The 487,009-nt window shown below is 44.6% G+C and overlaps 2 protein-coding genes across 4 annotated transcripts; both read left to right on the forward strand.

The window, feature by feature from the left end:
• Positions 1–141,642: 141,642 nt before the first annotated feature.
• CCDC82 (coiled-coil domain containing 82) lies at positions 141,643–164,906 on the forward strand. 2 transcript variants are annotated; one of them, XM_054015604.1, is made up of 8 exons: positions 141,643–141,717; positions 142,828–143,386; positions 144,093–144,312; positions 145,202–145,294; positions 152,373–152,497; positions 153,139–153,309; positions 160,806–160,991; positions 162,630–164,906. In XM_054015604.1, exons 2-8 carry the CDS (start codon positions 142,835–142,837, stop codon positions 162,693–162,695), a joined length of 1,413 nt encoding a protein of 470 aa, XP_053871579.1. In that variant the 5' UTR covers positions 141,643–141,717; positions 142,828–142,834; the 3' UTR covers positions 162,696–164,906. The 2 variants fall into 2 exon arrangements, with proteins under 2 accessions (XP_053871579.1, XP_053871580.1); XM_054015605.1 differs by lacking the exon at positions 141,643–141,717 and adding an exon at positions 141,747–142,324.
• A 6,364-nt stretch (positions 164,907–171,270) lies between these two features.
• On the forward strand, positions 171,271–456,430 carry MAML2 (mastermind like transcriptional coactivator 2). 2 transcript variants are annotated; one of them, XM_054015606.1, is made up of 5 exons: positions 171,271–171,827; positions 370,223–371,647; positions 437,048–437,254; positions 446,994–447,105; positions 451,649–456,430. In XM_054015606.1, the coding sequence occupies exons 1-5, from the start codon at positions 171,399–171,401 to the stop codon at positions 452,626–452,628; spliced, it is 3,153 nt and encodes a 1,050-aa protein (XP_053871581.1). In that variant the 5' UTR covers positions 171,271–171,398; the 3' UTR covers positions 452,629–456,430. The 2 variants fall into 2 exon arrangements, with proteins under 2 accessions (XP_053871581.1, XP_053871582.1); XM_054015607.1 differs by lacking the exon at positions 370,223–371,647.
• Positions 456,431–487,009: the final 30,579 nt, after the last annotated feature.

The raw sequence follows: 487,009 nt of genomic DNA on the forward strand, positions 1-487,009 counted from the left end.
TTATTTGCTTTAAGGTGGCTAGCACCTTTCCCCTCACAAAAAGGCAATATTAATAATCTTCTTTATGAAATATTATAACACTTTCCATTCAAGGATCTCAAGTAATTTACAAACAAGAATGAATCCTCACAATAGCTCAGTGAGACAAGAAAGTATTATTAATGGACCCCGATACTCTCTACTGAATTTCATCAATCTTGATGGACAAGGGTTTATCTTGCAGGCAACTGCACGAAGCTCCCTCACCACATCCACACAGCCATGAGCAAAACTGGATCACACTGCATCAAATTTACCCCCCCTATGTTCTCACCCTGTGTCCTTAGAACAGGATAAACTGTCTCAATTATGAACTATTTAACCTACAAATTAAAGGGTAAACTCTCTACGACAGGGAATACTCTACTGTCGCCGCATTTAGTCAGTCCAGCAGCATTCGAGCTGCTTAGCAGTCAGCCCAGTTCTGTAGGTTAAAGTTTTCAGATACTATGCTAGAGGCCTCTTATTTAGCCTCTTTTGACAATCACAACCAAAGTATCCAAGGGTGGAGACAGTATGGAGCATTCGTAGCCACTGTTTGAAGTTACTGTTGGAGCTACCTCTACAATTCTGTTCTACATAGGTTCTTGTACTGTGCTCATCACCGTGGTATCTGAATACCTTCCAGGAGTGCATTAAGCAAGAGACACGTCTCTTTTTGTTTGTTCTCTCATCCACTACCTCTTCACAACTCCATCTAGAGAGCCTGTGAAAATGGAGGTAGGCATATCAGTGGCCTCTGCTGTACAGACTGCACAGCCATTTGAGGTTACTGCTCTCAAGGCTTCTCCATCATTTCATTATGCTGAATACAACTTTGCAATCATTGTAGACAAGACCTTCCTTGTTTGAGAGCACCCAGCCCAGAATGTCCTGCCAAGAGACCATGCTCAAGACTTGTCTATATTAGACAATCTTATCATGTTACAACACGTTAACTAACGTGTTTAATATTGTGTCAGCTAGTCGTGGTCTACCCTAGGTTAACCAGCCGACCACATTAAATATGGCAGTCCTTCTCTACACTCAGGATTTGCCTTGGTTATGATAAAGCGTTCAGAGTTTACCTCAAGTTATCCCACCTTGCTATCTTCTGCCTATCTCCTGTTCTTATTGCAACACCATTTACAAGCTTCCCTTCAAATGCTGCACCACATCCTCCTCCTCTTTCTGTCCCCATATCTTTATGTTCTCCATTGGCTGCCTGAGTCCCATTATCACCACACTCTCTGCATTACTTGTATGATCCAACCTGTTGCTAATAGGCTTTTATTGGAAAGCATCACTTTCAGAAGCTACCGCATGTAAGTGATTCATGACAACCTGGGAATGATTTCCCACCTCTGCTATCCATGCATTACAGCTGGGTAGCTGAAGCTGTTTCCTGTTAAAAGGAACACAAACAAATATGCTGAAAATGCAATTCTGCAAGTTATATTAAAGGTGGGCTGTACTGGAACACAGTGCGGTCAGGCTAAACAACACACACCATACCACCCTTTCCACCATATTTGGTGCCACAACCCAGAAACCTATTAAACATAAGTCATTATCGCGGCACCTCCCCTGGAACATTATCCACAAAACTGCTCTCAGACAGATTAATGCTTTCTTTTTCTGCAATAAAGTCTTAGTTTTCAATTTTTGGTACAATTAAGGAATGTTGTAAAACACTTTTATGATCTTTTGCTCTATCAGAGAAGCAATTATTGCACTGTTTGTATATGCAGTAAACTATTCAAGTATTAGTCATTTTCCTTGTTATTAGCTTCTGGCTTAAAATGTGTTATAATGAATTATGGACACATTTGTGATCACACAGAGTTTGTTTCCTTTTGCTACAGTGTGGCAGCTACAAATGAAAAAAGACAGCTCACGCACTGGATGTGTGGCTGCAAAGAAGAGATTGCACTGACAGTTAAGAATAATAATTTGACATTTGGGGAGTCGGAGGGAACATTTATACACACATACACACACACGCACTTTTAAGGCCTCCCTATAATTGTTGAGTTCCATGTTTAATCTGCGTTTATTTACAGAAACAAGATTTCATTTTCATAAATGTCAGACCAAACTCTCTTATGGCATAAGTGCATTGAGTTACACCAGCAGGGAATTTGACTTATAATGTCTACCACTGGCAGAATTTTGGAACATTGCAGACTAGCAGCCAGGCCTTTACAGCTACCAAGTAACTCGCATCTCCAGGCTGCCACCAATACAGCTGAAACCAACTCATGGACACCTCAAGGGTTTGACAGACAGCTGCCCCATGGCTCCCTGTCCTATATAAACCCAAGAGGCATTCCAGGCAACAGCATGGATCTGTAGCTGCCACAACCATTCCTACTCCTTGCTCTTGAATTCCTGGCTTGACCTTGGCTTGATTTGGGCTTTGCCTTTTGAAGCAAGGAGATTCTTTTCCCCAAGAATTAGGCAGGCACAGACAATACTGAAGAGGTTTATTCACGGCACCGGGAAGACTGATAAACAGTTTCAAAAGTATGGTGTTACAGAGACCAATTATATACCTTTTCTTATTAATTCATTTGCAATTATTTTGTACTTACAGAGACAAACATTGTTTCAGATAGAGAGAGAGAGAGAGAGAGAGAAGACTTGACATGATAATGACAGGAGCAGAACATATACATAGAAACTATTCTGATTGCATCAATTATTTATGACTGCCCTTAAGGCGAAGGAGTGGGGATGAGTGTTCACAGATATCCGTAGAGCCGTGGAGGGTTTGTACAGTTTTTTCTTACTGAGAGGCTGAGTTACTGGGCGGACATCTGACCATGTAAGTTATTAAGCGTTTATAGCTGCCATTGTCCTTGGGCCTCTGGTATTTCTGCTTGTTAGTTATGTGGGTTTCTGCCTCAGCTGCTAACTGAATTTTTAACTCTTGCCTAACAGCCTCCTGATTCGGACCCTGAAACCTGTTTTGGACGCTGACTCTTATCAGCCCTGGCCTGGACTTAACTACCAACTCTCCAGCTACTCTTAGCCTCAGGTTTGCCCCTTCTCTGACCCTTGGCCTTGACTTCTCTTGTTGGGATCCTGATAATTTGCCTGAACCACGCTAGCCCATGGTGAAGACATACCCTGGGGAGAAATGGAGCCAGCGGGCCACTCCATGCCCAGCCTATCCCAGAGGGTACTGGAGATGCCTGAACTGGCTGACCACCCCCAGGAGGTGCTCCCCACACTTGCAGCCCAGTTATCACAGCTCACAACAGAGAACCAAGCTCTACGCAAGGAGTCCACCGAGCTCCATGAAGAAAACTTGGCACTGCAGGCCAACCTGGCACAGCACTCCGCAGACAACTAGACACCATGCTGCAGCTGCATACCCGGACCCAGTCCCCCATCCCCCAGAACATTTCAATGGGGACTGCCAAAAATTCAGCGGAGTTATTAACCAATGCTGTTTCTGCTCTGTCCCCAGTCCTACCCCACCAACCAAGCAAAAGTAGGACTCATTATTAGCCTCCTGACAGGAGATGCATTGGAGTGGGCCTCACCACTACTTGAATGAGTGAGCCCAATGCTGTTAAAATGGGATGCCTTCTTTCCAAGCATTCTCTGCCCTATTCAATGACCCCCACTGTGCCTGCTTGACAGAGGTGGCCTTGTGCAAACTCCAGCAGGGACAGGGACTGTCCTCTTTCTACACCGCCCACTTTCAATTTCTAGTCTCTGACACTGAGTGGAATGAAGCAACTCAACTCTACCAGTTCCAGTGGAGGCTACGTGAGAAGATTAAGAATGAGCTAGCCCCTGTGGAGGCCCCAACCAACTTAGATACCTTTGTGACCCAGGGTTTTCTGAACCCAAAGCTCTTGGTAACTTTACTGTTTGTGAGGCAGTGTCAGGAAATAAATCAGTGGGGATATACCATGTCCATCTGATACATGTTCAGTATAAACAACAAACAAGAGTTCTTTTACTTAAAGCTTTTACTTTATTTAGTCTCTTTACACACATCTGCAGCAGGTTAGTAGAACATCCCAAAAATCAATAACTACCAAAGTCTGAAGTGGTCTTTGAGTGGTATAACAACAGCCTTCCAATGGCCAGTCTTCTATCTGCCATTGGGGACCCTAAGGTATGTGTGTCCAACTAACTCAGACTTCCCTCCCCCTTTTAATTTTGTTAGCGTAACAGTAACATGCCAATCAAAAAAGTTAGGAAAGCAATTTTGAGCCATTAGTCTTGTAGCTATATTTCCAAATAACAACTGTTCTACAGATATAGCCAGACTTCCTGTTCTTCAAAGATGCATACCCCATCAATTTCAAAAGAGAGTTTATCAGGAGAGGTGGAGGGCCATATTCACTTCTTGTGCTCACTCTTGTACCCCCCTCCCCTCCAACTTGCCTTTGTTATGCTAAAGTTCCTGCAAAGGCCTACTGACTAGCTTAGTTGCTTTTAGCAATAAGCAAATTCATTAATATTCCAGTTACTGGCAATGACGTAAAAGCATTAGACATTCTGCTGGTTGTCAAAATCCCCCTTACACCTTCATCAACCTAGTCATACGCCATGACAGTCAGCTCCACAAACAACATGAGAAAAGGAAGGAGTCTGTATTACCAGCTGACCAGTGCCCCTCAGTACCTGTCTCCAACCTGGACCTCAAACTCATTCAGCTGAACAGTGCCTGTTGTCTTGTGAGGAAAAAGAGCACTGTCATCACAATGAGCTGTGTTTCTATTGTGGGAGATCCAGCCATGCTCTTGCCAACTGCCAATCCCGAGCTCCAGCATGACACAGTTTGGGAAATGACCACATGCAGGCCCAGTAGAGGGGGTTGGCCTGGACAAACCTTGAGATAATGCCCCCCTACTCCTCACTGCGGCATGCCCCAGGGATGGTGAACACTCCCCGGACCTTAAAGTCCAGGTTCACCTCTGCGTTTCAAGGGAGCCCTACCAAATTCCACCACAGTGGGCACTGGTGGATTCTGGGGCAATGGACAACTTCATGGATGCTGATATGGTCCAAGCTCAGGGTATTCCAGCTTGACCAAAGACTGCGCCTAACCCATAGATGACTCACCATGTCAATGGGGCCAGTGACATAGGAGATAGTGCCTCTGGAAGTTGCCATCCAGGACCATTGAGCAACCCTCCAGTTTGGGATGATCCACTCACTACAATTCCCCATAATCCTTGGCATTTCAAGGCTGGTGGCTCATGATCCACACATCCTTTGGCATGAGCACCAAGTTAGATTCTGCTCCAAGTTCTTCCAGAAGATCTGACTGTGTGCCACCTGTTGAACCCCAGAACCAAGACATGCCCCTCCAGCCCTGGCAGTGGACCAGGTGGGACCACCACTAGAGTTGACTCCAGTGCTGCCCACCCCAATTATGGAACTACAGTGATGTCTTCATGAAAAATAATGCTGACCACTTACCACCAGTATTATGACTGCCCGATCGAGCTGCAACCAGGGGCCAAGGTACCATTTGGCCACATCTATGCAATGTCAGAACCCAAGCTGGATGCCCTGCATTTCTGTCTCCAAGAGAACATGGACAAGGCCCTTATAAAAACTGTCCATCTCTCCCATCAGGGCTCCAGTTCTTTTCTTTAAAAAGGAAGATGGACTTCTGTGCCTATGTGTGCATTACCGGGCCCTCAGTCAGGTCACTATTAGGAAGCAATACGCCCCCTCCTCTCATCACAGAGCTACTGTACCATGTATGATTAGCCCAGGTATTCACAAAGCTCAACCTACAACCTGGTTCAGATCCAAGCTGGGGATGACTGGAAGACAGCTTTTCGAACCTGATACTGCAATTACCTGGTACTGCCATTTGGCCTCACACATGCACCTGCAACATCCCAACACTTTGCGAACAAGACCATCCATGACATCCTAGATCAGTACATCAAAGTCTACTTGGATGATATCCTCATCTTCTCCGAGGATCCAGAGCAATACACTCAGTATGTCTGGTTGGTCCTGGTATGGATCTTCTCAGCTACAGGGAAGGAACCCCTTCCCAGGGAACTCAAGACAGCAAGTCAGGGACAATACCAGGTCCAGGATGGCTTGTTCTATGTCATTGGTTCTCAAACCTTTTTTTTCACAGGCCACCTGAAAATTGCTGAGGGTCTCGGCAGACCACTTAATGATCTTTCCAAATGTTGTTTGTACCATTAGCTAACTACTGTAAAACACTTTGGATAAAAGCGCTACATAAAAAAAGCTTAATAATAATTAACATTTTTTGTTCTACAAATAAAAGCACACAAATCATATTTTAATATCAGTAGTCTTACCTTTCTAATGCGATGGATGTACCCTCTTTCACTCGCCATGGCAGCCCCCACGCTGGGGCTGGGAAAGAGAGGGGGGGTCTCTCCCTCTCTCCCCCACCATGGCAGCCTCCGAGCTGGGGATGGGAAAGAGGGGGAATCTCTCCCCCACCACAGCGCTGAGGCTGGGAAGGAGGGCTGTCTCCCCCGGCAGCGCAGCCCTGGAGCTGGGGAAAGTCACCTCTTTCTCTGGCCTCCACAGCCCTGCAAGTCCCAAATTCCCCCCACCCCATTTTCTCACCACACTGCCCCCTTCCACCTATTCCCCCAAGGCCACCACCTCACTTTACATGTACATCTTCTCCAGGGTCCAGGCACCTAATTAGTGTGGCTCCACTAATTAGGTGGGTGGCCCTTCATTCTCTCATGTGCGGCCACCCAGGTGCACACCTTAGAGGGAACTATCCGCAGGCCACCTGAATGGAGCTCATGGACCACTGGTGGTCCACAGACCACAGATTAAGAACCTCTGTTCTATGTTAAGGGATGTTAACCTCTTACCTATTAACACCTCTGCAGTCATAGCAGTGCCATAACAAGGGCAAGGCGAGTGAGGCACTTGCCTCAGGTGCGCAAAGCGGAGGGGCGCAGCTCTACTGCCCAAGCGAGGCAGAGGGAAAATAAAAAAAAGCAGCTTCTTCAGCGGCAATTCGGCAGCGGGTCACTGAGTCCCTCTCGGAGGGAATGACCCGCCACCAAATTGCCGCCGATGAATGAATGAAGAGGAACTCAGGGACCCGCCACTGAAAAGCCTGGAGCCAGCCCTTGCCTTGGCCGCAAAAATTCCTTGTTACGCCTCTGAGTCATAGTCCCTTTCAATATGTGCTAATGACTTATGCGAAACAATTTGTTCCACCTTGCATTTTTCAGTGACTCTAGGAGAACCTCTCCCAGACCTGAAGAAGAACTCTGTATGGCTCAAAAAACTTGTCTCTCTCACTAATAGACATTGATCCAATAAAATATATTACTTCACCCACCTTGTCTCTTTAATAGTCTGGGACTGCAACTACGCTGCACACACCAGAACTAGACACAGTATTCCTGTAGCAATTGCACCAGTACAAAAACACAGAACTAATATAACCACCCCTTTTGGCCACAGAGTCACACTGGAAGCTCATGTTCAGCTGATTATTCACCATGGTTCCCCCAAGTCCTTTTTCAGAGTCACTGATTCTCAGAACAGAGTCCCCCATCCTGTAAGCATGGATTGCGTAGTTTGTCCCTAATGTGACTTTTCATTTGGCAATATTAAAATGCATATTGGTGCCCTCCTTATTATTTACCACTCCCCCATTCTTTGTGTCACAGAGCACCAAGTTGCATGAGTGAACAACAGGCACTGTTCAGCTGAATGAGTTTGAGGTCCAGGTTGGAGACAGGTACTGAGTTGCATGAAGTTGCAAACAACAATCATGCCAGTAGATATACAATAATGTAGTGCGAGGAAATGTATTCTCTGGATTTTTTAAAAACCTACTGTGGATAATTTTTAGTATAATAAACACTCGTGATATTTTAATGCGATTTGGTTTTTTTCTCTAGCCAAACCAGCTACACATCAGCACCATCATTGGACCAGAAGAGGACTTAAAAAAAAAATCAGATTTCCTAGCACCCAGGTGTACCTTTTGTCAAGATTCCTCTCCTGGTAGTGGCATCTGTATAGAGTATCCCCTGCATTTTGTTTTACCTGTAAGTTATGACATCGAGGGGCCTGCTTCCTTTCTCATTTGTGTAAATCCAGAGTGATTCTGATTTGGTTAATATGGTGGCAGAAGAGATGTATGCTATGCCTAACAGCAATGTTTAATGGTAGGTTGTTCATGCAAAATTTTCATTAGGTTCGTTCCTTCACTATCCAGTGAGTTTCTGAAAATTCTATTTTTTGTAGTTTTAAAATAATGTTTATTGCTGTCACTGCATAACAGGGCAAGATAGCTCTACTCCTATTTGACTCCAAGTAAGGGTCTGTTCCTCCATTCCTTACTCAGGCAAAACTCCCAGTGAAATCACTGGAGCCTTTCATGAGTAAGAGTTCAGGATCAAGCCCTAGAGAAAAATACCATTAAGGCACAAGAACTTGGTCTATTGTAACTGTAACTCAAATGAACAAATAATCAAAGAGAACTGACTCAACTATTCTACTTCCTGTGAAGGCATTTCCTTTGCTCTTAAGGGATTCTCTACAAATGATCATACTCCAAGGTTCTATGCTAGCATTTGCCCATCTGCAGCTGATGCAAGGTGGTGACTTTTATCTGACTAAACACACTGAAATGCCAGGAAATGACCCCTTACTCCTTCCCCTCTGCCCCCACCCAAAAATAGAGTAAATACCAAAAAGGACAAACACTAGGCTTCTTACATAAAGCAAGCTCTGAACTTTACCTTTTCTCAGACAAAACTTCCGAGTGAATGGCTGTACTAATCTAATTCCCATTTGTTTTGCTTAATGTACCCTTTGTAAAAGGTTAGAATTCCATCTGCCTGTTCTTTCATCAGAGACTCGGAGAAGTCCCAGTTGCAGATGTGGCAACCCCAGTGCAAAATATCAACAGCTTAAACATTCTCACTTCCAGCCTAAATGTGAGAGATTTTTGTCTTGAAGGGAAAAAGAATCTGTCCCAACCCAGCACTTTGCGAGTGCCTCTATGGGTCTATAAATAAAAGCACAGCATATGGTGGGCACAGCTGCAGATAACCTTGTAAGAGCCTTGATAGACAGATTTCCTCATCTTAACATCTCCCAAGTATAATAATTGTATTCCCTCACCTCTTCTCCCAGGCAGCTTCTGAAGAACACATATCAAAGACTGAACTTCCAATCTGAGGGGTGACCTGACTCACCTACCATGCTGTAGTGCCAGTGGAAATGTTTTTAAAAGTCTGTACTACAGAGAAACCCTCTTAGAGGGGAATCATAAAACTCCATTTCTGCTGAAGTCAGATAATGGGCTTTAATGTTTTCAGTAAACTGTGATGTCACTTGCAGAAAAGGTATAAGGGAGACCAGTCCTTTGGGGTTAGAGGCAAGCAGCCAGCTGATTAGCCCAGTCTGCTGCACCTGAGAAAGTGTTGGGACTTAATTAGCTGACCCTGATAAAAAGGGCAGCAGGAAATAAAGAGGGAATTGTAACACCCCCAGAAAGTGGGAGGATGCTATACTCCTCATGGACTGTTGTTAGAGTTACTGTAGAAAGGAATTGCTCCAGAAACCTAATGGACAAAATGGAGAGCATGTGAAGTCCTTTATTGCTGAGGTCCTGAGGTAAAAGCCAGGAAATTTGGGGTTGCTTAGGTTATTGGTGTGAGGGACAGACTTGGCCTGCACAGACTTTTGAGGGAAGAGTCTGAAGTTGAGCATTGGCCTGCTAAACCCAGGGTTGTGAGTTCAATCCTTGAGGGGGCCATTTAGGGATCTTGGGCAAAAATCTGTCTGGGGATTGGTCCTGCTTTGAGCAGGGGGTTGGACTAGATGACACTCCTGAGGTCCCTTCCAACCCTGATATTCTATGATTGTTAAGAAAGCTTAAAATAAAACAACAAACCCTGCTGGAAACAAATTCCCGGATAGAGCTCAGACAGAATTGCCCCAGGGAGTGAGCTGGCTCAGTAGGTGCCCAACCTGGTCTGGTGGGTGCTATAAGACAGGACTTAATCCTTTATATTCAGTGTATAATTAAGTTATTTAATTTCTATTCATAGTTATACAGTATAAGCCAGAAGTAATGGCACTAGTGTCCGTGAAGTAGAGCGAGAGAATGTAAGACAGAGCAGTGCATGATCTTGTGTTGTCAGTTGGCTTACATGGATTGCAGTGGAATTCCACCAGCATAAAGCCACTGCCTTGACCAACCTGAGATGGCAACAAGGTGCTGCTGAAAACATACAGCTGAGCTGCACTCCTTGAACCTGACTCTGATCTCCCTTTCCCACAAGTAAACCATGAATAAATCCCTTTAAATCAATAAAACTACACCAGTATAAAACTAATGTCACACCAGAACCAAGGCCTTGAACATACCTCTTACCAAGGCCCATTTCAATTAATATATAGGGCCATATTTATAACTGCCTTCTGGCCTCTTTGTGCTGGCTGTGTAGGACAGGTTTCTGTCTCCTCACCAGTGCAAAGGACCACTATCCCAAATGCAGTATCAGCTCTGTGCTGCCTCTGCTGAACCTCTGTGGTGGGCAGAGACGTTCCAGGCCAGGGGGTTTGGGAACAGATCAAGAGAGCAGATCTGGGGCAGAGGCCCACTTGACTGGGTCAGCCCTTAATCCTTGTAACTTTCTCCTGCTACAAACTCTATAAGGGCTATGATGGTGGGAACCTCAGTTTAAATCAGCTGTAGACTGCAAAGGGGTCCAAGCGATCTTCCCTCAGTCCCTATCACCATCACAGGGATTAATTTCCCCCGTAATGCCTAAATTGAAGGACAGCTGAGAAAAGGTGATGCACACAAAATATATCCCACACACACTGTGTGGTGGGGGGGGAAGGGGGCATGTATAGGTCTATCTCCCTCCCCCCCCCCATTCTTTGTACTAGTATGCTGCTCTTAAATTGTAACCTCTTTGGGGCAGGGAACTATGTTTTTAATCACACCTAACACACAATCAAGCTGATTGGTGCCTCTGGGTGCTACCCTACTAAAAATAAAGCTAGCCTTATCTGTTCACATTTCTTGTGAAATGCTGAGCTCTTACTTTCTGGTTCACAACCTCTTTTCTCATCTGCATATTCTGTGCCAAGGAAAAATACTACCTTAGGACACTCTGAAGAGACAAAGCTTCCACTGATGTGTTAAAAACTAATCAGGATGGGGTGGGGAGGAATCTAGAACTAGGAACTCTGTGTTATGAAAGGCATCTGCATACATCTAAATCATTACTAGAGGAAGTGCTGGTAGATGGTGCTCAAGAATACATAGCATAGCTCCTGGGTTTTGCAGGATCAATAAAACTTCTTGTTTGTTTGCACTGCAAATGGTTTCCTTTGTGCAGCTCTTTATATCAGTTAAGTCTGGGATTTGTCTTGCAGAAAGGAGAAAGCAAAGACTTTACAGTATGGCAGAAAGAATGGAATATAGGATGTTTAACTGAACCCTAATGAGATGTGCCAAGGAGGCACATTGACAAAGATGAGATGTGTGAAAAACCCGAGTAGTAACAGTGAGTGGGAGACTGGAACAGAGAGAATAGTTAATACTATTCTGAGTGTTGATAGATATGGATGTCATGAAGAAATAATGGAAGCACAATAACCTTTACCAAAAACCTCATCTGGGATTTTCTGGCTTCTACTAAATAAGGACAGTCAACACGGAGCACAGAAATAGAAAGTTTTGTCAACAAAATGAATAGATGAAAGCTCCTGGAGGTAATATTGTGCCTGCTCTGATTTTCTGTGGGGATTCTGGATGGCTCAATGGATTAATCTTTCACATCAGCTCCCATCCAGTGCCCACTGAAGTCAATAATAATCTCTTGACATAATGGGCATTGGATCAGGCCCATAACAACCAAACCTTACTGCCATCTGTAGTGTGGAACAATAGCCGTCACAGTGTGGGACAAATTCTGCCCTTAGATCTATGTAAATATGAGTTTACTGAGATCAGAATTTGGCCCAGAGACTTCCACTTACTGCAACTGTTAACTATGTTTTATCCACCATCCTTTTTATAGTCTGATAACTGAGACAGAGGTCACTTCCTGTGGTTGCTAGGATGGCTTCCTGTTCTGGCAGGGGGCAAGGAATGAATGGGCTCTCACCAGTTGATGTGGATCCTCCAGATAAAGCTTGAGACACATTAGTGAGACAGCGTGGGGAAGCTTGTATTTCAGTTCCCTGAGCTGCATGCTGACTAGACAGAGGACTTCAGCTCTCAGTGCTGCCTATCTAGCAACTTTCACAATCATCAACTTTTAAGATATAAAAGCTTCATATTGACGCTTATTGAAATTGCATGTTGACAACTGGGCAACAGCCAGCTGTTAATACATGGCAGCTCGCATTCCCGTCTCAAACAAATACTGGTTTGGAGGAGACAAGCACATTACTGATAAATCTCACTCAGTTCTGTAGAACAGAAATGCATCAGCATAATGGGAGAAGAGAAGAAAACAGAAGCTTAAATTCCTACTAGAATAATATGGCAAGATCAGACACTCAGTCTGAAAATTTTAATGTGGGAGGGGGAAGCAATAGAGCACAAACAGTTGCTGCGGGCTATAGTAAATAACAAAAATAAGTGGTTTGAATGGTTTGTCCTATAAAACACTAAATTGGGGATGTGGAGCTGGTTAACACACGGTGCATCCTTATTGTGATAAGAAAGCAGCAAGGAGAGCAAGGCAGTATCACAAAAGTGGACCCAGAAGTCAGGAAGGGAGTTTGCCAGGGCTGCATTATTCCAAATTGTTTACTTGGATGTTGCTATGAATGACTGTCTATATGATTAAAATATTGGTTTCTATCCAGGAAGAAGCAAGTGCTGTGATCTCAGCTATGCTGATATTTAACTTATATGTCTACACTACGAAATTAGGTCGATTTAATAGAAGTCGATTTTTTATAAATCGATTTGAGACAGTCGATTGTGTGTCCCCAGTACCAAGGCTAGCGTCGATTTTCAGAGCGTTGAACTGTGGTAGCTACCCCACAGTTCCCGCAGTCTCTGCCACCCATTGGAATTCTGGGTTGAGCTCCCAATGCCTGATGGGGCAAAAACATTGTCGCGGGTGATTCTGGGTACATGTCGTCAGGCCCCCCCCCTCCCTCCGTGAAAGCAATGGCAAAAAATCATTTCTCACCCTTTTTCCTGGGTTACCTGTGCAGACGGCAAGCATGGAGCCCGCTCAGCTCACTGTCACCGTATGTGTCCTGCTGGCAGACGTGGTACTGCAGTGCTACACAGCAGCATCCCCTTGCCTTGCGGATGGCGGACGGTGCAATACGACTGCTAGCCGTTGTCATTGTCCCATGGGTGCTCCTGGCCGACCTCTGTTAGGTTGGTCGGGGGCACCTGGGCAGACATGGGTGCTCCTGACCGGCCTCAGTGAGGTCGGTCGGAGGAGCCTGGACAAAAATGGGAAAGACTCCAGGTCATTCTCTTCTTTAAGTTTCGTCTAATGGAGATTCAGTCCTGCCTGGAATATCATGCGAGCTGGAGGCTTCTGCCTCAGGCTGCTCTCCAGTCAGCTGCACCGCGTGGTCGCACCTACCCCTTGCTCCCATGGCTCATGAAGCCTGGATAGTAGTAAGGAGCAGATCAACTATAGGCTGGCAAATGCAGAATGGTGGTAGAATGTGCCTTTGGACGTTTAAAAGCTCGCCAGCGCAGTTTACTAACTTGGTTAGACCTCAGCGAAACCAATATTCCCATCGTTATTACTGCTTGCTGTGTGCTCCACAATATCTGTGAGAGTAAGGGGGAGACGTTGATGGCGGGGTGGGAGGTTGAGGCAAATCACCTGGCCGCTGATTACGTGCAGCCAGACACCAGGGCGGTTAGAAGAGCACAGCAGGGTGCACTGTGCATCAGAGAAGCTTTGAAAACCAGTTTCATGACTGGGCAGGCTATGGTGTGAAAGTTCTGTTTGTTTCTCCTTGATGAAAACCCGCCCCCTTGGTTCACTCTACTTCCCTGTAAGCCAACCGCCCTCCCCTCCCCACTTTGATCTCCGCTTGCAGAGGCAATAAAGTCATTGTTTCAAATGCATGCATTCTTTATCAATTCGTCACACAAATGAGGGCATAACTGTCAAGGTAGCCCGGGAGGGGTGAGGGAGGAGGGAAGCACAGGGGTGGGGTAGTTGTAGGGGCACCCCCTAGAATGGCATGCAGCTCATCATAGAAGTGGCATGTCTGGGGCTCTGACCCGGAGCGGCCATTTGCCTCTCTGGTTCTTTGGTAGGCTTCATGTGGCACTGCTGCGGGTCCCTGTCATAACCTCTTTCCTTCATGCCCTTGGAGAGTTTTTTCAAACATTCTGGCATTTCGTCTTTTGGAACGGAGTTCGGATAGCACGGATTCATCTCCCCATACAGCGATCAGATTCAGTACCTCCCATTTGGTCCATGCTGGAGCTCTTTTGCAATTCTGGGACTTAATGGTCACCTGTGCTGATGAGCTCGCTACGCTGGCCAAACAGGAAATGAAATCCAAAAGTTCATGTGGCTTTTCCTGTCTACCTGGCCAGTGCATCTGAGTTGAGAGTGCTGTCCAGAGCAGTCACAATGGAGCACTCTGGGATAGCTCCCAGAAACCAATACCATCGAATTGTGTCCACACTACCCCAGATTCAAGCCAGCAGCTTGATCCCTTCATCGGGGAGGAGTACAGAAATCGATTTTAAGAGCCCTTTAAGTCAACAAAAAATGCTTCGTCGTGTGGATGGGTGCAGGGTTAAATCAATCTAATGCTGCTAAATTCGACCTAAACTCTTAGTGTAGACCAGGGCCAAGAGTCATTGAGAAAGATATTACCTAATTTGTCCTGGGTATGTATTTCCCACAACCTTTGAATGGCAAAATTGTAGAAATTTAGGGTTGGAAGGGACCTCAAGAGGTCATCTAGTCCATCCATATACCTAGACCATCCCTGATAGATGTTTGTCTAACTTGTTCTTAAAAATGCCCAATGATGAGGCTTCCACAACCTCTCCAAATAAACTGCTGCAGTGCTTAACTATAGTTAGAGAAAACTTTCTAACCTTGTCCAACCTAAATCACCTTTGAAAAGCAGAATAGATTCAAGGGGAGAGACTGAGAAAACCCCATAACAGAGTATCCCATAGCCCAGTGGCTAGAGTACTCCCCTGCAATTTGGAAGTGCAAGTTCAAATCCTGTCTCTATCATGTAAGTGTCCCACCCACCAATCTAAAGTTTATAAGAGAGGCACCACCAGGGTATGGGGGCACCCAATTTCAAATTGGGAAATGACAGAACTGAAGAAACTGAACAGGGTTTTGATGGAGTTCCTGGGATCCAGACTGAATAGAAATTGGGGCTAGCCCAGAAAAGGAATGGGACTTTACTATAACCTACTATTGAACTACTAGTTATTGAGAAATCCATGCAATCGCCCCACATGTAGCCTTGAACTCACTTCAGTTGCTTAAGTTTCCCTACAGAAAGGAACAAAAGCCTGTTGTCTTCGGGCAGGGAGAGAGGGGAGACCAGTAGAGCAGACAAGTCTGCTTCCATGTTAGGAATGTGATTAGTAAGAATAACACCCTCCTAACAAATAAACGTGCCCTTACCATGGTTTCCACACCCCATATGAACTCAACACTCCTTCCAGGTATTTCAAAGCACCACTCCTCCTATGCACATCTTTCAATTGAGGGGTTGTACTAGCCCCAAAGGGGCCAGGCCACCACAGTAAGAGATGATCTCTGAATAGGGACTTGTCCTGGTGGGGCCTTGCTCTCCGATTGCCGTGAGCTGTAGGTCCCTTTGACTGAATCCCTGGAGTCCTATTTCTTTACTTCAGCTCTCAAGTCTCTAGTTTCTTTATTTTTCCCTCCATTTTCTACTGCTTGCACTATTATTTTGTAACTTCAAAGAGCTGAAGTCCAAACCTGGTATTTTCTGTTTTGTCTTCATGTTTCAAATGAAATTATTAATTTTATTTTGTTACTTCTGTGCCCTGTGTATCCAGCAGGAGTTTTTTAGGACAGGACTGACATCACCCCAGTGAAGGCTGCTGCCAGGCCTGCCAAGAGGGCTCATCACTGCGAAATGACTTAAATGTTGGGATTTACTGGCTCCTTGCCTGTCCACCTGCTTCCTGAGGTGCCCTTCTCAGGGAATCCCTCCTTCCCCTCACATCTGGCAGACAATCCTTCTCAGTTACATGCTTAGCTGGATCAGGTCCTCTGAATCACAGTAGAATGTTACGGACATAGTCACAACTTCCACAGAAGTGAGTGGAAGCCTAGGAATGTCCTGTAGGATTGGACTCAAAAGTCTAGATCATCTGCTGATGTAAACTGATGTAGTTCCATGGACTTCAGCAGAACACTACCAGATTATACTAGCAGAGAATCCAGCCCTGTGAACTTACTTATTTCAGGCCATGCACCAATCCTTCAAATTGGTTATGATTTCAAATGCTTCCTTTTTGCCAAAGCACGAAGCAAAATGTTTTTATGATATTTTTGGGCCAAATTATGTCTTTCTGCTGCATAGGTGGGAGCAAGAAGTTTTTCCCCATTGCACTCCTCCATGTAACTGCAATTGTGCTTGGCCACATCTTAGGACACAACATACCCTGGAGTAGTGAGAAGACCCTGCCCCACCTCTGCACCCATCAGCAAAGCTGGCCAGCCACAGAGGAACATGCAGCAGTGAGCTCTTTAAGTCTCTCCCTGGAAGCTTTTTCCAGCCCTTAAATCATTTTGTAACTCTTCTTAGCACCCTATTCAATTCTCAACTTTAAAAAAAATGTGGATACAATATTACAGTAGCAATTGTTAATCTAGGGCACATTCTCAGACTCAATAGCTGAGCACCTCACTGTCTTTGGGGACTTATCCTCAACTCCCCTATGAAGTAGGACATTACTATTAGCCCTATTTCCCAGATGGGAAAACAGGGACATAGACTAAGTGACTTGACAAGGTCACACAGGAAGTTTGTGACAGAGCAGGAAACTGAACCCAGTTCTCAAGTCCTGGGCTGGTGCCCTAACCACTTGACTACCCTTCCTTTCAATGGGTACATCTAAACTCAAGCAGGAGGTACAATTTCCAGCTCTGGCTGACAGAGCTAGCATGCTAAAAATAGCAGCGTGGCCACAGCAGTGTGAGCAGCTGTCCCACTGCCCAAACCACTGTGGCTACATTTCTGTTTTCAGCAGGCTACCTGCATCAAAGCTAGTGCATGTATGTTAGCCCAAGCTGGAAATGACGCCTCCCATGTGAGTGGTGATGTAGCCAATGACTCATTCTATTGAAATCAGTGGGCCATCAGGGTGTAGCTGGTATTTTGGGCCATATATCATCTGTATTCTGCCAGACAGACAAGACCCATTTGGCAGCAGTTGAGGCAATAGCTGGGGTTTAGTTCAAAAGCAGGACTATCTGCCTACAAAATAACATTGTCTAAAACCAAGGCTTTTTTTACTCTGAGGCTTGGCAAATCATATCAATTTTAAACAACTGAAAATTGTTATCTTTTGGCAAGCTGTAACATACACACAACTCACGCTTCCTGTCTAACAAATTGCATCCAAGTTTTAAAATTATACAACAAGCTTCAGGTCAGTTTGATTTTAAACTAGCCAAAACTAAAAGATTTGAATACCACAAAAACGTCACCCCTCCTGTTTCTCTATAATATCCAGGAAAGAACTTAAGATACAAAAAATATTTTAGCTAAAATGATTCAACAGTTTTGTGTAATCTAAGCATAGTTTGATTAAAACTTCAGTTTGTTTAGAACAGTTTTAAATCTCATGGCTTTCATTCAGAATGAATGCTGGAGATGATATCCCAGTAAACACCTGAATGAATAACCACAACTAGCACTGGAATATTATTCAGTGCAATTTCCTTAGATTTTGATCTACCCAATTTTGAAAGTCACAAAGTAGATCACAGGGGTGTCACTTGATAGCATTTAATATAAATTTAGATAAAAGGTTGTATCACTTTTAATATCAGCTTTACTTAGAATGCATTTGGGCTGCTGAAACAGCCAAAGTGCCATGATCAATAAAATTGAATACAATTACTGATATTAGAATCTGTCTTCTCTAGTCAGTTTTTCACATAGTACTTCATACCCAAGTTTGTCTAAATTTGCCAGCCTAAAAAATGTAATTTGTATAATTAAATGTCAAGTAAGTCTTGAGCTAGAGATCTAGTTAAAGTATCCAATTTCATTAGGAACTCACTCCTCAAAGATATATAAGAAACTACTAGAGACTTCTGTCAACATTCCAACAGTATATTTGTTTTGCTAGAACTTAACTTCCTCCTAATAAATCACATTTCAAGAGCACCAACATCTAATTACGTATTTACACTTACACGGTATATTATCCTGTAATGAAGATGAAGCCTATCAGAGCAGGCAGTTCACTGCAAGTTCAAATGCAGGGGAATAGTAATTCTGGGACTTCTGCAAGTAGGTATTGGCCTGGGTTTCCTGCTTTGCGCTAGTTCAGCCTGCTGATTCAGTGATAACCAGAGCTGGCTGAACTATTTGGAAGGAACAAGTTCAGACTGATTTACCCATGTTTTCTGTTCATGGATTACCCATGAACAGGCTTCTAATTTAGACGCTCTTTAAAGCTCTAATAAAACATGACTTACATTCTGTACTTGAACCGCAGTGAATATGCAGGGCCCTGATTCTCATTTACATTAAGGGCAGGTCTACACTACCGCTTAAGTAGATCTAACTTATATCACCCAGGTGTGTGAAAAGACACCCTCCTTCCCCCGAGCAACACAAGTTACAGCAACCTAAGCACTGTCCACACCAGCGCTATGTCTCTCGCAGAAGTGAATGAATTATGCCGACGGGAGAGCACTCTTCCGTTGGCATAGAGCGTCTTCATCAGACATGCTACAGCAGCGCAGCTGAGTAGATGTAGCACTTCTAGTGTAGACCTGCCCTCAGGTTACTTTGCACACTGGTAGTGTAAAGGGACCTTTGTGAAAATGAGAATCAGGCCTGTAGTTCTTAGACATAGCAAACAGTGTCAGAGACAGGAGTACTTCAGACACCAGGATCATCTCAAACTTCCTAAAAATTGACCTAGAAATTTCATATTTGAATTCTTTAAACATGTTTTGTGTGAGATAAGAACGGCCATACTGGGTCAGACCAAAGGTCCATCTAGCCCAGTATCCGGTCTTCCGACAGTGGCAAATGCCAGGTGCCCCAGAGGGAATGAACAGAACAAGTAATCATCAAGTGATCCATCCCGTCGCCCATTCCCAGCTTCCAGCAAACAGAAGCTAGTGACACCATCCCTGCCCATCCTGGCTAACAGCCATTGATGGACCTATCCTCCATGAACTTATCTAGTTCTTTTTTGAACCTGGTTATAGTCTTGGCCTTCACAACATCCTCTGGCAAGGAGTTCCAGAGGTTGACTGTGCGTTGTGTGAAAAAAATACTTCCTTTTGTTTGTTTTAAACCTGCTGCCTATTAATTTCATATGGTGACCCCTAGTTCTTGTGTTATGAGTAGGAGTAAATAACACTTCCTTATTTACTTTCTCCACACCAGTCATGATTTTATAGACCTCTATCATATCCCCCTTTAGTCGTCTCTTGTCCAAGATGATAAGTCCCAGTCTTATTAATCTTTCCTCATATAGCAGCTGTTCCATACCCCTAATCATTTTTGTTGCCCTTTTCTGAACCTTTTCCAAATCCAATATATATATTTTTGAAGTGGGGCAACCACATCTGGACACAGTAGTCAAGATGTGGACGTACCATGGATTTATATAGAAGCAATATAATATTTTCTGTCTTCTTATCAATCCCTTTCTTAACAATTCCCAACATTCTGTTCGCTTTGACTGCCGCTGCACATTGAGTGGATGTTTTCAGAGAACTATCAACAATGACTCCAAGATCTTTCTTGAGTGGTAACAGCTAATTTAGACCCCATCATTTTATATGTATAGTTGGGATTATGTTTTCCAATGTGCATTACTTTGCATTTATCAACATTGAATTTCATCTGCCATTTTGTTGCCCAGTCATCCAGTTTTGAGAGATCCTTTTGTAGCTCTTCGCAGTCTGCCTAGGACTTAACTATCTTGAGTAGTTTTGTATCATCTGCAAATTTTGCCACTTCACTGTGTATCCCTTTTTCCAGATCATTTATGAATATGTTAAATTGGACTGGTCCCAGAACAGACCCCTGGGGGACACCACTATTTACCTCTCTCCATCCTGAAAACTGATAATTTATCCCTATCCTTTTGTTTCCTATCTTTTAACCAGTTACCAATCCATGAGAGAACCTTACCTCTTATCCCATGACCGCTTACTTTGCTAAAGAGCCTTTGGTGAGGGACCTTGTCAATGGCTTTCTGAAAATCTAAATACACTGTATCTACTGGATCCCCCTTGTTCACATGCTTGCTGACCCCCTCAAAGAATTCTAGTAGATTGGTGAGGCATGATTTCCCTTTACAAAAACCATGTTGACTATTCCCCAACAAATTATGTTCATCTATGTGTCTGACAATTTTGTTCTTTACTATAGTTTCAACCAGTTTGCCTGGTACAGAAGGCAGGCTTACCGGCCTGTAATTGCTGAGGTCACCTCTGGAGCCCTTTTTAAAAATAGGTGTCACATTAGCTATCTTCCAGTCATTTGGTACAGAAGCTGATTTAAATGATAGGTTACAGATGACAGTTAGTAGTCCTGCAATTTCACATTTGAGTTCCTTCAGAACTCTTGGGTGAATCTATCTGGTCCTGGTGACTTATTAATGTTTAGTTTATCAATTTGTTCCAAAACCTCCTCTAATGACAACTCAATCTGGGAATATTCCTCAGATTTGTCACCTAAAAAGAATGGCTCAGGTTTTGGAATATCCCTCACAGCCTCAACCGTGAAGACAGATGCAAAGAATTGATTAAGTTTCTCCACAATGGCCTTATCATCCTTGAGTGTTCCTTTAGCAGCTCAATCATCCAGTGGCCCCACTGGTTGTTTAGCAGGCTTCCTGCTTCTGACATACTTAAAAAAAAAAATTGCTATTACTTTTTGAGTCTTTGGCTAGCTGAACTTCAAATTCTTTTTTTGGCCTTCCTAATTATATTTTTACACTTCACTTGCCAGAGTTTATGCTCCTTTCTATTTTCCTCACTAGGATTTAACTTCCACTTTTTAAAGGATGCCTTTTTGCCTCTCACTGCTTCTTTTACTTTGTTGGTTAGCCACTGTGTTCTCTTACTATGTTTTTTAATTTAGGGTATACATTTAAGTTGAGCCTCTATTATGGTGTCTTTTAAAAAAGTTTTCATGAAGCTTGCAGGCATTTCACTTTTGGTGCTGTACTTTTTAATGGCTGTTTAACTAACCTCATTTTTGTGTAGTTCCCCTGTCTAAAATTAAATGGTGACAGGTAGCAGATTGACATCCTTACAAACTGAAGTTCTTTATTTAACCAGATAATTCATACAACACTGGGAGGAGCAGTCCAAGTCTTTGGAAGTATAGGGCCATAGAGCTTTAAGTTCCATGTAGACAGTAACAACTGAAGTGAAGGAACCACAGATTGCCATCTCCTCTGTAAGAGTGCACTTCTAAAGGTGTGGAGATCACTGGTATTGCACTGGAGTGTAACTGATGCAAGCCAAATATCCCACTCTGGGACTGCAACTCAAAACTTTCTAGCCCATGGGCAAGATTCTTACCAATATAGATGAGCTATGCAAATGAGCCATTTCTCCAGCCGCACTTTTGAGCCAAGCAAATAGATTATAAGAGAACACCCTGTATCAGCTACAGCAGGCAACTATTGGAAACTGGAATGAGACAAATGCTGTGACAAATTTAATTCAGTGACAAAATACAGAAGAGTGTGAGGAACAAAACCACTGAGACAAGAATATCAAGTGCAGACTCTGTCAAATCAAGAAGACAAAGGGCAGTTTATAAAACAGAGAAAGAGAAAAGGGACTTAGACCAAAAACTGAGGTTTGAGAATGAATGTAACAGCGTGAGAAACTGATATGCTTTTGGCACTAAATGACAATTTACATAAAGTTGTGGGGAAAATAACTGGTATCAAGCAAAGGAGAAAAAAATACCCAGTAGGAACAAGTGACTGAAGTCATAGCAGATGAAGAGAGATGCAAACACAACAGTAGCCTGCAATAATTGGCATGTTTAAAGAGCCCAGTGTGCTTCACTAGCTAGCAGCACTGAAAATGCTAAATGAAGTTAGTCTATAAGGTGCCACAGGATTCTTTGCGGCTTTTACAGATCCAGACTAACACGGCTACCCCTTTGATACTGAAAATGCAGTTATTTCTGGAGTGAAGGGTAACAGTTAGCTAGTACTCAACACCCCCACTCTTTCAAAAGAAATACTATTGGATTTTTAGTGTCCTTCTGTTTAGGACCTTCTGTTTAAGTGATAAGCTGACTTTAGTAGGAACCTTTTGTGATGGACCCAGGCCAGTTGGGTATAGCAGAAGACAGATATACTGGCCACTGGATTAACAGTTTTCTGTTCCCTGACTGACCAGAGCAGGGGCTGCTCCAGGCTAAATGAGAACACCTGACTCCAATTAACCTGTAAAGAGTCAGGTGAGGCCATTAAGCTAATGTGACCACCTGACTCTAATTAAGGCCCCGCTGATATTATAAAAAGGGCTCACTCCAGTCAGGCAGAGGAAGTGCAGCTGAAGGACTGGTTAATGAAGACACCCTCAAGTTATTGATAAGGGAGCCCTAAGGGAAGGGAGAAGCAGGAGAGCTGTGGGGAAGTGGCCCAGGGAAATGTAGCAACTCTGGCAGTGAAAGGTTGGCTGCCAACAGCTGCTACCATTAGGGTCCCTGGGCTGGAACCTGGAGTAGAGGGTGGGCCCGGGTTCCCCCCAACCCACCACTACAGGAACACCTCTTGGGAGGGGAAGTCAGGCCCTTGTCAGGACAGGAGGCTAAACTGTTCTAAAACAAGCCCTAGGGACAACAGAGACTGTGGGAATTCTCTCACCAACCTCCTTGCTGGCTTATGATGAAAAGGGCTCAGTAGACTATAACCCTGGCCCTAGAGAGAGAAGGGCTACATGGAGGGTCACAGAGAGCCACTGAGGCTAGCATATAGCACCTAGAAGCGCAGGACCCACAGGGACAGAGTCAGAACTCTGCCACACTTTCTTTTTTAAAAAGAAAAAAAAAGAAATCTAGGGTTAGTAGAACTTGAGTTAGCAGACCCAGAGTTTGTTCACCTAGGACTTGAGTGTCTGCCATTATTTATTACCCCAGGTTAGGAATCATTGAACCCTGGCTCCCAACAGGGGGTTCCAGCATCTATGCTGCATTTTTCAGGCCTGAGTTCAACCAAACTTATCCCAGTCTTCTTAGCAGCCTCCCAAAATGAGGCCACTCTAGCCCTTTGTTTCTGGTGCAGTGAGGGGGAAAACTTTACTGTCCCTCAACCTTTTTTGTCCCAGAGGACAAAAAGTTGGATTGTGGGATACTTTGGGTGGACTCCCAGAGCATGAGTCTAGTGGGGCTGCAGCTACACTACAAAGCAATAGGGCTTGAACCCTGGGTCCCAGTTTAACTCAGGCTCAAATCCTCCACCCTGTGGGTCCTGTAACAGTAGGTCCAAGCCCTGGGTTAACATGCATGTATGTAAATGAAGGCGGGGGGGGAGCAGGGTTGAGCCTGAGCTTGAACCGTTGGCATACACTGCACTGTAGACATACCCTCAGTTCCAGAGAGTGGTAACCTGATGCTTAGAACCCTAAGTGACTCCCTCTAACTACTAGTAGAGAGAACTATATACTATCTCATGATGTCTTAAACCCAAAAGGTAAGCCTTGTATGTGGAGTGTGGTGGTGTTTTTTTTTTTGTTTTGTTTTTTTTAAACCACACAGGAAAGGGAAAAGTCAGCCCTTTTGTCCTCTGGTTAGTGCTCTAGGCTGCCACACAAGAGACCCTAGTTTGGTTACCACATGGCATCTGCCTGTTCTTCATCCCAGCAAGGCACAGGAATGACTGAGATTGGGTATCGCTGTACAGTACACAGTGACTGACTATGGAGTGAAACTGATCAGCTTCCATTCAGAGCCTATTCAGCATTTTGATGGCAGGAGGCTGTAAGTGGAGCTGTGTGGAACTTAGCCGATATTTGCCTAAAGCACTGTAACATACATTAGCTTCACTGGATATTGTGCAGTATACTATATAGGTGGGTGTCAACATCTTACATTTTAGCATTTTTCATCCCAAGGATCTCCAAGCATTTCAGAGAATTAAACTGGTATCTTTGAGCTGTGGCTTATGGAATTCTGTTGGTGTTGTATTCTGGTATCACAAGCAGTGACCACTCACTGTATACTGTCTTCAGTTTCTATGGCAACACCTTAAATCCCATAAGGTAACTTTACTTTTTAGTTATCTTTAAATGACCTTCCAAAGCAGAGCCCAGAATTTTTGCCAACCAATCCCATCATTAATTGGCATTTACTGGCTTGCAGGAGCAGTGCAGCTAAAATCCTACACAATGCTTTGGAAAACTTATTCTTGCAAATCTTGCCTGCCAAATGCACAGAAACCTTTCCTGTGTACTACACCCTACTGAAGCACATGTATTACAGTGCTTCTCTGCAGCTAAATGTTTTCATGATAACCACATGGATTATGGTTAGAACAGTGACTACAATACTGTCCCATCTTAGCACTGAAGAGGCAATACAGCTATGAGAGAAGAGAATCTAACTCATGATTCTTCATGCATTAAGAAGTTTTATTGCTGATGACAATGGCAAAAGACTGTGTGCCTTTCAGATCAAGGGTGAATTGCAGTGCTGGCATTCAGAAGAATTACTTTTTTACTTGTAAGCTGAGCTAACTCGATAACCATTAAGACAGAAGAAAGGTGGGGACCCCATAGCATCATTCTTTGAGTCACTTACTCTCCTTAAATGGAATTGGCCTTTAAGGTGACAGGGTGGCCTGCTCCTTTAAGTCCCAGGAGCTTGAGCTGGTGAGCCCCGTACTACACTTAGGATGAGCTGTAAGGCTAAATTAGTAGAACCAGCTGGGATGGAGGAGTGGATTCTCTTATTAAAAAGCATCAGGAAGCTGCAGAGAATTGCTACGGTGACCTGGAGCCTTCAGGGAAAAGGCTACAAGCAGGAAAGGCTTCGGAGACTCCCTGGGAAAAGACTGGGAGTGAATTGAGAGGTTAAAGCTTTGAGAATGCTGTTTTGAGAGTGATATGTGAATAAATTCAGCCCAAGGAGGCATGTCATGGAATCAGTTGTTGGGTAGCTTGATGTAAGAGGTTCTGATCTGAAAAGGGAAACCATGGCAGGGTGGCTTTAGTGACCTCAGGCCAGAAGGAAGTGCTTCTATACAGCCAGACTGGTCACAGAGAGGCAGCTTAACTTATCCCCAGCATAGGAAAGGTATTATTGATCCTTCCTTTCCTTGTCAATTGGTTTAAGCTGAACTTGACTTTTTTTTATTCATTATGTCCATTCTGTTTAGGGCATAACAACATGTGAAGTACAGAAACAGTCAGTACTCAATACACAACTTGTATACAGTTACATTCTCTTACCTCAACTAAACCAAAGCAACATAAGCATTGTATTTGCTTGTTAACAGACTCTCAGGTCTCCTTGGTTCTGCAAGGGCGGTGGCTCTCCTGAAATAGACTGGCCGTTAATGCTAGACTTCTACTGTCCTTTATTTATTAGTTGTATTGCCATAGCACCTACAAGCCCTAGTCATGGACCTGCGTGGTAAAAACAGACTACCCCCAAACAGCTGTTTAGTGCTTCTGGGATCATGCCATAATGGGGGGAGGAAATAGACCAACCCTTAATTGCACCTTGTTCAAGTTGTGTATGGATCAAAGGGAATAAACTCAGTAACACTTTGTTCACAAGTAACCAACACCACTGACAAGGAGTGATATAGATCAGGCTGTGCCATCTGCCAGCTGTGAGAAGAAAGATGGAAAGCAATTAAAAATATTAAACTGGGCTTGAAGTACTGTGTGATTCATGATATGTGAAGAATAGCCAAGATACAAATGCTGTGTTTACTTGAAATAAAATAGAAGTCATTTCTTAGCTTGGTATTTTTAATGTAGTTGAATATTTCCCCAACTGCAGTAAAGTTTATATCAATGCACCATGACTCATTTTAAAAAAAAAAAAATAACCTTTCTTCTTCAAGCATTTGGAAAAGATATAAACCCTACACAACTCCGTCTATCCACCTAATTTGGGGTCCTGCTTGTGGATTATTTAATGGTATTTTGTTAGTATCAGCAGTTTAAATTCAGGGTAGTAGACTGATTTACATCACTAAATAGAAAGCCTCACTTTAAATCATCAATTCTAATCAAATTTTCTAAAGAAAGGTACATTCACTTTGATAACCATTAAGACATATTTACAACTAAATAGAGCTTTTATACTAGATTTTCCTAGCTTGCACAAAATATATCAATGATTTAATATTTTCAGATTTTTAATTGTACATTTAATATACTAGAAACTGGTGAATGACAAATTTCTTATTTACTAGACAAATTAACTTTGTGCTTGTGATTTGTGTCAAGGTATTTGGTAACAAATTTAATTAAAGCATATAATAAACAACCTTAAGTGTTAAACCTATCGAAACATTTCATATTTACAACTGCATGATTTATTAAAGGAACAGAGGGATTAATTGTAGTCAGTGAATTAAACTCATTTCAAGTCAGCCCTGGGGTGTAGCCACAGGTGGGCTTAGATGGGCCAGGGCCCACCCCCATCTCCACTCTGCTCCAGACCACACCTGGAGGATGCTGTATGCCAGGTGCACTGCACACACACTACAACCCTGCGCGGATACAAATTTATATCCATAAATGCAGACATCCACAGATATAAATCCGTATCCACAGAGCTGCAGGGCTCTACCAGGAACCAGAAAGGAGCAGCATGTCAGGCTGCCGTGCCGAGTAGCCAGCACCCCATGCCAGCAGCTCCTCTGGCGTGGCTGTACCATCTCCAGCCCCGTCACCAGCCCCACCCACTGGGGCGGGCACCAGGTTCACTGGCAGCTGTCCCTGGTCTCACACGTGTTCAAACAGAGCGCACGCTCCTGGACAGGAGGTCTCATTCATGCAGCGATCTGTGTCTCCTGTCCAAGGCTATGGAAATAGGCTTCAGTATATTCAGCATATTGTCTACAATTCTCCTTAGTCTGATATGGACTACTTTGGCTGTGATTAGATTAATCTATTTTGTCACAACTTTGTTCACAAATAATCGGAATAGGCCAGTTCCTCATAAATTGCTCAACAATCAACTACTGAATTCAATCATACATCTTGGCAGAAAATAGTACGAATCCTCCTGTTCTCCTCAGTGAAGCTTAAACAGTGGGTATAGAAGTATTTTGCAATTTCAACATTTTCCTTTATTCTTGGAGTTGTACTTAAGACCTAGCTAAAAGATGCATTGAAATGCACACACCAGCCACATATTAGAAGTTTCACATTCCCTTCATATCATCTTCTGGATTTCTTCTAATCTTTGCAGCATTCTCTGTGACAAAGGTACACAATTGACACTTCAATTTGTTATAGCTTTTTGTTCTGCTATATGGGCATTTCCTGGGGTATCAATTCTATTTAAGATAGACAACCCCATTTCTGTTAAACAAACATGTATTATTGAATCTTGTGTACACAGATGCATCCATCAAGACTCAGATTAACAAATTTCCCCATCAGTTTTTTTGCACCATTGTTCAATTTCCTTCTCTCATGCTGCATCCAGCAGCCTTCCAGCAGCGCCTGCTCCACTGGGTGGTTCATAGCCTGGTCATAATGATTGAACCAGGTCAATGAAATCTTTGTCTGAACAAGATGAAAGGGGGAATTTGTTAGATGAAGTGAGCACTCTTTTCACCTATGGAGTCTTGCTGGAATTTACTGGTGCTGATTACAAATTCATCCATGTTTTATTGGATGAGTCTTTAGATACAGATAATCGACTGTATGTTTAGTTGCAGCAATGCTGGTGGTACCAGCAGATGACTTGAAGATTTAGACATTGCAAATGGATGTTCAAAACCCCTTGATGTCAAAGCTGGACAAAATGGTAAAGTCACTCACTGAGTATTACGCAGTGCACTAACTTAAAAAACAGTAAATGAAAGATTCCTCCTACTGCAGCTGTTTGTACCACTGTCAGGGACAGCTCTAGGCACCAGCACTCCAAGCATGTGCTTGGGGCAGCACTTTCCAAGGGGCAGCACTCTGGCTTTCTTTTTTTTTTTTTTTGCTTGGGGCGCAAAAAGCCGGGAGCCGGCCCTGAGTGGAGGTGAGCTGCAGCGGGTGGGGGGGGGGGGGAGGGCCACAGGAAGTAACCCGGGCGGGGCAGAGGAAATGCTACCCCCCCCCCAGCTCGCCTGCTCCCCTGAGCGTGCCGCCGCTCTGCTTCTCCCCCATGTATCCATAGAGCTGCAGGGCTCTACTGGGAACCCAAAAGGAGCAACATGTCAGGCTGCCGCTCCGAATAGCCAGTGCCCCATGCCAGCAGCTCTTCTGGCGTGGCTGTACCACCTCCAGCCCCACCCTCTGGGGCATGGTAGGAGGGGAAATGCAGCGCACCCGGGGGAGGAGGCGGGACCGGGGATTTGGGGAAGGGGTTGAAATGGGGCAGAAAAGGGGTGGAGTTGGGGCAGGGCTAGGGTGGGCGTGGGAAAAAATTTTTGCTTGGGGTGGCAAACTTGGAGCCAGCCCTGACCACTGTTTAGGGGATTTATTCTAAACTGGGTTTTATAGGGAAAAGAATTAGTCATAGGGATTTTTTAAAATCTATTAACCCTTATTGCTAGAAACATACCAAACAGCTTGAAAGATTTTTTTAAGTGTTAAAAAACCTCGAACATAAAAGTTTTAAACAAACATTTTAGGTGAAGATTTCCTATCTATTAAGCCATTTCAGAAGTCTAGTAGTTACTTTTTACTGTTATTGATACATACTCCCATAACCATACCAATTATATTTTGAACACAAACACCTTTAAATTCATAAGTAATCCACCCAAAACTCAAATGACAATCTGAGTTATCCCTTATTAGCATAGTAAGACATGAGAGGCAGTCCATAAGAAGAGTGCAAAAATAAATGTACTAAACCAATTGATCCAGATTGTAAAGACCTGTCTTGATCATCTTCCAGTCATTGCATTTTGAGAAATGCTTTTCATAATGTTTCATTCCGACAGCCAGGCTTGCATCTTTGTTGCACTGTTTACATTTGGCACATGCTCCTTTTTTACCCAGAAGTACAGGAATTTCTTGAACATATTTTCAAATAGGGTCTCTTACAACCTGTAGCCTTGGCAGTTTTTTCTCTAGTTCCCAGATATTGAAATCAACACTAGAGGCGGCAATCTGAAAAAACGCTGTTCCTTTTTAGTGTCCTTATAATAACAACCCACCCACCACCACTCACGAGCATCCCCTGGTTGAGTGCATGTGCTTGCACTCTCTGATTGTGGTGGCCCCTATCGGTGGTTTCTCAGGTAGGTTTTCAGTGACTCAGTCAGCCAAGTCTCTCTCTCATCGTCTGTATGTGAAACAGAACAGACCCCTTTCAGGGTATACAATCCACTAGGTACCTATCCCAGTACCCCTCTTCAGTATTTCTGAAGCCCTCCTGGGGCTCAATCCTTACTCAGTTCCACCAACCAGCCAGGAGCTGCTCCCCCAGTCCCTGCCAGCAACTGTCCCTGCTGCTCCTTCAGCCAGGAACACAGTCCTCACTTCTCCAGCTCCAGGAAGGTACTGAGTGACTCTGGCCTTGCAGCTCTTTTTATCTGAGTCTGCTGGGCCCTGATTTGGCTGCTTCCTGCAGCCTCCCACATTGGCTGCTTCTCTGCAACCACTCTAGGCCACTTGGAGGACTTCTATTCTGCTCCTCTCTGGAGCAGAGTGTGGTAGGACCCTGAGGTCTCCAGCAGGGGGCCTGTGGGCCTAGTCCACCCTCTCAGTCCTGGGCTCTGACACCAGCATTGCTCCTTTCTAGCTCTACACTCTGCTCTTTCTCCCTTGTTATATAATTCTTCCACCCCCAGAAAAACAAAGCTATCCAAGACATGTTAAATGGCCGTCCGTGAGGAATTTTTAAATATCTAAAAAACATCCGGGTTTTTCGATATTTAAAAATCCCTCCCGGCCGGCATATGGACGTATGGTAACCCTGCCAGAGCAAGCCTCTGAGCACCCATCCCAGGGACTGCAGGGCTCGGAGAAGTTCTTCGCCGAGGAGCCACTAGGGGTTCTGTTGAGCTCGCCGCCACATTCACAGCTGGGCGCTTCTTGAGCCCGGACCCAGCCAGGGCCCTCCAGCCCCAGCCCTGGGTGGCGAGTGCCAAGGCGCTGATGCTCTGCTCCGGCTGGCAGAAAGCCGGGAGCCCGAGAGCGCCGTATTGGCAGCACCGCAGGGAGGGAGGTTACGGGCTTGGGCGCTGCACGGAGGGAGGTTATGGACTTGGGTGCCCAGGGAAACTTCTCCCGGGACAACTCCCCCCTCAGCCCGCTGGTGCGGGGCCGGCTCCGATTCATCCTCCGGCAGCTCCAGTGCTGCCCGCAGCCCTCGGACACTCTCCGGCGCGGCTGCAGCTCGAGCAGGGCAGAGCATCAGGGCCGAGCCCTCACAAAGGAGGCTGCCTGGTGGGGGGTGGGGGGAACAGGGGGTTTCCTCCCCTCTGGCTGCTGCATCATGCCCGCCAAGGCTGTGAGCGGGACAAGGGAGCCTCCCGCAGCCACAGCAGGAGGGAGGGAGATTCCAGGAGTGGCGGACCCTGCAGCCCCTAGGGCCAGGTGCAGCTCCGCAGCTGGAGCGGGAGGGGTTGCACCAGTGACTTCAGGCGGGGTCAGGGCTTCCACTCCCTGGTACCCCACACAAGTCAAGAGCAACTCTCCCCTCCCCCCTTCAGTGAAGCAAGGGCAGGGGGTAAATTTAAAACTGGATCCTGCCACATCTTGTGCGGTGTGGGACCAACCCTCTGTTGTCTGGACAGAGAACATGGTGGGGGCAGTTAGGGTGGGGGTCTCAGGAGGGGGCAGTCAGGGGACAAGGAGCAGGGAGGCTTAGATAGGGGGTGGGGTCGTGGGGGGCAGTTGGGGCAGGGGTCCCAGGAGGGGGCAGTCAGGGGACAAGGAGCGGGGGCGGGGGTTGGGAGTTCTGAGGGGGGCAGGAAGTGGGAGGGAGTGGATGGGGGTGGGGCTAGGGCGGGGCTCCCCCCGTCCTCTTTTTTGATTGCTGAAATATGGTAACCCTACTGACCAGACATCCAAAGTCCAGTTACTACAGGTGGGGGAAGCACCGAGTCATCACACACACCAGCACATATTCAGCCAGGGCCACCTCCTACCCGCATCAGGTGGCTGCAGCTCCCAACCCGGGCTCTGCAGGCGAATCCCTCCCGACCCACGCAGGGAGGGGGGAGAGAGGAAAACAGTGAGCGACAGAGGGTGGGGGAAAGAGGAGAAAATGGTGGGCGGAGCCTGGGGAAAAATGGCAAGGCAGGAGTGGGGTCTCAAGGGGAAGGGGCAGGGCAGAGGTGAGGCCTGGGGGGGGAAGGGGAAGTTCTGGCACTCCTGCTGGAGTGTCCAGTTTTTAAATATTACAGTGTTGGCAACCCTAACGTGCCTTTTGTCTCTAGACAAATATTGCAAAGTAAAGGGAGACAGTTGAGAAATTAATGGAGCTGGGTTTTTTTGCATTTGTCTATGTACACATGGCATGAGGCAGAGCAAGGCCATTTACTTTGTGCCTAGAACCATCAAAAAGGAAGGGCTGATAGCTACTGGGCAGATCAGTGTTCTTCCATGAGTAGCACAGTAAGTGTCCATAGAGGGTGTAGTCAAGGTTTCATAATTTGAGAAATTAGAATTATAGTAGGCAGAGGCTATAAAATAGGAGTATGAGACTACCCAGGCAGTCTGTGGATGATGCTGGTGATACACGATGTCTCCCTGCAGTCAGAGGCTACATCCCAACATATCTGATGTTGCCAGTCTCTTGCACCCAATAGCACAGCTCCCTAGGATGATCCTCACAGGATCAATCCCTTAATACAGTGCATGACCTATTGTGCCATGTTTATAAAGCTTGATCTCAAAAGTGAGATGGTTTTTCCTCTGACTTTAAGAGACATTTAGGCCTTAACATTTTGTATTAAATTCAAATTTTTAAACAGGCTTATTTTAAAAAAGAAAACTAATTTAAATTTACAAATTTAAATTGGATTTTAAAATTGCATTTTATTCACCTTGATCAATTTTCCTAGTGATCTTCACTTTTGTATTTATCATTTAAGTTGTCATCCCTCTAGGAGTTTTCCATAAGAATGCCTTTTCTAGAGGATTTCTGGGCCTCCTAGAGAACTGGATCCTTGCTCTACAATTCTATAGGAGGATTTTAAAACCCTCTAGAACTTGGAGAAAGATCTTTTTATATGTTCAAGACACTGCTAGAGAATTTTAGCTTCTCATAGTGAGCTTGTCTGAGGTAAATGAGGGCCAGATTTCTCAAGTTATTTAGGTGCCTAAAGAGGCATGCAGAGAGATACTTCTGAAAATCCCACTATGTACCTATCTGCATCTTAATATCTTTAGAAATCTGGCCCCGAATGCCTTCCCCTAAGAGGTGGTGAATGCAAGCAAAAGTTGCTGTCTAAAGAACTGTTAAAATTTGCCTCTTAAACAGTTTCTCTCTGTATGAGACAGCAAACTAACATTATGCAGAGTGTTTAATATTTAACCATTTGCCAAGTTATGTTGGCCTCTTACTGTACCAGCCATTTGTGACACAGAAGGAGTAGCCCAAGTATGGCTTCTCCAGAGCCAGACAGCATTTCTCTGTGCCAAGGCACAGTTCCAGGACACTCAAGTCCCGGGACCAGAAGAACAGTTTCCAAATGTGGAAAAAGACTCCATTGTCAGAAGTTAAGTAATGAGGGACAGTAATTCTATTACAGGGTTTTTACTGAACTAGTACGTATATAAATAAAAGGGATGGGGATATGGACCTGATTCAGCTCCTACTGAAGTAACACTCTTGCTCATTAATGGGATCTGGCTCAGGCTGTATAAGACAAAGTACAAGAGGATTTATATTGCCTTCATGTCAGCAATGGCTTCCCCTACCTCTGTTTTAGGTAGAGTGAGCAGGTTGAAGACAGAGGGGCAGGCCAAAACTGTGGGAGAGGGTGTGCACTCTGGGGAGCCTGAACAGTCACTAGGAAACCATTCATCCAATGTATAGCAGTCCATGGGCTGTTGAAAGTCATGATGGAGGTTGTTTGAATCTGGCCTGCTCCAAAATCGGGGGAGTGAAAGAGTAGCCTAGAATCACTAAGGAATATTTGCTATATCCAATAGCAGCAGTTAGAAGTGATAGACCAGCGTTAGAGTTCCCCAAAATTAGGACCAAGGGCTGCATCCTTACCCGAAGCTCTCCAAAGTGTTCTGATTCCAAGTCTTCTCTAGTAGTTCTGAAGCACGATAGACCAGGTTTTTAAAGACCCACAGTGAGTCCTTTTTTAAAAAAGTTACCCCCACAATTTTGCACATGTGCAATTTTTTTTCTGGTTTTGGTCATGTAGAAATTTGGATTTGTCAAAACAGACATGTAGGTATGTGATTTGCATGTGTGAAGTACAAACCCTAGCTGTTAAGTAGGCAAAAAAAAAACAGTATATATTAACAAGCCAAATTTTCTGAAGAGACCATTTAAAAAGTGAACTTTGTTTTGAAGAGACTTTGCTATAGTAACATCAAGAGAACACAGGCTGCCCTGTGAAACAAACAAGACAGGAGTCTTAAAAGTCAGTACTGTTTACTGAAGGTCTGTGTTCCACCTTGGATAATAGAACCACAAGCACTTGCAATCCTCTGATTAACATTAAATAGGTGAAACCAGATGACACTAAATTAAATGTTTAGAAAGAAAAATCAACTGTATTTAGAGAGAAGGCCACAGGTGTAAAAGTTTTATGCAAGAGTGCTGGTGGTGTGTGCATAGCGCAGAGAGTGTATATGTACCTTCACTGCAGATACCCAAATCATTCCTGGGAAAATTTACCGCTCAAAAACCACCTATGAAGAGGCCCACTGACTTTGAAACAAGAAGCCTGACAATGGATGAGTGAGTATCCCACTCAAGTAACTATTGGTAACTAATTCTACTCTCAACTACACTAGTGTAATTGTTAATGTTATTGGAGTTAATGTTTCCTGAAACACAGGACTGGGACTCAGGAGATCTGGGATCAACTCCTGACTCTTGCCATAGATTTCCTGTGTCATCTCAGGAAAGCCATTTAATCTTTGTGCATCAGTTCTCCATAGGGACAGTATTCCCTTCAGTGGCCTCTGCACATTTCCACCTCACAGAATGTGCCAATGGTGCAGCCTGGACTAGAGCAAACCTCTAGAAAGCAGTGTCACTTGAAACAACCTTGTGCCCCCTTTCTCCTCCCTGATAGCTCTGAACAGTTGGAGGGGGAGCGCATCAAGGGGGTGAGATGCACCAAGGACATCAGTTCCATCCAAACATGGTTGCGAGTGAGTTGTCTGCCTTACATATTTAGGCTGCAAGCTCTTCAGAGCAGCAGCTTTCTCTAAATAGTACCTAGCACAATGGGGCCCCAATCTGTGTTGAAGCCAGTCCGTGTTATTGGAATACAAATTAACAATACAGTAACACTGGATTGATGCCACGGTGCAGTGACTGAAAACAACATTCTCACACACCTGCTTTGGGCATCATGTAATAGCTGTCTGTTCCTACGGAAGATTTCATTTCAATCAAGTCATTACGATAGATTCACTTTAAAAAAAATATTTTGCTACACCTGGTCTTTTCTGGACCTATTCTGTAACGGATCATAGCAGTAAAAGTGATGCACAGCTACTCGCCGTGTTTAGAATTCTTTCCTGCAGACACTTACCTACATGGTGGCTTCAGACAGAAGGGATTTCTTTTACCACTATCAAGAATTGTCAGCATCCACTTTCACAGAGCTGTCAGATTAGATTCCTCCTCCTTAACTGTCAGCCACTAACTGTTCTTCAGGGTCGGAGGAGAAGAGAAGGTTTGCGGTAATCCTAGTATAGAGTAGATGGCCTGCAGGAGAAAGATGTCACTTAATGGCATTTGTAGAACAGCTAATATCAAATGAAATAAAGGGCAGGGGGGGTTAATTTTGCCCTGAACTCCTTGAAGAAATGTTTTTTTACTGGTCTTTCTTAAATTGGCTTTGCAGTGTAGCTTTGACTTTATCTGAGATTGCTTATAGATCACTGGAAGGGATAACAATCTCTCCCCCCTTCCCCTCTCCCACTGCATTGACTATCTCCCTTTGCCATTTCTGACTGACAGCACCTTCCTATCATCCTTAGGCAGTAGACCAATGAAAAGGCAATCATGGCCCTGTTTCCCATTTGATTACTGAACAAAGATTTCCCCTTGGCTGCATCAGAAAGGACTGTTGTTGGATATGAGCTACTTTTTCCCCTATATAAAGTAGAATTAAAAAGTGTTATTTGAATGGGTCAAGGAAAGGTGTGTAGGTTTTGTGCTGGTCCTTAAATGTTTTGAGCCCCATCTTGCATCCCTACCCACAGGTACAGCTCTTGGATTTCAATTGATTTTATATACGTCGGTAGAGGTTACAAGACCTGGCCCAGAAGGGTTACTTTGTGGGGGTGAGACTATGCTGCACCTCTAATTTTACAGCAACTTCCCAGGGGTTGCTCTTGGAATCACAGGACTGCCCAGTAACTCCTCATGTGCCCCTGCTTCCCTCTGCACCAGGGTTTGCAAAAGATCTCTTCAAAAAGCAGTCCGTAGTGCCTGCACTGGGGGAGCCCCCTCCCATGAAATCCAGGGCTTTTCGGGCTCTTTTGCACCTTTTACCCAGGATACAGGTGCTGGATTAGGGTGAGCATCTCTCCTTGGATACCTAGATATTCGGGTCTTGCTTATCTCTTCCAGTAAGGCCCCTTTACAGTACTCTGGTAATGTAAAGAGGCTTTAAGGGAGTGTGGATATAATTTACATCCACTCTAACGTCCCTTTAGACTGCCATAGTGGTGTAAACAAGCCTTAGTGCAAGTGAGAATCAGGCCTTTGGCTTTTCCCTGCCCCCATCCTCAGCCACAGATAACCTCCATGAGAGACCTCTGAGTTTTCTATGGTTCACTGATTTTGGAAGAAGGATGATCTTGTGATTAGTGCACTGAACTGAGATTCCAGAGCTCTGGATTCAATTCCCAGCTCTGCCTGGGTAACTTCCTGTGCTAGCTGGGGCACGTTTACACTGCAGTTAAACACCCACCGCTGGCCCGTGTCAGCTGACTCAGGCTGCAGAACTGTAGTGTACACATTCGGGCTTGTGCTCTGGGACGCGCTAAGGGGGGAGGGGAGTCCCAGAGCCCGGACTCCAGCCTGCACCCAAACACTGACACTGCAATTTTACAGCCCCACGAGCCTGAGTCCGTTGACACAGGCCAGCCACAGGTGTTTAATGGCTGCGTAGGCATACCCTTAATCTCTATTCTTCCAGCTGTCAAATGGAGATAACGCAGAGGGGTGTTGTAAAGTGAAGGGTGTAGATTCCCCGTCCTCCAAGGCTCAGATGGTACTAGATGCCTATGTGCCATTTGAGCCTTTGAAAGTCTACCTCACATCCATAAATATTTAGGTGCTCAGATACTGTGATGATGAGAGGCTATCACAATCCCCCCCTTGTAACGGCACAATATTGCCAGGGTTACTGCCTCAGTTTCCCTTCTGACTCCTTAAAAATTCCACATATGTTCTCGTGTCCAATATTTCCCCTACCTGGGGCCTCCTTGCTGTCCCACACAATGCAAAATAGTCCTTACAAATCCCAAAGTACAGTCCAACAACGCAGCCTCTTTCAGCCTTCCAGCACTGACTCGGGAAGGTCGGCAAGCTAGCCCTGCCTCCCTATTCCCAGGAGGCTCTGCAGCTTTCTGCTGCAATGGAGTCGTGCTCTCCCTTTTGAGCCCCTTCCTGGAAGCTGATGTCCTTCTCCAGGTGTCTGTTTGGGCCGATTTCCTTGTTTCCTCTTCTGGCTCTCAAGTCTGATTCTCTCCTGACCCCACCCTTGGCCAAGGTTCAGTTGCGGGAGAATTGAAACCCTTATCCTTAAAGGGGTTCAGTCAGCATGTTCCAGAGGAGATACAAGCAGATGAACAGCATGGTTTGGACTGAGGGGAGGCAGCAGTTTTACTGTTACTTTACCAACAAGTAGTATGACAGCTTCCCTAACTCAATTTTTCGTCGCCAATGGCAATGTACAGTGGAGAGCCTCCGGTGGCAGAGCAGAGGTCGTCCAGCATCTGCAGCCCTGCAATGGCAAAGGCACCTCAATAGCTGAAGATTTGGGCCTAACTTCCATTGATTTCAGGGAAAGTTAAGAGCCTAAATCAAAGGTAGTGTGTAACAGCACGCTCAGCCTCTACAGCAGGGTGCACCGTGAGATATTCTAATTAACCCTGCTGGTCAAGTCAGAGTAGTCTTGAGAGAGTCTAAAGGCAGCAGAGTCTAGCCCTCCTCACTGGAAGGAAAGTTTTTTGTAGGCGCAGTGCCTTGAGAGCAAGCTGCTTCAGACTGACAACTAGGGCTAAGCATTAATGAGTTTTATCCTTTAAAGCATGTACTGGAGCAAACCTAAATACATCCCAAGGGGAAAAAATAGAATACTGTAGCTAGACAAACATTACAACAATCAAAAGCAAAGCTTGTTTCATGTCCCATACATAATGTACCAGTAGGAGAGTGATAGAGGTTACAACTTGATTTTAAATCCAACACGTTTAACTTTCCAAATCGTAAATGCACATGCATCACCTGCCTCTGATTCATAGATTCCAAGGCCAGACGAGACCATTGTCATCATCCACTGTGACCTTCTGTATAACACAGGCCATAGAACTGCCCCAAAATAATTCCTGGAGCAGAGCTCTTACAAAAACATCCAATCTTGATTTAAAACTAGTCAGTGATGGAGAATTTACCACAACCCTTGGTAAAGTGTTCCAGGTTACACCTTATTTCCAGTCGCAATGTGTCCAGCTTTAACATCCAGTCATGGAATCATGCTATAACTTTCTCTGATATACACCTCTATCTCGATATAACATGACCCGCTATAACATGAATTTGGATATAATGCGGTAAAGCAGTGCTCGGGGCGCACTCCAGCGGATCAAAGCAAGTTCAATATAATGCGGTTTCACCTATAACATGGTAAGATTTTTTGGCTCCCAAGGACAGCGTTATATCAGGGTAGAGGTGTATGAATGAGTCCTCAGCACTAATACAAGAATCCTCTGGCCCCTCACACAGGATACATGGATCTCCAGGGGATATGGACTCCATGCCACATGGGTGACATCTTCTCCCCTACCCACCCCATCTCCCAGGGAACTGCCCCAAATCCTGTTCCCTCATGTTGAACCCCCCCATGCCCAGAGTATCTCTGTTCTAAACTCTTAGGTTAAGCTATCAACATAGCAGTATCCCTATAGCTACTGAATTCTTCTAAATGAAGATATAACAAGTAGTTTTTCCACTGAGTTGCTACAACTACTGTGACCGAATGAAAATAGATTTATAATATCAGATTGGGGGATGTAATCATTAAAGCTAAAGATAAATTATTGTTGCCATCTGGACTTTGTGAGGAACATCCTTCTGAAGCATGTAATGCATTTTCTACCAAAATAGAATTCGGTGCAAAAGTAAACAAAAAAAAGAGCTTAATTTTAACTAAATAGGAGAATAGACACTAATTTAGAATCTACAGCAGGGGGGAAGTATTGACACTAACAAATGCTATTTGCACAGAAATATTCATGAAATCTTGTAGCTATTTTTTAGCTTGTCAAGCGTATTGATATAGTAGAATAGCTTCCTGATTATTAGTCCTTTTAGTGAAGATGGTGTAAGTCACATGATCTCAGCGATGTGAGAATGTTTTGATTATTTCCCCCATCCCACTCCCATAAAGAAGTCTGGTTAACCTTGAAGCAGACAATTATTGCATTTAGCTGAAATGTATAATAGTGTTTTGGGTGGCTTCCTTGTGCTGTATACACAGCTGGTGGGGAACTTTGACAAAATATTTGTCAGAAAATGGCAAAGAGAGTCCAGAACCAACAATACTCTGACATTCACTTAGGATATGTGTGACACTCTGTACCTCAAAGTACCACCCTGGAACCCTCATATTCACTGTGGTGATATGAATATGATATGTTTTGTATAAAGTATGCCTTGTGAGGTATAATTTTAAAAGTCTTGATCTGTTGAACTTTAATATCCTGTTGGACTGTATGTGAAGTTATGAAGTCTTGCTGTATATGTGTCACTGAAATATGTTGTGAGGTTGGGAACACTCACAACCAACCTTTCAGGTACAACAATGGAGTAGCCATAGATATCCAGACCGTCATCAATGGCTCATCAGCACCCATCAAAGAAAGAATCCACTATCCCAGAGAATTCTCAGAGAAAGCACTTATGCAATGGAGACTGCTTGACCAATGGGGACTGCCTGATCCCCACGTCACAGCAAACAGCTTTCCAGCAAGCTGGAAGAAAATATAAAAGAGGGGAAGTGACATCATCACTTGGCCTTTCTCCTGTCCCGCAGCTCAACAGCTGGAGGAACATCTGGAGAACAAAGATTTTTGAACTGGAGATGGGCGGGCCCAGGCCAGAAATGGAATCCAGTCTGTGTTTGAAGATCTGTGACCTGTTTGTCAGGATGAGACACTGCTTGATTCAAATTCTGTTTAGTTTGTAGAACTTAGACTGCAAATTTATTTTTATTTCTTAAGTAACCAACTCTGATCTCTATGCCTGTTACTTATAATTACTTAAAAATCTATCTTTCTGTAGTTAATAAATCTGTTTTATAGTTTACTTAAAACAGCATGTTTTGGTTGAAGTGCTTGGGAAATCTCAGCTCAGTTTACAAAGGCTAGTGTGTGTCCTCTCTGCATCAAGGGAGGGGTGGACTGAGTAATGAACTTACACTGGCCAGGCTTCTGGCTAGTGCAAGATGGTACAGTTCTGGTGTGCAAGACTGGGGAGCTGGGAGGAATTGGCTGGAGCCTCTCTATTGTTGGTTCATGAGTGGCTGGGAGAGCATTTGTGTAACTCAGTTGGGTGTGTCCCAGCCAGTGGATGTCTGTGTAAGTGCAGTACCTGCCAGAAGTTTGTAGCCTGACATCAGCATCACAGTGTGAGAGGCAGCCCAGATTGGTGGGACAGAGGGCTCAGCGGTCCTACAGTCCAGGTTGCACCCTGGTGAACCTGTCACAATATGGGAGACCCGTGCTCAAATCCCTGCTGTGCCTGATTTGGAATAAGGACTTGAATGACTGTCTCTAGGTGAGTGCCCTAACCTCCAAACATTAGCTATTCTCAATGTACTTTCTCTCCTGCCTCCCCCTCCACCAATCACATGTAATTCACCAGTAACATCATAAGATTTTAGGGTAGGTGTGAATGCAGCTCATATAAGTATACCTGAGCTAGCTTTGATCTAGGGAGATCAAAGCTAACTTGAGTAACAGTAGCACCGTAGTCATGGCAGCATGGGCGGATGGCACCAGCTGAAGTATATACCCAGGGTCCTGAGTGGGGTTGGACTTGTGAGACTAACCCATGCTGCCACAAGCACACCGCTATTGTTATGCTTGCTTGGATCTAGCTAGATCAGCCCTAGCTCAGGTATGCCTACATGAGCTACAACCACCCCTCCTGATTGCAGTGTAGACATAACCAGACTGTTAAGAGTCACCAAACAGATGTTTGTTTGAAGAGGAGAGAGGGAGTTAGTGTTCTGACCCTGAAGTCAGTGAGAGTTTTGGGAGTACAAGGCATGCAGGATTAGGCTTTTGATGGTGGTGAGATGAGTCTGAGCCAGTGCTCTTAGGCAAAGAGTATCAGGGCCATAATACAGATTCCTGAGGATGTTAAGCAGACAGAGCAATGGCTGGTGGATCCTCTGAGTTCCCATCTGAACTCAGAGGTCCCAGTGAAGAACTGAACCATTTTAGAAGAGTGCAGGAGAGTTGTAGAATTTGTACGGGATTCTCTAGGCAATCCCATTCTACTGAAAGAGCCAGCCCATTTTTGCCCCTGTATATTAATGATGGTGATCACAGGAGGCATTCTTAATTTTCTAGGAGACAGCTGATCAAAGACCATAAATTCATAAAATATTTTAATGAAACAAAATAATTCATTGTGATGGATCTCTATTCTGTGAGATTCACTGAAATAGTGAGTCATCATTTGCCCTCCAATTTATTTCAAATACAGCATAAATAATCCAATCTGCATCTGAGTCAAGTAAGCTTACAAAATGTACTTCATAAAGAGTTATCACGGAAACAGAAAGTATTTAGTGAAAATCCATTGCCTCTGATTTTTCAGGGCTGACATTTGGATATTTGCTATGCCTTGCTTGCAAGAGCTGGCAAAGTTTAAATTTTGTCAGACGGAAATAATGTTCAGATGTTCTCCAGATTGAGAACTTGCCTCCTCCTGCATCTTGTCACAGACACAGGGGGGTGCACCAGGAGAAGCAAGCAGGGGCATGGCTTCCCCCAATAATTGGTGGGGGCACAGAGTTTTTCCAGCTCCAGGGCAATGATGGAGGCGCAAATGAGCATGCTCCTCTGACCCCAGGGCCACCGTGGGGGCACAGAACTCCTCTGGCCTAGCTCTCTCTCCCTGCTGCAGCCTGGGGCTGGAGGAGCTCTGTGACACACACACAGTGATAAATGAAATTGGGGGGAGCTCCCTTTAATGGACACCCAGTTAGCTGTAAAATCCATCTTGGTCTGTTCTCTACTTGCTTTACCTGTAAAGGGTTAACAAGCCCACAGGTAAAAGAAAAGGAGTGGGCACTGGACCAAAAGAGCCAATGGGAAGGCTAGAACTTTTAAATTTGGGAAAGAAACTTTCCCTTTGTCTGTTGTTCTCCGAAGGAGACACGGAGCAGCAATGCTGTGTAAGATTTGAACCAGGTATGAAAATTCATCTTCCATACCTAGAAGAAATTATTTGGATATGGAATGTTTAGTTAGACACAATTAGGTTTATTTTTTTATTTTGGCTTTGTGGACTCCTCTGTGCTAACCCCTGATGCTTTTGTTTGCTGGTAACCTTTAAGCTGAACCCCCAAGAAAACTAGTTTGGGTGCTTAATTTTTGGAATTGCTCTTTTAAAATCTAGCAAAAGCCTAAATTCTAGATGTATTTTCTTCCTTTTTGTTTTTAATAAAATGTACCTTTATTTAAGAACAGGATTGGATTTTTGGTGTTCTAAGAAGTTTGTGCATATGCTGTTTGATTAGCTAGTAGCAACAGCTAGTTTCCTTTATTTTCTTTTTCAGCTGGGACCTGGAATAGTGGTGGTCCCCCCCCCATAGGCCACTGGGGAAGTGGCCTACAGTTGGACAGCAATAAATCCCAAGAAGGGGATATGAAGTACTTAGTGGCCTAGCTAGGGCCAGAAGGGCCCAGAGAGGGTGAAGCCATTGCCCCCAGTGAGGAAGCCCCAGAGGGGGAGGGTACAGCTCAATTCTAGGGCTGGGCCTGTTTAAAGACTGCAGACACACCTGACCAGAAAGGGTGCTCATGAGAGGTGGGTGCCTTGCCATTACAGTGACCCACTAGCGGTCACTGAGTTATGTGCTCTGTTTAAGTTAGCTATAAAAGATTAAGCAAAAGAATACACTTTGGAGCAGACCAAGGAAACTTTTTTCGGGCAAGGAATTGACACCTAAACTCCTCAGCAGCTGGAGGGCCCCTGGAAGCCCAGCTGGTGATCACTTGAAACAATCTCATACTGTGGATAACTAATGTTTAGGGTGCTCTGAACCTATTGCTATAGTATGTGTGTGTGTGTGTGTGTGTGTGTGCGCACACTTGAGACCTAATAAAAAGTAGCTTTAAGTAAAAGCACTCTGGTTTGCATCAACCATTTATCAGATGGAGGAGCTGTGTCCCTACTGACTTATTCCCAACACTGCCTAGAGAGAAACAGTTAAGCAGGGCCGGCTCTAGGCACCAGCCCTCCAAGCATATGCTTGGGGCGGCACTTTCTAAGAGGCGGCACTCCGGCCCCCCTTTTTTATTTTTTATTTTTTTGCTTGGGGCGGCATTGCCGGGAGCCGGCCCCGGCCCAGCCACTCGCCCTGTCAGCGCGAGCTGGGATCCGCACCCCCTGCCCAGCCCGGCGGCACCCTGTACAGCGCTGCCCTGGGGAGACTCGGCACGGCAGCAGGACCCCATCTCCCTCCCTGCATCCCAGGCACCGCTTCCCTTCCCGCCCCTGCTCCTCACACACTCCAGGAGCCCCTCTAGCCACCGCCGCAGCCCAGGCTGTGGTGGCTGTGAGAGGGGCTCCCGGACTGTGTGAGGAGCACGGAGGGAGAGAAGCGATGCCCCCTGGAGCCGAGCCCGGGCTGCGGTGGCGGCGACAGGGGCTCCCAGAGTCAGGGCCACCCGGGGGGGGGGGGCAAGTGGGGCAATTTGCCCCAGGCCCCACAGGGGCCCCCATGCGTACATCCAAGGCTCCCCCCACCTCCATCTTTCCCCACCCCCCGGCATCTCAGCCAGTAAGGGGGCAGGGTTGCAAGCTGCGGCCGAGCGGCGGGAACTCAGGCCCCGCTGGAGACACCAGGCAGCTGCAGCGATGTTTGGGAGAGGGGTAAGCGGCATGGTAAGGGGCCGGGGCACCCCCAAGCCCATCCCCCACAGCCCTGACCCCCAGCTCCAAGATCAGCCCCTCTGAGCCGGGCACCCCCAACCCCATCCCCACAGCCCTGACCCCCAGCTCCGAGCCCAGCCCCTCTAAGCCGGGCACCCCCTGACCCCATCCCTCACAACCCTGATCCCCAGCTCTGAGCCTAGCCCCTCTAAGCCGGGCACCCCCAACCCCATCCCCCACAACCCTGACCCCCAGCTCCAAGACCAGCCCCTCTGAGCCAGACACCCCCCGACCCCATCTCGCCACAGCACTGAGCCCAGCCCCTGTGAGCCAGGTACCCCCCAACCCAGAGCCCAGCTCCCCACCCAGCCCTGGGCAACAGCAGCACCACCCCCAGGCAGCGACAGCCCATTGGCACAAACCATCACCATCACCCAGCAACAGCCCATTATGTAATTGCAAATGTATACATACCATTAAAGCATTTAATGTTTTTAAATAATGTATTTAGTGTATTTTCAAATTATTACAAATTAATTTTTGAATCTACTTCACTAGTTATTTTTTACATTTCCAAATACGTTACTATAGTACTGCAACTTTTTTTTATGGAAGGGGCCCCCGAAATTGCTTTGCCCCAGGCTCCCTGAATTCTCTGGGCAGCCCTGCCTAGAGTGTGTGAGGAGCCGGGAAGGGAGGGAAGCGGGGTTCCCTGGAGCCAAGCCCAGGCGGCGGCAAGAGGGGTTCCCGGAGCGTGTGAAGAGGTGAGCGGCCGGCTGGGCTCCTCGGTGCTGAGCAGGTAGCCCCGCAGCCGGAGATCCTCGCCTTCCCGCCCGCCGGGGCTGGGCCGGGGCGCGGTGAGGCTGAAGAGCAGCAGGTCCGGGGGGCTCTCCAGGTCCTCGGCTGCCAGCATGTCAGGGGTTTGTTCCCAAACTCTCTCTTACTTGTGCATCACTTGCTTCGTAGGTTCTAAAATGCTCCTCTCCACAGGCTGGCTAGCAGGCGTATCACTCTGCAGACGAAGCTCCCTTCAGGCACACCTCCATCCACCTTGTTGGCCAGTCAGCCCTGAACTGAGCCAGCTCTTTCTTCTTATTTCCCCTCCTGGCTTGGCACTGGTTGCTGGTATGGGGCTAGGCGGGCCCATATGTACTCCTTAACCCCTTGTCTGCTGGTGTGAGGTGTCTGTGTGTCACAAGGCCCCATCCCTTTGCCCATTATTCCTACTTATGGCTAATTACAAATCCATGGGCCTTTTAAATGCTTAGCTATCCCGTGGTCATGCTCCATCCCTACTACTTACAATTAGCATCTAAAACTTGGATGGCAAAAGCACATGGTGTGTTGAGCAAGTGACTTTATAGGAGAAAAAAGGGTGCTGGGAACCCAGGCAGCAACTTGGACAGGATTTCCTCTTTGTGTGCACCCCACTATTCTATGGCCACGAGGAGGTGCACTCTGCAAGCTTGGGGGTTGATCACACCCACCTAGACATGTGGTAGAGCATGGACCTCAGGGAAATGCATGCTGTCCATTTGCAGAGCTCAAGTTATGGGCAGTGGCTAGAACATACAAGGCCCCCAGCTCCATCCAGCCCTATACTAGCAGGGCACACTTGAGTGCTTTACACTGATAAGCAGGTAAGAGTGTAATCCAAGTGATTTCAGAACCAGATTTAAAAGATCAGTAGAAGTTTGCTGTACTATCACACACAAATTCCTAGCCTCCTTAGCCCAAATATACATATCTAATGTACAACATTAGTTAAGCCCAGAGGCTACCTTACAGCAGAAACAAACAAAGAAACCGCTTTAGTCAATATAACCCCATTTCATGGAAGGAAAGCGTCGTTTATAATAACCGTACCAAAATGAGATGAAATGGGGCTGTTAATTTCATTTAATGCTCTAAGAGCAGCTAAATTGGATGTGCTTATCAGTTCATAACACTGCTGGTCAGAATTTGCATTTTCATATAAATCTCAGTGGTAAGAAACTAACATAGCCAACTGGTGAGAAGTGACACTTGTAAATAAATATGCCTTGTGAAAATCATGTAAGTGCTGCAGCAGCAAAGTATTCTACATTCTTGCCTTCCTTCCAGTCATCTTAAGTACATTTATCCATAAACACCATAACTGTCACATTTATTAGTTACACTTCTCCTTTTTATTGTGTTTGAAATGCATTTCAGGACAATTAGGCTATTCTGACACTGACATCTGTTTTCAGAAAAAGGTTTAAAAATCTGGTGTTCTGAAATTCCAGGACAGTTTATTTATGTATCAGGGATACAGAGGGGAGTAACAGCAGCACAGAAAAAAAAAATCATTGTTACAAGTTAAGATTGATCTTCCCAGTAAAGCTCTGTGAGTAAGTTCTCACCACTGTCCCCTCCTCCCCCCAAAAAAAGTTTCACTATTTCTTTCCATACTTCCATTTGTAGAAAGAATTCACTTTGGATTTTGGGTAAAAATGAAAGTCTGTTGCCATAGGAAAGATGGTTTTTTTCCACTTTTCTTCAAAGAAAAAAAAAAGGGTCATATAATAGAAAAGTATCTCCTCCTACAGCGCATCCATTATATACAAGATGATAAATTCACCATATACAAGTATAGAGAAGGCTAATGTGACAGACAAATATCAATGGCTGCTCTATGATAGATTCCATGTATTCTGCAGTAGTCCACAACATGACAAATGCACTTACCTCAGTTTCCCTCCTGACACAATCCCAACAGTCTTATTGCAAACAGCCCTTGTGGGATTACTTTATTACAAAAGCAAAGTCTCTGACAAGAGCCCTAAATACCTCTGTTTCTCACCCAAGTGCAAGCAGACATTAAACTCATTAGACCTCATCCCTCAATGCCCCACACTAATGCCTCTGACCATGCCCAAATTATCAGTCCTCTGCTGGCCTTGTACCAGGACATGTACCCCAGCCCTTATAACCAGAGTGCAACCCTGCTTTTCTCAGTGGGAAGTCTCACAGCATGTCTGCTAGGAGCATTCTTCCCAGGAGAACATCTTTCACTCCTCCTAGCCCACTCACAGTTATTCTGGGACCAGCTCTCTGGCTTTAAAGAGGTCAGTGGGTAAGATCCTGCACTGCTCCCCTGCCTTCAGCCCTCTCCAACTCTTGGCTATGGCTCTAGGGTTTAGAGTCAGAAGACAGCTCCCTCTGGCTGTTCTGCTTTCAGCCTTCTCCCAGGAACCACCTTCTGTTTCCCCCTGCAGCCATTCCAGTCTTCTGGTCTCTGGCAGCTCTCACTTGCCCTTCCTGACTGAACCAGCCTACTGGGACGCCCCCTATTAGAGTCTCTCCTTGATCTTTTATAGGCCCCAGATCCCGCCCACCCCTCATAATTGGCCAAATGGAGCACCTGCTGTGGCACTGACCTACTTCATTTACTGGGGTCAGCCACCCTATGACAGCATCACAACAAAAACCCCATGTCATTAAAGGTCTATACATCACCCAATACTGTAACAAATACAGACAACAAAAAAAGTTTTAAGAGCAAGATTTAAAGACTGAAATCCATAGATTCACTAATGAAGAGACCACGTCCAGTTAAGAACAACTCAAGCTTCTCATTTTCACCACACATTCATCCAAGTGGTGCAAAACATTGGGGCAGGGGGATGGGGTCCTTTTCTGGCTCCTCGGGTCACCTGGATGACCAGTTAGCATCATCTAAAAATGTCTTTGATCTTCAGTTCGTTAGGAAACTTCATCCCTCACTCCTGGAGGAGGACCTGGCCACAGTGATCCATGCATCTGTCACCTTCAGGCTGCATTATTATAATTCAGTGTATCTGAAGCTGAATGTGAAGTCAAGACAATGAACAGGCTCCAGCTGGTATAGATTGCAGCTGCCTGTCCTCTCCATGGTTTAGATCTCAGTGAACACATCAGCCTCAAGCCCTTCCCCTGGTTCCCAATCAGTTTCCAATGCCAGTTTAAGGCCTTGGTCCTTCTTTTTAAAGCAATTCATGGATCATTAAGACCAAATTTTCTATGGGAGAAGGAGATGGATTGTATTCTGGCTCATGCTTCACCAACAGCAAGATTAACTAAGGCCACCATGAGCAAACACCTATAAAAGAGTAAATTTAAATTCAATCCAGTTACTCATGTGCGTGAAGTTACTTATATAGATTAGTTTATGCAGGCTCAGGGCTTCAGTTCCAATTACCGATTCCAGTTCTGTTTGGGGCCTTTACATGCTACTGTAATACAAATAGATAAATGACACTTGTGATTATGTCATGCCACACTGAGGTTATAATTTACACGTTGAACTGGTGGTGTAGCACGCTGGCTGTTAGTCAAACACTTTACTTCTGCTGAGGAGGGCAAAGTTGATGTGAAAGTCACCTAGACAACGAGCACTGGACTGCAAAATACCATTTTTACAGCAGGGTTTCGCTTCCACCAGAGCCTGTTGTGATTTCATTGCTTCAATTTCAGAGAATTAGTCTTAGTTTTGAAAAATAAAAGGGATGATCCTGCAAACTCAGGCGAGTTGTCCTTATTCTTACAAGTACAGAGATTGACTTAAACAGTAATACTTGCCAGAGTGAAGAGTTCTCAGATAGGTTCAGAGTATGCAATATTGTCACAGAGTATCACTTACTCAGCTAAATAGCCCCTTTGAAGTCAACAGGGCTACTTGCAAGAGTCAGTACTACTCTATCTAAGGACTGCAGAATCTAGTCCATGAATAGGAGTTTTTCAAATTAGACTCTGTGTCTTAGTTTATTCTCTCAGTGCAGTTTTATGTCTAGAGCAATGAAAAGCTATCTGAATTACCTATAAATCCAATCTGAAACTCTGATTTTTGAGTTTGTTCAATGCATTCTGCTATATAAACTGTATCACAATTCCTTCTCAGTGTAGTCTTGCAACGTAGAGGTACCTAAACATAACAATTAGTGCAGAGAGAAAAAATGAGACCAGAATAAACAATATAGAGAAAAATAAACTTCAGTTGTTAGTGTTTTGTTTGCTTTCTTTGGGAAAAAAAAACAAATTCCTCATTGGGGGAAAAATCCCACTTAAATTTGAATTCCATTTCTTCTGTTTCAGCAACATTTTTATATCTATCTATTGTAAAGCCTACCAGCATTTAAAAATTAGTTGAGGTTGTGTTGCTATTACAAAAGGTTAAATGAATAGATTAGGAGATGCACAGCTGTTTATGGTTTTGGTTTATAGCTCTGGGACATCCCATTCTGGAGACGGTGTGTTCCAGTTCATTTTAACAGTAATTAGAAGTACCCCCGTAACGAGGTATTTCCTGCTGAAAACAACTTCATTAGTTTGGGTGATTTTATTGGTTTCCTTTAGGGTGAAGAAACTACTGCTAATAGTTGTAATTTAATAGGAAAATTACTGAAGCAAGAAATATTCCACTGAATCTTAATGAGGCATTAGACAGAAGTTCCTTTTCCAAATAATGAAATAACAGAAGAGCAGCTACCTGAAGACGTTATCATATGAATACATTTAAGCTGGCATTGCAGAGCCATTTTGTTTAAATAAAGTCATTAGGAAGCTATAGAGAAAAGGTGTGTCAATTGAACAAATTTTAAATAAATGTAGCTATGCCCTTGGGTATTTGCTCTATGCCCCCAACACTGGTTTTAAAGCAAAGCGCTGTCAACAAAACTGACCTTTAGAAAAATTGTCTTCTCTTTCAGTGAAAAAGGAGGTTTTTATGCCCCTCCCTCATTTATGGAGATCTCCCATAACTGGAAGGGACCTTGAAAGGTCATTGAGTCCAGCCCCCTGCCTTCACTAGCAGGACCAAGTACTGATTTTGCCCCAGATCCCTAAGTGGCCCCCTCAAGGATTGAACTCACAACCCTGGGTTTTGCAGGCCAATGCTCAAACCACTGAGCTATCCCTCCCCCAATCTTTCATGGTACTGAGCTTCTTCGATGGGATGCAGAGCACCCTCAGTACTCACTTATAGCACATCAGTTGCTTGTTATGGTGTGTCACGTGCCATGAAGGAGAAAGGATGAACTCATGGCTCAGATCTGGATTTTGTTCTTGCCTCAGTCACAGACTGTTTGACCTTAGAAATAGGGTCAGAGTGTGTCTTTAGACATGCCTGTCACAACCAGGATGAGGGTGATCAGACCCAGTAATCAAAGCAGGAGTCAGGTACTGGGAGGTCAGAGTCCGAGACAGGCCAGAGAGCAAACTGAGAATCAGACATCAGGAAGCAGGAGGGTCAGGTTACCAGTAGGTTGTGGTCATGCACCTGGTTACAGACAGAAATTAAATAGCAAAGTCAAGGACACACCAGGGTTAGAAGCCGGAGTATGAATATGAATGTCAGAGCATGAAAGAGTTCAGTGATTTTAAAGCACATTATGACATCAGCTCCAGTGCTGCAACTTTTTGGCCCATTGAAAAACAAACTCTTCACAGATGCCTCCAAATGGGGGCTGGGAGCAGCCCATTAGTGTCATGGAGCTAACTGATTGCCAGTCTCATATCCATCTGCAGCTATGACAGATGTAGAGAAGACATATGCACAGAATTGAAAAAGACACTAGATCTCGCATAAGATTTCATAACTTTCTCTATGGTTGTAGCTTTAAAGCAGAAACTGATCACAAACCACTGATTATAGACAAAAAAGGGACCTGGAGAAGCACCACCTAGGATTCAGCAACCTACTTTTCAAATATAGAAGTATGATGTGACCCTGAAGTTCCAACATGGGCATCACTTAGTAATGGCAGAGACACAAGAGTATATGCTCCATTTGACTACACAGCCTGATGATCTGGAACAAGCAGTAAACATACATGTGATCATGATAAAAGTATCATGTGCTGTATCTCCAGACATGAGGGATGAATTGGAGACAGAAACCAGTAAAGATGAAAGACTGCAAGCAGTGATGCAAGTGATAAGCAAAGGAGGAAAACATCAACATTTCCCACCTTTCTATTCCCATTATAAAAATGAGCTTTCTGGGAGCTCAGGAGTATTCTTAAAGGCAACACAAATCACGGTTCTCACCGTGATGAGAAGAAAAATATTGGAACAAATACACAACGGGCATCTGGGAATGCCCAAATAAAAAAAAAGAGCTAGTAAAGTTGTATGCTGGCCACAGATGAATAGTCACATTGAAGAAATAGTGAGAACAATGTGGAACAAGTCTACAGTACAGAAATTCCAGCAAAAAGAATCAATGATAATGCACAGACAACTCAATTCCAGGGGACAAGGTTGCATTGATACGTTCAACTTGGAAGACATCATCACCTGGTTATAATAGACTACTGTACCAATTTTCCTGAAGTAGTCACACCTGAAGATACCAGAGCAGCAGCAAGTCAGGCACATTAAGTCTGTATTTGCACATCATGGAATTCCAATACCAGTAATAACTGACAGACCACAGTTCAAGAAAAGGAAATTTCTGGATTTTGCTAAAAATGTATGACTTTTATCATGAAATATCTAGCCCCAGGCATCCTCAAGCCAATGGATGAGCTGAATCAGGAGTATATTCAAAAAAGCTAATATAAACAAACAGAAGAAAAGGAAAGTTGATAGTAATGAATATAAATCAGAAATTAGCTATTATAGAAAATTGATAAGGGAAGCCAAGGGACATAAGGCACAATAAATGGCCAGCAGAATTAAGACAATAAGACCGAGTTTTTGAAATATATTAGAAACAAAAAAATTATGATAATGGTATTGGTCCATTACTTGATGGAAATGGTAGAATTAGCAATAATAATGCAGAAGATGTAGAAGTGTTCAATAAATATTTCTGTTCTGTATTTTGGGAAAAAGAGATGATATAGTCTCATCATTCTTGATCATCATGATATAGTCTCATCACTTTTTCCATTACAATAGTATCTCAAGAGAAGGTTCAACAGAAGCTATTGAAGTTAAACATATTTAAGTGAGCAGGTCCAGATAACTTACTTCCAAGAGTTGTAAAAGAGCTGGTTGAGCAGCTAGCTGGACCCTTATTGAAAATCAACCTTAAGTCTTGGAGCACTGGCGGAGTTCTAGAGAGCTGGAAGATAGCTAACATTGTGCTAATTTTTTAAAAAATTAAATGGGATGACCTGGATCATTATATATCTCTAAGCCTCACATCAATCCTTGGCAAGATAATGGAGCAACTGATATGGAACTTGGTTAATCATGAGCTAAAGGAAAGCAAAGTAAATGCAAATCAGCATGGGTTTATGGAAAATAGATCCTGTCAAACTAACAATCTTTTTTTATTTTTTATTTTTTTTAGTTTACAAGTTTGGTTGATAAATGTAATAGTGTTGACATAACATACTCGGATTTTTATGAGGTGTTTGCCTTGGTACCACATGACATTTTGATTCTAAAAAATTCAAATGCCATAAAATTAGCACAGCACATGTTAAATGGATTAAAAACTGGCTAACTGATGGAATGTAATTGTAAATGGGGACTTGTAATCAAGCAGTTTTGTTTTCAGTGGGGCTACACAAGGATTGGTACTTGGTCCTATGCTATTTAACATCTCTGTCAATGACCTGGAAGGAAACAAAATCACTGATAAAGTTTGCAGGTTACACAAAAAATTGGGGGAGTGGTAAATAATGAAGGGGATGGGTCACTGATTCAGAGCTATCTGGATCACTTTGTAAACTGGACAGAAGCAAACAATATATGTTATACTATGGCTAAATGTAAGTTTATACATCTGGTGACAACAAATGTAGGCCATACTCACAGGATGGAGGACTCTGTCCTGGGAAACAGTATCTCTGGAAAAGATCTGGAGGTTGTGGTGAATAATCAGCTGAATATGAGCTCCCAAATTGACAATGAGCTAATGCCATCCTCGCATCCATAAACAGGAGAATCTCAAGTAGGGGTAGAGAGGTTCTTTTACCTCAGTATTTGGCTCTGGTGCAACAGCTGCTGGAATACTCTGTTTAGTTCTGGTGCCCACAATTCAGGAAGGATGTTGATAAATTGAACAGGGTTCAGAGAAGAGCCACAAGAATTATTAAAGGATTAGAAAACACACCTTACAGTGACAGACTCAAGGAACTCAATCTATTTATCTTTAAAAAAGAGAAGGTTAAAGGCTGAATTGATTAATCTGTAAATATCTCCATTGGAACAAATATTTAATAATGGGCTCTTCAGTCTCTCAAAGAAAGGTATAACACAATCCAGTGGCTGGAAGCTCAAGCTAGACAAATTCTGTATGGAAATAAGGTGTAGTTTATAATGGTGAGACTAATCTACCAAGGGTTGTGTTGTATTCACCTTCACTGACAATTTTTAAGTCGAGATTGGATATTTTCTAAAAGCTTTGCTTTAGGAATTATTTTGGGAAATGTCTAGGGCCTGTGCTATACAGGGGGTCAGACTAAGTGATCACAATGGTCCTTTCTGGCCTTGGAATCTATAAATCAACCTAATGAAGAACTTGATTAAATGGATGCAAGAGAAGATCTATATTTAGCACTATTAAAAACAAAGTCTTGGTGAGAATTTAACAAGATGGGCACTGACTAATCAAAGCTTCAGTGATCTAAGAAGAGCCATCTTCCCCATATTCAGTGACAAGGGTGGCGGAACAGTGCAGGCCAAGGGGCCATGCCCCCCTCCCCACACTTTTAAAAGGGCATAGCCCTCCCACTTTTTACTGGCCATAAGGACGAGTGACGGGGGCGAAGGGGCAGAGAGGAGCAAGCTAGGGTTGCCAGGTGTCTGGTTTTTGACCGGAATGCCCGGTCGAAAAGGGACCCTGGTGGCGCTGGACAGCACCACTGTTCGGGCCATTAAAAGTCCAGTTGGCACGGTTGCCTGACTCAATGCAGCTCCTGGAAGCAGCCAGCATGTCTGGCTCTTAGGTGGAGGGACCGCCAGGGAGGCGCCCCATGCTGCCCCTGCCCCATGCGCCGGCTCCACAGCTCCCATTGTCTGGGAACCGCAACCATGGGAGCGGCAGGGGCAGCACCTACAGGCACCTACATCTAGGAGCTGAGGGACATGTCACCACTTTTGGGGAGCCCACCAAGGTAAGCACTACCAGAAGCCCACTCCCTGCACCCCCTCCCACACCCCAACCCCCTGCCCCAGCCCTGAGCCCCCTCCCACACCCAAATTCCCTCCCAGAGCCTGCACCCTGCACCCCCTGCACCCCAACCCCTTGCCTCAGCCCAGAGCCTCCTCCCAAACTCCAAACCCCTCAGTTCCACCCCCCAGGCTGGAGCCCCCTCCTGCACCCCAAACCCCTCTTCCCCGGCCCCACCCCAGAGCCCACTCTCCTACCCCAGCCTTGAGCCCCCTCCCACACACAAACTCCCTCCCAGAGCCTGCACTGTGCACCCCCCTGCACTCCAACCCCCTGCCTAAGCCCAGAGCCCCCTCCCACACCCTGAACTCCTCATTTCTGGCTCCACCCCGGAACCCAAACCTCCAGCCCAGAGCCCATATCCCCTCCCACACCCCAACCTTCCACACTCCAAACCCCTGAGCTCCATCCCCCAACCTGGAGCCCCCTCTTGCACACCAAACCCCTCTTTCCCAGCCCCACCCCAGGTCCTGCACCCCAGACCCCTCCCACACCCTGAACCCCTCATTTCTGGCCCCATCCCAAGCCCTCACCCCCTCCTGCACCCCAAACTCCTGCCCCAGCCTGGTGAAAATAAGCGAGAGTGTGAGAGTGTGGGAGAGCGAACAACAGAGGGAGGGGAGATGGAGTGAGCAGGGGTGGGGCCTCGGAGAAGGGGCAGGGAAGGGACATGGCAAGGGTGTTTGGTTTTGTGCAATTCGAAAGTTGGCAACTCTAGAGCAAGTCGAGGGTGGAGTCTTGTGGGGGAAGAGGCAGCGTGGGAGTGGGGTCTCAGGGAGAAGGGGTGGGGTGGGGAATCGGGGGGGGGGCAGAGCAGCACAGAGGGGCAGGGTCATGGTTCAGGCACCTGTGGTCTTCCACTTTTAGGATGCTTCCGCCACTCCTGCTCAGTGATCACAGGTGAACGCAAACTCTTACAAAGGCATCAGAAACATTTGCACTCAAATAACTGACAACTTAGCTAAAAATAGTGAAGTGAGAGCAGCCCTACAAGCTGAAGCTAAATGGCGTCTGAGTAGTCTGTCCCTGACAAGGACTTGCCTAAAGAGGGCTGGCAGTACAGCAGATTTGGAAGATTGCGAAACACCCTAAGCATTTGATTGAGATGTTTAAGTTGTGTCAGAGCAACCGGAAGAATTGAGTCAGTAATTGTAATAGGTATCGTTTGTTAATTGAATAGTGTTTTAAAGAACTCTAGAAAGGGTTCTAAAAAATAGGAAAGACATTCTATAGATTAAGCCTTCCAGGTAATGTAGAGTTGCCACACTTCTTGTATCTTTGGATGCAGTCTTTGGTTTCCTATGATACTTCCTGCTGGGGCAGAAACAAAGAAGCCTGGGGCAGAACAGTCGCAGGTGGTAGCTACACAGGAGTGGAAAGTTTATCTCATTTCTGTACACAGTTCTGTTCAGAGCAAAGGGTTTATCTTGAAACTGGTCTACTTGTCGTTCCCACTGGTATCAAAACAGGTTTGTTCTCGGCCCAGCTCAACTATGCCTCTGCTGCTGCGACCATAGCTACCCCGCTATTTATACTCACGCTAGCTTGGTAAGAGCTAGCGCGAGCAGGGGAATCACACCCACAGTTGCCAAATTTCACGTGGTTAAATAAGCCCCCCGACTTTCACAATAAGCCAAAACTCAAACTAATCCCATTTCAAAACAAGCCAATCCCTAAGAACCCCAACACTCTATGTGACTAGATCCCCCCGGGCGTGCAGTCTGGGACTGTGGTGGGCCCGCTGTACACCCCTGACTCTCTTCCTCCCCTTACCCCTGCTTACCCTTTCCCCTGCTTGCCCCCCCCCCTTACCCCTGCTTGCTCCCCCCCCTTGCCCCTGCTTGCTGGGAGCCAATCAAAAAAAAGAAGAAACAAACTACAAGCCAAAAACTAGCCAACAAATAACTCACAAGCCAAGTAAGCCAAAAACAAGCCCAATTTCTGCATTTTTTTCATGGGTTTGGCCTGTCTGATCACACCCCTAGCTCGTAGTGTAGATGTACCCATAGGCCTGTGTTGTGCTTTGGCAATATCATTAAATAAGAGAATAGTAGCCACTAGTAACAGCTCATCCTGACTGCTAATTCAATAAATGATGAGTTTCTGAAGTCTTCTTTGATGTGCAGGGGGGAACTAATCCAAACCACAGTTTTAAAAGATATTTAATGACAGGAAGTGCAATGAGGCTTATTCCAAAATGAGCCTAATTGAAGATTACAAAAAGCAGCTTTTTGACACCTGCGAATAGCAGAGCAAGGAAGGATGAAGTGGTAGAATGTTATCTTTGATCCTAGCCTAAGTCAAGGAAGTTAAAAAAAAAATGTGCTTCTCTCTCAGCAGATCCTTCGGGCCTGGCAGGTACAAGATAAATTTAATCATTAATGTCCAGTGTGGGAAAGGGAAGAAGTTTGAGTCTTCTGATATTTAAACCAACATCGGCTTAACAAGCTTAGTACAAGAATATACCTGAAGGACCCAAATGGACAAAGATATTCAAGACGCAAATTCAAATTCTCAGGCATTTAGAACATACAGCCATGAGAAATGTTAGGAAAAGGAAAACATTATCTGGCCCAAAATGTCCCTTTGTAGAGAAAAGTTCTGGAGTAATGGTCCACAACACTCATTCCTCCATGGCATCTCCAAGTCCCAGCTTTCCAGACTACAGTATGTCCAGGATGCCACTGCCACTTCCTTACACTTACAAAGAAACATGAGCCTCGTCTTCAAAAGATTGCACTTGCCCCCTTTCACCTCAGGATCCAGTTCCAAACTCCCATTAATGCCATTGACTCCTGTTGAAATCAAAGGCAAAACTCCCACCAAGTTCAGTGCGATCAGGAAGTTCTATGGCCTGTGTTATACAGGTCAGTCCAGATTATCACAATGGTCTCATCTGGCCTTGGAATCTAACAAATTAAATCTCTAAATGACTTTTTATAGCATACCTCACTGGTCTCTTTCTACTCACTTCTCCACTAGTCTAGCACTGACGTCCTCTGTGTCCCTCTTCACAATCTCACCACAGCTGATACCAGACCCTTCTGCTTTGCATCTCCTACCTTCTGGAACATCCATGATGTACATTTTCCCCAACAACTGAGTCCCCATCTCATTCAATAATAAGCTAAAATGTTCTCCCTCGAATGGCTTTTAACTCACTTTTAAGAGCTGACTAGATTTCAAGTTGACACTGAGGGTAAACAATAAATAATAGCACTGTAAGAACGAAATTAAGAAGTATAGACAAGGACAAAAACTTTTCATCTGGTTGTTGTCATGAGATGGAGATGCAATGGACCAAAAGACATAGGAAGATGATTCCAGAAGACAGGAGCTGCAGGGCTATTGCATCAACTACAATGTTTCATGTAGTGAATGCTGGATAATAACAAGTTGTTTCTAAAAACTAACTTGTCTCTTTAGTAAAGAAAACTATTTATAGAGATGTGTCAACTTGCAGCTAGAATTCAAGCCACATGCACACAGACTGTGTACACATTCTGTACTATGGGCTACACATTCTGTACTGGTCTAAACCATGCCTTGTCTACATTGCTATTTTTAGCAGCGTAGTGTCCGCTTCTGAAGCCTTTCCCCTCCGCAGGGAAAGGCTCTGGCAACTAAGGGCAGCTGGAGCCTTTCCCCTTTGCAGGGAGAGAGACACTTTGGCAACAGAGAAAGGCTTCAGCAGCAGGGAGCTGCCAGAGCCTCCTCTCCTCAGGAAAAAGTTTGGCAGTGGGGGTGGGGAGTCTTCCAGCTCCCCGCTGCTGGAGCCCTTCTCCTCTGGTAGTGGGAGAACAAGGCTCTGGCAGCAGGGGCAAAAGGCTCAGTCTTTCCCGCCTCTGCCAGAGCCTTTCACTGACATGTGTAGCTACACACCATAGTGTAGATGCAGTGTGCTTTTCACTGCAGCATGTAGCTACATGTACACTGCATGCCACCTAAAGTCATCTGTAGCATAGATGCAGAGAGATTGGGAGAAGGCCGCTAGGTACTCAGAACTGTTTACAACCCTTTCTCTAATTTTAACCAAAAGTGGGCAGTTATGTACTGGAGTGGCCAGATTGCTCAAAAAGCATCACATACCATACTGACAAAGTTTCCACAACTGATTCTTTAAGAGAAACCAACAACCTGCCCTCCCTAAAGGAGGCATTAGCAGCTTCTACAAGCTGTTGACCCAGTGCTAACCCACCAGGCTTTCAGCAGCCAAGGAAGCAATAGACAATCTGTGGAACAAATACCTCTGGGCCTGATCCAAAGCCCACTGATGTCAATGGCAAAATATCCCCCATTGACTTCAGTGGGCTTTGTAACAGGTTTTCAGGGAGCATCACTGACCTGAGCTCAACCAGAGCAGACTTGCCTTTCTCCCTTCCATCTCACCCTGCATCCACATAAGCAGCTGGCTTGGTTGGAGTGTGTTTAACCTAATACAGAAAGAACCCAGAAATTCTCTCATAATAGGAAAGAATTTGAAGCAGCCACCAAATCTGGGGGTACAGTTTGTATAAGAAAAACTGTGCAAAATGAAATTTCATGGACAGTTTAGAAGAGTGCTTTGGAAGTGCAGTGAATGCTGTCACTTTTTAATCATCATTTTTAAAAATTATATATATTAAAAATAACACATTGACCCTCCACTCCATCCCACAGGGAGCCTGCACAAGAGGGAATAGATCCCCAGGTTGCATTACTTTTTGCACTCAGCCCCTCTAGGCTCAGTGACTTCCCTTCACAGGTGGATTCCCTATGAGGGAAATAGTGAGCTGGAGGGATTTGAGGGAACCTGAGCCAGCCCAATGACACAGAGATTGATTGTGCCTAGTGGTCAGGGCACTAGCCTAGGACTTGGGACAATGAAGTTCAATTCTCTGCTCTACCACAGAATGCCTGTGTGATATTGGCCAACTCACTTTACCTTCCTATGCTTCTGTTCCACATCTGTAAAATGGAGATAATCCCTCCCTCATTGGGGTGTTGTGAAGACAATTACATTCAAGGGGTGTCAGGTGTTCAGATACTATTGTAAATACAGCCCAGATGTCTACCTTAAATTAATAAAGTTGTTAAGACTTAGAAATTTCCATTTTATGAAAGAAGGAAATATTTAAAGCCCTTTTCATTTCCTTTAATCCCATTCTGTTTTTTATTCTGAAGATTCTAATTTATCGTATATTTTGGGCAACCTGCAGCCTGAGGGCTGCATGCGGCCCATCAGGGTAATCTGATTGCATGCTGGCCGCCGCTTCCCACAGTTCCCAGTGTCCGGGAATGGCGAACCGCAGCCAGTGGGAGCTATGGGGGGCTGTGCCTGTGGCTGGTCAATGTCAGCAAAATGTCTCGCGGCCTGCAATCAGATTACCCCGATGGGCCGCATGCGGCCCGCAGGCTGCCCATCACTGCTATAACTGGTTCCTGGAAGGTAACATTACCTTTGTCAGTTTCTTCAAACATATACTGAAATATAATAGCACGTTGTTTGAGAAAGTGAAGTGAATAATGGAGAACTGTGATGATTTTTACACATTACTTAATGAGTTTCAATTAAATTAATTGATTAACAAATCAAGCAGATGCCGAATGTTTGCAAAGATTTTTGCCCTCCTGGAACTCAAATCTGTTCTTTAGCCAGATGTATATTTAAGATAAAGATATTTATTTTAATTCTCACACAACTTTGCACCTGAGGTGAAGGAGAGAAAGAAAGAGACATGTGATAGTCTCGTCACTTAATGCATATCTGGAAGGTGCTCAAATACCACAGTGAAAGGCATGGTATAAGAAACTGAACAGAACAGAAACTGAAACAGAAATCAAGTGATCTGATAGTCAAGTAGATTATTTCCTTTTAACTCTGTCCAAATGCAAATACAATAGAGCAAAACTGATCAGTGTGTTACTCTTACTCAGTTTTTACCAACTCAAAGGAAGTTGTGGATGATTAGCAGTGCTGAAAATCAGGCTATTTACTGCCTAGCTTTAGGTACCTCACTTCGAAAAATGTTGGTTTAAGAAAATACCGAGAAAAGACTTTGGGTAAAATCCTGGCCCCACCCACTGAAGTCAAAGGCAAAACTTCCATTGGGTCAGGATTTAGCTCATAGGCAATAGCACCATTTGTACGAGCGTAAAAATGAATCTCGCCTGGCGCAGGCAAGACAATGTTCATAGAATATTAGCATGTGGACTTGTATTTTCCTGGCTTTCCTGGAATAGGCTACTCTTCATAGACCTTATATCTCTTTCCCATAGATTGGTGAAGATGCAGTCAAGGGATAAGAAGAATGGTCAAAGACCTAAAGACCATGCTCTAGAGTCACTCTCTCTCACCCTCTGGCCCAATGAATATTAATTATTTATACAAAGTGGAACAGCTCTAATAGGATAATTCACTCTATAGCCCTGAGGTCTGAGCCCTTGCTAGAAACATGAGAGACTCAGGATCAAATCTCCATTCTGAATCAGATAAACAAGACTTGAACCTGGGTCTCCTACATCCCAAATGCATGCATTACTAATCACAGGAATATTAGCTATTTTGGGTGGGGCATTCTTTTGTGTTTTTCCACAGAAAATGATCGTGGTTCCATTTCACGTTGGATCAAACACAAATTTTGAAACCTTAAAATATTTGGGAGTGGAAGTGGAAATTTTGTTTTCCAGCCAGCCCTAATCTGGAGCCCACCTAAATCTTGGTTCGATCCTACTTTATGCAAAGATCCACAGTATCGGGGATTCAACTGGAGAAGTTTAAAAGAAATATCATTGCCAGTGCAGAACTTTTTTTATATTGTCATAAAGCCAAGAGAAGTCAATTAGGTCTAGTACTTCATTAATGACCCTCACAAATCACATTTATGGTAAGTCTCATATCTAGTGCTATGCTAGAATGTGCCATTTGGAAAAACTACTTTTTGACACCCTTGTATTATGGCATTGCAGCAACTGCTGGGATAATTAATTTTTACTTGCACTGTGGTGAAACCAAGCGAAACTTTCTAAGACATTTGGCCAATTACAGACTCTTTAGGGCAATGAAGTCTTTGCAGTAAGCTTGGCTTTATATTACTAGTATGATCAAAGCTTTAATGAAATTGCTGCATGGCAGAAACTACTGGACTATTAAGAAAAAGCTACAAAAATGAGTGCATAGCTGTGAATTTACAATAAGAGATGTCTTATAGTTTTCTTTGATTTCCTATTCATTTCCTCCTCCAAACAGCCCCACTGTGGGTGGTTCTAACAAATGTTAGAAGACTATGTTTTCTTTTGGGTAAATTAAGGCTAAGCGTGTGTTCTTCATGATGGATCTTTGCATCCCCCTGTGTTTTATTATTATTTTTCCAGGGAAGAGGTCTTACTTCAAGCTCACGAGGCAAACTTGGAATAACTGGAGTTCTTTTATGGACATATTATAAAAGATTACATAGGCGTCACAATAGATGCATGCTGTTTTGCAGCTCTGCCACTACCCATTCCCACTATTACTACATGGGTTGGAATAGTGTCAAAAAATGACAATGAACTTTGAAGAGAGCTCTGAAAATGTGTAGTTTAGCAGGAGACTAAACTTTGAAGTCCTTTCCAAGCGACGTAGCTCTCCCTGCTCATGTTCTATACAGACATTCACAGGTTGTGGCATGCTAGCCTCACTTATGTTCAGCTCAAGCTTGAACAGTACGTTTCTGGACTTTAGAATTTCAGGAAATATTGTTTATGACTTATAGACTCTGAGATTAACCTATTCAAACATGAGTGCCTAAAGTTGGGCACCTATATCAAAAGAGAGCTATTAAATGGCCTGATTTTCAGAGGTGTTGAAACACCATCAGCTTCCCAGGTGAGAAATTGGCTCATTTAGTTTTGTGGGTCATTGTGTTAAAGTACCTCACACCTCTCTTACCAGCCCAAAAGAGTAACTCAACTAACAAGATACTCTGACAAGATACTGTGGGCCAGATCCTCAGTGGTTATGAGCCAGAAAGAAAGGAACAGGAAAGGTATAACAGGGCTGGGAAGGGCGACAGCTATTACTACACTGTATGTGTCTGACAGGCTGGGAAGCTGAAAAAGTCAGGGGTGAAAAGAGAAGCACCTTTGTGACACTAAGCACCCCTGTATTCACACCCTACACGCTATTGTTATAATCTTTGTACAAAATACCCCTTGTGAGGTATCACTTCTGGGCACATGGTTTTGGGGAAATTTGGGACGGGGAGTGTGTTGGAGTCACCCTGCAAGTAGTAATCAAGGCTGGTGGAAGCCAGGGTGGGGCTGTAGACAGGCTGCTGGGGTCAGAGCTGCAGTCTCCAGGCTTTCTAGCACACAATCAGTCAGGGTGGGACCTGCATGCTGGTAGGCTGGCTTGTGAGCTGTCATAACTATAAAGGGAAAGGTAACAACCCTCCTCTGTACAATACAATAAAATCCCTCCTGGCCAGAGACACCAAAATCCTTTTACCTGTAAAGGGTTAAGAAGCTCAAGTAACCTGGCTGACACCTGACCCAAAGGACCAATAAGGGAACAAGATACTTTCAAATCTTGGGGAGGGGGAAGGTTTTTGTTTGTGTGCTCTGTTTTGGGGATTGTTCGCGCTTGGGACTAAGAGGGACTGGACATCAATCCATGCTCTCCAAATCTTTCTGAACAAGTCTCTCCTATTTCAAACTTGTAAGTAACAGCCAGGTAAGGTGTGTTAGTTTTATCTTTGTTTTCTCAACTTGTAAATGTTCCTTTGCTAGAGGGAGGTTTATCCCTGTTTTGCTGTACTTTGAACCTAAGGCTAGAGGGGGTTCCTCTGGGCTCTTTGAATCTGATTACCCTGTAAAGTTATTTTCCATCCTGATTTTACAGAGATGATTTTTACCTTTTTCTTTAATTAAAATTCTTCTTTTAAGAACCTGATTGATTTTTCATTGTTTTAAGATCCAAGGGTTTTGGATCTGTGTTCACCAGGACTAATTGCTGAGGGTATACCCTTAAGCCTACCCATGAAAAGGGGTGTAAGGACTTGGGGGGAGGGGGAGGAATTAGTCTCAAATCTGCCCAGGAAGGGGGGGTTAGAGACTTGGGAAATAGCTGGGGAAAGGCAGAGTTCCAAGTGGCTCTCCCCTAAGATTTGGAACACCCTTGGTGGTGGCAGCTTACTGTTAACCTAAGCTGGTAAATAAGCTTAGGGAGCTTTCATGCGGGTCCCCACATCTGTACCCTAGAGTTCAGAGTGGGGAAGGAACCTTGACACGAGCAGCCCAGGTTGGGGGCTACAACAGCAAAGCATTGTAAGGCACCAAAGGTTACAGAGCAAGTGGTGACACAACCCCGCACTCATATGGATTTGCACACACACCTCCAACCGTGATACCTGGCAACAGCCCTATTAAAATGAAAAGTCTTTTAAATCTACTTGAGCTAAACTATGTGTACTGTGCCTATCTGACTTAGGTGTTGCAGAGTATGAGACTAGATGTGTATTCAGAGTAATTCTTCTTTTAAAAAAATCTAATTTTCTCACTACTCTTAATAAATCTTGTTGTTGTTTTTTTAATTAGATCACATAAGTCTTAGATCCTTGCTTATGAAGTTCAAATAGCCTATCCCAGAGAACAACAACCACCCTCATCCCTTAAGAGTAGATAGCAAATGGATGGTATCTGGAGCCTTCCATACTCAAGATGCATTGGCAAAAAGGGCATGGATTAAGGAGTGCTTTCCCATGAAGCATGTAATTTGGAAAGCTGGGGCGTAACAGGTGCATGGGAAATGCACCTAATCAATGCAGATGAGAACCAGGTTTATGGGACAATTTAGAAGAGATTATGGGCACAGAGGCATGAATAAGGTTAGCCCTAAAAATCCCTAATGCTGATTCATGTGTTTTTACTAGAGAGGCAACACTGTTAAGTGCATACCTCACTGCACTGGGAGCCCAGGTTTCTAGTCCTGATTGCCACTATGTAACGCTGAGTAAGTCAGTTAACCTCTTTGTGCCTCAGCCCTATTTAAACAGAGATGATAATTACCCACTTTTGTACAGGATTTTGAGATTCTCTGATCAAAACTGCTGTGTAAATTCAAAATAGTTTTTAATACCTTCAGCACAGGCTACTAACCTCACCAGTGCAGGGATTAATCAGCCTCCAATATGATACCTTGACTCTGATCTCTGTCTTCAGTCTGCCCCATGCTGAGTGGATGGTTCTGAAATTGTTCAGGGCTGGGCTAACTCAGAATAGAAGTTGGTTATGCAAAGAGCCAAAAGGCACATTTGCCCATATGTGTGACTTTCCTGTGATAAACTCCCACTGGCATAAAGAATGCAACATTGTACAGGCAGTTACTGATTTAGATATTGAACTTCCCTCCACCTGTGTTATTAAACATTGCACTGCTGCCAACCTAGACCAGTAGCATAGTCACAAAGTTGATTAACATTATTAACTGTTGCCCAGAAGTGATTATGCTCAACTGGAAAAAGCACAAATCAAGTTTCTCTTTCTCCCTCAATCTAACATAAAAAGATCACATTAGAGAAAACACAATTTCTAGTATGTGCTTTATGATTTTATATTCCTTCTATCAGAGCATTTTGACTTTTACCACCAAGTTTAAACTGTCAATTTGAAAAAGATGCATTATAAAGACATTTTTTTATTTATGTTACTGTCATCACCTTAGGATATTAAAAGTGAATGAAAATTAAAACTCCAAATTATTTGTCCCTATTTATAGTTTTCAGTTACTTTTTGCATTTCTTTCAGCTAAAATCAATAGTGCCACTTTCTTTTATGCCTGCATTATCCTATGAGGTGTTAACTGGCCATTTCGCCTTGAATTGTCCTTTGAAATGTGTTAACTACTTATGCTAAACAATCTGTTTCACTTTGTATTTAGTTGTGACACTCTTAGGCCAGGTCTGTTCTACAAATTTATGTCAACTCAAGTTACGTTGGCATACAGTCGCTGCAGTTAGTAAGTACATCGCTTGTATGTATGCATACTTGGCTCCCTGTGTCGGCGATGTGAATACTCACCAGGAGTGCTCGTATCAATGCAGAGTGTAGTGCATCATGGGTAGATATCCCACTGTTGAACTCACCACTATCTTTTGGGAACTTTTGGCAATGCATGATGGTGCTGAAATGAGTCATGCAGGGCTGAGGTCAGCTTCCCAGTTTGCAACAGTCTCCATCCCAAAATGTTGTCTGTGTCCTCAACAGCACCAAGGAACAATTCAACTACTGGTTCAGCCATTTGAATGTGCTTTTGGTCATTTGTAGAGAGATTGCCATTGTTTACTCGCATGACTGGACCCCAGTGAGAAAAATATCCCAAGCATTATAGCTGCCTGCTGTGTCCTGCATAATATTTGTGAAGCAAAGGGGGAAAAGTTTCAGTAGGGTGGCGGTGGAGTGGCTGTCTGCTGAATTTGAACAGCTGGGTATAAGGGCTAGTGAAAAAGCTGAACACAAAGCTATATGGCTCAGAGAGGCTTTGAAAGGCCATTTTAACAGGGAGACAGAGTAGCATGTATTAACTGTAGTGTGCTCTGCCTGGCCCTGCTCTTTTGTGACCTAGGAGAAATCATGCAGTGATTGCTGTATATGGAGAGATATAACATTGTCAATGCACCTATTAATTTTGTTTGCAAATGATCCTATGAGTTGAGTGACACTATGCAGTAACAGGTAATTGGTTGCTTTCAGAAATGCTGAACGCTCAGCAGCATATGTTGTGAAATAATAAAGATGAATTATGTTCCAAATAATAGAATTTTATTCTGTAACAATCAGTTCAAAAAACCCCAGGCAATTTAAAAACAAATATATTAAAAACTAAGTAAAACTTAATAAATTAAGAGGACAGAACTTATGAAGGGGAAAGAACATTCATGTCCATTTCAGCTGCACATACAACAACCATGGATCTCACAGGTCAGTGTATGTGAAGATGTGATTGTCTTTACTGTCCCCCAAGGTGTAGCAGTAGGGGTGGTGTAGCAACCCCTGATGCCATGTGGTATGTTGGGGGGGGGGGAAGGTGTAGGGAGGTCCCAGTATGAAGTTCTCAATGGGCTTCAGAGGGAGGCAAGCCTGCGATTGTTGAACCTGCAGATCCACCAGAGTCTACAGCATCTGTGTTTGCTGCCTGGAAGGCTCCATTATGTCCTGGTGCATCTCCCTCTCCTTTTCCTGCTGGGACTCCTGGGCCTTTCTCCTCTCCTCTCTTTCCTTCTCCAGGCTGTCATCAGTGTTCACCCTCCAGGCCCTGTGATCACAGTCGGATGCAGCACTGGCTTAACGGATCTCATTGAACATTTCATCCCGAGTCCTCTTATTTCTCCTCTTTATCTGGCTCAGGCATACCATGGGTGTGGAAGGGAGACACAGAGATACCACTGTCAGTGTATTCACTACAGAAAGTGAAACTTAGAGATACTGAACTCACTCCCCTTGCTACCCTAAAGTTTTGAGCACTACATTCTCACTTCTGTTTGGGACTGCTTGTGCATGGCACCAGTCACTGCACCAGCCATGGTGAGTATGGCTTGCAGGGGGTTGGGGAAATGAGGAAGGAATTGCTCAGTTGCATGGTTCTAGTAGTATAGGGCAATGGCACTGAATACTGGCACCATTTTCCACAGGCTGTGGTGATTTTAGCTGATACCTCACTCCTGAGGGTAACAAAGGCAGAGAACACAGCTGCTGCTGGTGTCCCGAAGCTGCCCGGGCCCGTATGCTGCTAGCCTGTGTACTGCAATGGTGCCTGCCAAAGTTATCGCTGAGTGGTGTGGGAAAGTGTCCTGCCACGGAGGAAGAAATAAGGCAGCCATCCCTAGAAACCTTTGACAGAGAATTGCAGAGTACCTCCATGGAAGTTTCATCAAGACCTCTCAGGAGGATTTAAGGGACATCCCTGTGTACAAACACAAACTGCTCCACATGGCCCGCACTGCCTAACTCTAGCAGGGAATGAAAAGCAGATAGCAACTCTACCTCACTTGGTTGTACCACTATTTCTTCTAGCATGAGTAAATTAATATAAAAAGTCAAAAGATTGTGCCCTGCTACTTTGGTGGGGGGGAGGATGACAGAGTGTGTAAACCCTGCACTGGACAGCAAAGGGTTAAAGAGCAGCTCTGGGCTTAGGAGGCCCCGACCCTCTGCCCTGGCTGAGCATGCTCCAGTTGCAGGCAGGGTTTAAAAGGGAGCCAAACAGCTCAGTTGGGGCTGGACAGGGCAGGGAGAAGGACCTGCTCTAGGAGCGGGACGTAGCCAGACCCAGGCCAGGAGAAGGAATGTCAGCAAGTAGCAGCTCCTACAGGTTGGAGATGTGTAGGCAACCCGCAAACTGTTGCTTAAGTGCACACCTTTCAAATCAGTGCAGGAAAGGGGGAGATGTGACTCAGGGAGGCTAACTTGAGGCCACTCAGGGTGCAAGGCGCCGGACAAGCCTCACAGGGCCCTGGGTCGGAACCTGGGGGAGTGGGAGAACCAAGTTTCCCCTACCTCTTGTGTGGCTGTAACCAATGGGCAGAGCGACTGGCAGAGACTGTAACCACTAGGTGGCAGGCTGGCCATGGACCCATTCACAGAGTATCATCCCTGTAATTAAAAATGTATCTACATGCTTATCTAAAGTTCCTTCCCCTGCATCAGGCTCACCAATGCTCAGCTGGCAGGACTGCCTGCACTGAGGTGGAGTCAAAAACAGGTCCTGGCTCACTGCATAGTTGGACCCCTGTTGGCATGTTGCCCATACTCCTCCTCCTCCTCTTCCTCATCCACCACCTCCTCCTCACTCTTCACAGCAGTGTTCTCTGAATTGGGGACCTCGGAGATATTCATGGTGCTGGGGCAGGGGGCTCTGCCGAGCACAGCGTGCATCTCTTTGTAAAAGTGGCAGGCCTGTGGCTTGGCACCGGATCAACTGTTGGCCTGCCTGGCCTTCTGGTATGCCTGCCATAGCTCCTTGGCTTTCCCATGGCACTGCTGCTGGTCTCTGTCATAGCCCTTCTCCTGCATCCCCCAAGCAATCTGCTCACAGATGTCCACATTTCTACAGCTGGTCCATAGCTCTTCCTGCCGCAGGCCCAGGAGATCCAATATCTCCTCTCTACTCCAGGCAGGAGCACATCTGGAGCGTGTAGCCGGCATAGTCAGCTGGGCAATTGCACACAACAATAGAGAGCTCCTAGGTGTGCTTGCTCAGCTGGACACTCGGGAAAAGGAATTTTAAAAATTCACAGGAATTTGAAGAGGAAGGCAGGCTTCCTGTCTCTGTAACCCCTGGGTAGTGGAGTTCACAATGTTGACCAGAGCGGTTGGCATGGAGCATTGTGGGACAGCTGCTGGAGGATAGTTACAGTCAACATAAGTAACGCAGTGTCTACTCTTGTACTGTGTCGACCTAAATACATTGACAGTGGCTCTACATCCTTCAGAGAGGTATGTATTACTAGGTCGGTATAACAGGGCACTTACAATGGTCGGAGACCAACTTAAGTGTAGAGCCATGCACAACTAGGTTGACATAAGCTGCCTGCCACTGACCTAACTTGTAGTGTAGACCAGGCCTGACTACCTTTCCCAGATCCAAAGAAGAGCTCTGTGTGTCTCGAAAGCTGGTCTTTCACCAACAGAAAATGGTCCAATAAAAGATATTACCTCACCCATCTTGTCTCTGTAATATTATGGAACCAAAATAGCTATAACAACACTGCAAACAGTTTTCTCTTATAGTAAATTTTATTTTCATATTCTTAGAGCTCCAATTTTGGGGAGGGGAATATTTGTGTTTCAAAAGTAATTTGTTTTGCTGAGTGTAATAAATAGGATTTTTTTTTTTTAATCTGGCCTTTCAGGTATTCTTTATTTTATATATACTTCAGCACCTTGTCTGACATGCTCAGCCTATCCTTTGAACTTGAGTCTCCTCTCTCATCAGTTGTACACCAGTGGCATTTACTCCTGATCCATACTAAGGTAAGCGAGATCAGGATTAGGCCCAAAGAATCTCATTTGCACTGATGTGAGTCAGCTGCAATTCCACTGAAGTCAATGGAGTTTAATGGTGTAAAACTAGTGTGAGAAAAGAATCCGGTCCTAGAAGGCAGTTGGATTGTGTCATAAGGATGCTGGTTAGGACTTAACAAGCAGTGGTTAGTCAGGCTCCCCAGGCTTGTTGGAGGGTAGCTAAGGGGTAGAGCAAAGATCCTTTGGAAGAACAGATTTGAGAGATTCCCTTAGGGTAGTAGTTTGTGAATTGAACTTGCAAGCAAAAATGAAGGATGTGGTTTGCTTGCAAACCTCATGAACTGAAGAGTATTCAGCTCACGCCCAGCCCAGTGGCTAGGGCACAGTGGGCATTATAAGAGAGGGGTTCTACTCTGACCCCACCTACCTGGGTGTCACTTGGATGTCTACACTACAGCTGGGAGGTATAATTTCCAGCTTGTGTAGATGTACACACTCTAGTTCCGATCAAACTAGCGCACTAAAAATGGCAATATGGTGGCTTGAGTTAGCCTGTCGGAGATCCTAGGCATGTCCTCAGGCAGCTAACCTGAGCCTCTGCACTCACACAGCTATTTTTGGTGCGATCGCTTGATCAGAAACTAGCGTGGGTATGTCTACCCAAGCTAAGAATTACATCTCTCTGCTGCAGTGTAGATATACCCTTAGTGACCTTGGCCAAGTGTCTTAGTATCAGTGCCTCTGGTTGCTGATTTGTAAAATGGGGACTCTGTTACTTACTTAAATCACTGTGCAAGGTACTGAAGAAGAGTATAATTTGTTAGTAACTGCCCAGCTAATCAAATTCTGCAGGCTTTACACCTTTTAGTTTTGCTCTGAGTTTCAAGTTTGAATGAATTCAAAACCTTAACGCAAAACTCAGATGAACCACAGTGTTGTGCCTGGTTTGGTGTAAAAACTATCATGTGTTTTTGTGGTGACGACGCAGGAAAGGAAACAGAACGCCAGGTCTGTGGTAGCCGAAAAGCCCCTCTCCCTCCAGGAACTTTTCCTGGGGCTTTTATTCTTTACACTTCCCTGCTTACAACGCTTCTCATTGGTACAAATCTTGCGCACAGAAAAGCCAGGCAGTATACGTGCACATAAGATAACGAACCATCTCTTGAGCGCGTGAACACCAGCTGCGAGGGTACAATCAAATCAGCCAAATAAGTTTCCCAAACACAAACGCTGGATTGAAGGTCACTCCTGCCTCGTAGCCATGGGAGCAGTTTGCCGCGCCTGTGGGCTGGCGATTCGGGAGCTATGCGTCCCTACATCCCCCCCTGTTTTATTTTATAGATGCGGTGTTTAAACAAAGCACCTTCGCAGGGTAGCATACACAAAGTCACTAGATTAGGTATACACTAAGCAAAACAGCAAAGCAAAACGCCAATCCCATAAGGCTTGACCAATTGCCAAACACCCCCCACGGGGTTTGTAAGTAAAACAATTAACTACTTTGGCACAAGTATTATTGGCATAATTTGCTACAAAGGGGGTATAAAGCTATACCTAATCAATACTCTATTATTGCAAATTGAGTGGTTTGCAAACAGGAACAAGGCAGGTACTTAACAGACCTTGCATTTATACTTTTCATTACAGAAATAATAAGGGACAGCTGCATTTTGTTATACATAGGCCATCTTGATATCTTAATTCCTTACTTGTTTTGACTCTTGCCAACATACAATATTTTCTAGACCTTATCTACACAAGGTCACAATAACTTCTCACACAGTACTTTCTCACCTGCCTCACACAATCCTCGCTTCTACAAATCTCGCGTTATCAGGGTTACAGTTAGCCTGACTCTTACTAACAAACTGTCATGCATAGCAGTTCTTTTCTGACAGTTCTTTCTCTGCTTCCACGACCCCTCCCCCCCTTTTTTTTTTTCCTAGTACAACAAACATTCTTAAATCTCTATTTGCATTAAGCCCTGGACTTCAAATTCTACATCAGATGCTTCAATCTTAGGGGTTCTGATTGGATGTAATGACAATGCATGATTAGCATAAACATGAAAGGTATTACTATTATTACGTCTTTTACAACAATGATAACATAATCCTAAGCTAACTAATAGCAACACAAGCAATAACATTCCCATAACAATAATATAATGGGGCTGTTGTACAATCTTAATCATAAAGCACAATACATCCTACTTAGTACATAAAATAGATACTCTATAAGCTGTCTGGAAAGCATACTTTTCAACTTAATATATATTATAAAGCATGTGAATTTGCCCTTGTACTTCAGAGATTTTCAGAATCTCTGGTAACAGTGAAAACAAATTCTGAAATCAGATACTAAACTAGTCCAATTAAAGGGTATCTGGAACCTAAGGGCTACTTGAAAAACTCTATCTGCAGGCCAGTAAATAATATGATTGCCTGCAGTGGTAATGAGATTAAAATGTATGTCTTGCAATGTGGAGGCTTTAACATACACACAGCTATCATTAGCTTAAAAGAGTAAGTGTCCTGTCAGGGTAGTTCCTTGTCCACTACCCTTCCAGCAAACGTAGCGATGAACAGTGACAACTTCTCCTGGCTTCAGTTTACATATACACTGAAGCTGTGGGGGTTCTAACGGCCAAAATGTCCATTGACTCCCTAACCCCATCCAAATGTCAGATGTAATCTCCGGAGCACTTACTAAAATCAATTGGGCATACCAGGTAGTCTAATTTCCCAGATGTCTTGGTGAATTACCCAATCCCACATGCATCCTCCCTATGGACCCGGCAGGATTCGGTATGTGGGAGCCCACACCCCCTCAACCGGTCCATAAGCTTGGAAGGAGCACTGAGAACGTCTGCACTTCCACCCAGAAAGTCTCCAAGTATGTCTTCATGCCACAGATCAGATGGTACTCCTGATGTGTCTGTAAGGGCAGTGGGCCAAGCCTGATGCTCTAGATCATTCCAAATGGCCATTAGCTAGTCATTCAGGAAATCCTGAATTTCTGAACATGCTAGATCCCACTGCAATGCCTTCCCAGCCTCAGTGATATTCAATACCATCTCTGTCAGCAACTTCTGGGTCATTGTCTGTATTTGAATGTGTTACAGGGGTAATAGTGTAATAGAGGAGATGGCAGGGGCAATGGCAACAAGGTGCCTTTGGTACTTATCATTTAAAATCCAATTAGGGAGGGCAATACATGCTGAAGGACTTATCCAAAACACAGGGCGCAGCCTGTAAAATAAACCTTAAAATCTAATCAATACCACGTTCCCAAGCATGGGTCCCACAAGTTTCTTTCTGCTAGGGTATAATTCTTTGTTTCTTCACCAGGGCCAGTTCTTAATGTCTTTTGTAGTCAGGAATTCCTGGACTTTATGGTTTCAATTAAGCAAGTGTTCCTTCTTCTCTTTTCCTGAAACAGTGTGGTTTAGCATCATGTAGGGGAGAGGTTACTAGCACATCACCCTGTAATGGTTTTGCTTCTTCTAGAAAAATTCAAAGCAACAGTAGGTCTTTCAGTGGACAAGGGAGAGGTTACTAGCACTTCACCTTGTTCTCTTTCCCTGCTGTCCAGGAGGCACAGCAGAGCTAGCAGGAGAAATAGGCTGATTAGCAGCTGGAGAATCCTCTCCAGGTGGAGGGGTCTTTTTGCAGTGAGAAGCATGGGTCCAGGTGGGCAGTCCTTGGCACTTCACAGCAGTGTTGGTGGTTAACAGGACTTGGAAAGGGCCTTTCCAGTGTGGAGCCAAAGCAGTCTTTCGTTGATGGACTTTACATAGACTCCGTTTCCTTGTTTCAATAAACGGCAGGGCTGCTAGGGTCTTTGGGTAGCACTTCTTTTATCTGTGAGAAAAAAACCTAACATTTCATTAGTGCCTGGCAGTGTTTTACAAATCTCAGTTGTTTGGGCACATTCAGGCCCCCCCTTTTCGTGGCTGTCAGCCAGGTCTTATCTTTGGACTGAGCTTGCTAGCTATTTTTTCCTCAGTTAACTCATTCCGTGCTTTTTCCTCTTCTCCCTTTCTCGGCTTCTTTTAACCTACAAAGGAAACTTTCACTCTTCACTTATACACTTTTTTCCAACAATGAACGCATACACATTGCCATTATACAGTACATTAGTCTTATTATTCAATGTATGCCATGTACACTCTTCCAGTAAAATAACTTTATTACAGAGCTTTGGAGCAACAAACCGGGACAAGCACACCCACTTTTGAGGAGTTCACTCGGTACAACCTCAGGTGTCTAATCGCTTTCCTCCCTCCCCAGCCCTCTGGCTAGAAATCTGAGGTAGCCAGAAGGATCCCATGGGCAATATGGGGAGTGGGTTAACCTTCCATGTCCTTGTTTCCAAAGACTGTTGGTATGCAAATTTTAACAACAATTTTGCAATTAAAAATCTGGCCAATGAAGTTTCTTTTTCTTACTTAAGCAAATATATCAGACTTTAGTATATCACATTTTCCTGATTTATCCAAACACTTTGTATTCCAAGATGAATAAAACAAGTATCTGCTTTTTGATTTAACCCTTCTATTTAAATTTGAGCTAGACTGTCCTATGAAAATATTAAATCCAACAATTCTGGCCACAAGACAAACATCACAAGACAGGACAAAGAACACAAAAATAATTCCTATTGTACCAGTAAATGCATGGTACATCGAATGCTATTCAGCTGGCATCCGTTTTCTCTGATGATCTGAAAGACAAAAGAACCGAGGTCTACCCCTTCTGGGCAGTCAGTCATTACTTAAAATATTTCCTTTATATACACATACTCTTGTTGATTTTAGGCAAAACAGAGAAATCACCACATATTTCCTTGTATTTGTTTCATATGCAGCCCAGGTTTCAGTGGCTACTACCTTATTAGTTAGAAAATTGCATTAATACAGATGCTTTCTGGCTTGCTTCCAGATCCAAAGCTATCCACGGCTTAAAGATTCTTACTTAAAAAGGGACACAATTAACTTTCCCGGACTTTTGATTGCCTTTTACTTCTTTACAGTGATCTGAACAAGACAACACAACCTATATTGGTAGGTTTGCATTTCTTACACCTCTACTACAATATATACTGCACATGTTTTCCACAGTTCAATTTCCACAACACTAGCCACATCAATTTCTACACAAGGTGTAACTATTTCTTTTTAAACACCGGGTAAAGGCCATTTACTTAACATATAATTCAAAGAGCTATCCTTAGAGGGTTTTACCAGAGAGTGTCTCCTTATCCTATTAGGACTCACCTTATCAGAGCACGAACCCCAGGGGCTGCGGTGAAGCAGAGAAAAGGGGTGAAACACCCCGTTGGCGCCGTTCCCAGTTCGCCGCAGCCGTCCGGGGTCCAATGTCCGAGCCAGGAGAGTCCCGGCGGAGTCACCAGAAACTGTTACCGAAATATCGGGTCCATCTGGCTGAGAGCCAATAACAGCCAGACAGGGATAAGGAGGAGTTGCTTTATTCTGCAGAATAAAGGAGAGCTTTGCACCTTGGTACAAAAACTCTGTCTCATACACATTTTACCGTTCCAGTTATCATCCTGGGGATTTGAAATCCCCATGCCTATAATTACTTACTCCTTTCCTTCCTCTATGCCCTCAAAGTTTCCAACCTGTTTTCCAGTCAAGAAGCCATACCGACCTGCAGTCCGGATACCAGGGGCACTGGCGGTCTATTTCCCTTAGGGGGTCCTCAATATGAGCGACCGGGACAACGATGCATGATCGCTGCCGTGTAATCTTGAACTCTCTTGTGTGCTCCTTCTGGGCACTGGAAAGTTCGCCCCCATACTCACGAATAAGGGGCGGCAAACAGCCGCGGGCGCGCTCGGCATATCCAGCCGGTGAGTACGGGGTCGTCACGTCGGGGTCACCAGCTGTGGTGACGACGCAGGAAAGGAAACAGAACGCCAGGTCTGTGGTAGCCGAAAAGCCCCTCTCCCTCCAGGAACTTTTCCTGGGGCTTTTATTCTTTACACTTCCCTGCTTACAACGCTTCTCATTGGTACAAATCTTGCGCATAGAAAAGCCAGGCAGTGTACATGCACATAAGATAACGAACCATCTCTTGAGCGCGTGAACACCAGCTGCGAGGAAACAATCAAATCAGCCAAATAAGTTTCCCAAACACAAACGCTGGATTGAAGGTCACTCCTGCCTCGTAGCCATGGGAGCAGTTTGCCGCGCCTGTGGGCTGGCGATTCGGGAGCTATGCGTCCCTACATGTTTTCCACCTGAAATCAGAAGTTTGACCCACAATGAAAGTGACCTGAAAGTCGACCCAAGTTTAACAGAAAATTCATGGATCCCAACAAAGGCTGCCCAAGACAAGGATTTGTAACTTAATCCAAACCAGATAAAATGCAGAGTGCAGTGCAGGGTATAGCATAACCCTGGGGACATGCATAACTGTCCTATTAACCAAGAGTTTCAGTTAACTGAGCTTCGGTTAAACAGTTGTACATTCGAAGAGTATAAGTAGCTATCATAACTGAGCAGGCTCATCTTCTGCAGAAGAGTGAAGTTACTGTAGTATTTGGGCTTAGTGGCATACTCATAAAAACCACTAGCGAGATACAGAAAATAATAATGTTTAATGGAGCAAAAGATTATTAGCTCTCCTCAGTGTGCCGTTTATAGCACATACGGCTTGTTCCAGGAAGGGAGAAATGCCTTAGAGAGCAGTCCTCACAACACACAGGATATGGTAGGAGCTCTTTTATTCATTTTTGAACTTATCCTTACCATTGGGAGACTTTAACCTCACTTTCTCTATCATGACAAAACTCATATCTGCTTCCACGAGGGCTAAGCCATCTCTTCTATCTCCATGACTGAATCATCTCTCAGTCAGAAAAATGCATTTACTTAGACAAACATCATCATCTGTCAGGGCCAAGGCAATAATAAAACCTCTGTTGCCAGAATTCACTTACACTGAGTGATGGGTGGGTGGATTCAACAGCCATGAACTCTTAACTAAATGCATCTTTCCTAGAAATTCCCCCTGGTACATTAACTTTTACCAGTAGCAAATAGCTGCGCCATCTCTAAGGAAACTGATATTAATCTTACCAACCTGCAGCACTGAAGAAAAATAGCCAACTATTACTGTTAAGATACATAACCTGGCCCAGATTCTCCAATGCTTTGCAAGTCATGTCATCATTTATGCCAATGCAAAGTGGATACCAAAGCAGAAAGCCACCCACTTGGCACAGGGGTAAATACTAGGCTAGACAAAACCCTTGAGTTTACAGAAAGAGAGCCCAAAGGCTAGAGGCATGAAGTGACTCCATTGATTTAAATGGGTTGTAGAATCTGAAGCTTAAATGATGACCGTTTAAGTGACAAGAGGCTTAACTACTTCAGTGTGGATGATTTTATCAGAAATATCCCACTAATACCCCACACCGCACCATTTTATGAGTGCTAGCCTCTCCATCTCTCTCCTGATCCTCAGTGCCTGGGTCTGCCTTCCAACTAAGATCCCCACCTTCTTCCAGGAGAGTGAGGAGCTGCTGCTGTATTTTCAGTCCCATGCCCAGAGAGAGGATGAGAGCCCAGAACCTCTGAGTGGTCAGAGCAGAACCAGGGAAAGGTACCTCCTGCACCTACAGCTTTGCCTTTTAGCCAGTAGGGGCCACTCTTGCGGCAGTTTAGCAAAAAAGTTGGGGAGGGCCATGACCCTATCTCACCCAGGCCTTTGCGGGAATTTGCTCACCAAGATTAGAAGTCAAGCAATCCCCACTTGCAGGGACTGCTTTTGTGACTGGTCTTTGCAGGGGCTATAGAAGATGGTGGGGGAAGGTGACCAGGCAGGTCTTCAGGAGAGGGAGCCAGAGACTGGTGGTGAAGGCAGTGCTGATGGATGACAATAATAAATAAAAGGACTTGGGGAGGTGGGGAGAAAAAGGTCTTGATTTCCATTTTACTTGGAAATTGGCATTTTGTTGTGTTCACAGTAATTTTCCCTGGAATTTTTTTTTCCAAGTAGTCCTGTAGGATTAATGGAAACCCTCAACAGCTCAGGGCTCTGAATCTCCAGGGACCAGGGCCGGTGTAACCACTAGGTGAACTAGGCATCTGCTTAGGGTGACCAGATTTGGGGGCAACAAAAAGCAGTGCCCCATTTTTTATTTTTAATTTTTTTTTTTTACACTACGTATTCATTTTTGAAAGTTTATAATAAGCAATGCTCCGGGGGGAGGGGAGGGACAGCAGGAAAGGGGGCACAAGGTGGAAGTTTCGCCAAGGGCGCAAAATATCCTTGCACCGACCCTGCCAGGGACCAATACCTCCAGTTAACATTGTCTTGGTCGCTTGGCTTTAGTAGGTCAGAGAGTGAAAGCATGTTACAGAAAAGTCAGTTCAGACTCACAGCCAATTAAGCCAGGGGAACATTCAGGTGAGGAAGCCACATGACTGGGAAGGAAAAACTACCCTGAATCTTTTATGCAGTGTTGTTGTAGCTGTGTTGGTCCCAAGATATTGGAGAGACAAGATGGGTGAGGTAATATCTTTTATTGGACCACTAAAAGATATTACCTCATCCACCTTGTCTCTCTAAATCTTTTAAGCTTCCTGAACAAATACAACATTCAAGCTTTCTCAAAACAATCAGCAGAGTTTCTCTCCCCTACTTGTAACCTACTTAGCCAGAAGCCTGGAGAGGCTGTTCCATTCCAGAACCTGTGGCACAGAAAGTGATTTTTGGATTTAAGGCTCATGTGGACACCATGTAGAATCAAGCACATGGGTTTATTACGCACAGCGCTGGTGGAGTGTCACTTTGCTTATTAGCCTGAGAGATGCTGCCCAGCAATTGATTACAATAGATTATATAGGTTATTTGTGGGCGGAGGGAAGAGAGGGGGTGGGAGGTCCCGAGCCCCTGGATACCGGGCCAGCTTTAGGGCGATTCCCCCGAATTGGGCCCCATGCCCCTAAAAGGGCCCCACAACGTCCCTAAGGGCCCTCCGCCAACGTGCCACCGAAGGCGCCAGCAGCCAATAGAGCTGCCACCAAAGTCCAGCCGCTGTCTTCGGCAGAAGCTCTTTCGAATCGGGCCCCGCAGAGCCTAAAGCTGGCCCTGCCTGGATAGGTCTAGCAGCAAGACAAGATAAGCACAATAAGCCAATAGTTTAAAAGATTACATAATAGCTCTGCCCATGGTTTCAGGTTAACATATTAACATACTGTTAGTACTCAGGTGATTTTCTTTGAACAATGTATAAAGCGTATAATTATAAATGTTGAATTCTGATTTGGGGTCCATAGGAATGAGGGAGCTCTTCTGGTTGTCCAACAGGTACATTCCTGGGGGTTAAAGCAAAAGACATTGAAAAGTACATGGCAATAGAAATTGTTTTCAGGGTGTCCCATTGTGTTTCTAAAGGCTAACATTGGCATCTGGGGGTGGGGGTGCATCTGCGGAAGGGAGGATGTCATATCTCATACTGACATGCCTCTCCATGAACTCAAGGTTGGTATGTGGGGAGGGTATTTGTTATCTTCTTCTTGCATGAAGGAGTGGACATGGCAGCCCCTTCCAATACTTTGGTATGTCTGTAGCTTCTGATAAGGACACCAATTACTGCTCCCCATCTGGAGTTTTGCTGACCACGCTTATCTTAGTAAAAAGCAAAGTAGTCTCTTGTTTGTTCAGCTTCTCTTAGCTAATATTGTTCCTGGTGGGCTAGGCCACCAGCTCAAACCAAGCTTTGGACTTTGGGCCTATGTGAAAAGTTGCTGACAGGGCCTGTGGTCAGGGTTTTACAAACACAGCAAATGGATTTTGGCCCTTCACTCTGCGCATTGCCCTCGCACCCGTAGGTGCTGCCCCCACAGCTCCCATCGGTTCCCGGCCAATGGGAGCTGCGGAGCTGGCACTCGGGCGGGGGCAGAACATGGAGCCTCCCTGTCCGCCAATGCACCGAGGGGTTGCAGGGACCTGATGGCTGCTGCAGTGAGCCACACGGAACCAGGGAAGGTTGGGAGCCTGCCTTAGCCCAGGCCCCTGCTGTGCCACCGACCGGAGCCACCAGGGTCCCTTTGCAACCGGGTGTTCCAGTCAAAAACCGGATGCCTGGCAACCCTAGCTGTGTGCCTCCCTGCACTGCTTTACCAATCCCCAACAGAGAGAGGTTGGCTGGGAGCAAGGCTACAGCACCTCTGCACTGTGGTAATCATTAATTGGCATCTCTACTGGCCCCAAGTTCAAGGAACAGAAAAGGGGCTTGTTTGTGCCACTTTGCCCAGCACTGATTAGATGCAGCTAAGATTCTTGCCCCTTGTGCGGTAAAACATTGATAAATTTATTCCCTACACCAGTGGTCCCCAAACTATGGGGGACACCCTCCCTAGGGGGGGCCCGGAGGAACATTTGGGGAGGCACATGGTGGGGCCCAGGCCAGCCCCCATGAGGGGCAGGGAGGGAGCACCACCCAGCCCCACTCTGCCCCCAGCCCAGCTCTACTCCACTCCACTCCCAGCCCAGCTTTGCCCTCATTCCCTCTCTGTCCCCAGGCCAGCTCCACCTCTAGCCCCAGCTCCGCCTCCATCCCCAGTTCTGACCCCAGCTCTGCCTTCAGCCCAAGCTCCTCTGCTGAGGAAGCCTGGGCTATGCAGTAATGGAGGGGGGCCATGGGTAGATTCCATTACTGGTCTTACAGGAAAAGTTTGGGCACCATTGCCCTACACTGTCCACTCACAAATCTGTCAGTCTCTCCCTCTCAACGCAGATTAAATGGCAGAGGCTTGTTGTCAGGGTTCCCTCCCCACTCTGAACTCTGGGGTACATATGTGGGGACCCACATGAAAGACCCCCTAAGCTTATTTCTACCAGATTAGGTTAAAACTTTCCCAAGGCATAAATCCTTTCCTTGTCCTTGGATGACCACCAAGTGATTTAGACAAAAATCCAGGAAAAAGGGCCACTTGGAGTCCCTGTTTCCCCAAAATATTCCCCCAAGCTCCTTTCCTGGGGAGGCTTGAGAAGAATATACTAACCAATTGGTTTCAAAGAGAGCACAGACCAAACCCGGGGTTTTTAGGACACTGAAAATCAATCAGGTTCTTAAAAGAAGAATTTTATTAAAAAAAAAAAAAAAAAGAATCACACCTGCAAAATCAGGATGGAAGGTAACTTTACAGGGTAAATAAAAAGATTTAACACACAGAGGATTCCCCTCTAGGCTCAACTTCAAAGTTACAAAAAAATGGGAATAAAACTCCCTCTTAGCATAAGGAAAATTCACAAACTAAAACAAAAGATAATCTAATGCATTTCCTTGCCTTTATTTACAAATTCTATAATTTTAGATGTATCGTTTCAGGTATCTTTTCAGGAGATGGTTTACCTGCTTGGTCTCTCTCTGTCCAGAGAGGGAACAAACAAAGAGAGCACAAACAAAACCTCTCCCTCCCCTCCCCCAGATTTGAAAGTATTTTCTTTCCTTATTGATCCTTTTGGTCAGTTGCCAACCAGGTTATTTGAGCTTCTTAACCCCTTACAGGTAAAGTGATTCTGCATCTCTGGCCAGGAGGGATTTTATGTACTGCATACATAAAGGTTGTTACCCTTCCCTTTATATTTATGACACTTGCACTGATATCTTACTACTCTGTTTATTTCCACAATACTGTTATGAAGTACCACAAATAATTAAAACTCATCTGAAGCTGTCAAAGTAAGTGTACAGAATCTATGCAGCAATCCATCCACTGAGCCCCTTTAATCTTGTTACTTCACCTAGGCTCTGGTTCTGCAATCAATTGTGCAGATGCAGTACTGAACTCACAAGAGCACACCCCACCTGCCTGCTATTAATCACCCTTAATCTCTAAGGGTATGTTTCCACTTGAAGCGGAGGATGTGATTCCCAGCTCATGTAGATGTATTCATGCTTGATCTGATTGAGCTAGCACACTAAAAATAGTGTAGCCATAGTAGAAAGGGGTAGCTGTGCCAAGTACAGACCTCTCTGAATGCTAAGGGGATATACACAGCCTGGGCTACCTGTACTGGTGCTCTCCCCCAGCCTGCACTACCCAAGCCCTCCAAGTTCCAACCATCAGGAGAACAAGGATCATAGAAACTACTCCAGCCCTGAGGGTGGAGCAGCCACAGCAGAACAGATGGGTCCAGTACAAATGCCTAGATAGGCTGGCTAGGTGGTCTGGGAGGGATAATTTTCCCATCATGCTCCCTCAGATCTCCAGCACTTAGCCCAGTTACTCATGCTATGGATCACTTGACAACTGTCCTGTTCTGTTGATTCCCTCTGAAGCATGTGCCACCACCACTGTCAGAAGACAGGATAGATGTCTTTGTTAGATGGATCATTAGTCTGACCCAGTATGGCCATTTTTATGGTCATAACACAGCTAATGTTGTGCCAATTTTTAAAAGGGTAAACAGGATGACCTAGGCCTCTTATCTGGACAGTGATCCCAGGCAAGATAATGGAGTGGCTGATATGGGACTCTTATTAATAAAGAGTTAAAGGAGAGTAATTAATGCAAATCAACACAGCTTAGGGAAAATAGGTTCTGTCAAACTAACTTGGTTTTGGGTTTTTTTGAGTTCACAAGTTTGGCTGATAAAGCTAATACTGTTGACATAATATACTCAGCCTTCTGTAAGGTGTTTGACTTGGTACTGCACAGCACTTTGATTAAAAAACCTGAATGATATAAAATTAACAGGGCACACATTAAATGGATTAAAAGCTGTCTAACTGATAAGTTTAATAATGAATTGTAAACAGGGAATCATCATTGAGCGTGTGTGTTTCCAGTGGGGTCCCTCAAGGATCTGTTCTTGACCTTGCACCATTTAACATTTTTATTAATTACCATGGAAAAAACCTAAAATCATCACTGATCAAGTTTGCAGATAACCCCAATTGGGGGAGCAGTAAATAATGAAGAGGACAGGTCACTGATTCAGAGTGATCTGTATTGCTTGGGAAACTGGGTTTTAATACAGCTAAATGTAAAGGTATACATCGAGGAACAAAGAACGTAGGCCATACTCACAGGATGGGGGACTCTATCCTGGGAATCAGTGACTCTGAAAATTTTATGGGGATTATAGTAGATAACCAGCTGAACATGTGCTCCCAATGTGACTCTGTGGCCAAAAGAGTGAATGCTATCCTGGGAGGCATAAACGGGGGAATCTTCAATAGGAGTAGAGAGGTTATTTTACCTTTGAATTTGCACTGGTGCAACCACTGCTGGAATACTGTGTTGAATTCTGGTTCCCACAATTCAAGAAGGATGTTGATTAAATTGGAAAGCATTCAGAGAAGAACCACAAGAATGACTAAAGGATTAGAAAACACAACTTATAGTGATAGACTCAAAGAGCTCAATCTAGTTATCTTAACAACGAGAAGGTTAAAGAGTTACTTATAGACTGTAATCAAGTATTACATGGAACAATATTGAATAATGCCTTCTGTCTTGCAGAGGAAAGGTATAACCTGATCCTATGTTTGGAAGTTGAAGCTAGACAAATTCAGACTGGAAATAAGGTATAGATTTGTAACAGTGAAAGTAATTAACCATTGGAAAATTTACCAAGGGTTGTGGTGAATTCTCCATCCCTGACCATTTTAAAATCAAGATTGGATGATTTTCTAAAAGCTGTGCTCTAGGAATTATTTTCGGCTAGTTCTATGACTTGTGTTATACAGGAGGTCAGACTAGATGATTACAATGGTCTTTTCTGGCCTTGGAATCTATGAGCTGCACTTGAAAAGGCTGTGAAAACAAGAAATGAAGTCTGAAGTCTCACATTGACAGGCACAACAGAGACTGACACAGAGATTAGTAGAAGCACTTAATCAGAATCTGGACATGGAAAATTGCACCTGTTAGTTTCCTGAGTTATTCAGCCTAACTGCACCTCAACTCACTAAAGTACCTATTCCGTGGAGACTATCTTTAGGGCAAAAGACTGCTTCAGTCTCCAAGCTTTTTTAAGCTGTGGTCTCTGCTGAAATTACCTTCTAGTGCCAGCTGAGGTGGACACGTCCACTGGGCAATGGAATGAAACCAGTCATTAGATGCTAATGACTTCTTGTTACTAATGATCTGGTCATGATTTGCCCTAGTGACCTATGGTTGAAAGAGCTCATATCCCATCACCATTATGAATATACTGTGCCTGAGATTAATTTAGAATACCAGAAAGACTTTACAAGAACTAGTGAGCCACTTAGTCATCATGCATTAAAATAACCGTTTTTTTCTTAAAACCAGGAAATTGAGAGTTGTGGTTGAAATTTTCAAATATGGCGGTCTAAAAATAGGCTCCTAAGTCCATATTTAAGCACCTAATTAAGAATGGCCCGAATTTCAAAGATGCTGAGCCCCCACCAATCCTAATGAGTCAAGGGAGCTGCAGATGCTCAGAACCTTTGAAAATTAGGCCATTCTTATTTAGGTGCCTAAATTTGGATTTAGGGGGCTGACTTCAGGCTCCCAGGTTAGGATGTTCAGATGTGCCTAGGTAATTTAAGAGCACAAGGTGCTCTTGAAAATCCCATCCCAGGGGCTGAAAATTGGGGTCCATGTCTCCAGTTTAGGTCCCTATTCAGCACAGGGAGCACTGGATTGAAGGGAAGTTTTGCCTGAGTAAGGAATGATGAATAGGGCCTTGAATCACTAATTTATTCCATTGCACCTCTGTTTTGCTTGTTCTAACAGTGGCTGGAGTTCCTGGGCCCAGTTGCCTAGGGATGGTGACATTTTAATGTGAACTCCATATTTCCCTGCTTTAATTAAGACCATTAATATCTATTTTAGGTTTGTATAGACCCTCCCCCTTATCACATAATCTGAGTGCTTCACAATTTTTGATGTGTGTGTCCTCAGAACACTTTTGTGAGATAGGAAGTACTTACTCCCATTTTATAGATAGGCCCAGAGAACCTAAGGGCTTGTCTACAAGAGATGGGTCTATTAGCTACAGAATACTTAATGCACACTGGCTCCTCCAGAATAACTCTCTGCATGGATATGCTTATTTTACTCAGAGTGCCTTTGTGCAATTTCGCACTCTTCATGCAGAATAAGCTAGGGTGTGAATTTAAAGAGCCCTAGCTACTCTTCACAAAACTTCCCTTCCATGACTTCCCAAGGCTTATCTAGGGAACTGAAGCCTGGTCTCCCAAGTTATGGGTAAGCACCCGACCATCCTTCCCCTCTCATGCTACTTTGAAACAATTTTCTCCTTTAACCAGAATAATAAACTGTAGTGAGACTGTGGCTCAACTATTAGCAAAGCTACATTGTGAAGTTTGCTAATTTAATACAATAGTCAAAGCAATTCTATAATGCTGCCTTTTGCACTACGGGTTGGTCATGATGTTTTACACATTTAATTCCTGTCTTTTAAAAAGCCCCATATTGGCACTTTGATATAGGCAACAAATAAATTAAAGCTTCAGAGATAAAGCATGTACATATCTCTGTGTTTTTAATTTTGTACAAACGCAGACCAAATATTGTGACAGACTGCTAAATTATGGAACCAGGGTTTAATGAGATGTAATTATAGGTCCAAAAATACTGTGTGTGTGTGGAAGAAAAAGCTTACTGTATGCTATTAAAGTGTTTTATGTCCAGATATGCCTGAGACAACACATTATGGGGACTGAATAAGCATAACTGTCCAAGAAGAAATAATTGAAAACAATCCTTTAGATGTCAAAATAAAGCCATATATCCTGTGATTCTGTCAGTAGTTATTAAATATCTTTGCTACTATAGACAAGCTTCCTTAGTCGCTCATAACTTGTTACTAGGCAAACAATACTTATAGTCTGCAAGATAAGACCTTTGTTTCAGTAGGTGTCAGCATGGGCACTGTACAGTCATATTTGCACTAAAGGGCAAAATCTGTTGGCAAGGCCATACCCTTAATCATTTTTGTTGCCTTTCTCTGTACTTTTTCCAAATCTAATATACTTTTATTGAGATGGGGCAATGTAGTAAGTCGAGCACTCACTGGCACAGCGCCTCCTACTAGTCAGTCTCGGGAATTAGCTCCTCAGCCTCGGAGCACCCCCTGCTGGCCAGTGTCTCACCTGCCAAAGGCCCCGTGTCCCTCTCGGACCACGGTACCCTCTGACCCTGGGGTACTGCCCACAGCAGCGCCCCCACACTCTGGGTCTCCCTTCCCAGGGGAGGCCCCCTCCCCCTATGCCCACCTTGCCTCAGTGGCTACCGCCAGTTGTCATCTAGCCCCCATTCTCTGGGACAAACTGCAGTCTGTAGTGGCCACTCATCATTGGCAAGGGAGTTGAACATGCTGCCTTTCCCTGCAGCCCCAGTACCTCCCCTGGCCTTTAGCCAGGCCTCAGCCTGGGGACTCACCTGGCCCGAGCTTCCCAGCTCTGCCTGCCCTTCCCCAGCACTGCTCTACTTCAGGTATCCTGTGCACCCAGGCAGCTAGATCCTTCCCACTCCAAGGCTGGAGTGAGATTCTCTCAGCTCCTCCGTTAACTCTTATATCAGGGCCAGCTGTGGCCTGTGAGTGTGGCCACAGCTGTGGCTGCCTTTCCAATCATCCTACCCTTTTTCCCTAGGCGCGGGGTAACTGCCTCACTACAGGCAACCAGACAGGGAGAGGAGGTTGGCCGATGGAGGTGCCTGTGACTGTAGGGCCTGTTTCCGATCCTCTGTCCGTTCACGTATCCGGGCAGAGTTCCTCTGGGCAGCGTCCACTGGCTCCCTTGACACCTTTGAGGAGCAGTGGGCGCTGTCCGGGGTTCTCTGCTCGGTGTCCCCGTCTGGTTCTCTTCTTTTGACCCTTTGACCACACTCCTGTCCCTGTTTTTACATTAGTTGTCCCCCGTAATTATTTGAGTTCCAGGTCCTGTGGATCCTCCCCTTAGGCTGGGGGGAGATCCTTTAGCAGTGGGCGGGCTTATGCCCGCCCACTTCCCGGAACCCAATGGGTACAGGCAACCAGAACTGCACAGTATTCCAGGTGTGGCTGTACCATGGATTTATAAAGTGGCATAATGTTTTTTTCTATAATATCCCTTTCCTAATGGCTCCTAACATTGTTAGCTTTTGTACTGCTGCTGTACATTGAGCAGATTCTCAGACTGTAAGGCCAAAAGAGACCATTATGATCATTCAGTCTGACCTCCTGCACATCAAAGGCCACAGAACTGCTCCCAACCACTCCTGCAATAGACCCATAACCACTGGCTGAATTACTGAAGTCCTCAAATCATGATTTAGAGACTTCCAGGTACAGAGAATCCACCACTTACTCTAGTTCAGGGGTTCTCAAACTGGGGGTCGGGACCCCTCAGGGGGTCGTGAGGTTATTATATGGGGGGGGTCACTAGCTGTCAGCCTCCACCCAAACCCCGCTTTGCCTCCAGCATTTATAATGGTGTTAAATAAATTAAAAAGTTTTTAATTTATTGGGGGAGGGGGTCACACTCAGAGGCTTGCTCTGTGAAAGGGGTCAGCAGTACAAAAGTTTGAGAACCACTGCTCTAGTTCATACCAGCAAATGATCAATGCCCCATGCTGCAGAGGAAGGCAAAAAACACTCAGAGTCTCTGCCTATTCGACCTGATTGAAAATTCCTTTCTGCCACTAAATATAGTGATCAGTTAGACCCTGAGCATGTGGGCGAGACTCACCAGCCAGAAACCCAGGAAAGAATTCACTGTAGTAATTCAGAGCCCTGTCATATCTCTGTAGGGTGACCAGATGTCCCGATTTTATAGGGACAGTCACAATATTTGGGGCTCTTTTTAGTATGGGCTCCTATTACCCCTCACCCTCTGTCCCGATTTTTCACACTTGCTGTCTGGTCACCCTATATCTCTGGCTGTTGAAGATATTTACTACTCGTTGTCGCAGGTGGGCCATGTAATCATCCCATCTCCTCCTTAAACTTATCAAGCTCAGTCTTGAAACCAGTTAGGTTTTTTGTCCCCACTGCTCCCCTTGGGAGGCTGTTCCAGAACTTCATTCCTCTGATGGTTAGAAACCTTCACTTAATTCCAAGCCTAAACATGTGGATGGCCAGTTTATATCCATTTGTTCTAGTGCCAACATTGTCCCCTAACTTAAATAACTCCTCTCCCTTCCTGGTGTTTATCCCTCTGATGTATTTATAGACAGCAATCATATCTCACCTCTGCCTTGGTTTCATTAAACTAAACAAGCCAAGCTTCTTAAGACACCTCCGTAACCATCCCATTAAACATCATCTCCGTGGAAGATGCAAATAATCATTTCTGTTGTGCCATTTTTAAAGCTGCAGGCGCAACAATTCCACGCGGCTTCCGACCATGTTTGAATGAGGATTGTGCAGACTTGCTGAGGCAGTATGAGCAGTCAGGTGATCCGGAGATGGCAGACCATCTTATAGAATCATTGGATGCCGCTCATTGGGCTCAATGGGAGGAAGTGACAGTTGCGCTTCACTTCACGTGGTCAAGCCAGAAAAGCTGGAGCTTAATTTGTCGACTAGGTGCGGCTCAATGTCTATGTACACAAATCAGGCTGGCAATTACTCCAAATCAGATTGCCAGTCATTTGTTGAAGGTCGCCAAAACTCCTGTTGACAAAGTTGTCAAATGACAGGTATATGTTGGGTGGTGGAGTTTCCTAAGGAGTAATCCCACTGATAGTCAGATGAAGCCATTCACTACTTTGGAACTACATAAAGTACTGAACGATTTAAAACCAGGTGCAGCTCCCAGATATGACAGAATTGCACCTGAATTCATGAAACATCTGGGTCCTCACGCTCAGGAATGGCTTGTTCAGTTTTTCCAACAGAGTTCTGCAGGAATCCAGACTGCCCAGAATCTGGAACCAAGCGAAGGTCATTGCCTTGCTGAAACCTGGGAAAGATCCACACTTGTCTTTGAGCTACAGACCAATTTTACTTCTGAATGTCTGCTTTAAGGTGCTTGAGCAAAGAATTTCACCATCTGTGGAAGGTATGCTGGCACCAGAGCAAGCTGATTTTCGCCGCTGTCGTAGTGCATGTGATCAAGTGCCAGCACTTACAACTTTAGTCAAAAATGGATTCCAACATAAACTGAAGACTGGTTCAGTTTTTCTTGACCTGACCGTGGCATATGATATGGTTTGGCACATGGACCTTTTGGTGAAATTGTCTAGAACAGGGGTGAGCAAACTTTTTGGCCTGAGGGCCACATCTGGGTATGGAAATTGTATGGTGGGCCATGAATGCTCATGAAATTGGGGGTTGGTGTGTGGGAGGGGGTGAGGGCTCTGGGGTGGGGCCAGAGGAGTTTGGGTGCAGGGGGGGGGCTGCAGGCTGGGGGTGGAGCAGAGGGGTTCAGAGTATGGAAGGGGACTCCGGGCTCAGGCAGGGTGTTGGGGTGTGGGAGGGGGTACAGGCTCTGGGCTAGGGGTGCGGGTTCCAGGGTGGGACCAGAAATGAGGGGTTCAGGGTGCAGGAGAGGGCTCTGGGCTGGGGCAGGAGGCTAGGGGGCTCCGGGATGGGGCTGAGGGTTTTTGAGTGCAGGAGGGAGCTCCAGGCTGGGGCAGGGGGTTGGAGTGCAAGTGGGGTTGAGGGCTCCGGCTGAGGCTGCGGGCTCTAGGGTGGGGCTGGGAATGAGGGGTTTGGGGTGCAGGAGGGTGCTCTGGGCTGGGACCAAAGGGTTCGGACGGGGGGAGGGGGAATCAGGGCTGGGACAGGGGGTTGGGGCACAGGCTCCAGGCGGTGCTTATCTCAAGCAGCTCCCAGAAGTAACGGCATGTCCCCCCTCCGGCTCATATGCGGAGGTGCGGCACCAGCCAGGCAGCTCTGCGCGCTGCCCCATCCACAGTTTCCGCCCAATGGGAGCTGCAGAGCCAGTGTTTGGTGCAGGGGCAGCATGCGGATCCCCCTGACTGCCCCTATGTGTAGGATCCAGAAGGGAGACATGCTGCTGCTTCCGGGAGCCACACGGAGCCTGGCACGTATGGAGCGGGGCAACCCCCCAACCCCGCTCCCCAGCTGGAGCGCCAGAGCGGGGCAAGCCCCCGACCCCTGGTGGGAGCTCAAGGGCCAGATTAGAAGGTCTGACAAACCATAGTTTGCCCACCCCAGTCTACAACTAAGCCAAGTTAGTTAATATGTGCAATGGCTTTTTTTTTCTTTTTTTTTTTTTTGAGAAATCATTATTTCCGTGTGCATATTGGTGACCGAACAAGTCGTTGGAGGCACCAGAAGAACAGCCTCCTGCAAGGATCAGTATTATCTCCAATATTATTCAACTTATATTAAAATGACCTACCATATACTGGGTCTCGCAAGTTTGTTTATGCAGACAACATATGCCTCGGCACTCAGTCGCACTCCTTTGACAGACTTCAGCAAGTTTTGAATGTATATATGGTGGCTATGGCCGATTATTGTTATCGCTGGTGCTTGATACCAAATAGAAGTGAGACTGTGTCAAGTGTCTTCCACTTACATCATGCACAAGTGGGCAGAGAGCTGAATATAGTTCACAATGGTCAGCGAATAAAGCATGAAGCACACCCAGTCTATCTATCTAGCATCACGATGGACAGAACTCTTACAAATTGTGACCATCATACAAAGACAATGACTAATGTCAAAATACGCTACAACCTGCTCGGAAAACTGGCCAGAACGACATGGAACTCCACTGCCCAAAGGTTACACACTTAAGTCTTAGCACGCGATTACTCAGCATCAGAGTACTGCACTCCACTATGAGCTAGCTCATCTCAAACAAGGATGATTGACGTACAACTTGATTTCACCATGTGTATTATTTCAGTTCACTTTTCAGCTTGACACATTATAGGCTCCCCTTTAACCAGTTTCTTATCCACCTTTCAAGTCTCATTAATCCCCCTCTTCTCCAATTTAAATGAATAATTTCCCATGTGGAACTATATCAAATGACTTATTGACATCCAGAGACATTAGATCCACTATTTTTCCTTTATCTAAAAAAATCAGTTATCTTCTCAAAGAAAGATCAGATTGGTTTGGCATGCTCTACCTTTTGTAAAATCATGTTGTATTTTATCCTAATTACAATTCACCTCTATGTCCTTAACTACTTTCTCTTTCAAAAGTTGTTCCACATCCTTGCATACAATTGAAGTCAAACTAACGGGCCTGTAGTTTCCTGGATCACTTTTTCCATGATAACTCCAAGATCTCTTTCTTGAGTGGTAACAGCTAATTTAGACTATCATTTTGTATGTATACTTGGGATTATGTTTTCCAACGTGCATTACTTTGCATTTTCAAACACTGAATTTCATCTGCCATTTTGTTGCCCAGTCACCCAGTTTTGTGAAATCCCTTTGGAACTCTTCATATTCAGCTTTGGACTTAGCTATCTTGAGTAATTTTGTATCATCTGTAAGTTTTGCAACCTCACTATTTACCCTTTTTACCAGATCATTTATGAATATGTTGAACGGCATTGGTCCCAGTACAGATCCTTGGAGGATCCCACTATTTACTTCTCTCCACACTGAAAACTGACTATTTATTCTTACCCTTTGTTTCCTATCTTTTAACCAGTTATTGATTCATGAAAGGACCTTCCTTCTCATCCCATGATTGCTTACTTTGCTTAAGAGCCTTTGGCAAGGGACTTTGTCAAAGGCTCCCTCAAAGCCCAAGTACACTATATCAACTGGATCACCCTTGTCCATATGTTTGTTGCCACCTTCAAAGAATTATAATGGATTAGTGAGGCAAAATTTTCCTTTACAAAATCCATGTTGATTCTTCCCCCAACATATTGTGTTCATCTATGTGTCTGATCATTCTGTCTTTACTAAAGTTTCAGCCAATTTATCTTCCAGTCTTCAGAAACTTCCCTACTGCTGCAAGACCTATAGAAAAAAAAATCATCATTAATGGTCCAGACAGCTCATCAGCCATTTCTTTTAAAACTCTTGCATGCAAGTTATCTGGACCTCCTGATTTAAAAATGTCTAAGGGCACGTCTTCACTACCCGCTGGATTGGCGGGTAGCAATCGATCTATTGGGGATCGACTTATTGCGTGTAGTGAAGACGCGATAAAATTGATCCCCGATGGCTCTGCCATCGACTCCAGAAATCCACCGCGGCAAGAGGCGGAAGCGGAGTCGATGGCGGCGCGACAGCGGTCAACTCACCGCCGTCCTCACAGCCAGGTAAGTCGACCTAAAATACGCAACTTCAGCTACGCTATTCACATAGCTAAAGTTGCGTGTCTTAGGTCGACCCCTCCCCCCCGTAGTGTAGACCTAGCCTAACTTTAGTTGCTTCTGTTTAACATCCTCCAGAGACACTAGTGGAAGGGAAAGAAAGTTATCACCACCATAAAATGAGACTCCCTCCCTCCCATACAGAACAAAAATATTTATTGAACACTTCTGCCTTTTCTGTAGTATTACGGATAATAATACCATTTCCATCTAGTAATGGACCAGTACCATTGTCAGAATTATTTTTTTCCTAATATATTTTAAAACCTCCTCCTTATTGTCCTATGCTCTGCTGGTCATAGATTTCTCCTTGTGTCTTTTTGCTCCCTTTATCAATTTTCTACAATTTCTAGCTTCTGATTTATGTTAATTTTTATCAACTTCCCCTTTCTTCTATTTGTTATATATTACAGATGCCTTCTCTTCCTTGCTAAACCTCAATTGTGCAGTTGTGGCTTTGGGGGCATGTATTAAGTTGTTCTTATATTATTATTAATTATCATTCACATTTTTCTGATTAAATTATTCCTCTCAGCTGATCAAAAGTGACTTTTTAAAAAAGCCTTGTGGGGCTCCATATTTTACACCTCTCACTAGTTTTCACATGAAGTTACAAGCCTGAAAGCTTAACCAGGGCTCTGGGAGTCGAGCTCCATCCCCAATGAAAAACATTCTGCTAACCAAATTAAAGTCTCTTGCATCTTCTTGAACCCATCAGGTTATTTCTTCAGGCGACAAAGAGGCCATCTGTTGTCTTCAGTGAGTTGGTGCAACTGGAACACATTGGAACTTACTATACCATTCTGTTGTTTATGCACAAGAAGGAACAGAACACAGCTCAGTCTCCGCTCTCATGGGTCAATAAGAATAAGCAATACAAATGTATTGTATGTAGATTTGACTCACAATGCACACAAGGAACAGTTCTGAGTAAGGAGGTGCTATTTTTGTATTATTGACCTTTGCCGTTCATTAATTTTATTTTTGCCTCTTGTTCAATTATCAGAAGCTCCTGAAGAGTTTTGGGTAACCTCATGGGAATTGTAAATGTGAATTAATGTAAAGACTTTGTTTGGGCGGTACAGAACTCTGAAGTACTTCCGTCACCATGTGTTTATGGTAATTAAACCTTAGTGAAGATTTTATTGCTGAGTAACCCACTTTTGAATGTGCAGCCACAACCTACAGACTGTTCACCTTGTGAATAGTTTGCAATGTTTTCCTCAAGACTCATGCTGCTGAGAAATAAATGAAACTACTGGGAAGCTGTATCTAGTGAACTAATCACTAGAAACCAATATTGCAAATTGTAATCCATACACTTCCCTTTACTACAACAAACAGAGCTTGGCTAGTCACCATGTAAACAGAAAGCAGTTAGCAAACAACTTTTATATTTTAAGTTATTACCAGGTAAACACAGTCACTCAAGGCCCCGATTCTGGCAGATATTTAAGCACACACCTAATGTAGAACATGTGATATGTCCCAATTCAATAGGACTACTCACAGGTTTAAGTACCTGGCTGAACTGGGACCTATATCAGAAAACACACTGATATAACGCAGATTACTCAACCACAGCCCCTGACCCCATGCTGTAATAGAATCATACGGTGCAGGGCAACAAGTGAGAAATATTTGAGTACCAGCCCAATCATGAAAGCCCTCAGCTCGTTCGGTGCCCTTTGATTTCAATGGCAGTGACACAGGCAAAAGGCTTGCAGAGTCATGTCTTACTGTCTGTCTATGGCAAGGTATCCAGGCACGCCAGCACATCAGTGGTTACTAGACTCCTGCCCATCAGATGGCTGCTCTGGCAGAGTTATAAAAGGAAAAGGATGTCCTCTCCTCCCTGCTGGCTGAAGCTGGTCTGAGATGCTGTGTTCTGGTATGAAGTTTTTGTTTTCAGAAATAAAACCAGCCCTGAAGAAAGGGATAGGAAGTGACCTGTAATTGGGACTTCTTCATCCTTCCATAGCTGGTGAGTCTGCCTGCCAGCTTACACCTCCTTTTGGCTATTCAGTTGTTCCTGAGATGTTCACAGAGCTGGCATCAAACCCATTGGGACGGGGTCCCCTGGATGCAACCTGGACTGTGGGACTGCTGAGCCCTCTGTCCCACCAACCTAGGGTATCCCTCTCACACTGTGAGGCTGTGTCAAGACACAAACCTCTGGCAGGTACTGCACTTAGTTGGGTGTATCCCTGCCTGTGGATGGCTGAGTTACACGAATGATCTCCCAGACACTCATGAACCATCAATAGGGAGGCTCCAGCCAATTCTCCCCAGCTCCACAGCCTTGCACCCCAGAACTGTACCATCTTGCACTGATCAGAAGCCTGGCCAGTGTAAGTTTAGTACTCAGTCTGCCCCTCCCTCCATATGGAGAGGACAGACACTAGCCTTTGTAAACTGAGCAGAGATTTCCCAAGCACTTCAACCAAAACACACTGTTTTAGGTAAAATATAAAACAGGAAGTATAGAAAGATAGATTTTAAGTGATTATAAGTAAGAATCATAGAAATCAAAGTTGGTTACTTAAGAAATAAAAATAAATTCGCAGTCTGAGTTCTACAAACTAAACAGGATTTGAATCAAGCAGTGTCTTACCCTGATGGTACAAACAGGTCACAGATCCTTCCTCAATACACAGACTGGGACTCTTTCCCGGACTGGGTCTCCTCTCCCCCAGTTCAAAGTCTTTGTCCTTCAGATGTCCCTCCAGGTGTTGAGTTGGTGGAGGAGGGAAAGGCCAAGTGATGATGTCACTTACCCTCTTTTATACTTTTGTCCAGCGTGCTAGAAATATCTTTGCTGTGAGGTGGGTTAGTCCACCCCCATAGCGTACGTGCCTCCTCCAAGAAATCTCTAGGATAGTAGATTCTCTTCTTGATGGGTGTTGATGAGCCATTAATTCTGTCAGGCTACTCCATTGTTGTATCTGAAAGGCTAGCTGTGGGTGTTCCCAACCTCACAACACATTTCAGTAACATATACAGCAACACTTCATAACCTCACATAAAATGATAGCACATACAATCCAACAGGATATTAATAATGTTCAACAGGTCAAGACTTTTGAAATAATACCTCACAACACCTACTTTGGACAAAACATATCATAATCATATCACCATGGTGAATATGGGGGTTTCAGGGTGCTGCTTTGAGGTACAAAGTGTCACAGCCATCAACAACTTGAACTCCACACATTTTCAGTTCAGCTTCTTCTGTGCTAAGAGCCAGATATGCAAGGCTGGGTGTGTGCTCAGAGCCAGACATAATCCCATTTCTTGCATTCAAGGTGCTAAAAAAGCAGCACCATCCTCCCTACAGAGGGCATGAGAGGAAGTGAACATGACCTTACCCTCAGTTTGCACCAGGAAAGGTATGTTGCACCTTTTCAAAGACTCCACAAGGCTCTGGTCATGTTTCTACAAAGAAGCTGAATTTGCTAGGGTGGTGCTGCTGCTTCTGTACCCCTCCATATGATGAGACTGTGCCTTAAAGGTACAATAAGGCCGTAAATGTGCAATACATTTAAAGGCACAACCTTATTGTGCTGCCAGAAGAAAACCAGATTTACATTTCATTCTCTCACCTACAGCTTTAACCCGGTCACCTTCAAAAATACTATCAGAACTTCCAGGAGTAGGAAGTGCTTACGTCTCTATAATTCATTTTAATCCTGTCTTAGTGACATTTAATCAGTTGTCTCAGCATTCCCTGGGAGCCAGTGGAGATTTCAGCAAGTTACCAGATAGCAGCCCTTAAGGCTGTCACCATGCATCAGTGGGTCACAGCTGAGGATGCCAGATTCAGGATGAACTGCTGAGAAATAGGGCAGACATACCCCAATTGGTTATTCTACCATTAGATATACCAAGCCAGTAAGAAGAGTAAACTTCTGTCTTACCACACTGGTTAACAAGAAGTCAAAAATGTAGTCTCCTTAGGCACCCTGACACTAGACTTTATAATGAGTGGTTACTGAAAACCAGTTTCATCAAACAAAAGGTTCTTCTGATCTCAAGAGACCAGCTACATAGCCAGGTCAATATAGAACTTAGATCTTACCCAATCACACTGTTGCCAATCTTTTAATAAAAACAAACCTTTAGATTTTAGCTAAGAGAAAAGAAATAGAGAGTTAAAATGGTTAATAGATCATATACATACAGTCATTGCAAAGTTCTTATATCAGGTTTGTAGCAGTGATGGAATAAATTGCTAGTTGTCATATGCCCTGAAACACAAGGATTATGAAGAAAGCCTTATGGGCAGATTATTCCATAGTTATCCGCAGTAGGTTTCTTGCCTATTGCTCTGTATCTGGCACTGGCCACTCAGTCACAGGACTTGATGGACTTCTAGCCTGATCTGGGATGACTGTTCTTAAATTCATTGATTACACCAGAGCTACTCCTAATTTACACCAGTGTCAATGAGAAGAAAATCAGGCTTATTGTATTTAAGGTATGTTTGCTGTTCAAAAAATATAAATGTAACGTGTTACATAGTACTTGGGCCTGAATATGTTCTTACACACATGTGTAAATCAGGAGTGGCTCCATTTAGCTCAGTGGAGTTAACTCAGTATAAAACTGGTGTGAAATCAAAATCAAGCCCTTTATATCTAGAGTAATGGTATCAATAGTCCATTTTCTGCATTATCACAGATGGTATGTCTATGCATGGCTTATTAAGTATGAAGCTCTATCATTTTATTTAGGCTCCTATACCTGCTGTATTAGGTTTACCTAAGGTTTTAATTAGAGTTTTATGTATTCCTGATAGCAACAAGAATGCTGGGATTTGTGGGGTGTCATTGAACTTTCTTGATTGTATATTTAATTTGTCCATATGATCACAAAATGAAATGTGATTATGTACTATGCGATCATGTATTAGAAACATTACAATACTAATAATTCTGGGAAAAGAACTACATTAACACAACTTTATGGTTGGTTGAAATTTAAATCCACAAAAAGCCACAGATTTCACAGCTAAGGTTCCTATGGCAACCTTAACTCTACCCTTTAATTCTGCCCTTTCTCATGATGTCTACATGCAAGGGAAGGAGGGGGTGAAGTTGAAGTTGTCATGACAACGTTAACTCTAAATTCTCTAGCTTTCATAGATTTGCAGCTTCAGACTTAATGTTGCATTAGCAAAGTTCTTGTCAGTACATTAGTCTCTTAGAAGTAGTTTTACAGGTTAATAAACTTAGACTTAATTTTGATGAGAAGAGGGTGTATGCAAGTATGCATGTGACCCTCTTGCTCTATTAAGAATTCAGAATAAGATCATAACCCTGAACCAGCCTTCAGCTACATCGGACCATTTAATTCCTGCAATCAATAGGTTTATTCTTGCAAAAAATCTCATTTTACAGACCACCCACCCTCCACATCTCCCCCTCCTCGCGCGCACACACACACACACAGTCGATTTTGTCTGCATTGGCAAAGAGAACATAGTCATCACCATCCAGAGCATGATATTTCCAAGCAACTGTATATGTGTCATTAGAAGCATCTAGCAACAAACACCTGCCTCCTCCAAGACACAACAAGGTACATGTTCAAAGCAGCATGCAAAGATTTAGTTGCAATGGGAGTTGTGCAGCCAAATCTCTTTGCATAATAGTGATTATTATTCCCCCCGCCTACCCCAAAATTTAAACTCTGGGCTTTTACTGCAAAAAGGAAACCTTTTAATATATTTCCATAGCAGAACACTGGTAAATGCCTCATTTTAATAAAAGGAGAGCGTTGAATACAATAACTATCTTTACAAAGGCAAAGACATCTTCAGCAAAGCCTCTGTCTTTCACTTAGTTTTCTAGAAAACCCCGATTCAGAAAAATAACAAATGCCTCATTTAATCTTATGACAGATTTATTACTTTGAAAAGCAATTTCAAAAGTTCTAGCCAGTGATCATTCACAGACTGATTTCTTCTAAGAATATTTTTAAAATCACATCTGTGAGTCAGGTGCAGATCAATACACCCATTGCTTCAGAAAATGGCATCAAAATTAAAATCTGATCAAATCTATACGCAGAACTCAGAAAACCTACAAAGAAAAAAATAAAATGTTTACCAACACACCTTAAACCAAATCTTCATCTATACCCAAAAGGCAGTCTCTGCTGAAACAGGTTTCAGAGCAGCAGCCGTGTTAGTCTGTATCAGCAAAAACAAGGAGTCCTTGTGACACCTTAGAGGTTAACACATTTATTTGGGTGTAAATTTTCGTGGGCTAAAACCCGCCCACGAAAACTTACGCCCAAATAAATTTGTTAGTCTCTAAGGTGCCAAAAGGACTCCTTGTTGTTTTTGCTGAAATAGGATTGTATGTGGATTGTGATGGAACCTCCAACATAATGATGGAGTGACATGAATATAGTGGAACGCTTTTATAGGGTCTGATCCAAAGTCCACTGATGTCAATGGGAATCTTTGAAATTACTTCGATGGGCATAGGATCAATGACCTGCATTGACTTCAGTAGACTTTGGATCAGGTCTGTGGTGAAGTCACCTTTTTTCACTAAACAGCAGTGAGCAGAAATGTACTATTAGCAGAATTGCAATTTTCAGTGAACTAAAACATATGTGGAGTTTCATTACATCTGAGCTGACTATGAGTGGGTTCCACTATATGTCTGGACTAAATTAGGTTAGCAAAGTGTTGCTGAAAGGCAGAGTCAGTAGTGCTGCTGGGATTTAGTACAAAGTAGCAATTAAAAAGGACCTCGTGGATTGAAATTATGGTGCCAAAAGATCAAAATGGGCCCCTTAGGGTACATCTACACTACAGCGAGGAGTCGATTTAAGATACACAAATTCAGCTACGTGAATAGCGTAGCTGAATTCGACGTATTGCAGCCGACTTACCCCGTTGTGAGGACGGCGGCAAAATCGACTTCTGCCGCTTTTTGTTGGCGGCGCTTACTACCACCTCCGCTGGTGGAGTTAGAGCGCCGATTCAGGGATCGATTGTCGCGTCCCGATGGGACGCGATAAATCGATCCCCGAGAGGTCGATTTCTACCCGCCGATTCAGGCGGGTAGTATAGACCAGACCTTAGAGAAGAGAACAAGATAGTCAAAGCATGAAAAAAACCAACAGTACAGACGAAGGAAGGAAGAAACCTGTGAGGAAAGAAAGACAAGACCATGAAAACAGAACAAAGGAGATTAGACAGGAAGAGATGAAAGTCGTGCAGAAAAGTTTGTTTTTTGATTTTGGAGGGGGAGAAAGATGGCTCTTATTTTCTTCATTTCTACTTAGAAAACTCTGCCTTTATCATACAATTAGTAGAGCATTACAAACCTTCATAATGGATTTCATTGAGGCTAGTACATTCAGTATACTCCTGGTGTAATACCACTGATTGCAAAGGAGTTACACTAGCATTGAACAGGGACCAGTGATGCTTTCTCAACCTGCTAGTCTCAGTGAAATCCAGCGTGAAGATTTGCAACTCTAAACTGATGCTGTAGGCCAAAGAGTTTTCTAGACAGAGATGAGGAGATCTGAAATATGAGCTCCTTCTCTGGCTTTCATCATGATAGTTACACATGCCAAACTATAGAACATTTCACATGTGTCTTGCACACGATTCGTGACAGCTCTGTAACAGGGGAAATATATTTTCCTACATGCAATAACAAGGAACACAATGTCCTTCAGAGCAACTTACCAAAAGGAATGATCTGACTCCTAGAAAGCTTTTTCAGACACCACTTTTTCATCTCCAAACCTTCTGCAGTTGTCTGTTTTTGAAAGAATAATCCTCTCATGCTGTCTCAGTGAAAGCTTCCTTCCTTGAGGTAGATAAAAAGTATTTTTAATGACTCAGGACATACTCCCCTCCTCCAATCCTAGATCACCTCAGAAACCATTCAGACTCTCTTGTTTCATCATCCACTTCAGATATTTTATTCAAGTTTCTGCCACCAACACCTGTATAGTGCAATACAACAATTCAAATACCTACAACTCTATTGCTTTCAGCCCCAGTTCATCAGGATTCTGAGAAGAAACAATATCTCCTTTCCTTGGGAGATCTTCAGTCCAGGCTGGTAGGGACAGTCAGATAGCTGTGCAAGCAAAGTAGTTCCTTCCCTACCTTCGAGCCTCATCAATAAAGGGCTCCAAACAGGCTCCCCTCCTGTCCATTGGTTTTTCTAAACCAGTTCTTCTCCATAGTAACGCTAGTGGCCATCCATTGGTAGCACTGCCCCTGGCCCTAAGCTTTCTGGAGGGTGTTGCAGTTTCTGGTCTCCATTTCCTAATGCCCTCTTTTTTTTTCTTTTTTTAACGGTCACCTAATTAAGTTTCAGCTCTTTTTTATGCTATGTCTACCCTTAAAATGCTACACTGGGACAGCTGCGTCCCTGTAGCGCTTCAGTGTTGACACATACTACAGCAATGGGAGGGGCTCTACCATCACTGTAGGTAATCCACCTCCCCACCAGGCAGTAGCTAGGACGAAGCACTGTCTACACTGGGTGTTAAATTGGCTTAACTACGTCTCTCAGGCATGTGGATTTTTCACACCCCTGAGAGAAGCAGCTATGCCGATGTAACTTCTCAGTGCAGACAGACAGCCCAAGGCGTCTGATTTCAAAGGAATGTTATCCCTTATACTTCTACACTCTGAAAGCTGCTACTACTTTTCATTGAAGTAAAATAATGAAGATATCTGGATATCAGTTATACTTTATCTGGTCCTCTGTGCTTATAAATGTCTTTAAAAAAGCACTGAGCCTATGAATAAGAGTGTGTGTGTGTGTGTGTATATATATATATATATATAAAAATGTTAAAGCATTTATCTGTAGCATTTATCACATTGTATTAAATATTCATTTTTCCTTCACTGTAACTAAAATAACCTATTATATATCATATATAATATATAAAATTCCTACTATATAAAAATTCACAGAAGATAAAATATTACAGTCTAGCAGCATTATAACCATAACAAAGAGTTTTTACACACTGCAATACATCTTTTCAAATGTAATCTGTCTAGACCAGGAGGTAGTGCACCTGCAAAATACCAGCTAAAACACATTATTTTTCATCACTTACGGAGATGCAGAGTTTTCTGTTTTGAAGCAGAGACAAAATTATTCTAAATTACACACAGTTTACTTCCCTTTTTAAATCATTGTATTGTTATTGTTTTCCCAGGCTGAAGTGTAATCAACTTCTTTCATAGGATACTATTTCTACTTTCCATTTTAAATAAGTTTCTAACATCAATGCTACCTAAGCAAGATTAATATGACTTTCCTACTTAATATAAATCTTTTGATTTGTTGCTGAATGGACTGTTCTCCAGTATTGCTATCTAACTGCAAGGGACAATGCCGTTTATCATTTTTCCCTGAAAGCTGCCATCCAGATCTGGATACTATAGTACTTTGACTTTAAAAACCATGAACTATAAATGTGCTCCTATCAAGAGTGAGCATGAATTAAATGAATAATATTGACTTTACATCTAAAGTACCTTTTACGTATACTTTACATTTATAAAATCTGGGTTAAAAAAATACAGCAAAGTGTAGAAGGCATTTGTGGAAACAGCATCTTTCTGGAACTAAAGAAGTTCAGACTTAAGTGCAATATAATTACGGTTCTTGTGTAATAGTAGTAATAATTGGAACTGGTTGAAAATTTTCAAATGAAATGTTTTTCTGTCAAGAAACAGCAGTTCATCAAAATTGACATGCTTTGCAGGAATGTGTTGATTTCAAATAAATTTCACTTTGAAAAAAAACCAAAGCAGCCTATTGATATGGTCTAAATGTTTGAAACATTGATTTTTCATTTCAAAATGAATGTTTCAAAATTCATTTTATTTTATAATATAAAGTCAAAAATAAAAAAAACATTGTGATGTTATCAAAACAAGACCTTCCAACTGACCCATATTTTGTTCTGCAAGAAATTTAGCAATCCTTGCATTTTGTTCTGATTTAGAACAAAAACAAGTTGCAAAATCATGGAATTTCCCCCAAAATGGAAATTCCATTTCCCATACAGCTCTAACAATAATATTTACTATTCACACACTTGAGTGTCCTTTATTCAGCACACCATGGCTGGTGTGCTGACAGAATTAACTGGAATGGAATATTAGAACATACAGTATATTCAGCAGTTGTCATCAAGAAGTTGATTATTCATACAATGCACTGTGCTATAGAAAGGAATCATCTCCTCACTAACCCAAGTGTAGCACAGGGATGAGGCACAGGAATATCTTTTGTAAGTTACAAAAAAACTAATAGTATTAGTTTAAGACAGATCCCCATCTGATGTAAACTGTTATAGTTCCCTTGGCTTCAATGGGGTTAAACCCATTTGCACCTGAGAATTTGGCGCTACAGATATATAAATAAAATTTGAACAACAGGTTATATGCCTGTCATCACCCTAACTACCTTGCTTTTAAATTTAGATCTCTTTCTGCTTCCCTTCATATATATTTTGTCTCTTCTGCTGTACATTTTATGGGACAGGAACAATGCCTTCTTTTGTACTCTCTCCTAGCACATTTTGGGCCCCACCTCAATCTAATTAAAAAAAATATTTATTGTTATTAATAGGACTGTCAAACTATTTAAAAAATAATTGCAATTAATCGTGATATTAAAAAATAGTTGTCATTAATCACAGTTTTAATTGCACTGTTGAACAATAACAATTTCAATTCAGCATGGAAGCATGTCCTCTGGAATGGTGGTCAAGGCATGAAGGAGCATACGAATGTTTAGTATATCTGGCACATAAATACCTTGCAATGCCGGCTACAATAATGCCATGCAAACACCTGTTCTCACTTTCAAGTGACATTGTAATAAGAAACAGACAGCATTATCTCCCGTAAATGTAAACAAACTTGTTTTTCTTAGCAATTGGCTGAGCAAGAAGTAGGACTGAGTGGACTTGTAGGCTCTAAAGTCTTACATTGTTTTGTTTTTGAGCGCCATTATGTAATAAAAATAATAATTCTATATTTTAAGTTGCACTTTCACAATAAAGAGATTGCACTACAGTACTTGTATAAGGTGAATTGAAAAATACTATTTCTTTTATCTTTTTTACAGTACAAATATTTGTAATCAAAAATACTATAGAGTACTATATATTTTATATTCTGTGTTGTAACTGAAATCAATATATTTGAAAATGTAGACAAAATCCAAAAATATTTATAATAAATGTAAATTAGTATTCTATTATTGTTTAATGGTGTGATTAAAATTGTGATTAATCATGATTTTTGTAATCTAGTTAATTTGTTTTGCGTTAATCGCATGAGCTAACTGTGATTAATTGACAGCCCTTCACTTCAGAATTAGGCAATTAATCAATTTATATACCTTGTGGGGACTGTTCCTCTTCCAACTGAGGTCAATAGTAACTTAACTTCAGCGTGAGCATATTGGGACTTGAGGGCTCGATTCTGCAAGATGCTAAGCACCGCAGCCTAATTCAGACAACACCTAAGCACATAATTTTAAGCATGTGATTAGTCCTGTTGAATTCAATGGGATTACTCCCATGTAGGAGACACAACAAAATATCTTTGCCAATAGGGAAAGGCATATAGTGTGCTGGCTAATATATACGCATACCACTGCTGCCTCCTCTCAGGAATATAAGACCTGTTCAAGTGGATTCAGTTATGTCATCTTCTAGTGTCTAGCCTACAAAAAATTTAAGCCCAAATACTACCACTACCAGTAGTAAAGATTCTCCTTCAGCTCATTTGCTAAAGGTTATTATTTTGATGCAGAAACTCCTGAGTTCTGTTCTGTATGTCACACGGATGACGTTTAGCTGGGATGTGTCTGTCTATCACAATCATTACAGGTACCCTTCACATTTTACTTTTGATGTGTCTCAATGAGAAATGGGCACAGTTGAATTCCCTTCTGTTTCAAAGAGAATCTAGCAGAGACTGCCTAGAGCGAAATTAAGAAACAATTTTCTCTTCTCACTTTTCCCATTTTATCTCCTCTCTCCATTTCATCCTGAAGCTGCTGCCCATAGTGCTAGCCGTGGAATTAATGTGTTGCCAAAATGGTGAGAAAAGACTTTTAAAACAGTGAGATCTATTAAATTATGCAGTAGTTTCCCCAAGGGAAGTGATGGACGCCTTATTGCTTAACTGGTTTAAAAAGAACATGAACAAAAGAAAGCACTCTAAACTATATTCTAAAAATAATCCTGTACTAATCCTCAGGGAATGGATAAGACCACAAAAGCGTTCTTTCCCCATCTCTAACTTTTGTAATTGGTGATTCCCATTGCTTCATTCCATTCAATTCCTTAATTAGTACTATCAGTTATGACTGGTTCAGAAGCACAAGGAACCATTTAGGTACCATAAATAGCACTGGGGAAGGAACATGGGGCCATGTGTTTGTGACACGGTACCCCATATTCTTCACAGTGATATTATTAGATATGATTATGGCATATTTCTGAAGTATTTTATGCAAGATAGGTCATATAAGATATCTTTGGAAAGGTTATGATTTATTGAATATTATTATCCTATTTGTATGCAGGTATCATTTTTGTATCTGAAGTTAGGAATATTGACTATGTATCTTTATTACAGATATGTTTGCACTTGGGGAACGCCCTCTAGGCAGAATGCATTCAGTCTAGATGGCTGAAAAGGGCCATTGGAGAAAACAATAGGCCTTAGAAGAAGTTTATCTCTCACCGGGGGGCAGAGGGGCTTTCCTGAGGATGCTACAAACAGCCTCTGATTCATGGCTGCTGTGGCACTACTGGGACATGTAACCAGGTCTCCTGGTACTGCACTCCATCTTGGAATACCAGTGTTTTTCCACTGACAGGAGTAGGAACTAAGCTTTGAGACAAAGGGTTCCTGCCATATGCAAAAGCTATTTAAGGCAGGGAAGTGACATAATCGTGGTTCTTCACTGACTCCCCACCCCAAAGAGATTCTTGGAAACACCCGAGGAACAAGGACTGAAGTGGGGGAAGTGCTGGACCCAGGCTAAAGGGATTTTAGCCTGTGAAAGGAACACCTGGGGCTTTTAAGCTGTAAGCAAGTGCAGCTGCCCCTTAAGAATCTCTGCAGCCTGCTTAAATCATCATTTAGGGTGACAATTTGCTACTCATATCTAATCGCTTTAGTATATTAAGCTTAGTTTGCGGGTTTTGTTTGTTTGCTAGATAATCTGCTTTGATCTGTTTTTAATCACTTAAAATCTATCATTTGTAGTTAATAAATTTATTTTTGCTTTGTCTAAAATCAGCGTTTGGGAGTCATAAATTGGGCAAAAAGCTGTTGCATATCCTTCCCCACATTGAGGGGGGGAGAATTTCATGAGCTCACACTGTACAGATCTCTGTGCAGTATATAATGGTATAATTTTGGGTTTACACTCTGGGGTAGGGGGGTGCATTTGAGTAGCTGGGCTGTTCCTTGGCTGTAGCCTCCCCATGCAGAGCTGATCACGGCGTCTGTATGTTCTGCAGCTGGGTGTGTCCCCACCTGTATGTGTGCCGGAGCCTGGGAGAGGGCTTTCAGGCTGGTCACAGCAGTACAGTGTAAAGGAATCCCAGGCTGGTGGGTCAGAGGGGCTGAGTGGTACTCCAATTCCAGGTGGCACCGCGGGGGGAACCCATTACAGTGTTTTCTAGTGTTTATACTTCTATTAGTAATGTCAAACAAAAAGTAATTACAATCTGTATTTCTCTTCTTTAAAGTTGGAAGCCATGACACAGCAAAGGATTCAAACATGTATTTAACTTTGAACCAATGTTGTAAATCCAACCCCCTTCAGAAAGCAACAGAGTCCTGTGGCACCTTTAAGGCTAACAGATGTATTGGAGCATAAGCTTTCGTGGGTGAATGCCCACTTTGTCAGATGCATGTATGTGAATATGTGAATATGCTTAAGTGCTTTGCAGATTAAGGCCAGAGAGATGACTTGCTCTCCACTATTGTCTCATTGTAGTTAACTTATGGTACTTCGTAACTTTAGAGACATCAGAGCTGAAAAAATAATTTATAATGAATAATTTGCTTGACTAGCTTTGTCTCTTTTTCTTGTGCATAAACACATTGTGATTTTCTCATATGTACTTGAAAGGGCTTGCAAAACACGTTCTGTGACTAAATCTAGACCTATCTGTCTTAGGATTGTATACACCACCCATCACCATAGTATCTGAGCACCTTCCAGGTAAAATCAATAACAATCGCAAAGTCCCTGGTGGACTTCATGAAGTCTCTAGCTCTTCTTCCTTCAACTCCACTTGAAGTAGGGCTTTTTGTTTGTTTGTTTCAGATTCCTTTGGGGATATTGGTTGGAAGGGGTGGCTAGACGGAGTGTCAATGTTATGAATGTCATTCTTGCAATGGCAGAAAGGCTTCTTCAAAGAGCAAGGTTTAGCAGCATTTCCTAGAGACAGTCAGACTCTAGATTTGCTTAATCTCTTCTGGAAATTTGTTCCATACTCAATTTCCTTGACTGAGAATTCTTTCAATGTTGTTCATATTTGACACGGGAGCTGCTCTGAATGGACACAGGTCACATGGTATGTTTCTGCTCTCTGATTGGATGAGCCTAACCCTTAAAACTACTTTCTTGTGTAAATACTCAAAATTGCCAGTATAAAATTTGCTTTCTGTCAATGGTTTGCAATAAAAGTTCTGTTTCAGCAAACTTTCCTGTCTCAACACTCATTTGTGAGAATATCTGTGGAAATGAAACACAAGTGAGGTGTGAACACACACAAAGTGAATTCATTCGGAAGTTCAAAAGAATATTCACAGAAAATATATTTGCAGTACCCAACTAGCTCTGCTTGGCATATTTCCTTCTAAAAAAACAAACTATGGCTGACAGCCGATCGCCTTGACTCTCGTGGATTGTTTTCAACATTCTATTTTATTATTAATGTCTTGCTGTCCTTCTGACAAAAAATCCCTGTGTTAATTTAAATAGCTTTGCAACTCTGGCAAATGTGCGCCAGCATTAGGAGAGAGAGCGGATATTTCCCCAGTACCAAAACTATCCAGTTGACTGCAGCTCTTTCAACTTCCCAATTGGAATGAACACCTAGTGAGTGTGGGGGGAAAATTTTTTTTTTTCCTGAGTCTTTTTTGTCCCGCTTCTTCAGTGTTTTTTAAAGGTGACAAATTGCCACGACCCTGGAGACTGAAGTCTGCCATGGAATAGGTACAGTATAAGCACCAGCAATGGAAACAAAACTGCTCTCCTAAGAATGTTCTTTACACCTCACCTGGAGGGAAGCCTTCTAGGACTGAGACGGTAGTTCAGTATCCATGTACATTCAGCACTTTGCCATTTTGAGACTTTCATGCTCATTAGTGCCCATTCCAGCTGTGTGGTAGTGGGCTTACAATGTGGACCACGTGCCCCACTTAGAATGAGACCAACTCATTTCATGGAGGCCACTGCACACCATCAGATGGCAACTACTTTTCCACAGCTATTGACCTGGGCTGGATTTGGCGACATGTTAGTGAAAGTCACCCCTTTACCAATCTTTTTAGGCCATCTAATCTGCCTGCGAGTTACTGTACACATTTTTATCTCATATACTAGTTTTAAAGCATTTGTACAATAATCTGTTAGGAAGAAATGTGAGAAGAAAGCACTCAGGGAACTCTAACGGAAGGCTAAGTGGGTGTGAAATGCTCAAATATATGGTAATTATAAACTTAATAGAGTGTGTATTTGGTTCTGATTGGTGATGGTGAGCCATTTAACTATTAGAAAGATACCAATTTGTCAGTATGGCAATTCTGAAATTACATTTAAAACATAATACCAGTGCATTGGGAATTATAATTACTAACGAACACACTAGGCACCTCATTTTATTAAAATATCTTCTCATTTTCTGCCCACAAGTAATTGGAGGCACAAATAGCAAATCTGAGGGCTGAGATTTTCAAAAGTGACCAGTGATTTTGTAAGCTTATGTGTGCTCAACTTGAGGCACCTTAAGGATGCTTGATTTTCAGAGTGTGGGCACTCAGCATTTTCTGCTCTTTAACATGTCTCAGATTAGGCAGCCAAAAAAATGAGGCAACCAAAATCACGGGTCACTTTTGAAAATCTGTATATATCTAATTACTTGATTGTATTCACAAATCAGGCAGTTAGACGTGTCAGGGTATGTCTGCATGTGGGCCTGAGGGTGTGATTCCCAGCTTGATGAGACATACCAGGACACACCACCTGGCTTGCATCCAGCTAGCACACTAAAAATAGATGTAGCTTCAGCAGCATGATCAGTAGAGACAGCTAGCTGCCCTGAGTACACATCTATGGTCTCTGATACTTGGGATGGCTAGCCCTTCCTGGCACTTGTGCTGCCATGACTACATTTTGTCTTTAGCACTCTAGATCGATGAGAGCTAGCATGAGTGTCTCCCTTCAAGCTGGGAATCACACACCCAGCTCCAAGTGTACACATAGTTCATTGTAGGCTCGTTTAAGGTGTGTGTCTATTTTTTTTTTTCCCCACAGTATCTTTCAGGGAAAAATTCTTGGTCAGATTGAGGCTCCCTTAAAATTTGGCCCTACATTTTAACTTTAAAACAATGTTGTATTATGACTATTAATTATTAACAGAAAATGGAATTTGCACGGACACGAGTAATAACAGAGCTAATGAACAAGGGCCACATTCTGGAAGGTGCTGATCATTCATTGTTGGAAGCTGAATGCCCTCGGTTTCCATGGAAATAATTGGGAAGCTGAGGCAGTTCCGCCCCTCTCAGGAGGTGAACAGCATCTTGCAAAATCAGGTCCTGATTTATTAGAGATCATACATCATGGCAATGGAATGGTGTATGAACCTGAATAGAAATAGGGCCACTGACAGGATCATACATGGCTGTGCATAGGAGAGGGCTACATAGAGACCAACATCAGTTGCAGTCCCTCTGCTCATGGGAGAAAAGGGACAGTTCCATCCAGGCATTCCATAGGAGGCAAGGAGGAGGTGGCATCATGGCCCAGCTTCCCTCTACACTGGCCCTTGGGTTGGCTGCACTATCCTGGAGGATAGTGCATCAGAGAACATGGAACAGTCCCTCCCTGAGTTCCCCCTACAGCATTGTAGCTCCCCACTGCCCCATCACAAGATTGCCTTAAAAGCACAATCTAGCTCTTCGGGAGAACATGATTATCAGCTTTGTCTCAAGATCAGACAACTGAGCACCTTGCACATTTATGGCTCTATAAACAACAACAATAATGCATTTACTAACTTCTGGTAATGACTTGTTTCCTGGGGATTAGTGATACTGCTACCTCTATGGTAGATAAATCTCTCTGGAACATTTACTCAACTGCTTTCTGAAGACACGAAAGTGCTGATGAAATTCCTAATTGCAAATTAGACTTTTGACAAGGAAGGGAGAGCAGACGGACTGAAATAGCATCAGACTGCCTGTTCTCTTTTTTTCCCCTGATAGCAGAAGAAAAGTTCATAACCCAGACATATTAACCGATTGTAACAAACAGCATGAAGGCAGGACCCAGCAATATTGTGTCCTGGCATCTGGCCGCCAGACACAAGAACAGTTAATGAATGGGCAAAGTCCCCAGTGTGGTGGCAAAATGTACATCAAGAGCAGCTGAGATGCAATACGGGACATTCTATGGTCCACAGAAAGCAACTTTACCACTTGGACCAAAATGGGGAGACTCTCTGTGGATGAGTCAATAGGGACTGTAATAAACTTGAGTCAGCTGGAAGTCACCCTTTGCATTCCTTATTGGCTAAACTGCTATCATTTTAGCTGAGCTCTTTCAGGTGGGTTTAGAACGACACTATCATTACACTTCTGTGGCATTTTGAGATTATTTTAGATAGGTGTGTTTTAGTACTGTAAAAAGTGCAAAAAGTGATTCTTTTCCTACCCAGACACCATAATAGTGCCACTTGATGAAGTAATAATTCTGCGTGTCTCTACAGTGCCTGGCCTCCCAGGTTTTCAGAGCAAGTTACAAACATTAATGAACTAAGGACTCAATTTTCACACTGACTTCAAATGACTCAAAAGCTCTGAAAATCAGGCCACTTATTCATGTACCCTCAACGTGGTTTAGATACTATCGCAGTTTTAGTCAAATCCCCCTTCCTGGGCACTCACTAGACTGATGTGAGGGATCCAACTGCCTCCTGAGTCCAGGATCCCCTAGCACACTCTTGGGATGCAGATCCTTTGTTTAGCACCCCTCCTGAGAACTAACATCTGATCGTCCAACTTTCCAGCCCCACAACTAGAACTGACCCTCCTTCTCCACCTTCCTAGGCTCCTCCATATCAAACTCCCTCTCCCCAGGGCCAGCTCCAGGCACCAGTGCAGCAAGCAGGTGCTTGGGGTGGCATGTCCGGGTCTTCGGCGGTGGGTCCCTCAGTCCCTCTCGGAGGGAAGGACCTGCCGCCAAAGTGCCGCCGATCGCACCTTTTTTTTTTCTGTTTCTGCCGCTTGGGGCTGCAAAAACGCTGGAGCCAGCCCTGCCTCTCCCAGAACTCCAGCCATGTGGGCAATCTGGATCCAGAGGTCAACTCTTCAGGGGTGTGCAATAGGTAGGGCACATAACACACAGAAACTTTCCACAGGACTCTAAAACACCATTAACCTTTACTTACCAGCCCAAGAGAGTACAAGTCATAGAGAGCAAACATCATGTTCCCCTTTCTCTTGGGGGATTGTGTGTTTGGAGGCAGGGTTCCCCCTGACTTACGCAGCATCTTCCTCATCTTGAGGTGGTGAAAGTGATCCAAGACCCCAAAGAGAACAGCTGCAGCCCTTTGATAACCTTCCAGTTTCCTCTGTCAGGAAATTGCCTAGGATGCACGTATTTGAATAGAGAACTATCCCAATGTAATGACTCTCTATTGTCAGTCCTCTATCATTACCCATTGGAATTTCAGTCCAACACAGAGGTAAAACACAGAAAGCAAAAGGCTGCACCACTGGATATGGTTTGGAGCTTGGAAAAGATGCATACAGAGAGTTCATAATCTCACCCAGAATTCATAAACTGTACAGACAAATTCTCCAAATCATCGCCAGTACCGAGGCACCCATGTCTGAAAACTTTAGTAAGGGCTTGCCTCTTGCAATACAGAGGTCAGAACAGAACCCAAGTCTCCTAGTTCTGTGCCTCTCTGGGCACAACACTGACCTTTCAAACTCCCCAGTAATAAAACACACCCCTCTTCCAAAACTCCACCCCAAAGGTGTGAAGATTCTGGTTTAAAGTTTAAGTCTCTCAGGGGCACACAGCAGTTGTGGAACAGTTAACATACAGAGAGACACTTTGCTCAGAGTTTACCACATGTGTGTTCTTTTATACTTAACCATACAAAGCACAGGAGAGCACAGATCCAAACCCATAAACACTAACTGCATGCCTCTGCCTCAGTTTCCTCACTACTCCAGGGCATTCTTTGGGCTGGGGTCTGAGTCCCTTGGCTTTTCCAGAATCCTTGGGGCTCTCTGGGCTCAGGAAAGCAGGCAGGGATCCCCTGCCCCATGAGGCTGCTACATGCTGGGTGACCTCTCCCTCTTGGAGCCCCTTATCCAGCTTCTGTGACCTTGCTCTCTCTTGCCCCCCACTTCCTTTCCCTGTCTGGCCCCTGTTGCTGTGTTTTTCTTTATTTAACCCCCTTCTGATCACCTGGTCTCTTTTGTTCTTCTCCTGGTAAGTTTTCGCTGCTTCTACCTTCCTCCCTCCCTTCAGCTAAACTGGATTTCCAAGGCCTGAGTTGCTTTTTACAATAACCTTTTGTGAGGTTTAAGCACATTGCTAACCTTAAGTATTTCCCATTGTATCTGGCTGGGGTGTACACACTACAGGACCTGTCAGCGATGGTGGATTCACATATATATTGCATAATTGCTGACTCCGTAGGTGCTCCGGAGCTGGAGCACCCACTGAAAAAAAATGGTGGGTGCTGAGCACCCACCATCAGCCACCCACTGATCAGCTGTTTGGTGGGCCTTGCCCATTAGCTCCTCCCCCTCTCCCCAGAACCTCCCGCACACCACCGATCATCTGTTCGGTGGTGAGCAGGCAGTGCTGAGGGGAGGGAGAGGAGCGGGGGCAAGAAGAGGCGGCATGAGGGCAGGGCGCACTCAGGGAAGGAGGAGAGCGGGGGCAGGAAGAGGTGAGGTGAAGCCTTGAGGGAGGGGGTGGAGCAGGGGCAGGAAGAGATAGATGAGGGTGAGGCCTTGGGGGAAGGGGCAGAATGGTGGCGGGGCCTCGGGGTGGAATCCCCCCGCCCCTCCCCGGGACACCTGAAAGTCGGCACCTGTGCCCTATAGGCATAGAAGATTTTCTAATACAACTTCACAATACCAATCAGAATTTGTACGTTGTACAGATATAGCCCCATTCCATCACAGCCACTGAGCATGGTGGTTTTTGACAATCCCATTCTGAAGTGCCTAGCTCTCCCCATTCATTGTATAGGGAGCCTACATGCCTGACTCCTGGCTTTGTGAATCCCAGTGATTTTCTAGGCACCTACAAGGTAGGCCTGGTGATACTCAGCATTGCCACGCCTAGTTCCTTTGTGAAGCTAGCCCTTAGTGACTTGCCCAAGGTCACCCAAGCAGTCTGTGGTGGAGCAGTGAATTAAAGCCAGGTTTCCTAAGGCCTAGGCTAGTATTCTAACCACTAAACTATCCTTCATCATTATTGGATTTTATCCTGACTACGCCCCTGTGCGGTAGTATCACAGGAGTGGCCTTGTTAGAAATCAAAGAAAAACCAAAATACTGAAATAGTAATTTCTGTGACTGGAAGATGGTTATAATGACTTCAGTATTTCTATTTTATCTTTTCATAGTGCCTTCAACTTTGGGGTCCCAAATCACTTTACCAAGTATTCTGTTCAGCTTCATACCCCGTGCAAGGCTGAAGTAAAAGAATCTGGCCCGAAACACAAAGGAATCCCTTCACACATCACTGAAATGACTTTGCTGCAGTAGAAAAGAGTCGCTGTTCAACAGAGCATAGCATGACATGAGAATAAAAGAGGAAGTGATGTGGTGAAAGTTTTTAAATCAAAATGTCTGGATGAAAGTGGGGAGAAGGAGAGTTTATATAACTGTCACAGATTGTATACACTGCAAAAGTGAGGTTAGACAATAGAGCGCCTGTAAATGCCTCGGGAGCTGGTTTTAGACAGTGAGGCTTTTGCTATTCTATTGAGTTGTTTCATATGCAGGGTCAATACTTCTTTAGAGATTAGCCTTGCAAACCAGTGTTGATTGACTTATACTCAAATCAGCTTACACAAAAGTGTTATGGTAATTGAAACTGCAGGGGGAACCTGTAGCCATGTAACCCCAACTACAATTAGGCCACAACTTTAGAGCCACACTTTAGCAAACAACTCTAACGGCTCTTTCGTGACCACATGTGGTCAAGAAAGACCTTGGTATTACAACATACGGAGAAGATAGTGCTACTAGCAAAAAAAAAAAAAAAGCCTGTTAACCTCCTACTGGAACATTCATGTACTACTGATTCAGGCTCTGATCTCCTGCATTAAGATCCTCTATCACCAATCCCTGTGCCCAGTAGGACTCCACACAGCACCGGGGTCTGTGCCAGCAGATCACAATGCAGAATTAGAGTTTCAGATGAGGGTGTATTGACTCACATTTACCAACAGCAGTGGCTGGAGTTCTCTGGAAGTCTAAATAATGACTAAAGCCCCAATCCCACCAAAGCATTTAAGCACGCATTTGACTTTAAGAATTTGAATAATCCCTTTAATTTGAATGGGATTATAGCACATGCTTACCTTTAAGCACATGAAAAGTGCTTTGCGGAACCAGGGCATAATTATGCTCCAGTTGTATGCTTTCACAAGCACACAGCCAAAGGTACATGATACACTCATGGAAATAGTTTAGGATGCATATCCTGGAGCAATAAAAAACTTAGTTTTCTAGGTGTTCTGTTAAAAATATATTTCTTTTCTGCAACATTCAGCTAAGCAAATATTTGACTGTTATAAAATAAAAAGATTCAACACACAAAAGAGAAACAATTAGCAAGTTATTAAGAGTTAGGTGATTTCTTACACAATAACTGAAATTATGCCTTAAACTCACACAAATAGTGGGAATATGGAGGTGCTGAAAACCATGTAAGAAAAAAACCCCGTCATGGTTCAACTTCTTCCTTCATTGTATATAATATAGAAAATTGGATTACCTAGAAGAGAGTACGTCTCCAAGCACATTTCTATAATTCTTCCCCCAGCGAGAACAAGGACTGAGTGGACCTTGTTCTCATAGACAGATGCATAATGGAGGGAGTATGCTGTCCCAGACTATAGGGTCTGACATTATTATTCCTCCACCGCCTTTTTTCATAAGCTCATCAAACATTAAATAAAATACTTGGGCCCGGATTCTCTGCTGGTCTAAATTGGCAATAGAACTGCATCACTGTTCAACAGCAGAGAATTTAGTCCTATTTCTACAGTACTGGAGGTGCTGGTCTGAACAGGTCATGTAGAAGATGGCACAGTAAGCACTGCACTCTGCAGGCCAGCCAGGGCCATTGCACTGTACGAGATGACTTCTCAGCCTAGACCTCACTTTCTGAACATTTGAACTGAGAAAGTGAAAAGTCTACAAACGTGCTTGGGAACCTGCTAAAGCCCAGAGTACTCTACTGAAAGGCATTCGATTAATGCCATGTTTTGTGGCAGCAATAATTTTCAGTATTTTTACATTACTTATTCTCCTTGAAAAGTAACAAAGGGCAAATTTGGCTTATTGTCTCATATCTGTAATGACATTTGCAAATCATTTTCAGAAAGTGTAAAACACACAAAAAAAATTTCAAACGTGCATTGGAATGGAGCCTGCATGATTTGCCATTTAGTTTTCGTTTTATTGATTACAGAAAAAAAAAAGAAAAGAAAACCACCACTTGGCAGGTCTCTGACATCAAATATTTCCAAAATGATTACACATTTTATTAATCAAGGTCAAAGTGACCTCATTTGACCAGTGCTGATGAAAACACAGAGGTAGGTATTAATTAACAATCACTTCAGCAATGAAAACTAAGATACATTAAAATTACATTGATAGTGGTTTACAGTGTGGGGTTCAGGCGCCATCTACTGGGCAAATCAGGCTATGCAAATACCAAATATATATATATTGTTTTTCCTCTGGTTTCCCAATTATGGCCCCAGTTTAGGGTGACCAGATAGCAAGTGTGAAAAATCGGGGTTTTTTTTTGGGGGGGGGGGGGGAGGAAAGTATAGTTTCATATATAAAACAAAGCCCCTAATATCGGGATGGTGATGGTCCCAATAATATCAGGACGTCTGGTCACCCTACCCCAAAGCACTTGACAAAGCACTTAACGACAGGCTTACCTTTTAGCGTATGCTTGTGAAATCAATAGGCACTATTTAAGGGTTTTGCTGGATTGGCGAGTTGTTGCCGAGAATAAGTACTAAAATTTTAATGTATAATTGTCATATAAATCTTTTCTTTGTTGGTAAAATATTTGAAGGGTGTAATAACCAAGGAGTGAAAAGAATTATTTAGTCTGATATAATTCAGAGTAAATGGATAAAATTAAGGAAAGGAAAATTTAGGATGGATATCAGGAAAGAAATCCTGACACTGAAATATTAAATACCTTGCAAGTTATTAAATACCCCCGGAAGACTTGTGTGTACCCCTGGGTGAGAACCACTGATTCGTGTGCAGAATCAAAATGTAGCATTAGATGGAAGGAAGAGAAAGGTCTAGACACTTAGGGTACATGCTGTCTCCTCAATGTCTTGTGAAATTTGATCCATTTTGTTTTATTTTAAAATCTTAGGCCATGGACCTGTCATGAGTTTTCTGGGGTGGAATCTTGAGCTGGTGCAGTGCTCCAATGACTTCATTGAGAATCCAGTGGGTGGTAGTGTAACTGTTGAGTGTTACAGGTCCCCCTTTGTGACAATCTAGAGTATATGAGATGGTAGAGTCCTACCCCCAAAGCTTTAGCTTAAGTCATGGTAACTTATGTTGTTAGCTCAAGAGGGCCGTGGTTCAATCCTAGTATAATCAGCCAGGCAGGTGGCTGTCACATAAGTGCGGCTTGTCTGGATTTGAACCACTGTGAGCCTCAGAGGCTCTGGATAAGCTTCCTTTGAGCAGAGGACGTATGTAATCCACTAGTGAGGGCTTCTCTTCACTACCAGGGTAAATTGACCTAAGCTACGTCGACTCCAGCTACATGATTCACGTAGCTGGAGTCAACATAGCTTAGGTCGACTTACCCTGGTGTCTTCACTGCGCTGCATCGATGGAAGACGCTCTCCCATTGACTTACCTTCATCTTCTTGGGGAGCTGGACTACTGGGGTCAACTGGAGAGTGCGCTGCCGTTGATTTAGCAGGACCTGCTAAATTGATCTCTGCTGCATCAATTGCAGCAGCGTAGATCTCCCTGCAGTGAAGACCAGTCTGTGTTACTGGTGCCCCGCTATACCAATCCACACAGAAGGAGGAGGTATTATATTCCCCAGCCATATAGCCTCGCTTTTTCGCTCAAGTGGTAGCAGCTTATGCTTTTAGCTCTAGAAGTCCCTGGGTTCAATCCCTAGCAAGTCAACTATGAGGGTGGCCATCACAGAAGGATCTGTCCCACTGAAGCCAAAGGGTCTCTATTTAGACACTAGGGTCAACCCATGCAGATCCAACTGGGACCTTAGATTGTATCAAAAATAGAAAATGCCAAAGTTAGAATGCAAATTAAGCTACTGGTTTGAGCACAGGCTGACCTCAGGCTCCTCAGTTCTTCAGTGATTTACTTGTACTGTAATTAATATTCCCTTCCACATTCTCATATTTTTCTGCTACTTCCTTTCTCTCTCATTAGGACATCTGAGCCACACGCAGCCAGCCTTATGCAGGACCATCCCAAAAACCTGGCAAACTTGGGTCAGCAAATCATATTTCAGAAGTCTGCATCACACACATCTGTACACCACATGTCAACCCTAGGTTTTAGGGAAAAGGAAAGGGATGGTTACTTTCATGCCACCAGCTCATGCTCTGATCCTGAAGCACAGGCAGAAGGAGTAGATCTCCATGCTCCATGTCACAGGCACTGCTGTCATTAAGTTTCTCCCTTGCATTTGCCTGGCTGCAGCACTTTGCAACACAACATCTAAAAAAAGAAACCTCTGTCAGAGTCCTTATTAACAGAGCCCTTGGAGAAGGAATTAGGCTCCAGAGACCTGTACCCTTCATTACCTCATATTAGAGGATGACGTGTTAACTTCTCTTTGAGGCAACCTGCAGGAAATGACCCAAGCAGCAGTGAAAGACACATTATCTTATTAAAAACAAATCAAGATATATTTAAAAATAGAGAGAACATGGGAGTAAAACAAACCTCACTGAATGCTTTGAGAGCTTGGAAAGGCAGGTTCGTCTAAACCTAATGACACTGAAAAAGGAAACTTGTCTCTGAAAACTAATGTCCATTCTTCCTCTCACTCCTCCATGCTTAGAGACCAATTGTCTGCAAACCAGCTTCTTTCAGACAACCCATGTCCAAAAACATTAGGGCAGATCCTCGGCTAGTGTTGATGGAGTTATGCTGATTTACCCCAGTTGAGGATCTAGCCCATTAACTCTCAGGACAAATTTTTGATATTGACCTCAACAGAAAGCTAGTGAGTGCTTAATATTAAACTGTACAACAGTCTCACAAGGGAATTGGTGGAAACTCCATCCATTTGAGTCATTTAAAATGAAAAGCAAGCAAGATTGTCCAATCTGCTATTGCTGGGATTCAAATTGGAAGATCTGCAAGATCAATTACAAGCAAGCTACTCACTTCTTGATAATCTCCATATGCACAACCAGTTTTTAACCCTCACATCCATTTGGTTAAATCTGTGTTCAGAATGGCAACGGAAATGTTACAGGGATTCAGCTATAATAATAATAAGCTCTTATATAGCACGTATGCATCAATAGATCTCAAAGTGCTTTACGAAGGAGGTGGGATGGGGTGTACAAACCCCACACTGGAAAGGAAGAGGTTAAACAGCTGCTTTAAGCCCAGACAGCCTCTCCCCACTGCACCTGAAAAGCCTGCACAGGCTGGAGGAGGAGCCTAACAAGGGGAACAGAGGAGTTGCCCAGGGTAGCTCAGTGGCAGGCAGGCTGGCTGTAGAGGTGAGCTGCCCTATGGTCTGAGTTTCTGAGAGAGAGTCCCATGAGAATTCCCGCTGCCTAAGGCCTGGTTATAGTGACCTAAGCCTTCAAAGAAGGGACCTGTGACTCTATGAAGGGAAGAGACTTTATCTTTGTCTTTTAGTTCTTTACCTGGTGGGAAGAGAAGAGGCTGGCAGGAAGTGATTCTACAATGTAGCTGCATAACACCCAGGGTGTAGGACTTCACTGCTGACCAGTGGACACTGAATTGGAACTTGGTGGAAAGTGTGGGTCTGGGCTCCCCTGCCAACCTCTACAGTGGGACAACTACAGAGACCCATCTTTAACATGGGGATCCTAGCTGGAGAGAGGAGACCCTGAAGGTGAAAGGTTTTGGGCTGTGAGATCTTGACCCTAGGGGGGGGAGTCCTGAGGCCTCCTACTTAATCCCAAAGGTTCTCTCACTGTTGGACTCCTTGTACAGATCCTGAAAGGGGCGGCCTTGAATATAAGATGCAGCTGGAGGGCGGAGTCACTGGAAGGACCAACCACCAAGGGTGGAGCAGTAGAAAAACGGGAAGTCTGGAAAGACAACCTGCTTCACCCCTTCCTGACCACTAGGTGGTGTGCATTCTCTTTCACAACAGGTCTGTAGCATTATCTCCATTTGTATACTATATTGATTTCTGCAAGAAGCTTGTGGTTTAATATTTATTTACTATACCTGCTTGAGCAGGAAAAAGTCAGTGTGAGATATGTGCCTACATTTCATCTATTAAGGCTCGCCACCATGCCTCCAGCTTTGTTCTGAGATCCTGAATTAAAGAAGCAAAAAGCAATCCCCACTTTTTCAGCTCTTTTTTCAATAGAGCTGGTCAAACCCCGCCCCGCCCCCCGAAACAAATAAAAACAACCTGTTTTCCTGCCCTAAACTTTTGAGATTTTGAAAAGTATTCCCATTCCAAATCAGCACAAAAAGGTAAAGTCTTGAAAATTTTTATGAACCATTCAAAAAATACAGATTGAGTCCCCCCAAACACTTTGTTTCAGTAATTGAAAATTGTTTCAATTTTGATCCTTTTAAAATTCTAATTAGTTTGTTTCTAAATGAAAAGCTGTTTCACACTTGGCAAGTTCAAAAATTTAAAGTCAAGAAATTCATCAAGACTGATTCTGGATTGTTTTATACTAAAAGGGCTAGTTTTAACAAATGGGCATTTTTTTATAAAAAAAAGCTTTCATTGAAACATTCCCAACTAGTTCTATTTCTTTTAATGGCACACCAACCTGAACTAGTATAGCTCAGAACTTCTTTTCAGTGCCCCAACAAAATCAAAAATGAAAACAAACCCCGCAGAGTTTCTTGAGATCAGGAAAGCACGTTATCTACCAAATCTACAAACCCCACTCCTTCCCACAATAAGAATAGCGTTAAATCATCTACAGAAGTAATATTTTTAAAATGCTAAATTAGCACCTCCCCAACTAACAAAGGCATCGTTATCATTAAGTTATCCAGTAGTCACTGTTCTCTTCCTGTCCTCTAAAAGACACTTTGGAAAGTCTATTTTAAAGTATTATGGTTAAAATATAACTTTCTACGCAAAATATGTTTAGAATTCTTTTTCTCAAATTCTGTGACCACAGAAAACCAATGTGGCAGCAGACATTTATTTAAAATAGAGATGAAGATATCTTATATATAAAGTGAATGCTAGTACACCTCTACCCCGATATAATGCGACCCAATATAACACGAATACGGATACAACGCGGTAAAGCAGTGCTCCGGGGGGGGGGGGCTGCGCACTCCAGCGGATCAAAGCAAGTTCGATATAATGCGGTTTCACCTATAACGCGGTAAGATTTTTTTGGCTCCCAAGGACAGCGTTATATTGAGGTAGAGGTGTACTTATGAAGGTTGCTGAACTGACAGTCCTCTGACTATTTAAAGAAGAGAGACAGCCTGGGCAATGACCAGGCAACCTTTTCCACACTGTCCTGCCAATGTGCCTCAATCCTGACCACGATTACTAACAGAGGTGACAGGTCCTAGTCCTGGTCAGTGAAATCCATGGGAGTTTTGGATTCAATGGGTCCTATGTTTACTCAATCCTGGGATTCTTAACTTGCTTCATAGCACTTAATTCATTCTCTAGGTTCATCTCAAGTTTTTGTCCCCTTTCTAATAGGAGAAATATACACAGTGGATCAAACTTTACCTTCACTTAATCACTGAACCTAGTGTGAATGACCTAGTTTTTTCCCCTGTCCTTCTCCATTCTATTTGTGCACTGCACCCAGTGAGCTCTTCACTGTACCCTTTTCAAGACAGTGACTTATGATCAAGACCTTATGTTCTCCGCAGCATGACGGTACCAAATTCTGAAACAAGCAAACCTGCATTCTGTGGCAATGTTAGTTTATTGTATCTTCATGAAATACTCTTCATTCCTATCACTCCAACTGGAATACATGGGGGGCCATACTGATGAGTGTCTGTTCCCTTATCTTCCTGTTCTCCTTGACACGTGCAGATCCCTGACTGACCCATCAGACTAATTTGGGATAGCTTCCTGAGATGTGGTTTCTACCATTTGGTTTTGCTTCCTCTCACACACAAGCAGAGATTTCCAGCCTAGTGGAAATTCCACTAGCAAATTCTCAGTTGGTTGTAGCTGACCATTTAGGTTTTGAGAAAGAGCATATGCAGAGAGGTCAGTAGGAGAGACCAGTCAAACCGACAGTCCCTAGCTGAATCTAACTGAATTTCCACTAGGGTATTACAGCTACCCTTTAGATTTAGCTGGTTTCAAAATGGATTCCTGAGAGTCATCTCTTCTTAAATTGTTTTAAAAAATAAGCTATGCTGGCAGTTCCTGGTTAACAGTGTCAGTCTGTGTCTTATTTAAGAAAAACACTTTCTTCCTGGTGGCAGCTCCATAACTAATGACTAGATTTTAGCAAGGATGTGTATTGGCAAGATAAGATGTTACCTTGTGACTCAACTTGAGAATCACTTTTAAAAAATCTGAACAGCATAATGATCATCCTAAAGGCTGCTTGTGACTATCTAATAGAGACAAGTAGAGAAATAGAGCAGGAGTAGAGGAAGATGTCTTGCTTTTATATAGTTTGCATCACCACAGCAGTACTTAAGATATTGCTTAAATAGAGTGGAAGGTTAATATAACATTCAGGTATGGTATTGACACCAGCTTCATGGAGGGTACTTTTCTAGGGAGGGTCAGTCTATTGAATTTTGCTGGGGTTTTTTTATCCCATAAGATTATGGTATTGATTAGAACTAGTTTAATTGGTCCTACGATAGCAATAAATATATTGTATATCATCATTCTTCAGAGTTTGACCTTCTCAGAAACTTTCTAAGCAGGAGAATTGCATAAATATTTCAGAATCCTCATTAATCAGATAGAAAAGCATTGGACTTTAGGAGAACTATTTTTTCCCCTTACCTTTATTTTTCTAGCCTGCAGGGGTCTTTGTCAACCAAGCACTGTTATCTCTCACTATGCTGAATTCTGATATCCTAGCTGCCCAAGCATGGGCAGGGATTGTGGTCAATTTAGAGGATAAATCTCTCCAGCTGCAGGAAATATCAATGCTAATTATTTAATCATGTTCAAGTAGAGTAAGCAATTGGGTGTGAATTTGCCTGAAAAGCCTGCTGAATGTATATATGGAGCAAGTTTGGTCTGGACAAATCTTCCCCCTCTTACAGAGCCCCCAGCTTCTAGCTCTTGCATTGTAAGGGGTACGTAGAGAGGAATTAGTAAAGATACTACAGAAGATTTTTTTTTTTTTTTTTTGGCCAGACTAGCACTCAAATTCCAAACTCTCCTTAGATTTGACCTACAACATTTACAGGTATGGAGTCTAAAACACTAATTCATAGTTTCTAAGGCCAGATGAGACTACTGTGACATTTAATCCAGGGTCCTCACCCTTGCCGGACTACTGTACCCCATTTGGGAGTCTGATTTGTCTTGTGTACCCCCAAGTTTCACCCCAATTAAAAACCTACTTGCTTACAAAGTCAGACATAAAAAGACAAAAGTGTCACAGCACACTGTTACTGAAAAATTACTTACTTTCTCATTTCTACTGTGTAATTATAATATAAAGCCATTGGAATATAATTATTGTAGTTACATTTCAGTGGGATACTTGAGCCTGTTTTTTTCACTTATGAGCCTTGCCTAAAGTTCAAGCCCTGCCCTCTGGGGCTGAAGCATGTAACTTAGTTTTGTGTGCCCCCTCCCCACCCCCACCCCCTGTGGTGTGGAGCCCTGGGCAACTGCCCTCCTTGTAACCCCCTAATGCCAGCCCTGCACTTGCAACCCTCCTAAACACATCCCATGACTCCCCTCCCCTGGGAGCTGCAACCCCCAGGTTAAGAAACATGATCCAGACGAGTACTTCTTGGAAGACCTCTGAGTACCCCCAGGGGTAGATGTACCCCTGGTTGAGCGCCCCTGATTGAGAATCCCTGATCTAGTTTGACCTCTTGTGTAACACGTGCCACAGAACTTCCCTGGATTAATTTGTCTGAACTAGAGCAGATCTTTTCGGGGGTGAGGGAGGGGGAACCATCCAATCTTGGTTTAAAAATTGCCAGTGATGGAGAGTCCATCACAACCCTTAGTAAATTGTTCCAATGGCTAATTTCTGCCACTGTTAAAAGCTTCTGCCTTATTTCTAGTCTGAACTTGTCTCGCTTCAAATTCCAGCCATTGCCTCTTGTGATAGCTTTGTCCACTAGACTGAAGAGCCCACTATCAAAGTTTTGTTCCCCAAGCCAAGTAGGTACTTGTAGACGGTCTCACTGTTTCCTTGCTTCCCCCATCTGTTGTATCTACACATAATCTCTGCCCCAAAGAGTTTACAATTTAAGAATGAGATAAGAGAGAATATTTTTGTTATACATGTCTGTACAGTGCCTAGCACCACTAGGCTTTGACTGGGTCTCTAGGCATTACCAGAATAAAATAATCATAACAGTGAGCTGAAACTGAAATAGAATCATAGCACCATATGGTTAGAAGGGACTGGAAGCGTCTTCTAATCCAGTGGTTCCAACCAGGAATACACGTATTTGGGGGGTACACAGAGATCTTCCAGGGGGTACATCAACTAATCTAGATATTTGCCTAGTTTTACAACAGGCTACATAAAAAGCACTAGTGAAATCAGTACAAACTAAAATTTCTGACTTGTTTATACTGCTCTATATGCTATACACTGAAATGTAAGTACAACATTTATATACTAATTGATTTATTTTATAATTATATGGTAAAAATGAGAAAGTATGCAATTTCAGTAATGGTGTGCTGTGACACTTGCATTTTCGTCTGATTTTTGTAAGCAAGTAATTTTGAAGTGAGATGAAACTTGGGGTACGCAAGACAAATCAGACTCCTGAAAGGGGTACAGTAGTCAGGAAGATTGAGAACCACTGATCTAGTCTAACCCCCACCAAAATGCAGGATTTGTTGTATCTAAACCATCCAAGACCGATGGCTATCCAGCTTCCTTTTGAAAACCTCCAAAGGAGCTTCCACAATGCCTTACTTCCTTATATTGCAGTAGAGCTCCTCAGAACCCCAGTTAAAATTAGGTCACCATTGTGCTGTATAAAAACATGGGAAAGCATGGACACTACCTGTGTTACAATCCAGCTAGTGTTGTTCTGTCCATGTTCCTTAGCTACTACATTACACATAAGTTCCAAGAATCTTATTACTTATCAACAGTAACTTGCACCATCGCTTATGTCACATCTGAATTTAGCCTGTCAACTTTTATGGATGAAATTATTGATAATGTAATTTAAGCATTATCACAATACTTTGTACACCAATCTGAAGCTGGCACCTTATGTGCGTGCAAGAATCAATGCTATTGCATGATATTCACATGGAAGAAACTGGAATTCGTTAACTTTAAGTTACCAGTAATTTGTTATGTGCAATCATAAAAGTTGGTAGCAAATTTTGTATTGTGGCCGGCTTGATTACGTTAGTTGAAAATGCAACTGCATATGTAACAACTTTCTTTTAATTTGCCACGTATTTTTGTGGCATCTGACTTAAGTAGAAATTGGATTAAATTAAGTTCAATTGAAAGTTTTCCAAATTTCTTCTGTAAACTTCTGGCGATTCCTGTAGTTAAGTATCTTCAATTTCTGATACATGATCATAGTTCTAAACAACATGTTGGTGTTTTATTCCATGTTTTTGTTTACTGCTAACAATGGGAAAATCATACCAACTTCCAGGAAAAACAGGCAGTACAGGAATTTAACTGATCAAAAGTATAGTCATTGTTTGACTTGGAATCAGGCTGCTGACAAATGCCCATGCCTAATGAAAGCAAAAAAATTCTCCTTATCCCCAAAATACTGGCTACAGCAATTAACAGGCCTGTTGTGTGGCTTATATTAGTAATTAATGAACTATGTACCTCAAGTTTAGAATGGAAAAATACACCATTTGCTTAGATAACATCAGAGATTGAAAAGTCCTGGGAACTGAACTTGGTACTACATTATTAACCTAAGAAATCTGAGATAAAATCTGGTCCAAGCCTCTGAGGGCCTCCTTATCACACAAAAAGCATATTTCATCCTTCACAATGTTATTTGGGCCTCTGTGGAAATTTATATAGAACATGGCTGGCCATTTTTGAGTGGCATCTCTCAAAGCACATTCCACCTCTGCTCCATGGTCTGTGCTAGCTTCCATTTCATTTCTGGGTATGACATAAGACAGTGGTCACCAACCAGTCAATTGTGATCAGCTGGTCGATCGTGGAGACTCTCCCAGTCGATCGCAATCTCTGGCCACTAAAAGTCCGGTGGTGCAGCGGGGCTGCTGCTAAGGCAGGCTTGCTCCCTGCCTGCTCCAGCCCCATGCTGCCCCCAGAAGGGGCCAGCAGGCCCCCATGGCCCAGGGGGTGGGGGTGGAGACAGGACGACAGGGATCATCACATGCTGCTCCTGCAGCTTCCATTGGCCAGGAATGGGGAGCTGCAGCCAATGGGAGCTGCAAGGATGGTGCCTGCAGATAGGGGCAGTGTGCAGAGCCACATGCCCCACCCCAGGGGCCACAGGGGTGCATTGGCCCCTTCCGGGAGCGGCGTGGGGTCGGGGCAGGCAGGGAGTCTGCCGTAGCCCTGCTGCACTGCCAACTGGGAGCCGCCCAAGATAAATGCTGCCCAGCAGGAGACCGCACCCACCCCACCCCCAGCCCTGAGCCCCTCCCGGAGCCAGCACCCCATACCCCCTCTTGCACCCCAATCCCCTGTCCCAGCCTCATCAAGTGGCAAGAAATATGAATTAAAGCAAAATGTTTAGTACACTTTTAGTAATAAAGGAATTAAAACACAGTATATGACTAGCTAAGGGGAGGATGGAGTGAGTGGGGCAAGGCCTCAGGGAAGGGGCAGGGTAGATCCTGGGATGTTATTGTGTGTAAAAAGGTTGGAGACCACTGATGTAAGGTATTGGTGTTAACCTGGACAAAATTAATTTGAAGTTTGATAGGTTATCTCAAAACTGCTTCTCTTCATGCAGTATGTGGCTGTGATCATCAGAGGTCCTCAAACTACTGTCCTCTGCTTTATGAGGAACTTGGAGATAGGAAGTTTCAGTGATGGGATCCCAACTAAGTAATCTGCTTCCCCATTGGCTTATCAGAGCTCAAGCACTGAACTTCAGGGTACACAGAAAGGTCTGTCTGATCTTCCAGGCCTTTTCTGGAAGGATGGAATGAGGGGGTGGAGTTTTTAACTGGGGGCAGAGAAAATTGAAGGGCTGTGCACACTAATTCTGTTCAATCTGGGCAATTTTAAGGACTATACCTATACTGAGAGGGGTGAGTGAGCACAGTGTATTAAGATAACTTCTGTTAATTTACCAGATACTGGCACACACCCTTTTTTGAATACAGTATTGTTCATGGCTTTTGGATTCAGATTGGAGACTGCAACTTTGATAAGAATACAATTATTACATTTAAATAGCCCCTATCATGCAGAATGATCCCTGACATCTTTAAAGCCACATACATTCAGCATCACTGAAGTGCAGCCAGCTTTGGAATGTGAGGACAGCAACCAGCTGGAAGAGAACATAAAAATGAGGTAGGGAGAATCTGAGCCTAAAACATCTGGGGAAACTCCAGAACTAAACGGGGGTGGAGGAATCAACAGGAACTTTAGGGGCAGATCTTGAGCTCTGATCCACCCTTTTTGAACTACTCTGACAATGCAAAAGTAGCTAGGTCTGCCCAGATGGGGATTCCTTCAGCATGGTGGGAGTCTCCACTCAGTATAGAGCAGTCATAGTTGTCTCCTACACGACTCCTCACTACACAGTACCCTGGCATATGAAATGAGAGGCGGGATGACTGAAGTGTACTGGACTCCAGAAATCCCCAGCTGCTGGAAGACCCCTCAGGCACCCTTCCCAACTGGCTTACTTGTCCAGCCCCTCCTCTGCTCTTCTTCTAGCACAGTGGTCTCCAACCTTTTTATGCACAAGATCACTTTTTGAATTGAAATGCAACCCAGGATCTACCCTGTCCCTTCCCCGAGGCTCCGCCCCTTCCCTTCCCGGAAGCCCCACCCCACTCACTCCATCCCTGCCTCCTTCCGTCGCTCGCTCTCCCCCACCCTCACTCACTTTCACTGGGCTGGGGCAGGGGTTTGGGAGGGGGTGTGGAGTCTGGGCTGGGACCCGAGGGGTTTGGAGTGTGGGAGGGGGCTCCAGGCTGAGCCTGGTGCAGGGTATTGAGGTGCAGGAGGAGATGAGGGATGCAAGCTCTGGGAGGGAGATTCGGTGCAGGAGGGGGATCTGGGCTGGGGCAGAGTGTTGGGTTGCAGGAGGAGGTATGGGGTGCTGGCTCTGGGAGGGGGCTAAGGGATAGGGCAGGGGCTTGGGGTGCAGGAGGGAGTTCAGTGTGCAGGAGCAGGTATGGGGTACTGGCTCCAGGAGGGGGTTGGGGTGCAGACTCCCGCCGGGTGGCACTTACCTTGGGCGATTCCTGGTCAGCGGTGCAGCGGGTCTAAGGCAGGCTCTCTGCCTGTCCCAGCCCCACGCTGCTCTCGGAAGGGGCCAACGCGCCCCTGAGGGAGGAGGGGGGGTATGTGGCTCTGCGCGCTGCCCCTCTCTGCAGGCACCGCCCCGCAGCTCCCATTGGCCGCAGTTCCCCATTCCTGGCCAATGGGAGCAGCGGGGGCAGTGCTTGCAGGCAGGAGACAGAGGCCCCTGTCCCCCCCTCGGGCCACAGGGGCATGCTAAGAGTGGCGTGGGGCTGGCAGACAGGGAGCAAGCTGGATTTTTAGCAGCCGGAGATCGCGATCGACTGGGAGAGTCTCCAGGATCGACCAGTCAACCATGATCAACTGGTTGGTGACCGCTGTTCTAGCGTTTGCAGTGCTTGCCGAGCAACCCAACAGCAGCTTCATCAGCACAATGAATGGCCCTAAGGCCACAGTGAAATCTACTCAGTTGACACTTGTTGACAACATGCGCCATTGACTGACGGACGCCACAGTGACAAAGTGGATTGTTGTGCAGATCCTATGTGTAGAGACTGGCTGTGCATGTTTCTTGGTGAGTTCAGAACCTGTTCATCAGAGTCCAAAGGTGAGTGGCAGGTCAAATCCAGGTGGTCGAACGGTCAGATCAGCGACAAGGAAACCATTCCAAAAGTCTTTAGCCAACCACTCATCGTACCATCGGGTTGCTGCTGACCGATTCAGATCTGGCAGTTGAGACCACAACAGATGCTGCAACATGCGCTCTGGGGTGACTGAAAATGTCTGTGTACAATGGGAGACCTGGAAGGGCACATAGCTTTTTCCACCAGTCTGGCTGTAGTCTCTCTGAGACAAATGGGTGGAAGGGCTATGTCAGGGGTGGGCAAACTATGGCCCGCGGGCCACATCCAGCCTGCGGGACCGTCCTGCCTGGCCCCTGAGCTCCTGGCCCGGGAGGCTCGCCCCTGGCACCTCCCCTGCTGTCCCCCCTCCCCTGCAGCCTCAGCTCACTCGCTCCACTGCCAGCACAATGCTCTGGGCGGCGAGGCTGTAAGCTCCTGGGGCAGCACAGCTGCAGAGCCGGGCCTGACTCAGTGTCTGTGCTGCATGGCGGCGGCAGCGGCGGTGTGGCCCGGCTTCAGCCAGGCAGCGCAGCTGTAGCGCCGCCAGCCACTGGTGCTCCAGGCAGCGCAATAAAGGGGCACAGAGCACGGGGGGTTGGATAGAGGGCAAGGGAGTTCGGGGTGGTGGTCAGGGGGTGGGGCAGTCCAGAGGGAAATAGAGGGTTGAATGGGGCGGCAGGGATCCCGGGGGGGACAGTCAGGAAGGAGGGGGGTTGGATGGGGCGGTAGGGGGCAGGCAGGGATTCCAGGGGAAGTCAGGGGACAGGGATAAGGGGTGGTTGGATGGGGCAGGGATCCGTGAGGCCATCAGGAATGAGAGGAGGAGTTAGATGGGGCGGCAGGGATCCGGGGGCTGTCAGGGGACAGGGGGCAGGGGTGTGTGGATGGGGCAAGGGTCCCCGGGGGGCCTCAGGGAATGGGGGAGGTTGGATGGGGCAGGAGTCAGGGGGGACAGATAGGAGGTGGGGGCCAGGCCACGACCTCCTCCCCTAACCAGCCCTCAATACAATTTCCGAAACCTGATGTGGCCCTCAGGCCAAAAAGTTTGCCTGCCCCTGGGCTATGTTGATCTGAATTGTTAGCCATGGGATAGGAGTGGGGCACAAGGTGCCTGTGATGATACACATGGTCGAGTTCAATTTGACACCAACCAATTTAGGGTGAGGCGAATGAACCACACATGGACACAGCATTCCACTGAGGAATAGTGCAGCATCAGAGCCAATGTGCGAAGTGTCTGTAGGCCTGTACCCCATGTCAAACCAGCTAATTTGCTGATTAGATTATTCCTGGTCCTGACTTTAGCAGCCATCTTTTTTAGATGGTCATGGAAAGTCAAAGAGCAGTCCAGAGTGACATCAAGGTAGACCGGTTTTGCCTCATGTTTCAGTCATTTTCCATTGAGGAAGATATCTAAATCACATTTAGCACTTGCATTGTGGAGGTGGAAGATGCTCAAAACTGTCTTAGTCACACTTGGTTGGAGGCGCCAACTGCTGCAGTAGGCTGCCATCTTGGCCAGGTCAGCGTTCAAAATGTTCTCCAATTTGGATGTCATCTGCATAAATAAACTTGTGTGACTGAATCAGTGGCAGGTCATCTGTGTACAGATTTAACAAGATGGGCATAAGCCTTGGGGTAAACTGTTAGAACAAGTGCATGGAGAAGACTATCTCCCATATGTATCCAAAAATGCCTGTCACAAAGTAGAAGTTCAACAATGTCCACCACCCATGCTGGGAGAGCTCTTGACAGTTTTACCAGAAGACCAGTGTTCCATACTGTATCACAGGCCACTGTCAGTTCTAGGAAAACAGCTCCTGTTCAAGTTCTGTTGAAACCCGTTTTCCATATATGTTGCAAGGGCTAGAATTTGGTTGTGTGTGCTTCGGCCTTTCTGGAAGCCAGCTTGGTGCATGCTGAGAGTTGTCTCCACCTTTGGAAATATACACTGGAAGATAAGCCACTTCAGGACTTTGAAGTCGACAGATAGCAGGAAAATTGATTGGTAGCATGCCGCATTGTGTGGGTCCTTTCCAGGTTTTAGAAGGGTGATCACATTTGACATCCTCCAGATACTTGGCAGGTTACCCTCATTAACAGCCAGCGTCAGGAATTTAGATAGCCATTTGTGCCAAGGGGTTTCAGGAACTCTAGGCTGCCCTAAAATACAGTGGACCAGGGTCTGTTATAAAAACTGCTTTAGGAACAGGGAGTCACAACCAGTTCCTATCTCAGATGCACCCAGCATCTGCTCCTTAAAGTCCATGGAATGAAGACAAGACCTCAATGTATCAAGTTTCATTCAAAAGACACCTGTACAGCAAATAGATAAGGAAGTCAGCTTATCTATCTCTGAAGGATTAAGGAATCACTCAGCCCTGGTGGAGATCTGGTGAAACTCGATGTTACATACCCGAAGGTTGTCTTTTAGCTGACAGACTAATCACATACTGATATCAACATAGATCATACAACCATCATTAAGTCTGCTGTTCTAACAGAAAACTTAGGGAAATAACCTGAAGAGAATAATTAATTTCTTAATTTGAGTCATAGCCCAATGAGTTGTAAGTAAATTACACTTCATAACTTGCTTGGATTTAGAAATAAAATCTCATCCTTTTCCTTCACTTATATGAAGGCTGTTACTAAATGTTTTTGCTCTTTCCACTACCACACTTTGAAAAGCCCAACTCTTCCTTTCTGTCTTGTGTTAAAATACTTGTGTGTGCTCATGTCACTTCCCATCCCAATTGCTGTAGTCACCTCTCCTCTGATTCCTTTGTACCAAGATTGCTCCCCATCTGCCCAAAATGCTGCAGCTAGAATTATCATTTTTTTACCCATCCATCACAATGTATCACTCCCCTCTTTGGATTATTCCATTGGCTTTCCCTTGTCCACTGTGTCCAGTTTAAAGTTGTTATCCTAGACACAACTCAGCCCAGTCCAACAGCTCAGCTGTCATCTCCTACTGCATTCCAGCCTCACTCCTTTCCCTGCACCAGTAACAGCCTCTACTTCTGTCATTTCCTCCTTCTGCTTCCCACATCGTAAACAGCCTCCCACTGCTACTCTGCTGGGCCATCACCTGCTCCTCATTTAAGTTCCTCCTAAACACCCACTTCCATGAGATCTACAAGTACAAAACTAGACCAGACTAGATTAAAGGATTTTATATATACACATGTGCCTTCCTCCTCTGGATCACCCAGTGAATCTGTTCTATTCATGCTGGGCTTCTAGGCTCAATCCTGCACCATTAAAGTCAATGGGCCAGAGACTGTCATGTCTAGTGTCAGATTGGACTATAAACAGACATGTTGTCCTTGCATATCCAATGCATAAGAATATAACAAAGAATAAAACAGGATAAGCAAATGAATGGATATTGCTACATATTTATTATACTAAATTATTTCTTTACCATTCATAAAATCTTTTCATTGAAATTAATTTTTTTAAATGAAGCAAAGCAAAAAGCTTTTCATGCTTAACAGCTGTTTCCAAACCAGGCCAAAGACTATTAAACTGTGAAGGCCAGGTCTAAACCTGGAAGGTTTTGCTGGCATAGCTATACCAGCATACTGGCAAAGCACTCCTAGCATGGACACAGCTTATATCAAAGCACTCTTGCCAGTAGAGCTTATTCCACCATGGCATGTCCCTCCCCCCACCAGAGTTAAAAGCTCTACTGCCAAAAACGCAGTCTTGCCCATATAACTGCACCTACATAAGTGCTTCTTGCCAGCACAGCTATGCTGGTCACAAATCATATTGTACCCCTGACTGATCAGCTATGACAGCAAAAGTTTGTAGTGTGTAGACTTGGCCGAAGAAATGCTGCCTATCAATTAAACTTGAGTACAAGACCCAGACAAAAGTTTGATGTAAGCCTTCTAACGAATGTCAAAATGCAAGTGAAACACTAAAATTCCAAATAGAACCATTCTGTTGCCTTGCTGATATGGACGTATGTGATTGATGTTAAATGTCAAATCTAACCCGGAAAGGAAACACTCTGCTTTTTTTTTTTTTTTTTTAAATGTGGCAGAGTACACTTCAAACCCTCTAAGCCTAATTCACCATTGTATTACTACAGTTTTATGTGTGTAACCTCAGCAAAATCAAAGCTGATAAACTGTTCTTTAAACAAAGGAGTGCTCAATCTTACCTATAGCAGAGCTGGTTCTCTGTTCTAATCAAGCCCTATATATTTAGGCTTTGAAGATAAAAGATTTTAACTCCCCCACAGAAATGGGTATCAACAATCATGACCAACAAGTTACATGAATAAGAATTCCCATAGGCATGACAGACAACTTTTCTAGTAAGAATGATTTACCTCAAAAGCACACAAAGAGAACTCTTGTCCATGGAATAGGATTCCAAAATCCCAGGAGGACAGAGCCTTTAGAGAGGCTAAATATTAACTCCATAAAGCCACTTAGTTTATGAGTTGCTCTCTGTGAAATTAACTCCTGGGCAGAAAGCAAGAATAAGGATTACGAACCTCATAAATCCCATTTAAAACCTCAAAACAGGCCTTGTACGGAACTGTTGTAGTGTATTTCATTTTCTGTGAAGAGCTGATGTTGTTCTGCGTATTAATGAAGCTATGACAAATTCTTTGCATTGCAGATAAGTATAAACATTTTTAAAGATTTTTTTCTTAGCTAGTCATATACTGTGTTCTAATTCCTTTATTACTAAAAGTGTACTACACATTTTGCTTTATTTCATATTTCTTGCCACTAGATGGGGATGTTATCAGCTGTGTTTTTCTACTTGTGTTTTTGGTTTTTGTTTCCAATAACATCGAGCAAGCAGCATACGGAGAAGTACACATAGAATAGTTCTACTGAAATGTAAAATTAGGGTTACCATATTTCCACAAGCAAAAAAGAGAACACGGAGGGAGCTCCGCTCTAGCCCTGTCCCTGCCCCCATCCACTCCCTCCCACTTCCCACCCCGATTGCCCCCCTCAGAATCCCCAACCCCCCCCCCCGCTCCTTGTCCCCTGACTGCCCCCTCCTGGGACCCCTGCCACTAACTGCCCCCTAGGATCCCACGCCCTATCTAAGCCACCCTGCTTCTTGTCCCCTGACTGCCCCCTTCTGAGACCCCCCTACGACCCTACCTGTCCCCTGACTGCCCCGACCCTTATCCACACCCCCACCCCATATTCACACCCCCGCCCCCAGACCCCTAGGGACTCCCATGCCCTATCCAACTGCTCCCCGCCCCCTGACAGGACCCCCAGAACTCCTGACCCATCCAACCCCCTCTGCTACCTGCCTGCCTTGACCCCTCTCCACACCCCTGCCCCCTGACAGCCCCCCCCCCCCAACTCCCAACCCATCCAACTCTCCCTCCCTGTCCCCTGACCAGGGCCGGCTTTAAAGAGCCCAGGAATCGGGCTGCACTCCGGCCAGGGCTCCGGCCGGGGTTGCGGGGCTTGGGGCCGGGCCGGAGGTGCTCGGCCGGGGCTGGGCGGGCGCGCTCGGCCGGAACCAGGGCCGGCGCTGCTGGGGCCCGAGCCGGGCCGGAGCCGCCGGGGCCGGCACTGCTGGGGCCCGAGCCGGGCCAGGCTGGGGGTGCTCGGCCGGCGCCGGGCTGGCGTGCTCAGCCGGAACCGGGGCCACCACCCTGGGGCCAGAACCAGGGCCAGAGCCGCTGGAGCCCGAGCTGGGCCAGAACTGCTGGGGCCACCGGGTGCCGCTCAGCCCAGGCCGGAGGGAGCCGCTCGGCCAGGGCCACGCCTCCCGGGAGCTCTCCTCCTCGCGCCCCCCCGCGCCCCAGCTTACCTGCTGCTGCCTCCCACCAGCCCTTGCTTCTTTTCAGACTTCCTGCGAAGATCTGATTCGCGAGAAGCAGGGGAGGGGGAGGAGCAGGTGGGCGGAGCATTCAGGGGAGTGGAGGAGGGGGAAGACAGCTGCGGGGCCGGACAGCGTGGTAAGACTGCAGGGGATGGGGGGAGCCGGGAAGGGGCTTTGGGTGCCCAGCGGCGCTTGGCCGCCACTTTTCTGTCTATAAATAGCCGACCGGAGGGAAATCCCGGACATTTTTAGATTTTTAAAAATCCCTCCCGGACAGCTATTTATAGACCGAAAAGCCGGACATGTCTGGGGAAATCCGGACATATGGTAGCCCTAGTAAAATGTCTCACTCTTTGGAGAAAAAAAAATACTAAACTTTGGGTCAATTTCTACCAGGGAGGATAAAAATCAATGATTTAAAAAAAAACAGATTTTTTTTTTATTTAAATCGGATTTTTTTTGATAAAATGCTTTTTGAGGAAAAAACCTATCTAAAGATAGTTTTAATTAAGATACATTATAGCTCAAAGATATCTCATCATGGAATAGGGATTATACATTCTAATTCTATAGTATGAGACAATATATTTATGTCATGTTTAAGAAAAGTTTTGTAAAAGAATTCCAATAGTTCATGGATTAGGGACCCAATCTTATGGGGTTCCAGGGGCTTCTGTATATATTATTTAGGTTAATCTTTCTATCTACCCAATGGGACTCAGTGCTCAGTCTAGAAGATACCATCCGAGATGCTTAGTTTTGCAGTTCTCAAACTGTGGATTTGTGTTTCCAGAGGTAACATGCTTGTTAACAGCAAAAATGTTTTTAAATAAATAAGTAAATAAATAAAATATAGAGGTGAGAAATAACAGACCTCAACCCTGTTGTTCCTCTGCAAATTTGTGTACACAGAGTCAATCCCTTACCTCTCTCTAAAAGTGCAAAGTTTCAAAAAGTTCAATGAATTTCTAGAAGATTGTTGTGGGCGGAATAGATCTGGACAAGGAGAAGAAGTCCAGAGATAAATGTGAGAAGGGAGGGACAGGCAGAAGAAACAAAAGTGAAACTGTTTGAGCAGCATATTCCAGAAGTCTTGAGGTCTCTCTGAGTGTGGCCTTCATTGATTTGAGATCTACCATACCATTCTCTCACTAGAAGGGAAAACCTATAATGGCAGCAGGTTGTAAAAGAGACCCAGTTTAGGAATAAGAACCATTCAAGAACTACATGTTTGCTGATGGTGTTTAAAAGAAAGTCACACCAGTGAACTGGTGGAAGTCACTTAAGCTAGGGTTACCATTCGTCCGGATTTACCCGGACATGTCCTCCTTTTTGTGCTAAAAATAGCGTCCGGGGGGAATTTGTAAAGCACTCACAATGTCCGGGATTTCCCCCCCGCAGAGCAGAGCTAGCGGCTGGGAGGGCTGCAGGGAAGTCCCGGGCTGGACTCAGGAGCAGCTGTAGAGGAGCCGGATCCGCCCTGAATTCTGAGCCGGCAGCTCCCTTGCAGCCCAGTCCGGCAGCACTGTGCAGGGCCAGACCGGGTTTTGTTGTGCAGGGCCAGGGACCGGGTTTTGTTGTGCTGGGGAGCTCAGCCACGTGTCCAGCTCGGCTGCACAGAGCCCAACACTCTGTTCTGAGCAGCAGGGTAAGGAGGTCAGGGGGCAGGAAGGTTCTGGAGGTGGCAGTCAAGAAACGGGGGGGGCTTTTTGGGGGGAGTGGAGAAAGTTTTGGGCAGTCAGGGTACAGGTAGGGGGTAGGGTCCTGGGGGGCAGTTGGGGGGGGTCTTAGGAGGGGGCAGTTAGGGGACAAGGAACAGGGAGTCTTAGGTAGGGGGTGGGGTTCTGGAGGGCAGTTAGGAGCAGGGGTCCCAGGAGGGGGCAGTCAGGGGACAAGGAGCAGGGGGGGAGTGTTTGGGAGTTCTGGGGGGGGCTGTCAGGTGGCAGGGGTGGGGAGATGGATCGGAGCAGTCAGGGGACAGGGAGCAGAGGGGTTTAGATGGGTTGGGAGTTCTGGGGGGGGGCTGTCAGGGGGTGGGGAGTGGTTGGATGGGGCGTGGGAGTCCCAGGGGTCTGTCTGGGGGTGGGGGTGTGGATAAGGGTTGGGGCAGTCAGGGGACAAGAGGCAGGGAGGCTTAGATAGGGAGTGGAGTTCTGGGGGGCAGTTAGGGGCAGGGGTCCCAGGAGGGGGCAGTCAGGGGACAAGGAACGGGGGGAGGGTTGGGGGTTCTGGGGGGGCGGGAAGTGGGAGGGGCAGGGGCGGGGCTAGGGCGGGGCTCCTCCCGTCCTCTTTTTTTCTTGCTGAAATATGGTAACCCTACTTAAGCACTTGGATTCAGAGACTGTTGAAGTGATAATCTCACTTCTAACAGCAGTAGCTTCTTCTGCCGATGTAGAAAGAATATTTTCTTCCTTTGGCCTAATTCATTCCAAATTGAGAAATGGTTAGGGACCTGAAAAAGCAGGAAAGCTTGTTTTTCTTTTCCAGATTATGAACAAACAGGAAAATGAAGGTGAAGACAACTGAGTTAGCTGAAGAAGCCAATCTTTTAAGTTTCTCATGTTGACCTGGCTGACAGTTGATTTAATTTTTGTTTTAAAAATATATATATTTCATTTAACTATTTTAGTTAAAAACAATTTTAACAAAAACAAACCTGATTTTTAAAAAAACTTGAACATTTAACTAAATTCAAAAATTCATATGCTTGTTTTGTTAAAATATTATATGTTTGCTGTTGAAGAAAAAAATCCAGAATACATAACGTTGTTGTTTTAGTTAAATAAAACAGTTTAAATGTCTGTCTGGTGATGTCTGTCTCCTCATAATACAGCATGGCAAGAAAATCCTCCAAATATTAATGATTAACCTGTTGAATTGGAGACAGTTCACCTCTCAGTGACTTCATAAATATCTGATTCAATTACCTTTGGTAAATGAAATAACCAAATAATCTAGGGTTAACATACGTCCGGATTTTCCCGGACATGTCCGGCTTTTTGGGCCTTAAATCCCCATCCGGGAGGAAATCCCCAAAAGCCGGACATGTCCGGGAAAATAGGGAGGGAGGGAGAGCCCGGCGGTGCTTGGCCGGGGGCCGGCACTGCTGGGGCCGGCGGTGCTCGGCCGGGGCCGCTGGGGCCGGGGCCAGCGGTGCGGGGCTGGCGGTGCTCGGCCGGGGGCCGGCGCTGCTGGGGCCGGCGGTGCTCGGCCGGGGGCCAGGCCTGGGCCGGCGGTGCTCGGCCGGGGGCTGGGGCCGGGGGTGCTCGGACGGGGCCGCTCAGCCGGGGGCCAGCGGTGCTCAGCCGGGAGCGCTCGGCCGGGGGCCGGCGCCCCAGGGCCCAAGCCGAGCCGGGCGGGAGACGCCGGGGCCAAAGCCGGCCGGCCGCTGAAGGGAGCCGCTCAGCCGGACTGGGCTGGGCCGTGCCACGCCGCGTGTAGTGTCCTCCTTTTTTAAAGTTAAAATATGGTAACCCTAAAATAATCATTCATTTTCTGATACAGCTGTAAAACTAATCTGAAAAGTTTTCAAAATAAATCACTTTAAACATGTATAGTGTGTACCTTCTAAAAATGAAACCTACATCTAGCTCTGAGTTGTGAAGAATATGTATTAAGGTTATAACAACCAACAAGAATGCACTATTATGTAGAAATCCATCATTAAATCGAGTCTTCCTGACTAGTGATTGAAATCAAATCCACCCTGATTTCTACACAGTGTATTTACACAAGTATTTTATTATGTAATTAGACTTAAAATAATGAAAAATGCCTATCCAAGATAGCTCAATGGTTTGAGCATTGGCCTATTAAACCCAGGGTTGTGAGTTCAATGCTTGAAGGGGCCATTTAGGGATCTGGGGCAAAAATCTGTCTGGGGATTGGTTCTGCTCTGAGCAGGGGGGTTGGACTAGATGACCTCCTGAGGTCCCTTTCAATCCTGATATTCTATGACTCTAGGCACACTCACACACCATTGATAATACAATAAAATTCCAACAGCATTAAAATAATAATTTAAAATAGGAATGCAGCCAACCACCTAAAGCAACTCCTTTCCACCCTTTGATTTCATATGCTTTCCACCATGAACAATGGTATTACTGTGCAAATAAGATGGACAAGGTTTGGCCGTTTAGTTCATATTATTTCCTACCATTGTGATTATTATCACCTATTCTTCCAATAATATACAGAAAGGTCTGCATGTCAATAAGACCTTGCTGCAATAATAATGTCAATAGGAATAGGCTGTTCTGTAGGTCCAGTATCTGTTGTGCTACTGCAGACCAAGCAGAGGGAAAACAATTCTGTGATGAGTAACATTTTTTTAAATAAATGTTGAACCTCAACCAGAATCAATTGCAACTTCCAGATAGTAAAGACAGACATGTTATCCACCACATTGGATAACTTTTTATTTGAACTGTTTATAGCTTTCTCAAAAGAATATATCTGTCCAGGAAAAAAGGATGTCTAATGGATGTTGTCAGGGCTGAATCCCAACTCTGTCACTCCGAGTGCAGAAGTGGGGCTGCAAGGATTTAAAAAATTAATACTTACCACTCCCGTCTTGTATTAAACTCCCAAGGTTACAGCTTTTCTCTGACCTTGGCATGGTAAACGCTGCCCTCACCCAAATGCAAAAACCCCCCTTTGAAACCAGGAAGGAGCATTTGGGAATTCCTCCCTGTGGGGTACCCTCAAGCCCTTTCAACCACCTCCTCCCTCCCCCCCACACACACGGGGAAGAGCTGAGAAAGAAAACAGAGAAAATTAGCTGTGGCTACCAGCTAATCAAACAACATGCACAAACCTCTTAGGACACCAAAAATCCAATTCTGTTCTTAAAAAAGGTAAATTTTATTAAAAACAAAAAGAAAGAAAATACATCTGGAATTCAGGCTTTTGCTAGATTTTAAAAGAGCAATTCCAAAAAACAAGCTCCCAAAATAGCTTTCTTGGGGGTTCAGCTTAAAGGTTACAAGCAAACAAAGGTTTCAGAGAAGCAGCCGTGTTAGTCTGTATCCGCAAAAAGAACAGGAGTACTTGTGGCACCTTAGAGACTAACAAATTTATTAGAGCATAAGCTTTCGTGGGCTACAGCCCACTTCAAACTTCGACTATAGCAAACAAAAGCATCTGGGGTTAGCACAGAGGAGTCCACAAGCCAATAAGAAATAACCCTAATCGTGTTTAGCTAAACATTCTGATTTACTTACACATTTGGAGTTCAGATAAGTAGTTCTAGACATGATCTGATCATTTATGATCAGACCTGGCTTAAGCTGCTTATAGCATGGCTGCTCTGTCCCTCCAGCCCAGAGAACAATAGACAAAGGCAAAGTTTCTTTCCCAATTTTGAAAAGTTCTACCTTTTCACTGGCTCTTTTGGTCAGGGGCCCACTTTTTTTCTTTTTCTTTTTTTAAACCTGGGGGACTTTTTAACCCTTTACAGATAAAGCAAGTAAAGAACAGCAACCAAGAGGGATTTTACAACTAACTGGCTGTCCATCAAAGGGAGCTATCCCCCCTTTTATTTATCACAGATGTCTACATAACAATTACACCTGTAAATAAAATTGAGAACAAGATTCAATATTTATCAACACACCTTAGATCAGTGCAACTGTAATATTTGTTCCAGCTAAAGAACAATAGGTCATGAAGTCTCACTTCCTACCCAACAAACAACTTGATGGTTTCCATACTATAAAATGCTAATCTTGGTCCAAAAATATATATTCTTCTATGTATGTGTGTAAACAGACTATTTATATATATCTAGTGTATATCTAAATACTGCCCTGCTGTATTGACTTTCGGAGTAGGACTAGCATTAAATATAGAGTATGGCATGCATTGAGAATAGCCAAATTACTTACAAGCGGCAAAGCCATGACTTACGGAGATTATCCCAAAAGAAACATTTCTGTGGGAGGTTACAACTGTTTTGAATAAGTCCCAAGGAGGATAGAATACTTAGCAGAGTGCAGCTTAAGTGGTCAAAAGTGCATGAAAAATGCAATTTATCACATGGATATCACCACCAGATGTGCAATATTATGGAGCGGCTATAGCTACTCCACAGTTAGGGCTGCAACTAGCTTCCTCTGTAAAGATTTGATTTCCAACCCAAAATTATATGGGCTGGAAAACTAGAATTGTCAGGGTTGCTCTGAAGGCAAAGGAGAATGTTTTGATTTTGTTTTGTTTGTACAAAGGTTGAATAAAATTCAAATTATATTTAAACTAGACGGAGACAAAAACAATAGAAAAAAAGACCATCTCAAATCAGGACAGTGGTTTTTTTAATGACCTGTAACTCAAACACAGCTTGCTACTCCCCCTTCAAACTCTTCATGTGATTAAATCTACTTAGAAATACATTCACCAATTTAAGTTAATGTATTGTAAAACTAAACAAAATTGTTATTAATAGTTCCTTTCCTAGTGGTTTGGGACCAATCCTGCTAATAGAAGTCAATGAAGGATTTTTGCCATTAGCTGAACAGGAACAGAATTAAGCACTATAGAAGTGACTCTTTTGGGGTACTGAGCATTGACATCAATGAGCACTGTGGATGCTCAGCACTTCTGAACATCAGGCCCCAGAGCTGAGAATGATAACGATTAGAAAAGACATGTGATGGATTTTTCCATCTCTTCATGTTCTCCGATCAAGACTGGATGCCTTCCTGGAAGATATGCTTTAGTCAAACACAGGTTATTGGACTCAGTACTGGCGTAACTTGGTGAAATTTAATGTCTTGTAATATACAGGAGATCAGACTAGGTGACCTAAGGATATATTCTGGCCTTATCACTGTGAATTTATAAATAGTTGAGATATGAAACTGGGTGCAGATCCCCAAAACAAAGCATTGACTTCCATAGGAGTTAGGCTCTTAGAAACAGGTTTCAGAGTAGCAGCCGTGTTAGTCTGTATCCGCGAAAAGAACAGGAGTACTTGTGGCACCTTAGAGACTAACAAATTTATTTGAGCATAAGCTTAAAAACATTTGAGGAGCTGGGCTGTGGTCCTTTTACAAGGCTGATTTTGATCCACCTTGTGACACAAAACTAAATAGTAAAACACAGCATAAGGGAAGGTTTCAAATTTTGACAGCTAAGTATCATTGACAACATGAACTTGTTCTGAAAATATTAATAGGCCTTACTGCGTGATACAGAAAACATCATATCTCTCTTCTGAAATATTTGTTAAATATTTAATGATTCTTTACATCTCTCTGTTATCCACTGATTACACTACACCACAAAATTTGAAACTGCAGTAGATTTTTACAGTGGCAAGGGCAGTAATAGTCAAATCTTTACTATCTGAAAAATAAATGCAATTCTGTCAATAAAGCAGGGGGGTGAGGGGAAGGGGAAGGGCATGACAATAGAGAATACTTGTCAACAGCCTACAAAATAGCCTAAACTACTCTTTAAAGCCAAAATAAAATCCTCAATCAATTGAAAAAAGTTGCTGTATTCCTTTGGCATGGGTAACTGAGCCAAAGGGCTGCATTGCCCTTCCTGTGTGGTGTAAAGTGGGTGTAATACACTTCCAAAAACACAATACTAGCATTTACACCCACTCAGCACTGGTATAAATGATGATATGCAGTTCAGGGAGATGGAGAATCGAGCCTACACTTTCAAAATGACTTGTCAAAGTCCACAGAGGAAGTTTGTGGTACAGCCAGGGAAAGAACCTTGGGTGGATAAATTTAGGCACAGCCCCGGTAAGATGCGGAGCCAGGTCAGGACCCTGGCCTCCAGTGGACTCTGATGCAGGCAGAAGCACACCCACTACTTTACCTTTCCCTCAAGTGAAGCATATTCTGCCTGCAATTCTCATCATAGTCCCTGGGTTGATGTGCATAGAGGGCCAACGGAGGGCGCTGCAGCCCCCTGCCCACTGTCTCCTTTAGAAAAAGAAGAACAGGAGTACTTGTGGCACCTTAGAGACTAACACCTTAGTCTCTAAGGTGCCACAAGTACTCCTGTTCTTCTTTTTGCGGATACAGACTAACACGGCTGTTACTCTGAAACTTGTCTCCTTTAGGTCACCATGCCTCTTCCAGGTCAGGCCTGCACACGCCCAGGTCTTTTTCCACTGCCTTGGCCAGTCAAAGATGTGCTGATTCCCTACCCCCACTGGGCAAGGTTGGCTCCAGCAGCCTGTCCCCCAGCTGGAGCCAAGAGGGTCCTGGCTCTAGTATTGGTCCCCCAGGTACTTGCTCTCTCTCTATCTCTTCTCCCCCGCCCTGCCCAACCCAGTGCCAGTCACACCCAGGCCAAGAGCCCCTTCCATCCAAACCAACACCGGGGGACCTTTCTGCGTAGGAGAGAAACAGCTCCCACCCCGGCAGTGACATCATCCTAAATCTCAACCTCTGGCCCAGGCAGGCAGCATGCCAGGTCACGTGACCCCATTCCAACGGCCTCCCAGCACTTCCGTCAACACCGAGTGGGAGTGAGTGACAGGCGGGACGCGCCAATCACTGCCTGCGAGGCCGCTGCACTTGAAGGTGGGAGGGTCCGGGTGCTGCGCTGGGGGAGCAACGGCACTCGGCGCGGGGATTCCTGGGGTGCGCGCGGCCGGAGCCTTTAAATGTGCGTAACGGGGGAGGGGGGGCCCTGTCTGACCCCCTCCCCTCGGGGAGGCGGGAGGTGCCCTGACTGGGCTGGCGCGAGAAAGCCCCCCCGGAGGGACTGGCCCCGCGGGGGGCGCTGACGGTTACACCTGCCCGCCAGCGCGGTGCGCTCCTTGGGGCGGGCCCCGGGCTGGGCTATTAGCGGGGCCGCTACACCGGCGCTGGCCGTGGCGATGCGCCGCCCCTCCCCTCCCCTCCCCGCACATCGAGCCCGCGGCAACTCCCCGCCGCCTTCCCGCCTTGCTGTCATCCCCGGGCGGTCGGGGAGGGGGTCACGTAAGGCCCGGCCGAGGCGTCCGAGCTGCATTGTCCCCCCCGCACTGCAAAAGCTGCTGCCCCAGTTACCGTGCAGTTCCTTGCAGTCTCGTTTGGCCCCAGGCGGCTAAGGACTGAAAAGCCCTTGCTCTGTTGCACCCCCAGGCGGGGGTTTGAGGAGCTGAAGAGTTGTGAATTTGGAATAAACTAAGGAAACTCCCAGTCAAACAGTCACTGTGCTGGGTGTAATGCAGAGATCCCAGCATAAGGTTGTCTGAATGAAGGGTCATACAGAAGCCAGAGTTTGCACAGTAAGAGTAAAGCATTCTAGTGTTTTTGTTACCAAGGAAATGAGATGTATGGATACCTGTCTCTTGTAGTATTTTCCTATTCTATTCTTTTTACACATGCCCTTCCTCTGGACATCACTAAGGGGCAGAGTTAAGGTTGATGAAACATCTTAACTGTACATGTAAATGTAAAATTTAAATTAAAACTTTTCAATTATGGGATTTTTTTCTCCATTTTATTTGTGGGTTTCACTTTCCTCTGTTTCTAATGCCTGGTGTTTGTTTGTGTGTGTGTGTGTGTGTGTGTGTGTAATTCTTAATAACAATAACATTATTATAAGGTATGTCGTACCATGAAATTATTGCTGTGCACTCTCAGCCCTTTTGTCTGAGAGCTTCTCTAAGCAATAGACCATTAATCATAGATGTATTAGATTAATAATGCATACTGTTTTGAATATCTTGGTATCATAGCTACTCCGGGTTTTTTGGTAAATACAGTTTGTTTTTTATTATTGCGGTAGCTTTTCAATGGAAACAAAACCAGTTATCAGAAGATATGAAACAAGGAGGAATACAAGAATAGAAGAACCAGCATCCAAATCTCGGGTTGATTGGAGGCGGACTAAAAGAGAGACCATATTGCTTGATAGTGATGAAGAACTCACATCTGCTTCAGAAGATGAACGACTCTCCTCTACATCAGAAGACGAAGTGGCTGAAAAACAAGAAACTGTAGTTAAGAGGTTTAATCTTTCAGATCATGAGGAGAAAGGCCATGATGACACAGTCGTAGAGGATGTGGAGGATGACTGCATCACTCCAGGGAAGCGTAAGAGGTCGAGCACATCTGTAATGTATGACAGTGACAGGAGTGATGATAGTGACATCCCTGTTAGAAAAGTGTTTGCTAAACGTTATTGTATAATGGATGAAGATGAGTGTTCTCAAGAACAGGAGCAATATAAAACCCCTACTACAGAAGAAGACTTGACTAATGGGAAACAGAAGCGGCTAATAAAACTGAAAGAACTCGCAAGACAAAGATCAACTCGGGCATCCAGTAATAGTAAATATTGTGTGGTATGTTTTTACCTTTGAAATTCAATACTTTGTTTTTTCATACATATCACCTCACAGAATTTTACTCTCAAGATAGGTTGGGAGCTCCCCAAAAGTTGCAAGAGCTTCATCCCCTACACTTTCAGCGGATGCATGTTGCAACTATGCAGTAGTACTGTCTCTGATGCCTTTAGTTTGGGGTTATTTTTTTTTATTGCCAAGGGCTGAAGAGCTCCTTGTGTTTGTTCTCATAGTCAGCCAGAAGACTGAACTCCTTAGAACTCATCTGTCCATCTTCTCCAAATAGTTAAGGATACGTTCCCTTTTTTTTTTTTCTCTCCCCATAATTTTTTATTTTCTTTTAAAATTCCTTTTCTTTAAAAGGACTTGACAGAGACATTGGAGGGGGCTGCCAGACCTCCTCAATGGAGGAACATGCTACCTAATTGAGGTAGCTTAGACTTCTAGAGCTAAGAAAACTGCTACAGACAGACGTAAGAACAGAGATCTATATGAATTACATGTGAAAGTAAACTTTCTCTTGTTTGGACTGTTAGTCAATTGAAATCTTTTCTTGTTAATTGAACATGCAATATTCAAAGGCCAAGAGTGTGTGTGTGTGTTATACACAAAATTGCATATTTTACTAAGCAATGCAAATGTTGAAAATTTCATAGGGGAAGTATTCAAATGATGGTTTGTTTTAAGATGTTTTTAATTTACTTAGGATTCTGATGATGATGTGGAAATAATAGAAGAATCATCCTATCCTTTACCCCTCACACCAACAGCAAGCAGTGACATTGATGATGATGATGATAGTATGAAAGACTTTATAGTTGAGGATGAAGAAGAATGTGCAGAACATTCTGAGGATGAAAACCAACCACAAGGGAAAGAACTGGATACATCAAAATTCCAATTACTGGAATATTACATTCCACGCTGTAAGGTTAAAATAAGCCACAAGTTGATATGAGTACTTTGCTTGTAAACCCATGATTTGGTGTTTATCAGAACTTGTCTATATTAGCTCAAAATAGTGCGAAAGTGCATGATAGCTTGAAAGTAGAAAATTAAAATTCAAAAATGCTATAGCTTATTGTGGAGGCATTGTAGCTTCCATAACAATACTCAGTCATTTTATTCCTTTATCTTACTGGGTTTTGTGGGCTTTTGGGGGGGGAAGGGGCGGGGTTGGTAAGGTGCTGTAACTGTATTTTCAGTTAGATGTGAGGTAAATTATTCAGCCCCTGATGTTTGGTATCAAATTCCTATTGAGACACGAAACTTCTTGCTTCTTGTGGTTCCTAAAACTCTTGCTGCATTCCTCAAAATCAGCCATGTTAACCCTAATGTTCTGGCTGTATTCTGTTGTAGGTAATTACTATTCTTGGGTAGCTACCTAAAGTTCCTCCTGCAGTTTCTCTTGGATACAGTATCCTTTGCTTTCTATCATTAACTATTCTGTGTTATTGCCATGTGCTGTTATAGAGAATTTGTGTTACACCCCTGTCTCCAAAGTATAATCAGGTAATGGAAGGGGGGTGGGTGTGTGTGGCTTCTATGGTAAAGTTCTTTGATATTGTTTGGAATGAAAGGCACTGTTTAAATGAAAGATCTTAACTTCAAAAGTCCTCTGTTTTTGTATATCTTGAATTGAAATTTTGAAAATAATAATTGAAAAATTGATTTAAAAAATTGCATTTATAGTATTTGAGATTAGGTACCTCTTTATCAAATTTTGCATGAAACATGTATGGTCTGTATATGAATTTGTTGCTTGTGAGGCTTTTTTACACTGTTAATTGCTTTATCTGGTTGCATTTTTTCCAGTCTCTCGCTGTGACCATTATGTCCACTTCCAAAGAGTTGTAAAAGCTTTCCTCATCAACACAATTGATGACACTTTTTTGAGCTCATTGTATGGTAAGTAACATTACATGGCAGAAAATGTAATGCCTGTGGGGTAAAACATTATGGTATTTATGCATAAGAAAGTCATATTTGGTAGTTGGTGTGGGTCTGGGCGTTAGAATTCCTGGGTTCTTCTTCGAGTGCTTGCTCATATCGATTCCAATTAGGTGTGCACGCACTGCGTGCACGATCGTCGGAAGATTTTTACCCTAGCAACTCTCGGTGGCCCCTGGAGTGGCGCCCTTATGGCACCGGATATATGCCCCTGCCGACCCAGCGCCCCCTCAATTCCTTCTTACCGCCCATGACGGTCATTGGAACTGTTGAGAGCGGCATAGCTGACCTCCACATCCCTAGCTTACTCGTTGTATTATAGATAGTTCTTTAGTGTAGTTTACCAGTTTAGTAAGTTTAGAGTAGTTCTTACTGAATTTTGTAGATATAGTGTATATAAGTTGAGGAAACGGGGTTTATCCCCATTCCTCTGCCCGGTACCAGGGCTCATGCCCAAGTCTCCGGGTTTCAAACCTTGCTCGGCCTGTCTCAAGCTGATGCCTATTGGAGATCCCCACGACTCCTGTTTGAAGTGCCTGGGGGAATCTCATCAGCCTGATAAGTGCCGCATTTGCAAGGCTTTCAAGTCTTGGACAAAAAAGGAGCGGGACTTCCGTCTAAAACAGCTCTTGATGGAGGCGGCACTTAGTCCAGTGCCCTCGGCACCGTGCGCAGACTAGGCACCGTCGGTCCGAAGCGCGACTCTGGCACCGGAGCAACCCAGCACCAGTACAGACGTGGCACCGCTCGCTGTCCCCACGGCCCAAGAAGCAGCACAAACCACCTATGCGGACTCGACAAATTCATGGTAAAATGAATGGTTACCCTGGGTACTATTATCCCATCCCTGGATCCTGGAGACTGGTACGCCGCCCTTGACATTAAGGATGCGTACTTCCACATAGCGATCTACCCACCGCACAGGCGGTTCCTTTGTTTTGTGCTTGGACAGCAGCATTTCCGATTTGCGGTCCTCCCCTTCATCCTCTCCACAGCGCCACGGGTCTTCACGAAATGTATGGCTGTCGTAGCGGCCTGGCTCTGCAGACATCAGATCCAAGTGTTTCTATACCTCGACGACTGGCTCATTCGGAGTCACTCCAAGCTACAGGTGCGGTCTCACGTTCGCTTCATCATGACCTGCTTCAGACAACTGAGCCTGCTGCTCAACGCCGAAAAGTCCACTTTGGAGCCAACCCAAAGAATAGATTTCATCGGGGCAGTCCTGGACTCGAATCTCGCCCGGGCATGCCTACCGCAGACCCGCTTCCATCCACGCCCTCCGAAGCTTCCCAACCTCAACAGCACACACGTGCCTCAGTCTTCTGGGCCATATGGCCTCGTGCACCTTCGTGACCAAACATGCCAGACTACGCCTCCGCCGCTACAGATCTGGCTCTCGTCAGTATACCACCCAGGCCGGGACAGTTTGGACGGTGCCAACGAAGGTCTTGTCCTCTCTGAGTTGGTGGCTAAACCCCAACCTTGTTTGCAGGGGGATGCCATTCCATGCCCCACAGCCCTCTCTAGTCCTCACCACGGATGCGTCCTCTCTGGGCTGGGGCACTCACCTCGCGAACCTTCGCACACAAGGCCTTTGGTCCGCACAAGAAATATCCCTGCACATCAACGTCAGGTAACTGAGAGCAGTACGCCTAGCGTGTCAGGTATTCCCTGAACATCTGAAGGGCCGTTGTGTCATGATCTTCACAGACAACACAACAGCCATGTTTTACATCAACAAGCAAGGCGGAGCGCAGTCGACCCTCCTTTGTCAGGAAGCCATACATCTCTGGGAATTTTGCATAGCGCACTCAATCGACCTGGTGGCGTCATTTCTCCCAGGAGTCCAGAACACCTTGGCAGAACACCTCAGCAGGTCCTTCCTTGCTCACGAGTGGTCAATATGTCTGGACGTTATCCATTCTGTTTTCCGGAGGTGGGGATTTCCCACCTTTTCACCTCTCGCGAGAATCAGAAGTGCCAGGTGTTTTGTTCTCTCCAGGGTCACTCCCTGGGGTCCCTGTTGGATGCCTTCTTGATACCGTGGGAAGACAACCTGCTCTATGCCTTCCCTCTGTTTCCATTGGTCGACAAGGTCCTTCTGAAGTTACGCAGAGACAAGGCCCGCTTAATCTTAATCGCTCCAGCATGGCCCAGACAACACTGGTACATCACACTCCTCGATCTGTCGGTGACCGAACCAATTCCTCTTGTGTGGCTGGACCATTGTGGCCGGACCTGATCACTCAGGAACACGGCAGGTTATGTCATCCAGACCTGCAGTCCCTCCACCTCACAGCATGGATGCTGTATGGCTGACTCAATCTGAGCGGCGGTGCTCCAGTTCCGTGCAGCAAGTGCTCTTGGGGAGCAGAAAGCCCTCCACTAGGTCCACATACCTGGCCCAATGGAAGTGCTTCTCGTGCTGGTGTGCTCTGAGTAATACTATCCCTCTGGAGGTGCCAGTACCTACCATCCTAGGCTATCTGTGGTCCCTGAAACAGCCAGGCCTAGCTGTTTCATCTATCAGAGTACACTTATCAGCGATTTCAGCCTTCCACCCGGGCGACAACCGGCGCTCAGTCTTCTCCAGTCCCATGGTCAGCAGGTTCCTCAAGGGTTTGGAACGCCTGTACCTGCAAATTCGTCATCCGGCCCCTACGTGGGACCTCAACCTAGTCCTATCTAGACTCATGGGTGCCTCCTTCGAACGGATGGCCACCTGCTCGCTTCTGTACCTGTCCTGGAAAACAGCTTTCCTCATCGCTATCACATCGGCGAGACGAGTCTCAGAACTTCAGGCCCTCACATCGGACCCACCGTATATGGTGTTCCATAAGGACAAGGTACAGCTGCAACCACACCCCGCTTTCCACCCTAAGGTGGTGTCTGTCTTTCATGTCAACCAAGACATCTTCCTCCTGGTCTTCTTCCCGAAGCTGCACACTTCGCGATGGGAACAACAGCTACATTCCCTAGACGTCCGCAGGGCTCTTGCCTTTTACATCGAGTGAACGAAGCCATTCAGAAAGACGTCCCAACTGTTCGTAGCAGTGGCAGACCAGATGAAAGGCCTCCCGCTCTCTTCGCAGCAAATCTCGTCTCGGATTACCTCATGCATCCGTGCATGTTATGACTTGGCTAGTGTCCTAGCTACACGATTCGCTGCCCATTCCACTTGGGCTCAAGCTTCGTCCTCCGCCTTTCTGGCTCATGTACCCATACAGGAGATCTGCAGGGCAGCGACTTGGTCATCCATGCACACTTTTGCCTCCCACTATGCCATAGTGCAGCACTCCAGGGATGATGCAGCATTCGGTTCAGCGGTCCTTCATTCCGCGACATCTAACTCCGACCCCACCGCCTTGGTAAGGCTTGTGAGTCACCTAATTGGAATCGATATGAGCAAGCACTCGAAGAAGAAAAGACGGTTACTCACCTTTGTAACTGTTCTTCGAGATGTGTTGCTCATATCCATTCCAAACCTGTCCTCCTTCCCCATTGTCGGAGTAGCCGGCAAGAAGGAACTGAGGGGGCGCTGGGTCGGCAGGGACATATATCCGGCACCATAAGGGCGCCACTCTAGGGAGCGCCTCAGCCGACCCACCGAGTGTTGCTAGGGTAAAAATCTTCCGACGATCGTGCACGTGGCGCACGCACACCTAATTGGAATGGATATAAGCAACACATCTCGAAGAACAACAGTTACAAAGGTGAGACCGTCTTTTCTGGTCCCAGTTCTGCCACTGACTTGCTTGTGTGGCTTTAAGCGAATCACTTAACCTTTGTCTGCTTCAGTTTATTCCATCTGCGAAGTGCGGAGAATAATCTAAGGGTTTGGTTGTGTAGAGATTTAGGCTTTGTCTACACTATGCACCTTTTAGCAACACAGCCGTGCTGCTAAAAGACATGCAGTGTAGCAGCTGTTTGCCGGCAGGAGAGCGCTCCTGCCGACAAAGCGCTGTTCACACTAGCGCTTTTCATACACAAAACTTTTCTTTCGGGTGTGTGTGGGGGGGTTTTTTGTGTTTATTTTTTTTAACACCTTTTTTTAACACTGACACAAGTTTTGTCATTCAGTTGTCAGTATAGACAAAGCCTCTGGGTGGGATCCACGAAGGGACTTAGCCCTGGTCTACACTACAGAATTACTTCAGTATAACTACGTTGCTCGGGGGCTGGTGAGCTTCTCCTGCCAACATAGCTACCACCTCGCACGGAGGTGGATTAACTAAACCGACAGAAGCGCTATCCAGTCGGCTTAAAGTGTCTTCATTACAGCATTACAGTGGCACAGCTATATTGAAGTGTAGACTGCCCTTAGGTGCCATGATGCTCAGCGTTGCAATGCCTAACTTTTAGGGCCCCACATATGACTTAAGTGGACCAATATCTGTCTTTCCCTGTTTGTGAATCGCCCTTGTGCTTACGCTGGGAGATAGATATCTAGAAGCTGAGGGAGGCAGCAGTGCGCATGCTCAGAGGGGGAAACATGGGCATCTAGGGAAAACTTAGACACTGATTGAGTTTAGGTTCCTACAGGATTTGGTGGAGTTTTGTGCATCACAGTGGAGCCAGGGTGTGAGTGTGTGCAGCAGGCTAGTGCGCTGTACAAAGTCACTTTGGACAAACCCTAAAAAGAGTGCTGTAGGGCTTAATTCTTTAAGGTTTGGAAAGTATTTTGAAATCTGGATGAGTTCCTCTCTGTATCAGGGATTTGTCCTTTGATTCGGCTGATATGAGGCTTGATTAATAAAGAATTATATTTAAATATAATTCCACTCAACATGGATTTATGGAAAATAGTTCGTGTCAAACTAACTTGACATCCTCTTTGGATAAGAGTACAAGTTTGGTTGGGCAAAGTAATATTGTTGTTATATACTTCTGTAAGGTGTTTTGACTTGATATTTGACTGCATGACATTTAGATTACAAAGCTAGAACAATATAAAATTAACATGGCATACATTAAATGGATTAAAAACTGCTTCAAAATGTAATTATAAACAGGGAGTCATCATCAAGTAGATGTACTGTAGGGTCCTGTAGGGATTAGTTCTTGGCCTTGTGCTATTTAAGATCTATATCAATGATCTGGAAGAAAACACAAAATCACTGATCAGGTTTGCAGTTGACACAAAAGCTGGAGGAGTGGTAAATAACAGAGGACAGATCACTGATACAGAGCAATCTGGATCGCTTGTTAAGCTAGGTGCAAGCAAACAATATGGACTTTAATATGGCTAACTGTGAATTTATATGTCTAGGAACAAAGACTGTAGGCCATGCTTACAGGATGAAGGAGTCTATCCTGGAAAGCAGTTACTCTGAAAAAGACTTGGGGGTTGTGGTGGATAACCAGCTGAACAGGAGCTCCCTGGGCAATGCTGTGGCCAAAAGAGCTAATGCAGTCCTTGGATGCATAGACAGGAGACTCTTGAGTTAGAATCAGAGAATTTATTTTCTCTCTATATTTGGCATTGGTGCAACTGCTGCTGAAATATTGTGTCCAATTGTGGCATTCACAATTCAAGAAGGATGTTGATAAATTGAAGAGGGTTCAAAGAAGAGCCACAAGAATGATGAAAGGATTAGAAATCATGCCTTACAGTGATGTAGACTCAGGGTAGTCAGTCTGTTTAGTTTAACAGAGAAAAAGTTAAGGGGTAACTTGACTACAATGTGCCTCAGGAACACATATTTAATAATTAGCTCTTCAGTTTAGTAAAGAAAGGTATAACATGATCAAATGCAGACTAGAATTAAGGTGCAAATTTTTAACTGAGAATAATTTAACTATTGGAACATTACATCACTGACCACTTTTAAATCTAAATGGGATGTTTTTGTAAAAGATATGCTCAAGGAATTACTTTGAGAAAGGTCTGTGACCTGTGCTATACAGGAGGTCAGACTGGATGATCACAGTGTATTCCCTTTTGGCCTCGGAATCTATGAATCTTTGAATTACTCTATATTCGTCACACACAACATCTTCCAAAAAGGACTTACAAGTAAATCTATTAATTAGTTTGAGTTAAAAATATTTTTTAAATGAGCCATTTTAGCACAGTGTCACACTTTTTCCTGAACTATCTTAATAATTGATTTAAGAGGCACTATTTCTTCAAACCTTCCACATAGTTAAAATTTACTGAAAGTTTGCACATATGCTACATTTGAGGAAATTAGTTGTAATTAAGATAATTAGGCAAAACAGTCAGTAAAGAGATGATTATATAGACCAGTGTATCCAACTTTAATTTGTTCTGTGATGTTATTGAGCAGGAAAAGTGGTGGGGGAACCTACGTGTTTTAAAAATCCATTGTAATCTAATCTGTGACCAGATAGAATAATGATTAGTGCATTTTAGTATGACATCGCTAAGAATGGAAAGTTGAGATTGTTTATATGTTTAACGTATTTGAACTTCTTTTTTAATATAATATTCTGATTTCCTTTGTTTGTAATAAATGTTTTGGGGATAATTACAATAGTGTAATGTTACTATCATGTACTCCCAACCTTAACTCCCTCTTCACATAACTTTTTGTCTCAGAATTAACTTAACGGGTCTGTATAAATATAGTTCATTAAGCAATTATATTACAAACATTGTAGGGAAAAGGACAGGAGCATCTGTTTTTTCAGACTTTTGATAAGTGTGAGTGGTTATATTTTGAGATTAACTGTTCTCAGATTGAATGATCTTTGTTTGAGCAGTTCATTCATATTTTGAGTTTTTATTTCTATTCTTCTTTTTATTATTTTGCAGCACCTGCTGTGGACAGGTGTCTTTATGAATATATCAAAGTTAATTTTAATGATTTGTGTAGCTTTCCTGGACAACAGATTTTATTGTAAATATCCCTAATAATCATTAAGGTTACCGTTCTTCAATCAGTAAATAATTATATGGATGCTTTTCAGTGTGTAGTCTCCTCATCTCCCTGAAGATTTTGTAGCTGGAAGAAAAACATGCATTCACTGAACATCATATATTGTATTATAGTGACTTTTTTTTGAACAGATGGAACGAGGCGAAAGAGATATGCACAAGAAATGGTAACCTCACTCCATTATTTGGATGATCGCTTTATTCAACCTCGTCTTGAAAACTTAATCTCTAGAAGTCGCTGGAAAGAACGATATAAGGTATCTAGCTTCTGTCTTGGTCAATAAAGTAGCTCCAGGTGTCAAAAAAAAAAAAATTCATAGACTCTACTCCTAAATGAAAATACAAATCCTAATAACTATTTGTCTTTCCATATTTTGGGGCATGATCTTAATTAGCTGTGATTTTTGTATGTGTATCCAGTAGTTAGTTGCACAAACTACATGATAATACACATCCGAGTATTCAGGGGTAGTGTGTAAATACATCATGGCTGCTTTCCTGTATTTCTAGCTAGATTCTGCCCTGAAAGATGTATTAATGATTGTCCCACAGACTTGGTAAATGCCCCACACATGCACTTCAAAGAGCATCTTTTGACAGTTACACTGTCACAATAAATGTTTGCAGATTTCTTTTAAAGAAACCAAGAAATTCACAATGTAATTCATACAACTTAGAATATGAAATCAGTGTGAAATAATTCAGTCTCATGCATATGAATGAGGAGAATAATTGAAATAGGATCAAATACAGTGAAATAAATGGAAATATGAATGGGGTTGGTTAGTGCCCCTAAGACATTGGAGTTGAGGGCACTCAGCACCTCACGTAGTCAAGAGTTTTTGTCTTGGTTTAGGGGCTATCCTGTTGAAGAGTTTTATGTAATATATCTTTGTAGGAGCGAGTGGATTGTTACCCTGAAGTCCGCATAGTAATGAAGACTCCAATAAATAGATCCTGTCAAGCTTGTGAACTGCATCGGTACTGTAAGTTTGCTGTGTTGCTGTCAGGAAAGCTGTACAACTATAGAACTTTGGAAACAGATGACTTTATGTTGCATGACAAACAGGTAATTTTTTTTTTTTTTTTTTTAATTCTGTGTTCTTGGTTGGTGCTTTGTACGTTTCAGATGATGAAACAATGAGAGATGATCCCATCATCATAACTAATCCCCCAAGGTGGTGTGCATGGGGGTGGGTTTTTTTAGTTGCCCTGAATTTAGATGTCTGAATCTTTATTCACCATCATTCTTTACCTTACTGGAGCTACAACCTTGGAAGAACCTTGGGTAGAAGGAAGCAAGTAATTTATTGATTGACCAAAGCCTGGTGAAAACACTATACATATATTTCCACCATAAACTGGAAAATTAATATTAAATTTCATGCATGATCTCAGGTTTATCTACACCTTCTTCTATGAAGTCTACTCCAAAAATACTTTCTACGAATATCAATATTTCTTTTATAAGCATAGTTCGTAATTTCTCTATTAGATTACCTGAATCTGATTTTATAGGGAACTTCTTGAATTTTATTAATCCATATCTTTCACAGTTTCTTGAATAAATTTTCAACACTATTTTAGCATCATTTGTAAATTGCCAAAACTTGATTCTTTTCTTCTAAATTCATATTTGAAATCCTCTATCCTAAAGCTCTAGGCCAGGGGTCGGCAACCTTTCAGAAGTGCTGTGCCGAGTCTTCATTTATTCACTCTAATTTAAGGTTTCGCGTGCCAGAAATACGTTTTAACGTTTTTAGAAGGTCTCTTTCTATAAGTCTGTAATATATAACTAAACTAAAAACCTTATTTACTTTACATACAACAATAAAATGTTTAAGAAGCTTCATTAAAAATTAAATTAAAATGCAGAGCCCCCTGGACCAGTGGCCAGGACCCGGGCAGTGTGAGTGCCACTGAAAATCAGCTTGTGTGCTGCCTTTAGCACGAGTGCCATAGGTTGCCTACCCCTGCTCTAGGCACTTGCATAGATATTTAAAAATAAAGAAATTAATCCCATTCAGCTAGTTAACCTATCCATACTTACTCCAATCCACAACATTTAAATCAAATAATCAGTAAGACCATAACTTGCAGTTCACTGAAAACTTGAGAAAATAGATGAGCCTTGTAGTGTGCCTGACAGTTAACAGATTCGGGCTATTCTATACCAGGGTAATGGGAGCAAGTCCCTGAATCTAGTTTTCTTCTTTTGCTTTATCTGTCATAGGACAGCAATAAATCCTAATGACCTGTGAGGACAAAGTCAGTGTAGAGTGTGTTACGGTCCAATCGTAAATCTTGTATTGTTTCCCGAGGGCAGCAATTGGGTCTCCAAGGGCAGACATCAAAAACCCCCACCTAAACTCAAGGAGGTAATGAATTATCCAGGACAAGGATGTAATCTCTATTCCCTGTTTAAGACCAGAAAAAAGTCAGTAAAAAGTGTCATGGTTCTCCCTTTATCATCTGCTCAAGGGTGCCTATTAATCTTGGTACTCCAGCCATCGCTCCTCAGTGGGTGATGCCCCTTTAGGTCTGGGCCTCCAAACCAGGAATTTTGGCTTTCAGTCCTTCTGCAGTTTACTATGATTGTCCCAGCACATCTGAGCTGAATCCAGCACCTGTAGTTCACGCTCTCAATGACCAGCCAGCTATCACAGACTCAGTACAATTATTTTTAGGACAAAAGCATTACAGAGTTAACATACCAAAAAACAATAAACAGTTTATATGCATAATAAGCTTACAAGGTGTTACCTATCACATGGAAATCCTAGTAAGTTTCCAGTTCTTCAAACCCATCCAGCAGGGTTTTGCCCCCTTGGTTACAATTACATGTCAGTTTGAGGAATACTCAGCCAGTTCAGGCTGACCCTTTGTATTCAAACTCTGTCTGCTGGGCCTCTTGAGCCAAGCCTGAATAAATACATTAACTCCTCGCTTAACGTCCTCTCACTTAACATTGTTTCAAAGTTACGTTGCTGCTCAATTAGGGAACATGCTCGTTTAAAGTTGTGCAATGCTCCCTTATAACGTCGTTCGGCTGCCTGCTCTGTCCACTGCTTGTAAGATTCTGTGGAAGAGCAGCAACTTTACAAGGGAACATTGCACAAGTTCCTCTTCTCCGCCTTCTCCCCCTCCCTCTCACTGCTTCCCTGCCGCCAAACAGCTGTTTGGCGGCACGCTGAGTCTCCACTCTTTCCCCTCCCTCCCAGAAAGTCCTAAGCACAACCAAACAGCTGTTTGGCGGCAGGGAAGCGCTGGGAGGGAGGAGGAGAGCAGGGATGCGGTGTGCACTGGAGAGGAGGTGGAGTGGGGGTGGAAAGAGGTGGGCCTGGAATGGAGCGGGGACGGGAAGAGACGGGCCTGGAGCATCCCCCGGCAAAGTTGGCGCCTGTTCTTCTCCGGGAAAGCTGCCACTGCTGCCGCAAAGGTGCTTCCTAGCGCCCTTGCCTGCAGTGGGCTGTGCCTGTGTGGGGTAAGCCAGGGGCACTTCCCAACCACAGTACAGTACTGTACAGCATATAATACCTTTTGTCTGCCACAAAAAAATTTCCTTGGAACCTAACCCCCCGCATTTACATTAAATCTTATGGGAAAATTGGATTCATTTATCATTTCACTTAAAGTTGCATTTTTCAGGAACATAACTACAACGTTAAGTGAGGAGTTACTGTATATGCAATTTGTTCGTTCTTCTCTAGAGTTGTTTACCTATCGTGGGCTCTTTAATAATCAACTGCTACTAACTTTAGTTCCTGGATGAAGCTCGGTAACCCTCCCCCATGTAGCTAGATTGCAATCTCTAGTTCACAAAGATACAGAAACAAAACTTTGACTAATCCCTGGACCCACAGCATACAGCACATCTTAGTAGAATAATCTTTTGAAGTTTCCACACTTCCCAGGTCTTGCATGTGTCACCAAACAGAATCTTCTTTATTGGGGCACCTCCTGGATGGCCTGTTATCCCAGTTAAGAGCACAGGCCATTTTAAAAATTGGAACAGACGTACAATGCCAGACTGAATTTATAGAGTTACTTTCATTACAGTTCATCTTCTCAGTTTGGTTTGGACTACTCAATATCAAAAGCTTGGAGCTTAGATTTTCTTTTCTTTTTTTTAACACTTAACCATCATAGTGCATCCTGATCTGCAAAAATGCATCCTTTGGGGGAATGAGGAGGAAGTACGGTCTAGTTCAGAGGCCACGAAACAAACCAGGGAATGTTACATGACACTAAATTTGCCCCATTTTGCTACTGTAAACAGCAGTGGCTCCTTGGAAGCTGCCCACACTACCTCCTTGTTCCTATGGTGATCCATAATCCGGCCAGTAATGGGTGCTACTCACTGGTACCGTGCTGGAGGTTTCATCTGCAGCTTGTTGACCCAAATGTCCTGTCTTTGCTCTCGTGTCACTTAGCTCAACTGCAAGAGGACAGCACAATGCTAAACTGGCACATCAGGAAAATAACTGACTGAAAGAAAAGTCAGTGCAGCCTTAGTGGATCAGAATGAATGGTATTCTGTAATTTGGTTGGGTTGGTTTGTTTGTTTGTTTTTTAAACTATATAAAAGCACCCGAGAGAGAGGATGAAAACTTCACTTCAGTCCTTTCTTCTGCACCTCAGTACACCCCCTTTAATTGTAACAAGTACAGTTTTCTTTTTCTCTGATCTCTGGATTTTTTCTTTTCATATCTATTGGCAGTGGGTGTGGTTGCTATTTTATTTACATTTCCAGTGACTATTTTTGTTTTTTGTGCATAGCCTTCTTTTTCTTTCCTACCCCCTCCTTGGTTACGCCAAGATGTCACATCTAGTTTAGCATTATAGATGTTAGTGCTTTGCTTTGCTGCCATGTGCCCTATTATCTGGACCATGTCTTCTGCTTGCCAACTTGGTAGTAAACATGACAGTTGTGGTATGTCTTTTCTCATTCTTCTCTGTGGTCAAGTCACTCTGTGCATTCCACATCAACTGGCATAACAAGTTTGGCTAGTTGAGCCACCCAACACAGATAAATTAAGCATTCGGAAAAAGTCAGTGAGATTTCTGAAATTAACATTAGAATGAATGCACTCTATAGACTTTTTCCAAGGCTGAGTTCTAAAGAAGCTTTTGGTAACTTTAACAAAATCTTTCTTGCTTAAAAAAAGTGAAATGTTTTCAGAGATAAATAAATAAATAGGATATCTCCATTAATTTATTTTATCTCCTAGAACTGGAAGGGACCTTGAAAGGTCATCGAGTCCAGCCCCCTGCCTTCACTAGGAGGACCAAGTACAGATTTTGCCCCAGATCCCTAAGTGGCCCCCTCAAGGATTGAACTCATAACCCTGGGTTTAGCAGGCCAATGCTCAAACCACTGAGCTATTCCCCCCCTTTATTTATAATCAATAAAGTGTAGATTGTAATATTAAAATTGTACCATATTGGGGAAACTTCAAGGTAAAATGAAAAAATTAAAGGACTTTGAATTAGTTAATACAAAAATAATATGCTGAATTCAACAAGGTAGATAGTGAATATAGTGAATACACATGTTATTCTCAAATGCCCCATAAATATCCATAATCCAGCTCTTAATTGTTGGGCATTCTGGGATGGTGCAGCAAGTGAAGCTGGATTCCCCAGGTTTCCAGTGATTTTTACAGCATTCTTTGAGGCATAAAGGTTGAAGCCCTCAAAGGGCTGGTCCACACTAACCCCCCACTTCGAACTAAGATACGCAACTTCAGCTACGTGAATAACGTAGCTGAAGTCGAAGTATCTTAGTTTAAACTTACCGCGGGTCCACACGCGGCAGGCAGGCTCCCCCGTCGACTCCACGTACTCCTCTCACGGAGCAGGAGTACCGGCATCGACGGCGAGCACTTCCGGGATCGATCCCAGAAGATCGATTGCTTACCGCCGGACCCGGAGGTAAGTATAGACGTACCCAAACTTTACAACTGTTTCTGGACTTGAACTCTTGCAGTACCACTGGGACCCAAACACCAGTCCTAATCCTGCAGTTTGTTGTGGGTGGGTGAACAGTGGGTCTCCATGTGGATGCAGCAGTCTGCTCACATGCAGTCAGTTGCAGAATCACAGCTATAGCAAATCCTGGACCTCAAGCCAGTGTACTTGCAATCACTGCATATGGGACAAATCCTAAAATGATGTGTTTCCACTGAAGTTATGCTCATTCACATTACCTGAAGATCTGGCCCTGTATTTTTAATGACGGGAATTACAGAGAATTCCATTGAAAATTAGTCCTAAATTTCTACTATCTATCTAATAATTACCAACAAAATAAATACAGCAAGTACCAACCTTTGCTGTGGAGAATGAGGTCAAGTAGCTGGGACCACTCACGTAGGTAAACATTTAGTGACACATACCGAAATGCTTACAGAAAAGCTAGGATGTAGACTTCGGTTAAAACCTAGCCTGCTTAAGGTTTAAAAGACCGTAAGCTACCACTTAAGCCACACACAAAAATATTCAGAATATTAACAACAACAATGAAATGTATCATCGCTTTATGACTCAGAAGAGAAAATCCTGCAGTTATAATATGGCTAAGCAAAAATACATGCAATCTGAGATCACAAATCCCACAGCTTGAATTAAACACACTACTTTGAGGAGCAGTGGGCCTTAGCCAGTTAGGTACTTGTTGCACACAAGAAACAGAAAAATAACCTCAAGCTAAAACAATACTGTACTGCACTGGAAAGATGTCAATCTCTTATTAGTATACCATAAAGCAGTTGCTGTCAACCTTTCCAGACTACTGTACCCCTTTCAGGATCTGATTTGTCTACACCTCACTTAAAATCTACTTGCTTACAAAATCAGGCATTAAAAATACAAGTGTCACAGCGCACTATTACTGAAAAATTGCTTCCTTTCTCATTGTTACCATATAATTATAAAATAAATCAATTGGAATATAAATATTGTACTTACATTTCAGCGTATAGAGCAGTATAAACAAGTCATTGTATGAAATTTTAGTGTGTACTGACTTAGCTAGTGCTTTTTATGTAGTCTATTTTAAAACTAGGCAAATATCTAGATGAGTTGATGTACCCCTTGGAAGACCTCTGCGTACCCCCAGGGGTACACATACCCCTGGCTGAGAACCACTGCCATAAAGTGAAATCAATTTCTCTTGCATAAAGCGAAATCCATTTCTCTTGCATAAAGCTCGAGTTACCCAAGCTGTGTGCAGGAGAAGTGCAGCTGGGCTGGGAAGGTAAAATCCACAAAAAAACAGAGGCCAGATGCAGCTGTAGGCTTTTTTTTTTTTTTTTTTTGTTCCCAGAGGCTTTACTCCAACCTATAGGCTAAAGTATCGACCCCTACTGGATAAATCCCTCTTCTGATGTGACCCTATAGCCACTCAAAACACCCACCTATGTGGAACTAGCATGAAGCTCCCTTCTGTGGAATCTACGGGAGGCATAAGCACACCTGAACTGCTACTCCACCCATAACTTCCCCTCATGATCTCAACGTGGATTTAAGGATGCAGGGGGTCTCATGGTGAATTTCACTCATTCTTAATAACACCTATGTGTTTACCTGAACATAATCATTCTTCATCAATACCAGCTTTGCATAAAATCTGTTCCAACTACTTAATAGGTATCTGTGCACTTGCCTGTATGTAATATTACTACAGCTAAAACCTGTATAACTGTCTGTGTATATGCATGTATACTTACCATTTGCCTATCTGTAAATATCACTGAGTCACATACTGTTAAATATACAAGGCCATCAAATGCAACATCTATATATTTGCATCACGGAGGCTTCCCAGGTGTAAAATAGTGATGAGTGTGAAATACAAGGGTTTAGGTTCCCACAGTGCTGCTAACTTAGCCACAATACATGCACTGTGTATTTTGTGGTTATATTTAAAGCCAATATTTTGTCAAACTCTTCTATAGGCTTTAGCAAGAGGAGAAAGTTAACATGCATGTAGGTGGATTTGGTGCATCTCTGGAGATTTTTTTTTTAATTTCTTGAATGTTCAAAATGGTTGTGCATCCTTAGTGTGACCCTGATATAGCTTTTGCTTTTTAGGCTTTTGAGCTTTTATTCTTAATAAATCCAGACTTTATTTCATACATTTTAATTCCATGAATGTTGAAGTGGCTACATCTTATGACTCCAGCAGGTAGTAAGTATAAATGAGAAAGGATTTAATCAGTTTTCCTCCAAACATTAGGGGATTTTGTAAGCGTTGCTCAGGTGGATCTACTGGTAGCATTTCACTGTTCCTGCAGAGCTGTGCGTAGTGGTTCTTGAGGAACAGGGTCAGATGGAACTGCAGTTGCGCTGAATCACCAGCCGTTGCCCCTGCATGCTTAGGGTGCAAAGAATGTGGGGGCTACATTGCTTATAAAATAGAGTAAATCATATAGTATCAAAGGCTGTTTAGTTCATTATTTCAAAATACCAAACTGATTTAGCCATGCATTTTATTGTCAAGATGATCATTGCTTCATGTTAATTTATCTTAGATAACCAAGTTTGTTCATTTTTTTTATATAGGTTTTGAAGGTTGGCAGCGTGTGTGCAAATCGTACAAGGGTTTATCATAATCTGAAACATTTTAAATTCAAGTTGTATCAGCGCTGCTGTTCAGTTACAGAGGTGGAGGGCATTCAGGATGAGCCAGTCAAAGACACAGTCGACAGGCTTTTCAGTCAATTGGAAGAGAGTGGCTGGATTCAGGAGGTATGATGGAATCTGTCATTGAGTTAATTCCTTTGTATCAAAGGCGGTAGTGACAGTAATGCTAAATAAAATGTCCATGTTTTAACTAAGCAATAAGTTGTGCGTTTGTGGTCTACTGTAGTTCATTCAAGATGGTAAAGGGTAGACATCAGCCATGCAAGACTTGTAATAACTTTCCATAAAATGCAGTTCTGCTCTGAAAAGTGACTCAAAAATAGTACCTATTTACAGAACAAAGCTGCTCCTTGCAAATAATCAGTCTGATTTTAGTCACAAAAGTAAGCAAGTCCCTTACTGATTTTTACTCTTTTTAGCACTGCTGGACAGGTAAGATGGGGGAGCTGGATTCTATTCCACAGCACCAGCAAAATAATTTATTTGGTTCCAATTACAGTTAAAGATTGAGTTTGCACAGGTGTAATTCAAAGCATAATATGAAGGCAACAGTGTTACACAAGTGTAACTGAGAATGGAATTTGGCCTGTAGAACTTTTATTAATAGTGACAATGTGTGAGTTTGACTATTGGGAAAGGCACAGTAACTTGACCCAAAGGAGTGTAAATCAGAGATAAAGGAGGGCTTTGCTTGGGCCATTTAAAATACTTCCAGCTTATATACTTGTCTGACAGACTTTCCTCCACTGGATTTCAAATTCATACTTCCAAGCAAATTCAGCTTCTTTGGCCATTTATTCTCCTCCATTCAAAAATGTGAGTTTCAGGCCACCTCTCTTTTGGAATGGACCCATTTTTGCTTGTCTGTTTAAATGGACAACTTCCAATGGAAATAGTAGGGCCCTTTTAAAATGAGTTTTTAAAGCATGAATATTTTTGGCAAAATGAACCCATATTAATGTCATAAAAAATGCACAATGTAACATTATTAGTAACACATTAATTTGTTTTTATTCTTGTATTTATTTTATTATGTGCTGCTGCAGTAGTCAGTCCATGTGCTACATCAGTGTTTCTCAAACTGGGGTCGCCGCTTGTGTAGGGAAAGCCCCTGGCGGGCCGGGCCAGTTTGTTTACCTGCCCCGTCCACAGGTCTGGCCGATCGCGGCTCCCACTGGCCGCAGTTCGCCGCTGCAGGCCAATGGGGGCTGCTGGAAGCGGCGGCCAGTAAGTCCCTCGGCCTGCACCGCTTCCAGCAGCTCCCATTGGCCTGAGGCAGCGAACCGTGGCCAGTGGAAGCCGCGATCGGCCGGACCTGCGGACGCGGCAGGTTAACAAACCGACCCAGCCCGCCAGGGGCTTTCCCTACACAAGCGGCGACCCCAGTTTGAGAAACACTGTGCTACGTGATACAATACCAGGGTCTTAGTTAAAAAATAAAAAGTGGCATAATTGATGCAAGTACACTAGATACCCATGAAATACATCGTACTAAGCCTCCACAGTGTTTCTGTATCAGGATCAGTTTTTCTTCATTATTTTGATTTCTTAAGCTTCATGAAACACTATAGGACAAATTACCTGAGTAGAGCAGGGCTTACCAAATTAGGCTTTGGTTCTCTCTGCTTCTGAATCAGTGCTGCTGCTCTTGTTTATGAATTAAGCTTGGCACAACAAGAAATGTATTTGCTTCATTCAGTTGCTGTCCTTGATGAATTGACATGGTTTTTATTTTATATGCAGAGATATGATTATCTGGAAGAATATATGAATGATGCAGATTACTTCCAAGAAGAGAAAATGGACTGAGTGGTCATGCATCTCTTTGAAAGAAGCTTTGTAAAAATCTCTAACTAGCTATGATATCCACCTGTCCACAAAAATATCTCCAAATGCTTTTCAAGATGTTTTCTTATGCTGCATTGTATTTAAATCTTCAGCTGTGCCTGTAAATTGCCATACATATAAAAAGAAAAAGCAGCATATTCTTTTATACCCCTTAATTTTAAATGTCAAAAGAGTGATTTAAAGATGTTTTATGAAGTAAGCAACCTTCTGTTATGCAGAGGTCACTTGAACTTTCCTTTGTGGTTAAAAAGACTAGTGTCCAAGTACCTATGTATTCATGAAATAAAACTTCTGTATATTGATGCCCAGCTCAATGGCAGAGATGTGAGAGAGGGGTAAGCCCCAATTAACCCTTTTGGGGGTAGCAATACTTCAATAGAAAGTATAAATTACATCCCATCACATCCCTGTAAACTTGAAATATGAGCATTAACCAGTTAGCATGGTTATAGTGAGAATGAAACATAACCAGACACATTCATTCATTAATCCAGTATCAAAACCACCTTCACTTCTCATCCCTGGACGCCTAGAATACTGCAATTTGCATATGGCCATAGCGGCTGATGTGAAAGATGTCTATATGTAGTACAGACGGCACAATAGCTACTGCCATGTATTGGAAGATAGGTGGATAATTCCTGCAAAACTAACTAATAACAGTAATCGCCTGGCTGACAGGTGGGAAGGTGTGCAAAACCTTGTTTGTGTTACATGTGGTGGGTGTCATACCTCTCTGGGACAAATAAAGCCCTAACCCAACTTTCTCTCTCCTGGGTCTTCAGAGATGTAGGAGGAGTTTAGTGATGTGTACATTAACCCCTTGGCCCACTTGCTGCACATAAAAGAAAGCAGGCAGTTGGAGTTGGGGAGCAGAGAGCCTAGTGACAAGGGGAAAAGTAAATGCTGCTCTTTTTTGCTTGAGTTGTGGAAGAGTATAACTACTTCAAACTCTTCTTGCCTCCTGGGAAAATGAAGGACAGTTTTTGTTGTTATTAGTTTAAACCCTACAGAGGAACCGATATTAAAGTGAATGTTATTCTTGGGGTGTAGTCTGATCATACCTATGAAGAGAACCTACTGTCTAACAGTGCTGTGTGTTCAGTATTATAATACTCCTGTGGGAATGGTGGTTTTATTGCTGAGCATGTTGCAAGGATAGTCTGAGGTTAAAATTATTTTTTTTAAATCAACATAGTAAAATGAATCCATATTAAATACATGATCTACTCACAGGCAGTATCCCAGCATCCATAGACTTTAATTACATAGATCTTCACGCTACTAACTGCATATTGTCAGAATAAAATGTGTATGCCAAATATGTCAATACATTAATCACCCTCCAGATTACCTCTGGTAGATACCCAGTTGCCTTGCTTCCCATGCTAACACTTATATATGATCCTACAAGGTGTGTGGCAAAGGTATGAGTTAGCTCTGCTTTCTGCAGTGAAGACTTGCTTCCCTCCCACCTTTTTTTTCCCATTGCTATTTGGGGCCTGATGCAAAGCCTGTCAGAGTCAAGGGAGAGACACCTATATTCTTTAATGGATTTTGGATCAGGCTCTTGGGGAAAATCCTACTAGACTTGGCCCTGATCACATCACTTTTTAGGAAGACCAGGCCTCTTGTACAGTGCACCAGAAGAACAAAACCAGTGTACCACATTACACACCACCTTGTCAAATGCACACCGTGCACCAGTTATGATTGTGCCCCAGGCATTCATAGTTAACACTTGAGGGCGAAATTATTACACAATACCATTTTATTGTTACATACTACTTTTCCTTCCATGCAACTTTTTTTTTTTTTGACATTTCGAATACTCTTCATCTTTGCAGATGAATACAGTTCTGCAACAAGAAGTCTATGTTTAACCTCCTTTGCAAAAGTGGGCAATGACTCTGATTTTTCCAGCTCATATTTTGTTAGCGTTCAAGAGGGTTTCTGTATCTCTCTAACATTTATCATGCTTAAGTTTACACTGTTCATGTCTAGAAGCATTGAGCACATAATTGTTAAAAAGTACAACTGAGGAAAGCGGTTTGGAAACGGATGTAATTTTGTACTGCATAATGGAAGATGTCTACTGCCACCTATTCAATTAAGCTGCACTGGCAAAATAGGGGATGCATTTTAATAAAAATGAATGTGCTTTGCACCTTTTCCCATCATTTCTTTCTCATTCATGCAAGAAAAAGAATTATTAATAACCAGTATTTAATGTAGAGTAAGTGAAGAGTCCTCTTTTAGGTATGTGCCTGCTCCTGTGATGGCTAGAAACCATATAACATTAATGATTGCTTTGTACTATTTTTTAATATATATATAATATATTTCATATTTTTCCCACCCAAAATAAAAAGGGGTTAATTAAAAAAATAGTTTATTTCATCCACAATAGAAAAAATATTCACCTCACTGTAGAGGCAGTACAGGAACAAATTGATTATCACTCTGGCAAGAAACCAACCACACAGCAAAGAGAGGCCAAAAATGTACTTGCACCGGGAATCTGCTGCAAGAAGACTGACAGATCAGGTGGCAAAACTGAGACATCTGACTGTAATTACACTTTTTACTGGTTCCTGTGGATTTTACCAGCTTAGGCACATCCCCATTCACTGACTTGTATATTCCAGCTCTTGTGCATCACTTCTGAATTTGGCCCTTTCAGTCTTCCCCCATATGAGCAAAAACAAGGAGCAGAGCAAGGCATTAGGGTGAGGGCAGATCAGTAGCTGCAGTGACGTTAGCCATTACTTGTTACATGTGCACAGAGCAGTGATACGTACTTCGCAACAGAACACTGTTTAAGCAGTTATGGGGGGGTGAGAGGGCTTTCCCCAATTTCCAAAAAGCCTGGCCTTAATTCCTAGGATTTAGACCAGGATATTCTTGTCAAAGGTAAGACAATGCAATTAAGGCTGTGAATGGGTTTTTCCGGTAACATTGTGGTATCTGGAAAGGAAGAAGCTGGTGGGAATTGTGGCCAAAGAGGTATTTCAGAACGCTACATGCATTTGCTCGAAAGGGTTACATGGGGACTTGTAGTGCAGTATTGCCACATAGAATAAACAGCTTCTTCCCAGATCTGCCTCTGTGGCCAGCTAGAATTCCCAGAGAGCCCCAAACACATTTGTCTGAAGTGGGTGAGATGTATGCTGCTTAGCAGCCTTTCCCAACTAGCCCCATCTCCCATTATTACATGTGTTACCTTTTGCACAGTGAAGAGGAACTTATGGTACCTCTTAAAAGAATATGAAATCTTGATTCCACTACATTATTCCATCAAATAAAATTCTAGTTTTCTGATTTAATATTACTTAAATTAAACTGAACACTACAAAATTCAAAACACTACATTAATGTAATGATAAGGGATAGAAGTGAATAGAAGTCAACAAAATTTAAACATGCTTTGTAAAGTAATATTAATTTGCATATATTGAGAATATATATTTTAAATCCTATTCTATTAACCATCTGACTGTGCAGTGTGTGCAATGTGGGAGAGTTAACAGTAAGAGAAGCTTAACTTTTTCATTTCTTAAAATGTTTGCATTTAAATTTGTGACAAATTTTGCATTAATATTGTTTTTATATTTAATTTCCTTGTTATTTAAGAAAATAAAGTAGTGTCTGTACTTAATTGTTATGGCAGGAGTCACCAGATGGGGCTGTCACACACAGTCATCTTACAAGTTACAGTAAACTCCTCACTTAACGTAGATCTATTCCTGAAAAATGCAACTTTAAGTGAAACGATGTTAAACTAATCCAATTTTCCCATAAGATTTAATGTAAATGCGGGGGATTAGGTTCCAAAGAAAGGTTTTTTGGGGCAGACAAAAGGCATTATATACTGTACAGTACTGTACTGTAGTTGGGAAGTGCCCCTGGCTTACCCCACACAGGCACAGCCCACTGCAGGCAAGGGCGCTAGGAAGCACCTTTGCAGCAGCAGTGGCAGCTTTCCTGGAGAAGAACAGGCGCCAACTTTGCCGGGGGATACTCCAGGCCCGTCTCTTCCCGTCCCCGCTCCATTCCAGGCCCACCTCTTTCCACCCCCACTCCACCTCCTCTCCGGAGCACGCCACTCTGCATCCCCGTTCCTCTCCCTCCCTCCCAGCGCTTCGCACTTAGGACTTTCTGGGCGGGAGTGTGAGGAGTGGAGATGCGGTGCTTCCCCGTTTTTTCTCGTCCCTCCCAGAAAGTCCTAAGCATCGGCAAACAGCTGTTTGGCGGTGGGGGAAGTGCTGGGAGGGAGGAGGAGCAGGCGGAGAAGAGGAACCCGTGCAATGCTCCCTTGTAAAGTCGCTGCTTTTCCACAAAATCTTACAAGCAGTGGACAGAGCAGGCAATCAAACGACGTTATAAGGGAGCATTGCACAACTTTAAATGAGCATGTTCCCCAATTGAGCAGCGACATAACTTTGAAACAATGTTAAGCAGGAGGACGTTAAATGAAGAGTTACTGTATTTTCTTAATATGAGCACCTTTGAGTCTTTAAAGAAGTTCTGTGTTAGTTTTGTGATGCAAAATATTTTGGGAGGAGTTGCTGCAAGCAGAACAGTTTGTGCTCTCTGCCTCAGTCTCTCTAACTGGAGTCAGTTCTTGGAGCAGAATAGCTTCTTGGGAACAGGGCATTAGTGTTTGTGCTGAAATTTGTGAAAGGGGGGATTGCGTAGGTGCTCTTTGTGACCACCTCGTTTCAAAGACTGGTGTATATAGTGTCGATAAATTCCTAGATTTTTAAGGCCAGAATGGACAATGAGCATCTGGTGTGAGAAAGTAAATTTCTAGCATATCAGAAGGCAATTACATGTATTCCCATATTTAACTTAGCTAGTTTATTTTTATTTGAATAAATAAAGGCCTTCAGCTCTAACCTTCTTTTAGTCATTGTGGATAAACAGTGTGGGTGCGTTAGATAAATACACGTAAATATGGTAAATATCTTGCAGACAGTAAACACGTTCTATAAATTTGAATTACTGATTACATCTTGTTGATATTTTAAATAAAAAAGAGAAATGTACATTTATAATTTGAGTCCAGAGGTCAGAACCAAAGAGCTTAAGAAAATATATGATGTAGCAAATGTTAGAATGATCATGTTTTCTTTTTACTTCTCTTAAATAGCATTGCAGACAACTGATAGGATACCACACCTTGTTGTTCATTTCCATTAACCTGGATGTTTTATATATATTCAGTGTTACTCTGGGCAATACATGAATGTGATCTAAAATTGAAAATTTGATATTTGTGAAATAATATGTACACAAGACTAACTCTTAAGGACTCTGCTGGGTTTTTATTAGTTTTTTTATATCTCAAAAATGAGTTTTGAGATATAAAAGAGGTCTGTTTTGCAATGTATGCAAAATGTAAGCACATGAACCTGGTCCATAATAAGGGCATTGTAGTTGTCCATAAGAAAAAATGGACACAGGCTGAACATAGCACTCCTTGAACTTGTTAAGTTAAATGATCCCACAAAGGCTACAGAATGTGTTCAAACAGTATATTTAGATGGGAAAAACTAAATGGAAGCCAAAAGGTTTACAAACTGCAGTCATTTTAATTAGAGACAAGAAGCATCACTGAAAAACTAATTGCTGAAATGGCTCAAAATTCAAGGCCCCAATTCAGTAAAGCACTTTAACAGATGGTTAACTTTCAGCATATTCTTCAGTCCCATTGCAGTCAGTGCAACTCTTAAGCAATTTAGGTTTTTCAAAATGTTCGCTTTAGGCATATGAATGCTATTTTCTTTTAAATATATCAAATAAATACCAATAAATTCTTCCACATTCATTCAGCCATTCAGGGCTAAACAAAAATCCCCTCTCCACCTTAGCCACACTTCCCTCTTCTTAACTCAGCTCCTTCAAATGCCTGGGATGCCAGACGGGGCTTGCAGCATGCCTTAAAATCAAAGAACTGGGTTCTATTAGATCAAAAAGAACAGGGCAGTGAGGTTTGGCCCTGCATGTTGACTGTGCTGTGGGACCAGTCCAGCAGTTCTCTCAGGCACAACAACCACTGAGAACCCACTATGAGTGGTTATTTGAATGTGCAGTTTCTTGGCTGATATCACGTGTCCAGGATCACAGTGAAATAAGCATGGCTGGATTTACTTGCATATGTATATATGTATGTTTGTTTTAGGTGATTTTTAGAATCCTTTTGCTTCATTATTTCTAAATTTAAGTAAAAAGGATTTTTGTGTGTGTGGAAAGTGATAAGCACCTGAAAATGAAGGCTCATAAATGAGAGTGCATTTTCACCTTTAATCAAGCATCTCTAGTGTGTCACTATGACACATCCACATTATTACTATTCCAGTCATACCAAATGAGAATGGGGGGCTCCACTGTGCTAGGCGCTGTACAATCACAATCATGAGAAGCAATCCCTGCCCCAAAGATCCTATAGCCTAAATGGAGAAGGCAGACAACAGAAGTATTATTGTGTTCATTTTACAGAGGGGGATTGAAACAGAGATTAGAGCCCAGATCATTAAAGATATTTAGGTATCTGACTCCTATTTATTTGAATGAGAGTTAGGCATGTAAAGACCTGGGCCTACATGAGTTGCCCAAGCACACACAGGAAGTCTGTGTCAGAGCTGGGAACTGAACCCAAAGCTCCCGACGCCCAGCCTTGACCACAAAGACCCTTGGTCTGCTAAGATATGTACACACAGCATTGCACAAGAATGACTACTTTTGTTTTTCCACTTATACTGCAGAGAAATGCAGCTGCTAAGAGAGTTCATAGCTGTGATTTACCTGTGAAACTCCTAGTAATTGCACAAAGGGCTTGATGCTGGGGCAGGAGGGTAAGCAGGGTGCCCTAATATAATTAGTGGATGATTACGCAATACAAAGAGATATATATACAGAAGGAGGGAAATGCATTCCCTAGGAATAAGGGAAGTTATTGAACCTTCAGAGCCAGGGAAGAGGTAGCACATAAACCTGGAGATAGAAAGGGGGATTTCCTTGGCTTCCATCCATGCAACTAAATCACTGGGATCATAGTTCATAATTTGCTGCTCTCTTCATTCATCTCCTTTGCCGCTTGGAGGCTTCGTGTTTCTCTTTTGCCTCTTCTCTGTGGCTATTACTTCTTCCTGCAGTGACACCGTCCTTCCACTAGGGCTTCCCAAGACGCTTTCTCCGCCGCCGCCGCTCTGCCTTATCCGAGCACAATGAAAGCCTGTGTGTCCCCGTAACCCCCGTGCAGTGAGCCCGTATCGGCAAAGCAGCTAACAACAGACAAGAAAGAGAAAGGGATATTACAAGGTACTTTTCACTTATCAAGTGGGGGAATCCAACAGAGTCATCGCCGATAATTGCACCGCAAACACCTAGCCCCACGGTTTGGGGGATGGAATATGCAAAAACACAAAGGAAAATCAGTGGACTACTCTGGGTGCGAAATGCTGGAAGTTTGTAAGTTTCACTATCGTTTGTAATTGCTCTGAAGAGCGATCGCTCTGTGTGTGTGTGTTTTCTCGTGCTTTTCTTGATATTGTAATTGGAACTGAAATATCGGGGGGAGTGAGAAGTGGAGTATAAGGGGAAATAGGCTAAAGGTGATATTTGCCTGCGTTCTTAGTTTGCTTTTATTGCTTGGGGAGGTCGGGGGGGGGGGTATAAACACTTAATACGGATTTTACACAGTGGCTGGATTAATAGAAAGCAAAGCATGGTCTGAACGTCCAGTTACTGACATTGTTACCAACTGGGGATCCATCTCTTTTATTTTTAGAGGAGCTCCAATATTAGCAGCAGACAGTTGGAGACAGTAATAAAACACGAAGACTGGAGAGCAAAGAGAGAGAGAGACGAGAAAACACAAAGACTTAACTCATCTGAACCTCCTCCTCCTCCCGCCCCTTTATCTGCACGTTTATTGAAGGCTTATAAAAAAATCCTCTCGACCAAATTAAAACAAACCAAAATAAGGGAAAGTCTTTGAGTTCCTGCGCCCCATCACTGCAATTTCTTCCTCTGGAGAAATTTCCCCTTAAAGAATCTCTCCCTCCTCCCCAAAATTAAATAAATAAAGCCGCCAAGTTTCACTCATTTGGGAGGGAGAATCCCTCCGTCTAGGGGACTGTTGTTTTTTTTAAGGCAGTGGGTTGGTGGTTTGATTTGTTTTATTATTATTCCGCTTTAGAAAGGTCTCTCCCCCCCACCCCCGGGATTTTTGCTGTGTGCATCCATGAGCCCTTCACCCTCCCCCTTGTGCTAATTTGTTTTTATCTCCCTCCTTCAAATCTTCAAATGGTTATCTGCAGTCTTGGGACGCAAACCGCCCATCATCTTTAATTCTATGTTGGCAAATACCTAGCGATCGCGGGTCAATCCCATCCCGCCCCCACCCCAGCTCCGGCAAACTCCTCCGGAGAGGTCAAGCCCGATTGCTAAGGGGTGGGGGTGGGGGAGGCTGATCGAGATTTGGGGACTGCCTGGCCCGGGCTCGGGATCCCTTCTCCCCCCCCACCCCCCCAGCCAGCCAGACCATCCCTACCTCCCCGTCCCCATCCATGTGGCAGTGAGAACAGAGCTCAGCGTTGTCAGGGGCAGCATCGCAGGCGCTACCCAGCCGGAGCAGCGAGCAGCAGCGTGGCCGGCAGGATGGGGGACACGGCTCCCCCCCAGGCCCCGGATCTCGGGGCCGGTCTCCTGGGAGGGGGCTCGGTGGCCCCCCGGGTGCACAGCGCCATCGTGGAGCGGCTGCGAGCCCGCATCGCCGTCTGCCGCCAGCACCACCAGAGCTGCGAGGGACGCTACGAGCGGGGCCGGGCGGAGAGCTCGGACCGCGAGCGGGAGAGCACCCTGCAGCTGCTGAACCTGGTGCAGCACGGCCAGGGGGCCAGGAAGAGCGGCAAGCACAGCAAGGGGGCTAGCAGCGCCGGCCCGGCTCCCTCTGCCGCGCCGCCGGACTATCACCCGCAGCTGCTCAGCAACGGGGCTGCTGGGGGCAGAAGTGGGATCAACGGGGAGCAGCAGCAGCAGCCGGGCTCAGCGGCCGACGGGGGGCAGAGGAACTCGGCCCTCATTGCGGTAAGTCAGACCCTGTCTCCTTCCAGCTCACAGCGCCGCCTGCAGGTTGTGTGCCTCTGTGTGGGCACCTGGTGCCAGTGGAGCAGAGGCAGAGACACAGGTCCGGTCTCGTCGGTGTGGGGTGTGTGGGCATGGGGTGCCACAGATGCAGAGTGTGTGAGCATCAGGCGCCACTGGTGTCGGGAGTTTGGTGCTTGGAGCCACAAGTATGAGGCACTGGGTGCCACTGGTGTTGGATGTTGGGTACTAGGTACCACTGGTATGGGGCATTGGGTACTGGGTGTCTCTGATATAAGACATTGGGTGCCACCAGTATGGGACATACAGGGTGTCACCAATATGGGATGGGAGTACTGAGTGCCACTGGTGTGGGGCATGAGTACCGGGTGTTATCGATGTAGAATGCATGGATACTGACGGCCATTGGCACAGGTTTGTGAGCATCAGGTGCTGTCAGCCCAGGGGGCATAGGCTCTGGTGCTACTACTGTGGACAGTGTGGATAAATGGGGCATGAGCACGGGATGCCACCAATGCAGGGTGCCTGGGCAGCAGATGCTACTAGTACACTTGTGTGACATGTGGGAACCTGCTGTCTCCTGTGTTTCCTGGCATATATACAAAATGACATGTCTGTCAGTGGCGAAGGCAGGGAAAGCCTCCAGCACGCCCATCACAATTTGTTGTTTCTTGCAAAGGAACTTTATTTGCCACTACGATAATGTATGTTTCTGATGTCCCCAGCGTGCTGTGTGTACTGTACATCTATCCCCCAGCCATTCATGATGGCCTTAAAAATACACCAGCCCAGACACAACGTTTATTCACCCACAATTTAGTTTTATGATTGGGGGTGGGGGAAAATCTGGCATTGGGTGAATGGGCAAATAGGATCTTCCAAAGCTGAGGTGGATGTAATATATATAAATCAATATCTGTAAAAAAAACAAGCCAGCAAAATCTCCCCCATACGTACACGTCTCCATTTCAGTTCAATTGAATGAGGCTTTGTTGGCATGACAAGCTATACCAGTGTTTCTAAAATATAAAAATACAATGTAAAATATTACTGTCTAGATAGAGTTCTGTATATGTGGGTATAACTACATTTTAACCTGCTTCTGAAGCCACGCTTGGAAACAGGATTCCATACTAGATGGATCATCATTTTGTTCCAGTCTGGCAATTCTTATGTTTTTACACATGCCGGGACGCATAGGTTTTGATCCTGCTCTCACTGAAATTAGTGGCAAAACTCCCATTGACTTCACTGCTGCAGGATCAGTCCTGTAGACCTCAATCCTGCAAACACTTCCACAAGTTCTTAACTTTACACAAATAGTCTCTGACATGGGCAAAGTTAAGCAAGTCTTTGCAGGATCGTGGCCATATGCGGTATCTAGATTGAGTTATTAATCTTTTGGCTTTTTGAATTATTGTAATCAGTTTCTATGTATGCATTTGATCCAAATTAGTATGTGGCTTTTCCCTCCAAACTAGCATGACTTGTCATAATTCCACACACAGAAAATACCTCTGGTGTCATTATATGTCTGCTCTGTGATGTCTCTTTAACTGCCATCTCAAGCCAGCTCAAAGAAAAATACATAATCAATAAATGGTTAAAACAACATTTAAAAGGTTAAAATGAATATTTACTGAGTTAGAAGTCAAAAGCAACATTAAAAATATTCCCAGTGGATTAAATGATCCATGGTGTATTTTAACATATTGTCCAGGGCTTCAGACAATTGCAAGAACGATTTTAATTCTGGGCAATAGTTTGTTGCTATTGCTTTTCCACCCAGTGACCCAGTCAATATTTGTACAGTGTACAGATAGTGAAAAAATGTGTGTGTGTGTGTGTGTATAGGTTAGCTTTAAATTCTGAAGATCAGCAAACACTTAAATATGATGAATTCTTAACATTATATAATATTGTGTAGCTAAACAACTGCTTCTCAGACTTGGTGTTTAAAGTATGAACTTGACCCAGAAAGGGATTATTTGCTGTTATCACAGGACACATTTTATGGAGCAAAGTTGCAAGAGTTTTACAGATAATGCCACTTTGTAAATGGCATGATGAATAGACATGTTGAGCTTTTTAAATTGGAAACTGTAGGCCTGAGTGTTTTAGATACAGAAGAGGGAAGTCTCACTACTTTTTTTATGAGGGGTCTACCTTGCTCTTGGAGCACGTACTATGCTGCTTATCCTCTCTACCACAACTCCAGAAAAACACACAAAGAATGACAGTAATGGCTGTTATTTGAATGACTTAAAATAGCTTCATACACACACACACACACACATGTGCGTGCCTGTTTAATACTTAATTTATTCTAAAATGGGACCGGCGTTGTTGTTTTTCTCATGTTCCACTGGTATTCGCTACAATCTGTGGATCTAAATTTGGAGCCACATTATTCGGCATCATACTGAGGGTGATGATGTAAGCATGAATGTGATAACATTGTGTCCAAAGAGAGTTAGACACTCAGACCTGATCCGAGTGTTCAGATTAAATCTCTGTATTTCCCATCACAGTCAAGTAAGCCATTATCTTATTTTTTCAGTGAGTGTTAATTAAATGCTTTGCATTCATCTTTAAAACGATAAAAGGCTTTTGCTTAATCATATACTTTCCAAAAAGCTTCACTTTCTAATTTCAGTGAGCAGGCCGGTGTGGTTTTTAACTAGTGGTGATGATTATTATGAAATTACTGGAGGCAGCTATTTGAAAGTGCTAAGGATACAAACAAAATAAGTCTCAAGAAAATACTTGGATTTTCTTCTTTTGAGTGAAGAAGGCTTTGCCCTTGTTTGTGGAACAGTGTTAAAGGTTGTCAGCATGCTTTCTGCTGTAAAATGCTGTACTTAGCTTCGATTTCTTATGCCCCCAGATCAGCTCAAAGTTAACTGCAGGATGGAACTAAATTTGGGTGCCCCTGAGAAGAGATTTAAAATGGTCACACTAGTTTCTGTATACCTGCATTTCGAGGGGTTTTTAGATCTTACTAATGCAGTGGATGACTTCCCTGATACGTTTGAATACCCAAACCAAATTGTGACTCTGAAGAAGTGCTAGCTCATGAAGCAGCATCGTTTTAGTGGTATCACTGCACATTACTAATTTTCCTACTTTGTGAGGGACACTATACACAGACATTCTTTTCCGTTCATTTGCTTCTTTGGGAGGACTAGTTAATTAAAGAACACAGAAAATCACCAGTTCTAAATCATTGTTATGCATAATAGAAGTGGGTGTTCTCCTTACCAATTGTCCCTTAGAACATTATCTGAGGTATTCAAAAACCTCTGACAGGATATGGGGTTGTAAAATTCAAATAGTCAAATATCACATACCAAGTAGAGGAGAACCTCAGAGTTATGAACACTTCAGGAATAGAGGTTGTTTGTAACTCTGAAATGTTTGTAACTCTGAACAAAACGTTATGGTTGTTCTTTCAAAAGTTTACAACTGAACATTGACTTAATACAGCTTTGAAGCTTTACTATGTAGAAGAAAAATGATGCTTTCCCTTTATTTTTGTAGTAGTTTACGTTTAACACAGTACTGTACAGTATTCGTTTTTTTGTTTTGATCTCTGCTGCTGCCTGGTTGTGTACTTCCGGTTCCAAATGAGGTATGTGGTTGACTGGTTAGTTCATAATTCTGGTGTTTGTAACTCTGAGGTTCTACTGTAGTGTACTGAATTACTCTATTCAATTCTTGTGCTCTCAAAAAACAGGACAAAATTCTGAGCCAGAGAATAAGGCCATGTATACACTAGCACTTAGATTGGCAAAACTTTTGTTACTCAGGGATGTGAAAAAAAATCCCCCCTGAGTGACATAAGTTTTGCCAGTATAAGCGCTTGTGTGCACAGACACTCTCCCACTGACATAGCTACTGTCGCTTATTGAGATGGTTTTATTATGTCAATGGGAGAACTGTGCCGCTCTAAGCTTGTAGTGTAGACATGGCCTAAGGGGGCCCTTCATGGCTTCCAGCCATAGCATGGCTGGGGAGAACAAGCCCTGCTCCCCACTAGTCATTCAGAGTGCGCTCACTGCTTGAAAGGGAGAGGTCCTGGTAGGATTGCCAACTTCCTAATTGCACAAAACCGAACACCCTTGCCCTGCCCCCTGCCCTGCCTCTTCCGCATTCCTTCTCCAAGGCCCCGCCCCCCACTAACTCCATCCCCCCTCCCTCTGTCACTTGCTCTCCCTCACCCTCACTCACTTTCACTGGGCTGGGCAGGCAGAGGGCTGTGGTGTGGGAGGGAGTGCAGGCTCTGGCTGGGGGGTGTGGGCTCTGGGGTTGGTCCGGGGATAAGGGGTTTGGGGTGGAGGAGGGGCTGTGGGGTGCTCCAGGAGGGAGTTTGGGTGTGGGAGGGGCCTCAGGACTGGGACAGGGAGTTGGGGTGCGAGAGGGGGTGTGGGCTCTGGGAGGGAGTTGGGGTGCAGGAGGGGGTTCCGACCAGGGGCATGGAGATGGGGTGTGAGAGGGGGTTCGGGAAGCGGACACCGGCTGGGTGGCGCTTACCTCAGGCGGCTCCCAGAAGCATCTGGCATGTCCAGCTCCTAGGCGGAGGGTCCAGGGGGCTATGCATGTTGCTTGCACCCACAAGCGCTCCCCCACAGCTCCCATTGAACATGGTTCTCGGCTGGCACTCAGGGTGGGGGCAGCACACAGAGCCTCCCTGGCCGCCCCTGAGCCTAGGAACCAGACATGGCGGCCACTTCCAGGAGCCACGCAGAGTCAGGGCAGGCAGGAAACCTGCCTTAGCCACAGACTGGACTTTTAATGGCCCGATCAGCGGTGCTGTCCAGAGCCACCAGGGTCCCTTTTCAACCAGGCAAACCTAGGTCCTGGCCCTCTGACCCCCTCTTCCTCACACATCAGAAAGTGATGGGTTATGCTAGTGAACTTTCTCCTCACCCTCTCCAAGGGCAGCAGAGCTACTGCTCTGGGGTGCATTCCCATGATCTCGCAAAGGAGCTCTAGCTAAGGCGTTAACTGCACAGAGGATTTTTTGCACTGATTCAACCCCCTAACGTGGACATACTGCACCCATATGAACTGTGAAGTTGCACTGGTGCAAATCACAGGGGTTTTGCAAGGGTGCACTTACCCTGGTGTAATTACCAGGGTAATTGTAGACAAGGCCCTGAGCTGGGCATAACAACTTCTGGGGACTCAGGCTGCAGCATAGCCCTTCTGCTTGCATGAGCCAGGTTCGAGGTCTATGGTTTATCTGTTGAAGAAGGCTGGATCATTACATTTGTTACTCCTGGGGGAATTCTATGCCAAAAAAATAAAAATTCTGTGCACAACATTTGAAAATTCTGCAAAATTCTGCATATTTTATTTGTCAAAATAATACAATATAATCATGACAGTTTCAATTATTTTGGTAAATTATTTCAAAATACGTGTCAGCAAGTACATCTGTAACAATATGGACAACAGCAACAACAAAAGATTCAGGGAATGTTTTTTTGACAGATAGGTTCCTAACTTGACATATTAATACAGAACGTTGAGTAATTAATTGAAACTACAATACAGGAACATATTTCCTGCACTCCTCAGAAAAAGTTAAAAGGCTTCGGGGAGTCAGGCATAATGGTGGAGCTGAGGGAGAGGGAAGTAATTGCTGGGGAGGAGCCTGAGAGCGAACTGGAGGATTGCTGGGTATGGGCGGGAGAAGTATGGAACAGTTTTTTTTTGTGAGGGGGAGGTATAGTTAGGGAGCCTCCCCCATGCAGATCCTGGCTAACCCCCTAGCCTCTCCCATTCAGTCAGGCACATCTGCCCCTGTGTGTCCCTGCACCCCCCATCCCCATGTGGCCCTGCAGCCCCCTTCCCCATCCCCATGTGTTCCTAACCTCCTATCCCCTGTTCTCACGTGGCCCTGCAGCCCCCCATCACCTGTCCCCATGTGGCCCTGCAGCCCACCCCACCTTCCATTCAGCCCCGGCTCAATGCTGTCACCCCACTAGCTCCTGAGCCCACACCCCAGTCTGTCCCCCCCACTAGCTCTTCTGAACCCCAGTCTGTGACACCCCCTAAACAGCCCCACGTGTCCCACTCTGTCCGTCCGGTGCCGCCTCACCTGGCCTCACTGCAAGGAATGCAGCCTCTCTGGCTGGCTGCCATCTCTTCTGGTGCCACAGCAGCCTCTATGGGTGAAAGGTGTAACTGCAGCGTCTCTCCAGCAGAATCTGTATTCTTCTGAGAAAAAAAATCAGCAGGGGACATGAATTCTGCACATGCACAGTGCCACAGAATTCCCCCAGGAGTAATTTGTTTTACAGATCCTGGTGCTTCATTAGAAGTTGTTACAAATCCTGGTGCTGTCCAAGTCAGTGGCAACACTCCCCTTGACTTCAGTGGGAGCAGGAGCTGGTCCTTGGTGAAGAAAGATGAATTGAGTCCACATGCTTTAGGTCAGGTTTTCATATATACAGCAAAGGTATGTCTACACTTCAGTGTAAGCTCTGGGTTCAAACTCAGGCTCGAGCCAAACCCCACTTCTGTCTACCCACAAATCACCCAGGGATTGGATCCAGGGTCCCAGGATCCCATGAGGGTGGAGGGTCCAAGCCTGAGTCAAGCTGGGACCCAGGGTTCAAGCCCAAGTACTTTCTACTGTAGATACAGTCCTACTGGAAAATGTGCTTTGGGAGTCCACCAAAAGTATCCCACAGTCCCACAGACTTTGTTCTCTGAACAGTCAAATTTTCCCGCACTGCACCATGAACAAAGGGCCAGAGTGGCCACATTTTGGGAGGGTGCTAGGAAGTCTTGAATATGAGTGGTTGGACTCAGGCTGCATAATGCAGTGTAGATGCTGGAGCCCCAGGTTGGGACCCAGGGTTCAACCACTCCTAACCTGGGGTTACAAATGAGTATAGACCCTCAAGCCCTAGGTTAACAAACCTAGAGTCTGCTAACTCGAGTTCTATTCCTGGGCTTATGTTGCAGTGTAGACATACCCAAGCAGGCTCCAGTGAAAGATTGGATGTGGCCATATACAGTCCTTCACATTATTGAAAAGCTATCGTGTTAGGGGTATCGGGTGGATGGCACACAGAAGTAAATATTTGACACCCCAGGAAGTTTGAAATATTAATTGTTAGCTTGAAAGTATAAAACAGTTCAAACAATTAGTACAACTGTGTTGGGTTTTTGATTTGATACTAATCGGTTTCCAGTTAGCAGTTTAAAACAAATATTTTTTTCCCTAGTAAAGCATTTTTGCCAGCAATATTTTCTGATGGGTGAATAAAGACCAGACTTGTTGGCTGAACCCCTGTGACTGTATCTGACTGAGTGACAAATTTCCTCTCTAGGAGAGTGTTAGGAGACCTTATTATGCAGTTTGTGTCCAGCCATCTTTTCCTAAAGAACTGACCTTTTTTGGTTACTCTTCCCAGCGCAAACTGTAATAGCCAGACTGTTCTGGTTTTCATTACATATCTGTTACAGTTATGTGCTGGAGGCCATTTTCCACTGGTCTGAACAGTAGATTTGTAATACCTAGAGACTCTGAAACTGCAGGTTCTAATCCTAGCAGGGCTGATACATCTCTTTGTTTTTCCAGTGTAGATTGAGTACCTTGCACTGGGACTTGTAGGGATTTCCTCTCAGAGGTATTACTATTCTCTTCAGGTTCTTATAGTACAACCATCACGATGGTATCTGAACTCCTTGCCACAAGTGTGCTAAGTGATGTGGCTGTCACTTGTGATGTATGAATCTTTCCTACGTTCACTCTTCCTCTCGTTGGGGGAAAACTGCCTGTGGATTTTTTTATTGTTATTTTCTTTACTTTGGAAAGCAACTGGGTGGAAATGGCCTCTTGCTCCACATGCCTTCTCCCTGTGTGTGCCCTGTCTGGTTTGCAGCTCAGTAGAGCGGACATAGCTAACAGAGGGGGCTGGATACTAGCCCTTCTAGTTCACAAAGTTCCAATCAGTCACACCTGTGCAGTGGGTTTGCACAGTGTCGCTGAGGGCTCAATTGGAAGGCAGTAGGATTGCACAGCTGAATTTGGCTTGTAGAACTTTTATTACAGGTGGTTATGCTGGAAATCACGGAGAGACAGTAAACACTGAGCCTTCACCATGCCAATGCCAGTTTGAAAGTCACGTTTCAGGGTAGATTCACACTTGAAATACTGAGGTTTGGTCTGCTCATTAAAGACCTTCTGGCACTTTCTGTAAGAGTAGGTGCTTCACCCTAGTATCCTCGGCCCCAAGTTTTCCCCTCCGTCACCCCTGTGCTACTCATTGTGAACGAGAGTTGATTGCCAGTCTCCGCCCCCAGAAGTGGTTGCATTTCACTGAAACCTGGTCTACATTAGAATTTTACACCAGTATGTCTCTGAGGGGTGTGAAAAATCCCCCCCCCCCGAGAGACATAAGAACGGCCAGACTGGGTCAGGCCAAAGGTCCATCTAGTCCATCTGTCTTCTGACAGAGGCCAATGTCTGAAGGAAATGAACAGAACAGGTAATCATCAAGTGATCATCCCCTGTTGCCCATTCCCAGCTTCTGGCAATCAGAGGGTAGGGACACCATCCCTGCCCATCCTGGCTAATAGCCATAGACGTAGCTAGACCAACCCAATCTCTGGTGTAGACAACACTAGGCTGACAGAAGAATTCTTCCACTGACATAGCTACCACCTCATGGGTAGGTGGATTAACGACACCAGTGGGAGAATGGCTCCTGTTGGCATAGGTAGTGTCCACACTGAAGCACTACAGCTGCACCACGGTAGCACTTTAAACATTGACAAGCCCTGATTCTGGATGTTTTAAAGCTTGTTAGGCTGCAGTGTGCTGCAGCTGTGTGCTGATAAGGGAAGTTTATGTATCTGAATCAGATAGAAATGCATCAGCTTGGATCACTTTGTGGATAGAAAGGCTTTGAGTCACTGTTGAGAGCCCTTTGGCCTGCAGGGAACCATTGTTTAGATTGGATCTGGGCCCCTTTTGTCTTAATCTACTTTGGCTGTACAACCATTCTCTGAACAAAAATCTGGGGGAACCCTTGGGAGCCATATAAACTGTATTTTTAATTAAACGTTGAGTAAGTTACACTTGTTAAGTGTCTGCTAGTTGAGAAGCTTGGCCAGGCTTGTTCAGGTCTAGCTTCCCAGCCAAAGCACCTGCTTCCTTTGAAGCCTTTACACCATTGGGTAACTTTCATGGAATTCCCCTCCATTCTTCAGTAGTTTAACTTGCAGTTTTTACCTGCAGGGCTTCTGTAGCTATCAAGCAGCAAAACTTGTCCTAACAGATCATCCAAGCCAAAAGAATTGGTTAGTTAGCCTCCATTGGCCCTTATGCTGTATTTCACAGCATGGTTTACGCATGTGCTGTTACTCATCTTCAGATCCCTGGTGTGTGCTACCCAAGCAGAGGAGAGTGGTAATGCTTCTATTTCCTCTGTGCTGAGAAGTGTGACTCCAGCGAAAATGTAAGTCTCTCTGTGGGGAAGTCTGAACTGTTGAAAGGGTGACTGTGCTCCTGTGAGTCACATGAGCTGCTTCTCCAAAACCTTGACTTAACTTGGTATTATAATTTTTTTAACAACCTTAAGATTTCCCTCCAGCCCCGAAGGAAAGTTGCCTGCCTAAGTGCAAAAGAAGGTGTACGTAGTCTGAAGTTGTAGTAGAGTTTACAAATGATCAGGACTTGAAGAATTTGCTAGACACCAACTAGCCAAAAGACTAAACTAACTAGCCAAAGTCATAGATGGAAGTGGGATCCCCACTAGTTAAGTGCAATAGAATTATAGGATGGTTAAATAAGCCTCTGTTCAATAGTGTAGGTTTTTAACAATAATTCAGTAGAGCACATTAAATTTACACAGAACCCATGAATCTCTATCCATCCCACAGCCTTGTGGCCTCTGTCAAGAGGAGAAGGGAATGAGGTCTTGGATCTTCTGCCCCTCCCCTGTCGCCAAATCTTGGGTCCCACTCCCCAGTGGGTGCCCCTCATAGCTTTGCCAACAGCAGCAGGATGGAGCTGATGTGATTCTCGACAGCACATTGCTTTCCAAAGAGTTCAAATTAAGAGCAGTGAAATGACAGGGCTCTTACCCGTTTTGCTCTGCTGATGCCCAGAAGAGCTCTGAGCAGTGAATGAGGCATCTGTATTAGCTGCAGACTCAGAAAAACCACATTGTACGGGTTGATATTTGGATCACTTTTATATCATAGCAACCATAAAGGCTGGATTTTATTGTAAATGAAAGCATACACTGGTGATTTATGTCCCCACACTTGCCAGAGGAAGGCTTCCCATTTGCCACCAGAGAGTTGGCATGGGGATAATTAATTAATGATAATTAATAATTATTAGTATTATGTAAGTGCCAATACTATGCCAAGCACAAAATGCTGACAGTGCCCCACCATAGGTGCTTGTAGAGGTAGAGCTGGGACTAGAAATCGCTTTGCCTGAGTCCCAATCTAGCGCTCTGTTCAGTAGACCATGCTGGTATAAATCAGATCAGTTCTTTTTGTGTCAGTTTCCCCATCATGAATCCCAAACATTCACCTATCATGAGTCAGGCTCCCAAAAATCATGAGATTGGTTTAAAAATCATGAGGTTTTTTATATAACAAAATTTGGCTTCTTTTTACTTGCCTTCTGTTTTTCTGAGCCATCATGGTGACCTCAGGTCACATTTTCAAGCTTTTCTCTGTGGCCATGAGGGTTATAAAGTTTGTTTAAAAAACAACAATGTGAAAGCTGTGAGTCTCGCATGTTCACATGACTCCAGGAGCTGAGGCTTTTTGTAAGGCATCAAGTATTACAAGACTCACACTAAAATCCTAAGAGTTGACTGTAACTGTCCCTCCTTTTTAGAGAAGAGGGTGGCATTCACATCTGAAAGCCTTTACGTTATTATTGTTTATATTTGCATGTATTTTGTTGCATGTCTGTCATCTTGCCGGCTGTTTTGCCTCTGATTATTTTCTTACTCAAACTGGCTGCCTCCGTGCAGTGCTGCTGCTCAGAACTTGTGCTAACTAGTGACAGACAGTGGGAGTGGAATCACAAGCATATCCAAGGCAGCTGCTGTTCGGATAGGCAGCACAAGCACTCCCCAGCGACAGTGTGTTTTCACGGCTGTTCACATTACCTGCTGTTAAAACCGTGTGATTCCACTCTGGTAGCATCATGGGCAGATTCATGGCTGCTGCCACTGGGAACCACATTTGGAGAAATTCTCTGAAAAGGAAATAAGTAACAATAAAAAAATCAAAACAATAATTATTTCAGAAACACATTTTTTTTCAAATCCACCAAAAGAACTTTGACAGCCTAATGGTTTGATTTCTGTTGAGTTCACCCACTCCTATGCCTGTGCCCTTGGGTCATTTGACTTGCATCATTCTTGTCAGCAGCAGTATATCAAGGAAACTGGCATGGATGTGATATGGGCATGGAAGAGCTCGGACAAATGGAAATGTGCCATTGGAAAGTTCAGTGAGATTACTGGCAAAGCAATCTACCTGCTGTGGAAACAAACAAAAAAAACATGCACTTGCTGCAAATCAGAAACCTAACTGATGTTTGCAAGAAACCAGTAAGATACTGCACCAGCAAATAAATCATTACAGAGGGTTTGTACCGTCTTCTCTCTGTTGTCACAAAACACATTTATATGCTGCATGCCTTAATAGGGTACCCCAGCCAATATTGTTATTGTAATTATTTTATTTATTAAAGTACTGGCTAGATGCCCCAACCAAATTCGAGGCCCTGTTGTGCCAGGCACTGTACAAATACCTAGTAAGAGACATTCCCTGCTCCGAATTCTAAAAAGACAAGATAGACGAGGGGTAGGAGGAGAAACAGAAGCACAAAGGGGGTGAAGTGCCTTGCTCGTGGTCAGACAGTGGATCAGTGGCAAAACTGGGAATAGTGCCTGGATTTCCTGACTCCCAGCCCAGGCCCCATTAATCATTTCTTTGCTTTGTGTGCCATGATTTATAGGGAATGTAGGAAGAACTTTGCAAAAACTTCAGAGTCAATTTTTAGTTTTGGTAACTAAATCACCAGCGTAACATTGAACAAAAGAGGTCATGTACTGCATTGCCATGCGCTGCCATAACTGGCCATAAGGGGGTTATCCCATTATACGTGATCCTTCAGCTGTATAGGGGGCAGGGATTCAAGATCTAACTGATGTTTTGGTGGATTACATGCTAATCTCATTATAGGACACTGGCAAGGTATTCTGCATAATTAAAGAAAATACCATTGCTTATAATCTCTTGAAGTTTCCAAACAGAAATCTTTTCCAGTTTTGTTTCCTTCCATTGTTTGCACACTGGTTTACTGGTATGGGGTTACTCATGACTGTTGAGTATCTAGCACTGATGCTTTTGCTGTAAATTTTTTATTGCGTGGAAGCATGTTACAACAGTTATTTTTCATGGAGTTTACGCAGTGTACTAATAAAACATGCAGAAAGTAAACAATCAACAGTAAGGAGATACTTGAGATATGAATTTCTTTTCATTCCTCACTGTGCGATGCTGTCTCCTTCCGAAGAAGCCTTAAAATTGGATTGTCTTGAACAGAAAGTTAATTGCATCGGTGGTTTCTTTCTTCAGAATGTGACTGGAGGCAAAACTCTGGCCAGAGTGGTAATGACTTATCAAGAGCCTGTAGTAAACAATGGGAGAATCCCTTTCTTATAGTCATGGTGACAGCAGTATAAAGAAGCAGGCTTACTGAACGCAGTGTGCACTGTCTGTTAAGCACATACTGTTAATTTCTGCAGGTCTCCAGAATATTAATTATTCAACAGCAATAACCCTCTTTTGGAAAATCTCTTGGAGACGGGCCTGTTCTGTGCCAGCTGCGGAAGTTCCAATAAAGTTGTGTCTGATTGCTGCATATGGCATTGTGCAGTGTGCTCTCGGGGCCTGATCCGGCACTCATTGAAGTCAAAGAGAGTCTTTCCGTTTGCTTTCATGGGCTCTGGATGAGGACCTTTTCAGAGTAGGGTTACCATATCTCATAAATAAAAAAAGAGGACCCTCCACGGGCCATGGCCCCGCCCATTTCCCCACCCCTAGCCCCGCCCCAACTCCGCCCCTTCCCCCACCCTAACTCCGCCCCCTCCTCCCTCCCACTCCCAGCCAGGGGGAAAGGGCTGCCCCAGTGCTACCAGCTTCACGGTTTGCCGGGCAGCCCCCAGACCCTGCGCCCCCGGCCGGCGCTTCCCCAGCGCAGCTGGAGCCCCAGCGCGCAGGGTCTGGAGGCTGCCCAGCAAACCGTGAAGCTGGTAGCGCTCGGGCTTTGGGCAGCCCCTATGCCTCCGGACCCTGCGCCCCCAGCCGGGCACTTCCCCTCCGGGGCTCCGGCGGCTCTGCGTAACTTACCCTGTATAAGTTACACAGAGCCGAAGAGGAGCAGAGCCCCCGCAGCTGGAGGCTCTGCTCCTCTTAGGCTCTAAGAGCCGGGCTGCCCCAGCGCTACCGGCTTCGGGCAGCCCCCGTGCCTCCGGACCCTGCGCCGCCAGAGCCCGGGAGGGGAAGTGCCTGGCTGGCGGCGCAGGGTCCGGAGGCAAGGGGGCTGCCTGAAGCCGGTAGCTCTCGGGCAGCCCGGTTCTTAAACAGAGCCTCTGTGTCAGTTACACACAGCCCAGGGGGCTGGAGGCTTTGCTCCTCTTTGGCTCTGTGTAACTGACACTGGGTCAGTTACACAGAGCCCCGGGGGCTGGAGGCTCCAGCCGCCCCCGCTCTGTTTAAGAGCCGGGCTGCCCGAGCGCTACCGGCTTCGGGCAGCCCCCGTGCCTCCAGATCCTGCACCCCCAGCCGGGCACTTCCCCTCCCGGGCTCTGGCGGCGCAGGGTCCGGAGGCACGGGGGCTGCCCGAAGCCGGTAGCGCTGGGGCAGCCCGGCTCTTAGAGCCTAAGAGGAGCAGAGCCTCCAGCTGCGGGGGCTCTGCTCCTCTTCGGCTCTGTGTAACTTATACAGGGTAAGTTACGCAGAGCCGCCGGACGGGGGTTTGACTGCCGAAAAGCCGGACATGTCCGGGAAAAAGAGGACGTATGGTAACCCTATTTCAGAGCCAACAAGACCGTGCTGCATATTAGCAAGGCCACAACTGCCTCCATTCCCACGGTTGTGTAGTACTACAGCACAAAAGGGAAGGTAAATATATTGGAAACATTCTTTTATTAGACAGGCTGTGGAAGCAATACCTAGTGTAAGTGAAGAAGGGGTTCCCCCGTCCCTTGCATAGGTGTTGAGTGGATGCATGACAGGTCAAGTGGGGAGAAAGCCTTTGAGAATCCAGGGCTTCATACTAAAGCGCTGAGCTGAACCCCAAACTGGGGAGTTTTCAATGATTTTCCTGCTTATGATAATTTTTTTTCACTTTTTTATTAGAATAATTAGCCCTGGAGGAAAAGACCTTGTTGACAGCAGCAATTGTTTTCTGTGTAGCCAGTCCACCAGATTTCAGACATGTCACTGCAATGGCATTTGGCAAAAGTGCCATAAAGGTTGTTCAGTTTAGGCTTATCACTTTTGAAAATCAGACAACATATTTACGAGCCTAACTATGGCTTTAGAAGGCTAATTTTAGGCACTTGCCTTTCTATTCTAGTCTGTATAGGTTATTAGACTGCCTTCATCCCTGTAGTATCTGAGCATCTGAGCTTTGAGGATCTTGACCCCAATTTTTAATGCACTAAGCAATCAGCAGCTCCAATTGCAATACTTCAGTGGGAGATGTTGGGTACACAGCACCTTAATAATCAGTCACCTATTTAGAATTTAGGACCCTCGTTTTTCTGTCATTACCACTCTATAATAGTTGCAAGAGGTGTTTCAGTGCAATAAATATTCTTGTAAGACCCAGGTCCCTAAGCCTATTTGCTTGCAAGGAAAGGGGAGAGAGTACACAACTGCATAGGGATTGGCAGGTGTCTGAGGCTCAAGATAAAAAACTACTGCTAGAGAGATTTCCACAGGAAAGTGGGGTTTATCTGGATCCCATTCAAGTCCATGGGAAAACTCCCATTAATTTGAATATATGTTAAAAGAGAGATGGTTGCAGAGAAGTGTATTGATTTCCATCCCATGAAAGGATTTGATTCTGTGGCATTCCGAGATAGATTTATTTAGATTGCATGATCTTCAAGACGGGGGAGTCAATCTCTATGGCCCTGATCATGCAAATACTTATGGATGTGCTTAACTTTATATGCCTGGGTAGTCGCACTGAAGTCAATAGGACTACTCTTGCATCAAATGAAAATGTACATAAGTATTTGAGTTTGTTCAATAACTAACACCGCAGGCCCCAATCCTGACAGGGGCCTCTGTGCATTTTAATAAATAAATAATAATAATAATAATAAATTAATAATTAAGTAGCATCTTTATTGGTGTTTGACTTATTTTCCTAACACAGTCAATCACATACTTTTTCTCTTTTAAACTACTTCCTACTTTTACTGACAGTCCAATTGATCTTAACCTCATATCCATGTCTTCACTTTTCCTTCTGATTGTTTAACCCCCCCAGTACACTCCAGCAATTGACCTGGTGATCCATTTTCACAAGTTGAGTTCTTTCTTTAGTTTCTCCCTACTGCCTTTGTATATTCACATAATCAGTTTCTATTATACCTTTTGGCCAGCTTTTGAGGAGAAAGAGGGTCATGGGTTTTTGGCCCTTAACTTCCAAGTAGAATATTAAATATAATCCTTATCATGATAGCAGTTCTGCTTGTGGTTCAGGCTGTGTCAATGTGTCACCGAAAGCTCTCTTTCTCAGGAGCTGGAATACACTTGTGAACATTTGCTGTAGACTGAATTGACATTTGATGGCCAACAGCTGGGAACACTTTTTTTTTTTCTTTTTGCAAGTTGACTTTAAAAGAATCGTTTAACTTTTGCAAAGTTATGAATTTACAAAACAGACTCTGTGCTAAGTCATATTCCACCACCGATTGACTTCAGTGTGGATGCATGGATGTGAGTAACTCAGAGCAAAAATTTTAAAAGATTAAGACACATTTTTTTCCCACCAGTATAGTTGAAAAACAGGTTTGAGTTGCAAAATAAAATTTGGCATCGAATTACTCTGTGACATGATCCAGTCACTTTTGGTAGTTAGAAACCAACAATGTTGTAACCGGAGGTATTTAGCTTTGAAAAGTGTATTTTGTACATACACAGTAACTACTTTTCATAAGGACTTTTAACACACATATTTGCAGGGTAGACCAGAATAGCTCAGAGGAAGTTAACCCAGTCTGTTGGGTAAACAGCATGTACTTTACAAATTTTCTATATATACACACATATATAAATCCTCGAACAGTCGTATTTACTATACCTGAAAAATTCTAGTCACTTCATTAATGCCATGACAGCATGTGAAGTCAATAACATCCCTTCTGAAAACTCTCTATATTGGACATTTATTTATTCTGTTTGGCCCATAGTTCATAAATATGCATTTGGATATTCCATGTATCTAAAGGCCTATTTACAGAAATACTCCATAACGTTGCTGTAATGTATATTACTCCCAGGATGTACTGTATGTACCTGGATCTCGAAAGTCCCCCACCAAAAACTACCCTCAAATCGGTCCCCAGTGGTTGACTGCTCCTCTGCCCCCCGCTCCTTAGCTATCCTTCTTTATCCGCATTCACTCCCCTTTCACCTGGAGTCTCCCCCTGCCTTCCCTCCTTTCATGCTCCTTACACTACCTTGTAATGTTGTTTTTCTTCTGAGCTAGAGGCAGACTAACACAGACTTGCTGAACACATGGTTTCCACATGTTCTCCTCATCTCTCCTAATGTTTCTTCTATAACAATGTCTCCCCATTCTCACCCTGGCCATTTAACATTTCCCTTTCTGTGTCCTATTTCCTCTCTCTCTCTCTCTCTCTCTCCTTCAACTGATCGTTTAATGATAGTATGTGCACTCCTTCCCTTTTGCTAAATGTTTCTGTGGGACTAGTTCAGGAGTGTTATTTTTTCATTGTTATAAGAAATTCAGGGCAAAAAACTATATTAATATACACTAAGATTGTGGATTTTATATGGCTGGAGTTTAACCACATAACATTGAAGCACACACATGACAGTCTTGCATCCAGGAAAGTCTTGCATCCAGGAAAACACTTAAAGCACATGCTTAAATGCTTTTCTCGCAGTTTTTCTCATAGCACATGCTTTGCTGAATCAGGGCCTAATTTCTAAGAATCTGGTTTTATGGTCCTGGTTCATCAAGGTTCTTAAGGATATATCAGACTTTAAGCAAGTGAATAGTCTCATTGCCCCAAACTGTCCAGGGTTTGAAAAAAACCCAACCAACCTGCCATTGTCACAGTTCTGCATCTGAGAAGAAACTGTGTTTCACATTCATGTCGATGTGCGGACTATCTTGGCAAATTAAAAATAAATGAAGACACATTAAGGTTGAGAATTAAAATGTTCTTGCAAATTCAGTGCAATGTCTATGACCCTGTCAGTTTGTGAGATGTAGGCAAATAAAACAGTCAGGAGATGCCTGGCTGAGCATGTCTGATCACAAGTGCCTTTGATTAATATGATGCATCCACTCATTGATCAAGTACCACAGACAATGATGCAGAAGAAAATGCATCAGGCCCTGAGGACTGTCCAACTAAAGAAGCTTTATTTAAGAAAAATTAAATTTCTAGCCTTTATGGTTATGGAGGAAAGCTTGAAAATGAGACCTGAGTGCACCCTAGAGGCTTAGAGACCAGAAGACAAAATGAACCCAAAATGTATTTGAAAAAACCCCAAATTCCTGATTTTTAATCCAATCTCATGATTTTGGGGGGCCCGACTCATGATTTTTGAATGCTGGGGCTTGGCAACACTGCAGTAAGTCGTAAATGCACTGTAGATAACTGCACCGTTAGTTCATTATTCGTTTTACTTTTGTTTTGAAAAGAATCTGTCCAAGGTTTAAGATGCTTATACAAAATATTAAACATATGCAAAGTAAGAATAACAATTACACTGGGAGCAAGAAGTCACGTTAGAGAATACGTTCCAAATGGGACAGCACACTGATCAGAAAAATAATATATAGGATTACTGCCAGAAAAATCATTGATATAATCCAGGCCGGTGCACAGCAGTGATATAATAGGCAATCTAGGTACAAGGTTATATTAGCAGTGGTCTAGAATACAAAACTAAAGAGATTATACTGTTGCTGTAGAAGGCATATGTTAGGCTTCCATTCAAAACTGGTGAAGAGATTCCACTCTGTAATCTATTTTATCTTATCTAAAGTATCAGCATTTCTAATGCATTTATTACCTTGTTATCCAGGAATGACAGGAATGATATTAGTGCCTTGGTAGAAACGTAGCGTAGAGACACAGAAATGAGACCTGAGGTTCATAATCTCAATGACAAGTTAAAAGTCTTGGACCATGACCCTGCAAAGTGTTCCACATGCAAATCCTTGTGGAGTCCCACTGACTTCCCCCAGACTCGGCAGTGGTAAGGGATTGCCTGCACAGATTGGTTGCTGGGATCACAGACTTGCACTTAACTCCATTAAAAAGAAGAGACCGTGAGATGATGTAGCTGATGTGCCAATTGTTGAGTGGTTTCAAATGACTTAATAATATTCCTGCCATTTAGAAAAAAATCACATTGAAAAAAGCAAAAAAAAAAAAGTGCTTTTGCTGTGTTACTTATAATATATCTGATTATTCAAATTAGCATAATATTAATGAGACATTTTTCCCCCATTCATACTGTTTCTGCACTGTCTGGATTTCACTCAGTTTGGGCAATGGAAATGGGCTATAGTCAGGTTCTCTTTTATTTCTAGTCAGTTTCACTTTCTGGTTCTCTGCAGATGTCTGGGTGAAACAACCCTGACATCTTCAAAAAAATAAATAATCCCAAACCTGTTTTCACTTATGTTAATGGTTTTTAAATCATGAAAACCTTCTCATTAATTCCTTTTACAAAGTATAAATATCGAGTCCAAAGGACTTGATGTTATCCCTTTAAGCAGAAGTTTATAAAATTATTAAAATAGTGAGAGATGCACAATATTTATATGGCTGAAGGGTTCAAAAACTAGAGTGTGACAGACTGCTGGACTTTGGGTGCGTGTGCGCATCCCAGAGCACCTGTTCTGGCCCTTTAAAACTGGGAACTGTAGTCTCTGAGCACATGATTAGGAACAAACATGACCTACAGCCAGATACAGGGTTTGTTGCCTGTTAGGCAGGGGCAGGAATGTTGTCGCAGGAGGTATCTTCTACCTTCCCATTTTACAGGTAAGGTCTCTGTCACTGAGGCCACGTCTACAATGTGGACCTTACAGCAGCATAGCTGTACCGCTTCAGCTGCTCTATGCCAGTGGGAGAGAGCTCTCCTGCCGGCATAATTAAACTACACCCAATGAGCAGGGGTAGCTACGTTGGCGGAAGAGTGTCTCCCACCGACATAGTACTGTCCTCACTGGCGTTTTTGTCAGTGAAACTTGTGTCGGTCAGGGTGTGTGTGTGTGTGTGTGTTTTCACACCCCCCGATCAACAAAAGTTTTGCCAACAAAAGTACTATTGTAGACAAAGCCTAAGTTTGAGCCTTTTTCAGCTTCTGTTTATTTAATAAAGCACACCCTGAGGAAAGGAACCTGGAACAAAACTTGGGCATTTAGGTTTTATTGGACTGCCCTGGCTGATGAATCCACCTTTCAATTTATCTAAAGATAATAATCTAACAGTAAATACTGTTAAATACCAACACCCACAAAGTGAGAAGGGCAGAAGATAGAAATACATAAAAGTGAAAAATGGGGCCGAGATCTTCAGTTAATGGGAACTGAGCATCTACGTCCCCAAGGCATCTTGGAAAATGTAAGCCTCGATTTTGTTTCTGGAGTGGGAAGGAGATGGCACCGTAAAGCAGGAAGGTGAGATTAAGAATTCCTAATTTATTTCCCTATCCTGGGTTAAATTGTTCCTCTTCCTGTGTAGCAATGCTGGAAGAATGGTAAGGAGCTCTTCCCCCAGTGCAACCACGGAGTGGGCAGGCATCACCAGCCTCCTCGTACTGGAGTGTGCAAGAGTGCCTGAAATTCTGACCATCTCCAGCAGGGCTGTTTCTGGGTAAGCAGTGGATGCGGATGCAGGGTCTGATTAGCCTCTCCCCAGATTTACACATGTGTAACCCCAATTGACTCTTGATTTACATCAGTGTGAGAGGAGAATCACATTCTACCTGTGCCTATGGAAAGAAGGCTGAAATTCCATCTCAGGTTAATAAACCATTTGATCTTTGCTCTCTCCTGGGTTATGATGTCACTGGAATCCCTTGGTGGAATTACATCCTTATTACGTCCAAGTTGGTGAATGTTATCCCTTATAAGGTAACTCAAAACACAGTTGCGGTGATCGTGTTGGAGGCTGTTAGAGTCAGTGGGAATTTCATCGTGGAGTTAAATGGGAGCCGGGTCACGCCCTAAGTATCTAAATGAAATTTTGTTTTGAATCCTGAAACTGGCTGTATATAATACTAGGAAAGAATTTTCTTGGAGGAGTCAGACTTTTACTTTGCTATTATTACTCAGGCCTGAAGTCAGCACTGAACCACTGTGTAATATATATATATATATATATACACACACACACACTGAAACCCCCCCCCCCCACAACTCTGCTGCCCTTCCTCATGTTCATTTTACCTTAGTATGCAAGTACTTGAAAGGCAACAGGAATCAAATCACAAGCCCCTGCAGCTTGAGCTAAAGAGACAACTTTTTAGAGTAAGAGCTGTAAGAGTCATATCCTCTGGGGCTCAGGCACAGAAGAGCCTGCATGACACACACTGGCCAGTGGGCTCCATTTGTAGTAAGGGTGACAGAATCTGACTCACATGGGTGACTTGATCCCTCTGGTGATTAATAAAGGAGTAAGGGGGATTCTGTCTTTCACTCGAGGTTGCTAGTTAGAATCTAACATAAGGTCCCGGCCACGGGATATTAGCATCTGACAGCTGTTCAGTTGCCTATGTGAAATATATCAGTGGTCTCCCTTCAATTCTTTCTGGACAAAAGTCTGTATTAAAAAAAGACAAAAACCGCTACTTACTGGCATCCTTTCTGGCAGTGTCAGCAGCGAGGCCAGGTGGTGGGTAGACGTGCCTCCTGGCTATTGAATCGTCCCTCCAGGTTGGTGTTGAAGTACATTGGTTGGGCAGTGTGGACGCTTGGATGGCTGCTGCCCAGACTGCACTTGTATTGGAGCTAATGTGAGGGGCTGAATCTCAAAGCTTTGATTTTTAACACCTTTCACCAGCACTATATTAACTTATTTGTTTTTTTTTTAACGTACTTAAGAAATGGTTTCGGGTCAGTGCTGTGATGTGTGTGAATGGTTTGGTGGTAGTACTAGAGGATGAAGCAGGTGGGGATGTGATCCGAATTTGGGGCTTGTCATTATGTTGGAGTAACAGGGCTTTTTTAAAATGCACCTCAAAGTGGGTGTCACTGTAATTTAGCTAATTCATAGAACACTGTTTTCATTTGTGTATAATTTATTTATTCTCAGCTCCTTTTGTCAGCCTTAGCCCAGCAGATATTGGGCCTGTAAAGGCGGCTTGAAGTGGGTATAAAACAACTTTACATCTACTTTAAGGCCCCATTACGGTGCTGGAATGGTGTCAAGCAGCCTTAATGGGAATGAGAATTAGGTCCATTGTTTAAGAAAACCAGACCTGATTCTCACTAAGACCCCTTTAACGCTGTTCTGGTACGAGTAATGTACACCCACTCCAATGCCTCCTATGGAGCCAGAACAGTGTAAAGGAACCATGTAAATAAGAATCAGACCCACCAAGTTTAACACCAGATCGGAGCCAGAGCTTGAACTTGTAACAATGAAGCCATTTTTCAAACACAATGAAAGAAGTGAGACAGTTTTGTGAAGCATGAAATCCACCCACTTGCACAGGGAGATGACTCCAAAGGAGTCCAATGGAATTTTACCAAACTTAGCCCCCAAAAATTCATTTGGGGGTATGAGAAACTTCAGCCTGATTCTCATGTACAATAAGCGTGCTTTACTCAGCTGTTGGGCTGTAATGCCCCTTAATATGGGGGTCAGTGTAATTTCCTACTTTAAGGCCCCTTTACATGGCCAGAGAAATGCAAAGTGGTCTTGGTGTAAGACTAAGAGCCCAAAGGTACTTCTTTCTGGAAAAGTGTTTACCTGATTATAGTGGTTTAGAAAAAACGACGGGGCTGATTCTCATTTACACGAAGGGCTTGTCTATTCTAGAAAGTTGAGCTGCTTTAACTATGCCAGGATAGTGAAACTAGCAAACCCCTCCGAGATCACACTCTCACTGTAAAAGTGCTTATCCTGGTATAAGTGCATGCACTTTAGGGTTTATACTGGTCTGGCTATATCTACAAAAAAATCACTCCCTAAATCACATAGCTAAAATGGTATAACATTGCTAATGTGGACCAGATCTAAGGCCCTTTGGTACGGCTCTGACAGTGGCCTGGAAGTGAGGGCATGTCTACACTATAAACTTAAGTCGACATACAGCCACCTCAGTAATTACTGCGTTTTTTCATGTCCACACTACCCTCCTTCTGTTGGTGGAGTGTGTTCTCACCGGAAGTGCTTGCACAGACTTAGGAAGCTCCAAGCCAGGCTGCCGCTGGGGCTCCCAGCTCCTGGATCCCCGCTCCAAGTCAGACTGTCACCCGAGTTCCCAGCTCCACTCCCAGACAGCAGCTGGGCTTAGAGCTGGGAGCCCGGGCAGTAGCCCAGCTTGAAGTGGGGAACATGGAGCCGAGAGCATGGGTGGCAGCAGGGCTCCCAGTGGGGAGCAGAGAGCCCGGGTGGCAGCCAGGCTACAGCTGGAGGCCCACACCTGCCCCGGGGTGACAGACAAAGCTGTGAGCCAGGCAGGAGGTTCACTGCAGGGAGACTACCTGCCTTTCTTGTCAATTTCACAGCTCCAGTACAGAGCTGTGACATTAACAAGAAGGACAGCCAACAGTAAGGCCATGCCTACACCGGACAGTTTACGGCAGCACAGCTGTACCAATGCAGCGGTGATGATGTAAAATCTCCCATGTAGCTGCTCATAATTAAACTACCCCAAACGAGCGGCGGTAGCTCTGTGGGCGGGAGACGTTCTCCCGTTGACATAGCGCTGTCCACACCGGCGCTTCTGTATGCGTAACTCATGTTGCTCAGGATCGGCTTTTTTCACCCCCCTGAGCGACGTAAGTTATACAGACAGAAGCGCTAGTGTAGACGTAGCCTTAGTAACGCAGTGTCTGCATAACTGTGTCGCCCTAACTACACCGACATAAGGCCTACACCTCTCATGGGGGTGGAGTTATTATGTCGGTGTAGTAAGGCACTGACATCGGCGGGAGCAAGGCTGTAGTGTAGCAATAAGCGGCCTTACATCGACCTAACTCTGTAGTGTAGACAGGCCTGAATGTAAAGGGAATCCAGCAGTATAAAGGAGCTATAGTGGAAATGAGATTTGGAGCTCCCTTTAGGCCTTATTTGCCATGGCCTTGCAGCTTGTGTAGTCATTTGTACCTGTGCAAAGTGGATGTAGAATGCGACCAGTGGGGTTTTAACCCCACTTTGCACAGGTGTAAATGACCACGTCAGGTGCAAGGCAGCGGCAAGCCAGGCTCTTTGGTTCTGCTTAAGCTCTCACACCTGTGTAAATCAGGAGTAGTAGTACTGAAATCAGGCGGTCAGACGCAGATATCAGTTGCACTGTCAAGGTCTGGAGTAAATCCATTGAAGTCAGAATCTGGCCCAGTGGAGCCACATGTAGGTAAGTGAGAGAAGAATCAGGCCTTCAGACACCATAGACTGTAGCAGGGTTCTGGTGCCATAAATAAATCACTCAACCTTGAGGAACACAGTTGTGCATACATTTTTTCAGCAGTTATACACTGGGCATACAGCACTGGTCTTGTCTGTTTAAGAAAAAGTACATCTAAAAGTGTTCAGTATTTCTATGCCTGTTCCTTCCTTTGATCTCTTTTAAAGCTGGGAGCAGAGGGTAACTTGATCTCAGACTCTCTCTCCTTTCATGGATGATAATTAGTACAGGTCCAGGAGCTGGGTGCAATGATACCCTTCTCTGTGCTACAAGGGGAGAAGCAGAATGGACTGGAGTGATTGTTTGCTGTGTTGATGACTGTGATGTTGCCATGGAAAAGCTGGAGACTTCAGGGGAGTTTGTGTTTTGTTGGGCAGCAAGCCAAGCTGCTTTGACTTATTACAACTGTGTGAGTGAGCAAGCCCTGCCGAACTATATCCCTGTGTAGCAATTCAAAGGAGGAGGGGGAAAGCACAGGATTGCTTTAATGAGGGAGCAAGAGAGAGTGCACTTTACTAAGTCTGCCTTTCAATAGGTATGTGAGATGCAAACAAAAATTCTGTTATCTTCTTTGGAAAACTGTTCTTCTTACTCGTAAGTACTGGATTCTGAGCAGTAAAAACAATATGATCTCAAGTAATCCCCCCTAGAAGCCAACAGAACTGTTTAATTGCCTGTATCTGCACAGAAAGGAGCTCTTAAAGTTCTGCCGAGCCTGAGTCCATTAAAGCCTTTGATCTATTCCAGAAACAAAAGTGGAAAGAGACTAGACTGTTTTCATTATTTCAGCTGAATGAAGTGCAAAAAGTAAATAAGAAGGGTAAATAGTGCAATGTAAATGAATGTTCTGATCCTGCAAAGGCCTATGCACATGCTTAACTTTACACGCTGTGAGTAGTCCTATTACTCATGGTGTGTAAAGTTCATAATCCCTAGTTCTGATATGATGCTTTTTCATCAGCATATCTCAAAGTGCTTTACAAAGGAGGTCAGTATCATTATCCCCTTTGTACATAAGGGGAAACTGCGGCAAAAAGCAGCAAAGTGATTTGCCCAAGGTCACCCAGCACATCCGTGGAATAGAACCTAAGACTCCAGAGTGTCAGGCCAGTGGATTATCCACTTAGAACACTGCCTCCTAAGTTAAGTGCCTACATAAGTCTCTGCAGGATCTGGGCCTAGGTTTTAAAAAATCTATCCAAGAATTATTCACACAGCATTTTTTTAAATACAAGACTTTTATGCTGACTGCATTCCTTTAACGTGATCTGCTGGGTCCTGTTTTCGTGTAGGTGTGTGGGTATTTTGTGAATGCATCTTGGGGCTCTGAAGATCCATTTGATCCAGTTAAATACTGCTTCTTCTTTTTTTCTGTTTTGTTCCAAACAGTGCTGAAAAAGATGCACCTAGGAATTATATTTTAAAATGCACATCTCAGGGGTTGATGATTTAAAAGTACTAATAAAAATATGGGTATTAACTTGCAAAAGTCCATTTTTCTAAAACAAATTCTGATCTAAGCTTTTGAAGGAAACCATTTCTGAGTGGCTTTTGTTTAGAATTTGGTATAAGCATATAGGATGAAAATCTGGTTCTATTGAAGTCAATAGCAAAACTTCCGTTAACTTCAATCAAGCCAGGATTTCACTCATAGAGTGCATCCTGCAAACCCTTCTGTCATGATGTGACCGAACCCATGAGGACCATTGGCTTCAGAGGAGCCTTGGTGATTATCTATCTGACCCATGGTTTTCACCGAAAAGTTTGGGTCCAGGCACTGCAGACACTGAAGGCAATAACGAAACCTGCTGACTTACTGGGAGCTGGACAAGGTCCTAAAACTGTGTGCTTTGCTGTACTTAGCAAGATATATTTGGCTTAGTTAAAAAACAAGTTTCCAAATATTTCAGTGTCTGAGTTTTCCAGAGAAGTATACAGTTGTTGAAATATTTGTGTGTGTGTGTGTGTGTATGTGTGTGTGTGTGTGTGTGTGAGGGAGAGAGAGAGGGAGAAATCAAAGGTAGAGAAACCTTGAAGTGGATAAAAAAACATAAAGCCGCAGACCCTCAACTGATGTAAATGTCATATCTCTATTGACTTCAGAGGAACTATGACTGTTTATGCTAGCTGAGGATCTGCCCCAAAGAATCTGTGAGTTTTGCTTTAAAGTTTATGAGCTGTTGTAACTGTTTTTATATATTCCTTATTTCCCTTTTCTTTAAATATCAGCTCTTTTGTGGTGTTAACATTTTGGAACACATAGTCAAGTCCTCCAGCCAGAGTTGGAGTCGCTGCCCATTCAGGGACTCTCCAACTTAATGAGAACTTCAATATTTGTAATCATACCTCTCAGACTGCCAAGTCTGGGATGCAGTCTGTGACAAAGAGCAAAAATGAGGGTCATAAGAAACGTGTTCACTCAGGAAACTGAAACTGCCCTGTGAGTCATTCTTTTAGGGTAAATCACCCTTTCTATAACCTCAATTTCCTGAGTCTTTATTTCTCATGTAGATGGGCCAAATTGAGGATGCTCCACTGAGTTCAGTGGAGGTGCTCTCATTTATACCAGCAGAAAATTTGGCCTGATAATGTTCAACAATAGACACCAGATATGTATGGAATGTAGATAACTTTGGGATTAAAGGGAATGATGTTCCTTGAAAGGAGGGGATGTTTTTACTAGCTGATAGGCCAAATAGACTACTGGCATTAGGGGGCACAACTCTGCCACTGGCTTCCAAAGAGAATGTTGCTACTGAGTACAGAGTAAAACCATCCAAATACACAGCTTTTAAATCAAAGGCACTAACCTCCAAATCAACCCGGGTATTGTCAGTGCACATTCTCCTGGGTAATGCTTGCACATCTCATTCTTCGTAACCTTCACGTTTCCTTCCCTAGAACCTTTTCATTCTTCATCTTCCTTCCATTACCCTGGTCTGCCAAGAGTTCTGCAGGAAGAGCTGGTATAGGCAGTAAGAGTAGCTTTCTGTAGTAACACAGACTGTGGTGTCAGAGATAGTCAGGACGTCAGCTTCCGGAGCTCCTGGTTTGTTTTTCTTCCCCATGGGAAAATGGTCTTAGCATATACAGAGCAGCTAGTGGATCACGTCCAGCCAAGGAAAGAAACAACATCAGGGCAAACTGCAATGGTTTATATGACTTCCCAGCCCCAAACGATGGTCTCAGAGGCTTACATATTCTTCTATAAGCATCGGGGAATGAAATCCAACAGACCTGTGTTAGGGGTCTGCACTCCATGCTCCCTCCTTCCCTGACTCTGTGGAAACTCACATTGGGCTTGTCTACCCTAGAACAATGGGCTGGGATTGAATTGGGGAATTAACTAACCTCAACCTAACCACAACCTTTTCCCTAGTGTGGATTCATTGTGATGCCTTTTGCCTTGATTGAGTAGGTCAGAGTGTGTAATGGCTCCCTCAAAACACACTTTGGCCTGCCCCGTCGAGGTAGAAGTTACTGTAATGCAGCCATGCTAGGAGAAAAGTCATGGTTTGGAGGAGGTTAGTTAACATACCGAGCCTGGCCTTGATTCTTTTTGCTAGAGTTGACGTTACCCATTGTGGGAGACTGGGCTGTGTGGATTAAGCAGTGGGCATGTAGGCTCTCTAGCATACTCCCTGTTGAGCCTTGTGGTCCGCCAAACTGCTAACCTTAGTTGCTGTAAGCACTGTGAAATCCTACTTCGTTTCTGCACTCCCCGAAGAGGGCGGGAGGTTTCCCTGAGCCCAGGCAGAGTATCCAGTGACAATCTGCACCATAGCAGCAGTACTGCAGCTTCTGTTCTCCCATACGTCTCTAGAAGCTGCAGAGTTTGGAGGCCATATCCCCTGCTGCTCAACGGCATCTTAAACCCACCCCCCACCTTCCCTAAGAAGAGAAACCAAAGGAACCTCTGTAAAATGGACCTTGTGGAGTCTCCTACGTCCTCTGGTGCCCCTCTGTATTATATCCCCAGAGGGTAGGACTTTGTCCTAGCTATTTAGCTATACATGTAGACCAGCATGCCTTAGGGCCTGATGCAACACCAGTGAAGTCAATGCAGAGACCCACACTCCCATTACATTCAATGGACAAGCGATCAGGCCCCTTTTGCCTTATACTGTCTTAATACAGCTCCCAGTTTAGGAAAGCATTTAAGTTCCATTGACTCCAGTGGGATCTAAAAATGTGCTTAAAACCACGCATGTGCTTCCTGAATAGGGGTGCTTTGCCAAATCAGGGCCACAGGGCTTCGTTCAGCTGAGCATTTGTTGTTGCTGTTTTTTTAAATCAAAGAAGAGATTTAAAAGAACAACAAGCTTTGTGGAAACAGCATGAAAATAATTATATTACACTGTGCAGATTACTATCTGAGTGAATCTTCAGTAGTTCGTAACTCCATCCATACATGTTTCAAGGGCCCCGCAGTAGTTCCAACATGTTACAGCTAATAAATCCGTTTATTGCCGGGGTTGTTTGTTTCAGCCACCAAGCAGAAAGTTCACTTGCAGGTGCAGAAGGCCTATGTATAGAAGCAGAATTCAGATTTACAGCTGTTGTGACTTATCCCAGTCTCTATTGCAACAAATCATTTTGTTAGGGGAAGAGAATCTGCTGTTGGCCGACCAAGACACACAGTCAGGAATGTGAAATGTGGCTTTGTTAGTTTAAAAGAGAACATCGCCTCAGATGTTGCACTGGGTTGTTTTATAAAGATTTAGAAAAATCAGTCATAAATTGAATGCTGGTTTAAGCTGCACACAATGTCTTGTTTTCCATCATCAAAGAAGTCATTTACTATCTTCTTTCTCTTTAATCGTAAGTGTGGATCAAGCACAGGATTGTAAAATTTCAGCAATATCCCTCTAAGGCCAGTTATTACTTCCGTCTGTGATCCTGTTTGATTTTCTAAAAATGAGTCAGATACTTTCTTTAAAGCCTTGTAACAGCTTGGTGCATGTAAGCTGCACTCTTAGCTTCACAGGCTAAGCAAGTCTGCACAATAGAAGACTTCCTTACAGCCTGAGTCTGCCAAGTCTGCGCTCAATGCTGCATGGAGGAGTCATGTTACTGTTCAGCAAGGTCATACAGGCCTAAAATAATCCCTGATGTTTATCCTTCCCAGAGGGTAGTAAGCACTCCGCAAACACCGGCACAAGAAAACCCATTAAGAAAAAGAAAGACGTTTCAAAATAAAACATCGCTGGTAGGTTTTGACGTCAGCGATCAATAGAAAAGCATGGGGAGCACCCATTAATAGTTTGTGATCTCAGAAATAATCTGAATGGAGTTACTTTGCTAGGGCGGGGAGGCCACTTGATCATCTCTGTATTGCCAGGTTGTCCCCAAAGATTGCCGGGTATATTTTTAATAATTAATGCTGCACCTTGAGTTTGTACAGGAAAGGAAAGGCATGGTGAGGTGTTGCTATTCTTAGGCTTCCCCCCATGTATAGGGAGAGCTGGCTGACAGGCTAGTTCGACTGATATCTTAGAGGCTAGATAGCTGCCTAGGTACATGGCCCCCAACACTGCAGTATCTCAGCACCTCATAATGGGTAATGTGTTTGTCCTGACCACACCCCTGGGAAGTGCCACCAGCCCCATTTTACAGATGGGGAACTGAAGCACACAGTAGTTTGCCCAGGCTGACATAAGAAGTCTGTGGCCAACCAGGAAATTGATCCGTTGCTTCCTATTCCCAAAGCCAGTCAATTCCACTTGGTAGGTGTGTCGTTTTGCTGCTGACCCAGCCCTGTAGTGACTCTGCTGCAGAGGGGAGAGCTCGTGGAGGAGAAGGAATCGATAGGAGAAAATGGCTTGCTGGGGAGTGGGAGATATGTCCCTAATGCTCCTCCTTCAGCAGGGAGACTTGGCAGGCAGAAACTTCTCTCACACAGGTTCTTTATTTTCCCAAGACTCTGCTAGCTATTTAGGGCGTGATAGCTCTGACTTTAGCCAGCCGTCGTCCTGGCAGATGCTATGTAAGCGTTCCACGCAGCTCTGCAATCCTGACCTGCAACAATCCAGCTATTCCAGTCCGGGGTCTGTCTTGAGCAGAGATTGCTATCTGTGCCAGATTGCGTGGTGGTTTTCTGATGTGAACAGATGGGACTAGGGGGCAGGCTACATCTGCTCATAGAATTCTTCCGCCTTCGCAGTTGTTTTGAATGGGTGAGAGTTCTTGGGGGATTATGGATTTGGGCTCAGATGCTCCTTTTCTGTAATGCTCGTTGTGCTGGCGAGGGAACCCGCACTGCAAATCACAGAATCAGGCTGAGGAGGAAAAGACCTGTTAGTTCATCCAGCCCTTCTCCTTCCCAATGAAGGATTGAACCCTGCAGGACCTTTGCTTGTGCTTCATTCAATTTAGCTTAAAAGTTCCAACCGCAGGAACCTCCCCTTAACCCCTGTTCCACAGCACATGTTTCCTGATATTCAACCTAGCGTTCCCCTCTCTTCATTGCATGCGTGATTCCTGGTTACACCCGCTTGCAGCAGCCTAAGGGCCAGATTTTTAAAAGGGCCCAGCACCCAAAATTGGGACTGGATTTTCAAAAGAGCTCAGCTCCTATTGTGCCACCTCAGGGGCGTGCCCAGATGGAGAGCAGGGGAGTGCTGAGAAACGTTGGAAAATAAGTTGCTTTCCTGCTTGCTTTTTGCACCCTTCAATATTTGCAGCTCGTTATCAGGCAGGCCCTCTTCCCCCCCCCCACCCCCCCGTTTGTTTCAGAGCCAAACTATGCAGAGTTTTCCTCATAAATCAATCCCTCCTGCCCCTGGGCTGAGGCCTCTGTTGTGCCAAGAGGAAGTTGGGAGGGGGTGGAGGGAAGGTGGATCTCAGCCACTTTTCCACTCCCCTAATCCTGGGCCGGACAGGGACAGAAACAGCCCCCAGCATCATTTAAAACCACCTCAGGGCTGCTCTGAGTGATGCTGTCTGCAGTCTGAGGGGCTAAGGATCTGGTGGAGTGCTATGTATTCGGCCCCAGCACGTTCCCTATAGGGAGGAGGGCCGAACGGATGGTGTAGAGCTGGCTACACTGGCCTTGTGCTACCTACGGAAGCCTGTGTCCTTATTCTCCTTTAGGGCAGCCAGACCCAGGGCCAAGGATTGAGCCACCAGGGTGTTTTCGTTGCTCCTCTCAAAAGTCTCTTTGGTTCATCAGCATCTGTCTGGTCCAAAAGTTCCTAGCTCCTATTCTAGGTGCGATCACACAGTATCGATATAGCCAGGGACTAGTGCCTCCTAGCTCCATGACAAGGTGCCTTTGGAGGATGTGTCCCAGAACCAAGTCACATTGCAAACTCATGGTTAATTTGTGGCTCGCTATCATCCCTAGATCTCTGTCAGCATTAGCCCTTCCCAGGTTTCCCCATCTCAATGAGTGAATGTGTGTCAGGTGATTATTCCCCATATGTAGCAGCATGCATTTTTCCATGTTACTTCTCAGGCTGTTATGGTTTCTGCCCATGTTTCTGTGCTCACTAGGTCCCTTTGCATCTGTCCTCGTTGTTTGCCATTTCTCTGTCTTAACGTTGATATGTGCGTCACCCCACCATGACTCGCTACACTGCCATCTATTAGCCGTTGATTATGCTCTTTCAGCCAGTGTTCAGTCCATCTGATAGTGTCCCTTGCCAAGCAAATTTGATTTCACTTCTCATTTAAGATTTTGTCCATTCATAATTTTGTAATTCTAACAAACGAACAAAAAAAGCAATCAGGTTTGTCTGGCAAAACGCATTTTTTTAAACCCATGCTGCCTCTTATTCTTGGTTCCATTATCCTCTAGCTGCTTCGGTATTTTTCTTTCTTAATATTAGCTCCATTATGTTACTCTGGAGAGTGACTGGAATTAAGAGATTATAATTACCAGGACCGCTCTTCAAGTCTTATTTAGAAATTGGTACCTAGAGCTGCTTTTCTTTAATCTTTGGCTTGGGTTTGGTTTACCTTGATGTTTAAGGAGTAATTGTCAGTCGTGTAGTAAGTCCGTTACCTAATTCCTTTAATACCTTATGATGATGATCTGCAGCAAGGCAAGAAGCACTGGGGTCTAGGGGGCTAATCAAGGAGTTTGAGCAATAGACTCCTTCATTCTAATCATGGCTTGGAGATGGTCTCTCTGCATGGGCTTGGTCAAATCCTCTAAAATGGGAGGATTAATACTTATTGTCATGGGAACAATTTGAAAAGTACTGTTCAAGTGCTAAAAATCCACCAGAATTCACATAAATAGGACTTGATTAGCCCACTAGTGTTGGATCTATTTGGCTAAGTTGGACCTATTTGCAAAATCATGTACCGTGTTGGCAACTATGCACAGCACCAAGCGTCTGGATTTTGCTTCTCTTCAAGTATGAACTTGGTACTAGAAAGACCTGAGGTTCACTGTTTAGCTTAAATGAGTCAGTTAAGCTGCTGTACCTCTCTAAGAATCAACTCATTAACCCTCCTCCAGATTTTCAGGCTGTCCCCTGTGCATGCAGTGTGCTCATTGGGGCAGGCTGGGTATGCTGTGAATAATTTTTACATATCCACCCAAAACTACCTCCACCAACCCTGGTTACTCATTTCAATAGATAGCTACTGCCACACAACAAAATACCCAGCGCAGGAAGGAAGAGAGAGGGGGGTCAAAATGTCCCTGCCTTTTTAATGGGAGCAAAATTATACACATTCATCACGCAGCTACAGTCAAACTCTAGCTGGCTCTAGTCAACTCTTGTTAAATGCTGGCTGGAGACGTCGGTTTTTACTGCTGTTCTCAAGCTTCCAAGAAAGGACATGTGACTTTGCTAAATTAAATTTCATTCACAGTGCTGTTTTCTTCTGCATACCTGCCATGACAGTTTTGTTTCTGAGATGGATAGTTTGCAGATATATTTTAGACTGCGAATCAGTTATTGTGAGTTCATGCATGTTAAAAATTAACGTGCAATTTGTGTTTATGGCTTTTAAAACTTTTGGTATGGCTTGTGAAGTATACTTCCTCAGTGGTGCCATCTTTTGCGATTTTTATCACAAGTCTCATGATAGTGTTTTTTCTTCAATCCCCAGCTCCTGGAGTCATGTGATTTCCAATAAGTTTTTAGCCCTTGTGGTTGGTGAAGAACAGTTGAAAGCATGAACCTTGAAAGCACAAAATCCAGAAGGCAAATATAAAGAACCTGACATGTAGCACCTCCCAGGTTTAGGGCATCACTGGGCTCTTACATCCTCTGGTGAAGAGCAGCTTCTAGTTGCCTTGCTCATCTGCAACTTGCTCCCTTCCTGCTGACTTTGCATTTTAGGGGATCTGTATCTTGGTTTATGCCAGCAGAATAGATGTACAGTTCAAAACAGTGTGACTGGAGCATGCTTTGAAGAGCATGGGTTATAGCGTGCGTGTTGTGACTAACAAGAGGTGCCCATGAGGATATTTTGGTGTTTGGGTTGTCTTTTTTGTAGACAGCACAGGCGTATGTGGTATCTTTCAGATAAATAAAGGGCACATTCTCTCCTCGAAAGAGCTAACAATCTGCACTGGCCGTGGTTTAGAAAGAGACAGCCCTGGGCAATAGGCTTTCAATTATAACTGGACCCATTTTCAGCAGTATTATCTCCTCAGTGTGGGAAGAAATAATGCGAGTATCAACCCGAATTTCCTCTGAGTTTTTTTCTTCCCTCTAGTACAGGGAGAATGGTCCCTTAAATCCTCAGAGGCTAATGCTATCCACACAGCAGCCATGTGCCTCCTCATTGATTCCCAGGACAGTTCCCCTATGCTGACCCCTTTGGCCAGTTCCTCAGAATCCCCATCAGGGTGTCAGAGAAGCAGCGTAACAAGGTGATTACAGCGTGTGCATTCTCTTGGTCAGGGAATGCCTATGAGGTTGAATTTGGGGTGATGGCGGCATAGAAATGGGCCATCTCTCTCAGCCCCTGCTTGATGTAACCGCCAAAGCCCAATCCCTGTGATGCGACCTCAGAAAGGGCATGCTGCGAAGCAGGCTTCTGCTCCTTCTGTCCGCCCCACAGCCCAGATATACCTGCTCTGGGTTCCCTGGGCTGCCAGAAGTGGGGAGACAATTGGGCGCATTTAAGGGATAATAGGAGAAAAACAAGCAAACAAAAACAAAAAACCCTCCTTGAAGTTCTGCTTTCAAAAGTAGAGACCCCACATTTCAGAAATCTCCAGGTAAATGCGTAGCTGTCCTGAGAGACAAGTAGCAGGACTTTATTATAAGTAGCAGGGGGGGGAGGGATAGCTCAGTGGTTTGAGCATTGGCCTGCTAAACCCAGGGTTGTGAGTTCAATCCTTGAGGGGGCCACTTGGGAATCTGGGGCAAAATCAGTACTTGGTCCTGCTAGTGAAGGCAGGGGGCTGGACTCGATGACCTTTCAAGGTCCCTTCCAGTTCTAGGAGATGGGATATCTCCATTATTATTGCTCGTTGGCTGCCATCTCACAAGTGCTTCTTCAGAGCCAATGTGAAATCAACAAGTCATCCTGCTGCCTTTAGATTCACCTCCTTGCATCTTGGATTGATCCTGCCAGGTGCTGGGTGCCCTCACCTCCCATTGATGTCAGTGGGAGATGGGGGCATTGAGCACCTTCCAAGAAGCAGACTTCAGTGCAGGTCTTGGGTGCTCTTCTGCCTTCTTTTGTCTGTGTCTGTTAACAGTCCCGGGCAGTGGGGCTAAGACTTTGGCTTCAGCCCTGAGTCCCAGCCCCGAGCCCCAGCAAGTCTAACGCCAGCCCTGTCTAATGCCAGTCCCGATCCACAGTTTGAGAACTGCTGGTGCAGACCATCTGCAAGGTGTGGGTCTAATCCTCTGAGTTTCTGAGTACTTCCTGGACGGTGCTGGGCCCCTCAACTCTAAATGGGAACTGAGGACAAGTCTACACTTAAAACGCTGCATTGGCGCAGTTGCATCAATGCAACTGCACCACTGTAGCGCTTTAATGAAGACACTCTAAGCCGATGGGAGAGAGCTCTCCCGTTAGCTTAGTTAGCTTAGTTGAGAAGCTGTAGCTATGTCAACAGGAGAAGCTCTCCCACCAACATAGCGCTGTCTACATGGGACTTTAGGTTGGTATAACTATGTCGCTCAGGGGTGTGGAATTTTCACACCCCTGAGTGATGTAGTTATTCCAATATAGGTCTGTAATGTAGGCCAGACCTGAGGGTATGTCTACACTTAAAATGCTTCGGTGGCACAGCTGCAATGCTGGGGCTGTACTGCTATCGTGTTTCAGCTTAGACACCAATAGGAGGAGTTCTTCCATCGCTGTAGTTAATACACCTCCCCGAGAGGTAATAGCTAGGGTGACGGAAGAATTATCCCATCGACCTAGCACGGCCTACACCGGGGGTCAGCTCGTATAGCTATGTCTCCCAGGAGTGTGGACTATTCACATCTCCGAGGGATGTAGCTATCCAAATGTAAGCTCCTAGTGTTGGCCACCCCTGAGGCTCTCAGTAGATATTCTGCACCTTCCAGAATTGGGTCATCACTTAAAGACAGCGTATGCTGCAGTTAGGCAGCATAGTGCTCTGTGGATCATCTTAATTAGCTACGGTGGAACTATTTGAGGTAACAGGGTCAGTTTAATTGGTTTCTACAGAGCACGGGGTGCCCAGTGACCAAATGCAATGGTGACATTTGAAAAAGAGAGCATTTACTAACTGTAGCCTCTTCCTTAGGGCCGTGTTTTTCAACTTCTGAGTTAAAATGAAAGTGACCAATGAGAGCAGAGGGACCAAGTAGTAAGGGACCAATCGCCTGCTTCCTTTGCAGGCAATAGGAGTTTTGCCATCGCCTTCAACGGATGCAGAATCGAGCTAGAGGCACCGTGTCAACAGCTGGCAGATGGGGCTGTTCACTGCGATGCAAATATTTTTTCCAGAAAGCCTGGCACGTCTGTTATTTCTGCAGTGCATGCAAGAGTCACCAGAAAGTTGGAGACTCCAGGTGCCATTTGCCTGTTCCTAACAAACCATGCTTCAAAATTACCAGTAAACAAAGGACAGGTGGTCAGGTCTAGGACCCACACTCTGCCCTCACTTACTTGATTGTAATGGGGTTGTGTGAGGGCCAGATTTGGCCCCCTAGTTAAATGTAATTGGCCAGACTCGTCTCTGGTGTCAATTCATTACAGTCCAGAGATGAATAAATCCAAGTGAGTTTGATCCAATATGTTCCACCCCGCCTCCGCTCCTTTGTACTGTTCTTTGTTTTTTTAACCTAGATTTTTATTGAAAAAGTTCCAATACACAATAAGCAGAAAGACACAAAAGAGGAGGTGAGGCCAATGTGCTAAGGCCAGTGTGGTTTAATCCCTCATTGCACTCTTTTGGGATGGATAAATATTATGTGCCGTGTTCTCTGTTCAGACCCCGATTGCTTAGCACAAAGCAGCTGGAAAGCAGTGGCTCTCCAGTGACAGAGGGGAACCCTGAGGTGATGTGGAGGATCTTAAATGGCTCCTCACCATCCACTTCTCCTCTTCCACATGGGGCAGGGGGAGGGAGGGAGGCATGGCAAAGGCGGGAGGGGCAGAGTGTATGCCCCCCCCGCCTGACCTTGACCGATGCGGCAGTGCCTGTCGGGGCCACTTTCCTCCCCTCTCCCCTCAGCTGCGCCAAGTGTAAATTGGCCCTGTGAGTCCATGCAAAACGTCAAGTTAAAACACGCGCCCTCTGAGTAAAAGTGCTGGCGTCCGGGCACAGATTCTGAATGTGAGTTTGGATTGTGTTTGGGGTGCCAAGCTAGCGCGGCCATGCCTGAAGGCCTGATCCTGTGAGGTGCGGAGCATCCTCGACACACCATAATTAGACAGAGCCGACAGCCAGGCCTTGGCTGCACACCTAGTGGGAGGTTCTCCTCTCGTTTACCCCAGGGGCTGCAAGGCCCAAGGAGCAATCCGGCCCAGGGTCAGTAATAGAACTCAGGCCTCCTTGCTCCCAGCGCGTGGTGTATGTAACCTCCAGACCAGGCTCCTCCCCTCAGTGTGCTGCTCTGAATGGTCTGTTTTAGCTTTAAAATCTTTTGTCCATATATCACACCAGACAGCGCCTGTTAATCAAAGTTACATTCTCCAGAGTATCTCTCATCAGATTAATATCCCCAAATGGACTGTTAACTGCCCTCAGCCCTTATAAATTTCTGACTGTGGCTATTATCTGGAGTGAATTCCCCCAGATGTTATTGCTAAAGTACATGAAGCTACTGCTTTTCTTCCTTTGCTGATGGTGTGATGCCCTGTGATTGTTATTTTGTCATAGCGTCTCTTCTCTCTCACCAGCACCAAGAGCTGTACCCTTTCCGCCCCATTGTGAGAGCCAGCTGATAGATTTTTCTTTTGTTGGCTCACCTGACACTGCATTGTTTTCTTGATATAGCTACCTTGTTTAGGGCTTAGAGCAATATTTTCCCCTTTGTAGCTGATGGTTGACTATTTGCTAGTATAATTCTTGTATACCATTGTATTCTTGTCAGCTTTTATTTTGATACCCAAGAGGGTAATTGTGCATAGGCTCATGAGTGCAGGTATCTGCTTTGCAGGCACAGGTACCTGTTGTGTAGTCAGCAATCCTTAATTGCTCGCTTTCTGCCAGCATTTAGGCCCACCCTTTGCAATGACTTACTGCGACCCCAGATGCGTTCCTGAGTCCATAAACTAAAGAACAGGAGTACTTGTGGCACCTTAGAGACTAACAAATTTATTAGAGCATAAGCTTTCGTGGACTACAGCCCACTTCGGATGCATCCGAAGAAGTGGGTTGTAGCCCACGAAAGCTTATGCTCTAATAAATTTGTTAGTCTCTAAGGTGCCACAAGTACTCCTGTTCTTTTTGCGGATACAGACTAACACGGCTGCTACTCTGATACCTGTCATAAACTAAAGAGCATTGTTGCCAGAACCTATGTGTTTTCTACACCTGATTTCTGAATCCTCTATTCTACGAGGAACACAGTAACTGCCTATGTGTACTTGTAAATGGGGATTTTGCAGGAATAATTTAGGCAGTAATTGTAGCAAGGTTGAAACCCTATTTAAGAAAAATATTAAGCACATGCTTAAATCCATCCTTATTCATCAGAATACTTACGCATACACTTAACGTTAAGCACATGCTTAAGTACTTTGCTGAATCGCGTTGGTTTGCTGAATCAGGGCCCTGGCCCTTACTGAAAATTATTCTTTTGTCTCTGTTGACAGATTTTAAAAACTGGCGTGAGAAATATTTTCAGGTGTGTGATTATGGCTTGTTTTTCTTTTCCAAGGGATTCTGTCCCACCCCTCCCCTTTCACTGGTTACCTGACAATTCCCAGCTATTTTATTAATTTTTTTCATAGTTCTCCTTGCATTTTAAATAACTGAGCCAAAGTTAAAGCCGACAGATTACACCCCCTTTGGTTGTCATTGCTCATGGATCAGTTTCTGCCTATAATAGAAATAATTAAATGATAAGAAAGGATCTTGTTTGCTTCTTATTCCCTGGCATCATATATGGAAAAATATTGCAGTTGGTTGAATTGTCTATTAGAAATTAGCCTTTAAAGGAGAACAAACAGAAGGGAGTTATGCAAGTGGGTCCTTTAGGGCTGGATCAAAACAAGGAAGGAGAAAGAAGATGATTGTGTTCATGTACTTGTGGATTAATTTATGTGTCTTTATGGGTACATGAAAAGAAAATTATGGCTACCTATAAAGGTCTAATTAGGGCATCCAGTGTCAGTTCTCTGCAGCTAATCTGTTGCAGATCATAAAAAAACAATAAAAGCATTATCACGTGTTGCACATTAAATGGACTGTTTTCAGCTAATGAGGCCAAATTAAAAAAAGATCTAGCTGGAAAGTACACTCTTTGTAGCTCTTAAATGCAGGATAACTCTTTAAAAACCCCAGTGTGTTTACTGTGTAGCCCAATAATGACTAACATATGCTGCCTCCACATTATTGGTCAAATTCTGCCCTTTGAGAGCATTTGGCCAATTGCATTAATTTTTTAGCGTTTGTTCACGGGACGGAGCTCATGCAATTCTAAGTAAGTCCCACGGATGGGCATTTACTCATGCAAGCAATCCCAATTGCACTACTCCCTTGAGTAAGGGTTTTACACTCAGGCTTTTAGATAGGACAGCTGAGAATTCAGAAAACCTGCAAGTGAAAAATCTTTGGCAAAACCTCAATTCTAGCTGAAAATAGACATTTGCAGAGAATTAGGTGCAATTAGTCAAACTCCTGCTACCTCCAAACATGAAGACAGACCGAAAAATTATAGCCATTCAAAACACTACTGCAAAGATAATTTTCCTAGCTGATCTCTTTGACCATGTCACGCACATTTGGTGTCCCTTCCACGTCATATCAGACGTAAGCTACTTGTCTTCACTTTCAAAGCCCTTCACAGCTTAGCTTTCATACACTATTGAGAAATAACCTCCTGTCTCTGATCAGCCAGTGATGCCAGCTTCCACCTCCCACCTGTTACATTTTCAAATAAACACCTTCGTGCATTCTCCCACGCTGCCCCTCACGATTAGGAGGAGCTCTCCACAGACGTCCACAAAGCTATCTTATTATCCTCCTTCAAACTCTCCTTTGCCATGGTGCTTATGTAATGCCAACAGACCCCAGTGGGCAGGATTGAACCAGGGACCTCTGGAGCGTAGTACATGAGCCTTTACCGCATGAGCTAAAAGCCACCTTGCTGTTAGCTAAGGCTGTAGAGCGAACTCATTTAACTCTCTCTCTCAGTGCCACTAGATGGGACAGAGCACCACACCCAGGAGGTGTGTGGGTTACATATTTCCCCTAGCTGAGGAAGTGCATCCTAAGCTTCAGAGACTTCCCAGTTGAAATCCTGGACAAGCCACCACTTGTAATACCAACAGAGCCCAGTCGTCAGCGGGCAGGATTGAACCGGGGATCTCTAGCACGTAGTGCATGAGCCTCTACCGCGTGAGCTAAAAGCCACCTCGTTGTAGCTAAGGCTGTAGCGCAGACTGATTTTATCTCTCTCTCTTTAAGTGGTTTCGGTGCCACTAGATGGTACAGAACACCACACCCAGGAGGTGTGTGGGTTACACTTACACAAAACTTGATGCCAGTTAGACAGCTGGTATACTCAGTCCAGTGTCTGTCATGCTGACCAGTACTGTCTCACTGCATCATTGTGCTCCTCTGTCGGCCTGTATCTGCCTGTTGACTCTTGTCTTATTCTTAGATTGCAAACTGTTGGGGTCATGGACCATGTTTGTGTCCTGTTGGTACGGCACCTAGCACCTGACTGGAGATCCAAAGTGAGACTGCAATACAAATAATAATAAAGAAGGAGAGGCAGGAGCTTTATACCTTCCAGGGCGACGTTGGGCATTCTGCCTTCTTGCAAATCAGTGGCCAGCTCCACTTTAAGAGTGGTCATTTTCTGGGATGGGAGTATTTTCAGGAGATGAATGAATCATGGACCTGTGCCCCCTCTGCTCCAGCCTGCAGGAAGCACTTTTCAGAACCTTAACTCCACTCCTGTGGTCCCTGCTTTGTTGGCTGGTGTGGAGGGTGCAAAGATAAATATGTCTCAGCCAAAGGACTTTGGGTGTACTACAGGCCAGCCACACCTCCCTCCATGCCAAAGATACTGTGGAGATTGGTATACAAATAGAAGTAAACAGAGATAAAAGGCAGAATCTAGTACATAAATGACATTGATAATGAGATTGGATCCTTTTCTGGATATACAGGAAATGTTCTTGGTAATCCTATTTGTATCCATGTCTTAATGATCCCTTCTAGCCGGAGGTGCCAGACTCTGTGTCATGCGAATGCTGACTCGGAGGATTTTTAGATCCAAATGATTAGGCCAGTTGGTTGGTAGAGGAGGGGAGCCGTTCAAAGACCTGGCATTCTTTAACATTAAGTTGGCTGCCTTTGACAGAACCATTCTGATGTATTTGTTGCTGGAGAAAAATGTTACGGTGCAGAGAATCATAGGACTGGAAGGGACCTCGGGGGGTCATCTAGTCCAGTCCTCTGCGCTCATGGCAGGACTAGGTATTAGCTAGACCATCCCTCACAGGTGTTTGTCTAAACTGCTCTTAAAAATCTCCAATGATGGAGATTCCACAACCTCCCTAGGCAATTTATTCCAGTGCTTAACCACCCTGACAGTTAGGAAGTTTTTCCTAATGTCCAACTAAACCACCCTTGCTGCAATTTAAGCCCATTGCTTCTTGTCCTATCCTCAGAGGTTAAGAAGAACAATTTTTCTCCCTCCTCCTTGTAACAACTTTTTATGTACTTGAAATGTGCGGAGGAAACTTATTTTTAAACTTTAAAATAATATATATTTTTGGTGTGAAAATATTAAAGCTGCAATAGTTCACAATACAGACTAGTGTGCTGTACAATATCATTTTATTGTAGCTGCTTTTTCAGCTACTAAAGCATACGCAGAGGAAAGGGCTGCACAGCAAATTGCGGAGTGAATTTTTGTATCTGATTTATAAGCCCTTCCAAACAGGGGTGTATATCAGGGAAATGCTGACGTGCTGGAATGGCTCTAGCAAAACTCCCAGCGAGCGACTCTCATAGTTCTGTGTCTACGCTGTCAGCAGAGGGTTATCCTGTATTTCAGATATAATACCTGTGAAGTGCTCTGCAGCAGTCTGTATCTGCGCTTGCTTACGCTGGGTTTACACCTGTGTAACTCCATTGACTTCAGTGGAGTTGCTCCCGATTTGAATGGGCAGGAGAGGAGAAACCCGCTATCACGGGGCATGAACTGGTAGGCCATGGGGTGAGGAGAGAGTTTTCTCTTCCCTTATTCCCCTGTGTAGGGGCTGGGTCCAATCATACCCTTTGAACTCAGAGGAACACAAGTCAGATGAGAGTCTAGCGCCTCTGCCACCACTAGACTCCTCTCAGGGGTGGAGAGGGATGGGGCTACGTTGCTACTCTCCTCCCCTTGTGCCATCCACAGAGATGGGAGGGAACCTGGCCAAAGAGCAGTGCAGCGGCCATTATGCCTGCCTGAAGAGCAACGTTTCTAGGAGCCCCGGCTGAGCGGGTGCAGCTCCGTGCTGCTCCATACCATACGCTGTAGCTTACAACTAGACTTGAGCCCTTCGGTTGGGATTTTCAAAGGAGCTGAAGGGGGTTAGGCACCCAAATACCACTGGCATTTATTGAGAGTTGGGTGCCTGTGCAAATCCCAATCTCAGTGCTCAAGAGGACCGATTCCACAGACTGAAGCAAACCCTGAGTGCTTACATAGCACGGTCTGTCTTCAAAGCCCTGGACCAGCATTAGGCCTTTTAACATTAAGCACTTAATGGAAATAGGGTGTAGGAGGACGATTGCACTGCTAATGTGCCCCCTTGTATCAGACACTCCGATCTGAAAGCTGCTCTGTCTTTAGCTGAGTACACTCAGACACGCTCCTACATATCTCCCCATTGGGCATCTTGGTGCATTTTTTTGTTTGTGGGAACCAAAATATGAAAGTGACCTCCTTCGGCTGGGGGTTGCCAGGGACATGTTTGCCTTGGCTGAATTATGCAGCTATATCTGTAAATTTCCTTTCTTTTGTCAGCTTGTGTCACAACCTTCATGTTATTTAAACAAGTGGGAGGGGCAGTTTGTGTCCAACAGTCATTCTTAGGCATTTTTTACTCTCGTCTTATCAATTATTTACAGAAATAAAGCATTTCAAAGTAAGGCCAGTCCTCCCAGGATATTCAGATCCTCTGGCACCATCCCATGGATGAAGTAAACATTTCCATACCTTGTTGATCCAGTGCATCCCAGCTCCCCTGCCTCTACATACTCCCTATGTACATCCCGGGAAAGCATCGCTCAGTATGTAGAGGATGCTTTCCAGGGATGTTTTCCAGCCTGGATTTCAGGGCACATCCTGCCCCTGCAACTGCATAGGCATCCTTGGAAGCAGAGGCATTGCATACCGGGGTGGGATTCTGTGGGGCAATGCATGGGGCTCTGGTCCATGAGCAGTGGCCCCCTGCATGGCAGGTGGTGGGTAGTCCTGAGCAGGGTGAGGAGTGGCCAGGGAATCTCCCACTGCAGTCTCGGGCATGGTGGGGCTTAGCATGATGTCACAGAGTTACACCACAGCCATTCTGCAGGCTTGAGGGAAGATTCCTCCCCCATTTCCTTAGGCATCTGTCCAGTCCCAGCCTGGCTGTTCAGGCCAGGTGCTGCTCAGAGAGTTTGTTAAAACAGCATAAAACGACTCCGAATTCATTCTTGCAAACAGGTATTTTAGCATCCTTCTTTCAGCATCTCTTTATCCTTCCTCGGATCCTGCTCCAATTGAAGTCAATGCAGGTGGGGGCGGGGTTTGCGTTTTATTTCAACAGGAGCAGTATCAGACCCAATCCAGTGGAGGCCTTTAATAATGAGAATGGCAGGCACAAAAATACAGAAGCCGTTCAGCTGTCTTAAAGGAGCTGTTGGAAATTTTCACATGCACTCTCCCACTTTCAGAACTGAAAAAGATTTGGGGGCCGACCAAGTCCCACAAGGATCTGATGTGCAAAAAGCCAGCAGGCTTTTAATCTGTGCTGAGTCATAGCTGGGTTTGTACCAAATGCTCCTTTGCTCTTGCACACAGTTTGTTGTCATCTTCACCAAGCCCATTCCATAAAGTCAGGTTTTATTGTCTCACTCTCATGGTTACACCATTTGTGGACAATTATTCACAGGGAAAATATTTCTCCTGTTTTCCCATCTCATTTCTACACATGTCAAATCTCCTCACCCTTTCCAGCAAGTCCAAATGCCCGTGAAGAGTCCATAACTAACATTTTTGTCCATTTAATGTGCTAAAGAATACATTGGAATGAGCAGATCCACTCTGACTGCCTTGTCTAACCCAGTCTATTATGTATAGTGCATTATTCTAACGTAATATAAGATCTAATTGTCTCCTGGCATCAGTCCCTTGAAGTCAATGAAGTTACACCAATGGCAGATTTCATCTATAGTGGGTGACTCTCTTTTGTGTAAAAACTAATGTGAATTTGCATTTGCAACATGACCAGCTCCTTGCAATATTTGGTGTGTGTTGTAAAGCCCTTGCCTCTGGAAGCATGAGATTAGGTGAGAATCTCAGCTTTATTTGTATTTTTTTCTGTGTGTTTCTAGTCCCCATGGTTACAGAGAAAAGTTTGAAAACAAGCAAATGCACTCAGAGGCTCAGAAACAAGAAGGGGTGCTGGAACTAGGGGTGCTGGAGGTGGTGCTGCACTCCCTGGCTTGAAGTGGTTTCCATCATATACAGGGTTTACAGTTTGATTCAATGGCTTTAAGCACCCCCATGATACAAATTGTTCCAGCGCCCCGGAAACCAGAAGGAAATAAGTATTGGATTCTTTTTATTATTATTTTAAGCCAATCTCATGACTTTTGAAGCCAGTCCTGGTTTCAGAGGGCCCAGCTTATGACTTTTTAAAGCATGGGGTTGGGAGTACTGCATTTTAATGAATTTTATGGCTTATTTTAAAACTTCAGTGTTATAAACGAGGGAGCTTAGGACATCTGCCAGACATTTGAAATATACAATTACTTCCTGATAAAAACCTACTGTCATTCCAGACTATAGTGGATTTATGGCTGAAGCAAGATATGAGACAGATCCATGGTGTGTGTGTGAGGTTTTGAATCTAGCCCCAGTGGTAGGAAACTTTACGTGCAGTTTCCTCTTCTTTCATCGTTTTTTAGAATAAGAGTAAAGTGTATTTGTGCCATTTGGGATCAAATCTTTCTCATGGCAGTAATCTCATCTGAAGGGTCCAGGACTAGTTATGGGCCTCATTCACAGGTTGCCGTTGAATCAGGCTCGAAGGTCTAATCTTTCTACATGGTCCACTACTTATGGGTGCTACAGTTCCTGAGTGTCACAGGACTGGGACATGGGCAGTCTGACCTAGTGGTTGGAGCAGAGGTCAAGCCTAGTGGTCAGAGCCAGACTCAAGAACCAAGCAAGAATCAGATCCAGTGCAGCAGCCAGTCACTTGGATGGTATGGTTGGGCCAATGAGTGGGGCCGGTCAGCATCCCCAGTCAGGATCCTCATAGGCAGTGCCTCGGGGAAGGTCAGAGATCTGCTAGCCCCTCACTTCCAGTAGTCCTGGGTGGGCTGTCTAGTGGCAGGGTGTGAGGGCTGTGTGTGAGTGCAGGGTGTGAGGGCTGCCAGGGAAGCTGTGAGTCCTTACATCATGCCTGATGTGGGGCCTGATGTTCAGAGGTACTGAGCACTCATAGCCCTCCCTTGACATCAGCTGGAGGTGTTCTGTGCTCAGCACAGGAAGGAGACCCAAAAATGCAGTCCCCCAAAATTACAGGACAATTTGCAAAATTAGGCCTAAGTGAGCAGATATGCAAGTGGGAGTTAGCTTATGATATTCAGGGTTTACTTATGGCTTTTAGAACAGGTGGTTCATTGGGCAAGGAAAGGAGGTACAGCAAACACCTGGCAGCGGATGGATGATCTATGCCTGTAGGCGTAAGGACAATGCAGATATAATGCCTCCAGGGGGTGCTGGAACATGGTCAGCAGCCACGGAACCAGCTGGAGTATGGCCCCCATCTCCCACTGCCACCAACAGTGCTGGGTCCAGTGAGTATGAAAATCGAATCAGCAGGCTTTTCAGAAAAGCTCTGCACTCAAATATTATTATTTGTTTGTATTGTGGTAGCAGCCGGTAGGTGCTGTACAAGCAGAACAAAGAGCTCCAAAGAGCTAATAGTCTGTTTAGAATTAGGCTTACATGAAAGCACTTTAAAGTTAGCATAGTGAACCTTGCAAAACAAACTACTCGTTAATTGAGGTAAACACGGTGCAGACTACAGCTCACAACATACTTACTTAGCAGCATCTCTGGGTATTTGATTTTCCTCCAGTTTTCTAGGCAGAACATCCTCAGCTCTGCTCGCTTTTAGGAGAAAAAGCCAAAAGAGCTCCCGAGGGACTCACAGAATTGTCCTTGTCCAGGGATAGCGACACGGGAAGAGCTGGGGACGCTGCCTGCTGAGGCTAGCCCCAGGAACAGATCTTGGTACCATAAAATAAGCAAGGAATGATAAAGGGCAATAAACATATGGAGTAAAGTACCAGGAAAGGCTATTGAAGCAAAGAGTATGTGGGACTACAAGCAAAACCTAGATTTGTTTGTGGAAGAGAGAATTGATGAGTATGGCAAAAAAGCAGGAAGTTGGGATTAAGATAAATCAGAAAAAAAGGGGAAGGCATGTTGGACCAGATGACCTTTCCCTTGTTTCTGAAATATCTTGTCTCCTAAGCAGGGCAGAGGGACAAGAGTCATGAGGAGAAGGAGTTTGAAGCAGGGACAAGGGGCAGGAGTGACGTGGGGAAAAGAGAAAGGAGACAAGGACCTCAATTCTCAAGTGACCCCCAACCTCTGTACAGTGCAGGAGCCAAAGGAGGAAAAGATGGCAAGGTTGACTGCGTATGCTGGTGCTGGCTTGTAGTTATTTTGGCCCCTTCTGCATGTTAGAGCACCCACAGGGCTATTCTGGTAGGAAGAGCTGGAGCCCAGTTGCACTCTGGAACTCCTCCACAGTCTTTAGCCCTATCTATGCTCCCAACTTTCATGCCATTTTGTTGGCTCTGCAGTGGCTTACCAGGAGGATTCCCAGTTGGCCCGTTTTGCCAGCTGTATGGTCCCTTTGTCTAAGGCCATCAGGAAGCCAGAAGGAGAAGAACCGAGGGATTCTGAAGGCCCCAGGCTGGGGTGAGAACAACAGTAGGAAAAAAGAGAAGAGCTGGAGCTTGGAAGATGGGCGACAACCAGGAAAGCGCAGCATCTATGAGGAATATTTTCTCTTTTGTAACATGCTGCTGTCCACATTGGCTCCAAAATATAAAATAAAATAAATAAAATATTGGAAATCTGCAAACTATGTTATAAACACCTCTCAAAGTCCGGGTTATACACACACATAAATGGCTCAGATTTCACTCTTGTGGGTTATTATTGTTTCACCAGAACTTTGAGCTGTATTTATAACTTTCTAAGCTGGAATATTGCAGGACCCATTCCTTGTTTTAGAGGGTTACAGGCACTGTGGCCTGGAGGAGTAATCATAGCACGGACAGTCAGGAGGTCTGGAATCCTGCCACTGATTCACTGTGTGGCTTTGGGGAAGTCACTTCACCTCTGTGCCTCGGTTCCCCCCCATAATAAAGATGTGGGACTAGTCATACCCACAAGAGTATGAGGATCAGTCAATGTGAACACTGTAATAAAAAAATAAAGAACCTAGCACACTTTTGGTGCTAAACAGATAATGGTGCTGCTGATTATCATAATAGCTAGTTACATAATAATTAGTGCAGGGAAATGGAAGCTGCTGGTTGGGTCCCACCAGTTATTCTCAGGACATTCTGAAGGGAGTGGCAGTTGGGACCATGCCTACTTGTGTATTAGTGCCTAGCACAACAGCGACCAAGGCTTAAATTCTCACAGAGTATTTCCTAGGGCCTCCGGGCTTCTGTCCCGCAGGAGACACCAGGGTTTGGGGCTTCTGCCCTGTGGGAGGTGCTGGGGCTCAGGGCTTTAGCCCCTGAGAGGTGTGCTAGGGCTCAGGGCTTCTGCCTTGCGGGTTTGAAAATATTTACCGGAGTGCTGCTCCAGACAGCTCCGGCTGAATTTAAGCCCTGACAGTGGCCTATCCTGACTGGGATCTCTGGCTGCTACTGCGGTACAGAAAGAGAAGAAACAGCCTGGAAGGGAGCTGTCAGCCACAAACAAACAAACAAAACCACTGTTCTTTCACAACGTAATCTTAAATATTAGAAACTGTACTTCCGTAAGTTTTGTTAACACTGAAATTCTCATGGTTTTTAATGTCATGAGGCCCACTCAATAAAAAACACATCTAAGGGTACGTCTACACGGCAACAAAACACCTGTGGCTGGCCCGTGTCGGCTGACTCAGGCTCATGGGGCTCTGGGTGCGGGGCTATAAAATGGCAGTGCAGATGTTCGGGTTTAGGCTGGAGCCCAGGCTGTAGGACCCTGCATGGGGGAAAAGATGGCAAGGTTGACTGCGTATGCTGGTGCTATAGACCACCAGACCAGGGGGATGAGGTGGACGAGGCTTTCTTCTGGCAACTAGCAGAAGTTGCTAGATCGCAGGCCCTGGTTCTCATGGGAGACTTTAATCACCCTGATATCTGCTGGGAGAGCAATACAGCGGTGCACAGGCAATCCAGGAAATTTTTGGAAAGCGTAGGGGACAATTTCCTGGTGCAAGTGCTGGAGGAACCAACTAGGGGCAAAGCTTTTCTTGACCTGCTGCTCACAAACAGGGAAGAACTAGTAGGGGAAGCAAAAGTGGATGGGAACCTGGGAGGCAGTGACCATGAGATGGTCGAGTTCAGGATCCTGACACAAGGAAGAAAGGAGAGCAGCAGAATATGGACCCTGGACTTCAGAAAAGCAGACTTTGACTCCCTCAGGGAACAGATGGGCAGGATCCCCTGGGAGAATAACATGAAGGGCAAAGGGGTCCAGGAGAGCTGGCTGTATTTTAAAGAATCCTTATTGAGGTTGCAGGAACAAACCATCCCGATGTGTAGAAAGAATAGTAAATATGGCAGGCGACCAGCTTGGCTAAACAGTGAAATCCTTGCTGATCTTAAACGCAAAAAAGAGGCTTATAAGAAGTGGAAGATTGGACAAATGACCAGGGAGGAGTATAAAAATATTGCTCAGGCGTGCAGGAGTGAAATCAGGAAGGCCAAATCACACTTGGAGTTCCAGTTAGCAAGAGATGTTAAGAGTAACAAGAAGGGTTTCTTCAGGTATGTTAGCAACAAGAAGAAAATCAAGGAAAGTGTGGGCCCCTTACTGAATGAGGGAGGCAACCTAGTGACCGAGGATGTGGAAAAAGCTAATGTACTCAATGATTTTTTTGCCTCTGTCTTCACGCACAAGGTCAGCTCCCAGATTGCTGCACTGGGCAGTACAGCATGGGGAGAAGGTGACCAGCCCTCTGTGGAGAAAGAAGTGGTTCGGGACTATTTAGAAAAACTGGACGTGCACAAGTCCATGGGGCCGGATGAGCTGCATCCGAGGGTGCTAAAGGAGTTGGCGGGTGAGATTGCAGAGCCATTAGCCATTATTTTTGAAAACTCATGGCGATCGGGGGAGGTCCCAGATGACTGGAAAAAGGCTAATGTAGTGCCCATCTTTAAAAAAGGGAAGAAGGAGGATCCGGGGAACTACAGGCCAGTCAGCCTCACCTCAGTCCCTGGAAAAATTATGGAGCAGGTCCTCAAGGAATCAATTATGAAACATTTAGAGGAAAGGAAAGTGATCAGGAATGAGATAACTGGCTCTGTGGATGAGGGGAAAGCAGTGGATGTGTTATTTCTTGACTTTAGCAAAGCTTTTGATACTGTCTCCCACAGTATTCTTGCCACCAAGTTAAAGAAGTATGGGCTGGATGAATGGACTGTAAGGTGGATAGAAAGCTGGCTAGATCGTCGGGCTCAACGGGTAGTGATCAATGGCTCCATGTCTAGTTGGCAGCCGGTTTCAAGTGGAGTGCCCCAAGGGTCGGTCCTGGGGCCGGTTTTGTTTAATATCTTTATTAATGATCTGGAGGATGGTGTGGACTGCACTCTCAGCAAGTTTGCAGATGATACTAAACTAGGAGGCGTGGTAGATACACTAGAGGGTAGGGATCGGATACAGAGGGACCTAGACAAATTAGAGGATTGGGCAGAAAAAAACCTGATGAGGTTCAACAAAGACAAGTGCAGAGTCCTGCACTTAGGACGGAAGAATCCCATGCACTGCTACAGACTAGGGACCGAATGGCTAGGTAGCAGTTCTGCTGAAAAGGACCTAGGGGTCACAGTGGACAAGAAGCTGGATATGAGTCAACATTGTGCTCTTGTTGCCAAGAAGGCTAACGGCATTTTGGGCTGTATAAGTAGGGGCATTGCCAGCAGATCGAGGAACGTGATCGTTCCCCTTTATTCGACATTGGTGAGGCCTCATCTGGAATACTGTGTCCAGTTTTGGGCCCCACACTACAAGAAGGATGTGGAAAAATTGGAAAGAGTCCAGCGGAGGGCAACAAAAATGATTAGGGGTCTGGAGCACATGACTTATGAGGAGAGGCTGAGAGAACTGGGATTGTTTAGTCTCCAGAAGAGAAGAATGAGGGGGGATTTGATAGCAGCCTTCAACTACCTGAAGGGGGGTTCCAAAGAGGATGGAGCTCGGCTGTTCTCAGTGGTGGCAGATGACAGAACAAAGAGCAATGGTCTCAAGTTGCGCTGGGGGAGGTCCAGGTTGGATATCAGGAAAAACTATTTCACTAGGAGGGTGGTGAAACACTGGAATGCGTTACCTAGGGAGGTGGTGGAGTCTCCTTCCTTGGAGGTTTTTAAGGCCCGGCTTGACAAAGCCCTGGCTGGGATGATTTAGCTGGGAATTGGTCCTGCTTTGAGCAGGGGGTTGGACTAGATGACCTCTTGAGGTCCCTTCCAACTCTGATATTCTGTGATTCTATGATTCTATGAAAAGGTCCTAGAGCCCAGGCTTCAGCCCAAATGTCTATACTGCAGTTTTATAGCCCCACACGGGCCTGCCAGCAGTGTCTTTCTGCTATGTAGACATACCCTAAGGTACCTACGTGTCCTCCCCACCATTCCCACAGTATCTAAGCACTTAATGCTTGTATCCTACAACATCCCTGGGGATGAGGAACTGAGGCCCAGGGTCATACAGGAAGTATGTAGCAGAGTGGGGATATGAACCCAGATCTCTCAAATTGTAGACTGGTGCCCTAATCACTGGAACGTTCTTCCTCTATAACACGCCTTCATTATTTTCCTGGTATCTCCTTTACGTAAATGCCAAGCAAACACAAACAAGCTTCTCACTAATTTGTTGTCCAGGTGATCATTTTACTGGAGTCATGATATGTAGCAGAGTCATATTTTGAAAGTCTCTTATCTCTAGTGAACAAAGTGTTTTGCAAGGTTAATTACCACAAATGGCTCTGATATGTAAAAATTGGTGGCTTATTTTGACAAATTTAAGTTTGTAACTTTAAGAGTTGCTCACAAGTGGTAGGAGTACAAAAAGGCTTTTCTCTTTTTTAGCACATTCCTCTCCTCAACCTGTACAAATCTGTGAGCCAGGAGATGATGATATCTTGGCAGAAGGATTTTTATGTTGAAATTATGCACTGCGCTAAAGCCCTCCCCCACCCAACGCACTCTCTGTGCACTCCATGGCATGATGAAACTGCTGATCTCAACTGGACAACAAATGATAATTCTGATAACACTTCACACTTGAAGTTTTGCCAGTTTTCAGTTTTTTATCATGTCACTTGATAGTTGACATTTTCCTTCATAGGCGTTGACTCTGTGGGTGCTGTGGGGCTCAAGCACCCAGCACCCACCAGCCACAACTGTTGGGCGGGGCTGCTGATCAGCTGTTGGGCAGCTGGCGGGAGGTGCTTGAAGAGCAGCAAGCAGGCGGGTGGTCTCGGGGAGGGGGGCGGAGTGGTGGTGGGAAGAAGTGGAGTGAGGGCAAGGCCTCAGGGCGGGAGGAGGCGGGGCGAGGGCGGAGTCTCGGCGGAGGGGGCAGAGTAGGGGCGGGGCCTCAAGGCAGAGTGGGGATGGAGCACCCACTGGAAAAAATAAAAGTCAGTGCCTGTTCCCGGAGTGTTGTGGCTATTACGAATTTGTATTACCATAGCACCCACGAGCTGTAGTCATGGACCAGGAACCTACTGTACTAGGCAGCATACAAAATTTAAAAACACATTTCTAGCCCTCATGGTTGTGAAGAAAACCTTGAAAACATGAAAGACTCCAACCAAGAAAATGAATATAAATAAAAACCCTATATATATATATATATATATATATATATATATTAAATATCTCATGATTTTTAATTCAATCTCATGGGTTTTTTTTTTTTTTTTTGACCACTTAGGGGGTTGGAATGTGGCACTGCTGTAGAGCCTTGTAATCAGTAATCTTCAAGTGCTTTCTAAACATTAATTCTTTAAAGTTTTACACCATCCCCTTTGCGGTGATAAAGGATAAAGTGAGCCCATTTACAGATGGGGGCAGAGAGACGGTTACGCCAAAGTTTTCATACCTAGTTAACTAAAGTTAGGATCCTAAATCTATATTTAGGCCTGTAAATTTAATATGGATTTAGGGGTCTAATTGTAAGCCAGATTCATCCTTCTGATCCAGTCAAACAATTCCTTTGTTCCTGTGTCTGTAGGTCAAAGGCCCATCTAGTTCAATATGCTACATCTGAGAGTGGCCATCACCAAATGCTTCAGAAGTAGGTGCAAGACACCCCACAGTAGGCAAATTTGGTTATCCCCCTTTTTGTCTCCCCCAAATATGCCAGCACCGGAACACAGAGGAGGCAGTTTGGGCATAGCCTATTCAGGAGTTGGGGGCCTTTCGAAGTCTATGCCAGCCACCTCGCCTCAGGCTCCCATCGGAGTGCTTACTGCTTCCAGAGCGACTGCACAGGAGGTACAGAGATGATGAAGCCAGCATTGCACCTGGTATGGGGAACCAGCCCTCCTGCACCAGGGGTATTTCCCAGAAGTCTGATGCCCACACTAGCCTAGCTGATATAAAGGGGGAGCAGCAAAATGTTGAATCAGGCTCCCCTCCCCCCAAGTTGAACTGGGAACCAATCCCAGGAGTCTTGCCTCCTGGTCCCCTGTGCTACATATTAGCATATATGGCTGTCATGGCTCTGCAAGAATATGAACATTTGTACAAAGAGGAGCAGAAGAGATAGATTGGACAAATTCCAATGTCCCTTACAGTGTGAAACCAGAAGACTGAATTCCACTGATCCTCCTGGAGTTACACTGGGCCAAACCTGCTGTCAGTGAGATCGGAATCAGACTCAGTGCCATCCAGGCAATACACTCTGGTTTTACACTGATGTCACTGAGCGCTGAATATGGCCAAATAACCTGACAGGGCTGTATCCTTTTTTACAAGGAGCCGCTGTGGAATCAATGTTTGTAACAGTGGAATATGGCAAGGCCCTGTTAGTATTTCAGCTCTGATCCTCAGGGCTCTGATTTAAAAGTAATTTTGCCAACAGTTTCGTGACTCTCTGAGCAGAAAGTCTGGTTTGCTTGTAAATGAGACTTTGTAGAAACATGGCAAGAGGCAGAGATACCATGAACCTGGAAATGTTTCCAGATGGGGGGATTGCTGGTGAACTTTTTACTCCTGCATCTAAATGAGGCACTATTAGCATTTTAAAAGACTGCAAAGATTTGAAAATTAGGATGAAGTTAGGATCAGTTCCCACAGCTTCACTTTGAACGAGGCAGCTTCACAGTAGGATGGGGGAGGAAACACTGTCTTATTAAAATATATATCTTAGTTTATTCCCAGAAGCATAGGGCAGAAAGAGAGAGAGAGAGCGCGTGCGCACGCCCAACATCTGACAGTAATAGGAACGAGTCAGGGGAACATCTTGAAAGGAACTGGGCTTGTCTTAGGAAATTAAAGACACATGAGTAGCCATTAAGAAGCCTGAGAAAGAAAAGGGGCTGGGATTCTCGAATAAAGCAGTCCTGCAGGAGTGGTTTACAAGAGCTAGGAGCAGTAGCATGCGTGACTTTAATCTGGTGTTGGACATTATTGGTTCTAAGTAGGCTGGAAGAAATGAAGACCAAACAATGTGTTCCAGTTCTAGAATTGCCGTCTTTGATGCTTTAGGAAAGTAATTTGATTGCAACAAATGGGTCCCAGGGACAGGAACTTAGTCCATAAATATCACCGATCCACATCATTTAAAGAAAAAACAAAAACCTCACTCTGCGCAATTTTTTTTGCAGGGTTAATATTCTTTGACATAAGAGGCCTGCAGCTGAGTCAGCAGAGAGATTGATTTCTCTCTCCCTTTGAGAGAGAGAGAGAAAGAAGGTCCCTTTGGGTCAGGATTAAGGGCTTGGAAGGGGCCTAATGGGAAAGTTCATCTCACAGCCACCAGTACTATCCAGTACTAGGCCCATGGATAACAACAGGATGTGGGTTTTGAGCACTGTCAGCTCCTCCATGATATATTTCTTTTTAATTTTCTTCTTTGAAAATACACCAGCAAAGAACATTCTTTATTATCATAACAAAAGCTCTGCTTGACTGACTTTAAGACATTCCTAATTGTTTTAAATCTGTCAGGAGCGCTTTCAGTTTACATTTCTGCAACCACTCAAGAGATTGCTGTAAAGAAAACAAACAAAAATGGACTGGCTGGCTCAGAAGGTGGGTAATGGGTTATAGTGTTTTCTCCTCTAGCTCACTGCTTCAAATCATTGACCAGAACTGGACTTGTCTACCTGTTGTTTAATGGCCTTTCTGAAATGAACTGGTTGATACCGTTCAGTTCTCAGGGGACAAGTGTTAATTCTGGTGGTGGTTTCTGTGATGTTGACACTAGTTGGCAAACTTGTTTGCAAGTTAAATAACTGAAAGTATGTAATAATCAGCAGATAAAAACTAAGGTCTGGTCTATACTACCCGCCTGAATCGGCGGGTAGAAATCGACCTCTCGGGGATCGATTTATCGCGTCCCGTTGGGACGCGACAATCGATCCCCGAATCGGCGCTCTAACTCCACCAGCGGAGGTGGTAGTAAGCGCCGCCGACAAAAAGCCGCAGAAGTCGATTTTGCCGCCGTCTTCACAACGGGGTAAGTCGGCTGCAATACGTCGAATTCAGCTACGCTATTCACGTAGCTGAATTTGCGTATCTTAAATCGACTCCCCGCTGTAGTGTAGATGTACCCTAGGTCTCATTGCAGTAGGGCACACCTACCCTCCCAAAACCGGAAAAGGATGTACATAAGATGTTAAGGGGAAGACTTGTGCGTTTCTTTCCATCTTCATGATGCCCCCAATTCTAATCGACAAACTGTGATGCTCTGTTGGGTTTCACTTCCATCTCCAACAGTTACGTACCCCAACTCCATCAAACTGACCCTGCAATGAAACCTTAACAATGACCCCAGCAACAGTCTGGTGGAATAGCTTCCCAAGTGCATAGCACACGTATATTCAAATGTCCTGACCTGTTGACAGGATTGATATAAAAACTTATGATAGCAGCAGCTTTATACCATCATAACTACATCCACACTATGAAGTTGTACTGTTTTTGCTGTCTAAGTCAACATAGAGCAGTAAACCAGCTGCATGGAGGGCACCCAGGACCCCTTGTGCCATGGAAATATCTGTGGGGAGAATTTGGGGGCATAGCAACCATGGCAGGGTAACCATGGAATATCTCCAGAATCTCTTCTTGTGTGTGTGTGTTGCCTCCCACCAAACAAAAAGCATTCTGTTATTCGTATTTGTTTTACAGTGGTGCCGCTCACAGGTGCCATCTTTCTGAAATGCTGGGGGGGCAGGGGTGCTTGACCACTGCTCCACCCCAGGCCCTGCCCCCACTCCATCCCTCCCCCCAAGCTCCACCCCTGCCCCACCTCTTCCCATCCCTGCCCAGTTCTGCCCCCTCCCCCGAGCACCCACTATTTTTTTTCTGGGGGTGCTCCAGCCCTGGAGTTAGACACACGTCAAGAGACAGGCCGCCGCACCCTGAAGCATTGCCGCCTAACTAGACAAAGGATGGGGAGAAAGGGCTACAACATACAAACAGAAGATCAGGGACTGAATCGCAGCAAGAGTAATGAATGAATGTTGAAGGCTTCCCAGTGGCTTTGGAGCAAGCCCATCCAGATTCCTTAAGCTCACACAGGCAGCAGATGGAAGAGCTGGGATCTGAACGTGGTTCTTCTGAATCACAGCTTAGGGCTTTAACCACAAGACCATGTAGCTCCATGGAATCGCTGCTGCCCAGGCTTTTTCCAGCTGTCTCTCTATTTCCCAGGCTGGGGCGGGGGGACCGTAGGAGAGGCAATGCAGTCTTTGCCCATGTAAACAGAAAAACAAAAATAAAGCCACATGAACTATCTATCTATCTGTGCATTTAAATAACAGTCATCACCCTGGTATCTGCTGAACCAATGTCAGCTCACAATAATAAAGAAATCTGAAGACACACACACACACACCATTTTTTTTCAGAGACCCAGCCACTCAAGTCATACCCTCAGGAAAAGCCTGAGTAAGTAGTTAGTCCTTGTGACATGCCCTGACAGTCAGCAAAATCTGGCTCTGTCAGAATCAGGAGCACCGTGGGCATCAGGGTTGAGAGCCTGTCATTGAGAAGGGAGGAAGGAGGGACCAGTGGTTGGGGCACTGGCTTGGAGAGCAGGAGATGTGGCCTAAGTTCACTGCCCTGCCACAGACCCCAGTGTGACCTGGGTCAAGTCACCTAGGCCTCATCTCTGCTTTCAGCAGTGTGTAGGGTCCATGTAACTACACACCGCAGTGAAAAGCAGGTTGTGTCCACACTGCAGCCTGTAGCTATACCTGGCAGTGAGAGGCTCTGGCAGGGGGGAAATAGCAGGACTCTACACAGCTAAAAATAGCAGTGTAGACGTGGGAGGCACCGCTCGGGTGTGTAGGAGGCCGTGCGGAGTACACAACCAGTAGTTGTGGTGTGTCTGTACTCTGCTTGTGAAAGCAGTGCCCACCTGTGCTAGCTGGGCATGCAACATCTGTCCTCTACACACTGCTATCAGTGTTGGGCCTACCCTGAGTCACTCTGGGCCTCAGTTCCCCAACTGTAAAATGGGGATAAAACCCCTACCTCATGGATGTTGTGAGGATTAAAGACGGTGAGATGCTCAGATATTACAATCACGGGGGCCTTATAAATACCTTAGATAAACATGCTTTGTGCCCAGGGGAGCAAATTTAAAGGACTGTCATCAAGTGCTCTGGTTTACCTGCATAGTCAGAGTGAAACACATAGAGAGAACCAGGGCCTGATCCTCCCTTGCCTTGCATAGGTCATTGACCTTATGCGAAGTGGGTGTAAAATGCTACTGTTTGGATTGGGTCGTGTTTTGCGCCCACCTTGTACGGGCCTAAATGATTATGCAAGGTGCCAGTTGCTGAAGAATCAGGCCTCTAGTTTCCACCAGAAGTATGGGACACAGGAGATGAGCTCACTTGGAACATAGTGGAAGCTGCCACAAAAGGCAATGGGAAACTCTGAAAAACTGTTTATTCACAAGCAATTTCTGTGTACATGTAATATTTTCTGAATTTCTTACCCTTCCCTGGTCACTACTAAGAGCACTTCCATGGAAAAGAGGGCCAGATCCCCAGCTGGAGATTTATACCAGCTGAGGAGCTGGCCTGGGGGGTCTTTGTTTCTTTTGCGATCTTCTGCTTCGGATCTCCCCTCACCCTACCTCCTCCCAAAGTCCTTCATGCCTCCTTGTGATGACAATTTCTACTGCAACTGGTGGAACAGCATGACTTCAGGTGGAACAGGAGCAGATCGACTTTCTCACCCCATCAGTGATAAAGAATGAGTGAAGAAAAATGCAAAATGTAAATATTTGTCTCTATTATTTGGGTGCCTTCTTCTCTAAATTACAGCTCTGTACACCAGGATTAACTTCACTGAACACGTAGGAGTTATACCAGGGAAAGGAAATTCAGCCCTTTCATCTTTCCAATTGCCCATCTGCACAGTGGAATTCCTAATACTTCACAGGTTGTGAAATTTAACCATTTGGTGTTTGTAAGACAATGGCATCTTGGGATGTCAGCATTGTTTAAAAAAAAAAACAACCCCAACCCCTTGACAAATTACGATTTCTGTCATCTCTTGATTTCAGTAAAACTCTGCATTTTCTTAGAACTCTTCCACTTCCTGGTTGTCTTCGGGGGAGAATTCAAATTTCTGTTAAAATGATACAGAGTTTTTTCCAAGTTCAAGCAAATGCTGGCTTTGTAACACTCAGCAAACAAGTGTTCTTTGGCGACAGTGCTTCCAGCAGTAATTGTGCCTCAGCAGGTAGTTAATTATTTTAGGCTACTGGGCTGTGGGTCAGTACTGAGGCAATTAGATGTTTTGAAGTTGCAATATATACAGCATGTAGGTACAGGTAGAAAGCATTGTATTCCTATGTCCATGAATCTCTGCAACAACCCCAAAGACAATCCCAGGCTTCCAGTCCATGGGTTTTTTCTGTTTTGTGCTAGTCATTAATCTCAGAAATGCATAAAAAATTGATTTCCTTTTCATGACATTGTTTTCAAATGACTCTTCTGTTTTCTTCGGCTCATTTTGGCAGCCTCTGTAGCTTTGGAGCTATATAGAATCTGTTAGATTCATCCGTGTAGCCGTCTTGTAGTGTCTTATGTATTTCAAGGGGGAGTGGGTTCTAGACATGTTACTGGGGTTAAACTAACACTTAAAGCTTTGGAACCCAAATGGTTCTCTTTGGCTGTGCACATCAGCCTCGCATGTGGGGGGGGGGGGGGGGCAGAATAAATGCAGCAACATTCCTTTCACACTCCTACTCGCCTCTGAGGTTCTTCCACTTCCTTCCTATGGCTTTTTTTAGAAGCCAGTGTGTTTTTCTCACGTCCGGCAACAAAGGATGTTTTGTGCTGCTGCTGAGGTTGTTGAGTTGTCTTTTTTTTTTTTTAAACTTCAGTTTGTAGCTAACATGTTTGAAAGGGGAGCTCTTGTTTGCGTGGGAGCCCTGAAGCTTTTCACCCTATAGTACCTTGAGACAGATCAAATGCAAGGGTTTGTTTGGGGGGTTTTTTTTGCCTTCCACTAGTTTACATTTGTATTTTCCTGAAATGGTCTCATTTTCATGTACGACTTGCATTCTCGCAGACTGAAACATAGGGCCAAATTCAGCTCTCATTTTTCCACCCATGGAAGTCTGCAGTGACTCCACTGTGCTTAGTTACACTTGGATTTACATGTGTGGAATTGAGGGCAGAATTGGGCCTGTGAACTTTTTAGTGCTTTGTTAGTTTTTGGCGCAAAAATTCTAGAAAAAGTTGATCCATTTAACATATACCACACCTTAGAAAACCAATTTCCATTCTACCCATGCTGTGGTCCTAATTTACCACTGCTACTCCAATTATATGCTGTGTAACCTCATTTACTCGAGTTTATTTCCACTGATTTCAAACTGGAGTAATGCTGGGATAGATCAAGCCTTTTATTTTGAATATATTTTTAAACATTATTGTCTCCTTCTACCATAGCTGTATCACTGCCATCATAATAAATTAACTGTGGTCACATATGTTGGCATTACATGTTTCAGGGAGAGAAACTCCAAAGGGAAACATGGGGGCAAAACCAGCCACAATGTCAAGGAGCCTGGATATTGGATACTTTGGTATTAGGTGTTTCCAATTGATTATTATTTGTGGGCCATTAGACAAGGTGAGGCAAAAATACCCCTAAACAGCCTGGAATTGTATCATAAATCTCAGACAGCACTAACGTAATCTTTAAGTCTGTTTGTGTATCCTTAGATAGAGAGCATGAGTTATAGCTTGGGCCTGATTTTGATCTCTCCCATACCGGATTTACACAGGTGTGACTCCATTGGTTTCACTGAGTTACTCCTGATTTACCGCAGTGCAAATGAGATCAGAATTGGGCACAGCACACTGTCATCTTTCCTTTTACCCTATGCATATCATTTGTTTGCAGGACATGTTATTGGGGATACACCCTGCCAACTCACATATTAGCTGCCCTCAGATTACATGTTGCAGACTTCAGACCAATACACATAATTGCAACTTTTTAATATTATCCGTAATATCCAGTAGCTAGCATGGGCTGTTACCAAGAGTGTCTTGACCAGGGTGAATAAAAAAAAAGGACTATTTTAAATTTAAATTAAGTATACTTTTGTTTTTAAAAATAAACCAATTTAAAATTAATTTGAAATTAGGACAACCTTTACGGCCTGAATTTACTATATTCTATTAAAATAATTTACATTAAATAAAAATATTATTGAGCAGTATATATTTGCTGCTGAAGTTTTAAAGAAAGTCAAAGCACTGAACTGGTGGAAGTCATTGCCTGAAGACCCTGGCACCAGAGTTTGTTGAAATGCTAAACCAGCTTTTGACAACAAGAGCCTCTTCTGCAGGTACAGAGAGAATATTTTCTCCATTTCAGTTTTTCAACTAGTTCAATTCCATTACTAGTTCATTCAAAGTTAAAAAGCTGATTGGGAGTTGAAAAGGCAGGAAAGTTTGTTTTCCTCTTCCAAGCTATGAATAAAACTAGGTGGGAGAGGATAAAATCTACTACTTCTAAAGGACCAGAAACAATCAGTTCAATTCACTAACTGTAGATGAAACTTCCTTTGTTTATTAAATCAGTTCACTTAAAATGCAAGACATGTTTTGATAAACTTTTTTCTTGTGTATCCAGTTCATTTTTTAACTAATAAAAAACCACAAATACTGTTTTTGCACATAATTGAATTCCAATTTCCATTTGAATAGAGCTTGACACGAATCCCAAGTAAAACAAATCAATCATAAGAAATGCATCATTTTCCATTTTCTAGCATAACCAAAGATATGTGAAAATTAAGAATCTGAATAAATGTATGTTAATATATATAATTGATTAAATAAATGTATATAGATTTAGGGCATTGTCCTGGTTAGCCAAAAGAGGTACCAAATTTACTGTAAAGACTATTTGGAAATCAACCTATTTTAATGGCTACCAGCCAATGAGAATCAAACTTTTCTTTAAAAAACAAAAACAAAAACAAACAACACACTAAGTAGTACAAATACAAAACAAGATTAAAATTTATGATTTAAATCAAGGTTTCCTGCTTGTTAATTTAAATCATTATAATTGGCGATTTAAAAATCAAGCCACCCTGGCCTTAACCAGGAAAAATGGTCAAGGCAGCCTGTAACTGATTTACTTTAATGAGTTGCTGGGTTCATACCATTTCCACGGAGGCTCCGCAGAAGGGAGAGGCAAGTTCTCCCACAAGACACAACAAATATATTTATATAGAATGGCATGGCTTACTGTAGTGCTAAGAACCCTGGCATGTGCCCCCCAGAAACCTTACCTCTACACATACGGGAGCAGAGCTCCAGGGGGGTGTTCCACCAGCCCTTAGAGAACTCAGCTGTTATTCTGTAGGGTGGTTGCTTTCCCTCACGATAGGCTAACTCAAGGGAAGTAACTCGGCGGTGGATCACTGAAATTAATCATGGACAAATATACTCTGTCAGGCTTAGCTAATGTGCTAGCTAAACCCAACCTAAACTTATCCTTTTCCATAGTGCAGATAGAGGGTAATACCTTTAGCTCGATTTTAATTGATCAAGTGATTGTACTCAAGCCCAAGTATCTCAGGCTACGTCTATACAGCAGTGGAAGGTAACTGCTTGTCCTCTCAAAGCAGTCAGGGTGCTGTTTTTTAGGGAGTAGTCGAGATTTCTGCTATTGAAATCATATTGAGTCTAGTAGGATTTCAGTGCTGTTCCATAATATTTCCTAGACATTATGGCTATTACGTGGGGCCCAGTATGAAGTAATAAAAACAACAGTACTTTGCAGCTTCATAGCACCTTCCATCCAGGATCACCAAGGTGCTTTGCAAACAGTAATGAACCACCCTTTGAGGTAGGGAAGTGTTGTTATCCTAATTTTACAGGCTGGGAACTCAGGAACAGGGAAGTTGTGTAACCCTCCCAGAGTCACACTGTGGCAGAGCCAGGCATTTCAGACAGCCCAGTGCCCTAGTGCTCTCAGCTAGACAATGCTTTTCTCATCAGATGGCACTTTTACTCAGTGAGCCAGTACAGCTCCAACCCCAGAAGGTTCCTGCTCCAGACTGTGAGGTTACATATGAATTGAAAATGGTTCACAATCAGTTATAAGTGGCAGTTCTATAGAAATTGAAAGTGGGGGAAGGGTGGAGCTTGCAGACATTGAGTCACAGAAATCAGTAAGGGGTCAAGAAGTTATGGGCACACTGAAATCCCAGGGAGAGGGCCGCTCTGGGAAGTTAGCCCAGTTCACATCCTTGTAAAGCATATTTTTAATCCTAGTTTATTGTCACAGTAGATTGTGATGGGCTGTTCTCTCACTGAGCTAGTCTCAGGGGAAAGGTGATCTTTAGACCTATGGCAGGAGTTCTACTGTCTTGCTGCAGATTCTTGTGGCATTTGTGAGGACAAATGGCGAATACACATGGGCAATAACTACTCATCAGATATTTAGCAGCCATTTCACATTTTAAAAAAAGCAAAAGCAATTACAGCTAGCAGAGTGGTGTCCATAGTGCTACTTATAAGGTCTGGTTAAGGTCATATTTGACACTACCATGTGACTCAACCCACACAACAACATCTCCCAAAACACCCTGTTTCAACTCAGAACACAGCAAGCCTGATTTTCCTCTCACTTATGCTGGTGAGAATGAGGAGTAACCTGACTACATCCGTGATGCTCCATTGATTTTAAAGCTACTGAACAAGCAGCAGCTCATCTGACCTGAACTGCAGCCACCTACAGGTTTGAGGCTATCCAGCTAGGTCAAAAGATTTAAAAATAATAATAAATAAATAAAAAGCTAAGAGTCTTTGGCCTCCCAAAGTCCTGCTGCTTTGCCAATGAAGATCCAACCCAAACTAACCCAAAATTTGAGTGTGCTTGAGCTAAACCTACATGGCTTTAATTTGCTCTTCACCAGTGGTTGTGTGCACAGAGGCTTCTGGCCTGGACAGTGAGAGTCAAGCCCTGGTTTCCTGTATAGTGGTGCAAAACACTAACCACAAAGTTGCTAGGCTGGCCCCAAGATCCGGTGCTTTTATTTTATTCACCTCTCTTCCCCCATAGTTGTACCTAGCCCAGCTAGAGCCATACATGCAAAGAAACTCTTGTTCCAGCCTTCTGAATTACAATATTCTTCGGCAACAAACTGTCAGTTAAAGAAACATTATTGTGAAGTACATTTAAATGTGGTATCTGTAACGTTTCTGCGGTAGCCCATACAAGAATGCAGGTGTCGCAAATCTTAATGGATATCCAGGCCCACATTAAAGAATTTTAGGGGCCTTGTGCATTATGAAAGTTGTCCCCCCCCTTTCTTAAACTAGACACAGCATGTGATATACAAGACAACTATCACCCTAGGCAAAACTTCAGCCTGCCACTCCCCACTCCCCTGCTGCCCTCCTAGAAGAGGGAGTCTCAACTTTGTGGGGGAGCATGACAAGTTCTGATGGTTCAGTGGTTATGGTCGAAGTGAGGCAGGTCAAGCACTAGGTCACAGTGCCTCTCACTCAGGTTTGTCCCAGATACCCCTCTGTCATGATGGAAGGGCAGCTGGACCAAATCTGAGCAAGAGATGTTGTGACCTGGTGCATGGGGTTGCAGCACCACTCAGCTTTTGAGTTGCTTTCCCCAGTGGTCAAAGGCCCCCCACCATAGGTGCTGAGTTTTATTTTTCCACAGTGATGTTCCACCCTGGCTCTGCCCCAAGAGCACGCCTCCACCCCCGCTCTGCCCCAAGATCCCACCCCCACTCCACCCCTTCCCCCGAGCCCTACCCCCGCTCTGCCCCCTCCCTGAGGCTCCACCCTCACTCTGTCTTTTCCCACCCCTGCTCCAACCCCTCCCCCAAGGTCCCCACTCACCCACCGCTCACTGCTCTCCACCCTCCCCCAGCCGCCAAACAGCTGATCACCACTATTTTTTTCATGGGTGCTTGAGCTCTGGAGTACCCACAGAGTCCATGCCTATGGCCCCCACTGAAATGAGGGCCCTGTGCAGGTACACCGAGTGCACATAGTTAATCTGGGCCTGTGGACACCCAGAAAGGGGTCAGACAATTAGCTATTTAAGCTGTACAGATATTACATGTCACCAAATGCCTCTTCATTCTGCAGATCCCAAAGTGCTTCACCAACTCTGGATGAGATGCTGGGCAGGTGCCATTCCAGGACCCACCTTTGTGCCATCTAGATGCTGTACCACACCAAGGGCTGAAACAGCCCTCAACATAAATTAGATCAGCCCTAGGGGTGTGTTAATGTTCAGCTGCCTAGTGCATACCCTTTACACAGAGGCTTCTGAGGGGTCCAGCGTAGGCCTATGTTGTATCTGCACGGAGGGAAATTCTGCCGCAGCCCCTTATGGTACAATTCTAGTCTGTGCACATGGTCTGTCGGTGGGCAGGATCGAATTGGGGACCTCTGGAGCTTAGTGCATGAGCCTCTACTGCAGGGACCGGCAACCTTTGGCACGCGGCTCGCCAGGGTCAGTTTGTTTACCTGCCGTGTCCGCAAGTTCGGCCGATCGTGGCTCCCACTGGCCGCGGTTCGCTGTTCCAGGCCAACAGGGGCGGCGGGAAGCGGTGGCCAGCCCATCCCTCGGCCCGCGCTGCTTCCCACTGCCCCCATTGGCGAACCGCAGCCAGTGGGAGCTGCGATCGGCCAAACCTGCGGATGCGGCAGGTAAACAAACCGGCCCGGCCCGTCAGGGTGCTTACCCTGGTGAACCGTGTGCCAATGGTTGCCGATCCCTGCTCGACTGCGTGAGCTAAAAGCCAATTGCCTGTTAGCTAAGGCTGTAGAGCAGACTCATTAATTGCTCTCTCTTTAAGTGGTCTTGGTGCCACTAGATGGGACAGGACACCACCCCCAGAAGATGTGTGGGTGACACACAGACTAGAGCAGGAGAAGAGAATCTGTTCCTCTGTATCTGCATATAGACACATATATCATAAACATGCAGCACCACAGTGAAATCCAGCTGGCTGGAAAATTTCAGCAGAAACATTTAAAAAACAAAATGAAAACAGAAGTGAGCCCCCCCCCCAATTTTCTGACCAGCTCCACATGAGTCTGGTAAACTGATGCACTCCCCTCTTCTAACAGGATGTACTGTGGCACCATAGGTGCTGGACCTAGGGGTAAGTGGTTTCCATCATATACTGGGTTTTACAGTTTGATTCAATGGCTCTCAGCACCCCCACTATTCAAATTGTTCCAGCACCTCTGAGTGGTACTGTTATAAGGTCACTGCGCACTTCCCCACCCACCACAAGAGGCCACTCTGCAGCACCCTGCCTCTATTTCCCCTTCTTCAGAGCCCCTTAATAATTCAGTCCAAAAGTAACTAATTTTTCCCCTCCTGAGGTCAAATTTATTTAGTCTTTACACTGGCCCTCCAGGCCCAACCCCCACTCCCTAGCTCTCTCCCCTTGGGTAGGGGATTCTCAGGCTTTCTGATGAGAGCTGGGTCCCAGTTCACCAGGCTTTACCTGGCTACAGCTCAGCTTCCACACTCCTCCAGTATTAGGGTCATCCTTCATGATCCTTTCCTTGCTCCCTACCCCAACTTTCCCCCTTTATTGCTGCCTCCTGCTGGTCTGTATAGGGCAATCACCTGATTCATCTCCCAGGTGTGTCTCCTTAGTAATCAGGGTTGGTGACCCAGGTCTTCCAGCCCTGAGCACCAGCCACCCTGTTACAGGCACCTTTTAAAGTCCATCTCTTAATATCCTGGTTGCCCTATTCCCACCAAACACCCTTGCCCTTGATTTGTAAGGTCTCATCTAACAGACCCCTCCCGCTAGGATTTCTCCTTGCCTGCGATTCCTGTGCTGTATGTCACATTGTCGAGAAAGGCAATACGGTCTAGTGGATTGAGCATGAGTGAGGGAACACAGCATTCCTGGTATCTTATTGCCAGTCTTACCACTGACTTGCTTTGGGCAATTCATGTGAGCCACTTTGTGTCTCAGTTTTTCCATTTGTAAAATGGGGATAATAATATTTGCCTACCTACCTCACAGGGCTGGGCTGGAGATTCATTCATTCATATTTGTAGAATAGTTTGGAAATATTAAGGGCCAGATTCTCATTGAAAATAAATCTCCTTAATGCTGCCAGTGCAGTGTTAGTGTCAATGAGATTCTGTCCCTTTGCACCAAATCTAATTACTGTACTTTAGCTTGTGGTTCTTGGGAACCTGGCTGTTCCAGATCAGACCACTTAATTATCTCCCTCTAGTCCCCTTACTGAGCACACACTTATATTTAGTTTCCCTGATTGTTAAATGCCAGAAACTAATTTCAGTTTAAATTATCTTTAATATCACACATTTTATAAAAGGCTACAAAGCTCCCACGCTTCAGAATAGCAACTTGACATCCAGTTTCCATCTGTCTCCTATTAACAAAAACAACCCAGATAATCTAAGGCTACCTGTTGAGCGGGATATGAAAAATTAACAGGAGATCATACAGTATAGACCACCAACCAGATCCAGTCAATAGTCATCCCAGTGCTACAAATCTTACTCAGTGTGAAGTTTAAGGAAAGAGCAGCTGAAAATGAGGAGACAGAATTAATGTACAAAGGGAATGCCGATCTAATGAAACTCCACTTATCGATAAATCCCATATTATCTCAGTGCATTGCCATATGCAAACAGAAAATTCCATTTACAGTGACTCTCTGGGTTATAGGGTCAAAGCTCTGGCCAAGGAACCTGGGGGAGACATGCCTGGGGTGGCTTGGATGAGTCATCCTTGCCCTATGCTGCTCCACTGAGGTTACTCGAAGTCCTGAACTGAAGTAGACCTTTGCACTCCTAATAGCCACGCAGTGGAAGTGGTAGGAGGATGCCCACTGACCCGTCTGATGTAGACTCATAAAGCTATAGGGCTGGAAGGGACCTTGAGAAGTCATCTAGTCCAGCCCTCATATGCACTCACCCTGGCTCTGCGTTGCCCTGGCATCGTGCATCCCTTGCATGATGATAGCACAGTAATTCTGCCTCTTGGACAGTGGGGAAGGCTCCGCAGCTGAAGAGGTGGGGACTGGATTTGACCCAGAGTGAAGCTCTATAGGGGAAAAAAAGACAGGAGCCACACCCCAATCCTTCTCATAACAATCTCCAGAGCCCATTTTCCTGTTTACATGGTATCGGATAGTCATTACTGCCTCTCTTATTAACAAACAGCTTGGTTTCAGTGAGCTGAACCGGCATCGGTGAGCTTTGAGTGAAGTTCCCCACACGTAATTAACTAACAGAAAAACAAGGACTCCCCACCTCTGCTTTGCACTTTGAACCCCAGTATACTCAAAGAGATGGACTGAGTTTGCTGGGGTGAACAGCAGATCTCTAGGGAAGGTCTCTAGGGTTGCCAATTTTGGTTGGACGTATTTCTGGAAATTTAATCACAGGACTTAATCTTTAATTAAAGATAAATCTTTAATTCCTGGAGACTCCAGGCCAATCCTGGAGGGTTGGCAACCGTAAAGGTCTCAGAGAAGGCAGGCTGTTCCCTGGCTGAAAGCTGAGGCTGCATGTCTGCGGAATGACTGGGAGGGTTTGCAGACACACAGCGAGTTCTTTATGTTAGGAGGATCACACGCAATTTTTGTCCTTGCAGAATTCCACTCTGTGTAATTATCCTTTTGATCATGTTCAACATGAAAAGAGAAGCAACTGTGTGTGAATCATGGCCTTGTTCCGCGGTGAATTAACAGTTTGGACAGGGTACGGAGGCAGGGAGAACTGCCGGGCTGAGGGATGGGTCCATGACGAGTTCCTCATTTTCAAATGTGTAAATAATTCAGGAAACCGTGCTGCTGTCAGGACAAGCGGGAGCGTCCCGGAACTGCTTTCATGGTCATTAGCAAAGTGGAAGTCCCGTGTAGTGTTTGCTTTAGGCCTAGGCAGCTGCACGGGGCCCCAGCACTTCAAAGGCCTCTTACAGCACTCACCCCAGAGCACCACCCCTGATTTCCTAACCACAGTCTCCTCTGACTTGGGGCCTGGTTCTTCTCTCCTTTCACTTTTATTAAGGTGCGCTGCTCTAACTTCACTGGATGTACACCACCGAGAGGGTGAGGAGAATAAAGCCCTTTGGTTTCAGTGAGACACTGAAGAAACTGAAATGCTTTATCTCCACCCTTCCTTTTTGGAACGATGCACTTCAGCTCCATCTCCTGCTTCTTCCTCTGTTTGAGGGAAGTGGGTCTTTCCAAAAAGGAAGGGTGGGGATAAAGTGGGTCTGTAGATAGTGGGAACGTGGAGGTGGGGGACCTGATCATGGGAACGGAAGAAGGTGACTCCCCCCCCCAGAGTCTCATTGGTAGGGCTTGAAAACCTGAGAGCCGACCCTGAGTCTTACTTTGGGAAAACAGCTGCACCAAACTACTGGGTTTTGCCTTGTGGGTGTTAGTAGGATTAAGGAGAGGTTTTTCTTCCCTTCAGCTTTTTCCTCCCTCAAATACAGGTCTGAACCTAAGCCCCAAATTTGAACACCCAGAACGCTAGAAAAGTTTGGATCTGGCTCAGAACTTTGAACCTGGCCCCTCTCCTTATGGCGTGCTGAACCAATCCCCCAGATCTGGAACTCTTCTGCCTTGAACTGAGGAAACATTCAGAGCTGGCGCTCACAGGAGCTCTTGAAAATACATTGCAAATTTCATTTTAAAAGGAGTAAGAGGCAGGTTCTTGCCTGCAGCCCTTACTTCTTTTTAGGTTGCAACTGCCTGATCTGAAGTTTCCTGGCCTTGGCGCAAGTTAGAGCTGCAAAGGAGAAACTCCAACTAATGGCACTGTCCTCAGGTCCCCCAGGGCCTGCCTGCCATGAGGTGCCTCCAATGTACCCCCTTGCTCCCCTTATGCTGTGGGTTAGGATGGTATCTGGTGCAGACAGTAGCTGTGCTGGCAGAGTTCCCTTAAACAGAAAGAATTTTCTACCGGCCATCTCTTAAATCCACTTTGTGCATTGGACTAGAGAGTACAACTGGAGATTCCCTCGAGGTTTTAGGAATATTTGCTATTTGTGGGTTTCGCAGATCTTACAAAGACTGTCTAAGGCAATTTAAGAGGCAAAGGAGACTGTTGCTCTCTAGGGTCCTGTCCTGAACCTGCCACAACTTACTATGAGTCTATTCATGTGTAGGATTACCATACGTCCTCTTTTTCCCAGACATGTCCGGCTTTTTGGCAGTCAAACCCCTGTCCGGGGGGAATTGCCAAAAAGCCGAACATGTCCGGGAAAATGGCGGCTCTGTTCCTCTCCGACTCTTCGGCTCTGTTTAAGAGCCGGGCTGCCCGAGCGCTATCGGCTTCGGGCAGCCCCGTGCCTCCAGACCCTGCGCCGCCGGAGCCCGGGAGGGGAAGTGCCCGGCTGGGGGCGCAGGGTCCGGAGGCACGGGGGCTGCCCGAAGCCGGTAGCGCTCGGGCAGCCTGGCTCTTAAACAGAGCCGAAGAGTCGGGGAGGAGCAGAGCCGCCGCGGATGGAGGCTCTGCTCCTCTTCGGCTCTGTTTAAGAGCCGGGCTGCCCGAGCGCTATCGGCTTCAGGCAGCCCCCGTGCCTCCGGACCCTGCGCCCCCAGCCGGGCACTTCCCCGCCCGGGCTCCGGCGGCGCAGGGTCCGGAGGCACGGGGGCTTCCCGAAGCCGGTAGCGCTCGGGCAGCCCGGCTCTTAAACAGAGCCGAAGAGGAGCAGAGCCTCCAGCTGCAGCGGCTCTGCGTAACCGTAACTTACACTGTGTAAGTTACACAGAGCCGAAGAGGAGCAGAGCTACCAGCCGCCGCGGCTCTGCTCCTCTTCGGCTCTGTGTAACTTACACAGTGTAAGTTACGCAGAGCCGCCGCGGCTGGAGGCTCTGCTCCTCTTCGGCTTTGTTTAAGAGCCGGGCTGCCCGAGCGCTACCGGCTTTGGGCAGTCCCCGTACCTCCAGACCCTGCGCCGCCGGAGCCCGGGAGGGGAAGTGCCCGGCTGGGGGCGCAGGGTCCGGAGGCATAGGGGCTGCCCAAAGCCCGAGCGCTACCGGCTTCACGGTTTGCCGGGCAGCCTCCAGACCCTGCGCCCCCAGCTGGGCACTTCCCCTCCCGGGCTCCAGCTGCGCTGGGGAAGCGCCGGCTGGGGGCGCAGGGTCTGGGGGCTGCCCAGCAAACCCTGAAGCCGGTAGCACTGGGGCAGCCCTTTCTCCCTGGCTGGGAGTGGGAGGGAGGAGGGGGCGGAGTTAGGGTGGGGAAGGGGCGGAGTTGGGTGGGGCTAGGGGTGGGGAAATGGGCGGGGCCAGGGACCGTGGAGGGTCCTCTTTTTTTATTTATGAGATATGGTAACCCTGTTCATGTGTATACAGTTAAACACATGCTAGGTCTTTACAGAATCAGGGCCTTACTGCCCGGTCCTGCTCCCACTGAAGCCAATGACAAATTTCCATTGACGTCACTGGGAGCAGAGTTGGGCCCTAAATCTAAGTGTGCGTACACCAGCAACAACTGCAAAAGCCTTCTGTGATACACTAACGGAGAGGTCAGTAATAGTTTCTGCCATCTAGTTTGTTTTAAGATTGTACATACATATAGCTAAGTGCGAGATGAAAAGTCTCCGTGCAATTCCAGCTGAATGCCCAGTCAAACAAGTTTGATTAAGCTAGAGTTCAAGTTGTGAAAACAAACAAATTACTGGAGAACAGCAAAAACGTAAAGGGCCTGATTCACCACGGAGTTACTCCAGTTTTACACCAGTGTAACTCCATTTGCTTCAGTGGCGTTACACTGGCCAAAAACAGTAGATCAGTGCTGAATGAGGCCTGTAGTGAGCTACTCTTTAAAAGAGCAAGTGCACTTCAAAAAACACCCCACACATTGGAAAGCCAGTTTCTACTGTCATGTTAGCTTTCGGACACTCGCAAGAAGTGTCCTCTAGACCTCACTCCTTTTGAGACATGATGCATTAGGAATTTGCCACTCCAGCAAACACCCAAATCTCAGAATCAGCTGGGCCAATTCATGTCAAATTTTGGCAAGTGATTCTTCTTGACCTTGCTCCCTCATGCCTTTTTCTGAGCCTTTTAAAAAGAGGTCAAACATCCGGTATACATTGCGAATGACACTGTAACCCTAACTATCGTGAGGCTGCTGTTTCTCCCTAACGTAGCCGTTTTCTCTTCCAGCCCTAAACCTTCCCAGTGTTATGGCTGTCTCTTTTGGGATTGTCTGTCGAACCCATCATGGTATTATTTAGTCACTATTATGCTCTGTTAAACAGCTCCATTTTTCAGCCCAGAACTGACTACAGTTTGATGGTGGATGAAGTAATACCACTATATATTTTGTATAGTGGGTCACTAAGCTGGAAAAGCGGTTAGGGATCCTTTAGGTACAAGTCACTTCACAGCGCCGTGCCTCAGTTTCTCCATCTGTAAAATGGGGGTAATGATACTGCCTTCCTTAGTAAAGTGCTTTGAGCTCTCCTGATGAAAAGTGCTATATAAGAGCTGGGCATTATATTAATTTATTATTATTATTATTATTATGTACCAATTCTTTAAAAAAATATTTAATTCAAAGAATGTATTTTGACGTTTCACTGGAATGATGTAATTTTGTTAGATGCCTGGGAGGAAATATGGAACCACCTGAAAGTGCAAAACGTGTAGATAGAAAAAGTTTTGATTCCACCTTTGCTAGAAAATGGCGCATACAACATTTAAGGACAGCAGGGGGCGGGGTCAGACAGCTGAGGCCCATCACCTGCATAAATAAATAAATAGCGTAGGCCAGGAAATCGTGAGACTAGTGAAAGAGGCTTAATTGCATTATCAGTTACTGTAAATGGAATATATATACACCTCTACCCCGATATAACGCAACCCGATATAACACGAATTCGGATATAACACGGTAAAGCAGCGCTCCGGGGGGGCGGGGCTGCGCACTCCGGTGGATCAAAGCAAGTTCAACATAACGCAGTTTACCTATAACGCGGTAAGATTTTTTGGCTCCCGAGGACAGTGTTATATCGGGGTAGAGGTGTATATATAAAGGATGTGTTTAGCTTTTCTCACAGACTGAACATCTGGGCCTTCTGATTTGGGCTCAGCTGCGCCGCGCCACTCGAGGGCTGATGACAAAGGACCGGTGACACTTCTGCTAGCTTGACCCAGCAGCCGTTTCGCAGTCCTGAGGGGCTCAACTTTGAGCAACGCCTCCTGCTTCCCTCTGTGGCCTTCTGTGCTGGATTTATGTTTGGCTAGCGTGGGCCTCCTCCAGCAGGAAGTGGCTGCCATTTAAGGCGTGGAAGTGATTCTTGGCACAGCTGCCAGCGAAACAGCCCAAACACTTGTTCCTGATTGGCCGAACGGCGAAGGGCCGTTTAAGCTTGTGAATGTGTGAGCAGTTTCAAAAATGTCTTCTTTTGTCAGTCTGAGATTTCCCAGAATTTAGAAGCGGAAAGAAAGAGAAGGGTACAAGGAAGCTATTAAAGATATATAAAATAAACTTGAACGGGGAAAGCCTGTTTCATTGAGAAACTGTCTGCTGTATTCAAGGGAAGTATTGGTGAATGCTTATTATTTTAATAAAGACTTTTTCTGTCGTGAACAGGAGAAGCAGATGTTTAAAAGACGGACAGGAAGTGGCTGTGACAAATGAAAGGATTTTTGATTGAATTCATGAGCTGTGCTTCCTGCCAGTAATTCATTCAACTCTAGGCTACATAAAACACATAGTATTATGGTTTAATCAGCTCATTTTTTAACATGAAGCCAGAACATACAATTCTTGGTGCTACAGGTAAAAAAATCGTTAGTATTGTCAGCTGGTGTTTGAGCTCATGATTCATTTTTTTATTTAATCAGATAGTCTGTCCGTGAGCAAACACCTGAGAACTTCCTAGAGCAATGTTTTGGGAGTTTGTTTAAGCAGGTGTAGAAAGGACTTAGTACTTTCTGAGCTTGGCAAATGGAAACATGTTGTTTAAAGGTGCAACACGACTCTCTGAATTCAACTGCCATTAAAGTCAGCGAAAGACTTAAAAACCAAACTGGCACAAGGATTTTTCTTCTAGCACGATTCTGCTGAAAAGGAGGTTTTTTGTGTGTCTGATGATTAGGGTGTTTTCTGCCTCTATTCCTTTCTCCTTAATGAATTCTGTTTGTTTACTGCCTCAAGGAAAGCTTGTCACTAGAAATTTCCTTTCGAATTTTCAGCTTGAGGATTTCACAACAGCAGAACCATTGCAACATTGCGATAAACAAGCCTACGAAAGAGTCTCTGGGGAATTGAAGCTTTGCCTTTTCACAATTTAGTTAAGTAAATAGTTACAGAATGTGTCAGGAGATGGAGAACGTGGGCCATCCATAAAAGTATTATGAAAAGTTGATTTTGGAACGGTTATTACACTGAGCAGCCGACGTTTGCTTCTTCTGCATAATGGGTCAGGTCTTTGGATCTGGCTCACAGCACAGTCGGGGTGACAAAAAGTTCACTCTTGCAGTCCTGAGGTTACTGGGTGCAGGGCCGGTCCCCAAGCATAAGATAGAGCAGACTGATGCCTGGAAACAACCGCAGGAGATTAGGGCAGCATTTAGGCAACCTAACTCCATCCCCTTTCCTCTGGCCACACCCAGACACCGGCAGAAGGGAATGCAGTGATGAAGAAGCTTCTATACCAGATCTGCAACTCCAGAGGGGCATTACAATGGTTTGATCCTCCTGGGGCCAGATTAACTGGCTCTGTGGTCAAAAGGCACTGGCGCTGAGGTACTAAGGAACCGCGCTGCAGCAACCGCGAACTTGCCCAATGACATTTGTGGAAAACAACAGCAATGCAGCCACCTGTTTCTTTTTAGCCACTGGATTCTGTTGGAGAGATTGGCAGTGTAATCTAGTGGCTAGGACGGAGGGCTGCTGTATTGATCTTGCAAAGTGCTGCGGGCCCTGCCATTTACCTGTGCATTGAGAGTGCTGAGCATCTCGTGGGAGACATTCAGCACCTTGCAGGATCAAGCCCTAGGAGAAAGGACTCTGCCACCAAGTCACTGTGTAAACTGGAGAACCTCTCTTTGCTTCCGTTTAGCAAAGGGTATATAAATAAATCCTGCATCATAGGGGCATTTGGGGGCTTAATAAATGGATGCTTCCAAAGCGCTTTGAGATCCTCCCATGAAAGGCACTTAGTTAGGTGTGAGGCATTATTCTTGATACTAGGGAACATATCAGTTCTCCATGAGAATCAGGCGCCTCCCTCGTATAGGGGGTACACACCTCATGCTTCATGGCATGTTTAAAGAACTGATACAGGAGGCCAGAATCACCAAAGGGACAGTGGTAATGGGACAAACTGTATCCTTGCTCTGCTCCAGAGTGCTAGCGACAGGGTGGGGCAGAGGTGTGTCGAGGCACTCCTCAGGGAGCATGCTGCTTAGCACGACTTACAGCTGATTTTGAAAGAAGCAGCATATGTTCCTCAGAGTGCCTGCCAGCTGCAAAGGAGCTGGGGCTTGGTGTCACAGGGCGGGGTTCCCTCTCCCTTAATTCCTTACTGCAAACAGTCCTCACACACTGCTGCATTGGTTCATCACCGCCTGCTTTATTTACAATGTGCTAGTCGAGTCCTTGTTCCCCCACAACATAGGGCTTTTACCTTCTCCCCAGGCACAGAGCAAGTGGAGTGGGGAGGAGAGGGTCTGAGCTCCTGGGCTTCTCTGACCCTTCCTTCTGGCCTTCCTCTCCTCAGTTTGGCCCATGGAGGGACACTTGCAAAGAGTGATGAGTTAGGGCTTCTCTACACTGGAATGCAGGCTACAGCGATACAGTTACAGCTCTGCAGTGTAGACACTACTTACACGGACCGGAGGGGTTCTCCCATTGCTGTAGGGAATCCACCTTCCTGAGAGGCAGTAGCTAGGTTGACCTAGCACTGTCTACACCAGGGGTCATAGATTCATAGATTCATAGATTCTAGGACTGGAAGGGACCTCGAGAGGTCATCGAGTCCAGTCCCCTGCCCGCATGGCAGGACCAAATACTGCCTAGACCATCCCTAATAGACATTTATCTAACCTACTCTTAAATATCTCCAGAGACGGAGATTCCACAACCTCCCTAGGCAATTTGTTCCAGTGTTTAACCACCCTGACAGTTAGGAACTTTTTCCTAATGTCCAATCTAGACCTCCCTTGCTGCAGTTTAAACCCATTGTTTCTGGTTCTATCCTTAGAGGCTAAGGTGAACAAGTTCTCTCCCTCCTCCTCATGACACCCTTTTATATACCTGAAAACTGCTATCATGTCCCCTCTCAGTCTTCTCTTTTCCAAACTAAACAAACCCAATTCTTTCAGCCTTCCTTCATAGGTCATGTTCTCAAGACCTTTAATCATTCTTGTTGCTCTTCTTTGGACCCTTTCCAGTTTCTCCACATCTTTTTTAAAATGCGGCACCCAGAACTGGACACAATACTCCAGCTGAGGCCTAACCAGAGCAGAGTAGAGCGGAAGAAGGACTTCTCGTGTCTTGCTCACAACACACCTGTTAATGCATCCCAGAATCATGTTTGCTTTTTTTGCAACAGCATCACACTGTTGACTCATATTTAGCTTGTGGTCCACTATAACCCCTAGTGGGTTTCTGCCGTACTCCTTCCTAGACAGTCTTTTCCCATTCTGTATGTGTGAAATTGATTTTTCCTTCCTAAGTGGAGCACTTTGCATTTGTCTTTGTTAAACTTCATCCTGTTTAACTCAGACCATTTCTCCAATTTGTCCAGATCATTTTGAATTATGACCCTGTCCTCCAAAGTAGTTGCAATCCCTCCCAGTTTGGTATCATCCGCAAACTTAATAAGCGTACTTTCTATGCCAATATCTAAGTCGTTGATGAAGATATTGAACAGAGCCGGTCCCAAAACAGACCCCTGCGGTACCCCACTCGTTACGCCTTTCCAGCAGGATTGGGAACCATTAATAACAACTCTCTGAGTACGATTATCCAGCCAGTTATGCACCCACCTTATAGTAGCCCCATCTAATTTGTATTTGCCTAGTTTATCGATAAGAATATCATGCGAGACCGTATCAAATGCCTTACTAAAGTCTAGGTATACCACATCCACCGCTTCACCCTTATCCACAAGGCTCGTTATCCTATCAAAGAAAGCTATCAGATTGGTTTGACATCAAACCAATGGTCAGGTCGGCTTAACTACGTCTCTCAGGCGTGTGGATTTTTCACACCCCTGAGCAACATAGCTGGGTCAATCTGACCTTGTAGTGTTGACCAGCCTTAGGCTACTCACATTCTGTCACTCACCTTTCCCCTCTTCCACCCCCCCCCTCGCACCTTTCCCTCCTCTCCTGGGCTCAGCCTTTCCTCTGGGAGCTACTGTCTCCACTGGTGGACAAGGTTTCTCTCAACTGGCTCTCTGGCATCACTATGGAAGCCTTCTCTGTCTTCCACCTGCAAAAGGTGTATTCAGATGGGTCACATCTGTTTCTGCCTCCCTGTTCTCACACTGGAGGCAACCCTGTACCCCACTGGACTCCTCCTCTGCTTGTAAGGTCTCCCTTGCTCCTACCTCACCCAAGTTACTTCCAACATTCAAACCCAATTGCGCTTGCTCAGGGGCCTTCTGGTCCTCATCCCCTTAAGCCTTCTTTCTCCACAAAATCCTGTTCTATTTTTGCCCCCTTTTCAGTCCCCTTTACCTTAGGGTATTCTCCCAGGCCTTTGGATTCTTGGCTTGTCTTCTGACTAACATGCCCCATTTCTTCTTTCTCTAGCCCTCCTGTTGCTTCCTGACCTATTCCTTGGTACCTCACCCACCCTGGTCATGCCCTTTCTGGCCATTTGGCTCTCCGTGAATTCCTTCCCTTCCTAAAAGAAAAGGGCTCCAATCTCTTGTGATTAATACCAGCCGGGGCAAGGTCCTGATCACCCTAATCCGCTGCCTTCTAAATGTTCCCCACATGTCCAGAGGTACTCTGGGCAGATTTTCTCCTCCCCATGAATACACGTCAGTTTTAAACTCTCTCCCAACACCATCTCATAGGGCTTCATCCAGTCTCCTGACCAACAAGCATCTTGCGACAGAGTCTATCAGGCCAGTTCCTTGTGGTTGCCCCCGTCTCGCGGAGATGGTGGGTGTCCCCAGGGTTTCTGTTCACCCACTGAACTCAGCGAAATTACAGTCCATGCAGGGCAGTTCCTTTTCAAATACTCTGACCCCCCCCACACACACACTGATAACTCATCATTGGATGGTGAGTGGGTGCGGTCTCCTTGTCCGCCCTCTTCTTTACTGGTGTCCTTTTCATTGATGGCTCCCTGCTTTTCCTCCTTGGGTTGTGTCCTCTAAATGGATGGGCTGGTTCATTGGGGTGTCCGCCTTCACAAACTCCTCAGAGAGTTTTACAGCAATGTCTCATGTAGTGGGCTGGTGCCTCTGCAGCAAAACCCTAGTGACCGCGGGGAGACTGTGTAGCAGTTGCTCCAGAATAAGAGTAATAATAATAATCCCAACTCCTCAGTCATCCAGTCTCAGCCTCCTAGTGGCCCCAATTAGATAAGTTTTGGACAAAGGCCCTAGACCGTGTTCCCTCTGACCATCTTGCCAACCATAACGTCTGCCGGTACCGTTCAGCAGATACTCCCATTCAATTTAGAATGGCTGCTTTCACTATATCAGAGTCAGCGGCTTGTACATCAGTCACTGCCATATACACAGCTTGTGCCTCTCCCGAGAGGAAGGGAGCTAATCAGAAAGCGAAACCCTCTTCTCCCAGCCCGCTCCTGAATATTAACAAAAAGGTATCGGTATCAGGCCCATTTTGCACAGTCCTATGCCCATCGCCCAACATTCCCTGCCGGGGGACTCACCAACTTCTCCGTGAGCTGTTGCTGCACCTGCGGCTGGCTCGTAATAAATTGATGAGTTTCAGAGTAACAGCCGTGTTAGTCTGTATCCGCAAAAAGAAGAACAGGAGTACTTGTGGCACCTTAGAGACTAACAAATTTATTAGAGCATAAGCTTTCGTGGACTACAGCCCACTTCTTGATGATATGCATCCGAAGAAGTGGGCTGTAGTCCACGAAAGCTTATGCTCTAATAAATTTGTTAGTCTCTAAGGTGCCACAAGTACTCCTGTTCTTCTTTTTTTAATAAATTGATGGAGGCTCCATTGTTGGCCTGCCTGCTAGGATAGCCAGGACTGTCTCTCTTGTTGCTGGGTTTGCTGAAACTCTTGGAGGTTTTCTGCGACTCCTTTTGCTGTTCTGCTACCTGGCACACGGGCTGCTCCATGCTACCCGGTCTGCCATGCCGTCTTATTGGCATATTGGAGAGTGGAGGCTTTTAGCCAAGCCCCCAGGATGAAATACACATTGTAACCAGCCAGCTGTGCAGTTTGGGGCTGTGGAGTGCCACTAAGTTCAGTGATCAGGCCTGGAATTCAAGGGAGCACTAGATGCCAATCATTTCTATCTCTACAGAGGTCCCCTGTGCCTTTTTCTACTCTCACTGTATTTCCACAGAATTTTGCCCAGTGAACAGCTGCTTTTTGGTAAACACTGCGATCATTAAATGTCAGTTACTGTTTATGGTTTAACTGCTCTTGAATGCTAGTGAGCAGCTCTCTATTTACAGCAAATTGGCATTTCGCACATTTGGGATTGTGCTGTTAGCTGCACAATAGAGAGGTCAGTTTTCTGTAAATATTGAGATTCGGTAATTATAGCCAGACCGTCATTAAAACTCAAAAACAGATAAACGACTCTGCTGTGGGCAAACCTCCTTACAGTAAAGGGGACGTGATCAGTGTGATGTGCAGGGACTGAGCTGCCATATTTTATTAACAGTACATTAATGAGCTAAATCCCCCCCCACCACAAGGAAAATGTACCCTGAAGTGTCACAGATGGGCTCAGAAGCCAAAGACATACAGTGGAGAACCTAGGAAATATATCCAGATTAAATACCAAACTGGAAAGGCCAGTATTTGCTGACTGTGCCTGGTTATGGTATGGATCCCAGAATAAAGGGCAATCTTAGACATTATGGGGGACATAGTGACCCCACTGAAGTCAGTGGGAGTTCTGTATAGTTTGTGCTTCAATACCAGTGCAGAAAACACTGTCCATTGACTTTGTGCTGTATTTGCAGCTCCTCTGAAACTCGTATCCGAAGTGCCTGGAACACTAGCAATTCAGGCTTTGCAATAATTGCATCTGGGGGTGGAAGGCAGCATCTCCTGCCTAGTGGTTAGAGCCCAAGGTGGCAGTCACCCCCAAAGGCTGGGCTCCAGCGACAGCCTCACCTAGTGGGCGCAGCTCTCGAGTAGCAACTCTGCTTGATGGGTAAAGTCCTGGATGGCAGCCCCAGCTTGTGGGTGCAGTTCATGGGTGGCTGCTCTGCTTAACGGGTACAGTTCAAGGGCGGGGTACAGGAACTCCACTGGGTTCTGACTCAGGGCCCTGGGAGGCTGGTTTGGCTTTGTTCACCCAGTGGTGCCTGGTGTCAGCCTCAAGTGAGCTTCCCTGGATCACTTCCTACCTCCCTCTGCATCCCAGCTGGCTGCCATCCGTCCCTGGAGAGTGCTGCCTTCTGGGCTTCCAGCCCTGATCCCAGTCTCTGGGTGCTGCGCCTCCCCTATTCCCTGGCTTACATCCTTCCCTGGAGCTCCCAGAACATGTCCTTCTCCCTGTCCTGCCAGCCCCAACTGAGCTGTCTGGCTCCCTTTTAAATCCTGCCTATAAACCAAGGTGCTCAGCAGGGGCAGGGCCTCCTTAGCCCAGAGTTGCTCCTTAACCCCCTCCTGTCCAGTGCGGGATTTATACACCCAGTCATAGCATCAATAACATATTTTGAATGTCAGTGGAATTTTATGACAAGATTTTATTGATTCTCTTTTCAATGTTGATTACCAGGATATAAAAATTACCTGATTTGCACCAACAGGGAGACCTGACGCATGTTATTGAAATCAGCAAAATCAGCGAACAAACCCCATTGATAAAAAGCACAGAATGTCATGTAGTTGTATGTTATTAATGATACCCAGAGTGTACTGGTAAATCTACCACAGAATGTTTTGCAAGAGTAATGAAATCTTAGCAACAAGAGAGGCACTAATGCTTCTTACTAGTGAATTTTTGCTGAGAATCAGCATGTGACCACACATTTTTTTTAAAAAGAATTACCTCTTTTGCGGATTGTCCATCTATGCCCCATCACTGGATCTGAGCATCTTTAGTGAGGGAAAATGCAAAATTAAAATCAAGCCAGTTTATAGTTAGGAATGCTAGCAATAGCACCCTTGCCTGCCCTGCTTGCAGGGATCATTCCTGGCAACACTGGGTGTAACTACCACTTTTTGCTACTCCGCTATCGGTGGGCAGAAAGTGATATTATTATTAGCATGAGCATTCCTGAATTTGATCCAAGGTAACATTTCTGCCAGTTCTGCATGGGAATGAAAATGAAATGCAAAGGCTTTAAAAACTCCTTGCCACAACGTGAAAAAGGTGTTTGCCGACACGCTATCCAGCACAGCCATCTTGCCGTGCCAGGAGGATGGGCCAGTTGTCTGACCCATGCCTCTCCAGGTATGCCATCCTGGACCACCTCTGCTGCCTACAGAGAGACATGGAACAAGGAATGCTGCTACACCATGCAGTTGTGTGTGTGAGATAGTTAGACGGAAAACTACGTAGAGACCTGATACAGTTCCCCTGTGTATAGTCCTTAGCAAAGGACTGTCAAACATCTTTTTCACGGTCAGGGAAGAAGTGCCCCTAACTGCTTAGTCCCCAACAGGTGAAGTGGAATTATGCCTTCCTGGCACCACCACACAGGCGCTGTCCCTCATGCCTCTCCCCTACCTGAGTGAGCATTGTGGGAGGCATAATCTGGTCCCAGGCATGTAGCAGCTTCCAGCAACTGTCAATGGAGTCTGCATTGTGCTTCTCCTCTGGAAAGGAGTGAATACAGAGGGGCTGGACTAACACGAAATGACAGCCTAATAAGGAAGGAGGTGGGCACAAACCTAAGGACTGCAGGGATTACCTCACGTTCAGCACCTTGATGAATCAGAACTCTAGTCAGGAAGGCGAGAGGCCCCTCAGTATGGATCATTGCTAGGGTTCATGGTGCCAGAGTCCATCGAGCAGGAAAGTACCTTCAAGCAGATTTTCATAGTCTTCCCCTATGGCTAAAAATAGAGAACAACAACTAAAGTAAAGCAACTGATAAAATGTACAGAGTGATCATTTTTATGCTCTGATATTTCAGGCGTGCAGGCGGCAGACATTCCCACGCACACGCTCTGTGTAGCTGAAGTGGGATTTTTATTAGTGGCATTTTCTGATTAGAGAGGACTTTTGTTTCCTCCTAATACACGGCACTTCTCCTTCTCCTCAGCTGTTTTCATGGTAGAGGAAAACCAGTTTGTACCTCTGGGCATTATTTGGAACGCTAAGCTTGGCCTCGGCTGTAATTTGGTAATTGTCGTCTCAGCCGAGCTGTGCCACTGCACTGTAAATACATTTGCAACTGAGTATGTAATATTGACACATGGCAGTTCACAGACCTTTTTGGGACAGTGTGAGAAACTGACAATGTCTTTCTGTGTATGTGCGGTAAACCTCTGCAAAATAAAACCTCACCAGTGCAGCAAAACACAACAGTATATAACCCAGTGTAAAACTTAACAACAGCTTGTTTGCCAAATGGTTTGTTTTCCGGGAGGTTCCATTATCTCATGTACAAAAGCTTGCTTCTACTCTTTTGCAACCAAAAGACACCAAACCAAAATAGTAAAATTTTACTCTTTGTTGGTACTCTCTGCTAAACAACAACACATGACATCTGGTACACCACAGAACCCAGAAACCTAATGCAGAACATGACAGCACACTTCTGGCAGCATCCTGTACTTTATAAAGCAAAAGGGGAAGGTAATGTGGAGACCAGCAGAGATATAATGGAGAGGGGGGGCATATGAATGTGGGCCTCGCTTCTTCATCATCTTGACCAATCAAAGGCAACTTTAACATTTTTGGGCCGAACCAGTGAAACAATAACCCTCCCCCACACACACAATTTATATCCATTCTTATCACACTTTGATATACAACGGCTAAGGATCTGTGGGGAGGCAGAGTGGGAGGACACTTTGGAGTACACACCCCACACTCAGCTGACTCACTTGATATCAAGAAGTGTTGTGGAGGGAAGGATGGAAGGGGTTGGGGGGACCTGGAGCTTTAGGCCGCTTCCTGCTGCAGATGTTTAAGAAAATGAAAGCAGAGACTCTTCTTTTCATTTCTAGACCGCACCCCAAATCAGGGGGCTCCCAGCCATGGATTTTGAAAGACCCAAAGGCTGACGTCTGTGACAAAGAGTTTAAGCCAAGGAGACCTCGTTTTTCCAAAGCAAGTACTTAAGATAGCAGGTCATTCAAACCAGGGTCCTCAAAATTCCACCTGCCTCAGGATTCTTGGAGCATTCATTTCCTCACATCATACTCAATATCCTAGAGGCACCTGCAATGGGCTCCTGCTGACACAATGGAGAGAGATAAATAGTGGGATGCCCCAAGGATCAATATGCGGACCAGTCCTGTTCAACATTTTGTGATGATCTGAAAAAGGGGTTGAACAGTGAGATGGCAACATTTGCAGATAATACAAAATTACTCAAGACAGTTAAGTCGACAGCGGATGGTGACAAGTTATAAAGGGATCTCACCAAACTGGGAGACTGGGCAGCAAAATGGCAGATGAAATTCAGTGTTGGTAAGTGCAAAGTAATGCACGTTGTAAATAATAATCCCAACTATACACACAAAATGATGGGGTCTAAATTAGTTGTTGCCACTCAAAAAAGAGATCTTGGAGTCACTGTGGATGGTTCTCTCAAAACATTCGCCCAAAGTGCAGCGGCAGTCAAAAAAGCTAACAGGATGTTAGGAACCATTGGTTAAGGGATAGAAAATATCACAATGGCACTGTATAAATCCATGGTACACCACACCTTGCAGGTCTGGTCACCCCACCTTAAAAAAGATATATTAGAATTGGAAAAGATGCAGAGAAAGGCGAAGAAAATGGTTAGGGAAGTGGAACAGCTTCCACACAGGAGAGATTAAAAAGATGGGGGCTGTTCAGCCAAGAAAAGAGATGACTAAGAGGGGTATGGTAGAGGTCTGTAAAATCATGACCAGTGTGGAGAAAGGAAGTGTTATTTACCCCTTCCCATAACACAAGAATTTGGGATTACCTGATGAAATTAACAAAAGGAAGTTGTTTTTTACACAGCATGCAGTCAGCCTCTGGAGCGTGTTGTCATGGGATGTTGTGAGGGTTCAAAAAAGAATTCTATACATTTACGGAGAATAGGTCCAAGGGCTATTAACCAGGGCCGGCTCTAGCTTTTTTGCTGCCCCAAGCAGCAAAAAAAAGCGCCGCCCCCCGAGCCCCGCAGCTGAGCGCCGCGCCGCCCCCCCGCCAAGCGCCGCCAGAACCCCCCCCAGAGTGCTGCCCTCCCACACCACCCCCCCGCCGAGCGCCGGAACCCCCCTCCAGCACCGCGCCCGCGCCGCCCCCCTGCCAAGCGCCGCATGCCGGACCCCCCCCCCGAGTGCCGAGCCCCACCAGAACCCCCCCGAGCGCCGCGCCCCCCCACCCCCTCCGCTGAGCGCCGCGCCGCCGGAGCCCACCCCCGCCCCCCGCCAAGCGCCGCCGGAACGCCCCCCCCCCGCGCCGCCAGAGCCTGCCCCCCGCCGACTGCCATGCCGCTGGAACGCCCCCCCGCGCCGCCAGAGCCCGCCCCCCGCCGACTGCCGCCAGAGCGCCCCCCCCTCCTCGCGGAATGCCGTGCCGCGCTCCCCCCGCCGCCCCTTACCAGGTGCCGCCCCAAGCATGTGCTTGGGTGCCTGGTGCCTGGAGCCGGCCCTGCTATTAACCCAGATGGGATGCAACCCCATGCTCCAAGTGTCCCTAAACCTCCAACTGCCGGAAGCTGGGACTGGACGACTGGGGATGGATCACTCTAAATTGCCCTCTTGTATTCATTTCCTCTGACGCATCTGGCACTGGCCCATGTCAGAGACAGAATACTGGGCTAGATGGACCATTGGTCTGACCCAATGTGGCTGTTCTTACGTATGATGCTCTGACACTGTGGTGATGAGTGTAGTATAAAAAAGTATAGAATAGAACTTTAAATTTGACTGCAGTTACAGCAGTTGCTGATGTAACTTGCTGAGTCAGGACCTTAATGTCACAGAGGACCAAGCACAGCCCCTTCACAGCCCTACCTTCCCAAGGTGTAGGAGTTTCTGGGTCTGGTGTGGGAATAATGTACGGCACCTTTCTGATATTTTATTTCACTTATATGTGGCATTGAATACTGCATTGATGGTATTTGTAGTAGAGATAGTTTTATGACACAAAATTTGGACTCAGATCTGGATGTCACAGATATTGGAGATTTTCTAATCGGATGCTTAGAGTGTATACGGCCCAGTGCTTAGCCGTCTTTGTCCTTGCAAGAAAGTGTGCAAGATACTGCAGCCATAGTGAGCCAGCCCTTTGAAAAGCAAAGAGGTGCGGCATTATGGGAGCATTGCAACCCTTTTATCTCTGCCTTCTTCTCAACACACTGCTGTAGTGGTACATTACGACACAGGCACTTTCGTGATGCATGTGTCAGCCCACCCAAAGGCACTTAAAGGTTTGGAATATAGGGAAGAAAAACAAAACTTTAAGACTTATGCGTATTCACTGGGATGTTCTGGCCCTAAAAACAAAAGCGTTGATCCTGCAGGCATCTCCATACACAGATCACCCATTGACTTCAGTGGGAGTTACGCTAAGAGGAGGAGTCAGGACTGGACTCAGAATAAAAGAAGAGGCACTGGGCGCATGGCAGGATCAGACCCCGAATGCATACACACAACAGAAGAGACAGAAATTTCTATTACATGTATAGCACATGGAAACTTAAAGCCTGCATCCCTTCTTTGATTCTCAGTATATTTCCCACTCTATTTTCAGATTGTATCGGCCAGGATCTGCAGCTACTGTAAATCAGTATCGTTCTAGTGACATAACAGCAGTAGCATCTGGCCCTAATTCTGTAACCGAAAGATACCAATGTTTTTTTGTGAGCAGGGAAAAATACATCCTTTTTGTTTGACTAAAATGGAATAAGCCATCCAGTTAGCTGCTGAAAAGGAAAATAAACTTCATCTTTAGCCTTATGCTTTATTGGTACAAATATTGCGGGTCTATTATCCATTCCACATAAAACCCCATACAACATACCTTTTAATTGTCTGGCTAATTGTTTAGCCTCTGAGCTGGCTATTTCCGATTGTCTAATTCTCAGTAGAATGCCAGCTGACACGGAGTCCTCAAAAGCTCCTTTTAGCTGCTTTTAACCACTTATATTCTAATTGGGAAGTGCCGAAAACACTTCCAGAAAGGCAATCAACAGTAAGAAACGCAGTGTGAATGTTCCTCTTCTGTAATACATTTCAAAATTTGAAATCCTGTTCTATAGTCGTTTTGGTGCTGGTTTAAATTAGTATGTCCCTACAAATTCACAGAGTGTTTATTAGTGTTCAGAAAGGTGCAAAACAAAGGGACAAATCCTGCGGTCGGTATTCAAGGAAATCTCCCTGTGAAGTTAGTGGAATTTTATTCCTGAGTAAGGGACAGATAATGATGGCAGGGTTTGGGCCGTAGACTAGAGCAGTGCATGGTCATGCGTCCTTATAGTACAGTACTCCCAACCATTTGTGTTAAGTGTTTCGGAGGAAGCTATGTTGATACTGTAAGAGTCAAAATCTTGTGTTCATGTTTTAAACCAAAGCGGACAAATTCTGCCCACGCAGCTCTCCATTCATTTCAGTGGAAGCTATAGGCACAACTCTGGGGGCAGAATTTGGCCCACTTGGTAGGATTAGCTGGCATAGTTCTCTGTTGTCTATTCCTTCCCTTTTTTTCTTTGTAGCCCTTTCCCAAAGTGGTGTAAGATCTGGGGCTGGAGCAACATATTATTGGGAAGCGATCCCACATTGCCATCAAAATGAACAAGCACGGTCTAGTATAAAGACTCTCTTGTTCAAACCTATTTGAAGTTCATATGGAGATCACTACAGCTCTGCTCAGTATTAGTGTTGGACCGAGAGGGATGGGTTTGGGGTTAGAGACTACTCATCAATCAGATTTTGCATTTGCAGCCCTCATTTTAGCAAAACCAAACTTTGAAACTCTGGAATGGATGTGGAGGGATTCAATAAAAGATTTTGGTGGTGCCTTGACTTCATAGCAGGCAAACAGAGATAATTTTCGTTTCTCTCTTGCAAGACTTTATTGATTGAAGTTTGGTTTTGCTAATCTAAAACCATGGTGGCTTGGATGTGGGTTCTATGCTATACAAGCTACTGAAGTTTGAGGATTTAGATCAGGGGTAGGCAACCTGTGGCACACGAGCGGATTTTCAGGGGCACTCACACTGCCCGGGTCCTGGCCACCGGTCCGGGGGGCTCTGCATTTTAATTTAATTTTAAATGAAGCTTCTTAAATATTTAAAAAACCTTATTTACTTTACGTACAACAATAGTTTAGTTATATATTATAGACTTATAGAAAGAGACCTTCTAAAAAAGTTAAAATGTATGACTGGCACGCGAAACCTTAAATTAGAGTGAATAAATGAAGACTCGGCACAGCACTTCTGAAAAGTTGCTGACCCCTGATTTAGATAAAAAGTTGTGCTTTGGTTTTATCATGAATATTACACTGAGGTTTCTCAGACATGCAAGAGAAGAGTCGTATTGAGTGGTTTAAACACTTGTAAGGTGATGAGTGCCCTCAGGTCTCATGGAAACCAATGGAAGCTGAAGTCTATGGGAGGTGACAGTGCAGAGCACTGTGTTTGACTGGGCCCCATGTGAAGGAGTTTGATCAGTTTCAGCCGCTATTCAGTGCTGGGCTGTGTGAAACTGACAAGAATCATGTCAATTTCAGTTAGCAGGTGCCAGGAATCCTGGGGAGCTTATTTCCTTTTGGAAATACCATGTGTTGGTGTTTCCAAAATGAAATATTGCAGGATTTTCAGTCCCACAAAAATATTTGAGTTTCTGGCTTTTCATCCCCATTCAGGAGGGAAAAAAATTCTGAAAACTTGAAAATTTTCCCAGGACTGAAATTTGGTTTCCTGGCCAGCTCTAGAAAATGCTCTTTACTGCTCCCCTGAAAACAATACAGTTGCATTTATTCTTCGCTGCACAATGATCCCCCCAAGATATGGTAAATATATGTGGTAGTGTGAGCAACGGTCAGTGCTATTAATGACATTTCCTGCCAATGAGGGTAGACCATATGCCTGGCATAAATGTTTGTTCTGTTTATATCTTGTTCAGAGGATGTAGTAGCAGGGTTTGATATCAACAATCTCTTCTGTTTTGAAAGATAAAATGGTAAGGAAAATAAATGTTTATCCCACCTCCCAGCTCAACGTATTTGTTCTAAAAGCCAGTCCCAGAGACCACAAGCAGAACTATTGTAGTTCATAGACCCGTGTTACCACAATGTAATTTATTCAGACCAGCAGCAGTGTTTCTTTTGCTAAGATGAAGAAGAAAATCCTTACATTTAGAAAGATAACCTACATTTTTCATTATTAGTTTTATTGCACTGTTATCTTTACTGAATGTTCTGTTTAAAGTACTTTATCTGCTTTAACATGGATTACACTTACTTTTTTTTTCCTTTAAGAAAACCCTGAACCTTTCTTCACATTCTTTCTCTTTGCATGGAAAAAAGATGCTTACTGGAGTTTCTTTCCATTGTGCAAATTAGTCGATAGAATTTCTGTTTTTATCATTTTCTTATTTAAAAGCCTGGGAAATTTCATCCAAAAAACTCTTTATCCATTCACTTCCTATAGCTCTCTACGTCAGGGGCTGGCAACCTTTCAGAAGTGCTGTGCCGAGTCTTCATTTATTCACTCTAATTTAAGGTTTTGTGTGCCAGTAATACATTTTAACCTTTTTAGAAGGTCTCTTTCTATAAGTCTATAATATATAACTAAACTATTGTTGTACGTAAAGTAAATAAGGTTTTTAAAATGTTTAAGAAGCTTCATTTAAAATTAAATTAAAATGCAGAGCCCCCCAGACCGGTGGCCAGGACCAGTGTGAGTGCCACTGAAAATCAGCTCGCGTTCCGCATTTGGCACGTGTGCCATAGGTTGCCTACCCCTGCTCGACATCATTCTCTGTATACCTTTCAATTTCTGCTGCATGGTGCAGAGGATCTATGCTTGACTTTGAGTAATGTTAGGTTTTGTGTGCCTTTTGGGAGGAGGGTATTCTTAACCAATATATAAGAAGACAGATCCCTGCCCCAAAGGGATTGCATTCTGCACAGAAAAAACTCGCACGCACTCCGGTGTAGATATGTATAAAAATGACATGCAAAGGCTGTGGGAGAGATGCAGCACTAGACTTTTTTTTCTTTATATTCACCTCCTAGGTTTGTATCTGTGTTTTAACCCTTGGCTAATTCCCTTTGTTTCTTTACCTTTGTCAATTTTTTGCCTGCGTTTCTCATTGTTAAAGAGTAATCTGTGGCTATCTGGTTAATTTTCCTTTTTTAAGTATAAAGTATGAATAAACCCTTTCCCTCTTGCTGTTGTGTGGTAGTTCTGTTAAGGCCAAGATTTTCAAAAATAGGAGCCTAAAGTTGGGCTCTTTAAATCTATAAAATTTGAAAAAGTGGACTAATTTTCAAAAATGCTAAGCACCCAAAAGTCAATGGGAGTTGCTGGGGGTTCAGTGATTTTGAAAATCAGGACATTCATCCATTATTGTGGCTAGAGGAGCTTATGGACCTAAATCCATGTATAGGCACCTAAATGCAAGGGTGCTGATTTTCAGATATGTTGAACATCCGCAACTCCAGTTGAAAGCAATGGCTTAGCAACTATGAAAATTAGAGAACTTATTTAGGAATCTAGGTAGGATTTAGGTGATGTTAAGCACCTGCTTTTGAAAATGTTGGCCTAGGGTGAGAGTTTCAAAACTGTTCAGTATTGGCCTACCTCTGCTCCCAGTGAAGCCAGTGGAATCCTGGGAGTGGAGTTAGGTGAATGCAGAACACTTTTGAAAATCTCACCCTCAGTGCATGAACATTTTGTGTTTAACAAGGATGCAGCAATAGAATATGATACACATCTGTCCCGTGGCTGAGTTAACATTGTGGGAGAACCTTTAGCTTCTAGAATTCTCAGACCTGAGTGCTTGAATTTGCAGCCTCAGTGCTCCATGAATACTACTAGATTTTTTGCATTTAATTTCCCTGTGTGTGTGCTGTGGGCTTTTTTAAAGAAAAAATGGAAAAACACAGAGCAGTTAGCTTGCAAAGTTTGCAAGTTCCACAGGTGTTGCCACCTGGCAAACTCTTTGCCCTGAAACTAATACGCTGGTGGAGTTACAATTGTTCTGTAAACTCCTTCAGATGCTGCACTGAATTCAGTGGGGCTTTGTGATGATGCAGGGGTTTGTCCCTGTAGAGCATCTTAAAGGCTCTCTACCTTAAACTGAAACCAAGCAGCTTTTTAACTCTTTCTTAACTCCAAACTGGTTGGCAAGATTTTGATCAAATGGTTGTTATTTTTTTATTATGATCTTCTTTATGGTCTGAGCCTGCATAATATTTCATCACTGATTGAACTGAAGCAGGATCAGATCTTTAGAGACCAACCTTGGAAAAGCTCAGTCCAAAAGGTGTGAAAACGGGATTAGAATGGAAATTGGTTTGCATCCTTATCTATGGTAATACCAGCCAGCGTAACTGGTATAACAATACAGGGGAAGCAGCATTATTTAGCTAACAGAGGCAGGTTTCTGAACATCAGCTGTAGATGATTTACCACCTTTCCTTTGACAGCTACAGGATTAAATGTCCCCTTGAGTCAGAGATAGCTGCCTATCAGGAGATTTACCTGTGAACGTTTCCCCTGAGTGAGACAATCTGGATTTAATAAAGATGCCAGATTAACCATGAGAAAATGTGAGGCTACAGAGGCCCTCATGATTAAGTGACAAAAGGGAGGTGGAAACTGGGAGGAAATGAGGAGAAACATAAGGGAACACCAAATTCAAAATATGTCCTGAAAGCCAAGAGAGGCTAGAAACACCTGGGTAGAAGCTTTGAGAGGCTCCTTGGTGGCAAGAGACTGGCTCACACAGTGCCCAGGTACCCCTGGATAGCACTGGCCTTGAGTCTTTGCTTGTCTTCTCCTTGAAAATGTGGCAAAATACTGCTAAAGTTTCTAGTGTTATTTATAGAAATAAGATCAAATGAAAGACAGGTTTGGGGTTAGTAAAACTTTGTGGTTCAAGAGCTGTAAAACCAAAAGTCTGCTTCGGTTTCAGACCCACTGGATCTGAGTCCTCCGTTCAGGGAGAGGAGCATTCATTGACACGGGCCCAGTTTTTTTCCGTTTGCTAATAAATCTCGTCAGTCAGGCAGCCTGCCACGGATAACTCCTATGAACCCCTTGTGATAGGCATGCCGTACTTTAGATCAGTTCAGCTCTGCCCGCTTGTTCAAACTTGAACAAACTCAATAATTTAATCTGGAAAAGGTTCCCAACGCAAGCGGGTGGTTTTGTGGTTGAAGGTTTAAAACACATCATTGAAAAGCTGACTCTGAAGACTTGGGAATATATTTCCATCTCTGTGTGTGAGGATCTGCGTGTGTCACAGCCAATAGAGAAAGGTTAAAAGACAGCCCTGCAGCTGGGAGGTGTAATTCCCAGCTGGGGGGAGGCATAGATGCATTAGCTCTTCTCTAGGTAGTGCTAAAGATAGCAGAGTGGCTGCGGCAGTCACCTGAGTAATAACCTAGGATCTCAGACAGGGTTGTACACAGGTGGCTAGCCCGAGCGGCCTCCCACGCCCCCATGGATACACTGCTGTTCTTTGGGCAGCTCTACACTCAAAGCACTGCACTGGTGCAGCTGCGCCACTGTAGCACTCAAGTGACGAGGCTACCCCAGTAGCAGAGTTTCTCCCATCAGTGTAGTTAATCCACCTGCCCAAGAGGTGGTAACTAGGGGCTGGTCTACACTTAGTCCGGACTTCGGACTAAGGTACGCAAATTCAGCTACGTTAATAACGTAGCTGAATTCGAAGTACCTTACTCCGGACTTACCGCGGTCCAGACGCGGCCGGAAGTCTCCCCCCGTCGACGCCGCGTACTCCTCTCGGCGAGCTGGAGTACCGGCGTCGATTGTGAGCACTTCCGGGATCGATCCGGGATCGATTTATCGCGTCTTAACCAGACGCGATAAATCGATCCCAGAACATCGATGGCGTGCTGCCGGACCAGCCAGTAAGTGAAGACTAGGCCTCAGTTGATAGGAGAAGCTCTCCTGCTGCTATAGCACACTGTCTACATGGGGGTGGGGAGTTAGGTCGCTATAACTGCGTCGCTCAGGGCGGTGGATTTTTCACACCCCTGAGCGATGTAGTTATACCGATATAGGTCTTCAGTGTAGACCTGGCCTTAGTGCGCTAGCCCAAGCAGAGCTAACACATGCATGTCTACCTGAGCTGGGAATTACACCTCCCAGCTGTAGTGTAGACATGGCCTTTGGGGCAAATTTTCAAAATAGGCACCTCAGATTTGCCAGTCAAGTTAAATATGCACCCACTGCACACACAAAGTCCACATGCACAAATTGCATGTGCGGACAAGCAGTTAGGTGCACATTTGCCAAGTTTGCAGGCACAAATGACCCTTTACATATACAAATGCAGGATTTTCAAACATTACAGTCTGTGTGTGTGTGTGCACATCTGGAGGACACATCATAGATGCTGCCTTAGAAAATCTGGGCTTAATTTTAGTTTTAGTCAATATTCAAGTGAAATTAACCTGTAAAACATATGGTACAAATAGTGCTCACCTAAGAGGATTGTGCAGTTCAGGTTTGATTTGTGACCCTGTTTTAAATTCCCATTCGTGTGGGAGTCCACTATTGGCCTTTAAACAGAATAAACTGAAACCTTCCACAGCTGCCTTTCATCACTGACACTGTTGCAGACAGATTCCAAAGCAGACAGTCTTTATCTGGTGGAGTTATTGGAACTACCGTGGATTATTTCATGCAGAGCAAACCTAACGTGAGCATTGTCAGGAACAAAGAAATCATGTTGTTTAATTCCCCAACTTGTGCCTGTTTGTATTTGAGATAAATGTTAGTATTACGTACAATAATTCAGTTTGAGGGGAAAAAACTTTCTAAAAATGGAGATTTGACAGTGGATTTTAAATCACATTTGGACATCACACTTTTGAATTCACAATTTCCATAGATTACTGGCATCTGTGGACCCTAGATAGTCTGTAATCACTAAGATTGTTCTAATCTTCCTCTGAAAGGTTTTGAAAGGAAGTATTGAATTACACAGATTGTTAGGAGGACTGGGTTTTAACTTGCAAGAAAGTACTTTAAAGGAAAATGCGTACATTAGTGCAAGAGCTATAAAGTCAGGATATAATGCTTGTAACATTCAGACATCCTGATGTGCAATTTGTTATCCAAATAATAAAACTTCCTGGCAGACGTAGTCTCTGCTGTATTCAGTGGTAAGCATGTAAACACACTAGCAAGACATTGTTCTCATTTCTGAACCTTTTCTGCACCTCTCCTTTTCACTTGTTCTCTGCTGTTTGTTAATATCACACTATGAAGTTAGGGAAAAGCTATGGAGGAGTGACATAGCTAGAGACCTAACTGGTATGAAAAGCAGCATATGAATAAAATAACAAGAAAGAGCAGAGCTGCATTTTCAGAGGAGAATGCGATTTAGATTCCTGCTAAATGTTTGGACTGTAAAGGCTGAAAATCAGAAACCTTCAATATCATGGGCCTGATTCTGCTCACACTTAAAATGGTGAAAGTTAAGATTAACTCCACTGAAGTCAATGGAGAGCCACCAGTGTGAAACTGGTATAAAATCAGAATCAAGCCTGCTGTGTCAGTTTGACCTCCATTAAAACTAATGGAGTGGCACCAGGGATTATACTGGCCCGTTAAGTGTTTTAGGCTAGTTAACCCTTGATTTTACTGGAGATAGAAGTTTTGCCTCCTGTATGAGCGCTCAACAGCGGAATACCCTCACTCCAATGTGAGGGGATTAAATGCATATCTGAGGATTGCAAAAAGGATGTGGAAAATGTAAACCAAAAGAGAGTCTTTGGCTAAAAGTGAAGTCATATTTTTAAAAAATGTTTGCACTGTTGACAGCTTTCAGAGGTAAAATGTAACATGCTAGCAGTAACCAGCGTAGTAGTGTTTGGCCTGACCTGAGTCTGCACGGAGGGAGAAGAGGGCTAAGGGAGAACCATACCTAACCCATCACTATACCCGAGAAGCATCAGGGCAGTATGCTGTCCTTGTGCTGTCTTGGCGTGGGAGCCTGACGTCATGCCCAACTGTGCGCGGAGGAAGTGTGCTCTGCGCTTGGAGGCATAGTCAGTGCTGCATGTAAATGAGTGACGGTGCAGGCACATGGTCAGTGGGATGAACCCTTGCTCCTGATTGAGGCAGCAGGAGCGGTGCATGCCCTGCCATCCTCCCCTGAGCTAAGCAGCGTAAAGGGAAACACTTCCCTGCTCTGACATCAGAATAGTTGATCCATTCGACAGCGGGTGCAACCCTGCTCTCTAACTGGGTACCAGAGCAGGGAAGTGTTTCCCTTTGTATTACGTCTCATTTGGGACAAAGGTTTCTGAAACTTGAGGGAAGTGTCACAAAATGTAAATGAAATCTAAGGGAATGTTCAGTCTTCCTGGGACAGAGCGGAGCTGAGTTGGATGGATCAGATGTTCGGAACATAGCCATATTTTATTGTATTACTTTGTTATCAAAATATTGTAAGTTGACTGAAGGAGGAACATTCCTGTCAGGGAATTGGCAGGCAACTCTTCTTAGGGCGGAACCTGAGCTTCCAGCTTTGGGTTGAAACTGGAAAAGTCCTTTTTTGGTTTGCATTGCTGCCGACTGTAGAAAAATCATTCTCCAGAGCTATGCAAAACCCATGACATCCCGGGAAAACATTTGTTCTGCTCACATGTTGATATAATATTAATGAAAACTTTAAGATTTTGTTGGGTGTGACATGACGCCGTGACAGTGAATTCTCACATTGTGGTGGGATGCAATTGTGACACAACAGTGTCTTCACATTCTGGTGCCCACATATCACAGAGGTGACTTGGACTACATGGCCACACACCAGAGTAAAGACCCCCCCCTAACATCCCTGTGCAAGCCACCTGGACTTTGGTTCTGGGTATGCAGATGATGGCCAATCCTCCCCAGATGGGTGGTGTTACAGCCCTGGCCGACTGCCCTTTGTGGACCGTTACCAGCCTGCTGTGCTGAATTCGGCTTTTGGATTCTGTGTGCTTTCTAGCCAACTGAGCAGCATCCTGACACTGTCTCTCGTTCCAGCATCTCAGGGACACTCCTGTGGTGCAGACTTCCTATCTGGTACCCTTTCTTGGAATGCGAGGCCCAGGTGTATTGTCTCCTCAGAAGTGTACACACATACTCTTCCCAGAACTCCCCCTCGGGGGCACACTAGTGTATAGTTTAACTCTGTGGGGACCAATGGACAGTTAAAGCAAGGAACTCACAGGCTTTTTACAAAGGAACTTCTTAAATACACCCACTTTATTCATAGGAAGCAAAGAGTTACAGAGCAATGGACAAGCAACAAACACCTACATGCAAACCCCTCTCTGCGCTGTCAGCACCATTCCTGAGAGTGAGAGAGTGTCCAAGCCTCCTTTTCTCCTGTTCAGTCTTCTGGTTCTGGTCATGGGCTCCCCCTAATATGCTGCACATATAGGCCAGCCAGAGCAAGGGGACATCAGGGAGGGAATCGCAGCCCGATAGACTGGACTTACAGGGAGGCTGAGCAACCTGAACTCCAGCTGAAGTCAGTGTGGGGGCTGGAGATACATTGGGCTCTATTTGTGATGTTAATTGCTTTATGGGGAATGGGCTACTTCAGGGATTGGCAACGTTTGGCACATGGCTCGCCAGGGTAAGCACCCTGGTGGGCCGGGCCGGTTTGTTTACCTTCCGCGTCCGCAGGTTCGGCCGATCGCGGCTCCCACTGGCCGCGGTTCGCCTCTCCAAGCCAATGGGGGCTGCGGCAAGCAGCGGCCAGCACATCTCTCGGCCCATGCCGCTTCCTGCAGCCCCCATTGGCCAGGAGTGGCGAACCGCGGACAGTGGGAGGTGAGATCGGCCGAACCTGCGGACGCAGCAGGTAAACAAACCGGCCTGGCCCCCCAGGGTGCTTACCCTGGCAAGCCGCGTGCCAAAGGTTGCCGATCCCTGGGCTACTTGATCTAATAGGTCATCCCTGTCTCTGGTTTCTACAGTTTTCTGCTCTGTGGGCTATTCTAAATACAGATATTGCACCAGTTCAACTAAATGGATAATAATAATATAATAAATGATGATAGGTAATATTGCATTGATTTTGGGTAAACTGGAGCAGCTTTGTGAGTGGACACTCTCCATTGCTTTAAACCTGGCTTACATCAGTTAAATCAATCCAATAACAGTAGCAACATTAACCGGGCTTAAAGTGATGTAGACTATCCATACTTAAAGTTAAACCGGTGCAGCTTCTGCGTACAGACTAGGCCATAAGAGAAGAAAATGTTAAAAGCTGGAGGGAGTAACAAAACATGCCTTATAGAGATAGACACGAGGAGCTCAATCTATTTAGCTTAACAACGAGAAGATTAAGGGGTAACTTGATTACTATCTATAGGCATCGACACGAGGAACAAAGATTTAATAATGGACTCTTCAGTCTAGCAGAGAAAGGTAGAACACGATCCAATCACTGAAAATTGAAGCTAGGCAAATTCAGAGTGGAAATAAAGTGTAAATATGTAACAGCGGCAGTAATTAACCACTGGAACAATTTACCAAGGCTCGTGGTGGATTCTCCCTCGCTGACAATTTTTAAATCAAGATTGGATGTTTTTCTAAAAGATCTGCTCTAGGAACTATTTTGGGGAAGTTCTATGGCCTGTGTTATACAGGAGGTCACACTTTAGGGTGACCATAGGTCCCCTTTTGGCTGGGACAGTCTCTTTTTTAAGCCCTCTCCTGGCTATCCCGACTTTTTTCACAAAAGTGGACATTTGTCCTGTTTGATCAGTTGGCAACTTGATCAGTTGGCAAGAGCAAACGGGACAAATGCCCACTTTTGTCCAAAAAGTGGGGTGCGGAGGAATGTGCAGGAGGCGAGTGGCTATGCCAGCCCTGTGGCGTGGTGGAGGCAGGGGGTAGGCAGGGCTCAAGCGAAAGTGATGCCAGTGTCAGCCTCACGCAGGGGGCAGGCAGGGTGAGCGGCTCAGACCAGCCCTGCAGAGGGAGGGGTGGAGGGCTTGGGCCAGCCCCACACGGTATTCCGTTTTCCCTTTGGGAAATAGGGTCATCCTAGATGATCACAGTGGTCCTTTTTGGCCTTGGAACAAATGAATCTATTAATCTGTTAGACCAGCTAGTACAGGGGTTTTCAGACTTTTGTACTGGTGACCCCTTTCACACAGCAAGCCTCTGAGTATGACCCCCCTTACACATTAAAAACACTTTTAAATATATTTAACACCATTATTAATGCTGGAGGCCAAGCAGGGTTTGGGGTGGAGGCTGACAGCTTGTGACCCCCCATGCAATAACCTCGTGACCCCTGAGGGGGCCTGACCCCTAGTTTGAGAACCCCTGAGCTAGTAGGTTAAGCTAACCAGGAACAAGGCATTCTGATTCCGGAATAAGAGGGTTCACACATGGAGTTAATCAGGAACAACTCTATGTGTAGACAAGCCCTAACATCGCATCCACAAACTAAGGAGATCCGGAGTTATTTTCAAATCAGGAAAAAGACAGACACAAACACACCCTGCAGCATGATGCTAAGACCAGTGGAAGGTCAGAGCATGTATTCTGCCTCTAGACTAGATGTAAGCCTGATAACTGTGCCAAAGACTGTACTTGGATTTTGTCAATGTGTCTCTTCAGCTCTTAGTACCTCAGCAAGGGCTGGCACTGTGGTTGAAGTGGCTGGATACACAGATTTACTGTATGTGCGTTCAGTTAGCAGCAGGATCGTAAAATGTGTGCCCTCTGGCTGATTATTCTTCACAAAGGAGGTTTGTTTTCTTTGTCCTTTAGTTTTTTCAGTTTAAAATCATTGATTTGGTAACTGACGGGAAATATGGAGCAGCAATGGGCCTGATTCTGCACTGACATAAGCCATGGGGAATCAGGGATATCTCTACAGAAGACAATGGGATGCTAACAATGTAACACTAGTGCAAAAGCAAATAAAGGCTCATTTATAAAAATTTCAAAAATGCCTAAGCAGTTTAGGAGCCTAAATCCTATTTATTTTCAATGGGATTAGGCTCCTAAAGAAAGCTGGGCAGGCAAAAGTTTTCCCATCCTGGGAAACTATTTTAAAAAAATTTCCCATCCTGAAAAGTCAAAATTTCTAAAATTTCACAAACTGGCAAAAAACAAAACAAAAAAAAAAGAAATTCAGTTTGGGTCAATCAAAATGATTCCTTTAGAGTATTTTGTATTCATTTATTTTTAAACTATAATTACCTTGAATTGTAAAACGGAAATGAACCAAAAACCCAAAACCATTTTGTTTCAGAAATGTCAAAACGGGACAGTTAGCTATTTTGAAATCTTTTCTTTCCAAATTTTTTAAAGTCAAAAAATTTGTCAGACCTGACTCCTTCCCACAAAGAGTTCTCGTTTTGAAAAACTGGCATTTTTCAATGAGAAAAGGTCTTGTAGAAAAATTCCTGACTAGTTCTATTAATAAATCACTTAGTGAGACAAGGTGGGAGAGGTAATATCTTTTACTGGACCAACTTCTTTTGGTGAGAGAGACACGCTTTCGAGCTCACACGGAGTTCATCTTCATGTCTGGGAGAGGTACCTGAAGAAGAGCTCTGTGTAAGCGTGAAAGCTTGTCTCTTTCACCAGCAGAAGTTGGTCCAGTAAAAGATATTACCTCAGCCACTTTGTCTCTCTCCTGTCCTGGGACCAACACAGCTACAATACTGCAAACAATATCACTTCGGTGCTTTTGAAAATGCTGTTCATTGTGACTAATGGTTAGAGCAGGGACCTGGGAGTAGACTCTGAGTTTTTGTCTCTGTGGCTATCACTGGCACTCTGTGTAGATATAAACAGTAAGTGCCAAGTGTTTTTAATAATTATTATGGCCACCTTGTGTAAGATACTTTAACCCCAGCTGTGGGTTACCCATCTGCAACGTGTATAATAATATTTACTTCTCCCATATGAGTGGGGTAGGTTAATAAGGGCCTTCCTTTATTCATGTGTTGTAGCACCTTACTCAGTAAGAGTCCTATTTACTTCAGTGGGGCCATTTGGGGGGACTATTCAGTCTGAGTAAGGATATCAGAATCTAGCCTCCGTGTTTGAGTGCTCTAAGATCCTCAGATGGAAGGTGCAGCATCACGGCACTGATACTTTTATTTTAAATATTTCAGAAGGGCTGCTAGTTAACAGTACTTTGTGCTTATTGAGCCTGATCCTGGCTGGTTCTCTGTAGCCTCATCTAATCTTCCACTGACTTGCTGGCTCAAACGAGTCCCTGGGGATTGGGGGAGGGCAGTCCCTTGTAGGGTCAGGCCCCTATAGAACCTTCCATCTGCAGAACTCAGAGTGCTTTGCTGATATGAATGAATTTGGCATGGCACCAGCCCTGTGAGGCAGGAGAAAGGAAGTGCTATTGTCCCTGTTTTAAAAAGGGGGAGACAAGGCACAGAGAGAGTCTGGGGCAGAACTCGGAACTGAACTTACATTGCCTGACTCCTAGTCATGGGGCTCAACAATAGGGCATCCTTCCTAGTGCCCCTCCCAACAACTGGAAGAGCAAAGCACAACAATCAGGCCATATATTGTATCCTTTTAGTGTTCGTATGTCTGTCATTGCCCCACTGCTTAGAGTTAAATGATCATTGTATATGAATGGAATCAGTAGAAAGCTATGTGGAAACAAGGATGTTTTAACCTTTCCATGTGTTCCCTTTCCAAACACAGAAATAAGTTCTTTCTAAGTTCTAACAGGGTTTTATAATTTTGTTTGGGGCCATGCTGCCTGAGCCTGACGAATATGGACCGTTTCACATCCTACCAACTGAAGACAGTCCCATGGGGGAGAAGGGTAGTCCTCACGGAGTGTATCTGTTTAAACCCACATTTAATTTTGTGAAATTCAGACTAAATTGTAAGGGGAAGAGAAGTATAATGCATCTCGAAAGAACTGTGCCACGTTCTTCCATTAGATGACTAATGGTGCGGAGCCTTAAACCTTATCCTTTGGTATCTTTTGGATTCCTGACAACTCCACTCTCTCCTGGGACGAATAAATAGCAGCCTGTTCCCAGGAAAATTAACTAGTACAATGATGGAGGAAAAACCAGCTACTTTTCAGAGTGCTCTACTTAAACTGCCACCCAAACTTTTACCTCCCCAGCCTCCTCTGCCATTTGCTTTTCTGGCACTTTCATTTGTCGAACTCTATAATATTTTGGTGTGTTTAAAAAGAGCCCCGTTTTCTCACTGTGATAACTGATTAGACCTGGAATTTCATCCACTTGATTAAAATGGGGGAGGGATAGCTCAATGGTTTGCGCATTGGCCTGGTAAACCCAGGGTTGTGAGTTCAATCTATGAGGGGGCCACTTAAGGATTGGGGTAAAAATCAGTACTTGGTCCTGTTAGTGAAAGCAGGGGGCTGGACTCAATGACTTTTCAGGGTCCCTTCCAGTTCTAGGAGATAGGTATATTAACATGTGGTTAGCCATGGGAAGAGGGTCAAAAAATGACTATCAGTTATGTAATCCTTTTCTCTGACTTCACGGAATCTATTCCATCTTGGCTGATTCAGAAACAGTTCTGCACTGAGGTGGAGCTCAGATGGTATGTTAGGTGTTTTACAGACAGGCATGGAGACAAAGGGTGAAATCCTGGTCCTGTTGGGTATAGCAACACTGCATACTAAGCTCAGGCTCTGACTCAGGGTACATCTACACTACAGCGGGGAGTCGATTTAAGATACGCAAATTCAGCTACGTGAATAGCGTAGCTGAATTCGACGTATTGCAGCCGACTTACCCCGTTGTGAGGACGGCGGCAAAATCGACTTCTGCCGCTTTTTGTCGGCGGCGCTTACTACCACCTCTGCTGGTGGAATTAGAGCGCCGATTCGGGGATCGATTGTCGCGTCCCCACGGGACGCGATAAATCGATCCCCGAGAGGTCGATTTCTACCCGCCGATTCAGGCGGGTAGTATAGACCAGACCTCAGGCTTGAGCGTCATCCAGACACAAGACAGCCTGTCGTGGGTCAGCAAGCACTCAGGACCCAGGTCCTAGGATTTCGCCAAGGGGATGGGTCAGAGTCCAAGTCCCATTGTAACTTGGGTCCAAGTCCTGTCATTTTGCAGTGTGGATGCAGCTCAAGCCGCAGACTTGAGTCAGAAGGTCTGTGTACTGCTATGTGGATGCAGTAGCATGGCTGTGAGACCCAGGTCCAGCAATTGTAAGCCCAGGTTTACAATGCAGTGTGGACGCTCACGTGTGGACTTGGAAACACTGAGTCCACAGCCCCAGGTCCCGCAGTCCAGGTTTACATTGTAATTTAGACACAGCCATTGAGGTCAATGGCAAAACTCCCATTGACTACAACAGGGCCAGAATTTCACACAAGGTCCCTGCCCTGAAGATTTGACAGTCTAGCTATCTAGACAGTGTAAATAGGTAACGTTCAACTAGGAAAGGGGGAATTGGGAAGCAGCAAAGGCAAAGTTTAGCACAAGTCTTACCAATGTAACCACTTTCATTTAGACATAGGGAGCAATTCACCATGCCTTGTCTGGTCATGAATATCACTGCAAAGTGGCTGTAAAATATTATCACATCCGAATGGCAGCATTTCCACACTTCTTGCTTTCCTTTTTCCACTGGTGTAAAATGAAGAATCTGGCACTTTCCATCTAGTTTACTCATAGTGCTTGTTTAAGGAAGTACTAAAATAATTTATACTGGTCTTCTGTGCTGTCTGACTCTCTAAAGGGTCTCAGATGCAGTTTGTATAAGAGATACTATACATACAGGAGCAGATCCTCCATATTTTATGCCAGCTAAGGATCTGTCCCGCACTTTCTTTCTTCCCTTTCTATTGTACTGTATTTAACTACCCAGATAGATAATACACTACCATTTTTCACTTCCATATATTGTCCTATCCAAGGCTCTCACAGCACTTTACACACATTAATGAGTTAAGCATAGCTCCTTTGAGGTATCAAATTTACTGATCTGTAAAATGAGACATACAGAAGTTAAGTGACTTGTCCAAGGTCACACTATGAGGGCATGTCTACACTTACCGGGGATCGACGCTGTGACTATCGGTGCACTGGGGATCTTCACTAGACCCGCTAAATCGACCGCAGATCGCTCTCTCGTCGACTCCGGTATTCCACCGGAATGAGAAGAGTAAGGGAAGTCAACAGGAGAGTGTCTCCGATTGACGCAGCCTGGTCTACACACAGCAGTAAGTCGATCTAAGCTACATTGACTCCAGCTACTTTAGTCACGTAGTGAAGTGGCGTAACTTAGGTCGACTTACCCCCACAGTGTAGACAAGGCCATAGTCACTGTTAAAGTGAGGAACTCCTGATTTCTACTCTGCTGCTCTACTCACTAGGAGGCATTGCTTCTTCTAAGATAACAGCTCATTCATGGAAAGCTGTAGGACCTTCTATTTTTAACTACTTTTAAATTGCTAATGGTTACTGAATACTTTTTTGGTCATTTTTCACGTAGCAGGTGGTAGCTAAATGTTAGATCTGCTGTAGCTCTCTATGACCTGGCTGATAAAAATCCAGATGAGTCATTAATACTTAAATAGGTGCTCAAAACTACACGTGTAATCATTGTTTGGAAATGTGTAAGCCACTGTTGGATTCAAAGATAATGTAATACCAGGCTTTGGAGATTAGCAGGGGAAAAAAGAAAACTTGGGATCCAGGTCAGGCAGGAAATGAATGGTCTTAGGAAGTTCTCCAGTTTGTGGGGAGAGGGCTCAAGGGAATCCCAGAACCAAAATTCTCACTGCTGCTAGATTAAAGGAAGTGCATGCATCTGTGTCTGTGGCAATGGACTGGGAAAATGGGGGACATCATCATGTTTTCCTTCCTGGTCTTCAGTTCACTTTATAGATTCATAGATTCATAGATTCTAGGACTGGAAGGGACCTCGAGAGGTCATCGAGTCCAGTCCCCTGCCCGCATGGCAGGACCAAATACTGCCTAGACCATCCCTAATAGACATTTATCTAACCTACTCTTAAATATCTCCAGAGACGGAGATTCCACAACCTCCCTAGGCAATTTGTTCCAGTGTTTAACCACCCTGACAGTTAGGAACTTTTTCCTAATGTCCAATCTAGACCTCCCTTGCTGCAGTTTAAACCCATTGTTTCTGGTTCTATCCTTAGAGGCTAAGGTGAACAAGTTCTCTCCCTCCTCCTTATGACACCCTTTTATATACCTGAAAACTGCTATCATGTCCCCTCTCAGTCTTCTCTTTTCCAAACTAAACAAACCCAATTCTTTCAGCCTTCCTTCATAGGTCATGTTCTCAAGACCTTTAATCATTCTTGTTGCTCTTCTTTGGACCCTTTCCAGTTTCTCCACATCTTTTTTAAAATGCGGCGCCCAGAACTGGACACAATACTCCAGCTGAGGCCTAACCAGAGCAGAGTAGAGCGGAAGAATGACTTCTCGTGTCTTGCTCACAACACACCTGTTAATGCATCCCAGAATCATGTTTGCTTTTTTTGCAACAGCATCACACTGTTGACTCATATTTAGCTTGTGGTCCACTATAACCCCTAGATCCCTTTCTGCCGTACTCCTTCCTAGACAGTCTTTATAGCTGATGGCTTAAAATTGTACATTCCAAAAACGAGCACACACTAGTTGGAGGTATTTCCTTAGTCATCTCAGCGCAGCTGTTTGACTCCCATGGCTCTCAAGCCTGCTGTGAAGCTGCATACTATGAATCTCCTTGCAACAAGATCAGAACATACCCTATACGGAATGACTGCTAGTTTCAACTCCCCGAGCTGCACTTGTCTCCACACCTCCTGATCTACACACACCCTGTCTGGGGCCCCACGAAGTCGCGAGGCCTCCTCGTCAATCTTCTCCTGGTGCTGGCCAAAGTGGCCATCCATAATACTCGGAGGAGGACGCTGGGTGAAGAGGTGCTCTGCGACTGTGGAGCCTATTTCTGTTCCGCCCTTCAATCACGTATCCAGGCAGAGTTCCTCTAAGCCACATCTGCTGGCTCCTTTGAGGAGCAGTTAGTGCTGTCTGGGGTTCTCTGCTTGGTGTCCCCCTCAGACAGGGCCGGCTCTAGACACCAGCAAAGCAAGCAGGTGCTTGGGGCAGCAAATTTGCAGGGGCGCAAGAATCCAGCATGAGAGCTAAGAACCAACAGGGAGCCCTGGGAGCTGTAGTTCCTTGGTTAGCTCCCTGCCTATAGAGCCAGCCCTGAAGCAGGGAAAGAACTACATTTCCCAGAAAACAACAAGGAGTCTGGTGGCACCTTAAAGACTAACAGATTTATTTGGGCATAAGCTTTCGTGGGTAAAAACCTCACTTCTTCAGATGCATAGAGTGAAAGTTACAGATGCAGGCATTATATACTGACACATGGAGAGCAGGGAGTTACTTCGCAAGTGGAGAACCAGTGTTGACAGGGCCAATTCAGTCAGGGTGGATGTAGTCCACTCCCAATAATAGATGAGGAGGTGTCAATTCCAGGAGAGGAAAAGCTGCTTCTGTAATGAGCCAGCCACTCCCAGTCCCTATTCAAGCCGAGATTAACGGTGTTAAATTTGCAAATGAATTTTAGTTCTGCTGTTTCTCTCCCTGGTCATTCTATTACAGATTTAAAAGTCACTATCATTGAACAAAAAAACTTCAGAAACAGACTTCAAAGAGAAACAGCAGAACTAAAATTCATTTCCCAGCATTCCCTGGGCCGCAATTAACAGGAAAGGGAGGGGGAAGGAGTGTAGAACTGAAACCTCATGCTGCAGCTTGCTGTAAATGGTAGGAACAGAGCTAGTTCTAGGTTTTTTGCCGCCCCCCACCTCAGCCCTGGGCTCCCCCCACACTCCTGTGTGGCCCCAGCCCTGGACTCTCCCCCGCCCACACCCCCTGCTGCCCCAGCTCTGGCCCCCACCTGCATCCCCCTGCTGCCCCAGCCCTGGGTTCTCCCCCCACCCGCATCTCCTGCCACCCCAGCCCTGGCCCCCACCCGCACCCCATGTTGCCCCAGCCCTGGGCTCTTTCCCTCCCCTGCACCTCCTGCCACCCCATCTCTGGGCTCTTCCCTCCCCCCACCCGCACCTCCTGTCACCCCAGCTCTGGGCTCTTCCCCCCCACCCGCATCTCCTGCCACCCCAGCCCTGGGCTCTCCCCCCCCCCCGCACCTCCTGCTGCCTCAGCCCTGTACTGTCCCCCAAAGAAAGAATAGGGTGGACTAAATGGACATTGCACCTCTCTGTCTGAAGCCTAGCAAGGCAGGTGCGTGGATCCCACTAGAATTTAAAATGAACAGTAAGGGAGGGGAGGCTCTACTAGACTGGGCAGCTTTAGATACAATACCAGGCATGTAGGAGGATTTACACTTCTGAGCCATGGAAGCAGAAATTGACTTTTCTTTTCCAGATTTAGCTAATATTCAGAAAGGGAATCTAGCACTTACCTTCCAGATTTGAACACCCTCAAAATTCAGGAGTGCTCAAGCTCAATTTGGGCAGCTGTTACTTCATTTCTCCCAAATCAAATATACTGATCCACTGTAACTTGCTGTAGGAAAAAGTAAAATAAATTGAGCAAGAAATGCTTCCCAGTTTTTATTAGGACTGGAATTGCTATTTTCAACAGCCATTGCTTTTTTAATAATAATAATTATTATTATTATTAAGTTTTAGTTTTATTTGTTTAAAAGGAAGACAGTGATATTGCATTGGCAAATTCCCCATAGAAACAAAGAATGGAACAAAAGAATAATAAAGGCACCTCAACTTTTCCTCATTTATTTAGGACAGTCTTATAATATGCATCCAGATAGCCAACCTGAAAATTGTTCCACTTTACTGCAGTTCTGTAACCATATGGGAATCAATCCTGTCTGTGTTCTGTGCACATCGAAAATTCCTGCTGAATGACCCGCCCTGGGAGCGAGTTACCAGTGACTCAAGGCTGGGGCGGCAGGAGGGTGCGGGGGGGGGGGGGGGGGGGGGGGCAGCCAACATTTTTTTTTTGCTTGGGGCAGCAAAAAACCTAGAGCCGGCCCTGCCCTCAGATTCCCTACTTCTGGCCCTATGACCTCACTACCATTCCTGTTTTCTTATTAGTTGTCTCCTGGAATCATTTGAGCCCAGGTTCTGTCACTCCATCCTGTAGGCTGCGGGAGGGACTTTCAGACACCCGCCTGCTCCCGGATCTCAATAGGTATTAGGCTGTCTCTTCAGCACAGGCTGGGGATCACTGGTTTGAGGAGGCTGACACTCACTTCAGTATCCTTTGGTGTGTTTGTTTTAGGAGCTGGGCCTGTCTGCTCCTTCATACTGCAGTGGGACTGGCAGAAGTTAAAAAAAATGTACCCTAAACTTATGAGGAAGAATCTATCTACTCTGCATTTGTGCCCTCCTTCGTGGCTTTCTGAATTTCTGCCTAATGAATAGCTTATATTTAACTGCGGCAGAAGCTAGATTAGATGTGCCCTGGGCGTCTGAGCAAGTAGCATTAATATCTAAATTGTTGATGATTTACACATTCAGTGCGTAATTTGTATTAAGGCATATAGATGGTAATCTATATCAAACACTTAGGTGGCTCTTGCTTAGATATCAGGGTAAAGAGAGAGGCATATTGTTTACTTCTTGTGAATTACTCTCCATATAACTATATTACATGGACATTATAATTGGAAACAAATCATGTTTTCGGGAACAATTTTTTTTTTACTTGGGGTTAGATTTTGAGCTTATTTTCTGTGTGTAATAGGGGTAGCAACCCAGAGTCAGAATCCAAGAATCACAATCTGCCTCTCAGTTACCCTGCTGCTTTGATGAGGGGAAAAACTCTGAGTCTATACCTGGTCTATACAGGAGGAAGGGGTGGAGGTATGCCTCTGCCCAGTCTCCACCCCTTTCTGCCTTGTAAGTTGCTTTGCAGGGCCTACTTCCATTCTCACATTGGTACTGGAGGTACCATGGTATGGGCATGAGAGAGGAAAGGGAACAACTAACAGGATGGACCATGATCTGCTCCTAAGAAGTTTTAGAATCTAAGTTGCTGTAGTGCCAGATCTGATCTCACTGGTATCAGTGTGATTTTGCCATTGGAGAAAGATCTGGCCATTTTTACTGTCCCAGGTTTTTTGTTTATTTTGTTCTGCCTTTTGTATTTCTCTCAGCTGGGGCAATGAAGTAAACTCATCAGTTTCACTTTTGTTTCTAGTCCATCTGGGCCAAATTTTGCCTTTATTGCAAATTTACCATGAGAGTAGAATGTGACCCTTTCACTTTCAGGTTCTTTAGTCTTCATTTAAATTCCGGGTCAGATCCTGCAGCCCTTGAGTCTCTGAATCAGCAATCCATCCCTATTCAGCAAAACACTTTTGCATATACTTAATTCCCGTTGACGTCAGTGGAACTCAGGCACATGCCTAAACTTAAGAACATACTTATATGCTTGGCTGAACTGAGTCATAAGTGAGCAAAGCTCCCACTGACTCCTGTGGGAGTTCTCCTTAATATAAAGACAGCAGAATTCAGCCCTATCGCCCTTCTGAAACAGAGGTCCCCAAAATGTGGGGTGTGCCCCCCTAGGGGGGCACAGAGGAACATTTGGGGGTCCACAGCTGGGGCACGGGCCCGCTCCCATTGGGGATGGGGAGGGAATGCCACCTAGCTCCATGCCTGGCCGCGGCTCCTGGCTCCGCTCCCAGCCCCACCCCACCGACAGTTATGGCCCCAGATTGGCCCCCTTACCCCTGTCCACACACCCCTCTCCCGGAGCTGTGGTCCCGCTCCCGGCCCCAGCTCGTGGGGGGCCGGAGGGAGGGTGGACCGGGGTAAGGGGAGGCATGAGGTAAAAAGTCTGGGGACCGCTGTTCTAAAAGATGCTACAGATTTAGTTTTAATTCCTGCAATCTTTGAGCATAAAAACTCTTTGCTTAAGTGGAAACTGCACAAAGATAAGGGCTGCAAGGGGGGGATTTTTTTTTTTTTTTTTTTTTTTTTGATGAACCAGACAAAACTCTACTTGTACCTGGACTTGTTTCTTGTCATGGGTTTGTGGAAAACGGCTCAGCTCCCCCAAGCAGTCTGGTTGTTTGCAATTGACGGACCAAATAACTGTATCTAGTCTTTTGTCAGCTCTTTCAGAATATCGGATAGACCATTTTTAGGCTTGTTGTATGCAATAAAATTATATATAATTTCAGGCAGCAGGTGAAACACTGAGGGGAAAAAATTAAAACTTTTTGGTGAAGCACTCTGCAACATTGTTGCTTACCCGTGCATGCAGTCTGTCTAAAAATAACAGCACTTGGAATGGGAAGCTTACAAGATCTGTTGATTTATAATGTTTTTTTCCAGGTTTATTGCTTGAGTGCCCTCCCCACTGAGATTTGATGTTGCAACCAGACTGCCATTAGATAATAAAGGAACTCTCTTTTCTTTGCTAATGTACAGTGCTCTGAACTGTATGGCATGAGCTTTATTTTTTAGCATCGCACGGATAAATGAGAAATATAGCTTCTAAACTAAGTAAAAAAAAGGTGTTCCTTTCCAAATGGTGGTCTTTAATATATGTAGGCCCAGGAAAAAATACTGATAGACGTATCTTTGGATCTGACTTGAATGTACAAAACAGTCTTGAGTTAGAATTATTTTTTATTTCAGGATGTCAGACACAAGTTTGTATCAAGGAGAACACGTATGATTAAAAATACAAGGGGGGAGTGTCTGGGCCACATTCCATTATAATTGCAGAGTTAATCCTGTTGACACTATTACAGCACAGACATGAGTCTATTGATCTCATTGTATATTTTTACTTTTAGGGACCCAGCAGATCATATGCAAGGCAAGTAATATTCTGAATATGGTTTGTGGAAAATAAATGTGTTTTATCCCTGCAGTAAAAAAGCAGCCAGATGTTTAGAGGAACTACACCATATTGAGGAGGCTTAGAGTCAGAGAACTTGCTAAAACCGTGCAAAGCAGCTATTATGGAGAAAACAGGAAGACAGCTTCCTCCATGAACCTACACCATTTCCCAAGGAGGAAGCAGGGGCTTTTTTTTTTTCTTTCTTTCGTCTTTTTCTTTGCTCTTTGTTGATTTTGAAACAGAGACACAACTATTAATTGATGACCATAAAAGGCTTATACTAGCAATGACATCAACGGTAAAAAGAGAAAAAAACAACCACCTTAAATAAACACAAGTTTTAAAGGACTTTGACTTCCCCTATAAAAATGTAGATGTGTAGGCCTGCATTGCTTTGCTTGTTTTATTGCCAACACGCATTCTGTAATACCCGCGCCTCCAAACTTTCTATTTTATGCTCACATTGTCAGCTATTAAGTTGGGTGGATTGCAGCCACCTTGCCTTGACTTAATTTATTTTATTTAGATTTCTAACCTAAAAATAAACAAAAACACATCCCCATAATGCAGAGGTGCAGCCCTCCGCATCCCAGAGTGTGCCTGGCTCCAACTTGATCTAAATGGAAGGCTGCAGATTATTGTTAATTCAGTGGCAGGATGTCATCTTCCAAGTCCAAATATTATTCCTGACAGGCAATTTGAACAGAGTAGAGCTAAGTGTAGCCTGTCAGCGAAATGTGGCCCACAGAGTTTGACACCATGTCCATGGACTGCATTCATTTTTAATATGGAGGGAAGCTTGCAGAAACTAGGGGGGGGGGGGTCCCTAGCATGCAAAACTTGATCTTGATCAGATGATATGATGAGACCTGTACTTTTCATGTGGCACACAGATGGCTACATGCTGCACTGGAGACCTAAGTGTTCTCAGTTCTTGTGATTTTGTCCCAAGTCTCATGAGAATTGGTGTGTGCCCCAGATGATTTCACAGGAACTTTTTTATTATAATAATAATTATTATTATTATTGAGGGTTTTTTAAAGGTTTTTAGCCCTCATGCTGCAGAGAAAAGACTGAAATTGTGACTAGAGTGCACCCTAAAGGCAAATAAATCCCAGAAGGCCAATAAATAGACCTCCCAAATGTATCGTTTATTGTAAAATCTCATAATTTTTAACCCAGTCTCATGATTTTTAGTGGGCTTGATTCTAGATTTTTCAATGCTTGTGACTGGCAATGATGAAAGCTCTGTGGGCATCATTTGTCCCCTGGCTTTCACCTGAACAAGTGTGGCAAATTTTATTGTAAGAATAAAATCCATACTTTGAAGATGAATTCTTATCTTTATATGTATGTAGTACAGGGATCGGCAACCTTTGGCACGTGGCTTGCCAGGGTAAGCACCCTGGTTGGCTGGGCCGGTTTGTTTACCTGCTGCGTCTGCAGGTTCAGCCGATCGCGGCTCCCACTGGCCGCGGTTCGCCACTCCAGGCCAATGGGGGCTGTGGGAAGTGGCGGCCAGCACATTCCTCGACCCGCGCCACTTCCTGCAACCCCCATTGGCCTGGAGTGGTGAACTGCAGCCAGTGGGAGCTGCGATTGGCTGAACCTGCGGACGTGCCAGGTAAACAAACCAGCCTGGCCCGCCAGGGTGCTTACCCCGGTGAGCCGCGTGCCAAAAGTTGCCGATCCCTGATATAGTATATGTACATGTGTATAGATAAACACACACACACACACACACACACACACACACCTTAGATTAAAATGGAGCATTACATGCCAGGACATACAGGACAAGCCTCTGAAATAAAGATAAGGAGTAGCCTGACTGAAGCACCATTTTGTTCCTATTTGGGGCCTAATCTTGCAAACACTTATGCAGATGTCTCTGGGTGAAGTCACCTGTGTAAGTGTTTGCAGGATGGAGCCTGGTGTGTTAACTCATACTTGGAAAGTTGCCAATGTGAAGCTCCTCCACCCTCAAATCAATATAAAACAGGAGCTTTTTTGTTTCCAAATTGTTTTATCACACCAGACTGGTTTCTTCCATGGCGTTTTTAATAGGTGCCAGCGGCACTGCATTAACGACTTTGACAGCTCACCTACTACCCTTTAAAAGGCTTAAGAGATAGGCCAGCCAATAATTAATAAGACACCCTCTGCTGCACTGAGTTCAGAGCAGAAAGATCACACACACACACACAAAGCACTGCTTGGAGCACCCAAAGCCACAGATTTTACAATTGCACAGAGATTTGCTGCAACAGTTACAAGAAGACAAGAGCTTTTATTGCGATAGGAATATATCTTTTTATGAAACAATACGGGGAGAAAATTTCCTTGGATTACCTTGAAGGACTGTTTAGGCTGTAATTGTATTATGTTTATTCAGAGGAATGGAATATTTTCCCTCTTTTATCCTTCGAGGTCTACACATTCTCTTCTCACTTTGGGATTCCCTGCTTTGCTGCTGGGTCCTGTTTAATCCTGATTTTTTTTTCTTCCCTAATCCTGATCCTTGGTCAGTTTATCTCTTTGTCCCTCTTGCAGACCCTGATCCTGGGAGGTGCTGAGCACCTCCTATTTGTTGCTGAGCTGGTGCTGGCTTAAAAATAAAGGCCCCCAGTCAGCAGATGAACTGGGGGCTCCATGTGAGAGAACTATGTTAAAACTCCCTCATGTCTTCAAGCCAAGTGAAAGATCCCACAAAGAGAGGATTCAGCTGTAATTGGCAATCTTGCCTTTCTTTAAATCCACCGTCAATGCTGAGTGCCCTCAACTCCCATTGAAATCCATGCGAGGGACAGAGCGGCTCACAGAAGGTACAGAAGGCCTGACAAGATCAGACCCAGAGTTTGAAAGGGACAAAAAGTGTTTTCCTAATAACCAAAGTGAAACGGGCCCCATTTATACTGAGCTGGGTTGCAGTGAACCAGAGGGAGATTTGCAAATGCCTCACTCTCAGAGCTAGGCACCCAACTGCCATTTGTGCTTTTAAAAATCTCACTCACACCACTCATGAGGTGAAATGATGCCATCTGCGTAGAGTATGGGTAATCTAGCATTACACGGGTGAAACGAGGAAGGGTTGGGGGGTAGAGAAGTTTGTGTCCTTGACTACACAGGTGAGTAACTTTACCCGAGTGAGTGAACTAATGGGTCTGTTCACATGCATTGAGTTCCTTTCATAAGTGTTTGCAGCATTGGTACCTACCTGTGTGTGACAACATGGCTGAGGGGAGGCTAAATCACAGATTGGTGTTTGCTACTGAGGGCTTTTTCTGTGGGGCCATTGTTAACTCTTTTTTTTGGGGGGGGGGGTGGGGGGGGGTCACTGGCTTCTGGTCATCCTCCCCAGGGGCCCCTGGCACGGCCCCATGGCCCACCGAGATGGGCAGCCAACGGGCGGACCCTCGACATGGCACCCGATGGGCCGGTGCCACACGGCCCGCCTCAGACCCCGGCTCAATGGGGGGCGGCGGTGGAGGGAGGATAGCAGCCCCTAGTGGGTTGGGACTGGGGAACACAAAGGCCGATCCCTGGGGGTCATCCTCTGGAAAAGAGAAGGAGACGTCTCCAGGGGCGGCAATAGCATTGTGGGAGGTGGAGGGGATAGGGCCGGGGGCAGGAGTAGGGGCAGGGCCGGGGGCAGGAGTAGGGTCGGGAAGAGGGACAGAGGCAGGATCCTGGGCCCCAGGAGCTGGACTGCTGGAAGGCGGCTCCTCACGGTCGGGGTCAGGGGTCTGAGGGTTAGGGAGGGGGTCCCCAGGGATGCCGGGCTCAGGCTCTACGGCAGGTGGAACAGCCACAGCAGCAGGAGGTGGATAATCTTCAACGGGCTCCCACCCGGGAAGGAGCTCGGTTGCCCCACGCCAACGAGGGATACCCCTGGTAACTCGTGTCCCGGCCGCAAGGCACCGGCCGTCGCCTCAACAGGCTCAGCGGCCATCAGCGGGGTGGCACCTGCAGCCGGGCAGGTCAAAGAGTCCAGGGGCTCCTCTAAGGCAGGAGAAGGAGCAGCAGTTAGGGGCACGGAAGATGGAGAAAGGGGGGCTAGGGTGATGTCGGCTAGATCGAGGCCCGCTGGCAGAGGGTCGTCCTCCCCCTGGGTAACCAGGGTCAGACCCAGGGCCTCGATCTCCTCATAGAAGAAGGAAGCTCACCTCCTACCATCCCAGAGTCTTCCCCGCTAGCACCCGAGGCGATGCTTGCCATTGTTAACTCTTGCTGGGTGGATTCCCTAATCTAGTCCTGCCCTATAAAAGATCTGCGTCCTGCACTCCCTTAGGACAGGTCTCCACTACATATCTATATTGGTATAACTGTGGCTCAGGGGTATGAAAAATCCACACCCCTGAGCGACTTATTTATACCAACCTAGCCCTCCACCCCACTGACTGCTTTATAGTGGTGGGAGTGCTTCTCCCACCAACTTAGCTACGGCCTCTCAGGGAGGTGGATTAACTACAACAACGGGAGAAGTTCTGTTGGCATAGGAGCATCTTTACTGATGCAACTGCAGCACTGTACATGAAGACAAGCCCTTAGTGGCTGATGGTTTCAATGTTCTGGTGGAAGGGTATGGGACAGGGAAAAAGGTGATTCCTCAGGTAGCTAGCATCAGTCACGGGGAAGGCGGGTCTCTATATTTGGAGGAAGCCACTGCAGAGAGCAGAGCACTGGGATGATGTGTTTACATAGGATCACTGTATTTTCTACCAGTTGGAGCTGCATGAGGCCATCATAGAATAGAATACCAGGGTTGGAAGGGATCTGAGGAGGTCATCTAGTTCAACCCCCTGCTCAAAGCAGGACCAATCCCCAGACAGCTTTTTGCCCCAGATCCCTAAATGGCCCCCTCAAGGATTGAGCTCACAATGCTGGGTTTAGCAGGCCAATGTTCAAACCACTGAACTATCCCTCCGCCCTTCAATTCTAGATGTAGGCCCAGGGTTCAAACCCCTTACTCCACTGTGCAGTTGCTCTCAGGAGTAGTTCCACTCAAGTCCAGCTGTGTACAGTTCACAAATTTGAGCAATAGGTTCTCAGGCTGGCCTGTCGTGGTTAAGGTAACTAACACAGCCAGGTCTGTGTCTGATAGGATGGGGCCAGTCACTGGTATTTTTTGCCACTGTGGCTATTTGGGCATCTTGTAGCGCTGAGGAGTCCAAAAGGATCCAAGGTTGCACACCAGCTTAACAATCTGAGGGCAGATGCCTTCAATACTGTGGAATGTTAAAGAGGAGGCAAGTTCTTCTTAGTACTTCCCTCTTCCTACCAGCGTTGCCTCTGATTTGCTTGGGCGAATTAGAAGGCTTAGCTTTATTTTTCATTTTTCTGGGTTTACTTGACTTTTATGTGCTTGGTGGTTTCTCAGCCTTAACACTGCATTAACTTTAGTGCTTGCACTTCGTTTGTTTTCCTCCATAAGCCTGAATTAATTCCACAAAGAAATTTCTTTCATGCCCAGTGGTGGGAAATAAGACACAGGAATTCTCAATTAGCTTTTGCCATATGAGTTTCATCTTGTTTATTTGCTGGCTAGATTTGAAACTGAGCCTGGTCTCTGAGCTGAGCACTTACTAACGCAGGGCCTGTCGTCATTCACATAGATGTGTTAGAAGATGTATTGATGGGGTTGTGGAGAGGTGAGGGTTGTTGAGAATTTTTGTCCCTTCCCTACTCAGTTTATTAGGCCATGTGACATTTGCTATCTTGACATTTTTTATTCCACTTTGTCAGGCACCAGAGGCCTTCTGGCAAGGGTGCTCTATAAATAAAAAAATATATATATATTATTACTCTTAAAGGAGAGAATTCACATGACAGTGGAGAACATTCCCTTCACTGCATGTGTAGCAGAGCCCCTCAATTCATTTTTTTCTTTGAGTGCATTATAAAAAGCTATCTATTTGCAGCCCGCGTAAAAAGTCCTGAACAAGGAACATTTAGGCTGGCTTCCTGGCTCACCATTATTCGGAAGTCAAAAGTTTTAAATGACACTTTGTGAAAAATAACAATGAATTTCCACTCTTTTTCACAATGACCTTAAGGGATTTTGGATGCATGTGTAAGGTCCCCATTAACTTCAATGTTATACATTCAGAATGTACGCATCTGAGAATGGAAGTTGGCCACTTAAGCTCCTAAGGGTCAGATTTTTAAAGGTATTTAAGCACTTAATTATGCAGATATATGTCTATTGGAATTGTCAGAAGTGCCTAGGTACCTAACTCCCATTTGAAAATCCCATCTTTAGGATTAAATACCTTTAAAAATCAGGTCCTAAGTCACTTTTGAAAATGGGCCTTAAAATCCTAGGTTACTAAGGCATTTTTGAAAAATTTACCCACTGACTTCACTCCCTTGAAGGTTGTACCCATTGTGTATTCATCTAACACAATTCATAGAAGCATTCAAAAAAGGATCGGTGTATGTAGTATAGAGAACAGCTACCAAAGCTATGAATCCTTCATTTTTCCTGGATGGAGAAAAGAAGTTAACAAAGTGAAAAGTTATCCGGGATGGCAGTAAAATAAAAAAGTGCTCTCAGAGGAGGTTGTCTGGCCCCTTTTGTTGTGCTACATAAAATGATTGTGCATAGGGAGGAGCGGGAGTGAATTTAAATTGAAAAAAATAGCATTTGGAATAAAAGGTTGAGTGAAAGGCCCATGACCCCTACTCCAACAGGCCCTGCCTCCTTAGGAGAAGGATAAAGAAACGTTTTAAACAAAGATAAGTTGTTCTCCCAAAAAAAAAAAAATGGACATTCTGCTTAAATGGAGAGTGTATTTTGCAAAGGGGTCAACTAACTTCCTTTTCTGGGCTGTACACAAAGGCTTTGTCTACACTGGTGAGCATGCTTGAGTACTGAATCATACACATGCCTGCACATGCTCCCCATACCCAGGCTGAGTGTTGACATTATGCTGGACTGGACACAGGTATAATGCTGTGTATATGCATATACTCGTGTGCACACTGCCACTGTTGTTACACAATGTTAGAGCTACCATTTCAGGGACAGCATCCCAGGATTCTCTGTGTCTATGAACTGCTTTGCTGTGTCTTGTTGGTACTGTCCCCCACCTTCACACATTTGCTGATGGCAGTTCCTGATCACGTCACCCCTCACTGTTATTCCCGGCCACACTGAGTTGAAGACATGGAACAATGAGATGATGATCTGGTTCTGCTCCTGCTCCTGCTCCTGCTCCCTATTGCAGGACACATTTTTAGGCAGTGGAGTAGACCATTGATGGCACGCTGAATGGAATTTGGGCAGAACTTTTTGACATGTCAGAGATGGCTGGCCTTGAGTGTCAATGACAATTTATTTAGCTCACATGGTACATTTATGGTGAATGCCAGTATTGGGTAGACCATCACTTCTGGTGCAGGAGAACCAGCACGGTGTGGTGGGATCACATCATTTTGGAAACTTTGGATGAAGAACAGGTGCTTCAGAACTTCTGAATGAAGACACAGACCTTCATGAAGCTGTGTGAGGCGCTTGCACCAAACCTCCACTGCCAGGACACGTGATTCAGGGAAGCCACACGCTGGTGGGGAAGCAAGTGGCTATTGCCCTGTGGAAGCTGGAAATACCAGACAACTGTAGGTCCATTGCAAACCATTTTGGGGTTGGAGAATCCACTGTCAGGTTCATAGTTGTGCAGATTTGTGAGGCAGTTAACACTGTGATTTACCTGCGGGTGGTTGCAGTAAGAAACAATAGTTGGATTTGAGAGGATGGGGTTTCTGAACTGTACAGGGGTCATCGATGGCATCCATATCCCAATACTTTGCTCACTACAAGGGGTGAGTGAGTATGTGAACCCAAATGGTTGTAGAGTGTGTGTTTGGTAGACTGAAATCTCGTTAGCGCTGCCTATGTCTGGATGTGGCAAATGCTCTTCGTATAATTGTCACCCGCTGCACACGCCATAATGTTTGTGAGAGTAAAGGGGAGTGCTTCTGTCCTGAGTTGGCTTTTGGTCCCCTGTAGCTAAAGGTCATTAGCTGTTTGTTCCTGTGACACTGCACACATCAAAGACAATTATAACAGGGCAACCTTAAGGTTGTGTCTGTGTTGTGGAAGGCGGCACATTGTGCAATGCTTTTATCTTCACTTTTCACACTTGTTTACAAACCTCTGTTATCGGGAGCACTCAGTTTCTTACCCAGCCTTATGAAGATTTGCTCAAGGGTATGCAGTTTAACCTTTCATTGTCAGCAGTGCTAGCTGTGCATTTCTCTGTTTTCTCCTTGCCCTGGCATCCCATTGGACAATGAAGCCTGGTGGGGTTGATGAGTGGGTTGTGAGCCACTTGAGGTTCTGTACTGCGAGCCCTTGACATCACCCCGTCAAGCTCTTCCTAGAAAGAACATGTATGATGAGCCCTCCTGGAGCAACTGTTGGAGTCATTTGTCTTCCTGTACAGTGAAAACAGGGGGACAGGGACCTATATAGGTTGGGTAGGGGTCAGGAAATTGTAGGAAAGGACTATTGAAATTTGAGACCCCATACATGCCCCTTACACTGTGACATTACCCAGGGTACACTCTGGATCGATGAACAGCTGTGTGTCCTCCCTCGCAGTTCTCCAACCTGAGATGCCTTTTACACTGCTTTGCTCTGAGAGCAACCACTCCTGGTCTGCTCACACATAGCCTCCAGCGTGTAAATTACAGCTATACTGTCTGAGTGCTATGGCCAGCCACTCTTGAATTACACTGCAGAGAAAGACCAGCAAATTCCCAGTCCCAGACTTTCCCCCAGAAATGTGCATCTTGTACTGCCCAGCCCAATCCTGGACAACACAAGCTCATATAAAGTCCATCATTTTATTAATAGAAAATTATATGCACAAATCCTGTTATCTCAAATGGAGTTTCCCAAACACTTTAATCCAAGCCCTGGTTTAGCTAAAACAATAAAACAAGTTTATTAACTGCGGAAAGATAGATTTTAAGAGGTTACAAGTAATGAGGCATAAAAGTCAGAATTGGTTACAAGAAAATAAAAGTAAAATGCAACTAATATCTAACTCTCAACAAGCTAAGTGAATTCAAGCAAATGTCTCTCTCACCACTGCTTCAGCAGTCTTACTGGTTGAATTTCAATAAGGGATCCTGATTCCAGACAGGATCCCTCCCTCAGTCCAAAGCTCTTTCTTTGATCCTCAGGTGTTGTGGCTGGTGTGGATAGAGAAAGGGAAGAATAACTTGGGGTGTCTGTTCCCCACTCTTACACTTTTTACTCTTCTTTGAGAATGATCTCCAGCTGGGGTTCAGGAGACAGAAAGTCTGTGGGGATGGGAACCTCCAGCTGTTTCTTTGTCAAGATGTAAATTTCTCACTCACACCTTTTTTTCTGTCAAAGAACGGCTGCTTTAACCAGGTGAATGGCCATTTGATTTCATTGACATCAGGCTAAGGAGTCAATTTGCCTTTTGTCTCGGAGGAACTGGTTTGTGGCTGTTTTTGTAAACTTGGAACATATCTCAGTAATGTTATACAGTAGAATTTTATAACTTTACATACAATGTTGCCACACATATTTTACCAGGACAATAATGATCAGCAAATTATGCACAAAATGTATATAGTCTTGAAAAAGGGGTGAACATAGGTGTACAGACTGTCACATATCCCATTCATACTAAAAACTGGCACAGGTTTGGGGCTGTGCTACAGATGAGGCATGTACTTACCCACAACCCTCAGACATGCTAGTTTACTTGCCCTATGACATATGCTTCTGGAGTTTAGGTGTGGCCAATAGTGGGGTGATGGCACAACCACAGACATGGACATATGACCAGTGCTTACACTGGTCTCAAACCCAGAAGGTCTCAAACCCCGGCCTGCATATCCCCATTCTGCCACCCCACAGCAACTATAACCAGCTTGTGCACCACTACTCATGACCTGCTGTTGACACAGACCATGGGAAGTGCCGCCTCAAGGGGTCTGACAGGCAGCAGCCTCATGGCTCCTGATTAACTCTCCCACCCTATATGAACCCTATATACACCCAAGGGGGTTTCCAGGAAGTATCCAGGCAACAGTGTGGAGCTTCTATAGCTGACATTCCTGCTCCTTGTTCTTGTTCTACTGTCTTTGACCTCACCTCCAGACCCTGAAATAGACTCTGATTCTTGGTATCAATCCTGGCCTAGAACTTGATTACAAACTCCTCTGCTACTCTCAGCCTCTGGTTTGACCCTGCTCTGACCCTTGGTCCTGACTGCCCTTGTCAGGATTCTGACATATAGGCACTAGTGTAGATGTACTCAGTGCAGGGGCACCACAACAGGGGGCCAAGGGGCCATGACCCTCCCAATTTTTGAAAGTGGACAGGCCTGGCCCACCCACTTTTCACCAGGGGCCCAGTCCCCTTCTCCTCCTCTTCCCCCCAAGGCCCCGCCCCCCAGCCGGGCCAGAAGTGAAGCCCAGCTGGGGAGCCTGGGCAGCTGTGGGGAGTTGTGGACCCTCCACCTGCCCTGGGTGGGGGGCCCAGGGGATAGGGGTATGGGCCGGGGGCTGATTTTGGACCCCCCCTCCATCCCAGGCAGGTGGAGGGGCTTGGGCTCCCAGGCCCATCTCTGACTTCTGGCTTGGATGGGGTGGGGCCTCAGGGGGCAGAGATGAGGCAGGGTGGGGCCACAAAGGGGGCAGGGCCTTGTGGGTCCCACACTTTTAGGCAGAATCTGTCGCCCCTGAACCAGTGATACACTCTGGCTTGGTAGCAGTTATGGAATAGGGGGTTTCTGTGCTGTTATTGTATTGGCCATCATATTTTGTAATACAGTAGTCACTTTTTAATAGCCTTCTTTAGGGTAAGTCAGTTTTATCGAAGGTGTGACCCTGCAGCTCTGTTCGTAAGGCAAAAATCTCACAGTAGTCAAGGAGGGTTTTGGCTGGGTCAGGACTGCAGCATCAGACCCCTTATCATGCCCACACTGTCCCTCTGGTCTCTTGTGTGTAATGCCATATAGCCCTTGAATGTAGAGGTGGAGGGATGTAAGTGACGGTGTGTGCCAAATTTCTCAACATTTCCCCCTGTTTTGAAAACTATTTTCCACTCACCACATTGTTGCACCATGATTCTCTTTCTCTGGCCATGAGAGAGCATTGGCTCGGGAAAGGACCAGGGTGTAGCCCATGAGTCCACAATTACATAGATCTAGTGACCACAAACGCCCACATAAGGTATCTGTAGGGATTTCAAACACTATCCCCGAAGCAAAAATAGTGACCACAAAGGGACTGTGGAGCAACCCTGCACCCTGCCTGCCTGTGCTAGAGGTTGATTCCAACCCCCGTGTTCTTGGCACAAACCCCATTGACTCAGGCCTTGGGGGAGAGGCAGGAACTTACTCAACAAGAATATCAAACAGCACGACAGAGTAACCGTGCAACAAAGGTTCAGAAAATAACTAGAGTAAAGGCCCGTTGTAAACCAGGTCTGAGAACGCTGGTGTGCAAAAAAGGGAATTCCACAAGCTTGGAGCCAGGTGTATTGAAGCCATTGGTGCTGGCATAATCTTTGAACCAGAATGTTGTCTGCTCACTGGTAGGATGTGAGGCCGTGGCCGAGTTCCAAGGGACTTTCCTCTGTTACTGTCAATACAATAACTTGATTCATTGCCAACTTTGTTTCTTTCTTGACTTCTTGTTGGCAACACATATGCAAACTGGCCAGCCTTGTGCTTTTGCTGCTGTTTCAAGATCATCAGAACAAAGTGCTGGCTCATGAGTTTTCTTTATTTGACTCCCTTCCAAAAAGTTTTTCATATTGGAATTGTTTCCTTTGCCCACTCCCTCTGTACACAACCAGGTGCCTCATGCACATTAATTCACCCATTTCCCTCCAGCCTCCCAAATCCACAATGCCTATGTAGTCTAATTATGGGTAGAAAAGATGTAGGGCATTTTATGATGGGGGTGTGAAGCTCTTGCCTGACACTCAGATCTTTCTGACGACCAACGCTTCATAAACAATTTTGTTCCGGTGACTATTCAGTCCATGCTACCATGTGTTGTTATAATGAACATAATCAACAGGAATCAACTTTTGAGACCTGCAGCTCCCACCATTGTCAGTGACCCTCATGGTGCTTCAGAAAAGTTTTACTTTAGCTTTAAACCTTTTCCAAACAAGGTACAACGAAAGAGTCAAATCTTAGTGCCCTTTGTCAGTACCCCCCTCATTTTCTGATGACCATGGAGTGACAGACCATGTATTGCAATGAAAGATGAGATTAGGAGTCTGACTTTGAGAAGGGCCGAGCAACTCGAATCCCAGATGAAGTCAGTGGGAGCCGTGGGATACTCAGCACCTCAGAAAATCAGGCCCTACCAGGCCACATTTTGCCCTCTTTTATGACACGTCCATGCAACCCTATTGAGGTTAGTGGTACGGCATCAGTGTAACAGTGCAGGATTTGGGATCCCACCAATTCTTCTGTAGTGTAAAGAAGCAGCATCTCAGCCTGACAACCTCATTGACTTTGGAAATCTCTAATCTTTTTATTAGAATAGGCAGGTGTCTTTAACGTTTAGGCACTTCGCACCTTTCATCCAAGGATCTCAGAGCACTTTATAAACATTTTCTGCACCAGGAATAGAATCCAGGGGCCTAATTTTCCACTTTGTTACTCTGTCTGAGAATAAGGCCTCACGAGTCTTGATACAAGTTCTTTGCTCTAATGACTAAACAACATCCCTTTTCATATTAACTGACAGCATGGTGAAGATGGATCAAGTATTTGATCGCATGTTATCAGAGCCAAGTCTTATTGTACATTTGACCAGAACATTTGATTCATTATTTCAGGTAGACCTACAGCTCTGCATATTGTCCCTAGTCACCACAGCCTAGATCAGGGGTCGGCAACCTCTGGCACGCGGCTGGCCAGGGTAAGCACCCTGGCGGGCTGGGCCAGTTTGTTTACCTGCCGCATCAGCAGGTTTGGCCGGTCGTGGCTTCCACTGGCTGCGGTTCGCCGTCCCAGGCCATGGGAGCTGCGGGGAGCGGCACGGGCAAGGGATGTGCTGGCTGCGGCTTCCTGCCACCCCCATTGGCCTGGTACGGTGAACCGCAGCCAGTGGGAGCCGCGATCGGCCAAACCTGCTGACTCTGCAGGTAAACAAACTGGCCCGGCCCGCCAGGGTGCTTACCCTGGCGAGCCGTGTGCCAGAGGTTGCCGACCTCTGGCCTAGATCCTTGGAGGTATTTAGGTCCGCCCTCCAAGGTAAATTATTCTTTCCTGGGTATTTTACCAAACTTGAATGCAGGGATCTGTAGAAGCCCTGGGAAGTTCAGAACTTTGGAAACATTTAGTTTAGTATTAATATTATGTACTACAATTACAACTTTGTGATCAAAGGTTGTGTTGGCAAGTAACATTTAAAAACCAAGTTTAGGGACTTATAACTTGGTGAAAAAATTCACTTGGGGATGAAACTTGTCTTTTCCTGCAACTGTGTGGGTGTTAGCCACTGTCTTTGAATTTCTTGGCTTTGAGTCACAATTTCAGTGTTACTGAGACCTGAATTTCTGCATTTAATATTTAAACTTGTATCTGTTGTCTTCACACCTGGGATATACAGTAGCTGTGAACATAATAGTTTCTCATTCATATGACCTAAAAATAATTATATTTCTTGTGTTCATAGGTAGAAAATTGGTCACTTGCAGGCTGATAATTCAGTAACACAACCCACATGGTGCTGCTTTGCCTTTTTCTTTCTTGTGCAGGTGTCTAACAAAACTCATTCAGCTGAGAAGCTGTAACATCCCTTCCCTGTTGCATAGGTACTGATTGGTCATTAACATTTTAAAGGTGCTTTAAAATTGTCTGATGGAAGATGTTATAAAAGTGCCAAGTATTGTTGTTAATTACTGCACATACTTGGTAGATTAAAATTTAATTGATCCCAGCTGTAAATTGAAATGATAGTTGCTTTTACCAATGTTTGCTGGATCGGCATTGTTTTTCCTGACTTGATGCCTAAAGGGTCACAAAATACTAAAGCTCCCATGGCGCTTTGTAAACATGTAAGTTAGCCTTGCAGCACCTCTGAGGCAGGTATTCCATCAACACAGCAGATTTTCAGATGAGTCAACTAAGTAACTCACCCAAGGTCCTGTAGAAAGTCAGTGGAATAGCTTATTATAATATTTGTATTATGGAAACACCTAGGAGCCCTAGTCATGGACCAGGACTCCATTGTGTTAGGTGCTGTACAAACATAGAACAAAAAGATGGTTCATGCCCCAAAGAGTTTACAATCTAAGAACAGAATCCAGGAGTCTTGTCTTCTGTCTAATGGTTAGGACACAACTGGACATTTTCATTATTTGGGTTTTTGCTCCTTAATTTTCCTTGCTCCTTAGATTCCAGGGTGATGGGTGCATACGAAAACTAGAGACAGCCGATAGGTTTATGGTAGGGTTGTAAAACAGATTAAGAGGACTCCCTCGCTTATCACTGCCACCAGTTATTTTGCAACTGGCGTATGCAGTTGTGAAATGGAAATGAAATATCACAAGTTAGACTTCTGGTTTTAAGGGAAATGGAATGAGAACAAGAGATTAGCTCCAGCCATCCCACTCTGCTGTTCTGGATATCCTGTAGTTGCCTTAGAATGCACCACTGTATTAAACCTCTGCAAATAGTGTTAGAGTCCCAAAGAGATACTCCTCAGGAGAATGGCACTTCTCCAGCTGCCAGAAGAACCCTTACTGCTGCTGACCCGTATTAATCAACTGTGATTATGTGCTAAACAGAAAGTAGTTCATAAGATGAACACATTGTTACAAGAATTATCATTACAATTCTCATTCATTTGTATTTTTTATCTGTTATTCTAAATTATAGAGGGGCTTTGTATTAATCAGTGGAGAGCCTGAACCAACCTGATCCAAACAGCCCTGAACTTTAGAAAAATTCAGATCCTCGTCCAAAACTGAATGTCACAGCTGCCCCAGTCTATTATGAGATGAACCAAAACATGGTTCTGAATACCTTCAAGTACTGGAAGAGTCTGGATTGGGAGCTGAACTTTTCAGGCCAGACTTATCTCCAGCAATGTTTAGACCCTTCAGAGCAAACTATATTTGACTCTCCTGGCACTTTATAGGATGCATAATAGCATTTACACTGAGGTGCTACTCTATGATCTTTCTATTATCCCTAGCACTCACTACAGAATTCAAAGATGTGAAAAAATATTTGGATTACCTATAGTCGCTATAGTGGATTGCTTTTGTTTGGGGGTTAGAGGCCACTGGAAAATCTCTATTAAAAATGGGGAGTTGGGAGTTTTATTTAAATCAGATCTCCTTCTGTCCACATGAAATGGAATTTAAGGCCCCCATACACGTAAGGGATTCAGTGGAAGTTTCACCCATTGAACACTGAAGAATAAGGCCCAAATTGAATCCTAAATATGATTTTTAGTGAAACATTTACCCGGGGCTGTTTCCAAGCTGGAATTTTAAAAGCAGGAAGGAATCAATATTTGCTACCCACTAATTAGATTAAGTTTGAACTATGCCGTTGTAATGTGTGAATATCTGGCTCGCCGCTGTGACCTCTGCATCAGACAGTGATGACAATACCCAGCATTTGGCCAAAGCCTGTGTTTTGAACTTTGCAAGTATCAGCTTAAAAATCCGATTGTGGACTTCTTATGAAGCTGGAAATATGAGAGAAGGTTTCTTATTTCTTCTGTCAGGTGATCAAAGCAGTTTTCTAACACACTTGCTGTTTTTCTTACAAATACATCCTGTAGACAATAGTTCCATATTGTTTTTTGGGGAAAGCAATACACTATTTATCATTATGAAGAGGTACTTGCTGGGGGGGTGGGGGAGAGAGGAAGGGGAGAGCAAGGCTCTTTGTAGAAATAAGTGGATCTAAGGATTTAGGAATAGTTTGGAAATCCATATCCACGATATTTTCTCAGACTTTTTTTTTCTGTCCATCTGAGCTCCTTTCCTCTTTGCCATAAGCAAAACAGCATGTATTATTTAATTAGATGAGCCTGCTTGGGCCTTCCATTTTATTCCATAAGCTTTTAGGAACTAAGGTCACTTCAGGTTCACACATTGATACTTTCTTGCCATGCAGAAACATAGTGCCATATCCAGTAACACAGCACCTGGAGCTCAGGTGAGCATGTCCAAGCACTCATGAAGGAAAGGCAGGCTAAGGGTATGTCTACGCTACCCGCTGGATCGGTGGGCAGTGATTGATCCAGCGGGGATCGATTTATCGTGTCTAGTCTAGTCACGATAAATCGACCCCTGAGCGCTCTCCCGTCAACTCCTGTATTCCACCGCTTCGAGAGGCACAGGCAGAGTCGACGGGGGAGCGGCAGCAGTCGACTCACCGCAGTGAAGACACTGTGGTGAGTAGGTCTAAGTACGTCAACTTCAGCTACGTTATTTACACACACACCCCAGTGTAGACCAGGCCTAAGGGGTGAAAGGAGCAAGAAATGGATGGCTCAGAAAGGAAGAGCAGTTGCATTTCCTGCCATATAAGTTGCTCTGTGAATACTCATGACAGAAAGGGCACTATGGATTTCAAAGGGCTGTAACTGGTAAGGTGGGAGCAAACCTGTAGGACAGCCAAACAATAGACATTATGATCACTCTTTATATTAAGGATACATGTATAAATAAATCCATAAGAGTTAATACATGATTAAAAGATTTTTAATAATCAATCTAATACAGCCCAACAGGCCAGTAGGTTGCTTATAACCATCTGAGAACACCTTCTACTGAAGAAGTAGCAGAGGGGAACCGTGTTAGTCTGGATCTGTAAAAAGCAACAAAGAATCTGTGGCACCTTATAGACGAACAGAAAGCTTATGCTCCAATACATCTGTTCGTCTATAAGGTGCCACAGGACTCTTTGTTGCTTTCTACTGAAGTTATCAATGGTTATAAATATAACAGTAAAAGAAGTTGTTAATATGTAACCCATTGGTGAGCAGGCATTATAGGTTCCCCCTTTGTGCCTAATACACAGAGGATGTGATGCTGCATTCTAGGGTCTTGGCTTTTTAGCTCATGCTTTTCGCTCTGGAGGTAACCAGTATGTTGGCCAAGGTGATGGCTGTCACAGAAGCACGTTACTCATGTCTGTAACATGCTTGTAACATCTATTAATTTATTAACCCTTAATATAAAGTGTGACTGAAATTGCACTACAGTTTAGCATGTAAGTTCTGTCATGACTCTAAAAAATGATGCCACAAAAATGGCCTGGTCTTTATTTTGAAATATGGCTACCTTAATCTTTAGCAGCCAGGGGAGTCCTTGCTGCCAGCCAACCTGCTGCCGAGAGGCTAGGAATGCAAGTGCCTGAAGTATCCTATCTATACTGCTCCACCCTTCCTCCCCCAAGGACCATGCGCTGCACCCTGCTACCGGAGACACACAGTTCCCATGCAGATAGTCAGCCGGGTCCCTTCCCCAGTATGGCTAACCCCATTCCTCCGATGAGATGATTTCTTGGAACTGGTGTGAGTGGGAATGAGCCAGGTTTTCCATTAAGCTCTGGCCCTCCTACGGGCTTCTCACATTGGGGAACATAATCTGGCTTGGAGTCATTTTTCAAGATAGTATCTATCAAATCAAATTCAGGAGTGTACATAGCGAGAGCTGCGCTGGAGGAACATATGATTCATTGTGCTACAGAAGCGTTTCTCAAACTGGGGTCTGAGGGTACTCCAGGGGGTCCGAGGATACTCCAGGGGGTCCGCCAGCCCTGCTGATCAACTCCTCTCCCTCCTTCCCTCGCTCCTCCCCCTCCCTCCCTGTGCCTCCTGCACGCCGGGGAACAGCTGTTCAACGCAGGAGGCGCTGGGAAGGAGGGGGAGAAGCAGGGATGGGGTGCACTTGGGGGAGGGGGAGCAAAGAGGCGGGGAAGAGGAGGGGCAGGGGTGGGAAGAAGTGTGGCGGGATTGGGGTCTTGGGGGAAGGGGTGGAGTGGGGACAGGGCCTGGGACTGAGTGGGGGTTCGGGGTCCGCAACAATTTTTAAATCAAAATGGGGGTCCTCGGGTTGCTAAAGTTTGAGAACCGCTGTGCTACAGTATAGTTAAACCCTATCCCTTTGCTATAGCAATACTACCAGAGTGTGAATCTCCACAAAATAAGAATGATGCCTATTTCTTCTGTAGTGCTTTTCATCAGATTTCAAAGCGTTCACAATCTTTAATGTAGTTATTCTCACAGCACCCCAGGGAGGTAGGGAAATGCATTATTCCCATTTTACAGACCCAAAGAGCCTAAGTGACCTGCCCAGAGTGACACAGGAAGTCCATGGCAGAGGACGGTAGAGAATTAGCAGAATGTATGGGTATATGTTTGCCTTGCTGCTTCTTTCCCTGGGCCACTTGGACATAAGTATTGTGGTGTGGTAGAACCACTATAGTTAAGGTTGTGTCACAACCTTAACTGTTTAAAGGTCAGCCTTTATAATTCCTCTAAAATCAACATGTTTAGTTGGTTTTCTTTGAAATTTGGTGTGCCATAGGAAGGTGCAGGGTAGAGTAGGTGACCCAAATTTGGGGTAATTTGAGCCAGGGGTTGTGGAGATCTAATTCCTGAAACAAACAGCCATTTTACAAAAATCTTCCGTTCTTACTTTCTTTGTTTGTTTGTTTGCTTTGGGGTCTTAGAGGTAGAGGTAGAGATCAAACTATTTATATCTCAATCTGTTGAGAGTTACCCAAGGTAGGGTATGACACCCACTAAATCTTTGGGGGACCTAAATTAAGAACAATATTTAAGAAAAGTACATCTTTTTACAGTGCACACGTGCTAATACAAACAACCAGCTAGAGGGTTTCCATTCCTTCCTACTATTTTATGTGCTTTAAAGCTCAACTTTTGTGTGCTATAAAATCTGAATGGTTACTCGGATTGCTTTGAAATTTAGTGCACCTCATGGGGGCATAGAATAGCATTAGTTGACCAAATTTGGGATCATTTGACCAAGGCCCTCCCAAATTACAGCCTCCCACAAAAAAAAGTTTCCTTTTGCTGCCTTGTACTGTTAAATTGAGCAGTACTAATGACTGGATGAATCACAGACCTCAGTGAGATTGATGGCTGTGAACTCACTCTTCAATTAGCATAACTAAGGATAAGTTAATCACAAGCCCCCACCTAAGACAAAAGAAGTTTTTGGACTGAGTGGTGGAAGGTTGCTACAACTTGAGTCATGGGTAGCAATTTCATTTTGAGGGAAATGTAATCAGAGTATTTGGGGAGGGGGAGATTAGATGTGAATGCTTCTTGGGAGGAGTATCAGGGAGAGGGGGATGGGTGAGAGGGGTTTGGGGCTGCAGTGAGGGAAGGGGTGGTTATGGGGATGGATGGTAGGGGAGAGAGGTGGGGGCTGGGGGGGGTACACTGGGATGTGGGGGTGAATGGCAGAGGGACTGGGGAAGAATAACAGCAGAAGTACCTGTCAGCAGCACATTCTCCCCTCCCATGTGTGCCCGGGAGGGGGCGGGGGGGTTTGCCCTTTTATGGGGTCTGAGCCCCTCTCGCTGCCCCGTGTGTGTGCAAGGATGTTGAACCCCCCCACTCCTCCTCATGAGAGCTGGGTTTAAGAGTGCTTGTCCTTTTGCGAGGGTCTGAGGCCCACTCCCTGTCCCCATGTGAGCCAGGATCTGGGGAAATCCTTCCCCTTTGGCCAGGTGGCTGAGAACAGGCATGCTTCCTGCATATCGCAGGTTCTGATGCACTCTGGGGGTGGGGAACACCCGCTGAGATGAATGCAGCAGGTCACAGGTCTCAGAGCCATTGTTTCAGGTTATAGTCCTCTACATGGGGTGCTCACATGCAGTCAAGATGAACGGGCCACTCCACACCTTTCAGACCCTCCTGTGCTGCCGATGGATGTATAGAGGAGCCCTCGCCCTCCAACATCATTCTATCCTTCCTGTTTCCAGGACAACGCTCCTAAGTGCTCTAAAATCCTCGTGCTTGCACAGGTTTTCTTGGAATTTTCTATGGCTTGTGGCAGTGCAGAGTGATCCAAATTTGGGATCTGGAGATATAAGCCCTCCCCTCCCCCATGCAAAATAGCAGTTTTTCAGTCTTGAGGGGTTTGTGTGTTTGGGGGGTTTTTTGCGCAGAGCTAGAGCTCCAACTATTGCTGTGATACACGCCAAAATGGTCTCAATGAGTCAGATTTTACCCTGGTGAACAGCCTGCCACTATGTTTCTATCCGAACCTTTGTACACCTGTCCAGTACATTTTTCATAATTCATGTTGCTTGCTACAAGCTGCCTCTGTGGTATAATGTGTTTTTATTTTATGGGGAGGTTTACTGTGAACACATCAGAATAGTCAGCTGGCCTAACCAAAATGTTTGTTGTGTTGGGTGGGGAGGAGCCAGAGCCAGAGGACTTAGTGTGTATGGTTGTGGGTCGGGAATACTGGGACAAGGAGAGGGGTTGCAGCTGGGGAGGGGTTGGGAAATGAGGACCAGAGGTATGATGCAAGCCTTGGGTTGGTTGGTTGATTGAAAACCTGTATTTCCCTAGCCAATGGGGGAGGAGTGGGGGGGTGGGGGGGAATTGGCTACTTCCTGATCTCGGGCAGATTAATGTGGTGTTTCCAAAGACACAGGGTATGTCTACACTGCAAAGAAAAACTCATGGCAGCGAGTCTCAGAACCCTGGGTCAATTGACTCAGGCTTGTGGGGCTTGGGCTGTGTAACTAAAAATAGCTGTAAAAAGAAGAACAGGAGTACTTGTGGCACCTTAGAGACTAACAAATTTATTAGAGCATAAGCTTTCATGGACTACAGCCCACTTCTTCGGATGCATATAGAATGGAAATAGCTGTGTAGATATTTGGGCTTGGGATGGAGTGTGAGCCCAAGTCAATTGCCCTGGGCTCTGAGTCTCACTGCAGGTCTTCTATTGCAGTGTGGACGTAACCACAGGGTGGAGGTTGGGAACTGCCAGCACAGGTCCCTTGACAGCTGAGGGCAGAGAAATGTGTGCTGCCAGTGTGTGGATTCTGGGCAATTCCTGGATGACAATATTTTCAGGAAAGCAAGGAGTACACCAGGGGGAGGCAGCCTATGGCACGCGTGCCGCCTTCGGCACGCGAGCTGATTTTTAGTGGCACGCACACTGGCCACCGGTCCGGGGAGCTCTGCATTTTAATTTAATTTTAAATGAAGCTTCTTAAACATTTTTAAAACCTTATTTACTTTATGTACAACAATATTTTAGTTATGTATTATCGACTTATAGAAAGAGACCTTCTAAAAACATTAAAATGTATTACTGGCACACGAAACCTTAAATTAGAGTGAATAAATGAAGACTCAGCACACCACTTCTGAAAGGTGGCCAACCCCTGGAGTACACCATGGTCTGGGGACTGCTGACTACCCGCTGATCTGGGCAGAGAGAGGTGGCCTGCATTGGCGTCATGCTTTGCCCACTCTGCAGCATCTAACCGGTGACGTAAGAGGTTGTGATCTACTGGACATTGTGATGATTCACTGGGGTGGAACAGATCTTGGCCTTAGTCTGCTATTAATTTATTAACCCTTAATATAAAGTGTGACTGAAATTGCACTACAGTCCAGCATGCAAGTACTGTCATGACTCTAAAAAATGATGCCACAAAAATTGTCTTAGTCTTTATTTTGAAATATGGCTACCTTAGTCTTTAGGAGCCAGGGGGATAGCTTCCTTACAGTAGCTTCCTTATGTATGCTCCTAATGTGCTAAGAGAGAAAACAGAGATTCAATACAGCTTATAACTACCTAAAATAGACTATGGGTACAATTTTCAAAAGCGCCTAAGTGACTTGGGAACTTAAGTCCTAGTTTCAAAAGTGACCTAGGAGACTAAATCCCACAGACTTCCAATGAATCTTATGCTCCTAAGGATCAGATTTACAAGGGGTGGCAGAAGCAGGGCAAAGGTGGCTACCACCCTCACAATGGAAACATTGGGCGGGTGGATATGTTTCCACATCCCCAATGTTTTCCACCCCACTCTAGAGGTAAGAGAGGGATTTGCCTATGTTCTGCCCCTGTGTGCGTGCTGGGGAGGGCAGAGATGAGGGCAGCATCCAGAGGAGGTGTGGAGCAGCTCTCATGGTGCCGAATATCAGGCCAGCCATTAGGGAGCAAGTAGGGCTGTGGCATGGCCCCGACTTCCAGCCCTCATAGGTACTGTTGGGGACACCCATCTGGGGGAGAGACAGGAGCACATGGGCCAGCTGCTGGGGTGAGGTGAGGGATGGGACAAGGTGCTGGCACCTGGGTGGAAGTGGGGGCCTCAGGGCACCAGCTGTGGAGCAGTCGGGGGTGGGACATAGGGCATCGGGTACCAGCCACATAGAAACAGCAGGAGGAATTACCAAGACTCCCCTACCCAGGCTGGTGCAGCCTGACTCCCTGCCCCTGAGTCTCAGTAGCTCCTCTCACTCCCCTACTTATTCTCCACCCCCTATTCACAGCGAGCGCTCTCCCCACACCTCCCCCCTGTATTCAAGTGCCTAAAGATGCCAGAGTAGGTGACTAGTGCGATTTTCAAAAGTGCTTAAGCACCTAACTCCCACTGAAGGATTTAGGCACCTAATCTGTTTAGATGCTTTTGTAAATCACACTAGGCGACCTTGGACACATCAGAATCTTTGTAAATCTGGCCCTAAGGGCATGAGTAACTTTTGAAAATGGGACTTATTCTCCTAACTCACTTAAACCCTGATTTTCAAAGGGGCCTAAGTCCCATTGAAATCAATGTGAGTTGGACACATAAATATCTTTGAGGATTTGGGCCTTTGATGCTCTTGGAATTTTACCTTGTGATGACATGGATAGGCTTAATACAAAGGGCTTTATTCGTACGCCAGTTTCACGCTGGTAAATCATGACAGCATGTCCTGGGGACACTGACCATCACAGATTGGTAATCTTGTAAAGCTTACTTGAGAGGCCCAGGAATGAAATCGTATTAGGGGGTTGCTCTTGAATTGTTTTCTTCTACAACAAAGTTGGGTGGGAATAACTCTACGTATCCACCTGTAAGAACCTGAATGCCAGTCACTCCCTTTAAGTTACAGGAAGTGCTCAGCACCTCAAAGGATCATGTCCTTGTTGTATACAATTCTACTCACTACTGTGGTTGTTTAAACCCGTCCCCCCGCCTTTATCATCTGTGTGCACTGTGCTAAGCAGAGGTGGCCCTAGGTTTCTAGAAAAGGGGTGCCAGTTATGTTGTTATACTTCGCAGGTAGTGTTAAGGCAGTGCTCTGTGTCCTCTATAGATCAAAAATCTGGAAAGAACATGAAACTGAATTACTCAGATTTTCCCATCTTTGCTCATGTACTTAGCTGGTGTTAAATTATCAGCGTGAGGGCCTGGTAACTTCATAACATACACAGAGAGAGAGAGATTCCCACAGATTTTTTTTTTTTTGATTGAAGCCAGCTGAGTAAATTCGTAGGAAGTTGTAATAGGACAAGTGAAATGAATACTCACATTCCCTGGGAATACAAGATCCCCTAACTCATACAGTATTTCATGTGAAATTTATTTTAGAAGACATCATACTACACAGTTTTAAAATGTAGTGATGAAAAAGTTATCACTTTCAAATGAAATAAGGCGACATGATATCCCTCCCCACACACGCATAATTTTTAAAAAGAAGAGATTAACTTCTCACTTATTCTGGGTCACTTTTCAAATGTATTACTAATTACCAAACTACTTCAAAATGTAGCTTAAATTTAAACTCAGCTGTAATGACTTAATTTGTGTTTGAAATTATGCTGGTAAAGGTTCTCCAGTCTGCTCTGCCATTTTTATCTCAACTCTGCTCATTCTTACTCAGCTAATTAGCAATGGAAGCATGGTTTTGTAGTAAAGTATTACCTGAGGACTCTGGAGTTTTACTTTCAAGTCCTGTCCCTTCTGCTGAGTCCCTCTGAGATCTTCCAGAATTTAGAGGAAGCCAGGTTCTCAGTATGTGGTGATCACCAGGGTTATGTTGATTTATACCCACTGACGACCTGTCTGTGTACCTCAACTTGCTATTGTAAAATGGGCAATAGAGCTGATCTGGAGTTAGTGGGAGTCCTTGTAGTGACTTCAGTGAGCTTTGAATCAGGCCCAGTAACAGCAATCTCACAGGAGCATTGTGGAGATAATGTCACTAATATTTGTGAGGTGCTCAGGTCATTGGGGGGGGGGTCTGTCTGATTACATAGCGTATTCTGCTGAGTAAGGATTACTCCTGAGAGGAAGGGCTGCAGAACTGGGATCCTGTTCTTGAGTGAAAACAACAAGGAGTCCTTGTGGCGCCTTAGAGACTAACAAATTTATTTGGGCATAAGCTTTCATCGGCTAAAACCTGCTTCATCAGATGCATGGAGTGGAAAATACCTCTCTACTGTATTTTCCACTCCATGCATCTGATGAAGTGGGTTTTAACCCACAAAAGCTTATGCCCAAATAAATTTGTTAGTCTCTACGGTGCAACAAGGACTCCTCGTTGTTTTTGCTGATTCAGACTAAAACGGCTACTCCTCTGAAACCTGTTCTTGAGTGGTGATTGCCCAATTTACATTGCTTTTGTGGTGTGGACAAATATCTACTAGGAGTAGGATCAGACCCACACTTAATTTCTGTGTGACCGAAACCAGGATCTGATTCCAGACTTTCAAAAGTGAACAGGTTATGCGTTAATTCTGAAATTAAAATGTGCAAGTAATTTATTGCTCATATTACAGGTTAAGCTGTAGATGCATTTACAGCTGTAGGATTTGCTTCTGCAAAATCTCACTCATAAGTAGCCCAATTGACTTCAGTGGTGCTGCTCTCATGAGTTGGCAGGGTTGAGTTTCAAGTGTTTAGCAGCTGTTAGAGTTGCTAATAAGCACACGCAATGTAACTGAATGTAGCACATTATATAGATTGCATTTGTAACCTGTGACTGAAAGGGTGGGTGGGTTTTACAGGTCCCCCTTAGTGCCCCATCTGTAAAGGATATGAGGCCCGGTCTACATTACATGGTTTGGTGGACATAAGCTGCCTTGCGTCAACCTAGCTGTGGAAGCGTCTTCACTTAAATTTGGATCTAGTTACACCACCTCCCCAATCAGCGTAGAGTCATGGTCGATGTAATTAGGTGGACACAGTGTCAGTGTAGACACTGTGTTACTTTCATCGATTGTTACTGGCTTTCAGGAGCCATCCCACAATGCCCCACACTGACAATACAATCAATACAAGCGCTCCTGGTGAGGACGTGCATCACCAACGCAAGAAGCCAAGTGTGCACACATGCAAGTGATTTAATTACTGCGGTGGCTGTATGTCGACACAAGTTAGGTCGATATAATTTTGTAGTGTAGACCTGGCCTGAGTCTGTTACAGCCCCAATTTGTAGCAGCTCATGCGTTTAGCCTGGAGGACCTCAGAGTGTAGGCCAGGACAGTGACTATCACACAATTATCTAGTGCCAATACACAGGGGGCTTTCTATCCTCTACTGCCCTGCTTTTTATTTAGTCTTGTAAAAATAAATAAAGAAATCAATGCATTTAAATTGGAAAAAACTCCAATGGAGTTTTCAGGTTACTTGTAAAATATTTGTGTTAGCCATCAGTAGCTGAGGGTCACGTTAGGAGCCTGAACTATGTTATTTATGGTTCAGGATTACCGGGAAGAGATTGGCCTTTTAGGGTATGTTTACCTTGCAGTCATGGGGTGTGATTGCAGACATACCCGAGCTAGCTTTAATGTAACTAGCTCAGGTCCCGGAGCAGTGAAGCCATGGCAGCATGAGTTTCAGCACAGGCTAGCTGCCTGAATAATTACCCAGGGTTCTGGGCAGGCTGGTACAGCCTATGCACCTGCAGCTTCGTTGCTGTGGTATTAAAGCTGGCGTGTTTATTCTACACAAGATGCAGTCACACCCTGTGGTGCCCGTGTAGACACACCCTGAGATTTGTTCTCTCTCATAGTCTAAGAGTGGGATTTTCAAAGGGGCTGCCAGGACTCGGGTGCCCAGCTCCCACTGAAACTCCCAGACGTCATTCATTAAGCATCGCACATGGGTTTTGTGTACCGTAACATTAATATATCTTTCAACAAAGTAAGGGCATAATCCTGAAATCTTTGCTTATGCCAGTAGTCAGTCCTGTTGGCTGCTGCAGGATTACTTGTGAGAGTATGGCCTGCTCAAGTAAATGAGGGTTTGAAGGATCAGGTCCTTGATAACCTTATGTTCCAATAATAGGACCCAATCCCAGTCACCCTCTTCAGTCTGTCAACATGGTTCCTGTTCTTCTCACAGCACAGTGAGAGCACACGGCACTGAGCAGCGGACAAATAACGAGTTCCCTGTTCTGAAGGGCTAAGGGGCACAATCCTGAGCTCATTGACTTCATGGGGTGCAGGATCTTGCCATAACAACCACCTCCTGCCCATCTTCTGTATTGTCTCCAGCGCTGTGTATCGTACCATGCTATTCGGTACCATATTGGCTTGTGCCCTCTGGAACTGATCCCATGCGCTCAGCAGTGGAGCTAGTCAGAAAAATTCTGACAACACATTTCTTCCTTGGAATTTGTTGATTTGTTGAAGTCGGACTGTTTTGCATAAACGGTTCAGTTTTGAAGTTCTGCCAGAAACCTGTCAGCCAGGCAGACGTCTATTGGGAACCTACCTGATTTCCTGCCAGCGCAATCACCTGGCTCCTGGATGTCTGCCTGTGAGCAGCTCTGGGGCAGCCCACCAAGCAGAGTGCCTTGGAGCTCTCATGGCGAATTTTGAAAATGTTGGATTTCATTACGAATCAAAATGAAACCAAATTTCAAAATTCTCTGTGAAACGGGACTGCCTTTCTCCACGCAGCTTTGCTCAGCACCTCTCCAGATCAGGCCTTGGGATTGTTATATGAGGGCCCAGTCTTGCTTTCACTGGTTTCAATGAGAGCAGGATCAGCCTTCGGGCTCTTATAGGGCTGTGATAAGGGCAGTGATCATGTTGACAGCCTGAAGAGGGTGGTGAGATTTCCCCAGCGAAAAAACAGGATGATGATAGCTGGAAAGAAGGAGGATGTTTCTTTCCCAAAAGTCCATTGTGTTAACTAATGCTCCTCTCTTCCCCCCAAAAAATCACCCTCTCAATTAGCGCTTCCCCTTCAGTGATTTGCTAGTCTCTCGGGCTGCTGCTCCCCTCCTCTCTCCCACCCCCCTTAAGGGAGTAGAACTCTTTGCTGTTTCCTCCTCTCTTCTGGAAATACCAGTGGCTGCAGCTGCTCCACTCCTTCCCTCCACCTTGTGACTAAGGGTACGTCTACACTTAACTCCGGGTCCGGCGGCAGGCAATCGATGTTCTGGGATCAATTTATCGTGTCTGTTTTAGACACGATAAATCGATCCCGGATCGATCCTGGAAGTGCTCGCCGTCGACGCCGGTACTCCAGCTCGGCGAGAGGAGTACGCGGCATCGACGGGGGAGCCTCCCTGCCGCGTCTGGACCCGTGGTAAGTTCGGACTAAGGTACTTCGAATTCAGCTACGTTATTAACGTAGCTGAATTTGCGTACCTTAGTCCGAAGTGGGGGGTTAGTGGGGACCAGGCCTAAGCAAGAGCTGTGGCCTTCTCCCTCCCTTCCTGTTTAAAGGAGAAGAGGCTCCTTGCCTCCCTATCCCAGGTGCTGCCTGAGCAGGAGGAGGTGACCAGGCATTCCAGGTTGTAGTTGGGTCCTAGTTTTACTATCTAGTTTTTTATAGTTGCCCAACACCATGGCATCTGAGCTGGCATCCGCAAAACCATCTGGGACCTCTGGATGGCTCCTGCAAGCAGAGATGTCTGGTCACCCTAACACTGAACAGCGTTTCTAGTGAGAACTCAAATGCTTTTCAAACTATATTCTCTCTTCTCTTCTTGTTGAGAAGGTCACAGGTCTGGTTATATTGGCTATATGCAGGCAGTATTCAAGCTTTCCAACACAGCTCTGTCAACGCAGCTCAGTCTTGACCAGCAACTCCCTCAAGCAATATCTGTCACTTGGGCTTAGTTTCCTAACCAAGAAAAATATTTACTAGGGACTAAGTTGAGGATGCCAGATTAACCCATTCTCTGCCTGAGATTCACATAGTTAAGATTTCCTTGTACGCAAATTTAAGGATTAACTATAACACTCATGGCACACATTTAAAAATAAAAATGCTGCTATCATAATGCTGCAGAAAGAGTAGAAATCCCCACCGACTCTGTGTTGGCTCAGTTACAGGCTCATGGAATTTTGCAGCATGTTCTCATTCTGAAATGAGATATTCCATAGTACTGATGACATGGGATCCTTTTAAGCACCAGTTATTTCTCATGCAGAAAATGTACATGTTAGGGAGACAGAAGCTTCCCAAAGTTCACACTGATTGCCAAGCCCCTCCTTGAGGATGAGAGTCCATTTTTACGATGTCTCCATCAAGGTTATCAGCATGTGAACAATAAACAACTCAAGAATGCAAGGTTCTGTGTGGCAGAGACAGATAAAGTATTTGCCAGTAAGACCTTGAAGGAGGTTGGGTTCAGAACTTTCCAAAGATCAGCAGCCACCATCATTATATGTATATGTCACTACAGACCCACTCTCTCCTCCCCAAATTGCCATACAACAGGGATGAAACAGTTTATAAAAGACAGACACAAAACTTGTGTCTAAATGGAGCTGCAGAGCAATGTATACTCGAGGCTGCTACTAGATTACTTGGAGCTGATCCTCAGCTGGTTTAAATTAGCATAACTCCATTGAAATCAGTGGATCTGCCCCTTTAAATGTCTAATGCTCCGTTTAAAAAGGCAGAAATGTAGAGAATTTTAACTTTAAACAACTTGATTGTTGCAGACGCTTTGTATGTAAAAATCCCTTTAAAAATCCTATTTCCCTCCCCCCCCCCCGCTTTTTTCTTTTGCATTGTGGCGCATGCTTTTACTGACATCACCTTTTAGGCATTTTATATTAAAATATATGTGACAAGCACCAGATCCACTTTCCTGCAGCTGGGCAGCATGTTATTTTTTTTGTACTAATACGCCATAACAGTTCTTCTGTGTACAGTTATCTAGAGATCAGATTCACCACATGTTCACTGTGTTTTTTGGCTACCAGGTCAGGAGCAATGAAGAGAAAGAGCTGAAGCCTGTATGTTAACAATTCACGTTGAGTCCATGAAACATGCTCTTCATATTTAGGGAATGAAGGAAACCATTTTTCCAGTCTCCCTTTATGGTTTTTGTCAGGGAGTCTGACCACTTCATTGAGATTCAAGACTAAGAAAACCATTTGCTATGAGACAGTCACTGTCCACAACCAGGGGATGATTTAATGTTATTTGATACAAAACCTTATTCCACGCACTCCTAGTGTTTCTCATACAAAAGTCATCCTCGAACTTGCTCTGCTGTCAGATTTCACCTATGAGAAAATTTGAGTCACTGACAGCCATGGCCAGAAGAAATGATTAAAGGGTCTGGATCTGCTCTCATAATTGTGCCAAATAGCAGTGGAGTAAGTGGGCATCTGGGGTTCAAATCAGATCTTAGTTACACCAGTGTAAGGGCCAGATTCTGCATACAGTTACACTCATGCACACAAAGGCCTGCTCATGCATATGAGAGCTCCAGATTTAGCCCTAAATCCAGAGTAATGCCATTTAAATAATGATTATTTAAACCCAATAAGCTAAATTCAGTCCTGCTGCAAGTAGTTAGGACTCAAATGTGAGTTCCCCACTTTGAAGGGGCACTTCCTCCCACTTGAATCTTCTGTAAGGAAATGAGGCAATTTCCTGAGAGGACACCTGGGAATCTTCTCCATCTTATGGAGCGAGATTTAACCTTTAGTCCTTCTGACATGGGATAGATTCTACGTACCCTTTGATATCGTTTCATTTATCAGGAGATACGACGCACCCACTTCCTGTCACACTCTGCTGCAGTTTGGGCCTGATACACAAAGATATTCGTTTCTTATTTCCATTATTTCCTATGACTGCTGGCAACCTCAAGATGGTGAAAGATGCACATCTCATCCATAAGTCAATTATTGGACAGTGTCACTGTTTGACTCTAATATTAGTAGATATTTTATACTTTGACTACTTAACCTTTTCCATTCAGTGTTGCCAAGTGCAAAGCCCCAAGGCTGCTTTTTAGCTACTGATTAGTAGATCTGACTTTTATATTCCTACAGAAAACTGATAAGAGCTATGCAGCTTTCAATACTGTTAGATTCAGTTTGATTAAATTCTGTCTCTCTCTGTAGTTTTGGCCCTCCAAAAAGGTGTCATTATCTGTCTGTCTGGCCTTATTCTAAGACATGGACTTGAGCTGCATTTTGAACACCCCAAGATTTTTCAACGTTCTGGGATTTTTGTTTGGGCCATCTCAGCTTTCTATCCAGGCTTCTCTATAAGGCCCGTACTCCAGGTAAAGTTGTTCTGTGATGTACTGTTAGCAACAGGGCCGGCTCTACTGTTTTTGCCGCCCCAAGCAGCGCGCCGAATTGCCGCTGCGGACGGCGGGGGCAGTCAGTGTGTGAATGTGGGTTGCTGTTTTTACGCGGCAAATTATTTCAACTGACATTTTAAAAATTGAAAATGTCACAAAGGCCTGTTTTGGCATTTCCAATCAATGTTTCAACTTTTTGATGTTTTTTTTTTTCAGAATTTCACTATATTATAGTTTAAAAAAAATAATTTCCATTTTTTTAACCCAATGTGAAATTTTCAACTTCTTTGTTTCCACCAGGAAAAAAATGGAAATGGGTTGACCCATTTTTTGTTTTTTTTACTTTTCAGTTCAGTCACCGAACTGAAAAAAATCAGTGATTCAAACAGATCTATCAGCAGCACAAACAGCAGCGAAGAGTTTTGCTTTGCAAACTGTCTTGTTTTAATGATTATTCAGGATCTTTTTGTGTGCTGTTCAAGAGAGTAGGAGTTTTGAAATGTCAGTCAAAATGCACTCTGACTAATCATGGGGTTTTTTTCCATCCCAGATTTGCTAACACCAACACTAATGTGCAAGGAATTATTATATATGGATGTTTCCAAAGCTGAAAGAAGAACATCTTTGGAAATCTACTCCTCCCTGACCACATGTGCAATAAATGTAAAAATGCAAATTAAATAAGCACAAGCCAAGCAGGGTAGCTCCTATGTGTCCCAGAGCTCCCCTCCTGGGCTTGTGACCAAAACACCAACTTCTCCTTCCCTCTGTGAGGGAATAACATCCCCTTCTTCTTAAGTTTTTTAGCCTAAATAGATTCAGCTGCATCTGTTTAGCTCACCACTGGTACCTCCTCTGTACACTGGCTGGGCATTAACCCTTGAAAGCCTAGCTCACTGGCTGCTTTGTCAGAGCCTCCTCTTAGATACACTGAGTTGGGGTACAGTAGGACTTGGGGTCCACTTTAAGGAACCAAAAGACTGTGCACCCTACTACACAGACAGTGCAGTGCACTAGTCCATAAGGATGAGATTTACAAAAGTTGGGCTCAGATGCACAAAACTTGAGCACCTAAACCCCAGTTTTAGAAGCCACAAAATTCCCACTCAAATGCCGCTGAGCCCCATAAGAATTAAACTCACTCTGCTCCTAAATTTCTGCTGTACAAGTTCCCTGGGCTGGGCACCTGTGTTTCTGTCTCTGGCACGCGCATTGCTGCCTCCCCCTAGTTGTTCAGCTGCGTAAGCCCCACAGCGATCCATGAACTGAGGGAAGACAGACACTCCTCTGCCTGTCTCACCAATGCGGGGCCTGATCCAATAGGCTTGCTCAGAGGTCGCCTTCCAGATCAGGTCCCATTCAAAATCCAGCCGGAGCAGGAAGAGTTGGTGGTGCTAGTAGTGGTGCCCACCCAATAACTCTTAGCTCAGTGCTTCGAGTACTCTCCCTGAGCGTTCAAATCCTTTCTCCCCCTCTGCCCTGAGGGAGTAATTGAATTTGGGTCTGCTGCATCCCAGGTGAGTGCTCTAACCACTGCCTAAAAGTTGTAATCTGGGCATCACCATCTCATCCTCCTGGCCATTTTGTGTGAAGTTCAGTGCCTGCCTCACTCGCGCTCATGATTTGGGCACTTAAGCTGCCTGACTCCCGGACAGCGGTTCCCGGTTGTGGATCACAAGCAGAGATAAGCACCTCGCTGAAGCCCAGATTTAGATGCCAAACTCTGAGAGGAGTGGGACTTAAGATGCACCCCTCTGATTGGTGTCTCCCATTGGCTAGTTTAGGAGCCTCCCTGCCTAGCACGCTGGCTTTGGTGAATCGCATTCTAAGGTGCCTGTCTCTCCCCCTGCATTATTTTAGGAGCTGAGGTGCCTAATTCAGGCTTTGTAGATCGCAATGACTTTTTAGGCACCTAAAAGTTAGGCGTTGTGATGCTTAATATCTCAGTGCCTAAGTCCTTTTGTGACTCTGGGCCAAGATGTTTAAAGTTAGGGTCCTAAATTCATACTTAAACACCTAAAGTAACCTGATTTTCAAAAACGCTGAACATCTTGTAGCTCCCATTAACATCAATGGAAGTTTGCAGATCTGCCCTTTAAAAAAACAACAATCCTATAGTTGTTCTTGTAAATGGAGCAAATCTGATAGGGAGAGACTGGCAGAAATACATATTGTGTCTCAATGTAATCCAGGGGCATAGTGCTGCTGGAGGAGTCCAGAGCATCACTCTAGCACCAGAAATCTGGAGTGATGCTCCAACACTTGGCACACTGGCAAAATCAATGAAATTTGGCCCCAGCCCAATGTCCCTGTTAAGCCATGTGCACAGTTACTGCGGCAGTCAGCACCACGTGGCTGGGACTCGGGAGTGTGGCTTGTACCTTGTCCTGCTCTGCCTACTGTCTTGCCAGAAGCCCCCTTTATACTGGGGAAGCCTTGAGCCACCATGGTAAGGAGTGGGGGGGGGGCCTGCTGGGAGGGAGCCCAGCCGGCTTGCCCCTTCTCTGTCTGAGGGGCCATCCTGATGGAACTCATGGCAGCTCCTCTCCATGCTTGGGACCTACACAGCCCCTCCACACAAATCCTTGAACCTCCCTGCTTTTTCCTCCGGTAGACTTGGTCTTTTTCTCTTGACCCTGTCATAACTATAAAGGGAAGGGTAACAACCCTCCTGTGTACAATACTGTAAAATCCTTCCTGGCCAGAGACACCAAAATCTTTTTACCTGTAAAGGGTTAAGAAGCTCAGGTAACCTGGCTGACACCTGACCCAAAGGACCAATATGGGGACAAGATACTTTCAAATCTTGAGGGGGGAAGGCATTTGTTTGTGCTCTTTGTTTTGGGGGTTGTTCGCTCTTGGGACTAAGAGGGACCGGACATCAATCCATGCTCTCCAAATCTTTCTGAACAAGTCTCTCATATTTCAAACTTGTAAGTAACAGCCAGGCAAGGCGTATTAGTTTATCTTTGTTTTCTCAAATTGTAAATGTTCCTTTTGCTAGAGGGTTTACCTCTGTTTGCTGTAACTTTGAACCTAAGGCTAGAGGGGGTTTCTCTGGGCTCTTTGAATCTGATTACCCTGTAAAGTTATTTTCCATCCTGATTTTACAGAGATTATTTTTACCTTTCTTTCTTTAATTAAAAGCCTTCTTTTTAAGAACCTGATTGATTTTTTCTTGTTTTAAGATCCAAGGGGGTTGGATCTGGACTCACCAGGAATTGGTGGGGGAAAGGAGGGGGAAAGGTTAATTTCTCCTTGTTTTAAGATCCAAGGGTTTGGATCGGTGTTCACCAGGAAATTAGTGAAAAGGTCTCTCAAGGCTATCCAGGGAAGGGTTATAGTACTTGGGAGGGAAATATTCTGGGGCGGGGGAGGTAGACAGAGTTTCCCAAATGACTCATAAATAATTTGGGTGGTGGCAGCAAAACCAGATCTAAGCTGGTAGTTAAGCTTAGAGGTTCTCATGCTGGTCCCCACATCTGTACCCTAGAGTTCAGAGTGGGGAAGGAACCTTGACAGACCCAGACCCCCAGAAAGGCTGTTGGGTCCATGGGAGTTCTGCCCTGCCCGTGATCTCTGGCTTCTGTATCCACCCCCCTGTCCTGGGCTAGGGTCTTAGTGACCCCCTGAACCTGATCCATCCACTTAGCCCAGTCAGCTCAGCTGGGCATCAGCTTCATAAGGCTCAGGCCAGGAGTAGACCAGCGTTCAGCACATTGGTGGCTGTTACACACACTCAGAGGCTGTGGTGACCTTTAGCCTTAAATTTCAGCTTGTTCCCTAGTGGTCCTTCTTCCAGCAGCTTGTGTCCTCTGAGACCATCATTTTGAAGGCGCCTTTTCCTAGGCGCCCCACATTTGGCTAGTGTGAGCCAGGGCCTCCCTCCCTTCCTGCTTCTAGCCCAGGGGTCGGCAACCTACGGCACGCGAGCCGCTTCTGAGTGGCACGCTGCCTGCCCGGTGAGAGGAGCAGGAGGAGGGGCGGAGTGGCCGGAAAGCGCCAAGCTGGGGGAAGAAGGGGGAGGAGGGAATCTTGGCTGCCGCAGGATCAAGCTTCTGCCTCCTGCCCCCGCAGGGGAGAGCGGTGGGGGAGGGTAACAGCCTCCCACCCCACTCAGCGCCCCCCCCACCGCTCTCCCCTGCGGGGGCAGGAGGCAGAAGCTTGATCCTGCGGCAGCCAAGCTTCCCTCCTCCCCCGCTTCTTCGCACAACGTGGTGCATTCCGGCCCCTCCTCCTAGCAGAGGAGCAGAGCCGAGCGCAGCATGCTGGCTGCTCCGTAGAGCAGGCAGAGAGAGGTAGGGACAGGACTGGGGGGACGGGGTGGAACAGGTCATATCCCTCCCAGCCATCTGCCATGAGCTGCTCAGGGCAGGGAGCACCCCCACGAGCCGAGCACCCCAGCCTTCTGCCCTGTACCTCCCCACCCCAACACACACCCATCCCTTTGCCCTGCACCCCCACAGTCCCAGCCCTCTGCCCTGACCTCGAGTTGCCCCCAACACCCAGCCTTCTGCCCTGCACCTCCACACACACCTCTGCCCTGAACCCCCCCACCCAGTCTTGTGCCCTGCACGTCCACACACCCCAGCTCTCTGCCCTGACCTTGAGACCCCCCTAACACCCAACTCTCTGCCCTGAACCCCACACACACTCAGCCTTGTGCCCTGCACCTCAACACACCCTAGCCCTCTGCCCTGACCTCGAGTCCCCCCCCCAACACCCAGCCCTCTGCCCTAAACCCCCCACCTCCCACCCAGCGGGCTGAGCAGGCTGGCGGCGTAAGATCAGCATTTTACTTTAATTTTAAATGAAGCTTCTTAAACATTTTGAAAACCTTGTTTACTTTACATACAACAATAGTTTAGTTATATTATATATACTTAGAGAGAGACCCCTTCTAAGAAAATGTTAAAATGTATTACCGGCACGCGAAACCTTAAATTAAAGTGAATAAATGAAGACTTGGCACACCGCTTCTGAAAGGTTGCCTACCCCTGTTCTAGCCGGATGGTAATTTACACCTCCAGAGAGCTGCCTGCTTCGTTCAGCATTTGAGTCAGGAACAATACTCAGGTCTTGTCTACACTACAGAGTTTTGTCGACGCAAGTTACGCCCACGTACAGCCACTGCTGTTATTAAACCGCTGCTGCATGTCCACACTATGCTGTTTGTGTCGGTGAAGCACAACTGCAATAGCAGCTCTTGCATCGACACACCAGAGAGCAGTGCACTATGGGTAGCTATCCCACTGTGCAACTGGCCGCTGGGAGCTTTGGGAAGGGTTTGCAATGCCTCATGGGGCAGGCACAGCATCGCATGATGCTGGTTTCTCAATCCCATTGTTCCCTGGGCATCCTACTAGATTACCAGCCATTTTTCAACTGCCCTGGTAACCTGCAACCCAGCCATCTCTGTCAGAAAGCATGGATCCTGCACTGCTCTTTGGTATTGTGATAAGCAACAGAGGGTCCTGTGGCACCTTTGAGACTAACTAGTCTCAAAGGTGCTACAGGACCCTCTGTTGCTTTTTACAGATTCAGACTAACACGGCTACCCCTCTGATACCTGGTATTGTGATGTGCATTATGAACACAAGGCTATAAGAGGAGCCCAGTGGGGGGCTATTTGGCTGGGGGATGCCTTGAAGGAGCATATTAACACTGAGCCACAGCAATGCGTGTTGCTTTAGTGGGCTGAGCCTGACATTGTTTGTTTGCACCATGCTATGAACCTTGCAATGATTGCTGGGTGTGCCCCAAAAGTAACACATTTTAATCACTTCTTACAGTAGCACTCGGAAATATGACCAAACTGACATTGCTGAACACTAATACATGAAGCCCACAGAAGTGTGGGGAGGGGAGTGTGTGTAACAGGGAATGTGGGTGTGTGTGTGAGAGAGAGAGAGAGAGACAGAGTGTGTGTTAGGGGAGCGCGTGTGTTGGGGGAGAGTGAGTATGTCAGCATGCTGTCTCTTTAATTCAGACAACAGCTGGAAGCAACGAATCCTGAGGCAGAAGCTGGTGCACAGACAACTGGTGTCCCCTTGTATCCCCACCTTAGCTCAGTGGAGACTGGTACGCCGGTGGGGGTACGGGGACACCCCGACATCAGCCCCGGCTCTGCACAGCACAGCAGTCTCTCCCCGCATTCCCCACAGCAGCAGCCCGCCCTGCCTGCCGTTGCGGTCCTAGTGCCGGGGAGAGCAGGCTTCCACGTTAATAGAACAGGAGTACTTGTGGCACCTTAGAGACCGCGTTAATGTTTTGATTCTGTGATTCCCTCCGAGTTCTCCCGCAGCCTCCTCTCCCCACAGACCCAGGAGATCCACCCCCTCCCCTGTAGTCCAGGCAGGAGCGTGTTTGCTGGTGAGAGCTAGCATGCTCAGCTGGGCAGTAGCTATGTGAGCTCCCCACACTGAGCAGTTTCAGAACTTCCCAGGGCTTTGAGAGGGGAGGGGTGCATGCCTGTGTAGCTGGGTGCGGGACAGCGGAGTTCAAAACAGTGAGCAGAGCGGTCACGGTTGGCATTGTAGGATACCTGCAGTGTCTACGCTGACGCTTTGTGGCTCTAACTTTGCCTCCAAAAGCTCCCCCCCCCCATGGAGATGGTTGATTTTGTCAGCAAAGCAGGAGAGTTTTGTCAGCGGGAGGAGCATTGTAATATAACAAAACTGTATAGTATAGAGGAAAGAGGGGAAGGGGGAGAAAGGGAGGGAGGAGGGGAAAAGAAAAGGGGAAGAGGAGATGGGGAGGGGAAGGAAAGGAGAGAGGGGATGGAGGAATGAGAGAGGCACAGGACCACAGCTCCCTGGCCCCTCTACTGCAGCTGCCCCATATCCTTGCCCAGGGGCCATTCTAGCCATAGGCAAACAAACGAGGCAGTTGTTCCCTAGGATGACAGGCTGATTTCTGGGAGAAGTGGTACCACAGACCATTCGGTAGAGAGGGGTGAATTGCAGAGCGCTCTAATCTGTAGCACTTTAACTGCCCAGTATAGACCCTGGTGAGGCAAACAAAAAGGGGCTGTGCACAGATGATAGCTTTAGGGAAAGAAACGCTCAACAGAGAAAGGAAAAAATGTGTATTTTTATTGGTGCCATCAGAAAATTGATTTCAGTACTTTGCCTGGGGCATGGTTATAAGTCCTTTTACTTAGCACAGTCTAGGAATATGAGCTACATTTCAAAGAACTTAGTGTAACCGTCAGCCTCTTCAATCCAGTATTTAACAGAATGGAAGATGCTGTGGCTAATTAGATATTGACTGGGTAACGAAAATGAATAGATTGGGAAGGCAAAGATCTGTCTAAACAGGATGAAAATATAATGATAAGCTAAAATCAAATGAGCGTGTCCCCTGCTCTCTCAGTCTTTATACTGATTAACATATAATAAGGGTCAAAGATGGGGCTTTTGGTTTTTTAGTTGGCTGTTTTAATAGTCTTTTTTTAATTGCATGGCAGTATGGATCCTTATGTTTGATTTCTGGGACACAGCGAGCACGTTTTCAAGAGTGGTCTGTGTATTTGTGACAACACTTCTTTGCATTTGGTGCCCAGCCCCATGATCGGTGAATGCAAAGCAAATGCTGTTTGAGCTCAAATTGCAAGTTTTTCTGTGAGCAAAATTGTGGGTTCAGATATCAAGATTTGGGGGTTGATTCCCATTGCATAACTCCCCCTTTGCAGTAGTGTAACTCCATTCATTTAGTTCCAGTAGATTTGAAAACTGGAGTAACCAATTTGAAACTGGAGTAACACAGTGGTGACTCAAGACCTTGGTTGAGACCTTTTGAAAATTCAGTCAATGTAGCATAAATTCACAGTCACATGCCACAGAGGCCCGTGAGTAATTGCTGAAGTTAACTAAGGAAAAGTGTTAATTCTCACTATTAGCTGTGTGACATTAAGCAGACAGAAAATGTCCCACTGTGCACCTTTGTTCATAATCCTGCTCTAGGAGAGATGTCGGGAATCCTTTATTTTAGAGTAAACCTCCTGATACCATTCCAAATTTGCAGACTTTAAAGTCTGAGTAAAGTTTGAGACCAGTGTAAAAACGCTTGGAATCTTAAAGTGTATAACCAAAATATCTTTAAAGTAAGTTCTCTGCTTCAGAGGAAGTCAGGAAAGTTCTCACATCACAGCACAGGAGTAATGTGAGTGTTCTGGAGCCAGAGTTCTGCAAAAGTTGCAAATCCCTCAAGGAAGTACTGTAGTACAGACCCCTGTAAATAATGGATTACAGTAATTGAGCCAGGAAGTGATAATGGCATGTCTAAATATTTCTCTTAATTGATTGCAAATTATGTCCATTATCTTCCTTCCAAAAAGATGTTTGTCGCTGTTGTTAGTCTTCCTTTGCATTTTCTAAATGGTTCAGCAGGCCTGATGTCATTCATAATGAGAACTTCGGCTCCGATTGTAAAAGGTATTTAGGCACTTATCTCCCGCTGAAGATATGGGCCTTCAGCTCTACAAAACAAGTCAAAAGCATCTGGGTGGGAGTTTTTTCACAACATTTTTATTCCGTCAGTTAAACCTAATTATGTCAAACTCTGATATTTTGCTGAGCATAATAGAGAATTAAAGCCAATGGGTGAAATCCTGGCCTCGTTGAAATCAAGGGGGGGGGGGGGAGCTTTGCTATTGGTTTCAATGGGGCCAAGATTTCATTTAGTAGGCCTGATTCTCCACTCTGTTTCACCAGTTTTATGCTGGTGTAGCTCCCCTGACTCTCAGCTGGAGGTGGACAGGTCAGACAAATCAATCAGAACAAACCTGTGCCCCCCAAACAGTATTAACAATTCTCAAGTAAAAATTCCACCAAACTGGCCTAACTCTCAGCCTTTTACAGCTTGCAAATTCCAAGAAGGATTAAGTCCCTTTTGTCAGTCTTGTGAAGCAAATTGAAACTTAACTGAGACTTTTTTTAAAAAAAAATCTAACACTTTCTAACAGAGGCAGCAGACGGAGAGAATAGGGCTTTAGAACAGAAGCACAGCTCTGATACAAAGGAACTTTAGGGGATTCCTCATTTACCTATTATTCCCATTCTCCCAGCATTGTAGGCCTTGTCTGCACACAGAAGTTGCACTTGTTTTTTCTTTTTTTAAACCAATTTAGCAAAATCCTTTCAGTTTAAGAGTAGCCAGCAGTGGTTTAGGTTGCATCTAAAACACACATTTAGTCAAACCAGTGCAACTTTGGGCACGTCTACATAGGAAGCTAAGCCACATTAACTAAAGGGGTGAATTTAAAGTGCATTAAATCCCTGTGTGGATGCTCTCATTCAGAAGCAAAGTGACCTTAGTTTGCTTTTGATTTAGAAGTGAATTAAGCTAACTATAGGATTCTGTGCTACCTCTCTGAGTCTGAGCTTGCCTAAACCTGAGGGTATGTGTACACTGCAATAAACTCCTGTGGATGGCCAGTGTCAGTTAGGGTGACCAAATGTCCCATTTATAGGGAGAGTCCTGATATTCGGGGCTTTTTCTTATATAGGTGCCTATTACCCCCCATTCCCTGTCCTGGTTTTTCACACTTGCTTTCTGGTCACCCTAGTGTCAGTTGACTCAAGCTGCAAGACTAGATGGATATTTGCGCTCTGGCTGGAGCCCAGCCTCTGGGACCCTGCAGAGGGGCGGGTCCCAGAGCTCAGGCTCCAGTCTGAGCACAACTATCTATCTGCAGTTTTATAGTCCTGCAGCCCAAGCCTTGTGAGCCCAAATCAGCTGACCCAGGCCAGCAGTGGGTGTTTTATTGCCGTGTAGACATACTCTGAGTTACCTCTGAGCCCAAGCCCGCTTAAGCCTGATGAGTCATCTCTGCACCAGAGTGGGATGAGTCACCAGAGGCAGTTACTTGCAGGTCTTGAAATAAGCCCCATGCCATTCCTTCAACCAGGGTTCAGCCAATCCACAGGTGAGGTCCAAGCCAAGTATATAGGGTCCTAAGGGAAGCATCTTTCTAATCTGCTCAGTGTCGCTACCTGGTTGGGAGCATTCTCATTGCTAGTAGTTTCAACAGACTGCTTCTACTCTGGCCTGTGCCTTTCTGTGCTAACCAGCTCCTGCTCTAGTCTGCATCTGCTGCTGCCTCAGGCAGCTGCCTGGCAATTCTGACAGGTTCCTGGGGTGGCGGGGGTTCATGCAGTTTAACTAATGTATTTTCAATTCACACCTTTTATTAATTTGGTTTAACTTCCCATGTAGACCAACCCAGAATTGCACGGGTTCAGCTAAAGGTGGTTAGAGAAGAGTCTGGCCCAAGGTATGTATAGCTCCCTTTTAAAATTCCTTGGGGTGTTTAGTTTTGGTGGCTTTTTTAGTTTTCATTGTGATACTGCTGCTGTGGATGAAGCTTATCAATATGAGTCCTATTACATAAGAGCTGCCGTAACAGATCAGAATAATGGTCCATTTAGTCCTGTGTCCTGTCAATGACGTTGACCATTACCAGGTATTTTGGAGGAAGGTGAAAGAAACTCCTATAATAGACAAATATGGAATAACTTACCAATAGGAACATCAGACTGAGTACATGATATGCTTGAATGTGCTCATATTACCTTGTTGCAGCAGAGAATTTAGACAGCTGAAACAAGGATTATCTAGACCCTACACAGAGATGTAAACAAAATACAGGATCAAGAGAGCAAAAGGTCTGATTCTTCTCCCATTTACACTATATTAAAGTCAAAATGAATTCTATTGAAATCCAGGAAGTTACAATGGGTAGGAAACTGGTGCAATGAGAGGAGAATCAGGGCTGTGATCGCTAGCCTGTTTGTACCACATAATAATGAAACTTCTAGGTAGAATAGAGATGAAAAATGATGCTCAGCTTCCTGGCTTAATTTCTTTGCCCCCTTGAGGGATGGAAATGTTGTAGGTACACAGTGGTTTTTGTTTACACAGTATTCTTTGTTTCCAAATGACCAGCACAGAAATGGGCATATTTCTCAGATCTCCTTTTGTTTAAAAACGCTTAGGTCTTGCTCCCACATATCCTATTTAATTCTGTTACGGTTGTTATACCACGTCTATCACTGTAGTAATCTGAGAGCCTTCCAGAGGTGCATTAAGCAATGTGATTAGCCTATGTCACATGTGGTTCTACCTTACTCTGTTATTCTCCCTAGGAGAGAAATGGTCTAAGATATTTTTTATTAATTTTTTTTTTTTTTTGTAATTTTTTTTGTAACACTTCATTTTTATGTTATGCCCGCTACGCCCTGTTCTTATTATTGAAGTTGAGGTCACTGAAGTGCAATAGCCCTGGGAACAGACAGTGGCAAGGTTTTTGGTGGCTCTGAGGTTCTGTTCAGTTCTTTCCAGTCTTGGACCAGCCCCACAGAGAGCTCTCTCTCCTGCACAGACGAGCTTCCCCCTTGCTGTGGACATTGTGCATTGTGCCTGTTGACCCCAGTCCTCAGGCTGGAGACTTAGATGATCTTTTAGGTATTCTCGTTGCAGGACATTGAGCTCCTTGATGAGAAGGGCTGAGACTGTGAATTTTACTATATACCAGGGGTTCCCAGACTGTGGTATGTGTACATAAGCTTGATATTCCATCCACTCACTTCATAACAATTGTTATCAAGGTGGGATGTGAACCAGTGAAGGCTGGGAACCATAGCTACATACTATAATAGAAGTTTTCGGAATGTATCCTTCTGTCTTTACACTGGCATAGAGGTCTGATTCTCATTGTCACTAAGGCCCCTTAACCTTCCTCTGGCCGTGTTAAGAGGTCTGAAAGCAGGTTTAAATTTACCCACCCCTTAAAGCGATTGAACCTTAAAGTGGATGTACATTTACTGCTACAGTGGTTGTGATGGGATGTACCAGGCCTTTTGAGGCCCCCTGCTGGAGGCCTTGTGGTCTACCACACCCTGCCCCAGGAGAAGAGCAGTGAAGGTGGGTCCTTCAGCCCTGCCTAGAAAGGCTGCAGGGAAGCAGCCAATCAGGGTGCAGCAGGCTCAGATAAAAGGAGCTGCAAGGCCTGAGCAGGTTAGTTACTGGCTGGGACCAGAAGGGTGAGAAAGGGCTGGAAGATGGAGAAACTCTCCAGGTGAAGCAGCATGGGTGAGATCCTGCTCAAGCAGGAAACAGAAAGAGAGAACCCAATGACCCATAAGCCTAGGGTAACAGGTAAAGGTGATGGGACTGAGGGGGAATCAGCCCAGGGAATTCAGCAGGAAGAATCATTAAAGGAAGCAGTATGTGGCTGCTGTTTATAGGGTCCCTGGGTTGGGACCCTGAGTCACAAGTGGGCCTGGGTTCCCCCGCCGGTCAGCGGGGAAAGGGCCTAAGCCCCAAGGAGGGGATCAGACTCTTTACTAAAAGCCCAAGAAAGGGGCTGGGGTTTAAACAGGCCCAGAGATGGGGCTTAAGACCCTGGAGAGGGCCAACCATTTATTGAACCTTTGTTACCCTGGAAGGGGATTGACCTCAAGGGATGACCTGGCTGGAGAGCTGGGACACCAAAGAACGGGTGAAGACAGAGCCTTGAGGAAGAAAGTCGTTGAGGCAGTGCTCTGTAACAGGGCAGGGATGGACTTAAAGCTAGTCCAGAAGGGGCTGAGAACTGAGCCCAGAGACAGGACTAAAGACACCAACAGGGGCACAGCGATAGGCCCTGTTGGACCTTTGTTACCTCAGAAGGGGTTCATTCACTCATTGTTGACTGTGTGGCTTGGGCTGAGCCACTGAAGACCTGCCTGACTAGGTCAACACTCTACAGGGGGTGCTAGGAAAAAAACAAAAGTTGCAGCACCACACCCAGCTGACAGGAGGAACTCTTGAGAGGTGAGCGTACTTCCTCACCGTGGTATAAAGGGGCCTTAGTGTAATTGAGATTCAGGCCCTTCATCTCCATAATGACCTGTATCCGTGTATAAACCAAAACTGTACAGGAAAGAAAGGGAGATCTGGTACTAAGGAGGAGCACAACACATTTTCCATATAAAAAACACAGGATATTTTCAGGAAAAGGTCAGTGTTTGAATGAACGCTGCTAGGCATGCATTCAGAGAAACCTTTACAACAGAGCTTATGTCAACACCTTTCAGAATGCAAATCTGCTCTGTTGGAAGAGTCGCAGTAAACGTTACACATGAAATCTATAACTGAGACTATAGTGAGAGCACTGACTCAAGCCATTTTAGGAAAAGAGCTCTGCAGTTAACTCTCTGTACAGGACCAAACTAGGTAGTTGACCTAGGCTATCCTTGACAATGCCAAGCAAAGGAGCTTTATTTTTCATGTGTATCTGCACAGATTTATTTCAAATAATATCTTGTACTGAAAAACAATTGTCTTGGTACTTTAGGTGCTCTATTTGTGGAGACGTTCTGCAGCTAAAATGTTTCGGAGAAAGCATTCCTCCCACCTTTACAGAGAAAGCAAAGCTCTTAGGGGAAAATCTTGGATCTTTACTCTGGATTTCTTCTCCAGAGTGTGGTTGTTACTGCATATTTTTTCACTTGGACCTCATGCAGAACTCCCATCAAGATCAGCAGTGAGGAACAAAGAGCAGAATTTTGCCCTAAGGGAACAACAAGCCAGGCCTCCTGTGGGTAATCTAACACCTGCAAATTCCCTTAGCTGGCAAGGAAAGGCTGTATAGCCTAAGATAGAGTGTCTATTTTTTGTTGTTGCCAAAATTGAGTTCAGATAGTGGTATTTTTTGTCTTGTGTTTCTCAGATATGATCTTTTCTATTTTCTCAGTCAAGGCCTTTTTTGGGGGGGTTAATTTAACTAAGGCGTGGTCCACACTAAAAAATTAGATTGACCTAGCTGTGTTGCTCAGGGTGGCGAAAAATTTCACAGCCTGTGCAATGTTGTTAGCTTGAGCTAACCCCCAGCATAGACACAGTCAACCTAGCTGAAGCCTGTCAGACAACTGGATTAACTACTTTGACAGAAAAAACTCTCTGATAGTGCCGGAGGCATCTATGCTACAGTGGCACAGCTGCAGCCACTGTAGCGGCTGTAGTGTAGACTTTCCCTAAGTTATCCAAAATACAATGGGCCAGATTCTCACCTGGTGTCCGTTTGCCATAATTCCATTCAATTGATCTGGCTCCTTATATTTAATAAAGGTATTTAAATACCCTTTTGATAAACAAACAAAATATAGTGGGCCAGATTTACCACTTCATTACTCCAGTTCTATGCCAATGCAATTCTACTGAATTCAGTGGACTTGTACTAGTTTTATGGCAGCATAACAGCTGTGAATCAAGCTACTTGTATGGTGTCAAATCTAACTTTGATATTTCTGATGCATACAGATCTTGGTTTGCGCTAAAGAAACACACTTTGGGCCAGATCCTCAGGTGATGTAAATCAGCTTTACACCAGCTGTGGATCTGGTCTTCTATTTCAACATTTTAGCCTTTATATTTTAATATTTTAACACTTATTTTCTTTGTAAGTCTAATTTATATTGTACTATCAGTCTTATGGCTTGGGATATCTCCCATCACTGCAGTATCAAAATGCTCCTACATTATCATGTATTAGCTCAGGGGTAGGCAACCTATGGCACGTGTGCCAAAGGTGGCACACGAGCTGATTTTCAGTGGCACTCACAGTGCCCGGGTCCTGGCCACCAGTCCGGGGGGGCTCTGTATTTTAATTTAATTTTAAATGAAGCTTCTTAAACATTTAAAAAACCTTATTTACTTTACATACACCAATAGTTTAGTTATATATTATAGACGTATAGAAAGAGACCTTCTAAAAACGTTAAAATGTATTACTGGCACGCGAAACCTTAAATTAGAGTGAATAAATGAAGACTCGGCACAGCACTTCTGAAAGGTTGCCGACCCCTGTTTTAGCTTTTAATGGCTGAGCTAAAAGCCTGCATAGTCTAAAGAACAAAGTATTGGCTTGCTATTACAGGTGGTTGAAATTCTTTCCTTTAAATTTTTTTAACAAAAGACTTTTTTAAAATGTCTTTTTAAATGAAAAAAATTAAGGAAATTTTAACTGTCTTGTTTCTTCCAATGAGAGCTGAAAGCTTAAACACTGAACGTGAAAATTTTTGTCCCCTCCCCCCCCTTTTTTTCCCGTTGAATTAAAAATAACCCCAACCCCCTCTTTTCTTTTTTCCATTGTGTTCCTGTGAAAAGAGGTAGGGAGAGGAGGGGAATCCTGAAAACCAATCTGAAAAGCAAAAATAAAAAATAAAAAATTCAGCTTCCAAAAACCAGAAAACTTTGGAGGTTTTGACTTTGTTTAACTACAAAGCTTCTTAAAACATTGCTTTACAAAATATCAAATGTTTTCAGATTCTTTAAAAATTTTCATTATTACCTTTTATTTTGTAACTAAATCTTCTTTATATATTCAAAAGTAATAAATTCCTTTCTTAGTTTTATTTAAACTTCATAATCACATTTTCTAATTTGTCATAATTAAATTATTACTTTTATTACATTATAAAAAGCTCTATTGCCTTTCTTCTATCTTTGCATTTATAGATGCTGTACCACTAGGGCTAAATTCGTGCCAGCAGGTATCACTGTCAGAATGACAGGGTGGGGCATGATACATAAAGGGACAGGAGCTGATAAGTAAGGAGGGTCATCGTTTTGCAGGAGCTTGAAGGCACGGACAAGGATCTTGAACTCTGGAGTTATTGCTTCTGATCGTAAAGAGTTCTATTTAAATAGAAAACAGGAAGATGCTGCTGATGTATTATATGACCACAAAAGAATCTCATAATTTGTGTGCTTTTTCAACTAGCACAACTGCCAGCAATAAGGAATATTTTGCTAATGTTACTGTCCAGTTAGCTACCAGTATTCAGAGCAGGGACCCCATTTCACTTACTAGAATAGTACAAGTAGTATTCAGATTAGGCTAAGCAGTGTGTTGTAAGAGTCCTGATGCGTATGTTGGCACTGAACATACCGCTTGAAACATCACCTAAAAAACTTCCTACCACACACTCCTTATCTCTACCCTTCAGAAGAGATAATAGCTGTATTGACTCTTGAGCATTTGTATCATTTCACCGTGAAAAAGGATTATTGGTATGGAAATTTTTCACAGCAGTAAGGCACTTCCTGATTTTAGTTAAAAAATGTAAGCATTCATTAATGCATTACAGTAGTAAATTGCATAGCGTCTTTCATTTGAGATACTCAAAGCACTTGAAATGATAATACTCAGCTGTTATATACGCCTTTTCATGAGTAGACCTCAAAGCATTTTACAAAGGAGGTCATAATCATTATCCCATTTTACAGATGGGGAAACTGAGGAACAGAGAGGTGAAGTGACTTGTCCAAGGTCACTCAGCAGGCTAGTGTTTGGGCTGATATGTAAAGATCTCAGTTAAAGTTCTTTGCAGTATATGCAGGAAAGGCGACAGTATCACAATTTATATTAAAAATGAGATTGAAATCATTTGTGGAATTTATTATGATTAATCAGGACCCCATTGGGTTGGTGTGGTACAAAAACAGAGGTAATCAGCATCTCCCACAGAACACAAGTACTAATTCCAGTTCCAACCCATCTATTAACTTTGCCTCTATGATGAGTAATGGAGAGATTATTTGGCAACAGTCTCTGGCTATAATACTGCAGCAAGACAAATATCTTAGCTTGCTTCTCTTTTACATTCAGAAATCTGACAAGTCATACAGGTTTCACCCATGCCAGCCTTTGTGTCTGAGGGGAACTGTACCTGCACAGCCATTGACTGTGCTTTTTGGCACTAATATTTCATTACTTAGTGCCCTTGTTTGTCTGCAAACACTCTGATAATGCAACAATATTCTACTCTCTCTAGTAAGAGTGAATTTCAAAAGAAGTGGAGTTTGGAATCCGTTCAGATGATATTGCCAACTTCAGATGCTTACTGGAGTAGTCCCTAGAGTCTGCAGAGTTGGTTTGCAAATCTCCTGAGAACAAGTTTTCTCATCAGATTTCTGGCAACTTCTGTTTCTAGTACCAGCTGGGAAGTCTATGAGAACATCTTACATAGGGTATTTTGCCACTTTCGATTCCAGATCAACTGGGGGAAAATATTACTTCAGAAATGGTTTGGTGTAAATTGATTCTCAGGGTACATCTACACTGCCATTAAAAACCTGTGGCTGGCCTATGCCAGCTGAATCTGGCTTGGGCTAAGGGGCTGTTTAACTGCAGTGTAGATGTTTGGGCTCGGACTGGAGACTAGGCTCTAAGACCCTGCCAGGTGGGAGGGTCCCAGAGCTCGGGTTGCAGCCTGAGCCTGAACGTCTACAGTGCAGTTAAACAGGCCCTTAGCCTGAACCCAAGTCAGCTGGCACGGGCCTGACCAGGGGTGTCTCATGGCAGTGTAGACACTACCTAATAGTAGGGGAAGATTCAGGGTCTCATTTGACTTGAAGTGGTTCACCCCTGTCTGGAAGTTCATTTGGGACTTACACAAATAAGAGATTGGGAGGTGCGGGGAGCTGTCTAGGTCACTAGATCATAGCTCATCTTCCTGCCCATATAGAATTGTTCCCTACAGTTCATTTTCTAGTATTGTGTTCAGTCTACTTTAAATAACTCAAGCAAAAAGGCTTCTACCACTTCCCAGAGGAGACGTCTGCACAGCCTAATACACTTCACACTTAGAAAGTTTTTGATATTCAGCCTACTTTTTAATTTTCTTAGTTTTACTCTGTTGCTCCTAGTTACACACCCTCTACTATACTAAATAATTAACTCTCCCTGCTCTGTGTTCATATCAAGTGTCCCCTCACTTAGCCTGCTTATACATAGTTACAACTTTGAATCCTTCCTCATAAATCAACCCTGATCACTTTTGATGCCCTCCAATTTGTGAATATTTTCTGGCATTTACATGCCCAGCACTATGTGTAATTCCAGGTGGTCACATCAGAGCTCTAGAAGTACCTCAAAACCAAGAGTTTAGCTTTGGATATAATTGGAGAGTTGAGTGACAAACTATGCACTTCAACACTTTCAAATAATTAGATTTTTTTTTTTTTAAGGTCAGCTCTGAATTTGCAGGCTAATGTTTTGTGTATTTGGACATCATGACTATTCTCACGTGGGTCCCCCCCCCCCCCCCTTAAAGTATTATTCTATTTTGAAAACTGGCTCTTTTAAAAGACTTTCATGTTGGGCCCTGTTTCTTGTGTCTCAGTTATTCACAGATCAAATTTGATCACTTTGCAAGTAAAGATACTCTTTCGCCCGGGATGCCAGCTCTGCAAACTTAATCTGCAGTCTGAAAATGGAGCAGGGTTCTTTCCTGCTCATATATCATCACCAGTAATCTTGACCTTAATGAGGTGTATTACTGGTGTAGTTAAGGTCAATTTGAGACGTAGTGTAAAAATTCAAAAGCACCTAAAGTCTCATTTTCAAAAGTGACTTAGGACTTAGCTTTTAAATATACTATTCACTTTCATTGCTCCTAAGTGACTGAGACACTTTTGAGAATGGAACATGCGCTTATACAGGTAGTGCTTATAAAAATGTCTTGAAAATTGAGCAAATGTGATCTGGAAATCACTGAGAAGTAATAATATGGAACCCCAAAATGTTATTTTAAATAAAACTACACTTTAAGTAATTAATAGATAATTTGTGCCACACTGCAGCTGGTGTAGATCAGCATTCAGTGGAGTTCACTGAAGCAATACTGACTTACACCTGCTGAGAATTTGGCCATTTAACCCTGGACTGCATTTTACCTTGAGTTTTGCCTAGGAATATTGTTAAATGTCCTGAAATTGAAGAGAAGAGCAATCACTGCCTCAATGCTTTATTCTAAGTCAGCTAATGGACTTTGTTCTGCAATGGAAAGCCAATTTGAAAGCACTTTCTGTACATCACTCTCTTTGACTTCTGTTCTTTATGCTTACGGTCTCTCATTGGAGAGTGTTGCGCACACATAGCTGCTGGCTGGTTGAAGTTGAGATAGAAACAGACGTCTACTGTAGGTGAAAGCACTTTAAAAACAGCACTTATAACGGGCCAAGTTCATCTCCAGTGTCACATCACTGATTACTGTGGAGTTATGACAGATGCATTGGCCTTGTGTGTAGCTGTGATGGTGTGAGAATAACAGTGGAACTCAAACTCTGTTCTCCCAGAAAACTAGAGCTCTTTGGGACACGGACCATCTTTTGTGTTCTGTGTTTGTACTGTACCTTGCACAATGGTGTCCTGATCCATGACTAGGGTGCTACAGTAATACTACTAATAAACTCAAGTCCTACAGTAACCCGACCCTACCTAGAAAGGAGCATGGAGAATCACATTGTTTTAAATGGGTTTTAGTTACATGCTAACCTCTTCATCAGTTAACGCACCGGGATGGAAAGTTGTAGGAGCCAAGCGAAAACAGTTAGGAGCTTAGAGAAGGCAGCTGCTCAGTATCTTTTAGGCCAAGTAAGCAAATCCTTGAAGATATGGTTGAAAACAAGGGACCTGATTAACACCCCATTTACCTACTCCTTACTCTGATTTTACGCGTGTGTAGATAGACTGTGTTCTAAGCGTTTATAAAGCTTTAACTTTTTTAATCTTGATGTCTGGTGTCATTAAATAATTGTCTGACACCTCTATAATTTCCAGCAACTGTGAAAATTTAAATTGATTTAAAAAATAATCATTATCAGTCGAAATTAAAAAAAACACCTGCCAAGCCTAGGTGTAAGCTAAGGCAGAATTTGGCCCCAAATGTTTGTTCAAAGATATTTACAGGTTTGTATAGCTTATATCCACACTAGTAGGCTGGGATGTGAGGTGTCAGACACTGGAGGGTTTCTGTGCTTTCTGATTTGAAGTCATTCATTTGAATCTTCACAAATTCATGTATTTCCCAACAGCACTCGTTGTGTTTTTGTAATTAGGCCTATTTAGCTGTGCCTTGTTTTACTGCTCCAGGAAGAATCTCATTTGTCAGCAGTTTTAAGCTTTGCCAAATAAAGGCTTATTGGCAAACTGCATTGAACACTCTGATAATGACCCAACTTTAGAAAACAAACACCCTGCTGTGCTGTATTCAAGCCACAGTTCTATTGAAATAAAAAGGGGAGACAATGCCTGCTTTCAAAAACTAGAGGTTCTTTGTATTCTTATACAAGCCTAAATTAATGTTTTAAAAGGTTATTGCTATTTTTTCCCAGTTAGCTGGCACTGTTTGTAAATTTTATTTAGGCAAGTTCCTATGTTGTTTCAGTATTTTTTTTTCACACATCTGCCTTAGATGATATTTCTGAAATTCATTAGTCCGGCCTGATCACTCTTCTTTGTAATTTGATTAGAAAGGCTGTTTCTAGGAATTGAGGAATCTATTCTGTGATGTGCATTGTGACGACACCAACAGGGACCGCCAATATTTCTTACCTAGCCTAAAGGACGTACAGCAAAAATAACCTCATTGTTCCTGAATTTCAGGCTGAGGCATCCATGTGAGGTACTTTGCTTTAATAATAATAATAATTAATAATACTTTATTATTATTATCATTATTAATAGGAACTATGTATAGTTTAATCACTTTGGCTTTCAATACGTTTCCTTCAGCTTTTAAACAGTGCTCTAGGACAGTAGTTCTCAACCAGGGGTCTGGGGCCCCCTGTGGGGGCCACAAGTAGTTTTCAGGGAGTCTGCCAAGCATGGCTGGTATTAGATTCACTAGGGCCCAGGCAGGAGCAGTGCCAGGGTTTTTGCCACCCTAGGCGGCACCGCTCCTCCTCTGAGCATTCGGCAGCGGGGGTCCTTTTGCTCCGCATCTTTGGGGCACTTCAGCGGCGGATCCCGGAGTGAGTGAAGGACCCGCCGCCAAATTTCCGCCGAAGATCCGGAGCGGAAGGACCCCCACCGCCGAATTTCCGCCGAGGACAGCAAAATGCCGCCCCCCCAAATCCTGCCGCCCTAGGTGACCGCCTAGGGTCGCTTAGTGGAAGCGCAGGTCCTGGGCCAGGGCAGAAAGCCAAAGTCCCACCTTGCGGGACTGCAGCCCGGGTCCACAAGCCCCACCGCCAGGGTCTGAAGCCAAAGCCTGAGCAACTTAGCTTCGCAGTGCCCCCTAAGGTATGGGGCCCCAGGCAATTGCTCTCCTTGCTACCCTCCTAACACCGGCCCTGGCTTTTATATGCAGAAAAACAGTTGTGGCACAGCTGGCCTATGGAGTTTTTATATCATGTTGTGGGGGCCTGAGAAAGAAAAAGTTTGAGAACCCCTGAGCTAGGCAATGGAAAAGTATACTGTCTGCTTATGAAATTCTACAACGCTGATGCAGTAAGCCTATAAAATATTTTTGAATGTAAATTGCACTTTATGTTTAATATAACCTTATGTAATTCTTAACTCTATAAATCCTAGCTTTGAATCCCATTCTGGCAGTTCAGCAAAGAAAGCAGAGGAATGTTTCCCGCAGTTCATTGTTCAGTTAGGTTGTGTGGGTTGCCTGTGAACGTCAGGGCTACGTAAGAGATCATAGACTGAACTTTACAAACTTGTATTCACAGACAAAAATTCCTCCAGTCCCAATCCCTGAACCTGAGCGATATCCTTATCTGGATATCCTTATCTTTTCCAGAAGCAGTTGTGGGGAGGCAAACCTTCTGAATTACAGAGCCCAGGTTATGTAACATTAATGGAGCTTTTGGGGGAAGGCAAGTTAGCATTACTGCTGTGGAACTCTGTCAGTGACAGACCAGTATGACAGAAGATATAAAGGTAATGCTAAGTCCAAACCAGGGCAAGGATCAAGCCAAAGTAGAAAGACTTTTCGGGCACTACCAGCCATTTGAGACACTGCCACAATCCAATGCCACATACTGGGACTTTGTAAAGCCAGTTCATTGCTTTGTTCTGAGATTGGCACTGCCAATGCTTTCTGGCAGGGCCTGTCCTCAGATTACCCTTGTAGTAGGAAGAGAGCCTGAGACATAAGCCCTTGTATCAAAGGCCTGGTATGAGGCCTGGGCTGACGTAGTAGTCAAAGCTTTACTAATATAAAGCAAAGACAAGCTGTGAGCAAGAGGCAGGACCTCCTCAGAGTCTGGCAAGAACAGGGCTGATATTGCAGAAATACACATTCCTAAGAAGTGCTAGGCACAGAGAACTCACGCAAACACATCCCGATATCAAGTGGTACCAGAACATCCCGATATTAAGGATGGTACAAAAACATTCCCCACGGATAACAGGAACACACTGACCCCTCCTAAAAGATAAGGTCAGGATGACCGTATGTAATAGAACTGTTTTGATCAAACCAACGTATACAAGGTGATGGGTGATAACTAGCCATGTCAGGGGGCAGTGGCTAACTGTCAGAGGGGCAATATATAACTTCTTTGTATCAGGGTATAAAGAGGTATCTCAGAGCGAGTGTCTTTGTCTGGCCTAGGGAGGAACGGAAAGTCCCGCCGTTCACCAAGCTGGTCCATTGTTACAGGCATACATGTACTAGTGGTGTGGTAGAGTCTGTAGGATACTAGTACCATGCTTCGTCAACAATAAACCTGGCTGGGTGCCTCCATACCTTAACGGATCTTGTGGTCATTGGGCGGTTTGCTCGAGGTCTGCCGTGCCAGCTGTCTGTGCAGAGCTGGGGCGGCACACAGAGGGAACACACACGCAGCCAGACACCTAACCACAACCCTCATTCAGCAAGACAGGCTGTTCAGTGGCAATTGCAGGACTGTGACAGTCTCATTCTTAGCCTAGATTTTACCTACCATTAATTGGAGTCTGCATGCAAAGAAAGGAGACTATGGTTTATAAGTGGGAAAACAGAGCGAGGATCATCAAACTATGTAGTAGGAGTGTGCCTCCAAGGCACAGCCCTACATTAGGGAAGGTTAGGTTGCACCACTCCAGTGCCTCGGAGGCATTTTGCTCTCTGGTGTTTAAGGGAAATGCAGTCACTCTACAGGCCCCACCCTTTACCAGATGCTGTGTCCACTCCCCACTGCAGCAAACAAGTGATGAGGAGGGAGGGCAGTGCCACTGACTCTGCAACCCCTTGTGGGTGTGGGTAACAAGTTAGTCCCACGAAGTCTTGAGTACAAGGACTGGGCCTGTGTCCTGTCCCTGCGCAGGTATGCAAAGGGGGCTCCTTGAACACACTCCTTTAGTGGAGGTGCAACAAAGCCCAATCTTGAGTTTAAGTACTGTGAAGGAAGGACTTTGCCATCCTTTGTGTATTGAATAGCACCAAGCATGCTGATGGGATTCAACAAAGAATGCTAATTATAATAGTAATTCTCATACTAATTATGTTTCAAGGATCTTAAAGGACTTCACAAAGACTGATTTAGCCTCACAAACCCATGCAGTAGGGGGTAGCATTATGATCTCCATTTTGAAGATGGAGAAAGTGAGGCACAGAGAAACTGAGGCCATGTCTATATGTGCAGCGCAGCTGTACCGATAGAGCAGCGCTGCTGCAGCGTGTCTGGCGGCAACGCTCTATGCCAACAGGAAAACCCTTGCCTGTTGGCATAAAAAAACCACCTCCATGAGTGGCATAAGCGGTGTCTGCAAGAGAAGCTCTCCTGCAAACATAGCGCTGTGCATATGAGCATGTATGTCAGTGTAACTTATGTTGCTCGGGGGGTAGTTTATTTACACCCCTGAGCGATGTAGGTTATGCCGGAATAGGCTGTAGTGTAGACAGAACCTACGTGACTTGCCCACATAGACAGTCAATATTGGAGCTGGGAATGAACCCCAGGAGTCCTGCCTCCCAATACTGTGTGCTCTAACTCACAGAAATGATTGCCTCAGAGCCCACTTTATTTCAGTACGGATGCAATCAAGATGACCATATTACAGAATTGTAATTTAATGGCATTAATGACCTGGAAATACTGTTTATGTTGGGGATGACCCATTCAGTCTGATCTGTTTTTATTGATGCAAAGAGCACAAACATTGGGCCAAAACTAACCAGAAATCACCAGGTGGTCACAATCATTCATCCCTTCCCTCCTCCCCTTCAGGCTGAACCAATATGAACAGCCTTCTGATTTAATTTTCAGATGTCTAGTACTAAATATCTACACCCCATCCATAAAGGTTGTGAGTGGCACAGAGCAAGAAAATGAAAAGTTAAAAATTTATTCCCCTCTTATCTTTGTTGCCATCCTGTCCTCAGTTCACCTTGTTGTACATGGAGCTGGTTCTGTGGATGCCACGATACGTCTGTTACAGCTACACATCATCCGTGCAGCAGTAACTAGAGGCAAAAGAGTTTATTCAGGAGACCTAAATCATCTACCGAGGCAGCAGGCAATTAGCCTATAGACAGCCAAACAGCCTCAGTGATGAGCAACAAGAGCAGTTTCGCTGTATTTTGTACTGTAGGTTTTCAATAAACTTCCCTTATTTATGGCAGCTTCCTTAATTCAATAGATTTTACAAGGGCTGAATTATGCCTGACTGCTCCAATAAAAGCCACATATGTGGGTGGGAATTAACTTTAAAAGAAAAGTACCATGGAGAATTCAAAGATCCCTAATCTTTAATCTGCACCTTTTTCCCCTTTAACCTTGTATCTCTTTTAGTTGTTTATCATCTGGTAATTCCCTGACCATTCATAATGACAACAGCTGACACGAATGGACCTTGTCCACTATTAATCAAATAAAAATGTAACAAGATCCTATTTGAATAAGATTAATGTGTTTGGGCTAAATTCCGCTCCTCTTCACTTCAGCTGTCTAATGAGTCCTCTAGAACTTAACCAGTAGTGTTCTTTTGACATTTAGGACCAAAATGTGATGAGGCCACAGTGGTAAGCACTCAGTGGCACTACCTCTGTGAGTAACTGCTCAACTGTGTGAGTAGGATCTATGCAGTCTGCTCCATATTCATAGCCTTTTAAGGCCAGAAGGGACCTTTATGATCATCTGGCCTAACATTCTGCATAGCGTAGGCTGTAGAATTTCACCCATCATAGGCTCCAAGTCAGAAGGCACCCCGTGGTCATCTAGTCTGACCTCTTGCATAACACAGGTCATATAACTTCCCTGAAATAATTCCTGTTTGAACCCAAACCTGCCATCCAATCTTGATATAAAGACTTCCGATACTAGAGAATCCATCACATCCCTTAGCAAGATGCTCCAATGGTTAACTACCCTAATTATTTTTTTTTAATGACTTATTTCCAATCTGCATTTATCTGGCTTCGGCTTCCTGCCATTGGATCCTGGTGTGCCTTAGTTTATTACGGCTGGTCTACCCTGAAAACTTACATCATCATAGCTATGTCTCAGCTATGTGTAAAAAATCCACACCCTTAAGAGACGTAGCTCTGACGACCTAACCTCAGTGTAGACAGGGCTAGGTAGATGGAAGAACTCTTCCATCAACATAGCTACTGCCTCTTGGGGAGGTGCATTAACTATAGCAATGGGAGAAGTTGCCTCCCTCCCACACCCCTCACTGTGGGAAGCATTGAGACAGAAGCACTACAGTGCTGCAGCTGCAGCATTTTAAGTGTAGACATAGCCTCTGATTAGAGAGTCCTCTATTATCAGAAATCACCTAGAGAGACGAATAGAGATAAGATCCTTTCTACAGGTTTATTAAAGTCATGACATAGAATTCTCTATTTGAGATGTCACTGTCTAATAATTCTGTAGGATGTTTCTGTAAGAGTGTCTGGTGAGTTGCTGAACATCCTCAATTGCTCAGCCCTCAAAGAGGATCCTAGCACCTGAAAGGACCAGGGCCTTATTTGGTACCTGTATTCTGAATAGCCTGTCCAACCCTACCGACCCTTCCTCCGCCCATGCAGAGTATATGGGAGGACACGAGTAATCCCAGTGGGGAAGAGTGCACAGGGGATCAGTGATGATCCAAGTTGAAATTCACATTCAGCACCCCCTGCACTGTTCTGTTACCCAAGGACCTGCACAAATATGAACTTCACAAATTTGTTTTGTGGGAAGGAGATGAAAGATTAGACATTTTGTCACACTTAGACTCATCTGTCAGCACTAAGAGCAAACACAACAAAAAATCTAGCTCATCAAGCAACATTATTGGTGCAGAACAGGCCGATGGGGTTTGAGAATGAATTGATTGCTCTAACTCAGCGGTTCTCAAACTATGGACTGGGGCCCCAAAGGGGGTCACGACCCCATTTTAATGGGGTCACCAGGGCTGGTTTCGATTTGCTGAAGCCTGAGCTCCACGGCCTGGGGCTGAAGCTGAAGGGCGGTGGTACTCAGGCCTCCTGCCTGGGGCTGAAGCCCTTCAGTTTCAGATTTGATCCCCCCCTGCCCCCGCCTGGAGTGGTGGAGCTTGGGCTTTGGCCCCCCAGGTGTGGCTCAAGTGGGCTCAAGCTTCAGTCCCTTCCTCCTCCCCCCCCCCCCCCCGCGTCCCCACCCAGGGTCATATAGTAATTTTTTGTTGTCAGAAGGGGATCACGGTGCAATGAAGTTTGAGAACCCCTGCCTAACTTTAAGGGATAACAATACTAACATTAAAGGGTCCCAAGTATGGACTCCAACTCTCACTGACTTTCAGAGAGGAGCTGGGTACCTAGCTCCTTTGCAAATCCCATCCTAGAGGATTAGATGGCATGCATGCACATCAGAGTAAGGGTTGGTTCTTCCCCTTCAACAGCTGTGAACCCGCTGCACAACAGAAAAACTGACTCTCTAAAAGAACCCACGACTAGGGCTGTGTTCTTGGTGTGCCTATTTATAAAGTGTTGATCTTTCCAGGCTAGCCGTGGAGTTGAATGTTGCAAAAATGCATGTTGCTTTTTGCAGTGAAGCCTGTAATTTATTTAAAAAAAAGACTCCAAACCCACCCAACTCAGTTTGTTAGGAACACTTGCAACATCTGATCAGAATGATTTTGCCTTTCTGTGAATAGGTTTAAACCAAATGCTTGAAGGTTGCAGAGTGCCAAAGTACGGTGCATCACCATTGAAAAAAGAATGAAACATCTGTTAAGAACAGACGGGAAAATCTGAGCTGCATCAACCAACAACTCTGCCATAACACACCAGCAAACACACACATTCTGTACTACAGAAGAACCTGAACGCTCATGATGGGTGTAACAACGTCTCAGAAATTGTCCCCACTTGTAGGCGAATTTTGGTAAAGTGTATAGACGTGGAGAGCAAGATCCTGAGCTCCATTGGTTTTTCGGTTGCTATTTCTGGCATGTCAGCATAAAAGACACCCAGGCTTGGCAATGGTTTTGGTTCTCCATTATCACAGTAATCAACTTTTCTGTGCTGCTTTTTTGTTTTTTATTTCAATTGTCATCCTTGATATTATGGATACGTCATGTAGAACAAGGAACTGACATTTGCAGAGTAACATACTATCTGTTCTCATAAATATATATAGCTGGTAGCCAAGTGTTCTAAGTGGAAGGTCTATATCAGTGGCAGTTCCTCCTTTCAACGTTCTACCAGCGCCTGATGTTCGACATCACATGGTCAATATTTAACTCATTCCAAGGCCTTTGTGTTGAGTGGGGGTATATCTTGTGACCACTAGGCCTTGAATGATACCATAAATAATTGTTTCACTGAACACAAGAGAGACCAATATATGAAGTCAGAATTCCATTATCTAAAGATCATCCCGGTTTGTTCCTATACCTGCAACACCAAAAAAAAACCAGTGATTTGGTTAAGGTGTGGGAATACACCCTTGACCTCTGAAAAGCCCATCCTCAACCTGAAATGCCAGCCAACAGTTCTTTCTAACTGACTAGGAGATTTTGACAGCTAAGGGGAACTGCAAGCACCCCTGTAAGGTACAGGCTTTTCCAGGGACCCCTGCACCAGATTCTGGTATCATTTATGGTGGTTTTATGCCACTGACGGTATTAGTAAAATCAGAATCTTGCCTACCATGTGGCTTTGAGGACAGAATTGAGCCTTTTAACTCAACAGTGTGTAAACTTTGTGATACCAAGATTATCACTGATAACTTGACATTGGGCACTGATGGTTGTGCCTAACTTGCATATGAATCTACATATTCTAAAAATGATAAATGCACACAGCCATTCTGTTTTCCTCTATTTCTGTCTTCCTTGACAGATGCAGTATTGCCAGCCCAAGCGTTCATAAATCATGAATTTGGCTTAAAAATCAAATTTGGCTTCTTTTTGCCTTCTAGTTTTTGCGACTTTAAGGTGCACTTGCTTCACATTTACCAGTTTTCCCTGCAATCATGAGGGCTGGAAACATTTAAAAAAAAAAAAAACACCTGAAATTCTTAACTCCACCTGACTCCAGCAGGCGGGGCACCAAATATTGTGCAACTCATGATAAAATTGCGACAGTTGGCAACACAGCCCGGCAGTTTCTAGTCATGTTGGCTGAGTACTCAAGCACAGAAAAACAAAATTGTTAGAGGAATCTGACTTGGTCTCATGCCTGTTAGAATGATCATTCTCCATGGACTGTATCTCCAAATCTAAGAGAGCAAACTGGAAGGGAGCCATAAACTGCATTTGATCTTTTGGCTACTTCTTGCTCCCTGTGTTTTCATAGGTATGGTTTATAAAATGTACAATCCACCCCTGAGGAAGAATGAATACTTAAGTACAAATCTCAAAGAGAAATACTTTGGGACATTGATACGTTTTGCTATAAATCACAATTACTTAGAAATTCAAATGTAGTACAAATGGCCAGTGCATTCATAATTAGCACTAGAATTGTAAACTTACAATCTGCAGAACACAATGTTCTGAACTATTGGACTCAGAAAGTAATACCTTCTAGATCATCTTCTCGTTCAGCTTCCTTTCAGTGTACAGTTGTTCCCTACAAAATATCTACTAGTGCATTGTCTTGTGAGAAATATTCTAAGTGGTGGAGTTTCCACTGCTTCCCTTGGAAGACTGTGGACCAGGGATATAAGGTAAACTCAGATCACATCCAATATGTAGTTTCAGGCTGTAAACAAATAATAAAGCTAATCGTTAATCCACAAAGCTTGTACAGTGGAAAACTTCCATTTAATATAAATAGCCAACCCATTTTCTAAGGAAGACTTTGCAGATTCCCATTCACTCTTGGATCTTTCTTTTGGCAAAGGTTTTTAATTCCCCTGGTATTTTAGATTAAGTATACTATAGAGTTTTTTCCCTTTCTGAATAAAGAATGAAGCAGTGTTATAGTTATGCTGCCCGCTACAGATCTGTCTACTCTAGGGTTACCATTCGTCCGGATTTACCCGGACATGTCCTCCTTTTTGTGCTAAAAATAGCGTCCGGGGGGAATTTGTAAAGCACTCACAATGTCCGGGATTTCCCCCCTCCCCCGGAGCGGCTGGGAGGGCTGCAGGAAAGTCCCGGGCTGGACTCCGGAGCAGCTGGAGAGGAGCTCCGCCCTGCATTCTGAGCAAGTGTCTCAGCACAAAGTGCAGCCCTCCCCTTTTGCAACTGGGAGCGGTTACTGCCATGCAGCGTAGCAAAACGGGAGCGAGAGCACTTTGTGCCGATACAAGGGCAGCTCTCCCCTGCAACCCGGTCCGGATCTGGGACCGGGTTTTGTTGTGCAGGGCCAGGGACCGGGTTTTGTTGTGCTGGGGAGCTCAGCCACGTGTCCGGCTCGGCTCGCACAGAGCCCAACACCCTGTTCTGAGCAGCAGGGTAAGGGGGGCAGGAGAAGGGGCAGGGAGGTTCTGGAGGGGGCAGTCAAGAAACGGGGGGGGGGGGGTTTGGGGGGAGTGGAGAAAGTTTTGGGCAGTCAGGGTACAGGTAGGGGGTAGGGTCCTGGTGGGCAGTTGGGGGGGGGTCTTAGGAGGGGGCAGTTAGGGGACAAGGAACAGGGAGTCTTAGGTAGGGAGTGGGGTTCTGGAGGGCAGTTAGGAGCAGGGGTCCCAGGAGGGGGCAGTCAGGGGACAAGGAGCGGGGGGGGTAGGGGGCTGGGAGTTCTGGGGGGGAGCTGTCAGGGGGCAGGAGTGGGGAGAGGGATCGGAGCAGTCAGGGGACAGGGAGCAGAGGGGTTTAGAAGGGTTGGGAGTTCTGGGGGGGGGGCTGTCAGGGGGTGGGGAGTGGTTGGATGGGGCGTGGGAGTCCCAGGGGTCTGTCTGGGGGTGGGGGTGTGGATAAAGGTTGGGGCAGTCAGGGGACAAGAGGCAGGGAGGCTTAGATAGTCCTGGGGGGCAGTTAGGGGCAGGGGTCCCAGGAGGGGGTAGTCAGGGGACAAGGAACGGGGGGAGGGTTGGGAGGTCAGGGGGGGGCGGGAAGTGGGAGGGGCAGGGGCGGGGCTAGGGCGGGGCTCCTCCCATCCTCTTTTTTGCTCGCTGAAATATGGTAACCCTAGTCTACTCACTCTCTTATTGGCAAATTGTTACAAACTGAATCTAATTAGATTTATCCAGCATGCAGAATTCCACTGCTCTGATTTAATTACATTAATAGTAGAGGTTATGGGTCTGATTTTTACAATATTAGCGGGCACCCAATTGCATGCAATTCTGCACCTGATTTGCACATACAGTTATGTTAATTGCATATTTGAATTGGGTAATTACATGCACAAATGATCTGATCATTTGCATACACAATTACTTCATTTGCTCAAGCAGGCATAGTAACTGCACACTCAAATTGGGTGTGCAGTTTTGTCTCTAACGATTTTAAAAACCAAGCCCAATCTGTATATGATTCTACTGATAATTTTCTTGTTTGACAGGCCTGTTGCAAACACTTAATAACATAATCTTCCCTTAAAGCAATTTCCATCATCTACTTTGCATGCATTTGCTATCTGCCAGTGCTGTGCATTAGGCTGCCTGAACTCATGGAAATTTGAGGACCTTGGTGGTGGTTGTAGTGAGCTTTTATTGAGTTCCCTGATGGCTGTATTTTAAAAGCAGTTTAAGAAAAACTAACACTGACGACTACTTAAATATGCTTTTGGAACATGCCTTGGTTTAGAGAATGTATGCAAAGAGTTCGTCCTCATAGATTCTAGCCACATACATGTAGATGATTTGACATTCTCCTGCAGTATAGAAACATAAATAAACCTAGGGAAATAGAATAATTATTCTATGTTCAAACTATTCAGTAGAATTCCTCTCTTCTAAGAGGTTTTCAGTAACACAGATTGCTGTCTGAGTGAAAGGTCAGCTTTCAGAATAAGTGTAAAGTTATTTACAGGAAGTGAAGTGGAAAGTGCGGTTTTCAGAGTTGTTCAAATGTCTCAGTTCTGCAGGGAGAAATAGATTGTGCTCCTTGTAGGCAGAGACACAGAAGCCTGTCCTGATGTACTAATGATCAACAAATCTCTAGCCTATGAAAAATGTGTTTGATAAACAAAGCCTTTTGAAATGACAAGGGTTTTATCCCCCCTTTCTGGATGTGAAAGAGGAATATAAACAACTCCTGTAGATTAAATAAGCAGTGTGCAAATTAAACATAACAAGATACAAGGATAAGAGCATTGTTCTACTGGCATGGGGAGATTACTGTATTAAAAAGTAGCAACTATTTACAGAAATGAGCCCAATTCTGAGAGGTGCTAAATGCTATCAACTTGCACTGAAGACAGTGGGAGGCAGCATCTGATGTGAATTGCCATAGTGCCATTAAGTGGAGTTATGAGGATTTTCACCAGCTAAGCATCTACCCCGGAGAGTTCAGGTTGCTCAGTATCTCACAGTAGGCGCACAGGTCTTGGAAGGGGAATATAATACCCCCATATTGGACTTCCGTTAGAAAATCCTAGGGCTAGATCATGCTATAATTAAATAATTGACAAGGTCCACCCTTATCACAACAAGTAGTCCCAGTGATTTCAGTGGGATTATTTGCAGAATAAGTTATTACTCAGCCTGAGTAAGGGATGCCAGAATCTGGTCCTAAGGAATCAGAAAGAAAGGGGATTTTGTTTATTTTGTGGAGATACATTTTTTACATCCTAGAGGCAAATAGAAGAGCTATGAAAAGGTCAGATAAGGAGGATGTGTTATATGGAAGTGATTATTAAATAGGGTGACCAGATGTCCTGTTTTTAAAGGGACAGTCCCATTTTTGGGGACTTTTTCTTATATAGGCGCCTATTACCCCCCACCCGCTGTCCCGTTTTTTCACAGTTGCTATCTGGTCACCCTACTATTAAAGATAGTTTTGGGAAATGGTGATATCCTTCTTCTCTCTCATCTGTTTATATAGTTCCAATCACCATAGCTTCTAGGAACTAATAAGGTTCCAAATGCCAAGCACTGAAGGGAGCTGGGATACAAAAACAGGTACATTAAATATGTAAACGGTTCGATTTGATCAAATGAGGAATATATTAAGCAAAAACAGAATGACTGTTTTTATTGGCAAGAGATGCTGCAGATGAAAGTTTGCTAAGTTTAAAGAGGTGGAGTTGGCGCAGGAGAAGTGTACACCACTACGTCAAACTAAACACTAACTTCACAAACAATGTGGGTGAGTGATAAATTGGTTTCCCACCCATCCCCACTTACCCAAGTAAATTGCTATTAAAAAACAGAGCTTTAAACAGCTCAGGGAGCAAAACGACTGCAGCATTGTTAGCTTTATCAAGAGAAACACAGAGAATGTAGAGAGAGGGTGAAAAAATAAGACAACCAAGAGAGCCATTAATAAGAAAACGAAGACTTAGGATTTGATCCTACAAACCCACACTTACTCAAGTGGCTGTTACTCACATGAGTAGTCACACTGGGCTTGTTTCTCCTTTCATTAATAAAGAAGGGCTCCGTTTAAACCAGTGGGTCAAATCCAGAGGTGAAAATCATACTGATTTTCACCTTCTTCTAAGTGTGTAAATTAAACTAACTAAGGCCTCGATCCTTCAATTGACTTCAGAGGGGCTCCACACAGGCCCAGAGTCTGCTTGCAGAATGGGAGATCTAGGGACAATTCTGGCTGTTATTTTGGTGTAAATTTGGAGTTACTCTGCTGAAGTTAATGGAATTATTTTGGATAGAAGGCCTAATCCAGAGCTCATTGAAATCAGTGGAAAGATTCTCATTGACTTCAATCAGATTTGGCCCAAGCCTTTACTCCAATTTGGCTCTTAGATTCCCATCCAATTTCTGACCTGTAACTTATGTCCCCAGCACACTGCCTCTTAGGCTACATCTACACTACAGGGGGGAGTCGATTTAAGATACGCAAATTCAGCTACGTGAATAGCGTAGCTGAATTCAACATATCGCAGCCGACTTACCCCGCTGTGAGGACCGTGGCAAAATCGACCTCCGCGGCTTCCTGTCGACGGCGCTTACTCCCACCTCCGCTGGTGGAGTAAGAGCATCGATTAGGGGATTGATTGTCGCGTCCCGATGGGACGCGATAAATCGATCCCCGAGAGGTCGATTTCTACCCGACGATTCAGGCGGGTAGTGTAGACCTAGCCTTAGTCTAAGGAAGTCTATCCTGGTGTATGTCAGATGCTGAGGGGGCGGAAGAGTGGGTTGTATCAGGAGAAGAAATTAATAGGTAGAGGTGCATGTGTGTGCACATGGGAGAGTGGTTTTGCTCCCCACTGGCACAAAACAATAGCAGAGAGTTTTTAACAAAAATTAATAGTTAAATTTGACTAGAAGTGACAGAGCTGTCCTTAGACTCTCCATTGCCTGCTTCTGGTTTCGTCTTAATTAATTGGTTTAGTTGCGCTCAACAATTATATATATTTGGGGTGAAATCCTGGCTCCATTAAAGTCAATGACAAAACATGCGCTGACTGCCGTGAAGCTGGGATTTCGCCACTGGAAAATACTATGCCAGCCTGTTTCATAATACAAAAATGTATAAGTTGATCTCTCAGATATGCAGATAGTGGTGTCAGGAGCTGGATGTCTGATCCTTGTGGAGATGCTACTGAAAAGGATTATGCTTATGATTTTTCTGTGGCTTGTTTCACATTGCAGTGGGTTAGTTTGGACTTAGTCCTCTGAGAGAAGTTTGGAAGGTTATTTAAAATAAAAAGGCACTGTGGAACTCTGTGCTTTGGTGAGCTATGTACTAGATCGGGGGTGGGAAAACTTTTTAGCCCGAGGGCCACATTAGGGTTGCGAACCGGTATGGAGGACCGGGCAGGGAAGGCTGTGCCTCCCCAAACAGCCTGCCCCCCACCCCCTATCCGTCCTCTCCCACTTCCTGCCCCCCTCAGAACTCCCGACCTATCTAATCCCCCCTGCTCCTTGTCCCCTGACTGCCCCCTCCCAGGATCCCCACCCCCTATCCAATCCCCCCTGCTCCCTGTCCCCTAACTGCTCCCTCCCAGGATCCCCACCCCCTATCCAATCCCCCCTGCTCCCTGTCCCCTAACTGCCCCCCAGGACCCAGCCCCAACTCCCCCTCCCTGTCCCCTGACAACCCCCTCCCAGGACCCCCTGCCCCTAACGCTCCCCCTGGAACTTCCCCCCAGCCCCTTTCGGAATGTGGCCCTGCGAACATGGGCGGAGGACTCGGGAGGACCAGGGGCAGCCATGCAGCCAGAGAGAAGCGGCGGTTTCCCCTTTAAAGCGCCGCTTCTCTCCCACCTGCTGTGCAGCCGCCCGGTGCTTCTCCTGAGTCCTCCCGCCGTGTTCCCCGCGCTCCTGCCCATCTGCTCCCCTGCCCCCACAGTGCAGCCCCTCCCCCCCGTGGGGGGTGCACCGGTGCTGAGCTGCCCAAGTGCCCGGCCCTGGGGCCCCCTGTTCTTGGGGGGGACCCCGTGCCAGGGCACCCTGTGTTCACTGGTAAATCCGCCCCTGAGCCGTGCCACCCGGACGGAGCCAGCCACACCGCCACGCTGCCGACACGGCGAGCTGAGGCTGCGGGGGAGGGGGGACAGCAGGGGAGGCGTCGGGCAGGACGGCCCCGTGGGCCGAATGTGGCCCGCAGGCTGTAGTTTGCCTACCTCCTACTAGATTCAATGCATTCCTTGGGCAAATAGTTACACCAAAAATTTCAAACATGGGTGCCCAAAGTTAGGACTCTAAAGCTGCCTTTAGGCGATTGATTTATGTGCATTTCAAAGATGCTATCAGGAGTGGCCCTAGGCATTTTGCCAGCCAGAGAATCAGCAAAACAAACAACAGCCATGCGGCACAGCAGTACAGCACTCCCTGGAAGTTTGCACCTAAGGTACACCCTGTTTGCCTTCCCCTGGAACTGACACTGGGTATTGGACAACTACCGTTCCTTTTGTCTCCAGTGGGAGTCATGAGTAATCAGATGTTAGTGAAATGAAGATCTGTTTCTGATCCATTGAAATGGTTTTAAATGAACCAAAACGATTTTTTGCAGAAATTAACACTGGGTAATTCCCATAGCAGTGGCTACTTTTGTTTTGGACCAGGTTCACCAATGTCAGCTGTGACGGGTTGGATCACAGAAACCCCCTTGGGAGCTGCCACCTGATGTGCCAAGACTACCTCTGCTCCTGTTTTCCCTTTCCAGCACCCTGTCTTCCTGAGCCAGACTTTCCAATCTGCTCCAACACGGACCCAGGGTCTGAATCACTTGCCCCAAAGCTGCAAGTTTACCTGAAAACAGCTCACAGAAGTGTGCTTGTCTCTAGCACTCAGATGCCCAACTCCCAATGGGGTCTAAACCCAGATAAATCCGTTTTACCCTGTATAAAGCTTATGCAGGGCAAACTCATAAATTGTTCGCCCTCTATAACACTGATAGAGAGATATGCACAGTTGTTTGCTCCCCCAGGTATTAATACATACTCTGAGTAAATTACTAAATAAAAAGTGATTTTATTAAATACAAACAGTAGGATTTAAGTGGTTCCAAGTAGTAACAGACAGAACAAAGTAAGTCACCAAGCAAAATAAAATAAAATGCGCAAATCTATGCCTAATTAAACTGAATACAGATAAGGTGATAGCTAGGGGATTCTTCATGATGGCTCCTTTCTCCCCTCTGTTCTCTTCCACCCCTTTATATATCTTTTGCATAAGGCGGGAACCATTTGTCCCTCTGGGTTTCCAACCCCCCCCCGGAAAAGCACCAGGTTAAAGATGGATTCCAGTTCAGGTGACATGATCACATGTCACTGCAAGACTTCATTGCCCACTTGCCAGCACACACATATACAGGAAGACAAACAGGTAAACACAGCCATCTGCAGACAATGGTCCTTGTTAATGGGAGTCATCAAGATTCCAAACCATCATTAATGGCCCACACTTTACATAATTACAATAGGCCCTCAGAGTTACATTTTATATTTCTAGTTTTAGATACAAGAGTGGTACATTCATACAAATCAGATGATCACACTCAGTAGCTTATAAGCTTTGTAATGATACCTTACAAGAGACCTTTTGCATGAAGCATATCCCAGTTACGTTACATTCACTTATTACCATATTTTCTCTAAAATTATTCCAGTTACAATATATTCACTTATTATCAAGTTTTTATAAAACCATATAGACTGCACAACGTCCCATCAGCATCTTGGAAACAGGAAAAATCGCTTTAAAGTTGTTCAAGATTATATTGCATTAGCACCAAGGGGCCTCAGTCAGGTGAGCACCCCATTATGCTAGGTGCTATATAAATATATTGCAAATGACGGTGTCTGCACCGAAGACTTTACAGTCGACAAGATTCCCCAAGTCTTTTCTGTGGATTATATTGTCTGCATGGTGGGTTTGAGGTTGGGAGTGTTCTGCAGCTCAAGAAAGACTTTGAACTCAGTTTTCAATAAATCAGTTCGTTCAGCAGTATCTATTACTCATCTTGGATGTCATATATTTAAATTGGTCTGGGACCATGCTGCAGAGGCTGGAAACATTAAATAATGTAATATGCAGGTTTGTACTTCCTTGTGAACATCATTGCATGACATCTATAATAGACTTGGTTTGCCAAGACTTTCTGAACAAAGGCAGTGGCTTTAGTTTACTACACTGTATAAATGGATTCACAGTTTGGCTCCAGCATATTTTATGTTCCCTCTTTTTCCAGCGCAACTATGCCCTTTGCTTAAATCACTCTATTTAGAGCTGGAACTGATGCTGGAAGGCAAGCTTTTTTGGGTTTCAACCCACAAGAACAAACTACCTGTGCCACTGGAACAGCCAGTCTTATTGATTAGTTTAATAAATAATCGTAATCCCTTATTTTAAGAAATCTTGTCATATGTAAAACAAACCAAGAATGTGACTGTTGGCTGCTCTTGTAGAGTGAGAGTTTTTTCCTGCATTCTATTGTGTATGGTGGACTGAAATAGGCGGCCGTAAGACTATACGTCTGCTAATCTCTTGGGACTGAAAATTGCATTGAAGACCATATGTGGTTATTTAACTTTGTCTTTAGGTGAGTGATTTGAGCTAAACGAGTTCATCATACACTGTTAAATAGTGAAGAGGAATCAAATGATTTCTTAGGAATGGGTAATTAGAAAATCTTCCAGTGCAGGTCACCTCTGAAAAGTGAGCATGTCAAAATAGCATTGAGGAGTTCCATGTGTATTGTCTCAGGGGGTGAAATATGCTCTTATTTCTAGCTCTAATATGTGTATTTTACAAGTAGAAGCCTGTTGTTGTGGTCTTTTGACTGCCAGTCCTGCAAACTCAACTGAGGCTCTGAGTCAAACTAAGGGCTGTTTTTATTCTTGTGCATCAAACCCGGGCGATAAAAATTCTGCAGGTAAAATTAGCCTCCAAACCACACATCTGCAAGCCTACCATCTTCAGATTATGCTCTCAGTAACAGTGCTGCAGCCCCACAGGCTTTGAGCAGCTGGAGTTGGTGAGAACTTACTAAAGAATTTTTTGAGATTCATAAAATGGAATAAAATGCATTTCCCTCTCTCTCAGCGGTGCTGGCTTGTGCAGTGCTAAGGAGAAAGGGGGAGGGGGGAGGGGAGAGAAAGCAAGTGAAAGCTTTCCTCCCCCACCCGACTCCCAGAAGATAGGATTCTGAACACACAAAGGAAACAGATCGTCTCAGTAAGAAGATGCCAGTTTAACATAGTCACCAAATTCTAGGCCAGATCACAAGCTAGTGTAAATCTGCAAAGTGTCATTGAAGACAGCTAAGCTCATTCACGCCACTGGGGGATCTGGCCCAGAACAAAAGGCCATATACGCCCCTCTGATTCCTTTCAATTGTGACAAATCTGGGCGTATGGAGCAGAGATGGGTTTAAGTATCAGGGCCCATTGGGAAGTGAAATGGAGGACCAAAGGATAGGGCCCAGTTTGGAAGATAGGAAGGCTGTTTGTGGTAGAGGGGTGAGTGGCAGGAGATGGAAAAGAGGAGCAGTGGATTGAAAGCTAAAGGAGGAGTTCAGAGTGGGGGTAGGATTTGGGGGTTGAGGATGGGGGAGCAGTTCAGTGTATTCACGTTGCTGATGGGTTTGTGGCATCAGAGTGCCTCCACCATAAATGACAAAGAGTCCTGTGGCACCTTATAGACTAACAGACGTATTGGAGCATAAGCTTTCGTGGGTGAATACCACTTCGTCAGATGCATATAGTGGAAATTTCCAGAGGCAGGTATAAATACGCAGGCAAGAATCAGTCTAGAGATAATGAGGTTAGTTCAATCAGGAAGGATGAGGCCCTCTTCTAGCAGTTGAGGTGTGAACACGAAGGGAGTAGAAACTGCTTTTGTAGTTGGCTAGCCATTCACAGTCTTTGTTTAATCCTGAGCTGATGGTGTCAAATTTGCAAATGAACTGAAGCTCAGCAGTTTCTCTTTGAAGTCTGGTCCTGAAGTTTTTCTGCTGCAGGATGGCCACCTTTAAATCTGCTATTGTGTGTCCAGAGAGATTGAAGTGTTCTCCTACAAGTTTTTGTATATTGCCATTCCTAATATCTGACCTGTGTCCATTTATCCTTCCCCCCCCCCCCCCCGGCTCCTGCCCCATCCAACCCCCCTGTTCCCTCACAGCTCCCCCCTGGGACCTCTGCCCCCTCCACACATACTCTTCTCTCTGTCCCCTGACAGCCCCCAGAACTCCTGCCCCTGACTGTCCCCCTGCCGTCCCATCCAACCCCTCCTCTCATTCCTGATTGCCCCCCCCCAGAACCTCTGGCCTCATTCGACCCCTGTTCCCTGCCCTCTGACCACCCCGACCCCTAGCCACACCCCTGCCCCCTGACCACTGCCCTGAACTCCTCTGCCCTCTATCCAACCCCCCTCCGCCCCGCTCCCTGCCCCCTTACCGGGCTGCCTGGAGCACCGGTGGCTGACGGCACTACTGCCGCGCCACCCTGCTGGAGCCGGCCATGCCACCGCGCAGCACAGAGCACCGGGTCAGGCTGGGCTCTGCAGCTGTGTTGCCCCAGGAGCTTGCAGACCTGCTACCCAGAGCATTGCGCTGGCGACGCAATGAGCTGAGGCTGTGGGGGAGGGGGAACAGCAGGAGAGGGGCTAGCCTCCCAGGCCAGGAGCTCAGGGGCCGGGCAGGAGGGTTTCACAGGCCAGATGTGGCCCGCGGGCCGTAGTTTGCCCACCTCTGCACTAGAGGCTCATGCACTAAGCTCCAGAGGTCCCTGGTTTGGTCCCGCCCACCGATGACTGGGGTCTGTTGGTATTACAAGTGGGGATTCGTCCGGGATTTCAATTGGGAAGTCTCTGAAGCTCGGGATTCACTTCCTCAGCTAGGGGAAGTATGTAACACACACATCCGGGGTATGGTGCTCTGTCCCATCTAGTTTCAGAGTAACAGCCGTGTTAGTCTGTATCCGCAAAAAGAAGAACAGGAGTACTTGTGGCACCTTAGAGACTAACAAATTTATTAGAGCATCTAGGGGCACCGAGACCACTTAGAGAGAGATTGAGTCTGCTCTACAGCCTTAGTTAACAGTCGGTTGGCTTTTAGCTCATACGGTAGAGGCTCATGCACTGAGGTCCCAGGTTTGCTCCCGCCTGCTGACAACTAGGGTCTGTCGGCGTTACACATGCAAAAGTAGCTACCAGTCCAAATAGATATCTAGGTCCTGATAAAGGCCATTTCAGTGAAGCTGTAGTTAGCCCAAGCAAATTTCAAGTAAATTAATTGTGCAACAACATGTGTTTTTGGCCTCCTAAAATGGAAATACTCCTTATAAAATAGGCATGCTGGGCAGCTCTGACATTTCCAAGTGAAACAATAGAGCCACTAGAATGGAAAGTCTGCAGGAACAGCAGAGGAGGAAAGGAAGTTTAGGTTGAACAAAGGTTTTTTTTTTTTCATTTTTACAGCCCCTAGAGGCAGAACAATACTGTACAGAAGCTGTTAATGGAGCTGGACTGGAAGTCAGAAATCTGTGCCAAGTTCTAAATGTGTTTTTACTCTGAACTCTCCAGCTGTCCAGTTACACTGCAGAATTTCCAGCTGGTGTGAACCCTACAGAATTGTTGGACCAAAAAAATAAAACAAACCAACAACAGCAAAACAAAAAAATCCACTATGCAATTTTTTCCTTCATTTGGACTACTTTTCTCCTCCTTGATAACTCCAGTTAACTTCCACTAAGAAGCAAATTATTTTGTTGACTGAAAAAATATTTAGTTGACCTTAACTCATGGGTTCTAGTAAGTAACTGTGTTGTGCTGAGTAGCTTGCATAGGTAACTATGGTAACTCGTCTCGGTTACGATTTGTATGAACTGTTCATAAGTGAAAACAGCTTCAACCTACTGTTGCTGTTTAATAAATAATCCACCAGTAGAGGAGAATTCAGACTTGGGGAAATCATACTCTTTTAAACTAGGTACTATTAATAATTGGAAAATGAGGCAGTGAAATTCTGCACAAGGCAGTTTTGCAATGTTTCCATTACATGATTTGTTCCTTCAGGATATTAACAAATCCCACACATATATCCCCACAAGTCTTCACAAATGTGAAGAACACATAGAGGAATTCTTCAGGTCACTGCTGGTTTCCGAGCAGGTAGGTGAAGAATTAGGGCTTAGATCCTGTGGCTAATAATCCTTCAGCCACACTGTAAAACTGATCTCATTATTTGAGGTCTATATGACAAAATTAGAAATTTCCTTTTACTAAGTGGTCCCAATAAGATTAATGGAACTTCTCACATGCTTGACATTAGGCAAGCGTTTGAGTACCTTGCTAAATCAGGGCCTCAGTTACTCTTGTGTAACTCCATTGAAGTCCATCTGGTTGACCGAATCGGATCAGATTTTGGCCTGCTGTTACAACTGGTTACATTTTGTTTGAATTTTTGACATTTTCACAGAACACGTTTTGCTTTTTTCAAGCTGGCTGCGATGAAATGTGTTTGGAAATTTGAATGTGATGAATTCGCATGGAAAATTTTCAAAAGAAATGTTCACCAAATATTTTCCAACCAGCTCTGCTTGCAGCAAATTTGGTCAGGTCATCCTCTACATGATAAAACCTGGAGGGGAAGGGGGGTTTACACAATTTTCCCCTCACAGAGCTCTTCCAGAACATTCGTAAGAGTGGCCAAACTTTCTTCACTGCTTCTGTGCCACCATGGGATTTGGCACCCACAAACCTTCTGAGACATGCTTTAGGCCAGAGCCATATTTGCAGTGTCTCCCCACAAAAGCTAGGGCTGTCCATCCCATGCCACACTGCATTTCCATGAAAGCACTCTCCAGTGGAGCCCTGTTGCCAAGACCTTCCCTAGTGGCTGCTCCAGGGAAGCCCACACTGCACAGAGTAGAATGTCCACTTTAATATTTGTTCCATCAATATGAGCTTACCTGGGGAATCTCTGTACCATTGAGGGATGATAATGCAGAAAGCACCCATTCTATAGTGCCTTACTAACCCAACCCCCAGGAGCAGATTGCAGCATTATTCCTTCCGGAACTCCCTCCTCGGAATATATTCATTTGCCTATTTATTTTCCCAGCACGTTATCTGTTATCTGTAGCACCAAGTTTGTACGTATTACAGATGCTCTGATTCTGGACTGGGAACCAAGGCCCTTTGTGGGGCCCAGTGTTGCTCCCACTAACTTCGATGGGAGCAGAGTCTGGCTTTAGAGTAATAGCCCAACACTTGAAAACTTGGCTTAGGTAACACCTGAAATGAAATCCAGTACTCAGGTGTTTCCTGTAGTAAATAGAGGAAAGTAGGAGGGATAGTTGAATTACTAATGTAGTTTAGTCCCTGTTTAACTAAGGTCAATTGGGTACGTTTGAAGGGCAATGACTGTCATTATGAGCATATACAACTTGTGCTCCTCACTCTGCACTGGCTATTTGTCCTTTCCAAATGCAATTCACGGGGCAGGTTATGATCCTGACTGCCTCTTTCCCTATCGTACTGCCTCGCCTCAGTAGTTAAGATCTGCTAGAAAGCTCCAGCTGTTAGTTCATCATGACCAATGTCAGAGCATTCTCAATAGAGGAGCCGTGTGCGGGGTGCCTGCTCTCACTGCCACAGTCTAGAACGTCTGGTTTATGGGCCCAAGATAGAGCTGATCCATTTAATAGCTCTCTTAGGTACTCAGATGACCCCCATGCCTGTAGTATCTGAGCATCTCCCAATCTTTATCCTCACAGCATCCCTGTGAGGGAAGGAAGTACTACCCTCCTCACCGTACAGATGGAGAACTAAGACACAGAGACCAAGGATCAGATTTTTAAAGGTATTTAGGCACTTAAGGTGCAGATAGTGAGATTTTCAGAAGCGCAGAGTTAGGTGTCTAGGCACTTCTGAAAATCTCACTGTGTGCCTAGCTGCATCTTTAGGTGCCTATATACCCTGTGCATAATTTGTAATGAAAGAGGTGCTGCGACTCTAGCAATTTTTTCTTTCATAACTGATGTGGCAAGCCCAGAGGTGCCGAGGCTCTGAACTGCCATGCCTAGAGGTGCCTGGGCCCAGCCCTGGCAAGCCTTGGCACAAATGAAGCACATATACCTTTGGAAATCTGGCGCAAGCTCGTTGGAGCAAGGACCATCATTTTGTTCTGTTTGTTTGTATAGTGCCTAGCACAATGGGGTCCTGGCCCATTCCTAGAGGGCCTCAGTGCTATGGCAACACAAATAATAATTGGGGTTTGTGTGCGCAAAATTGAGCGTGTTTGTGTCTGCAGGACTGAGCCCTTAGTTGGCTTTTATCAAAGGAGAGATTCTTTGCACAACAAAATAAAACCTTGGCCCTGATCCTGTGAACCGATCTTTGAGGCTGGCCTGTTGTGCCTACGAAGAGCGATGCTGACTTCAGCAAAGCCCTGCAAGGGTCCATCTGTGTGGCTCAGGCTGGCTCATGAGAAAGAACGGTCCAGGAGCCCGAGCATTAACCCAGGACTGAAAAGACCCTGGTTCAAGTTTCTGCTCTTCTATGATTTCCTGTGTGACCTTGGGAAAGTAATTCAACCTCTCTGTGCCTCAGTTCCCTGTCTGTAAATAGGGAAGTGCTAATTTTTCCTTCTCATAGGGGTGTTGTGAGGATAACTACATTAGAGTGTGATGTGCTCCAGTAGTGGCTGCCTATATTGGATAGGCACCTTATGTTGGATAAGAGCTTTAGGATGATACAGATCTTATTGTTACTCAGGGAGCAAAGATCTATCTGGGATGTTCAAAATCTAAATCCAGTTCAGTTTCTTGACTTCTCTGTCAACTCCTGCCCATCCTTTCTATATAGCCAGAGCTGTTTTATACATGGGGAAACAGGGACACCAAGAGCCCAGGTTTGCCTGCCACTATCCACTGGTTGTGCCAGAACAACCAGTAGCAGAGGGCCCTGGTGGCTGTAGTTTTACTTCGGGAGACAGGAACAGTGTGGTCCTGAAAGTGTGTGATGGTGGCTGAAACAGAGGTGTGACCAAGACCAAGAGGAAACCCACTGAGGCAGTGCCTTTTCCCACCAGCAGAACACTGTAGAGCTCCAATGGGTTTTAAAGCAGCCTCTCTCTTCCCCAGTGGAGCAACCCTGGTGAAGGGCAGAGGTATAACCACCACCTGGACTCCTCGTGTGTGACTCATAGGAGAGCACAGTGGATTTAGTTAGAAGTCAGGTTCCCTAAGCCAGCTTTGTGAATTTGACCTAGTAACGTCACAAACATTGCATAGGTGTAACTGGCCAATGTACATGGCAGAGGGGCACTGCTGGCACATGATGGCATATATCACATTGGTAGATGTGCAAGTGAACAAGCCCCAGATGGTGTGGCTGATGTGGTTAGGTCCTATGATGGTGTCCCTTGAATAGATATGTAGACAGAGTTGGCACCGGGGTTTGTAGCAGGGTTTGGTTCCTGGGTTGGTGGTTTTGTTGTGTGGTATGTAGTTGCTGGTGAGTATTTCCTTCAGGTTGGGGGGTCTGTCTTGACCATTCCAACTCTTTGGTCTTTTCTCCCTAATATGTACTCTTTAAGAGAGCTGGTCAGAAATATTTTGTTGAAACAGTCTTCCATCAGCAAGTGCTGTTTCAATGAAACCTTAGTTTTTCACTAAATGTATCAATTTTGATGATGTTTTGTTGAAAAAATAAAGGCAAAAATCACTTTTGAAAATGTCAGTCTTGTTCTGACACTTTTTTTTAATGTAAAGTTTTGATTTTTCATTTTGAAATGACTGTATCAAATAAAAAAAATAAAAGGTGTCAAAATGTAAATGAAGTATTTTGATTGGCCTGAAACGATTATTTGAAAAAAAAATTCACAAAAGATTTCAAAATTTATTCTGTCCCAATTTGGGATGAAAAAAATTAAAAATTTCAATTTTTCACTGGATAGAAAATCCATTGTCTTACCAGCTCTACTCTCTAAACTTCATGGAGTCCAGAAAGTTGCAAACACATGGTTTTCTCACATTGATAAGTAGGAATATCCAAACCCAATTCATCAGTGAAGCCAATTTAAAACTGGCTTTTCCACCCTCCAAAATTCTCCATGGATTTAATATACCCTGTAGTACTTCTCTAAGGTCCTGGTCTTACAAACATTTATACTGAAGTCAATGAGACTACTCATGTGAGTCAAATTAAGCATGTGCATAAATGTTTTCATGATCTTGGCCTAAAGTTTTATCCATCTATTCCTGGCCTGTCCATTCACACTGCTCCTCTTTGTCATCTCTCCTCAGCCTACCACAGCTAGGAGCTGAAAGGGCTCTCCTTCATTTTACTCATCTGCCTGTCTGGAAGTCTCTGCTGTGTTCCTTACTAATACAACGACTCTCTTCACCTCTTACTATTAGGTTGCCAACCCTCCAGGATTGGCCTGAAATTCTCCCGGAATCAGCATCCATCTCCCGGTGACTATTGAAAGCAATCCAAGAGATTTTAATAGGCTATTTTAAGAAAATGACATTATACCATGTTGGGAAGAAAAATCTCCTGGAATAGCTTGTCAGAGTTGGCAACCCTACCTACTCTCCTTCTTCTCCTTATCTTTCCATTGACTTTCTCTGGAAAGCATTTTCTGCTTCAGTCTTTGAAGAAAAGCACTTGGGTAAGTACCTAGTGCTTTCGTATCGGGTGCCTCATATACAATTCAAACTGAAACGTATCTAATAAATGGATGACTCAAAGCTATAGAGCAAACCCAGCATTCCCATTATATTAAAAGGCATGTTATTTATATATCATAATGCCTAGGAGCCCCTGTCCCATTGTGCTATGCACTGTACAAACACAGAACAAAAAGACAGTCCCTGCCCCAAAACACTTAATGTCAAAGTATATGATAAGAACCCACAGGACAGCTACAGACAGTTGGACATGAAAAGACAAGGAAACCATAAACCAATGGGAGTTAAACATTTAGGTGCTTTTGAAAGTCCTTCAAGGTGCCTATCTGCATCTTTAGGCCCCTAAATTCCTTTATAAATCTGGCCCTTCCAATCTAAGTACAATGGTGCATTAGGGCAGACACTGTCCCTGCAGATTCCCATTGACATCACCATTGTGTCCACCCACAGTCCCTTTTGTGAGCTTGTCAGTTTGCAGGATTAAGGCCTAATAGACACACACTAGTTTGTCTGAATTTACCTGTCTTTAAGGGGCTCCTTTTTGTGACCCCTTCTGGCAGCATTTGATACATTTTAAGAAGACAAATGTTCTTCTCCTCTATCTGAGAAACTTGATCCATACATTCTTGTCTTTTGAAAGAGTGCAGACAAGTCGTTATTTCAGAAGCCTGATTCTACTAAAATTGAATATGTTAATATTAAAGCTTGTGTAGTGGAGATCACCCGTAGGTGGGAGAACATGTTAACCTGGCTAGAGATCCCCAGTAAATACATATTAGTAAATCAGGATGGATGTATTTACTCAATTTCTTACAGTGTATAAAATAACATCCATCCGGTGTGGTGCTTGACCTCACATCATTTAAGCTCCAATCCTAAAATCAGGCCTGTGTCAGCGAAACTCCATTGAATTCACTGGGGCTCCTTGAGTGCAGAGAATCGGCCTGTGCTGAGCTGATTGCAAGATCAGCTCCTTAGTTAGCAATTAACGAAGCCAAATAATGGATTGTTGTCCTCACCCAATAAATAACACATCTACAGAAATGATCATTTCTCTCTCCCCACACACAATCTAAAATAGCCCTCAATATGAGCCAGTTAAATACATTCTGTACCACCCATCTCCCCCTTCTCTCAAAGAAGTTGATCCAATGCCCATTGCAGTCAACGGAAAGACTATTGTAGACTTCAGGGTGCCTTGGAGCAGATCCCAAATGACGGTTAACAGATTGAACATGCAATGACGGCCTTATTACATCTCCAGCAATGTAAATGAAATTTGAGACTCTTAATTGAAAGTGTTATTGATTAAGGTAATTAAATTGAAAGACCCTATTCATTATATTAGAATGCAAAATTAGTATCTAATGGGGCACTCTCTTGGGAAAGTGTCTTGCCCAATAAAATGCCGCATGTAACTTGAATTGCTTTGAAATCATTTCAAAAAGACAGGTGCGTGTGTTGTTTGTAAAATACATATTATGTTTTTGATCTTCTGTCTGGGACCCCTGCCTGAAGTAGACACAGATAGAGTTTTAATTCCATGGCAGCCACCATCTTTCCAAGATAAAATCCCACATTATTAAAACATCTAAATCAGGAGGATTACAAACATCCTGGGTTGGGTTTTTTTATTAAAAAGGGAACATTTATGTGAAGGTGCCTGCAGTTTAAAAGCCATATAAGACTGAGGCTGCACTGAACACTTAACAAGAAAGAAAGAGCCTCTTGTCACACTGTTTGGCCTGTGCTGTCAGACCTTTGCCTGGTGCTTTAACCACAGAGACCCCAATGCAAAATGTACCTTTAATTAAAACATCTAACTGTTAGGCTTCTTAGGCTCTGGATCTATTTTCCCTGCTTTTTAAATAAAAATGGAAACTCTCAGTAGAGCAGCTTCTAGAAATACATATTTTATGTTGTCATAGTGATACATCTTCACCTCTCTCTGCAAGGCAAGTCTCCTATTGACAATGGTGCTTTGGAGACAGAAGTGGTACCTTGGGTTACACTCATTCAGCCTTATTAACTTTAATGGGTAAAGAATATTTTACTTTAAAAATTCCCTGTTTCTAAAAGAAAAGCCTGGGCAATTGCTCTTTGTTTGTTAATATTTTAATTAAATGCAAACTGATTTTAGAATTTAGTGGAGATCAGTCACTAAGCACACTCCAGCATTCTTTCCTGATGCTCAATATTTTTCCATGAGGCGACTTCAATGAGAATGGGCATACTTGCGTAAATGCAAAAACCCTGTTTCTAAACTGACAATATGGATGTCAGCACAGCCCCTGACAGCACAGGCCTTTCAGCCTGCCAGATTTTGTTACTAATAGCTTCGAAAACAGAGGGAAGGAAAAAGTCAGACATCGTTAATTCATTGTCCCAGCTACCCACCAGCGCTATATCTTTAAAGGCTCCTTTTTTGCTCTTCTCAGATGGTCAAGAGATATTGGTGTCCTGCCTGCTCCACTGAATTATTTCAATAAAAGTCTGTATTGCAGGAGAAAAAAAGCAAGGTGTCTATTGCAACAGACATCCAACAAAAGTTCCTGGTGGAATCTACAGTTACAGTAAATGCTGGTTCATAAGATCTCAGCCTTCACCCCTCATTCATAAAAGCACTGGGCCAGTGAAAGGTACTACACCAGTTTACACCAGCTGAGACTCTGGCCCACTATTTCATTTGATTTAAACACTGATTCACACTGCATATATTTATGCAGATGAATACTGGTATGTGTACAATTGGGAAGTGGAATTCCACTTATGAATAGTGGGAAAACATTCTTTCCCCCACTCTTCTCCCCCATCCCAAGCCGTCATGCAAGGGGCATGATTGACAGTTCTTAGATTTAAGTCATCCATGTCTGCCAGAGCACCAACAGCCCTGGAAAATAACTCTTAATTCTCATCCATACCTCAGATGTGCAAGCTGCAAGGCCTATTTCTTTGTCAAGACTTTTCCTGGAGGGGTAGGGAGTGGAATGGAGAGAATTCTATCTACAATAGATTGTAGGTTTCGTTTTTAGATATGGATCTCTTTGAATTTTTGTAGATGTTTTCTTAGGTTGTAAAATGCCTACTAGACACTCACTAAATAGGAATAAATATGTATCCATCAGACCAGGTCTAACTTGCAAGCTTTTACCACACTGCCCTGAGAACCAGCCTTTCTGGAGGGCCACTTGAGGGATGAAAGGTTGATCTTCTTAAGGTGTTGGTGTCTATATATATTCTACTATACGGAGGTGGCAGTATGCATGAGCTCCATGTGCCAGAGACTGGAAGACTCTTGCTAGCAGTGTCCTTTGGTCCGCACCTGTGCTCTTCCTCTCCTCAGACTCTGGTCCAACACCCAATGAAGTTCTTTGAAAGACTCTTATGGACTCCAGTGGGTTGTGCTCAGGGCCTAAAGAAAGTCATTGGCTCCCTTAGCAACTCTGCTTCATCTTATTCAGAATCTGTTGGCTTGGTCAACAGTTGGATTATCTATGCTAATTAAGAGCCACGAATCCGATGCTCTCCCTTAAGGGAACAGTATAATAGCACAATCTCTCACATAGTTAAGCTGTTGTTTGTATCTTTGGCTTCCTTATATGCAATCCATGGGACGGTGAAGTTCATACATTTGCTATAAAGACTCATTTGCCGGTTACCTACCATCATATGGCATATTGATTTGTGTGTGCTTCTTTAAGGAGCTTCTTCTGGGAGCTCTCAGCTGAGGACCTTTGATATGCTAGTTGCCACAGTAACAACTTTTTGTGACTAACAGTAAATGGACACATAAGAAATTAATTTTCTCTTCACTGGGCTGCTTCCTGCGGAGCTGGAATTTAGAAGGTTCAGATTATTGGAATGATTTGTGGGAACAGTTTCCTTGTATCGATTCTTGCTGGGACTGCTTCTGTACACGCTGAATCTACATATCATAGTAGCTGAGTAGTACTCTTATTGTCCACATTTGTTGCTATCCTAACTGAAGAGATGCCATCATCTGGAACTTAGTTATGTTATGTTATAGTTATGTTATGTACGTGGTATTTCTTAAAATCCCAAACTGGTTCACTTTCATTTCACAGCCAGTCAAAGGAAGGATATTTTTTATTACTGCCATCATACATATTCCAAGTCTGTGATCAAATAGCAAGATAGCACTCTCTGCTACAGTGCCATAGGTGAGAAACAAGACCCTGCAGTCCAGGCAATTTCTGAACAGAGAGAGGAGAGGTTGGGTGCCAGTGTGGGTCAAATTAAACCATCAACTCCACTTGAATTCCTTGGAAGTTGTTCTTATGCCAGCTCTAGATTTGATCCTAAATTTCACTTGTCCACTGAAGTTTTTGGCAAAAGATTACTAACCCTTTCTTCCAATGAGGAACAGTTTTGCTGATTGATTCTGAGAGCCTTGGTGAAAGCAGGGGAGGGAGGAATACTTCCCCCTCCCGGATGTGGAGTTTGTTTGATACTGGAAGAATCACTAGGTACGCTGAAGTGGGTTTTCAACTCAGAAGCAATGACTGTGAACTATAAATTGCCCTGAAGAAGACCTCAAGGCCAAATGGTTGGCATGAGTATCCTATGTGACATGTGTTGATTCGCAAGAAATGTGAGTGGTCTGGTTATTTCCTTGTTTCTGGTGTTGGCTCTCGCTCGCTCTCTCTCTCTCTCTCCATTGACTGAACGTTTAAAACCCGGCTGGTGTTGTGTAGGATATTGGGGCACAGACAGGTAATACAAATCTATGGGTGGGGTATATATATGTATGTGCTGTTATCGTGCTCCCACAAAATCAATTCTGCAGGCATTGCTGCATTGAAAACAATTGCCAGACTGCACACAGTAATCTCTTCGTTTAAATCTACTATGTGTGGTAGTGTCTAAAGGCAAATCAAATAGCAGCCACATTTTTGAGGATTAGGAGCTTCCTGTGTGAGACAGTATGTGTTTTAAATATTTTAAGCTGATTTACAAAACTGGTAAACAATGTGCAGGGTGGTGTTGGGTGACCTCTTTTACATGCCTGATCATCCTGTCAACATTTATAATGCCTTTGATATTTCCTTTTCATCAGGATAGGATCAGTTAAGCATTTGTATTTCCCCAAGCTCAGATTGCATTACTCTTTGCTCCACGTTTCATGGCAATAAATGTTGACATTAATTTCTGTAGATTTCACATAAAGTGATTGTTAATTTATTCATGGTTGAAAGGAATCGGAGAGAGCAAAGAAGGGAGCGTTCTCTAAAAGAAAAATACACAGTGCATAGCACAAGGAATGCAGATCTTTCATGTCTATTTGTTTTGCACAGAATTACAAATGCTATAGCCTGATTAGCAATTGTGACCTATTTAAAGCTGTACTGTTTCTCTCTGTTCCTATTCTCCTTAAACACTAAGAACTAGACATGAGATTTTATAATCCATCAGATGTAGAATCTGCGTAAGAGATATAATTATTGTGCTTCAGCAACTTGGACCAAAGCCCTGTTGTTGTATTTCTAGACAGTATGCTGTGGATAATATAGATGCATTTTTACGTTGGTAATTTCAGTTGGCAAGAGATGTTGTGTTTCCATAAATAAAGGTAAATTGTGGGATTTTAACACACTGATTACTATTCCAGCCTTGTCCCCAACTAACAAGAATTAAATGGATACTTGTCAGCTGGAGAACATCCTTATCTGTTACTATAATTTCTGATTTAGTAATGTTTATTACGGTAAATGGGGGAAAGACTTGTATCACTTCTTAATCATTTGGTTAGCAAGAGAATTAATTGTGTTGTGCTACTATGGTCTATAAGGGTGACTGGAGGATGATTGAGTTCCCAGAATTCAATCTGCCTTGAACAATTAAGATTTTTTCCAAGATGAACTTCACCCTGGAGATTGGACTTTGTCCTAAAATCTCCATAACATGTGTCATGTTTGTGCAGACTCTGTGCTTTAAGACAGGACAGGTAAAAGTTAATATCAAGATAAAAAATGTAGGGTTTCAGCTTTTTCCTGTATGCAGCAAACATGTACAAGAAGTCTGCTGCTCAAAACAAGAGTGAGCATACTAAATCTTGAGAAGAGCCAGTGAAGTGAGCCAGCCCTCACCATAGCTCAATGCTGCATTGCAACTGGGTCAGGTCCACATTCAACAGAAGAGAACTGTCAAAGCAGCCGGATGATTTAAGAATAGAGGTGGTGGGAGGTCATTTTCCCCTGGTCTTAACGGCAACCTTTGTCTTGTAAGGGTGTAAGAAGTCTGGTTCCTTTCTGGGCCCAGAGGGTTTATGTGGGGTTGCAGCATCAAGAAAGGAGCACTTGAGAGGCAGAACATTCAATTCTGTGGAAAGGGAAGCCTATGGAAAGGGAAGTGTGCATTGCTTTGGAGGTGTTACACTGGTAGGGAGCAAAGGGTGTTCCATTCCATCTCTTTGTAGTCTTCAGCCTCCACTCCAATGGGAAAAGAGATAACATGGGGAGGACATCAGGCACCTGTCTGGGATTCTCCTGTTTGGACCAAGTCCAGGTGAAATTAAGATTGTGCAGGGTGCTAAGTGTCTCATTGGGTGTGCTCCTGAAATAATTCGAACAGTGGGAGGAATGGTTTTAATGGCATCTTGCAGATTCAGGTCATAAATACTTAAAGAGGCCCACTGTCATGTCCAGGTATTGGAAGACACACAGTGCCTAGCACAATGGGATCCTGAGGGCAAGTCTACACTACCGTGCTACTTTGGTGCAGCTGCGCTGCTGTAGCACGTCGGGTGAAGACGCACCATGCCGACGGGTCGGCGCACTCCCGTTGGCATAATTACTCCACCTCGGCAAGAGGCAGAAGCTATGTCGGCGGGAGAACATCTCCTGCCAGCATAGAATGGTGTGGAAACAGCTTTAGGTTGATGTAACTTACGCCACTCACAGGGTATCACACCCCTGAGTGATGTAAGTTATATCGACTTAAGCGGTAGTGTAGACCAGCCCTGAGCCCTGATAGAGGCCCATAGTGCTACTGTAACCAACACACCTCCTGGGCATGGTTCTGTCCCATCTAAGTGGCACTTAGAGAGCAATGAATGAGTCTGCTCTACAGCCTTAGCTTTTAGATGATGTGGTAGAGGCTCATGCACTAAGCTTCAGAGGTCCCCAGTTTGATCCTGCCTGCTGACGACCGGGGTCTGTCAGCGTTACGCTACCACAATACAAATAATAAAATATCTGCAATGTATTTTCCTTCTTTCAAATGGGTTCCTTTTTAATTTTGTCATCCTTCTGCACAAACTTTCTGCCAAAACCCTTTCTTCGATTATTTTCAGTATTTTTCATATAGCTAATGTAAAATCCTACCCGCTTCCCAAAATATAAAAGATATTGTTAACAATGCCTCCATCAATGCAATCAGCGCATACGTACAACAGATCTAAGACTGGGAAAAGTCTGAGAGGCAAGCAGTCAAAAAGGCATCCTCTAAAGCAGCTTTGATTATATTTTATGTTTTTACAAGAGCAGGTGCAAAGATGGTTGTATTCATGTCAAAACTATTACACCCTTTTTAATGTCACCATGTCACCTGCCTCACCACATTTCAAGTATGATGATCACTTGTTTTGAAGTTGGTAGTAACTTTCATGAAGTTTTTGCATGAGTGTGTACTGCAAATCATCCATTGTTCTAAAGTAGAAGTTAATACTGCCACAGCTCTGAGTATGGAATTTCCAGTGATGGGAGAGTGGATGTTTTAGGAGATTGGAGATCTTTCCCCATTTAGGTCTTCAGCCAGCCTAGGTTGGTAATGACTTAAAGTTGTTACTATCTGAAGTTTGCTTAATAGCTTACATGAAATAAGTTGGTGGTTCAGTCCAGCCCTTCGTGACTAGGTACAGACATTTAAAGAAGACAGACGTTCAGAGCTGATACAAATTGATAATCTCCGCAGGCAGGTCAAGGATTGATTAGGCATGGAAACTGAGCTTCTCTGCTGCCCATTGAAGAAAGCCCTTCCAGGTCACCGTAGAGATACACTGACAGGCCAGATGGGGAGACGCTGCGTTACCTGGTCTGTGGAAAGCCAAAAGACTTAAGTCTGCAAGACTGTCAATTTAGAACTTTTCACAAGTACCATATTCACACACAATATTTAAAAATAAAGGGAAAATAGGAACTGTGGAGTGCTATCCAACAGAAGAACTTGCACCAAGCAAACCATTATAAGGAAATGGAGACTAAATCAAAAAGGAATTTTAAAAGGCATGCTTGTCATTTGCCAACAGTGATGGCCAAAATTTGTCCTTGGTCACCTATGTGCAACTTCTGCAAGGGTCAGCGACAGTCCTCTGCATGCGGCCAATGTCAGAATCAGGCCCTCATGTTGTTAGAAGAGCTGGTTGAAAAATGCCAATTATTTTCCCCTGGAAATTTTGAAATGTTTTCTATTGTTTTCTAAACTTCCCATGAAAACATCTCGTTTTTTCAACAAAAATTTGAAACCATTTTTCAAAGTTTTTAATAATGATTTTCAGGGGGAAAAGGTTTACTTTTAAGTTTGGGGTTTTCAACAAAAAAACTGAAATTTCCCCCAATGTTTTTTACTCCACTCTAATGACTAGATCAATGGAGTTACTACGGATTTACAACAGTGTCAATGAAAGTGAAATTTGGTCCCTATGCCTTTGCAATGTTGACAAAAATTCACCACCATCGTCCTCATTCTAGACCCTGTAGTTTTGTAAAATTCATCCCTCAGCAGAGGAGCTGGCACAAGATTTATACATCTCCTAAATCCCATTTAAGTGCTCACAATAGGGTTTAAGTGTGAAGTGATTGAGCCCTTTGTGCAGGGTGAATATCACTCGGTGACATTTGGACCAGTCATCTCTAGAGTTTTGCATTCTATTGGCACTATTTCGCCGCAGGATCAGTAAAAGCACTACCCTGTCTCACAACCAGTATTTTAAGCCGTTAGTAATCCAGAGCTTCCTTGCTGTAAGTGTATGAACCCATGCTGACTCCTCAACACCCCGTTTATCAAGAGATCTTACAATAATATTATCTGCCAGGAAACACTTTGATGTTAAGTACTGCCTACCTGTTGTGGAATAGCACTGTACAAAGGGCTTCTTCAGCTCCCAGTTTCTGTCATTTTACAGATCTCTCCTCATAGGTGTTTTCAGTATTTCACAGTTCAGATCACTGTAAATTTATAATCACAAACACATCTAGCCTGAGAAATGTTTGTGTGTTAGGTGCAAAAAACATTTGTCACGTATACAGGGAGCCAAATCTTAAAGTCCTCACTTACAACATGAACTGCTGTTGCTTGAAATTGAAGTGGCTGGTTTTTTTCTCCTGAGGTGCATGTACTTTGCTTGTGCAATTAAAAAAAGTTATCAGCAACCAAAAAATTAGTTCTGAGTATATTCAATAGGTGTCTTCTTTTTTTTTTTTAAAGCAGGATGAAGTCTGATCCCTTCTTTCTCTGCCCGCACAGAATGTTCAGATGTTACAGCGTTGGATGCCAACATAAAAACATAGCTAATGAGATTAGATTGGTTGGTTGATTCCCTCTTACTGGGCTGGTATAGAGGCATGGTTCTTCTCAAGCTTCTGATGGGGCACTATGCATAAGGGAGATTATAACTCGCCCAAACACAACACAACCCATCACCAAACACAGAGGTGAAAACCCTTGCAGTGCAAAGTGACTGCAGTTTTCAGAACAACTTGATACTGCTGAAGAGAGAATGGAAAATGGCTCTTGGATTGGTCTAGTCCTATGAGACTGCACCAGCCAATCAAGAATGAGTGCTTTGGCCCCACCCTTCGTATGTTTCCCTTTCCTGTCCCCTCCCCCATGTCTAAACAGAGGAGGGAAATCAGTCTCATAAAGCAGAGAGAATCCTTTGCAACCCCTTTTGAGCTGTTCGAAGGTCCCTTTGTACCTCTTGGGGAGCACAGAGTTATCCTAGCAGGGCATGAGGATCTGCCCCTTATTCTTTCTGTCTCAGTTGCTGTTCTGTAAAATGGGCATAACAGCATGTACCTACCTCCCAGAGCTGCTGTTGGGATGAATTAATTAATATTTGCAAAATGTTTTGAAGATTAAAAAAAAAAATAAAACGGAATGGGCCCTTCTTGCAAGCATTTTAGCAGGATGCAGATGAGGAAACACGAGCTGTATCAGAGAACAATACATTCATATTGTTATACCTAGTATACATTATAGTATCATTACATAATTAGCTTACAGAAGAAGGAATGTGGTCTAATGGCCAGGTCATTGGCTTGGATGTCAAGACACCTGGGTTCTAATCGCAGCTCTGCCAGTGACCTTGGGCAAATCATGTCCCTTTTCTGTGCCTCAGTTTCCCCATCTGTAAAATGGGGATAATGATACTGACCTCCTTTGTAAAGCGCTTTGTGATCCATGAGTGATAAGTGCTATATAAAAGATAGGTGATATATAAAAGATAGGTGATATTATTACTGGTGTTACCACTGATTTGTGTGTGTCCCTGTTACTTCATCTCTTTCTATGGCAGGAGTCTCATGTATGCAGTGTTGTAATAGCCATGTTGGTCCCAGGATGTTAGAGAGACAAGGTGGATGAGGTAACAGCTTTTATTGGACCAACTTCTGTTGGTGAGAGAGAGAAGATTTCGAGCTACACAGAGCTTTATTTGAGGTCTGAGAAACATACTCGGTTTTACATTTCACAATTTCAGAGTGTCACAGCAAAATACAAGGTGGAACAGATTATTTAGCATAAGTAGTTAACACACATTTCAAGGGCCCATTCAAGGTGAAGTGGGGGGAAAAGGAAGGGAGGTGGTGGGGAAAAGCAGCTGGCGGGGGGGCTTTAGTGGATTATAGATTGTTGTGATAAACCATAAATCCAGTCACGTGTCAGGGGGTAGCCATGTTAGTCTGTAGCCACAAAAACAACAAGGAGTCCGGTGCCATAAATCCAGTGTCTGTTCAATCCAAGGTTTTTAGTGTCTAGCAAAGTTATGAATTTAAGCTCCCAGGCTTGTCTTTTGAAGGTGTAGTAGGTTCCTTTGAGGATGAGGACTTAGTGGTCACATATAGAGTGATCACTTTGTGAAAATTGTTCTCCGACAGGTGCTAGGGTGTTTTTGTCTTTTATCATTTTCCTGTGAGTTCATTTGAGAGCATAGTGATTGTCTGTCTGGTTTTACCCACATAATTATTATAGTGCACTGGATGAGGTAAACCACATGTTGTGTATGCATGTTAGGTCCTGTGGACCTTGAAAGGTGTGTGGTGGGGGGTGCTGATCATTGTAGCAGTGGAGAGATGTCTGCATGTTTTGTATCTGTTGATCTGGCGGTGTCTGGTGCCACTTTGAGTTGGTGTGTCCTGGTTTGTGGGTAGCTTGCTTCTCATGCTAAGTTTGGAGAGGCTGGGGAGTTGTTTGAAGGCCAGAAGAGGGGGTTCAGGAAAGACTTCTTTCAAGATGGGGTTCCCATTGAGTACAGGCTGTAGTTGTTTGATGATACCCCATATCGGTTCCAACTTGGGGTGATATGTGACAACTAAGGGTGCGCAATCAGAGGGGGTTTTATTTCTGTATTCTGCAGTCTCGAAGTGGCCCATTCAATGATGCAATCTACTTCTCTAGAGTGTCCTTGTTTGGCAAAGGCAGTTTTGAATGTATTAAGGTGTATATTCCGGATTTTCTCCTTGGAGCATATTCTGTGGTATCTGAGTGCCTGGCTGTAGATAACAGGTTTCTTGGTGTGTTTGGGGTTGTTATTGGATCTATGAAGGTAGGTGTGGTGATCCATGGGTTTCTTGTATATAGTTGTCCATAGAGTTCCATTGTTGAAGTAGTCTCATGTGGCATTGTTTACATCTGTCTATTAGTTAATTCAAATATTATTTTAAGTATCCGATACACATAGTGCTGTTCAGCAACAACATTGTTAATCACATCAAGGCCCATTGTCCAAGGGTTTTGAGAGTATGTGGACATTTTAAACAGCTAGTCATGTTTCAAAATGTCAGTGCAAATGCAAAGTTCATCAAGGAAGGCGTAAGTTCCAGGTAACCCACTTATATGCAGAGAATACATTATTCATCATCTATTTAGTCCTTCTGTCAGCAAAACGTAGGAGAGCAAAACATGTACTTTGACTAGGGACTTCCCCATTCCCCATAAAGAAGACTTTGGGGACTTGAGAATTATTTCTAATGAGCAAAATGATAGCAAAGATGATGGTGAAAGGAAATGTAGTTTTCTGGTTTTATGCAAAGGAAAGTACAGTGACTCATGTGTTACGAAGAAACATGCTACCCAGATTACAGTCACTGCACTCTGTAGTGTGAATGACCACCCAAAAATCTCACTCACTGTGACATGAAAGAGAAAATACAAACTCAGTATACTGAATGCACCCAGTTATGTGGGTGAAAATAGAACAGCATGTCTTCAGCTATAAAATGAAAGAACAAAACTACATTGTAGATTTGCAAATGGCAGTTCATCCCACTATCTTTGGAACATGATGTTTGTTCTTTTATGCTAGGAGGGAGGTTGACAGACTTTTATATCTTCCCCGTGCTGTTTCAAGGGGATTACTCAGAGACCTGAATGGTACAAAAGGCTAAGCACCAACTGTATCTAAGGGCTTGTCTACACATGAAGTTGTTCCTGATTAATTCCATGGGTGGACACATATTTCAGAATAAGAGTATCCACTCAGAGTTGATAAGGAACAGCTAATCAAGTTGATAAGGAACAGCTAATCAGGAACAACTCCAGACAAGTCCTTAAATTCAGGGGTCACAGGCCGGAATACTGTTCTACAAACTCAAGGTCATCTATATGTGAAAGGGTATAATATAAATGTGATTTTTATGGCATCATAAATCACCATAGTTCGCAAAAAAAACATGGCGTATGTTACCGGAGACCTGGGATTGCCAATTTTTTGTTTCTGCCCCAGATATTCACAAGACGTCATACCTTGACATGGGCCCTGGTTTCTTAGACCTAAGTAGAAACCAGGCCATTCATCAAATGACATATTATCATAAATCACCTGGGTCAATGTACCTATGGTAAAGGACAAAAATGAAAGCAACCGCCCCCCACCCCCCCGACCAGTATAGTACTTCTTTAATTTGTAAGTGTTCTAGTAACAATGACTATGTTCTGTGCTGCAGAAGCTAGCCAGAGCATATGTAGCTAGGCTTGGATATTGTGTATATTTAATAAATTATAGTTGTTTGGAGCCTACTGTGCTGGGGAGGTTCCTTCATAGTACATTGGTTGTGTAAAGAGCAAAAAGACACAATAAGAGCATTAACATTAATGTGAATGCATACAGTCAGTTATAAAGTGTTTCTGAAATTCTACTTATAGGTACTGTAGGATGCATACATTGTCCTGAATTTCAAACATGCAGTTGCCTAGTAGCTTTGATATACTGGAAAGGTGTGCAGAATTATTCACCTGATTTGTATATGTGCAAGATGAGAATTTGCACACACAAATACATGATAAAGCATGCCCAGTTGTGGTAGTTGAGCATACATTAGGCGTGCAACTGTATGTGCATATTTTTAAATATCAGGCCCACACGTTGTGAGTGTATAAAACTATCTATATACGTAAATGTTCAAAAGCAAGGAAATGAAACAGTTATGGGTCTCAGATCAGTGTTAGCTGGGGCGTGTTGCATAGCCTGTATTTAATTTTATAGCAGACATTTCACAACATAAATGTCTAGGGCCTAATTCTGCCCTAATAAATTAACATACATAGTTGGAAAAAATAGTACAGTAGTAGAAGGTATCTCATGGGCCAGATCTTTAGCTGAAATTGGCATAACTCCACTGCCTTAAATTCAGTATGTGAACAAGGTAAAATTTCCTAGTAGTGTTATTTCAGAGATATTTGACTATATGTGGACAGCTCCTCAGCTGGTATAAATCTGGGTATGCCAAAAATCAGTGGGAGCTGGATGGCTAATTATTCATTTTACCTTTGAAAACATCTCTCAGAGAGTCCATAGATTCTACACCAGCCGGTCAGAATAATCTTATGGAGTAGGTGCTGGAATCACTGGGTGAAATTCTATGCCCAGTGTGACACAGGAGGTCAGATTAGATTATCGTAAGGAGCCCTGCTAGTCTTAACATTTATGAAATCTATTCCAATTCCATTAATTTTAGTATCATAATTTTCTGCTAATTTCCAGAGTATCCTACTGTATTATAGAAAATTTGTTTAATTAATTTTTCAAGATCTCATGTTATGAGCATCAAATTAGTATCAACCTGCTTTTGAGTTGATTCTGGACTGGGTCTTGAATGTCAATTAATTATTTATTTTCTCCCCACTTCTTTCAGCTCCAGGGCTCCTTGAAGAGGAAGTTGGTGGTAAATCTATCACCTGTTAACAACAAAAGACCCAATGGTATTTCAGATAACTCTTTCCTTGATATTAAGAGGATACGAGTGGGTGATAACCTTTCTATGGGACAAGGCGGACATGTTAACAATTGCCAAAGCCAGTCAATGTCAGGAACCTTGTCTGTGGGGCAAGGATCACAAAGAAAGACCAGCAACCTAACAAACAATACCCACTCTAGTGGGCATATATTTAATATGCCTTTGAAAGAGGTCAAGAAAGAACCAGGAGAAACCATATCTTGCAGCAAACACCTGGATGATCAGATGTCCCATGAAAACATTTTCCCTAACAGATATGGGGAAGATACAGGGGAACAGATGATGGACCCAGAGCTTCAGGAGTTGTTTAATGAACTGACTAACATATCGGTGCCACCAATGAGTGATCTTGAACTAGAAAATATGATAAACGCCACCATAAAACAAGATGAGCCGTTTAACATTGATCTTGGGCAGCAAAACCAGAGAGGCGCTGCTAGATCTTCTCTGCAGATGGAGAAAATAGTGATAAAAAGTGAATATTCGCCAGGCTTGAATCAGGCACCTGTGGGCTCCCCTCAAATGAGGCCTTCTTCTACAGGACCAGCCTTCACTATGTCCAGCGCTGCCATGTCCACCTCTTCACCAATCCCTTCGGTGCCTCAGAATCAAGCACAGTCGTCGCAGGTCTCTTCTGTCTCAAATCGACCATTGACTAACTGGCAAGAAGTATCTCACGCCCAGCAGCTAAAACAAATAGCAGCCAACCGACAACAGCATGCCTTGATTCAGCAGCAGCAAAACCAGCCATCCAGCTGGCCCACCTTGTCCCCATCAGGCCCTTCCCCAGGACAATTCGTACAAGAGAAAATTCCCAGCCCTTCCTTTCGTCAGCAGCAGTTCAGCCCCCAAAGTTCAGCCATGCCTGGGGTATCTGTCAATGGGAATCAGTCCAAAGCAATGAATAACTACATCTATAAACCAAACGCCACAACCCAGAGCAGCCCCATTGACATCATAATGCAACCAAAGCCTCAGGATCTCAATAGAAACTTTATAAACAACACTCAATCACCACTAGAGCAGCATCATGGCAACACAAAGCCTTTGTGTCATTTTAACTCAGAGCAAACTAACCAGCAGATGCCTTCAGTTTTGGGATCCCAAAGCAAGCCTTCTATTCTGCACTATCCTCAGCAGCTGCAGAGCCCTGGTGCAGTGCAACAGCAACAGCAGCAACCTACTCAACCTCTCCAAAACCAGCCTCTTCAAAGGCCACCAAACGTATCCTTAGCATTGCAGCAGAAGATGATCCTTCAGAAAATGCAGCAAAGCCAACAAATCTCAGGACTGCAGTATCCCGTCTCTCAACAGCACAGACAGGTAAGATGTGTTCCTCCTGAACAGTAGTTAAACAGTCCTTTTCTGTGCAATAGACAGGCTCTTCCACTCTGTCGTGGTTCCCAGTGAGATTGGGCTAAAGAAATTTGTAATGAAATGCAAAGGCCACTCCCATGTAATGGAGATCCGTTGCACAAGAGCTGGTGATGGAATGTTCAGTTTTCGTACTTATAACATGTAGGGTACTTTGAACCACAACATTTTTTTGTGCCTTTTCTAAGGCAATATCTTTGCAATGTTAACTCTATGTCATTGTTTTTTCTGGGAGGACAGAGGTTGGGAAATAACAATATTCGTAGACATCTATTGACTCTAACTTGACAAAAACTTTTGTCTGGGAATTGTTTTATCTGTTTGTAAAGGAAAAGCTAAAACCGCTCAAGTATTATTTCTGGGTTTGCCTAGCACCATTTTAAGCACCATTTTAAGCACCATTGGAAAATGTGTTTATAGAAGAATGGAAAAATAAATTCTAAGCATGTAAAGGCCCATAACTGTGTGTATGTATAGACTGAATGGTGGGCATCAGTTAAAAAAAATCTTTCACCTAGGCTCAGTAGGTTTATAAAATAACTATATGTGATAGAAATGAGCAAGAACAAGAAAATAGCAGGAAGTAGATAACTCAGGGTGGGCACTAAAAATTGAGACGCTCAGAATTGCAGGCTTCTTTTTGATAATTTTGGCCTTAATCTCACAAGGCTTAATTCTCCAGTGCCCCTTGTATAGTCATTTATACTTGTGCAAAGTGGCTACCATTGCATAAATGGGTGTACAAGTTAGAAGACACCGGAGAATCAGTGTCTCTGTTCTTCACTTCTTCATCTGGGAAATGGGAATACAAATACTTGCCTCACAGGGTGGTGTGAGAATAAAATTCACTGAGGCACATGAGGAGCTTAGATGCTTAGTGAGGAGCACTATACAATTACCTACAGACAAATGCAGTGTTGCAAACTCTTGCGATTTTTTTATCATGAATCTAGCGATAGCTGCTGCTTTTCCTAAAGCTCCAGCTCCTGGAGTCATGTGATTAGAGGAGAATCTCAGCTTTTGTTTTTAAAAAGTACATTTCTGTCTTTCATGGTTGTACAGTAAAGCTTGAAAATGTGACCCAAATGTAACCTAAAGGCTCAGAAATCAGAAAGCAAATTTTAAAAGAATGTTATTGGAGGTTTTTTAATCTCATGATTTTAAGCCAATGTCATGATTTTTGGGGGCCTGATTTATGATTGAATTCTTGGGGTTAGCAATATTCCAAATGTATAAAGTTTGCTAGGTAACCTGTGAATTTCTCAGAGCTGGGGGAAAAATCCTATAACTAATGACTGAAAATGGAAAAACCAAACTTTCCAAATAGTAATTGAAAGCACCAGTATAAATGGGTCCAACAAAACTGTAATTTATAGGCCAACCTGTTTTGAGATGGAATCTGTGGTACAAAAAGTAGAAATCTAAATAAATAAATTAGAAGACTTGTACAACTGAAAACTCATTTTTAGCTTCCCAAACAATTTGGTCAATAAATCATAAACTGCCCTAAAATCTCATCTCCTTGTAGGAGACAGCAAATGAGAAATTTCAGGCAGAAAGGATTTCTTTTTATTTTTGGTTTGAAGAAGCTGGCGAGGGAGCAGCTGTGGGAATCAGCTTCGAATATGTTATGTTAATAGTGTAATAAGATAATAAGCAATAGCTACCATGGATTGATTTGTCAAGAACAAATTATGCCAAACCAACTTAGCTTCCTTCTTTGACAGAGTTACTGGCATAGTGGATGGGGGGAAGCAGAAGACATAATATATCTTGATTTTAGTAAGTCTTTTGACAGTCCCACATGACATTCTCATAAGCAAACTATGGAAATATGGTCTAGGTGAAATTCCGACAAAGGGGTGCACAACCGGTTGCAATACCATATTCAGAGTAGTTATCAATGGCTTGCTGTCAAATTGGAAAGACTTATTTAAGTGGAGTGCCACAGGGGTCTGTCCAGGGTCTAGTACTTTTCAACATTTTCATTAATGACTTGCATAATGAAGTGGAGAGCATGCTTATAAAATTTGTGGATGACACCAAACTGGGAGGCATTGCAAGCATATTGGAGGACAAGATTAGAATTCAAAACAACCTGGACAAATTGGAGAATTGCTCTGATTCCACAAGATTAAATTCAATAAAGACAAATGCAAAGTAGTACACTTAGAAAGGAAAAATCAAATACATAAATCAAATTAGAAATGCACAACTGCAAAACGGGGAATAACTGGCTACATGGTAGTACTGCTGAAAAATATCTGGGGGCTAAAATGGATCATAATTTTAATATGAGCCAAGAATGTGATGCAGTTGCAAAAACAGCTAATATTCTGGGATATATTAACAGGATTGTCCTGTGTAAGACATGGGTATAACTGTCCTGCTCTACTCAGCACTGGAGGCCTCACCTGGAGTACTGTGTCCATGTTTTGGCACGACACTGTAGGAAAGAGGTGGACAAATTGGAGAGAGTCCAGCGGAGAGCAACAAAAATGTTAGAAGGTTTAGAAAACCTGAATTAGTCCCCAGGGAAAAAACCTGGGGTGGGGGGGAGAGAGGCTGATAACATATTTGAAGACTGTTATGGGCTGTTATATAGAAGTGGATGATCAATTGTTCTCCATGTCCATTGAAGGTAGGACTGGAAGTAATTGGGTTAATCTGCAACAAGAAATATGTTACATATTGGAAAAAAAAAGCTTTAACTATAAGAATAGTTAAGCACTAGAATAGATTTCCAAAGGAGGTTGTGGAACCCCTGCCATTGGAGGTTTTAAGAACGGGTTAGTCAAACACCTGTCAGGGATGATCTAGTTTTACTTGATCCTGCCTCAGTGCCGGGGGCTGGACTAGATGACCTCTTGAGGTCTCTTCCAGCCCAACCTTTTCATGATTCTGTGCTGCAGGGGATCTATTGCTCCTTGGCAGTATCTCTCTGTTAGTTAGCCATTGTACTTTAATGGTCTTTACAGGAGTGTTTCCCCACTCTCTTAACAGACTGGCAGTCAGATGGATTTGAACAGGCTCGTTATGCAGCCATGATGGTGCTCCTCCAGCAATCTGTCAGCGTAGGCGAGACAGGCAGGACTTTTATAAACATGAATATTTTTGCAAAATATGCAAGACAACATTCTGGATGCAAATTAAAACACTACGGTAACTTGCTTGAAGCAGTGTTAGCTTCCTACTGTGTCCCTTGCCCAGCTGCTGCTGAACAAGCTTCAGGGTCATGGCCAATGGAAGCACTGCCCCTACTGGAGCAATACTGCCAGGGGGCGGGGAGCCAGCCAAGCAATATGGAGGCATGAGCTCTGTGTGCAAAATGTCTCCTCCTTGTCCAGATCTGGGATCTCTTCTCTGTGCATTCACAGGATCAGCTGGCTTGGGAGGTTTTCCCCATGTGAACTTTTTCAGGGCCACAATCACTTCTCACTATAAGGAATGTTTAGCAGGAGCTTCTGCAAGGGAGATTTCATGACCATCTCCCACAGCTTTGTGAGCACAATGGGGCAGTCTGGCCCATAGCAGTGCTGTTGCGTAAAGCTTTGGAAAAGTAAGCCTAGGTTGTGAGAGTTTTGTAGCAAGAACTCTGGAACATCTACACTCTGAAGTGATAACTCATCCTCCTTTAGCCCCACAGCGATCACTCCAAAGCTCTGTAGCAATCACTATACAGTGGTGAAATTCTTTAGAAGCAGGAGCTATGTTTACAGAGAGAGATTGTTGATCTGCAGTTGGCCTGCAGTTTTTGTAATTGTCCTGCTGTTCACCTGCTAAACTTCTTTGTACATCACTTTTTAGCTGCCAAAGCCAACAGACTCCTTATGCTGAGCCAGCAGAATTTGTAAGCACCTTCAACTGGCTATTTGAGCTCCAGACATACAAAGTCTGCAGGATGTGCAACAGGAGATGTTAAGCTTTTCAGCTTCTTGAACGCTAGGGATTTAGGTGGTGGAGTTTGCCGATTCTGAAAGCTTTTGCTTTGGACCTGATAAATGCTTCAAGAGCTCTCAAGAAGCTTATAAACCCTGTTAAAGTCTCTCTGAATTGTCAGGCTTCAGAGCGGTAGCTGTGTTAGTCTGTATCAGCAAAAAAAAACGAGGAGTCTCTAAGGTGCCACAAGGACTCCTTTTTTTCTGAATTGTCAGGTGTTCCCACCAAACCAGTCCCACAACCTTTCATAAAATCACTCAAAGGTAATAAACCTCAGGAAAGACAGACAATGTATATAAAGCGCAGTGTGGAGTGTCTGCTCAAAGTCGGGTTTGAGATGTGGCATTCAAAAAAAAATCACATAAGATGTTTCTACAAAGAAAAAAATCTGGTTTTCCAAGCTCTCCTAAAAAACAAAAGCTTTTTCTGATTATCATCAAATGTTCCACAGAAAATGATCATCCAGCCAGAGACAGCCTATGCAGAAACTGAGACAGAAAGCTGTTTTTTAAAGGTTGTGTGAGAGGCTTCAGCTATCTCCAAATTGGACTTTTAATGAAATGAAAAGTAAATTACAACTTTAGTTATGAAGTCATTGACATGTTTTCATAAGAAGAGAGGGTTTTTTGTTTTTTATTAAAATATTTTAAAAATCAAACTTCTTAAATGATTACCCTTCCCTCTCACATAAAAACATTGGGAAGTAAAGGGCGCAAGAAACGCTGACCTTATCTTGACTCTGACTTGCCTGTAAGATCCAGCTGTCCATCAAAGACACAGTAACCAGCAAGTCTGGAGAGCAGTTTCCCCATTAGAACGCATGCGTGAAAGGGAACTGAATATTCAGAACATGAGAATACACAATAAAAAAAACCATGAAAATATCATTGGCAAATTATGTTTAAAGATGTACGTGCCTCCTCCAATCAACCACAGTGTAATTTTCTTAACTAAAGCCTGTGGAAAACTCCTGCGGGAAGGGAAGAAGTAATCTAAAAACTGTTTCACCACATGAAACTGCCAAGGCATCCTCATCTGAGTAGGGGAAAGGGCCTTGAGCTATATGGGGTGGCATGGCATGGAAGTACACAGGCTGCAAGGACTTTGGGGGAAATATGGGACTAAATTCATTTTTGGTGTAACTCCAGTAAAGCTAATGAGGATCCTAATTCTACAGCTCTTGTAAAGGGAGAGGATCATGTCTTGTAGACTCCACTCCCTTCCTTCCATGAGCTTCACCTCCTGCCTGTGAGGCTTTCCACTCCTAAATAAGAATAGTATATTATTAATTACTAATGGTTAATCATTGACTTTATTATTTCAGCTGCCTAATTCCTCAATGAGAAATCAATGCTTTATTATACTAGATACTGTACAAACTGTAAAGCAGTGTGGAATCTGGCCCTTCATTACTGTGGCTGAGAGATGGATTTGTAGCATGGAAGCATAAGTACAGTTCATGGAGAGCAGCTGTAACTCCACCATCAAATGGCACTACGCGGCTGTCAGCTATCAATTCACATGCTTTAGATGGTTCTCTGGGTTTTTCCTGGTTTGAAGTCCCCAAAAAGCATTTGGACGTGACTTTATGGCTTTAAAGCTTGCTAAATGGAATGCCAGGCTTATAATTTCTCTGCCTGTCTCAGTCACTTTGTGTTACACTGGAGGTTTTCAGTGGGATTTGCTAATTAGATGCTTTTTAGCCTCTAGGGACAAGCTGTGGCAATGAAATAGTCTTGGTTTCCTGAAAGAGGCTGCATTGAACTGGGGGTTTGATGCTCGTGTGTTTTATTCTCTGTCTGTGTTGTGGGGACTCGCCTTTCCCACGCTCTACTGGTAAGTGTCCAGTCAGAGCAAAACTCTCTTGTAATAAAATTCCAAACTCTCTTGTTTTCAGGTTTCATTATAAGCCCAAGTTCAGCCCATGCTCAATGAAGTTTGTGACTCTTTTAGTGAACCTGGACTGGGTTTGGGGAAAGCCTGGATGACTGGGTTTGGGGAGAAATTTGAAGTCAAGTTTTCACTTAGTTTTGAGAGAAGATGGACCAGTTACTGAAGGATGGTCTTGGGGTGAGACTTAGGGTTTGGGGCGGAAACCCTGCAAAACTCAGTCATTTTGACTAGAGCTGAATAAATTCAGCACATATTTTTAAAGCTTTTGATCAGCTGTGTGGCTTATTGAATATGATTAATCAAATAATTAAAACAAAATTGAACAGAATACATGCCCAGATTCACCAAACAAATATTGTTTGACCACCTCTGGTTCTTATGTACTTATATGGCCCCCATCAGTCTAACATCTAAGTGCCTCACAATCTTTAACATCTCTGTGCAGTTGGGTAGTACTATTATTCCTATATTACAGATGGGGAACTGAAGCACAGAGAGGCTAAGTGACTTGCCCAAGGTCACACAGAAAATCTGTGGTAGTGCCAGGAACTAAACCCAGGTCTCAAGTCCTAGCCCACCCCCTGGACCATCCTTCCTCTTATGGTTTTGATCCAAAAGCACGTGAAACTCAGAGGTTTCAGCTTAGAGTCTCTTTTTTTTTCATTTGTATTCACTATGGGAGGGGAAAGAACTCAGGTGAACAGAAACCGGAATAAATTCACCAAACCCTCAGTGGAACAAAGCCACAGCAATTCATACAGCTCTAGGCATGTGCCATTATGTCCTGATAGCTGTATTTAGTAAGTGACTCCCAGATCTTGGGGTCAATTTAAGTGGGAGTCATGAGAGCTTCACCCACTCCTTCATATGGGCAACCAGTTGTCCTTATTTTTAAAACTCTGAATCTCCCTGTGCATCTTCTGAAATTACACCCAGGGACAGTGTCATTTTATACAGAGCTAAGTGCATTGTCAGAACTTACATAATAAATCATCTTTTTCATAATCCCTTCTAGGGATGTCAAGTATCAGGGGGTAGCTGTGTTAGTCTGTATCTACAAAAACAACAAGGAGTCTGGTGGCACCTTAAAGACTAACAGATTTATTTGGGCATAAGCTTTCTTGGGTAAAAACCTCACTTCTTCGGATGCCACTCCTTCTAGGGATGGGCTCATCCTCTGGGAGGTGTGAGGAGGACATTACTCTACCTGCATGGCAGGCTAGCAGTATATTTCTTCTTTTCAAAACCCTGGACATTTGACGTGATTAGTCACTGTTTTGGGGGGAGTTAGCCCTCACTTGCCCAAGTCTGGTCATGCCCTAGATCTCTTCCATGTACCAGGTCCTTGACCAGCTGGGCTGATGTGCGCTTCTGCCACGCTGACAGAGCTTTGTACCATCTCCTAAGAGAACTCTGAACAGTTCAGAAGTGCTCGAGGCTGAAAGCCGCACCTCTCCTGGCCCGATCTGTGAGCCTTGATCTCAGCCAAATTCTCCTTGAACCCTTATGCTAAGCCGTGAGGAAGATGGTCACAAAATTGCACTTCTTGATATTTCATTTGCATGAATCAGGAGCTTGTTTATATAACTTCTGCATATCTATGTATATTTGTATATGTTTTACAATGATATGAATAGGGTTTGAGTGGCTCAACTAAGCCTATGGTTCTATAGAGACTCTGGGACAGATTCTGCTCTCAGTTACCCCAGTGTAAATCCACAGGAACACATTTTGGTTTTGGTGGAAATGGTCTACATTTACGCTGGTATAAATGGCAGAATCTGGCTTTTACTCTTCTTATCCATAGACACTCCACTTCTTTAGTGAAGAGCACTTATTGTAACATGCAGACTGTTAGAACTCGGGCTCTGGAGTGGGGCTGGGAATGAGGGATTTGGGGTGCAGGCTTCCTGGGGGCTACGGTGGGGGGAGAGAGGATTCCCCCCAGCTCTCTCTCCCCGCCGCAGCACCTGGCCTGGGGTGGGGGGAGAGGCGCCTCTCCCCCAACCGCAGCAGGTTCGTGCCAAGGCTGGGTTGGGGCTGGGGGGAGGGGCATCTCTCCCCCTGCCATGGGGCAGGTCCGTGTTGCGGGAGAGGCATCTCTCCCCGCTGCAGCCCTGAGCCCCTGCATGGGGTTTAATAGGCAGCTGGGGGGGCCGCGCAGCATAGATGGAATTTAGGCTGCAGACTAGGGATTAACCTGGATTTAGATTAAAAGTGGAAAGGGCTCTGTAGCTTCTGGATCTGCAGTCAAAGAAACTGAACCCTACTTGAGGAGGAGAATAGTGCACCCTTCTTTACATGCTGACTACCAAAAATCCTCTCAGCCTACTGCTAGCTCCATTTTGTTTGCATTTCTTCATACAAGGGTTAAATGATCTGATCTGAATAATAATTTGAATGTATACTGGCAGTCAGAATCGATTGGTTGGCAGCTGAGCTCTAGGACCCTCCCACAGAGGTAATGGGTCTATTACAGGAGTGGGTTGGTGAGGTTCTGTGGCCTGCAGTGTGCAGGAGGTCAGACTAGATGATCACAATGGTTCCTTCTGACCTTAAAGTCTATGAGTCTACACTGTAATTAAACAGCCCCTTAGCCCGAGCGACATGAGCCCGAATCAACTGGCACTGGCCAGTCGTGGCTTTTTAATGACAGTGTAGCCATATCCTTAGACAGTTAGCTCCCTGAGGACTTCATATTTGAGGAGGCTTATGTGTAATGTTTATTCCAGCAGTGGTCTGGGATTACTTAAAGCTCACGCAGTGTGTTGCTTGTTTTTTGTTTGTTTATGAGGGTAGAGTTTGGAGCTAGGCCCCAACTGAAAATCACTCGGATTTGGGTGCCTCGCTCCTTTATTTTCCATAGAAAATCCCAGCCTAACTTTGTAAAGCATTATACTAGCAATATTTAGCCCTTCCATAGTTGGGTGAGTAAGGATCATTATCTCCATTGTACAGGCAGGCAGAGTGAGGTGGCGAGCGGCTAACTGATTTATCGAGGTCAGTTAGTGAGTCAGTGGAAGAACCAGGAATTAGAGCCAAGGTGACTCCAGGTCCCTTATCTATTGGGTTACACTGCCTCTGGGCTACAGCCTGTAGGACATACACATTGTCAGATCGATTGGATGAGAATATGTAATAGGAGGTCCCAGTTAAGACCTCAGTTGTGCCTTTGCCCTGAGCCCCAAGAAAGCAGCAGTGTGTTGCTGTGCTTCCTATTGAGCAGAACAGGATTCAGATCGTTCCTCTGCAAGTTACAATCTGCCTCATGGCATTGCCGCCCTTCCCCACCCTTCCTGGTGCAGTATACACCATCCCATGTGCTGGTACAGCTATGGTGCCCAATGAGGGATGGAGCTGTGGCTCTACCCAGTTCCCACCCTCTCCCATCTGCCTGCACGGGGTGGAGAAAAATACAGAGCCTCCACCCCCTCTTGTACTGCCACCCCCTCCCCCACCTGCAGTATGAGGAGCCAGCACAAGGGAGTAATGTGGAATCTTGCACCCCCTTCTTTCTTCACACTAATGCCCAGTTCTATTCATTCCCTCTTAAGCACCTGGCACTGGTCACTGTTGGAAGACAGGATACTGGGCTAGATGGACCATTGATCTGACCCTTTATGGCCATTCTTAGAGCTCAATTGTGGCCCAGCTTGTGTATATGTGTAGGGTGAATGACTAAAGGGTTAATGCTTCCGTTGAGGTTAGAAGAGCAACCAAGTTTATCCAGTGCTTATTTAAACTCATCTGAACTTCTCTAAACTGTAAACCTAGCGAAAAACAGGCTTTCTTGGGACAATTTCAGTGTTTTCTGGTTTCGGCTAGAATGGCAATAATAAAAAACAGCCTCTTTCATGCAGTCTTCCTTGTCTGTGCTGGAACCATGCAAAGATATAGTAATTAACAGAACTGTTTAGAACTGTAAAGATTCAAATTCATAGCAGATGGTGTGAGTTGGTTCTGGCTCCTCATACTTAGTCCAAACACATCTGTTCCCTCCCAGTTTGCCCTCAGAATTATATCTTTACTGTCATACACTTGCAAATATGCTCCAGGAATGAAAACACGTTAACTTTAACCTTGCTCCCGAAGCTGCAAATTTGTCCCTGCAGGGTGCTAATTTAACTGCTTCCAGGGTATCTGCTGGGCGTTCGCTTTTATTTCTTTAGTGTTGCACACATCTGGCACGGTGCAATACGCCAGGGCACCACAAAGGAAAGTGCAGAACCTGATAGACTTAACCCTTTATGGAAAAATACAAATATGGTGGACGTGGGACCAGCACATCTCTCTCATCTTTTCATGCTGGTGAGAGTTTCGTTCCTCTGGGAGAACAGAATTGTAATAGCAGGCCGGATGGTCTAGCCAGGATTACTTGCCAAGACCGTCCCCGCTATATAGATCTTCCCCTTCTCAGAACTGGGCCTTCACATGGAGGATCCTGGCCTCCTGTGGGATCCATAAGTTCTGGGATGGCTTTGCTGTCTTTTTCCTAGGATGGAAAGTTTCCCATTGACTTCAGTAGGCTTTGAATGAGGCCATTACTGCCTCCATTCCCCATCTGTAAAGGGGGGTAATAATACTTCCTTTCTCCCACCCTTTGTCTGGCTTGCTTAGTAGATTGTAAATTCTTCAAGGCAAGAGCTGTCTCTTCCTATGTGTATATAAAGTGTCAAGCACAGCTAGTCCAGGGAAAAGATGAACAGATAGGTTTGGATTGGTTCCCTTTGGCTTTTGAGAATGCTGTGGGCTGGGGAGTGGGGGGGGGTAAGGCATTTTATGGGGAGACATAAACCAATCTTTCCTCCAGGAATAATTGTAAGTGCCTTCATCCTTCTGGAATTTTTCATCCCCTCCCTTCCTGTGGGCGGAGCTGGTCAAAATAATTGGAATTTCAAAAATTCCCAGCAAAAAATGAACTATTTTTTCCCTGGAAACTTTTGCAAAACACGTATCCCTATTTTGACCAGTGCTACCTGTGGGATATTTCTATGGCAGGGAGCTGATCCAGACTAATGAATAACTTATATTATTACAGCAACAGACCCAATGATGTTCCTTTAATGTAGTGTTTTAGGTGTGCATTAACCATTTATGTGCCACACTGACCAAACCAAAACACAAACTGAGCCAATCCAAAACCATCTGCCTGTCTCATTTCCTAGCATAGCTGATGCTCTGGACAGTTAATTAACCTGCCCTGCCCTGCCCTGCTGATTGTCTGTTTAATGAGTGGTTTGTATCATTTAGCAAGCTCACCTGTTTCAGTAATCTATTCTTTTTAATTTCATAACTACATTTATTATCCCTTCTTGACTTCGGCTGGGATTTTCAAAGAGTTAGCCACCCTCAGCCTTGCAGCCGAATGATTTCCCTGCCACACTCTGCCCTCTCTTCCTTGCTCTCACCTCCCTCGATTATCTCTTTGAATTCCTCCATCCCATTTTTCACTCATTGCCCATTCCTCTCGCCTCAAAGTCTTTCCCACTACCCTCAGCCCTTCAAGGTCTGATCCCTCCACTTCTGTGTAGCTGAACACTTCTTAAGTGGTGTTGGCCCACCATGTGGTCCGGCACCTTGAGAAAGAAGTCCTCTCCTTTGGGCTCAGATGTAGGAGACCCTTCCATATCCCCTCAGTAGCCTTCTGAGTTTTCAGGGCTGAATTTTATTTTTAAAGTAGGTAAATAACTTTTGTGGATTATTTGCAGTCCACAAACTAAATCCTCCTTAGCAAACATGGAAATTTACTCTTGAGCTAAAGACAGCTGGGTTCTGGCTTCATCCTAAAAATGCTGTTCAGATCGGTACGTTTCACAAGCAGTAGGGCCTGATCCAGAGTACATTGGAATCAATGGGAGTCTTTCCGTTCTTTCAGCAGGCTTTGGACTGGGCTCTTCCTAGCTGTTTTTAATAGCCACATGCATGCAGCGAATTATTTTGTAAAACAAAGTAATGTATAGTGCATTTAGTCCTTGCTGAGATGTATTCACTTATGGACTAATAGCTTGGAAATATTCACTTAAGGAATTTGGCCCTGGATTTGTAGAGGTGTAAAAATGAATCTTAAAATGTCCAGGCTGTGATTTTTAAAGCCACATCATGGGATTTGGACACCCATGTCCGAATTGCTTACCCAGCTCTGGGGAAGAGTCTCAGCTCAAGAAAACTAGGCGTGTTCCTGGGTGATTCTGTGACTTTAACATTTCCAGGCCTGTTTTATTTCTCCAGATTTCCCAGTTCCTGCCCCTCCCCCCCCTCCCCACAGTACACAAGCTCTCATGAGCTGAGACATTAATTTGTCCTCTTGCTGTGTGTTCATGTGTGCCTCTTGATAATGGAGGCTAATGGGAAGTTTGTGGGCATGTACTGAGCAGAATACAGGCCCTTAGAAGGGGACGACTGGGGATGTGTGTGTGTACTATGCGTTAGCACAGCTGACACAAAGGACCCTGGCTGTGCTACTTATCATTAGTTTTATCTATTGTTATAATCTGTTCAGGAGGGTTTTTTCTTTCTTTTTCCCCAGAGGAATCCAAAGTGAGTCAGAAACCATTAGACTGATACTCCAGTCATTGCATTTGCACATGGATAGTTAATGAAAATCATTTGTGGAAAAAAAAGAAATGAAAGGCCCTAGGATATTTTCTATAAGGACTTCTAAATTTGATACCCGGGAGTGTAAAAATGTTTGGACTGCTGTGATTAAAGGGATGCAATGCTAATGGACTGTTTTATTCATCTTCATTGTTGTTTTTCAAGTAGAGGAGGCCACTATGCAAATCCAAACCAAACAAAAAGCAGTTCTATGGCTACTAATTAGAGAACTCTGGCTTGAAATTTGCATTTGATGCAATGGATCTGAACAATAAAGTAGCACGTTATTCTCAGGAAAAGAAAGAGAGTGTGTAAAGCAGAACAAGTGGTTGATTTCCTGTGGCAGCCTCACTACAATGAAGTTTTCAAGATCCCTGGGCCTCTCGGAAAAAGAGCAGCATTTCTCAGAGTGATTATTCTGGGTGTGCGTGGGCTCTTGTACAGGTGTCTGTGTTTCTAACAGCTTTTTCTAGTGTCCCAGCAAGCCATTTGAGACAGAGGTTAAAGTCAACATTTTCAAACTTGGGTGGCCAAAAGTTAGGTACTTAAAGCCACAATAAGGCATCTAAGTAGATGAATTGATTTTCCAAGGTGCCAAGCAAGCACCCTTTCAAGTCAGTGACTTTGAACCTAAATAACATTCTTTTCACATAGTTCTTTGTATGTAATTTTCTAGGTTTATTTTAAAAACAGGAAAGCCCACATTTTTTTATGTACAGCTATATCAACCACCCCATCATGTATCAGCAGCAAGTTTCAAATCCTGAACTTTTACCACTGTAGTGCAGAGATCTCCCACTTGAGCTCCAAAGCTAACTATGTTTGCTAGTAGCAGGAGTAGGCTGTTACTCTGGCAGAGGATGGGCTACTGAGGCAATGTGTGGGATCTGGGGGGTAGTCAGTGGGAGTTCAGCCTGGCTCTGTCTCTCCCACTGAAGTATTGGGTCTCCAGCCCATGTGGTACCCATCAAGGAGGAAAGGGCAGCAGAGACCATGTGTTGGATCTGGAGAGGTGGTTGTGGGAAGCCCAGCTTGACTCTCTCCCCCTCCCCCCCCACCTGGAGCTGGGGGATCTCTTGCCCATGTGGTGCTCTCAGAGGAAAGGTCATGTGCCGGATTTGGGGAGAAGGCTCCCTTCTTTTCCTCCCGCATTGCTACAGCTGCTCTGGCACTTTCCAGGTGTTCCCAGTGCAGCATGTGCTGCTGTTGCAACTTTGGCCCACCTGTTCAGAATGTTAACGTTCCGTTATTATTTTGCCACGGTGCCAGAATTTTCCTGAGGAACACAAGCAGCGGAAAGCAAGTGATGATTTTCAACCATCCAAATTTGAATGAAATTTCATGGGGAAGTGAAAGGCCTGTCTCTGGCTTCAGGGCTCCGTCCCTGCTGAATTTCAAAGGTTTGCTGCAAACAGTAGAAGTGGTAGAACTTCTCGAAAATGGCTGCAAGAATCTTTTATAACATAAAGTGTTAGGCAGCCTAAATATAGGGGTTGCTGCCAGTGTCCTGCAAAAATAGCTGTGGAGGTATTAACTTCTCCGGTTTTTGTTTTATTATTCCCTGCTGTCGAAGAACCGTAAGCAAAAGACTCTGAGCCTGATCCTCATTAAACCTAAGACCCTTTCCCACCGTTCTGGCAGTAGAAAAGGCCTTTAATGAGGGTGGAAATAGAATTACACATTAAGGTGCACTTCGGTGTAAAGGGGCTTTAGTGGTAGTGAGTCAGTCCCTACGTTTTCCAAATGCTGTTTAAAAAAAGAAAACCATGTGGAAAGTAAACTCAGAATAATTAATTCAGCAGCAGCGGCAGCAAAGAAACCCGATATATTCATCAATCAACACTGGAGACCTGTTTGTTTGGACTAGTTAGAGAGTGATGAATAGGTCCTCTGTTTAAAACATTCAGCTACAGTGAGAAAGGGTAATAAATTATATGTTTGTTAATTGTATATACCATATGTATAGAAAGCACAAAAAATTGTTAATACACTGTAACAGTGACAGACACTTCTAGCGCCCTAAGAGCCTTAACTCATTACCGTTAAACTATACTTGTGGAGACCTCGATTGGTGTTTCCCGGTGTATCAAAGCTTGTCTATTACATGCTCTAATGCTACAGGGATGAGGGTGGTATAAGAACTTATATGGAACAGAATGTAGTGGTGTGAGTGGCTGGGAGCCATAAGTTCAGCACAGTGGGAATGAGTTATGGGTGATATGGAAGTGGTCTTGTCGTTTGAACACTCTCTGAGTATATTTCTATCTTTTCTGCTGACAAGATCAGTCAAATCCGCTCTAGGCTTCACTGCACTTCTTTGTCAGCAGCAGCAGCATCAGAGAAAGAGAACAGCCAAAATAGGACTGGCATAGGAGAAGACAAAATCAGATTTCATCCAGAAATGCCATTTTATTGTTTGGGTTTGACACTGCCTTGTCCCATGATGACCTGTGGGACATGGACCCACAAACTTTGGACAAGATCCTTGCCCTTTGTGACTTGTGAAGGTGAACACGCTGTGGGACCTATTTTCAAGGCTTCTTTTAAGAGGAGCAGAGAGCCAGCTCAGCAGAAATATGTCAAAGAATGGCTGAAGAAACCATCACTGTGCACTGAGGATCTAGTCTCAAACCTCCCTTTTGGAGGAAAGGTGCTGAAGAAGTTTACAGCTGGGCAACTGAAGTGTCCTGGATAGAATTCTCTGGTGTGTTCCAATCTGGTTTCAGACCACAGTACAGCCTGGAGCTGGTGGGAGCAAGTTTTCAAAGTCCATCTCTGAATTTTGCAGCTTAGGTCTGTCTCTTATTTCTTTGATCTATTTTAGTTTTCAGCTACAAAGAAAAAGCTTTGATCAGCTTCAAAAGTTTCCTTTTTTGCCCCGCCTTGTTCCATCAGATGACTGTGCTGTTGTAAAATTCTGAACACATTATTACACCCATTTGTATTTCAGTCGAGGCAAAATGGATGCAAATTCAGTCTAAAACATGAGCTTACAAATTGAAGTTGCTTTTCAGAAATCCTTACTGCTTGGTCAGCCTGTTTGTATTGTCGAGGGAGTTCTGAATGTAAAATGATCCAAAGTCGTGTATTTATAACGACCCTAAACTAACAGTACAGGATAAAACACAATTGGGTTTTTTGTAAATCATCTCAGAGGAGATGAACGGTTTAAGAATTTGCTTCACTTTGCATAGGCTGGTTTTTCTCCAGCATTTGCTCCTCAAGTCAAGGCAGTGAGGAAATGAGTCTAATGTATGAGAATGTTGCCATGTTGTTAAATGGTGGTGTAAAAGCTGTGCTTACTTCCATGGGAATGAGATCCGTTGCCAAAAATGAGATGCCTGAGCTTTCCCCTGGGACCACATCCTAGCTCGGAGTGAATGGAGGAAGTTACTGTGAGAAGTCAAAGCAGGGAGCAGTAATGCTGTGGATCTGTGTAAGTGTATGTCAGTAGGAACAGAGGAGCAGCCTGACATTCTGCTCTTTGTGGCACATGTGGTATCAGTTTAAAAGTTCATAGAGAGAACAGCCGCCTGTACCTGTCTCTTTGTACCTAACATGTACATTTCTGACCACTGCTCAGTTTTTTCAAACATTTACTCATTTCAAAGGGAGCCAGATTCTGCTCTCTGTTACGCCATTCTGCAAATCCAGAGTAACTCCACTGAAGTCAGAGGAATTACTCCAGTGTTGTGCACGGGTACACAGAGAGCAGAATTTTGCCCGTGGCCTTTGGAAGATTTGAATGGGCTACTAAGTGTATTGCAGGGATATGAGCAGATCCTCACCTGGTCTAAATCAGCCTAGCTCCACTGACTTCACTGACTCTAGGGAGGGGACTCATCATACATTCAAAATGACTTTTTTTTTTTAAATACAGAATAGGTGGGTTTGGATTTTTTTAAATACAGCTCATTTCAAACCCCTGCCAGCAAAAAGGAATTTTTTTTTTTTTAGTTATTTTTATTTGATTGGAAGAGGGGAGAACTCATTAACTTTGCCATTTTGAAAGCCTAGAACTGTAGCTTAGCAGAGCACAGACTAATACTGTTCATTCAAATATGCATGTTTGATGTTTGAGGTAATGCTTCCACAAATCCTCAGGGAGATGATTCTGCAGAGCTAAAACAATATTTCTCACAGCCAAATGGCACAAATTCATTAATAACGTTTTGTGATCAAGATGAAAGGTACACATAGTAATTGCTGAGTATAAACGTATTTTTCAAATATACCCTGATTGCCCATGGATAATAGACTGATGTAGATTGTTGCATTTCATCCTTTCCTCTCCCTCCTTCCTCCCCAGACTGGTTCACCAGCAATTTCTGTGGAAGAGATTTAAGGAATGATGGGAATTTCTGTTTGGCCAAATCCTATCATTCTGCTGGCACTCGTCTGGCATTATAAAACAGATTTGTTAACTGCAACCCAGGGATGTGAATTTTGCTCACAGGAAATGGCTTTTTAAAATCTTAATTTCTGCCTCACCGGAGTCTGTTTCTAGACTTCCAACAAGATATAAACAAGGAACAAAATACACATGCGGCAATGGGTTTAGTTTTGGGAAATCGGGCTGTAGATGATAAGCTGCTTGGGGGTTTAAAGGAGAGTGAGAAAATGTGCATGTGCGATAAAATCATAGCTCTCCTACCCATTTCTTTTGACCACATAGTCTTCGGGGAGAAAAAAAAATGGGCATGCATTCAGTGGTGTTACATGACTCTAACTAAGATAGCATCTGAACCCTTTTACTGCAAATAACTTTTAAAATGAAACTGCAGTACAGGTAAAACTTTGAGCCCCCTGATGGTCTGGTAGTTACATACTGTGTTTTACCTACCTGGGAGGTTTGACTAAAGAAAAAAGATAAATAACACCATTCTTAACTTGACTTTTTCTGCTACTTTATGGCGAGCTAGTCAGAGTCATAAGTGAAACCTTTAAATCAGGAACTTAAACCCTATTCCCATGTCATATATGAATTTATGGCTCTTCAGCAATGAGTCATTTGTTAATCTTTCTCATATTGTGCTCATTCTATATCCTTCATGTTCACAAATATGAACACAGAAGGCCCAGTCCTGCTCCCAGTGTAGAGGATCGCAAAAATCTAGTGGGAGCAGGATCAGACCCAAAATGTAGCCCAGGGATAATGTATTTCTGGAAAAGTTATGGTGCTTCAGCTAATGTAAAAGTTAAGAAATAGTGGCATAGGGTTGTCTATAGGGAAAATAATGCTGCAGATGTTCAGATGATAAATTTTCACTCTTCTGTGCTGTAACCTTATAATTCATGATGCAAATTTTTAATTTTCATTATCAAAGAAAGATTTATTAGCCTTCATAAATGACATACATCAAAGCTGTATGAAAGAAGCACATGTGAGCAAAACTACTCCAAGTGGACTGTGACGCTAACAGAGGGAAAATTCTGCTTTTCACCAGTGAAACAGCATTTTCACTCATCAGAGGAAAAGAGAGACTGTCCAAGTGCCTACTTTGCATCACTTGGTCTTGATCTGAGAACTTTGCCCATGTGACCAGCAGTTCTCATTGTCACAAGTTCGAGTCATGAATCAAGATGACCACATTCTCATATATACTAAGCCCCTTTTATGCTGTACTGGCAGTGTAAAAGGACTGTAAAGTAAGTGCAATAAATTACAGTTAAACTCACTCCAAGGCCTTTTTACACTTCCGGAGCGGTGAAAAGGTGCCATAGAGTATATAACAATTGAAAGCATGAATTCCAAATATACAGTGGGACCAGCTCTCCGTTACACTAGGTCCCCTTTGCAGTGGCAACGTAAAGGGCCCTTAAAGTATGAACCAGTTACATTAACCCCACTTAAAGCCCACTTTAAACTGCCAAAGTGACATAAAGGAGTGTTCGGGTACATCAGAATCAAACAGCATATGATTTTAAATGTCAGGTTATCACAAATGGGGGCCACATTGTCAGAAGTGCTCAGGTGCCATTAAGGCCCCCAAATAAAGTGGCTGCATAGCCATGAATTCAGCATCCAGCAGCTCCTGTTGAGAACAAGAGCTGCTGGCTGGGCACTTTGAAAAATCTCTCCAGCTTCATGCAGGAGCGTAACCGAGAGCTGGTGGGTGTGGAGCTGGTGTGAAAATCTGGCCCTGAATGGTTACGTTCTTCTGGATTTTCAGAAGAGCCTCGGATCAGGTTTTTGAGGGCTCAGTGCCCAACAGCTCTGAGATTCTTGTGGCTACATTTTCAAAAGAGCTCAGCAGCCGACGTGCACCCAACATGCAGAGCTCTTCTGAACATCTGTCCATATATATTGGTGCGTAAAATGGAAGTAGAACTCTTTTGAAAAGCCGGCTCATGGGATTAATAGCTGGTGGCTTTCTTCTGTGTGGCTGTCGTTTAAAAGTAGAGTTTGAACCATAGGTGCCGACTCCCTGGGTGTTGTGGGCCTCAAGCACCCACTGAAAAAAAAATAGGGGGTGCTCAGCACTGGCAGGGCCGGATTAATCTTTTGTGGGCCATGGTGCCCGGACCATGGCCCCATCCCCCGCTCCGCTTGTGCTTCACCCAGAGGCCCCACCCCCGCTCGGCCTCTTTCCGCTCAGGGTCCGCCCTCTGCTCGCATGGGGGGCAGGGGAGGGGCAGAGAGGAGCACCCACCAGCAAAAACAAAAATCAGAGCCTGTAGCTTGAACTATCAACACATGTAACAAAGAAATATTTGAGAAGGAAACACATACCAAAGAATATTTACCTCTGTTTAAACCTTTGTTTTAGACACACAAAGGGAACCCCAGAGATGAACTTGGCCCATTAGAGGATTTCTGCAGTTTGTAACAGTTCAGTGCACTGTTGACTGGAATATTGAAGTTGATGACTAGAAATATAATATGATTCCAGCCCTGGGCAAAGGATCTTTGTCATCACATCGTGGAATTGTCATGGGATGCAGTTATAGTTATTAGCTCTTTCACTAGAAGCAGAGCTAGCAGGGAGAAATAAAATAATAGAAAACCAGGGAGAAATAAAAGGGGAAGGAGAATAAAATTAACTTAATAACCGCATTGGATAAATCTCCATTTGTGTACCAACAAGAAAGGCTTTTGCAAGAAAATAGTGTAAGATAACCCAATTACGCTACTCAGTACTGTTGCAATATTAACGCAAAGGCCACAGTTCCACGGGTTCATATTAAAGTATGGTGATAGTTAGAAAAGTGAAGATGTAAAAAAGGCCCTTTCTTACTCAACTGATCTGGCCCCGGTGTGCACTCAAAGTAGCGTGACCAGATGTCCTGATTTTATAGGGACAGTCCCGATATATGGGGCTTTTTGTTATACAGGCACTTATTACCCCCCCAACCCTGTCCCGATTTTTCACACTTTCTATCTGGTCACCCTAACTCAGAGTCATATCTACTTACTTTACTGCCACAAATAAGTCTTTACAATTTTTTCCCCTCCTATTAGCAGTGCAGAGCAGCGAGATCTAAGGGAGAACTGACTAGATCATAGTCTGACTCTCACATCATCAACAGAATTTGTAACTATGTTTGGATTGCGGAAACTTTATTACTGCTGGTGATGCATAGGCTAGAAAGAACACAGCCTGACTTTCAAACCTCAGGTGGAGTTGGCATTGCTGACAGCTGGGAAGCTTTGATGTGTGATTCTGCAATGAAAAGTAAATCTGAACATGGCCTTGTGAGGGTGTATGTTTCTGGCATCTCAGTGACTCAGAGATTTAAACCTTTTTTAACGATAAAAATGAAATGTCTCCCCTTTAAAAAATGTCACTTGGATGCAAGACCTGAATCTACTGATGAACACCAAGGACCAGCAATAATGTCTCAGCATAGTGTGTTGCAGTGTTTTAAGCATGTGTTGCAGAGTCAGCATCGGAAGGAGTAGGAGCAGAATGACAGTTAAAAAGGATTTTCTGTTAATGGACATTGAAGTTTAAAACTGTCTCTGAATACCTGCCTGCCTTCCATAGCCACATATTAATTCTACCCGAGGACATTGTCCGACCCAAAACTAAGAGAATAATATTTTTAAAAATTGAAATGCCTTTCTAAAAACTTTCATTATTTTAAAACTGAGTCTTATCCAAAGTGCTCTCAAAAGTTGCAACTATAATTTAAGATGGTTGCATTTTTATTGTTATTTGTCATGTCCCAAAATATGCTAGATGTTATGCTAAATCTCCCATTGACTTCATTAGACACTTGATAAGACTGAAATGCATGTAACAAAATGGGTTTCTGTCTTGAAGAACTTATAGTATAAGACCCACAGACATTAATGTGTGCATTTAATGCTGCTCATGCGAGGAGTCCCATTGCAGTCAGTGTTTGCAGGATCCGAGCTATAAACACAACTGTTAGGATATTATTATTATTATTATTATTTATTATTACTATTATTTATTTATTTATTTCCTAGTAGCATTTATATTTCAGTAGAAGCTAAATGAAAACCAGGTCAGGGCCCCATTGTGCCAGGTGCTAGTCAAACATAAAATAAATGACAGTCCCTGCCCTATAGAGCTTACAATCTAAAGATGTGGCCACATGAGTACTCTCTTTACTAAATGAATTTATATCTCCCAGGAGTTACTGTATATTCGTGTATATGATCTGACTCATCTATAAGCTAAGATTTCATTATCAATAACTAAACAAAATGACTCGTGCAAAAGTTCACCGCCATTTCTGTATTCTTGTTTTTAGTGCAAGGTAGAGCAACAGAATTGCTGCAGAGGCTGTCTGTCTATAATCAAATCTTCTTGTATAGCCCTTCACTGCCATAGTATGAGAACACTTCTGTTTGTCAACTGTATGCTCCTATTGCATGCAGGGAATAGTCTGGCTCCCCCTCAGTTGTGCCCTCTAGATTTTAATGCGAGATACAGTACCAAGAGTTCTGTAGCACAAAGGGCTTTGGAGTTGCACCATGTATTTTTCAGTATAACATTTTTTCACACTTTTTCATATTGGGGGAAAACAGGGGCTTCCTACTGCCGAGTATATGTAAGGGACTTTGAGAAATAGTTAGAGTCTGAGGAAGACTGAGTCTAAGGCAAAGCTCTACTGGTAAGATCTTTTTAATCCATATTGACCTTTCCTAAGTGTACCTTAAATGCTGCATTAATCATGAGGCACTAGTAGAGGGGAGGAATATCTTTTCACTTAATCATTCATGACCAATACGTTTCTTGTAAACTTGATTCACTGTCTTGCCTGGCAATTTTTTTTTTTTTCGGTCTCTCATTTTTAAGCCACAAGCTGCTGCTTATCCTGAAAACAGTTCTTCTTTTTAGGTCAAAAACTGTATGAAGCCATTTTTTCCTTCTCCTAGGCATGTTGCCAGGACAGAGGAGGTCCAGGGTCTTGCCATTCAGTGTCAGAAATAAAGTCCTGACAGTGACAAACAGTGTCAAGATGTGAATCTGATTCAGAACTCAGCACTGGAGATGTCTAGGAAGACACAGTTTTACATTGTTGTGAATGTCTTGTTGCTTCAGAAAAAGCTGTTGCTCTTTTACTGTCAAACCAGAAAAGCAACATAGCTAATAATTTTCCTTATTTGTGGGGGCGGGGGCTGTTTGAGTCTGTTTCTGTCATCACCATCAAGCTGGAAGTTCAAAAAAAATTTTGTAATCTGTACAAAGGTCAGTGAAAGCTTAAAGTTTGCAACTTGAAACCACTAGCATGAAACCATGGCACTTTGTTTCTCTTTGGAAAGGTGCGTGTTTGTGGAATCAAATCAAAAGGTTCTTCTGAATCTAGTGATTGTATAATTATATATATATATAGAGAGAGAGAGACATACATACATACATACGTAAGTTTTAAGTTTCTAAGGATCGGTTTTGATTCTAAATCCTTCCTTACCAGTGGCTTATTAAAGAGAATGATAATTTAAAATAAAAACCCTCAAATGGGGATTTAATCCTCAAGAGAAGTACTCCATTTATTGGAACCTTACTTATCTCACAGAGAATAAGGGGATTATGTGATTGCTTTTGTGTTCTAAATGATTGTGGCTAGACAGTTATAGACATAATAGACTTGCCTACTGAAACAGAAGCATTACTGTTACATGGATGTGCAGCTGGTTGCAAGAAACATATTTATCTGAACAGAAATGGCCCTTGTAATTTGCTGAAATGCACACTCTGAATGTGGAAGGCAGGCATTTTTGGAAGACATACATTGCCTTTTGTTACTGTTTTTGACACAGCATTGCCTCTGGAGATACTGACCTTAGTGCACTGCAGAATTAGCCAAGGGACCTGAGCTTGTGAACCTTTGAGAACAGAAAATACAGCCGATCAACTGAAGACTGAGTGCATCATGGGGGATAAGGACTGGCTTCAGAAATACACAGCACTAGCTAAAGTAATGGCAAGCAAGCACAGAACTAGAGCCTCATATTTTTAAAGGCGCCTAAAGGAGTCAGGTACCCAACTCTCATAGACTTTCAATGGGAGTTGGGCACCCAGGTCCCTGGGACTACTTTGAAAGAAAGATGAATACTGTATAGAGATTTTTATACAGCACCTCCCCCCACACAGTCGCTAGTTCCTTATAATGAAATGACAACCAGCGCTCTGATTTCTCACCTCAAGCCTCTAAGCACTGAGGACAAGGAGGCTTTTTTCCTCCTCTTGGCTTCTTCTTCTCCTCCTCCCTTTCCCTTTGTGGCTGGCCCAGCCTGCCATTCTATGCAAATGCGCAAGGAAAGCCACCAGTTAGGGTGGGGAGAGGTGCAAGGGGGAAGAAAAGGTACAGGTAAGTAGACAAACGTAAAGCACTGTGGGATACCTAAAGATACGTGGATTTATACCGATCCAAGAGTGCTGGAAGCAAAATATTGCCCTTCCGCTATGAGGGCCATTTCTCCTGGATTGCACAGAGTACAAGCTCTTTGTGGTAAGTGTTGTCTGTTCTAAATACTGCTAAATGAGCTCCACTGGCAAAGCGTCCCGACAAGAAATCTTGCTGTGCTAATCCACATTCAGAACTAAATTCTGTCCTCCAGATGCACACATAGGGTTTTTGTTCACTTCAGTGTGAGCTCTAGGCAGACATCTAAGGGCAGAATTTCGTACTATTTTGTCCTTAAATAGTGACTACTCAAGAATGTTCATGGCAGCTCCTCTGTGAGGTAGGGAAGTACTAACCCCATTTTTATAGATGAGGAACCGAAGGCACAGAACATTAAGGTTGGCTAAGGTCACACAGGAAATCTGTGGCAGACAGAGCAGAACCTATTTCCTCTTCCTCCCACTTCCGTGCATTATCCACCTTCTGCTCTTTTTGAACCACTAAATCCCATCTTGCATCAAAGTAATTCATGCCCAACATCTTTATAGGGACAAGTCATGTAAACATTAAAGGTGGGACTTTCCAAAGCCCTCAGCACTGGCCTACCTCTGCTGCTAGCATTTTATCATTGACTTCAATAGGAACCTGGATAGGCCAAGGCTGAAGGCTCAAGGTGTGCAAATAGGATTGCCAGCTGTCCGGTTTTCGACCGGAAAGACCAGTCAAAAAGGGACCATGGCGGCTCTGGTCAGCACCACTGACTGGGCCGTTAAAAATCCGGTCAGCGGCACAGCAGGGCTAAGGCAGGCTTCCTGCCTGCCGTGGCTCCTCGTGGTTCCCAGAAGCAGCAGCATGCCCCCCCTCTGGCTCCTACACATCCCCTCCTCTGGCAGCCAGGGGGCTCCGCACGGCCAATGGGTGCTGCAGAGACAGCACCTGTGGATGGGGCAGTGCACAGAGCTGCCTGGCCGCACCTCCACATAGGAGCCGGAGAGGGGACATACCGCTGCTTCCGCTAGCTTCTTGAGGTAAGTGCCACCCAGAGCTTGCACCCCTGACCCCCTTCTATGCCCCAATCCCCTGCCCCAGCCCTTATCCCCCTCCTGCCCTCCAACCCCCTCGGCCCCAGCCCAGAGCCCCCTCCTGCACCCCAAATCCCTCATCCCCGGCCCATACCAGAAGCTGCACCTCCAGCCCAGAGACCGTACCCACTCCCATACCCCAGGCTCCTGCCTCAGCCCAGAACCTCCTCTCATACTCTGAAACCCTCAGCTCCACCCCCCAGCCTGGAGCCCCCTCCTGCATCCCAAACCCCTCATCCCTGACCCCATCCCAGAGCCCGCACCACCAGCCGGAGCCCTCACCCCCTTCCGCATCCCAACCCACTGCCTTAGTCCAGAGCCCCCCCATACTCCAAACCCCTCAGCTCCACCCCCCAACCCGTAGCCCCCTCCTGCACACCAAACCCCTCATACCTGGACCCACCTCAGAGCCTGTACCCCTAGCCAGACCCCTCACCCCCTCCTGCACTCCAACCCCCTGAGCCAGCCTAGTGAAAATGAGGGAGTGAGTGGAGGTGGGGAGAGTGAGCATCAGAGGGAGGGGGATGGAATGAGCGGGGCCAGAGCCTCAGAGAAGGGGTGGAGCCTCAGAGGAGGGGGCGGCAGGGGGCAGGGCATGAGTGTTCGGTTTTGTGCAAGTAGAAAGTGGGCAGCCCTATGTGCAAATAACAGATTTTTCCATTCACTGGCAATTCCAAAAAATAAAAATACTGTATTTGTTTCAGATCATAGAATCATAGAATATCAGGGTTGGAAGGGACTTCAGGAGGTCATCTAGTCCAACCCCCTGCTCAAAGCAGGACCAATCCCCAACTAAATCATCCCAGCCAGGGCTTTGTCAAGCCTGACCTTAAAAACCTCTGAGGAACGAGATTCCACCACCTCCCTAGGTAACCCATTCCAGTGCTTCACCACCCTCCTAGTGAATGAAATAATTTTTCCTAATATCCAACCTAATCCTTCCCCACTGCAACTTGAGACCATTACTCTTTGTTCTGTCATCTACTTCCACTGAGAACAGTCTAGATCCATCCTCTTTGGAAACCCCTTTTAGGTAGTTGAAAGCAGCTATCAAATCCCCCCCTCATTCTTCTCTTCTGCAGACTAAACAATCCCAGTTCCCTCAGCCTCTCCTCATAAGTCATGTGCTCCAGCCCCCTAATAATTTTTGTTGCCTTCCGCTGGACTCTTTCCAATTTTTCCACATCCTTCTTGTAGTGAGGGGCCCAAAACTGGACACAGGACTCCAGATGAGGCCTCACCAATGTCGAATAGAGGGGAATGATCACATCCCTCGATCTGCTGGCAACGCCCCTTCTTATACAGCCCAAAATGCGGTTAGCCTTCTTGGCAACAAGGGCACACTGTTGACTCATATCCAGCTTCTCGTCCACTGTAACCCCTAGGTCCTTTTCTGCAGAACTGCTGACTAGCCATTCGGTCCCTAGTCTGTAGCAATTCATGGGAACCCATGAACAAAATTTTTCAACATTTTCAGCAAATTGAAAAGTCAATTTTTTTTTCAAACTTAATGTTTCCTTTTGAGAAAATAGAAATGTTTCCATTTTGATTTTTATCATTTTGGGTTTTGTTTTGTTTTTTTAATTAAAGGACATTTCAAAGTGTTAATTCATTTTGAACTGGAAAATCTAGATGGTTGATTTTGAAAATGTCAGAAGGAAACTTTTTTATTTCTTGCCAATGTTTTTTTTTTGGGGGGGGGGGGGGGGAGAGAAGGGATGATAGGTTTTGACCAAAACACTTCAGCAAAACCTACATGAATTAGGTGAAATTGAAATGTTTCACAAACTTCCATTTTTCGCTGAAAAAAGTTTTGTCTTAAAAATTTCATCTAGTTCCACTGAAGGTTTTGGAAAACCCCGGCCTAAGTAGTCTGTGCCTAAAATAAAGTAAAAAAAAAAAATGTACCGTACCTAGCCAGACTGGATGTAGAATTTTAGAGCCACATTTCTACCACCTTCACATTGAGTTGGTACCTTCCTCCACAAGGAAATCCCATAAAAATAACTGGCACTACTCACAGAGAAAAATGCTGCTCCCCAGGAGCAAGGAGGACACAATCTGGCCCTTTGGTTGCCATAATCTGTCCACCAGATCCATCCTCATATTCTTTGTGGCAAGACAATCATAAAGCCACAGTAGTGATTGATTGTGGCAATGAAGGGGTTAAGGTATTCAAACAGTTGCATCATGGTCACTCTTACTTCCTGTTTTCATTCATCTCTTTGTTGCCATGAGCACACCCACTCCCATCCCTTCCTGGTTGGTGTGTTCTGGGAGACGTTAACTTTCTGGGGGAAAAAAAAACATTTAAAAAAAAAATTAATTCATTTTTAAAATAGTTTCATTTCGTTTCAAATTATTTAATTTCTGGAAAGGACAATAAACGTTACGCTTTCAGTCATGTTACAAAATAGGCCAGCGTTTCCCTTAGTCTGCTAATTTCTGTGGATTTATGGCCATGTGTCTTACAGGAGGCAATTTTCCCAATGAAAAAGCATCACGATTTAGCCATAGCACAAAGGGACAATTTAAGAGGAAGGGGAATAATGATGCCTGCCTGATACAAAGGCATATCTGAGACCAGTCTGAACATTTTGTTAGTGAGTAGGCAAAGGGAGATCTTAGTTTTACAAGAATTAAATCCCCTATGCTCTGCTCTGCTTCTATGAGTGAAGGGGAGTCTTTGTGCGCAGATCCTGGCTGGAGCGTGTGGAGGAAAAAAGAAAAGTGCCATTTGTGTGCCGTGTTTTCTCTGAATACCCCCCACTCCTTGCCCCTTCATGGTGCAGGAGGCACCAAGGGGGTGTCTACACTGAAGTTACATACCCAGCTGACTCGGGCTTTCGGGGCTTGAGCTAAGGGGCTATTTAATGGCGGTGCAGATGTTCAGGCTGGGGCTGGAAGGGCAATAATGTAACTGCTGTCCTGGAAATTCAAGTGCTTTTCATCAATAGATCTCAAAGGACTTCACAAATGTTACATTTGCCCCTTTTTACAGTTGGGGAAACTGAGGCAGAGAATGGTTACATGACTAGCCCCAAAGAGCCAATGGCAGAGCCAGGAATAGAACCCACCTCTCTGAATTTCAGCCTACTGCTCTGTCTACTAGGCAAAAGAGCCTCACGATTAAAAATGCCAACATATTAAGAGCCACAGTAAATGTTCTAACCTAGGTATGTGCTTAACTTGCAATTCTTCTAGATCAGCCATATGCTCCTCTTGGATGGAATAACAGCAGGAGTTAGCTTCCTAAAAAGCCAAAGAAAATGACTGTTCCATTCAAATAGGGGGTGGTGTTTTCAAAAGCACTCAGCATTGGTTTAACACAGGGTTTTGGACTAAATTATGTCTTTTTCATCTCAAATTTCTTTGATTCTCCCATTGATCCATCAATTATTTTCAAGAGAGAGGCTTTAGATTATAGAAAAAGCCTTTGGTCAACCTATGGCTGAAAAGCACTCAGATTTTAGCCTGCACAGCATTGTGCAAACAGGTGGTACAATATAATAATGGACCAATCTTGAGAACCTTTCCAGGACTAATCAGCCTTCAGATCATCAGACTTTTTTATTCCTTATGCAGAAAAAGTGGCATAGCTAGTGCATTTCTTTTTATCATCTTCTATGCAATTTTTTTTTTTTTTTAAACAGATTACTAGAGCTAGTCACTGGCGTTAACATAAATCTTCATTCCAGGAGAACATTTTGTTGAAAGTTAGAGCTAAGCAAATATTCATTGGGAATAATTTGCCCTACAAATTTCACCACTTTCTGCTTGCAGAATGTCCATGGTGAGATCAGGATTGCCTCAGACGTATTCTGTATTCAAATTTAATTGATTTTTTTTTTCTTTCGAGAATTGTTTTTCACTCTGTGGATTGAGCATGAAGAATTCACTGCAAGCATCCGATACTCAATAAAGGTGTGATGGATAGTTGGGATTGGTCTCATCCAACATCTGGTATCATGTCTATTCCTTAATTTCGGTGGCACCTCAAAGACTAACAGATTTATTTGGGCATAAGCTTTAAGGTGCCACCGGACTTCTTGTTGTTTTTGTGGATACAGACTAACACGGCTACCTGCTGATACTTGATTGCTTAATTTGACAAGCATAGCTCATAGGGTTTGAAGAAGAAATGGTTGGGGGCTGGATTCACCGCAGTTGTAAATCAGCGTACATTGAAGTCAGTGGAGCTATGCCGGTTTACACCAGTTGAGGATCTGGTAATCTCTCTGTGAATCTCTCAGGGTGACGTAGGCAATTTAGAGATACACTATAGATGTCCATGTAAGAAATACATCCCTAAGAGATCAGAGGACACATGATTAAAATAATCAATAAAGGTTTATCTACACAGTTTTTGACTGGTATAACTATATTGGTTTAGAAACTAATATATAGTAGTTAAAGCTAAACCACTTCTTGACAACGTAGTTATACAACAAGTAGGAGAGTAAGATATACCGGTATAGCTGTGTCCACACTAGCTGGTTATATCACTGTAACTATATCACTTTTTAAACCAACATAATTATAGCAGTACAAAAACTAACTAGCAGGTGACCTCTTAATTGTTGAAGGTTCCCAGAGGAGCTACAGGTGAACAATAAGTTCCTTGTTGTTAGTACAATTGGTCATGCAAGACTCATGCAGGTACACCGATCTCTAAATAGCCTGTTATGGCAGCTACAATATATCCTAAACTCTGAGTTCGGTGCATAAAGAGTACACAACAGCTGCTGCCATTGCTCCATCTCTTGTTCTCCCCCCTCCTCCTCTGCTGTGGCTGAACAAAGGAATAGAGGTAGGATATAGTTCTCTGGGAATGCAGTACTTCATACTTGCCTTGTAGAAGCTAATAGCTGTAGGAGGGATGCACCCAGTGGGATTCACTGACAGAAGAAAGTTGCACTGCTTTAACTAAAGGTTTGATTGAAAAGTGATTCAGTTAAACAATTCAAACCCCTGTGTGGACTTCCCTATTTCAGTTCAAACAAGGTTTATTTCTGGTTAGCTTAAACTGATTCCTACTCAACTTAAGCTCAAGCAAAATAAACCAACTAAACCGAAATAAGAGCATCCATACAAGGTTTGCCTCGGTTTAATGAAATTGGCTTTAAAACCAATGTAAGTTAAACCAGCACAAATTTCTTGTCTAGCGAAAGACAAATGGCATGAAGCTTCATTATAAAACCTTGACCACCCTAACCTAGTCCTTTTCTGAAAAACTCCCACCCTTGCAGACTGGTGGCCATTGTTTTTACCACTGTGTCATTAAACCTACTGAGGTAGACAAAATAGTGATAAATATGCTGATGCATAATGCAGACTCTGATGCTTCCACTGCTGGGGTAGCACCAATGGTAATGGAACAAGGGGAGATTTTAAGGTAACGCAGTCTAAGACCTTGTCTAGATTCCAGATGAATATCTGTGTTGCTTCACTCAAGTTATTTATCTCAATGCACACTAACATGAGTCAGTGCATCCACACACTGAACGTACCCATATATTCATCCAGTTTGCTGTTATGCGCTGCCTCCACATGGTGCTGCACTCAGTTGTTTGAGCTGCATTGACTTCTGGGCATGCATCCTCCAACAGCAGCGGGGTTGATCCCTTGGAAATGGAGTAGCCACACGGGCCACTTTAGGGGAGTTTGCGGGGCAGTATGGGACAACATTGGAGTACTTGATTGCATCACTTGTTGAACCATGACACTGTCCCTCCAACCACACTAACTAGCATGGTTGACCTAGACATAATTCTGGGATCAGCAATAGCCAGACCACACTCTAAATACACTTTGTGTTTGGACAGAGGGTGGCTTAGAGTTTGGTTAGAAGGAACAACTGATGTTGATCATGCACTTTGTTTTAGACAACACCTAAGGCCTTTTCTGCATTTAAAAGGGTTTGCCAATTTAGTTCTATCTGTATAGGTATACCAGCAAATCTTCCTAGTGTAGACTCATTTAACACCATCCAAAAAGGATTTTTGCCAGGACAGCTGATACCAGTTCCCTGAGCAAAATAAGCTAGACTATCAAAAGGACTTTTTTGCCAATATAATTCCCTCTACACTAGGGCTTTTGTCAACATAACTGTGTTGGCACAAAATCATACAGCTATGTCGGCAAAAAATTTAAGTATAGACCAGGCCTACGTGGAGTGAAGCTTCTATTTAAGCAGAGTACAAGTCTGAATGCGCTGAATCAATTTGGGATTTTCCCTCCTCTTAGTTCAAGGAAGAAGATCTTATTTCACACATAAGTGCAAGGCAGAACAGATACATATGACCTCTTCTGTAAGAGTTCATAGATATTTTCAGTTCTTCTATGCTGCTCCTGCTTCATGTCTTTGTTTGGTATGTGTGTAGACCAGAAGGCCAATCAGCTTTCAGCTTCAGATGACTAGCTATGGTATGGTATTAGTTGGTTTCAATTCCCAGATGAAGCAATACTAACTCTTTTTTGGAGACGCACCATTTTCTCTTACACCTATAAATTGATTTCCTTATTGAAGAGTTATTACTAAGGGAGTCTCATTTGGGGTTTTATTTGCCCCAAGTCCTTAAATGGATCCAAAAGTTCTCTTCAAGAGCAATGAAGGATTCACATGTGGTGACTCCATAAAACTGCTGAGTTACAAGCGAGGGCCTGTCTCTACTGGAGATTTTTTCTATTGGTGCAGCTACACCAAGTAGATGCACCACACTGATGTAAAACAGGGCCATGTAGCTCACTATTCAGCATGCTCTGTGGGTCCCCTTGTGTGTCTGATACCTGGAGGATGTGTGTCTGATACAGATCTCAGCTGGGAGACTTAAGGCCGAGTCCAAAGCTCATCCAATGAAAAGACTCCTAGTGACTTCATTGGGCTTTAGGTCAGGCCTTTATTCCTTTAACTCAGTCTGCAGAGGCTCACGTCCTTTCTCTAGAGATGCCTAGTTCAGTACCACAGGACAACCAAAATAAGAGTTGTTACTCTTCTTTAAACGAGGCAAGCCCTGTATTACATCCCTACAGCACATCTACCTTCTTGATGGCATCAGTGTAGCTACACCAGTACTAATATCCCCATCCCCAGTAGACACAGGTCCCTTAGAAGTTTAGAACTTATTCAAGACTTGGCTCCATAGGCTGCCTGTTTCTTTTGCTCCCCCTTCCTGTTGCTTTTGTGTGAGCTACAAAAGAACTGGGCCTCCCGGATCATCTGGAAATGGATCAGTGTATTCATGTGTGAAGTTTACAAAGCACTGGAGCACAGGTGTCATTAGATGTTAGAAGTCATTCAATCACACTCATGTCTTCATCCAGGGTAAAATGAAGGGAGGGTCTGCATCCATAAAGCAGCCATGTAAATCTCTGCTCTATTCATTCATTCATAACATACTCTTTGGTGGTAACTGCCTCTTTCTTAGAGAGGGAATACATGGGCATTGTTATATTGTTGTTGTTGTTGTTTTCTTATTTTATTTCACTTGGTGAGATTACAGACTGCTTTATCTACTTGGTTAGCTGATAGGCTATACAACAATCTAGAATGATTGTACCAATAGATTCCTTCCATTATTGTTTGCAATGTTGCTGTGGCCATGTTGGTTCCAGGATATGAGAGACACAAGATGTCTATAAGTTGGTCCCATAAAAGATATTAATTCAGCCACCTTGTCTCTGTACTAATAGATTCGATCACAAAGGGAACTGACCTAAACTATTAATTTGTTCTCTTTGTGCTGACTTGTTTCTAAATTGTGGCTCTCCTCACACTCTGAAAGCCTGTGGTGTCACTGTGAACACAGAGAGCAGCAACCTAACAGCTCAAACTGCAGGGCAGTTTGGTACAGATTTATTCTTGTCTGCTTTTCATTTAGCATTTTCCACCATAGATATAATGTAAAAAATGTACTCGTGGGAGAAAAATAAAATATTCACCTATTATTAAATAGAAATATTTTTAATTGCCTTTGGATGCAAAGTAAACATTGCTAGAAGTTAGAGACAGGTGCCATCTGCTGGATGTTACAGACATTGTCAAAAAGAGAAGCGGAAACAAGCACTCTGTGCTCAAAATAACATGGGGGCTGAAATTAATTATCAAGTGATCAATAGTCAGTCAGCAGCAATTGGCAGGGCCTGAATTCCACCTTTCACTTTCTTTAAAGCTTGGAGTTCTATAATGGCATCTCTGCTCTCCAGCTTAAAGTAAAGTTTGTTTTCTGTTCTTGTACAATTAGACTACTAAATTATTGGGATCTGTTTTGTCTGAGACAGATGAGACTACAGAGGAATGTATAGGGAGGAGCAAGATGGGAGACGGCAAAATGGAAGATCTGGTGCAATTAGTAAAAGAGGATCTTAAGGGGAAATGAAAAGTTAAAACATAAAGAATGGTAAAGAGTGGAGAAAATAAATCCACAGAGGCATTTTGGAAGGGAAATTACTAAACCATAATAATGATAAATTAGTTATCATCATAGAATCATAGAATATCAGGGTTGGAAGGGACCTCAGGAGGTCATCTAGTCCATCCCCCTGCTCAAAGCAGGACCAATCCCCAACTAAATCGTCCCTGCCAGGGCTTTGTCAAGCCTGACCTTAAAAACCTTTAAGGAAGGACAAGTTTCAGAGTAACAGCCGTGTTAGTCTGTATCCGCAAAAAGAAGAACAGGAGTACTTGTGGCACCTTAGAGACTAACAAATTTATTAGAGCATAAGCTTTCGTGGACTACATCCGAAGAAGTGGGCTGTAGTCCACGAAAGCTTATGCTCTAATAAATTTGTTAGTCTCTAAGGTGCCACAAGTACTCCTGTTCTTCTTTTTAAGGAAGGAGATTCCACCACCTCCCTAGGTAACCCATTCCAGTGCTTCACCACCTTCCTAGTGAAAAAGGTTTTCCTAATATCCAATCTAATAAAAGCGACCTCCCCACTTATGCCGTCCGTTAACATCAATAGGTATATCCAAAACATAAGCCCTGACCTGATCCTGCAAACATACATGCGCACACATTTAACTGTACTTAGGTGAGTAGCTCCACTAAAGTCAAGGGAGTAAAGTTAAACTCCTATGCAAATATTTGTAGGACTTTGGCCCACACAGTCTAAAAATAAAACACAAACAGAGATAGAAAGCAACATATCAGGAATAAAACTGTTTCTCTGATCTAATTCTCCGTTTCTCTGATGCTCGTTACTATTACCTTGTAGCCCACTGTGTTTCACTGAAACTTTTAAATTTGCACAATAGCACTACCGGAGACATATATTTTAGCACTTTTATTCATTTCTCCTTGGGAATAGTAATAGTTTTTTAAAATCACAAAACAATAAGGGAGACATCAGATACGAGTTATCAGAGAATATCTCATGCCAGCCAAACTTATTATAGAAGACAAACCAAACATCATATACACTGTTGCCCATCTATATAACATTAATTGATAGCCTTCAAGAAAGAAGCTCTCTTTTCACTGCAGTCGGATTAGTAGATAATTAATTACTGCATTGGTTATATGAAATAAGAGATATGATATCTCGCAGCACATAGTGACAGAAATAAGAAGACTCAAGATACCAGGGTTCTTCATGGTTGTTAAAATCTAATCATATCTTGTTAAGGGGCAGCAGTACTATTTTAATTATAGTCAGGGCACTGGAGGTGGGATTTTTAAAAATGTTTAGCATTGCCCAAACTCTGCTCCTGTTGAAGTCAATGGGAATAAGTCTGCTCCAATTGAAATCAATGGTAAAACTCCCTTTGATTTCGATGGAAGTGGAGTTAGGGGAATATTAAGACCTTTTGAAAACCCTAGCCACAGAATATACATTTTAAAAACATTGTGTTCGGTACAATGAAGTAATGCCAATTTACACTGGCAGAGAATCTGGCCCAGTATGTGCTTCATAGGTTGTTGCTGGAGTAACCAAAAGGGTAGATGCTGTTTTAGAATGTGTGCACACCTGATGTGTGATGGAATCACGTGAGACGCTGTTTTCCTATTGGTTAGAAGTTGACTGCCTCTGTCTCAAATAACACTTGTGCTGTGTGCTCTGTGCAGTTTCCTCCAGAGCCCAGCAACCAATCAGCTAAAAAGTGTGAAATCTGTAGCTGGCCGGGAGGAGCTCTGGTCTGTGGTTCTTCACAGCTCTGATGGGGAGCAAGGTTTTCAGGCTGACCACATCCTGGGCAGTAGAGGTGAAGGGGGCAAAGGAAGGGGAAAAGCAAACAGAGAGAAGGAACTGAATTGGGAAAAGGGGTGGGAAGAGGAGCACTGGATGTACAGAAAAGGACAGAGGAGAGAGTAGAACTGTGGCCACCCAAAATGGATAAATGTGTCTGTACTGCGTTGTCAGTCTAATTTAACTAGTAAGTGCCATGTTTTCCTTCATAATTCAGCGTCTAACACACTGGAGGCATTCAATAATTAACAACTAATGGTAATGGAATCTTTGGATTCTTGAATATATGAAGCTCTTTGGTCTGGAGGTGCTCAGAGATGATGCTGAGGAAAGGTGTGTGTGAGAGAAAGAAAGAGAGTGTATCTGGAATTCTTGTCTGATCTGTTTCATTCTTTTGAGATTTTGAAAATTTTCTCATTTACTTTGGTCCTTAAAATGGCATTTTGGTCATTAAAGTCCCAGAATGTTCCTAATGATGCTGGGCTATATGGGTGGGGTTTCCATTAGTCTAGAACATTCTGGGGCTCTAGGCCTTAGAATCGGCTAAAAGACAATCAAGAGGCAGAGTCAGGACGAGGAAAATGCTTTACCCTCCTACTGCTGCAGGACATGGGAAGACCAGGCAGACTAACCACCCCTCAAGATAACTGGCTGATTAGAGTGACAGCATGCACAATTGCCAGGACCCCTCACAACCAAGTAGGAGGACTAAAGTTGGAGTGGGACACAAGGTTTCTTTGTGCACTACCACCTCCTCGCTAACCTAACCTAGTGAGAAATAGCCAGTAAATTTAGTGGCCTACCAGTGGTTCTGGATGAGTAATGGCCAGTAGGGGAGCCCAGGGACTGTTAGGAGGCGAAGGGGAAGAAGGAGGTCAGGACGATATATGGATTTGGATGCTATTGAGATTCAAGGCTCACTAAGGCCTCCAGAATTTATTACCCACGTCTGAATATCCTCCGTGTCACTCACCCCTAGTTTCTAGCACCTAAAAAAAACCCTTATTGTCAGAATCCAGAAATGTCTGAAATGGGGAGAGCAGGTGTTGAGGGGGAGAACCAAGGCCAGAGGGTCTGGGGGATGTGCAAGAAGAATTCTACACAAATTAAGAACCCAGAAGCAACATATCTGTTCTCAATCCTGTGAAACTTCCTCTCCCCTTGCACTAAACAAGGTACATTACCCATCTCAAAACACGTCAAATAACACGTTAAAGAATTTCAGCACTAAAATCTTACCTGGAATATCAGAGCAGTTGCTGAACAGCTGTCTTCTTATTATTATCATAAAAATTGACAGCTTTTTGCAATATGTATAGGTGAATGTTTTGTTTACTTTTAATATGTTTGCACATATGCATGTGCAAAAAGTTAAATTCTTCCAACAGAGCTTAGCATTGAATTTTTCTGGTCTTGGTTTGCTTGCGCCATGGATTTGTCAGCAGAAGGAATGTACAAGTCGATACAAAAAGTTGATACAGTCTCATTGTCAAATAAACTTAAAAACGGGGGGGAGGAGGGAGAATGAAAAGAATGTGAAGGCACATTTTATACTTCAAAACTGGCATTTTTCTGAAGTTTGAACAGATAAAAAAAGACCTGAAATACCTTAGTTTCACCATCTAAAACAAGTGTTCCAAACAGGAAACTTGGCATGCAAGACATGTATTAAATCAGATGAGAGATCATTTTTTGGAAAACGAGATAAATTTCAAATTCAAGTTTTTTAGGCAATCACAGTAAGCCAATTTTTCCTTCTCCTCCAAAAAAAAAGTATAGTAAAAAATGTTCACAAATAAAACAACTTACATATGCAAAAATTACATTCCGTTTAAAAAATCTTTTTTCCCTGATTGGCTGTATCTGCAGTATATGAAAGATTAGTGTAATCTTTTAAGAGTGTGATTGTATCAGTATGTTTTCCTCCTCTTATCATTATTGTTAACCTATAGCAAAGAAAACATGTGAGTAAATACTTATCTGGATAATATTTTTATTTCGATCACTGCAGTTTTGAATGTTTTTGTATACACCTAGATTGTGATACTCTCTGCTTCCTGCCCTGTCAATTAGGCAGGATAAACCAGGAGACATGTAATTTTTTTTTACAATTTTCCTACCAACTTGCTGCCCCTCTCTTGCTCTCTCTCTCTTAAACTGTTCCAACTCCATCCTGCAACTATATGTTCTTAGGTTGTCTCTGCTCTTTGCAAAAGAACACCACAGACTCAGCACGATTCAGCATTCACTATGGCTGACAGGAGGGAGCAGCGGATTGTAGAAACAATACTGTGGCAAATTCATCTGCAGCCTTCAAGCCTCCATTGCCAGTTTGTTCTGATGTTTTCTGTGTGAGGAACTCACACTTTATAGGAAATAGGTAACAGTCTCAGATACACCAGATCCTCCCTCCGCAGAGCAAAAGGTGCAGGTTAATAGGACTCTGTAGCGTGCTTCCTCAAGTTCCCATGAGGTAAATGACAGTGGGGGGCAACTCTGTTAACTGAAGATCTCTCCTTGTTGCCTCTGTTCTCTAAAGATCCCAGCATATAACTAGGAGAGATAATGTCTCCATTTATGCCCTTCAAATTTCTCATCAAAATTCCACCTGATCATCTTGCCTTCAGCAGGAGACAAGAGAACTAGGAGAGATCCTTGTGATGTCTTTTGATCCAAAGGATCTAAACCATGCAACCCTTGCTTATGGTAGTAAATGCTTATGTGAGCTGTACCATTGACATATGAGCTCTCCGATCCACAGAGTCAATGGGACTACTCATCTGAGCCATCACAAGGATGAGTCAGTGGTACACAGTAAAGCCTTCAGCAAGGAGCAGATTTTTCAAGGAACGTTCCAAATGGGGCAGAGATAATCACAACAGATCAATGTGCCTTTATCTTCTCCAATGGATTTTCAGTCCACTCTCCACTCCTACTTCAAATGATGCACCCGGAGAGTCTCAAATGGTCCAGATAAATATTGATAAGTTCAGATGTCTAAGGAAACCTGCTCAAATGTAGCCTAACATCTGGTCATGAAAGCAGCCAGGGACAATACAAAGCCAGGTTTTCTTCAGTCTTACTGTATAAGAGACAAATTATCAAGTTCTGGTGGCTTGTTATAACCATTATATTGCGGGTCATAGAATCATCCAGGTAGTCTTTTTAAATGAACAGTCTAGGAAGGGTTGGAATGGTTTAAGCACTCCTACAACTGCTTTGGACATCTCTGTCACAGGTATGTATGCCAGGTTATCTTGACATCAGGCATAAATTCTAAGTGTGTAGTTATAATACCAATTGTATACACCAAGCTCTCTTCCTTCCAAAGGAAAACTCAAGAGAGGAAAACAACTCAGTGATGCTCCCCCTTTGTAGTATTTTCACTGAATTCTTCCTTCAGAGAGTGGGATGTGCTACAAGGAGAGGGATGTGTTTACCCTCAAGCTCATCAAATCCTTCAGTATTTATTACATATACAAGGCCATACATGTATAGCCAACTCCACACTGCCCCTCTGCCACCTGGGGCTCTCCTTTCCTCCCATCAGACACTAAGATAGCTGGCTGGCCTGCCCTGCTGTGCACATCTTTAGGGAAAACAAACCTATAGTTATTTCCATCTTCAAAGTCTATAGAAACAATACTGAATTAATCCTACAAGGTAATATCAGCCTTTCCACAGATGGCCGCACCATTTCTCTCATGAACATGTGCTTTGTGGTTTTTCTCAGAAGCACATCTCAGAAGCTCTCAGTTTGGCTCCCTTGTCTTCTTCCCTTGCTCTTTTTCAGCAATCACTCTGAAGGTTTAATTGCAAAAACAGAGTCAAAGGTTTGCTCCTCTCCTCTCTTCATACCCAGTGTGGCAGCAATTTCCCACAGCCACTTTCACTCCCTTCTTTCTATCAACCATTTCTCACACCTTCTTGCTCTCCACAAGATTCTGCTTGCAGAGCCCAGCCCTTCCTCCCACAAAGAAAAAGGGGTTTACTGCCATTGTTTCCTCATTCTAAAAAGCATGGGGAACATTGTTCCTTTGCAGACCTCAGGAAGAAATTCAGTCATTACTTCTCTCTCCTCCTTGGCTCTTGGCTAAAGAAATATGTATTCGCTCAGAAGATATCTCTCTGTCCTAGTGCTTGGGAATGGCTGGGAAAACCCTTTCAGCACAGAATTCTGCCTTAGCTGTAGAATATTTACCAAGTACTTGGCAGTGGAAAGACACCTCTAACTACATCTCCAGGTTTGTTCCCTGGACTAGTGTCTTTTAAAATCTCAGGTAAAAGATTTAGGGACTAAAGTCCAAGCTTTTTCAACTTGTACTTTTCTCTTTCTGGAGCTTATCAGTCACCTTGGGAAATTTCCACTTCAGGAGCTGTGTTGTTAGAGCAGTAATCAGTTCAGCCAGCACGAGGCACTGGGGGCGGGGGAGATGGGGCTGACAGGGGGAATCTGCCCATAAGACAATAGCAGTCCAGATTTGAGAGTGGGGGTTAATTAAACATGGCTTAATTCCAAATGAAAGGTCCATTCTTGGTCCCCAGCTCCATCCCTTTTTGCTGCTCCAGTAGTGCAAGAGTGCAGACATACAGGACCTCTAGAAGACATAAAGACAGCATAGCCAGCTCTACTCCTCTCCTCCCCACAAGCATAGGCGTCATTCTTGATGGGGCCAGGGCCTGCTTGCAGGGAGCATGGGCAGAGCATAGTGCATTTCAGTGGTCTTTGGTTAGCAAAGTAGTCCCTAGGAGACTATTCTAATTGGCATCAGTTAGAGCTGACCTAGGTCACACTAGGGACTGGTATGGTAACTATTTATTAGACATTGCTGGAATGTTGAGTATCAGGATTCCTGGGTTTTAGTCCTGACTCTGGAAGCAAAGTGTGGTTTCGTGGTTACAGTTAGGACAGCCAAGCACATAATTTGGCACCTTCATTCTGAAAGTGTGGTCAAGCGAATAAGACTTGGCTGTGCAATAGCAGAGACCCGGGTTCTGTTCCCAGTTCTTGAAGTGACCTGATACAACCTCTCCATTATCTCACCTTTAAAGCCAGAAGAACGCTAGTGGCCTCCCCCAAAGGTCGGGATAGGGGCCCAGATTTTCAGAAGTATTTAGGCATTGATGTGCTCATCCCATTGACACTCAATGGGATTTAGGCTCCTAATGCTTAAATCCCTTTTGAAAATGAGACTTAGGCTCTTAAGTCAGTCTAGGCATTGATGCATTCCGTGCAGCAGTGGCTAAGTATCTTTAAAAATCTGGGCCACGATGCCTTGGTTAATAATAAGGGTTGTGATGTGCAGAGAAATATTAACAGCAATGAATGGAGAAGAGGGGACCACAACTGATGGTCACCTAGCTTCTCGTCAGTCCAGCTTCCCCAAGGCTACAGGGCATTTTTCAGGAGAGCTTTCTCACTTTTTCATACAGTAATCCACTCTGGGATGTAGTTTACATAATCTGCCACAAGTGGTGGACCCCAACATTGAGCTACTTGTCATTGTGGTGGACACGACTTGTCCTTATTTTAATTGGAGAGGGACCAGAGAGCCAGCGCCCCCCTGGAGGCCTGGGAACAATATTTCCTTTATGCCATCTCTCCAATTCCTCTCATTCCTCTCCAGCTCAGTAAGGTGCCTGTGTGTTTCTGATAGCCCCACCATGGATTCAACCTTACTGTACTTCTACAACCTCCTGCCATGTCCTTGGGAACTTTCCATCCCTGTCTCATTGCAGCTGATTCATCTCTCTCAAAGGACAGACAGAATCTCTTACCCAGAGCCAGCTACCTTTCAACTTAGTTTTAAATGGCTAGCCAAGTATATAGCAGTTGTAAATATAGCACAAAACCATGCAGCTACACTTCCCCTATAATCCTCCATTTAGAATTAACGCTGCCTCTGTTATAAGAGACCCAGTGTCTATATTGGTGCTTAATTTGAAGGACTGACTTATAGTTAAAGGCTGCTGTCATCCCTCTGTTTTGCCATCCAAGTGAGTGTGGTAAAGGATGCCTATGGGTAATGATGAGAGCCTCAGGGTTAGACAGAGCTGCGCAATTTTTAATCTAGGCCAAAAGTAGTTTCATTAAAATGTGAACCAAGAAGGTTCTCCAAAGAGCACTTGAGGGGTTTTAAAGCATCTTTTGTGTGTGTGTGTGTGAAGAAACATTTAATATTGAAAATGTATATGCAACCTTGTTGTATCATGGGTGTGACATTGACTCAAGTGCTGCTTTAAAACAGCAGGGAAACCGCAAAGCCAGAGTTTCTGCTGAGGCACCAGTTACTGTGAGGACAACCAGCCAACGTTTGGCTTGTAGGCAGAAATTTCCCAGAATGCGTCCCAGGTAATTGGGCTGAACTGGTGCTTTGGCAAATCTCCCAAACACATTGGCTCCTCACTCCGGTACAGGAACAAACCTCGTCAGTGTTTTAAAACTGGGGTCAAATTCTCCAGGATGGATCTGATTCAAAAGAATCTGCTCGGTTTCACAGATCTATTGTGGTGCCCAAAGTCAAGGGGTTATGGTACCTGCGGGGAAAAAAGTCAGAAGCTGAGACTGACAGAAGGCATTTCAGCTTTATTTAATTGTTGGCTGCATGCCAGTCACTTGGGGAACTACAGAAATTGTTGTATTTAAAATAATAATAGTACAGTTTAGCATATACCTGTTAAGAGTCACTGAGAATAATTCCAATATATATTATTTCATCATGCTGACAGTGGTATTAGTTAATTACTTTATTTATGTATTATTAACAGCTAGCGGCCCCAGCTGAGATCAGGATCCCATTGTGCTAGTACATAAAAATGATGAGAGAGTCCCTGCCCTGTGAGCTTAAAATCTTAATAGACATGCCAGCTGAAGGATTGGAGAAAGGAGATATTGTTATCCCCATATTAGATGGGGAAATGAGAGGAAGAGGTAGGGATCTGCTCAGTTAGATTCCCATTGACTTCTGTGGGCTTTGGGTCAGACATTTACTACAGAGGCAGAGTTGAGATAAATCCTGTTTACTCCCAAAATAATACACTGTTCTCCAGGGAAAGTGGATTTTTTTTTTTTTTTTTTTTTGGCTAGGTGTACACTCCATAGGTATGCAATGGCGTCTGCAGGAGTGAGGAGTGTATTAAAAAATGGGCTGGAACTGAAAGGCGCTTGTTAGCAAATGTTAAAACCAAGTGTATCTTAATTTGTGCATGTTGCCTCCATGGAAGAGTGTCTTATTCAGTAGGCAAGACTGTAGCTCTGACTGTAGTGATGGGCAGCCAGTTTTCAACATAATCAGAATTTACTGTGAGTCTTCCTACATTTTGTGTCACATCAGCATCATTACAGAACTTCACCATGCCAAATAAAATGTTTTTAAAACAGTCTTTGAGGATTGAGTGACTTATTAGATATGTAATTTGCAGTGTTCTAGCCACATTGGATCCCAGGTTATGAGAGAGACAAGGTGGGGGAGGTAATCTCTTTTACTGGACTGATTTCTGTTGGTGAAAGGGAAAAGCTTTTGAGCTACACAGAGTTGTGCTACAGATCTGGAGAGCATTTGTGTTACCTATTTATTAGATGAGGAATAACATTTTACCTCCCTTTTGGGGACTAGAGGAGGAATTTAAGGCAGAAATGGACGCTATTACGGTTCAATGGCTATATTCTTTATCAGGAATTAAAAATCACCCATAATCAAGATCAGTGAGACTGGGATCCTGTATTCCAAAACTCCCTCAAGAACAATGACGCCAAAGATATTGAAATATCTGTCAGCCGTGAAGGGGATGGTACCTCTTTATTAGGATTGAGCTAATCAGCAATGGTATTTTTAGCTATGTAACTCCTAGGCCATCTATCCCGTAGATGGTCTGTGTGCTGTCTCTTTAAATCTCTAAGGACTCTGCTCTGCAGAGACAAGCAGTCATTCTGTGTTCAGCGCTCGGCAGACTGTCAGAGGGGACACACAAGGCTAGATCCACAAAGGGATTAGGCACCTGATTTGATTTAATTTAATCAGCTGATTATATAAACAAACTACTACCCGTGGCTGCTGCTGGATCAAGTGCGGGTTGAAAGGTAGAGAATGTTACATTTTAGTGTATTTAAAGTTTTACATCTAGTTGACTAAGGAATTATTTATGTGTGAGAATTCCTCATTATTATCTTCATATGGTAGCTAAAAAGGGTGGCTGGCTGCTTGGTTGAGCCCTAGCTTGGTAGCTTGGCCATCATCATAGGTTTTCGTAGTCTATAGGCCCAGATTCAAGGTGAAAATTTGTGAGGCCAATCCTATACAGTGAGTTTCATGAGGACACACATTTGAAATTTTTGGACATTATCCCTCTGTCTGTATCCGTGTCTGTGTTTACTATATATATGTCATCCCTTTGTCTTCAGCTTAGCCAGTTATATTATACCTTGTGTGCTTGAGTTTTGATCCACAGCAGAAAACTTCAAGTGTGGATAGGCTACATATTGACCAGATAGATCACTATGAAGAGGAGATTTGAAAGTGGTACAAGCAAGAGATGGCGAAAACAACTGACTGAAGCAGCAGCTAAGAGCTCAAAGCCAATAACTTCATTTCTCAAACAACTGGAAAACACACCTTACCCAACAAACAATGCAACAGATAATGAAAACTCTGCAACTGCAACAGGTGATATTTCAATACCAATACCTGAACATGAGGACAGTAGTCAAGGAGATGTGCCAACAGTAACAGATGCAACAGAAGATCCTGTGTACAATCAAGAAACTCAACAGCAACAGAAAGATGTAGATCTGACGCAGCAAGAGCAATTCATGAGTACTACAGGTTTGATTGTGACTGACATTGGAATTATTGACAAGAGCAATGCTGCCCAAATGCAATCTTTTCTTCAAATTAGTTGTTTTCAAATTCCAAGTAACATTCCACGAGTTGCTGATAATCATGCTTTCCCTACTCATCTGCTGACAAAAACTCTTCCAAATGGTGAGACCTGCACAAGAGACTGGTTATGCTGGAGTATAGAAAAACAATCTCTGTACTGTGCACCCTGCTTCATTTTGAACAAAAGTGCTGCAAATGCATCAGTTCTGTCTGATCAATCAGGATGGAGCTTCAACAGAGGTTGGAGGAAGTTGAAAGACCAAATACCATCACATGAGAGTTCCACATCGCATGAATTAAACTATGTTGCATGGAAATCAGCCAGTAGAGCAGCATCAGCTGAACTTTCAGCTGAGAATTTACTCTTGACTGAACTCTCTACAGAAACTTAATAACTGGAAAAAACTTTTTGAGCGCATCCTGAACGTCATCCTTTTTCTTTCTGAGCGGGGATTGGCTTTCTTTGGTTCCAGTCAACATATTGGTGATCGTGCAAATGGAAACTTTCTAGACATAGTTGAGCTCCTCAGGAAATATGACCCGCTTTTATCAGAGCATGTTAAACGTGTTCAAGAATCGCAAGAGTCAAAAGCACATGCGAGTCCATTATCTCTCCACACGCATACAAAACGTGTCTATTGAGCTATGTGGGTCATTCGTACAAACAACAATTCTTGATGAGGTTCAAAATACCAAGTATTTTTCAATCATGGTTGATGCCACTCCAGATTGTTCTCACAAGGAACAGACTATGGTTATTTGATGTGTTAAGATTGTAGACAGCTCAAAATTTTCAGTTGAAGAAAGGTTTATTTTGTTTGATAATTTCACAAGAAAAACTGGAAAATAAATTGCTGTTCAAGTACTAGCAATTCTAGAAGGTTTTAAGTTAAATTTTCAAGGTTGCATTGGTCAAGCCTATGACAATGGATCTAATATGTCTGGGAAGTACAAAGGTGTACAAGCAGTTCTGCTTGAGCATAATTCAAACTGTATTTTCTCCAGCTGTGGAAACCACACACTAAACCTTGTAGGTGTTGACTGTGCTGAATCATGCAAGGAGGCAATTACTTACTTTGAAACTGTTCAGCAAATGTACAATCTCTTCAGTAGCAGTCCACAAAGGTGGGACATTCTGAAGCAATATCTTCCTGTTTCACTGCATGGGATATCCAAAACTAGATGATCTGCATGGATTGATTGTGTTCAACCAGTTGCACAGCATTTGAATTCAGTGAGGAAGGCTTTAAATGAGCTTGAATCTCTCAATCTCACTGCACAGGCTTGAACTGAACTTCAGTCTGTTGAGAAGCACATGTCCAAATTTGAATGCATTCTGATGTCATCTTTGTGGATGAAGCTACTTACAGTTATCCACCAAACTAATCTGGTAATTCAAGCACACAATGCTACACTTGATGTTGAGAGGGATAATATTGAAAGTCTTATCAGTGACATTCAACAGATTCATGAACAATGAGATGCGATCCTGACTGAATCCAAATTAGTAGCACAGAATATTGACATTCATCTGAGTTCTCCATCAATCGCAACTTACCTACTGAATCCGATGCCGAGCAGCATTATAGGGTCAATGTCTTCCTTGTCATCATTGACTCTATTCAATCAGGTCTTACACATCGATTTGACTCACTGTGACTAATTTGTACCCTTTGAGGGGTTTCTTTGGCAGTTCAACAGACTGAGTAATGAAGATCTACTTTCTGCAGCTGAACAATTCCAGCAACAGTACAACAAAGAAATCTCAAAAGATCTCAGTGACGAGATCATCTTCCTCAAAGGAATATATTCCACAAACTTTAAATTGGATTGCAAGCCAAAGGAATTGCTTCAAGAAATACTCAAACTTGGTCTCTTTGGGGTGTTTCCTAATATCACAATTGCATTGCGTATTTTCGTCAGTTTGCCTGAATCAGTGGCTTCAGGTGAACTCACTTTCAATGTGTTGAAGCAGGTAAAAAACTATCACCGTTCAACTACGGGACAAGAGCATTTGAATGGGCTCGCCATGCTTAATATCAACTGTGACATTGCACGAAAGCTAGATTTTTCCTCAATGATTAGTGCATTTGCACAGAAAGAGACTAGAAAAGCATTTGTTAAATAAAAAAAATTCAAATTATGTCTCACTCTTTTTTTGGTGCCTTACTTTGTTTTCATGTGTCGTCATTTTTTATTTGCATTATGGGTAGGGGCCTCAAAAGCTGGAAGTGGCCCGGGCCTCTCTGGACCTCTGAGAGGGCCTGCCCAGATGAGTTCTCTAACCACTGGGTATAGGGTATTTGGGTGGTAATCTCGCCTCTTGAAGCTGTTCCACTTTTTATAAAATATTTAAATGTTCATTGGCGCAGGGCTGGGTCTCCCAGGAGAGTGTGGGAACCACTAGGCTTTAGGGCAGGGGTTCTCAAACTGGGGATCGGGACCCCTCAGGGGGTTGTGGGGTTATTACATGGGGGGGTCGCGAACTGTCAGCCTCCACCCCAAACCCTGCTTTGTCTTTAGCATTTATAGTGGTGTTAAATACATTAAAAAGTGTTTTTAATTTATAAGGGGGGGTCGCATTCGGAGGCTTGCAATGTGAAAGGGGTCACCAGTACAAAAGTTTGAGAACCACTGCTTTAGGGTCATTCTCCCTCTCTGGTCTCTACTCCAAACTAGGCTGAATCGGAGTTTTGACCTATACACTCCATGTGTTCTTCCGTAGGATTCATTTGTGAAATGGTCTGTGTGCTCACACAGGAACATGAGGGCATGGGCTACCCACATCATGAATCACAGCACTGGTGAGAGACCAGTCACTTCCAGGCTTCTACCCAATTCTGGGTAGGAGTGGGTCAGCAGGGGTGAGGCGTGGGTATAGTCTTGGCACTGCCCACTGTGCCAGCCAGCACAGCTGAGCTGGCGCAGAGGGAGAAGTTAGTTGTGCCAGGAAAAGGGCTGGCATAGCTTATTTCCCTCATGGAGCAAGAGGGAAGAAGAGACCATGTTGTGACTCTCTGGATAACCTTACTGATGGCATATTGCAAGGTGCCAATCTAGCCCTTGGGGAATTTTTGTTTGTTTTTTCTTTGTTGTTGTTTTTCTTTTTAATAAATCTAAACCAACGGTCATTCTGACTGAAAATATGATGGAAGTATGGATGCACCTTATGTGTGGAAATGTATAAGATTGTTAAACCAAGATGGAGGCATCTGCCCTCGGTCTGATTGCATTGGACCTAACTGATGTCTAATGCTGGCAACTACCTACTGTAAACTGAAATATTCTCCTTAAAGGTTGTCAGTAGAAATGGCAATAAAATCCTGCCCACTTGGCCTCTGATCTGGCTATTTGAACCAGCTTTTAGCAGTTTAGATAGACGGATCATAGAAAATCAGTTCACACAATTTATGTACGGTGGGGACAAGAAAGACCAGACAACTTTGATTTAACAAGGATCTTTATGACATAGGATCACAGAATTTAAAACAGAAAATACTTTAGATCGTCCTTGCCATTACAAAATTACTGCATAAACAAGATAGATGTCATTTAGGAGGTAATGTCCTGAAATGCCCTCATATGGAACAGATTGAAAATACACAAATCTGCACAAAAGAGTATTTTAGAATTTGAACTCCAAAGGGTACTTCCTTCCCCATGTGATGGTCAGATGTTGTACCTGGCAGCATCAGACAGGTAGTAAAGAGAGAACTCCTATCAAAAGTAGGATGGTTAAAAAAGAAAGACTGTCTTTTAATGTTTTTAAGGCATGTAAATTAGGATTAAGCTACAATGGGACAGAATCTTCTTGCAAGGTTTCCTTTCCATGCTGTTTGTATGGTATGACCTTTACAAAGAACAATACAAACTTTAAGTACAGTTCTGCTCTGAACAGTGACTGTAAAAATGCCATTGTGGGACACGATGTTTATTTTGTCAGTCATTCCAGATCAAGTGTGTTCAGTATGGGCTGTGATTCAATGCCCATTGCAGTCAGTGGAGGTCTTCCCATTGTCTGCAAAACAGATTTTACCCCAAGCCCTATTTTACTAACTTCCAGCTTTGCCCATGTAACCTGGGCTCTGAATCAAGCTGGGTTCTTTCTTTTTCATGCATCATCACCAGCATTAAAGATTCTACAGGCTAACTTATGCCCTTCTGTCACCTGTTCAGGCCCATTCAGTCGTCAGAGGTGGAAACAATAGGAACTCAATAAACTGTTCTGTTGCTGATGCACAAGAAGACAATTCAGGTCCGGTAGCTATGTTGGTTGTGCAGAGCTTGCAGGAGACAAAAGTCGTAAAAAATGACATTTGGTCATTAAAATGAAAAGCTCTGACTCACGGGGACCGGGCCTGTTGAGAGAGAAGGCGTCATGTTTACATTCACTCTTCAGCGCAGAACTGGATTTTAATGTAACAATCAATATTACGTTTGTATTATTCTTTTTGGTTTATAAATCTGTACACCTTAGAAATGGCAGAAGTGAAGCCAGGAGAAGTGGTCAAGACAGAGAAACCTTACAGACAAAAAATGCTGGAGGTGCCACAAAAGAGCCGTCCCCTTTGCATATCCGTTTGCCTTCTCACTCCTTTGTGATTGAAAAGCAGGCGACCTTCCCCTTTCTCTTCCCCAGCTGTGTCTCTGGCTAAATCTCAGTCTTTGTTTTAGTTAAGAACCTTCCTTTATGGCTGTGGGAGTCTTTCCACTGATTTTGGATCCGGCTCTCAAGACACATGAGGCAAATTTAATGCTCCAAAGCCTAAAAAAACAATTTGTGGAGTGCAGGGTTTGGGGGAGGGGGCTTCCGGTGATCCTCCAAGAGCAGCTTTTCCATTTGGGTAAAATTCACCCCTACACCAGGCATCACAAAGCCAATACATCATTTAAATCCCATTTGAGCCCCATATTGAATGGATAATAGGCTTGTGCTGACCCAGGGCACAGGAGTGAATCCAACCTTTTCTCATTAGTCCAGGAAACAGGGTGTTGGTCGCTCCACCCGCTCTGAGCTATACTGGTTGTTGGTATGTCAAAAGCTACAATTCGTGAATCCCCAGAGGCCCCAAGCAAAATTGGAATCACATGTGCTTGGCACTGTACATATAGAGTAAGAGACAGTCCCTGTCCCGAAGAGCTTACACTATAATTAGATAAGGCAGACAACAAGCAGGAAGAGAAACAGAGGCAGGTGAAGTTAATCACACCAGATTAACAGCCACAGGTAGGACTAGAACCCACATCCTCTAATTAGTAGACGAGGGCACTAACCACTAGACCACACAGCCTTATTGTCATAAAACAGAGAACTTGTGGTACATGACTTCCTGTTCGCTAGCTCTCTCTTTTTTAATTATAAGAATATGTTGATTGGAAAATGAGAGTGAAAGGGGGGAAGGGACTGTTTAATTGCCCTCGTAGAAGAGTGATATAGAAAAGGTCTGTCTTGGCTGTTTGTTGGCAGACAAGCTTTCCAACAGCATGAATGGCACTTTATCAGGTGTAAGAAGGGCATTTCTGTATTATCTATTTGTATTGTAGCTTTCCTATACTGCATAATTAGGGCATTGTAAATAATAAATGCTATAATTATTATTCTCTTTTGACTCTTATTTAAGGAAGCATTTTCTCAAACTGTTTCTCAGAGGCATATTGCCCAAGAGAGAATTAGTCTATTGTGGACCGAACTATTCTCACCCGGTGAGCTGGCCTTACTTAGATTACCAAAAGGCTGGATATAGTGGTGAACAAATGAAATAATTCAGTGCAGACATAGGCCTAGTCTTCACTTACCGGCTGGTCCGGAGGCACGCCATCGATGTTCTGGGATCGATTTATCGCGTCTGGTTAAGACGCGATAAATCGATCCCGGATCGATCCCGGAAGTGCTCACAATCGACGCCGGTACTCCAACTCGCCGAGAGGAGTACGCGGCGTCGACGGGGGGAGACTTCCGGCCGCGTCTGGACCGCGGTAAGTCCGGAGTAAGGTACTTCGAATTCAGCTACGTTATTAACGTAGCTGAATTTGCGTACCTTAGTACGAAGTCCGGACTAAGTGTAGACCAGCCCATACACACATGCACCCTCACAAACCTTTCTGTTTGCTCCGCATTCTCAGACTCCAGCATCTCTGGGAAGGGTCCGTAAGCTGTGTATCAATATTAGCATGCAACCACGCATGATGCTTCATTTCACAGTTCCCATGCCAAGTAATGCCACAGGTTAAACAGAGTAAATATATGAGGACACATGACAAAATCGCACCGAGTTACCATTTCTTGACACACACACAAAAGATGCTTTAAAACCCCTCAAGTGCTCTTTGGAGAACCTTCTTGGTTCACATTTTAATGAAACTACTTTTGGCCTAGATTAAAAATTGCGCAGATCTGTCTAACCCTGAGGCTCTCATCATTACCCATAGGCATCCTTTACCACACTCACTTGGATGGCAAAACAGAGGGATGACAGCAGCCTTTAACTATAAGTCAGTCCTTCAAATTAAGCACCAATATAGACACTGGGTCTCTTATAACAGAGGCAGCGTTAATTCTAAATGGAGGATTATAGGGGAAGTGTAGCTGCATGGTTTTGTGCTATATTTACAACTGCTATATATTTGGGTGGCCATTTAAAACTAAGTATCCAGGTCATTACAATTGATGGGTAATTTTGCCTGCTCGGCTAGAACTGTGTGCTGCCCAATCAGACCTATACCCAGGTGTCCACAGCTGGGAAACCACTAATTCCCTACTCTGTCCCTAAAGACACCTAACCCGCATCCTGATGCCTTGTTTCCTAATTATGTAATTCATTATTAGAGAATATGTAGCTTGGAAACAAGTCCTCCAATACAACTGTGTGTTTTAAATCTCCCGCACAGGGGGTTAATCAGCACACATGGAGGCTGCAGGCAGGTCCAGGCTACGAGACATTATCCGTACAGTAGAAGTATTGCTTTTCAGTGTTCAGCATTGTTTTCCTTCTGAGTTCAGAGTTCAGGGTTGTTAGTTTAGAAAGTTGATCCCAGGAGGCTCCAGTTTAAAGATGTTCATGTTCTTGCTGTGCATTCACAGCAGGAGTGCTTTGATCTTATTATGTGCCACTGACCGTTATGTCATCTGTGTCGTGTCCATTTGTATGAAAGTGTTCAGTCACCAGCTACATGGGCTTTTTTGTTGCTGGTGTTCTTTGTATTTTGTAATTATTTTCCTTTCTTCATTAAACATTTTAGTTCAGGTTAATCCCCCATGTAAAACTCAGACTTTGAACACTGAGTGTTGTTTGTTTAGTTTTTTTTTCCTGGGTAGGGTTTTATAATTATTTCATTGCTTTATTTTCATTTAGAAGCAAAGCAAATTAGTTTAAATTAGCAGATGATATGGCTGAATAAAGGGTGGATAAATATCAATGGCAAAAATTAAAACAGACTGGTGTTTAGCCTGAAAATTAAAGTGATACAAAAGTAAATGTAATTTGCTGGTGTATTGTAAGTTGTATTGGTACTAAGTACTGAGAAAAACTGATCTTTTCCCACCTTTTGTGTGTATAGTTTTGTGTCCATTATATGTCTAAGAACATCACTAATTGACAGCTACAGTGTTAGCACCTGATCCTGCAACCCACACTCACATGAGTACTCTTCGTTCCCAGGGACAGTCACAAATCAGTGAGACTCTTTAGACACCCAAGGATTATACACAGGAGAAAAGAGCTGCAGACCTTTTGTATGTACTACTTCAATTTCATCATTTGCTCCAAAGCTGCAATTAGGAAATGTAAATCTCATTGTACATATAAATTATGTAGCATAATATTCATAGAGAAGAGAGAGAGAGAAAGGGCTGTATAAGTGTATGCACACACACGGGTGTCTCTCTCTCTCTCTCACACACACACACACACACACACACACACACACACACACATACACAATGTTTTAGTTTATTGCAATATGTGCATTGAAGTTTACTTTCCTGTTAACAGCTTTGAAATAAATGATAATGTTGAAGTAGAACAGGTAACACTTTTTTTGTGGGAATAATCATTGCTCATGCAGATAGACCCATTCACTTTAATATAAATAAGAGCATGTGGAACATTTAAAACTACAGCATCTTACAGGGTTCAGTGGAGCCATTTCCACTTACACTGTCTGAGGATCTGACACTACATCTGTGTCCATGTCAGTCTATTCAGGCTGAGAATCTGGTCCATAACATATAGGCTAAGGTCACTCTGAGGGAACAGTGCCACTGTATCACTGTAGGTGGCTAGAGACATGAAGTGAAACCCTATTCCCATTTAAGGCGATGGGAGTTTTGCCGTTAACTTTAATGGAGCGAGCATTTCACCCATGATCTCTGATGTAGACATTGTACAGTAACCTTATGTGTTGGTATTTCAATGCATGTGTGTTATTTTCATTACAAACAAAATCTTTCCAAAATGGAGACCTTTAAATATACCGCTTAGGCCAGAAGATCACATTAAAATATTATCCTGGTTTACTTGGGAAAATTCTAATAATACATCATTAAAATCTCTGGGAAAATGTTTCATGTGGACAAATCTCTATTTAGGTCATTTCCACAGAATGTACGGTAATCAGATGTATAGGGGAGGGTTTATTATTTTTGCAGAATGTGCATGCATTCGGAATTTGCCATACTCAGACTAAGAGACAAGATGTTCAGCTGTGTGTTTAGCTTTTGCAAAAGGCTTCTCTGTCTGCCCAGGCATGGGCACTGTGTAGCACAGACAGGAAGTATGCCAGACTGACTCTGCAGGAGGCTGCATAGAACACGTGCAGAAAGGAACAAGAAACTGCTTAATGATTAATCACTGTCAACCTTTGTTCTTGTTAAAGACTTGATTGTTGGACAAGGCTAGTAATGAGGCACTGTTTCTGTGTCTGTTGCTATGAGATTGTGCAAGTACTGAATCTGCTCTTCAGCCCATGCAAAAAATGCAGTTCTGTCTTTGCCCAGGTTTTAATGAGCTAGAGTGAAAGCACTTTCATAGCAGCGCCTGCTAGTGGCTATACTGTCTTTCAGCATTTCACACATAAACCCCCATGTTCCTAGGTTGATAGCAAAAATATATTTAAAAAAACAACACTGCAAGTGATGGCTCCAGTCACTATAGGGTCTCTGGGGAAAGCTCTATAAAGGAAATAAATAGAAATTAGAAACAATAATATTTAGAACCTAACCATATATGCTGCTTTACTTCCAATGGGAGAGGCAGGTGCTCAACTCCACTGAAAATCAGGGGACTTATTAAGGTACCTAACATTAGGCACCTGAGTTTGAAAAGGCTGGCCTAAGTGATTTGCCCAAAGTTGCACAGAAGCCTATGACAGTCTTTTATCTCAGTGGAGTTACACAGATTAATACATGGCCTGTAGAGGGCTACAGGCTACTTTGCAAGACTCCATGAGCTGCATTTTTCCCTTTGGCCAACTCTACCTAGCCATATCAAGTTGATTACATCAGTCCTGTGATTCTACGATATACAGACACAATAAAAAGAAGAACAGGAGTACTTGTGGCACCTTAGAGACTAACAAATTTATTAGAGCATAAGCTTTCGTGGACTACAGCCCACTTCTTCGGATGCACGGTTGTTACTCTGAAACTAGACACAATAAAGGCTACTTTGCACTGCTAGAGCAGTATGAAGGGGCCTTAATGTAAATGAGACCGGCTCCCCGGACCCCGGCCCCGCGCCCGGCCGGGCACTGTGACCCTGGCCCGGCACTGCCCCACTGGTTCCCGGCCCGGCACCATGCCCCCGGCCCCGCACCGGCGCCGGCACCGGCCGAGCACCACCGGAGCCCTCCTGATTTTCCCGGACATGCCCGGCTTTTGGGGATTTCCCCCCGGATGGGGATTTGAGCCCCCAAAAGCCGGACATGTCCGGGAAAATCCGGACGTATGGTAACCCTACCTTAATGTGTTTTTACAGGTAAATAATGATCATTTCTTATAGATCTATGTCATGCATACAAGGCACATTTAAAGCTGCTACTACTGGATGAACGTGCTAGGCTGAGATTTCTATAAGGTAGGGGAATGTCCTGTCATGTCCTATAAATGCATTTGAATCTCAAGGGTGGCATTAAGCCCAGCCCAGTGATAGGTGGCAATACAGAGGTGCACTAGCCCAATAGGTGCTCCTGATGCATTGTGCTTCAGACAAGCAAAGTGCCTCAGGGAGCCCCAAGTGTGGTTGCAAGACAAGACTTGTAAGGTATTTCCACACTACAGGGACTATACCGGCATAGCTGTGGCTATGCTGGCACAACCACGTAGTGTAGACACAGCCTACACCAATGGAAGGGGTTTTTCCAGTAGGACCACCACTCCTCTCAACCACTCCTTTCCTAGGTCAATGGAAACATTCGTCAATAGATACAGCTGCGTCTGCACCAGGGGTAGGTCGCCATAGCGACATCAGTCAGGAGTGTGGATTTTTCAGTCCGCTGTCCAATGTAGCTATGTCAGCCTACATTTTAAGTATAGACCAGGCCAGAGCAGGGCCACCCAGAGGGGGAGGCAAGTGGGGCAATTTGCCCCTGGCTCCGCAGGGGCCCCCACGAGAATATAGTATTCTATAGTATTGCAACTTTTTTTTATGGAAGGGGCCCCCGAAATTGCTTTGTCCCAGGACCCCTGAATCCTCTGGGCGGCCCTGGGCCAGAGCACCCATTCTGAGTCAGGACAGTGAGAACACGTCACCAGAGAGGAGGGCAAAGAAAGAAGAATTCCAGGAACAAGTGGGTTTCAAGAAGGTGATTTGAAGAAGGAGTGGGAGGGATCTTGATGGAATGCAAGTAGGAGACTGTTCCACACACAGGGACCAGGATGATACAAGGCATGGGGCAAAGATGAGTGTGAAAGAACGGTGAAGGGATCAGAAAGATGAAAGGCTGGAGAGTGGCATTGTAAAATGTTTTGGGTCTTTGTGGTAGAAGTGCTCAGTTACTGCAGTGGTGAGCACAATATAAAAGCCTAAACAAAAGAGAATAGAATATTTTATATAGAATATTTCAATATTGTATTACACGGTGAACAGAAGCCCAAGGTATGTCAGATTGTAGGCACCTTTTACCAATATAAAACAAAGGGTGAATTCTTGTGATGCTCAGGGCTCCAGATACCTAGGCAGCACAGTTCTGAATATAGCCACACATAGAACATATGGAGAGGAGTATGTAAACAGTTTAATTACACAAGTAAAGGGTGACTGCGTAACCCATCTGGGGTGGAATAAAGCTGACCCATGAGTCAGCTGTGCATGGGTCATTGTTTTCTTCCATGTGTCAGTGTTTCCATTATTAACGCCTGTTTCAAGGATATGTAACTTGGCTGTAGAAATCTGGTCAGAATTCCTCACTTCTCAGTATATGTCGTCTCAGGCCAGGGTCACTTGGTGATTTTTAACACATTTTCATAACAATGATTGAGCTGCCTTTGAGTTATAGGTGATATCACCCGTATGGTGATATCAACAAATAATGGTGTTTGGAGCCTGGAGGTGGAGTTGGTTATGCGGTGGGTAGAACTAAATTAAGATCTTCGTCTGGCATTTTTGTTGCATTTTACACCTAATGTACCCATAAGAAACAAAGGAAAGTCTGTTTTCACATTTACGTGTGTATATTTGGAGCCAAATTCTCCCCCTCAATTATACTACTGCAACCCCCGGACCTAAACGGGGGGAGCAGCAGTAGAATGGAAAAGAAAATTTGATTCTGAATGTTTTGATTTTGGTGGTTACATAAAAGTGTTTAAAATTCCTCTTGGTTTTCATGAACAAACCCTGGGAGTATTACTTGCTTAGAGGATTTCTTGAGTTATTATCTAATCTATCCGTCTCTCTGTCTGTCTATCTTAGTGTTTTATACTGCTGCCCATCACTAGAGTAGCTGAGCCCCTTCCCCATAATAGCAATAGCCAAGTCTCTCGTGTACTTCATAGTCTCTGGTTCTTCACCCGTTGATTTGTTTCAGATTTTTTTCTATTTATTTGCTCATTCATTTTGAGGGGAAGTTGTTTGGAGGAAAGGGGTGTTTGTGTTGTGAATGCCATTCTTGCTATAGTGGAAATGTGTCTTTGGAGAGGAAGGTGTTACAACCTGGCCCTGTGCCCCTCTGCGTGATAGCAATCTGATGCAAGTGGACCCAATAGCTGGATCCAACGTGCTTCAGAAGGAAACTGAGTCTGGGTAGAGTCTAGTCACTGTTTCTAGCTCTGGAACCATAGGAGAACACTCGCAGGCTCAGACCTTTTGTCTGATGCCCTTATTTGGGAGATGGGACACCGCAGTCCAGTTGCCTCAGACCCCAAAACCAGTGCTTCAGACCTCTGAGCCCCCCTAGTCTTTTTCATGTGCTCTCTCAGAGTCCCACCTAGGCTGTGGGCTCTCTAGGCTTCTAGTTTAACCCCTTTGGGGACAATGCGACAGGGAATCATGGAACACAGGCTTAGCATAGGAATTTCTTCACCACAGTCACTTTACTCTTCAAAGTACCCTCTCCTTGTCTGATCTCACCCCTCTGTGAATCTGAGGTATGTTAACAGGTTTCAGAGGGGTAGCCATATTAGTCTGTATCAGCAAAAACAACGAGGAGTCCTTGTGGCACCTTAGAGACTAAATAAATTTGTTAGTCTCTAAGGTGCCACAAGGACTCCTCGTTGTTGTTTTTTTAGGTATGTTAGTATTTCAGGCTTGGCAAAGTCTGTCTTGCCCTCTAGTTCCTGCAAGACTTTTAGTTTTGTGGTGATGGATGCTCCCCCTACTCAGAGCAGCATATTCAGGCCTTGGCTACACTTGCAGATGTACAGCGCTGTGAGTTAAACCTGACTTCGTGCAGCTGAGTAGGGAAAGCGCTGCAGTCTGTCCACACTGACAGCTGCCCAGCGCACTGTCGTGGCCACATTTGCGGCAATTGCAGTGCTATTGGGAGCAGTGCATTATGGGCAGCTATCCCACAGAGCACCTTTTCCCATTCTGGCGCTGTGGGTTGTGGGAAGGGGGCGTGGGTGCGGGGGATTCTGAGTCTTGTCCCAATGCCCCGTGATGCATTGCTTCACATCCCAGAAATCCCTTTGTTTCCGTCCACCTTTGGCGCCATCTTTCAACGGTTTCTGTGCAGCGCGATCTGTCTGCGGGAAATGGAGTCCAAACTGCTGAGGCGTATGCTGACGAGTCTCGCCAGCACGTTATGTTTGGCTGTCGAACTATTCCTTAAGATCCAAAGTGACAGTGAGACTGAGGATGAGGAGTCCGATGATGCTATCGAGCCGTGTAACGCGTACGACACGAAATTGCTTGTGGCATTCACGGACATGCTCAGCACCGTGGAACACCGCTTTTGGGCTCGGGAAACAAGCACCGAGTGGTGGGATCACATCATCATGGAAGTCTGGGATGATGAGCAGTGGCTGCAGAACTTTCGGATGAGAAAAGCCACTTTCATGGGACTGTGTGAGGAGCTTGCCCCCACCCTGCGGCACAAGGACACGAGATTGAGAGCTGCCCTGCCAGAGGAGAAGCGGGTGGCTATTGCAATCTGGAAGCTGGCAACTCCAGACAGCTACCGGTCGATCCAAACCAGTTTGGAGTGGAAAAGTCGACCGTTGGAATCGTGTTGATGCAAGTTTGCAAGGCCATTAATCGCATCCTACTCAGAAGAACTGTGACTCTGGGTAACGTGCAGGAAATAGTGGATGGCTTTGCACAAATGGGGTTCCCTAACTGTGGAGGGGCGATAGATGGGACGCACATTCCTATTCTGGCACCACCCCACCTAGGATCCGAGTACGTTAATTGGAAGGGGTATTTCTCTATGGTTCTCCAGGCGCTTGTGGATCACTGTGGGCGTTTCATTGACATTAACACAGGCTGGCCCGGAAAGATGCATGACGCACACATCTTTCAGAACACTTAGCTGTTCAGGAAGATGCAGGCCGGGACTTTTTTCCTGGAGCGGAAGATCACGGTAGGGGAAGTTGAAATGCCCATTGTGATCCTTGGAGATCCCGCTTACCCGTTAATGCCGTGGCTCATGAAACCCTACACAAGGAGCCTTGACAGCAGCAAGGAACGGTTCAACTACAGGCTGAGCCGGTGCCGAATGACTGTGGAGTGTGCCTTTGGCTGTTTAAAGGGCCGTTGGCGATCTCTGTATGGGAAGCTGGACTTGGCCGAAAACAGCATCCCCACAGTTATATCCGCGTGCTGTGCCCTCCATAATATTTGTGAAGGGAAGGGAAAGCTTCACTCAGGCATAGACCTCTGAGGTTCAACACCTGGAGGCTGAATTTGCACAGCCAGAGAGCAGGGCTATTACAGGGGCGCAGCGCAGGGCTGCAAGGATTAGGGATGCCTTGAGGGAGCAATTTGAGGCTGAAAACCAGCAGTGATATCTGGTGCCCTGCACGGGAGTGAAGTGCAGTAGTTCCAATCTTTAGGAATCAGTGGCTGCTTAGCAGACAAGCAGACTTGCAGTGCCTGTTTATTTCCTGGGCTAAGGAGTCTTTTACCTTATGCAATAATAAAGAATGTTTTCAAAGCCAAAGAATCCATTTATTGAAAAGAAAAAAAAATTATTTTTTGAAAAGAAACAAGGGGGTGGAGTGGGGAACAGTACAATCACAGATTCGCGTATGTCCTGTCTGGTGTGCTGTGCAGTGAGTGCTGCACTTCAGGACAGCTATACTGCATGGGGATGGGGGTTGAGTGCAGAGGGTAAGGGTCGTGGTTTTCAGGGCTGGGTGTGAAGATACTGGTGTTGGAGGCAGCGGGTGGTGTGAAGAACACGGAAGTTGGGGAAAGTGGGTTGGAGGTGACAGTGGGGCACAACGGAAAGAGTTTTGGGACAAGGGTTGTGGGGGGGGGGCTGTTTGCATTTGCGGTACTGCTCCTCTTTCTGCATGGCTACCAGCTCCTGGATAGCATCTGCTTGGCGCTCCAGGATGCTTATGAGCCTATCAGTGCTTTGCTGCCGGTGCGCGGTGCTTTGCCGCCGGTGTGCTGCGTTTTCCTGGCGGATCCTGCTTTCTCTCTCCCTCCAGTCCTGTGCTTTCTCATTCTCTATAATAGATTGCCGCATCACTTCTTGCAGCATGTCTTCTTTGCTTTTTCGCGGTCTCTTCCTGAGTCTTTGCAGTCTCTGAGCAGGCGATAAGAGGGACGGCTGAGGTCTCAAGGTTGATGCAGCTGTCTAGGCAAAATGCAACATTTAACAGAGGCAGCATTGTTTATACCAGACAGAGTAATGATTCCCCCCCGCACTTAAGGAGTAGAAAACAGACAGGGTCTACACAATAGCATAATTTTCCCATCCAAAACAAAGCACACATATCCCACGGGAGCCTCAAAATGGTGAGTAAGGGGGACTGATTGTTTCAGGGCTGCACTGTCCTCCGGGTTTCTGTGCCTTGGGGAGAGCCAACAGCTTCAGGGGGCACCTACACTGAACACTGTCCCAACATTTTCCACAGGAGTTCGTCCTGGACGATATCTCGCTGCTGAGGGTGACCTGGGAAGCAAGGGAGGGTCTTCTACTGCAATGCGGCTTCCGCCCTGGCCCATATGCAGCTTGCCTGTGTGCAGCAATGCTCCCCCCGCCCCTCGCGGCACAGTGGCGTGGACACGTTAGCCTGGCTGGGACAAGGACCACGGTGGCTCTCCCAATAAACCTGCACAAGCGCATTGCACACGTTCTGGATGAGACATTCGAGGAGATTACCAAGGCCGATTGCCGCGATGTTATAAACCACATCAATGCACTATTCCGCATCTAGGCATGCATGCCTAACCCTCCTCTCCCAAAGAGCCCGCACTGAAAAAATTCCTTCCCGCCCCCCCAAAAAAAAGCTTACCGGGAACCTGCTCTTCTGTTTGTCCTCCACCAAGTACCGGCCGCTGCGACTGGCTACCTTTCTCCTGGCTCGAGAAGAGCTCCTGGCTGCATGGCTCCAGGGATTCCGGGGTGTCTCCATCCGGCCCACCACCATCACTCCCGTTTTCCTCCTCCTCCTCCTCCCCCCCCCACCGGCTCTAAAGTGTCCATGGTGGTGCTCGGAATGGAGGTGAGGTTAACCCCAAATATCACATCCAGCTCTTTGTAGATTCGGCAGGTCGCGGGGGGAGCACCCGAGCGTCCGTTTGCGTCGCGGGCTTTGCGGTAGGCACTCTGCAGCTCGTTCACTTTAATCCTGCACTGCAGGGCGTCCCGATCATGGCCCCTTTCCATCATGTCCTTTGATACCTTCCCGAAGGTATCGTAATTCCTACGGCTGAAGCGCAGCTGGGACTGTACAGCTTCCTCCCCCCAAACACTGATGAGGTCCAGCAACTCACCATTGCTCCATGCTGGGGCTCGCTTGGCGCATGGAGGCATGGTCACCTGGAAAGATTCGCTGATAGCACTCCACGCCACGCCGGGCTGAGCAAACAGGAAGGGGATTTTTAAAATTCCCGGGAATGTAAAGGGTCGGTCACATGGTTGGTTACCTGAGGCCAGGGAAGCAGAGTTTGAATTGATGACCAGAGTGGCTAGAACAGGCATTGTGGGATACTTCCAAATAATTCTGGAGGCCATTCACAGCGCATTGGGCGGCCACACTGGCGCCGCGCGCTGCACTCGCTATTCCTCTCGGGGAGGTGGAGTACATGCAGCGCTGCAACCACGGAGATACAGCGCTGCAAATGCCTTGCCAGTGTGGACGGGGAGTGAGTTACAGCATTGGGGGAGCCTTTACAGCGCTGTAACTCACAAGTGTAGCGAAGGCCATAGTCTCCTTTTGCAATATGTTCTGCTGGAAAGCTTGTCCCTTTTTCCTTCAGATCCCTGAGTAGAAAGTCCATTGTTCCAGGAGGGGAGTGGTCCAGCAATTGACAGACCATCAAAGCTGATGGCCCTAGATTGCTTTCTTGATGGCTGCTCCATTATGATCCTTCAACAAGGTGTCAATCATCTTTCCCCGGCAAAGTGGCTATGTGGAATGCAATTCCATAGGCTTGCTTTGTGAAACGTTAGATATGTTCAGCACATGATACAAGATTAAGGTGACCATATGTCCCATTTTGGCCAGCACAGTCCCCTTTTTAAGCCCTGTCCCGGACCTCCTGACTTTTTTTGGCAAAACTGGGCAATTGATCCTGTTTGCTCTTGCCAAATTGGCAAGAGCAAAGAGGGACAAATGCCCAGTTTTGCCAAAAAAGTGCGCCTCCGTAGGGGGACAAGGAGGAACACTGGATAGGGCAAGCAGCGATTCTGGGCAGCGGGGCTCGGGTGGTCAGCCCCAGCCCCAGGCGGCAGGGCTTGGGTGGGTGGCAATGCCAGGGGCTCGGGCCAGACCGGCATGGGAGCGAGAGGCCTCAGGCCAGCCCCATGTGCGGTGGGGGCTCAGATGAGCAATAACACCAGGTGGCTCAGGCAAGCCCCATGCGGGAGGAGTAGGAGGGCCTTGGGCCCGGCCTGCACGGTGTCCTGTTTTCACTTGGGGAAATATGGTCACCCTATACAAGATGGAGGTCCTAATAGAAAACAGAATTTACCATTTGATAATGACACATCCTGTTCTGTCCCAAGAAGGTTTGGCAGCATTTCCTAAAAGCCTGTCTGACTTTGGATTTGCCTAATTTCCGCAGGAAGTTCCTTCCACAGGCCAATCCCATCGAACATCAATTTCATCCTCCATTCTGGAAGATGAAATGGTCTAATGTTGCCCAGTATACTTGGTGTCTAGTTAAAAAGGAAAGACAATTCCAGTAAAATATTCGTTATTATTAGATATAAAACATATTGGGCCAAATTCTACTCTCAATTACAGCAGTGTAAATCCACCCAGGCCAGAATTTCTCACTGTATATGTATATTTAAAAAAATGTATCTTGTTAGACAAAATCTGATCTCACTTGCACCTGTTTTACAGTGCTGCAGCTCTATGGACTCTTGATTTCTGTTGGTGGAAGTGAGAGGAGAATCAGGCCCAATAGCACCAGTTCTTTAAGGGTCAGTCTGCAGCACAACTAATCCTCTGCATCAAGTATGATTTATTAGGCAACTGCTCACATCACATCGCCTCCTCGGGAACACCAGCAAGTTGGACAAATAACACATTATCGATTCATAGACTAACACTCTCGTTTCATGGACAGCAAAGAAAAATAAAACAGCTCAAATTTCATGATTTACACTCCTCTTGCAGTGTCTTTTTCCCAAATGGCTATTTTTCGTGCCAACTGCTATTCTATATCTGATTGTTAAAAATCATTTATTAGGTATCGAGAAGTGAATCTGTCAGCTTATCTGAAAATAAAACCCACAGTTACCTGAGCAGTGGGGGGATAAATCTACATATATTACCATGAATTTCAAAAGCATACATTGGGGAAGTCTGCATTTTCTGTGCAATGAGAAAACAGATGAATTCTATTAATGGATGTAACATGTGGGTTGGGTTTAAGCTAGAGTGTAGTTTGAATGTGGATGTCAAAGCCAATTTATTGTAACATATTTTTCCTTTCAAAATATTTTAAGACATACAAAAGTTTGCACAACATCTTGGCAAGCTGGTCTGTGGAAAGGAATACTTTCTGTCTCACAGCTAACATAAGGGCTGAAGAATGTGGCAGAGGCTGAGCAATTCTGGATTATTTCTTGAATTAAAAAGAATGTGTGCAAGACAGAATTGTGTAAAAGTCCATTAAATTTTCAGAAGTGCAATTGTAATGCTGCCCTGGAGGCTGCAGGTGGCTCCAAAAGAAAGTTGTGGGTTTTATGTCATATTTAGATTGTTAAACACTTTACTTATATGGCCCTCTCTGAATGCCGCAGAATTATTTTAAATTAGAAATAACAATAACCATCCACAGAGAGACAAAGTGGGTGAGGTAAGATCTGTTGTTGGACCAACTTCTGTTGGTGAGAGAGACAAGCTTTCAGGAGCTACAAAGAAGAAGAAGAGCTCTGTGGAGCATGAAAGCTTTCCTCTTTCCCCACCAGAAGTTGGTCCAGTGAAAGGTATTACCTCACTGTCCCATATCCTGGGATCAACATGACTATAACAATACTGTAAACAGTGGCTGGCAATGTATTTTTTCCTTCCCAGTTGGTAGGAGAAGTAATTGGATTCATTTACAGTTTGTTTTTCATGTATGTTTTGGTTTGGTGGGTGTGTTTGTATCTGTGTATGTGTGTGTAGAACTTGTTGAGGAAAAGCTAAGTGACAGAAATTAACGTTGCATGTAGTTCTCAAGGTAGCCATTCCTGTCTCTTGTGACAGTGAGTTCTATAGTCTAGGATTGGTGCCTGTGAAAGTTCTGACTCTGGCACTCATGAGTCTCTGCCATTGGTGAAGTATAATTATTCCAGGGGAATGTAGCTGTCAAGGAAGATCATAGTCATGGAGGGAGAGGTGGTCTCTCAAGTAGCTAGAAGAATCCAGTGGACAGAATCCTGGAGTTAGACTCTAATCACTGGGGGAGCCCGTGCAGACAGTAGAGCACCAGGGTGATGTGCTCTTGGACACCTATGGTGTGGAGCAGACAGTCTGCTGCATATTGTATCAGCTGGAGCTTTTTCAGATTGGGTGGCTTCGTTTCTATGAGTTGTAATAATTGAGCCTAAAAGTCAGGAAAATGATGTCCCCATAATTTTAGCTAACTCCCCAGTAGCACCCGTCTGAGCTATAGCTGCACAACTTTGTGCACGTGGCATTGGAGTGCTCCAGGTTTTTGTGTGATAATACTGGGCAAAAGTAGCTCTTTTTTAGGGTGACCAGATGTCCCGATTTTGTAGGGACAGTCCTGATATTTGGGGCTTTTTCTTATATAGGCTCCTATTACCTCCCACCCCCTGTCCCGATATTTCACACTTGCTGTCTGGTCACCCTACTTTTTCTATATTTATGGAATATATTTATGGAGGTCTGTCTACTGGGGAAATGACTCAACAGAAAGCATGTTGCTGTCAGCAAAACCTTTTTTTCAGTCTAGTTTGTAACAAGAAAGTAAACAGAACACATATAGCTGAAAGAGGAGGAGCACGGGGTGGAGTCTCAGGGGAAGAGGAGGGGCCAGGGCAGGGCCATGGAGAAGGTGGGGCTCCTGCTTTTGCCTTTTGAAAAGATGTTCACCTTACTCTTACTCTCCGCACCCCAGTGTGGCCTTGTGTGGAAAACTACAGAGAGAAGCCAGACGGTTGGGCCAGAAGCAGCCAAAGCAGGGACCACTGGACATTCAGAGAACTTCAACAGTGTTGACTGGACTTGCTGTGCCTTGTGCTGATTGGCCGTTTGCTCCAATCTCCCCCGCCCCCTCCCCCCCCATCGTCTCTTCACCTCAGGTTCACTCCACACCTCCTTTACCTTCTGACCCCTTTTCCTCCCTCCCTTCTCCTTTCTTCCCAACTCCCCACCAAAAAAATATTCATGGCACTACCATGCTGTTTGCTGCCATCACATTGTTCCCTCTGCTTGTGTATTAGACCCCTCTCCCCACCCTGCGTCTGTCTTGTCCCATTAGATTGTAAACGCTTTGCGGCAGGCACTGTCTCTTATTCTGTGTTTGTACAGTGCCTAGCACAAAGGGGTGCTTCTCTTTGTCGGCCCTTAGGCCAGAGGAGATTAAGGTTTCGTGGGGTCCTGGGCCAGAGCAACTGGGGGACCCCTCCCCATTCTTCCCCTTCTGCCTGCAGCACTGTCTGCAGCCCCACCCCATTTTGCTCCTTCCCTCTGTGGCCCCGCCCCTGTTCCACCCACAGTCCCGCCCCATTCCACCACCCCCTCACTGCGGCCTCGCAACCCGTTTGCTCCTTTCTGGCCCCACACCCCACTGCAGTCGCAAGACCGGAGAAGCTCCATCCCCTCCGCCAGGGCCCCAGGTCCGCAGCGAGGAGTGAGAACTCCCCCAGCCCTGAGGCCACGGCAGGAAGCCAGAGCTCCTCCAGGCCCGGGGCCACAACTGGGGTCCAGACTCTGGGGCTTCCCCCGCTGCCCAGCGCTTCTACCAGAGAGAGGGATCACGGTGCTGGGGCTTCCCCCGGCGCGTCTGCCAGGGAGCAGGGTCGGGGCCCGGGGGCTTCCCCTGCCGCCTGACACTTTTGCTGGGTAGCAGGATCGGGGCCGGGGGCTTCCCCCACCTCACCCTTCCCACCTGGCACTTCTGTCAGGGAGCAGGGTCAGGGTGCAGGGGTTTCTCCCACCCATCCAACGCTTCTGCCAGGGCTCCAGGCTTCTGCCTCCCTGCAGCAGCTGTCTGGTGGGGCCGGGGCCCCTGGGCTCGGGCCCCATTGGCTAATCCACCACTGTCTTAGGCACTACTGGAAAAAACATGATCAATAATAATAACTGGAGATAATTCTGCAGCTCCAGAATTTACTCTTTTCTTTCACCCAGATTGTTCCTGGGGGAACATGAAGGAGCCAATGAAAAGGCACCAGTCATTGCACTGTGAAGTGCCTACTAACCACTTTCTTGTTTTCTAACAAGGTTACAAATAACTGTCACTTGTAATAGAGAGTCTCAATATAATTGTTGTTCCTAACCAAATTTTAGGTGTCAGTGTTTGTTGCCATGTAATCATATGAATTGCCATGTGTTCTTATGGGAGTTCCCTGTAAAATTCCCAGGACAGCTCAGTTACTTCCTTTGAGGTTCCATAAACTCCTGTTAAAATGTCAAGGTTTCCCACGGAAACCACATGGTAGGTTTTCAAAGCTTTCCATATAGCATTAGAGTTACTTCCTCTGCTTGATTCTTTATATGAGCCTTTGTTGTCAGTCTCTTGTCCTGCAGTTTAAGGAGCAGCGTCCCACACTTGATCTTTACTAATCTGTGTGTGTAAAAAGAGTCATTGCCTTTTCTTGATGATTTTTAATTTTATTTTATTCATTTTATCATTCATAAGATGTTTCTTCTTTTTCAGGATCAACACTCTGTGATAGGCCAAGGTGCAGGCCCCAGTCCAAGTTCCAGTACTTGCTCAAATCCAAACACTGGAAGTGGTTACATGAACTCATCCCAGCAATCAACGTTGAATCAGCAACTGATGGAAAAAAAACAGGCGTTGCAGAGGCAGATGATGGAGCAAAAGCAGCAGCTCCTTCTGCAGCAGCAGATGTTGGCAGAAACAGTAAAATTTCTTTCTAATTCCTATTTTATGTCTAATAAATTTTCATCGGATTCATAGAAATTAGAGATGGAAAAGATCGGTTAGGTCACTTTGTCCATCCACTGAACATTCATGATTGTTCCCTATAGAATATTCTTGATGGCTCTGTTCAGCCTATTTTAAATTATTCAAGCACTGAAGCTTCCACTACTCCCTTTGGGAGACTATTCCACAGTCTTAACTGTTCTCACCATTAGGAGATTTTTCCTGATATTGAGCCTAAATTTCCCTTAGCTCAGTTTCATTTTAATACTCCAGATTATGGCCCCAATCCAGCAAAGCACATGCTTAATTTTAAGCGTGTGAGTGGCCCCAATGGACCTGATTCTCATTTATACTGAAGCCACTGTGACCACTCTGGCTATGTAGAAAGGCTTTAAAGCAGGGGTAGGCAACCTATGGCACACATGCTGAATGCAGCAGGCGAGCTGATTTTCAGTGGCACTCACACTGCTGGGGTCCTGGCCACCGGTCTGGAGCGCTCTGCGTTTTAATTTCATTTTAAATGAAGCTTCTTAAACATTTTAAAAACCTTATTTATTTTACATACAACAATACTTTAGTTATATATTATAGACCTATAGAAAGAGACCTTCTAAAAACGTTAAAATGTATTAGTCAAGTATCAGGGGGTAGCCATGTTAGTCTGTATCTACAAAAACAACAAGGAGTCTGGTGGCACCTTAAAGACTAACAGATTTATTTGGGCATAAGCTTTCGTGGGTAAAAACCTCACTTCTTCGGATGCATGGAGTGAAAGTTACAGATGCAGGCATTATATACTGACACATGGGCGAAGTAACTCCCTGCTCTCCATGTGTCAGTATATAATGCCTGCATCTGTAACTTTCACTCCATGCATCCGAAGAAGTGAGGTTTTTACCCACGAAAGCTTATGCCCAAATAAATCTGTTAGTCTTTAAGGTGCCACCAGACTCCTTGTTGAAAATGTATTAGTGGCACGCGAAACCTTAAATCAGAGTGAATAAATGAAGACTTGGCACACCACTTCTGAAAGGTGGCCGACCCCTGCTTTAAAGTGATATAAGTTATGTTTACACCCACTTTAAGGCTTCTTTACATGGGCAGAGTGTTGTAAAGTGGTCTTGGTGTAAAGGGGAATCAGGAGCATTGACTTCAATGTCAGGTGCTTAAAGTTAAGCACTTAAGTGTTTTGCTGGCTCATGGGTTGGAAAAATCCCATTTCATGTTGTTGACACACCTTTAGATACTAGCAGCCAGTTATCCTATTTCCCCGTCGATTTGAGGGAAAGCAGAGAGTTTCTCTTTGTGTGGCAGGATCATCATGTTATGAGATACAGGATGTGCACATGCTGCCTTATTTGTAGTTCTGAATCCTAAGGGCCCGATTCTTTGTTACCCAGTAGCTTGTGCAGCCATTGACACTATTGTAAAGTGGCTGTGAAATCATACCAGTTTGATTGGTAGCTCCTTATATCCACTTTGCACTGGTGTCGATTACTGTGCAAGGGGTGGAACAATGGACAATCACTCCCTACATGCATCTTGAGAAGTGCTGAAAGGAACGTAAACGAAAGTTAAAGGGAAAATTAAAATAATAACTGCAGGGTGAATCCCTCTGTGGATCAGCTTGTGTTTGTTTTTGTTCTGCACCTGTTATACACACACAAGTGCACAGACATACACATAAAACAATCTCAGTTGCAATTTAAAGGAATTGCTGCAGACCAAGATTTTTATGGGAGCTAAAAGGTTCCTGTTCTTCACAAGGGTTCAGGTTGGACGGTTCATTAAGATGAGCCTGATAAATCTTAATCAGACCACAGGTTCCAAAACTGAAATGTGGAAATGCCTGAATACCACAACAAAGAGTGTTCTCACATTGTTTATAACCATGGCTGGAAGCAGAAGAACCAGATTTCTCACAAGGTCTGTTTGTGTGAGATTTCAGGCGGAAGAGGTCGGAATAGTTCTGATTTCTGATCAGCTTCAGATAAACATCCAGAGCCTGATTCTTATTTACACCAAAGCCCCTTTTCACGTTCTGGCAGTGTAAAGAATCTTGAAAATAAATTGTAATTTACATCTGCTTTAATGCCCCTGGACATTGCCAGAGTGGTGTACAGGAGCCTTTGTGTAAATGAGAAACCTCCCTCCTCTTCCCCACCCCAAAGTTTTTGGATACTTAGGCCATGTCTACAGAGTTAAGTCGACTTAAGTTATGTTGATGATCATAAGCCGCTTTAATTACATCGGTTGTGCACATCCACACAATATTCCTTGTGTCGGTGGAGCACTTCCCCAGTTGGTGCTCTTGCATCGACAGAGAGAGAGCGTTGCATCGTAGGTAGCTATCCCTCTATGGAACTCGCCACCCTGTGCCACTGGGAGATCTGGGAACAGATCGCAATGCATCATGGGGGTATGCCCACTGTCCCTGATTCAGTACTTTCTGTCCCACCATTCCATGGGCTTCCGATTTTGTTTTGCGCCATTTTTGAACAGCCCTTGTAAACTGTGCTTCTGCCATCTCTGCCTGAAAGCATGGATCCTGAACTGCTGACCAGTCTGGTGATGAGTGTTTTGAACACAATGCAGCTGAGCCTGCAGTATTTCATGAGCTGCGAAATAGAAAGTAAAAAGAACAGGAGTACTTGTGGCACCTTAGAGACTAACAAATTTATTAGAGCATAAGCTTTCGTGGACTACACTGGGCTGTAGTCCACAAAAGCTTATGCTCTAATAAATTTGTTAGTCTCTAAGGTGCCACAAGTACTCCTGTTCTTTTTGCGGATACAGACTAACACGGCTGCTACTCTGAAATAGAAAGTGAATCTGTGGTGCCTGCCCTGCTGTGTGCAATGGAAAGTAACAATTCAAGATTGCTGCTGGCATTCATGGAGCAGATGCATATGTTGGACCATTGGTACTGGGCTTGGGAAACAAGCACTGAGCGCAGGATTGCATTGTGATGCATGTATAGGATGACAAGCAGTCGCTGCAGAATTTTTGGATATGCAGAGCCACCTTCCTGGAACTATGTGCAGAGCTGGCCTTTGCTTTGTGGTGCAAGGACACCAGAATGACAGCTGCCTTCACAGTGGAAAAGTGAGTGGTGACTGAACACATTAACAGAAAGGGCTATTTCTCTGTGGTCTTGAAGGCACTGGTGGATCACTCTGTTTCACTGACATCAATGCGGGTTGATCAGGGAAGGTTCATGATGCACGCATCTTTACGAACACTGGAGTGTACAGAAAGCTGCACGCTAGGGCTTTCTTTCCAGACCCGAAGATTCCAATAGGGGATGTTCAAGTGCCCAGAGTGATCCTGGGAGACCCGACCTATCCCTTGCTCCTGTGGTTCATGAAGCCTTACACCGGAAGCCTAGACAACTGCAAGGAGCACTTCAACAACAGGCTCAGCTAGTGCCAAATGATTGTTGAATACGCCTTTGGCAGATTAAAAGGTCATTGGCGCTGCCTTTTTGGCAGGTTAGACCTCATTGAGGACAATATTCCGACGATTATAGCAGCCTGCTGTTCTCTACATAACATTTGCAAAGTGAAGGGGGAAAAGTTTCCCCGGAGGTGAGGTGGGTCAGCTGACTGCTGATTTTGAGCAGCTAGATACCCAAGCAATTAGAGAGGCTCAGCAGGGTGGTATTTGAATCAGGAGGCTTTGAAGGAGTATTTTGACAGTGAGCCCCAGTAATGTGTCTTTATGTGATGCATTTGGCCAGGCAATGTTTACTTGCCACCTTGAGTGACCCCTGTAATGCTTGCTTCCTGAGCTTTAATTGTTCCTGAGCAAATGTTCCTGCCTATAGCAACTGTGCTTTAATTTTTACAGCAACTACCATGAGTCCTGCACAGAGGTGCTCAGACTGTAGTGCTCTGAGGGACTTGAGCATCTGTCTGGCCCTCCAGTAGCTTTATCATCCACTCCTGTCCATCTGCCATCCACTCCTGCCCCTGCCTCCTCTCCAGGCTATCCGGTCTGAGTTTTCATTAACTGTCTCCATCCACTCTCTTGTTTCTCTGTCTGCTGTATCTCTAGACTGCAGCGCTTTGCGAAACTGCCTCCTTACTCCTCTTGGTGCACCTCCTTGCCTGATGGAGGCGCTCTGCTGGTGTGTATGAGTTGGCCCTCAAGGCCATATTTGCAGAAACAAAAGAAACAGTGAACAGAGACAGTATTGTGAGTGAATCATAAAAGTTACATACTCCTCTTCCTCACTGTCCCTTGGCTAGCACACAAGTCAGCGCAAGTCCCAAATATGGTGAGTTCAGAGGTGGGTGATTGGGAAGGGGGAATGGGCAAGAGGGGATAATTGGTCTGGATAGTTTGCGAAGAGGGCCTAGGGAGACTATTCTGAATATTGGCACCCTTTTCCATAGACTGGGGTAATCAAACCCAATATCTCACTCCTGAGGGTAACCCAGGATGCAAGGGTGTATCTTCTGCATGCGTGTGACTTCAGACCAGTTCCATGTGCTGCTCACTTGTGTGACACTTTGGTCCCTGCAGGAATAATTGTCGGTTGGCATGGCAAAGTTCCCTACAGTGGGGGGAGAAACAAGGCAGATCTACCAAGGAGCCTTCGGCAGAGGATTGCAGAGTCCCTACACGAAAGTTTCCTAGAGATCTCTGTGGAGGATTCCCGGGACATCCCAGTGTACATTACCAACCTTTTCCGCCAGGGCCCCACTGCGTAGCTGTATAGACTCTGTCATTAATTTCTATCCCTTATTCCTCCTCTACCATATAACAAAATAAATGAGTCCTCAACCTCCTATCACTGTGCAGTATCAAAGCAAAATGCATGCTTACCAGAGCTTGCCTCTCCTGCTCCATGCACTCCACAACCGGAGTCAAAAACAGGTCCTGGCTCACCATGCCACCAGACGACCCTGTCTCATGTGCCATATCCTCCAACTCCACTTCCTCATCTACCAATTCATCCTCAGGGCTGACTCTGCGGGCTGCTGCCTCCCGTCCCCCCGAAGTATCCACGGGGCTCTTGGCAGTGGAGGTGAGGTTGCTGCTGAGGATGGCGAGCAGCTCCTTGTAGAAGCGGCACGTCTTTGGCGCTGCACCAAAGCAACGGTTGGCCTCCCTTGCCTTCTGGAACACCTGCCTCAGCAACTTGATCTTAGCACAGCACTGCTGCGTGTCCCTTTTGTGTCTCTTCGCCTGCCTGCCATGAGCAATCTGCCCGAGCAAAGCTGCAACTGCACAGCCTCCTCTCCCCACAGACCCAGCAGATCCAACAGCTCCAGTGTATTCCAGGCAGGAGTGCGGAAAGCCGGCATGGTCAGCTGGGAAGATGCTGTGTGAACGGTCCACGCTGAGCGAACAAGAAGAGGAATTTTAAAAGTTCTTTAAACGGGGGAGGGGTGCATGCCCATGTACCTGCAGGGAAACGGAGTTCAAACTGCTGACCAGAGCGGTCAGGATGGGCATTATGGTCACCTCCTGGAGACCAACTAGGGCAACATAAGCCAAGGCAGTGTCTACGTTACTCTAACTACGTCACAAAAAGCTCTTTGTCGTTCATCGAGGTGATTTAATTTTGTCGGCATACCGGGGGAGTTACATCGGTGGGAGGAGCATTTCAGTGTGTACACCTCCACAGACGAAAGCTGACTTTTGTCACCAAAACTGTGTAGCGGAGACAAGGCCTTAGTCTAACTGTGATTCCGAAATGTATGCCCTTTGAGGTTTGCAGATTACTACTTGCCACCTTCTTCAGCTCTGATCAGAAAATCTCTGCTTTTCCCCACCCCAAATACAGCTTATGTTTCAGATAAAGGAGAGAATTTGGACAGACTTTGCTGGCAGATTGACAAAGAGAGCAGGTTGCAGAGCCTCAGAGCTATTTGGATAAGAGGATGTTCAGCTCCCCTTGCTAGCAGATGGTGGGAATCTTCAGAGACCACCCACATGTTGCCTCTGTGAACCTTCAGATGACACGTCCCCTGCTCACTGGTGTGCACGCTGGGTTGTTAGATGTGAGCAGATTCCTTCTGTCTGAAGTTTTGACGACTTATGGAGAATGTCACAACTTGGGCTTCTGGTTTTTGGCATGTATTTGTTGGGGGCAAATGGGGGAATAAGCCTACCGCTTTTCACAAACGGAGCATTAAGCCAGGAGGCCCAGTTTTTGAGATTATTTTCCCAGCATTTTTTTTGGTGGAGGCTGCTCCTGCTCTGCCTGCCTCAGACCAAGGCCCACACTATTCCCAAGTATGAAACGCAAGTGCAGTGTTTAGCCTGCTGAGGAGAAAGGGTGAGATTCAGGAGATAAGGGACAGTAAACACAATTCCATTGTGTGTAAATCAATACTGCCGATTTAGTAGTTTATTATTATATACAAATATTATAAACAAATAAAGGTGAAAGCCCAAATCCTTCCTCAGACTTGCCGACGCTGAGGCTCATTCCTGGGAGGAGTCATTGGTTGTGAGCTTATGAGTAACACTCTGGAGACATAGATTTTTGAGTCAAACAAGATTGTATTTGCTTACACACTCCAGGAGCAGTATTAGGCCTGGTCTTGTACCATTAAAATCAATGGGAGTTTTGCCACTGTGTTCAATGTGTGTCAGCTCAAGCCCTTAATGAGGACAACATGATTTGTGCTGTTGACATGGTCAGATTATGAATCTAGCACCTTGAACTTCATGCCTGCAAGGTGGTGGGCTCCCTCAGCAGCCCAGGAAGAATTCAGTGCTGTGGCCAAGTCTCTTTTCAGGCCTTTTCCTCAGGGGAAAAAACAAACAGAAGCTCTTCCCTTGGAGCAAACAGGCTGCATCTCTGTGTTCCTGGAAGATGATACATCCCGCCCTTTACAGCCCAGCTGAATTATGTGACAAGCAGCCCTTAACTATGGCTGGCCGTTCCACCCTAGCAGTGCTCCTCTCTTCTCCCTCTGTCGCAGACATGGCCGCAGTGCAGAATCTTCTCCCCACCACAGGGTTTGGCTTCTTCAGCTCCCAAGACCATTTTCCTGCAGGAGTGGGCACTTCCTGCTCCCAGCTTCTCTGCGTCATCTCTTACAGCAGGGGCGGGCAAACTTTTTGGCCTGAGGGCTGCATCAGGTTTTGGAAATTGTATGGAGGGCCGGTTAGGGGAGGCTGTGCCTCCCCAAACAGCCAGGCGTAGCCCGGCCCCCTCCTCCTATACCCCCCTGCTTCTTGCCCCCTGATGCCCCCCCCCGGGACTCCTGCCCCATCCAACCCCCCCGAACCCCCGCCCCTGACTGCCCCCATCACCCCATCCAACTTCTCTCATTCCTGACTGCCCCCCCCCCGGGACCCCTACCCCATACAACCATCCCTTCTCTATCCAGCCACGCCACCGCGCAGCACAGAGCACAGGGTCAGGCCAGGCTCTGCAGCTGCGCTGCCCCAGGAGCCCGCAGCCCCGCCGCCCAGAGCGTTGCGCCAGTGGCGGGGCGAGCTGAGGCTGTGGGGGAGGGGAAACAGCAGGGGAGGGGCCAGGGGGCGAGCTTCCTGGGGCAGGAGCTCAGGGGCCGGGCAGGAGGGTCCTGCAGGTCGGATGTGGCCCGCGGGCCGTAGTTTGCCCACCTCTGTCTTAGCAGCATGGGCTTTCCCAGGGCGCACCTCTTAGGAGGATTAGACTGACAGGCTCGGTACAAGGGCTGGCAGCCAGAAGGTGGAACATGGAGGGGATTTCATAAGGGGTGCGGTCTATGCAGAACGATGCAATGGAGAGGAAGGAAGTGGATGGAAGGGATTGACACTGGGAAGAAGAGAAGTTAGGAAGGCTGAAGGTAACAGGCTCAAACTTTAGTTCCCAAACCTCAGTTTTTCAGTTTCTTGCTTTTTCTTCCTCGAGAAGAGGCTAGTATTATTTTGGTTATTTATTCACATTGTGGCAGCACCCAATGTCCCCAATTCGGATCACGGCTTGATGGCATTAGACCCGCTGCAAACTCATAGTCCCTCCTCCAAACAGCTTCTAATCTAATGTTATATGGAACTTGTTCTTTGAGACAAATTTTATTCCAACATGCAGTTTTGTTGGCTGCATTTGACATCATTCAAGTAGCATGGGTCTGTAATGCTGTTTTCTCCCTTTAACTATATAACAATCCAAGAAGCGCCCGAGCATAGATAAGAGCAGAGCAAGGGACTTTTTACAGAGAGGGTTCTTGTCATTTGTTACATACAGTAAGTTATTAGTTATTTTTACAGCAGCAGTGCCAAAAGGGTCTAGTCAAGGATTGGGCCCCCTTCTATTTGGCACTGTACACACACACAGAGAGCGAAAAGACAGTGCCTGCCCCCAAAGAACTTGCAATCTAAGCATAAGATGAATGACAAGCAGATGCAACAAACTGATGGAGAAGCACAAGGCAATAGTGAGACAGTTTTAATTATCGTGACAAATAGCAGTCACAGCACACCAACTGCGTAGCCATGGTCAGGTTTTTTGTAGGCATTGCAGCAGAGGGGAATTTTAAGGAGAGATGTGAAGCAGGATATTGTAGTGGCTTTATGGATTTTTACAGGGAGCTCCTCCCAGCTATAAAGGGTTTCCTTGTCATGCTGTTGCTTGGACAACATAGAGGCCACTGAATGCATTATGCGCCACCATGATGTTCTGTCCTGACTCAAATCTGGCACATTACTGTGTAGAATGCCTGTGAAGGATGGGTCTGTGTTGATAAGTATCAGGGGGTAGCCGTGTTAGTCTGTATCTACAAAAACAACAAGGAGTCTATGCATCCGAAGAAGTGAGGTTTTTACCCATGAAAGCTTATGCCCAAATAAATCTGTTAGTCTTTAAGGTGCCACCAGACTCCTTGTTGTTTCTGTGTTGATGCTGTCCAGCCATCATGTTTCAGGGCTTTCAGGGCTTTCTCTTGCTTCCACTGAGTCAAAGTCGAAGATGATTCTCAGTGGGAAGTAGGTAGGCTTTCAGAGCAGATGACCATACCACTGTAGAGAGTGTTGGGCTACTGTTTGAGAGAGCGGGACCTGTTTAGTTAGAAAATGGATCTCTTCATTTGATGGGAATTTATACCATTTAATGTTCTGATCATTTTGAGATGCTGCATCTGAATGGTGTCCAACTTCTTTCCAACCTTGACTGTGAGGGGCCACGTTTCAGTCTCACACATCAGAATACTGGCTACTGAAGCATTATAGATCCTCCACTTCATCTCACCACTTCTCAGGCTGTTCTGGTCTTGATGAGGCACACCATTACTGACGACACATTTGCAGTGCAGGCTTCAAGTTCTTTCTCTATGCCAATGTATAAAGGAGTATATAGGAGAGAAAGCTCATTTAGATGATGAGTCAAAATCCCCATTGCCAAGTGGGCGCACTGAAGCTAATAGAGTTACACTCACTTATGCCGTGGGTGAATTGGACTGAGGCAGAGTTTTCAGAGTTAGTGGTACACAAAATAATGAAAAACAGATGACTAGACTGCTGGAGCTTGAACCAGCACACAGTGATTTTAATGGGAGTAGAACCAGACTCAAGCCCATTGAAATCAAAGGAAAGACTTCCACTGGCTTCAATAGATTGGGCCCCTAAAGAGCAATGTCAACACTTTGGTTAGCATTACCGCTGTGGCAGGGTGGGGCAAAGGGAAGGAACAGCTTCCACTTTGTAAGTGCGAGTAGAAAGTAGAAAGAAAATGAAGTAACATATTTCCATTTCTGCTCTAATTCTCTAGGAGAAAATCGCTCCTCAAGATCAATTGAACAGACACTTGACAAGGCCACCACCAGATTACAAAGACCAGAGAAGGAATGTGGTCAGCATACAACAAGCAAACCAGTATTCTGGTAAGCATACTTAACCAAAAAGAAAACCATGGTTATGAAGACCAGCCAGACAGCCCCGGCAAGTACTGACAAGATGGGCCTGATTCTCTGTGTAGTCACTTACATCAGTGCAAAAGCACCTGTGCCAAGTGAGTGTAAAATGCCACCACTCTGATGTGGCAACATTGTACACCCACCTTGCAGTAGGGTAAATAACTGTACATGGAGTAATGGAGAATAATGTCTTGAAGGTTCCTCCACCCTCAGGAAATGTTCAGGGGGAACCGTTCGGATTCAAACACATCTCCCTCCGCAGGTTCTGCAGGTTGCTTCTATACTGTACATTTCTAAAACCTCAATATTATAGCTATGGCATTATTGAAAAATGCTGATTAATAATAATAATGGGAATTAGCCAGTGTTTCATACAGTCTAGTATCAAGTATCTGACATTGGCCAATACCAGCTGCTTCAGAGAAATAGGCAAGAAACCCCCTTAATGGAATCAACAGTAGGCAGTTGGTTTATGTCCTGAAATCTGAGGGCCTATATCCCTAATTCATTGATTTTTATCCTATCTGATAAAATTGTGATAATTGTGGCTGATCTCAATAACCATTTAACCATCTAGGCTTCAATCCTTGAGGGGGCCACTTAGGGATCTGGGGCAAAATCAGTACTTGGTCCTGCTAGTGAAGGCAGGGGGCTGGACTTGATGACCTTTCAAGGTCCCTTCCAGTTCTAGGAGATGGAATATCTCCATTAATTTATTTATTTGTCTACTCCTTTTTTGAAGCTTTGGCCCCAATGATATCTTGTAGCAATGAGTTCCACAGGTCAGTTAGTGTTGTGTAAAAAAAAAAAAAAAGGTTCTTTTGATCCATTTTAAATTTGATGCCTTTCACTTTCATTGCCCAAACTGTCTAACAGAGATAATTAGCAATATTCCAGCAATATTCTAGAATAATCCCTTTGGGCCAAGTCCTTTCTTCAGTGGGAGTTGTGCCTAAATAAGGACTAAAGATGGATGGATTTGGATTTTATTTTGTTTTTGTCCCCACAGCAATGGAATAAGAAAGAGATACAGGGAGAGGAGGGCAGGATGTAAGGAAAATGCAGCAGAGAGATTAGAGTGGGATTTTATTCTGAAGAATGACCCTGTAAAAACAGGATTGTGGGATTCTGTAGCATTTGCCTTTCACTGATTTCCATATCTAATGTGCTTAGTTCACAAGTAAAAAGGACTTTATTTTCTAACTGCTTGCCTTGTAAACTTAGTTTGGGATCTGATAGTCCAGCTGGGTTCTTTCCTTCCCATATGTCTACTTCAGTAACAAAGTTCTTCAGGTCAAGTTATGCCCTTAGTGACATTTGCTCAGATCCATTGTCTTCAGCAAGTTTTCACAGGTGTCAGTGACTCAAATTTAGCAAACACTTCTGTCACAGGGTGTACTTGCCCTTTAGTGCCTCCTGTTGGCCAAGTCTGGCGCTGTACAGGGGGGCTCCCTGCTTCAGTTTCCCTTGATGTAATCACTGAATTCACCTTTAATTCAGGCTTTACATAGGGAACAATACCCTTTCTGAGGGATCTATTTTATTAACCAAAGACCCAATGAAAATACAAGCAAGTCTTCACCTAATGTCTTAGTGGGTTGACAAAGTCAGTCTCAGTTTATCCATTCCCACCCATATCCACCACTCCCCTCCAGAAGTGTTCTCTCCATTTGGGTCCCTTCCCTAGAGCCAGGTCTCTTTCCACTATCTGAAAGAATCCTTCCCCAGAGCCTGGGGTCTGCAGAGATGTGTCAGCTGCAGCTCTTCTGTGGGGCAGCCTGTAGTTCCTGGCTGGCTGGGCTTCCTGACACTATTTGGGAGTTTCCTGGCGCTAGGAGCACATCCTCTAGGCTCCTTGCTCTGGAGAGATCTCTTGCTCAGCTTTCCTGGGAGCGACTCTCTTCAGGAGCATCCTCTAAGCACATAAGAATGGCAATATTGGTTCAGGTGAATGGTCCATCTAGCCCAGAATCCTGTCTTCCAACAGCAGTCAGTGCCAGATGCTTCAGAGAGAGTGAACAGGACAGAGCAATTGATTGAGTGATCCACCCCGTTGTCCAGTCCAGCTCTCTGGGAACCAGCCAGGTGGAGCCCTGGTAACCCTTCATCTGGCTCATTAGCTAATTAGCCCAACCAGCCATGTAGGGATTTAGTTGCTTCCAGGTGGGGCTGGGTTGACTTGTTCTCCCTTACAGGAGCCTGTCACAGGTAGGTTGGTCCCTGAAGGGCCAGCTCCCATGACGGTGACCCAGAAAGAATAGAACCCAGTTTGTCTGTGCTGTATTATCACCTGCAGTGCAACCAAGAGTGAAAACGCCATCAGTTCTTGCAATTTGATTGGGCATCTTGTGATATTTGTTTTTGTTTTTTCTTAAAGCCCCAACTCCTGGAGTCCCATGATTAACTGAGACTCTCTGCTTTTATTTAAAAAAGAATAACTTTCTAGCCCTCGTAGTTGTGGAGAAAAGTTTGGACATGTGACCCAAATGCACCCTAAAACTCAAAAATCAGAAGACAAAAATAACCCAAATGTTTGCTTTTTTTAATCTCACAAATGTTATGCCAGCCTCATGACACTTTGGGGCCTGACTCCTTATTTTTGAAGGTTTGGACTTGGCAATACCAGAATCCTAGAAATGTAGAGCTGGAAAGGACCTCAAGAGGTCAGCAAGTCCATCCCCCCTGTGCCAGAACAGGATTGAGTATACTGTTATTCTGTCCCTCAAGTCACTAGCAATGATTGAATATACACAGGGGGCAGAGCAGTTTTTCTGAGTACAACAGGAGACAGGGCTTTGCTACGAGCTTGCAGGGAAACCACCAGATGGACTGATTAGGAAACTGTTGCACAAGGGAGCAGCAGCTGGGAATCTTTTGCTTGTTTCTGGGAATAGCTGTGCTCAAGTAATGGAAGAAGGGAAACAGCTCAGAACAGCAAGAAGTTAAATGAAATACTGTGGAGACACCGAGAGACATTATTAAGCATTGCATTCCTGGGCTCTTTTCCTCTATAATACAATAAACCCCAGGACAATGGCAGGTGAACCCGGCAATAAATTCTCCTCAGTACCACTGTGTCCCTTGGTGTCTAAGCACTGGATATGTTGTCCGGACAACACTGTTATGAAAGAAATTTCTTCCCATCTGGAAGAAATTAGAGTGAAAAATATTTTGGTTTAAAATATAAAGATAAAAATAGTAACACAAAGAAAGAGCAAACTTTGTCTATTGGAGGAGATATGGAAGCAAGGTCCTGCGCACATCTGACTTGTAACAATCTCATGGGAAGGCACTTGAGTTGGGGGGTGGTAGTACTCGGGGTTGTTAAAGAGCTGGCATGTTCCATCCGAGGAATGGCTTCAGACCAGCAGTAAGTGAAGTGATTCTGTAAACGTATGAAGGCTCCTTTATTTAACCTGGTAACAGAGTCCCAATTCTCCTCTTATGTTAATTCCATCTCTGTGTAATTCCATTGATTTCAGAGGAGCTATTCCTCATTTACACTGGTGCTAATGAGAAGAGAATCAGACCCCAGGTCGTCTTTGGTACTATTGACAAATGTTACCATATTTCAAATAAACAGTAGGGAAGAAATGAATTGGTAGTGCAGTCAAAGTTGGAGATTAATTATTGAGGTTAGTGACTCAGCACCGATAGTTACTTTGGTTCCAAAAGTATAGTGCAGCCCAGTGGCCTATTGATAGCAGTCTTTGAGACTAGGTGCCCTGGTAGAACCAGGCCGAATTCTCCCAGTCTCTCATACTCCTAGGGCCGCTCCTGCTGTTGAAGTTCAGTCATGTTGGTTTGGAATATATAACTGTATTATAAGGCCATGTCTAGGAACCAGACCGAGGGAAGGGGTTGAAAAATGGGTGAAGATAATTAGTTTCTTGCTGATTGTGGCCCGCTGCACAGATTGTGGCCCAGACACAGAGGCACAGGGATGGTGAGTATATATCCCTGTTTTACATATAGAGAAACTCAGAATGGTTAAGTGACTTGACCAAAAAGTCACACACAGGGAATCAGCGGCAGAATGAATAAGAAATCCGAAGTCCTGATCCCTGCTCTGCTGTGCTCTATTCACTTAAGTATACTGCCTCCCATACTTAGTGTTGTATCACCGTGAAAATACAGTAAATTCCTCTCTCCTCAGCAGTGGTTGTCAGTTTTATTGCCAAGGACCTTTTTTTGGTGTTTCTAATGTTTGGAAGGAGAAGTATTGCAGACTACTGATACTGCAGTCAAGGACTATGGATCTGACCCAGCTCCCGCTTAAGTTAATGGAGAGACCACCACTGGCTTCAATGGAAGTTGGATCTGGTCTTTCTTTGGTTCATATGCATTTTGTAGACCTAGCCAACCAGTAATGTTTTCATCAGTCCACCAAGGGCAACATACACCATTTGAGAGCTTATGCTATAGGGAAACTAGATTTTAACCTACTGTACATTTTAATGAAACAATTATCAATACAGATCTTTGTTTGTGTTTTCTTTTTGTTTTCTAGGTGGTTCTCCGGCAGTGAGTATGAGCTCCAGTCTGTCTTTATCAAATCCTATTTCAACTCATAGCATTTTGTCACAGAATTCTAGCCTTTTGACAACTCCCCATGGAACCAGAATGCCTTCTATTTCAGCAGCCCGGAACATGGGCTGTTACGGAAACATTCCTTGCAATCCACCAAGCTCATACAACGTGACGTCAGGAATGAACCAAGTGCAGCAACACAGAAACCAAAACCAAATCATAACCAGTCAAAATAACCTCATGATGTCTCGCCAGCCAGCCCTGGCACAAGGAAACAACGTAACCGCTTTTGGGACTGGGTCAGCCGTTAACTCGCAGCAAGTGAGAGCAGGTTTAAACCACGGAGCGACAGGTATCCCAGCACAAAGACCATCGAATGTGATGATCGCTTCCAGTGCTGCTGCTCAGAACTGGGGCCCTCAAGAGGCAGCAACAAAGCAGCAGGATGCACTGAAACCTACAGGAGTTCGTTTCCCAACGAGCGCTCCATATCCTAACCAGTCTCTGCAGCGCTCCATAGGCAACCCGCAGTTTCCTCAGCATGCTATGGCACCTCCAAACCAATTAACAACAGCAGCGCAAATGAGACCTCCTCTAAACCAAATGAACCAAACAATAAACGGACAACCTGTTGGGTCACTAAGAGGTTTAAGTGTAGGAGCTAACCAGATCAGAGCACAGACTGTGCCTAACTTGAATCACCCAGGAACAAGTATGACACCACCATCATCCCTGCCGTCAACCAGTTTTACATCTACCAACCAAAACTCTAGGGCTTACCAAGGAACTGACCATGGGAATGACTTAGCCTTTGACTTTCTTAACCAGCATGGTGACAATATAGGGCCTGCACTCAACAGTGATTCAGACTTCATAGACTCTTTATTGAAAACAGAGCCTGGTAATGATGACTGGATGAAAGACATCAACCTTGACGAAATCTTGGGGAACCACTCATAAGTGACAATGCCGATGATAAAACATACATGCTCTAAGTTCTAAGAGGCAGGATTGACTTTAGCTCTCTCTTTAAAGTCCAACAATCTGCTTTATTAATTTACTCTCCAGTGGTTGGGCTGTTTAAGAACCAATGGTTTAAAATAAGGATCCAAGTGGAGAGATTGCTCTGTTTGAAGAGATGGTCTAAGAACAAAATCTGATTCTAAATCTTACCCCAGGTGAAAGTATAACGTAGGGTGATAGTTATAGTTGTCAAGCTAAAAACAGATGAGGGGGTTTATGGCCAACGCATTAGAAGTGCACCTGTTGTTCTCATGGGAGCTGTCTGCATTTGGCTTAGGATGTTGTAGAACATGCATTCTGCAAACAGAGGTCCTGAACGGTGTGCAGATCATGAAACTTCATGTCTCAGATGCAAGTGGCCACCTCACTATGGGCTTGACTCCACGCAGTCCGGAGCAAAGAGCTCAGTGCTCTCCACTCTCATTGAGAGTACTCAGTGCCTCCCAAAATCAGGCCCTCTGTACAACTAATTCTTGTATGTTATAAAAATTGTTTACTTCTACATTGTAGAAACTCTCATTTTTCCTTTCGATTGATTTCATTTTAAACCACCTAACTTGTGTAGAAAAGGGCAAGTGGTTCCTTTCAAGGAAGGAGGAAAGCGGTTTGTGTGAGACACACCCCAGAGTGGTCGATAGCTTTTACTCTCTCTCCTGGGGTTTGGTTTGTTGTAACAAGGGGAGGCTCTTTCTCCAATAGGTAACAAGTTCGGTGTAGTTTCTGGTATAAATATGCCATCAGCCATTCTAAAGTTCAAGGGCCAAATTCTGCTCCTTTGCTTGCACAGATGGTGCCAGTGACTTGAATGGACAGTTTGAGTGAGATAGAGGTGGAAGATTTGGCCCCAAAAGAATACTTCCCCACTCCGTATCTGAGTTCCACATGTACCCAGCTATTTGCTTCATCCTTGCTCAAGCGCTGGGATATATGTGCGTATGGGAAGACTTCCATTTTGATTCAGTCTGACAACATGCAGCGTGACTCCTGTGGAGAATATCCGTAGCTCTCTCATTCACCAGGTCGAGGGAGTCAGAAGAGAGACACGCTTGAGCACTAAAAGTGCTGATGACGGTTTGATAGATACTCACTGTGGGCCAGATTCTGGTCCCTTTACTCAGGTTGAGTCGACCCTTGCTCTCTGAGTTGTCCCTCTGAAACCCAGATGTATAGCTATGTACTGAAATAAATGGGACTACTTGCAGAGTGAGATACCCTTCAGCCAGAGTCAAGGTACCAGAATCCGGCCATACAAACTAGTTAATTCACAGCCTGGTTAAAATAATGAGGAGTCAGACTAACATGGCTACCCCTCTGAAACCTGACAGCCTGGTTACTCGCCCAGTCACTCTCCTAGCAGGAGGATGAGGGAAGGGATTCTGCCAGCAAGGTGAGAAAGATGTTGCTTGCGCTGATGTGGTGAGGATCCTTCAAGAGGTTGTCTGAGTCAGATAAGGCTAGGGAATATAGAGCCCATTTGCAGATGCCTGGAGATGACCAGAAACATATTGCTTCAAAAGGTATCACTATACCACCATTACAGGTTTCAATTGATCCATCATTTCTTTGTGGAGAAGTTCCTTCTTGAGGACTCCTGGCATATATACACACAAGAGCAGCAGCTTCAGCGCCCTTGGAAAGGGGGCAACATGTTCCCACAATGCACTTGCCCAGCTGTGCTGGCCGGGGCAGGTGGGGTCAGAGCCATGGTCCTATCCTGGCCTCTCCCCCTTTCAGACACCACGAAGGTGAAATGGAGGTGGGTGAGGAGGAAACTTCTCTACACCCTCCCTGCCTTATGTGCTTGGGCAGAGCCTAGCCAGGGTCTTACTCTGAGCAATCAGGTATGACTCCAAGAAGGAGAGCTGCTTTGGGATGGTGGAGAGGGGAAGACATGCATGGCACAAGAGGTGGTGATGTCTGGAGGGATTTATTTCCAAGGAGACTCAGATCAGCAGCCTCTTCACACCTTTAGAAAAGGTGCGTCAGCCTCCCAGTGCAGGGGGCCAGGGCTCTGACTACATTTCTAACCCGCCCAGACACTCCCTTTCTAGAATGCGCAGCACTGCCAGAACCAATAGCCGCTCTCCCCCAACCACACCCCTTGGGCTCAGGGAGCAGGGCTGCCTCCTCTATCCGATCACTAAGGAATGGAAGGGCAGATATTACTTAGCCCAAAAAACAAAACAACTTTTCAGCACAAGTCACGTAACGTCCCACCTTGATTTAGAGAGAAGCGATATGGACATATGGGAGTAGAGCGATACCAGGGGTCTGAACCTGCGCTGCCTGGCACCTGTAGCAATCAGGAGCAGTTCCATTTCTGCAATGGAGTTACACCAGTTTAAATCAGGTGTAGGATCAGCCCACCTCTGTCACCCACACACAGGGTCAATGAGCTGGTCAGCAGCGATGCTAAAGCTCTTGCATGAGTGAGTGATTTCCTGTTCAACAGTGGCTGAGTATGCACTCCTCCTTCCTTGCTCTTATCACAAGCCCTGAGCAAGTGGGCTGGTAACCACCTAACACAGCATATGTACTCACGTGCCTCTGCTGACCAATAGCAAGGAGCCCCCTACCACAGCCCCGACTCAGGCAAAACTTGCATTTTTTTCCTGAACATTGAAGACCAGATCCTCAGCTGGTGTAAATGGGAACAGCTGAGAATCTGCCCCAAACACTACAAGATTTGGCCCTCAGCCTAAGCCAGCATCCGTTGAAGTTAATGGGAATCTTTCCATTGATGGCCAGCATTGGATAAGGCCCTTAATTGAGTCTAAATTCTGTCACAATTGTATTAAACAATGTATATTTTATATAAATTTAAACTCACATGCGGCAAAGGCCATTTACTGTCCTGTTAAGATATACACGTGACATTTTAAATGTGAGCTTATGAATGACTTTTGTGACCAAAACTTGAAACCAGTCTCAGTTCTTAAGAACCCCGGTCTCTTTAAAACAATCTCTCTTTCTGTAACAATGGCTGCATGCACTAACCACCCTTATATTATATTTTTCACCCTAGACCAGGAGCTCTTTGCAGTATTTGGTTGTAAATATAAAGATTTATTTGTTTTGTAAACTTTTGTAAAAACAAGAAATTAATAATAATATTTTGGTAGGAATAATAAAATCATATTCTTTGGGTTATATTTATATATATGTGAAATAAATATACTATCTACAAAGTTGTATTTTATACAAAAAGTAAATGGTTACCTTTTGTATTCTAATATACAAAGTTTTGTATGGTATGATTGCTTATTTTCATCCTCAGACTTAACCATTGGGTTGTGGGGGAGGACAGAATGGGACCTTTGGGATCTTTCCATTGATTTCCATTGATTTCAAGTGGCTTTGGATCAAGCCTTTAAAAATACTTCAGATACATTCAAATCTGAAGCTCTCCTGAAACCTCAATATGAAAACATTCCAGGTTTCAACACTTTTTTTATTGTAGCTTTTGGGTTTTTTTATATGTAACTGTCATGTCCTTGTTGCATGTATGTCTGCTTTATACTTTCTCATATTATAAAACAGTATTTCTCTATACAAACTGAAAGGAAAAATTGCTGTACATAAATGTTTGTGTTTTATGCATTTTTACATGTGGCTGTATATACCTCCTAGTACTATGCAGTGACACTTATTCGACTCCATTTATTTTTCACCTAAACATTAATAGTATGTTTTTTTCAATAGCTATCAAAATTCCACCAAGTAAATCAATCAAAATGTTCTGGATGTCTCTTTCCTTAATGTGAATTTCATCATTAATGTCTATTTATTCAGATATTCATTTGTTTCATTAAATTACAGGAATATTTTGATAAAATGCATCCTACAAATTCTGTTTGCTAAGACTGACCATTTGAGAGGAAGATTTGATTTTTCTACAGGTTGAGGCAATATCTTCATTATTATAAATACATTAAACTTTACTGTAGTAATTATCACAACATTTTAAAACCTGGGTCACACTTTATATGAAGGCTCCATTCATAAATAGATTATAAGGCACTTATTATTAAGAGTTAATAAATGATTAATAGACTTTTTAGTAAAGGGTAAATTTATTGTTACAGAACTTAGCTGGTCAATCATTTGCTTATGACCGTATATAATATCTTCCACTGGTGTGCTTATAACCATTTGTAAACACATACAACTCATGTTTATAACATACTTGTAGCATTTATTAATAATTTACTAATCCTTTATAAGCCTTTTATAAATGGAACCTTAATAGAAAGGTGTGACAAAAATCTGCATGTTTTGCGCTATTGGAATATGATTTGACATTTACATGAGTCAGAAATATCGGAGTACTAGAATATTTTAAATGGAACTAACATTTTTTCTCTTGAGTCTAAATTGTGTCTGTTAAGCAGTGATTCCCTTCTAGTTTGATTTAAATTCAGTATCCATGTATCATTACATGTTATCATAATCTCAAAGAATTTCAACATGTACAAGATTATTTTGTATTGTGTGTGATTTCACATGGTTTAAAATATTAATCGTATCCTGGCTATTTTTAGAAGTTCCACAAGTTCTGTGGAATTGATTTCTTGGCAATGACAAAATTTTCATGCACTTCAGCTACTGTTTTAGTCTCTTGGTGGGTTATGAATTAGTTCCCATAAAATCAAGGCTAGTGGGCACCTGTTCTAAGGGGAAATGTTCAATGCCAGTTTCAGCAGAAGGATTTCTTGTGCCATTTCAGATTTAGGGATTAGTTAAGGCTTTCTGCCTCTTACCTACTACACTGCTGCCCAACATACCAGGCCTGTGGGTCAAGACACACAGGGTGAGTTTATCCACTTATACGCAAGGGCCAACACAAAGCATATTAACTTCTTGAGTCCCATTTACGGCCTCTACATGGGGTAAGTGGGACCGAAGTAGTTCATAAGTCTTGTCTCAGCACTGCCAAATGTCACGCACCTTGCACAGTACTCATGCATTTTCCTACCCTCCTACAGAGCAACCGTGATTGCATATACAGCCACGGAAAAGCACTATATTCAAGGGACATGATACTGGCCCTTTAAGGGCCCGAGGTGGGAGAGTAGCAGCTCATATTGCCCAGAAAGGAGCAAGCCAAGGAGTGAGAGCTGTCCCCAGCTAGTGAAGGCCCCCCTGACTGCTTCAGCCCAAATCCTCCGACTCCCCTTCTCAGCCCTGCACCCCCACCACACTATTCCAGCCATTCTGACCCAACCCCCATGTCCCTGCCCCCAAACTCACCCCCACCCCCCCAGCTCCAGTCACGTGAGCTTCCATGCTTCTGCCTGCCCAATCCTCCAGCCCCCACACTGCTCCAGATACCTTGACCCCCATATTATTATTCCTGACCTTCCCTGCTCCTCCCACATTTTTGCACCACTCCCCTCTACTCCAGTTACTCAGTTGTGGGCTGCTGCCCCCCAAAAATTGCTCCTGCCCCCACTGCCTTAAAATTGCTACTGCTCTAATGTCCATCCCCTCCTAAGTCTAGGGGGATGGCCCAGTGGCCTTTCCATTCTCCCCTCTGGTGTGGTCTGGGAGTGATCGGCTGCTCCAGCCTCATTCTATAAGGGATTGCCCCTGGGGCTCGCTGCCCCCCAGTCCGTCGGGGAACACATCCCCTTGTGCTGGCTGTGCTAATCAGCTCCTGCACTTAGCTGGCTTGGGGAAGCCCTCTCCCTGCACCCACCCCAATAGGATGGGAATTCCTTTGGGGGACGCCCCGACACTGGAGGGAGGAGCCTTTCCCGGGCTCTACTTTGCATGGCAAAGACTGGGCCAACTCTCAGCCCCCTGCACATAGAGTTGGGAATCCCTGTCCCCCACCTCTGTCCATTGGGAGGGGCCCAGCCCTTCCTGCCCCCTCCACCCCCTACTGCTATTGAGCCCTCACCATCACCACCACTGCCCCAGGGACAGACCTGTTGGCACAGGGAGGCTTTGCTTCCCCAATGGCTGTGCAGCTGGCCACAGAGTTCAAGGCATTCGTGCCCCAAGAGATCAGTCCCACCTCCACAGCCTCAAGCACCGTCTCCTCCGCTTGCAACCTTGTTCCACTCCAGAGCTGGCTTTCCAGCAGCTGCTCCAACTGGCCAGGGGGAAGTGACGATGGCAACACATTCCCAGTATTCCTGAAGTCTGGCCCAGGGCTCCCTGGTTGGCCCCCAGCAGACACAGCGGCAGCAGCATCAGGATGCACAGATGTTGGGGACACTCATTGACTTTTGGGGAGAGGGGTCGGTAGCTGCAATTGACTTTGTGGAGGGTGGGGGAGACTATGGAGCTACTTGTGACACATCTGGCTAATGCAAAACCATCACCCGCTAGGCCCAGCCCCAGCTGTGAGAGAAGGTGGGCGGGAGAAGGGGTCTCAGGAACAGCCTGGTCCCTGGCTAGCGGGACAGTGACCTTCTGGGGGAGTAGGGTGACCAGATGTCCTGATTTTATAGGGACAGTCCCAATATTTGGTGCCTATGGCCCTCTACCGCCTATCCCGATTTTTCACACTTACTGTCTGGTCACCCTATGGGGGAGATTGGTGATCTTTTATTCCTTGCAAGTAAAATCACTCACGGAGCTCCACAAAGGGCTGACCTTCATCCATGCAGCTGATTTGACTCGCAAGAACTGCTACTATTCCAGCACTTTAAAGAATGCCACCCTATCCCACTGTAATACTGACTCTACAGGGAAAAGCAACAAAGGGGGGAAAACTAGGATACTGTCAAAATAAAAGTCATATATGTTCTTAGCTTCCGTCCCTGTGTTACAAATAACATTGTGGATAATTAAAACTGAATGACTTTTAAAATTCTCAATTGCTTTACACTGTTTATGCAGTTTGTTTCCTTTTTTGTGAGTTTTGCTCAGTTCAAGCAATGAAACTACAGGTCTGTTTCAGTTTTGTTTCTAGTCAGTTTCATTTCCTGGGTCCCAGGCACTGCCACAAAGCTGTTGTTTCTAGGATCACAATTCTGAAAAGGGAATGTTTAAATCCCCCAATTTCTTTCTTCTTTGCATTTTTAAGAGTCTCATGAAAATAGTGTCATGTGCAGTGTAAAAACCATCATCTTTTTAAAAAAAAAAAAATAACCTGAATGTTTGGTGTAAGCCAAGTTGCTAGAGTCCCTATGATGCCAGCTCAATCAGACTCATAAACTTAAAGGCCAGAAGGGACCATCATGATCATCTAGTTTGACCTGTGAAGCCCAGGCCACATAACCTCACTCACTCACTCATTCCTGTAATCGGACCATAACCTGTGGCTCAGTTACTGAAGTCCTCAAATCTTGATTTAAAGACTTCAAGTTACAGAGAATTTACTATTTACTCTAGTTCAAACCGGCTAGTGACTCATTCCCCACACTGCAGAGGAAGGCAAAAAAAACCCCAGGGTCTCTACCAATCTGTTCTGTGGGGTAAATTCCTTCCCAACACCAAATAGGGTGATCAGTTAGGGTATGTCTACACTACAAAATTAGGTCAAATTTATTTAAGTTGACATTTAACCTCCGATTTTACAAAGTCGATGCTGCACGTCCCCACTATGCACATTCCGTCAGCAGAGCGCATCCTCACTACCATGGCTAGCATCGACTCACGGAACGATGCAGTGTGGGCAGCTCTCCCACAGTTCCTGCTGCCGATTGGAATTCTAGGTTAGGATCCCAATGCGACAAAAACATTTTTGCGGGTTGTTTTGGGTACATGTCAACAGCCTTCCATGATGCACTTGCTTCCTCCCTTCCTCCGTCCCTGAAAGCAATGCAGACAATCATTTTCATGCCTAAGCCTGGGTTACCCAGGCAGATGCTATAGCACGGCAAGCATGGACCCCCCTCAGCTGTACACTGTTGTTGTGAGCGTCGGAAATAGCCGTGCTGGAAGCCATGGACTGGAGCAATGTGCACAGGCTGGCGGTGGCAGCTGGGCTTGTTGACACAGTGGAACGCCACTTCTGGGCCCGGGAAACAAGCACAGACTGTTGGGACCGCATAGTTATGCAGGTCTGGGATGAGGAGCAGTGGCTGCATAACTTTCGAATGTGTAAGGCCACTTTCATGGTACTTTGCGAATTGCTTTCTCCAGCCCTGAAGTGCAGAAATACCAAAATGAAACCTGCTTGACAGTTGAGAAGCAAGTGGTGATAGCCCTGTGGAAGCTTGCAACACCAGATTACTACCAGTCAGTCGGGAAACAGTTTGGAGTGGGTAAATCTACCGTTGGGGCTGCTGTGATCCAAGTAGCCAGGGTAATCAATTCACTTCTGCTAAGAAGGGTAGTGACTCTGGGAAACATGCAGTATATAGTGGATGGCTTTGCCACGATGTGGTTCCCTAACTGTAGTGGGGTGATAGACGGAACGCACATCCCTGTCTTGGCACCAGACCACCTTGCCAGAGTACATAAACTGCAAGGGGTACTTCTCAATGGTGTTGCAAGCACTAGTGGATCACAAGGGCCATTTCACTGACATCAACATGGGATGGTCAGGAAAGGTACATGATTCGTGCATCTTTAGGAACTCCGGTCTCTTCAGAAAGCTGCAAGAAGGAACTTTCTTCCCAGACCAGAAAATTACTGTTTGTGACATTGAAATGCCAATAGTTATCCCTGGATACCCAGCCTACCCCTTGCTCCCATGGCTCATGAAGTCATACACAGACAGCCTGAACAGTAGTAAGGAGCAGTTCAAACATAGGCTAAGCAAGTGCAGAATGGTGGTAGAATGTGTCTTTGGACGTTTAAAGGGGGGCTGGTGCAGTTTACTCACTAGGTTAGACCTCAGTGAAACCAATATTCCCATTGTTGTTGCTGCTTGCTGTGTACTCCATGATATCTGTGAAAGTAAGGGGGGAAAGTTTCTGGCGGGGTGGGGCCTTGAGTGAGATCACCTGGCTGCCAATTATGAGCAGCCAGACACCAGGGCAATAAGAAGAGCATATCAAGGTACACTGCATCTCCGAGAGGCTTTGAAAGTCAGTTTAATGAATGACCCAACGCTGATGTGACAGTTCTGTGTGTTGTTCCTTACCAAGCTGCCCCCTTTTTTGCATGTACTGCCCTGTAAACTAAACCCCCACCAATCACAGTGTGCACAATGAATAAAGAGCCTCTTGTCCTCAATCCATGCATTTTTATTATGCTAGCAAAAACTGAACAGAGACAGCAATGAATAGCAAAATAACCCGTGCCTAAGGGCCTGATAACACAAGGGGGAGGTGCAAGCACATGTAGCTTATTACAATTGCATTGTCTAGCAGTCAAAGCTGTGGGAATGAGAGCCTTCTGCTCCATGAACCATCCCCTGAAGCTGAGTTCAAGGGATAACAGAGCTTCCCCTTCTCCCCTCCCCCGCATTCTAGGACGTCTGGGGGAGAAGGATATGGAACTTGGTGAAGAGGGCAGCTGGTTCCAGGGCTGGCCTTACCATGAGGCGAACTGAGGCGGCCGCTTTAGATGCCAGACTGTGGGGAGGTTGCCACTGGGACCCAGAGTGTAGAAAATCATGTCTGCTGCTGGCGGATATGTATTCTCTCTGCTCTAGATGCACAGAGATGGTGGAGTGCTGTGCTGGAGGAAGGAGGGCACAAGAGACATAACAGGCAGGCAGGAGAAAAACTGAGAGGGAATAACAGAAAGCAGCAGGAGCTGCAGGGAGAGAGAGGAGGAGGAGCCTCTTTTGTACCTCTCTAGCACCTCCAGGAGCCTGGACTGATTAACACCAGCTTCTCCGGGAGCTTCCTGTTTCCTGCTGCTTCCCTCAACCCACTTGAGGAGAACAGGCAGTCAACTGAAGTAGTAGGAGTCAGTTAGGCCCTTAAGACCCTGATATCTTCCCTCATTCAGGCCCTGCTACCAGCCTGCTTATTTGTCCCCTTGAATTGAGTGTTGAGAGCCACTATAACTTGTACAGAACAGCAGTCATGAGTGAAAGAAGAAAATGCCCCTCTGGGGCAGCATTCAGAAAAAGAAAGAAAGCAAAGGAAGCTTTTCTATCTAAGCAGGAAGGAGCTCTCCTGGGATACACAGACACAAATGTTCACGGTGAGCCTTCCAGCCCCAGTGAGGATGTGAGTGGTGAGGAGATGCCTGATCTTCCAGTTAGTCAGAGTGCAGCTGACCTGGCAGCTACTGCAGCATCCATATCTCCATCTCAAATGGATGTAACCATGCACGTTCCTGAAGAAAAGTGTAGATCAGAGAAGAGTGTGGTGGAGGCGCAAGAAACAGCTGCTGATGAGTTTAGTTCCTTAAGTCTAGATGATCCAGGACTGTGGACCCACTTGAGCAGTAGCCTGAGGGACTTCCTTGTACTGCATGGGCCACAGCAAGTGAAAAACTTCATGTTCCTCCAAGACAATGAAAATAGAAGTTTCCATCCAACACATTACTGGCGTGAAATCCCCAGTCGTGACAAAGTGGAGAGGCCATGGCTTATGTACTCAGAAACCAAGAATGCTGCATACTGTTTCTGTTGCAAACTCTTCCAGTCTAATGTTCCAGCCACTTTGGATTCTACAAGAACAAAGGACTGGAAAAATCTGGCTAGAAATCTGGCATCAAGGGCAGTTTAGGTTGGATATTAAGAAAACCTTCCTAACTGTCAGGGTGGTTAAGCACTGGAATAAATTGCATAGGGAGGTGGTAGAATCTCCATCATTGGAGATTTTTAAGAGCAGGTTGGACAAACACCTCTCAGATATGGTCTAGATAATACTTAGTAATCTGCCATGAGTGCAGAGACTGAGCTAGATGACCTCTCGTCTGTTCCAGTCCTACATGTCTATGATCCTTCTGTTTGCTTAGTTTAGCATTTAGTGATGACTGAGAGTATGCAATAAAGAAGTGAAACCTACCTGGCCCTACCAAAAGCAAGACACTACATAGCCCTGCGTTCAGGTGGAAGATTAGTTCCAGAATTGCTACTTTACATTGTTTCCCAAGCATTCAACAGGTTATGCCTCCTCCCATCATATTATTAGAGCCTTTTATCACCAGAGCCAAGATTTTAAGAAAAGGGGAATCTAAAGTTAGGCGTCTAAGTCCATGCAGTTCAAAAGGGCACCATGTGGCCCCGAGTTATAACCTCAATATTTGGGTAGCAAAATATTCACCCTTCCTGTAATGAGACATTCTAGAGCAGACCTTGAGAAAAGCAAGGGCAATATGTCAAATAGTTTATGCTGTCCTTGCAAATATTAGCCCAAATGCCCCATTTGTGGGGTGGAACCTTAAAAAGAGGCTAACAGCGGGAGTTTGCCTGGGAGCTGTCCAAGAGGAGGTACGCTAAGTGCTGCATTAGGGGGGCTGTGTTGGTGAGTATCTGAGTGTCTGTTGCGAGGACAGTTTGTCAGTTTGACCATGTGCTTGATTGTTTGAACAGTGTGAATTGGGAGTGCTTTGTTCCAGGTAGACCTTGAGTGGGCCTGACTGGTATAAAAAGGCGAACCAGCTGAGCGATGAACAGAGCGAGTTTGCCTGGGAGTTCGCCTGGGTAGAGCCCACTGAGGCTTTCATCTTGCAGGCGTCTCTGAGTAGTTACTGCAACAGCTGAGGAAGCTCTTAGAAGGAAGGGGATATGGATGGTGAGCGATCAGCTGTTGTGACCTGCACAGGATGTGCCATGTTTGTCTTTCTTACACAGGACAGAAGTGACTTTGTCTGTACAAAGTGCAAGCTGGTCTCCATATTGAAAGAGACAGTTCAAGGTCTGGAGAAGCAAGTATCGACCCTGCGTTGCATAAGAGAAAATGAAGATTTCCTGGACAGACGTCAGGATATACTTCTACGGGCACAACATAATCAGAGCAGGCTGTGCAGCGGGGACAGAAAGACGGTGAAGAAATTTGGCAGCATGTGACCACCAGAAGAAGAAAGAGGAGTGTCCATGTACCAGCAATGCAGATACAGGTGAGCAACCGTTTTCATGTTCTCTCCACAGTACTAATGCGGAGAGTAGAGTAGATGATACATCTGAGGGAAGGGAGCAGAAGGAGACTCTACTGATTGGAAGGTATGAGATGCACTGTCCTAGGGATGGGGGTTCCACGATCACCGCTCTCAAGAGAAGGAGGCGGATGGTGGTGGTCGGGGACTCCCTCCTCAGGGGGACTGAGTCATCTATCTGCTGTCCCGACCGGGAAAACTGAGAAGTCTCCTGTTCGCCAGGAGCTAGGATTCATGATGTGACGGAGGGACTGCCGAGACTCATCAAGCCCTCGGATTGCTACCCCTTCCTGCTTCTCCACATGGGCACCAATGATACTGCCAAGAATGACCTTGGATCACTGCAGACTACGTGGCTCTGGGAAAAAGGATAAAGGAGTTTGAGGTGCAAGTGGTGTTCTCATCCATCCTCCCTGTGGAAGGAAAAGGCCCGGGTAGAGACTGTCGAATCATGGGAGTCAACAAATGGCTACGCAGGTGGCGTCGGAGAGAAGACTTTGGATTCTTTGACCATGGGATGGTATTCCAAGAAGGAGGAGTGCTAGGCAGAGACGGGCTCCACTAACAAAGAGAGGGAAGAGTATCTTTGCAAGCAGGCTGGCTAACCTAGTGAGGAGGGCTTTAAACTAGGTTCACCGGGGGAAGGAGACGAAAGCCCTGAGGTAAGTGGGGAAGTGGGATGCTGGGAGGAAGCATGAGCAGGAGAGCACAAGAGGGGAGGACTTCTGCCTCATACTGAGAAAGCAGGATGATCAGTGAGTTATCTTAAGTGCCTATACACAAATGCAAGAAGCCTGGGAAACAAGCAGGGAGAACTTGAAGTTCTGGCACAGTCAAGGAATTATAATGGTCCTATAATTGTATAGGAATAACAGAGACTTGGTGGGATAACTCACATGACTGGACTACTGTCATGGATGGATATAAACTGTTCAGGATGGACAGGCAGGGCAAAAAAGGTGGGGGAGTTGCATTGTATGTAAGAGAGCAGTATGACTGCTCAGAGCTCTGGTATGAAACTTCAGAAAAACCTGAGAGACTCTGGATTAAGTTTAGAATTGTAAGCAACAAGGGTGATGTCGTGGTGGGAGTCTGCTATAGACCACCCTACCAGGGGGATGAGGTGGACGAGGCTTTCTTCCAGCAAGCAACTGAAGTTACTAGATCACAGACCCTGGTTCTCATGGAAGACTTGAATCACCCTGATATCTGCTGGGAGAGCAATACAGCAGTGCACAGACAATCCAGGAAGTTTTTGAAAAGTGTAGCGGAAAATTTCCTGGTGCAATTAGGGGCAGAGCTCTTCTTCACCTGCTGCTCACAAACAGGGAAGAATCAGTAGGGGAAGCACAAGTGGATGGGAACCTGGGAGGCAGTGACCATGAGATGGTCGAGTTCAGGATCCTGACACAAGGAAGAAAGGAGAGCAGCAGAATACGGACCCTGGACTTCAGAAAAGCAGACTTTGACTCCCTCAGGGAACTGATGGGCAGGATCCCCTGGGAGAATAACATGAGGGGGAAAGGAGTCCAGGAGAGCTGGCTGTATTTTAAAGAATCCTTACTGAGGTTGCAGGAACATCCCGATATTTAGAAAGAATAGTAAATATGGCAGGCGACCAGCTTGGCTTAACAGTGAAATCCTTGCTGATCTTAAACACAAAAAAGAAGCTTATAAGAAGTGGAAGATTGGACAAATGACCAGGGAGGAGTATAAAAATATTGCTCAGGCATGCAGGAGTGAAATTAGGAAGGCCAAATCACACTTGGAGTTGCAGCTAGTAAGAGATGTTAAGAGTAACAAGAAGGGTTTCTTCAGGTATGTTAGCAACAAGAAGAAAGTCAAGGAAAGTGTGGGCCCCTTACTGAATGAGGGAGGCAACCTACTGACAGAGGATGTGGAAAAAGCTAATGTACTCAATGCTTTTTTTGCCTCTGTCTTCACGAACAAGGGCAGCTCCCAGACTACTGCACTGGGCAGCACAGCATGGGGAGGAGGTGACCAGCTCTCTGTGGAGAAAGAAGTGGTTCAGGACTATTTAGAAAAGCTGGACGAGCACAAGTCCATGGGGCCAGATGCACTGCATCCGAGGGTGCTAAAGGAGTTGGTGGATGTGATTGCAGAGCCATTGGCCATTATCTTTGAAAACTCATGGCGATTGGGGGAGGTCCCGGATGACTGGAAAAAGGCTAATGTAGTGCCCATCTTTAAAAAAGGGAAGGAGGAGGATCCGGGGAACTACAGGCCAGTCAGCCTCACCTCAGTCCCTGGAAAAATCATGGAGCAGGTCCTCAAGGAATCAATTCTGAAGCACTTAGAGGAGAGGAAAGTGATCAGGAACAGTCAGCATGGATTCACCAAGGGTAATTCATGCCTGACTAACCTAATTGCCTTCTATGATGAGATAACTGGCTCTGTGGATGAGAGGAAAGCAGTGGACATGTTATTCCTTCACTTTAGCAAAACTTTTGATATGATCTCCCAGAGTATTCTTGCCAGCAAGTTAAAGAAGTATGGGCTGGATGAATGGACTATAAGGTGGACAGAAAACTGGCTAGATCATCGGGTTCAATGGGTAGTGATCAATGGCTCCATGTCTAGTTGGCAGCCGGTATCAAGCGGAGTGCCCCAAGGGTCGGTCCTGGGGCCAGTTTTGTTCAATATCTTCATTAATGATCTGGAGGATGGCATGGACTGCACCCTCAGAAAGTTTGCAGATGGCACTAAACTGGGAGGAGTGGTAGATACGCGGGAGGGTAGGGATAAGATACAGAGGAACCTAGACAAATTAGAGGATTGGGCCAAAAGAAATCTGATGAGGTTCAACAAGGACAAGTGTAGAGTCCTGCACTTAGGACGGAAGAATCCCATGCACTGCTACGGATTAGGGACCAAATGGCTAGGCAGCAGTTCTGCGGAAAAGGACCGAGGGGTTACAGTGGATGAGAAGCTGGATATGAGTGTGTGCCCTTTTTGCCAAGAAGGCTAACAGCATTTTGGGCTGTATAAGTAGGAGCATTGTCAGCAGATCGAGGGACGTAATTGTTCCCCTCTATTCGACATTGGTGAGGCCTCATCTGAAGTATTGTGTCCAGTTTTGGGCCCCACACTACAAGAAGGATGTGGAAAAAACGTCCAGCAGAGGGCGACAAAAATGATTAGGGGGCTGGGGGACATGACTTATGAGGAGAGAGTGAGGGAACTGGGATTGTTTAGTCTGCAGAAGAGAAGAATGGGGTGGGATTTGATAGCTGCTTTCAACTACATGAAAGGGGGTTCCAAAGAGGATGTATCTAGACTGTTCTCAGTGGTAGCAGATGACAGAACAAGGAGTAATGGTCTCAAGTTGCAGTGGGGGAGGTTTAGGTTGGATATTAGGAAAACCTTTTTCACAAGGAGAGTGATGAAGTACTGGAATGGGTTACCTAGGGAGGTGGTGGAATCTCCTTCCTTAGAGGTTTTTAAGGTCAGGCTTGACAAAGCCCTGGCTGGGATGATTTAGTTGGGGATTGGTCCTGCTTTGAGCAGGGGGTTGGACTATATGACCTCCTGAGGTCCCTTCCAACCCTGGTATTCTATGATTCTAAAAGCAGAATTGGACCCTAACTTCATCCTCTCTGGTGTTTACAACTTTTGTTTAGCAAAAATTAATATTTCAGTGTCACAGTTTTGGAGAAAAGACAGAGCAAGTAGATTCAGATTGAATCATAGAATCATTGGTGCAAGATGGTTTTGTAATTTATGAACCAATGTATAATAAGGAAGTCTAAGGCTGTTCTACTGCTGACTTAGTTCTCTTCTTTATATACATATAAGATGAATATCAGAAAACTACTATTCATACCTTCGTGAAAAAGAGTTTTTTATTCGAAGTTTCCCCTTTGTGTTAAAGTGACCAAGGCACATTGGTTAATCATTGGTATGATCAGGAGGTCTGAGGGATGCCTAAATCCAGTCCTGAGCATGTCTAAATTGATGTCTTTGTTCATTTCACAAAACCAAACAAGAGTAGTTTGTGTGAGGATTAGATATCTGCAATTCAATCCAGATGACTGCTTTATTATGTAAAAAACATCCCACTCCACGCCTCCCAGAAAGATAGTCACCGCGGAAAGAAGTATTACAGGCTTCTGTTCAGATCTGATGAAGCTGCAAACCTAAAAGAAGAGTTAGAGGAAGACATACAGCTTCTAAAGAACCAGGCTTAAAAGTGTGTGAGTGCAATGTGCTTTTGTGGATATTTAAAAGATTAGTGAAGAATTAACTATTTGGCTTTCTTCGCTGTTCAATGCAACTTCAAAGCTGTTGAATGATAGTAAAATAACTATTTTCCTTTTTAAATCCAGGATCTGGAAAGATTGAACCATTTTTAAAAAAAGACTCTTGGAAAATGCATACATGATCTGCAGATCTACACATGGATGTGTCAGACATTCCTTTTTGTATGTATTTAAAAAATCTCCATCGTATTATCTGAGCATGTGGGCTGGCAATGTACAACACTAATGAACAAACCCCACCATGGACAAAAAGCCAGCTCAAAGCTTCCCTCTGGAAAAGGTCAAGGAACACAGCAGTCTCCAAAAGAAACCTGAGTGGCTTTGTTGCTACTTTCTCAATAACCTTTTCTAAACAGAATGGCTAGAATCAGAACATTCTGATAGTGAGATTGTCAGCTCTATCTTGAGTGAAGGCCTAACCAAAGGCCACTTGAGCAAAGATAGCACCTTGGCCTACAAAGGAAAGAGTTGACAATCTCCGAAACACGGAGCCCCATACCTCTCAACAGATTTAACCAGCCCAGATAGCTGAAGGTCCAATTTGCAGGTCAGAAACGGTAGTTCTCCCAGCATATCTACAGCTTTAGCCTTTAACAAGCCAGACTGGTGGAAACTAAATCAGAAAAGACACTGGGTGAGCATCCATGCTGTACCTCTAAGGTGGCTTTTAAGACACCTTTGTGCCCTCTCAATCTTATGCTGCTCTGCAGAACTTAGACTAGCCTTGAGTCCTGGTCTAAGTTATGGCAGACTCCGTCCTGAGTCCCAGTCCCAGAGCTGCAGAGATTCCAGGCAGTGCCATATATATATATATATATATATATATATATATATATATATATATATATATATATATATATATACCACAGCCCCATCCTCAGCATGCCCCCTATACCAAGGGCTTCTGGGCTTCTGATGGGGTCACGTATGGCTGTTTGCTACAGTGTCTGCACTGGGGAAATTCTCTCCCAGCCAGAACTGGGATTTTAGGGCACAATTACACCTTGTACTCAGTGAAAAAGAGGCAGTGTGTGTGTGAGACTCTCTCCCATTGTATTTCTTCCTCCTCTCCCCCTCCACAACCTCTCAAAAAGCTCTGCTACTACTGAAGCAGTCCGTTTGGTCTGGATCCAGTCGCTATTCCTAATGAAAAGATTAGCCTGTTAGTGTTCTGGTCCTTCAACAGTGCCTGTTTGGGCTGAAGCAGTCCGTTTGGTCTGGATCCAGTCGCTATTGTCCTCAAAGAAGAGGGAACATTCTTTGCAGCAAGAAATATTCAGCTGTCTGTCTGAGCAAAGGCAGCCCAGATTTTCCAAGCTATCCTTTGCCTACACTGGTTGGGACTTCATAAGTGTTATGGTGGAGGAGAAAACTTGCTTCACCTCCACTATACCCGTGATGTAAAACCTCACAAAGTCGTTCTGTTCTGATCACCCAGCGCTGGAATACAGAGCACAGAATGCCAAGTAGCATAGAAAGATTGTCACAATAGGCCCTGGGCTAGGGGAAGTTTGTGATATTTATGCAATGATATTTCATTGCCAAAAGAGACTTTTTGTTTTTAAACACTTCCTGTGAAATATTATTTGATTCAAGATTTGACTTCAGAGATGCATGGACATGGAAGTGCCTACAGGGAGGGAGCAAGGATGTTTCGCGCCCCAAGGCGCGCCCCCCACCCCCCTGCGGCAGCTCCCCACCTCCCCTGCCCTGAGATGCCCCCCCCCGTGGCAGCTCCCCCCAGCCCGAGCCATGCGGCAGCTCCCCGCCCCAGCTCACCTCTGCTCCACCTCCTTCCCGAGCACACCGTCGCTGCGCCACTTCTCCCGCCTCCCAGGCTTGTGGCGCCAATCAGCTGTTTGGTGCCGCAAGCCTGGGAGGGAAAGAAACAGAGCGGGACAGCGTGCTCAGGGGAGGAGGCGGAGCAGAGGTGAGCTGGGGCAAGGAGCGGTTCCCCTGCATGCCGCCTCCCCCCTTACTTGCTGCAGGCGGCCATCCCTGCGCCCCCCTGCCCCAGCTCCCTCCGCCTAAATGCCAACGACAACCGGGGCAGCTGAAGATCTAGCCGCCGCTGAAGGACCCGAAATTCCGCCCCCCAAATGCTAGCGCCCTAGGCGACTGCCTAGGTTGCCTAATGGGTTGCACCGGCCCTGAGTGCCTATATTAACGAAACATATGAGAGCACATCTTCATATTTCCTTTTCTTCATTTTTCTAAACCAGAATAAATGTAGATCTTAGGTGGGCACTGACAGTGACCTCTGCATTTGGGTGGCCTAGCTCTTTCCATTGCAAAGTATTCTTGTGACCTTTTCTGAGAGAAGCCTTCACACCTCCATTGTTTGCAGCAGACCTTTGATACTAGGCAGGGGAAGTCTGCTCAGGCTAGAGAAATACCTTTTCTTTGTCCAGTGAAAAGCCATTCAGCTTTGGGTGAGTGTTTAACTCATCTTCATTGTTTCTCTTCTCTCACTTCCAGTGTGCAAGAAACGTTTGGCCACATGCCCAGTTCATTGACGATTCCAAGGCTGGGTTCATGCTGTTCCCACAGTGCACTGAGAATGTGTGTGAGCTGCCCCAAGCACCTGTAGCATGAGGGAGTGGAGACAGCAAGCTAGCCTTCCCTCCAGAATCCCTCCCCATCACATGGAGCAGGAGTGCCCACAATGCCTGCAAGTGGCCAGAAAGACGGCTGGAGGAGAGGAACAGCAAGCGGCCAGGACAACTGGAGGAGAGGCGCAGCAAGCGGCCAGCAGGGCGGCTGGTGGAGAGGGCCAGAGTAGAGCCCTGCAGAGAGACATGGAGCAATCAGCTGGCAGAGAGAGGTGGCGAGCGAGTGCCCAAGCAGTGGAGTGAGTAAGGTTTCCCTATCCCCCCTTCCCCCACTCCTCCCAGGTGGAAGGTGAACTCTGCAGATGCACCTCTGAACTCTGGGTCTGAGGTGACCAAGGACAGCAAATGTGAGTGGGGTGCAGAGACGGGACGGGCACCTTAAAGGGACTTTTGGGTTGCTAGACTTAAGAACCTGAGGGGGAAAGGACTCTGTCCAACTTACTTTGGGGTGGGTCCTTTGCTCATGGTTTTTGTTTATGAACCCTGTTTGCAGTGTTTTCCAAAATTAATGCCGAGTTACTTCCCTCCTTTTACTAAAAGTTTCTTTTCTATACTCAGGCTCTGCTTGCAAGTGGGGAAGTATTGCCTCTCAGAGGTGCCCAGCAGTGGTGTGTAATTTTCCCAGGTTACTGGGTGGGGGCTCCAGCCGGTTCTGTGTTATATCGATGGAAAGGAACCCCTAGATATTGAACCTGGCCTTGGTTGCTGCTGGCTTCACCTGGCAGAAGGGTTACAAATGTTTTTACCTTAGTCCTTTAGAAAAACGTAGGAAATCACACACAAAAACTATGCTGAAAGAATGTGATTTAGGTGGCAAAGTCAAGCACTCGAAAGTTAAGCAATGCCAGCTTTACAGCTGCATGGGTGACATTAATTCAGCCCCCTTGTGGGTATGCATCATGATCTAGCCTTTAATTACATGATCACGTATTATATTTTCCACAGAACCCCAGCCTCATTCGAAGCCCAGGTTGGATGCACAAAGGGGGCTGAATGACAGTTCTGTGGGCAGCCATAAATCTGGTATTTCTTAACTTTCAAATGCTTGACTTTGCAACCTAAATCACATTATTTTACCATAGTTTTTGTATGTACAACGTATTATTTGACTGTGCACATAAAACACTTGGGGGTGCTACATAAACAGCCATAATAAGACTCCAAGAAGATGACTCAGTGAGGATAGACTGGGATCATATACATATTATGCCTGCAAAGGAGCATGCATAATTCCTCCATGCTCACTGGTGGCCTCGCAGACAGCTGTAGAGCAGAAATTTTATGTGCTTCTTCCCAGTGCAGTTGCACACCCACTGGCCAGAGTGTGCTAGGAGTCATGACAGCTAGCACTGCCTCATCATGCCCCCGTATGCCCTTTTTGGGGTAGTCTGTGCTGCTAGAAGCACTGGCCAACTTCCTCATCTAGGTGCCTCAAGTTCACATGGCCAGTGGGAACACTGGGAGAATGGACTCCCTAAGTTCTGTCTTCCCAGCTCCCCCAAATGTAATACAATTTGAATGGAATAAATTATCCCCCATGGCCATTTGTATCCTTGTTTTCACTCCTCTTGTGTATGTTCTCAAGTCTGCAGGCCCTTTGTGCGTGTGCTCCTCAGTTTCTTCTGCCTAGAAGTAAAAAAGGGTGTCAGATAACAAGAGAATTTGGCTACACTTCACAGTACTTTCCTGCTTCATTATAAGAAAGAAAGAAAGAAAGAATCATAGACTCGTAGGACTGGAAGGGGCCTCAAGAGGTCATCTACTCCAGTCCCCTGCCCTCATGGCAGGACTAAGTATTATCTAGACCATCCCTTACACGTGTTTGTCTAACTTGTTCTTAATAAATTGCAGTAATGGAGATTCCACAACCTCCCTAGGCAATTTATTCCAGGCTTTAACCACCCTGACAGTTAGGAATTTTTTCCTAATGTCCAACCTAAACCTCCCTTGCTGCAATTTAAGCTCATTGCTTCTTGTCCTATCCTCAGAGGTTAAGAACATTTTTTCTCCCTCCTACTTATAACAACCTTTTATGTACTTGAAAACGGTTATGTCAGTCTTCTCTTCTCCAGACTAAATAAACCCAATTTTTTCAATCTTCCCTCAGAGGTCATGTTTTCTAGACCTTTAATCATTTTTGTTGCTCTTCTCTAGACTTTCTCCAATTTCTCCACATCTTTCCTGAAATGTGGTGCCCAAAACTGGACACAATTCTCCAGATGAGGCCTAATCAGCACAGAGTAGAGCAGAAGAACTATTTTTTGTGTCTTGCTTGCAACACTCCTGCTAATACATCCCACAATGATGTTTAGGGTTTTTTTTTGCCACAGTGTTACACTGTTGACTCATATTCAGCTTGTGGTCCACTATGGCCCCCAGATCCCTTTCTGCAGTACTTCTTCCTAGGCAGTTATTTCCCATATTATATGTGTGCAACTGATCGTTCCTTCCTTAGTGGAATACTTTGCACTTGTCCTTATTGACTTTTGACAGAAAGCTTAATTTCTTTCAGTATTCTAAGTTTGGCAAACACCACCAAACAAATCAGTCCTTCTAGAGTCTAGAGCAGGGGTCGGCAACATTCAGCACGCGGCTCACCAGGGTAAGCACCCTGGCGGGCCGGGCCAGTTTATTTACCTGCTGATGCGGCAGGTTCGGCCGATCGTGGCCCCCACTGGCCGCGGTTTGCCGTCCCAGGCCAATGGGGGCGGCGGGAAGCCATAGCCAGTACATCCCTCGGCCTGCTCCACTTCCCGCCGCCCCCATTGGCCCGGGATGGCGAACCGCAGCGAGTGGGGGCCGCGATCGGCCGAACCTGCCGCGTCAGCAGGTAAATAAACTGGCCCAGCCCGCCAGGGTGCTTACCCTGGCGAGCTGCATGCGGAACGTTGCCGATCCCTGGTCTAGAGTGTTTGCACCTGCTCTTAAGTCTGTACCTCCTCATCCCGTTAATAACGAAATCTGCACACCTTATTGATTCTAAAACAAGTCAGGCAGCTTTGCAAGAACTGGTACAGTGAACCTGAAATCGTTCTGGCAAACGAAGGAGCAAAATGCGTCCATTCCTACTTTATTCCTACATCCATCCTCCCCCGGGGGAGAGGATGAGAAAACAAACAACACATGACAGATGAGTAGTTGCTTAATGCACTACTGGAAGGTGCTCAGATACTATGTTGATGAGGTTTTAAGAACCTATATAGAATAGAGTATTTGTTTTGTGTGTCCTATCTCTGTCTCTCCAGTTTTAAGACCACTTTCTGCAATTAACATCACTGTATGGTTTTGCTTCATGTGAATGTCATTTCCCTCAGAGGGACATGAACATAAGTGAAACAGAATTTATGCATGTTAATTTTTTCAGTTGCAGTAGCACTTACATGCACCAGTTGTGGATCAGAGGCCCACTGTGCTAAGCACTATACACACATATAATAAGAAGACAGTCCCTGTCTCAAAGAGTCTGTGATCTCTATATACATTTTGGCTATTTATTTCTTTGAAAAATCAGCGTTTAGTTCTAGACTGTAAGACTCACTCTAAGCCCCCAGTTCCGTGACTCAGAAGCATACTGAATAATAACACTCACGTGGACTTCAGAGGAACTGTTCAATGTAAGGGTTGCAGAATGAGGGCCCAGCTTTTTAGGGATTCACCCATTCCTAATAATTGAGAATGGTACCTAGAATTTTCTTGCTCAAGCTTCTCACAAGCTCTCTGACTACTCTAAAAGTGGTCCTGCTGCAAAGGAACTGACAACACACTTCTAACAATGGTGGTTTTATTTTAATGGGCACATAACTGTGAAACCATGAGCAGAATTTCAGTGGGATGTAATGACTATGGACCAGAGCCTACTGGCCTGGCTCATGTGAGAAATCCTTACACGAGCACTGTGACGGGTTGGAGAACAGAAACCCCCTTGGGAACTGCCAACTGATGTGCCAAGACTACTTCCGCCCCTGCTTTCCCTGCCAGCTTGGGACTCCAGCACCCTGTCTTGTTGAGCCAGACACGCCAGTCTGCTCCAACACAGACCCAGGTTCTGAATCATGTGCCCCAAAGCTGCAGACTTAACTGAAAGCCATTTAAGAAGTGTTCCTGTCTTTAACACTCATGCTCAACTCCCATTGGGGTCCAAACCCCAAATAAATCCATTTTACCCTGTATAAAGCTTATACAGGGTAAACTCATAAATTGTTTGCCCTCTAGATAGAGAGATATGCACATTAATGCATACTCTGGATTAATTAATAAGTAAAAAGTGATTTTATTAAATGCAGAAAGTAGGATTTAAGTGGTTCCAAGTAATAGCAGACAGAACGAAGTGAATTACCAAGCAAAATAAAATAGAACACGTAAGTCTATGTCTAAGAAAACTGAATAGAGATAAAACCTCACCAGTTCCAGTAAGTTTCCTTTTACAGACTAGTCTCCTTCTAGTCTGGGTCCAGCAATCATTCACACCCCCTGTAGTTACTGTCCTTTGTTCCAGTTTCTTTCAGATAACCTTGGGGATGGAGAGGCTCTCTCTTTAGCCAGCTGAAGACAAAATGGAGGGGTCTCCCACAGGCTTAAATAAACTTTCTCTTGTGGGTGGAGACCCCCTCCTCTCTCCTATGCAAAGTCCAGCTCCAAGATGGAGTTTTGGAGTCACGTGGGCAAGTCACATGTCCATGCATGACTCAGTTTTTACAAGCAGCAGCCATTGCTCACATGCTACCTTGAACAACCTCATGTAGACTTCTTTTGTGGATTGGAGCCTTCCAAGATTCATTGTCCCTTAAGTGCTTAATTTGGGTACTTAATTTGCACATTCCTTTCTCAAGAAGCTGACCAAATACTTTACAAAAGCTATTTAAAAATCAAGCCAGTACACAGCCAATATTCATAACTTCAAATACAAAAATGATACATGCATATAAATAGGATTAATAGATTCAGTAGATCATAACCTTTACAGAGTTATGTTACATGGCATATGTAGCATAAAACATATTCCAGTTATTTCATATACACATTCATAAAAATATTTCCATAAAGCCTTATGAGGGGCACCGTCACAAGCACAATTTGCTAGATCAGGCTCTATAGCTGGGGACTATCATGAAGATGGCCAAGTTGTGTTCTGAGCCCTGAGAAGGCCGAAGAGCTGCAGTGAAGTATTTAATCCTTCAGGCGGAACGGTGCTGTATTTTTATTCAAAGCAATACTAAAAGTTGATCTTCTAGTGGGTTGAAATTACATCTTTCAGCAGCATATTATGGTGGTTCTTCCACCTAGGGGCCTGAAGAGGAAATACAAGCTATAGTACCAGTTTCACAGCTCAGAGGGTGCTAAGTCTGCAGAGAACCATGGCATGTGTGTGCAGGGGGCTAGAACAGTTAGGGAATTAGGACACCCTCCTCCCAAGCAAGTAAGCCTGGCACAGCCCAGGGCAGCTGGCAGCAAGCAGAATATCCTGCCTGCCAGAAATGTAATGTAAGCCGCTCACTGTAGGGTTACACTCAGAGTAGTGGTGCATAGCCCTGCGCAGGATCAGCCCCATGGTGAATGCAAAAATCCAAATCTGTAACTGCTGTCATGGGTACGTATTTATTTATTAATCTGTGTAGCATCTGGATGCTGCAATTACAAAGATGACAACATAAGCTACACACATCATGCAAAATAAATAAGGTGCTAAACATAGGTGTAGTTTGACTTCTATATTTGGGAGGGCAGGGGCCAGTACTCTCAGTGCATCTTTACACTCGACTCCTGACCCAACCCTTCAGCGCAGCTCCAGGGCACACAGCCCTGTCCACTGGTCCTGGCCACTGGCTCTGCCTGACAGAACCTGTGCAGGGTGTGACGGGTTAGATCACAGAAACCCCCTTGGGAGCTGCCAACTGATGTGCCAAGACTACCTCTGCTCCTGCTTTCCTGCCCTGTCAGCTTAGGACTTCAGTGCCCTGCCTGGTTTGAGCCAGACTCACTGGCCTTCTGCAAACCCACCCCAGGTCTGAACCACGTCCCCTAACAGCTGTAGGCTTGACTGAAAGCAGCTTACAGAAGTGTTCTTATCTTTAACACTCAGATGCCCAACTCCCAGTGGGGTCTAAACCCAAATAAATCCGTTTTACCCTGTATAACGCTTATACAGATGTAAACTCATAAATTGTTCACCCTCTATAACACTGATAGAGAGATATGCACAGCTGTTTGTCCCCTCCCCCCCAGGCATTAATACATACTCTCGGTTAATTAATAAGTAAAAAGTAATTTGATTAAATACAGGAAGTAGGATTTAAGTGATTCCAAGTAGTAACAGACAGAACAAAGTGAATTACCAAGTAAAATGAAATAAAACACGCAAATCTAAGTCTAATACAGTAATACAAGCGAGTACAGATAAAAACCTCACCAGTAAGCTTCCTTTTACAGACTAGTCTCTTTCTAGTCTGGGTCCAGCAATCACTCACCTCCCCATGGTTATCGTTCTTTGTTCCAGTTTCTTTCAGATATCCTTGGAGTGGAGAAGCTCTCTCTTTAGCCAGCTGAAGACAAAATGGAGGGGTCTCCCACGGGCTTAAATAGACTTTCTCTTGTGGGTGGAGACCCCCTCCTCTCTCCTATGCAAAGTCCAGCTCCACAATGGAGTTCTGGAGTCGCCTGGGCAAGTCACATGTCCATGCATGATTCACAGTTTTTACAGGCAGAAGGCATTGCCCACATGGTATCTTGAATGTCTCCAGGAAGACTTCTTATGTGGATTGGAGCATTCCAAGATGCATTGTTCCTTAAATATCAGAGGGGTAGCCATGCTCACCCACGAAAGGTTATGCTCCAATACATCTGTTAGTCTATAAGGTGCCACAGGACTCTTTGTTGCTTTTATTGTTCCTTAAGTGCTTCTTGATTGGGCACTTAACTTTGTGAATTCCTTTCTCCAGGAACTGACCAAATGCTGTACTAAGGTTATTTAGAAATCAAGCCAGTACACGGGTAATATTCATAACTTTGAATACAAAAATGATACAGGCATACAAATAGGATTAATAGATTCAGTAGATCATAACCTTACATAGATATGTTACATGGCATATGTAGCACAGAACAGATTCCAGTTATGCCATATATATTCATAAGCATATTTCCATAAAGCCTTATGGGGGGCGCCATCACACAGGGAAAGCAGACATGGCCACGCTCAAGGGCTAGAGTCAGCAGGGGGCCCCGTCCAGCTGGGGGTCAGTACTCATGGGTGTGTCTTTCCACTCCCCTCCTGACCCTGACCTGTCAATGCTGTGGCCTGAGGGCAGATGCTACCCCTCATCCCCAAAGGCAGTGGACCCCACTGATGCCCAGCACCCCTTCCCTTGCAGAGCCAGGAGCAAAAGCTCTGACCTCACCCCCCAAATAGAGCCAAAGCTCCAGAACCCCCCCTTACCATAAGCAAGCTCCAGCTGGCCTCTGTCCCCCGGGGGCTCTTGTCGGGGGGAGGGCAGCTGAGGTCCCTTGGTGTTGCCCATCACACACATTCCTTTCGTCCCTGGGACTGGGTCTCCTGCAGCAGGCAAGGAGAGATGGGGAGGGGTGGGGGAGCAGAGAAAGGAGACAGAGCCTGTTACCCTAGTCAGAGAAGAGGTTCAGCCCCAGAGAACTGGGGTAGAGGGTTGAGGGGGGTGACCCAGAGACCAGTTTGGTCCAAGATGGAGGACACTGATGACAGATGGCTCATGGGGGGGTGGAGGAGGTGGTGTGGGCTGTGGCATATGAACAGTTAAGGGTGTTTCGGAAGGGGTGGGGCAGCCACATTGTGGGGGGAGTGATGGGAGGTGTGGAGTGGAGGAACCCCAAGTTTGGGACAGGGGAACCCTGGGTTTGTCAGGGGAGTGCCCAGTTGGCAAAACGGGTACGCCCGGCTGCCAGCAACAGGCTGAGGATGCTCCCGCTGGCAGCTTCATGCTCCATCCTGACAAGGGATGACTGGCTGGGGAGTGCACCGTGCGCAGCCTGCAATGGAGGGAGGGGTGGCTCCTAGCATGGACAGCGGAGATGGGAGGGGGGAAGGGGACAGGTCAGTGCCCTGGAGAGGGGGGTCCCTCGACCCCCCACTGCAAAAGCGCACACCCACACCCTGCCGCTGGCAACTGAGATGGAGGTGACAGCTCAGTGCACGGGGGACGGGGAGTGTCCCCGATACTCTCCACTGCAAAATAGCAACTCCCCTCTCTCGCTGCCTGCAAGCCAGATGCTGAGGAAGGGAGGAGGAAACCTTCCAGATGCACCTTTGCTGCTCCCCTGACCCCAGCTTCCCCCCCTGAAAAATCCCTCTTTTCCAGATCTCCCCCCACCCAAAACTCCTCCCTACACATGCTCTCCACCAAGGCTCGGTCAAGCAGGGCAAGTGGACAGGACTGTGTGCTCTGGAGATGTGCTAAAGGCCAGGGTTGGAAGGGAAGTGGAAAGATGTAGTTTGAGGGGCAACACCCCTACCTGCCCCCCCAATCTCCACCCCTGGTGCTAAACAAATGAAATATCACACACTGAGGCCTAAAAGCCATTGTATTCTGCCTCTAGTGGACATGCACGGAATGCAAGGCAAAAGCACCATCAGGATGCTGTTAGGACCAAAAAGAACATCATAGTCTTCTCTGGATTTTAGCGTAACTAATCTGCCTCAGTTTGACCTCTTGTCCAGCAATTTTGGGGATGGGAAGACAATCTAAGTGCAGCCTTAGGCACCCATGCTGGTTTTAATGGTTTTGACTGGCACCTATGCTGGCAACAAAAGCCATCATGCATGAGCAAGAATTGTTGCACATTCCCCATGACCATCTTGTAACAGGTGTTCCTGAAACCACCAGCAGCTATAATCCCACATTCAATCCGTGGCAGCTTGTTCTTCGTCAACCTGCTCCTGCCCTGACCCTATATACTGCAATCAGTGATGTAGCTTGACAAAAACAACACATACCACCTCCAGTGTGATTCAGGGACAATACATCCCTGCGTAGTCTAGCCAGTGACAATTCATCCTTTTTTCTCAGCTGCCCACTGTCCTTAAACTGTGCAGCAGGGAGACAAGAAAATGTAATAAATCTGAGTGCCATTTTAATGAATCTAAGGGAGAAACCAGGGTGTCTCTGGCTGTGTGGTTTTACAACAATTATTGGACTGAGTCATGCTGCAGATTTGTTGGAGCCTGATGCAGATACTATAGATGCAAGCACACTGTGTGAAACTGGCAGGGCCATGAACTATTTAATGAGTTGGCTAGAAAGATTCAGGCAGTGACACAGGAATTTATGAGTAAGGAGAGGAAATATGGAGGCTTCTAAGAGCTCCAACAGACAGAACTGGTTTTAGGATTTTGCAGGACCCCACCAGTGAAGTTTTTCTTTGGCCATTTCCAACAGCGATCAGGACCCAGTGATGATTTATTTGTGTTGCAGAGAGTAGAGCCTATGAGTTCCAAGCATGGACCAGGGCCATGTTGCCCTAAGAGAGAGTCCCTGCTCTGAAGCTCTTACGGTCTAAATAGACAGGACAAACATTATCTGAATTTTACAGATGGAAAACTGAGTCCCAGGGTTTGATTCTCCTCCCACTTATACCAGTTTTACACTAGCAAGAGGAGACCCAGACCCTATATGATTTGCTCAAGCTCACGTAGCAAGTAGGAACTGAACTAAGAACCGTTAAAGCCCAGGCTAATTCCCCAAATTCACAAGCCCACCCTTTCTTTTGATCTTTCAGCTAATGGCTGCCTTAGGTGCTACGCACCTCTGAAAGTCAGGTCAAATGTTTTTAAGCTCATAAAAGATGTTACAGACCAAGGGAGACTATGAAGCACAATTAACAATGGGATTTTTTAGGACATCTGACAGTCCTCCTTTTCGGATAGTAGCCTTAGTGAATTTTCTCAAGCAACTTTCTCTCTATCTCTGACTCTCAGGATTTCATTTAACTTACCTGTGTCAACTATAAATATTTAAAGATAAGCACATGATATGGTGTTACTTATTTGATGTGGTTTTAATTTTCTAATAATATTTTCTCTGTTTTGAGTCATTACATTACAGTTAGGCTGTCCTCTCATTAAAGGAACAGCTTCTAATGTGATTTGTAAGACAATAGTAAGGGATCTGGCAAGAAAAACTAGGCTAAGAGACTGAGCTCTGCTCATTTTACACCAGTTATAAAACTGTTCTGGGAATTGCCTTTAATTGGTTTTGGTTACGGTCGAGCCTTTCGTTAATTCTCTGGCGTTTGTAAGAGCCCTGAGGTAACTCACTTCACAGAGAGAAATTCTTGCTGACTTTAAAAAAGGGGTATTGCTGGGCAAAAAGACTCACTGTGCAGATTATTAGTTGTTTTCAACAGCAGGACAGATCCAGGAGGTGATTAGCTTTGTTCTCATTTACTAAGCATCAGTGGGGATTTCTATAGGGTTTCACAGTCCCTGGGGATAAGGCCAAGAACAAAACAGGGAAGTGAAAAGCAAACAGAGCACTTCATCAATAAACTACTTAGCAATGCCACATCAATGGCAAATTAGGAAGAAAGGCAGGCGCTTTAATACCTTCACATAGCAAAGGAGGATGTATTTTTTGTAATTCCTACTTGACTTTTGTAACAATTGCACCACTATCAAACTATGGTCAACAAAGGCAGTAAAGGTAATATCTAAACATAGATAATTAAAGGCTCTGTATGAAAGTCTTGAGGACAGGAAAAAATTATTGTACATTGCCTTGTGCTAGTTATACAACACCGACTTGGACTCAGGGGTTAACCTTGGGAATTCAGTTCTGAGAAGGGCTGGCAAATGGGCTGTATCATCAGGAATGGGTAACATTTAATTTAATCTCCTACAAAGATGCAAGTTTTCTGCTGTTAGTGCACCCCCTGATGGCTGATTCATGAAGCAATATCAGCATTCACTTTGAAGGATATTTGCCTGTCTACCAAGTGTTCCACAATAGCAGCCTATAGTGGGAAAGGGTGAGTGGGAAAAGGAACAGAATGGGGAAAACAGGCATCACTGGAATGGGAGAAGGAAAATCCACTTCCTGCTGGATGAGTTATTATCTGGAGATACTACTTCTACAGGTATCAGAGAAAACAAGAAATCTTGTGACTTAGCTCAAACCTATTAAAACAGGTGATTAGTCACACACATATTAGAGGGATACTGTACAGAAGCCCCAATAGAACAGATTATTATAGTGGTGACTGATCCTATTCTAAGCAGGGTTGGTGTATATTTAAATTTGCAAAAATGCTTCCCTATTCATAAATCCCTGCTATTGCTTGCTCATAAACAGATATGTTTAGTCTGACATTTTCCATGGATCCTGCCTGACAAAGTTGTAATTTTTGCTAGAAACCTTTGTATGAGTTATGGGAAATATTTTCCCCATTTAAAAAAAAAATTTCTAAACACACTTTTTTAAATGACAAGGTCACAGCAAAAATGGCTGAAATTAAAACAAAACTTGGCACAGATTCCTCACTTAGAAGTGGTGTGTTTACTTGGTTTGAAAAGAGAATTAGTTTGTTTGAAGGAAGTTATGAGCATGTGAAAACTGTCATTTTCAGCCTGCATAGAAGACAATCTATCAAGACACTAATAATCAGAATTTTGAAGTGCTCAGCACACAGCAGTTTCTGCCATAAGGTGTAAACATCATAAGACATGAAGTACACCTGTGTAACACACTGGCCTGGTTAGGGTTGCCAACTTCGTAATATCTAAAAGCTGGACACTCCAGCAGGAGTGCTGGAACCTCTCCTTCCCCCTGAAAACCCTCTCCTGCCCCTTCCTTCTAGACCCTGCCCCTCAGGCCTCACTCCTGCCCCGCCTCTTCCCCCAAGGCCCCGATCCTGCCCTACCTCTTCCCCCTGAGGCCCCGCCCCCATTCTCTCCTCTTTCCCTGTCCCCTCATTGCTCACTGCTCCTCCCCTCTCTCGCCCATCTCTGTGCAGGTTGGGAGGGACTTGCCTGTAGAGCTGGGGCTGGGAGCTGCAGCCGCCTGAGGCAGGTAGGAGGCAGCCCCTGGCTAAGGAGGGGCTGGTGTGGGTGATGACTCGGCACCTTCCTGCCCTGCAGTAATCGGGACTTTGGGTGTCTGGTCAGTAGATCTGTCAGGTCCCCTTTCGGTCAAAAACCAGGCACCTGGCCGCCCTAGGCATGGTAAGTAAGGTCTGCATAAGAACCATACAGACTCTTACTTTCTCTTTACTGACAGAGGTTCTCCTTTAGCTCAAATAGTAGAGTTAACGGAGCTTTTGCTGTAGAAGGTTGTGGGTTCTATTTGCCACTGATGACAATGAGGGTGTTACAAAGCAGTGACCTATTTGAATAAGCACCTGTGAGCACTGTGAGATGGCATGGCTGCAAACTCCAACTCCTGTTTACACCTACCACTGCAGGTCTTTTTGGTGCAATTTATACTCTGATGTTAATAACAGTGGGTGTTCTTCTGCCAGCAGACAGACATGGTTAGTGGGCCTTGCTGAATTCTTGTGCTGACTCTTTCTCAGTTCTTTGGCTTCTTTCTCTGCTTCACAGGGTCTCACTCTAAACAGTTTTGAATATAGAAGACTCCTTTCCTTGCTGTCATCCAGGATAACCCAAAGCTGCAACTCTGTAAGCTTTGCAAATATTTTCTCTTGCATATTGAGGTGTTTCAAGAGGCTGAATATCAAGCTGCTTCTCACACAGAACTATCTAACTCTTGGTAGTGATCTTTTATTGTAGCACCTTCTCTGGCACACAAAGTGACTTGTGGTCCATGTAAAGCAACCGTTCAATCAGCTTCTTTTTTGTGCTGGGACTCAGATTTGATTCCCTACTTAGTCACATCATTTTGACCCACCATGTTCCATAATACCCATCCCATCTGGTTTTGGGATAACCTTGGAACAATTTTTGAGGTGAGGTGAGGTGCCTAAATGTAAGCTTTTGGAGGAAGTGACTGTCTCTTACCATATGTATGGACAGCACTTAGCACAAGGGGGACCTAATCTGGGGGCTCTATCGACCGTGTAGTGTAATTGTTTTATGGAAATAATGTTTTATGGAAATATGCTTATGAGTGTGAATATAATGTAACTGGAATATGCTTCATGCAAAGGGTGTCTTGTAAGGTGCATTACAAAGCTTATAATCTACTGAGTGTGTTCATCCTATTTGTTTGCATGTATTATTTCTATGTCTGCTTTATTTTGCTTCTTGGTGACTTACTTTGTTCTGTCTGTTATTACTTGAAACCACTTAAATCCTACTTTTTATACCTAATAAAATCACTTTTATTAATTAACCCAAAGTGATTAATACCTGGGGGATCAAACAGCTGTGCATATCTCTCTATCAATGTGATAGAGGGAGGACAATTTATGAGTTCACCCTGTATAAGCTTTATACAGAGTAAAATGGATTTATTTGGGGTTTGGATCCCATTGGGAACTGGGTGTCTGGATGTTGGAGATATGTGACCTGCTGAGCAGTTTTTGGTTAAAGTCTGCAACTTTTGGGGGTGTGGACCAGACCTGGGTCTGTGTTGGAGCAGGCTAGCATGTCTGGCTCAAAAAAGCAGGGTTCTGGAGTCCCAAGCTGGCAGGGAAAACAGGTTCAAAGGTAATTCCAGCACGTAAGGTGACAGTCCCAAGGGGGTCTCTGTGACTAAACCCGTCACAGTAATATTACTGCTAACAGTCACCTCAGGGAGTTTTGTAGGCATAAACCCTTCTAGGGAATAGCAGGAGAATTGGTGCAGCATTCCATGGCCTTTAGAAGCAGCTTGCATCTCCAAGGGCACTAGACAGGGGAGTTTGGGGATTACCACTGCACCTGACCTTGAGGAAGGGGCACATAGTGGAGTGGGGAAGGTTCCTTGTGAACTCCTGCCCAGCGCTCTGCAGTTGAATAAAGGCCAGGTACAATCTGGTTCTTTGCTATTACCAGTGATAGTTGTGTTTCAACAAGCTCTCTCCCACATGCCTAACTTCTGTGTGATCCCACAGAACAGTCACAGCCCTGCATTTGTCACCTGCGGCTGCAGTCCTGTAACATGGAAATAAATATGCTGTCATAGCATCTGCAGGATGAAGTTGGGAGAGAGGCTGAGAAGAAGAAAAGCCCTTTTTGTTTAAATGTAAATACCTTTAGTGATTAGCACTGGAGAATATACTGTAGGGAGCAATCCTTCCTCCATAACCCTGCTCCCCCCTCCCCCAAACACACACATGAACCCCTTAGGGGCCTGCTAAACAGGGTGTTTCCAGCTTTGCTCTCTATGATCTTATAATAGTTAACAAATGTGGAAGGCAAAAAATGATAGACAAGAATGAAACATGACTGGCTGTTAGGCTGGTGGTGTTTTTTTTTTTTTTTTTTTAAGAGATCTGAATGTTTTCCTTGAGGTTAAAATCCTTCTTTAAGGTGTCAGCTGTCTAGTTCCTACTAAACAGATGCCCCCCTCACAACCTCTGCAGGAGGCTATAACACATCACAGATTAAATCCCCAAGAAATGCTTCTGACGGGTCCTTCCAGCAACTCCACTAAGCAGAAAATTACAGGCCTCCTGGGCCTAATTCCTTCTGCTTGTTACCACCATATCCATCCATCTTTTGTATCATCCCTGGGGCTCTCTCCTCTTTCTGCTCTGCTGGGCAGGGAATGATCTCCAGACTTGTGGCCCCCCTCCAGCAGCATCCTACCCATCCCCAGTTCCTGCTGTCATCACCAGCAATGTGTCTCTGTCCCCTGCGCCTTCTGTCTTGGCTGGGAGAGGGGAAAGGCCGGTGGTCTCCAGCAACGTGTTCATCCCACCCCCGCCTCTTAGCAACTTGATGGTGGCTGTTTATCACCCCCATGGGCCAAGTTAATCCCTTGACAGAACGCCTTTGGTATCAAAGGGTGGTGAAGCACTGGAATGGGTTACCTGGGGAGGTGGTGGAATCTCCAGCCTTAGAGGTTTTTAAGGCCTGGCTTGACAAAGCCCTGGCTGGGATGATTTAGTTGGTGTTGGTCCTGCTTTGAGCAGGGGTTGGACTAGATGACTTCCTGAGGTCTCTTCCAACCTTAATATTCTATGAAAGGCATCAGGGATGAATGGGGCCCCTTTTCCCTCCTCCTGCCTTTCTTCCTGGTCTGCCCTACACAGAAACTGTGATTTTGGGCTGAGGCTGGTCTGGCTCCAGCACTGCGCTGGTCCCACCCACCCTGCGACCACCGCTTCCTTAGCAGCATTACTTCCCCTGACCTCCCCTCGTCCTGCACTGCTGGCCAGGGGATGAGACAGGGAGGGGGCGTCTTGCACGATCAGGCCTACCCCCACCCCGCTTAGCAGCAATCTCCCTCGCTAAATCTCTGTTGCTGCCGGACCCGTCCCTTGCCTTGGGCATCTCCTCCGCCGTGCGGGCAATGGGAAAGGGAGGTTGTGGCTGCTCTCCGGCCTGCATTTCAGGCGTCC

The sequence above is a fragment of the Malaclemys terrapin genome, chromosome 1 (assembly GCF_027887155.1).
Source record: "Malaclemys terrapin pileata isolate rMalTer1 chromosome 1, rMalTer1.hap1, whole genome shotgun sequence".
NCBI classification, from domain to species: domain Eukaryota; kingdom Metazoa; phylum Chordata; order Testudines; family Emydidae; genus Malaclemys; species Malaclemys terrapin.

What these genes read in the sequence shown, in the direction of transcription:
- CCDC82 (XM_054015604.1), top strand. Translation starts at nt 142,835, where the DNA reads ATGGAAACAAAACCAGTTATCAGAAGATATGAAACAAGGAGGAATACA. An exon ending in GTAATAGTAAATATTGTGTG is followed by an intron (nt 143,387 to 144,092) that starts GTATGTTTTTAC and finishes TAATTTACTTAG; the next exon opens with GATTCTGATGATGATGTGGA. An exon ending in TTTTTTGAGCTCATTGTATG is followed by an intron (nt 145,295 to 152,372) that starts GTAAGTAACATT and finishes TTTTTTGAACAG; the next exon opens with ATGGAACGAGGCGAAAGAGA.
- MAML2 (XM_054015606.1), top strand. Translation starts at nt 171,399, where the DNA reads ATGGGGGACACGGCTCCCCCCCAGGCCCCGGATCTCGGGGCCGGTCTC. An exon ending in TCTCTCAACAGCACAGACAG is followed by an intron (nt 371,648 to 437,047) that starts GTAAGATGTGTT and finishes CTTCTTTTTCAG; the next exon opens with GATCAACACTCTGTGATAGG. An exon ending in AGCAGATGTTGGCAGAAACA is followed by an intron (nt 437,255 to 446,993) that starts GTAAAATTTCTT and finishes CTAATTCTCTAG; the next exon opens with GAGAAAATCGCTCCTCAAGA.